The sequence below is a fragment of the Marmota monax genome, unplaced genomic scaffold, assembly GCF_021218885.2.
Source record: "Marmota monax isolate L192 unplaced genomic scaffold, Marmota_monax_Labrador192_F-V1.1 WCK01_AAM20220418_F8-fsc00060, whole genome shotgun sequence".
NCBI lineage: Eukaryota > Metazoa > Chordata > Mammalia > Rodentia > Sciuridae > Marmota > Marmota monax.
In genome coordinates, this window is record NW_026692826.1 from 8796839 (window position 1) to 9370129 (window position 573291).

Consider the following 573291-nt stretch of genomic DNA (forward strand, 5'->3'; position numbering starts at 1 on the left):
ATGGACAATTGTTGCTGGTTTCAGCCTGCGTGCCTAAGTGGGGTGTATTCTTGAGCAATCCCATTTAAGTCTGATTCACTGAAAAGTATTGAAGTGCCCACAATTCATCACAATACACAGTGAAAACTCACAAACGAAAGTGTTGCCCAATTCAACTATTAACATATAAGTAAGTAGCATGTGTAGACATTACATGTGTGTTATGTACTCTACAACAGACTAACATTCTCATGCCATGAATTTTAACAATTTGGGGTAGTATTTTGAAATGGATGAGTCGGTGTAGATCTACTACATTCATCTGCATTCTTGGGTCAAATTTCAGACTACAGTGATGCACTAATAATTTCCATGTGTTGAAAATCCACATGTTAGATCAACAAATGGTAAGCAAACTTCCATACTGCACATAGTATTGTAAAACCTCCATGGCTTCCCTCTTCTCGCCTGGGTAGGGCCCTTCTTAACCCATCCACGTGATTTCACTAAGGGCTTTGTCTGTCACTAGGATATTGTGCTTTTAAACGTTCTGATTTCCTTTCTTCCACATTTCTCTACGATGCACACAAAGTCTGAGGATGTAATGTGATGGATGAGCAAGAGTCAAATTCTGGTGCCCCTGATACCAGCAGAGAAAAGGGCAGCCCCACTTTGTTACTAAGTTGAAGTGTATTTATATCAGTTGTAGCAAAGTTCTGACCTTTGTTTACTGATAGAACACCACTCCCATCTTGTTCTAGACACCAAAAACAGGTATGAAAATTTAATAGCCCATGTGTTCCCATGCTATTCCTATGGCATAGATAGCATTGCCAAAATTTCAACTGTTTAATAGCTTCAAACATATGCAGTAGCCATGAGAGATCCAGGACCCTTTCTACACATAATACAAGGCCCTGGGTTCCCTAGGAGTGCGTCTTCTATTTTGAAATCTTTAGGTATATGATAGTCCTTGGGCAGAGCAAAGTCAGCAGTATTCATGGTTGGTTTTTGGATATTTATAGCATAATAACAGACAGTAATTCTGGATGATGAAATGGATGGGGGAAGAAAACACTTTCCCTTGCCATTGCCTAATGAATTATTTGCTCAGCATTTGGGACTCTGCTCCTTCCAGCAATTTGATGAGGTAACCTTCAGTGATTGGAGACATTTCGATAAGAACAGCTCTCGAGGGATTCTAGTAAAGAATAGCTAAGAGTAAAAAACAAACAAAAGGCAAAAAGAACCCTCCCCCCAGAAAGGCCCTGCCTGTATCAAAGACTGAATGGAAACTGCCACAGTGGGGCAGGAAGTCCAAGGAAGGTGCCCGCTGCCCACGCAGGTCAGTGCACTCCTTAGCAGTGAGCCCTGCCTAGTTCTCGTGAATTTATTAGTGTCTTCTAAATTACATCTCAGAAAGGAGAATGACATGTCCCTTTCTGTCTTTCACTCTCCCAACTAATGTGAATTCACACATCCCTGAGGGGATTAGGGACAAATTTGATTTAAGTTGTCAACAAGTGTTCCTAGGTGGAGGGAGAGTGAGAAACAGGATTATGTTGTCTGGATTTCACATATAAATGAAATTGGCCATTTAATTCCTGATATTTCAAAAATCAACGCTTCTTTTCTAAAATCTTTGCCTTCCATGCAGCCTCAAAACTCAGAGCCAGGCATAATCCCAGTAGCTCAGAAGGCAACTCAGTGAGCTCTTAAGCAACTTGGTGGGACCCTGACTCACAACAAAAAGTAAAAAAGGCTGGGGATGTAGCTCAGTGGTAAAACACCTCTGGGTTGGAGACCCAGTACCCTCCTGCAAAAAAAAAAAAAAAAACTCTGACTACTGTATTGAGAAACACAGGGAAGGAAGCCTAGCACACGAGCTTGGGTGCCCTCATAGGGAGCTGAACACATGGCAGTCCCTCCGAGGCTGGTGAGGCTGGCTACAACGTTGTGATAACACTGTGAGAGTCCTCTGTGTAGTGATTTCAGCCTCCTGGAACCTGAAGTTAACTCACAGAATATTTGGAATCTTGATTTGGAAGCTATCTCAGTTCCATGTCTTTCCTTTCACTCTGCAGGCGATGGACTGTCGTAGTCGTGAAATCGGTAACATGCATCTCTCACACACATCACCTCTTATGAAACTGTGCCAGAATCTTCATGTTGGCACCAAGAAGCTTGCCAAGGGGCCTTCTCTTGGGATTTACATACAGGACAAGTCAGGGTCCAGCTGCTGTGGTTTGACTTAGGGTTGGGACTTTCATGTTCTTTGTAGCAGTTGTGGAAATTTGTTCATCTCTCTGCAGAAGGGAGTCTGAAGCTACCTTCAGAGGTAGCCACCTGAAGATTCTGTGCAAAATGTATCCCTTTGCTGGAATGAAATACCTTGCTCCTTTTTCCCCATGGTGAAAATCATAAGAATTTTCCCAGAGAATCAGCATTTTTAACAATCTGTCCTTGTTTTCAATATAGAAAAAAAAAACTGCATGACAACACGCCATTCTTACTACAGCGCAGGTTTTCTTTTACTGATTCAAGCAACGACATCACATTTTCTCACCATTTGCAGTTTTTGGTAACTCCATCAGGACTTCACAGCAGGTAGACAACCCTCAAATCTGTTCTTAATTTCAACTTAAGTAAAAGACTCTCAGCAACAGCTGCCTTCAGAATAACTGGTACAGAATTCCACAGATGTGGTTCATAATAGTTTAAAGAATAAAAGGAACTAGGCCCCAGAGCAGAATTCACTTAAGGAGAGACAAATTCAATAAGGATTTCTCTTTTGAAAGATTTCCCATGTCCGGGAAGAGAGGGGCCTGTTTCCCTTACTCCCTTTTCTCAGAGTCCTCCATTATATTAATTACTTTACCGACGGGTTGTGACCTGTTAACGCCCCACATTTACAACAGCAAGACCACGGGCTCCCTCAGCCCTCATGGTGTCTCATGGTGTCTCCCCAGCATCACTGAGCGTGTGTGCACATTTATTTAAATTTTTCTAACAGAACTGAGAGAGAACAAATGATGGAGCCAGCAACCTGTCTTCCGCTGTGGGCAGGCCGTGTCCGCCTGCAACGAGGCCAACAGGGAAGACGTGCTGAAGACTTTCGCGTGAAATCACACGGACACATGCAGGCCAGCTTGAAGGAGGGCAGAAGGGCTCTCCGGAAGCTTGGTGGGGTCAGAGATGAAAGGACAGGAGTGATTGGGTGAGGATGGGTGGTCATGATCAGGGAGTCAAACACCGTCAGTGGAGAGGCTAGGTACCATTTAGGGAAGGACTTTTTTTGTGTGTGTGTGTGTGGTGCTGGGGATTGAAATTGAACCCAGTGCCTTGTGTACGTGAGGCAAGCACTCTACCAACTGAGCTATATCCCCAGACCCTGGACTTTTTTAATACACATAACAAAATGTACCATTTTAACCATTTTAAAGTATCCAATTCAGCATCATTAGGTACTTTCACAAAGAACTTCATCATTCCAAACAAGCTGCACCTTAAACACCACCTTCCTGCTCTCCATCCCCTGCCCCTGGGGTCCAGGGGAGCTCTCCCTTCCATCTTCCTTCTGTGAGTTTTACTATTCTAGACCTCACATAAGTGAAGTCCGACAGCACTTGTCCTTGCGTAACTGGCCCAGCATCATTTCGCTCAGGATGACCTCCTCAAGGTTCACCCATGTTATAGGAAGTAACTGGACACACACACACACACACACACACACACACACACACACACTTATTTCCCCTTGAGACAGCATCTGGCTGGGTTACCCAGGCTAGTCTCTAACTCTCAGCCCTCTCACCCCAGCCTCTCCAGTAGCTGGGATCATGGGTGTGTGCCACCTCACTCAGCAGCTGATGAAATTATGCCTCCTTTAAAAAAAAACCAGAAGTGTGCTAGGTGCACAGCTCAGCAGTAGACCACTTGCCTTGTACGTGTGATGCCCTGGAGTTAACCCAGAGCACTGCAGAAAAAAGAGGCAGATTATAAATGGAAGCAAGAGCTCCCCCCCTCCAATAAAAAGAAAAAGAAAAAAAAATCCTTATAAACTAGGCACTGAGGCAGGAGGATCACAAGCTCATGGCGTCTCAGCAACTTAGTGACACCCTGTCTCAACATAAAAAAAAAAAAATTTAAAGAACTGGGGCCTATCACTCAGTGCTAAAGCATCCTGGGTTCAATTTCCAGTACCAATGAAAAACAAGCAAGCAAACAAAGACCTTATTAATGGAATAGCTATAATCTCACCAAAAATAATCCTCAAGAATTTTTCTGCTGCTCCCTGAAATGGTTGGTTCCTTATCCAGCTGCTCATCGGATGCCCACCTTACTTCAGGGTTCAGCAGAGATCTGATAAGCCCCACTTTCTTCCCTGGTGGAAGCCAGCACTTGGGTAACCGCGTGGAGCCGGCCTGAGCCAGGCTTTGAGATGAGTCTCTCCAGGTAGCATTTCGGAATTCATCCATGACTTACCACCAAAAAGCAAAACCAAAAAAAAAAAAAAAGGAAACAAGATGTCAAGGCATATTTAAAAATCAGAAAATGAAGGTCAATGTAGAGAAATAGAAGAGCTGATCTGCCCTGCACTGGAGCCCGGCTGGTCAGTGCAGAGCCTCCTCCAAGACCATGGGTCTCTTTGGAAACTGGTGCAGGCCAGGTCTCAGAGGCCACGTGTGGGTGTCCTTTGGGAAGCAGGTCCTCAGTGTGCCACGACAGATGGGAGCCAAGTGCCGGCGTGGAGTTTTGTCAAGAGACTGGTGGTTTGATCTCCAGTTCTGCAGCTGGTTGCAGGGTCTCACAATGGCTGTGCTTCTGTGTTAGGGTGAGGAAATGCTGTTGGATTGTTAAACAGTCGAACACCAAAAAAATCAAACATGTCACACAGGCAATCGTCATGTAGAGAGGGTCATGACAAACATTCAACAGAGCCTTCAAGTGGCGGTGTCCCACGACAGTCATTCATTCACCCCACACTGACTGCTAGGCACCAGATCCAGTGCTCATTTTAAAAAGAATTTATTAAATGCTTCCATGTGGTATCTGTGTAAGAGCTGGTATTTCATGTCACTTGCTACGTCACAGTAGTCCGTCACGAAAAAGCCACACTCATTCCATGTGAGGGATGCAGAAGGAGAGGCTCTGAGTTCACGGCCGGCCCAGGGCAAAGAGACAGTTGTGGCAGGATTGGGGGCTGGAGGCAGGGGCCTGGGCCATGGCAGGCTCTTGAAGGCAGCGGAGACACAGCCGGCACTGCGAGGGTGACCCTACAGACACCATCTCCTTGCCATAGGTGTGGAACCAGCTCTCATGCCATTCACTGCCCAGCTGCAACACATAGGTCACATGCCTCTTCTGATTCTCTTCATCACCCACATGGGCATCTATCACTGTCCACCAAGTGCTACTGCCTTCCACACACCCGCTGTGCAATACACATCTGTGCCAGAGCACCCACTAGCTGGTAGAGACACAATCTCTGTGCAAGTCTTTTTCGCTGGGCACCATGGCCACACATATAATCCCAGCCACTCGGGTGGCTGAGTCAGGAGGATTGCAAGTTCAAGGCCAGCCTCAGCATCTTAGCAAGACCCTAAGCATCTTAGCAAGACTGAGTCTCAGAATAAAGATAAAAAGGGCTGGGACAAGGCTCAGTGGTAGAACACATGTGGGTTCAATCCCTAGTGCAAAAATGGAAGAAAGAAAATCTTTTTCATTTAGTTTCTCAAAGGATTCGTGTTGACTTTTAAAAACAAAACAAAATACAAAAGGATCATATACCAGTGAGAGGAATCAGGTCAAGAAAATGGGAGAAGAAAATTGGTGAACTCAGGGCCATGTAAGCCCAGCCTGACTCAGCACAAGCACATGGGTTGCGTGTTCCCTGTGCTATGATTGTTACAGATGGCAGAATTTGCCTCTGAGCTTCCTGGTATTCAAAGCAAAGAGGGAAGCACTATTCTTTACAAGACCTGTACTGTGTGTAGAATGAGAATGTAATAGACTATATTCCCAGCAATACTGTTACAAAAGAAAAAAAACCTGGCAGTGTTCCTCATTCCAGTTTGGAAGCAAAACAAGCAACCTATAATTCAATAATAATTCATACTAATTATCTCATCTAACAAGTGAGAACCACACAGCTACTAGGCACAAGGAAAGTGAGAATCACAAAGTTGTTTCCATGGGAGTGAAGGGTGGTGTGTTTTCTCCCGTATGTGGAAGCCGAAGAGAAAAAGGGGAGGAAGGGGATTTCCATGACAGTAGAGGGGAGACCAGTGGAGCAGTGGATGGAGACTGGGGAAGGGGGACGGGAAGGTGAAGTACTGGACAGACCGCGCCATGAGTGCACCATGAACCTAGCACAGTGAACCTGCCGCCTGTGTACTCACACGTTCCAATAAAAAAATAAGAAGTGCAGGTGTTCTCGCGGTACCTCAGGGTGGACAAAGGTGAGTTCTCTAATGACAGAGACCCCCGAGCCCTGACACTGTGTAGTCCCTGGTATTGTCGATACCCTGAGTTGTCTGTCAGGACATGGTGGCCAAGCGTCAGGAGGTGTGCGCATGCTGTCCCCCTGCGGTAACACCCATGGAGTGAGGTCGTTTCTGGAGTCGCTCCTCCTTTTCTTCATGAGTTTTTATATTTTGTTTCAAAGACTGTCATTCACAGGTATCATCATGCTTAGCAGAATCTCGGAATCCCTTGAGCACAGACATTTGCAGACTTTCCTGTTGAGACCCAACAGAGATGTTCCCAGCATGCACAGAGCCTGCCCCTTCCTCCAAGGTGCCCTGCCCACTCATGCACGGGGGGAGACTTGAGGCCCTGTGGCCGAGCTCTGGTTCCCACAGACAGACAGGAGCTGGAGGCCGCACCCTGCTTTTTCCTGTGGAATTCCAGGGCTGACGAGCTGGGCCTCTGTGACAAGGGGGCTTCCCGCCCAGCCCCTAGATTTGCCAACTCCTGGGGTGTGGGCTCCTTCAAGGCATCACAGTACCTACTGCCAGGGCAGGATTCAGACAAGCACTTCAACTACTTTATTTCCTGCAGCTTAAGCCCTCTGGCTTCTAGAAAGCCTTTATTTAAAATAAATACAGAAAAGATGTGTTACACTCTGATTCACGATACAATACAATCCTCCATTAAGTACCAAACACTGTTCAAACAAAGCTCATGGATGGACTGACAAATTTACAAAAGCCGGGGACCCCAGAGGAGGGGCTGCCTCCTGCCCACTCTCCCTGTGGTGCTGTGCAGGCTGCGTCCCCAGGGCCAGCAGAGGAGGGCTTGTCTTTCCTTCCCATGAGCCTCAGAGTCACACAGCTCTGTAAGTTCAGGTGTGTAAAAGTGAAAGGGGATGCTGAAACTCAGTGACTCTCTGCATGCCCATTTTTCTAGAAGATAAACAGTCCTCCATGTTCAGGGTGGAGAAGACAATACTCCACTAGCAGCTCCCAACTCCTCTTGTTCTCAGTCGAAACTGAGCTTTTTATCTGGCTGTTAGAATCAGACTTCACCAGGATAGTGGCTTATAGACAAAACCAATAATGAACTTCAATTCCAGATCTTGCATTCTTTAAGAAGCATTGTTTTATTTTATTTTGTGATGTGGAGTGGTGGTGGGGGTTCAATCCAGGGCCTACATTGAGCTACACCCCCAGTTCCAGGAAACTCTATAACATGATTTTACTAACATTTCCAGTTGTAGGAAACTTTCATGTGGACAAAAAGCATCATTTGCAAAGCCATATTGGTAAAGCATCACCTAGGTGATGTAAACTACTCACCTTTTCAGTGCCAGGAAATGTCACCTTATTTTTAAGCACTGTGGCATGCTCACACACGCTTGTGCTAACATTTCTGATGAAACTGTCTTTTGAGTACCTACAACAGAAGAATTTTAAAAACTAAACTGCTTTACAAGAAACCTATGACTATACTATTTCCATTTCCTAATGTCTTTCTCTCCCCAGTATTGACTGTCATGCAATACAGCTGCCCGGTTTCTTGGTGTCCTAAATCACATGGAAGTTAATGGTGCCCCTCCACTCTGGGGGAACTGAGCAGGGAACAAGGCAAACCCTGCCCGTCTGCATGAGGGCGCTAGAGTGTGGATCTGGACTGTGGCCCCTGGCTGGGCCTTCAGGAGGCGGTGCCTGTGGAAGGCAGGTAAATCACTGGGGGTTTCCCCCAGGGGCACCGTGAGACCCTGGTCTCTCCTTTCTTTCTCTCTCTCTGGCAGCCATACAGTAAGCAGCTCCCTCTGCTAATGCTCCTACCATGGACTGAAACCTGCAGAACTGTGACCCAGAAGAAACCTTTCCTCTTTTTGAGCTCATTATCTCAAGTACTTGTTATAGGAACGGAAAGCTCACTAACACAGACTGTAAAATATTTGGTTACCTAAAGCTCTGAAGGAGAAAATATGGAAGACAGATAAAAGACAATTTCTGATTGAAAAAAGTTTTTTCAGGGGTTGTGGGTGCAGCTTAGTCATAGAATGCTTACCTAGCATTTCTGAGGCCCTGGGTTTCACCCCCAGCATGGTGAAAGAAAGAGAGAAGGAGGGAGGGAGGGAGGAAGAGAGAAAGAGAGAGGAAGTTGTAAAAGCCGGTATTTACGGTATTTACTTCTGTGTTCAGAGACACCCCCCGCACCCCGTGTTCTACCTCAAATGTGTTTTAAGAATCACAGGTCTTAGTGCAGTGCCTAAACCCACCTGCCCCATTAGTACACTGGGGAGCGTCCCTCTGTCCCTGTGAGCTTCACACTGAGGTGTCTGGAATCAAATCAGGACAATGTCATGGACTTTTATTTTGCTCTGCATAGTTTCTAAATTTTCTGAGAAAATGGACTCTATAAAATTTTAATAAGAATGGTGAGTCTAGAAACAAGATTTTTGTCCCCAAATATAACAATGTCAAGCTGCAAATTTGTGAGGACTGTGCAGACTTAGCTTGTCTGCCAATGTCAAGTGCATGCATCATGAGGACAGCCTCCAAGAATGGAGTGATGTCCAGCAGCGGCTAGGAGGCCAAGGGACACCAGGAGCATAGTACAGTGTCAATGGAACCACAGGGCATGTGGCCCACAGTATTAACTTAGATGTAGCCAGGTGCCCGGCATTGCCATGATAATGGTGAATATCCGTCACTAATGTGACCATTCTGAGCACAAGCAGAGGTGGTGTCATTCACACTCACCTTGAAGCCCTGGCTGGCCTGAGTCCCCTCATGAAGGCACGGGAGCCCGCAGGCCTCTGCAGAGATCTGGGACCTCTGGGCTCTCCATCTTGTCTAGGACCCTGTGTGTAGGTCCCATGGCACTCTGTGATGGTGGAAAGGAGATGGCCTACAGGAAGGGCGGCTAGTGGCCGCTGCAGGGCTTAAGAGAGTGGCACGCTCAGACATGTTTAGAAGCTCGCTCCATCTTCAAGAGGAGAGAGATTGGAGGCAGAGAAACCATCAGGGCTAAGATATCACTGAACCTAGCATCAACCCTGAGATGCTTCCCCGCTGGGCAGAGCAAGACATGCTGTCTGGAGGGCCCAAGCAAGGGTGAGGACTGGGAGCCCGAGAGGAGTCCACTGGGAGAGGGAAGTGCTGCCGCCCACTGCAGAGGCCCTGGGCGTGGCCCACAGTGCTTCCATGGGATTCCAGGGAGAGGGAGTGGCAGCCAGATTGTGGGGAGATGGAAGAGGCCAGGGTAGAGGAGCCTGCTGGAGCCACTCGGGGACGCCGAGGGTGGAAGGCAGTCCTCCTGCAGGTGCTGGCTGTCCCAGGAGGGGCTTATGCGCAGGTTCCAAGGAGCCTGGAGGCATCAGGGCAGGGGGACCATGTGTGGGAGTCGAGAGGAAAGATGGTCCCCAGGAGCCAGCAGCTCTAGGCTGCCACACTCCCTCAAAGAGCTACTCAAGGAGTCGCTTGACCTTGCCGTCTAGAGTGTCCTCGAAAACAACATTGTTGGAACTTACCGACAGGAATGGTATCCAGAGGCAGGGCCTTGGGCGACGATGAAGTGATAAGGTGGATGAGATTAGGGCCTTGCTGGAGCCGCGGCTCTGCGTCTGCCCTTCCCGTGTGTGAGAACAACACTGTGTCCTTCGTCCTCCTGTCCCTTCTGCATGTGAAGATGCACCAAGAGATCCCTCACAGACTCTGAAAGCCACTGCCTCAGTCCTGGTCTTCCCAGCCAGCCTCGGAACTGAGAAAAAATATTGTTGTTGAGATCACCCCCTGTGTGGCATTTTGTTATAGCAGCACGCACAGACGGGCACAATCCACAACCTGCACAAATGTCAGGACTGGCCCTATTCCTGTGCTGGGGTGTGACCCCTGCAGGGACAGAGGGAGGGTCTGGGTGCATACTGGGTGCACACACCCAGTGTGTGTTGGTCAGGCCCCTGCATGAGCAGGTGAACGCCTGCTCAGCACCTGCATGGCCCTGGCTCAGGACCCATGCTTGCAGTGGCTCCTCTGTCCCCAGGCTGCATTCTGTGTACAGGAACTTCTCCACATGGACCCCACCTGCTCCTCGGAGGACGAAAATCCCAATGTGCACCATGGGGAACCTGCAGCTTCCTCACCAACCTCAAGCCCTGCAATTCTTCTGAATCCCAAACTAAAGAACAGTGGAAAGCAAAAAGTGTTTTAAAACAAAAGGCAGAGGCTGAGGGTGCAGCTCAGGGGTGGAGGCCTTATCTGGCCCGCACAGGGCCCTGGGATCCATCCCCAGCAAAACATAAAGTAAAAAGAAAAAAAGAGCTGGGCACAGGGACCCGTGCCTGTCCTTCCAGCTATGTGTGAGCTGAGGCAGGAGGGTTACAAAGTTCAAGGCCAGCGGGGCAAATTAGGGAGGCCCCGTCTCAAAATAAAAAATGTAAAGGGCTGTAGAGTTACACCCGCATGTAACTCCATGGTAGAGCCTTTGCTTGGCGTGCCCGAGGTCCTGGGTTCAATCCCCAGCACTGCAGAAACCAAAACAGAGCCGAGGTAGAAAACAAGGAGTTGAGCAGAGAAACCAAGGCCCGTCTCTTAGCCCTGTCCTTGGAGACACCTGAATCTGGAGGGGCCCACACACACCCACACCATAGCCAGGATATGGAAAGAGCTCTCATGAAGCCATGATTAAAGACAAGAGGCCAACTCAAACATGACCAGAGGACCTGGGGCTCTCAGGGACAGGGCACTTGCTAGGTGCGGGAGGCCCTGGGTTCCATCCCCAGCACTGAGAAAAAGCAATGGATGAAGGGAACGAGGGGAGTGTGCAGGTGGTCAGTGAGCACGACAGGCTCCAGGCGTTAGCCGGGAGGGAGACCCCCGAGGGTCCGCACAGCCACGGGGGAGCACAGCACAGAAGACAGCAGGGGCTGGCGGGACCTGCATGGCTGGACCCCACCCACCAGGGAGCAGCGCACTGCAGCCGCCCTGGGGAGAATCAGGAGACCCCTCAAAATGAGACTGGAGGCACCCAAGGCCCAGCAGGCCGTCCCTGGGCCTTCTTGGTGCGGGGCAGACGCTTGGTGGCTGGTAGTGAGTTTTGCACATGGTTCAGTGGGAACGACCAGCACGTCCATCCCTGAGCGGGCCCCACGGAACTCTCCACACAGGCCGCAGTCGCGGAGCCGCGGGACACAGCGCGAAGTGAAGGAGGCTGGAACCCTGCGGCCTCCCCACGGAGAGCCAGAGGCCCATCCACGGAGGCTGGCTGGACAGTTCTGCTGGCCTTGGCAGGGACCTGGTGGGGGTGAGGACCGACGGAGAGGGGCTTTGTGGTAATGAAAACGTGGCACCGTGTCCAGGGACTGGTTGCACAAGACTGTGTGCCTGCCAAGTCACTTGAAATGCGCGAGAGTCCTCCCGCGTGTGACATGTTAAAATAAAGTTCTTCTTAAAAATAGCAATAACAATGGCTTCCTTAGTCTTATACAAAGGGAGATTCATGTCTTCAAAGACAGTGCGCATCTTGCTGGGCACTGCTCAGGAGAGAGAGGACAGAAGAAGGAATGTCTTCTTGCCCTGACTGCATTACTAGCTGGGTGATTTCTGACAAGTCACTTCACTTCTCTGTGCTTTAGACAGCTCATCTGAAAATAATCCAGAAATAAATAGATCCTGCCACATTACAGTCCTGTGGTCCTGGTTGAACATGGATCTGTGTACACGCATATGTGGATGAGCGTGGTCATGAGAACAAAGCATACTCTATCTGCTTATTTTGAAATTCGTGACAACGTATAACTGTGGCTGTCTCGGGAGATGGACGTTGAGTTTCAGCCTTATATGCTTTTCAGTCCTTCCATAACAAGCATGTTTAACTTTATATTTGGAAGAATTTTTATAAAAACAAAGCGTGTGTTGCAGAGGACATAGAGCATTGGGTCTATAAATACAAATGCAAGCCATTGTCCTTCCCGGGGAGTGTGGCTACTTAAGCCCCTTGATGTTTTGATTCTTTTATGTAGAACTACGTTTGGTTTAAAGGTGCTTTCTGTTTTCAAATCGAGCGTAGACCTCAGCAGCTTGCAGCCACGCTCACAGTGTGGGACATGCTGACCCAGTTTGCATGGCCGGCAAGGGAGGAGGCTGAGTGCCCCTTCCCCAGTAAAGGGGAAATAGAAAGGCACTAGATTCTGTGGTGCCGTGTGCAGAGCTCAGGTGCCTACAGGTGCCTGGACTAAGACCCTGCGGCCCTTGAGGTACCAGGAAGGAAGGGGTGGAGTGGCAAAGGGCTCCTTTTTACCTCAGATTCCAGGCCAGCAAAGTGCCACCAGATGCCTGTGGCTAAATGGAAAAAAGTCCTCTTAACTGAGGGCCTTCTATGTGTCAAGTAGCAGGGTATGTCCTTGAGTGTTCTAAGATGTGAATAAACAGCTGAAGATCCAAGGTCTGATGGTGTGTTTTCAGGGACATCAAACCCACCTGCATGTGCCACCAGGTGTGTGCCTGTTATGACTGACAACCAATCTAGAGGTCACTCTGGACCTCAGAACACCCTGAGCAATGGGCTGCAAGTGGCCTTCACCCTAGGAAACACACAGTCTCTTGCAGCAAGAAGGGACCCAAGGTCAGCGTTAGTTCCTGTGCTGCTTGCTGTGTGCAGTTAGAGGCCACTGGCAGGACCTGAGGTGTCTCTGTGCTTCTAATTATTTCTAGCTTTGGGGCATGAGAGATGAGAAGAGGAGGAAACCAGAGAACCTGCACATGGTGTCAGGAGCACCCGTCTTGCTGGCTTCTCATGTCTTTGCTATTTAATTGTCTTGTTGTGTAAGTAAAGACAGGAAGTAAGTCGCCCCTGGCACAATAGCAGCGCTGGGGTTCAGGTACCCAGATGTGCCCGGGTTGGGTCCCTGAGGATTCAGTTTGGGGCAACACTAAACAATGCTGTGCTTTCTGGGAAGAATACTCTCCATGTTTCAGAAGAAGCTTTGATAGCCCTGCATGAACATCCCCCTGTTAGTCATGGCTGCTTGGACCTGGACCTCTAACTCCGCGACCTTGTGCTGCCTCCGTGAATCTTTCCCAACATGCAGTCTTGAGAGATGGGAAGGTGGCAGAAAGGAAAGACCCCCTGCAGTGCTTCTGCCTGGCCCTGCGGGGCCCACCAGGCTGACCAGAACCTCTGCACGCACAGAGGGGAACCTGGTGCTGGGCCCTGGGCATCGGTGGCCCTTGTGGGAGACCCCAGGGCTTCAGCCCTTCTCCGGAGAAGGGCGGAGGAGAGTGCTCCCCTCTTAGGGGTGGGGTTGGACTCGCCCCCTCTGAATGCTTTTTTTTCCTTTTGGTTTTAAGGGTTTTTTTTTTCTTTTAATTTTTAGTTGTAGATGGACTCAATACGTGTATTTTGTTCATTTAGTTTTTTTAGGTGGTCCTGAACCCAGTGCCCACATGTGCTAGGCAAGCACTCTACCACTGAGCCACAACCCCAGCCCAGTTTTTTTATTTTTATTTTTTAATTATTTATTTTTTTAGTCATACATGACAGCAGAGTGCATTTTGACATATAATACATACACGGAATGTACATCCATCAGTCATATTGTCTGTTCTATTCTCTGCCCTTCCTATCCTCCCTCCTCCTCCCCTCCTCTCCCCTCCTTTCTCTCTATCCAATCTAATGTGACACACTTTTTTTCTTTTTCTCATTACAACATCATACATGTATTCTGTATAACAACGAGGTTCTCCTTCCATCTTTTTAAGGTTTTTAAAATCCATACATGTCTCTCAGGGACAGATCTTAACAGAATATGGATGCAAAATGTGTGGGCGGCCCCCAAAGATGAAGCCCCTTGGCCCTGGTGTTCTCGAGACCTACTAGCCGAGACGCAGAAGGGGCTGGCTCTCGAGGGTGCTGCGAGCATTTTAAGTTTAAAGAAAAAAGCAGCCTTTCTGTGGCTCCGGTGAAGCAGGGACCCTGGGAGGGAACACGGAGGCTGGCAGGGCCCTCAGGGCTCCCACTGCTGCGGAGGGGGCTCCCCAGGGCGAGCACTGAGTCCCCTCTGCAGGGAAAGCTGGACAGAGGGAGGTTCCAAGCTCGGCCACTGGACTTGCCCATGGCCTTGCTGGGCTGGATTCTGCAGCCAGCGCCCGTCAGGACTGTGTGCTGCGCTCGAGCACAGGGAGCGTGGTCCCTGCTTCAGCACAGGACAGCCCATCTTCTGTCGCTTCTCTAGAAGGACCTGGAAATCCTGATGAGCTTTACAAGAACATAAGTCAGACCGTAAGTCGGATGTTCCGGAGAATGTGCCGATTCCCTGTCCCAGTGCCAGTCTGTAGACAGCACATGATCGAATTTGTTGACAAACTTTACTTTTCCTCCTGCACTTTGAAAGTCAGGTTAAGGTTAAGGAAAGACCCTCGTGTGCTATTTCAAAATAGAATCGACGGCAACCTCGGCTTTTATTGCTGTTTTCAATTTTATTTTTCCTTCTCCGTTTTTGTTTGGCCTGTGAAGATGATTATTTCAGTGGCGGTGTGCACATTTTTGAACAAACTATTTTAAATGGCTATCTGTATAAATCCTAAACTTAATGAGCTTAAGGGCAGCATTGTTCCTTATTTGGACTGCCGTGGCCCACCCTTTCAAGGGGCATTAGCGGATCCCAGCTTTAAAAGCTTAATGAACAGGCACGTCCTACTTAGTGGCCGCCTCGTCACTGGAAGCTACAGTTAGGCCAAAGTCAGCATTTTTACTTATTTGATTTGCTGATTTCTCCGTTACTTACACCGTCGCTGCTCATACTGGTTTATGTTGGAGTCACTAGAGAACATTATTTGGCCTGCCATGTTCTAGAAAGCTTAGCTTGGTCTCTCCTTCTGGGTTTTCTCAAACACAACAAAAAATGCAGACCATGGTCCTTCCCTCATCTCCCTTAGACGAGAGGGAACTGCAGGCCCAGCCGGGTTCATGCAGGAGGCACTAGCGTCCTGTGTTAACAGGACTTGGACAGCTGTCAGCCAGGGCCTTGCTTCAGGATTCCTCCCTAGAGACACCTGGGAGCAAATCGACTCCTTTGTTTTTATATTTAGTTGTTGATGAGCCTTTATTTACTTATTTATATGCAGTGCCGAGAATCAAACCCTCACACAAGCGCTCTACCACGCAGCCATATCCCCAGCCCTCGGAAATTGACTCTTAAAGCATCAGTCGGTGGTCTCTGGGGTTTGTGTGGCAGCTACTCTTGTGCTCAGTCGCCACCTCTGAGGTGAACACATGGCTTATCCTGAGAAACACCGGACTCCCGGAAGGCGTGGCTGCTGACTTCCTATAGTTAAAACACAGGAGCAGTGACGGCTTAATCCCCAAATCAAGCATTCAGGATGAAAATTCAGCTTTCCTTCTACCCAACTAGCCTAACTCAAATGCTCTGTGGACGGAGGCGCCAGTGGTCTCCGCCTCAACCAGCAGCGCTCACAGTGCCATGAGGCCTCTAACCAGACTTTTTAGACAAAATAGAGATGATGAGGGAGAATACTCAGGAGAGTGGCGCATCTGTGTCCCACCAAGACTCCACTGTGACTCCAGAGCCATTAATGATTAACTCAAAGGCCCAGAGGCCTGGGCCTCAGCCTCAGACTGGAAAGCTGACGGCGGTGCTCTGCAGGGTTCAGGCCTCACAGTCGGCCCGTCCTCCTGGAACGAGAGGGACAGGCGACCTCAGGCTTCAGAGTCCCAGCGAGGAAGCACGGTGCCGTTCTGGGCACCCTGGGGAGGTGGCTCTTTCCTGGGAACCAGGCACGGTCTCTGCCTTCCTTTAGTGCTTGAGCAAGTTCTGAGCAGATCCTAGACACCACCTGAGAGCTCTCACTCCCAGCCACGCACCTAGAAGTCATGTGTGAACACCCCATTATGCAGCTCCAAGCCATCAGGTATCTTTGGAACTAGAAAAAGCATTTTAAACTGTGATAGTCAAAAGAGCATATGTCTATGTCTGTCCCAAGAGCAGAGTCTGCCTTGCAAAGGCTTTGCTGCCTGGCCATGTCTCAGGGCTGACCTTCTCCTGGGGAATAAAGTTCCTTTCTTCCTTGAAGACAATTAGTGGCCCTTTTCAAGAAGCCACCTTCCTGTCACCTTGGTGGGTTCCAGGTGTCCTTGGTCAGTTTATGTACTGTAGCATGCAGGGTTGATTTGAAGCTCTATTTCACATCTTTATGTCGTTGGGCTTATTCTCTGGCTTCAGTAGCACGTGCTCCCTGTGCACATGTGTCCAGACAGCACCTGTCAGGAGGCCTGGATGGCCTGTCCTCGGCGTGAGCACACAGCCCCTCTTGGCAGCCAGGGGGTGACCATGACACGTCGCATGCCATCCTGCCACCCTGCAGCTCTCCACTGTGTCATGCTGGTGGCGGCGGGGAAAGCACAGTTGAGCTACTCAGGGACTTTGGTCAGAGCGGATTTCTTCCAAGCGACTCTAGGTATTTCAATGACAATGCCAACTTGAAAGGGTTCCACTGACTTCTAACATCAGAAGCCATACATTGTCGCTAGTCTTTGGGAAACAGAAGCCACATATGAGTCACCCTCACATGCCCTCCTTCCAGTGCATTCCAACAGCCAGCCAGGAGGCAGATGCATCTACAGATGTGGGTTTAAAGGAACATGGCATTACGCGAGGGTCAGAAAACTGTCAGCACTGTGGGGCTCACTGGGACCTTCAAACCTCCCCTGGGTTTCCACCAGAGTCATCTGTATGTGGATACAGACCGGGCTCCCTATACTGACCACCCAGCCAGTGCTGAAGAGGGTCTGTTGGTGGGGTAGGGAGGGAGGGCTCAGCAGAGCAGACACAGGGACGCCCGTGGCTCCTGCAAGGGCTCCTGCCGTGGCACCTGCAGGCGCAGCCCGCTTTCCTCTGAGGTGGGAGCCTGACTCCAGGGGTGCAGGTCGGTGCCCCTCGTCTGCTGCATGGTAGGTAGGGTCCAGGTGCTTCTCTGGAGCTTGTTTTTCTGTCTGCTTCATAAAGCAAGCACAGGGAGTGGCCTAGGAACCCAGGGACGTTGACATGGAAGACCAGGCTCATGAGACCACATCGCAGACAGAAGAGCTGCCAGACTCTTCGTGAAAGCAATGCAGATCATTTTAAAATCACATTATTCAAAATAACCCAAATGATCATTCCACATGGCCACAGTGACAAAATCTGGCCAAGTTACTGCCGCCCGTTTCCCTGATGGACACTCGTAGCTTCTATAATGCACATCTGAGATGCGAAAGCCAAGGTGGAGAGGTTGCCGGGTGGCCAGCAGCGGGTGTCTGAACCGGGCAATACTGAGCACCTGTCAGGCATCAGTGTCTCAGCTACGCTGTTGCATGCACCTCTGCTCAGGGTGTCTGAGGGCCACAGGCACGGGTGCTGTGGTCCGTCAGCAAGCCTCCCGAAGGCTTTGCCTGTTACGGAGGGGCCTCCAGAGGGACCACTTTGCACCGTCTCAAGGCCTGAGGTGCGTGGGAGCCCCTGATGCGTGCATCAGGACGAGCCCCCAAGTCTTCCTCCTGAGGAGGACGGATGCGCCCACGACAGGGCCGGATAGTACAAAACTAGAAAAGGAAACTCAAGTTGACTGTAGCATTTTCTTACCTGTGATTTCTACTACCTGGAAGCAACTTCTAAGGGAAGTTAAAAATGTTTGGCTTGGGCTGGGGATGTGGCTCAAGCGGTAGCACGCTCGCCTGGCATGCGTGCGGCCTGGGTTCGATCCTCAGCACCACATACAAACAAAGATGTTGTGTCCGCCGAAAACTAAAAAATAAATATTAAAATTCTCTCTCTCACTCTCTCTTAAAAAAAAAAAAAAAACAAAAAAACAATGTTTGGCTCTTTTAAACCTAAATGGAAAATGGGGGTAGAAAACAGTCTTCGAAGATGAAAGAAAATGCTGTTTGTAAAAAAAAAAAAAAATCTCTGTCATCTATAATTCTATTGAATAAACATAAAAATATTAAGTGACTCCAAGACCTACAAACTGATATAATTTTACAATATCATTGAAAAGCTTGATGCAGGACCCCGGAAGCTGTTATTCCCATGTTCTGTTGATGTGAGGGTGCTCCAGATGGCTGCGGGTTCTCCAGTCTCCTCATCAACTAGGATTGAGAGGGTGGAGCACCCCCAGAGACCCTCACGTCATCAGAACATGGGAATAACGGGCAGATGCATCGACGGGCCATGAACACTGGGCGAGGAGGGCAAACACGATTTCCCAATCAGCCGTGGTCCACACACCAGACCATGGCCAGCGTATAGAGCACATTAACTAATACTTCAGGGGCTGGGGCCATGGCTCAGTTGGTAGAGTGCTTGTTTTGCATGCACAAGGCCCTGGGTTCAATCCCCAGTACCACACACACAAAAAAAGAAAGAAAGAAAGAATTAATACTTCAATATATCACTACCATGTATTGCAGATTGCATATGTAAAAAACCCCACTCACTTCTTGAAATGAAAATTTCCATTTACTTCTTTTTTATTTTTTTAGTTGTAGTTTTACACAATGCCTTTATTTTATTTATTTACTTTTATGTGGTACTGAGGATCAAACCCAGGGCCTCACGTGTACTAGGCAGGCATTCTACCGCTGAGCCACAATCTCGATTCCTCCGTTTACTTCTTTAACAAATATTTGTGTATTCCAAATTTTTATCCCCCTGGAGACTGATCAGTGGTTCTTTAACCAAAAACAAACACACAATTAAAAAGAAAAAATACAAGAGATACTGAGAAAAGAAAAACTGAGAGGCCTGTACATCTGATACTCGGATGGTTAGATGGACAGGTTTGTTGTTTTAGAAACCGTAATGGAGAACTGTGTGTCAGTGAGTTAATAATCTTGGAGAAATTTCCCCAAGAGTGGTGTCCTACAGTGTTACAGAGGACCGGTCAACACTCACCCCACCATGGACGTGGCGTAGGATCAGAGGGAAGTCAGGGCTTTCCGGGAGTCCTGGCTGGTGTTCACCCTGCTGCCTTCTCTGCTCAACAGTGAGACCGTGTTCTGGGATTAGGACAGTGATATTTTCATAAAAGGAGCACTGACCTCCCACACTTCCTCTGGGGGCATTCCCATGCTGACTCGGTCACACCAGGCGCAGTTTGGGGTAGGAGTGGGCCTGCTGGGCCTCTCACAGAGCCGAGGTCTGCTTGCATGGGCTGTTGGCCCTTTTACCTGTGGTCTGGTGTGGGAGACCAGGAGATGGGGCACCCCTCCCCAGCACCCAGCAGCATTTGTTTAGCTAGTAATTCTATCCCCGCTGGACTTCTCCCATCGCCAGGGCTGTGGTGCTGCTGCGTGCAGAGCGGCATCTCCATGGCAATGGGAAAAACATGATGCTGGAGATCCGAGAGGGGCGAGGGGGCAGCTGACACGCTACCCTCCCCTCGGCTCGCGGGAGGGGCGGCTAATTTATATGTCAAGTTAAGGGATGTTGGGACTCAGAGATCAAAGGAGGTCAAAGGGGGCCCTTGGAATGGGAGATGTTTATTGTGCTCAATATAAATACAAATGTGTCCAAGAAGAGAAACTGAAACCTTAAAAGGCGTGCGGGCTGGGGTTAGTAAATATAAATAAGACATCTGAAAATGGGTAGATCACTAAAATTAACAGGCATTTTTAAAAGCTGTCTTAATTTAAATCCGGATAGATTAAGGCAGTGACAACCTCAATAGAAATTGAAAATACAAATCACTTGAAAGCATTGATTAAGTTTCTAACTACACTTTAGAAATGCTCTGGAATACCTTCTGGCTGTGGGTGCTGAGGTCACCCAGTGCACTGTCGAGATCCATGGTTTCGCCCCTCGCTGCCCATGTGTGCTCTTGAGGCTAACTCTCTGGTTAACACTGTGCCATTAAACAGCATTAGCTTGACAAATTGTGGTGTAGGGTGTGTGTGGCTGCTGGAGAAAGGGGCTTTGTGTCTGGGGGGCTCCATTAGTGGAAGAAGTAATAAGCCTATAGTGAAGCTGATCTGATGGGAACGACTTCTATTCAGGCCCTCAGTGATCCGTGCCAGTCGGGGCCAGCCAAGCATATGGAGAGCTGAAACTCACAGATACTCCAGAGACCTCCGTTTAACCCGCAGTAACTTCAGAGTTCTTCCCACCAAACCAATTGCCAGAGGAGCCAACACATAGGAAAAAACGGATGACATCGGACTTCACTTCCCCAAATATGACCACTATGATGTCTTTTATTGACTCATTCAGAATGGGAGCTAGCCAGGCACAGTGGCACACGCCTGTAATCCCAGCGGCTCGGGAGGCTGAGGGAGGAGGATTGCAAGTTCAAAGGCAGCCTCAACAAAAGTGAGGCACAAAGCAACTCAGTGAGACCCTGTGTCTAACTAAACAAAATACAAAATAGGGTTGGGGGTGTGGCTCAGTGGTGGAGTGCCCCTGAGTTCAATTCCCAGTAACCCTCCTAAAAAAAGAAGACTAAGTTACCAATAGTCCCCAACTAGTAAAAAGGAAAAAATTGTGTTTCAATGAGTCGTTTGAAGCTCGGGAGGCTTATTTCCACAGGACAAAGCTGTTCATTGTGTTTGAATGTGAGGCAACTGCAGAGGTTGACCCGATAACATTGGCAATATATTTAGAATTCTGTGTTCCTGAATCAGTGTCTTTTGAATCCTGAATCCTTACCCTCTGACCCCTCAACCTGTACTAACTTTTAGCCTGTGTGTGAGAATGGCTTTCTTTTTTTCTTTTCTAATTCAGACAAAATTACCCTTTTCATTTTTCGTTTGTTTTTGTAGTATTGTACCAAGAGCGCCACCTTGGCCAAGCAAGAGTTCTACAACTGAGCCACACCCCCAGCCCCAAATCAACCTTTTTGAAGTGCAAACTCAGTGACATTTCGGAGCCTTCCCGAAGCTGGGTAGCTGTCACCTCTTCCTTGTTCACAGGGAGAAGGAAAGCCCTCTGGACCCCTTAGCAGCTGCCTCTGTTTCCGCTTCTTCCAGCCCTTGACCACCTGCTTTTTCCCCCATGGGGTTGCCTGTTCTGGGCCTTCATAGAGGAGGAGTCCTATAGGGTGCCTCTCTGTGCCCGGCTTCTCTCACCCAGCACGGGGTGGTCGAGGCCCAAGCATATAACAGCGTGCTGGTCCTTCCTCTTTATGGCTGAGTGCTGTTCCACTGGGAAAATGGACCACACTTTGTCTGGTTGCCTGGCGGATCTGAGCCTTGTTCCCTCCTGTGGCTATTGTGCCTAGTGCTGTATTAAACTCCACGTCTCCATTCCGGTATTTTCTGATCCCTGAGGAAGCCAGTTCTGCAGTGGACAATGGACACAGTCTGGGGAGCTACCGAGGGCTGGGGGGATGCTTCACACCCAGGCCCTGGAGACTGGGGCAGGCGAGGCCCCATGACTGCAGTGTCCATGGGAGACCTTCCTCAGGAGCCTTCACAGTGGGGGTACTCCAGCCAGGGCAGCCGGGTGGAGGAAGGGGATGAGGCACACCTGGACCTCAGATGGGGTGAGCAACCAAGGGCCACGCTGAGAGGAGGAGGCCAACTGGCACTGCCCTCAGACGGACGCGAGCTGATCTGCGGACAGCAGAGCTGGAGGACCTCGTGAGTGAGAGGCGGTCCCAGGCCTACTTCCTGCTGCTCAGAACATAGGTGCCACGAGAGGACCTGGCAGCGGTCACCAAATTCAACTCTGAAGTGCCACTCCACAGGGAACTCTGTCCCCCTGGGGTGGGGTGTCCCCATATCAGGAACTCCAGACCTCATGGCAGACTCCACCTGCCCAGAGCTCCAGGCCTCCACAGCGGCCTCCACTGGCTCGCCCCCTGCCCTGCATCCTCACCACAAAGGGGGCACGTTCAGGAACCACAAAGCAAGCCCCCCTTGCTGGCAGTCTCCAATGGCCTCCGCGGGCTCATGCTGCTCGAGGCTGAGCAAGATGCAGCTGGGCATGGTGGCTCATGCTCACACCTGTGATCACAGCCACTATGAAGACTGAGGCAGGAGGATTACAAGTTTGAGACCAGCCTGGGCAACTTATCAGGACCCTGTGCCAAAATTTAGAAGCCTGGGTTTAGTGCAGTGGTAAACCACCTGCTTAACACGTGCAGGGCTCTGGGATGGATCCCTGCTCTTGGAGAAAAAAGGTGAGAACAGGATAAACTGGCTTACCATGGTCTGCGGTTCAGCAGTTTGGTCTATACGAATGTGTTGTGTTTTATATACATACATAGGTATATAATGCATTTAAGAACATACACGTAATTTTATCAAACAAATACATATGTATCCCTGTTTGGTTTGTTCCATAAACTTCATTATAAATTCGACAAATAAAATTTGTCCAAAATCTAATCACCCCAACACATTAACATTGAATTTTTCGTATTTCCTTCCATGTGTCTAACAGAGGGCTCAGGTGCAGATCAGGAGCCGAGCGCTTGCCTACCACGCAGGAGGCCCTGGTTCCTCCCCGGGCTGAGGGGCGGGAAACCCATGACAGTGCTTGTCCTGGGGCATTAAGCCTCTTGTCACATTCCTGGTGTTCTGTAATAAAAGGCATGTGTATATGGCGACTTCTGTCGTCACAACTTTAAAGACAGGCCTTCTTGGCAAGCACAGTCCTGGGGACCCCGCGAAGTCCCCTTAGAGCGAGCATATGTGCCTTCTGATGCACAAGTGAGTGCTTGCAGACGCAGAGGGTTTGAGGTCCCGCTGGAGGTGCTGTTCTGGAAGTCTCCAGGCGGCGTGGGAGTCGGGGTGCGAACCCAGGCCTGCTGCTGGGTCCTGGGGAGGCCACACGGCTGCCACTGCATGTTCCACTCCCAGATGGCTAAGCGTCACCAGAGCTGCCACATCTGCGGCCCAGGGTGGGTGACACTGACGCCGAGATAGGCATCACCTGCAGGGCAGCTGTCAGGGCTCAGGACACCTGACCTGACCTGCAGGAGGCCGTTCCCGGGGCTGGGGCTGGAGCCGGGAGGCTCAGGGGGCAATTTCCAGGGGACTGTGCCGCAGGCAGGAGTCCTGCTCCTCGCCCAGCCCCACCCCCTGCCCTGGCCTCCAGCCCAGCTGCCCTGAGTCAGTGGGACCTGCAATTCTCAGGCCAAGTCCAGGGGGAGAGCTGGCAAGTGGTGCCCAGGGTGCACTGCGGATCTCAGCCGCCCCCTCCGTTGGGCCCCAGAGGGCCTAGTCCCTGACGGGTGCCCCTCCATCCAGCAGAAGTGGCCTGGCTTCCTCCTCCTCCACGTCTCTGCAGTGACCGGCCACACTGGAGAGTAGGATGGATGTCACTAGGAGGACACTTGGTCTCCTCCATCCGATTCTAAACCTCCTTCCTTTTCTTTCTGGCTTTAGGGGAAAGCACACTCCATCAGTGAGGCCAGCCTCCTGTTCCCTGTGCCATCTGCTAGAGACCCACGAAGGCTCCATTTTTCTTTCAGTCAACAGCCACATCCCAAACCTCCCAACAACTAAAACAGCCAGGTGGAGGCCACCGAGGCAGAAGGGGCGGAGGCAGCGAGTCCTCACAGGAGCACGGCCACCCTCAGGAGCCCCTGCTGAAGAATGGAAGGGGCGGGCAGGAAGCAGGTGAGCGGAAGGAGGCTCAGATGCAGGCGCCGGTGCCAGGTCCTCTCTGCGTTGCCTGACGTGGTGTGGGCTGTGTTCAGGGAGAGAAAGTGAGCTCCGGGGAGGGGACCCCTCAGGGGAGGGTGGCTGCTGGAGAGGTCCTGGGGGTCGATGCTCCGGAGGCAACTGGGTGGCCAGTGTCCACGACCGATGCCTGCCTGCTGTCCAGGTCACGCTGTACCTCCCCCACCAGGAGTTGCTGAGGTCCCCTGGTCAGACGGCTGTGACACTCTCAGTGTTCCCCAGCTGCCCCAGGGTCGTGGCTGTTGTGGACTCTGGTTTCTGGTGATAGATACCCTGCTCAGCTTCAGGAATTTCCTAAAACCTCAGCTTCAAAAAGGTACGAAAGCTGGGTGTGGTGGCCCACGCTGTAATCCCAGCGGCTCAGGAGGCTGAGGCAGGAGGATCACGAGTTCAGAGCCAGCCTCAGCAATGGCGAGGCACTAAGCAACTCAGTGAGATCCTGTCTCTAAATAAAATACAGAATAGGGCTGGGGATGTGGCTCAGTGGTTGAGTGCCCCTGAGTTCAATCCTCAGTACCCCCCAGCAAAAAAAAAAAAAAAATATATATATATATATATATATATATATATATATATATATATATATATATATATCTCACATGCCTGTAATCCCAGCTACTTGAGAGACTGAGACAGGAGGATTTCAAGTTGGAGGCCAGCCAGGCAACATAGTGAGGTCTGTCTCCCAAAAAAATGCAGCCAGCAAAGGGCTGTTCAGTGGCCGAGCAGCCCCAAGTGCTTCCTCAGGTGTCGCGAGGTTTGAGTTAGTATTTTTCAACCATCTGGGACAGGGTTTGACACAAAATAAGTGCTCTGTAATGGCTCAGTGAGAGAAATCGGCTTAAAGGTATGTGAGAAAGCACTGGAAAGGACAGGGACCGAGGGTGACGACTTGATCCATGACAGGGGGGTCACTTCATCCCCTGTGGACGGGGCATAAAAACACCAGTGTGAAGTGGCTGGTGCCCCCTGAAGAACCCGGCACTCTCTGAGGGGGAAGACCACCCAGGGTCATCAGCAAAAGGGTCAGTAGACCCCAGTGCAACGTCTGTGAGGTGAGAGCCACCATCACACTGAGGTGGGGGCTGCTGCCCCAGGTGGGGACCCACCCTCTCAGCCGTGGCCTCCCTGTTTGGCATTCCTCGCACAGTTCCCTGCTGCCTTCCTGTCCTGAGGGAGAACGCTCCAGGATGTAGGAGCCTCCAGTGCCACACTCTGTGGGGCCCGGCTACTGTGCCCAGGGTCGAGAACTGGGGCTCTCTTCTCAGCGGATTGCAGAACACTATTAGCCTGAACGGGCTTACAATGTTAAAGATTCCTAGGCCTTCCCGGGGAACACAAATGTCTACGTGAACACTTTTGACCTTTGCAAATTCAGAAAAAAGACAACATTAAAATTTCATGTCAAGCTCCACAAGTGAATGTTGGTAGAGCAATCTCTGTGCCCTCATACTGGTCACCATATCAGGTTGGGTGGCTGGTTCACCTGTTAATGGTACTCGCTGTGGTACGATCAATATAGCATCTAAGCTGACATTTTATCTGTTTGGGGTTTTGAACCCAGGTCCTTGCACAAGCTAAGCAGGGGCTTTACCACTGAGCTTCTTCCCCAGCGCTTGGCAATTTGACTTTTGGCCATTTTGGTGTTGCTGCACACAGCAGACCAAGGGCAGGTTCTTTTCAGAATGAGGAAATCATTTCTTTTTGTGGTTCTGGGGATAGAAACCCAAGTGCCATGCATGCTAGGCCAGCGCTCTACCACTGAGCAGTGTCCCCAGTCCAGGGAAGCATCTGGCTTGAAAACCCCCTGGAGATGGTGGTCCCTGCCCACACAGACCTGAGGCTCCTGGGCCTGTCCTGGGCGTGTTGGCATTTGATCCTGCAGGAGCAGCACAGAGGTGCGCAGCTGGATCTCCCCTAGGCGGGGCCACCTGTCTGGACAGCGTCATTGCACTGTGCCTCTGTTTCGCCAGGTTGGAGTGTGTCCTCAGCACCCTGGAGGAGCCAGGCAGACGCTATGGAGGGCAGAGTGGGTGCTGCAACCTGGGGTCCTCAAGAGTCACTCTAGGTCGGTGCCATTTGACATGTGGCTGACAATCTGCAAGAATGGAGTCACGAGTTCATCCCCACGGCATCCCGCGCCTTGCACACAACCCTCAGCCCCCTGCTGCAGGCCCCAAGTGAGAGCCCTGCCACCCTAGTGTGAAGAAACCTTCCTGGACACTGCCCTCCCTGCAGTGAGGAGGACCACTCCCTTGCAGGCCCAGCGGCTTCTGCTTGGAGCAGAGGTCTGGTTCTGTGCCTCTTAAGAGCCCCTGTGCAGCTCTGCCCCTTCTCACGCTGCTTCCTGCCTTGAGGTCTGGGGGAGCCTCGAGTGGGTCCGGCCACTTGTGGCAGGAGGCCAAGGGAGGCTTCTCAAACTCAGCGGCTTCTGTCATCTGTGTGGGGACATCCTTTTTCTCAAGTTGTGGCAGGTGTGTTCTTTTGTATGTAAGACGTATTGCAAAGGAATTCTGTGCGTCAGGACAGTTTCCATCAACTCCTGGCTCCAGCCAGTCCAGTGCCTTCCTCTCCTCCTGTGGAACTTCTGCAGGCCAAGCAGTGCTCTCCCTCCTTGAAGCGCCAGCCAAGATGAAGAGTCAGGAAAGCAACAACAGGCTGCAGACCGTCACCTTAGCGTCCTGTACAATGTGCCAGTGTTTGTTCATGTGCACAAGCACACGGATCCTGGTGTTAGAGGGGAAAGGGCTCAAAGAGACACTTCAACACCCCTGAGTCCCCGGAGCACCTGCACCCCACGTCCTGCTGGGCTCCTGATGGGGCAGCTCTGGGGCTGCCAGGAGCATGCTCTGCTAAGACGTCTGCAGGGGCTCCTGGTCCCTAGACCACTGGAAGGAGACTACCACTCGGAGGGTCTCAGTCACCCTCCTGAAAAGAACGGACCCATCGCCGCGGAGGCTGGGGCTAGGAGGGGAGTGCCGAGAGGAGAGGACGAGGACTTCCCTCTGTGCTCCTACTTCTTACAGGACTTAATAACTGTGACTTCATAAATTCATTCCGTATTTGAATTAACAATAATAACATGTTGCTTGGGAATTGGTATTTTCAATGATAATTTTTTTCAAAAGCTCAAGTGCAACCTGGGCTCAGAGGAATGCTCCTTTCCATTTCATAGGTCCAAGTAGGTGGCCGCACCCTGTGACTAAGGAATCGTGAAACAATCCTGCATAAACTTGGGTCAGCCTTCAGGAGTCCAATGCAGCACAGCAAGACAGCTGGCACACGTGCCGACACCATGGTTGCTGGTGATGGGTTTGTGGGATCGTCGGTGGCTCAGCTGAGCAAGCTGGTGGCCAGTCAGGTGTCTCCCCTTGTTGGTCCCCTGGTTTGCTTCCTCCCCATTCCTTCAGTTCTCCAGTATGCATCACAGCCCGCACCGCGGCCGGTGCCTCCTCGCTGCGCAATGCTTGACCCGCATCCACCTCCTACAAGCACATGGGGGTGGGGGGCTGCCATGGAGCGCCCACCCCCTCAGTCCCCCACCCTCAGAGCCCCTGGCAGAGGCCTCCTGGGCTGCTTCTGGGCCTTCCCATGAAAGGGTGTGCTGATGTGGGTGGCCGAGGGACACAGAGGGGTGAGAGGTGAGGCCAGGGGTGCCAGGCCAGGGCACTGGCCACCTCCTGGGCACCAGGCTATGGCGTCCACCCCTCCTGATGGTCCCTCCCCATGACAACGTCATCACCCATTTTGCAGGAAAGGAGGTCGTCCCTGGTGGGATGCCCAACACCAGAGAGACAGAGGGTAGCCTTTGGGGTCCTAAAGTGTACGGGTGGTACAGGGACTCAAGGGAAGTGGGGGACATCTTGCACTTCTTATCTCTAGACTCCTAATTAGGCAATATCGAGAATTTATCCCCAATCGTAACTTGTCATGGACACAGGGCCTGGCCCTGCTTTTTGTCTCTGTGGTCAGACCTGTCCCTTCTTTATCTAAGTCAACAGGGGTGGTAGCAGGCTAGGCCACCTGGTCCCACCTGGGAACGTGTGTTCCACCATTGCTGAAAACACAGGTGAATAGTCCCCCCTTGGAGAGAGGGGATCTCGCAAGTGCCTCCCAGGCTTGCCTGAGGCATCAGCCGGCCGTGCTCCCGGCCACCCGGCGTTCCCCGATCCTGCCAGCGGTCTCTGGGCTGCTTCTCTTGGACCCGAGCCTGGGCCAAGGCAGGGGCTGGACATGGGTGGGCTTTCTCGACTGCATTCTGGCTGCCCAGGGGAGCTCTGCAGAGGAAGTGGACTTTGGAGAGGGAAGGGAAGAAAGTCTGGCTGTCCTTGGTCACTTGCAGAAATGGGAGAGCTCATTGGAAAAGCCATTGCCATTGATACCAGCAAGTGTTTCTGATAGAATCTTTCCTTCTGGCCCCAAAGAAAGAAGTTAGCACAAACATGTTCGGGTGACTTTAAATCTTTTATTTATTTACTTGCATGCTTTAAATTAGGGTAGAATATAAAACTATCCCTCCTCATTTCTCCCTCTGCCTGCTCCTGGGCACCTCTCATCCGCTTAAACACTCTCTCTCTCTCTCTCTCTCTCTCTCTCTCTCTCTCTCTCTCTCTCTCTCTCTCTCCCTGGGTAACTCTGATTAATACAAGTTCAACTCATTCATTGACTTTTGTGACTGGCCTTTATGTCATATTTCTGTCACTGTAAAAAAAAAAAAAACTGAGATAATCAACTTACATTGAGAAAGTTTTCTTGGGGCTCACAGGTTGGAAATTTCAGTCCCTGACTGATTGGCTGAGTGTTTGGGCCCGTGGTGATACGTCATGGCCGCACCGGACGGTAGAGAAAAACTGCTCCTCATGTTGGGACAGGAGAAAAAGAGAAAGGGGAAAAGACGGGGTCTTACAGTCCCCACTGAGGGAGTCCAGTGATGGGAAGGCTCCCACCAGCCCCCGCCCTTCAAGTGTCCCCCACCTCCCAGAGCCTCCAAGCTGGGACCAAGCCGTCCACACACGGGCCTTTGAGGTCACTTAACATCTGACCTATAGAAAGAATGCTCTCAGGTTCGCCCAAGCTGTAGCGCGTGCCCAAGTGTCAGTGTGTGGACATACCTCCTGTTTTGTCCATTCTTTGGTGGGCGGGCATTTGTGAGGAGTGCCACTTTGAAGACCTGTGTCCTGAGTCTGAGTCTCAGTGGTCCACTCTTCAGGGTGGGTCACTCTTTAGACATGTGGGTCTCGGAGTCTTCCTCCCCAGCCCTGGTCCCTATGCCCACTTCAGAGTCCACGCTGGTGAAGGACAGCGCTCTCATTCAGGCCACCTGAAGTGTGCTGGACCAGCACACCAGCTTCGGTTGATGGGATGGACTCAGGTGTGACCGCGAGGCTGACGGTGCCATGCATCTGGCTGCCACTTGCCCGCGCTGCGATCAGACACGCCAGGCCTGTGTTCAATTGGGTTTGTGCCCAGTTAGGGCATCTTCTCCTCCTGGGAATCAAGACTGCATGCCACCGAGACATCCCCAGGAGCCCTTTGGTGCCACATGAGGCTTGCCTTTGTGTCGCGGAACCAGCCTTGTGAGGTAGAAGTTTTGGGGGTTCAGAGAACGTTGCCTGTCCAGGGGTGCCCCAACTCGCAGGGGACAGCAGGCCTTGCTCTGTGGGCTGGAGCATAGCAGGACCCGGAGGAGACAAGCCGTCCACTGTGGCAGCTCCCCTGAATGGGCATTCAGGGCTGTGTAGCAGCACCCTCTGTCCCAGTCTGCCTAGTGGCCGTCACACCATGCAGGTGGCCCTTTCTTAATGGTTGGTATTCACTTGTCGGACATCTGGTGGGGGTGGAGAGGGCAAGGCATCTGCAGCCCTGTTGTCTGGGATTGAATCCTCCCACCCCACGTTCCAGTCAAGGCCCTGGACTCGGTTCCCTCTTTGGAATGTGGGAAGACAGTTACCCAAATTTGCCACGAGACCTGTGGAAACCGCAAAGCAGGCTTCTTAATAGGAAGAGAACATGGGAAGGTGAGACTTTCTATTCATTTTTAAGATATAGAAATTGTGAAAAATGGCAGTGAATATGTTAAAGGTCACATTCTGTTTCTGTTTGTGTTCATTGTAGATTTTTATGTAATTCAAAAACATCATCGTGTATCTGCAAATCTTTCCTTAGAGGAGCTCCTACTGAAAGAGAAAATATTAGGTTGAATAGCCTGAAATGACCATTTTATAGGTTAAAAATGGTCAAATATAAGCAATTCCATGTGACTTAGCTGACTATTCTTCTCGACGTTTTAGTTGAAGGTTTCACTTAAGAAATTGGCATCCAATAAATGATACGTCCATGATTAACATTATGCCGTGAAAGCAAAGCTACAATAATTATTGATGCCTACGCTAATTTTAAATAGCCAAATTATGCTCCGTGTCACTGCATCTTAGAGCTGAAAGGTACCTAAGAGATCATTAATCTAACATTATTTTTAAGATATGGAAATTGAGTCTCAAAGAGGTTAATCACATATCCAGGGCTGCAGCTTGGTTCCTGATTTCCTTTCCTGGCTCTGCCCCACTCTATACGGCTGCCTTATACAATATGCATACTGAGCAGCTTGATTGTACAAGAGCCCTAGTGTTCTGTCACATTTACATATAAAAAGATGATAGGGAATCGCAGTTCTACTGTAGCATAAATAAGACCTACATGAAAATATTCCTGTGCAAATCTCAGACGTTCCCTAAATGCCCTCACCTACCTCTGCACAACACTTGCTCACACATTTCACAAATGGTTTGGACCAATGTTCCCCAAATGATCTCTCAGTGTCCTTTCCTGGAACCTGCCTTCCTAGCTACCAAAGCAAGGTGGATCCACCTGCCCCACTACCAATAAGTGAGCAGGAAGTTACCAGTGCTTCACATGGTCTCACTTCCTGTCCAGAGGATGGCCCATATGGTCCCACTTCCTGTCCATGGGATGACCCTGAGGCTACTCAGCCTGATTGCTGGTGACAATGAACCTTAAGGCCTATAGGAGGGCTTGTGGATGCTCAACGCCCCCATTTAGGGAACTTCATTTGTTGGACTGAACTCTGAGCCTGTGGACCCCATTCCTGCGTGTGTGTGTGGGGGGGGATACTGATTGAACCCTGGGGTGCTTCATCACTGAGCTATATCCCCAGTCCCTTTTCATTTTTAGATAGGATTTCTCTAGGTTGTTGAGGGTCTTGCTAACTTGCTGAGGCTAGTCTCAAAATTGCAATCCTCCTGCCTCAGCCTCCCAGGTTTCTGGGGTTGCAGGCATGGGCCACCACACCCAAGCCAGTGTCTCATTAAGTTGAGCCCTAACAATCATTTGCTGCTCTCAGTGACAGTGACGCAGTGTCACCCAGAACTGGAGAGCCCTCTAAGCCTCGTCAGATAGGACAGGATGATCCACCCCAAGACACAGACTGAACGGCCGAAGCTCGAGGGTGCAGCTGTGTGGTGTGGGTCCGTGGAAACCACAGACATGCCAGGGAAAGCCACCCCTTTGTCCTTGTCCCTCACCAGGCAGCCCCTGCTCTGCATTTTCATTTGTTGGAGTATTTGATGTGAAGTTTGAGTTTGGGTTTCTTCTTTTGACTGGGGCAGACAGACCTGTGCTGGCTACACAGGTCAGGACACGTGTGCAGAGTGGAAAATGTGTGTGGGTTCCAACCTGGGCTCTGTTTTGTGACGAGGCAGGGTGGACCTATGTAACAGGAACTGGCACAGTCCCCTGCCACCAATTCGAGGAATGACATTATTAAACATTCATTTAGCTGGATGAAAGGGCCCTGCTAGCTGGCGTGCCTTTGAACCCAAGCACCCTGCAGGGTGCAGCAGGGCCAACCTCTGAAGCCATTGCCACCCATTAGCAGGTGGGTGTGAACTGGCTTATCAGCTCTCGCCCCCTGGGCTCCTGGAGGGGAGGCAGGAAGGACCTTAGGGCTAGAGGAAGCCCTGCTTGGGGGGGACACTGGGAACTGGAGGGGTCTCCAGAAGCCTCCCCAGCTTTTCCAGAGGCCCCTCACAGTGAGCCCAGACTTGAGGCTCCGCTCTGGGGCGGGTGTTTACTGTATATGTGCATTTCCTTTTCCACTTATTCTCTTAAAAGAAATGACATATAACTGCCCAACAGTGGCTGGCCCACGGAACACTGAGAATGTTAAAGAGCATTAAAAGGTGACAGTGCTGTTCTGCAACCCCCTCCCTCAGCAGCCCTTGTGGTGTTGTGACAGCTTCCTCTCTCCTGGACTTTCTTTCTGGGACATGGATTGTTATTCAAATGCTGCCCTGGATAGATTGCGAGTCTCTGTGTGCATATGTGTCTGTGTATATGTGTGTGTGTGGGGGGGGAGGTCATTGTGAATCCGGCTGTTTAAGTGTCTGTGGAGATGATGGTCTTGGGACAACGTTCTTGAATAGTTAAATGTGATTCAAGAAAACCACTTTAAGAAAGAAAGAAACCATGTCTGCACACCAGGGGGAACATGCCAGCAGACCTCAGACCACGAGGGCCCGTCTGCACGCCGTGGCAGCTCCACAGCACAGCCGGCAGGAGCCAGCCCCCAGCCGGCACGGCTGACCACCAGGCACCGCGGTGCAGTGGGGTCCAGTTGCACACGCCCAGGGCCTCTCCTGCAGTGTGGTTGGCAGAATGGCGTACCCAGGCTGCATTCCCACTTTGCAGCCTCACATCCGCAGGCTCCTCTAACTTGGTTATATCTAACAAATTGCATCTCTTGCAGCACATGATAAAGCGAACGAGGTTAAGCTGAAATCCCGTAGCCATTTTCCAGGCCCAGGGAGGGAATCGGAGTGTGTTCTGCTTTTTATTCAGGACCCACCTCTACGCAGGGGCAGGGATTACACCCCTGCCATGATTCATCATGGAGAGCCACGGGCCAGGAGAGGCCCCAGATCACAGTGTCTTTCTAGAGCTGGGGCCAGCCCAACCCCCACTGGTCCTGGTCCCAGGGCAGAAAGGAGGCGGAGACGGAGGTCATGCCAGCCTAAAATCCTGCTGGGGAAAAGGGGTGAATCTCACGAGTGACTCTTCTACTGGCTTCCTGTTATCTGCTGCCAGCAGAGAGGCATATTGTGTTCTGTTTTAGATCGTGTCAAGAACAGGGGTGCAGAGGCCTGTTTCCCCCACTGTAGGGGGAAGTGCTCAGAACACCCGCCCCCCAGCTGATCCACGCCATCTCCTCTGGCACCTTGGCTCTTACTGAAGACAACCAGGGAAGGAGCAGGAGCCATGAATGAGGCACACCTTGTGCATTTGCTGTAATTGTCAGGATTGATTGGATCTGTGTATGAGAAGGCAATGGGAAGGTTCAGGAGGAGGCCATGTCAGTGGAGTGGCAGGAACATCATTCGGGGTGTCAAATTGCTCTGTGCTGTTTGTTTTTTCAAGGTTTCTACTGTCAATTTGATTTTTAAATATTTTTTTTTCCTTTTTTGGGGTGAGTCTTGCTTCACAGGGTTTTCCATGCTGTCGTTTTTTTGCGAACAATGGACCCAGGGAGGAAGGTTAGGGAGAAAACTTGTTACTGGGAATAACTATAAGGCTGCTGCAAATCAGGAGATTGGGTGGCATAGGGTTTTATTCTGACTCTCTGCACTCAAATCTCAAGTGCGCTTCATGTAACTGTGCAATTAATCTTGACTTATAAACATTGGCCAGAACTCTAAACCTTAGGAAAACACACCTCAGCAAAATTCTACGTGATGTTAGCATAAAAAACGTGAGACAGGAAAGGAATTTAAGTTATTAAAAATAATTCTAAGGTCTTTGGCCTGCTTTTATTCATGCGTAACGTGTTCACAGAGTCTTATTGCCCCTGAGATGGAAACCGTGACTGCATGGGCAGAGGTTGCTTGCTTTGTTCCCTTCCCTGTCTTTAAGGCTCTTCCAGGGACGGAGACTGCAGTCTCCTCGGGTAATTCACTCAGGCTTCACGTCCACCAGGCTAGGAAGTGCATCCTTGCAGCTATCTGGGAATCTCTTAAGCTGTTTGATCTCCACTGCTCCAGCCGCTCTTCAGAAAGGCATCTTTCAAAGAGCAAGGTCCCATCATGTGCCTGGGAAATCTGCAGTGCATTGTGTACTGCGTCTCATCCTCGAGTCGGAACTGATAGAAATGAATTTAAACCTAGCAGCCCCTATTAATTATACACTTGAGATCTCAATAGCGGGCTAACAAAAATTCCACTAATATGCTGTAATCAGGCAGAGTGTTGCACAAATGGTAAATTTATGTAAAGCTAGGTATAAGGGAGAAAGATCCAGTGTGAGCTGGCGAGTGCCAGCTGCAAGGCTCAGGCTCCACCACCAAGCCTCTGGGGTGAGCGGTCGTTGGTAACCAAGAACACAAATCCTTGAGGCTTTTTAAGAGACTGGAAGGACCTTGGGCTAGAAGTCTCTTAGACATTACAAAGCACCTTTTCTCTCTTTCTATTTTCATAGGAAATAAAATCTACATTGGGCAGCCTGGCCTCCAACTCATTGTGTCGGTGCATGCCTTTAGGGTCCCTCTGTTTCCTAGAGAACCTGTCGTGTTGGGCCATAGGGTTTCCACTACTCTAAGTGCCTGCCATTGTGCACTTTGTGCTGCTTCTTGCTTTGCTCACTGAGGCTCTGCCTCTGAGGTCCATCCCCTGATAATGCCTACGGAGTACCTGGTGTCTAGGGCTGGTGTGCCCCAGGGCACGCACCCTTTCTAGAATTACTTCTCCCTTCTTCCAGGGGGCCACCAGGATGGCTTCCAAGTCTCGGCTACCCCAAGCACCGGGTAGGACCACGTGGAATACACCAGAGGTGACTCTCTTCCCGTTTGACTTCTTTGTTCTCGTACCACTAACAATCATAATCCAAGATGGACCTGAGATTTTGCCTTAACATCTGACAGAGGAAATCTCTGTATACTTCTTTTGGTTTGACTCACTAATTTATTCTTTCATTAAGTCCCTTAAAAGAATCCATCTTGAATGTTCATAGATACTGCACTGCATTTGTAGATACACTAGAAGATAACCGAAAGCGTTTAAAATATTAAGTTATCCAAAAAGATGAATGCATTCTAATAATTTATATCTTTATTCTTAATCATTTTACTTCTTAACTTCTTATTTTGAAATAATTTCCAACTTTATGAAAAAGTTGTAAAAATGGAACAGAACTGTCCCCACAGCAGGCAGCTTCCCCAGAGGCTGCCAACCCGTGCAGCCAGGGGTGGCAGTGTGTGAGGACACTGGGACACTCACATCCCAGGCCAGCTCCAGCCCAGGGACCACCACAGGGCACCCAGGTGTCCCACCCTAGATTTCCTGTGACCACAAGCACCTTATGGGTATTTTTTTTTAAAGGTCAATTTTTTTATATTTATTTTTTAGTTGTAGTTGGACACAATACCTTTATTTCACTTATTTATTTTTATGTGGTGCTGAGGATCGAACCCAGGGTCTCACACATGAGAGGCGAGCGCCTACCGCCGAGCCATAACCCCAGCCCTTATGGGTATTTCTTTGCCTTTCAAAAAGTGAACTGCTGACCAGAGTCACTGGCTGCGTTTTGTAGAATGAGTTTTTTGAGGTTTGCCTAAGGTTTCCTCATGATTAAGTTTGGGTTATACATTTTTGGCAAGAATATGGTGTAATCATTGTTGGCAGATAAAATATTTAATGCCTAAATATTGCATGAGATATTTAAACTAAAACCCATCCATCATTTACTTGAAATCCACATTTAACTGGGCACCTTGTATTTTTATTTGACACATCTGAAGAGTCTGAGCATCTGTGACTGTGTCCTGCTCAGGGTGTCATATAAGGATACATTTTGGGGGATGAGGGATAAAACCAGGAGCATTTTAATTCTGAGCTACATCCCCAGCACTTTTTTTGTTTTGTTTTTGTTTTTGTTTTTATTTTGAGACAGCTTCTCAATACATTACCCAGGCTGGCTTCAAACTTGGTATCCTCCTGCCTCAGTCCTTGAATTGCTGGGATTATAGGTATACACCACAGTGACCAGCCGGGATATGTTATTCTGATGTCTCATTGACTCTGAGTACTTGGCTGGGGAGGTTTCTCCACTGAACAGCGATTGTTTTTCTTTTGTTAATTAACAAGCAAATTGTACAGAGATATTTGGAGTCTACATAAATACCCTATTTCTCATCGCTCTTCTGCCCACTAATTTTAACATCCATTGACGATTCCTTGCCTGCAACAATTATTACAGTAGTGTTTGCAAAATGGAGACTTTGTAAGTCTGTCATTCCTTCTGTATTTATTAATTGGAATTCTACTCTAAGGAAAAGCCCTACATGGTCCTCCATTGATTTTTTTTAATTCAATTACATTTTATGTCAGTATGAACTCATGGATATTAACGTGATTGTACAGGACATCATCCATTACTGCCACTGTGTAGTTGTTTTCCAAATCATCCTGGATTTGGCCATTGTAATGGCTACCATGTGCTTTGGAGATGACCTTGTTAACATCTGAGTCCTTCCTTGCCCTCTGCTTGGGGTCAGATTTCAGCCTATCTTGGACTTCCCCTGCCCAAGCTTGGAACCAGCCTTTTCTCCAAAATCTCGTGTTACTCCTGTTGAAGAATGTGTTTAGAAACCAGGATCTGGAGCCAGGCACAATGGCACATGCCTCTAAACCCAGCAACTAGGGAGGCAGAGGCAGGAGGATCACAAGTCTGAGGCTAGCCTCAGCAACATAGTGAGATCCTTTCTCAAAATAAAAAAAATAAAATTGGCTCAGTTGTGAAGCATCTTGGGTTCAATCCTCAGTATGAATAAGAAAGAAAAGAGAAACAAGATCTGGAAGCCAGGATTTATTGTCCTTTTCTTTTTTAAGTTTTTGTTTTATAAGTTTTATTTTGAAATTTTTAATTTCTAGTTGGACATTGCAGGTTTAGAGAAATGCTTTCTATTTTTAGAGAATTATTGTTAGTCACATAAAGCTTTTAACTTGTTCCAGTACATATTTGACATTTAGATAGCTAGTTATCAAATGCAAACCATAAGGTTTTACCTCTTTCCTTCCACTTTTATTTATTTATTCTGTGGTGCCGGGAATTGAACCCAGGGCCTTGGGCATGCAAGACAAGCACTCTTCCAGGTGAGCTATGTCACCTCCCTTTCTTCCTTCCCTTATAGTATTGGCCAGGGATGTTTCACCATGTTAAAATGTGGAACCCTTTATCTACTCCAAACTCAAGGAGAACATGTCTACAGCTGTTTATTGATGGAACATTAGTTGGCAAGAAAAGCACTGGGTTCTGGCCTGGGCTACACCTGGACACACCTGGACAGCTTTGGGCCAAGTGGAAGAAGCCGGTTATAAAAGATGACAGATGACAAAATGTCCAGAACAGGCAAGTCTATAGAGCAAGAAGAAGGCTCACAGTTGCCTGGGCTGGAGGTGAGGTTGAGAGGGAAATCGGAAGGGGCTCTGGTTTCTTTGGAGGGATGACATATTCTAAACTAGACTGCGGTAATTCTCGCAACTCTAAAAGCCAGCTGGGTCTGTCTTTGAAGAGGAGGGGCTCAGGTTCCCAAGGACAATGACCAACTTCCCTGGTCCTGCCTGCCCGCTGCCTTGGTAGCTGGCCACGTGCAGGCCTGTGACCCAGTTCAGGAGGGGTGCCCACTTTCTCCACTGTCCTGCCCAGAGCCTGATGTCACCTGGTCCTATGCACTTCAGACCTTCATTGTCTTCTGCCAGGTGTCAAGATCATGGTGCCAGCTCTCTTTAGCTTATGCTGGCTGAGTATAGATTTGTAAGCTTTTATTTTTACTGTTCCCTGTCTTTTTGTTCTCAGTGTGTTTTTAACATTCTGTTCCTAGCCCAGGTTGAGAGCACCTGCCTGCAGTTGGTGGGTTTAATCTGTGTCCACTTGAAGTTACTCATGTCACAAACTTACTTCTGGAATCTCATTGTCAATGTGCTGGACTCCTTACTGTTTCTTTCTATTTTTGTCCTTGTTTTCTATTATATGGGTCAGGTTTTTCTGCTAGTATAAAAGTTGTGCATTTTTGCTCTTATAGTTGTTTCCTTTATCTTAGGACACATTTCCATAAGTCATCGATTATGTGGATAATTCATCATTATCCCTACTTTTCCTAACTGGAAAAGTACTTTACCTCACCGCCACCTCCATTTAACCTCTTTGGTGCTGATATTGGGTAGAATTCAATTCTGGGTTCTTTCAAATAATAAATGTTACCAAAATACATAATTTTTCTTAATTCATTCTCTTGTGGCAATTTCTAGGAATCTGTTTCTTTTACATTTAATGCTTTCCTCTAAAATGCTCTCTTTTAGAAAGTGGGTCTTGATATGGCAAGCCACCAGAGATCTTGTGGGAGATTGTTTTATTATGCTTTGGGGCTTCGCTGGTTTGCTTTGAGGTCTTGCTGTGTTGCTGAGCTCCTGGGCTCAAGGGATCCTACTGCCCCCACCTCCTGAACAGCTGGGGCCAAAGTCCGTTTCACCACACCTGTGCCAACGTCTTCAAACGTGAAGGACAGTTGTCTGAAAGTTATATTCTAGGTTCAGAAGTATTTTCCCTTGATTATTTAAAATATTGCTTCCTTGTCCTCTTGAGAGCACTGTTGTTGGGAAATCCGACAGCTGTCTGTGCCGTTCCTTTGTGTGAAGACCGTCCTTTACCCCTATCTTCTTCTTGCCATTTTTTCTCTCTCTCCTGTTCTACTGTCTTCTGGAAAAACTCTTCAATCTGATATTTCAAATCACTTATTCTTCAGTTGTTTCCATCTTGCTATTGATGTCATGTTTTTATTGGTCATGTCTTTCGAAAACTCACAATTTTTGAATTATAAATGCAGAATGTAGTTTATAATTTAAATAAAAATTTTGATATATTGGTAAATTTGAGGTCAGAAATTAAAACAAATGGGACACCATGAAATCCAGTGTCCCAGGATCCTGGACCAAGTTCTGTGACATTAAAGTCTGCATCTCTTAGAACTTGTTGATGGCAAGAGACGGAGACTTTGAACCAGCTTAAGTGAGAAAGGGCAGAGGGGAGACTCTGGTGTGTGCCCCGGGGAGCCTGGAGCCGACAGGTCCTGCCCACTCTGACAGCAAGGCTCCTATTCGCTCCCAGGCTGCCGTTCTCGCAGGAAACCATCTTTCTTCGGGATTCAATTTGAAAACCCTCAGGAGCACCATGGTCGGCTGGCTGCCTGGTCCCTGAAACAGAAACCCCACATCTTAACAGGCACTACCTCAACCCTCCATAGAACTTTTCCCACAGAAATTCTTCCTCAGAAATCTGAATTTCTAAGGGACGGCTCTGTTAGCTCCTTTCTCGGTGACAGGAAGTAGCCAACATTGCGTCTGACGATCTTCCTCTAGGAATCACCCCATCTACCCTTGTTGTCACCAGGGACTCCCTCAGGCTGGCCCTGGCTCCTTCCCGAGTGGGGCGGCCCCAGGGCTGCCGGAGCATCACCAGGTGGGCGGGGAGCACATCCCTAAACTCCTGTTGACAGTAGTCAGAGGCCAAGCCTGAGTCTGGTCCCCCGGTCCTTGTGTTCGTCAAACTGGCAAAACTGAAGCTTCCCAGTCAGCAGTGACACGTGGAGGGGGTAACCACCTCTGTCCAGGAGCCCAGTGTGGCCAAAGTGAGGCTGGGTCCCTGGGGGCTACTCTTCAGCCCACTTTCCTGGGTACTGCCACACAGTGCCCCTTCTCACCGGCCCTGGCAGATGGCTTGGTGAGCTGCCCCTGTGGCTCCAAGGCCACCTTCTCAGGTCCTTTCTGGACGCCTTCGGTGTATGGAAGACAGATTCTCACAGCCCACGTGCACGCCCAGAGAAGGTCCTCGGGGCAGGAGGGGCCACTGCATGCTGGGGTTCCGGCACCCACGGCAGCGCAGTCTCCAGGACCGTCATCAGGCATGAGGACTGGGAAGTGCATGGCACTGGGCGATGAGCTCCATGGAGCAGTGCACCCCAAGGTTTGAGAAGTATTATAGGAATGAGTGAGGATGAACCCAGGTCAGAGAGACTCAGAAGAAAGTTTCTCATTATTTAATCATTCGAAAACTGACCAATGAAAAGAGCCAGACCACACAGAGCCATAAAAATGATAATGTAACAATAAAAATAACAATAGCTGGCGGTCACCAGACACCTAGGGGCAGGCACAGCTCTGCTTACGGTGGTTAGCCAAGCCGTGGGTCCCACTTAGCTGCATGGCCTTCAGGAGCTGGATGTGTGTGCATGTGCAAGTGCGTGGGAAGCATCCAGAAGGATCGGCAATGGCTGTCTTGCATAACCCTCCCAGGAGCTGGTCCTCACAGTGCCTGTGTCAACACAAACTGAAAAGAACTACAGGGTCACAACGTCGAAAAGAAAGGTGGTTTTAAAAATTCCTCTTAGGGGCCAGGGTTGTGGCTCAGTGGTAGAGCACTCGGCTGGCGTGTGTGAGGCTCTGGGTTCGGTCCTCAGCACCACATATAAATAAATAAAATAAAAGATGTTGTGTCCACCTACAACTAAATTTTTTTTAAAGATCCTTTTAGTGTCTAACAAGCATCTTATTTAAATTAGTTGAAGACTAGTAGAGACCCTGATTTATTTTTACTCTGATCAAGTTCCTGGCCACGTACAATTGGCTCCCTGTGTGTATGTGTGTGTGAGTGTGTGTGTGCCTCCCATTTTTTAGTATGGCCACATCACTGCTGGGGGGCCCTGACAGCATTTGGGGTGACTTGGAGAGGGCTCCTGGCCTTCAGGCAGAGCCCTGGGCACCTGGTTAGAACTGACATTGTGCGGGAGTGGGAAACCAGTCAGAGCTAAGGTGAGGATTCTCCCCAAAATGTTTTCCAAAACTTCTTAGACACTGCGAGTTTATGAATAGACTGTTAGAGCCCGCGAAACCGGAGAAACTCTGGGTGTGGCTTTAGATCTCCTTTAAAAGTCACGGAATTTCAAGTAAAGAAGGTGATCTAGGTTCGGATCCCAGCTAGGGTTCCATCTTAGGTGAATCACTGGAGTTGGCCAACCTAAGTTCCCTCATCTGCAAAATGAGAACACGACTTACACCTGCTGCACACAACCTGGAAGGGTTCTAGAGATACACGCTAAGACGAGTCCGCAGCCTAGTCAGCTGCCCCGCGGGGGACCAGAGTGAAGCACAGTGCTCCGACCTGGGTGGGTTCCAGGCCCCTCTGGCTTACATAGGCCTCCATATGTGGGGTGGGGGCAGGGAAAGTGAGTCGCACTGTTTCCACTGTCCTTCATCACTGGTGAGGCACAAGGCTGGTGTCAGGCTGCTTCATGAATAATGAAAAACACCTTGTTGTCAGTGTGTAGTTATTGACCTTGAAAGAAGGCTGCCTGGTGGAAGCAGTTGATGTGAAGAGTTAGAACTCCAGTCCAGGCTCTTAACCACTGTTATCTGGGGGCCATTACTAGCCTCTCCAGGGCTCCATCTCTGCCTCCATCCAAAAAGTGGACATCTAGTACCCAGGTGAGGAGACCGTGCGGGGAGTGATTGGGACCCCGGTGCGGCCCCAGAGCTCCTGTTCAGCTCACCCTTGCTGGGCATCTCCTCTGCCTCTTGGGGTTCTGCTCAGTGTCAGGGTTGGCCTTCTGGGAGCGAGGATGTTGCCTTCTAAATTTTCTAAAGCTTTCTCACTTTCGGAAGCCAGAGCTACATGAGCTGGAATCGTAGGTGCCTTCACTATCTTGAATCCTTTGAAAAACAATTTGCTGATTCATTTTGTTTGCCTCATATGCAGACTTAGTATTTTTGTGCTAAAAAATGCATTTACTATCTCATCTTTTGATTTTTAGAAGCCTGTTTCTGGTCAGTTTGTGCCTGTTGCAATGTCCCTTTGTCTTCCCCCATGTTGCATACAGAGATGGCCTTTCTTGGGGGAAGTGCCTTTGTGCAGGCAACATTTCTTGGATGTTTTTATTCTTGAGTTTGGCTGTAGGATATTTATGGATGGGGACTCGGGTTTCAGACTGTGGGTGGAGAGGAGGTCTGGCCAATCAGAAGGCGGCTTGCCGGGGTCATTTGCATCTGACAGCCCACTTTCCTCCGCAGGATCAGGCTGGTGAAATCCATCCTTGGGGGATGTCACAGCTTTGGTTAATACTTCCTTGACTCCTTAGCTGCTAGTGCCGTTCTGCTGATAGCTGTTTCACACGTGCATGCTGTGCTTAGATGGGTAGAGCTGTCAGGAGACTGTGAAAGCTCAGTCTTGTGATTGCACTTGAGGAAGAGGGACAGGACGAGGACCCTTCAGCACCCTGTATCCTTTTGCTCATTAATACATTAATTTACATCTTGTTGTTTTTCTTTAGTGCAACGTGACATTTGTACCCACAAAAAGGCAACCACGTGTGAGAATCTTTAAAACAAAACCCTTTTTTTGCAAAGGTATTGATGTTCCAAATTTGGGAAAAGTGCAACTTTGAGGAAAAACCTTAGAGTAAGTGTACTTTTCTTCCTAGTTTTCTGGGCATTCAAGTTTTTCCCCACATGCTCTACCATGGGGCCATTAGTCAACTATATTTCTAACCCAGGAAAAAGTTAATGAGTTCCGTGTTCTCTGTCGCCTCCGGCTGTTCCCGATGTCCGCGGGCGCCATGCAGCCAAGCTCAGGGTCCACTCCACGCCCTGAATGAATGCCCAGGCCAAGAGAGGGACTTGTGTGTCACTGCAGGCCCTGGGAACTCAGGGGCCAGTTCTAGCTGGGAATAATGAAGACCTTCAAATGTCACCTGGTGTTTGTCTAGGAGAAGCCGCCTGGGAGAGGAGACTAGCAGAGACTTCACAGATGCAGCTGCAATTGGTGCCAGATGGGCCTGAGACAGGAGGACAGGGAAGGCAGGTCCCATTTTTGGCCCTGCCCTTCTGGGAGAGCAGGGAGGCGGGTGGGTATTGATGGTTTCCAAATGCCTTCGCAGAAGAAGGAAGATTTTCTCCTCTGGGGACCCCAAGGTAGCTCAGCTGGCCACTGGCCGGACTTACTGCACCCTTCAAAGTGGCTCCCATAGCTTCACCAAGGACAAGCCTGAGCGGCCAGGGTCAGGCCCCAGCATGACTTGTCTCTAAAAAGCTTGCCCACCAGTTGAAAGACACCATGTCCTTTCCCTTTGTCCCTGCGTGACCTCCTTGGGGATCTCCAAGCCTTCCCTTTGGGCTTGACTCATGGGCCAGCCACAGGGTCAGGAAGAGCCCCTCTCTGAGCTGCAGCCCGTTCTCTGACCCCTCCCCTCCTGGCCTTGTGACTGCAGGGGGAAAGATAGCCTGGTCTCCCCCGTGCCTTTTTCCGTGGGCAAGGAGATGGCGGGTCCCCAGCACACTGCCTTCCAGATGCTCTCTCTGAGCACAGAGCCCTTTCTAGGTCGGGAAGCAGGGTGGCCCTCTGGCTCTGAGCACTGTGGTCCTCGCAGGCTTCAGGCTGCAGCCTTTCCTGGGCTTCTCTTTGTAACAGGGGCTTGATGCAACTATCCCGTGGAGAAATCTGGCACTGTTCTGTGTTCTTCAGAAACAATGTAGCATCTTAGATTTTCTGGCGAAGTAGTGAACAGCCTTTTAAAGGTTTTGTTTGTTTGTTTAGTTGTTTTCTACTTTAAAAACTTGTTGAGGAAGCTGGGCGCAGTGATGCACACCTGTAAGGCCAGGGACTCAGGGGCGGAGGCAGGAGGATTGCAAGTTCAAGGCCAGTCTTAACGATTTAGTGAGGCCCTTTCTCAAAATTAGAAATAAGCGCAGGGGATGTAGCTCAGTCGTAAACACCAAGCTCAGCTCCCAGTACAAAACCAAAAACAAACAGACGACAAACTTACTAGGTTCATCAGGAATAAACTGTTAATTTGCATAATATAGATTTTGGACCACAGGGACAATGGGACAAAAGTAGGCAGCTTTTGAGTCACACATCTTCCCAGGCTTGCTCGTGACTTTTCCACATCCTGTTCCCTCCAAGGACATGCCACTCTGGGTCTGGTGCCATGGCCGGTGGTGACTGAGTGCAAAGTCCCCCAGTTTTAGCACAGGCTTGGAGCCAGGTGAGGGGGGCCGCAGGCCAACAGCCTGGTGGCTGCTTCCGACAAAAGTTAGGATGAGACTGCGTGGTCACTTCCAAATTTATTTGTCACTAAGACGGGCTGAGAGCACTTTCCTGGTTCCCAATGCCTTGATCTGTGAGGCATGTGGGGGGAGCGGAGCTGGATGCTCTGGGTGAATCCCTTGCCGTCTTCCAACACCGAGAGCAACACCCGTGTGGCCCAGCTACTCGGTCATCTTGGTGTCACCACCTCCGTCTGTTTCGGGTCCTTGTCCCTGGCGTTGTGCATCAGGGTGAAGGCTGGGAGGCTGGCTTGAGTGCAAGGTGTGCTGGTGAGCCTCTGCGTCCTCGGCCCTAAGACGGAAGTAGTGATACCTTTGTCCACAGCAGGCTGCGGCAGGGGGTGAGAAGAAGGTGGGTGGAAACCGCGATTACATGAGACAAGAGTGCACTGGCCCTCGGTCAGGCTCCCCGAGGAGCGGTGCTGGGTGGGAGACGTCACCACGCCATATTCCCCGAGGAGCCTTGTCCTCCTAAGTCAGGAAAATGATGTGCAAGGAAAGGACCCAAGAGCAAATTCACCCTTCTCTTTCTGGATCTTTCTTTTAAAGAGGAGCCCTCGTGTTTGTTGAGAGGCTACAGCCATTGCTGTGCTCCGAGGTGGCTTAGCTGCTTTGGGAGTCAGACAGTACTGAACTCTGCAGAAGTCTTTCTCCTGGGCCACAGTGCAGCCCACGCTCACTTGGTTTTCTGTTGGTGACATTGACACTCTCTCTCCGTGGCCTGGAACTGTTGGCCACTGGAATTGCTTTAACACCTGCACCTAATAGGGGCTGGTGATGGTCGTCATTTTGTTTCTTTGGCTTAAAGACAGTAAATAGACGGATGCCATGGCCCCTGCCTCTAGTCCAGGTGCGCTCCCAAGTGGGGGGAGACGGGATGGGGAAGAGGATTGGCTCCAAGGCATCAATTCAGATTGTGGGCCAAAGTTCTGTCTCCAGAAGCAGCGTGACTCAGACTGACAGGAATTGATCGTCAGAGTGCTCCTCAGGTCCTTCAGGCCTAATGGGTGGTTTATCTGCTCTAGAAACAGATTTTTCTTTTCTTGATTTTTTTTTTTTGGGGGGGGGATGTGCTATGAGGGATTAAACCCAGTGGTGCTCTACCACTGAGCTACACCCTCATTTTATTTTTTGAGACAAGGTCTCACTTAGTTGCCCAGGCTGGCCTCAAACTCGTGGTCCTCCTGCCTCAGCTTCCTGGGTCACTAGGATTACAGCACGGGCCACTGTGTCCGGCTCACGTTCTCCTACTTCCCTGCCTGTGCGGGTGGCTGTCCTCCTCCTGGCCCCCGCTGCTTCCCTCTTTTCTCTTAACCCGGGTTCCGCCGGCTGCCCTGGCGGGAGTATAAAAGCATCACCTTTACGGGCCACAGAAGCGAACGTGACCTGCAGAACACGTGCTATGAGGGGAGGATATTTTGGCAAAAACGAGGCCAACTCACCTGTTTTCTCTCTTTCTACTTTCCTGTAACTGAGTGGAAGGCCTGAGCTGAGGAGTGGAAATGACTTCAGTCTGTATCCTAATTAACCACAATTCTTAGTCTTTTGTTTTGTTTTACCAGAACAAGGCCTCGCTAGATTTCTCAAGCTGGCCTTGAACTCCTAGGCTCAAGCGATACTTCAGCCTCTGCCTCCTGAGTTACTGGGACTGTAGGCATGTGCTGCCACACAGCTTTTTAATTTCTCCTCCATCGGCATCTTAAGAATAAGAATCTGCTTCTGTTGATGTGCCCTGATGATTTCCCTCCGTAGGACATGCCGGGAGATGCCATGCGTATTCCATGAGGAGCATTCTCCCAGAGCCTTTGAGGGAGCTCGCAGACAGCACCTCGCCCGGGCCGCGAAGTCCGCCTGAGTTTAACTGTGGGCTGCTTCGGGCCTACATGGTCTGGAGGAGGCGAGGAGCATGCAGCACTGCCCCCCAACCTGTAGGCCTCTGAGTACTGCCCCCCGGCTAGTCTCTGTGCTGCTCCTAGGACAGAGGTGGGCCGAGTAGGACAAGGCACCGGCTTCTCTCCAGCCAGGCGACCCCAGGTGCAGAAGTTCATGGTGAGTTGCTCAGAAGGTCAGGGCTGGCTGTGGCTCAGTGCGTCCCTTGGTCATGGGTGCTGAGACACCCTTTCCTTTTTCCACTAGGGTGGTAAATGTGGAGTGGTGCTGAGGAGTTACTCTGGAGCCCACAGAAATGAATGCTGGCTCTGGGGGCAGGTGAGCGGTGAGGGGCAGGTGAGTGGCCCGGAGCTGGTGGCCCACCTGCCCTGCAAGCATGGGGTCTGGGCCTCCGCGCCAACACCAAGCCCTTGGTTCCTGCCAGAATCTGCAGGGTGGCGGTCCTCCGTGGCCATCGGGTGCTGCCCTGTCTCGGCCATGGAGCAGTGCAGAGGGTCCCTGCACAGCGGCTCTAGCCTGCCGGCCCCTGGGTCCTGAGCTCCTGCTGCAGTGCCCTGGCCAGCCCTGAATGGATGCCGAGCAAAGCCACCAGCCTCCGCCCCAGACGCTCCTGCCCTGTCAGTCCACAGCTCTGTCTTGGTTCACGAGGAGGTTTAGTCTTCAGCTCCTCTGGAAATCCCAAACTGCAGAGCTCCAGGGGGACTGCGCTCACCCTTGCCCTTCCCTCAGCATGCGCCTCTGCTGCACACGGCGACTGCTTCCCTCCTGAGGCTGCCGCGCCATGTGTGCTTGGTTGCTGGGCTGGTTCCTTGTCCTTGGTAACAGCTGCTGAAGATGTGCATCTCCGCCTTCTGAAGAGAATGTGGACTTCTAGAGAGCTGCAGCCTAAGGAGGACGCTGTGTCCCTCGGAGCCAGGATACACACAGTCAGTGACACAAGCCACGCTGAAGGGCCCGTGTAATCACATGGGTGCTCTCTCTCCTAGCTTTGCAGAGACCCCTTGGCTGCCTGTCCTGGCAGCCGCCATGGGGAGTCTCCGTAATGGGCAGGTGGCTGGAGATGTCGGTTGCTGCCCCATGTCGCGTCTCCCTCGCCCAGACCTCCGGCATCTCTCAGCCTGGTGCGTTCTTTGCTCCTCAGGAAAGGCCTGCTTATGGCTGTCCCCACTCTTGTCACACTCCTAAGTGATGTGGCTTTTCCTTGCTCTTGCTTCCTACGCCACCTCCCCTCATCTGACACACCTGCCAAGAGAGAGGGAAACAGCAGGGAAGACTCAGCCGGCTGAACATCAGCCCGAGGCATCCTGATGCCAGCTCTGGTTTCTCCTTTATCCTAAGAACACTCAGATCACGGGACATGGCCCTGAAGACGCACGTCCTGCAGGGGCCTCCTGGGCCAGCCCATTTCACTGCTGTCAGTGTTCTGCGGCCTGTCCTCGTACTTCCGTGGGGCCTGATTTGTACATTTGGCACCTACTATGGTTTGAAAGTGTTCCTCAAAGTTCAGAAGAAATGATGGAAACTTTATTCCCAGCTTAGCAGCATTGGGAGGTGGGACCTCAAAAGAGGGAAAGCCCTCAGGGATTGAGGAGGTCCGCTGTCTGGAGAGAGGGCTGGTGGTGGAGGGGACTGTGGCCCTTCTTGCTGGCCTGTGCTCCCTCTTGTCCCTCCACCTCCCCACCAGCAGGATGCAGCAAGCCCCCCCCCACACACACACACACAGGTGCCAGCACCGTGGTACTGGTTTTCCAAACTCCACAGCTGCATGAAATGTGTTTCTCTTCTTCGTAAATCACCCTGTCTGTGGAGGTCTGCTACAGCAGCCCAGGGGACAAAACCACACCTTGTGGGTTTCCAGCGGAACACAAGTGTGTGGACTGGCTTCCAGACCCAAAGCTCAGTGCCCTCGGAAGTGGAGAACAAGACTGTCATCAGGCACCCAAGTGTACTGAGTACCCAAGGCCCTCATGTGGGAGTGATCTTAAATGACCAGTCACAAGCCCTTTCCCACGCGGCTTGGCTCTTCCCAGCCCAGCCCAGCTCTATGGACAGGACCCCTTCATGTGCGTACGCATCACCCCTGTGTTGCTGGACCATGTGTAGGACCTCGGAGCAGAAATCAGCCTCACCAGGACGCAGTGCTGGGGATGAGACTGCCCACCTGTACTTTCCCACCAATAACCAGAATGTTGGCATTCACCTTCTGCTTGGGTGGACATAACTAGGTACTTCTGCGTTAGTAGCATGGGGCAGGGGGGAGTAGATTCTTTGTTAAGATGAAAGGAATTGTTAAGGATGCCTAAAAACACACACATTTTTTATATTGTGGAATATATTCTGGCTCATTAAAGACACAATGATGAATGAGCAGCACTCCGTTCCCTGGAGCCTAATCTTGTCTCTGGCAGTAACAAGCTGTTATGGTTTGTATGTGAGGTGTCCCCTAAAGGCTTTCATGTGAGACAATGCAGGAAGGTTCAGAGGAGAAATGATGAGTTATAAGAGTCTTGACCCAATCAGTGAATTAACCCCTCATGGAATTAATTGAAGTGGTGGAGTGTGGCTGGAGGAGGTGGGAATTGGGGTGTATACTTTCTACCTGGAGAATGGAGACTCTCTGTTTCCTGATCACCGTGACCGAGCTGCTTCCCTCAGCCACACTCTCCTACCATGATATTAAGCCTTACCTCGAGCCCAGAGGGATGGAGCCAGCCTTCTATGGACTAAGACCTTGGGAACCATGAGCCCGCAAATAAATTTTCCTCCTCTATAGTTGTTCTGGTCACATCCTTTAGTCACAGCAGCTAAAAGCCTGACTGAAACACAAACTTAGTTGATTGAGAAGGTTCTTTTCTGGCCTTAAATTTTCTCCTCTTTCAAAGAGAGAGGCTGGAGTAGAAGTGCTCCAGAGAAGAAGTGCTCTGGAGGGGAAGTGCTCTGGGTTAGAAGAGCTCTGGAGGGGAAGTGCTCTGGAGGGGAAGTGCTCTGGGTTAGAAGAGCTCTGGAGGAGAAGAGATCCAGAGGAGAAGTGCTCTGTAGGGGAAGTGCTCCAGAGGAGAAGTGCTCTGGAGAAGAGTTCTGGAGGAGAAGGGCTCTGGAGAAGGGCTCTGGGTTAGAAGTACTCTAGAGGAGAAGCATTCTGGAGGAGAAGTACTCTGGAGGAAAAGGTCTCTGGAGGAGAAGAGCTCTGGAGAAGAAGTGCTCTAGAGAAGTGCTTTGGAGGAGAAGTACTCTGGAGGAGAAGGGCTCTGAGGGAGAAGAGCTCTGGAGGAGAAGTGCTCTAGAGAAGTGCTCTGGAGGAGAAGTGCACTGGAGGAGATATGCTCTGGAGAAGTGCTCTGGAGAAGAGCTCTGGAGGAGAAGGGCTCTGCAGGAGAAGGGCTCTGCAGGAGAAGGGCTCTGGAGGAGAAGGGCTCTGCAGGAGAAGGGCTCTGGAGGAGAAGGGCTCTGCAGGAGAAGGGCTCTGGAGGAGAAGGGCTCTGGGTTAGAAGGGCTCTGGAGGAGAAGGGCTCTGGAGTAACCACATTTAGTTGCCTTACAAGTTCTCAGTATTTGCAAGGTGGGTGATTTGGGTCCAGGTCACTGTGTGTCTTAGTGGTGGTAAAAAGCAAATTTCTTATTTCTTAGAACCTCATCCTGTCCTCTACTCAATGGGAATGATTCCCCTCTTCACCGGGTGGCAAGGTCTAGAGCGTAGGCAAGAGCATCGATGACTGTCGCGACGAGCTCACACTGTGTGCCCCGTCGGGGTTGAGTGGATTGATGTGATGTCAGCAGAGTCAACTTGTATTGATGGGATGTGGATGCTGGCTCTTTCTGGGTTCCCTCGGGATGGCTGCTGGGGCTGCTGGGGTGTTGGAGGGACTCACCCTATCTCCAGGAAGCCAGCACCCAGGCTCCCCTGCCAGTTCTAGGCTCTGCAGTGTGGGAAGTCGGATCTCCTTCTGTGAAATCTGAAGTGTCCTGCAAGGGGTACCTGGTGCTTTTCTGCCATCAGGATGGCACTGCTTTATCCCCAGGTAAAGGAATCCTTCCAGAGCCTCCCCTTTCCGCCAGAATCTCCCAACTTGGCGGCTCTGAGGCCATGGGCCTGCTGGCTGCTGTGGTTGGGTAGGGCTTGTGCCTTTGGAATTCATGGTAAAGTCAGCTGTGACTGTGGTGGTGCTGCAGTGGCAGGTTCTGCCCAAGTGACGAGGCCCTCATGACTGGGCCAGCACTGTGGGAGCAGCGGTGATGAAGTGGGGCACCCGTCCATTGCTCTCCACCACGAGGGTGCGGCAGGAGGCCCTCCACCACCACAGCACTCTCCCAGAGCTTCTGCCCCTAGAACCCAGCCAAGCCCGGTGTCCCCACGTGTTGCAACGGCATCTGCAACAGGAGCCCTGCGAGGGCCTTGGCGTGCACATGGTACAGCTTCTGTCTCCAGCGTGGGCACTCTCGGCCTCGGGAGAGAGAGGAAGCAGAGCCGCCGCTGAAGCCCTGAGTGGACCTCAGGGTGGCGGGGTGGATGCTGTGCTGCCAAGCTGCAGACCATGCGACCAGTGGACGTGACGTCAGGTGAAACAGGACGAGCCCAGGAAGGTGAGCATGTGGAACTAACAGTGTGCCTGGGTGCACCTTCCTGTCCAGCATCTTCATGTCCACCTGCCCCAAACACAGTTGTATAAAAGGGTCCGTCTACATTTTGGCAAATATGATGCTCATTTGGGTTTGCATATTTTCACAGAATCTGCATCTTCTAAGGTGATCAAATTTCTTTACAAAGTCTGCCTGTTACCTAACAATAATTCAGTCCTTAGGAAAGCAAATTCATGAGACCTGGAGTGTCCTGCTCAGAATCACAAGGGCTCTCCTCTGACATTTGGGATGACAAACCAGGGGACTTGTTCCTGTGGCTGTGCCCTGTCTCCTTAGGAAGCTATGCTCAGCCTTCCTCCTTCCATTCCTGGCATCTACTGGGCCTCACCGTGCCCCACATGTATTGGAAGAGTTTTCAGTTAAGCTGTTGAACTTTTCATCTCTCATTGGTAACAAATTTTGCTAACCGGTCAGCTATAATCAGTCTTGCTTTCTGGCCTGTGAACCAGCCCTGAACCACACGCAGCCCCCACAGTGGCCGGAAGTTCCCGGTCAGCATCATCCTCTAAGGAGGAGGTAACTCCAGGGCAGCTGGTTGGCATGATTCAAGAGAAAGGGGACATTCTCAGGGCAACAGGGCACCGAGGGAGGCAGAGGCGCCAGGCCCGTGTCCGATGAAGAACTTGGGGCCTTTCATGTGGGCGCAATTGGCAAGCACAAAGCAAAGCCTGGGGAGTGGCGGGGAGGCCGTTGGTGGGGAATGCTTCGCAGCTCTTCCCTGAAGCCCAAGTTTATCTGCTACAAGGTGAATGCCCTCCACCTGAGGAAGTCCAGAGACCTTTCTCAGTCTTCCATGTCTCCATCTGATGGCAAAGGCCACCATTTAGGCGAGGAATGAAGACACCTGTTGACTCCAGTTGGCCCTTGTCTGCTATCGCTGGGACACACTGGAAGGCAGCTGTGGACTGGAGAAGGAGAGCAGGGCCGCCTGGCCACCTGAGAGGGCTGTGTCCTGCCCGCCGTCTTGCCACTCTCGCTCTCCCTGCTCTTCAAAGGACGTGGAAATCCAGCCCTTCCCACTACTAGAGGCACCGTGAGGGGCCAATGAGGGGGAACGGTTTGCAATTCCACAAACCATCTCTTGGGGTTTATCTCTAGGTATTGTATACACGGTTCGTAAAGTCAAAGTTAGATGAAAGTCAACATAAGGCATTGCTTTACTTTTCTCATCTCAGCAGATACAAAATATATCTAATTCTAAAGTCCAATCTGAGAAGGTGCAGACATGGGTTTAATATTAATTGTGAGAAAATGCAGGTTCCTTGTGTGAAGTTGGGGGATCACCTTACTTTGGCACTGGGAGCCTGGTACTGCTCCTCTAGGAAGGCTGGCCTTGCCCTGGCTGGCACCTGTGCCCAGGTGATCAGGCCAGTGCTCTTCTTCTCCTCTCGAGGGTGGCAGCTCTCTTGGGAGCTGTGCCCACCCTGAAGGCTGACGGCGTCACTTCCACCCATGGGCATCTCCAGGTAGACGTCCCGTGTGCCATGAGGGATCTCTGTGGTTCCTCCCTCCGAGGCAGAGGATGGGGGGTGGCGGGTCCCTTCTGCTCCTGCCTCAGCTCTGAGCCAACCCTCCCCTTGGTCTCACTGTAGCAAAAAGTTACAATGTGGGACTGAGGCTGATCAAAACTGCTACTTGTTCACAAAAGAATCTTTTAGTGAAATTTTAAGTTTTCTCATAACTTCTAGGAAGCAAATACGGTGTTTCATTTCTTCACTGAACTAGACTTGTTTTTCCAGGACGTTCTGTTCATGTAAGTTCGCTGTGAACCACACAGCCTCCCACACTGCCCGTCTTCCGCACCCATCCAGGTGAACTTTTTGATGTTGTTTAAACGACATTTACTTATCTCTAGTTTCCCTAAATACTTTACAAACTGTTTTTCTTAAAATCATACCTGGGCACTCATAAACATTGTGTAGTGAGTTGCCTTTTTTAACTATCAAGATATATTTTACACTCTTTGAACCAAGCTGAAGCTACTCAAGAAGAAGAAGAATTACATGTTTGTCTGAACTTAAATGTGGCCATTTAAGAACTTCTGACCACCTGGTGGTTCTACTAGGGGTCTCCAGAGGAATAGAACCAAGAGTACACATGTCCCTGTTCCAGAGGTTCAGAGATGGAGGGGGGACAGAGGTGAAGAGGGAGAAAGAGACAGGAAAGGGAGTGGAGAGACGGAGGGGAGTTGTCCCACCCGCCATGGGAGGTCTGTAGTCTGCAGAGCAGGCCCTCGGGGTGGCGGGGACCCAGGGAGGAGCTGGGGCCGGAGTCTCCATCTGAATCCCAAAGGTCAGTGGCTGAAAACTCAGGCAGGGTCTCTGTGTTGAGGTGGACACCCCACATTTTCTCTGAGAGTCTTCAAACTTGGCTCTAGGGCCTTCGGTTGACTGGACAAGGCTCACCCAGAAGGGAGGGCAGTCTGCTTTCCCCACTGATTAGAATGCTGATCACATCTAAACAATTCCTTCACGGCCACACCAGGGCTGGTGTTGGACCTGACAACTTGGCTCAATGGCCTAGCCACACTGACACCGAAGTCGACCCGCCACAGACCTTAGAGCAGCTTTGCAAACACCAGGCCCTCAGGGAGTCTGCAGGGGCAGCCTCCTTAGGAGGCCGCAGCTCCGCTTGCCCAGCAGGACAAGGTTCCCGCGGCAGTGCCTGCCAACTACAGTTCAGTCTGGCCCCAGGGCCTTGCTTGGGGGTTATATTAATTGTGAGAAAATGTGAGAAAATGCAGGTTCCTTGTGTGAAGTTGGGGGGTCACCTTACTTTGGCACTGGGAGCCTGGTACTGCTCCTCTAGGAAGGCTGGCCTTGCCCTGGCTGGCCAGTGAGGAGGGACTGTCATTTGAGAGGTGGAGTAGATGCTTTTGTTGACTTTGTGTTCAGTACAGCATTTTGTGTAGGTAGAAACTTACTAACAAATGGCACAAAAGCACATTCCCATACTAACACCTTCCCGCAGAAGAAGGGGCTCTCAGAAAAATCAGGCTGGGGCTGGGGGGTGGCTTGGCGCCTGCATACAGAGGCCCTGCTCTGTCCAGCACTGCAAAAACAACCAGGACAACCACAACAGAAAATCAGGGCTTGTTCATTGTCCCCAAAAGTCTACTTTTAGGGAATCGTTAAAGCAAACTCTACGACCCCAAATCAAAGAGCCTTCCAAATCTAACCAAAGCATTTTATCTGTAAAATGGTGCCCAAACACACACTGGCCAATTCTAAAAGCTAGCCAACCGTTTAAACCAGCTCTGTAAGACTTCGAGAGTTTCAGGAACGTGTCCTGATCTTTTGAGGGGATTTCTGCCAGAGAGTCCTCTGGTGCCTAATGGAACCTATGTGAGCAGATCCTCGCCATTCAGATGGGGTTTCGGGGGAGGGATGGACAGCAGCCCTGTGCGCACCGTGGGTCACGGCAGAGCCCCGTCCCGTCAGAGCCTGTGCACTCACAAAGCCCTGCCCATCAGGATAAGGAGAGACAGTGCCACGGGGAGGCTGCCACAGGGGAGGCTGCCAAGGGCTGAGGCTCAACTGGCAGGGAAGTTCTGGGGCTTGGACACAGAGTCTGTGGACACAGCAGAGGTCACAAAGGGAATGGCCAGTGGCCATGGGACGGTAGCACTGAGCCAGGAAGACGCTCCTCCTGGGCAGGACCTCGCATCCTGCTGCAGGTGCGTGGGAAGCCAGGCTCCACTGCCCCAGGACACAGAGAACCCCAACACAGAGGCAAGTCCCTGGCGATAGCAGCAGCCGGCGGCAGGATCTGAAGCCGTCTCCTCACTCCTCCCAGCCCTATGCCGGCCAGCCTCTCCAGCCGTTTTGCTGTGACTGCCTGGACCAGTGGACGCTGTGAAGCCACGACATGCGCTTACAACTCTAAGTGGAGAGAGAGGCGCCGTCCTCTGAGCTCACTGACTTGGTCCCGCAAGAGCCTTCTCCCCTGGGCGCCTCTCCAGCCTTCAGGGAAAGCAGGATGCTCACCCCTAGACCTGAACCACAATCGCACCTTGCTCTGGAAGTCCTGAAACCAAACTGGTCTCCAGCTGCTTGCTACTGGAAAGATGTGGAAGATGTTCCTCCACCTGAGGCCAGCAGGTGCATGTGGAGGCAGGAAAGTCTGGGAAGTAGAAATGGTGGCCTCTATCTCTCAAAAACATAAAATATTATAGTTTAGTGGGGGTGATGGAGAGGAAGCACACACACACAGAGCAATTAGAGAACAAAGTAAGGGAGCAGTGATTATGTGCTAAATTGTGTGGCACAGATTATATGTGCTTTAAGGAATAATAAAAAAAAAACAACAAGAGCTCCGTGTGAGCTGAATTTGAGATGATTTCATTACTGGTCCATTTTTAAAGGAAAATGATAAATGGGTAAGAAACGCTCACATAAGGGTCCAGCAAGGCAAGGGCTGGCTGAGGGCAGAGAAGGACCGGGAAGACCTCATGCCTGCCACCGCTGACCTAAGCCAAGCTCTGGTAAAATAAGACTTTCTCTAGTCCGGGCCTTAATTGTCCCATCTCAGCAGGGAAGTGGTGCCTGGGATCAGTGCCTGGAGAGAGTCGGCCAAGGTGTGGGCCCCGGTCTGCGTTTCTTTCGTTTGTTCTTCAAGCATATTAATGTCCCTCTACAGGTATTAAAAGAATCTGCTGAGCCTCTTAGGAAGACTCACAACCACCAGTCTCAAAATAGCTGCGCTTCTGGCCGGCTTTGTTACACTCACGGGAGATGGCTTCACCTCTGCTCAGCGGAGCGGGGGTCCTGCCAAGGTCTCGGGGAATTCCTCCACCTGCGGGAGGAACCGTCCTGAATCGTCCAGCCAGGGGTGGGCTGCACTCCTGAGTGTGAGCGGCGGAGGAAATTGCCAGCCCCAGCCAGCTTCGCCTCCCATCCAACTTCTCAGCCTGCCCAGGGGTGCTGGGGACGGCAGGTCCTGGGTGCAGCAAGGTGGCACAGAAGAGGGGCCTGTGCTCAGTGGCGCCCATCACCCTACACATTCCCAGATTCCCACTGCTCCCGTGAGTACATCCTGGTTCTTTTAAAACTTGTCTTTAAATCTCATTTCAATCAGACTGAAGCCAGGGTCCCGTGCTGACTCTTCCTGCTGTCCAGAAGGACCGTCTGAGAGGCTTAAGAAAGGGGCTCCCATTCCCTGCTGTCAGCAGAGGAGGTAGTGCGTGCCCAGGTCACCCTCTGGGTGCAGTCGGGAAGTCCCACGTGAGGAGTGAGGGTCCCCCAGGCTCCCCTCCAGCTGCAAGAACTTTCCTGGGGGTCAGAGCACTTGTGGGGGAGACATTTACATGTTCAGAGCATGGGTGGGGTCCCAGCACACCAGATGATCTCTGCGGATTCAAGCATGCCATGTCAGGAGGCAGAAACTGTTGGACGGGGGCCTGCCCTGTAGATAGCAGGGTGGTGGCTCAGGGAACAGGCCCCCAGTGAAATTCCCACTCCTCACTGACCAGGTGCGTGGCGGGGGTGTCACTCAATCTCCTTACGAGGGAGACAGGGTGCCTGGAGAGCTTCAGGCAGAAACGCTAGGCGGGTACACAGTACAAGGCACAGGTCCACAGCCAGGCAGCGCTCAGCCAGGGGAGCCTCTGAGGCCCAGCACTGGGTGAAGGGACAAGCCAGTGCAGCCGTTCTAGGGGTGGGGTGTTATCAGGTCATAGAAGAAGGAGGCCCAGAAGTCACCATGCCACACGTGGATGACTCCTACAGCATGCTGAATGAGCCGGGCTGCGGAGGGCTCTGCAGGGTTCCATTGACAGGGTACGTCCACAAGAGGCTGTCCAGGCAGGAAGTGCAATGGAGGTTGGGCGGGGAGGACTGCACGGGTCAGAGAGTGTTCCACGGAGCGTGGACAGCTCTGGAAGGAGAGAAGTGATGTCCCAGGCCCTCCTGACTATCCCCAGCACCACTGGCCATTCAGTTCCACATTCAGCGTCTCAAGTGAGCTTGAGACCCTTGAGATTTCTGAGGACCCTCAGTCCTGATTGGTGGCCACCAGCATTCGTGTGCCTCAGGTCTCGGCACTGGGCCCAGATGAGTCTGGGCTCCTGCTCACTGTCCCGGGGCTGTTTTCCCTCCAGGCCTGCGAGGTCACACCTCTCAGCCCACTGGCTGCTGCCGGGGCCATGGCACTGCCTTGGTTATCCCACCTCTGCTCTGCACGCTGCTGCATGGGTGGCCTTCGGAGCAGCACGCCTGCTCTCCTCTCCCTGCTCAGCCGCTGTCCAGGGGTCTTCCCAGCTCTGGTTGGAGTGCACTCCCCAGCTCCTCCTGGTCTGCCTCTTTCCCAACGGGACCCGTTTTCTGGCTCTCCCCAGCTCCAGTTGGCCTGCCGTGGGTGCTAGGACCCCATCCTGGTGAATCTCTGGGACTTCTGTCACCACCTAAGGACTCCATCCTGCAGGACAGGGCTTCTCACTGGTGGGCCTCTGCTCTGGGACAAGCACACCCAGGCAGAGAGGTGAGCCTCAGAACATCTCACTGGAGGAAGAAACCCCCTCCCCTGTTTGCTGATGCAGATGCACACAGCTGGCTCCCTTCACCCTCTCAGCCCTTTCCTTTGCCCCGGGGCCCTCCTCTCCTATGACCCACTGAGGTAAATATCTCTGTCTCCACTTGAAGCCTTTGCATGATAGACCAGAGGTCTGCAATTGAGTCCTCATTTAAGTTTGGTTCACGCTTCCCACCAGGGCAGCCCTGGGGGGCTTCCAGCCTGCTGTTCTGGGTCCTGGGGCCAAAATCCCACAAGGATCAGAACAAACCCCCAGGCCAGCAGGACTTCGGATCCCAGGGCAGGATCCCTTGCATCAAAGGGCAGTAAGCGTTCTCACTGGTCTCGAAGGAAGTAGAAATAATCGCGTCAGAACCTCTCGGTTAATAGAGGCTATTAATAGAGCAACCCTGAGCTTTGAATTCAGAGGGTCCAAACAGAAACAGCGACCACGGAGCAGGTCTGCCTCTGACCCCAGGTCTGACTGTAGACTCCAGAACATTCCATACGTCGCCAACTTAAAATGCTCGGGAGCTCCCTCCCCTGATTTAACGACTGAAAGTGGAACAAGCTCTCTGCACTCATTGGCAGTGTCTGCTCGGGGACCGAGGAATGGACGTATTCTTCCCCATGGAGCTCATGAGAACACAGAGAACAAAATGCTGGAAAGACAGACGGATGAGAGCCCCTGGCCCATGTGCCCGGACTCGTCCTCTAAGGGAAATGGTGCTCTCTGCATTTCCTCTTCCACTGCCCCGATCCAGTCCCCGGGGCCATCTTTCCCCTCTGCATCGCTCTCAGGGATCTGGGCTCTTATGCAGAGTTCTCCGGGTTAGAGAAAGTGATCACTTTGTGTGTCCTGCTTCTCAGAAGAGACCTTGTCCACTCAAATTTCCCAATTCAATCTTATCTTTTAGCAGTTTTCTCCTTCTTTTAGTTAAGGAACTGCAAGACGAAATTATCAACGTGAGCGTTTTTTATGGGTTTCATCTGATGAAAGAAATAATTAGCATCTTCCTATCTTTTAATGTTTCCAATAAAACATGCAAACACTTAGCACAGCACTAGTTATGTGCCAGAAAATCCTGTGTGTTTGTACACACATGTCAGGGTATTTGGTCATCACAGGTGGTAAATGGGGAACTTAGGCAGAGAGTCTGCAGGGTCTGCCTGCAGCTGGATGACATCTGTGGGAGGAGGAATTGATTGACCATCAGGCAGCAAGGCCCCAGCCTTTGCTGAGATCCCACACACACCTCACAGAAAGCTTGGAAAGAAAGAAAACCATCCATGACCTCATAGCACCTTCTCTCAGATGCCCTTCTTTCTCATAGATACATGTTTTGCAGAATAAAATGATATTACACATTCACTTTTCCATCTTAAATCCTTTGTCTTGCTGTATAGTTTTCATTTATTATTATAATTATTAAAACAATTTTATAGTTGTAGATGGACAGCATGCCTTTATTCCATTTGCTTATTTTTGTATGCAGTGCTAAGGAACTAACCCAGTGCCTCACAGATGCTACGTCAGCACTCTGCCACTGAGCCTTAGCCCCAGCCCTTATTTATTATTTTTGATGGCTGCATACTCTTCCAATACATAACTTTTATTTACTTTGTTGGTCTTCTGTTAATAGATAATGAACTTGCCTCAGTTTTTCACAAATAAAAATAACACATCAATGAACATCTTCACATTGTGTATGTTCCCAATTTTTAAAGGTTAGACAGGACAAATTATCAATAGTCATAAGCAAACCTTGAAAGTGTCAAGTATCTGAACCATGGTTTTAAAGGAAAGTTCTACAAAACCAAGAAATAGGCCATTTGTGGATGGCCGTTGTACTGGGAATTGATTCCAGGGCAGCTGTACTGCCCTTTTTATTTGTTATTTTGAGACAGGGTCTCGATAAGTTGCCCAGGCTGGCCTTGAACTTGGAATCTTCCTGCTTCAGCCTCTTGAGTCTCTGGGGTTACAGGTATATACTAATGAACTGGCTTGAACCAGGTAATTTGTGGGTAATTTGAATACTTTAGACATGACAATTCATTTTTACAAGGACTCGCTGACTCTCATGCTAAAAACTGTATAAGGACATTTCATAAGAGAAAGACAGAGAAGACTTGGGACCAACATCACTCATGAAAATGAATGCCCACCTTTTCATTAGAAGTACATTCTGAGGTATGTTTAAAATATATACCACAAGCAAGTAGGTTTTTTTTCTAGAATAGCAAGAGTCATTCTCTGAATATGTAGATTAAATGAAAAAAATGTGATCCCTTAGACAGCAGAATCACAGTGAAGAGTTTGACAGCCATTCCTGATGCAGGGCCTCATTAGTAAAATCAGAAGGAAGTTTTTAGAGATTGATGACTTAAGAGAGAAATGGAAATAGGGCTTATTGGAGTTGTCTTTATCTACCTTGGAAGTTCAATTATTACTATAAGAAGAAAATAGTGTGAAATTAAAAATGGGAAATTAAAAGCCAATATTATTTTTGTGAATAGATGCTATTAAGCCAAATTAGAGAAGTCCAAAATATTAACCCATCATTTTCATCATCATCATATTGAATGCTCAGAAAAGCAGGGAGAGTAAGCAAAGGGCCACCCCTCTATGTGCCAGTGTTTGTACGATTCTGTAGTATGTTTTTCTGCAATGATTTGCAATAGCAATTCTATCCCACCCCACCTTTAGCATAATTAGGAATGTGCATGCATCAAGTGAAATGCTGACTCTGAAGCATAAAGAGAACCTGGAACCCCTTGAGCCGGCCCTGCTCTTACAGGAGGTCAACAATTCCAGAGAAGTTTGTTCTCCCCAAATTGACCTCAAACTAAAATCTTAACCCAGATCTCACTTCTGTGCAGAAAAATGTGCCATTAGCTGAAAGAGAAATGTCCTGGCAGAGCCAAGGAGGGTTTGAAAGAGCAGGCAGGGGCCTGGGTGGCCGGCTGGCGCTCAGCTGTGGCAGTGCTGTCTCGCGGACAGCCAGGCCAGTGGCTTGGGGAACCCAGCGGAGGGTGTGCAGAGAGACCCGCCCGCTCTGGGGATCTGGTTAGTGTGGGTAAAGGCTGCATTTCGGCTACAGCGGCAACACAATCACAGTAAACAGCAAAGAAACCTTGCACAGTCCTGGGGAAGAGAAAAACGCTGGCGGCCTACCGCGGAGATCTTTAGTGGATTAAGAAGAACAAGAAAGGTGAGGCTGGGGCTCACCGTGAGACACTGGGTCTGATCCTCAGCACCTCATAAAATAGATAGATAGATAGATAGATATTATGTCCAACTATAACTAAAAAACAAGTATTAAAAAAAAGAGTAAGGAAGTGGGAGCACTCTAGGGAGCAGGCCTTAATCTGGGGGTGGAGGAGGCTTTCATTACTGTTTTAGCATAAGGCCAAGGCCAAAAAGTATCAGGAAAAAGTAACTAAGGATAAAATGCCAAGCGGAAAAACCTGTGTAGCTTACTCCATAGAGGAAGTACTAAGCTCTAAGGCGGAAGGGCGAAAACGTCCACGCGGAAAAACCACAAGAGAGAAACAGGCGGAGGGCCGGAAAAATCATCCCTGAGAACAAGCCCAGAAATGACGGAAGAAGGCAGGAAAGTGCCAGAGAAACACAGAGGAGCCGGACGTCAGTGGCCTCCAACCAGAGCAGGGAGAATCAGGATCGCCGTTGGGGCCAAGAGGGGACAAAACGGGCACGTCCTGTGCTGTGGCACCGCTTTTCATGGAGGAGGAACGATCGCTGTCCAGATCTAACAGCCGCGTCCGTCCTTGGGAATTCCACTCGAGGGATGTGTCTCGGCCACGCGCAGACTCTCATTTCCCACTGCAGAGTTTTTAAACTGAGGATTTTGAGAAATTCAGTGTTCTTCTTGGAGGCTGGATAAATGAATGATACTATTGTCATCCCCTGGAATTTTATGCTGCTTATAAAGATGAGGCAGAACTCTCCCGTGCTGACGCCACAGTCTGCAGCAGGTTGGGGTCACAGGACGGAACATATGAAGCCTTTTGTGTTGGAAAACCACCTCTCCACCACGACCACACGTGCAGCGTTGTACACAGGCATATGTCTCCTACCAGACTCGCGGACACACGTGCATTCTACAGTCATCCATTTCAAGTGGGTGGGAAGCTGGGGGACACCCTGACCTCTGTCACTCTGAGTCTGTGGAAGCTGGGGACATTTTTGCTCTCACTTCTTAGCCTTTTGCCTTGTCTGAATTACTTAAAAGTAGAAGTTCCCTTCTCAATGATAAAAATACGTAGAGCAGCGCAGATGCTGTTCCCTGAGGCCTCCAGGGACTCCGACGTGCCTGCTGCCTGGTGCACAATGCTGTAGGTCCCTCCCCGTACTGCCGCGAAGGCCACTCTCTGTGCATGGAGCCTGGGAAGGCTCGTGAGCCTCTCCAGGAGACTCACTGGGGGCTCTCTCCGGCTTGTCCACTAGCTGTGGAACCCACATCCTCGATGCTGCTGTCTAATCTAACCTACGCCTAAGAAGGAGAATACAGCCAACGGCAGCCGGAGTGGGCGCTCCTCTGGGCTCTGCTGGGACCACACTGGTCAAGACATGAAGGCTCATGAGAAGCAAGGAGAGTGCAGAGAGTGAGGCTGTCAGCTAGCCATGGCCCTCCTGAGAGACAGCCACGCCTCCCGTCCTCCCCACGGCCTGTGCCGTCCCCCACCAGCCCTCTGCTCGCCTTCTTTCTCATCTCTCATCTGGCACCCCACTCACCTCCTCCTGTCTGTGGCCCCGGGAGAGCAGAGACATGCGTCTGTTTTCTCCATGATAACAGCCCAGGGGCGGGTGCTGCCTGATGGGTGGACAGCCATCCTCTTCCCACAGTACCATGACCAGTGCCCAGCAGTGTCTCCAGATGGCCATCTGTAGCTGGCCATGAGGGTAAGACCCAGGTTGTAAAGATCAGTATCTTCTCCCCTGCTGGTGCCGAGGGCTGAGTCTGGAGATGGGAGGCCTCATAACCCAAACTCAGATCAAAGCCTGGCTGCTGTACGGCACCCGTGAAGTCCTTGCCTGGACTTGATTAAGTCAAGAAACTCTCCTGGCCATAAAAGATGTGTTTCAATTTAAAAGTCTTCCTCTTTTTTGTTTTTGAAAGTTTGAGCTTCCCAGATACTGGCTTGCTTCTCCACCCCAACCTGAACCTCACAGGGACCTCCCACGGGTCATGCTGGCACCTGCCACAGGATGGCTACCATGTCTGTCCCTTCCCACCCCTGCACACTGCTGGGGCTGCCACTCAGACCTCCAGCCGTCTCCCTCTCTGCTTTTTGGAAAGAGTCCGGTTTGCCAGAGGACACAGGGCCAGGCATCCTTTGGAAAGCCCTCTTCTTAAACACAGGCTCAGGTTATGCTGGTGTTTAGGTTGTGTGGGTCTGTGATCGATTTCACGAAACTATTCAATCATTATAAATGTGAAGACCTTTTTCACAGCAGAAGAATGAGGGCTCATGTACAAATGCCTCTCATGCTAACCATTCAGAGACTCTTAAAGAGGGACCCTGGACATGAAGAGGGCTGACCTAAATATTCAAAGAGGAGAAAAAACTCACAGACCCGCCTGGGAAATGCCCAGGTCGTCCAAGGAGGTGGACAGCAAGACCCTGACAGAGTCTAGGGCCCCATTTTCCCCCAGTCGAGTTAATTAGATGTGATCATCCATTTAAGGAATTAATTTATAAGCTCTCCAGTTTATTGAACAATGCCTGGTTCAATACCGGTAGTTTTAATGATTTCATTTGATTTAAAGAATTTTTTGAGAATGATATTTAAGATTTTAACAACCACAGTGGCTCCCAACCAACCATAATGGACAAGGGACACGGTCATAGCCACTGGCCCACCAGGTGAACACTAGGCAGCCTCAGAAACAGGCGTCACTGCCATTGCATGGGCAGGGAGCAGCCTCAGGGAGGTATTGGATACTTGACATACAGGACATCCCGTTTGGGGAGATGGCACTTCGTCTAGCACTCTGCACGCGGAACATCTCTACGTCTCTTGTCGGTTTTGTGCATGTGATGCTGGGGATGGATGCCAGGGCCTTGCACAGACTACACAATTGCCCAACCCAAGCCACACCCCAGCCTAATCCTGGCCTGTCGTCTTTAAATGCTTCCGTGTGAAGTCCGTCTCATGGTGGGCTCTGAGCAGAATGGCTGAGTGCCTCATGATGTGCACCAGCCTCATGCAAAGAAACAACACCTGACCCTCTACAGTGCTCCCTGACGTGGAGTCTCAGCAGGGTCACCAGGCTGCTGCTCAGGCCCAATTAGAGAGGAAGTGGAGACTGTGCAGATGGCGGGGTCTAAAGAATGCCTTCGGGTCCCTGTGTGCTGGTCTCATGGAGAGTGACCCAGAGTTGGTGCTGAGAGCATATTGAGCATCTGCGGCTGCTTCCAGGATAAATATTTAAGCTTTAGCTGGAATCACACACGCTGGCACTCAATTAAAGGCCTTGGCTTCGGGGTCCTACTTCTGAAATGCACAGGATCCACAGCCGCATTGCAATTTGGGCGATTCACATTGAACACATACCTATGCCTTTTTACTTAAATGTACAAACCGTGCTAAGCCCCGAGGCGTCTGCACTGAAATGCATTTCTGATCTTATGACACGCATGCCCTGCTACAGAGAATTAACTGTCCCTCATTCCCAGCCACCTTGTGATGTTACTGATGGGAACACACTGAAATTTCTGTGTAATTTCCATTTGTATTGTATTTAAACGTTCAGGACACATTATCTGTCAAAGAAAACATCATTTTATAAAATTATTCACAACTCCTGATGTAGCGATGTCAGGCATTATAAACCATTCTCAGGCTGTTGCCCAGAAGTGTCACTAGTCCATGAGTTCAGTCTGGTGCTGTGGCTTGGTGGCTTGTTTTCCTCCTGTTCTCGGGGGACAGTCTATCTTGTTTGTTTTCACTGTGTGCTTCTGCGGAGTCCACTGAGACGTCTGTCCTTTTCTGTGGTTGTTGCTATTGCTCTTTTATCCCATACATGTGGAAATGGAAAGACGTAATAAAGTATAAAACATGCTTATTTCTTTGATTTTGTAGCAATGAATAATCGTGCACTTTGCCAGGTCTATAGCTGGTAACAGTGCACATCCCTGGAACCCAGCCCAATAATGCCAACACAGAGGTCTGTGGGAGGGGCCCCATAGCTGCACTTGGGATCAGTGCCTTTATTTACATTTGTAGTGTGTAGGTCATGCTTTATGAAATAGCATCAGGTATGCACATGCTGCTTGCTTGACTATTCAATGTAGACTTCCTTTCCATGTTCACGATGCCCCTCAGTCTATCGAGACCTGTGGGTTCCACCCTCTTCCAGCCTATCACTTCAGCATTCCATCTCACTGCATCTGTCCATCCACCCATCCAACCAACAATCCATCTATCACCCATCCTTCCAACCATCCACCCATCCATCCACTCATCCTTCCATCCTTCCATCTATCCACCCATCCTTCCATCCAGCCAGCCATCCTTCTATCCTTCCATCTATCCACCCATCCTTCCATCCACCCACCCATCCTTCCATCCATCCATTTATCCTTCCATCTTTCCATCCTTCCATCCATCCATCCCTCCACTCATTCTTCCATTCTTCCATCCATCTATCATCCACCCATCCTTTCATGCTTTCATCCAACCATCCATCCTTCCATCCTTCCATCCATTCCTTCTCCTCCCATCAGTCTTCCTGTTCATCGTTCTATCCACCCATCCTTTGTATTCTAGCCATTTTTAAAGGGTTCTTATGTATCTTGTGATCTGGAGATAACTGACACAATCCTTGTCTTGAAGGAACTAAAAGACTTACAGAGAGTTCATTATTGACCCAGGTTGTTTTGTACCATTTGTCTTATTACTGAAGCTGCTATGTTCTGATATAAACAAATAATAATGTTTAAAAAGTAAAAAACAAAACTATTGTCAACTTTATTTGAATTATTAACTATTACTTTCACCCATGTCAATGATTAAAACTGTGGAATTACATTGAATTATAATTTATCTCAGATCTTATGAAAAAGCATCCATGTGTCACGTTCTGAATTTCCATGTCCCCCGTTGTATATTGAGACACAACCTCCGAGGTAATTGTGCTAAAAGGAGGAGCTTGGGGTCCACCTTTAGCTCATGAGGACCTGCCCCCACAAATAGAATTAATGTCCTTGTAAATGAGGTCCAAGGGAGCATGCTTGTCCCTTCTGCCATGGAGGGCACAAGAGAGGCCATGCACACGGAGCAGGCCGTCACTGGATGCCAAGTCCTCTGGCTCCTTGACCTTGGACTTCTTAGCCTCCAGATTTGTGTCTGTTTCCCAGCCTCAGCACACACACCTGCGAGGCCATGACTTACAGACTCACATGGAAACCACCGACTGAGCTCCAATATTCAGCATTTAGGAACCCAGAGGACAGCCCTCCCTTTACAGACTGGAAGGCTGTCGTGCACACAGCCCTGGAGTCTAGCACTTGCCATGTCTTCTCCACAATACCCTATTCCCTGGTTTTCTCATCTTGGGATAAAATCAGTTCAGCAAGAGGTTTGTGCCAAACAGGTTACATAGGGTACCAATTTTAATGTTAAAATTGAATGTAGACAATATGAGAATATATCTTTTAATTAAGGAAAATTGTCTTCAATTTTTTAAACACGTACATTAAGCCTGGACCCATTAGCCCTGTGAGAAACTGTGCCATGTGAGACTCAGTCACATCTGATCTTATGTCATTTCCACAAGGACTTCGATCTTCAAAGTAACTTCACATTCATTGAATTGCTATCAGAACATCTGAAGAGTTAAGATTCATGTCAATTCTAAAGAGGTCTAAAATCTCCATTTCTCCTCTAAGTCAGGAATTTATATGAAATTGACCTCAAAAGCAGATTTTAATTGCAATTTTGGAGATTTCCGCTTTTTAAAAAATATTTATTTTATTTATTTTTTTTTAGTTTTCGGCGGACACAACATCTTTGTTGGTATGTGGTGCTGAGGATCAAACCCGGGCCGCACGCATGCCAGGTGAGCGTGCTACCGCTTGAGCCACATCCCCAGCCGACTTCTGCTTTCTTAAAACTTCAGCTTCACCAACTTTCCCCACCCCGGGGGGGGGGGGGCAGCGGCAGTGAGACGACTCCCAGGGCCTGGCCTTGTTTCCACTGTCACCCAGGTGACTAGCGGTGACTAAATTCTTGTAAAACTCTTGGAATACCAGAAAATGGCCTGTCTTGGAAAACTACAAACAATGATTTCAGTACATCCCTTAAAATCCACAACATTCCTAACACCCAGGAAGGCCTTCGCCGCGAGCACCCCTGCCGGGCCCTGGCCTGTGGGTGCTGTCACAGCCTTGGGCAAGGAGAGCTGACTTCCCTTTTGACCTTCCCAGCTGACCTCGGGGGCCCTGGGACGAGGGGAGGGCTCAGAGCACACGGAGGTCTGTGTCGATGGGCTCTGGCTCTGGCCGAATCCTGGGTCTATCCTGAAAGCCCCACCAGAACAATGGAAACAAGGCTGGCCATATTTAGGTCTTTTCATTGATGTCCACCTGGGTCACACTAGAGAGCCTCATCAGCGTGAGGACAGGAGCCGCTGAAGGGCCTGGACAATGCTGCCCCTGGGACTTCTGCTCTGCTCCTCCGCGGCACTTCTGTGACAGTCACGACTGCGGGTGGCTACAGAGGACACCCTGGTTTCTAGGCAGAAGATTTAAATGTTTAAATTGTGTAAGTTTAGAGGTCTAACCACACCTTACAAACTATTTTAATTTTCCTTTTTGGAAGAGAGTCAGTGCAGAGTGAAAACGGATCTGTGACATTCTCGGGATCTCAGGGCCACGAGCGGAGGGTGCTGGTCTTGGAGCACACTTCGCGGCCCTCAGCTGACACCCAGGGCTCTCCAGTCCCTGCCCCACCTCCCACTGGCAGCCCCGCTCTTGCGAAATCCCTCTAGACAGAATTGACTTGGTGCAGACAGAACTGGCTCTGCAAAGGCGGCCACAGGTGACTTGGTGGCATCCTTGAGAGAGCTGCCTGTGCTGCCCAGGTGATGGGAACAAGCCCCCCCACCCCCCGCCGTGGACTAGGACCAAACAGCTGAGGCCTCTGAGGCCTGCATTCTGGACTGGGACCACCTAGTGACCAGCCTCACAGGCCCGGATCATGGATCACATCAGACAGGCAGCATCCTATCAGGCTGGTCCACCCACAGCCCTCAAAAGGCAACTTGGATCCTGTTTTTTCTTTTCTTTTCTTTTCTTTTTTTAAGTCAAGTTTTTTAAAGTGAATTCTTGGACTATTCTACATGAAAAAAAAAAGTGATTTCTGAGGCATCCATTTGGCAAATATACGTTAACTAACAAGACAGTTTTTATTTCCTTTCCTTTCTTAAGCTCCTGGGTATCTACATTAAAAGGAATTTCAATTGTAAATCATACACAACATAAATGAGTCATTTTCCATTGTTAAGCATGTGATTCATCAGCATCGGGCACAGTCGAGGCGCTGTGCCACCGCCACTATCTATTCCCCAAAGTTTTCATTACTTCAAAGAGCAAATCTAAGCCTCACTGGTCGTGCTAGACTTGGTTAGCAGATGAAGGCATGAGAAGCAAGCGTAACAGGTGGCCAAGGTGACGCGGTTGTCATGAGCCCGGACGTCTTGGGTTTTGAACCACGGGGTTAAGCTCAGAGCTCCCAGCGAAGCCCAGGATGAGGGCTCCTGTTGAGATCCAGGTGATCAGCAGGCCCATTACTTCCGAATTTCCCTTTTCCTCCAAAAGCCGTTCTCTTCCCTGTCGCCTCCCCGAGGCCCCTCGGCGCTCCCCTGGGACTAACTCCAGGAGGCCTTCGCTGGCCAGGGGTTCCTGGTTTTTTGCAGAGAATTCACTACAAGCTGAAAGACCCAGGACATCATGACAGCCACCACAGTGCGTTATTTCAAGTCCGAGAAACCAGAATTGAGTTTTTCTTTTACTGGGGACTTTTTTATTTTGACCCAAATGTGAGGAGCTGTTCCCTCCTTGGCCCAGGCTGCACGCCCAGGCTCCGGCCTTGGCAGTCAGAGGGTAGGCTCATTGCCAGCTTGAGCCAGTTCCTCAGCCTTGGTGGTGCTGACTGGCCTCCCTTGAATCCACACTTGCAAGTGCCCCAAAGTTCCCTGTCACCTGCTGAAAACAGAGATCTGGAGGAATTTGTGACTGAGGCTCCCAAATTCCTCCATATTCCTCTGGCCAGCAGACTGGACCCACTGAGGACTGTGCCCTTGGATATAGCTGTATCTGTGGCAGCACGGAGACATTTTTTGAATAACTAAGAGAAAAAAAAATGCACTCAAATCTCTCCTAAACTGTCAATGCATAAGTATTTCTGGCTTTAAATGGTATTTTTAATGAGTATTTTCACCGTGTACACACTCCGGCTCTCACTTGAGGAGTTACATGTTCCCAGGGTGTATAAGGGGGTGTTTGGTTTCAGTTACGCACTTGGGGAAGTGGTGTGAGTCAGAGGAGAGTCAATTACACAAGGAGAGTGTGGGGGTGGGATTCCCGGGCAGCACTCCTCCCTGGTGCTCTGGTTACTGCAGCCTGGGCACTGGTTATCCCAAAGGACCTGGTAGATGCCAGTGCACCTGAGGTGTGAGTCTGCTGAGTGGCTGTCCTCAAAGCTCCAGCCTTGCTTCCAGCCAGTCTCAGGCCAGGCTGGTTCCCCGACCAGGGCAGGGATCCCAAGGGGAATTGTTCCTCCATCCAGGATGAGGGAATCGTGTGGCTGACGTGTTGGTCCTGACTACACAATCACAATTGTGTGGGCGATGTGAGCACCTGAAGACCGAGGGAGACTGGATACAGAGATACAGTTGGGATCCCCTCTGCCCAGTGGTGCCTGCATCCAGCCCTGGCCTCCCCTGCCCTGCCCAGCAGCTCTGAGCTGGAGACCGAGGAGGGCAGTGCCCCTGAAGGAGGCGGGTCTCAGCACAAAGGTCCTTTCCTGCTGTATACAACCCAACCAACGGGCATCTGGCCTTGTGGTGAGTGTGATGCTGAGTTATAAGGAAGGGAATTCCACCACTTACTTCTGCCCTGGTACTCAGGAACAAGGTCTGCAGGAGCCTAGGATGCATTCATGTCCCTGAGGTCCCCATGGAACACAAGGTCACTTCAGGGAGGAAGAGGTTGAGCTAGTCGGTGATCTGACTGGACAAGGTATCAATATGGGTACTTGTTAACTAACAACCCAATTTTTCTTTTCTTTTCTTTCTTGAGGAAAAGGTGAGGTGGGGTGGGTGGAGACCCGTGCATGGGGTGGCTCACATAGTACAGAAAGGAAACGGAAGGGATAGCAGGAGAGTGCTATGCAGCTGGCTAGGCCACCTGTGGGTGGGTTCTCTGTCTTGCCCTCCCAATCCAATACACCCTCTTCCCACCTCTCTCCTGCCAAACTTGCCAAACACTTCAGGCCATCTGGAAAAGGTGATTGGGCAGGGCACAAAGGTCAGCAGACACAGCCATGACAACAGCCGACACTCTTCATGGAAGAGACGGAGCTGTGTCTGCTGTTGGAACTGGGGCTCACAGGGGCAGTTTCCCACAGAGCCTAGATCTTTCCACCATGGCCCTATACACATCTGCTGGGTTCTGAAGGAGAGTCCCTCAGGCAGAGGGACATGGAGCCAGTGAGGGCTGGGCCCTGGGCGGGGCTGTCCTCTCAGCAGCAGTTACGAGGACAGCACCTGGCCCCAGCTTCTGCCCACTGCAGTGTAGCTGCAGCCACAGTCGCCATGGAGCAAAGGGGTGCAGAGGCAGAGGCAGCCAGCGCCACATCTGCAGAGGTCTGGCTCTCCATTCTCCACTGCCACTGCTCGGCTGAGGAGGGGTAAGCACCTCCTGAGCCTGCGTTTCTCATTTGTGAAATGGACACCGGTGCCTGGCACCAGGCGGGGGCCACCTGGATGCCTGTCAGGAGGTCGTTGCGCGTGGTCAGCACCTATGGCCACGAAAGGCGGGACACCAGAGAGTAGTGCCTGAGGGAGAGGGAGAACAGGAAAGATGTGCCCCTGCAGAAAGACCTGGAGGAGCGGAGAGCCACCCAGCAGAGGGAGGGAGGAGTGTTTGGATCACTGAGCGCCACTCCATTTCAGGTAAACCTAAACGCTGAGTCTGTGGTCTCCGGGGGCAGGCTCTTAGAGGGCACTGCAGCCTGGCCAGCACCCGGGGCCAGTGCAGCAGTGGGGGGTGGCCTTTGGCACAGCATGCTCTGCACGCCTCCCAGCAGCAGCCTGACCCACTGCTCTGGCTACAGAGCCGTTCCCACATCCTAGGTCCTGGCCTCTCCGTTAAGAAATGATTCTGTGGGCTTCCATTCTCCTGGTCACCTGAGCATAGCTTTCCTGGTTTTGTTTATCATTATTATTATTATTATTATTATTTAGAAAAATACAATTCCAAAAATGTCATCAGCGCTGGACCACCTACATATTCATGCACATAGAAGCCAAGAGCCTGCATATTTCTGGATTATGAGAAAAGGTACCATCTAAATTCTCAAAGAGGAGGGCCTGAACATCCAGGGGCCCGATTTGATTGGTCTAGGGGCCAGTTTCTGCCTTGGTAGGAAACCCAAGGTCTCAGATTTACCTCTGTGAATAAACAAAAAAAGTAAATCAACCCCAAGAATTCAAAATCAATTTTGCATTATTGAAACACATAACCGTGTGTTCTGATCGCATACAAACAAAAAGGAAGAGGTGCTGTCTTCTGAAAGCGAGCTGCCTAAAGTGAGGTCTGTCCATGGACCTGACCCAGGAGTGGCATCTGGCTGGAAGAGGCTAAGCAGAGGGCACTCTGTCTCAGGTGCTCTCTGTGTCCCGGGTCCTCTTTCCTGCTTCCTCTGGTGCATTTTCTGCTAAGGTTTTACTAATGGGCACTGGGGTGAGTCAGACCATCTAAGTGTAATCAGACTTAAGTCTAGCACACTAGCAATGAGTTTCCCAGCATATAAATGGCACACAACCTCATGTGTCTCCCTCTCCTCTGGGTGTGTTGGTAACACACAGGCCAGCCTCTGGAAGCCTCTGCAAAGCCTCGGGAGTAAAAATCCAAGCATGCTTATATGCTGGGTGTGGCACGCTGGGATCAGGATTTGGTTATTCCAGGGAGGGAACTGTGTCCCAAATAGTTCTTAAACTTTTAGACATGGTAGACATTCGACCATGACAGGAGAATGGGGTGGGGCACTTTTAGCCTCAGGGCCAGAGATGCTGATCCAGAATGTACTGGGGCTTGGCCAGGTAAAGGGACTATCACATGTCCGTGGGAAGCCTAGAATGTTGATCAGCTGAAGGGCTGAGCAGCTAATATGGAGGGCTTGGGGGGGGGGGGTTGGAGGTGTCCCCAGGGAGAAGCAGAGAGCAACTGCCCAGTTCTGCTAGAGGAGCCTGGCTTGTGCTTGTTTCTTTGGGGCTCCTTCGTGTAGACTAGATTGTCACTGACGGTGGCAGGACCCTGAATGGAAGGGTCAAAGGAGTGTAGCAGAAGGTGATGCTGTGCCCTCTTCTTCCAGGCAGTCCTGGGAAGAGGGAGATGATTTAGGCTGGGACCTCGACTTCCTTTATTCCGCTGTGTCTGGGGAAAGTTCCCACCTGTTGCAGTGGTGCTCAAAAGGGACCTGTGTGGTGTCAGCAGAGGTCGGAGTGTTCAGTGACACGCTAAGGTTCAGGAGTGATCCATGGTGGAGGTTGGCTGTCATGGTAGGTAGTGAAAGAGATGTCTGTGGACAGTGGAGAGAAATCCAGAGTCAGCGCACTGCCTGGACAACAGGATGCACAAGGTGGGCCTTTGTGAATGGGCATGTGGTGGGCACGGGGACGAGGCTCCAGGAGTTTCAACAGCCTGGAATGTGGGGAGAAGCTGATCCAAGAAGAGGCCATTTAGGAGGTGACTGCATCATTTCAGAGAGGTAAGAACAGGAAGTAGCAGAGACAGGCGGAAGGCAGGAAAACTTCTGTCAAAGGCTCCACCTTGGGTGGCTCTTGGGGGTGGAAAGTGCTGACGCAGAAGAGATGAACCCTTCATGATGCCCAGTCTGTTCTCTGTTGCTGTAGCAGGGTAATAGAGACTGGGTGATAAGGAAGACAGTTCTGGAGGTGGGAAAGTCTAAGGGTCGCTCCTGCCGACAGCCTGCCACTGCATCAAGACGTGGCAGAAAAGTGAAAGGGCACGTGAGGTGTGCAGGAGACAGGGACGGGGCCCAGGCCTGCCTTGTGACCACCCACCTTCACGGGAAAGCATTCAGCCCTCTTAGGGACGGGGTCACCTGGCTTGCCCCTGCACTGAGGGTTACTGGAGAAGGTGGACCCCAGCCTGTAGTAGGCCTTCCACCTGCTGTTGGCCTTTCTCCAGGGCTCAGGATGGTTCTGGCACACCACAGGTGCTCAAGCGGAGTGGGTGTGCCAGAGACAGGTGTCTGCGTGGGGCTCTCCAAGCTGGTGATTGCCAAAGTGTGAGTGGAGGGAGGTCAAGGGGACAAGGCGTCAGAGGGGACAGAAGAGCCTGTGGAAACGCAGGTGGAATGTGGGAGTCCTGCTTGGGCCAGGCAGCAGGCAGGGGTAGGCACTCAGCCTGGAGGTTATTACCAGTCAAGTGGCCTGAGGGGACAGAGCAGGACTCCCAGCGACCACACCACCCCACCCCACCGAGAGAATCCAGGTTGCAGTGGGGGTGGCCCCCCACCCCACGAGCCGCAGGCTGGGACCTCCTGTGCTTTTCTTCCCTGAGCCCACACATTCTGGTTCCCTCTGGAAAGGCCTGGAGCCCAGGCGAGTCCCTGGCTGATCCACAACAGGCAGGGCTTTGTGTTTCTCTCTGAAATAAAGCTTTTATCTTAGAAAAAGAAAACGTATCTGATACAGTATGTCCCAACCACAGTATTCGGGCCTTTCTCAACTCTGGGGAGGGGAGGAAGTCCTGGGTTCACTGGGGCATGGGAGGAAAACAACAGAGAAATTTACTCCGAAGTCTTCCCGCCCCTTCTGGGTTTCTCTAATAACGTGTTTAAGACACACAGGAAATTTAAGCCACAACTTGGCCTTGATTCCCCCCCACCTCACGTCATTCTTTAGATGTTTGGGAAAACCTAACTACATGCCAGGGGAATAAGTGTCCAAATGTTCGGGACAACAGGACAAAGGGACCACGGTCTCAGGCTGCTGCATTCCGTGTGGCAGTCTGGTGGCACAGGGGTGGCCTCCGCGGGGAACCACGGTCCCAGGGTCTCTGGGCTGGTTGGGAGAAGCCAGTATCCCGGACCGTGTGGGGAGGGCGGATCACAGGAGGGTTCACTCCGGCTTCCTGGCCCAGGGCGTTGGGCGTTAGTGTCGCCCAACGCCCCCAGTGACCGGACTCCGTGCACGCCCCCGGTTCTCTCCGCGTCCAGCGGGTCCAACACCAGCAGGCCACGGTGGCCGCGGCACTGCCCTTCGCAGCAGCCGTAGGGCGTCGGCAACAGGCTGGAGCGAGTGCGGACCTCGCGCTGCGGTCCCAGCTTGGGCTCCGCTGTCGCAGGCAAACAGAAGGGACGCCTGGCATTAAAGTGACGGCTGCCTTAGGGTTCTCAAAGCCCCGAACTGCAGCGAGACGGAGTGGGCCGTGCGGAGAAAATACACTAGGTATCCGAAAGGCCCCGCAGCCCGCGCGGGGGTGTGCGTGCCGCGATCCCGGCAGCGGGCCCGCCTCCCCGGCCCCGGGCTCCGGTTCAGCCAGGGCACTTCGCTGCAGTTGGAATGAGGTCACCGATCGTGCGTCCGGGCGGGGGCAGGGAGGGAGAGGAAGTGGGAGGAAAAGAAAAGGACCGGCTCGCGGCTGCGAGCTCCGGGCCAGCCCCAGAACGCCGCAGGAGTGGCAGGCTTCCGACGGCCGGCCTGGAGCGAGGCCCGCGTGCCAGGCTGTGCCAACCCCGGGGCCACGCGGGTGCGGGGAGCCTGGACGGGGCACTTTCCTGGGAAAGGCAGGGCGCGGAAACCATCTTAGAGAAGATGCCCTCGTCGCCGCCCGCCAGGGGAGGCTGTGCTCGCAGCGCCGGCCCCTCTTCCTGTGCGTCCGTGTGCGTCCAGGGGGCGGAGGAGGGGCACCGCCTCCCTTGCCCTGCGGCTTGACCCCCAGATTCCGCTCGCAGCCGGGCAGGGCGGCCTCCATTCCCCCGCCGTTGGCTACGGGTCTTTGTCTGCGGCGGGCCGGGGGGCGCCCCCTGCCGGCAGCCCGGGCCCCGCGCGGGGCTCTCCTGTCGGGTCTGGCCGAAGCGCTGTGCGGGGCGCCGCCACGCCGACAGAGGTCGTCCAGCCTTGCTCGGCAAAGGGGGTGCCGAAGGCACGCGCTCGAGCCCCGCGGGGCAGGTCTTCCTCCCAGCCGAGGCAGGAGCGCAGGACTGCGAGAGGGTAGCTGAGCCGCTCCCTTCTGTTTTCAGCAGATTCCTGCGCTCTGCCGACAAAGGCTTTAACCCGAACCCCTGCTGAAGACCCGAAAAGTCAGACCGCCAGAGGGACTAAATGCAACATGGGAAGTTTCACCTTTAAAAACAGATGTCTAAATGCATCCTAAGCACATTTGTGATTGAAGCACAATAGGATCTTTGAGAACACCCCCACCCCACCTGCCTTTTGTGCAAATGCTTTTGCCCAGAGCTTCAGAAACCGAAAATCCTGGGAACTTTTGCTTCGAAATATAAAGACATGGGGGATTTTTCAATCTCTGAAGTCTGCGTGTATCAGGGAAAGCAGCCGCCCTCCCAGCTCAAGGTGGCCCCTGAAGACGGGAGCTGCCGGACCCACGATTTCCGCAGGAGAGTGGACTCGGTTGGGTCCTGCCTGGGGGCGACCCCCTGCCTGCAGCTCAGTGTAGGGCGTCTGCCTCCTGAAGCATGCGCGGCACGTTGTAGGCGCTCCGTAATTAAATAGTAAATATTCACACGAAGCGAGGATGACTCTGCCTAAGAGACCACTGCAATGCACCGGCTTCCTAGAAGCAATAATCGAAGACTCTCCTATTAAAGAGGAGAAGAAGATTAATGAAGCCATGATGCATAGGCAGCGACAAAACAGAGCCCACTGCTGAAGACAACGTATGCAGAAGCAATTTACTCCTGAAACTCAAACAGGAGATGCTTTAGTGCATTCCGGCAGCTCTTCAGGAGCTGGCAGATAAATATTTCCACATGGAAGAAAATAGCCCTTTGAAATGTAGCAGTTCTATTCAAAAGAGAAATACAGCAAGGTAACACTGTTAGTGGCAACATGCATTCTCATATTTTTTTTCCCAGCTTGAAATTGTGTGCCTCTCCATGAGGGCTTAGATTGTAAACATCAAATTCCCCCATGAATAGAATTACCCTCGCTGGTTCAGGGAGAAACAGCAAATCCTCTCTGACAAATTCTGCCTGTGTTTTAGGCTTTGGTGATCTGTTAAGTTACAAACAATATTAGAAGCCAGGACACACACACACACACACACACACACACACACCCCATACTGAGCCTGCATTTGCTACAACTACTCTCTTATTTCAGCATTTGTTCCCCAAAGATTTTTTTTTTCTTTTTCGACCCATGTAACTTGTGCTGTAAGTTTGGAAGCAGCAGAAGACCTGGTCTGACGTCCTGTTGGTGGGCAGCTGGAGAAACCTGTCATGTGGCTGGCTGCCTCCTTTCCTACTCACCCTCACTTTCTCTTCTTTAATAAATACATCCCCAGCCTGAGTGTGCAGCTTAGTTCTGCTGCTTACTCAGACTGAAGTGCCTCCTGGGGATTGGGAAGCCTCAGAGACTTCTGCTCTGAGATTTCAGAAGGACACTTTCAGCAAGACTCGGAATTGCTGACATGAAAGTGGGCTATCCTTAAGAAAAATGAATCCTGCTTAATTCAAGCACAATCCATCCCTTGCTCTAATATTTACTTGTTCTCTAAATATTTATTGAAAGTTGTTTTGTACAAGAGGCTGCCACATTATAAGAGGCCCCAATCTTGAGGGTGAATTGGGCATGAGCTGCCCCAGTGGCAAACATAGGCAAGGACCTTGGATATTTAACTTAGACTCCCTCCGTTGCTGTGAGATAATGGCACTGCTGTGGCTGCCCATGCCAGAGTTCTAGGTTGTAGTTTGTTTTTCTAAAATCAAACTCCAGCTGTGTCTTTAAATTCTAACAGCAGCCAAGAGCTACCTGAATCCTGCATTGCTGGTGTTCACAGATGATAAATGCTGTGTCTGTTGCCGGGAAGAAGGTGGAAGACGGTGGAAGACGTGTCCTGCTTTGTTCCCAGTGGTGGCAGGGCCCTGTGCATCAGGCCCTGGCTCATTAGTGAGCCCCTCCCATCTGTGCCCTCATTCCTATAATGCAAACGGCTAAAAACAGCTCCTGTTTCTCTTTGTTCAAACAAACAATGGCCTTTATGAGGAAGAAGAACAGGAGGTCAGGTGAAAGCCTCTTGCTCAGGGTGTCTAGGGCTTGCTCTTTTCTCCAGGAGAACAAATACAACAGCAATTGCAAGAGAAGAATCTGCATTCAGAGTTTGGGAAGCCACTGAACAAAGGTCTGTCTTTAACAATGCATAGACATACTTGTGATTGAATCTTAAACATTTGTCTTCCGTCCTGTTTGACTTCCTAATTGAAAAGTTGAATCTTGGGGGAAGGGGTGGTTAAAAGTAGGGGGTCAGAGGATGCCCTGGGCTTGGGCACTTTTGTTATTATCTAAAGAACAGACTATAACCCCCTTATAGCGGGGAATCCTCTCTAAATTAGAGGGTTAAATTTGTGGCAAAGGAGAGCTTGGAGAGAAGGATGAAGTGAAGGATGACCTGGGCACTTGATCCACCAGTTTCGAGGACCCACGCCTGACCAGCTCTCTGATGGCAGACCTCCAACCCTGGGAGCCGCACACCTCATATTCTAGGAAATAAGCCCAGTCCAGGGCTGGGGCTCCAGAGAAATCCACAGACCAGTATGTTTGTGGTAAACCTGAGCGATTGTAGACTGTTGCACTTTCATACGTTTTGGTTTCTGTTTTAAACAGGTTTCATGAAACTCATTGAATTCATCTTTTGCTAGTCAGTGTTTTCGGGAGCTGGAAAAAAAGCATTATTCTCTATTTTAGCACATTATTCCCAACAAATTAAAGTAACTTCTCTCTGGCTTGTGGTAGAATTTGATTTTTTCACCTTGTATTCTAATGAACTAAGAAAAGTGATGTTAAGAAATAGTAAAAAAAAAAAAAATCTTTGTCAAAAAATAGCCTTTAATATTTGAAGCTTAGTAAAATTAAGCAAATCAAATAGACACAATCATTAATTAATTTCTTTAATGCACAAAAGTTGAGAAGGTTACAGCAACTTTATTTTTTTTAAAAAAGGAAGCACTAGCCAAGAGAAGAATAGGCTAACACTGTCTACAAATGTTCTTATGCCCTCCGGGAGCAGGGAAGCCCCAGACTAGACAAGATGGAAAGAAGAAAAAGAAAGGAAATGGTGTCCGGAGAGGTGATACTTAAGGGTGATAGAATCAAGGTAGCAGCTGGAGAGGCACCGCGGGCTCCGGGCAGACCGTCTGTTGCAGGCCTCTAGGGCAACTTTCCTTCCGGGCTAGCACCATTTACAGATCTAACTGTGTGATCCTAAAACTTTATTCAAAAGATTCTGGCTTCCCAATCTTCAGGCTGCACAAGGTTGGGACCCCATGGTTACAGACAACCCACTCGTTTGATTTGGGGGATGAGGAAGGAGATAAGAAAACTAAGAGGACTGTGCACCTGAGGGGGGCATTCGTGGCGGGCATATCCACAGTTGCCCTTGAACTATAGGACCAGTGTGGGTGGAGAGGCAGGACGGGGCTGGGGCTGATGAAAAAGCAAACATGGTGTGTGGGGGGGGGCATTGGGATAAAAGGGACGCGCCCCTCTCATTCAGATGATGGGATGCTGGGGACGTCACCCGCATCTTACAGTAGGTAGGCCATCCAGAGGTAAACCCAGCAGAGACCCCTCAGGCCTCAAAAATACTAGACATCAAATGGATTTAACAGATATCTACGGGACATGTCACCCACAACAGCCAAATTCACTTTCTTCCATGAGACCTTCTCCAAAGGAGATCATATTTTAGGGCAAAAATCAACTCTTAGTAAATGCCAAAACCAAAACAAAACAAAAACAAATAATTCCTACTATCTTATCTGTTCAAAATGGAATGTGCTGAGAAATCATCATCAACAACAAAACAACCCCAAACTATAGAAACTACATAAAACAGGAGATTGAACAATACACTGTTTTAAAAATGTTGTCATAATTTCATTATATTTGACTTAAAATTTTTCCTTTAAAACTGTGTCTTAGAGAACCGACAGAGAGACATTAGGTCAGAGATCATTTTTGGTATGGCTACAAGTACTTCCATGGTAAGAGGTCATGATTTTCTATACCGGGAAGTAAGTTGAGAATATTCAGTTACACTGTATCATATCAAATGACATTGTAATGTTCAGATCTGAGGATACTTCATATATTAGAAAAGTCCAGCTTGAAAATTAGCTGAAGGAAATAAAATGCAAACAGATGATCCCTTTGTTGTTTTTTTTTTTAAGTTTTTAAAATTTGTTCTTTATAATTATACGTGACAGTAGAAGTATTTTGGCAAAGTTTACATACATAGAATATAACTTATTCTATTTAGGATCCCACTCTTGTGGTTGTACATGCTGTGGAATTACCCTTGTTGTATATTCAAATATAACAAGGCTAGGAAAGTAATGTCTGATTAATTCCACTGTCTTTCCTGAACAATATGATTTTGAACGATGAGTGGGTGATAGAAGAAATCAGGGGAGAAATCTAAAATTTCTTAGACTCAAATGAGAATAGTGATAGAACCTACCAGAACCTCTGAAACACTATGAAGGCAGTTCTCAGAGCAAAGTTTACAGCTATGAGTGCCTGTATAAGAAAACAAGAAAGATTCGAAATAGACCACCTAATGCTGCATCTCAAAGCCCTTGAAAAAGAACAAACCCATTCCAAATCCAATAGAAAGAAGGAAATAATTAAGATCACAGTCAAAATCAAGTGAGAATTAAAAAAATACAAAGGATGAATGGAACAAAAAGTTGGTTCTTTGAAAAGATAAACAAAATAAATAAATCTTAGCCAAATTAACCAAAAGGAAGAGAGAAAGTATCCAAATTAATAAAATTACAGATGGACAAGGAGAAATCACCCCAGATATCACAGAAATCTGGAGGGTCATTAGAAATTCACATGCTGATAAATTGGAAAACCTAAAAGAGATGGATACATTTCTAGACACATATGATCTGTCAAAATTTAATCAAGAAACATGGAAAAAATACACAGACCAATAACTTGTGAGGAGATAGAAGCAGTAATAAAAAATATCACAACAAAGAAAAGACCAGGACCACATGGTTTCTCAGCTGAACTCTACCAGACCTCTAAGGAAGTCGTGCCCACTGGATGCAGTGGGGTGGGCCTGTGATCCCAGTGGCTCAGGAGGATGAGGCAGGAGGATCGCAGGTTCAAGGTCAGCCTCAGCAACTTAGTGAGGCCTGAAGCAACTCAGTGAGATCCTGTCTCTAAATAAAATATATATTTTTTAAAAAAGGGCTGGGAATGTGGCTCATAGGTGAGGTGTTCCTGGGTTCGATCTCTTGTACCAAAAAACAAAACAAATAAAAAACCCCACAAAACAACAACAAAAACCCTCAAACTAATGCCAATTTTCCTCAAATTATTCCATGAAATACAAAGGGATGTAACATTTCTAAATTCTTTCCATGGAGCCAGTAGATAAAGACAGATGACCTTTGGCATAACCAAAACAGATAAAGACACATCAAGGAAAGAAAACTTCAGACCAATATCCCTGATGAACTTAGATGAAAAAATCCTTAATAAAATATTAGCAAATCAAATTCAACAGCATACTGAGAAAATTGTACATCATTACCAATTTGGTTTTATCCTAAGGTTACAAGGGTGATTTAATATACACAAATTAGTGAAGGTGATTTTCCACATTATTAGAATTAAGGACAAATATCACATATAAGTAGATGCAGAGAAAGCCTTTGACAAAATTCAGCATCCATTTAAAATAAAAACATGGGAGAAGTAGGCAGAGAAGCAGCTTAACTCAGCATCATAGAGGTATGAACAAAAATCCCCAAAGCAAACCTCTTAGTGACCAGGGAAACACAGAAAGCATTTGAACGAGAGAAGGATATGCTTTCTCACCACTCCCCTTCAGTAGAGTATAGAAATTCTAGCCAGAGAAATTAGTGAAGAGAAGGAAATAAAAGTAATAAAAACAGGAAAGGAAGAAGTCAAATCATCACTGTGTGTAGATGATATGATTGTGTATTTGGAAGGTCAAAAGGCTCCACCAGAAGACTGCCCCAGCTAATAAACAAATTTAGTGAAGTAGCAGATTACAAAATCAGCATACAAAAATCAATAGCTTTCCTATACACCAATATGAATCTGCTGAGAGATCAAGTAGTAAAACAATTCTATTCACAATATCCTCACAAAACAAACAACCAGAGTAAGAATAAATTTAGCAGGAGGTGAAAGACCTCTACACAGTGAAAACTCTAGAACACTGATGAAAAACATTGAAGAGGACCTCAGAAAATGGAAAGACCTCCCACCTTCATGGAGAGGCAGAGTTAATGTTGTTGAATGGCCATACCATTAAAAGAAATATACAGATTTAGAGCAACCCCATCAAAATACCAACAACATTCTTCACAGTTGTAGAAAAAATTATCCTAAAATTCCTTTGAAAGAGTAAAGGACCCAGAATAGCAACCGAGGAGGAGAAGAAGAAAAAGAAGGAGACTCGGCAATAATTCTGGAGGCCTCACATTTCCCTAATTCAAATTACAGAGCTCTAGTAACACAATCTTCATGGTCCTGGCATCAAAACAGACACACAGACCAGTGGTACAGAATAGAAGACACAGAGACAAGCCCACACATTTACAGTCATCTAGGCCTTGAGAAAAGAGCCAAAAACATATTGGAGAAAGGACAGCTTCTTTAACAAATGGTGCTGGGAGAACTGGTTACCCATGTGCAGAAGAATGAGGCTAGATCCTTATCTCTCCCCTTGCACAAAAGTCAACTCAAAATGGATCAAAGACCTAGGAATTAGACCAGAAACTGTGCAACTCCCTAAGAAAACCTAGGGTGAATCCTCCAGCACATAAGTACAGACAACGACTTTCTCAATTGAACCCCTGAAGCTCAGGAAATAATACCAAGAGTTGATAATTGGGATGGCATCAACTTAACAAGCTTCTGCAGGCAAAGGAAATAAGAATGTGAAGAGAGAACCTACAGAATGGGAGAAAAATCTCTGCTGCCTCCTCTTCTGCTTGAAGATTAATATCCAGGATATAGAAAGAACTTTTAAAAATCCACAAATAACCCAATTAACAAATGAGAAAATGCACTGCATGGACACTGTGGTGCTCCACCCGTGAAGCTACTTGAGTAGCTGAGCCCTGGGGTATGGCTCAGGGGACAATCCTGACATTTCCTTGTGTAAACTGCCCAAGGCGTGAGATCTCTGCTCTCGCTCTACCAACAGGACAGCTAGAGACAGCTCTCGTAGCTCTGGAATTGGGCATAACCCTCTGGGTCTGGACAGCCCACCTCCTGCCTTATTTGGTGAAGAGCAATCTGTAGGAAACCTTCGAAGTTCCCTTGTATAAATAAGCCCAACGCTGCTCCCTCTTTTTCCAGAGTGGAAGCTGGACCCTAAGGCCGCACAGCCATCCCGCCCTCGCCCTCGCTGTTCAAAATTACTTTCTGTGTAGTGTGGCTTCTTCGCAGCCTTTTCTTTTTTTTAGCTTTATGTTGCAGCCAGTTCACTCCACACAGAGGAACTGCAACTCAACGGCCCGTTCAGGATGTGGGTGAGAGGACACTTACAAGAAGAAATACAAATGATCAACAAATATAAGAAAAAACGTTCAACATCTTTAGCAATTAGGGAAATGCAAAACAAAATTACACCAAGATTTTCTCTCATTCCAGTCAGAATGGCAGTCATCAAGAACACAAACAACAAAAATGCTGGAGAGGATGTGTAGAGAAAAGAGTGCTTTTACACTGCTGGTGAACTAAATTTGTACGACCACTGTGGGAATCAGTGTGGGGCTCCTCAAAGGAGTAGGTGTGAATCCAGCACACAACCCAGCTGGACCACACCTTGGTATTCAGCCTAAAGAATTAAAGTCAGTGTACTAGAGCAGTATTTGCACACCCATGTTTATAGCTGCACAATTCACAGTAACCAAACTATGGAACCAGCCTAGGTGTCCATCAGTGGGTGAGTGAAGAAAGAAAACATGGTATATATACACCATAGAGTTTTATTCAGCCATAAAGAAAAATGACATTGTGCCATTTGCAGGAAAATGAATAGAACTTGAGACCAGTATATCAAGCAAAATAAAGCCAAACTCAGAAAGTTAAAGGTGGTATGTTTATCTGGTATGTGAAAGCTAAAGATGAAAAAGGAAAAGAGAGGTGGGAGATCTCATAAAAATCAAAGGGAGATCAATAGAATAGAAAAAGGGACCAGGGGGAGGGGGAAGGGGCGGGAAAGGGGAAATACTAGGAATGATGTTGGCCAAATTTTATTATTACATTGTGAGCATGTGCGCGTATGTAACAGTGAATCCCTCCATATGTATACTTATAATGCACCAATGAAAAATATGGAAAAAAAATCCCAAATGTTGGTCTCTGCCTCTGGTAGTTCTAGGGCCTTCAGGGTTTCTCCCCAGGGCACAGCATGGTGGTTCCCTGCTGGCCGGTGGAGGGAGTAGGCACAGAGCAGAGGTGGCCTCTGTGCTGTCTCCTTCTGAGGTGCGCCTGGAGCGTGGACCCCTGAGCTGTAGCACAGCATCACCTGGCAGCTGTCTGCAGCATGCATCCAGGCTCTCACCCACAATTCTGGAGGCAGAGCCACAGTCTCTGCTTAACAATCCCTCTCAGAGACTCTGGAGCACATTGATCCTTCCAGAGAACCAGCCCATCCCAGGAGGCTGTCATCAAGCTGGTCCAAGGTGCAGCCCAGGCCTTGGGGTTTTGAAAGCCCATAGGTGATCCTAATGTGCACATTCGTGGTGTGTCCAGTAGAACCCTCTGCAGGAGGGAAAGGATCAGCACCTCCACTGACCAGCACAGGAGCCAACCAGGTGACCAGTGCGGCTGAGGAGCTAATCTTTTACTTAATTTAATTTTGATTAATCTAAACTGAAGTAGCTCCATGTGAAGTGCCTGCCTTATTGGATAGCATGTTTGCAGATCATGTAAAAGACTAATATCACCTCATTTGTTGATTTTAAAATGTTAAGGCCTCCTAAAGCTAAATATTTAAGGAGATAAGAAGAAGGTATTCAAGAGTCTGTGGGGATTACTTTAAATCATGCCTGGTGAAGAACAGATAGGAAAGAACTGATGGGCCTCAGAAGTTCCTCCTAATTGCTTCCTGTCCAGGCTGAATCCCACAGTTTTCCTTGTAGCAGAAAGTCCTCCACAAAAGCGTTGAATCCAGCAGGGCTTGTCTGTTCATGAGTCTAAGAATTGCAAGGGATATTACTTAAAGCTCAGACTCCACTCCTGGGGTATCCCAGATGTTCACATGCAGCAGATCTGGATTAGGACCCTTGGAACAGCATATTTGGCAAACAGCTGATTTCAAGGCCAAAGTTTTAAGGAACAGGATTTAAGACACATCGTAAATGGGCCATTATACAAATTAGGAAGCAAAAAGTCGGCCAATTCAGAATGGTTGGAATGCTCATGCCTAAATCAAATGAACCTTGAGCTGGGAAACATGGATTCAACACACTGGAAGCTGGACATTTGCAAGGCTGTGCCCAGCAGGGGAGGAAACCGAGCAGGAGACTCGCCCTTACCTGTCACTAACACTGAGTCCCCTTGGTCACTTGTGGTTGGCGTTCGTAGCTGCACCTGTCAGGGCCTGCTGCTCTCCCCTCCACCTGCCACCCCTGAGGGGCTCTTTGGGGTTAGTGTTATGGCCCCTGTCTGTAAGCTTGGGCCTCCTTCCTGTGTCCCAGAGCCCTTACCCTGAACATGTAGCCAGCGCTGATGGTCCTGCCTAGATTTGTGGCACTGCCACTTGTGGGGCCTCCTGGATGTTAGCCAAGCACAGACATTACAGAGCAGCTATGTAATGTACTGTCCAACTGAAAAGCCTTTGAATGTGAATGAGAACACTATTAAATCATGTCAGGGCAACAGGCTGTCTGGAGTACACTTGAATGTACTGTCACTCTATTGGACATTGCTGTTACAGGGGAATGAGAATTGTAAGGTCACACATGTAGGAAGGGGCCAGGACCCCAGTTCAGATCTGTCTGACTCTGTACTGGGTTGAATTGTGTTCCCCCAAATTCACACCCACCTAGAACCCCGTAATGTGACCTTACTTGGAAATAGGGTCTTTTAAGATGTAATTAGTTAATATTGTATCATTAGTCATATTGCATTAGGGTGACCCTGCAGCCAAAGCCTGCTGTCCTTATTGGAAGAGAGAAGAACACAGAGACTCACAGGGAGAGCCTCGCTTGACAGCAGAGGCCAAGAGTGGAGAGAAGCTCTGCAGGAGGCTGAGGAGGGCTGGAGTCCAGAAGCCAGGAGAGTCTCTCAAACCCACTGCAGTAAGAGATCTAGTCGCCCCTGGATCCAAGACTTCTGGCCTCCAGAACAGTACAGGAACCGCAGATTCCTGCTGCTTCAAGCCACCATTCTGTGATCACTTTGCAATCTTAGGAAATGTTTGCGGTCTGGTGGCCCATCCCTGCCCCACACCCTTCCTGGTACAAGAGTGCCCAGGGTCGCCGGGCTGGAGTCTGGGGACCTGGGTCAAAGCCCCAACACTGAGGTTGACTTTTTCTTCAGTAAAGAATCTGCTCCTGAAGATTCCTTGGGCCTATTGGTGCAGGCTGTTTTGTTACTATTTTTTTTTTCTCTCCACATGTTTAAGTAGAGGTTCCCAAGCGCTGGGAATACAGAAGTAAAGACACAGCTCCTTCCCTAAGGCAATACCTCTTACGGAGAACCGCAGACACCAGTGTTGGACATCACATCTTCCTTGCTTTTTTTAAAAATAATTTTTTATTTATATATGACAATGGAATGCATTAAAATTCTTATTACACATATAGAGCGCAACTTTTCATATCTCTGGCTGTGTACAAAGTATATTCACACTAATTCATGTCTTCATGCATGTACTTTAGATAATAATGTCCATCATATTCCACCATCATCATCTTCCTTGCTTTTAATGAATTTAAAGTCTAGGGGAAGGAATAGACAAGGAATAAGCCCATTTGTGCATAGTGAGTATTATTCTAAAATGTTGTGAAAATCTGTCACCTGATGCCTAGCCCATTCCCAACAGGCCATGTCAGAAGGGACAGATAACCTCCTCTCCTTACTCCCAGATGGCGGGAGGTTGGGCATGGCCTCTGGACTCAGTCAGCTGGACTGGACACTCCCACCAGGACTTTGAACCTGGAGACTGGGAAGGAAAAGTGGGGAACACCTGGACTTCACCCACAGATGCTGCTGTTGGCACACACAGGACAGCATCCTTCCCTCTCCCTGGGTTCCCAGAGTGTCTTGGTTCCTGTCCATCTCCCCTCAGCTCCAGGAACTCTCGAAATCCTTTTAAATTGCCGGTTGCCTGGTTTGATGTTGCCAGAGCTGATCTTTGTTGGGGATTGGTACAAATATGGAGACAAATATGGGGAATTGACCATTATCGGTCTACCAGGGGCAGAGAGCAGGGATGGCCCAGCTGACGTCCAGGGGGGAGCTGTGGCAGCTCTTAGACAACATGGCAAGACTGCTAACTAGATGAGACCTATGGATCACCTCACCCGAAATCAACAAGAAAGCTGGCAAAAGTGTTGGAGTCAACATTTCCAAAACATAGGAGGTCAATTAAGGGCTTGAAGCAACCCAGGAGCATTCACTCTAGAAGCAGCTAAGGGGCTGGGTTGTGGCTCAGCGGTAGCGCACTTGCCTGGCATGTGTGAGGTACTGGGTTCGGTTCTCAGCACCACATATAAATAAATAAATGAATAAAATAAAGGTCCATCAACAACTATTAAAAAAAAAAAAAAGAAGAAGCACCTAAATCCTGGTAGGAACAAACACCTTGGGGCAGGTGAACTTGTCCCTGTCCCCTTCCTGCCTGCAGGTGCCCTGGATCCACAACAGTTTTGAAAACTTGCAGTCTGGAAGCCCCTGGAGCAGGCAGGAATGGGTGGGAGCCTCCTCTAACCTCATTCCCAGAGAAGTGCTGCCATTGAACTTGGCCAGCGTCCCCTGGAAGAGCCCACCTAGAGGGTATTTTTATTTGACCTGATCAGAACTTGCCCAGTGCAGAACTCCTTTTCCCCTGTGGCAGTTGTGCTGCCTCAGGCAACAGATGACTGTTGGGAGAATAGCATCCTAACCAGAAAGCTCAGAGGGAAAAGCTGGTAGGGAGACGTCCCAGGGGGTTAGAAAGCTCTGGCAGAGCCGGAGACCCAGAAGGCCACAGGCATGGACAGTACTGTGACCGCACACAGGGCATGCAGACATCCAAGAGAAGCTGGAGAAGACTCTGCACTCTTGCCTCTGGCTCATCTAGAGGCTGTGCACAGGCAGGAAGTGGAGGAAAGGAAGAGTCCTCAACTGCCTGGCTGAGCATGAGTTCCAAACTGCAGAGTTCCTTGGCAAGAGCTGACAGATTTATTGGTTCCAGGTGGTTAAGGAGATCTCTGTCCACTTGTGAGCTGACCTCTACAGCAACTGAGCAGAGACTTCTGAAAAGACTTCTGAGCAGACTTAGGAAAAGTCACTAAACAAAAAACCCTAACCCTAACCCTAACTCTCAGGAGGTAGACTCCTTTTATTTCCATAGTTGCTACTCATATAATTTTTTTAAACAATGAGACATGAAAAGAAATAAGAAAGTATGACTTACCCACAGGAAATAAAGCTAAACAAAACTGTTCCTGGGGAAGCTCAGGCATTGGACTTATTCAAAGACTTTAAATCAACTATTTTCCATGTGTTCTAATAATTAAGGAAAACTATGTTCCAATAACTAAGAACTAAGGAAAGTAATTATAATAATGTCTTCATAAATAGAGAATATTTAAAATGAGATATAAGTTGTAAAAAGAATCACTTAGAAATTCTGGGGTTGAAAATTAGAGTAATAGAAATGAAAAATTCACAAAAGAGGCTCAACAGAAAATTGACCAATAGAAGAAGCAAACTCAAAGATTGATTGAGATTATGTGGCCCAAGGAAAAGAAGTGACAAAGAATGAATAAAGAGTTACAGAGCTTCAGAGGCCTGGATAACACCACGGAGCACAAATACCAGTGTTCGCATCAGGGGAGTTCAGAAAGGAGAAGCGCGGTAGAAAGATGCAGAACGAATGTTAGAATAAGCAATGGCAAAATCTTCCCAAATCTGTTGAAAGACATGAATCTACACATCCAAGAAATTCAATAGACTCCAGGTAGGATGAACTCAGACATCCACACCAAGATACATATAATGAAACTTTCAAAGGACAAAGACTAAGAATCTCGAAGGCAGCAATAAAGAAGCATCTCATCCTGTGCAAGGGATCTCCAAAGACTAACAGCTTGTCTGATTCTGTTTCTGCTACTGGAAGAGGACACCTGAGATTGGTGATTCATTAAAAGCAGATGTTTATATAACTCTGAGGGTCTCCTTCCATTTCCATGCATTTTCCCTTCTCTCTCCCTTTCCCTCCCACCTCTCATCCCTGTTTAATGTTAATCTTCTTCTCATGCTCTTCGACCCTACTCTGTTCTTAGTTACTCTCCTTATATCAAAGAAGACATTTGGCATTTGTTTTTTAGGGATTGGCTAGCTTCACTTAGCATAATCTGCTCTAATGCCATCCATTTCCCTGTAAATTCTATGATTTTGTCATTTTTTAATGCAGAGTAATACTCCATTGTGTATAAATGCCACATTTTTTTTATCCATTCATCCATTGAAGGGCATCTAGGTTGGTTCAATGTCAGTAGAGGGAGCAGAGAGAGAAGAGGGGAGGGGAGGGGAGGGGAGGGGAGGGGGGATAGTAGAGGATAGGAAAGGCAGCAGAATACAACAGACACTAGTATGGCAATATGTAAATCAATGGATGTGTAACTGATGTGATTCTGCAATCTGTATATGGGGTAAAAATGGGAGCTCATAACCCACTTGAATCAAATTGTGAAATATGATATATCAAGAACTATGTAATGTTTTGAACAGCCAACAATAAAAATTAAAAAAAAAAAAAGCAGATGTTTATTTGGCTCATGGTTCTGTAAGCTTGGAAGTCTAAGGGGCTTGTGCTCTGCATCCCATTATGAATGAACAAAGGCTAGTGAATGTGTGAGACAGAGAGGCAAGAGAGGGCCAGACTTGGTTCTCTAATGAATCTACACTGGTGAGAACGAGTCCATTATCACAATAGCAACAGTAAACCATTCATGAGAAAGGTGACCCAGAGGCTGGGGCTGGGGCTCAGCAGTAGAGCGCTCGCCTAGCATGTGCGAGGCCCTGGGTTTGATCCTCAGCACCACATATAAATTAATAAATAAAGGTATTTTTAAAAAAAAGAAGAAGGAAAAGTGACCCAGTTACCTCCTTCTCATGAGGCCCCACCTCCCAATACTGCTACCCTGGGGACACAGTTTCCCACACACACCACACCACAAACCATGCCGGGCTCAGTTTTCATCAGGAAGTAATGACTTAGCACCACTCCCCAAAGAAATTAATACTTCAGGGTGGAAGGTAGGGATACTAGATCATAACGGGAATCCACATGAAGGATAAAAGAACATTGGTAAAGCTCAGTACATAAGTGACTTGTGTGTTAATGTGGTTTTTCCTACCTGAGTTAAAGGCAACTGTTTCAAACAATATTGGTAGATCTATGTTGATAGGCACATAAAATACAAAGATATAATTTGTGCCAACAACAGAATAAGGAGGCAGATCTATAAAGAAACAAAGTGCTTGTATTCCATTGAATTAAGTTGGTATGCATCCAAACTAGACTTTTGTAAATTGGGATGCTAATTTTAATCCCTAGGGCAATCAATAAGAAAATGGCATACGTGCACACACACACATATTTGTACATACAGTAAAAAAACTTTCAGTATTCAGTATATATACATACAGTTTATATACAAACAGTAAAAGAAACAAACAAGGAAATTAAAATAATACACTAGAAAATATCTAAAAAATAAGTCAATAAGGAGAAACTGAGGAACAAAAACGCTATAAAATGTATAGAACACAAGTAACAAGGGGCTGGAGCTGTGGCTCAGTGATAGAGCACTTGCTAGCATGTGTGAGGACCTAGGTTCAATTCTCAGCACTGCATATAAATAAGTGAAAAAAACAATAAAGGTCCATCAACATCTAAAAAATATATAGAAAAAGAAAACAATTAACAAAATGGCATAAGTCCTTTTAAAACAGATTTTATTAAATGTAAATTAATACAACTGTATAACAAAAAGGCAGAAATTTATAGAATGAAATTGAAAAAAAAAATCCACATGGTCCAAGTTTACATGTCTACAAAAGACTCTCTTTCAATTTAAAAACCCAAATAGATTGAAAGTAAAAGGATGGAAGAAGATACCTTGCAAGGAAGCAGGAGAGTCCGAGGCCGTGCTAGGACTTGGGGCTGACTCTAAGACAAGAACCTTACGGGAGATGCATAGCAGCTCAATTCACAATAGCAAGACTGTGGAACCAACCCAGATGCCCTTCAATGGACGAATGGATTAAAAAAATGTGGCATTTATACACAATGGAGTATTACTCTGCATTAAAAAATGACAAAATCATAGAATTTGCAGGGAAATGGATGGCACTAGAGCAGATTATGCTAAGTGAAGCTAGCCAATCCCTAAAAAACAAATGCCAAATGTCTTCTTTGATATAAGGAGAGTAACTAAGATCAGAGTAGGGACGAAGAGCATGAGAAGAAGATTAACATTAAACAGAGATGAGAGGTGGGAGGGAAAGGGAGAGAAAAGGGAAATTGCATGGAAATGGAAGGAGACCCTCAGGGTTATACAAAAGTACATACAAGAGGAAATGAGGGGAAAGGGAAAAATAATACAAGGGGGAGAAATGAAGGTCAGTAGAGGGGGTAGAGAGAGAAGAGGGGTGGGAGGGGAGGGGAGGGGGGATAGTAGAGGATAGGAAAGGCAGCAGAACACAACAGACACTAGTATGGCAATATGTAAATCAATGGATGTGTAACTGATGTGATTCTGCAATCTGTATATGGGCTAAAAATGGGAGTTCATAACCCACTTGAAGCAAAGTGTGAAAGATGATATATCAAGAACTATGTAATGTTTTGAACAACCAACAATAAAAAAAAAACTACATAAATAAATAAATATTTGAAAAAAAAAAGAAGCTCATCTGTCAAGAAGATATAACAACAATGAACATATGTACACCAAAAACGCAGAGCTATAACTGGCGAAACTGAAGTGAGAAACAGACAACAATCATGCTCGAAGGCTTCAGTGCCTTTTAAATAATGCATGGAATAGCTGGACCAAGATCAGCAAAGAAACTGAAGACCCAGAGAACATGCAACCAAGCAGGCCTAACAGACAGGCCGCCAGCAGCAGCAGACAGTCCTCCCACCGCACCTGCAGCGTTCCCCAGGACGGACCTTGTATGGAGACACAGAACAAGTCACAACATGCTGACCCCACAGAGAGCACCTTCTTCCATGCAGTGGAAAGAAACCAGAACTCAATAACAAGAAACGTGGAAAATCACAAATAAGTGTGAGCTTAACATCACACACCAATGAGCCAGAAAGAGGTCACAAAGGAAACTTGAAAATGCCTGAATATGAACAAAAACAAAAACACAAAACACCCAAAATTGTGGGAACAGTGCTCAGAGGCAAATGTATAGCGTACCTGTAATGGAACTAGAAGAAGCAGAGCGACTGAAACACAAAGGCAGCAGTAGGAGGGGATTACAGAGGTCAGAGTGGAGACCAGCGCACGGACCACTAAAAATAACAGAACATCAGCAAAACCAAAAGTCGGTTCTTCAGAGAAAAAAAAAAAAGGTGGACCTTTTGCTGGACTAATGAAGAAGAAGAGAGACTCAAAGAACTGAAGTCAGGAGTGGGGCAGAGCCAATACACCAGACTCATGGGGGAAAAAGGGATTATAACAGAAAACTATCAGTAATCGCACACCAGCATATTCAATTATCTAGATGAAATGGACAAATTCCTAGAAACACATTAAGTACCAACACTAACTAAAAAAAATATTAATTCTTGAAAATCTGAGTAAACTGCACTAAGTAAAGAAAGTAGATCAAACATCAAAAACCTCCCAATAAAATCCCAGAACTACACACTTTCCTGATGAATGCAACCAAACACTCACAAAGAACCAACACCAATCCTTCTCAAACTCTTTGAAAACACTACTTCCTAATTCACCCTAAGAGGGTAGCATTGCCCCAATGTGAAATGATTTCTTTTTTTTTTTAATTTTTTTTTAAATTTTTTATTGTGGGTTGTTCAAAACATTACAAATTTCTTGACATATCATATTCCACACTTTGATTCTAGTGGGTTATGAACTCCCACCTTCACCCCATACACAGATTGCAGAATCACATCAGTTACACATCCATTGATTTACATATTGCCATACTAGTGTCTGTTGTGCTCCGCTGCCTTTCCCATCCTCCACCCTCCCCCCTCCCCACCTCTCCCCTCCCCTCCCCTCCTCTCTCTCTACCCCCTCCACTGTATAACCCTGAGGGTCTCCTTCCATTACCGTGCAATTTCCCTTCTCTCTCCCTTTCCCTCCCACCTCTCATCCCTGTTAAATGTTAATCTTCTTCTCCTGCTCTTCGTCCCTACTCTGATCTTAGTTACTCTCCTTATATCAAAGAAGACATTTGGCATTTGTTTTTTAGGGATTGGCTAGCTTCACTTAGCATAATCTGCTCTAATGCCATCCATTTCCCTGTAAATTCTATGATTTTGTCATTTTTTAATGCAGAGTAATACTCCATTGTGTATAAATGCCACATTTTTTTATCCATTCATCTATTGAAGGGCATCTAGGTTGGCTCCACAGTCTTGCTATTGTGAACTGTGCTGCTATGAACATCGATGTAGCAGTGTCCCTGTAGCATGCTCTTTTTAGGTCTTTAGGGAATAGACCAAGAAGGGGAATAGCTGGGTCAAATGGTGGCTCCATTCCCAGCTTTCCAAGAAATCTCCATACTGCTTTCCAAATTGGCTGCACCAATCTGCAGTCCCACCAGCAATGTACAAGTGTACCCTTTTCCCCGCATCCTCGCCAGCACTTGTTGTTGTTTGACTTCATAATGGCTGCCAATCTTACTGGAGTGAGATGGTATCTTAGGGTGGTTTTGATTTGCATTTCTCTGACTGCTAGAGATGGTGAGCATTTTTTCATGTACTTGTTGATTGACTGTATGTCCTCCTCTGAGAAGTGTCTGTTCAGGTCCTTGGCCCATTTGTTGATTGGGTTGTTTGTTCTCTTATTGTCTAATTTTTGGAGTTCTTTGTATACTCTGGATATTAGGGCTCTATCTGAAGTGTGAGGAGTAAATATTTGTTCCCAGGGTGTAGGTTCCCTATTTACCTCTCTTATTGTTTCTTTTGCTGAGAAAAAACTTTTTAGTTTCAGTAAGTCCCATTTGTTGATTCTAGTTATTAACTTTTGTGCTATGGGTGTCCTATTGAGGAATTTGGAGCCCGACCCCACCGACTGTAGATCGTAGCCAACTTTTTCTTCTATCAGACGGCACGTCTCTGATTTGATATCAAGCTCCTTGATCCATTTTGAATTCACTTTTGTGCATGGCGAGAGAAAGGGATTCAGTTTCATTTTGTTGCATATGGATTTCCAGTTTTCCCAGCACCATTTGTTGAAGATGCTATCCTTCCTCCATTGCATGCTTTTAGCCCCTTTATCAAATATAAGATAGTTGTAGTTTTGTGGATTGGTTTCTGTGTCCTCTATTCTGTACCATTGGTCCACCCGCCTGTTTTGGTACCAGTACCATGCTGTTTTTGTTACTATTGCTCTGTAGTATAGTTTGAAGTCTGGTATCGCTATACCGCCTGATTCACACTTCCTGCTTAGCATTGTTTTTGCTATTCTGGGTCGTTTATTTTTCCATATGAATTTCATGATTGCTTTCTCTATTTCTACAAGAAATGCCGTTGGGATTTTGATTGGCATTGCATTAAACCTATAGAGAACTTTTGGTAATATCGCCATTTTGATGATGTTAGTTCTGCCTATCCATGAACAGGGTATATTTTTCCATCTTCTAAGATCTTCTTCTATTTCTCTCTTTAGGGTTCTGTAGTTTTCATTGTATAAGTCTTTCACCTCTTTTGTTAGGTTGATTCCCAAGTATTTTATTTTTTTTGAAGATATTTTGAATGGAGTGGTTGTCCTCATTTCCATTTCAGAGGATTTGTCGCTGATATACAGGAATGCCTTTGATTTATGCGTGTTGATTTTATATCCTGCCACTTTGCTGAATTCATTTATTAGCTCTAATAGTTTCTTTGTAGAGCCTTTTGGGTCTGCTAGGTATAGAATCATATCATCTGCAAATAGTGATAATTTAAGTTCTTCTTTTCCTATTTTTATGCCTTTAATTTCTTTCGTCTGTCTAATTGCTCTGGCCAGTGTTTCGAGAACTATGTTGAACAGAAGTGGAGAGAGAGGGCATCCCTGTCTTGTTCCAGATTTTAGAGGGAATGCCTTCAGTTTTTCTCCATTCAGAATGATGCTAGCCTGAGGCTTAGCATAGATTGCTTTTACAATATTGAGGTATGTTCCTGTTATCCCTAGTTTTTCTAGAGTTTTGAACATAAAGGGATGCTGTACTTTGTCGAATGCTTTTTCCGCATCTATCGAGATGATCATATGGTTCTTATTTTTAAGTCTATTGATGTGGTGAATAACATTTATTGATTTCCGTATATTGAACCAGCCTTGCATCCCAGGGATGAATCCTACTTGATCATGGTGTACAATTTTTTTGATATGTTTTTGTATCCGATTCGCCAGAATTTTATTGAGGATTTTTGCATCTAGGTTCATTAGAGATATTGGTCTGTAGTTTTCTTTCTTTGAAGTGTCTTTGTCTGGTTTAGGTATCAGGGTGATGTTGGCCTCATAGAATGAATTTGGAAGTTCTCCCTCTTTTTCTATTTCCTGAAGTAGCTTGAAAAGTATTGGTATTAGTTCTTCTTTAAAGGTTTTGTAAAATTCTGCTGTATACCCATCCGGTCCTGGGCTTTTCTTAGTTGGTAGTCTTTTTATGGTTTCTTCTATTTCCTCAATTGATATTGGTCTGTTTAGGTTTTCTATATCCTCCTGACTCAATCTGGGCAGATCATATGACTTAAGAAATTTATCTATGCCTTCACTATCTTCTAATTTATTGGAGTATAAGGATTCAAAATAGTTTTTGATTATCTTCTGTATTTCTGAAGTGTCTGTTGTGATATTGCCTTTTTCATCCCGTATGCTAGTAATTTGAGTTCTCTCTCTTCTTCTCTTCGCTAGCATCGCTAAGGGTCTGTCGATTTTGTTTATTTTTTCAAAGAACCAACTTTTAGTTTTGTCAATTTTTTCAATTGTTTCTTTTGTTTCGATTTCATTAATTTCAGCTCTGATTTTAATTATTTCTTGCCTTCTACTTCTTTTGCTGTTGTTTTGCTCTTCTTTTTCAAGGATTTTGAGATGAAGTATGAGATCATTTATTTGTTGGTTTTTTCTTTTTTTAAGGAATGAACTCCAAGCAATGAATTTTCCTCTTAGAACTGCTTTCAATGTGTCCCATAGATTCCGATATGTTGTGTCTGTGTTTTCATTTATCTCTAAGAATTTTTTAATTTCCTCCTTGATGTCTTCTATAACCCATTGATCATTCAGTAACCTATTGTTCATTCTCCAAGTGATGTATGCTTTTTCCTTCCTTCTTTTATCGTTGATTTTCAGTTTCATTCCATTATGATCAGATAAGATGCATGGTATTATCTCTACTCCTTTATATTGTCTAAGAGTTGCCCTGTGACATAATATATGATCTATTTTTGAGAAGGATCCATGTGCTGCTGAGAAAAAAGTGTAACTGCTTGATGTTGGGTGGTATACTCTATATATGTCAATTAGGTCTAGGTTATTAATAGTGTTATTGAGTTCTATAGTTTCCTTATTCAACTTTTGTTTGTAAGATCTGTCCAGTGGCGAGAGAGGTGTGTTGAAGTCTCCCATGATTATGGTATGGTGGTCTATTAGACTCTTGAACTTGAGAAGAGTTTGTTTGACGAACATAGCTGCACCATTGTTTGGGGCATAAATATTTATGATTGTTATGTCTTGTTGGTGTATGGTTCCCTTAAGCAGTATGTAGTGTCCCTCTTTATCCCTTTTGATTAACTTTGGCTTGAAATCTATTTTATTTGATATGAGTATGGACACTCCTGCTTGTTTCCGAAGTCCATATGAGTGATATGATTTTTCCCAACCTTTCACCTTCAGCCTATGTATGTCTTTTCCTATCAAATGCGTCTCCTGTAGGCAGCATATTGTTGGGTCTTGTTTTGTGATCCATTCTACTAGCCTGTGTCTCTTAATTGGTGAGTTTAAGCCATTAACATTTAGGGTTATTATTGAGATATGGGTTGTTCTTCCAGCCATATTTGTTTATTTCTGTTACTAAACATGGTTTGTTTTCCTCTTTGATTATTTTCCCCCCCTTTACTGTCCTACCTCCCACTGTTGGTTTTCATTGTTATTTTCCATTTCCTCTTCCTGTAATGCTTTGGCTGAGGATGTTTTGAAGAGATGGTTTTCTAGCTGCGAATTCTTTAAACTTTTGTTTATCGTGGAAGGTTTTAATTTCATCTTCCATCCTGAAGCTTAATTTCGCTGGATACACAATTCTTGGTTGGAACCCATTTTCTTTCAGTGTTTGAAATATGTTATTCCAGGATCTTCTAGCTTTCAGAGTCTGTGTTGAAAGATCAGCTGTTATCCTGATTGGCTTACCCCTAAATGTAATCTGCTTCCTTTCTCTTGTAGCTTTTAAAATTCTCTCCTTATTCTGTATGTTGGGCATCTTCATTATAATGTGTCTAGGTGTGGATCTCTTATGATTTTGCACATTCGGCGTCCTGTAGGCTTCTAGGATTTGGGATTCTGTCTCATTCTTCAAGTCTGGGAAGTTTTCTCGTATTATTTCATTGAATAGACTGCTCATTCCTTTGGTTTGGAGCTCTGTACCTTCCTGTATCCCAATGACTCTTAAGTTTGGTCTCTTAATGTTATCCCATATTTCTTGGATGTTCTGCTCATGGTTTCTTAACAGTCTTGCTGAGCTGTCTATGTTCTTTTCCAGTTGAAATACTTTGTCTTCATTGTCTGATGTTCTATCTTCTAAGTGTTCTACTCTGCTGGTAGTATTCTCCATTGAGTTTTTAAGTTGGTTTATTGCTTCCTGCATTTCTAGGATTTCTGTTTGTTTGTTTTTTATAACCTCTATCTCCCTGTATAGTTGATCCTTTGCTTCCTGGATTTGTTTGCGTAATTCATTGTCGAAGTGATCTTTCATTGTCTGATTTTGCTGTTTAATGTCTTCCTTGATACTCCAGATCATCTGAAGCATGTATATCCTGAATTCTTTATCTGACATTCCATCTGCTGCAGCTGTTACCTCTTCTAAAGTTGCGTTGACCTGCATTGCTTGTGGTCCTTTCTTTCCTTGTCTTTTCATACTGCTTGCGTATCTTTCCTGCAGGTGCGGGCGGCGGCTCTGCTCTCTCCTTATTCCAATTGGGGTGTCGTGGCTACCACGCCGGCAGGTCACTGGGCCTGTTCTGGGCGCTGGTGGCGGCTCTGTTCTGCCCCTACTCCAATTGGGGTGACGTGTCTGTCCACGCCGGCAGGCCACCGGGCCTGATCCGCCGGTCGGTTGCAGATCTGCCCACCTTTCGGGCACGGGTGGAGGCTCTGCTCTGCCCCTACTCCAATTGGGGTGTCGTGACTACCCCGCCTGCAGGATGCTGGGCCTGTTCCTGGCACGGGCAGCGACTCTGCTCTGCCCCTACTCCAATTAGGGTGGTGTGTGTACCACGCCGGCAGGCTCCTGGGCCTGATCCGCCGGTCTGTCGCAGGTCTGCCTACCTTGCTGGCGCGGGCGGCGGCTCTGCCCTGCCCCTCCTACCACCCCTGCGGACCCCTGGGCCTGATCTGCAGGTTGGTCACAGGTCTGCTCACCCTGCGGGCACGGGTAGCGGTTCCGCTCAGCCCCCACTCCAATTGGGGTCACGTGGCCACCACACCGGCAGGGCCTGATCCGGGCGTGGGAGAAGGATCTGCTCTGCCCCTACTCCAGTTGGGGTGACGTGTGTACCACACTGGCAGGCCACTGGGCCTGACCCGCCAGGCTGTCACAGGTCTGTTTACCTTGCAAGCGCGAACGGCGGCTCTGCCCTGCCCCTCCTACCACGCCCATGTACCACTGGGTCGCGGGTCTGCCCACCTTGCGGGTGCGGGTGGCGGCTCCGCTCCGCCCCCTCTCCAATTGGGGTCACGCGGTCACCACGCTGGCGAGCCACTGGGCCTGCTCCGGGCGCTGGCGGCGGCCCGGCTCCTCCCCTCTGGCTCGACGACAAATTGAGGAGACTCGGGTGTCTGTGCCTCACCCCCCCTACCAGGAGACCAACTGTTTATGTCGCCGCTGGTATTGATGAAGTTCTCTCCTCCGCCGCTTTCTGCTGACATCAGATCTCTGCCATGTTGGTATCCTATGCGAATGGCAGCATTTCGTTCCCCTTGCCGGGCAACCAAAGCAACGGGTGAGTCCTGACCGGCCCTCAGCAGGACGCGGACTGAGAAGCAGTTTCCGCGGGCTCCTAGCCCCGGGCCAGGGAAGTTCCAGCAGCCGGAACTCGGCTGCTCCGTGCTCGGTGTAAGCTCCTATAAGGGTAGGCTCCAAGAAGCAGTCCCCGCGGGCTCAGTTCCGGGAGCCGGAATTCGGCCGCTTAGTGCTTGGTGTATGCTCTGATAGGAGCAGGGTCCAAGAAGCAGCCTCCGCAGGCTCCGCAGCCCTGGGCCACGGCGGTTCCGGGAGCCGGAACTCGGCCACCCCACACTCGGTGTTCGCTCCGATAAGATCAGGTTCTAAGAAGCCCCCAGGCGCTGAACCCTAGCAATCTGTCTGCAAGCCGCAGGCGAATGGCAGCCTGAAATTACCTGTTCTATGGCTGAATGAGCTGCGGTCAGTCGAAAACAGGGATGGTGACGTCAGCTTTCCAACATGGTGGCTGCTGGCCTCCTCTGTGGTCTGACCGGTGTGGAGAACCGAGATGGACCGCTTCCTTCCCCGTCTCGAACCCAGAATTCAGCCCTGAGTGCGGTGCTTGCGCGGCTGGCAGAAACTGCAGCGCTGTATCCCTGCGTCATCTCCTATCCCAGCGCGCGCGCTGCAGACTCTAGCCGCGGGGCGATTTGCTGAATAAGCAGTGTTACCCTCCGTGCGACAAACCTCTCGCGTTTGAGTCCCCGTAGCCGATCCTCGTGCGATGGAAATCCTTCCTCCAGGTTCCGGAGCACCCCACTATTGCTGGAAATTCCTAACACGATAGCCTTTAGCCGTCCTGACTTGTCATACTCCCACACAGTGAAGCAGCACACGGGGGCAATGCACTCCCCTCGCCGCCATCTTCCTCCTAAAAAGCCGTGAAATGATTTCTAAAGAGAAAACTACAGACCAGTATCCTTTATGAATATAGATGCTAAAATCCTCAACAAAATATCAGCAAACTGAAGTCAAGGGCCTATTAAAAGAACTATAACCATGACTAGGTGAGATGCGATGGATCAACAACGAAAACCAAGAAACACTCCACACAAATAGAGCAAAGGGTGAAAGAACCTGATCATTGCAACTGACACAAAAAAATGCCACTCAATAAAATCAACATCCACTCATGATGAGAGAATTGGGGAACTTTGTCAACTTCATAAAGTGCAGCAATTGTGAAAACTCACAGTCCACATGGCACCTAGCAAAGGACCACTCTGGAAGGTCTCTCAGACAAGGGTCCAGAATGGTGGGTGGGTGGGGTGAAGCTGTGGTAGAGCACTTGCCCAGCACCCGCAGGACCCTCAGTTCATCCCCAGCAACACACACACACACACACACACACACACACACACAGCACTTGTCATTCATATTCAGCATCGTACTGAAGGTTTTAGGCAGGACAATCGGGCAAGAAACAGAAGATAAAGATATCCAAATTAAAAAGAAGGAAGAAAAATTTTATTTGCAGATGAAATGATCTTATAAATTGTCAAAAAAATTAAAAATACATTACAGCTGATTAACAAGGCCAACAAGATTGCAGAATATAAGATTAATGCACAACGATTAATTGTATTTTTATACACTAGCAATGAATAATCTGAAAATGAAATTAACAAAATGACTTCATTTATAATCACATCAAAAAGAACAAAATACTCAGGAATAAACAAATAAGTGCAAGACTTATATGCATAAAACTACAAAACTTTGTTAAAGGACATGAAGCCAAACCTAAATGAATAGGCTTTAAGGATTGGAAGACTCCGTGTCAATATGGCAACGTAGCATGACTTCTCACAGTGATCTACTGATTCAGGGCAATCCCTACAAATTGTTTTCCTCTTTTTTTCCTCCTTTGATGGGGGGATTGAACCTATGGCTTTGTGCATGCTACCCATCAGAAGTTTAGCTGGCTAGTTTTTTCAATATTAAAAAAATGATCTTTGAATCCACATATAGGTGCAAGAGGCCCTCCAAGTAGCCCAAACAACCTAACGAAGCTGGACTTGCCCATCCCGACTTCCAGCTGCCGTGTCTGATACCCAGTGGGAACTCAGAACGTGGATCAGCAGAACGCCTTGGAGTCTAGGAAAATGTTTACTTATATGAAGATGTTTTTTAAAAAGTTGCTTAGCTTGCTCCTGGAGATGGGATGAGGGGACCGATGTCACAGCTGCCACACAGGAGCTGAGAGCTTGGATCTCCCTGGTCATAAGACTGATGGCCAGCAGCCCCCACACTGGGCAGATAAGAGGACAGGACTGGAGCTGAATGGGGCCTGGGTGTTTTAGGAAGAAGTCACCAACGTCTCTGGCAGCCCATGTCTCCCACGTGGTGGCCTCACCTAGTACGTGAGGCCCCGGGGCCTCTCTCCTCATCACCTGCTGGTTGAAGAAGGACATATTTCCACTCAGTTCACCAATGTCTTGGCCCAATATGCAGCCACCAGATGCTGGGATCTTCATAGTTTTGTAGCTCTACTGGGGCCTAGAGGACTAGGACAGTGGACAGGAAAAAACCTCCCATTGGGCACACTCAGAGAGGCCCATGGCTTGTCCACTTGGATGCAGAAATTTATCTTAGGAAATGTTCTATACCAATTCACCTACTGGCCAATATTTTATCTTATGACTAGAGCCATATTTATAAATGAGAAAGAGAGAGACTATCTATCCATATATCCATATATACATAATTTTTATATATAATAACTATTTACCAATATATAACTATTATATATAAATAACTATTTATACATATATATGTATATATACACATATATACATATATCATATATATATGAAACTATGTATAAAGAGTTACATATGTGTGTGTGTGCGTGTATGTATATACACACACATATATATATAATTCTCCACTGCCCCACATACACAGAGAGAATTCTGCAGCAGGCTGTCTGCAAACTTGAGCCGCAACACTGGCTCTTCCTGGGTCTCCAGCTTGCCAGTCCATCCTGCAGATTCTGCTTTTGCCAGCTTCCAGGAGCTGCATGAGCCAATTCCCTAATCTACACACACACACACACCACACACACACCCTGGTGGTGAACAATACAGTTGTCCACAGACGGGACCAGCAAGGTCCAGATTCCTCGAGAATTGGTATTTGGGGAGCCCTGTGGGAAAGGACCTCAGACCATCAGAAGTGGTGGCTGAAAACAAAATAGACCTGACGGGGGTCATGGTCGGTGTCTGCTCCGGCGGCACACCATCTACAGAAACCAGACGGCGTCCTCTGCCACTGCTCCCCTCCTTGCTGTGTGGAGTGCCTCCTTGTGGGCTGATTCCCTTACTCCTCCCTTCGCCCTCACTATGGTAGAGACAGTCTATTTGTAGTCACTGTAATTCAGTTTGCAGCTTAAGAATAGCGATGGAGTGTGGAGCAGTGGACGCCCAGGAGGAGGAGCACAGGCAGTGCCCGCTGGTGAGAGGGTGGGTACAGTCCTTGCTTGAATCGTGAAGTAGCACTCTAGTAAAGAGAACCTGCTTATTGGCTTCGGTAGAAATGGCTGCCAGGAAAGAGTGTGTATGTAACTGAGGTAGAGGATGAGATTTCAGGGGCTTTTTGGTCAGCCAGGGTTTTGTTTTGGCAGAATCCTGTGGGGGGCAGGCTCAGTCTTACCTGCTGAGGATGAAATGCCAGCCCCCCAGCCCTGCCTGCCCTCGGTGGTCTGCAGTTGGGCCTTGGTGGATACTTAACCTATGAGAAGCTCCCACAAGGACCTGGGACTCATCAGTGGAGAAGGGATCCTTTGACTCCCTTCACAGTGGCAGTATTGCTGTCCAGGGCTGGAACCCGGGCCAGGCTTTTCAAGCAGAGTGAGGACCATGCTGCTGCCTGCTCCTTGACCTTGCAGAATTTCCAGAGTTCCTGGCAGCCTTCTGAGCCCTCAGTCTTTCTGTGGCCCACGTCCCATTCCATACCCTTTCAATGACTGCAGACAGCCAGGCCCCTTGGATGACTTCCCCAGCAGGAGTGTGTGTGAGGGGATGGCGGCTATTCCCAGCCAGCACCTCCGATGACCGAGGGCCTGGCACACACTTGGGGAAGAAAACTACGGAGGCCTGGTGGGAGGGGGGGTGCATTGCCATCGAGCTGCATCAGGAGGAGAGGGAAGCAGCTCTGGAGGCCTCAGGCCTGGCTCGGAAGCTCACTGCAGCAGAGTCTGACCTTTAGGAGATGCTAGAGCTTGGGACTGGGCTGTGTCTCCCACCTGCCGTCACTCAGCCCCCCATTGGGATGAATTTCAAATCTCCTGGTGGAGTCCTTTGGATCTTTCTGTTATGCTGCAATGTTCTCCATAAACCTGGGAGGACCACAGAGACATTCTAGCATGTTCCATGTAAGCCCTCAGGATGAAAACACCTCCTTCCAGGACCAGGTAGGTCTCTACCACCTGCCATCTGGTTCCTCCACTCACGGTGGGTCTTGCAGCGGTGCTGCCTGGGTTCCCTGTTCAAGGCCAGTCCACCTGGACAGTCGAGAGCCAGCCCCAGGTGTGAATGGAAGGGTCAGGACTTAACAGATGCCCCACTAACAGGGAAGAGCAAAGGAGACTGGGGCTGGGGAGCACCTCTGGAGGGCACCCAGACCTCTTCTGCTAAGACACGTGTCAGGACCAGCTCAGGCCATGGTGACAGACCTGCACACTCACTCGTGGCTGGAGCTTGGGAACCTTACCTGTTCCCCAAGGCATCTGACACCGTGTCCCACAAATGAAGTTCTCATGTAGCAAGTTCTTAGACTGCAGTTACAGATTCAGGGCTAAAATGTGGATTTCTTATCCCTCAAATCAGTGCTTGCTATACTGGAACCAATAGCCAGACTTGGCCCACCATGTCCTGGGATTCAGGGTGCGTCCTCAAGGCAGGACGAGGTGCTGAGCCCAAGGCTGCCCTCTCCTGAGGGCTGGGGGGCTCAGAGTCAAACCTTAACTCTTTGCCTCCCTCTGCCCTAGTCCCTTTCTATCTTGTGGGGGCTGGGAGGGGAAATCACAGGATACTCTCCTTCTAATATTCTCTTATAGTCCAGGGAAATCACATGACTGAAAAAGAAAAATAAGCTATCCATTTTATTTTGTATGATTTTTTTCCCAAACATTCTGCTAAATAAATTTTAAGGGGCTGGGGATGTGGCTCAAGTGGTAGCGCGCTCGCCTGGCATGCGTGTGGCCCGGGTTCGATCCTCAGCACCACATACAAACAAAGATGTTGTGTCCGCCAAAAACTAAAATCAAATAAATATTTAAAAAATTCTCTCTCTCTTAATAAATAAATAAATAAATAAATAAATAAATAAATAAATTTTAAGTCATCATCTTTACCTTGTTTCACATTTTTTGAAAGTTTGGACAGACATGTACTGGAAGTTCAGCCACTGGTCTTACTTGGGCTTATTACTGGATTGTAGTTGCTGGGTTTGGAATGGTCACAGCAAGTCCCTGCCCAACCAGCCTGTTGTCTATGAAGGAGGCGTGACAATCTGATCAAAGGTCTGGCTGGGTAGGAGCCAGAGCTCTGGACGTGCTCCGGGGGCAGCAGAGCCACTAAGAGCAGCCAGTGAGCATCACTCAGCCACAGAATCGAAGAAAACCCCAGAGTGCGTGTGCGATGCAAGGGGTGATGGCAAGGCCCTGGGCCAGCCTCAGTGTGGGTCAGAGCCTGGCTAGTGTTGCCGGGGGACTTCTGGGGCTTTCCTGAAGAGACACTATGAAATCGTCATCCTGCATTCACATTTGACTGACTTTCCTTCACATTTCCCACATAATTGTGAACTCTGACACACGCGTGGCTACGTCCTGCCTATGTTTGGAGTTTCCGTGGGCAGTATCGTGACGGAGGCCCTTACTCTTGCTCAGTTTGTGTTTGGAAGGCCATCTGGGGGTTGCTGTGCGTAGCTCGTCACTCACTCCCACCGTCATGGAAAACGCCATTGCATGAGCACAGGACCTTGATTCACCCGCAGGAGGACGTTATTCTTTGTCTTTTCTCACACACATTCTAATGTTATTTATACACACGAAGTAATTATTGTCCATTATTAACCCGTAGACATTCTCTTAATGTCAGCTCTGATACATGGAAGACTGAATTGTGAATTGGCTAATTTTCTACATGGTTTCTTTGGAAACCAAAGATTTGAGATCTGGAGTTACTGCTCATGTCCTCTTCCAGCCTGACTAGACTCTAATGCTCACCTGTTCCCCAAATGCTGTTCTCTAACTGTGACGCCAACTAGAAGTCGAAGCCCCAGTGGTATCCTCTCATGTCAGGACATCAATTTATGTCAACTGTGATTTAACCTAAGGCAGTTTCCTCCTCCAGAATGGTGATATCAATAACCAAATGTCTTCCTTTCACCTTCCCTGATTCTAGTTTCCAAAACAACACCCTCCTTCAGTGCGCTCATTTGTAAAATGGCAATGCCCTTACCAGCATCCGTCGGTCACGAGGAGTACCCTATGGAGGTTTTGAAGCACTTTGTGATGGACAGAATGTTCTATAAATGGGTAATGCAAATAGTTGAGACGACCGTGGATCCAAACAGGCCACAGAGATACCATAGCAACAGATGAACAATAATTGTGCATTACAGGCCATTTCCCGAGCTGCACTCTCCTGCGGTGGCAGCCCACGCTGCTTCAGAGGAGCCCCAGGTTGGGAAGGGCTGCCACCCACGAGGAGGGCTGGCAGGGCCAGGCGGGCTCCAGGAGGCGACATGGGTGTGTTGTCACCTTCTGCACCCTCTCTGCTTCTGTCCTACAGACACCTCAGCATGGCCCCAGAGGTGGGGTACCCCCACCCCAAAAAGTATACCCAAACTGCCCAGTAACATTTCCCCCTGAAGGAACCGCCTGTTGCACCAGGGGCCTGTCCTCTGTGGACGCATGGCTCAGGGCAGTGCGGAATACAATAGCGACACAGCCCTCCATCCTGCAAACCACCTAGGGCCGTGGCAGCAGAAGGACCGTGTCCCCTCACTGGGGGTCTGTGCCAGGAGTGTACAGTAGTCTCTGGAAATGGTCACATGGCAGATGTGGCCCTGCCCCACTTCCCTTTGGCACACATAGGCTTGGAAGGCCTACCAGGCTATTGACTGAAGACAATGATGATCCTAAGGACACTTGAGTGTGAGCGATGTGTGAGCACCTCCTCATCATGTGACCAAAGTACCCGGCAAGAACAAGTCAGAGGAGGACACCCTCTGGCTCGTGGTTCAGAGATCCAGGTCATGTCCACTGAGTCCAAGGCAGAACCATCGTGGCGGGTGGGAGAAAGCAGCTCAGCGCATGGCAGCTGAGAAGCAGAGAGACAGAGAGCCGGGAAGAGCTGGTGTTCCAGGGCTCGCCCCCGGGGACCGACTTCCTCCAAAGAGGTCCTATCCTCTCTAGTCAGTGAGCTCTCAGCAGACTAGTCCATGGCGATGTCAGAGTCCTCATGGTTCAGTCCCTCCCCACAGCCCACCCCAAGCACCCGAGACCTTGGGGACATTCCAGATCCAAACTGTGACAGGGCAGCAAGCTCATCTCCCTGTCCAGGTGCACAGGTGCATGGGCTTGCCATCCTGCCGTGCAGCCGCCTTCCCCAGCGCTGGGAAGACTCACTGGGCGCAGCTGTGGAGGGCGGGTTCTTCTGTGGAGTCGCCGAGTGGCACGTTCCTTCTGAAAAGACACAAGGGTGAGTGGGAGAGTGGGATGGGGAGTGTGGTCATTAACCTCCTCCGTGGGTTCAAGCGCTCCAGCTTGTGAGCAGCCAGAGCCTGGCTGTCCCAGCCAGACATTGAGAGGCGTTGAGAACTGGTCTGATGAAGGTCCCCGTGTTAGAACCAGGTCCCAGGCGCGGAGTGATGTGGAGTTTCTGTTTCCTTCGCTGGCTTTTCTTACTAACTGCAGGTCCTTTACCCATGAGAGAAGTAGCTCTCGCAGCTTTGTTGGAGGACTGGGTGAGGTGGGGAAAGGATTTAGTACAGGACATGTTATGCCCACGAGGAGTGATCCCTGCTACTTGATCCTCAGCACAATTGTTCCAAAAAGCCATCAAGGGCTGGGGGTGTAGCTCAGTGTAGAGTGCTTATCTAGCATGTGTGAGTCCCTGGGTTCGGTCCCCAGCACCACACACACACACACACACACAAATCCCCTGATACAAACCAAGGTGAAGCGTGTTGGCATACAAGGCGTGTTTGCGAGAACCCTCAGAGGATTGGTGATGGGGATGCAGAGCGTGGAGCCTGGAGCCAACCAGGGCTGGGTTTGCTGCACTTGCTGAGGGGGTGTGTGGTACAGGGCTGAAGCAGTAGTCTTGGAGCCCCCACTTGTGTGTTCCAATGGTGCTGGCTCACAGTGCATGTGGGATCTTGGGAACCCATGTGGAGTTTGCTCCATGTGTCTGAGTTTTCAGGAAAGTGATGATCATAATCCACACTTCACTGAGCTGAGAAGATGACCATGTGCACCAAAACTCGAAAGGGGATTGGACCAAGGCCCGCTCTCTAGGGAACATGCCGCCACCCTGAATGTGTTGGACATCCCATGACACACAGAAAACAGCCATGTCCTTTCCCCCTCTCACCTTGGAACCTGCTGTGTGGCCTCTTGCCATGCTACACCCGCAGCTAGAAGCTCATGCTGGTCCTCATAACCTTTCTGGTCACTACTGAATATACAAAGCCGTTTGGTCACTTCTTGACGTAATGGTGGCTGATTTCGGAAGTTAAGGCCAGCATTGCACAGATGCCCATGTCTAAAACGATCAGAAGCAAGGGGTGGAATCACAGGGACTGACTCACAGTACCTGCTCTCACCTCCTGGATGCCCAGCCCCTGAATGAAACCCAATTCCACTCACAAAGAAGAAGGGGCCGAGGGCAGGCAGCAGGTCGCCGCAGAGCACCGTTCTTCACCAGCACGAGGAAGCAGCAGGGTAGCCTGAGGACTCCTACTGATGTGGAGGCTGGGGAGTGGCTCTGCTTTCCACAAGCGGGACACCCAGCAGGAGGGCGCACACCGGGTTGGATTTCAGGGCTCCTGTGGCTGCCAGAGAAAGGCCAGTCCTGGGTTCACTGATGTGCGCCGTCTCTTGACCAGTGTCAGGCAGATATTTGAAGTCACTAGTGATAGAAACCCAGGTTCCAGTTGTTTAGGCACAAAGAGGAAATGTGCTGGCTTCCTAGGCTGGGCCATGGCAGGGGACACAGGGCACAGGCAGGGGATCTTCTTCTGGAACATCTTACAGCTTGCAGACCAGAGCAAGGGAATTTGCGTCCCACATCCCTAATGGCACTCCAGCAAGACTCTGAGTATCCTGTCTTGGCCCAGCTTCCACTGCGGCCAGGGGAGGGCCTGGGACCACGCGTCCATGGGCCAAGGTGGAGAGGAAAATCAGAGCCACCGCAACCAGGAGGTGAGGCTTGGATGGGACTTCATATGTCAAAGACGCTAACAGAGGAAACCGCACGAAAATGCCAGTGCACCTGGAGGGAGATGTCACCACGGTCCCAGAGCTCCTGGGGAGATTCGCTGAGCGCCCGTCCTCCACCAGCTAGCTGGACCTGGCGGGAGCAATGTCCCTGAGGGAGGCACCTGGGTCCGCTTGCTGCCTTCTCTCTAGTGCTGAGAGCAGGCACTGACAGTGGATGGAACCTGGGCCAGCAGCCACTGCGTGCTGGCAGATGACCTTGTTTCTCACAGCACATCATGGCCTTCTTACTCCATGGGTCAGCCAGGGCCCTGGTCCTGGAGGGGAGATGGTGGCCCTGACGGGCGCTCAGGGTACACCTGCTGGTGAGCAGGTGTGGATGTGGGTGGGACGCCCTTCTGGGCCCCTGGCCTTGCAGTCTGCAGAGGAAGGCCTGGGCCCCGAGGTGCGGAGTCAAAGTGGTGTTTACTTGCAGGATCTCTCCCCATTCTGCTCATTGGTGTTGTCTGTCTGGGATTAATTGTCCTAAACAGCATGACTGGGCCCACCCAGGTCTAGTGGAGGTGCTTACAGCTTGTGGACAGTAAGAGTTGGAGGGAGGAAGGGCAGCCTGGGGGACGCAGTGGAGGAAGGTGCCCGTGGCAAGTGAGCAGGATGGTGGCCATGGGCCTCAGCCTCCTGGGATCCCCCGGCCACGTGTCTCAGTCCACGTGGGCTTCTGCCACTAAAAACCACCGGCTGTGTCACAAGAGAGCTTTATTTCTTACAGCTCTGGAGCAGAAGCCGAGGTCAAGGCAGCTCTGGGCTGATGGAAGCCCATGTCCTGCTCCACAGACGGCACCTTCTCTCCACCTCATCACAAGGCAGAGGAGAGAAGTCTCTCCCGGGACTCTTTCATAAGAGTGTGCTGAGAGCCACAGCCGAGTCCGAATGACGCATGGCATTTTTGCCAGAACGGAGTGGTTGAGAGGTGGCCATCGAGCCATTGAGATGATGATGGTTATGTTAAGCTGTGTATATTAGACCCCTGCTGTCCGCCTCGGCCTGCTACTTTGGAGTTCTCACGGGGATTCCCCGAGAGTTCCCATTGGTGGGGGAAGAGCCGGAGGAGGGATTTCCGGTTGGTGGTTCCTGGAGGAGCGCGTGGCGTTCGGGAGAGTTCCCGGGGAGTGTGTGTGGAGTGTGCTGGTGGAGTTCAGAAATAAAGTTTGTTCCTGCTTCAGTGGCTCGTGATTTGTGCCCAGCCAGACTGCGGCAAGAGTGCTGATCTCATCCATAAGGGTAGAGCCCTCCCGAAGCCCCCTCCCCACAAGGCCTTCACCTAGAGCCTGAGGATGTCCTTATGTGGACTTCCGGTGACACACTTTGCCACATGTTGGCAAGTTACTCGCTCTCCATGTGGCATGTTCACTCTCTGTGACAAGGAGGGCTGTAGCCCAATAAGAGATTTCATGAAGCCAAGTGCCTGGCTTAGGGACAGTACCCTGTGAGTAATGACTGTGGCCTGCACACGACCCCCAGAAGGCCCCCCCTTTGCTTCTTGGTCCTCTCGATCAGCACTCTGATGCTTTACTGGTAGTGCATGAATGGGTTCACGATGGGGCGATAGTGGCTAAAAGAGAACTGAGATTGTTTGAGGGGGCAGGACATGCTTCCTGCCCCCCGCCACCCTTCCCATGAATGGAGGGCTCCCTGGTCCTTCCTATGGGACCCATCTGCTCTCCCTGCCCTCTCACAAGCAAGCTCCTGTCTGCAAGGAGATGTGGCTGTTGGCTATTTGAAGCTACCTAATTAATGGAGAATGCTGGAATGTACTCACCACTAAATCTACTTTATAACTTTCTAATGTCTCTCATCTGGTGCCTCAAACTTCTGTAAAAGGAAAAGAATTTCAGCCCCAACAGAAATAGCATGCAGTTGCTGATGACACTGAGGGCTTTCAAGACCCAATCATCCTATTCCTAAATGTGTCTTTGCAAGACCCCTGCCCATAACTCCAGCTCAGTCACTTGAGAACCAGCCCTTTTATCCACATCAGACAGCAAAGCAGAGGTACCAACACTGCACCTTCTGTGACCCAGGTCCACGGAATGTAAGTCCACTTTTGAAAGTAGAAGGAAGTGGTGCTACGTGGCCGCACCCAACAGGAAGGCTGCAGTCATTATTACCTGCATAAGTTCAGGTTCCCCTTAAGTAACAACAATAGAATGCTTGGCTCACCTGATCCTCATAGCAATCCTCGAGGCAGGGCCTGGGCTTTGTTCCCTTTTCCAGCCAACAGTGAGAGGGAAAGGTATGTTTGGGATCGAAGTTGTGCACCCACGAGGTGGTTGGTGGGCCAGGGGTGCCCCGAGATCAGACTTTACCATTCACACTGTGCAGCCCTTGCCCAAGGGGACCTGGCTTCAGGCTGTGTGCACCGCTGGTGGAGAGGTCAGGCATGAAATAGGCGGGGTGCACAGTGGGATGTGGAGAAATAGGGCAGCTCATGCTCCCTATCAGCAGAACGTAAATATCTGTATTTTAAAAAAGAAAAAAAAGGTCTCCCTTTTACTCCAGATGTGCAGGGAAAACTTCCAGGTGTCACAACACCTGTCTTTCCTCCTCCTGCTCAGTAGACCCTTCTAAATTCCACTGGGAAAGCCTACTGTTCCTCGTCCTCATCTGCTGCTTGCAGTCTGTTTCTCAGGAGTAAGCAATTGGGCATTGGGCATAAAGGTGAGATATTTAAGAATGAGGGTGTCCTGCCCCTGACATTCTCCACAGGGGGAGCTTCTTGGTTATTGAATTATTTCACGGCTGCTTTTTTGTATCGTCCCTTGTAAGTGACCTCAACTGAGACTGTTTCCTGTAGTGTCGAGCACTCAATAAACACAAGGAGGTGGTAACTGCTTCTTTTTGGAGTCTCTCCTCTGCCTAGAAGGACAAAGGCCATTCCAAGCACCCCGACAATGAACAGGCATGGGCCACCCTGACCTTCCCATGCCTCCTCTCCTCTTCTCCCCTGCCTGCCTGAAAACATTCCGTCCTCGAGTCTTTAATCATACAAATGGTATTCCAGCAATGTCGTGACTGAAGAGAGCACTGAGGAAATAAAACGGGAGGATGATCAACAGTGTATATAAAAACATACGCCTGTCGTTCTTTCAAATAGGTTTCAAGCAGGCTCCGAATTTAAGCTGTGGAAGTGACATTTAATTTCTGATTCCAGAAAATCAAAATCCCTGCTCCCTTTTCCAGACTCGGCAGCAGCTGGAGCACTTCTCGGCTACAGGTGGTGGCCATTGACTGCCACCATGTTAGGCTGGGACATGCTCTGACCACATAGGGTCTGGGCTAGATTGTTCCCTTGACTGGTGTCTTCATTGGCACTTGCCGGCTGTGGCGGATCTGTCATGGAAAACAGGAGAGTGAAACAGTTGCTGCAGACCAGGAGGTAGCCAGGGTGGGGCGCATGCTCTCTGCAGGGGCTGCTATAGCACGGTCCCTCCGAGGGGGTGGGAGGGCAGCGGGTCTAGAAGGGCTGGCCAGGCAGAGGGGATGTTCTGTCAGCCTTCTTCCCATTCCCGGGGGCGGGGGGGGGGGGAACAAACTTTGCACAAAACTCCTCTTCTAGCAGTGAAGTCATCCTTTCTCCACCCCTGGCTCCTCCCTCCCTCCTAGTAGCTTTCCGAAAAAAATCAAACCTGGATATTTCAATGGCCACAAAGTTTCTTCACATGAATGGGAAATTCAGTTCTTCCTTCTTGGGGCAGAAAATCCCGCAGTTTCACATCACATCATCATGGTAGGACACGCCGGCCAGCGTGGAGAATCACCACCATCCACTGATAAAATCCCTCAGGACACCTGGAGTCCAGAGAGCCAGAGGCCCAGCCACCGCTGGTGGAGTCCATTTACAGACGTCCACAGGAGGAGGCCTTTTTTGGTCAGTGTGCCACTGCTCTCTGCTACCTCTGGTCAGGATGGCCGTTTGACTCCTGTCACATCTGGAAGGGCAGTTCTGTGGCTACAGACCACCAATGGCTTTCTGGGCTCCCCCAGGGAGAGCGTCCTCTTACGCGGTGCTGGAGAGGCCCAGCAGGACAAGGACTACCGCAATCTGGTCCTTCAGGGAAGAAGGAGTGGGAGATTCAAAACAAATCACTACAAGGTACAAGGTTTAACGCAATCAGTGACCACACGACCAGATGCAAAGTTTAAAGGGGAGAAAAAAGTGAAATCAGAAAAAGTGAGATCAGAAGAAGTTCAGGGAGGCAGGTTCTGTGTGTGGGGGGAAGGGCCGCCTTCCTGCTCTCCAGCACCTGGAAGAGAATCGTGGAGGTTGGAGTCACAGTCAGCAGCCGGGGAGGAATCCCAAGAGTGAGCGGAAGGTGAGGCAGAGGGGTTACGAAGAGCGTCTGCAGCAGGTGTGGTCAAGAAGACCTGTGAGAAGGGCCCCTTCCTGCACCCCAGTAGCAGGGTCGAGGGACACCAGCTCTTGCTTCTCCATCTCGCAGGGACTGAAGGTTTATTCAGAGGAGAAAGTGACAGGATGTGCTCTGGACATGGGGACCAGGTGCCATCAAGTTGGCATGGGGAGTAGGCTCCAGACCTTTCCATGGGGAAAGGTCTCCCCACTCCTCTCACTCAAGGATAGTCAGAAACCACAAGAGGCCACTGTCCCCCGCAGGGACCAGTGCAGTGTGCACAGCCCGCAGCTCCCCTGTCCTGCAGCCAGCCTGGGTTCAGACCTCAGTGACCCTCGGGGAGGACCATCACGCATCCCCACTAGGTTGGTGAACAACAAGAATAGAGATAAAAGCTAACTTAGAGAAAATAGAGGAGCAGAAAAACACTTTTAAAATCATCTGTGTTCATACCCTAAAAGAGACAACAGATTTTGCATTCATAAAATAAGAACAGGGTGAGCCTCAGAGCATAGATCACAGCTCCTGGGTTTGTAGAGGTGGAGCTCAAATAACAGTTCTATAAAAGGGTGGAGGATAGCTCAGGAAGTCCTCAGGACCAAGGGACGGGAGGCCACGTGACGGGCCTGCTGAGCAGCAGAAGGAAAAGCAGCGACCACAGGCATGTGGATCCCGAGCTTCGGACACCAGCGTCCAGGAGGTGATGCGACTCGAGGGCTCGGGAGCAGGGCAACAAGCGGTCCATGTGCAGTGGGCACTGAGGCCCACGGGCTTCTCCATAGTGGGAAGTCAGAAGACGTTGACCTCTGCCTACAGAGTCTAGGGTGGAGCTGGAGTGTCGAGGGCAGGTCAAAGGGACGCTGGCAGAGGGTGTCCACAGACCATTGTGCTACTCTGTCATGTGTGTGTGTGTGTGTGTGTGTGTGCGCGCGCGCGTGCGCGCTCGGAGCTTTGAATACAGAAATCTTAGAGCCACCATGAAACAAACCAAGAAAGGCACGAGAAAGCTGATGTCCAGGAGCTAGCAAGCAGCACCACATCCGATTTAAGCAGGGGTCAGCCAGCGATGCCCAAAGAAACAGCCAGAGGGGGAACAGGACCCGCGGCTGGATCAGGTTCTGGTGGCTTTGCTGTCAGGCCCTCTGAAAAATTCTCTCAGAAAAACAAAAGTCAAAAATACAAACTGGAGAAGTTAAGAGTGGAAAATTTTATTCAACGTGTAATTTTATACCCCACTAAACCACAAATACAAAGGAAAACACAGACATCTTCAGGGATGCCAGGGCCTAAGACCACACCCCAATCCAGAAGGAGGGCAGAGAGGAGCACAGGAGGAACTCTGTCAAGTTAGGCCCTGTGACGCGCAGGCACACCACCATGAGTCCTGCTCGTGCATGTGGGGACAGTGCACTGATTAAAACAAGGGCACACAGCAGGGGTGGGGTGGGCAGAGTAGAGCTGGTGCACAGGGGAGGCCCAGGGCAGCACCCTGAGCCAGCTGGCCCCTGCCCACATGATCTTGTGACAGGTGGACCCCACTATGGTGCGTGATTATAATGCACCAATGAACGTAAACTAAGTGAAAGAGCATGCCCCTCTGCATCCTTCTTAAGCCGAGGCTGGGGATACCCACCTTGTGGAGGACAGCCCATCTGAGGCTGAGGAAGGCCTGGGACCAGGGAGTGAGCCCACCCAGGCCAGCATCATGGGAGGCCCTGATGACTTCACTGCCATCAGGTCCACGGAGCACACGGCCAGACCTCTCACCCCCTGCAGGCGCTGCTGGCCCACACCTCCCTGCCACACCTGCAGTGGGGGACGAGCAGGCCAGTCCAGGGAGCAATCACCAGGCAGAGCACACGGCCACAAGTCCGGCAGGCCTCTTTCCTGCCACCACATGGAGGAAACTCCTTGCACGTGGGGAATCCGGGGGTCGTTGCTGCTCTCGCTCCCTGCGCGGAATCACCCGGCCCACCCCGGGGAGTTTGAGACGGAGAGGCCTGTGAGGGAGAGTGGGCCACGGAGGGGTCTGGGGCCCCTGCCCTCCACTGCCTCTCGGATGAGGAGGGTCCTTTTCCCCACCACACCCCACGGGAAGTAGTCAAGCAGGGTTGGAGAGGAGGCCCGCAACAAGAGGGGAGGGGCGGCTGTGCAGCCTCAGGTGGAGGCACAGCTGGGGACCAGAGTCAGCTCCCACTTCAGGGCACACATCCCCTGCCTGCCCCCCCCCCACCTGGCACTAAAGAAGTCATACTGTGCTTTTGAAGGACAGCTGTTCAGAGCCTGCTCAGGCTTGCTGGGTGGGACTCCACACCCCAGGGAGTATCACAGGGGGTCAGACCTCCCAGGGTCACAGCCAGCAGCACAGATGGGCAGCTGAGCTTCAGCTCACACGCCCCAAGGCATCCCGTGAAGGGGAAGGAGGGGAACCCTTCCCTACACAGGAAGCAGGGCCAGAGAACAGAGCTCCGGGCACTTGGGTTGACTGTCCAGGGGCACTGTGACCCTGCACGCGCTGGCCCGCTCACAGGCAGAGGGCAGGACAGCCTCTGTGCAAAGACTCTGTGTGTCCCCGGGGCCAGCTGCGTGCCCAGGCCACAGTAGTTGATGTCACCATAGGATGTGGGCCCTCATGGCAGGCATCTGGCGGACAGAGGAGGTTCAAGGATTTCAAAGGAATACTGTGGCCCCCTTTAAAACAGGTGAACAGGGACCCAATCCTGGACTATTTGACTGCTCTTGGGAGGACACTAGAACCAGTCATCATGTGGTCAGCTGGCCATCAGCGAGGAGGGTAGAAGGCACTGGGGAGGGCCCGCAGATGATCCCGGAGGGCCAGAGGAATTGTGCTACGCAAGGTCCCCCAGAGTTTTGAGAACTCAGGGTGCAAAGGGGCTGGGCTCCACGGTCACCAGGGTTCTGGCCACCATGGACAGGCCCTTGCAGGGCCTTCTGCAGCTGTGGTGCCTTGCAAACCCCTCCAGGTGTGTAAGATGGGTGGACACAGAAAGCGGGGTTTGCAATCCACAGGGCAAAGCAGTCACCCTCAGGACGGGCTCACCAGGTCCCAGAGAAAACCTGTCCTCTTCCCGACCCAGAGAGACCTTTAAACCTGCCTGCAGCACAGTGGTAGGGAGGGACGGCGAGCCGCACTGCAGAGCTGGAGAAGAGTCACGGGCAGCCTTCCAGGGCCCGTCAGGCAGCGGCTGCAGTAGAAAGTGGCCAGCATGAGGCCAACCCTTCGTGGCCCCGTGTTCCAAGCACCGGACCTCTCACTCCCGTGGTCCACACGGCCCTGCTCCTGAATGTCTCTGCATCCTGTCACGCGGCCCCGAATAGGTAAGACGCCAGCTGAACAGAATCAAGTGTGACACTTTGTGCGACATCGAACAGTACGTCACTTTTACTTCTGGAGCAAGAGAGCGGCAGGTACAAAAGGAAACGACAGCATCTCAGGAGAAGAGAGACACGATCAGGCCCTTGGCTTGGTGGTTCCATGCAGAGGGACCCCACCCCATTACTCCACTTTGGCTGGAGGACAGTCCGGCCCAGGGTGAGGGTGCTGTGCCGCTGAGATCTGAACCTGTGGGCAGAGACCTGGCTTCTCCAGCCCTTCATCTCTCCAGGTAAAGGAACCCACGGGTCTGCAGAGAATGCGGAGGTGGCTTTGAGACAGGAGAAGTCCCAGAGGGGTGCAAGAATGGAGGGCGGGCCAGGCCCAGCGCCTTTCCCTGCTGTGCTGGCCTGCGCGTGGCCCTGGGCTGCAGCCACTAGGCCCGCTGGGCAGATGCTGAATGCCACTTCTGGCTTTGAGACCGGAGCCAGTGCTTTTGCCGTTCCTGTAACGTCTCAAGGAAAAGACCCCTGCAGGTTAGCTCGAGGTACGAGGGCATGGTGAGTGGGCATGGTGAGTGGACACACCCCCGGGGGACCTGAGTGGGGGGTGCTTCTGCAGAGTCCGCTCCTTTGCGTTTGCCACTTTTTTCAGGAGAACTGGATGTACGACCCACAGGCACTGCCATCACACAAAGGCGGGCCTCCTGTGGCTGCTGGGGACTCCTGGCTGGTCCCTGCTGCTACCCCTCCACGCTGCACAGAGACTGAGTGGGGATGGCGGGTGCAGGAGGGGACCCTTCACTAAAGATGCCAGATCACAAGTGGGGGTCCTTGGAACATGATTCTTGCACTCCTCTCTTTCCCCAGAACTGAGGCTGAACTGAGAGCCTTGGCACCAACCCGGGCAGTGCTGGTACTAAGTGCCGGCCCAGAGCCTGGGGTTCCAGGCTGCGTGCACTGTGTGTGTGCCAACTGACCCTGTCCGGTGGGCACCGTTCTCTGGGCTGCTGCACAGAGCAGGCGCCGGGGGGACAGCAGATCTGACGCTCATCCCCACACAGGCTGAGGCAGGAAATAGCAAAAGGACTGCCAAATTCTGAAAAATGGCAGAAACAGAAAACGATCTTGACAGAGTGAAAAGAGATGGTGTGTGCATCAGTTCAGGGGATTTCTGGTCAGGGGAGGATGGAATAAACACACTTCTTCTTTCTCTCACTAAGCAGAGCAAAGATGCCTGAACCTCACACCTGAAGCCAACACGAGAAGGTCCCCCAGAAGGTGAGCCTGGGAGGTGAGAGAGGGCCCTGTGTTCTCCCCCGCTGCCCTGCACAGAGCACCGCAGAAGCCGGGAGCCGGGGATGCCACTGGGTGCAGACCAAGAGAAGTCCCCCGACCAGCCAGGACAGAGGGAGCCAAGCAAGACTGCAAACTTCAGGCAGCAGCCCCCTCCAGAGCACAGCGGAAAAGCTCACAGTCTCGCCCCTGTCCCTGGGCAAAGGCTGGGTGGGCAGCCCAGACCAGAGCTGCAGTTTGACATGAACGGTGTGGCTCTGGAGGCAGGCAGGAGCCAGGGACTTGGGACACCTCCAGTCCTACACCCCCCAGGGGCTGTGACAAGAAGACTGTGGTGAGCTGAGGATGTAATGTGGGGCCCGGAGCAACCGCAGCAATCTAAACGAGGAGTTAGGTTACAGACAGAGGCCAGCACACGGTCCAGGCCCCCAGGAAGCCGGGAAGAGGGCGAGAAGAGAGAGAGAGAAAAGAAACAGGAAATGAACAGAAACCAAACCAAAATGGCAGAGTGAAGCTCCACAGATCTGAAGCCACATCACGTTTGAATGCTCTGACCAGAGGGCTGTAAGGGCAGGGATGGGGGGGGGGGGCTCAGGACTGTGCACTGGGGCATGTGCCGACTGGAAAGAGTCCCTCTCAATGGAAAAATCGCATGTGACTCCATTTACACAGCGTTCTGGAAATGAACAGGTGAGTTGGTGAGGGACAGCGGGTCCCTGGGAGCTGGGGTTGGGACGGTGGGGCTGGAGGGTTTGACGGTAGGGACCACAGGTCGGGGGTGGGCGGAGAGGAGCAGGCCTGCGTCTGGGTGGAGGGGCGGCACACTGCCACAAGACCCTGAAAGGCTGGAACTGCGCTCACCATACTGCGTCACCCTGGAAAGTACGGGATTCCATCAAGACAAAACCATGGGGACCAGGGAGGCCTACACAGGACCCTCTGTCCTGGGCCTCCACCTCCTGTGCATCTGTGCTTAAAGTAAAAGCTTTGAAAAGTAAGGTCTCACTAGGAAAAAGCACAAAACAGTAAATTAGGAGAAAGCAAATCCACTAATCAGGGTAAGCTCCCTGGCTCAGTATGAACGATATGGTCTCACCACGGAAATGGATGTGACCCGCCAACCTGAAACCCAGACAGCAGGTCGGCCAAGGGGAAGGCCCGACGCCCAAGGTGCTGTGTGGAGAGCCCATGCCCAGCAGCAGAGTGGCACCGGTGCCCTTCCTCGCACTACTCCGACTTTCGTAAAAAAAAAGTTGAACCCCATGATGGTGTTTGGTATTTTTTTTTAAAAGACACTGCCTAGGTAGCACCACAGGAAGTAACGAGGGATGCTTGCTACTCGGCGTTTGCAACGCTGCGGCCAAAATGCCCAACAAGAGCAACTTACAGGAGGGAGCGTGTTCAGAGCTCATGGTTCAGAGGTCTCAGTCCACAGACGGCCCAGGAGAGGCACTGCGTCATGGGAGGGCGTGGTGCACGGAAGCTGCTCAGCTCACCACGGGACCTCGGAGCACGGAGAGGGAGGGAGGTCGCAGGGAAGATGTGTCCCAGTGGCCCACCCCCCAGCCACGCCCCACCTGCCCACAGTCACCACCCGTCAGTGCAATCCCCCCAGGATGGAGCGGTCAGGTCCCAGCTCTCACAGGCAGTCATTTCAGCTGGGAACACCTCTCCTTGGGGACACCCCACATCCAAACCCTAACAGATGTAAGGAGAAACTCATCAGTGAGGCCAAAGGGGATTGCTTGACCACTTTCTTTAAATTAATGCTGAATTTACAAAATGGAGCACTGATAAGTTTCCACGACATAACAAAGCCAGAACTAACTTCAGGGGAATTAGTCCAGTGGAGGGATAGAAGCGTGAGGCCAGAGGCCTGGACTTGGTCCTCTTAGCACCCCTGGCTCCAGAACCGCATGTCCCCTGTTAACCTGGGCTCGCGGGTGTGCAGGCTTGGGGAGGGATTTATGACTGCACATGTGACGGTCAAAGACAGCCACCAGATCTCCTTTTGGTTGCCAGGCAGCTCAAGGCTAAGTTCTGAGCTTTGCCTCAAGCTTCTGGAATTCATTTCAGTTCTTTTCCACCATTTTCATATTCTGTCCTTATTTATTGTTCCCCTAGTGCCCAGGAGAGGGCTGAGCCTGGACATCTACAGGTGGTCTCCAGGGGCAGGACTCCTGTCAAAGACTGAACCTGGCTTTGAGATGATAAGGCTTTGGCATGGGCTGAGGGAAGCACTGAGGAAGCTCTGCTCTGAGAAACCCTTGACTGAAAAGAACGACTGGTTCTGCTCGGCAAGAGTGCGGCCTTCGCCTGCTCGGGGCTGGGGCGCAGTCCAGGCCACAGCCGGCCAGTCACGCGGCTTTCCATCGTGTGGTCATCTGGGCTGTGGGGGCAGGAGGGAAGGTGAGAAGGTCCTACAGGGATGATCCCGATGGCAACCTGGCGGCTGTCCACACCCCACCTGCCTCCACCAGAGTCGTTGCAGGAACAGTAAGAAGTGCAGGGTATCAACATGGCATTTAAAAACGAAGCAGGAAAGGATGTCCTGAGTTTCCATTTAAGACAGGACCATTTTCAGTTGCATCTCTAAAGGCCTATGGCCTCACCGTACAGGACACACACACGGCCCTCGGTGGCCGCGGGAGCATATGAACACTACAAAAACAAACCCACTGGTCACTACAGAATGAAAGGCAAGGAGTTCATGAGTCTGCTTTTCCTCTGCTTTTGACGTTCTGACGTGAAGTTCAACGCCCGCCTTTATTTTAGGACACGTGATCCACTAAAACCAAACAGAACACAGTGTGTCACCTCAAAATGTACGTGCCCAAAGTCATGCTTTTATTGCCTGATCATTCTAAAATTGATTAAATGAAGAATGCCACAGTTTCAATGGAGACCATTGATATGTCCCTTTATATATAATTCTTAAAAATTATCATCAACATTTATTGTAAAATAAATGTTATGCTGCAATCTTTAATGATGTTTTGATCCAAACACTTTTTAAACTAGAAATTGCTTCTTCTTTATGTACCATGAGAAAATGACAGTGAGATTTTTAAAAATTCTCCCAGGAATCTGGAGACCAGCCATCACTGAAAGGAGGTACGAGGCTCACGGTGGCTGGGGGTTTTGGGCTCTAACTCTGCCCCTCTTTAAGAACGTGCGCCTCCATTGTTACCCAGCCACCGGCCGTTCTTCCTCCTGCCTGTGGGGTGGACAGACACTGCTCCCGAGGAGGCTCTCTGAGTGAAGACATTCTCTTAGGCCTGAGTTAGCTTCGTTTGCAGCCACCCAGAAGGGCGGCCCCTGGCTGAGCCCTGTGGACCAGGGGCTCAGCTCTGGAAAAGCAAGGATGGAGGAGGGGGCTCCACCAGCCCACCCCACTGCAGCGAGGAAGGCGGCAAGTGGCTGCAGGCACGGGTGTATCAAGGTGAGCAGGCTGCATTCCAGAGATCCTGTGGGGCCGTGGCTTGGGCTCACGGAGAATGTGTGTCCTCGGGTGCAGGTAGGTTCAGGGCCATGTCCCAGTAGTTTTGTGCATGGACACCCATGAGCTGTGAGCACTCACCTGGAGGCAGGTGGCCATTCTACTCTTCCTCACCTGCATGCCACCCTGGGAAGCCAGATAGCCTGGCATGGTGCTGTTAGCCAGATTCGTGGGACCCCAATAGACCTCCAGGAGCCGAATCCGATGCAAACACACAAGAATCGTTATTGCAAGCTCGAGCCTGGACTCACAGCTGTTCCCAACGCAGAGGTCCCAGGGAGTGAGTCCCGTCCTTTGTTCAGTGGGATTTTATAGGTTTTGGGGGGATACTCTCTGTGTCACAACATCACACAGCAAATCATTCCACTTCGAGGGAAAGTCAAACAACAACTCTTAACATTGATTAGCACATTCACTGGCGGGAACAAGTTGGGTAGGGGTGATTGGTTAGTACAAGAGGGGGATTCGTTTGAACTGATTGGTTTAGGCCACGAGGGGCGTACGTGCTGAACTACATGGTTTCCCAACACGTTATCAACACCATAAACTACTGGGTGGTCATCTGGCATTCCAGGTATTTCCCCTGTCTCATGCTGATTGGAGGTTGCTAGGGGGTTGCTATGGGTCCTCACCTAGCCTAACTGAGTCAGGGACACCTGGCACTGCAGACCTCTCCTGTTATTTACAGACAAACAACTCACAGGGTGGGTATGTGCTTAGGAGTGCTCTGTGGGTTTTTCCAAGGACAAGGTCACATCCCCTTCCTTAGAACAGGCCTTGAGGTAGAAGCTGCTGTTATTTATTTATTTTTAAAAATGGAATCACATTAGTTTCTCACTGCCTTCTCCCTAGCCAGGGATTCTCGGGAGTCGTCCCCTTTTGTGCCTGTTTTCCCACCTGTGAAGTGGAATTAGTGGAGAACTTACCTGTAGTCAGAGTACAAGTGTGCTAGTACCTGCGGAGTCCTGAGATGCACCCTTCCCATGATAAGCACCCAGCATCCACTACGTGATGGGAGAAGAGCGCCTGCAGACCTCTCGCCTCCCCAGACGACAGCCTGGGAGTGAGGAGTCCGCCCAGGTTCCTGCAGATCAGGAGTCTCCAGCTTGTGGCTCTTCCGTTTCCTCCCTGCCTTCGCCCCTCCTGCCCCACCACCTGAACTGGCCGCGGGATGACTCTGGGCGAGTCTCAGTGGGAAGGAGACCTGATTGGAGGAGGCCATGGACACGTGCAAACCTCACGCCCCTCCACTGCCACCAGGCACGCGGGGCTGGTCTTCAGAGACCTGTCACTTGGGCTGTTCCCACCCTGCTCCACATTGTCTGGGTCTGTTTCCACGTTGGAAAGCAAGATGTCGTCTTGGATTCAGTTTGACTTAAAATCTGGTCCTTCTTTTACTTACAGTGATGAAAATCTCACCCACCCGCTACCTGAAGGACTCCCCGAGGAGCTTGCAACCTGGTGCAGCTTGCAAGACTCCACACCAGGGCTTGCCCCTCCCCACAGAGGGATGTCTTTGAGCAGAGTGTGCAGGGACATTCCTCATGTTGGCCACCAGGGTCCAATGCCTAAGGTGACGACTGCCTGCTTGCACTGGGAACCGTCTCCTGGCCTGTCTCCTAGTGCTGGCTGAACTCACCTTCCGGGCTCCAGGGAGCAGACCCAAGAGGGCAACCGAGGCACTTCCGCTCCCAACCAGTGACTGCCTGGCAGGTAGACAGGAACTGGAGCCGGCCAAGCCCGGGTCCTCAGTGCCAGGGCTTCGTGGAACCTGCTGGCTGAGCAGGCCACAGTGGCCACAGGTGAGGGCCTAGGCCTCCGTTGGTCCCAGCAAGCCTCACAAGCTCATTAATTCTCCTCGCAGCCCCGGGAGTGGGCTCATTTTCTTCTGGGTGTGCTGGTGGGGATCCAAGGGGCTTGGTAGATTGTAGGGAATGGCTTTGAAATAAGCCTTCAACTCCCATGCCATGGAGTTTTGTGGTTGTAACTGGGCACCCTCTACCTTGTCTCTTGGGCACCTCATCTCTGTGTTGGATGCAACTAAATGTGGGGTTTTCCCATAAATAGTTCAAAGATGCAATTGTCCTGATATGGTAAAGTGACTTTGAACACAACATAAACATTTTCTTCCCTAGTTTTTATGATTAGTGTCCAAATTGCCCCAATTCAAAGCAAACCTTCCACTGGTGTGTTTGGAAGGCAAGGACCTCACTGCTTGACACACAGACTGTTCGTAGTCACCATTAACGACCCCAACATCTGGTCCCGATGCCAGCAGCTTGCTCCACGGAGCCCCTCACAGCGTCTCTGCACGTAGACTTTATTAAGAACACGTTGCCAGAGCAGTGGTGTCATTCTGTGATTGTGGTCGGGAGAGAAGTCGGGAAGAGCGAGGAACGAGTGAAGGGCACCGTCATTTAAGGTGTCCTGAGAGGGAAGACTTGAAGCAAGATTGTCACTGAAACTTGAAATGCTTTTTCAATTTAATGGTAGCACACATTGCTGTCTGAGCTCATAAAAAAGAAATTATCAGAGGTCCAGGCCCAGTTATTTTGGTCATCATCAGGAAAACATGCGAAAACAGTCTTCAAGAAAAAAAGCTGGAGTGCTCTGAGTTGGCCAGGTCTCCTGGAGCCTGCAAGCCCACCCAGGAAAGCACGGTGACCCTTGCGGTCAGCACATTCGGGACCATCCTGAGCCTCCTAGAGCAACCCTGAGCTGCACCAACACCAGGAGGCCCCTTCCCTGCCCAGCAGCCCTGGGGCCTATCTTCCATCTTGTTAATGCTTTGGGTATCTGTCCCTCTGAGATTCCAGCCCAGCCCATGGCCACTGGGGGAGTGTCAGAGTTGGGGCCTCTACCCTAACCCAGAGAGAATCTGCCCTCTGTCTCCTGGCTTTCCTGCCAGGCTGGGGCACAGGGAAGGCCCTCACTGATTGGACTTCCCAACCTCCAGCTGTTACAGATGCAAAAATGAACCAAGATGGTGGGTTGGATTTGCCTGTCCTGTGCCCTTCAGGTGAAGGGAACCGTGCACCGTGTGGTCCTTCCTGGGTGGTTCTTCCTGGACACAGGTTTCACTGTATTGGTATTGTGGCATGTGGCAGGACCCTGCCCTCATTTGGAGTAGTTCCGAACGCACCTAGCCACCTCTCCATCATCAGCTCCAGGCCCGTGGACCTCGCTGAGTTCTGCCCACTGTCCGTGGTGATGTGTCCTCCTTCTCTTGGGCCCTCCCTGTGAGTGAAGGACTATGTGTATTCAGTGGGAACACCTCCAGCCGTTCATGAGGATTTGCATGTCACCAACCTGCAGTGCTCAATTCTTTACATAATTCTTGTTTCTTTCTAAAATAGGGAGGAATGGACATTAAATATTGATTAAGAGCTCAGTTAAATATGTTCTCTATTTGATGCAGCACCAATGGGTCCCTCTCAGCCTCTAATAAATGCACACATCTATAGCGGTGCCACGAAACAGCTTTTATTTTATCTGATGTTGTCAAGAACATTCTAAGAATAAAGTTTTCAGATGACTGAATTTTTTTCTATTTTTTTCATGAAAATGATAAGTGAACGTTTATCTTTTAGAGGCCCATTGTCTCTGGTGGTCTATAGGGCTTACTGCTTGGATCACCAGATGCCATATTGTTTCCACACATCATAACACAGGCACTACTGACAACTTCTCTAGGATGACCCAGAGTACGGAGGTTTGGATTCTTGTTCTGGAGTCTATTCCAGGACTCCCGGGGCCTGGACCTTTGGGGTCATGCATCCATGTCCCAGGGACATTCGTCTGTTACCAATTCTGCTTTCAGTCCTCAATGTGGCGGTAGAAATGGCCAATTGTCCAAGTGGTGCTGTGATTCAGAGTGGGCCCTGTGCCATTAGGTGGAGGGGAAGATGACAGATGGTTTGACCATACAACCCGGTCCCTTGGTCCCTTTGAAATTCCTTTTTCCCAAAGCAGGGAAGTTCCTTTTGCCCCACTTGGGAGACAATGGGGCAAGTCCTCTAAGAGCCTTTGGAGTCATGCCCTAAGGCTCTTTGGGTTTCCAGGGTAACCCAAATGGAGCCTGTGAGAGGCAGACTGGGGTTTGCCCGTCCAGGAAGTGCACTGGCCCCGTGAGCCTGCCCATCTGAAGGTGGCTCTCTGGGAGGCCACCGCCTGCCCGTCCTCCCTGCCGGTCCTCATGCTTCCCAGCGTCTCTGCTCCCTCATCCCCACCAAGACGGCAAGCGTCTCTTCCCACAGTGCTGCGTTCTGTGTGGCTGAACGACAATGGATCTCAGAGGCCAGGAGCAAGTTGTAGGTAGGTGGCTCCGCAAAGGGAAAGCCGTGTGGCAGGAAGAAAGAAGGGGATCGGTTAAGGATGGGTGCCACCTGAACCTCAGAATGGGTCTCGCTGGGAAAGAGTCTTGGCAGATATGTCAAGTTAAGATGAGGCAGTACCAACCCGATGACTGGTGTTCCTAGGAGAAGAGGGACACCAGGAGGCCTGGACACCAGGACACCTCCCCGTCTGGACACCAGGAGGCCTGGGGAGGCGGGGAGATTGGAGCAGTGCACCCTGGGCCACCTCCAGAAGCTGGAGGGGCAGGGAAGGCTTTGCCCAGAGCCTTGGTGGGGGGCTGGCCCTGCCTAGGCCTGGACTTCTGGCATCCAGAACTATGAAAGAATAAGTTCTTGTTGTTCGCAGCCACTGGTTCGTGTAATTTGTCTGGCGGCCTCGGAATCCTAAGTGGGGAAGCAGCCTGGCGGAAGCGGCCCCCCCAGGGCGGAAGGCTACTCTCTCCTCCATGCTCACTGTGCTCAGTTCCTCTTGCAGGGAAAGGCGCAGCTCCGCCAACATCCTCCGCAGGCAAACGGCCTGTCTGTGACGAAGGCTCCAGAGAGGAGGAAGGCTCACTCCCTGTGGGCCAGAAGTTCCAAGCTGCGCACGGGGTTTCCTCGTGGACCCCCAGGGCAGGCTGATGGCCCAGCAGGGTGGGCGGCTTGTGCTGTCTTCTCCCTGGGGAGCTTGGGTGCTCTTGTCAGGGACCGGGTTCCGTCTCCACCGCCGTCTCCCTGCTCTTCTCAGGCACAGCCCACCATTCCTCCGCCACCTTTCCATGTCTTTAAGAGCAGGTGTAGTGCTGGCCCGGACTCTGTGGTCAGCAAGAGGCAAGAGGCTTTCTACACGAACGTCGAATGTCGTAGCATTTACTTTGCGGCTCAGAGGCCTTTAAACAATTGCTCCTCCCTCCTGGATTCTGTCCCTGAGAAGGAAGTGGCTCTGGAAGTTACTCCAGTAAAGAACTGTCACTACGTCTTCCTGGGCCATCATCTCAGGCCCAGCCCCAGGCTCATGGCTGTGAAGGGTGACAGCCCTGCACCAGGGCAGGCAGAGGGGGAAGCCGCTCCGGGGTGCTGGGGGCAACTCTCTCTGTGCTTCGCCACAGTCAAAGCCCCTGGTGTCCCGGTGCCCAGAGGAGGAGACCTGTGGAGAAAAGGCCAGTCACTCCCCAAAATGAAACAGGAGGCCAGTTCTACTGAGCATCCTGCTGGAAGGCGAGACCCTGCACGAGAGACCCAGGTCTCTGTCCTCCCGACTCTGAGCTCCCAGCACCCCATCCGGGACCAGGCACCCCTGAGAAGAGTCAGTGGAGGAGCTGGCAACCCTCTGTCACTGGCAAGGGGCAGGCATTTGAGGAAGTGGCCCTGGCTGGGCACCACGGTCAGGAAATTAGCCTTACTGAGCCCTGGTTCCCTTATCACTGATATTGGCAAAATGGGATTGGTTAGAGAATTAAACCAGATTATCCCTGTGTGATGCCCAACACAGTGTCTGGAAATAGCCCAAGCTCAGTAAGAAGCAGTCAGTCTATATTAATATTATTAAAATCATAATTTAAGAGGGAAAAAATTTAAATTGTGCTCTAGCCATATATCTCACTTTTATGCAGCCATTAAAATGTGTTTGCATTTTGTTTACAAAATTAAATGCATGAGTGAAATTTTATGCTATGTTAAATTTTTTAGTTTCCAAAATTATATATACCGTATGATTTCATTTATACTTTAAAAAGCAGTAATAAAGTCACAATCTGAGTGATGAGATCGTGTATGATTCTTTCCTAGTTCTTCTCTTTTTCCATCTACTTCCCAGGAAGCAGAGGACCGGCTCTGTGGTTTCAAACACAGTCCATCAAAGCTCTAAGTAAAGGCCAACGTGCAAGCATCAGGTGTGCCTTCCCTTCCCAGGGCAGCCGTCCGGTGTCTGGCAAGTGGAGCCCGCTCCCTGCTTCCTGATCCTCAGGTGAGCTGTTTCCCTCCGCTACACTCGTCCACCACGCTCTTCCTGTGCCGTCTGGAGTCCTGAGGAGCAGAGCCCACTGTCTGTGACCTGAGGTCAACCTCTGAAACCGTGAGCCCTCAATAAACTCTAGTTGGGTCATTTAGTCACAGCAGCAAAAAAGCCGACTAGAGCACACTCCGACGGTCATCTTTGGAATTCAACATGGGTCGTCTCTATGTGAAGTAAAACTGGGAGAGTGACATGTCTGGCTCCACTTGACCTTGCTAATGCTGATGAAGTGAATTAGCAGAGAGGGGATTCCTGCCCCTGCCCGAGAGCACTTGCCTTCCCTCCCAGGAGGGACACGGTGACACCCTGCTCTCCCATAAGCAGAGACTAAGGGAGGTGCTGGGAGCAGCACTGGAGGAACGTGTCAAAGAGCCACGCAGAGTTACCGGCCAGCTCCCGGGGGACTTGCTGGGCACTTAGCTTCCTCACCCGTGGAGACCACCTCCCACAGGGTCTTTGTCCAGAATGTCCCCAGCACAGTGTGACCATGGCGGGCGTGTCTGGCCCTTGCTGGCCCTCCCTGGCTGCGAGCTCACGGGCACCTCAGGCCCTGGCCACTCTCTCTCTTGCCTGTGGTCTTGGAGCTGTTGCTTTGGTGGCTGGTTGAATGTGGCTTCCAGAGCGCAAGTGATGCCCAGAGGATCTATCCCCCGGAGAATGGGATGACTCTCCAACGTGCGTCAGGCAGTTTCTAAACTCGCCCTGCCTCTGGCCGGGCTTCATGCTGCCGCCCTGCAGTCAGGAACACTCTGCTCCAGACCCGTCCGGTCCCTGCTCAGCAGGGGAACGTCGTCCCTGCCGTCCAGCACGGTGGTGGGGCCATCCCTCTGTGTTCTGCTTTCAGGACGACAAGGTTGGTCACAGCACTGCAGATGTCCCCCTCTTGGGGGACTAGCCCTGGCTTGCCAGCAGAGGCCCTGCACCTGGGGAGGGGGAGGCGGGGAAGCTTGGAGACTGTTTTCCAAGAGCAGACGCCCTCTCCCGGGACACTGTGGAGCTGCAGGATCTGGGAGTCGGGCCAGCCTTAGCAACCCGTTGTTGTGTTCTTCCTCTTAAATAGGCAGGTGATTCCAGGGCCGCCTCTCAGTCCTGGGTCAGTCTGACCCAGATCTGATGCTGAGCCCTGCTAGCAGGGCAACAGCACAGCCCCTGTCCTTCCTCCCGCCAACAGAGGGGAGTTAAAGGGACTGACCTCAACAGATGCTGTTGGGGTAAGTTATTATGTTACCGGCGCAAATTTCACCAGGTACCAGTGGAATCAAAGTTGCCTCCAAGCCTGCGCCCTGGTGTGGCCGCCAGGGTTCCCTTGTTCTCAACCGCAGAGGCTCAGGGAGGCCAGGAAAAGACACTTTCACAAACCTGTTTCCGGTCAAGTCCTTTGGAACCCGGTGTTTCTTTCAGGCCTCAAAGCACACAGTTCAACCCCAGCTCTTCCTCCCGACATCCCAGGGAGCTCTCGGGCAGGGGGGCCACACGCCCAATTGAGGGACCCCGTAAACAGGTAAGAGTCACTTTTCCTGACGTGCAGTTTACAGCTCTTTGCAGACCCCTCAGGGCTACAGGAGGGAGAACGCGAAGGCCAGGTGTTTAGGAGGCCCTGAAATGCAGGGCAGGGCCCTGGGGACCCTGTGTGAGTCTCAGGAAGGCAGATGACGGCTCCCTAGGGCACCAACTCTCAGGCCTTTCTGTGGAAACTGGAGATGGACATGATTGTGTGTCCGCAGCACTTGGGGCTGGGTGTCCACCCGATGGAGCCAGCCATTTTCAATCAGCTTCATCTAGCAAGGTGCTTGGCCAGTCGTCACTGTGGAGTGTCCCAGGGCGGTCTGCAAGGCCCCATCTCGAGGGTCATGGGGAGCAGTGCTTGGAGACATTGCCAGAGAAGGCAAGGGGGAAGCTCTGAAGGCACTGTCCACACGGTGCAGTGGTGCCCTGGGCAGTGGCATAGGACCACCCAGAGTGACTCAGGTCCAGGGCCCTGGGGCCCAGACTTGTCAGTGGAAGGGAGGTGCCAGACATGGGCGCTGGAGAGGGTTCCAAGGAAGAGAGGTGAGACTGGCCATTGCCCTGGCTCAGGTGGGCAGAGGAGGCAGGGACGAGCTCGAGGAGAGCAGGTCAGCCACCCCGCCTCCGTGGCCCTGGTCTTCACCCTGTTCCCCAGGTCAAAGTGGTGGTGTGTCCAGCCCTGGAAGAGCCAACGTGTCAGGCAGCGGGAAGGACCACCTACTGAGGTCCTTGTCTTAGGGGCATTGCAAGGTCCACAGTGTCCTGCTGAGCTCCGAGGCTGGCACTAATACTGCTGGGGAAAGTGGGAGGCCCCCACAGAGCGCAGGACACAGACCTCGCCTGCCTGCCTAGCACCTGCCTCCGCCTCCCACCTGGAACCCAGATTACTTCTTCCAGTTTGTGCAGCCCTGGATTCCCCAGAGGCAGATGCAGGCTGGAAAGGACAGACGCAGCCCTTCTCCCCTCACCCACACCCCCACGGCCATGTCAGGGTCGGGCAGGAGGGAGTGACCAGGTGGTCACTGGGAAAGCCGAACTTTGTTCGGATCCAGCATGTTCTAGCCCAAGCCTCAGGGAAGCCATAGGCAGGGGTCAGGGGTAAAAGGGGTCAGTTTCTGGGAAAACGAAACTACCAAAAGGCCAGGAGAGTGAGGGGCTTTGGTGGAGGGTGGGTGGGAGAGGCCGCTGCCCTCAGACACCAGGGCAGTCCTGTGGTCCCCAGCCTTACCCTCTGCCTTCTCTCCGGTTCCACCTCTAGCCCTGTGAGTGGGGCCCAGGCAGCACTGAGGGGGGAGGAGGAGAGCGTGTGACCACGAGACCTTCCTGGAGTGTGTGTGTGTGTGTGTTGCACACTCCAGGACTTCCTGACCCTCACCAGGACTTCCTGACCCTCACCAGGACTTCCTGACCCTCACCAGGACTTCCTGACCCTCACCAGGACTTCCTGACCCTCACCAGGACTTCCTGACCCTCACCACGCCAACCAGTCTCCTCAGGGTTTTCCAGAGATCAGGGCCACCTGAGCAGGTTGACCGTGCCTCCCGCCCCCTTCCGGAGGAGGCCCTGGTCCCCAGAGACCACTCCTCCCTCAGCCCCTCTCTGCACCCCCTCCGGCTGGACAGCTCACGGAGACTTTCGGTGCCCGTCATTTGCATGTGTGCTCATGTCAAAGGCTCCGTTGAGGCAGTGGAGCTGCTGTACTTTATGTTAACAGGTGAACTGCATCCCCAGAACCCCTCTCTGAGAACACACCTCGCCACGGCTTTGTGACAAGAGGCGTGCCGTCTGGGAATCCCTGGTTATTTCCTTATCAAGCGTATTGTCACGGGGGGCACCTAGCAGACACCCTCCCTGTGGATCTGAAGTCACACGGCACCTGCGGGGTGGGCAAAGGTGGCGGCCAAGGCACTGGTCAGAAGCCGAGTCTGAGGCGGGCGTCTGCGTTTCCGTCAGGGGGCATCTGTGTACCTCCCACGTAGGCGGACGGGACCATTCGTTCGCAGTGCACAGAAAATTCCACTTCTAAAGTGAAGTATCTCGAAGGAGCGTGTTAAAATCACTCTCCGCTGTTTGCGAACGCTGCCTGGCCAGGAGTCTGTGATAGAAGGCGGAACTGCCCGGCCCCCACCCTGACACAGACTCCATGAAACCTCACAGGGGATGAGTCTGGGGCGGCGCGGTCTCCCAGCACCCAGACAGGCCTGGGTGATGTCCTCGCTGAGCGCCACCTGCCTCTCCCCTGGGAGATGCTGCTGATTGGAAGCTCTGTCAGAAAAATGGAAATAAAGGGAGGCAGGGAGGAGGGGGCTGGGAGTCTGTCCTGAGAGCCCACGCTCCTGCCCAGGGCGCCTGGCGCCCCCTGGAGGTGCCTCCTCCCAGCTCCGCTGGCCTGCGCAGGGCGTGTCCTCTTCTGCATGGACTCCGGGCCGAGCAAGGGACTGAGGCCGTTCTGAATGTCAAGAGTGCTCCCCGGGAGCAGCTTGTCGCTGCAGGGCATGGTGGCCGTGGAAAACACAAACGGAAGAGTGCTTCTTGTTTCCATCTCCAGGCGTTGTCTCCCCACCTCCAGTTACAGCTGGGCCGGAGCACTGAGCCACAGTAAGACTCCACCAGAAACGTCCCTCGTTTGATGACAACCCTGGAGTGATCCCCATGTTCCCTCTACAAGAGGGATGGGCAGACACCAACGTGTGCTCATCATGAGCTTCCAAGATGGCCTGTCCCTAACACCGGGCCGCCAGGTCCCTCCCTAGCTGGACTTTGGTCCACTGTCCCAGCTCTTCAGAGAGTCACATTCTCCTTTTTGGCACCTTAAGCCCCAGCAAGACATGGGGCAGTGTGGGGGTACTTGCAGGGTCTGAGGTCTGCCACCCACCCCTGGCTAACCTCCAGGAGTGAGGGCGTCTTTTGTTTCTGTGCTAGAACACGCATCACACAGCGCCTGGACAGTCCCCGGGAGGCGCTTCCTGAAGCAAGGCCCCTGGCACCATCAGGCAAGTCATAATGCATGGAGAGAGCCAGGTGGCCAGTCCCTCCAAGCCCCAGGGGACTACATTCTACTCCTCAGGCTCTAGCACGTGGTCAGCAAGGACCTTCAGCAGTTTGCCCTCAGACACGACCTGGAGCATCCTTCCAACGGGACCTTGGACTGTGCACCCAGCACACCAGACACAGACGCCTGCCTGGGCAGCTCCGTCCCACCATGTCGCGTCACCGCGCTCACAGTGACTTCCTCACGGTGTTCCTCACTTGCACTGCCGAGGTCAGCACCGGGTGCCACACAGAGCACATCCTCCATAGTTGCCTCACACAGACCCCCAGGGGCAGCCATGGGGCCAGGCTCCACCACCTACCAGGCCTCAGACTCCTGCTCGCTGGCAAGGTGCCCTTCTGGGAACGCCCACCCTCACGGAAGTCCAGACCCAGATGCCTCACAGAAGGGACAGTCAAGGGAGACCTGCCTCTACTGGCGCTGAACAGAGCAGCACTTCTCACCTCTCGATGGTTGCTGTCACCCTGCAGGGCGGTCTCCAGGAAGTCTACTAGCTACAAGCAGCCCTCATGACAGTAACCGGAACTGATTTTGAGTATGGCTTTGAAGAGTAGTTTGGGAGGTTTCTTCCTGTGGCAGAATTCATGCCTGTGGTGTGAACGATGGTGCCCATGTCTCCCCTCCATTCGCCACGTGCCCAGCATGGCAGAGCCCAGAGGTCAGTGCCCACAGCGGCCCAGGCAGGCTTGCTGCCACCCAGAGGCAAGCTTGCAGGTCACTATGCACCTGCCTTGGTCGCATGGAAATCGGACGACTTGAGCAAGGGCTGTGCAGGGCACAAGGAGGCAGGAAGCAGGACATCAAACCACCCACTACTGTGCAGCTGCGCATGGCCACCTGGGTAGTCGGGGTGTTTTCCAATGCGCTAAGACTTAAGATGAGTCTGCGCTGAAAAAATGGTGAATTCTCCTTCTCCCGAGGTTAGAAGAAATAGTCATTTAATGCTGCCCAGGCGGGTCTGCAGACCATGGATGTTTTCACTCACGAGCCTGCACAGAAGCCACCACAAACCCAAGAGCAGGCGTGGCGGGCGCTGCGAGGCGGTGGGAGGTGTTGCACCAGCTGTGGGAAGTTCTGGAGACCTTCCTTCCCGCTGTAGTTCATCTGTGCTGAGGCGCGGAACTACCCTGGCCCCAGGCCCAGGCCCCGCGTGGGCTCCTGAGGCTGCTCCCAGCTCTGGAGTGGGTCTCCTCTTCCGCACAGAGGTAGGTGCAGAGGGGCTCACAGTGGACACTGCTCTCTGTCCTCTGGTTCCCACTGCGCAACCTGGTCTGAGTTAATTTCCATTTTGCTCCACACTAAGCCCTTAATCTTAATTACAAACCCTTTTTGTGTTGGGGTTTGTAAAACCTGACTGGGAAACAGTTTGTTCAAGGCTATTTTAATGAAAACCATCTATCCAAGTGCAAATACTTCCAGAGAAGTAAAGAATAATTTCTTGTTTTGATTTATAAAATTTAAAGGGGGGGGGGAGGATGTAACGTTTTTCTCCAAACAAGGTTTTTGTGTTGCGGAAGCAGCCCACACATCCTCAGTGTGAGTCAGCAGCTGATCTTCCAGGGACAGTCGGAGAGGCTACAGCCTCTGGAGAGAGACGCAGGAGCCAGCCATCTCGCGAGCACACCATCTCCCGCCGCGGCCTTTCCTGCAGGACGTTCCAGCACTGTAAATGTTCATTCTCCCCCTCACCCTCCTCACTCCACGTGAGCACAGGACACAGAGGGCATCCCCAACCCCACGGGCTGTGTGTCTCAGGACGCCTTTCCCGTGTGGTCACTTCCACCGCCAATCTCTCCCACCTCTCCATGATTCAGATGTTACTGAGCTCAGGAAGGACCCCACCCCTTTGGCCCTTTCTCCTTCACATTCCTGGAGAATCGCTGAACCTTCCTGGGCCTCCCCATGTCGCTCCCGCTTTGTACATGGTAATTGGCCAAGATTAGAAAATCCACGTACATGAACCAATCATATTGCCATGGATATTTGGGGCATGTCTGCCCTGAGGATTTTCTAAGTGCATGGGACGGTGTGTCTCCTTGTCCTTTAATACCTGCTCATGTTTGTTAATGTCATCAGGGTAACGCATCATATGTGACAATTTAAATACCCATCATTATCTCCAACAGTTGAAGACTAATTATTTTTATACTAGGAATTAAACTCAGGGGCACTCCACCACTGAGCCACATCCCAGCCCTATTTTGTATTTTATTTAGAGGCAGGGTCTCACTGAGTTGCTTAGCTCCTTTTTGCTGAGGCTGGCTTTGAACTCACGATCCTCCTGTCTCAGCCTCCCGAGCCGCTGGGATTATAGGCATGTGTCACGGCACCCGACAACTGAAGACTACTTTACTGCACGGCTGTGCGTGATGACGTTAACTGAATCCCAACACCTGAACACTGAAGTTCTTCCAAGACCCTCTCCTTGAACAATCCCTGAAAGCTCTGGACACATATTAAGTGTTGCTTATTGTTTTTCTTCCTTTGCAAAACAGTTTTATGTCCTGCAACCTGCTTCTCACACTTAAAAAATATGTCATAAAAGACCTTCCAGAGAATTCTTTTAACAGTGTACAATATTCTATAGTATAATACACTCTCTTGGTGCAACCTTTTTCTTGAGGATACTCTGGCTACTTCCTGGTGTTTGCCACATAAGGGTTGATGCACATGGGTGCCCATCCACGTGTGCACTTCCATAGCATGAGGGGATGTGGGGTGCTGGGTGAACGGCAGGATTGCACTGCCAGTGGATTTGCAGAGACACCTGTGGAGGTGTGCACCCAGCATGGGGATCCAAGCTGCTCTGCCAGTTCTCAGGGACACTTGGTCGGACACACAAACCCCTCGTGTGCAGCATACAGACAAAGCAACGAGTGCTCAGAGAAGGAGGAGGACTTGCTCAAGGTCACACAGCTAAACATTTCAGAGTCAGAGCTGGGACCAGCACTCCTGAGCCTCAAGGGGACATGTCCCAGAACAATGAGCCTTCTGCTGGGGTGGGAGGTCACTACAGGGACAGAAAGTGAGCTATTGCTGACAGCCACCACCTGACACCCAGTAGCTTGGAATAACTTCCATGGTCAGGTCCATGTGGCAGTGCAGGCTGGCCTCTGCCGGGGGAGCTTCTGGTCGGAGCTAGGTCCACTCACCTCTGCGTGGCCCGCTGGGTGCTCCACCTCTCTCCTCCTCAAGGACCCAAGAGAGAGCAAGCAGAGCGACCTCCCCACAGAGGTGCACACCCTGCCCCTGTCACTTCAGCATGGTCCGCAGCAGAGAGCAAGGTGGCCCCAGACCCAAAGGGCCAGAAGGGGACGGCCTCTTTCTGCAGGAGGAGTGCCCAGGTCGGGAAGAGGCGGAGCCTTCTGCCTGCCAGCAGTGCCTGTGTGTGCAGTGGGTATTTTTCCCAGTTTCCAAAAAATTGCTTTTGTAGTGTGTTCACCAGGCTGTTGGGAAAATCACGGCTGTGTATGAGCATAAAGAAAGTGACATTTGTACAGAAACCTCCCAAACCTCTCTCAAGATGCCCGAGGTACGCTTGGGGCACCACTCTATCGGGTCAGGTCTCTCTTTATTTTTAAAAGTAGAGTCTTCAGATAAGGAAATTAATCTCTATGGCCACTTTATTCCCATTATTTGTAACACCTTATATGGAGTTGCTGATTTATCTCCCCCTTATTGCTCTGCTTGTGAGCGCTGCAGCTATACAGGACACCACTGGGGGCTTTGTTTCTTTTTCCTCTTGGCATGTCTGTGACTTTCCGTCTCCCACAACAAGCAAGCCGAGAGCAGGGCGGTGCAGGTCAGGAAAACGGCAGCCGTAAATAAAGCTCAGCGCGGTGGTCCCTTCATGTGGCCCTGCAGAGGAGGGCAGGTGGGGCCCAGGCCAGGGCAGGAGGGGCGCCCCCAGCCCTGCAGGATGTCCCTGTGGCTGGGGTGGAATGACCGACCTCCATGTCTAGAAGCTGGCATGGATTGGGGACATGGGCTGAGGACAAGCAAGACGGCTCTTTCCTGATTCTGCAGCTTGGTACAGAAAGGACCTTGGTGAGCACGGGGGTGTCAGCTAAGGCGGTCCTGGAAGGAAGGGGAGGCCCGCTGCGGCCTGCCCGAGGGTGGCCACTCCCTCTGCACTGCAGCGCCTGCCGACACACCGCTGAGCCAGGCGAGGAGCCCCAGGAAGCAGGAGCCGAGCCCTCTGGAGCTTCCAGGCCAAGAGCACAAGCTCTGAGTCTGCAGAGGAACTCTGCTTCCGTGGAAGGCTTCGCAGCCGGCTGCCAGGACTCCCTGACCCAGGAGACAGGACACCAGGGAGGGGCCTGTGTCCACTCAGGTAGGGAGGAAGCAGGTCAGTGATCTGCTTCCATGGTGACTGTTATGAAATAAGACAAACTGACACTGATTTATTCTCCTCAAGCTCTTTAAAATTCCACTTTAGTTTGAGTTGGTTCTTTACTAAAGCAAAACCAAGTTTTCTCTCACAATAATTAGCATTGGCCACCTGCAAATGAGCTTTTTAAAAAATAACGACACCAAAACCATCGGAATTCATGCCAGATCAGCTTGTGAGTATAAATCTGATGTGTATTTTACATACAGAATTTGTGTTCTGGATATTTGCAATTTAATCCTAATTCTTAAAGTAACATTAGTTCTTGCTTCACACGAGACTACGAGATATCTATGTGCTGCGGGTGACCTTTAAGCCACATCAGCAGGGCCTGTTTTATCAATGTGGACACTCAATCTGTCCTCCCGGGTGGAGCCCCCAGCTCCAGGTGTGGTCCATTTCACGGTGGTGATCACAGAACAGTGCAGTGGGCATGAGTCTCACGGGATTCCCACTCCCCCTCTCAGGAGAAGGCCTGGGGATGTCCTACAGGGCGATGCACAGGAAATCAGAGCTACCGTGCATTCTGGCTTAGCTCATAGAGAGGAGAAAGGCCCAGAGAAGCTTCTAGAAATCCTAAGGCCCCTGCTGGTTAAAGTGCAGCCTGTCGGCTTGTTTCGGTATCTCTATGCCCAGGGCCCCCAGGGCTCCTCAGTCCTCCCGTCCCCACCTCGGGGGGGCTCCCCTGACAGTAGATCTCGCTCTCACCGGGAGGAAGCACCAAGGAGTCTCACCAAGGAGCTGGAGTTCCATTCCAGTCCTGCGCCGAGGCTTCCTGGAGGTCACTGGTGGTCTCTCGGCCACACCCACCACAGTTGCTGGGAGGATTGGGTGAGATGTGTGAGCTCAGAACCTGCTGCTCTGAAGCCTTGCTCGCCCCCGGGGGTCACACTCTGCATCCTGTGTTACAGAAAAATCCTCAAGAACAGAACATTTGAAACCGCTCTCAACACGGTCTCCATGACTTAAAACGGAAGTGTCATCACTTATTCCTTTCAAAGCCTCTTTGGGGTTTGACTGGCGGCTGTGCGTAGTTGATGTAGGCGAGTCTGGATCAGTGTGCGCCAGCGAAGCCATCGCCTCTGTCCCTGCCGTGAGCGCGGTCCCCCGGCCCGGCCAGCCTCCCCTGCTGTTTCATGGTCCACTCTGTGATGAGAACACTCGGCAACTTGTCCCGTCCACACATTGTCAGGACCCCAGTGCGGCCCTGGGCTGGAGCTGTGTGGATGTCCAGGACTAGAGCTGACCTCTGGGCCCCTGCCCCCCACCTCTGCCTCGTGATGTGGCTGTTTGGACCTTGTCTCTGCGTACTGGGGCTTGTGTGTCTGGCTTCTTCACGCTGCATCAAGACCTCAAGGTCCCAAGTGACCAGATTCTATTAGGCCTTTTAGACTAGGACAGAGCACAGGCATGGTGCACAGCTGTGGCCCGAAGGCCAACCTTGGTGGCTTCTTTCACCAGCACGATGAGCCACCCAGCAGCTGGTGCCAGCATCAGGACTGCTGGAGTTTTCATCAGCCACAGGACCCTGGGATCCTGGACCACCTCCTTGGCTGAGCTCTTAACCTCTGGGAGGCTGAGGCACGAGGATCACAAATTCCGGGCCAACCTCAGCAACTTAGTGAGAGCCTGTCCCAAAATAAAGAATTAAGAAGGTCTGGGGATGTAACTCAGTGGTAAAGCACCCTGGGTTCAGTACCTGGTACCTAAAAAACAAAAACAAAACACCAAAAAAAAAAAATTCACCTCTATAAACGCAGCATCAGTTCTTAACCTTGTGGTGTGAAAATCAACTTTTTCCATTTGTTCCTGGGTAGTCATATGTGCAAGTCTGAGTGTGTGTGAAAGAACATGTGTGTGTGTGTGTGTGAATCACAAGTGTGTTTATGTGTGGGAGTGTGCAAAGCTGTGTGACTTGAATGAGTGAGTGTATGTGAATGTGAGTGTGAGTGCCAGTGTGCACAGGGGGCAAGCCTGTGCCCCGAGTGTGGCTTGTGAGTGTGTTGGTGAACCCAGCCTAACTCCAGCGTAAGATTGGGAGCCATCTCGTTACTGAGTCATGAAACGTTCATCTCTGTTTTACTGTAAAATACTGATTTCTATTTGGTCTGATCATGATTTGATGTTTTAAAAACTTGCTTGGGATTCCTGCTGTTGCCCGGCTCCTCCTGACCAGATAACCGCCCTCCCTGAAATCCCAGCTGCTCCTCGTTAAGTCTGAGACGGAATCCGAGTCTGCTCCCTACCTTGAGATGTTAAGCCACGCAGATCACAAACCTCATCTGCCCTTGCCTTACCCGTGCCAGAGCCCTGACAGCTGTGGGCTCCCAAGACACCCCCGTTCTGTAACCTTTGGGCTGTGAAAACTTCCCTGTGATCAGATCAGCTGCTGACCTCCTGGTAGGCAGCCGCTGGCCAGCTCTCTCGTGTGTACACAATCTAAGCTTGCTTTAATTTGATTTAAATCGGAGTCAGGGGTCTTTTCTTTGCATCGTGGTCCAACAGTGTGAGTGTACAAATGTGTTTAAACACATGTATGTGGATAAGTGTGCACAAAAGCAGATGAAGGCTGAGTGCCTGACTGTGTGTGTGTGCCCAAGTGTGTGTGTGAGCACCTGAGTGTGTGGCTGCGCGTCCCTGACTGTGGGGATGTGAGCACGCCCACGTGCTCTGAGGCCGTGAGATGCACATGGGCGGCGGGTTGATGGGTCTCTTGGGCTGCAGGGAGCCCTGCGGTGGGTCTTCTTTGCCCGTGTCTCCTCTGGCACTGCCTGCCTCTCGACCTCTCGACATGTTGGCCTGTCCTGACACCTTACAGGCACATTGGTGGGAGACCAGGAAAGGGGGTTTGGGAGTGCGAAGGGAGGCGGGGCTTTCTGGCTAGAGCGAGCCACACCTGCTCTGCTCCAGGCCGGCCTCCACCTGCCAGTGCCCAGTGTGCTGTGTCACGGATGCCCGCTCCTGTGCCTGAGCAGTAAGCGCTTTCCCCCAGCAACCCAACAAAAGCCCCCGGAGCTGGCCCATCAGGAGGAGGAGTCCACACACGGAGGACCCTGGCCCACAGCTGAAGCTGGTCCCCACGTTGAGAACCAAGACCGTCCACCGCCTGGGGCTGGCGCTCCCTCCCCACTTCCTGCAGTGGCACAGAGGGAGGCACTGGCTTTGTTCCCTTGGAATGGCTCCGCGTGCAGTGTGGCCCCACTCTGCAGGGACAGCCCCTGCACGCTCACTGTGGGCCCATCTGTGGGCTGGGCATTGCCTACGTGAATCCAGGTCCTGGTGCCTCAGGGCTGGACGAAGCCTGGCAGTTCTGGTGACATCCCAGGCACAGCAAATGCTAAGTGGCTACACACAGCAACTTGTCGCTTCTCGTGCTACGTCAAATCTCTTACTAAAAAATCTCTATCAGAGAGTGAACTACTCATAAGGAAAGCCAAAGGAGGGAGCCTGAGAACTGGAACAGATGACTGGGGAGAATGTGTCGCTCCTGTGGACAAAAGGCCTGCGTGGAGCCAGTGCAGAGTTCCTTTCCTGCTTAATTTTTTTACTAAGTTGGTTATAAATTTTGGAATTTTGTTATACAGCATTACAGACACCCATGAACATACTAAGAATCATAACATGACCCTACACATCCACCCCACAGCTTGAAAGAAATCAAAGCTGGCTCCCTCGGCCTCTCCACAGCCCCCCTCCGACCGAGCTGACCCAGGTGGGAGCTCAGGCTGCCTACCTGCCACCTCTAGTACTTTACGATACAGCCATGTAGCCACACGACAAATCGGGTTTTGTATATTTCAAATTTCTGTGTGGCTGATAGCATGCGTGGTTTTGCTTTGCAGATGGCTTCAATGTGGCTGTCCTGGAGCCAAGGCCACCCTCGCCCTCACAGGTGAATGGCCATCGCAACGATGCTGCACGACCTCTCTGTTCTCCTCTTCAGAGCGCCTAAATCATTATTTAGATGAAATTCTATTTCCAACCTGGTTTTGCTTCCATTTTCCCTATTCCTCACAGAGATTTTTTTCAGAAGAGACTCAGCTTAAGATATGCAAAGTTAATTAAAATAAAACCTGTTTTCCCAGGTATGAAGCTGATACATGTCCATTTTGAACTAACTTCACATAAGTTCTACTCTCCGCCTGGGGTGACTGCTGGTGTCTCTCTTTCCAGTGCTTTCCCTGTACTTATATATTACTCTTGACTCGCATAAATCTCACGCTGCCAAAGAAACAATTTCCCTGTCTTTAAAAATGCTTGAAAATACGGATTTTGGTGATTGTAAGGCATCCCCGGTGTTCCAATAGGTAAGGCCGTTTCCAAGTTTCACTCTTTCCCCCTCGACAGATGTCTAGCAAGTTCTTACAGAGTCCTGTAACTCTGGTGCTGTAGGCAAGGGCAGGTGCAGGGGCGCAGAGCAAGAGAGGCAAGCCCCCTCCCTCGCTGCTGTGCTGCTGTAGCTGAGTACCACAGCCTGACCTATGAGGCAGAGAGGTTTACTGCTCATGGCTGGGAGGTTCTGCATCTGGAAAGACACTTTTTGTTGAGGGACTCCCTGTGAGTCCCGAGGTGGCTCAGGACATCGCATAGCACAGAAGACCCCAGCTCAGCTCAGCTCTCTGCTGTTCCTCTGAAGCCACAGCTCAGGATGGGGGCCTGCCTTTATGGCCTTATTTAAAAGGACCGACCTCCAAACATCACCCATGTCATTCCCCACAATGGGCTGAAATTTCAACATGTATTTTGGGGGGACACTCAGACCCCAGCAAAGCCTGCAGCAAGACAGATAGGTACCAGAGAGACAGACCCTCCTGGGTAGGGAAGCCCCTGGGAGAAGAGGATTGGAGGTCTGTGGTCAGGAGGCCGTGGTCAGGTGCCACACTGTGGTGCCACACTGTGGCTGGGGTTGGGCAGAGAGAGCAGGACGCAGGGGGGGTAGGCGTGAAGACAGAGGATGGTAGGCAAACCCAGGTGCCCCACTTCAGTCCTCTCATTAGATGCCACCCCAAGTGCCGCAGCACCGGGTCCCGGGAAGGGAAGGAGTGGGCGCCTGCAGGATTCCCATGTGTTGAGGGGTGCAGTATCACCCGAGGTCCTGTTCTCACTACAAATGTGAGGACTGCTGCAGAACCCAGTGGGCTGGACACACAGCCAGCCTTGCTGGCCAAGCATCATGCCCCTGTTGTGCACCTGCTCAGGGGAGGGGCTGGGAAGCCCGCAGGACCCTGTTCTCCTCCTTCTCCTCCCGGTCTCCTATCTGCCCAGGTGATCCCAGACCTCTGGACTCAGCGACCCTCCTCCCTCAGCTTCCTGAGTAGCTGGAGGTCCAGCTGCCATCACGCCCAACAAGAGACCATTTTTAATGTTTAAAAACATGCTAAGAAAAAAATCACCTTTGCTATTTGAATTACACACATACATTTTTTAAAGAAAATATTTTTAGTTGTAGTTGCACATAATGACTTTACTTTTCTAATTTATTTTTTATGTGGTGCTGAGGAGGGAACCCAGTGCCTCACACGTACTTGGCAAGCGCTCTACCACTGAGCCCAGCCCCAGCTCCCACATAAATATTTAGGGAAATGCTAAACAAGAACAAGGCAAGGAGGGCCCGGCCTGCAGAGGCCCCATGAATTCCCTGGGGGACAGGACAGGTTTAGTAAACGGGGAGATACTTCATTACATGAAGAGCCCACATTAAAAGAAATTCATTCTATCAAATCAATTTTTTTAATAAATGCATCAAAAAAAATTGTAAAAGGGGTTATTCTGGACAAAAAGATTTTGGAGTTTTTTTGAAGAAATAATATTCAAGAATATCTAGGAAAATTACTAGAAAAAAGCCACTAAAATAATAACTATTTCTTCTGGGGGTGAGTGGGCCAGTGCGGTGAACAGGGGCTGGGGCTTCCCCGGGAGCCCCAGACTTTACCCGCCCTGTCTGGGCCTCTGGACAGCAGTGAGCAGCCAAGGGGCCACACTGGCCAGCTGTGGCACCAGCAGACGTAGGGGTGGGACGTGGGACAGCTGGAGTTTGTAAAAGAACTAAAGATAAAAATAACATTTTAAATCAGATGCATCGTAACACTGCAAGTAAGGTACAACCGTCTGGTGCAGCCTCAGAAGTTGACTCCAAGAACCGGAGAATTAAAAATGAACACGGGGAGGCAGGGGTCACGCACAGGAGCGGAGCCGCAGGAGGGTGGGCGTCCATGGTGGCCACATGAGGGACGCCCAGCGAGCCATGTCGCCTGACTCCCCAGAACAGCTTCCACGCCTGGGGAGGCAGGAGCCGAGCAGGCCTCTGCCGCGACTCTCACCCGGGCTCCCAGCCAGCGGATGCCACCCCACCCTGGGGGCCATTGTCCTGACAGCCATGACTCCAGCGCCCACTCATGCTTCCTGCTTCCTCTGGCCAGGACAGAGGGGCGCATCCCTAATCCCTTCACACCCACCCTGTTCTCCAGTGCTGGGGCTTTCCAGGGTGCTGGGGGACGGGCACCAGCCGGGGAAGGGTCTGTCTGTCCAGCAGGAGGTGGGCTGGGAGGAAGTGTCCTGGGTGTGTGACCTGCCGCGTGCTCGTGGTGGGGTGGCGCCCATGCTGAGGTCGAAGCCTGCGTGCCCGCGAGTCGATGCACACCTGCCTGTGAGGGAGAAAGAGGGCCCAGGCGCGGGGTGTTCCACCCGCCACACACAGCAGGTACTGACCGAAGGCGGGCGAGTCACACATGTGGGCGTGTGGCCATCCTCATCACCGGAGCCACCTCCGAGGGGTGCCATCGGAAGTCAGGGTCTCCTCTAGGGAAGGAGGCTGTGGTGTAGAGGCAGCCAAACAAAATTGACACTCGGGGCTGAGAGGGGCTGGCGGTCACCCCCGGGGCTCGGCATTCCCTTCTGGATGATGTGTGGCTAATATTGGCCTCTAGCTCCATCAAACGCTCTTAAAAACAAAGTCGAAGTTTGGGTTCTAGTCAAATTTGTAGGGCTTCTAGACCTTTCTGTTTCTAGGAGAATTGCTTGTTTCCTCCCCTCTAGTCTCTGGGGCGGTGGGCACAGAACTGAGGCCAAAACACCAGGGATTTTGTGTCCTGGCACCTTTCTGGGTGAGAAGTGTTCCTTTTCTTTGCAGTTACTTTTCCTTTTATAATAAAAGATAAACACCACCTTCCCAAACCTTACACCCCCATGGAGTCCCACTCCAGAGATGGCTCAGTGCTGTGACACGGGGCTGGGCAGGTCTGGGGCTGGAAGCTGGCTGGTTCCAGAGGGCACCCCAGCACCTCCAGGGTCATGTGTTCCCTGCACTGTGCAATGTGCCATCCCCAGGTGAGGTCCCCTTGTGTAGTGCCATTTCTGCAGCTAAGCCAAAGCTCCCCTGCTGCACTTGTGCAGAACTTTATCAAAGCGGCCTCGCCTGAGAGCAATAAATTTTGTCTCTTGTTCCAAATGACATTTGCAACTTAAAAAGACAGGAAGTGAAGTTATTTACAGCTTCTAAGGACAGAATGGGGCCAACTCCGTAATGAGGAGATTCTGTAATAACCACATGCAGTGCAGGTGCGCATACCCTCCACGCCTGCCTCGGGCCAGGACCCGCCCAGGGAGCTCATTTGGCAAATGGGGCTGCGAGGTGGAGAGCGCTGGTCAGCACACGTGGGGCAACACATGACGTTACTCCAAGCAATACACGTAACCCAGAAACAGGATTCTGTGCGGAGACGGCGGAGGGAGCTGAAGACCTCACCTGCCACCCACAAGGCTGAGCCCGGCCAGGACATGCCAGTCTCACCACACCCCTCGCTCAAGCCCAGGTGGCCCCCTGATGTGCCTCCTGTCCGAAATGGAGCTCCGTGTTCTCTAAGCCTCTCTGGCCGCGACCTCTGGAGTTTCCTGATTAAAGACACGTTCCTCCGAGCTCCAGAAATCCCAGGAAGGAGGGTGGGACAGCCTTCTCCAGCTCCAGCTGGTGCACAGGGGCTCGCTGTGCTGCTCCGGAAGCAGCCGTGTGCCTGGAAGGTGGAGCCCTGGCGGGCATTTCCAGAGCTTTTTGTGTGCTCCCAGAGGTAACAAGATAGAAAGTCACAGCAAGGCTCGCCCAACGTCTGGGGCGCAGGGCAGACCCAAAGGAAAGCCACAGAGAGCCCACGGGCCCCTCCCCTTTCTCAGCTGTTTTCACTTGGTGCCACTTACCCCAGCTGCACCCCAGCCGCACCCCAGCCAGGGACTCTATCCTGCACTTTCAGACCAAATCCCACGGGGTTCAAACTCAATGACTTCTTGAGGTCCCTTGTCTTTCCTTCTTGCAATCTTTCATCTCTATGTGGGCAGCTGGTAGGAGAGGGGGTGGGGATAGTTCTCACTAAGTGTGAGTGATGCATGTCCCCGTGGCCTGTGGCCCCTGGCCCAGGGCTCTCTGCTGGTAAAACAGAGCCTGTGCTCCAAGTGGGTTCAGATCAGGGCTCCCTTACCTAGACATCACGAGTGTTTGGGAATAGAGCAGGCAAGAGGGGCCAGGTGGCTACTTTATCGGGCCAGGCCCCATCTCCGATGCTTGGCAATGATATGGAAATACAATTCTCTAGAGCTGTACTTTCCAGACTTTCAATGATGCATCCCTATTGGATTAAAAAAAAAAATCCAGCCAAATCATTGATTTTCTGTTTATATATGCACCACTCCTGTACTAATATACTTTGTTTACTACAGACGCACATATTTTAAAGTGTGTGATAAAAATAAGCAATCTTTTAAAACTATTTTATCTTAGTTTAAAAATGTTTTTGCTCTGATTCCAACTTGTTTTGTGTGCCAGCAATTAGACTGCATATTCTTCTCACAAGCAAATTCAAGTCCACCAACTACTGGGGGAGCCAAGGGCATCCTGCCCCTGCCCTGGGGTGCCTGCTCTCTGCAGGGGCCTGCTCACCCGATGGGCGCACAGGGCAGGGGCCCCTGCACCATGAGTGAAGGTGACAGTAATGCAGTGTCTCCTCTTGAGCCCCAGCTACTCCTGTAGGCTGCGATCGCAGTGCAAGGGCAGCATTGAAAGCAGGGTGTCAAGGGGCCAGGTTTTGTGCAATGGGACTTATACAATTCCTGACAGTAAATTTCTGAAGGGAATAAAACTTTAAAATATATATGTGCAAAAATCTCTCAAAGACAAAAACACTACTTGTCAATTTTTACACATTTATGACCCTGGAGACACAGGGACAGGCCCTGCCAGGGCCCTGGGTGGGGAACCCTACGTGACCCATCACTCCTCAGGCAGAACCCATCTGCCCCTTGGCTGGGAGGCAGAGTGGCATGGACCCTTAAGACACTACTTCTGCAATAAGTTGCTCAGTGAGCTAGACCATGCCTCTCCGGGGCTCAGGGTCCTTGCTCTCAGGAGGGCTGTGAGTGGTCCTATAGCATGGAGAGCTCCAGGGCTGGCTGCAGGAGATCAGTCTGGGAGGTGCAGGAGATCAGGGATGGGAGGTGCAGGAGATCAGAGCAGGAAGTGCAGGAGATCAGCCTGGGAGGTGCAGGAGATCAGGGCTGGAGGTGCAGGAGATCAGAGCAGGAGGTGCAGGAGATCAGTCTGGGAGGTGCAGGAGATCAGCCTGGGAGGTGTAGGAGATCAGCCTGGGAGGTGCAGGAGATCAGGGCTGGAGGTGCAGGAGATCAGCCTGGGAGGTGCAGGAGATCAGGGCTGGAAGTGCAGGAGATCAGGGATGAGAGGTGCAGGAGCTCAGGGATGGGAGGTGCAGGAGATCAGCCTGGGAGGTGTAGGAGATCAGCCTGGGAGGTGCAGGAGATCAGGGCTGGAGGTGCAGGAGATCAGCCTGGGAGGTGCAGGAGATCAGGGCTGGAAGTGCAGGAGATCAGGGATGAGAGGTGCAGGAGCTCAGGGATGGGAGGTGCAGGAGATCAGCCTGGGAGGTGTAGGAGATCAGGGATGGAGATGCAGGAGATCAGCCTGGGAGGTGCAGGAGATCAGGGCTGGAGGTGCAGGAGATCAGCCTGGGAGGTGCAGGAGATCAGGGCTGGCTGCAGGAGATCAGCCTGGGAGGTGCAGGAGATCAGGGATGGGAGGTGCAGGAGATCAGGGATGGGAGGTGCAGGAGATCAGGGCTGGAGGTGCAGGAGATCAGCCTGGGAGGTGTAGGAGATCAGGGATGGGAGGTGCAGGAGATCAGGGCTGGAGGTGCAGGAGATCAGGGCTGGGAGGTGCAGGAGATCAGGGATGAGAGGTGCAGGAGATCAGGGCTGGAGGTGCAGGAGATCAGGGCTGGAGGTGAAGGAGATCAGGGCTAGAGGTGAAGGAGATCAGCCTGGGAGGTGCAGGAGATCAGAGCTGGAGGTGAAGGAGATCAGGCTGGGAGGTGCAGGAGATCAGGGCTGGAGGTGCAGGAGATCAGGGCTGGAGGTGAAGGAGATCAGCCTGGGAGGTGCAGGAGATCAGAGCTGGAGGTGCAGGAGATCAGCCTGGGAGGTAAAGGAGATCAGGCTGGGAGGTGCAGGAGATCAGGGCTGGAGGTGCAGGAGATCAGCCTGGGAGGTAAAGGAGATCAGAGCAGGAGGTGCAGGAGATCAGGGCTGGAGGTGCAGGAGATCAGAGCTGGAGGTGCAGGAGATCAGCCTGGGAGGTGCAGGAGATCAGGGCTGGAGGTGCAGGAGATCAGGGCTGGAGGTGCAGGAGATCAGCCTGGGAGGTGCAGGAGATCAGGGCTGGGAGGTGCAGGAGATCAGGGCTGGGAGGTGCAGGAGATCAGGGATGAGAGGTGCAGGAGATCAGGGATGAGAGGTGCAGGAGATCAGGGCTGGAGGTGCAGGAGATCAGCCTGGGAGGTGCAGGAGATCAGCCTGGGAGGTGCAGGAGATCAGGGCTGGGAGGTGCAGGAGATCAGGGCTGGGAGGTGCAGGAGATCAGGGATGAGAGGTGCAGGAGATCAGGGATGGGAGGTGCAGGAGATCAGGGATGGGAGGTGCAGGAGATCAGGGCTGGAGGTGTAGGAGATCAGAGCAGGAGGTGCAGGAGATCAGCCTGGGAGGTGCAGGAGATCAGGGCTGGGAGGTGCAGGAGATCAGGACTGGGAGGTGCAGGAGATCAGGGCTGGAGGTGCAGGAGATCAGGGCTGGAGGTGTAGGAGATCAGAGCAGGAGGTGCAGGAGATCAGCCTGGGAGGTGCAGGAGATCAGGGCTGGGAGGTGCAGGAGATCAGGGATGAGAGGTGCAGGAGATCAGGGATGGGAGGTGCAGGAGATCAGGGATGGGAGGTGCAGGAGATCAGGGCTGGAGGTGTAGGAGATCAGAGCAGGAGGTGCAGGAGATCAGCCTGGGAGGTGCAGGAGATCAGGGCTGGGAGGTGCAGGAGATCAGGACTGGGAGGTGCAGGAGATCAGGGCTGGAGGTGCAGGAGATCAGGGCTGGAGGTGTAGGAGATCAGAGCAGGAGGTGCAGGAGATCAGGCTGGGAGGTGCAGGAGATCAGAGCTGGAGGTGCAGGAGATCAGGCTGGGAGGTGCAGGAGATCAGAGCTGGAGGTGCAGGAGATCAGGCTGGGAGGTGCAGGAGATTAGGGCTGGGAGGTGCAGGAGATCAGGGCTGGGAGGTGCAGGAGATCAGCCTGGGAGGTGCAGGAGATCAGAGCTGGAGGTGCAGGAGATCAGGGATGGGAGGTGCAGGAGATTAGGGCTGGGAGGTGCAGGAGATCAGGGCTGGGAGGTGCAGGAGATCAGCCTGGGAGGTGCAGGAGATCAGAGCTGGAGGTGCAGGAGATCAGGGATGGGAGGTGCAGGAGATTAGGGCTGGGAGGTGCAGGAGATCAGGGCTGGGAGGTGCAGGAGATCAGCCTGGGAGGTGCAGGAGATCAGAGCTGGAGGTGCAGGAGATCAGGGCTGGGAGGTGCAGGAGATTAGAGATGGGAGGTGCAGGAGATCAGGGCTGGAGATACAGGAGATCAGGACTGGGAGGTGAAGGAGATCAGCCTGGGAGGTGCAGGAGATCAGGGCTGGAGGTGCAGGAAATCAGGCGGGAGGTGCAGGAGATCAGGCTGGAGGTGCAGGAGATTAGCCTGGGGAATGCAAGAGATCAGAGCTGGGAGGTGCTGGCGTCTGGAGGCCACTGTCAGTGGCTATTCTCACTTCCTGCCCCAGCTGCTCTCCTGTTCTGGCGCCAGGAGGAAGATGTATAACATTTCGGTAAGGAACAGTCTGGACTTACTAAAATAAGTCACACTGTCAGCTCCTGCCCAGCGAGGGGGGCCTAATTTCCCTGCTCCTTACAGGAGAGAAATTTGAGATGAAGCTGGTCTTGCAGAAATCCCAGCCATCTCCCTTTTAAGGAATTGTTTTTCATGGAAGATGACAAAAGAAAATAGGCTGTGGCCAATAGAGGACATTTATGGCCCTGCAAGCAGCGGAAGGCCAACAGTGGGGTGGGTTTGATGCAGGCAAGGCTCAGCAAACGGTTCAGGTGCAGACTTAATGCGGCTGAGAGGGGAGAGCCCAGGAGAGATTCCGTCTTCAACAGTCACAAACCCATCGCTTCCCTCCCCCCTCCCTGGTGCTGGCTGCAGGCCCCCCAGGTCTTCCCATGTGGTTGGCATCTCTGCGAGGCCTCAGAATAACCTTGTACAAGGAGACTGACCGTTCCTCCAGGGACACCGAGGGCCAGCAGGCCTGGCCACACATGGACACGGGCCCCATCCACAGGTGGATGTGCCACCCCTTTTTGGCTCTGTCCTCCCTGGGACCGCAGTCTTTCCCAAGGGCAATCAGACAAGATAGTGGGTCCATAGATGCCAGGCCTCACTGCCCTTACAGTCCCACACAGAGCCCGGACTTTCCTAAAAGCAAATCTCGGGGGAGCCCTACGTCTTGGTACCTCCACCAGCAGACAGCACCCTTCCATTTTCCCCCAGAACAGGGCTGCAGAAAGTGCTGTGGCAGAGACCCCTACTAGGATTGGCAGACTAGGGTTGGCACATCTTCCCATTGTCTGGGCTGGCCCGTTGAGGTCAGACAGGGGACCTGGAGGTTAGCCCGGGCATCCGCAGGTGAGATGGGCACCTGGAAGTCAGATGAGGCACATAGCAGTGACAAGTTGGCCACAGCCCAGACCCCTTGGCCTAGGGCGGGTGCAACCCTGACCAAGAGCCCACCGGTCCTGGAGGACATTGCAAGTGCCTGGTGCGGGTAAGCGGGTGGGAGGCGGGGCATCAGCATGATGGATCCTCTCCCTCCAGGCCTTTCCTGGGGATGAAGTGGGGGTGGCAGGAAGCGGGAGGTTCTGCCCTGTGGCTGACACCTAGCTGCAGCAGAGCCCACTTACTGGCAGTTTTTGTTTCTATGGCTTCCAGGTACATGCAGTCGATGACAGTCTGAAAACATTACATGGAAAATTCCAGAAATTAACAACTTAAAAGTTTTAAATTGTTTGCTGTTCTAGTGAGGAATGAGCATGAGGAAATCTCAGGCCATCCCATTCTGTCCCATCCTCTTTTGTACGGTGTATCCATCCATCCCGTATAGGTTACCTGCCCCTCCGTGGGCTGCAGCCTTGGTTATCTGATCATCTGGTGGTGTCACGAAGCTTGTGTTCATGTGACCCTGGTTTTACTGTATAATGATCCCAGAGAGAGTAGCAAGCCGGTGAAAGATAACAGAAATGAATAGCCAGGCTGTTCTGAGTCTAAAGTTGAGGGCAAACATGCTAGAAATGTTTTCCCATGCCAGTTAAACAGGAAGAGTTTTGAAGGAACCTTCCAATCGAATTTATGTTTAAAATGAACTTTAGAAAAGGTTAATATATGTTGAAAACTTGTTCAAATGACAGAACTCTACCTTTGACTTGGCTTAATCTAAAAATAGCTCCAAAGGAGCAGAGGCGACTTCCCTACCTCTGAGATCACTGGAACATCAGCTAATGGGCATGCTGTTGAACAGAAGGCTTGGAGAGGAAGGTTTCTATACTACATTTCCACAGACAGCAGACTGAAGCCCTAAGGTACAGGGCTGGGAGGCAGAAGAGCAAGTTAGACATCTAGAGATCTACTACAGAAAGTGTGGGGTAGAGGCCAGTGCTTCTGACATTTAAAGACCAGGATGAGAACTCCTGTTGGGTGCAGGAGTGGAAAAGGCATGGCGACCGCTGGTCTAGCACTGTCCTTCTGCATCCTTGGGGTACACCCCAAGCCTTCCTATAAGCATGGGCCACGTCTGTCTGCATCCTGCCACTCCTGATGAGCTGACTGACTTTGACTAAATGACTTAGCTCTCCAAGTGTCAGCCTGCTGATCAATTCAGGGTGAAGTCTGTCCATGCATGTACAGACCCTGGTCCAGCCCTCCCCACAGCAGGCTTACCAAGGGCATCCCTGTCCTGGACCCTGGGGCCCAGAGCCTGTGGCTTATGCACCACTGCCATCTGGTGGTCACATCTCCAAATTACAACTCCAGGGTTTCTCCCTCCTGAATCCTCTATAGGGAAGGAAGCCTCTGAGCATCAGGGTAGGGTGGGAGGTGGGGTGATTTCAGGGTCTGCACAGAACTGCGTGGTTACTTTGAGATGTTTTGAATTCCCAGTATATTCGACCCACTCAAAATGGACGATCCAAAACGGGCCAAAGGCAAGATTCCCCGTGCTGCACTGCCTTCCATCTGGGGTACTCTGGCAAGCTCTTTCTGCAGACACCAAGGGTCTCAATGAACCACTTAATTGAGAGTTCTGCTTCCACCTCTGAACTCTGACCCTTGCCCTGGACAATTCAGAGGGTGCCTGGTTTGAGGAGCATCAGGAAAGACTACAACAGCCCCCCATTCCAGACAGCAGTCCTCCAGGCAAGGGGCACGGGGCTGTCTGCTTTCTAGCTGCATCTCACTTGCAGGTGAACCCTGCACTGGTGGCTGACTTCCCAGGCACCCCAGCCCACCCAGCACACACCCTACCTCTGCCTGGTTCTGAGTGGGGTCACCTAGGGAGGAGGTCAGGGCAGCAGGGGCTCCAGGTGAGTTCACCCTGGATGGAACCTACAGGCGGCCACTAAGGGAAACTGCCCCAAATGACCAGGTGTCTCCACCCAGCGCTCAGGTGTATGCAGGTGTGGGGTTGGAGAGCTGCAGGCCATTCTCTGCTCATCATTATGATTCACATTCAGAAAAGTCTGCCTGCAACCATCCTCCCAGAGCTCCCGAGGAGAGCAGGGCTCCTGCCTGAGGACCTGCCCAGGCCCCACATCCTCAGGCCCTGTCCTGGCCAAAGAGAAATGAGCAGTGACACTCACCAACATCCGTCTGGATGGTTTCTGGTGGGCCCAGGAGTTCCGTGGTGGTCCAGACGTGCAGACTCTGAGAGCAGTGGGGGTGCTGGGCTCCAGAGGGCCCTTGTCAGTCATCTCAGAAATGTTGTGTCCAGCCCCTGGGTCTGGATCCAGGTCAGGAGGGTGCGGGGAGGCCTTGGGGAATCCCAGTTGCTCTGGATTAGCAGAGTTGCTGGACCCTGCAACAGAATTATGGGCTGACCTGGCTCACCAGTTCTCTCCAACTCCTCACCCTCCCACAGTCCATATTTTCTTCCAAGAACACCTTCCTGTCTCAGAAGACCATGGCTGGGAGGACAGCAGACCAACATGCCTACCAGGTGTGGATCAGCAAGGCCCAGGGATGACCAGATGAGCCCCACGGGTGGGCAGTCAGGCAGCCTGTGTCGCAGGAGCAAAAAACCTTCCTCTATGCAGATCTAACTGGCTTAGGGAAGTGCCAAGACCTGAGCTTGGACCATGAGTCTCCCCTTGACTTCTCCTTCCAGCCATAAAAACAGTGAGGTTTTCCCATCTTAACCCCAGTCCTTTTTATTTGGCTTTTCCATCAGTGGATTTAGGATTAGCATTCGGGGCTGAGGGATGTGATATAAAACCATCTGCTATCACTTAGTAGCTCAGGGACCCAGAAAAAATTACCTGCTACCCTGGGCAAAACCATGCTCAATAGTAGAAACATAATCCCAGCACCTCCTAGGACACTGCAGGGACATAGGGTGGCACTGTCCTCCTGTGCAGGTACAGTCCAGCACCTCCTAGGACACTGCAGGGACACAGGGTGGCACTGTCCTCCTGTGCAGACACAGTCCAGCACCTCCTAGGACTCTGCAGGGACACAGGGTGGCACTGTCCTCCTGTGCAGACACAGTCCACCACCTCCTAGGACACTGCAGGGACACAGGGTAGCAATGTCCTCCTGTGCAGACACAGTCTACCACCTCCTAGGACACTGCAGGGACACAGGGTGACACTGTCCTCCTGTGCAGACACAGTCCAGCACCTCCTAGGACACTGCAGGGACATAGGGTGGCACTGTCCTCCTGTGCAGGTACAGTCCAGCACCTCCTAGGACACTGCAGGGACACAGGGTGGCACTGTCCTCCTGTGCAGACACAGTCCAGCACCTCCTAGGACTCTGCAGGGACACAGGGTGGCACTGTCCTCCTGTGCAGACACAGTCCACCACCTCCTAGGACACTGCAGGGACACAGGGTGGCACGGTCCTCCTGTGCAAATACAGTCCCACCACCTCCTAGGACACTGCAGGGACACAGGGTGGCACTGTCCTCCTGTGCAGACACAGTCCACCACCTCCTAGGACACTGCAGGGACATAGGGTAGCAATGTCCTCCTGTGCAGACACAGTCTACCACCTCCTAGGACTCTGCAGGGACACAGGGTGGCACTGTCCTCCTGTGCAGACACAGTCCACCACCTCCTAGGACACTGCAGGGACACAGGGTAGCAATGTCCTCCTGTGCAGACACAGTCCAGCACCTCCTAGGACACTGCAGGGACACAGGGTGACACTGTCCTCCTGTGCAGACACAGTCCAGCACCTCCTAGGACATTGCAGGGACACAGGGTGGCACTGTCCTCCTGTGCAGACACAGTCCAGCACCTCCTAGGACACTGCAGGGACACAGGGTGGCACTGTCCTCCTGTGCAGACACAGTCCAGCACCTCCTAGGACTCTGCAGGGACACAGGGTGGCACTGTCCTCCTGTGCAGACACAGTCCACCACCTCCTAGGACACTGCAGGGACACAGGGTAGCAATGTCCTCCTGTGCAGACACAGTCTACCACTTCCTAGGACACTGCAGGGACACAGGGTGACACTGTCCTCCTGTGCAGACACAGTCCAGCACCTCCTAGGACATTGCAGGGACACAGGGTGGCACTGTCCTCCTGTGCAGATACAGTCCACCACCTCCTAGGACACTGCAGGGACACAGGGTGGCACTGTCCTCCTGTGCAGACACAGTCCACCACCTCCTAGGACACTGCAGGGACACAGGGTGGCACTGTCCTCCTGTGCAGATACAGTCCCACCACCTCCTAGGACACTGCAGGGACACAGGGTGGCACTGTCCTCCTGTGCAGACACAGTCCACCACCTCCTAGGACACTGCAGGGACACAGGGTGGCACTGTCCTCCTGTGCAGATACAGTCCCACCACCTCCTAGGACACTGCAGGGACACAGGTGGCACTGTCCTCCTGTGCAGACACAGTCCAGCACCTCCTAGGACATTGCAGGGACACAGGGTGGCACTGTCCTCCTGTGCAGACACAGTCCCAGCACCTCCTAGGACACTGCAGGGACACAGGGTGGCACTGTCCTCCTGTGCAGACACAGTCCACCACCTCCTAGGACACTTCAGGGACACAGGGTGGCACTGTCCTCCTGTGCAGACACAGTCTACCACCTCCTAGGACACTGCAGGGACACAGGGTGGCACTGTCCTCCTGTGCAGACACAGTCCCAGCACCTCCTAGGACACTGCAGGGACACAGGGTGGCACTGTCCTCCTGTGCAGATACAGTCCCAGCACCTCCTAGGACTCTGCAGGGACACAGGGTGGCACTGTCCTCCTGTAGGATACAGTCAAGCACCTCCTAGGACACTGCAGGGACACAGGGTGGCAGGGTCCCATTGTTGTCAATTTCTGTCACTCTCAATTTGGGGCCAATCGGCCTGTGTTCCCAGCATCCTCACACCCTCAGCCACCACTCCTGAAAACCGAGGTGATCTAGTAGTGCCCCCTGTTCTTAGTGTCATCTAGTGAGTTTAGAACTCTTTCTCCGCTGAGAGTCATTAGAAAGTGCCGGTGCTTCTGGGAGAGGCGTGGCAGCACTCAGTGGTCCTTACTGTTGGCAGCAGGAAGAGTTTCCCTCCTACCTTCATCACACAGCTGGTAAAGGGCAAATAGGAAGGGCCGTATTTCTTTTAGTTTTTTTTTTTTCCAAACTCTGAATTTCTTCTCAATCTATAATGAACAAAACACAAAATCCATTTCTTATTGGAACTATTTTTCTTATTTGGGTTTTTTTTTTTCAGATCCTGAATTTCTTCTAAATCTACAAAGAATCACCCAGAGGATTGGAGACATTGGTTCTGAGCCAGACCCACTTGGTGATGAGAGAGTCCAGTTCCAACTGGGAACATTTACCTGAGTCCCAGCCTTTTCAGTTTACATTACACCTACCACCTCGAAAAATAAATCCAAGTACCCATCTGGGTTGAAGGAAAAGAGTTACTGTGACTTCATAAAAAATGGAACTATGTAATGTCAAATTCCAAAAAACTCAAGTGGTGCTACATAAGACATTATTGTTTCTTTTTCTTAATTATATGGAAACTTCTCATTTTTTTCCCGCTACTCCTCTATGTCCAAAGTTGGAGGCAGGTCATACCATAGGGTCCATCGCACCTTCTTAACTAAAAAACTGCTCGCACTATTCTTCTTCCAGTTTTGGCCACACAGAACACTAACTCTACTGTGCTGTCGGACTCCACAGAGCAGGATGAACGAGACTGTAATACAGCAGCCTCTCATCTCAGGACGGGAACGGGTTCCAGCACGGACTCAAACTGGTTGTTGGCTTTTACCGTTCTTTTAACTAAATGTGAGCGTGCACTCACGGGGTTAGCTGCTACACATTCTGGTCCTTCTGGAGAAGAATGAAAAAATTTTAAAAAAGCAAATGTTCTGAGACTTGAAAAAGTCAACAAAGGGTTCTGTTTCCAGGAGAAAAATCACTCCTTTCATCCAAAAATGTGGATTTACACATTAAAAGTACGTATTTGTACAGAATCTCTTTAGGTATATCAGATATGAAATCCATCTTGATGTCTTTATGCTTCTTTATCACATCAAAGGGTTAACTGCAAAACTGGACCCTCATTTCTGTCCAGTAAATCTATGTCCCAAGATGAACCAGGATTTAGAGATAAATGTAACTTTTTAAAATCTCTTGCTTTTCAAATTACAACAAATATTTGGAATTTACTGCTGCAGTCACAAATGTGCTTATCATAATAATGGCCGAAACTGGAGACATTTTTAAGAAATCCTGAAGTCATCCATACTTGCCATTTATTAGCCTTCTTGTTTGGAGCAAAAGGCTAAGAATGCACAAATACCACAACCTAAGCACCTGTTTCAAATTAAACATCAGCCTTCAGTTTGCAAAATAATTTTTTGATAATTAAGCAAATTGCAGAAGACCCATCAGTTGCTTTTTTTCTCCCTGGGGAAGTCAGCGGGATAACTGCACCCGAAGGGCTTCTTTCTGTGTTAAATCTGAAAGGTGGAACCAAAGAAAAGCAGTCTTGTCCAGTCCCAGCCATGGAGGTGATATGTGGAAAGGCATCCATATTTCAGTATGGAAAGTGGCTGGATCAAAGAAGAGGACTACCCGCTCAGAAGACAACCAGAAATACCTGCCACATCTTGAGGTCAGAATTTGTTTTGAGACGGATATAAAAGCACCTGAAGTGTTCATCCTGTGTGACAAGGATTCTCGCATGGTGCATCAGATGCAGAAGGCTTCCCGGGGGGCCTGCCCGCCCCTGGCCCAGAACGCCCCTCACTCCGCCATCTTCGCTTCTTCAATACATGCTTTTTTTAAAAAAAAAAATTGTCTTTATTTGTTCTTTTCGGTTATACATGACAGTAGAGTGGATTTTGACATATCATACATAAATGCAGTATAACTTCCCATTCTGTTTTCATATATGAACACATGAAAGTTATGTATTTCCCATTCCAATCTCCCTCCCTTCTCCCCCTATTCCTCCCCTCCCAATCCAGTGAACCTCCACTCTCCCCCGGCTCCCCACCCCACCTATTGTGAGTCAGCATCCACATGTCAGAGAGAACATTCGGCCTTTGTTTTTTGGGGGACTGGCTTATTTCACTTAGCATGATAGCCTCCAGTTCCATCCATTTACCAGCAAATGCCAACATTTTATTCTTCTTTGTGGCTGAGTAATGTTCCATGTGCATATGTACCACATTTTCTTTATCATTCATCTGTTGAAGGCACCTAGGTTTGTTCCACAGCTTGGCTATTGTGACTGAAGTTGCTATAAACATTGATGTGGCTGGATCACGGTAGTAGGCTGATTTTAAGTCCTTTGGGTATATACTGAGGAATGGGATAGCTGGGTCAAATGGTGGTTCCATTCCACGTTTTCTGAGGCATCTCATACTGCTCTCCAGAGTGGTTGCACCAATTTGCAGTCCCACCAGCAATGTGTGAGTGAGACTTTTTTCCCCACGTCCTCTCCAACACTTATTGTTATTTGTGTTCTTGATAATTGCCATTCTGATTGGAATGGGACGAATTCTGAGTGTGGTCTTAATTTTCATTTCTCTAACTGCTAGTGAGGTGGAACATTTTCTCAAGTATCTGTTGATGATCATATTTCTTCTGTGAAGTGTCTGTTCAGTTCCTTGGCCCATTTGTTGATTGGGTTATCTGGGTTTTGGAGTTCAGTTTTTGAGTTCTTTATGTATCCTGGGGATCAATGCTCTGTCTGAGGTGCAGGAGGCCCCTCTCCCCTCTGGGTCTGAGCAGCCATCATGCCCACCCAGCAGGGGCGCAGCCGAGGAGCTCCAGGCTGACGCTGCTCAGCGGCTGTTGAGGACTTGCAGACAGCTGGTTCGGAGGCGCCAGGCGTGGGTGTGCTGGCCAGGTGTGGGTGTGCTGGCCAGGTGTGGGTGTGCTGGCCAGGTGTGGGTGTGCTGGCCAGGTGTGGGTGCAGGCCAGGGCCAGCCGGGCTGCACTCAAGTCAAGGGCCAGTGTTGACAGGCAGGCAACAAGGGCCCCGGGCAGAGGAGCAAGGCCACAGAGGCAGCTTGCATGTTGGTGACGGTGACCACGTGAGCCGAAACCTGTCGGCCCTGGGATCATGCAGGAGAGGATTTCCCTGGAGACAAGGCAGGTGAGGGAAACGCTCAGGAGGGAGGGAAGGCCTCCTGTCCAGGGCAGGTGTCGGCCGGGCTCTGTGTAAGGGCAGGTTGTGAGTCCTGGGCTTTTGGACCCCGCGGTCTGTTTCATCTGCACATATACAGAAGTGGACACACCTTGCAGAACAGAGTGGGCATGGCTGTGATCCAGTGAAACTTCACAGAGAGACGGGGTGGGCTGCGTTGGGCCCTCAGACCTTGGTTGCTGGTCCCTGGTGCTGGGAATTGGTGTGGATCTTGCCCTGAGACCCCAGAACTGAATGCTGTTCTGCCTTGTAAGGATCTGTGACCTCAGGAAAATCATTCACCTCTCTGAGCCTATTTCTTCATGAGTAAAAAGGGTTACCAGCATCTGCCTCTGTGAGTTGTGGGGTGGGCAAGCTCCTGTCCCGGTGCAGTGTCTGCTGGGCTTCCCACGGGTGCCCACAGCACGGGGGGCGAAGGGCTGCAGGCAGCCTGAGGCTTGCTTGTCTCTGGAGGGTCGTGACCATCTTTTGCCTCCTTGGTTGGGCCTGGCTCAGAGTGAATGAAGTCTTTCTCTCTAGCGTATTCTAGGGGGACCCTTCCAGGCAGTTTCAGGACTGTAGAGTCCCCTGAAAGTCCCGCTGCCCCTCAGCATTGCCTGCCCTAGAAGGATAGTAACAGAGGAATCCTAAACAGATGTGCCAAGTCCAGGGCAGCTGGAGCAATGACCTGTCCTCAGGAATGCCCCTCATGGGCCCAGTTCCAGGCAGACTATGTGATAAGAGCCAGGCAATGAAAGATCCAGCATGTTCTAACACTGCAGCTTTGCGCCAAAGAAATCCGGAAGGCATGGATCACTAAAGCACAACTGTCTAAACGTTCACTAAAACAGACATGTTTGAAAGATCAGAGAAACAGGAATGTAGAGGGGAAACATCATGTCTCCTCAGGGTGTGGCTCTCCTATCGTGGCACTTGTTGGTTCTGGGGTGTTTAGAGTCTGACCCAGCTGAAGCTACTACTGGGCCTCTGTTGGGGCTCATGCACAAGGTCTGGCGAGCAGCTCTGCGGGCCGGCCTCCGGCGCAGCCCACTCGGAGATGGAGGCCGGACTGACCCCAGCACTGTGAGTACCGAAAGTCAGGGTGAGAGAAAAGACTATTGTTAAATCCAGTCTTTTTTCATTGCTAAATTAAAAAGTTGTTTCAAAGATGAAGAAACCTGGGTGGAGCAAGTTTCAAACACCTTGTGAAGGGTGCCCAGTTAGAAAAGCATCAGGTTTTTAAGAAATAACTAGAAGATGGAAAACTTGGCCCCTAAGACAGGGAATACCAGGAGGGTGCCCACTCTCCCCCCCGCTGCCTAACACTGCATGGGGGCTCCCGCCAGAACACTCAGGCAGGAAGGAGGAAATAGAAGCACACAAACTGGAAAGGAAGCAGCGAATCTCTCTCTATTGAAGATTACATGGTCCTCTAAAATCTTCTTAAAATTCATACACAAAGTCCTCCAGTGCTACTAAACAAACGCAGCCAAGTTTTAGGGCACAAGATCAACACACAAAAAACATTCATGCTTCCATACACTACCCATGAAAAATTCAGAAAGGCAATCATGATGATTCCATTTGTAGGAGTAACCAAACCAGCAAAATACCAAGGAATAATTTTAGTAAGATGACGACAGATTTGTACCCTAGAAATGACAAATCTGGGTATGGTGGCACATGCCTGTAATCCCAGTGACTCAGGAAGCTGAGGCAGGAGGATTGCGAGTTCAAAGCCAGCCTCAGCAACTTAGCCAGGCTCTGAGGAACTCAGTGAGACCCTGTCTCAAAATCAAAGGGCTGGGGATGCAGCTCAGTGGTTGAGAGCCTCGAGGTTTAATCTTCAGTAAAAACAACAACAACAACAAAACATTACTGAAAGAAATAAAGACCCGGGAAAATGGAAAGTCATCCCATATGCGTGGATTGAAAGACTGAGTTGTTAGGATGACAAAGTGATCTCCAAATTCAAGTGGCCCAAACAAAGCCGGACATGACCGCGCACCTGTAGTTCCAGCACCCTGGAGGCTGGGGTAGGAGGACCTGGAGCTCAAGACCAGCCCGGGCGACATAGTGAGACTCTGTCTCGAAAAACAGTATTGAAAACAAAAACAAAACCAAAGGACACCGAGGCCCAGACAGTCTGAAGGAGAAGGGGTGGGAGGTCAGAGGCCGCTGGCTCTCAATCTGACTATTCACCAAGCCGCAGAACTCAGCGCAGACGTCACTGCATCGAGAATGACGAAATGGGAGTTGCTGGCACCAGACAGAAAGGTTCTCGTCAGACCAGACGCGCCCGGGGCCAGGAGTTAGCAAGGGGAGGGCTCGGGTCGGCCTGCGGGGTCAGCGCTGTTTCAGGGACTTCCTGAGTCCCACAGAGAAGCCTTCTTGCTCCACATGCACCACACCTGCCCTGTGCACAGATTCCTACAAGAGCAACTTCTCCAGGGCTGCGGCAGTTCAGACAGGATGCTCTCGCAGAAGGTCTCATGGGGGCACCTCCACCCTGAGCTGAAGCCACGTCCTGCTCTGGCCTCCACCACCAGTGAGCTGTCTCCAAGAGGTTGGCAGAAATCTTTCTGGGTTTTTAAAAACTTTTCCTGGCCAAGCACAAGTGCACACACCTGTGACCCCAGCAGCTGGGGAGGCTGGGCTTAGGAACTTAGTAATGACCTATCTCAAAAATATAAAAATAAATAAAAATAAAAAGGGCTGAGGCACGATTCCCAACAGCCAAACTATGGAACCAGCCTGGCGTCCATCCATGGACGAATGGATGAAAAAAAAATGTGTCTATACCCAATGGGGTTTTACTCACCCATAAAGAAGAATGAAATTATGTCTTTTGCAGGAAAGTGGATGGAACTAGAGACCATACGTTAAACAAAATAAGTGGAACTCAGAAGGCCAAGGGTCATGCTTTCTCTGATATGGAAAAGTTAGAGAGGGAATGGCAGAGAAAGGGGGGGGACTCATGAGAATCCAAGGAGATCAGTAGAGGGAAGAGATAGGGGTGAGGAGGAGGGAGGAGGGAAGAGCTGGGGGCAGATATTGGCTCAATACATCGTTACTTTGTGTGCATGTATTAATATGTACAACAAATTCCATCATCTCCTACGACTATAATGCACCAATAAAAGGCGTGGGGGAAAAACCTGGGGATGTAACTCAGTGGTAGAGCAACCTCTGGGTTCAATCCTCAATACCACAAAAATATTTTTAAATTTTTTTAAAAGAAAGAAACTCCCCTCTGGCCTCAACCTCTTTGACTACATTCATCAGTCACCATGGTACGCGTACCACATTGCAATGCTCTGCTATTCCCAAATGAATATCATTATTCGGTGTTTACCATCCCTCTGATGGTGATTGAGGTTGACACCTATGAACAAGAAAAGATCGTTTCTTCAATAGATGGTGGCTATCCACACGTAAGGCAAGAATCTGAACCCTTACACCACGCCAAAATCAACTCAGCTGAACACCAGAGTCAAAACAAAGAGCTGGGAAGAAAACATGGGATAGATCTCTGTGACTTGGATCTGGACAGAATGTCCGATAATAGACCCTGACCAACAAACACTGAAAGCCCAAGCAAGGGATTGATATGCAGACATGTAAAAAGCCCTCAGAACCAACAAGAGAAAAACCAACTACCTGGCTTCAAAGTGGACAAAGGACGGGGACAAACACTCCTCCAGAGAACAGGTACAGATGGCAACAAACATGCAAAGATGCCCGCAGCACTCGTCATTAGGGACCCGGAAATCAGAAGCACAGTGAGTTCCCCTAGGAGGGGTTTGAATTTTTTAAATGAAAGATACCAAGTGTTGGTGAGAATGTAGAGATGTGGAACCCTCGATACCATTGGTGAAAGTGGTGCAGTCCTCATGGAAGACAGTTCAACAAGCTCCTGAAACATGGAAAATGACTGAGAGACTCAAACGCACATTTGTGCACTGGTATTCCTAGGTAATTTCCTCTGAGATTGTGAAAAGACATATTTTGGAATTTCTTCTCTTTAATTCAATACCCTTTAGTTTTCCCAAATTAATAAAATTTGTAACTTTACTTTTATCTGTACATTAATTGTAAAATAGTAGATTAATAGTAAAAATGACACTGGGTACTTGTATCCTAAATGTTCTAGGCCTTTACACGACCATCACACTGAAACTCATTGCCTCATGAACTAGAGTAGATATTATCATCCCCATTTTGTAGATGGAGAAACTAAAACACAGAGTAGTTCTATTACTTGCCCAAGATCACAGAGTGGCAGAACCAGGCTGCTGAGCCTGACCCTCCAACCAGGTGGTGTCCTGAAGCCCAGGCAAACACCTAGTCACCAGGTGGACCCTTACGCAGACCCTGGACCACCTGAGACTCTGAGCAGGTGGAAAGGACAGGGAGTTTGCATATTTAACAAGCCCCAGGTGGTGCCCATGCTCAGGATATCACTGGCCTGAAATCTACACCTTGAGGACTGCTTTTGTTAAGATTCTGTCCTGTTGTCTGGGAGAGCAAGAGATGGAAAGGCCCAGTGTTGCTGGGCTAGATTCAGAAGCCAGGTAAGCAGGTCCTGAAGCCTGGTTTAGGGTAAAAGAGTTCAGCCGCCTTCATGTGCACCACTCAAGAGGGTCTGGACAGCAGGTTTCTCTGTCCTCTGTGTGCCAGAGAGAGGAGGCCTCTAAAGGGCTGGGCTGAGTTCACGACTGATTCACTGTGATAACAGGTTGTTATAAACAAACAAAAATTTAGCATTTACGAAGACAAAAAAAAAAAAAAAGAAAAAAACCCAAGGCTCTGAACAATGAAGTGGTGGACCACAGTGCCACTCACCCATGACACTCAGGCCATGAGGGGCAAGGACAAAATGAAACCCAGGCCTGAGGTCTGGGAGAGGCAGGAAGGAAGCGCTGGCCAGAGAGCTGGGATGCAGCATTTCTCACGTTAGAAATGGGACGGACATTCACATACAGAAAGCACATAGGGCCACAAATAGACAAGGTCAAAAGAGAACCTCTCCAAGACACACAATAATCAATGCCTAACATGGAAATTAAGGAAAGAATATTAAAAGCTTCAAGAGAAAAATGGTAGGTCACATTCAGAGACAAAGCAATGGGCTCACTTCGGACTTCTAAACTCAGACCCTAAAATCAAGAGGGGCCTAGACTGAGATATCCTTCCAAGCTCTAAAAGAAAACAATTTACAACCAAGATTACTGTATCTATCCAGCAAAGCTATCATTCAGAATTGATAGAGAATTAAAAACTTTCCATGATAAGGATAAATTTAAAAAATTCATGACTACAGTAAGCCAGCACTACAGAGAATATTTAAAGATATAATGTACCCAGGAGAAGCCAAAAACAAACAACAAAGATCCCAAATAGATGAAGGTCACTGGAACAACCAAGCAAATGAAAATCAAGATAGAATTCAATATAGCAAACAAACCAAAATGGCAGAAAATAACAAATATCTGATCGTAATAATGGTGCAAATGGTTGCAACTTTGCAATTAAAAGACAGATTGGCAGGTGAATTTTTTTTTTAAAGAGTCAATTATATGCTGTTTGCAAGAGACTCATCTCATAGGCAAAGACACTCATAGACTCATAGACTAAAATTAAAACTTGGGGCTGGGGTTGTGGCTCAGCTGTAGAGAGCTCACCTAGCACGTGTGAGGCCCTAGGTTCGATCCTCAGCCCCACATATAAATAAAAAATAAACATATGTGTCTAACTACAACTAAAAAATAAATATTTTTTTTTAAAAAGTAAAAACTTGGAAAAAGTATTCCATGAAAATGAAATCCAAAAACAAGCAAGAATAGCTATGTTCGTATCTGACAAAGCAAATGTAAAGCAAAAATTAATGAGAAGATGCAAAAGAAGGCCACTACATACTGGCAAAGAGAGCAATCCAATGAGAAGTTATAACAATAGTGAATGTTTACATTCCCGATGTCAGGGCATCTAATTACATTACGAAATACTTCTTGACATTAAATTTCAGAAAGACTCCCATACAAGAACACAGGGGGATTGCAACATACCCCTACCACTAATAGGGCTCAAAATATTAAATCAATAAAGATATTTCCAATCTAAATAATATTATAATCTAGTGGATCTAACAGACATTTACAGAATATTTCACCCAAGAATAACTGAATTCACTTTCTTATCAGCAGCTCATGGAACATTTTCCAAAAAGGCCATGTTCTATGTCATGATGTCAATTTTAACAAATACCAAAAAAAAACAAAAACAAAAAACTGATATACTTGCATGCATCCTATCAGATCATTATGGAATAAAACTAGAACATTAAGAAAAATTATAGAAACCACATAAACACAGGGAGATTGAACAGTACTCTTAAATCAAGAATGTATCCTAAGAGAAATGAATGAAGAAATAACGAAATTATTAGAAACAAATGAAAACAGAGATATAATACATCAAAATCTCTGGGACAGCATGAAGGCGATTCTTTTTTTTTTTTTTTTGCTGCTGCAATCAGCTATCTGTCTTTTTTTATTAATTTTTTATTTATATATGACAGTGGAATGCATTACAATTCATATTACACATATAGAGCACAATTTTTCATATCTCTAGGTGTATACAAAGTATATTCACACCAATTCGGGTCTTCATACGTGTACTTTGATAGTGATGCCAATCACATTCCACCATCATTGCTAACCCCATGCCCCTTCCTTTCCCCTCCAACCCTTCTGCCCTATCTAGAGTTCGTCTCTTCCTCCCTTGTTCCCCCTCCCTACCCCACTATGAATCAGCCTCCTTATATTAGAGAAAACATTCAGCATTTGGTTTTTTGGGGTTGTCCAACTTCACTTAACATTATCTTCTCTAACTCCATCCAAAGTTTCTTCTCAGCAGAAGAAACAATCTGTGAGATGAATAGAGAGCCTACATCTTGGGAGCAAACTTTTACCCCTCACACATCAGATAGAGCACTAATCCCTAGGGTATATGAAGAACTCAAAAAGCTAAGCAACAATAAAAAAAAATAACCCAATCAATAAATGGGCCAAGGACCTGAACAGACACTTCTCAGAAGATGATGTACAATCAATCAACAAATATATGAAAAAATGTTCAGCTGTGCCTCTTCATCCTCCCGTCAGTCTTGAACTGTGAGGACAGCTCTTGTGCTGTGGCCTCACCTCTCCACAGTCCTGAGAAGGTCCACTCTTCAATTTGTTCAGCTTTCACTTGTGGTTAGCAGGCACTGGTGACCTCCAAGGTCTTCCATTCACTTGCTGATCCTCTCCCTTCCATGCTGTACTGCTAGCAAGTGCACAAAGTTTTCAAGATATGAAGTGGCAGGAGGTGACATCCAAAGACACCTTTATGCAATGTCTTAATTTACATGTTATGACTCAAAATATAACATATTGGGTAAGCTCCATAGGAAACTAAGTAGTTGAAACTAGAAAAATGAGACTTTTGTGGTCTTTCAACTGGGCCAATTTCTTTAAGTGGCAAAGCCTGATTTGGGAGTAGAAATGAAGGGATGGGCACTCTCAATCACTTCTGGCAGGGTTTCAAACTTATACTATTATTTGGAAGACAATTAAATAATATCTCTCAACATTTTAGTTTTGTCAATTTTTTCAATTGTTTCTTTTGTTTCGATTTCATTAATTTCAGCTCTGATTTTAATTATTTCTTGTCTTCTACTTCTTTTGCTGTTGTTTTGCTCTTCTTTTTCAAGGATTTTGAGATGAAGTATGAGATCATTTATTTGTTGGTTTTTTCTTTTTTTAAGGAATGAACTCCAAGCAATGAATTTTCCTCTTAGAACTGCTTTCAATGTGTCCCATAGATTCCGATATGTTGTGTCTGTGTTTTCATTAATCTCTAAGAATTTTTTAATTTCTTCCTTGATGTCTTCTATAACCCATTGATCATTCAGTAACCTATTGTTCATTCTCCAAGTGATGTATTCTTTTCCCTTCCTTCTTTTATTGTTGATTTTCAGTTCCATTCCATTATGATCAGATAAGATGCATGGTATTATCTCTACTCCTTTATATTGTCTAAGAGTTTCCCTGTGACATAATATATGATCTATTTTTGAGAAGGATCCATGTGCTGCTGATGAAGGCGATTCTAAGAGAAAAGTTTATAGCAATGAATGCCTACATTTAAAAAATAGAGAGATCTCAAATAATCTAAATCTACATATCAACACCTTCTAAAGGGAAGAACAAACTAATGCCAAAATCAGTAGAAAACAGGAAATAATTAAAATCAGAACCAATGAAATGTAGAATAAAAAATGATACACAGGATCAATGCTACAAAGTAAAGCTCAGGACCACATGGATTCTTTAGTATATATAACTTTAATCCACTTGCTTTTAAATATATATATATATATATTTTTCTTAGTTTGAGATGAACCTTTGTTTTCATTTATCTATCTATCTATCTATCTATCTATCTATCTATCTATCTATCTATCTATCTATCTATCTATTTATATGTGCTATGCCCCCTGGTGGAGCCCCGCTGCACTGCGGCTGTCTCAGAGCCAACCAAGACCCAGGTATCCCTTGTGCTGGGCATTTTAAGACTTCTTTGAGAAGGTAAGAGACATTTTTTTCATCATGGTCAAGAGCCTTCTATTTTAATGCACCATGTCCACTGTGATTCATGCTCAGGTCACTCAGGGACAGAAGATTGCAAAGGCCCTTCCCAGGAGGTGCTGGGCAGAGTGGCACAGCAGGATGGGGTCCCCCTGACCCCCACTGACCAGCTATCCTCCTTTCCTTCTCGCTGCTTACATCGTCCTGAGCAGGCCACCTTCCACCTTCCCCAAGGCACTGGATGCAAACTGCTTACAGCATTTACAGCCTGTGACGTTTTCAGTTGAAGTGGTAGGTCAGTCCCTAGGTTCTGGAAATTTAAAATAATCAGCTTGGGTGACAGACTGCTTTCCCTTAAATGCAATGGCAATGTCTTTTATATTTCTGTACCCCAGTATTTTCTTAATATTAGCAATCTGGCGATTGTAATATCAGAGTTGGCACAATTTGTAAGTAGTCATAAAACAAATGCCAACACTGGTTATGATTCATATTGCTCTAGCTGCTAGTTCTCCAATACTTGCAGATCTGGGCCATTCTTGGCTACCACAGAACGTGGCCAGGCAGAGGAAGACATGCACAGTGCCTCCTTCGTTTCTGCTTAGGATGGGATAATTTTCTTACAGGCTCTGTGACCATATGTCCCATATTTCCTGGGATAGTCATAATTTCAAATATGCTGTTTTGTTTTCATAAACAGTTAGATTTTATCAGACTGTGAGTCCCCGTTTTTTATTGGACATCTTATCTAAGGGCAGGTGCCCAGCAGTGAAGAGGTGTGCCAAGTGTTTCATTTGAAACTTGTGAGAGTGGGGACAGATCACAGCCAGTCCGTCTCTCCAAGTCCAGGCACACCCTGATGGTGTGTCCACAGCATCACCTTCCTGGGAGGAGGTGCATCTGCAGGTCAGCCTGAGTGGGAAGCTAAGGCATGAAAAGTGAAGTCAGTGGGGTAATGCTCTTCACGGTGTTGGAAGGAAGAGGAAGCCGCATATCGCCCCGCTAATTGGTGGCGCCTCCTAGAGGAGGACGGAAGTGCCGGGGCAGATGCCCCACTGTATTAGTAAGAGCTGTGAGTCAGTGGACCTTAATGACAAGTGGCACAAGCTACATGGTGCATGCAGGTATCGTTTGTGTGGTCACATCTCAAATTTGTGTCTTTATTGCAGAGACTTTCAAAATAGAAAGTATGGGCTCTTTTGCAAGCTATGGAAACTGCAGGTTCCAGTTCACATTCTGTTGGAGACACTGTGCTGTGCTGGATGCAGCACTCAAATCACGTTTGAATATATATGATTCCAGAGCTGGATGTGAAGCTCCCAGGGACCTGGGGGAAGGAAAGCCCTGCCTGGGTGGCAGTGGGTGTCAGCCTGAGGCCTGAAGAGGGAGAAGATTTTGCCTCCTGTTCCCCAAGCCCTCTGCACCCCTCTGTCCAACAGCCTCCACTGCCCTTCCATCAGAGACAGACGCCAGATGATTCCCAGAAGTGAGTGAGATAGGACAAGACACTTGGTCATCTTCTCCTCTCATGAAAGACCCTCAAATTGGTCATAACCAGCTTTGGAGGATTCAGAATTAGTTGTTAATCGTGCTCAGAATCACACCTATCACCATTCTTTCAGGACTCAAATTTTTGAAGACACTCTCCTACCAATCTATAGATATTTTAGAGGTAAGAATTTAAAAGTCTTTTGTGTTTATCACTCTCCAGTTCTGGTGCAGGTGGGGCACCTGTGGCAGAGCCCTGCGACAGGCAACATGCAGTGCATGGCACAGGGTGCCTGTGTATTAGTAAGCCCCACTGTATTAGTAAGGGCTGTGAGTCAGAGTGGACCTTAACGACAAGGGGCACAAGCTATATGGTGCATGCAGGAGTCATGTCTATCTCCCTAATGGACATGATTAGCCAGTCACACTATTCCTCACAACTATGGCTTCTTCATTTGAAAGTGCTATGGACAATACAAACACTAGAACTCCTTTACTTCAAGATAGCAGGTACTTTTTGCATTAATGCTAAAAATTCTTTAAAAGACATTCATCTTTGTAATTCGGAAAGGATGTCATGTGAAACTTCATGCAGAGCCTGGTTCCTGCACAAATGCAGGGTGCTATGGACTGACCCTTGTGGCTGAATTAGTCCTTGCTGGACACAAGTGATCTGCCCCTGCTCACTCTTGCACACGACAACCTGCCTGGAAATTGTCTGCAGCGGGGACATGAGTTACCATTTACAAAACAACCTTCAGAAATCAGATCGACTCCCGTCAGGAGGCCCACAGTCCAGTTTCCAGATTGGTTCTGCTTGGTGGCCAAGCTCCACCTACCTGCCCAGCTCTGGTCCTGCCCATGGACCGGCAGAGCAGTTTCCCTTCAGCTGGACCGATGATGTCCCGTGTCCCAACACAGAGGATACAGACCCTCAGGTGCTGGCTTGGTCTGTAGCTCTCATGATGAGCCTGTGATGAAAATGGATGTGAGGGGCTGAGCCAAAGCCAGGGGGCAGATTCCAAGGGAAGCTCTGCTCTTTGGAGCAAATGAGGTGTTTCCCTTCAGGTTGATGGTGATGAGAACTCAATGACAGTGTCGGAGGTAAGAAAATGCTTTCATTCCCTTTCCTAATTAAACTTAGGAAAGAAAATGTTTTGGGGACCCAAGATTAGCTAGCAGAGGCTGTGAGCAGCAGGTTCCACCTCTAAGGATGCTCATGGGGTGATGTGGGAGAGCCTTCAGAGAAGCCCACCCACGTAGACTGGAAACACTGTGGACCAACCTGAGGGCCAGAGCCAGTGTCCACTTCAAGTGCAGTTGTGCAAGTACACTGGGCAGGCCCACCATTGTCTGACTACCTAGGTGTGTGTAGGTGCAGGGGCACACCCACCAGTGCTGTGACTACCTAGGTGTGTGTAGGTGCAGGGGCACACTCACCAGTGCCTGACTACCTAGGTGTGTGCAGGTGCAGGGTGCACACCCACCAGTGCCTGACTACCTAGGTCTGTGTAGGTGTAGGGGCACGCCCACCAGTGTTGTGACTACTTAGGTGTCTGCAGGTGCAGGGGCACACCCACCAGTGCCTGACTACATAGGTGTGTGTAGGTGTAGGGGCACACCCACCAGTGCCTGACTACCTAGGTGTGTGCAGGTGCAGGGGCACACTCACCAGTGCCTGACTACCTAGGTGTGTGTAGGTGCAGGGGCACACCCACCAGAGCCTGACTACCTAGGTGTGTGTAGGTGCAGGGGCACACCCACCAGTGCTGTGACTACCTATGTGGGTGCAGGTACGGGGCACGCCCACCAGAGCATGACTACCTAGGTTTGTGCAGGTGCAGGGGAATGCCCACCAGAGCCTGACTACCTAGGTGTGTGCAGGTGCAGGGGCACACTCACCAGTGCTGTGACTACCTAGGTGTATGCAGGTGCAGGGGCACACTCACCAGTGCCTGACTACCTAGGTGTGTGCAGGTGCAGGGGGCACACTCACCAGTGCTGTGACTACCTATGTGTGTGCAGGTGCAGGGGCACGCCCACCAGAGCATGACTACCTAGGTGTGTGTAGGTGCAGGGGAATGCCCACCAGAGCCTGACTACCTAGGTGTGTGCAGGTGCAGGGGCACACTCACCAGTGCTGTGACTACCTAGGTGTATGCAGGTGCAGGGGCACACTCACCAGTGCCTGAGTACCTAAGTGTGTGCAGGTGCAGGGGCACGCCCACCAGTGCTGTGTCCACCTAGGAGAAGCTACATAGACAGCAGGAAGGTCAGTGGCTGCCAGCGATGGAGGGAGTGGCGGAGAGAAGGCCCGGGCACGGTGGGCTGGTTCTGGGAAGGTAGGATCTGCATGCGCTCTGCTGGCAGGCACATCTCCTTACTGTCTGTCCTGTCACAGGCCACAGGGCAGCAGGCGAACCCGCGGCAGCCGGGTGTGGGTGGGCCGCTGGTGACGAACGGCCACTCTGTGGGGATGGGATAACAGGGAAAGCTCTGAGTGTGGGGGGTAAGGACACTGGACACTCCCTCCAGTGCACTGAGTTCCTCGAGAGCGGTCTCTGTCTGCTACTCCTCATCCCCAGCACCTGCACTCCCGCCTGCACTGACCAGAGCTTAATACCTATCGGCCATGACCCACCCAGAAATGGGAATGGGCAGCTGTGCCGATGGACATCCTGCTCCCACTGGGATGACAGCTGTGGGGTCTCATGCTCGAGGTGTGCAGGCGGCTGCCCCTCACGCTCTGGTCCACACCTCAGCCTTAGCTAAGAGGAAGGAAGGTGAGACGGACCCTCGTGTTTGTTAAGACTTGGCGCTGCATGTTTTCATTTCCCTCCACCTTGTTCCATATTGTGTAGTGTCATCTGCCTTTGGTGGCCCTAAAAGCCAAGCAAAGTGAAAAGTGTGTTTGCTCCCTAATTTGTTTGTCATCCTTATGGGAAGATGAACTATGCAAAGGTAGAGGCCATGGGCAGGGCGTCTACGTCTTGCTGGTGACCAAGAACACCCACCAAGGGTTCCTGGGGGTGGTTCTCACCCACTTTTCATCCTCCTGCTGTTCCATGTCACTCACTCCACTGTGGTGTTTCTCTCCCACTCGCTGACCCTCAGCTCCCATGGGGACACACAGTCCAAGCTTGGCACTAGCTTGGTAAGAGGCCTGTGTGTAGGCACAGGGTCCAGAGACAGCCTCCAAGGAGTCAGACGCTGCATGGCAGAGCCACGACTGGACTCTGGTGGGAGCCCAGACCCTGAGTCTGCTGACCCAACACCGTCCCAATGCCACTCGTGTGAACAGTGCAGGCGGAGCCCGACAGAAACTCGCAGACCCAAGCAAACGGGTGTTTGCACTGAATCCCAGAGCAGCTTCCTCCAATGCCCAGAAATTTTAGCAAAGAAGGAGGAAATAGGCAAGCACCAGACCTACCTGGGGATGTGGATCAGAGCAGCAGGAGCGACAGCAGGGGTCAGGCAATTCCCGGCCCTCTGGACGCTGTTAATCTTACTTGTAAGGTGTGATGGGACCTGCAGAGGAGGAACACACTGGGAGCCAGGAAGGTGCCCGAGTCGGTGAGTGCCAGGCAAATCTGAATTTTGAAGAGGCCAAACCTTCCCGGGGGGGGGGGCAGAGGTTGCTAACTCTGAAAGGCCGGCAGAGTGACAGCCTGATTAAAGGAGAATGGTGCTGTCTTGAGTCTGGGGTGGTTGTCCCAGCGGGGTTCTTTTAGCTTTGTGTCCAGGAGAGATGTGCCCAGAGCGTGCCTGGGCCTGACTACTGTGCTTCATGCCAAAGGCGGCAGTGGAGCACTGCTGGGTCTGGGCAACTGCTGCCCTCGCTGTCCTCCTCCCCTACTGAGTCCTGCACCCAAAGCAGTGAGCCCTCGCCACTCCCCCACCCACTCTCAGCACTGTCAGTTGCCCAGTCAGTTCCCCTGGGGTCTCCTCTAGAGAAGGCGGGACTGGCATGACTGGAGACAAGCACTCTTCACTCTTGTGCCCAGTGAATAGCTCCACACACACAAAAAAAAACAATAAAGTTGGGAGTGCCACCCAGCCCAGGAGGCGCGTCATTTGCAGGCTTCATGCGGGTGCCCTTCAGGAGCGGGCCCACTTCTTGGCGTGAACTCTTTAGAGCCTCTCCTGTTTCTAAAGACACAAGGGTTTCACTTGAAAAAATAGCAAACGCTTTAAACAGGTGTCTTTTCTGGAGGACGTTAAGACAATGTGGGAGAATATGAAACCTCATGCTGTCTTTAAAAAGAGGCCTCCTGCAGCCCTCCAAGGAGCGCAGGGCCCCTCACTTGTGCTGGACACGTTCCGCTCTTTCCTCTTCTACACTGTGCTCAATCTGCCTGTCCACTCTGCGTTCATCCTCCTGCTGACCATTAACAAAGGCAGAAGCCAGGTGCATCATGTGGGAGCAAGAGGTCTTTGAAGTTTCTTTATAGAGGCACCAAGTACCAGGCAAGGAGGATTGATGATTCATTGATTTGATTACCATGCACAAACTGTTCTTTTCTGGATGTATAACTGAAACACTGTCCTCAAAATGCAAGAGGACATTGCTTGCAATAATAGATGAAAATGAAAAGCAGGCTTCTTAGCAGGACCTTATGAGGGTTCACGATGAAATGGAATCTGTAGACAATAGAACCTTTCACACGTCAGGGCAAGTGAAATGTCAAATAATTCCTCAAGTACAAGGAGCGTCTTGTTAATCCCTGCAAGAGTCTCAATGCTCTTTGTGCAACGGGGAAGACAGAGTTGGAGCAGGGTGGTGATGAGAAGGAAACTCTTGTCCAGAGACACATCCTCTGCCTGCAGCTCCGTGGGCACCATGTCTGTCCTGCAGCACAGGAGGATTCTGGGAAACACACACTTCCCTAGTGAATTTCAAGAGCAATGGCAAATAAAAGATGTGCAAGACCAAGCTCAGGAGTTAACAATTTCCTACCAAGTTTATAATCAGAGACAATGAAGAACATTATGTTAGTAACGTTCCTAACAATTCATGCACAAAAAATGCTCTCACAAGTCAATTGGTTAAAGGTAACCTCATCACCTTGTCCTAGTAAAAATATGGCTAAGGACCAGAACCAGTGTTCCCCAAAGAAAACACTCAAAAGGCTAGCAAACTTGTGGGAAATATCAAATCTAAAGAAATGCAAAATAAAAATAGGATAAAATATGCCATTCTTGACTATATAAGATGCAAGGACTCCCACCCCCAAATGACAATGCTAGTTTAGCAGATTTTGGAAATGTGCAGCCTTTGGCGTTTTGGTGGGCAAACGGGGGCATTGCTCTCTGGAGTGAGTCATCTTCAGGAGAGACGGTGGCTCGTGCCATGCAGGGGTGCACTAGGACTAGCCTAAATAGCAGGAAAGGGGGTGCAGCAACACCTCTGTCCCCCTCCCAGCCCACCTCCGCGTGGCTATAGAACTGGCTTGTGTTAACCTTAGTCTTCCTCATTGGAGTCCTGCGCAGCAAGTCAAGTCAATCGCTACCCTTGCTTTATGAAAAATCATCATGGTGAGCCCCTGCATGAGCCTTTTAATAAATATTTATTTGTGAAAATGAAATAAGCACCTATGAGTTCATCTCCCTCCGTGAAAGCCAGGACTGAATGATGAAGGCACCTAAGGGTCCGTGTTCTGCCTCGCATCCAGGTGGCCTGGACGGACCTATTCTGTCTGATGTCTTGACAGTGGTTAGTGGACAATCGGACAGTATGGGTGATAGAGACCGGGAACCTGAGCAAGATGGGCGCACTGAGGTCCAACTACCAGGGTAGATTTGCAAGATGACAGCACTGGGCTCAGCAGGCAAAATGTGCTGAGAATGTTCTTTGTTATTTAAACTATGCATGAGTCTTCAATTACATTAATACATTTTACGTTTAAAAGTAAGGTTATCAAATTTGGCAAATAAAGATACAGAGTGAACAGTTAAATTTCAATTTCAGGTAAACATTTTTTTAGCAAATGTAGGCCTCAAATATTGATCAAATGGGTAGACCTACCCTTTAAAGTCATTGTTGTGGCTGGGCAGAGTGGCTCAGGAGGCTGAGGCAGGAGAATCACAAGATCAAAGGCTGTCTCAGCAACTTAGTGAGGTCCTAAGCAACTGACCCTCAGCTCTCAGGCCCAGGATCCTGACTCCCCTCCTGGACCCCGGCATGACCAGCTCAGAGCGTTCAAGGTCTCAAGCACAGAGGAGGGCACCCATTTATAGTTCTGAACAGGAAACAAGACTTGTAAGCAAATAAGAAGCCAGTGAAGTCCTCTGCCCTTCGTCTCCCATACTGGAGCCGATGATGTAACGGCAGAGGGACTTGGTGGTCTAGTCGTTCACGGATCCCAGAAACACTGAGGTCTTCTCTGCGGGTACTGTCCTAGGGTTGAGTGTTCGTGAAGGTGACTTGTCCTCACAGTTCACATGTTGTGAGCTCAGAGGACTGGAAAGCAGGACGCTCACTGGGGAGTCCAGGTCATCATCACATCTGGAGCATCGAGCATCTTGTGTACTGGTTCCTGGGTGGACGGTTCCTCCTAGAGCACAGCTACATGCGAGCCAGAGGCATGGCCTGCTTACTGCTGCTGTAAGATGGTTATCATGCTGACCCTGAGCGGAAGCCTAGGCAGGAGGAAATGCGACTCAGGACGCAGGTTGGAGGGCTGCTGAGGACAGACACCTGGGTGGGTTGCAGAGAAGGGAAAGAGGACAGTGCTGCCAAGGCCTCCCTGTCCCAGCAGTGCACAGGCAGGACGGCTCCCAAGCTTGTGGGTGGGAGCGCTGCGAGGTCCGCGGGTGCCAGCAGAGCCTTTCTGATGGCTGGCACCTTCGATTCCTGTCCTTCCTACCAGTCTCAGGCAAGCTTTGGTTCTGCCTTCAGACCATTCTGTCTCTTGGGTGGACTTGGGGTTTCCAAACCCCTCCACCTACAGATGACCTCCCACACCTCCTTGGCCACTGCTAATCTCCATGGCTGCATGCGCATGTCACTAGCCTAGGGCTCTGTAATTGGGAGGCAGAGCCCACGTCCCTAGCAGGGCACAGAAAGCCACTCAAGCCCCACACAACTGCAGGACCCACATCCCTTCTCTACAGGGACCCTACTCCTCTGCCGCAGGGTCTGAGTGGCCTTCCTGATTGGTCTGTACGCTGGAGGTTTGGGGGTCAATAAGAAGCCGCCCTTTCTTTCCCTCTGAAGTTTAGACCTTGTTGAGACCTCAGATTGTGGATGAAAAAGGAGCCGGAGAAGAGGTTCTCCCACCAGAAGGCGGTGCCCACCGGCCTGCCCCTCCAACTCTGCCACCTTTGTTCTGCACAATCATGCACCTGCGTTGAGCTGCTCCTTTGTTCCGGACAGGGCAAGTACCATCAGCCCAGATGCTTAGTCTGTCTTCTTCGGGACAGTCTCAGTCCATAGGGCTGCTGTAACAGAAGACCACAGGCCAGGAGACTTGTAAACAACAAACTGACTTCTCACAGTTCTGCAGCTGGGAATCTGAGATGGGTTGTCAGCAGGGGAGAATGCTGTTGGGAACCCTCTTCCAGATTGAGACATTCTTTGAGTCCTCAATGGAGGAAAGAGGCAAGACAAGGGCACTGATCCCATCCATGAGAGCTCTGCCCTCGTGACCTCATCCCTCTCCAAGGAACTAGTTCTGCCCAACACAGCAGGTCAGGGTTTCAGCACGTGATTTGGGGGAACACAAACACTCAGCCTTAACTGTGATAATGGTATTGGTCCAACACAACTGGACCAATCCTGCACACTATTAAGACACACCCCAGTGTCCACTGGGGGGCATCTTAGTAAGCAGAACCCCCAGCTGTCCCCACACTGTAAGGTGCCCCTCATGTGTTCCCCTGGGATGCTCCTGCCCTGGGCATAACCTGGTTCGGCCAGGGGTCCTCCTCCAGGAGTCCTGCTGGGAGGTTCTGGCTGGAGTAAGCATCCCGAGACATGGAGAATCATCATCAGCTGTTGAAATGCTAGTTACACATCTGTCGCTGCTTCATGGGCACCACGAACCCTCAGGGTCAGCCCTCATCTTGTACTTGAACTGCAATAGTAAATGACCTCACTCATTCAGAGTTGGGATCAATCTCAAGCGTTGACATGAGCCTCACCCACATGGCTGCTGTGGTCTGAATGTGTCCCCCACAATTTCATGTGTTGACCTTAATTGCCAACATGGTAGCACTAAGAGGTGGGCCTTTAGGAAGTGACTAAGAGATGAAGACAGAACTCTCCTGAATGGCACAGTGACCTTGTAAGAGAGGTTGAAGGGTGTGTGTTATGCACCTTAGCCCTTCCATCTCTTCTGCCATGTGAGGATGCAGCAAGTGGCACCATCTTGAAAACAGTAGTCCTCACCAGACACCAATCTGCCAACTCCTTGATCTCAAACTTCCAGGCTTCGAACTGAGAAAGAAACGTTTGTTCTTCATAAATTACCCAGTGTTGAATATTTTCTTGTAGTAGAAATAGCCTAAGACCGTGGCTGTATAAGTTTTTTAGATTACTGTTATTGTTGAAATAATAACAAGAATGAAAATGAGAATATGTAAAAATAAAAAAATAGAGCCAGGTAGTGATGTTAGAATAAGACAAGGTGCAGCTGAGCACAGAGGTGCACACCTGTAACCCCAGCAACTCTGGAGGCTGGAGGAGGGAGAGTCATGAGTTTGCAGCCAGCCTGGGCAACATAACTAAATAAAGAATAAAAAGGGCCAGAAATACAGTTCAGTGGTAAAGCACCCCTGGGTTCCCAGTACTGCAAAAATAAGAAGACAAGGTGCATCTTTCTTCATTAGCATATGTGACAGGCAGAATAATGTCCCCTGGGGTCCATGCCCAAACCCAGAATATACCACTTTCATGGTGTAATGTTAATATCTTTGTTGTGCTGGGGCCAGGAGATACCTTGCGAGACACCAGGACACCCAGAGATGGGTTCTAAGGGGGAAGGCTTATAGAGAGGTGCTTACAGGGAGCTCCAGAGGCAGTGGGCTGGGCAGGGGTGCCCTGTTCCATGCAGTGCCTCCAGTGGCTATCCAGGACACCACACCTCCTATCCCCCACCCCTCTTGGTCTGGGCGTGGCCGCCTGCATGACCACTTTCCTTTCCAAGGTCTGAGCCACACCAGCTGCCACAGGGAAAGGGTTCCAAAGCTCGGCTCCAGAGGTGTGACAGCTTTTGTTTGCTTTGTCCTTGTGTGACCTGCATGCAGTGTGCAGCAAGAAGCAACTTTCTACAGAGAAGACGCCCTTGCCCAGCTCCCAGCTTACCTGGGAGACAGCCACTGTCCTCCTGACACTAGTGGTGGACTTGGTGTCCCAGGCCGGCTCTCTCTCTTCCCTTAACTTCTGCCCAGGTTTGGGGGAACAGGCAGGGACATTCCGGGACATGGTGTTTTTACACTCTCCCTGGTCTTTAAAGATGACACCCACGGCAAAAGCTACTTTGCAGAGGTGGTTAGGTTAGATTTGAGGTGGGGAGAGTGTCCTGGACATTGCAGTGAGACCCCACTGAATCACGAGTCCTAAAACGTTGGAGTCCTTGCCAGAGGTGACGGAGGGAGAGGTGACTAGAGAAGGCTTGTCAGAAAAGCAGCACCCTTGGCTTTGCAGATGGAGGAGGAGCCAGCACAGGTGTGCCTCCGTGACTGGATGTTTGCTTTGCTTAGAAGTCTCTCTGCCATTGCCTGAACATCCGTGTTCCCCGTGATCACGTGTTGAAGCCCTGAAGTGTATTTGGAGCTGGTGCCTCAGGGAGGCTCCTAGGGTGAATGGCGCCTGGAGGGCAGGCTCTCATGGTGGTTAGTGCTCCTGTTGAAGGACACCAGAGTCCCCCTCCTTCCTCAGGCTCTGAGCACACAGCAAGATGGTGCCAGCGGGGCCAAGAGAAGGGTTCCAGGCAACGCCGACCTCGCTGGCACCTGACCCCCAACTCTCCGCCTCCAGAGCCAGCAGGGAATAACTGTCTGCCGAACAGCCCCCACAGACTGGCATATCACCCTGCGCGCTGGCCGATGGCACAGTCTGTAATTGCTGGCACTAGGCTCATTCAGGGATGAGGTCTGAGGCCTGAAGAAGGCGTGGTCGTTGGACTTTCTTTCTCTAAGATGAAGCTTATTTCTAAGAACCCAAGCTCTCAGTGTCGTTAGAAAATGTCATTGATGCTTTTTTTTTTTTGGCAGTCAGTGATGTCACAGTAAACAGTGGCAATACCTCCGTGGCCACCCTGCAGATTTCCAGAGCATGATGGCTCACCCTCTTCCCAGCTCTAGAGCAGAGGCCTTTGAAGGCACCAGTCGGGCTTTGGAGAATGACAACAGGTCTTACCCAACCTGCTGGGAGTCAGTCTCAGGAAATGTTTCTGAGAACATCACGTCGTCCGTGTCTCCCAGCAGCCAGAGAATGACAGCCTTCCGGAATGAGCCAGAGCTGCCCTTTCTCCCTGTCGCTGGGCATTTTGTGTCTAGACTCTTCACAGAGGGTTTGAACGTCATGGAAGGTGGACTGTGGACAGTGTGGCCTTGGAGTGGGAACTGCGAGGGCATCCTCCAACTGGCTTCTGGTACCCAGGAGGACGCCCGGCTTCCTGCACGCGGCTGCTGTCTGCGCCACAAGCACGGGCCGCGCAGGCAGAGGCGCCCAGAGTCCTCGCAGCCCAGAGAACTGTTCTTCCGGACGTCCTCTGTCATTAATCAAAGGGATTCCTGTGCTGAGGGAAAGAACATGTCACCGAGGGCTGCTTACTCTGCTTTTCTGGTTATAAAAACAAGATTCTCACTGTATGTGAAAACTGGGAAAGTACCAAAAGATCTGGGGAGTGAATTGGAAGCTGCCCGTGGCCCAGTGTTCAGGTCTCAGTGCCCCCTCCTGGCTTGGGTCTGCACACTGTCTGCCGCCATCCCGTGCAGAAATGGAAGGCTGTTTTCTGGATAGCATCTGGAACTAGAAAGCTATTTTTTTTTTACCTCCCTATTCGTTTATAACTTTGTGGAAGAACCGTTTGCCATTGATATAAGTAAGCAACACGAAAATAAATACATGAGCAAATCCTCTCTCCTCCCCCTCGAGGGCTGCTCAGAGGGGTGCCAGGGAGAGCGGGGGTGAAGCGGCCACCCGTGGAACTCCGAGGGCCTGGCGCCCCACACCACTGCTGCGCTGCTCCGCCCCTGGGTCTCAGGACCTGTGGCGCTGCACTCTGGATGAACCAGGACATGGCCCGGCGCTGTCCCTCAGGCTCCGCCCCTCAGAAGGACAGCTGAGGTCCCCAGGCCCCCAGAGTTCAATTAGATGCTGTAGAGCCACATAGAGCCACCAGCTCAGGGACAAGCCAAAAAGCTGGGTTTTGGGCTTTTTTGGTCTTTCTTTTCCCCAGTACAACATTAAACAGATTTAAACCTCATCTTGTTTATGAAAACATCCCCTTCTGGTGTGCATGAGCAATGTGACTTCATTCTGCTTGTGGCTGTCCCTGTCTCACAGCTGATATGAAGTAGAAACCAGCCCTGAGCAAGGAAGGCCGGACACACCTGGTGTGTTTCAGGAGGTCGAGTTCAGATTCCCTGAGGGACTTCGGTGGTTATTTATTTATTTATTTGGTTACCAGGGATTGAACTCAGGGGCACTCAGCCACTGAGCCACATCCCCAGCCCTATTTTGTATTTTATTTAGACAGGGTCTCACTGAGTTGCTTAGTGCCTCGCTTTTGCTGAGACTGGCTTTTAACGCGGATCCTCCTGCCTCAGCCTCCTGGACATTGGGATTACAGGCATGTGCCATCCCACCCAGCTTGGTTTGCGTTTGTGTTGTTGTTGTGTGCATGGTTTTTCTTTCTTTGTTTTTGGTGATGCTAAGGACTGAAGACAGAGTGAGAGGTATGCTCCACACTCAGCTACACCCCCACCCTCCTAGGGCACCTTCCCCTCCTCAACCAGCCCCCAGCATCCATCCTGAACTGTCTCTGTGTTGTTGTAGGAATTTTATATAACAGGTAATTTGCTATAGCAAATTTGATATTACAGGTAATTTCCCTAAAGTGTCCAGGGATCCTGGTCAAGTCCTGAGTTCTAGTGGAGAGCTAGTCCAGGCTTAGCCAAGTCCCCTGGAGGAGTGTGGATCTCCTCTTCTCCCAAACCTTGGTGACTCAAGGACACCTGGGCCTCCAGGCTGGTCCAGGGTCAGTGGCATGCCCAGAGGAGGGCAGTGTTGTGTTGTGGTTCAGAGAGGAGGCATCTCCCGAAAGCTTATGAGAGAGACAATGCAAGAAAGTTTGGAGGTGGAGTGTTTGGATCATGAGAGCCTTAACTTCACCAGTGCATTGATCCACTGGAATGGATTAACTGGGTGGTAGCTGAAGTGGGTACGGTGTAGCTGGAGGAGATGGGTCATTGGAGGACTTTGGGGGTTATGTTCTGTCCTGGTGAGCAGAGTACCCTCTTTCTGTGATTCCTGTTGATATGCCCGGAGCTTCCTTCCTCCACCATGTGACAGGAAGACACCACAGCGTCTGCCAGCTGTCTTCCAGGATAGGCCTAGGCACCTGGGCCCCAGGAGCTATGGGAACCAAGCAAAAAAGTGGGGTCGCCTGCCTCCTCGGCCCAGGGGGGCACCTGCAAACTCCAAGCTTCCCAGTGCCACCTCCGATCCTGCCAGGGACTAGCTTGTTCCCAAGGGATGGAGAAAACGCTGAACCTGAGCTAAGGCCACTGCCGTCCACCTTGGGCTCCTCCCTGGACCCGAGGGCAAAGAAAAGATTAATGTCCTGGAAGCAGAAACAAAAACCCTGGTTCTGACGACCACATGGACTTCCTGTTGATGGGACACACGAGGGCGAGGAGGAGAGTGCCTGACGGTGACAATGTGGTGACAGTGCACGTGTGACCGTGGCACTAAGGCCTGACACAGGCAGGGCAATTAAGGACCAGCCTTTGGGGAGAAGTCTCTGTCCCGCACTAGGTGAGCAGCCAGGCAGGCAGAAGCACCAGGGTGGGCAGAGGGATCTGCACCAGTGGTAGAATGGGAAGGGGCGACCAGTAGGTAAGGCCCTGGGAGCAGGGCCACAGGGGGACACTGGTTTGTCCCACCTACATCTAGAGTCCTTGTAAAAAGTGTAGTACCGCCCCGCTGAGTGGTCCTGTGCAGGCTGGGCTGCCGAGGGCACAACCCAGGCCAGCTGCAGCCTCTGACCCCTCTGGCACCAGCTCCGCCCCCCCCCCCCATTTTCCTCTCCTGTTGCAGCAACAAGATCTGTCCAGCCTTTGAGGGGCGCCGCCCAGAGAGCCTGGCCCCAGTCAGACTGCGTGGCCCTCAGTGCTGCCCTGGGCTGCTGAGGACCCTCTCTGCCCTCCTCACAGGCTGAGAAGAGCAGGGAGGGGGACTCAGGCAGTGGGTCGGGGCGTATTCCGTGAGGCCCTGGTGGCCCTGGGGGGACGCTCTGCGTTGGCGTCCTTCAGGTTCCTGGGCCAGCTGTCCCTGCTGCTCCTAACTGGAGGCCTGAATCCCAGCCTGCCCAGGCCCACGGTTGGTGGGACGGGCTGAGAGCCTCTCCTCCTCCAGGGCTCCTTGGGCAGAAGGCAAGGAGCCCTGGGAGGAGCACAAACTCTCATCAGGCTCTGCAGGTTCTATCTGAGGGCTCAAAGGCTATAAAACATGCACGTTTCTCGTAGTTGGCATCTCCTTGACCTCCAGGGAGCTCGGCAGTCCCAGGTGGCGAGGGCAGAGCGAGGAGGAGGAGAAGCCAGGCTTGGAGGTGGCCGGAGGCGATGGGGAAGCTGGAGTGGGGCGCTGCACAGCCCCACTCCGCAGAAGCCTGTCTGGGCTGTGTGGTGCTCACTGTCACAGCAGTCTTGGGAGGGAGGAAGGACCCACGGTGACCCTTGACACCCCAGCTCCCAGAGCTTTTGGGACCGCCAGCATGACTCAGGTGCTCAGGTTGACGTTGGGCTTGCTGTCAATCACCTTGAAATGATGCTGACAATCTCATCTTAGGCTTGGCGGTTTTCATCGAAGGTTGTCCATCTTGTTTATTCACACTCGTTTCTGTGGCTCAGCCCTGCCCGTCCACTCATGTCCATATCGCCTGTTGTCGGGGTGACCTGAAATGGGCTCCTGGTTTCTGCCCTGTTTGTTTCAGATCTCAGTGGAGATAAAGTGAAAGCTTTAATTTCCTTCCTCTTTGGACTGAACGTCAGATGCATCTTGCTTCTTTTGCAGAGTTTTCTGTACAGCAATTTCCTGTGTCTCAAAAATCATAAAGTCGGAGCCAGGAGAACATTGGCCCTCACTCCAGAAGTCCTGGGACTGGGAGGACCTGCGTACCAGGAGCTCTGCTACCTGACCCTCCTCCCCAGCGCTACTCCGCACAACTCCTGGAACCACCTGGTTTGCAAAGGAGCCGCTGGAGGGCTGGGAGGGGTGGAGAGGGGGATTCTTACTAGCTGCTCCACCTTTCTGTGAATGAAAACTATTAAAAAATAAAGCTGTTAACGTTTTTAAAACCTCAGCCCTGGGAAGGAAGGCCACCTATTGTCATTCTGAGCACCCCGCTGAGCCAAGCCTCCACTGGGGGTCAGGCCTGTGTGGTGAATGGCGGCTTGTCGCCACCAGGGGGCGTCCTCCCAGGGCTCCCTCTCTCGGCTCCAGTCTTTCCCGGGAGGCGGCGAGGGGCGGTCCCTCGGCATTAGCCGGGTCAGGCTCTGGCTGCTTGGTCGTGGCCTGGGTGCAAGGCAGAGAATGCTCTGGGGGACTCCGGGCTGGAGTGGGCCGCTAGCTGGCAGTGCCTGGCCACCCATTCTGGCCGGCTTCGCCCCCTGCGCCTCTTCTCACCTCCGGGTCTGTCTGCAATTCCTTTGGTGTGTCGCCCCCCCCCCCCCACGTCCTCCCCATCCCCTCTGGAGGGTGGATCCAGTCTCACTATGGGGAAGGGGTACCTTTTTTGCCCTTGGCTCTCTCCCTGGGGGCCCATTTGTACCCATCCCACCTGCCACACACTGTCCCCAAGGCAAACCTCCCCATCTGAAGGGAGGGATTAAAAACTCCAAAATGCTGTGGAGGAGAAGGAGACTCAGATCACCAAGAGATGAGGATCATAGATGAGAGATCATCACAGTTATGGTGGCGGCTTTGCTAGAGCAGGAGCTGTCCAGTCCGCAGATGTAGAGGGCCAGCGATTCCACGTGGGAGCTGCAGGACTGAGCAGCCAGGCCCAGGGGGTGGGGGGGTGGGGATGACTGGGAAAAGCAGCTCGCTGATGCCTGAGATCTCATGACAATTGAAACTCAAATGCGTGACATGACAAGTGGGGGTTAAGTGTTCAGCCTTGAGTAGGGTTGAGTGTTCAGATTTGAGGCAAACAAGTGATTAGGAGCCAGACGGGTGAGGGTCGAGTGTTCAGCCCACCCTGCAGCTAACATTTGTTCAGCCTGCTCTTCAACTAACAGGTGACACCAAAGTCTGCCACCATCTCGAGCAGTAGCCAAGCCTCGAGGACCATGGCTGCAGGAGCCTCTGAGTGCTGGACATCTGAGCCTGGTGAAATAGCTTCCTAGGCCCCTCTGTGCCAGTGGTTGTACCCCACTGGTCTCTTCTCAAAAAAATCTTTCCTTTTACACCCTTGAGCCTGAGATGTGGTCTTGCCAATTCCGGAGATGCCCTCAAGCCGTATTTCCTACTCTCTCTGGTCAAAGTCTTTAGCAGCATCTCTGTAGTGGCTGTATTATCTTTAACAATCACAGCTTCCTTAGCCCTTGGTTTATTCACAGTTTTCTGGCCACACTGCAAGTTTTTCATATCTTTCTGCTTTGCTTTCTGCTCCTGATTATCAAAGTAAACTTGGCTAAAAGCTGCCAGCAATATCCATGCCACCACCTGAATGCTTTGCTGCCTAAAATTTTCTTTTGCCAGATTAAGAAGTCCATCACCTTTAAATTCAGCCTCACAGGAAATCTCAGCACAAGGGCAGAACACAGACAAACCTCTTGGAACACAACATGAATCGACTGTAGTCAGTTTCCAGGAGAGTTGTCCCTCTCCTCTGAAACTGCAGTCGCGGCCACTTTATGCTTTGCTGCTCTGCCACTGTGATTTGTGTTTAAAACGGACACATTTCTTTCTCCTCCTCTCTCCTCCCTAATCTCTCCCCCTCCCTAATCTCAGGAAAACGGGATTACCTTTCTTCCCCATTCTAGGCAGAGTTATCTGTCCCTGAGCACTCACCCAAGTAATCCAGACCTTGGGGACAGCACCAGAAGCTCTCAGAAACTACCTCCCAAATTAACAAGTGAATTGCAACTCCAACAGAGAGCACTTGGAATGTAGATTTTGAGTCACCTCTTTAACAGCCCCCTGTCCCTGCTGATGGGCAGAATCACAGCCTCTGGGACAGGAGTCCCCTGTGTTTCTTTCTCCTTTGCTAGCAAAGCAATAAACCTCTTTTTTCTCTTTCTCAAAACCATGTTCTTGTTATTGGATTGGCAACAGGGACAAGGACAGAACTTTCAGTAACAAAACCACATGATCCCAATCTTTACTGGGCACAGTCCTGTTGGCAATCTAGTCTTCTAACTCCCACCAGAATCGCCCATTCCGTTAACATCAGCTTACAACACTCTAAAGCCTTTCCGGTTTGCACTGCTAAAATTTCCAAAATCCTGCCATAAATTCCAAAAACTCCAAAAGCTTCTAAACCATACGGTCAGTTTTGAAAGAAAAGTGAGAAAGCGAGAGACGGGGGCGAGCGAGAATTGAAGGACGGAGACCAGGCAGAGAGCCACATGGAATTTTAAAGGCCATCCCTCTGTAGAGAGGCCCGAGGCCCGAGTGGTTCCGGTGTCAGCTTTTGTGGAGAAGGGAGCTGCAGCTGAGGCACCATGGGATAGGCTGGGGTGCTTTCCTCAGAGCTAGGCGGGTGGCAATAGCAGGGGATGGGCTTAGGTCCGTGGCACCGTGGGGCTTTCCAGAGTCAAGGGTTGAGGGGTTGTGTCCTTCTGGGACTGGCTTAGGGCTATGGTACCATGGGGTAGGTCACTAATGGGGGTGGGGAGTTGGGGTAAGAGGAAGTACAGGAAAGTGAAGCTCATTTTGTAAGATGGTGGTCAACATCTAAGCTGGCTGCTCAGATGTTAAGTCAAGACGCTATACGTTTAGTCACAGCAATGAACCTACTTTTCAGTACCAATTTCTAGTTTAATTGGCGTTTTCATGGCTGGGCCCAAAAGACCTGACAAGAACAATTAGAGGAGAAAAGGTTATTTGGAGCTCCTGGTTTCCGAGGTCTCAGTCCACAGATGGCTGGCTGCGCTGCTCTGGATTGGCAACAGGGTGAGGTGAGGCAGAGCGCCCTGGGGAGGCTGTGGTGGAGGGGAGAGGCTCAGCACATGGCCCCAGGAGTCAGAGAGAGCTCGGCTCAACAAGGACAAGAACTGCAAACCTCCAAGTCTCTCCTCCAGCCACACACTACCTGCCTACAGCTACCACCCGGTTAACCTCTATCTGAGGACTAACACACTGATTGGGTTGAGGCTCTCATGACCCAACCTCTAAACTTTCTTGCATTGTCTCCCACATGAGTTTTGGGGGAACACCTCATATCTAAAACCTAACACCCCCTCTCCAGTGGCTTCCTGGGAGAAACCATGCTCCGTGTTCATGGTGGCGCCACAGAGGTTGACAAGGTGTCAGCTGTGTGGGGGCCTCAGAGCGCAGCCCCTTCACTTTCAGTAATGTGGTCTTTTCCTGGAATCACATGGCTTGCCTCTGTGTTTCTGTGAGTGGCAGTTAACTGTCAGCATCTACGAGAAAGTGTACAGGAGAAGATCAGCCCGCTTTCTTGAGCATCAGAGAACCCCTGTGCCTCCCCCGTGCTGGCTGTAGAACCTTCTGCTTCCTATGATTCTACTGGATCGAAGTGCAGGTGAGGGGTGCGTGGAGGGAGAGTGGCCCACGGCGCAGCCTCACCATCCCACCTGGGCAGGGCAGGTAATTGGCCAGAGGAAAGACTTAGGCCACATGAGGCCTCTCACCTTCAGAGAGAATTTGTATAGATGACAGTTTCCTGACTCCAGATGTGAGAATGTGTCTGTTTCATTTACTCAGAAAAATTATCCGACTTCCGTGCCCACACCAGATAAAAACAGCTTCCTAAGAACAGACCAATCTTTGGGAGCTGGAGGTTGGCAGGCCTGGAAAACTGCTCTGGGGGACCTTCCAAGGCATGCTCAAGGGCACCACTGTTCTTGCTTACTTTCATGGAAATACACACATAAATCATATTTTCAAAATGTCACTCAAGTTCATACTGCAAAACACCCGAATGTTTTATGGAAACAGAAACTCTTTTGAGGGCCACAGCCGAGTCGGGATGACGCATGGCATTTTTGCCAGAAGTAGTGGTTGAGAGGTGACGCCAGCGAGCCATTAAGATGACGACTTTTGAATTCTCGCGGAGTTCCCGCTGAGATCCGGTTGAGCTCTCGCGGGGATTCCTGAAGAGTTCGCATTGGTTGGGGAAATACCAGAGCAGGGATTTCCAGTTGGTGGTTCCTGGAGGAGCCGCGTGGCGTTCGGGAGAGTTCCTGGGGAGCGTGTGTGGAGTGTGCTGGTGGAGTTCAGAAATAAAGTTTGTTCCTCTTAAGTGGCTCGTGATTTGTGCCCAGCCAGACTGCGGCAAAACTCAGAAGATTTATTGCGTGTAATTAAACAACACAAATCTACATTTTATCTCATTAATATGGAGGTTGGCTGAAGTTCAGAAATTTCTAGACAGAAGTGCCAGAAAGGATGTGTTTTATCTTTATTAGCCTCTTTATTTTAGAGCAATTTGGGTGTGTACAACCGTGCAGGTGACACAGAGCGTGGCTGCAGAGCCTGTGCCCATTTCCCCTCATTAGTGTCTCATATTAGATGGCACATTTGTGACAACATAGGAGCCGATTTCAATGCATCCGTATCAGCTGAAGCCCTCAGTCTCTGGCTGATGCCTCAGGTCCTCTGCAGGAGCTCATCCAGGACCCTGCCCTGCATTTAGCCACCACGTCTCCCTGGCTTCTCCCTGGCTTCTCCCTGACTTGAAGGAGGGCTGGCCAGATATTTTGTAGACAGTCCCTTGATTGGGATTGTCTGGTGATTTTGTTTTGATTAGACTTTTACTGCAGGGTTTGGAAAGAAGACCCAACACACAAAGCACTGTTTTTGACATCGCATCAAATTTGCGTGCTAGTCCCTGCAGGTTTGCAGCTTCATCACCTGGTGATTGTGGAGTTACTCTTCCCCTCGTTAGAAGGGAATGTTGGTCGTTTCTTCCTGTGGACGTGGTCTTCAGGGTCCTGGGACTCACACGGTGGGCAGTTCTGCTTATGACCAGTTTCAGTCAGCTCTCTCCTCACTGTGAACAAAGACCTGAAAAGAACAATTTAGGGATGGAAAGTTTACTTGGCTCACAGTTTCTGAGGTTCAGTCCATAGACAGCCAGGTCCTGGCTGTGGGCCTGAGGTCAGGCAGAGCACCATGGCAGCGGGCGTTGCAAAGGACAGCAGCTGGGGACATGGCACCAGGAAGCAGAGAGACTGAGTGTGGCTCACAGGGATGATATATCCAGGAACCTATCCCCAAGCCACACCCCACCTGCCTACAGCTACCATCCAGTTAATCCCATCAGGGAATCAATGCACTGATTGGTTTAGACTCTCATAACCCATCATCTCACCTCTAAACTTTCTTGCATTATTTCATACATGAGATTTTGGGGGACACCTCCCACCTAAACCACAACTTGACATGACATAGTGTCCCACCCCCTGGAAGCCCAAAGCAATGAATCAGGAGACCAGTGCTGAACTGCTGATGCAGGAGGATGAGCCCTGGGTAAAGCAGGAGCTGCCCTGTCTCCGCTGCGTCTAGCTGTGGCCGTAGTGGAGGCAGCCACTTCTGCCCAGTCCTTGGTGAGGTGCATAAAGGAAACACACAGGAAGGATACCTGAGGGCTCCAAGGAGCTGTTCAGGCTGTGGGCATAAAGCCAATGCCCAGCCCATGACGACCAGCAGGGGGCAGCAGACGGAAGGCCTCAGGAGAACTGCACTGCGGCCGGTTCCCAGGAATCCGAGCAAGAATGTCTCCGAACACTTTGGGTCTCAGCATCCTTGTGGGTAAAACTGGACAACCCCCCTCTGTCTGCCTCAAATGATGTGAGAATCAAATGTTAACATGGTAAAACATTTTACTAGGAAGAGATAAATATCATTTGAAATTGCACATTATTTGAAATTTCACAATGAAGTTTTGCAGTGCCCCCAAATGAATTAAGATGGCACATTTGGAGCCGGAGGTTGGCAGGCCTGGAAAACTGCTCTGGGGGATCTTCCAAGGCATGCTCAAGGGCACCACGTGCAAGAGGCAAGCCATGTGATTCCAGGAAAACACCACATTACCTTCTAGGTCTCAAGTTGTTTTTGTGTGTTGTTTTTATGTTGTTAATGATATGAAATTTTATTCAGAATTTTGAAATTATATCTATTCCTTCTTTAGCATTTTTTTCAGGATTAAACCCATTATTTTAAATAGTTTAAGCAAGTGAGGACTGTATTTCTGCAGATGTTTAAGTCCTCTTTGTGTGAAGTGGTTGAACTGCACACTGTCCCCAACCCTGCTTCAGCATTCTTCATACTGCTCAGCTTTCTGCTGGTCGGGTGGGAGGCTGTGGCGGGGAGTCTGCCTCCTCTCAGCTGGGCACAGGTGGCTCGGTGGTACAGAGAGGGTCAGGTGCTCATCAGCAGCCCCCAGTGACCTCACTCAGAGGATACCCAGGCCCTGGGGTCTGCTCAGGAGGGCGCTGTGCTCACCTCCTGCCCACACTCCTGACACAGGACATCTGTCTGGTGTATCTGAGCAACTCTGCCACTGGATAATAAGATGACAAGCCAATGGAACCTGGCCGAGGGTTTGGATGGATCCTGCATCAAGGAGGATGCATAAATGGCAGGCAAGCAAACAAAAAGGTACTCAGAGAAAGATTGTTACCCAAGAAAGAAAAGCACACCTGCGGGAATGGCCAAATGCAAAAGGCTAGGAGTTGGAGAGGCTGTGGAGTGGCTTGTCACCCATCACTGGTGGAAATGCACAACAGTTTCATGTCTTCTTGGAACCAAACATGCCTTCCACATGACTAGCCACTCTCCTAGGAATTTACCTAAGAGAAACAGAGCACCCATCCCCACAGGGACTCAGCACAGGTGTTCACAGCAGCTTCATCTGTAGTCAGGGCTGGTGCCTGGCTAGGGCCAGAGGGTCACTGCACTTAGGAAGGTCTGAGGGTGAGGGCATACTTGAGTGGGCACTCAGGTGCCTCGTGGGCTCACCCTCTTCTGGGACCTATCTACAATTGCCGAAGCCTGAATACAGCCTGTGTTCATCAGCATGTGGGTGGATATGCAAATCATGGGGTGCACACACCTCTTCTGTAGCAACACGGAATGAGATATCGATTCACACAACAACACGGATGAGTCTGAAAATAATTTTTCAGGGTGAAAGAAATCAGACAAACAAGATATATAGTGTATCCTCCCACTTGTATAAAATGCTAGATGAAATCTAATCTGTGCTGACTGAAAGAAGATGAGTGGTCTCCTGGACTGCAGAGCAGGGTGCAGGAGGGAGGAGGACAGCAGGAGGAGAGAATATCTGTGGGTGGCAGGAGACGTGCAGACCTTGGCGGGCGACGGTCTCACGTCTGTATACCCGTGCTGACACCTGAACTGCCCTCGGTATGTGCGGATGAATGTAGGTCAATGACAGCTCACGGAAGCTGCTAAAAATAAAATAAGATTGAAAACAATTTAAAGAAGAAACCCTTCATGGATTCTAACTGGAAAAATGAGACATGGTAGAGACCATAGAAAAAACCAAATGTGGGCTAGATATTAATAATATTAGGAGTTTATTGGTATGTTTTAAAGTAATAGTGTTGTAAAAGTGAAACAAAATTCCAGTGTTAGGAAATTCATACTGAAGGAGCAAGATTGAAAGGCGAGTGACTCACCCGAGACAGAAATTCAACCAAGATATTTTATTGGGGGGTGGGCGCTGCCCGAAGGGGAAGAAAGGAGAGGGAGAGAGCAGAGAGAGGGAGCCTGCAAGCCTCAGCTCAAGAAGGGTTGCTCAGGTGACATGGCAGGTGCTGATTGGCAGGGTGACTAGGAACGGCAAGGGGACATGTCTCCTGGGGATTGGTCGAGAAAACTTTTGACTTTGGCGCCCTTGGTCTTGGTGCCCTTCCGAAAGGAAGGGGAGGGGTAGAGGATTACGTGAGGTGATGTTATTCTCACGAGATGGAAACTTAACTTCAGCGGGGCCAAACCTGATGGGGGAAATAAAACCAAAAGGCAAGGTCTCCCACACACCCAACAAGGATGATATGATGTCTGGGATTTATTTTAAATAGTTCAACAAAATAATCCATAGAACAATGAGTAGATAAAGCAAGTATGGCAAAAATATCAAGAACTGTTGGATCTAGGGGTCCATTCTATTGTTTTTCTAACTTTTTTTGTATGCTTGATAGTTTTATAAATAGAAATCTAAAAAATTGATCAAGTATATTTGAAAAGAATCAGATTAAAAAAGAAAAATATTTGAATTATCAAATTTAATGGATATATTTAACTAGATACTACAGAAGACAAAATTAATGAACACTTCTATAGAAACTTACCATAATGTAGAGAGAGAAAGAGAGAAATAAGAATTAGGAGTATGGAGACTAAGGCGAAGGCCTATCCTATATGGGCCAATTCCAGAAGAAAGAGGGAGGAAGGTGCCAAGAGAGATGTGCAGAAACTATTTCTAAGAGGGATTCCTGAGAACGAATTCTGAGAACTGCCAAGGAATCCCCGAGAGCAGGAAGGATTTAAGCCCCAATCAGGCACACCAGCAATCTGCTGGTCACCAAGGGCGGGAGGGAGGAGGGAGGAGGTCTCCAAGGGAACAGACCTGATTGCTGACAACCATCTGCAGCAGGAGCCAAGTACAAGTAGGATGTCATCAGTGGGTTGAAAGAAAAAGTCTGTAAACTTGAATACTAACGCCAGAAAAATACTTTAAGCCAAGTGAAGACATATTCAGGTAAACAAAAAAAATTACAGTTCTGCCACCAGATAGCCTCTCCAAGAGAACTCCTCAGAAATGTTTAGGGCGTGGCAGGAAATGATCCCAGGCAGAGTCAGATCAATAGGAGTGGAGAACAAGCACCCCAGCAAACCAGGAGTCCAACCGAAATCAATGAGGCTATGTAAAGCACCCCCTTCTGCAGTTCAGAGCCACAGGGTTAAAACAGGACAGCAAGAGCCCAGCAAAACCCAGGAAGGGTAAAAGAGATCAATTAACACCAGACTCTCCAGAGCATGAAGAAGCTTCTCCGTGAAGCTTGTAAGGTGCCCTTCAAACTAGTGAAGGGGGAAAAGCAAAATGACAAAACAAAGTCCAATCAAAAGAAGACAAGAATGTAAGGGAGAATAAATTTCTAATGTGGGACAAACAGAAATCATGAAATAATGTAATAGCTGTGATATTTTCACACTGTGCTTTTAAAATCAGAAGACAAGTATAATAAAACTCTGCATTATGTCATAATGAAAAAAAGTTGATGGATATAACCCATAGGCCCATAAAAATAAATAAATTATGATATAGTCAACAATGAAAATAAGCAAACCATGGCCACATGCTTCAGCATCAATGAATCTCATACACACAACACTGAGCAAAAAAGCACAATACAAAAGAAATCATATGAACTTTAATGAAAGTTCAAATACAGGAGCAATGATGCATTGATTTAAGAATATCTGAATCAACTCTAAGCCACAGAGGAAAGGCCAGGCAGGAGAGCAGCACTCCAGAGGAGCAGCATGTGGGAAGGACTCCTGGAGACATGGAGGGTGGTCTGGGGAGAAGCATTTATGTGGCATACAGGACGTGGCCTAACACAATAGCATCTCTCCTGGTGGTGGTGCCAGGAAGGGCATGTTTTGAGCTGTTTTGCATTCATTAGGAATTCACTTTTAAAACAAAAAATAGCAATTAAGAAATGAAAGACAAAGCTGCTGCGCATGGTAGTGCATACCTGTAATTCCAGAAACTCAGGAGGCTGAGGCAAGATCGTGAATTCAAAGCCAACCTCACAACTTAGTGAGACCCCTGTCTCAAAATAAAAAATAAAAGGGCTGGGGAGGTGGCTCAGTGGTTAAGTGCCCCTGGGTTCAATCCCCAGCACAAAAATAAAAAAAGACAGAAAAGGCAGCCCTCCAATGAACCTCACGCCCTCCACTAAAGAGGGTCTAGAAAATCACTGAGGTTCAGGTGAGGGCAGGAGGAGGGGCCCAGGAGCCAGGCTTCTGGGAGACTGGTCAGGAAGGAGTTGGGTGGTAGACACCACCTAAGGTGTCTACCTTACCTGTCAGGAGAGCACTCAGGAAATATCCCAGGCAGGGGGCTGGGGATGTGGCTCAAGCGGTAGCGCACTCGCCTGGCGTGCATGGGGCCCAGGTTGGATCCTCAGCACCACATACAAACAAAGATGTTGTGTCCGCCAAAAACTGAAAAATAAATATTAAAAAAAAATTTCTCTCTCCCTCTCTCTCTCTCTCTCTCTCTCTCTCTCTTATAAAAAAAGATATTTAAAAAAGTATCCCAGGCAGGGGTGACATTGGGGCCTGGCTGTTGTTCAGGGTTCCGGAAGGATCTACCTGAAGAGAATTTGGAATAGTGATCCATTTTATGCTTTGAATATAGTAGCCCTTGCTCTGCCACTGCAACTTATTTTTAAAATGGACATGTCTCTGTATTTTCCTCTTTTCCCCTCCTCCCTAATCTCAGGGATTGCCTTTTTGCCCATCCTAGGCAGAGTCACCTGTCCTTGAGCACACACCCACCACAGAAACAAAGTAGTCCAGACTTGGGGACAGCACCAGAAACTCTCAAAAATGTAATCTCCCAGATTAACAAGTGAAATTACAGCTCCAACAGAGAGCATGTGGAATGTAGCCTTTGAGTCAACCCCTTTAAAAGCCCCCTGTTCCTGCTGATGAGCAGAATCACAGCCTCTGGGACAGGAGTCCCTGTGTTTCTCCTTTGCTAGCAAAGCAATAAACCCTTTTTCCTTCCTTATTAGATTGGCATTGGGGACAAGGACCAGCTGTCAGAAACAGATTTATGGAAGGGTCTGCTCACCAGGCTTTGGGCAGGGAGGTGACAGCAGTCATGCATTAAAGATGAGGTACTCCCTCCGTGGGCCCGGAAGGACAGGCAGAGAAGGAAAGCGGAAGTCAGAACTGGGGGCTTTCGGAGACCAGGGGCATCTGGCTCCGTGTGGATGAAACGTTTCTGAGCTGGTTCTGCTGTCTTCAACCAGCACCTGAGAAAAGTTGGGAGGGTGCTCTAGGTAAAGAGGGCGGGCCCTCTGCTCGGGAGCAAGTGGGTGCAGCCATGGGGACCAGGCGAGAGGACACAGGGGAGACCTTGCTGATCACCGGGTGCGACCCCCATCAGGCACCCCCTCCTGCGGGTCGTTCCCACAGTCTCTGGAGAGGTGGGCTCTCGGCCCCGTGGGGAGGCTCCGGCTGGGGTCTTGGGTTGTGGGGGGCTCTCCTGCAAAGGGGGATGCAGGGGTGGGAGGAATCTCCCGTGGGAGGGGGCCAAGGTTGGGGGCCTTCCCCTCCTGGAGTGGGCTCCGGCTGTGGAGCCTCGCTCCAGGGCTGGCGGGGGTCTCTCCCTCCCGAGGTGGACCGGGCTGCAGGGCTCTCCCTGGGCTGGGGTGGGCTGGGCCAGGGATCCTCTCCCTAAGAGGGGGTTGGGGCGGGGGCGGGCTCTACCTCTGGGGGTGGTGGGCGCGGGCGGGGGTCCTGGAGCCGGTGCTGGGAATCAGTGGAGGCCAAGCTGCCGTAAGAGTGCCAGGGAATCGCTAAACCTCCGTGCAGGGTTTTATTGGGGGATGTCTATGAATCACGGAGATTAAACCGTAGGCACTTAATCTCAGAGGTCTTAACACCTAGACTCAGGTTCCAATATAAATTAAACCTTTCCTCCTTTCAGGTTCATTATCAAGAGCTTGAGAAATTTTAAGAAATCACCAAATACCTCCAAGGTATCAAGACAGTAATAAATGGCAGTACTCATAAGGATCGTGACATAATTGCCAATGTAAAATAAGTGACGTCTAGGAGGCTGTTTCAATGAAGAAAGTATTTTTCTTTAAGGGAAACATCAATGAAAATTATATTCATAGCAAAAATGAGCCTCCTGACGCTTTGCAGTGTTGGGCATCAATTCCAGGGCCTCGAACATGCAAGGGAAGCTACTCTCCATTGAGCCGCACCCCAACCCCAAATGAGCCCCTTCTACAAGATTCATTTAGAAAACTGTGAGTATAATTATTTATCACTTTTATACATAATAACCCTGTAGAAAGGTACTTTCTTTTTACTGAAATAAAATGCCAATTAAAATTGTTATTGAAATTGTTGGATACCAACCCAGAGTGCTAATTTAAAAATATTTTTTAAAACTCTTAAATGTATTTTAAATAATTTAACCTTTTCTTTGAGATTTTAAAAATATTATAAATTGAGGGAACAAAGATTTTAAATGCTTATTTTATTATTTGCCTTTACTGTACCAAGTGAATATTACTGAATATTAATTACTGAATGTCCAATATGGCTCTTGAATCTCATATTCTAAAAATGACATAAATTACAGATGCATATTGGCCAAAATTGTCACATACCAGAACACAGTGGGGCTTTCTGAAGTGTCCTCCACCCCTCAGCTGTTGATGTGAGTTGTACATAGGACATGCGGATGAACTGGATCCTTTTAAATGCAATTATGTGCAGCTATGCAGTATCATCACCAACCTTCAGCCCTGTTTCACTTTCAACATGAATTTTTAAATGAAAATGGACAATACATTGTTAGCAGCAGCTTAGGTGCAGTCAGGGGCTTGGAAGTTTATGCAACATGAAACATAGATGTCAAAGGACAGAGGGTGACATGGAAAGTACTACCACAAAAATGGGGAAACGTGGAAAAGCGGATCCTCGGAGAGAAGTGGCCTGCTGGGTACTGAGGAGTAGGGACAGGATGAGGACCCAGCCAAGAGGGCACCTGCAGGACACAGGAAACTTCTGGACAGCAGTGAGCCGTTTCACAGGCACACACTGTGATATGCTGTCACTGCATGCAGCTAAATTCCCACAGGGCTCCCTCTATGACCCTGAATCTCTTGGTTTGACACTTGGTGGATTTTTTTTTAAGGTAAAACAGCTTAGTGCTTATTAATTAAATATGGATGTTTTATGCTTTTCCACTTTAAGTTCAGTAAGAGAAGGAATACAGACCCTTATACATTTGCACTTTTGTGCATATCAACTGCCGTTGAAATAAACCTGGACACGGCGGGCATGAGCCCCTCGTCTACCACCCCTATACACACTGCTGGCCTAAGAGGACTCCTGGGCACTGCTGTCTACCGCCAGTCATGGGACATGGTGCTCATCCATCCATACTCAAGAGTCAAGATCAGCTGAAAAATGTGTTTACACTTTTTAAAAATTACTATGTGATTTGAATTACTTTTTAGCCACTCAAAACCTATCATAGTATGTATTACAATAAGATACGGAGCTGCAATGAGGAGGTAGCTTCCAAGAGCTGCAAAGGAGAAGGACCTGCCCCCCCCAGAACAATTTCGAGGTACACTTATCTGTACACTCCAGGGTTTATAGGCTACTGATTTGATTTTAAAGTTTGGGCAAGACCTAAGAAACCTTCTAGAAGGCTCCTTCACTAGAACCCTTAGGACTAGCTGCTCTCAACTCTGATGCAAAGCTCTGTGCTCATGATAAAAGGCTGAACTTTTACTGCCCACACTCCTCGAGGGCTCATTGTGCCACACGACACTGCTGCCGGGACCTCTCCCATTTTTGGAATTGCAGGACACAGCACCAAGAAGTTGTTTAGTATGTTTCTTTGAAAGCAGAGCAGAAAGAGAGTGGGAGAGCTGGGTGGGATGGAGGGTAGTCTTCCTACCACTGGGTGCTCTTCTCAGGAGAGAAAGGCACCAGAGAGTAACACTCCAGCTCTCTTCTGCAGTGTGGCAGGCCCAGGGCTGTCTAGGCAGACTTTGCTCTTATCCATAAACAAAGCATCATTACCTTTTTATAACAGACACTGTGGTAAGGTAGGCCAGGCAGACCGAGAGCAGACTCCTGGCTGCCACATGTGGTAGTTGACTTCAGTGAGTTGAAGGTCCTTCCTGCAGGCTTTCCCCAGCAGCCACACTGCTCAGCACAGCCACAGGCACAGTGACATGCAGCACTGTCGGGCGTCTTCAGGAGCATGCCTCTGGCCCACAGGTGCCTGCTGGCTTCTCCCACCTGGCCTGCTGGTGGCTCACACCCAGGCTCAGTCGATCTCTGGTTAGCTGGCCAGCCAGTGCTACTTCACCCCCTGACTGACAGATGGCTGCTCCAGGTAAAACAAGGATCTCATCCAGACTGTGGGCCTGCTGTGGGACTCCAGGAAGAGGAGTGGGAAACAGACCCATGCCCCTTCCACCCAAGGCAGGTTCTCTAGCAAACCTGGTGGCACCTGCTTGCAGCACCACGGAAAGGGTTTGGAAAGCCAGACCAAACCCATTTAAGCAGGGTTATTTGCTACCAGGCTTTTCAAGCCTTCGACATACTAATAGATTTCTTTCCCCAAACAATTTCAGGATTTTATTTTGCCTGAACCCATCTTGTTCTCTTAACCAGTCACTCCACAGAGCTCTTCAGTCACCTCCCTCAACATTGGGACCTGCTCATCTGTGGGGGCCGGCTACCTTACACACTGTGGGATGTTTAACAGCATCTCTGGTCGCCCTCCACTTGCCAGCAGCACCTCCCTCCAGGCTGTGACCACCTGAAGTGTCTCTGGATGTGTGTCCCCTGAGAGGCAAAGGCCTTCTGAGTTAAGAACCACTGACTACATTCGAGAAAAGCTGATCATGCCTCCCCGCTGCCTCAGCTGGCCAGTTCCCCAGGTTTGATGCCTCAGATTTTTGAACCCTGCCTTCCTTCTCTTTTGGCTCCTTATGTAAACACACACTTTAAAATTTCAACTTAATTTTCGGACAGGTGCTGGTATCTATCGTTGAGTAACACAACAGGCTGACTACACAAACCTCAAGTTAGTTGCTGCAGGTGGCCTCGGGAAGGTGCCACAGCTAGCTTCCCTGGAGGAGCGGGCCACCTCTGCCGGCCTTTCAGGGGTGTCAGCTCCCTCTGGGTAGGTCTTTGCTAGTTTATCTCTGACACCCACTCCTACCCTCACTGCAGTGTGGTGCCCCATGTCCTTCCTTGCTCACCCCCCTGTTCACATGTCCTTGCGTAAAATGACAGTAAGGAGAGGCTAGGTCCAGGGCCTCCGCTCACTGCATCAAACACTGTAGTCAGGGCTGGGTTTTGTCTGATGAAAAACTAAAAGGAAAAAAATGAAAGGAAAATCCCACCACTTCAGAGGAGCTGTGGTAGAGGGAGGAGGCGCCGCTGGCCGCTGGGGCGAGGGATGGGGCGGTAAGAAGCAGTGCTGAGGCTCGGATGCCTGCTGGGGAGTGCAGAAGTGAAAGTGGGCCATCTCGGCAGGAGGACCCAGATCACCGTGGCTGAGGCTTTCAAAGCTTGTAGCCTTGGCTCCTCAGGCAAACCTATTCCTTAAGCATTCAATTTAACACCAGGTATATTGGTACATGTCTGTAATCTCAGCAACTCAGGAGGTGGAGGCAGGAGGATGGCAAGTTCAAGGTCAACCTCAGCAATTTATTGAGACCCTGTCTAAAAATAAAAAAAATAAACAAGGACTCAGGATATTGCTTGGAGTAAAGCACCCTGGGTTCAGGCCCCAAAACCACCTACCCCCAATTCAATTTGACTTTCAGACAGATCCTTGAAGGCTATAGAATGCAAACTCAGTTATCTATAGGATACAAAGCTCAGTGCTGGATCTCAGGCATTTTCCATACTTTGTTTCTATGAAAAATTGTTAAAATGAATTCCTCTCACCTCTGGAGGAGAGAGAAGTTGTCATGAATGTTCTAGCTACTAAAGCAGAGCTTGAGGTTGGGTACTGAAAACATGTTAGGTTGAAATAGTAAACAATCTAAGATCTTTCAGGAACTTAGACCAGCAGGCACAGGGATCCCACTCTGGCCTGAAAGGAGCAGGGCTATCAGAGCAGCTAGGCCCTGGTGGAAGCGGAGACGGCTATGTTCAGAATGAGCAGGCTGGACAGTTGCGCCCTTGGCTGCCCACTGGCTGCAGGTGGGTTTGGCTGTGGCCTCACGAGTGCCCTTCCCTAGCTGCCATGCATTCTGTGCATCACTGTGGAGAAAATCAGTGACCCCAGGGTCCTGTCTGCTGTGGAGAGCAGGGACTCCTTCCAGTGCTGACCAGCCTCCTCCTGTAGTCAGCCTCCAGGTGACTGAGAAACGCCAGTCTCTGTGACCAGGAGGAGGTGGGCTTTGCAGAGTAATTTACCATGGCAGGCAGACCCTGAGCAGTCTTGGGGGTGCTGAATTTTGAAAACCTAAAAACATTTTTTTTTTCCTTAAAGCCCAGTACATTCCATTAATTTGACATCCTCAAAAAGTTACCGGAACAGAATTTCACTGAGGCGTTTGGCCTGGACCTAGGAAGGAGGATCAGCTTATCTCTGCAGCTCCCAGCGTGTTGGCAGGTGGGCTCCTACCAGTCTCTGCGGGCCTTTATTTTCAAAACCATTATGCTTTAATCAGCCTTCTGCCCTGCCCTGGCTTTTCCACCCTCAAGTTCAGCCCAGGCCCTTAGGACTGCCCAGGACCTGGCCCTCAGCTCACTTGCTTTCCTCTGGACGGCAGCATTTGTATGCCACGTCAACCTTTCCACAAAAACTCCTCAAGTTTCTTAGATCAGATGGTTTCCATTAAAATCACAGAAGAGTCCATGGAACGCGTTAAATTAACCTCAACCAGACAGCCCTGCTCAGCCCCCACCGAGCGCAGTTTAAGGAGAGGACGACTGGTACTTCAGTGTCTTTTCAGTGGCAGTTTGTTAAGATGATTGAGTTACAGTGGTGAGGTGCCTGCCTAGCATGCATGGGGCCTGGAGTTCAACCCCAGTACTACACAGGAATGATATAATGGCTGAGTTCTGAGTTATGAGGGAGAGACAGCACTTATTTTCCACCCTTGTTCACTGCGGGCTTCCCGTTAGAGCTGAGCACTGACCCCAAGGATACTCACTAGTGATGACCATGATTTTGATTTTCTCTGGCCAAGCTCCACTCAGGCGCCTCTGAGCACATTTTCTCTTGGCACTGGAGCTTGAACCCAGGGGTGATTACACTGAGCTATATCCTCCATCCTTTTTGAGACAGGGTCTTGCTAAGTTGCTGAGGCTGGCCTTGATCTTATGATTTTCTTCCTCAGCCTCCCAAGTCACTGGGACTACAAGCATGTACCACCACACTCGGCTCTGCGCACTTTTTCAACCAAGGCTTAATTGCCGCAGTCTGGCTGGACACAAAGAACCGAGTTGCCACACAGCCTTGTGGATTCAAACAGCAACCTTTATTCCCGAACTCTCACCAGCACTCTACACACACTTCCCGGGAACACACTGCCTCCACCGGGCTCCGTGCGCCAATTCTCTCAGAACCCAGGGAGAACTCAACGAACTCAACTCAAGGGGAACTCCGAAGTAGCAGGCGCCTTAGGCAGCAGGATCCGCCCTAATCCCAGAGCAGGGTCACCTTTCAACCATTCCCTCTGGCAAAAATGCCAGGCATCATTCTGACTAAACTGTGGCTCTCAACACTTAATGTTTGGACTTCATATTGTTTCTGCTGATTCAGTTTATCCAGGATCCAGCCCCCTGCCCCAAATCTGATTATCCTTATATTGAGCAGGTTCCTTATCCTCCATGTCTACCGGCTCCCCACTTGAGGTCTGATCACCTAGCCTGTCCCCAGCAATTATCATTAGGTTGGTTTAGCCAAAGCCCCACTAGTTTGACATTCCTGTTAGTCCATCCACTGATCCCCACCTTGCTTCCTGACTAGAAACCCACTTTCCTTGTATTTGGTGTTGAGCCCAATTTCTCTGTTTTGCTGCAAAATCCCAAGGAAGTAGTCCCTACATCTTGAAAAAAAGCCATGCCCTGCTCCCAATAAAACTTTGTCTTTTAACAAGTTTCATTAATTTTCTTTAACAGCAAAAATAAGTCTGAGAAAGGAAAAATGAAAATGCTGGTTTTTGTAGCTCTCTTGAATTTCACGAAGATTACCATGTTAAGTCCTTTGGAGCCCAAATGTACTTTCATTTTTCTCATACTGACATTGACCCTGTAAGGCAAGTATTATTCTACTTTTTGGACAAACAGGGTTAGTGTGCTTAGATAACATACTCAAACTCAAAACCTTCTATGTGGCATTTTTTATCTTAATCCTGTTTCAATGAGTCTCCACTGTGTAGTGCAAGTTTTCACTGGTGTCCCAGAAAATTATATTTCCATGAGATTAATTACATTTAAGTTTCTAGAAAAAAAATCTCTAGTGATGTTAGAAACTCTTTCATCCAGATCATTATTCTGTATTTTAGAAAAGACTTTTAGTATTGACAGCAAACTCAGCCAACTGTATTTTAAGATGATTCGTTATTATTCCTTGGAGGCTAGTGATTTTTTTATATTCATTTTTTTAGTTGTAGTTGGGCACAATATCTTTATTTTATTTACTTATTTTTATGTGGTGCTGAGGATCGAACCCAGGGCCTTGCGCGTGCTAGGTGAGCACTCTGCAGCTGAGCCACAACCCCAGCCCGAGATTAGTGATTTTTAACTTGACAGTTTTTGTCACCTGATAAACACCAAAAGGAAGCCTCACTCTCATGTCTGTCCATCACCAGTCACCTTACCCCACACCAGAGGGACTGGAGAAGCTGCTGGCTTCCTCCCAGAGCCCAGCAATGACAGTAGCATCCATGAGTTACCTGCAAGCTCAGTGACACCACTGATGTTTGTTGTGACCTTGATCTAGCCCTGCAGCCCTCACACCAGCCTCCAGCTCTCCAACTGTGCCACTAACCCATGAGGTCCATCCACTGCCAGGGTTGCAATTCAGTAGCCTTTAGCATGTGTGGAAAGAAACACCAATCAAGAAAAGCAGACTATTTTTCACATGCTGTAGAAGGGAGTCAGCCTCCACTGACACTTCCATTTTGGCAGACGGAAAGGCAGGCAGAGCAGCAGCTAGAAGCTTGCCAGTGGAGAAAGGCCCTCTCGACAAGACATATCTGGGGGCCCTTCCTGTGCAGAGCCAGACATTCCAGGACTTACCAAATTTCAAGACATTTGCTTCTTTTGTGACAGCCCCTTTAAAATTAGAAGCCCCAGCCTCCCCTATTTCCTGATAATTGTTTTCTGCAACCGAGTTTCCTCATACTGAGGCTGGAAACGGAGGAACTGGCCCCAGAGCCTGGGCAGGCCCCAAGGAGGGTTGAAAAACTGGAATTGTGAAATCTCTGGCAGCAGGGTCTGGCTGCATATGCACATTTGTTTCCCGGATTTTGTTCCTATACACTGCACCATTATCATAGGATGGGCAGAGGTAGAGTAGCTGCCTTCCTGGTTTTGGCCTAACTGGGATAAAATTCACTTCCCTTTTTGTGTTGCTTTCTCTTATTTCTGATGTGGGCGGGTGACCAAATCTAGTTCATGGGCGCTCCAGCAGGGCCTCTGGCCTGGGGTGCCAGTAAAGTACTATTCTTTCTGTTGATGAGGATATTTATGTCTCCGTTCATAGAAATCAAAAGGTATAAAATTGACGGCAGTGCCAATAATTCTCATCTATAGATCTGAAAATGAACTTTGTTAACAGGAGATCAAATTGATGTCTGCCCCCTAGGAAAGAAGACTTCAAACATTGTACTTTATTTTTATTATTTTTAAAAATTATAGTAAAACCAACATAACACAAAATTCACCATTCTGACATTTTGAAGTCATTCACACTGCTGGACAGCTATCACCATGCCCATCTCCGAAGCTCTTGTCTGGTATGAAGGACTGTAAGGGCACCGGGGCGAAGGCCCGATGTGCCACTGGTACGGAGCACTGGAAGGGCAACAGTACAGAGTGATCTTATCCCAGGATGAGCAAGTTGGTAAAATAATCATGACGCCCCCATGTTTGGAAGCTAAAAAATGTACTTCTGAAGAGCCCATGAGTCAGAGAAAAAAATGGCAAAACAAAGTGACATTCTGGATATGGCTGGTTCTGTGGTATCAATGTGTCCCCAAAGGTCATGCACTGGAGAAGAGTCTGGCCCTGATGCTCTGGCTCGCTCTCCCTTGCCCTCAGCCTCTGGCCCTGAATGATGCAGCACAAAGGCTCCATGGATGCCAGTACTGGTCTGTCAGCTTTCCCAAACTCCAGGACCACGAGTAATGTAAGTTTCTGTTCACTGTAAGTCACCCAGTCTCAGGTATTCTGTTACAGTAGTAGAAAAAGGACAAAGATAGATGGTAATAAAAAGTAGAGAGGAAGGAATGGAAGGAGGAAGAGAAGAGAGGGACGGAGAAAAAAGAGCAAAAATTAAAGAAATAAAAAAATGTTTTCAACAAAGACTAAAACGGGTTATTCCAAAAGACTGATAAAATTGAGCCTCCTCCAAGACCTTTCAAGAAGAGACAAAAAGGTTGCATTAATCTGGGTTCTCCCAAGAGACGAAACCAATAGGACATCTATACATATAGGTACATACACACACGAGAGGGGATTTATGTGGGAACCGGCTCATGCCATTATAGTGCAGACCCTGGGGTGCTCACTGATTACCTGGCTTGGTCCAAGTCTGAAGGCCTCCAGACCAGGGGAGCCAATGGTCCTGGGAACTGGGGAAGGGCTGCTGGTGCCAGGCCTGGAGTCCCAGGACCAGGAAGCCGGGATATCTGATGTGTGGGGCAAAAGACCTGCATGCCCAGCTCACTGGGCAAAGTACCGATTTGCCTTCTGTTTCTTTCTCTCCTGGGCCTTGGGTGACTGGATAGTGCCCACCTAAACTGAGGGTGGTCTCCCCATGAGTCCATGAAGACTCAGATGCTGACCACCTCTGCAGCACCCTCACAACACATCCCAAAGCATGCTTTTCCAGGTTTCTGGTGTTTCTAATCCAGTCAAGTCGACACCTGAAATCAGCTCTCACAAAGGCAAACACAAGGTCAGGATGGAAGGGGACGTTTGTACTTATCCCACGGGTCAAATGCGCTGAGCAAGGGCAGTGTCCGGAGTGCCACACTACTGCCCTTGAACACTCAGATGAAATGACACATCTGTAAAAGTGCTGACACTAACATGTTAAAAAAAAAAAACCAAAACTGTCCATTAAATATTGTGAAATTGAATCTGTAATTAAAAATGTGCCCATGAAAAACCTCCCGTATCATATGACTTCAGAAGTGACTCAAAAAATAAGGAAGTACAATTCCAATCTTTGAGAACTCTTAGAGTAAAAGGTAATGGTACATTTTTTAGTTTGTTTTATGATGCTAGCATCATCCAGACAGCAGAACAAAGACACCAAGAAAAAAGAAAGTGAAAGCCAGTTTCATTTGTGATTACAACTGTACAAACTTTCAACAAAATTCTAGCAAACAAAATATAGTCATATATCAGGATACTACATTATAACTGAATTGGGTTTACTTCAGGCACACAAAGAACACATCTAGGAACTCCTGCAGGGGGCAGTACATGTGGCTTGTGCACACAGGCAGAAGCCCTGTGCGGCGGGAGGCCACACTGACTGAAGCTAAGCAGGTGCCTGGCTGCAAGTCTGATCGGGCAGAGAGAAGACACACTATTGAGACAGACAGGATGTGGGTGAAGTGACTGAGGGCTGCAGTAAAGAAGGGTAAGCAAGAATGATTCCCAGACATTATCCAATGATCAAAAGGAATGAGTTATGAATCAATGCATAGATGATTTTCCAAATAACTGTGCTTAATGGAAGGGGTGACTGCCCCTCTCACCCAAAACAGAGCATGCATACAATTTCGCATATACTAAACTAGGGAGTTTTAACTCATCTAGAATCATGAGCAACTGCTTGGGGGGTAGGAGGAAGGGTGGCAGAGGCAGGAGGGCCTTTCAGGGTGACAAATGTATTCTCTTCACATGGTGATGGTTAACCCTGTGCAGGTTAGGACTTGTCAAACCATACACTTGGAGTTTATGCAGTTTATTGAATGCTAGCTATACTGCAATAAACCAGCCGGGCAAGGGATCTCTCCTGGGTCTTGGGAGGTGGGATGGCAGCGTGTTAGTGGTACTCACATCCCCTTTCATAGGAGAACTTGAAGAACAAGGATGTGGCGGGCTAAATACACCTGCTTTATTCTGGTTCTGTTTGATGCAACATGCAATTGGGAATACTGAGAATGCCGTTAGAAATACATCTGATGTTTAGGAAAGAGGTCTTGGGTCACAACACAGAGAAACCCTTCCAACATTCTTCTACCAAGGGTTGCCACAAAGAAACAATCCTACAAACCTGCAAAAGGGGTGTGCCTGAGGATGGTGCACATTCTTCCAAAGCAATTTCACCAAAGTAACTTCAGTTAGGACTGGATGCCAAAGGCAGAGACCTTAATTTAATCTGGGTTTCCTTGCGTGCTCTCATTGGCTCACGTAACTGAAAAGTACACAGAGAGGATTGGGATCCACCTGGTTCAGGGCTCCAGTGGTGACAGACCCACATCTGAGCTGTGCGTTCTCTGGTTGCCTTCATTTCCAGGCCACTAATGCCTGTGGCTCCAGAATGACATTCTCATGCTGCAGAGGCTTAAGGAGCAAAGTGAAGAGCTCTCCCACCCACACACATCTTCCTTTTCCCTCTGTGACTCGAGTGTCCTCTGGTGGTAGGTTAGGATATGATAGTGGCAACCACAGTAGGTAATGGGCCTACAAGTGGAGAAGGGAAAAGGCTCAGAGGAAACACTCAGTTGCCACTGGCAACAGTTATGAGGAGGAAATGGATGATGGGTGCAGCTCAGGGGTCATTTTTTTTTTTTTTTTTAAAGAGAGAGAGAGGGAGAGAGAATTTTAATATTTATTTTTTAGTTATTGGCGGACACAACATCTTTGTTTGTAGGTGGTGCTGAGGATCGAACCCGGGCCGCATGCATGCCAGGTGAGCGTGCTACTGCTTGAGCTACATCCCCAGCCCCTCAGGGGTCAGTTTTTTCTGGACATTGGTCCAGCCAAATAAACCATGTGGGAGGTTCTTACAATACTGCCCTTTTTTTTGGTACTGGGGAACTGAATCCAGGGGTGCTAACCCACTGAGCCACATCTCCGGCCGTTTTTGTTTTGAGATAGGACTTTGCTAAGTTGTGTGGGACCTTGTTAAGCTGCTGAGGCTGGCCCTGAACTTGCAATCCTCCTGCCTCAGGCTCACTCTTTGCTGGGATCACAGGCGTGGCTACTGTGGCCAGCAACACTGTCTTTAAATGAGATGGTACCTGTGTTCTCACTGGAGAGCTGCCTATTCTGTCATGCTGAGCCTCTGCTTTTCCTTCACTCTGCTCTGACAGATCCAGGGTTCAGAATCTGCTTGCCTCTTCATTCCTTGCCATTTCTAATTGCATCAACGCAGGAATCTTAGCCTGGTGCAGTAGCACATGCCTATAATCCCCATGGCTGCGTTATATGTGTTTGAATTTAAATCATATTTTGTTCTGTGAATTTGAAGCAATTTACAAAAGTATATGCCTATCAGGGTGAATAAATAGCTGAGGAAACTATATTGAAAGGAAAAAACAGAAAAACCAAAGGCAGAGGAAGTAGCAGAATGCATCCAACAAATCCTCTAGTTACAAAAGGTGAATTTAAATTGGATTTCAAGCTCCTTAGTTGAAGAAGAGAGGAGAGCATAATTAGTTGCAAGATTCCGTTACCCAGAAAATCAGACAATTCTGTGGTTTGGATAATGTGTTTTCTTCCTAATGAGTGTTAAAAGCAGTGTCTTCAAATTTCTGTCAAGTTACCATTGTGTGTAGTTACTGAAGTTACTTTGGTAAAATTGCTTTGCAAGAATTTGCATTTTCTTCAGCCATACCCCTTTTGCAGGTTTGTAGGATTATTTCTTCATGGCAACCCTTGGTTGCCACATATAATGCAAATTAACTTAATTTATATGTCCAAGTTTTTTTTTTTAGAGAGAGAGAATTTTTAATATTTATTTTTTAGTTTTCGGTGGACACAACATCTTTGTTTGTATGTGGTGCTGAGGATTGAACCCGGGCTGCACGAATGCCAGGAGAGCGCGCTACCGCTTGAGCCACATCCCCAGCCCCTATGTCCAAGTTTTTATGATTTGCCTCTAACCTTTATTCTCAGCTTTACATGCTACTTGAGCCTTAACATGCATATGGAAATAATACTCAGATTTTGCCCAAACTTAAGATCCACCCCCCCTTTTATTTTTGCAGGGGGGCGGGTACCAGGGATTGAACTCAGGGGCACTTATCACTGAGCCACATCCCCACCCCTATTTTGTATTTTATTTAGAGACAGGGTCTCACTAGTTGCTTAGTACCACACTTTTGCTGAGGCTGGCTTTGATCTCTCGATCCTCCTGCGTCAGCTTCCCAGCCGTTGGGATTACAGGTGTGTGCCACTGTACCCGGCTAAGATTCCTGCTTTGATGCAATTAGAAATAGCAAGGAATGAAGAGGCAAGCAGATTCTGAACCCTGGATTTGTCTTTAGAAAATTACTTAACCTCTTTCAACTTCAATTTCTTCATCTGTAAAAGGACATCTTGCAGAACTGCTATAAGGATTAGAGATGTTTTACATAAAAGCACACAGCACTACTCAAAAACAGACGTTGATAAAACAATCATCATTTGCCATTCACTGGCTGGCAGATCTTGGAAATAACCTCTGGTTTCTTGCTGTTTTTTTTTTTTTTTTTAAGTATGAGAAACTTATCTAATTGAGGTTTTTCAGGAATTGTATGACTATAAGGAAACATATATGGACACACATAAAGCAGCTGACATATAGCTTCCCTTCTTGACTGGTCTTCACCTGAAAAGATCTTTCCTAACCAACTCTGTTAAAATGCAAACCTTTTTCTAAGATATAGTTAAAACAGCATCCTTCCTATTTTTCTAGTGGTAATTAGTCCTGCTTTCTGGACTTTTAAAAATCTCGTTACAACTTATTATTGGTTTTGTCTTTTTTGCCCTTCCAAGTTCAAGTTTCTGGCCAGTGGATTGTTCTTACTTCTGACTCCCCTGTAACACCTTGGTATGCTCAGAGTAGTCATTGTCTATTGCTTTGAACTAACTTTGCTGAGCCTCTGACATCATGTTAGACTGCTTCTGACTTCCTTGAACAAATGGTTATTCTCTGGTCATTTATCATTTACTTTTTTTTTTGAGGGGGGGTACTGGGTATTGAACTCAGGGGCACTGGACCACTAAGCTACATCCCCAGCCCTATTTTGTATTTTTCAAATTCAGAGACAGGGGCTCACTGAATTGCTTAGCACCTCACTTTTGCAGAGCCTGGCTTTGAACTTGCTATCCTCCTGTATCAGCCTCCCAAGCCGCTGGGATTACAGGTGTAGGCCACAGTACCCAGCTTATCGTTTACTCTTAACCTGGCCTAATACTTTGTTGCCCTGCAGGCACATCACTTAGTGGAATGACTGGGCCACACCAAAAAATGCAGGATGAACACATCTGAAACTCTTTAAGTTTTAACATATTAACATTTAATGTATCAAGGAAACATCACTGACTTCTGGCTATGTCCTCCGAGGTCCAAGGTCCACCATCTGGATGCATTTAAGTTCCAAGGCTTTTGCCCTTGCAAGGATGGTTTGGCAATGACGCTGTCTGAGGCATCCAGAAATGCTGCAGGAAGATGAGGTGCTCAGCAGAGATGTTCCTGGAATCAAACCAATGTATGTAAACCCAAATGAATACAGGATAAAGGCCTGGAACATAAACCACCCTTGGTTCAACCTGTGGTGACTCCCTAGGGTTCCAATACCTTAGGGACAAGCTGCCAAAGGGCTGGGATGATGCCACTGGCGGGCTACACTTCGGAGCCTGATCAGGCCATGGGCCCTGATGCTTGAGAATGGGCTAAGCTGGGGCCCCCAATACCCACCGACAGGATGGTTCACCCCACGGACCCAATGCCAAGGATGGATAGGCCTCCCCACGGTCCCGGTGTTTCCGGAGTCACAGGCCGCTGTGGTCCTCGTGGCCGCTGAGGGTCCAGCTCCAAGGTCCCCCGTGCCCGCAGAGGAGACAGGCCTCGCTGGTTCCCTTGCCCGAGGAGGGACCGGCCTCCCAGGTCTACGTGCCCGCTGAGAGGACAGGCCTTCCTGGTCCCCGTGCCCACCGAGGGCCACCCTGAGGGCCCCGGGCCCGTGGACCCACAGGCCACGCGCGGACACCGGCCGCCCGCGGACCGGCAGGTGACGCCGCCGCCCGCCGGGCCGCGCATGCGCGCCGCGCCGCCCCCGCCCCCACCGCGCCCGCGCCCAACGCCCCCGCCGCGGCCCGCGGGCCATGGAACCCGCCGAGGCCGGCGCGGTGCGAGCGCTGCCGCCCGCGCGTCCGGGCGCCGTCGCCCCGTGAGCCCGGCGGGCCGGTCCGGTCCGGCCGCCGCCCCGCCGGTGCCGCGCGTGCGCGCCGCCGCCGAGCGAGACGCCAGAGAGGGGTGGCCGCCGCGACGATGCCGCGGGGCCGCCCCCCGAAGCCCCGGGACGGCGCGGCGCGCGGCGACTCCGGTAAGGCCCGCGGCCCGAGTGCCCGGATGGGCGCGGGGCGCGCCGGGAGCGGCGGCGGCGGCGCGATGGCCGGCGGCGCAGCGCGGGCGGACGGATACGGGCGCCGCGGCCGGCGCCTCCGCGCTGGGCCTACTTTCCGGGCGCCGCGGCGGCGGGGGCGGCGGCCCGCGCGGCCGCTCCGCGCTCCCGCCCCCCGCCCGCCGGGCCCGCGCCCGACCCCGGCCCCCGCCCCGCCCCGCCGCCGCGTGGGAGGCGGCCGCCCTCGGCCCGGGCCGCGGGGAGGCGGGCGGCGGCGGCCGCGGGAGGCAGGACGGGGGCCGCGCGGCGGAGCGACCCGCGGGCCACAGCCGAGCCCCAGGGCGCCCGGAGCGCAGGGCGTGCGCGCAGCGGGCGCCGGGACTGTCGCAGCCGCCCGAGCTCAGGGAGCGCCGGGCGTGCACGCCGCGGGCGCCGGGCTGACCTGGGCCCGCAGCCCTGTGCCCTGGAGCGCTGATCCTGCACTTAGTAGGTGCCGGGCTGGCCCGGGCCCGAGCTCCCAGAATTCTTGGCAGGCACATAGTAGGTGTCAGGAGTATTTCTGTTGCCTGGAACCTGAGCTCCGAGAGCTTAGTGCGCACAGTGGGTCTCAGGAACTGTTCCTCAGTTTATGCTTGTGATATAACTCGGATTCTGAAAACTGATGCAAATGTACCCTCGTCTCTGCTCTGCCATGGGGGTTTAATTTTCTCCTCACTGCAGCTTGATTAGAACAATTGGATTTTACTGGACAGGGACTCCACTTGTGGCATGGTGTTTTTGAGGTGCAAGGCTAATGGGTCTGGAGGCAAGGAGCTCTGCTTGAGTGCTGTGATTGTGATTTATTTCTATACTTGGGAAATACCTGCCAGTACTTAGTCCCAACCACTGTGGTACTGAAGCACGCCAGGACAGTTTGCACATTCAGAGAGGCTGTTAGTGTGTGGAAAAGACCTTGCATAAGCTGGAGGGAGGATGCATGCCTGGAATTTGTACAGGAGCGGTGGATTGCACCAGGACTTCCATTGAGCTTCATATAGCCGGTTGCTTAGGCTAGTGACTCAGTGTCAGACTTTTCTTGAGTTAATACAGGCTCATGACAGAACTTGAATTAGGAGCAAAAGTGCAGGAACCCAGAATAAGGTCAGATCTGAAGATGCAAAGGAATAGTGTAAGCTGGGCATGGTGGCACATGCCTGTACTTCCAGTGACTTGGGAGGCTGAGACAGGAGGGTCACAAGTTCAAAGCCAGCCTCAGCAACTTAATGAGACCCTGTGTCCTCTGAAGCTTTTATGGAGAAAGGTGATTGTTTGGATCAGTGCGTGAGCTTAGAAACAAGACATGGAAAACCAGAAGTTATTATTGCTGCTGCACTTGACATAGTTAACAGGCATGTAATTTAGGGAGATGTCCTGGACCTGGTATCCATGAATTTCATTGAAGTTCATATACATTGTCGCCTTTTTGGATTGTGGGGAGTGATGCTGGCAGATGTAACAGGTATGTGTTAGGTAGCTGGGTAGCTGGTCAGAATTTGTATCAATGATTGGTGGTTTCTCATTCCTTTTGCTGCTTTGCTTTGACATTATTTTGTTCATTTTTTTTTTTTTTTGGTTAATATGACTTATGCCAAGAATAAAGTGCAAGCTAGGCATGATGGTGCATGCCTATAACCCCAGAGACTCAGGGGGCCGAGGCAGGAGGATTGCAAGTTCAAGGCCAGTTTTAACAACTTAGACCCTGTCTCAAAATAAAAAACAAAAAGGGCTCTGGGTATGGCTCAGTGGTAAAGTGCCCCAGGTTCGAAGCCCTCACCCCTCAAAGCAAGAATAATTTAAGGTGCAGTGTCTCTGCTACGGGAAGGGCTTGGTGGAGAGACAGTGTGAACTCCCATTGACAAGCACCTGCACATCCCATCTCACCAGGTGGCAGCACTGTCCACTGGGTTTTCAGGCTCCAAAGCTAAGAGCAGTTGTTTCTCCTGTTCCCCACAGTACTTCCCACCCTAGCCTCGTAGCCTCTTTCTCAGAACTGTATTTCCAGTCTGCTCCATCCTTCCATGTCTAAGGTGGAGCTTCTTACCAACCTCTGCTGGTTGTCTCCTTCTTGAATCCATCACATGGCAGCCCGGATGATCTCTTCAGGTATACCTTGACAGCCACACCCTGTTTAAAGCTCTTGAGTGGGCTCCTTGTCCCCTTGATATAAACCCTGCACCCCCAATTGACCTTGGAGCCCCATACCCCTGTGGGATCATTAAGAAAGCACCAGGCTCAGCAGCATGCCGCTGGGCCATTGTCCAGGCCCGCTACTCTCCGGTGGGATCTAGAATTCCTTGTTCTAGCTGGAAGGCGAGATGTAGACATTGGCAGGTTTTGATTGGTTATGATTTAACATGCTGGGGTTTTGTTAAACTTGGGTAATGTGTGTAGTACCTGAATATACATTTACCTGCATTTAAAGTTTTCCTGAGAAATCAAAATTCACTAGTAGAAAAGCAGGTATTTTAAAGGAGGTCACTGTATCTCTTAGTGAGAGGGAAGAGAGCAGCACGAGGCAGGAAAAGAGAATTCACACAGGTAGAAATGCTGACAGGATAGGTGTCCACTGCCCACCTGGGTTGCGGCCTGTAGTTAGATCACAAGCTCCCCAGTACTGGGAGGACTGGTGTGTGAGTTTTCCAGTTGATTATCTTTGCTCTGGCTCATCATCACAGTAAACACTGGCGTTTTGGAAGACAGGTGTTTGTGTACATGCTGGAGCTTCTGACGAGGGCCCTCTGGCACTGCTTTTTGTGAGTCTTTTAGGCTGAAAGACCTGTGTGGCCTGGGGTTGCACCTTGAGGTACTGTAACCAGCAGGTAAAATCAGATTTGTCTCTGTCTGTATACCTGGCATGGTGGAAACTGGGGTCTTGGGCTGTCAGCTCAAGAGGAGAGGGGACTGTGCTTGATCAGGAGGGAGCCTGGAATAGTAATTGAAAATCAGTCCTCCTTCTGCCACTGGTTGGTTGCAAGATTTTGACCAAGTGGTTCAGTCTTTCTGGGGACTTAGTTTCTGAGCTATACAAGAGCAGGGACCCTATGACTCACCGTATTTTGGGGGATTATTATTCTGTGTTGCATTTCATTTCCACATGAGTACCCACTTAGGAGCAGAGATGTTCAAAGACAAAACAGGTGACAAAGTTCAGGTGGTGCTTAGGCTGCAAACCTCTCAGCGTTTTGGCCTCTGAGGTTCTCATGGCAGCGGGTTTCACTTGGCTCCTGGAGAGAGTTAGCAGGAGAGGAAAGCAGGAAATGCTGTTCTAAGGGAATCCTGAGACAGAGGGCAGGAGCCCTGCTGCCTAAAATTAGGAGCTCTTAGAGGTATTGTTCTCGGGAGCTTCAGACACCCAATTCGTTAGCTCTTCCCATCTCTAGATATTTATCAGGCGTTGGGCACGTGCTGCCTGCCAGGTCTGTGAAGGTCTGGAGAAACAGCGCTGAGGAGCAAGGACTAACAGTCAACTTTACCTGATGATGTCCTGCCCTGGGGGGTGGGAGGAGATGATGACAATGCGGGACACTGAGGCAGGGCTCAGCTTGTACAAAGCCCTGGGTTCAAATCCCAGCACTACAGAAGACAAGCAAAAGACTTTGGAAGCTGACCAGTCTGGGAGGAGGAGCAGAAATGGAAAAAGAGAAAGTAGAAAGGAATTAAGAAGAGAAGGAATGGTAGAGCTCACCTGAAGTGACAGCGATCTCCAGTAGCAATGGTGACCCGAGACTCCTGGGCTTTCTTGGGGATGGAGAACACTCGGGTGAGTGGGTGGTAGCACACCGCAGGGTCAGGCTGGTGTCCTGGAGGAAGGATGGACTGTGGGACAGGGTAGGAGCCAGTGTAGTGTGTGGTGTCAGCAGAGAGAGGAAGGGAGCCGTGCTTTAGAAAACATGTTCAAAACAAAGTCAACGTCGGCCAGTCTGGGGATTAGCTTGGCTGCTTAGAATTTGGAGCCATTATTTCTCATTTTAACATTAAGAACATGTAAGGATCTGTGGATGACCGAGATCTTAACTGCACAGAGTTTTTCTTGAGTTAAATCCCAGCTGTGCTCTGAATGTAGCAGGTTTGGTTGGAACATGGCATCATATCCCAAAGAGGCCAGTGTGGTGCCTTTAGGTTGGGAACAAGAGGCAGGGATTCAGCCTGGTGGCCTGGCATGGGGAGAAGAAGGAGTTGAAGGTAGCTTGCTAGGCCCAGGACCGTAGGATGCTGCAGGAGGTGGCTGTGGCATTATGTGACTGAGGGTGGTCCTCGAGCAGCAAGTGAGCGTCTTGGAGATGGACACTTTCTAAGTTATTGGTGGGCTCAGGACCTGCTGCTTCAGGGAGCATCATCTCACGGTTCTTCCCGACTCCAAGATACACTGTTTAAGGTCGGTATTTTCATAGAGTTAAATTAACTTTAAAAGTAGACTTTAAATTACTTTTAAAAAGTCAAAGTTACTTAAATCTTTCTGATGACTGTGTAGTTTTTGTTTAGTCTTGATGGTGAATATAGAGCCCATATTAGCAGAAAGGCGAATAATGAAAGCCACCAATGGTCATGTTTTTGTTTGCCAAATGAGTGTGTGGGAACACTGTCTAGGAATTGACATACCAGTCCCCAGCAGCGAAATCTTCAGTGGTGCCTTCTGTCTCGTCGCGGGGGCAGGAGCACAGACTGAACAGTGCTGCTCTGGAGGGACTCTCAGGTCGGACAGTGGCTCAGTGATTGTGTGTGTGTAAGGGGAGTGGCAGAGGTGCACATCTGGTGGCACGTTAGGACCCTCTGCCCCGAGGCTTCTATGGTAGCTGCTGTTTGAGAATGCAGCCTGCATAAGGGACGCACAGTTGACGTGCACAGTGGAGTGTGACTCGGCCATCGCGGAAAGCAGCCCTGGCATTTGCAGTTAGACGCGTGGCACTGGAGGACTCCGCTGAAGTGAAGTGAGCAGGTGCAGAGGACCGGCACCAAGTCGACCTGGGGTAGAGTAGTGACCACCAGGGACAGGGTGGGTGGGGGAGGTTGGAGGAGGGTGGTCCCCTACGGGGGATGCACACTGAGTGTGTGGGAACACAGTGGATCCCATCCTGGTTGTGATTAGAAGATGCAGTGGTCTTCAGGAGGGTGGGCCACAGTGAGATTGCCATTCGTTTCTGCTGTCTTAGCTTATTGGTCCCTGAAAGGATCTGACAGCCTCCGTGGCTGCAGAGAACCCGGAACAAGGTCTCTAGGCACAACTTGTGTGCATGCCTTTCAGCAGGACACTGGGGTCTCCTGCAGCCCCCAGGCCCTCCTCTGGGTTAAGACCCCACATTACACTGTAAGAGACATTAATAGACCTCTTTGTGGACCACAGATTCTTTGGGGACGAAATTGGAATGGCCTTAAAGATAGGATGGAGGAAAGATGTTGCTAGGCCTAGAACACTGCCCAGGAAGGGTGGACTGAGCAGAAGGGAGTCAGGGCCACACAGACAGCAGATCTCAGCCCAGAGGAGGCCTGGGCTGAAAAGCCACCTGCAGAAGGACTGGCCACACTACTGAGGTGTGTCCCAGGCAGGCGGGTCCAGCGGGCTCTGGGCTTTAATTTATGTTCAGGTGCAAACTAAAGCATGCTTGCTTCTCTTCTTCTCCAGTCGTACTTTAATTTTAATCATTATTTTGTCTTTAAGCCAAATTAATGTTATATCATTACCGTTTGAAAGAAGAGACTTGCTGAAGACACCATTTATTATGTCTTGAACTTTGTTAAAAAAGGGAAATCTTACTTCTTAAGATACTTTTTTCTGGAAATGTCTTAGTTTTTAAGTGAAGCATTTTCAAATTTAATGGATTGTTCCATGTCTCTTAGGTTTCTTATCTGTCAGATGCAATTAAATCCCTGATCATCTTTGGTAATACATTAAGAAGTTTCATCACAGCTATGGAAATTATTTTATTCTATATCTGGAGATAGCTTTTTAATTTTGCATTTTAGAAATTTAGTTGAGGGTCCCTTTTATTGCTGTATCTAGCTTTTAGGTTAAAATGCTACTGAATTTTTAAAACAAATTTAAACACATTTGTACTTCCCGCTTCTTAGTATTCTTACCATCACTACAGACTTCTCTGAAGGGAATAACATCCATTGATGCAGTCCCCCAAATCCTTTTATTTGGGCCTGTGGATTCATAAACAGTTTAGTACAGACAATTTCAGTTTGTTCTATCTGGACATAGTTTAGAATAAATAGAATCAAGTTTATGTAAAATCCTTCCTCAGTAGACTTTTTAATTTTTTTTTTTTTTTTTTTTGTGGTACTTTCTGGGAATTGAAACTAGGACCTCCCATGTGCACGTGTTCTACCACTGAGCCACACTCCAGCCCTTTCTAAATTTTATGCTGAGACCCTTAAGTTCCTGAGGCTGGCCTTGAACTTGTGAAGAGCTTGCTTTGTCCTTTCTCAGTTTTCCTAGCAGTGGGATTACTGGGCATGTGACAATCTACCCAGCAGTGGACCTTTTTTTTTTTTTTTTTAATGTATGAAATTTTGATCTTTTGAATCATTAGTATTTCTTTTCTTAAATTTGTTCTAATTAGTTATACATGACAGTAGAATGCACTTTGACACATCATACATAAATGGAGTACGATTTCTCATTCTTCTGGTGGTGCATGATGTAGAATCATACTGGTCGTGTAGTCATATATGTACAGAGGGTAATAATGTCTGATTCATTCTGCTATCCTTCCTACCCCTGTACCCGCCCCCCCCCCCATTCTCCTCTACCTAAAGTAACTCTATTTTTCCGTAGCCACCCACCATCATTGTAAATTAGCATCTGCATATCAGAGAAAACATTCGGCCTTTGGTTTTTTGGGATTGGCTTATTTCGCTTAGCATGATATTCTCCAGCTCCATCCATTTACCAGCAAATGCCATCATTTCATTCTACTTTAAAGCTGAGTAATATTCCATTGTGTATACACACCACATTTTCTTTATCCATTCGTCTGCTGAAGGACCCCTAGGTTGGTTTTATAGTTTAGCTATTGTGAGTTGAGCTGCTGTAAACATTGATGTCGCTGTGTCCCTGTAGTGTGCTGATTTTAAGTCCTTTGGATATAAACCAAGGAGTGGGATAACTGGGTCGAATGGTGGTTCCATTCCCAGTTTTCTGAGGATTCTCCATACTGCTTTACATAGTGTTTTCACCTGGAACATTAATATTTCTAAAAGCTTGACTTTGCCCTTTACCCTAAAGATCTGCAGAAGAGTCAGTTGCTGTTGTCCCCCCACCTGCCCCTGCCCACCTCCGCTGCACACACCTCCTATCCTTGCTAACAGGCAGGTTTCTGCCCAGGGCAGGAGGCTTGGCATCAGGGGACTGCGAGGTTGTCCTCTCCCCATAGGAGTGTGCAGGGCTGTGAGAAAGGTGTCATGCTTGAGCTGTCCCATCTCTGAAGGAGCAGAGCCACTCCTGAACCCAAGTTGTCTCAGATCCCAATTTTTGGAATCAAATTTGATGCAGAGTTGCATGGGATGTATTTAGTCCCTATGCAGTTCAGGTGCTTTATGTATTTATATCCTAATTTTAAGACTTGGAGTATATTTACTTATCTTAGAGAAGAGTAGTGGGGATTTGTGACATTCTTGACAAATCTTGTGATTACTCTTGGATATTCTTTGCTGTATTTATTCTTGCTGGAGGCTACCTTAAAGTTTATAGCTTTACCTGAGCGACTTCATAGGAGGCTTGGTGAGAGCAGGATTGGCTAAGCTGCCGCTTCCCTTAACTCCCTGGACGCTGGCCCTCTGAGAGGACAGAGCCTTTTCTTTTTGACTTAATCTTGCTTTGCAGCGGTTTTTAGAGATAGGTCAAATTGTAGAATTAGCATCTAAAGGCTTTATGCTTCTGCTGGAGTTTGGCTTTACTGAGTGATTGAAAAAACAGTGTGGATTATTGATGCCTCTCAAGGTGATTTAGAGGTGACTGCTTTATGGTCCCTAGGGATTAAAAGGAAATTAAGTGGGTCCGTGAAGTTTAAGAAGCTTCATTATGGCCTTTGTCCGCTTTTTCGTGCTGTGACTGAAAGACCTGACAAGAACAATTTTAGAGGAGGAAAAGTTTATCTGGGGGCTTATGGTTTCAGAGGTCTCAATCTATAGCTAGCGGGCTCCATTCCTCGGGGCCCGAGGTGAGGCTGAACATCATGCAGAAGAGTGTGGTGGAGGAAAGCAGCTCACATGGTGACCAGAAAGGGGACACATAGAGACAGACAAAACAGACACACAGAGACACTCTACTCACCAGAAACAAAATATATACCCAAGGACACATCCCCACTGCCCACCTCCTTCAGCCACACTCTACCCACCTTCAGCTACCACCTAGGTGATCCCTGTTAGGGGATTCACTCGATGATTGGGTCAAGGCTCTTATAACCTAATCATTTCTCCTCTAAACCTTCATGCACTGTCTCACACATGAACTTTTGGAGACACCTCACATCCAAACCATAGCAGCCTTCCAGACCAGCATGCATGGTTTCAAGTCACAGGAAACTAGTTGCAGGTTTCTAGAAATCTTAGGATAATTCTCTTATCTTGTATGTCAGCTATCTCAAATTGCTCATTTCTAACTTTAAAACAAGTTCATTGTAAAAAATTTGTGCATCTTTTGTAAATCTCTGGTATAGGTTGGTCTTTAAATAATAATCAAGTAATTTAATTTTGTTTATGTAATGAGAATAACACCTGGTATTTATTGTCTGTATGTACACAATTGTGTAGATGGGATTTTACCACTGAACGCGGAGAACATTGATGATGACTGTCCAACTCCAAACTTCCACAAATGTGAGATCTGTCTGCTGTCCTTCCCAAGAGAGGCTCAGTTCCAGCGCCACATGAGGGATCATGAGCGGAATGACAAGGTATGTGGGCCTGAAGCTGGAGGGCTGGTGAGAATCGAAATGTAAAGGAAGACTTCTTAAAATCAGGCTCCTGAGTCATAGAACATTTATATTGTCTAAACATTTTGGCATCTTTTTTAAGAGATTGTCATAGTGAATGAGTGTATCGAAGTTATTTATAAGTGAACAATTTGTTTATTAAATATGACTTTTTTCTGTAGTTTCAATATCTAATGTGACTAAGTGCAGATTTGGTGTATTTTAAATGTTTTTCTGCAGCAGGAAGTTTTACCCTATGTGCTTTTGAAAGGCATTCTAGATGTTTGATTGATTGATTCATTGATTTTTGCAATATTGAGGATCGAAACTAGGGCCTTGAACATTGAGGTAAGCACTGAGCCATATCCCAGTGCTTTTTAAAAATTTGAGACAGGGTCTTTCCAAGTTGCCCAGGCTGGCCGTGCAACTGTGGTCCCCCTGCCTCAGACTGAGTAGCTGGGGTTACGGTGTGCATTGTCAGGCCTGGATTGCATCCCGATGTTTTTGAGTTCTAGCAGGAGCAACACCGCCTGGTGGGTTGATTGGTTGGTTGGTCGGTTTTGGTGGGTGGGGTTGAGTCAGGGCCTATGCATGGTAAGCATGCCCTCTGCCACTGAGCTACAACCCAACCCCTGTACCATCCCCTTGTGGGTGTGCCAAGGATTCTGTGTAGTCATGGAAGGATTTGCCTGACGGTTGGGGTGGTAGTGGTGGTCACAGCTAAAAAGTGGTTGCTGATTCTTTCGTGGTAGGGCAGTATAAGCTGGTGAACTGTGGGGACCAGGATCCTGGGTCGTCCTGGGCCGCGGGAGGGCTGCCCCAGGCTCTTCTGGCCGAGCTCTGTGTGGCGCAGAGGAAAGTTGGGTTCTTGGCACCTCAGTCGGACTCTGTGGCCCCTGGGGGAACTGTGTCCCTGGGAAGCAGCTCTGGCAGTCTGGAAAGGCAAGTGTGGCTTACTGTGCTAGAGGTGGCTCTGTTGGCAGCGTGAGTGCTCAGAAAGGAAGGGGAGGTGCTGCCTGCTGGGCTGGAGCTTCTCCTTATCCAGTGCTGAGACTGTGACTGGCACATCTGCAGGCACTTCACCCCCAGTGCTGTCTGTGTGGGCCATTGTTCTGCCATCCTTGCTGTCCTGCCAGTGGCTTTGCTGTGTCCCTCTGGATCTATTGACACAGGTCCCTGTGCAGCTGAGAAGTGTTTGGAAAAGGTCTGGATTGGTGCTGGCTGCTGTTTAGAAACACTAATTGAACAAGTATTTGTGGAAAGGTTGGGTTTCAGTGGCTTCTTTACTTTTTTCTCCAAATAGCCACATCGATGTGACCAGTGTCCGCAGACGTTCAACGTCGAGTTCAACCTGACTCTCCATAAGTGCACCCACAATGGGGACGACCCCACCTGCCCCGTGTGCAACAAGAAGTTCTCCCGGGTGGCCAGCCTCAAGGCACACCTCATGCTGCACGAAAAGGAAGAGGTACTGTCCTATCCTGAGCTCAGGGCCAAGTGCTCCTGCTGGTCAGCAGGGTTTTACCTGTGGACTCGGGTGTTTGTGTGTGTGTGTGTGAGTGTGTGTGTGTTGGGGATTAAACCCAGGGGCACTTTAACACTGAGCCACATCCTCAGCTCTTTTATAATGTTTTGTTTTGAGACAGGGTCTTGCTAAGTTGCTTAGGGCCTCACTAATTTGCTGAGACTGGTCTTGAACTTGCTGCCCTCCTGCCTCAGCCTCCTGAGTTGCTGGGATTACAGGCTTGTAACACTGCATCTGGCTACATATGAACCAGGTTTTTTTAAAAAAATGTATTTATTTTTTCTAATTTGTTATATATGACAGCAGAATGCATTTCAATTAATAAGTAAGCCAGTCCGCAAATGCCATATGTTTTCCTTGATATGCTGATCATTTCAATTCATAGCACACATATAGAGCACAATTTTCCATGTCTGTGGTTGTACACAGAGTAGAGTCACTCCATTCGTGTCTTCATACATGTACTTGGGGTGATGATGTCCATCTCATTCCACCGTCTTTCCTACTCCCCTGCCCCCTCCCTTCTGCTCCCTCTGCTTTGCCCTATCTAGAGTCCCTCCATTCCTCACACGCTGCCCTCCCACCCCCATCCCCATATGGATTGGCACCCACATATCAAAGAAAACATTTGGCATTTGGTTTTTTGGGATTGGTTTACTTCACTTAGCACGATATTCTCCTACTCCATCTACTTACCTGCAAGTGCCATTATTTTATTCTCCTTTAATGCTGAGTAATATTCCATTGTGTATATATACCACAGTTTCTTTATCCATTCAACTACTGAAGAGCACCTAGGTTGGTTCCACAGTTCAGTTATTGTGAATTGTGCTGCTATAAACATCAATGTTGGGTAAAAACTGAGAAGGGGGATAGCTGGGTCAAATGGTGTTTCCATTCCAAGTTTTCCAAGGTATCTCCATACCACTTTCCATATTGATTGGCCAATTTGCCGTCCTACCAGCAATGTATGAGTGTGCCTTTCTCCGACACTTTTTGATGTTTGTATTCTTAATAGCTGCCATTCTAACTGGAGTGAGATGAAAACTTAAAGTGGTTTTGATTTGCATTTCTCTTGAACATTTTTTCATGTATTTGTTGATAGATTATATATCATGTCTGTTTAGTTCCTTGGCCCATTTATTGATTGGGTTATTTTTTTTTTTTGGTGTTGATATTTTTGAGTTCTTTATATATCCTAGAGATTAGTGCTCTATCTGATGTGTGCAGTAAAAATTTGCTCCCCAAAAGTAGGCTCTCTATTCACCTCGCTGATTATTTCTTTTGCTGAGAAGAAGCTTTTTAGTTTGATTCATACCATTTATTGATTCTTGCTATTAACTCTAAAGCTGTGTCTTATCAAGGAAGTCAGGGCCTAATCTGACATAATGATATAATGACTTTTTTTTTTTTTTCTATTAGGAGCAGGATATCTGGTTTAATTCCTAGGTCCTTTAATCCAGTTTGAGTTGAATTTTGTGCATGGTGAGAGATAGGGGCTTAATTTCATTTTGTTGCATATGAATTTTCAGTTTTCCCAGAACAATTTGTTGAAGAGGCTATCCTTTCTCCAATATGTTTTTGGTGCCTTTGTATAGTATGAGATAACTGTATTTGTGTGGGTTTATCTCTGTGTCGTCTATCCTGTACTCTCTGTCAACAAGTCTATTTTGGTGCCAATACCATGCTGTTTTGTTACTACTGCTCTGTAGTATAGTTTGAGGTCTGGTATAGTGATGCCACCTGCTTCACTCTTTTTGCTAAAGATTGCTTTAGCTATATGGGTCCCTTATTTTTCCAGATGTATTTCATGACTGTTTTTTCTATTTCTATGAGGAATGTCATTGGGAATTTGATTGGAATTGCACTAAATCTGTGTAATGCTTTTGGTAGTATGGTCATTTTGACAATATTAATTCTGCCTGTCCAAGAACAAGAGAGATCTTTCCATCTTCTAAGGTCTTCTTGAATTTCTTTCTTTAGTGTGTTGTAGTTTTCATTGTAGAGGTCTTTCATCTCTTTCATTAAGTTGAATCCAAGTATTTTATTTATTTATTTATTTTTTTGAGGCTATTATAAATGGGGTAGTTTTCCTAGTTTCTCTTTCAAAGGATTTGTCACTGATGTTTGGAAATGCCTCTGATTTATGGATATTGATTTTATATCCTCTACTTTGCTGAATTCATTTATTAGTTGGAGAAGTTTTCTGGTGGAATTTTTTGGGTCTTCTAGGCATAGAATCATATTGTTGGCAAATAATGATAACTTGAGTTCTTCTTTTCCTATCCATATCCCTTTAGTTTCTTTTGTCTAATTTCTCTGGCTAGAGTTTCAAGAACTATGTTAAATAGAAGTGGTGAAAGAGGGCATCCCTGTCTTGTTCCAGTTTTTAGAGGGAATGCCTTCAAATTTTCTCCATTTAGAATGATGTTGGCCTGGGGCTTAGTATAGACAACTTTTACAATGTTGAGATATGTTCCTGTTAGCCCTAGTTTTTCTAGTGTTTTGAACACGTCAGAGTGCTGTATTTGTCGGATGCTTTTTGTGCATCTGTTGAGATGATCATTTGATTCTTATCTTTAGGTCTATTGATGTGGTGAATTACATTTATTGATTTCCGTATGCTGAGACGACTTTGCGTCCCTGGGATGAACCCCACTTGATCGTGTTGCATGATCTTTTTGATATGTTTTTGTATTTGATTCGCCAGAATTTTATTGAGAATTTTTGCATCTATGTTCATTAGAGACGTCGGTCTGAAGTTTTCTTTCTTTGATGTGTCTTTGCCTGGTTTTGGAATCAGGGTGACATTGGCCTTATAGATTGAGTTTGGAAGTGCTGCCTCTTTTTATATTCGTGAAATAATTTGAGGAGTGTTAGTATTAGTTATTCTTTAAGGGTCTTGTAGAACTCGGCTGTGTATCCATCAGGTCCTGGGCTTTTCTTGGTTGGTAGGCTTCTGATGGCAGCTTCTGTTTCATTGCTTGAAATTGATCTGTTAACTTGTGTGTATCTTCCTGATTCAGTTTGGGCAAATCATATGACTCTAGAAATTTGTCTGCCTTCAATATTTTTATTTTATTGGAGTACAAGTTTTCACAATGACATCTAATTGTTGACTATTTCTGTAGTGTCGGTCATGTAGTTCCTTTTTCATCACGGATGTTAGTAATTTGAGTTTTCTCTCTTCTTCTCTTCATTAGCATGGCTAAGAGTTTATCAATATTATTTTATTTTTTTTCAAGAACCAACTTTTTTCCCCAAAATTTTCAATTGTTTCTTTTGTTTCAATTTCATTGATTTCAGCTCTGATTTTAATTAGTTCCTGTCTTCTACTGCTTTTGGTGTGGATTTGTTCTTCTTTTTCTAGGGCTTTGAGATGTAGTGTGAGGTCATTTATTTGTTGACTTTTTCTTCTTGTAAGGATGAACTCCATGCAATGAACTTTCCTCTTAGTACTGCCTTCCCATGAACTAGAACTAGTGTCCCATGACACTAGAACTAGAACTAGTTTTATACAGATTTCCAAATTCTAATAGTTATTTTTAAATAATCTCAGTTAATCCACAGGTCACTGATGAGTGTCTGATTTTCTGATTCGGTCATTACTGTAGGTGGAGCCATCAACTCTTTTTGTGTGTGTGTGATGCTGGAGGTGGAACCCAGGGCCTCTTATGTCCTAGGCAAGTGCTTTACCCCTGAGCTATATCCCAGCCATGTGCAGGTGATGAGGTAGAGCTTGGGTGGGCAGCTGCACTTCTCCTAGCCCAGTGTGGCTGCACAGGCCAAGAGCAGAACTTTCATGCTCTGTGTTCTTTGGAGATGCTTTTCAAAATTTGCTATGATTTCATCCAAAGTGGGGCTTGCAGTCCTTCCTGTCCACTCCATTTGCTGGGGTTCCTTTTGCTGTTGTCTGGAGGCTGTGCCTGGAAGCTCTGGGAGTGGTACTCTGAGTGCTTCCTGGGGTCAGCACAGACCACAGAAGGGATCCAGTGCAGCAGTGAAAGCTACTCACAAAAGGGGCAGGTTTTGCGTGTGCTCTACCTCAGAAAATTGACTTGAAATAGCTTTTCTTACTATACCTGAACATACGTTCTTAGGAACATGGTTCACCTTTTAGCTGTAGGTGCTGCACTCTTAGAACACCGTAGGCTGATGTTTCCATAGAGCTCTATTGAAAGGAGTAGTGTGAAATCCAGAGTGGCCAGTAGTCTATCAAAATAAGTCTCAAACTCGAGAAGTCAGCCAAGAGAGTGAGCACAGCTCCAGTCACTTAGGGATGATTTCCTGAAGGCACTTTATTGTTGAGCTTCAGTGAGGGGCTGCCACAGGCTCCCGCGCGTAGCACACTCACACACACCTGCTCCTGGGGGCTGTGCACGCACCTGTGCTGTCTGGGCCGTGCCGCAGTGGACAGTGACATGGAGAGGGCCCAGGATGCCACGAGGGCAGCTCTCTGTGTTCTGATCTCGGGTCTCGGGCTGCGGGTACCATCTGAAGTCCAGAGGTGGGTGCTTCTGGAGAGCGAGAATGGCTGCTGGGAAAGCTGGGCAGGGAAGGGCAGTGTGGCCCAGGGGCTTGCAGCCTAGAAAGGGGAGGCCCTGGGGCTCAGGTGGGTGAAGGTGGCTGCCCAGCCAGGGGCCTGGGCGGCAGGGAGCGCGACCTGTGCAGATTGCATGCTCTGGCTCCTTACAGATGCCCATCTTGAGCAGGCTGAGGTTGATCTGGATGCTGTACTTTTGCCCTGGTGACCTGCTGGCCACTCAGCATCATCACTGTTACCTCAACAGTCTGTTTCTAGGGAGATTGGTGTTCTCTCTAGTGCGGAGAATATCTCGAAGTGAGGGCTGTGGTCCCTGTGCTGTGCATGCGTTTTGGTTCTCCTGCCTGGGACTTCCTCAGGTGTGGCCCACGTGCAGAGCTGGAGGAAGGTCCTGGCTCCTTTGGAATGCTGGGTGGAGAGCAGAGGGACAGTGTGGCCCATCTTGGCTCTGACCCAGGGAAGCTCAGTCCTGCTTTCCAGCCCAGTGAATCGGGCACACGCCAGCGTTTTCACAATACAGAATGGACGTGTGGTGTGTCTGTACATACATAAAAACATGACTGGATCTGTTGCCCCCCTCACTCTCCCTGTGCTCCCCTGCCTCCCCAGCACTGTCTGCTCTGCTCTGCTCTTGTGGAGTCATCAGATGCTTCTGAGGAACATCTGACAGTATCCATGGAGACAGTCCCTGAGATATGTACCCCTGGTCCTTTGGTACAGCAGCTAGTGAAGAGGACGGATGTGAGCAGAGCATGAGAGAGTAAGGCCGGGAGGGTAGATGTGAGGGTCAAGTTCAGCTTTGTACTTTGAAAGAGAGACGTGGGGGATCTTTGTTACGAGGATGAGCATTTCCTTCTGCCCAGCATGCAGGGATGAAGAGGGCAGGCCTTTTCTATAGAGATGCAGTAAGGGAAGATATAGATAATTGCTTCCTTTTTGGCAAGATCCTAGAGTAAATTTTCTTTATTATCAGCACATCACTAACAACCTAGTAATTAATTATTTTCTTCAATTATTATATAATAATGCTAATTTAAAGTCATTTAAGTTTAAATCATTGTTGGACTGCTCAAAGTATTTTATTCATCCTTGTCATTTCCTGAAGCATAATTCTAGGGAGGATCAGTTACAATGGCCTGATTGTAACAAGGTTTGCATACATTTACAAAACGATATCCACAGTAATTAGAAGAAATTTGAATGGAGAGAAATGCAATTTCAAAAAAAATTTTTTTTGTAGTTGTAGATGGATGAAATGCCATTATTTTATTTGTATGTGGTGCTAAGGATTGAACCCAGCGCCTCACACATTGCTGGGCAAGCACTCTGCCTCTGAGCTACAGCCTCAGCCCGAGAAATGCAATTTTTTTTTTCTTTTAATTTGGAAGTAACCACTTATGTTCATTGACAGATTAAACTCACTTTTTCATGTTTGGACAGTTTGTTTGGAGGGACTATAAATACTAGCATAAATCATTTAAGGAAATGATATATTATGGAACTGCATGTGGGTACATGACTGGAGCCTGTGCCAGGCTGAGGGCCACTGGCGTGGCTGCCGAGCACTGGCTTTGTACCACAGTGCATCTTCTGCGACGATCCCAGCAGATTGGGTTTTGTCATGGTCTCCCAGGCTACTGCAGCCTGTCCCCAGCACACTGCAGGGAAGGTGGACTTACCTGCGGCTTGTGTGGGCTAGTGCCGGCCAGCTGCAATGGAGCAGCAGTAGCAATAGCACCAGCAATCCCCCAGCAGGTGAGGTGCATTACTAAAGATTACCCAAATACAGTTACCTCAGTGTTTTTCTTTTTGGTATGAGGGGTTGAACTCAGGAACATTCTACCTCTATGCCCCATACCCAGCCCTTTTAAAAAATGTTTTGAGCAACGTCTTGCTAAATTGCCCAGACTGGCCTTGAACTTGTGATCTCCTGCCTCAGACTCTCAGAAGCTGGATTACAGTGCACACCACTGTGCCTGGTGGTCAGTTCAGATCCTTAGTCTTTTTTTTTTTTGGCGGTGGGCTTGTGCTGTCCTGTATTTTAGCCTGTTTCCTGGCACACACGCAGGGCAATTCAAGATCAACTGTGCCCGTAGATCACACTGAACAGAGGATGTAGTGTCTCCATTTGAAACTCCTGAGTCTTTGTTCTGTTTAAGTGGTATGCTAAAGCACAGTCTGTCCTTGAATTCTCTCCTGGCCCTGTTGCAGGTTGAAGTCATTCTGTTCCTTTGAGGTTTTGGGAACAGGTGGCTCAAATGCTAGCTGTTGAAGCCACATGGGTATAGAGTTCATTTGTCTTAAAAATTGTGTTGTTTCCCCATCCTTTTCTAGTCTTTCTCTTCCAATAAAGATGATTTTTATCCATTCAAATCTGGACAGTGGATTATTTGAGATATAAAAATAATGTTTGCTAGGAGGGAAGAATGTGTGTCTATTGACTGTTCAGGTGCAGGTCTATTAGGGAGCAGTGGCTTGGCAGTGTCTGTCCCGCTCACAGCTGCGTTTCTTCTTCCAGAACCTCATCTGCTCGGAGTGTGGGGATGAGTTCACGCTGCAGAGCCAGCTGGCCATCCACCTGGAGGAGCACCGGCGGGAGCTGGCGAACACCCGTAGCCACACCTGCAAGTCCTGCAAGGAGGAGTTTGAGACCTCAGCAGAGCTGAAGGACCATGTGAAGACTCACTATAAAGTTAGGTATGGACTGTCCTTTGAGCTTGGTAGAATTCTGAACCTGGCCTTCTTTGCCATGATGGATGAGAAGTACATACTGTGCCCCAAGTGAGACCACATGACAGTGTGGCACCAGACCACTGCTCCGCACACCTGGTTCAGGTCCACGGTAGTGCAGGTCACTGGGAAGGTCAGTGGGAGGTGCCAGCCATGGTGTAAAAGCTGTAGAACAGGTCCGGCTCTGCGTTTGTGGGCTCATCTGCTGCTTTTACGATGCATTCACTACTATTAGCGTGTTACTCAGATGAGGCTTAGCATTGGTGTTTTTGATGTTTCTTCTAAAGGTTTTGGAGGTGACTGGGGATGTCCAGGTGGTAATTACACCTAGGCAGCCCTAGCTTCTAGGTCTTTGCAGATTGAGGGATGAACCAGGCAGCTGAGGCTGTGTCCTCAGGGAGCTGTCCTTTAGTAGGACCACGTGAAGGGGTCAGTCAAGGTGAGCGCCGTCAGGTCGTCTGATCAGAGTGAGGCAGCTCCTTGACCAGGTCTCCTAAGGAGGGCGTTTGAAGGAACGGGCAGGATCACACAAAGGGCAGCCAGCCTGCCGGGAGGGCATGCAGAATTCTAGCCCGAGCTTCCTGGGTTGAGAGCAGGAAGGCGGCCAGGGTGGTGCGTGCCCCTGCAGAGGGCAGGCATGGGGGTGTGAGGGAGGCCACTGTCCCAGGAGTCAGGGTTCTCATCCCTGAGGGTGGCCCTTAGAAGACTTTACCCACAGGCCAAGGCTGACCAGGCCACTGGGAAAGGACAGTGCTGTCCGTGATGAGAAGGTGGCTGGAAGTTGAGAGGGGTGTTTCATAATAAAGCCGGTGACTTGGAGAGGGTCTTGAAGGATCCATTGTGACTTCTGAGTTTCAAATCTGTACACTTAGGAGCCTCTGGGTCCTGATGCGGAAAGGGGCAGGTTGGAAAGAATCAGAGTACTTTGTTGGATGGGTCAGGCTGGAGCTTCTGGCCAGCCAGTCACGAGGCCAGGCCAACAGAGCCACCGTCCAGGGCTGGAGTTCAGAGGGGTGGCCAGGTTGTGGGAGTTCCAAGTGGAAATCATCAGAGTCCATACACTAGGAAAGCAAGCAGACTGCAGGAGGTGGTGTGCAGTTAGTGTCCCCATGGAAATCATACCTGCCAGTGTCTCCATATTTGACCATGGCAGGCAGAGCCCGTGCCTGCCAACTGCAGTGTCTGGACCTGCAAAAACCAAGTTTCTCTTTTCAATAGAAATAGAAAAAATGAAGTTCATGATACTGAATTCACAAAACTAGGGTGTGTGTGGGCACGACTGACCTCTAGAACCTGTTTGCATGACCCGCCCGCTGGCCGCCTGGCAGTGTTTTCACTGTGAACCTGTAATGTAAAGGAGATAATCTAATGAGCACCTTCCTCTGTCACACTAGGGTGTCTGGAACCAGGTCTTATAACCGGAATGTTGACAGGAGTGGATTCACATATTCATGTCCACACTGTGGAAAGACGTTTCAAAAGCCAAGTCAGCTAACGCGACATATAAGGATACACACAGGTATGAGAAACACTTGTTTTGGGATGATGTATTATGTGGCTTGGAGGAAAGAAAATGCCCCTCAGAGATGGCTCAGCTTGTAATCTAACCCTGGCTCATCCATAGCCGGCTGTGTAATTTTGGTGAAATTACCTAATTTTTCTCTGACTTAATTTTCTTATGTGAAAAATGTGGACATAACATCTGTCATGTAATTTTCCTAACTTATAAATGCAAAAAGTACCTGAAGTGCTCATAGAAAGTACTTGGTATATTGTGGCTGCCATTAGTTGGGAGCTGATGTTATTACTGTTATCTTTGGTGTGATATTTATTAACTTATTTAATTCAGGAATATCTGTTATGTGTCAGGTGTGACACTGGACCAATGGGGCGTAGCTCATTGGGGGAGTGCTTAGCATGCACAAGGTCCTGGGTTCAGTCCCCAGTACTGTAGGGTAAAAATAAAATATGAAAGATATCCGAGGTATGCTGTTAAGTGTGAATTAACCAAGAGCGTGCCGAGCGCTGGGTCTTCTTACTATGATAACTCTGCCTTTGCCAACTAGGCCATAAAATATCAGAGTAATGAAAACGTTTCTCTATGTCCTGCTCATTTGCTAGCTTTGCTTGAGCATTCAAACCCGAGCATAGCATTCACAGCCAAACACTCCACTGTTGGGTAAGACAGAGTCAGTGGGGAGACAGAGACAGTGGGTAAAACGGAGTCAGTGGGTAAGATACAGTCAGTGGGTAAGACAGAGACAGTGGGTAAGACAGAGACAGTGGGTGAGACAGAGATAGTGGGTAAGACAGAGTCAGTGGGTAAGACGGAGTCAGTGGGTAAGACAGAGTCAGTGGGAAGACAGAGTCAGTGGGTAAAACGCAGTCAGTGGGTAAGACATAGTCAGTGGGTGAGACACACTAAGTGGGTGAGACGGAGTCAGTGGGTGAGATACAGTCAGTGGGTGAGACACAGTCAGTGGGTGAGACGGAGTCAGTGGGTGAGACGGAGTCAGTGGGTGAGACAGAGTCAGTGGGTAAGACACAGTCAGTGGGTGAGACACAGTAAGTGGGTGAGACGGAGTCAGTGGGTGAGACATAGTCAGTGGGGAGACAGAGACAATGGGTAAGACACAGTCAGTGGGTAAGACAGAGTCAGTGAGGAGACAGAGTCAGTGGGTAAAACGGAGTCAGTGGGTAAGATACAGTCAGTGGGTAAGACAGAGACAGTGGGTGAGACAGAGATAGTGGGTAAGACAGAGTCAGTGGGTAAGACGGAGTCAGTGGGAAGACGGAGTCAGTGGGGAGACACAGTCAGTGGGGAGACACAGTCAGTGGGTGAGACACAGTCAGTGGGTGAGACGGAGTCAGTGGGTGAGACGGAGTCAGTGGGTGAGACACAGTCAGTGGGTGAGACGGAGTCAGTGGTTGAGACACAGTCAGTGGGAAGACGGAGTCAGTGGGTGAGATGGAGTCAGTGGGTGAGACACAATGGGTGAGACACAGTCAGTGGGGAGACACAGTCAGTGGGGAGACAGAGTCAGTGGGGAGACAGAGTCAGTGGGGAGACACAGTCAGTGGGTGAGACGGAGTCAGTGGGGAGACACAGTCAGTGGGTGAGACACAGTCAGTGGGTGAGACACAGTCAGTGGGTGAGACACAGTCAGTGGGAAGACCAGGACAAGCCTGTGGATACTTAACGTGAGTGGGCAGAGTAGCCCTTTGCTGTCCTGCTTGGAGTGCCCTTCAGAGTGCCAGAGCACGGCCCTTACACCTGCCTAGGGGCTGTTGTTCGGGTTACTTCTTCCCTCCCCAGGGTTTTAGCAAGCGCCTGTTGTGTCTTGGAACGGTTCAGATGTCAGAGCTTGTTTGTCAGGACCAAGTGGGTATTTTCAGAGTAGCAGCTTGTGTTTGTCCTGTAGCGCAAGGGAGAGAGAAAGTACGTCTTCGGAATGGTAGGTAGTGCATTTGTATTTGTAGAAATCAAATTTTATTTTATCTCCCTTAAAGTTTTAATTAACAAAGAATAGTTTGAACTTGTTGCATGCCTTCCACAGAGTGGAGCAGGTAGGACCTCATGCCACCACCAGATGCCTTCAACAATTCAATGTCTGCCCCTTTCACATTTCCTTCATAAATACATGTGTCACACCAGAGGTCCACGCACACGCCTGTCCACGCCTTCACCACACATATGCTCTTCCTGTCCTCTGGGCTGCCTGGAGGACTGGGGGGCAGCATGTCCGTCCTCTGGCAGGCTCAGGTCGGCCCGCTTCGTCAGCTCACCCAGGCTGGCCCTGGAAGGAGGTGGTGGTGATCACTGCACTGTGGTCTCAGGAAAGGACAAGATGGTCTGGGCTTGGTATCTCCAGTGGTGTGCCTCAGGGTGCCTGCGATGTGATGCCGTGGCCTCTTGGTAGATTGCTCCTCGGGCCTGGGTGTCCCGCCCAGGTCCCATCCTGTGAAGGTGGGGAGCCTCTCAGCAGTTAAAGCTGGAACAGGAAGGATGTCTTCACCAAGTTTGCCTGTGACCACCAGGTTCACCTGTGGCCAGCACCCGGTTCCTAGCTGCTGCCCCTCGTCCCCAGCATGTCCCCGGGTGGGGGTAGGCTGCCTCCTGTCCCAGCCTTATCTCTAAGGTTGTGCTGTCTCATTTAGTTACCTAATTAACCCTGAGGCTTTTTGTGTGTGTGTGCGCGCGCGCGTGTGTGTGCGTGCGTGTGTGTGTGCGCGCGCGCTCACGCTAGGGATTTAACCCACGGTGCTTAACCACTGACCCTACATTCCCAGCCCTTTTTTATTTTTTGTTTAGAGTCAGGGTCTTGTTAAGTTGCTTATGGGCCTCAGTAATTCATGAGGTTGGCTTTGAATTTGCAATCCTCTTGCCTCAGCCTCCTGAGCAGCTGGAATTACAGGCGTGTGCCACTGCACACAGCTCTCTGATGTTATTTCTGAATTAGCTCTTCTATACTTATTAGGGAATGAGTCCTTAGTGAGATCTAAAATTAAACTAGTTTGCAACTGGGTTTTAAGCTACCCCATTTTTCCTTTTCATTCATTCTTCAGAGAATGTTGAGTGTTAATCTGTGTCAGGTACTGTTCTAGGAACTGAAGGTGGAGTCCTGTGCAAAACAGATAAAGCCTGGGCTTTCCTGGAGCATGTATTCTAGCAAAGGAAGATGGATAAGAATAGGATGTGAAGAGCCATGTGCTGGGGGGATGGGGAAGGGGGAGGGGGTTCGGCATTCCCAGCATAGCATTCCAAGAAGCTGGAAAGCCATCCCTGAGAAGGTGATTTTGTACCAGGGCCAAAGAACATGAGGAAGTGAGCCTGTGAGTCCTGGGATGGACGCTCCAGGCCAAATGTCAGGTCAAGACTGGAGCTGCCTATTACGCTGGGCTATCAGCCAGAGACTCGAGGGACTGAGGAGTGGGGCTGGGAGGCATTGGGCCCCAGCCAGTTAGCCCTGGCTCAGTTCTAGAAAGGGCTCCTCCATCTGCTGAGCTGAGGGCCGCCCCTGCAGGCCACGGAGCAGCAGTGCATCCATGGGGCTGTGCAGGGGGCAGAACCAGAAGAAGTTGCTGGCAGGGAGTGTGGGCCCAAGAGGATCCTCAGGCAGGATGCCAGGCCCCAGGAGGATGGCCTTGGTCGGAGGGTTGCCCTGGAGCTTTCGGGCGATGGTCAGAGGTTCTGTTTGGGACGTGTTGCACTTTGATATATTGAACAGACAGTGTAGAATTTTGGGAAGCAGTTTTGGCTGGAGAGAGGTTTGGGGACTCGATTTTAGGTAGCTCGTGTGTGTCTCTTTGCAGTCCTAAGATGCTCACACAGTGGTCCTTTTCCTCCCCGTCTAGGTGAAAGGCCATTTAAATGCAGCGAGTGTGGAAAAGCTTTCAACCAGAAGGGGGCATTGCAGACCCACATGATCAAGCATACGGGCGAGAAGCCCCATGCCTGTGCCTTTTGCCCTGCTGCCTTTTCTCAGAAGGGGAATCTCCAGTCCCACGTGCAGAGAGTTCACTCAGAGGTGAGCATGCATCTGGGGGTTGCACAGCCTGTGGGAGACACCTTGCCTTAAGGGTGAACCATTGTTTAGAAATGCAGAGTGAGTTTGTGCTGAGCAACCTGTTTTAGAAGAAATGTGTATTGGAACTTTTTGGATAAATAAGTAAAAATGTATGTGGAACCTTAGATGGATAAGTATCTGAAAATAACCATAATATCTTTGTTAGTTAAGATCTATTAGCCAACAAATGTCTGTCATTCCTTTAGTGAACTCGAAATACACATACAGTAAGTGTAAGAATCTGAAAGACAAAATATGAAGTCGAGAGGAAGAAAGCAGTGTTCCTATTGCTGACATCCTTTAACGTGAGCGTGGCCTGTGGCCTGCAGAGGCTTCCAGCCTGTGCTGCTGGCTCTGCCTTTCTGCATGTTCCATCCACTGTGACTTCGTCCCCGTTATCTTTGGGTCCCAGTGATTTGCAGATTCTCTGGCATTAGTTTTGTTAAGTAGGATAACCTTTGCTCTTACTAATTGTCATGATCTGGTCTCTTATTACTGTAGAATATAAAGAAATATTTAAGCAACACAGATACTTTTGTTACGGATGAATTTAGTCCACGAAACATCTTGAACAATGAAAACGACTGTATTTTAAAAAGTAAATATTTATCTTTTAAATTTTTCCTTGGAGTTAAACCACAAGCACCTCTTAAATGACTAGGGAGTTAATAAAAACATAATAAAACAAAGGTAGAAATTGTCTTTGATTATAGAATAGCAGAATAAAATCTAAAATGAAGAAAGTGGAATTTTAAGTTTAAAAACCCTATATACTTCACGTAGTTTTATAATCACATTAAAATATAATTTTATAATCACAAAAAATAATAACAAGTTATTTTTAAAACAATTTATTGAATTCCAAAATCAATAAATTATTTTTAAAAAACCTTTGTTATCCAAGGCCTGGAGGCAGTAGAAGGGCGTGTGACGACGGCCTGGGTTGGCCCGGGAAGCCTGGCCTGGTGTTGTCTGTGGCTTGGGGGATGCCTCCCTGGAGCTCGGGACAGTGCTGAAGGATGCCCTGTGGCCCTCATGTAGAGAGCCCTGCAGTGGGCAGGGACTGGCCTGTGCCTCTTGAGGATGCCCTGAGCCCTGTGCTGGGGTGGGCTGTTCCAGAGTGGCCTCTGCAGAGTGGGTTGTGACTATTATCCAGTCCTTAAATTTGGTTCTTAGTGAGGTGCCAGGAATAGAGTGGGGGTTCTTCCTCACGTTCAGCTGGGCCAGTGAGTTTTCAAGCAAGCCTTCCTTGCTAATGGTCACTCACGGGGGTTTAGTGATAGTGAACATTTTGGATGCTTTCTCTATTCACAGGCGTTCTTATTACTCTCTGTGGTCTGTTTCTAGCTTTACTGTTGTTCTAAAAATTAGTCCTTGATAATGAATATCAAAATTGGTGATGAAAAATGTACACATTGTGGTCCTTCTTCTCAACCTGCATCTGAGGCCCTCAAAAGCTCGTTTTTCAGTCATGTTTCTCTCTAACCTTCATTATTGAACATTATGTTCAGCTGTTTAAGAAACTGAAAAATGTTAGATGTTTTATTTTTTATTAAATTACAATAAATGAAAAGTATGTTTCTTAACTTGAGCCATTTCTCATGTACAGAGAAGACTACAATTTCAGTTAATCTCAATATTAAAGAGTTGGGTCATTGATTCTACAGCTGTCTACTTCAAAAGAAAGAATAATGTTGAAGGCTTGTTTTTTATCATTTTGAATGGAATAATAAATTATGACTTGCTATAATTTAAATATACTTTTCAAAACAACTTTTTCTCTTATTCTGTAAGGTCAAGAGTGGTCCTACCTACAACTGCACAGCATGCAGCTGTGTATTTAAGAGCCTCGGCAGCTTGAATACGCACATCAGTAAGATGCACATGGGGGGGCCCCCGAATCCCACAAGCTCTGCAGAGACTGCGCACGTCATTACGGTAAGTTTAGGGACTTGGTAATCAGGCGATTATTTATTTATTTATTTTTTTAACTACAATCTGTCGTTTTAAGTGTACCTTTAACATTGAACATTGAAATTTGTATTAGTACCAGAAAGGGTCTGTGGAGGTTTTTCTCTGGAGATAAGGTGCTGCTTTTTGTGTTAATCAGTGAAAGTCAATCTTTTTAAACTTCAGAATAATAGTAGATGATGCCATCTGAACTCATTAGAGTGAGATAAAATGTCAGTTATTCATGGAATTACAACTCCTACCGTCAGTGTGATTGATAATTATTGAATATTGTTTATCTTTGCATTATAATTTAAGAATTGATTAGCATGCATAGACAGAATGTCTCTTTCTCTAACGTCAGGGTTCTGCTAGATGTTAGTGCTCTTGAGGACAGTGTGTGTGACTGTTTCTTCTGTTGAAGTTGGAAAGCTGTGTTTCTCCTGACCGTATTGCTGCATTCCAGGCCACGCTGTTTCAGACCTTGCCTCTGCAGCAGACGGACTCCCAGGCCTCCGCAGCCTCAAGCCAGCAGAACTCTCAGGCCGTGACGGATGTCATCCAGCAGCTTCTGGAACTCTCAGAGCCAGGGCCTGTGGAGTCCCACCAGTCCCCACAGCCCGGGCAGCAGCTGAGCATCACAGTGGGCATCAACCAGGACATTCTACAGGTGAAGCACGTTTGCCTGCCTGCCTGAGGTTTCCACCTGAGTGCTGTCAGAAACCAGGGTCACGGTGCCAGGTGGGCAGGCAGGCTTGCCTGAGTGAAGGCACCTGGCTGCACGTGGGCGCTGGAGGAGGAGACAGTGAGAAGTGCATGCTGTTTTGAGGCCCATGGACAGTGTAGAATTCCAGATGATCCACTGATTAATACATTAAAAACATTGAAAACCCTGTTTTTTTACTCTGAAAGAGTAAAAGTGGTCCTCCTCCTCTTCTGTTAAGCCAGCTTCTTCCCTGTACCTGGTGGGGAGAAGTGGGCCAAGGTGATAGGGAACCTTAGGATACCACCTGAGTGTCCTCATGCCCTGAGGTAGAGCCCCAGGTCTGCTCAGAGACCACCTGGGTTGTCTGAGGTAAGCTTCTGAAAGTCGATCGATGGATGATGTTATTTCTCTTTAATTAAGAGATGTGACTGCTTGTGGGTAGGGGTGAGGTGTCAGAAATCAAAAGGGACATTACAGTCTGTGAGAGTTGGAGGCCTCTGGTGACTAAGTGCTTGAGTTGTAGGATGAGTTCTCAGAGTGCAGTTAGATTCTGGGTGAGCTGTGTGGCACTGTGGGATTGAGTGGCGGCAGGTGTGGCTGCCGCCGTCTAACCTTCTAGTTCTCTTCTGTCCCAGCAAGCCTTAGAAAACAGTGGGCTGTCTTCACTTCCAGTTGCAGCTCCGCCCAGCGACTGCAGCCACACCAAGACGTCCACAGGGCCAACCGCGAGCCCCGATGCTGCCAGCGCGTCCCCCGGGCAAGCAGACCCCACGGACACGGGGCCAGAGAAAGGGCCAGAAAGCCCTGAGAAGTTGGATAAAAAAGAGAAAAAAGCTATAAAGAAGAAGTCTCCGTTTCTGCCTGGTAATCCTGTAGGCTTTTCTTTGAGGAGCGCGGGGGAGCATGTGCTTGTGTTAGGAGAGTCGTACCCTTCCCCTCTGGGGTGCCATGTTCGAGGCGTTTCAGGTCCAGCTGTAGTCGGTCAGTATGGGAACTGAGAGGATGGACCCCAGGCGACCCCAGGCCACCTCTTCTCCTGCCTTTGGTTTCTGGAGCTTGAGCTCGGGCTGCCTGTGACCTGCCGCCATCAGCTCCGGAGACTCAGACCCACTGCTCCCCGTGGCTCTGGCCTGCTGCTCCCTTGTCCTGAGCTCCTGACAGGCGCGTCCTCCTCATTACCCCAGTGCTGCCCCGGCCCTCGTCCACCTGAGCCCTCCTGCCACCTCCACTTGTTGGCTTGGTCCTCGGTCGCCTGTCTCTGGGCCACAGGCTCCCCTTCACTGTTCTGGCTGTCACCTTTAGTGACGTGGACTGCTGCCGTCTCCAGACACTCCTTCATTTCCCAAACACCCTGCTTCTGAGGCTTTTTGGCACTAGCATATCTTGCTCTTCACCCTCCTTCTGTACCCTGGTGGTCTCTCCAGGCCAGCCTCAGTGCTACCCCTCCACATACCACCTCTGGAAACCGACACAAGGCCTGCCCATCTTGCCTCGCTAAACACTGGTGGTGGCAATGCTTGCCCTCTCCCTGGGGGTCTCTGTAGAGATGCAGCTGCATGCCCCTTGTGGATGACCAGCCCTCTCTGTCCTGGAGTCAGTCTTTCGTCTCTGAATTCCCTGATGCTCAGTGCGCTGTTGCACAGGAGCAGGCACTTGTGAGAGAGCCCTGAACTGGGCAGACCTCACCAGTGCTCTGAGCAGTGCATGCTTTCTTGCTGCCAAGTGTGGGGCAGCTGGGTGGCATTCTTTTCCAGAGCACATTTCCTCATTGGTGACATGACTTGGAAGCCTTTTCTTGCCCCGTATGCCCCTTGATCTGGCCTACTGCTCGCAAGTGAAAAAGGGTTTCTTGGACTTCAGAGGGGAAAGGTGGGGTGAGAGTGTTTCTGTGTACAGTGATCAGCTGTAGTGTAGCCCTATAGGTCCCGGGTGCCTGTGCCAGAGAGCTATGCAAACACACAGCCTGTGTGGTGCCTCTCATGAGGTACTGCTGACTCTTGTTGTTGTGCCAAATTAAAGAGGTTCTGTGGGAGAGATGGGGCACACCTGTAATCCCAGTGACTGGCGAGGCTGAGGCAGGAGAATTTCAAGTTTGAGGAGAGCCTGGGCAACTCAGCAAGACCATATCTCAAAATAAAAAAGGGCTGGGGACATGACGATGTGGCTCAGTGGAAAAGTACCCCTGGGTTAAATACCAGATACCCCCAAAAGACGCTCTCACCTGGGTGTAGGCCACTGAGTGGGAGCAGTCCTTCCTGAAGCGGACTTCCCTTCCTACACATGCCAGATAGCAGTGGCGCCCCAGGTGCCGAGGTGAGCCTCACTGAGAGGCCCCTCCTGCCCACAGGTGCTGGAGGCGGTTTTCTCTCCTGCACCTGTCTCACCTCATTTCCAAAATGCTTAAGTAAATTAAGTGCACAGAGTTCTGACAAGTGGGAGCTCTTCTATTAATTTTACATGTGATTCTAAACACGTTCAAAAAAAGAAAGCCAGTCCTTCTGGTTTTAAACCTGATAACTGAGGTGAGATAACTGATGGTTTCCAGTTTCTACGCGAAGGTGTTCTTGTTTAAAACTTCCCAGGGATCAGTTCACCTTCAATATAGGAGTTTTGTCTGGAAATGCCTTGCCAAGACGGAATGTGATCACCCAGGAGGACACGTGCAAGACTGTTCTTATCTCTTAAGTTGTAATGTTTTCTTAACAGCTTGTGATTATTCTTGATTACATTCCCAGATTGAATGGACTCTACTACATAAAGTCACTGTTTTTAGATTTATTGTTTTGTCAGAACGATTTTCTCATAGAATTTCCTTGCTATATTAAGAGGTCTATATATTATTTGAAAATTTAACAAATTTTAACTATCAGCTGACTTACAATAGGTAGCTCATGGTGAATTTTCAGTGACATTTGGAGTTTACTGCAGAATAGTATTGACCATCTAGAAATTGCAGTATTGACCATCTAGGAATCACGGTGAGAGGGGTCTAGTGGGAAGCTGGTGATTATTCTTGCAAGTGTAAGAATGGTGGTTGCAGCCATTCTATGTGGAAACTCATTAGAACATGGGTACTCTGGTCTTTTTAGATCAGCATGGTTTTGCTCCATGTTTTTTGATGTCTTGGGGTCGTTGCTATGAGCTTTGGTCAGTGTAGAGTGCTGTCACAGGCTGTTGACCTTGCAGCACATGGCCCCAGCATGCTGCCACTTTCAGGATCACCTGCTTTTAAAAGTACAGTCATCCTTGGCAATCTGGGGGTTCTGATTCCTTAGTCCCACAGGTACCAAAATCTAAGGGCGCCCAAATCCTTTATGTAGGACAGCCTAGTGTTTGCATATCACCTGTGTACATCCTGTTGTGCACTTAGGCCATCTTTAGGTTATTTATAATACCAACACAATGTAAATGTGGTGTAAATAGTTGTATACTGTATTATTTAGGGGATAATGACAAGAAAAATGTCTGTATGTGTTCAGTGCGGGTATAATTTTTCCCCAGAACATATTTTGCTCTTGCTTTAAAAGCTAATTGTATACTTACTATCCCTGAGGCAGGATATTCCCTGCGAAGATTGAGTCTTGTTCTGGCTCAGTTCTGTTCACTTGCCTGTTAGCTTAGGTTACTGTTAACAGCACACTATCCCATCATTCTCTTAAAATCCGTATGACAGAGCTTATCTTTCATCCTCTTCAGGATTAACTTGATCTTTATCCAAGAATGTATTTTTCCTCCTGTTGATACCGTTTGGTTCCTTAAAGTCTTGTAAATCTTTCATTACATTTGGCCTAATCTCTTCCATTGCTGTGAGTCATCTTCAGGTTGCATTTCCTGTCTGTATGGAAAGGTGATTGACTTTCATATACTGATTGTGAATTCAGAAACCTCTTGACTTCTGTTGATTGTGGCGATCGTCTGCAGGTTGTCGGGCTTTCCATGTGGACACTGGTGTTCTGGAGCCCGGTGATTTCTCCTCTTGCTGGGCTAGCTGGCCTCTCGTGGAGGCAGTGCTGACAGGTCTGCTTCCTTCTGTGGGGGGCGAGGAGGCCTCTGCGCTGCAAGCTTGCACCTGGCTTCCTGTGATGGGCTTCTCAGGTGCCTGAGAATCTCCGCTTCCGGAGATTCTCACCTTTGTCAGTTTGCCAGGAGGTCAGTTTTTTCTTCAAGACTGAATATTATGAAATACTTTCTTTTTCTCTGTTGCTTTCTCATATTGTTTTCATCTGTAATGTGTGAAGTATGGTAGTTAATTTATGAATGTAAAACCACATGTTCCATCTGGGCTGTGATCTTTTTGCCTTCTTTCTCTTTTTGTCCTTTTTTCTAAGGAATTATTGGATTTGCTCAGCTGTTTTTTTTTTTTAATTTTCAATTTTGCTATATAAAACTTATGTACATTTTTGTAAAAATTGTATATTACCAGTACTCACTTTAATTAAATTTATTCCATTGTAGAATACACACTGGCATTGAGACAATTTAGATAAATCTGATTGTAACTAGGTGTGTGATGTGTGCCTATAATTACAGGCACTTGGGAGGCTGAGGCAGGGAATCAGAGTTTGAGCCCAGCTTGATGAGGTCCTACCTCAAAATAAAAAAAATAAAAAGGACTGGAGATGTAGTTCAGTGAGTAGAGTGTCCCTAGGTTCAATCCTCAGTACCCCATCCCCCCCGCAAGAAAAAAATTGATATTTTTAGTTTTGATAGTTGTATTTTATCTAAAATTGTCCATATTACATAAAATAAAGTGAAACTTTCATGAAAAATATGCACAGTATTTTTGACTGATATGTCTTTATGAAGGACACGACTTAAAGTTTCAGATAAAGTAATTAAGAGGGCAGGGTGGCTGTGCTGTATTGGTGCTAGGGATTTAACCCACCCCTTGGACGTGCTAGACAAGTGCTCTGTGACTGAGCTGCACCTCACCCTTCATGACCTTTTTATGTACAACTTTTGAGTCATTAGGCAAGAAACTATTTTTTATTGTCACCTGTCTGTATTTAGGGGAAGTTATGCACATTTTATTGGAGATTCTCAATAAATCATTGCAATAACCTTGAAATAGTGTTAAAAAATTCCTGATTATAAATTAGGCACTCCTCAGATTTTCTCTCAGATATTCCCTGAGAGAATACTTCTAGTGACTTTTCGAAACTTTAGCCTGTTACGGCTGAAACACTTGAGAAATTCTGAGTTATGTGTACAGTGGCTTGCATAAAAGGACAGTGTCCTTGCTGATGTGCCGGATGACTTCTGGGCCCCATGGAGGGCCTGTGTCCTTTCTGATGATGCCGGATGACTTCTGGGCACCATGGAAGGCCTTTTTTCCTTGCTGATGGTGCCGGATGACTTCTGGGCACCATGGAGGGACTGTGTCCTTGCTGATGGTGCTGGATGCCCCCTGGACCATGATTGAGGGGGCTTGTTCTTAGTACTCCCGCATAGCCAGGTGAACCAGCACCATTGCACATCTGCCAGGTAAGAGGTTCACTTTGAAGGTATCAGGTAATGTGCTTGGGAACAGATCCCCTTGGCTCTCTGTACTTCCTGAGAGTCCTGCCGAGTTTGAGGGACAAACGCTTCTATGCCCTTGGGTCTGCATGTCCCACTGCTCCTTGCGTGATGGCCATCACTCTCTACTCCTAATATGCTGTGACTTGCTCCTTCTTCCTGCAGACACGTGAAGAAACGTTGAAGTTGCTCCTCTGGAGAATCTGCTTCTCATGGCAGCCACTGTAGCTCTCTTCGTGAGTCCGAGCACATGCTGACCGTGTGTGAAGCAGAGGGCTGAGCATCCGTGGTCATGGGGTGCTTGTGGTTCAGACATGGCCTGGTCTGGCCAATGAGAAGAGTGACCTCCTGAGGACCTCCTTCATCTTGGAGCATGTGTCTAAGCAGGTGCTTCTTCTAGGCAGATAAACCTGCAAAGAGGGAATACGTGAACTCCAGTTTGCTTCTGTAGGACACATTGAGGCTGGCGAGAATATCTGGAGCAGTCCAGAGGAACTTGGGGTGAGCTGCTCCAGGGGGCTGGCTGGCCTGCTCCGCCTACCCAGGGGCCAGGTTGAGAGCATCTGCTGGATGCCTGCCTTTTTTCACCTTGTGCCTACACGCTCTTCTACAGAATTCTAGGCTTTTCCATTGCTGGATTCAGCAGTACTCTTAGGAATGCTTGTTTCCTTTCTGATGGGCATTTACTATCAGTAACTAGCACCCAACTGTGTGAAAGTGGAGTTTTTATTCAACAAGGACTGGGAGCTGTTCTCAGTGGATATAGCTCTGGAAGTCAGTGTTCCATCAGAAGATCCAACAAGGAGCATGTGTTCACTGGGGCCAGCAAATATAGACAGCAGGTCCATGCACTGACGTGCCTGCACAGAAGTGTTGCTGCCCTGGGTGCTTCTGTCTGACAGTGTTGAGCAACTGCAGCACCCTGATAGGAGCTGACTCCTGATGCTGGCAGAGTCTGAGCCATGCTAGCTGTCAAGCCATGTCTGGGGAAGGGGCTCCAGGAGGCACTCCAGGGTGTCGGCTCCGCACCCTGATGGACGTCACGCTGTCAGGTGTGTCAGTGCTGTGTGCAGAACTGAGAACTCTGCGCACAGCTGGAAGCCGCCAGCCGATACCATTCCTCAAACAGGCTGCATCTCCACTGCTTTCCAAGGGTGCTTCTTCCCAGAAGTCAGGCTCTTCACACCGGCTGACCCGCCATCCTCTGCCAGTGTTTGCTGATCTGAGAACACTGTAAGCTATTTCAGGTTATATAGATAACGACAGCAAAGCCCAGTGTCAGGGACAGAAACTCTGTGGTCATGAATTAACTACACTGTAGTGGCCACTTTTGTTTCTGAAGCATTCTTGGTGTCCTCTTTTGAAGAAATTTAGTCCCTCTATCACTCAGTGACTGTCCTTTTACTTACCAGCCTGGACTATCAGGCCTTACCTTGGGTGGGAGCCAGAGGAAGAGTCAGCTGCTGAAGAGTGAGGAGGGGACTCTGGACTCCCTCTCCTCTGGCCTGCCCTGGGTGGGACTGACTGAGCAGAGCACAAGTAGGGCTTCCTCTCCTGGATGTGAGACTTTCCTTATTCCGGTGTTGCCTGCATTCAGGGCTTCATCTTGGGATTCCACCCAGTGTCCCTTATCCTGGCCATCTTGATGCTTAGGTCTTGGAACGCGTGTCATTGCTGGCTTTTGCTGTTTTTATCTGGTGAATGTGCCTAGGCCAGGTCCTTCAGAGTGCAGCTGAGGGCCACCTTGCTGATGCAGGAGCTCCGTGGCATTCTCCCCTCCAGGAAACTCATCTGCAGTGTCTTTGCACACTGTCCTTCTTGAGCATGAGCACCTGTCTCAGCACCTGTAGGGCTGTCCCACCCTTGTGTGGTCACACTGCCTGCCTGCCTGCCTGCCTTGAGACTGTAGTCAGTTCAGGGGCAGGGGATGACTTGAGCCTGGCTTGGTCCTTGGCACGTGGGAATGCTTTTCTTGGAGTAAAGCTGGGAGGTCAGACCTATTTGAGAAAGCACACTCGGGCTCTGGGACCACATGGGCCCTTTGTGGACACTGGCTCCATGGCCCTGACCTCCTGGGCCAGTCTTTGGTCTTTGGGATGCCAGCTTTCCCATCTACAAATGAGGCCGATGAGGGAGCAGGCAGGAGAGAATTGAAAGGAAATCCACATAATAGTGCTTGGCACATAGTAGGCGCTTAGTGAATGTGTGTCTTTCCTGCAGTGATGGGGCATCGGGTGATGGCTTTCAGCAGGATGTGTGCATGTGTGTCTCTGTTCTCAGGTTCTCTTTTCCACCCGATGTCTTATTTTTCAAGATTCCTGAATGGTGTTCCATTTTATAGATGTTTTGCAGCTTATTTGACTAGCCTATTTATTAAATAGAGACGTTCCACTTATTTGCAGTCTTTTATTTTCACAGTGCCGCTCTGATATGTGTGTAGCTTTGTCATTTCACACATAAATTTATCTGTCGGGTATGTTTCTAGAAGTGTCAAAGGTTTCGTTTCAAAGGGTAAATTCTATAAAGATTGTTTTAAGATTTTAATTTTGAAATAATTTTGATTTTAATAGAAAGATTTCAAAACAATACAAAGAATTCTCTTATACCTTTCACCCAGAGACCCCTGAATGTTCTCATCTTAATGCATTTGCCTTCTCTACTTAGGGATTTGAATTTTCCCAGGGCCTGCAGATGTAACACTGCTTTAACTGGGAGCATTTCCCTAATAGTGTATTGCCTAAAACCAAGGACAGCTTCATGGAGCCATAGTACATCACCACCAGTAGGAGATTGCTACTGTGCAGTCTTTACACCTCTTACAAATTTCATTTTTTAAATTAGTGTTGTGTTTGCTAACAAAAGAAAAATTACTTTGCTTTGACAATGTTTCTAGTTTTGTGTCCACTCCCAGTAACAGTGTCTTGGAGTGCCTGTTTCCTCATGGGCCTTTTCAAGACAGAGTTATAAGATTTTCGGGTCCGCTATGCTCATCTGCTTACCTGGTTAAAAACTGGTACTTTATTGTCACATAAATTATATTCTCTTACAAGGCTTAGGTTGAGACATTTTCATATTAAAGAACACTTGTATTTTTCCATTAGACTACTTCTTGATTTTCATTTTGTGGCTGTGATACATTAAAGTTGGTGATATTTTGTTATCTATATTTGTGACACACATTCTTTTCTAATATGCTTTTCCACTTGAGGGAAATGTTTGCCTTTATATTGCTAAGTTTGTCAATTATTTATGACTTTTGGGCTTGTATAACATTTAGACTTCAGCACCAACCTTATGGAAACATAACTTCTTCTTTCACCTAATGCTTTTGAATCTTGGATTCAATGTAATTTCTCTTTGGCTGGCTATCCAGGAGTCCAAACACCATTTGTTGAACAGGTTTGTGTCTCGCGGCCTAGCTGAATGGTCAACTTTACATACACCACTCCATATCTGCCCAGGTCTTTTCCCTCTTGTACTTCACTAGTTTGCTAGTCGTTTTATTCAATAAGTTCTGGTACCTGTGCTTAGGCTTTATTGTGCATTTTAGTAACTAGGAAGCCTAGTTCTCTCTTGATACTCTTGTTTTGAAGTGTGTACTTGATAATTTTCCCATATTTATTTTTTCAGATTCACTTTTGCTAATGTTTCCAAAACTAGTCTTAGTATGTATGTATGAATGATAAATTAAACCAGGGAGAATCAATGAGTTTATAAAGTTTTATATTTATATGATTTATTCATCTTTTTCTCATATTTCAGTTGTATTTAAAATTTTTCTTGTGGCTATTGTTTGTAAATAGAGTGTTGATTTTATTTTCCTTTTTTGTGTTGTCTTGATATGTTTTATTCGCCTCTTTCTGTTTTTAGACTTAAAAAAGTTTTAGAGTACATGATCTTACGAATTCCTTTTCTATTAAATATGATTACATGTTTTTTTTCTTTACAAATATGGGAAAGTGTTTGAAGGAGGGGCGCTGTTGCCCTGTGCTGGGAAACTTGCCTTGTGGGGTGTGGGTCTGGTTTTCAGGCCTTCCCACTTGTTGCAGTACAACTCTGGATTCAGCCTTTCATTTTTGCACATGCAGGTCACATTTTGAGCCAGCTCAGGGCTGCCAGTTTGGAATTTTTGTTTCAGTTTGTTCCCAGAAATAATTAGAACTTGGTGACAGTTTTATACTGTGTGTTCTTCATAATTAAATGTATATTTTAATTAAAAAAATTTTTTTAGTTGTAGTTAGACACAATATCTTTATTTTATTTATTTATTTTTATGTGGTGCTGAGGATAGAACCTAGCGCCTCGCACGTGCTAGGCGAGCGCTTACCACTAAGCCACAACCCCGCCTCTGTATTTTCGTTTTTGTTTGGAAAAAATTTGATTTTAAGAGATGAGTTTCTAATTTTAGCTACAGAAGATATAGTTATGTTTCTGATTTTCTTTTACCTAATAATTTTTCCATATGAATTGTTCTTGCAAAGACTATTATCAGAGAAAATTCACTTTCTCCTTTTACAGATTCCTTTGTATATGTGGAAAATTCCTTGTATTTGCTGATAACAAAGAGAAAGAAGAGATTTTCCTTTTCCCTAACAAAACTATGCCTGTATAGACACAGTAAAATAAATAAGTTAAAATTTTCTGGTGGATTTCATCAACATGACCAAAATCTTTTAGAATTTACTTAAATTGAATCTACGTAACTACTGTAGATATTTATTTCATTTCAGATAAATACATGTAGTCAAACTTTTCAAAATAAAAAGTGTGCTGAATTTTATTTAAAATATACATGTGTGTTAGAAATAATTTTGCTTATTTCCGTAAATTTTTATTGTGATCTTCTTCTGGTAGGAGTAGTTTTAACTTTGATTTGGAGTTGAATAATGACCTTTGTAGTTGAAGAAGGCAGGATCTTTCACATCTGATCATGGACCCTCTAGTGTCATGTACTATTTCTTGGTCAACTGTTCGTAAATTTTCTTTTGAAGCTGAACAGTCTATCATTTGCTGATTATTTGCATTCATATTACTTTTTTTGGGCGGGGGGTGGTGCTGGGGATTGAACCCAGGGCCTTGTGCATGCAGGGCTAGCACTCTACCGACTGAGCCGTATCCCCAGCCCCTCATATTACTTGTTATTTGTGGTGTGAGAGGCTCAGTAAATAGTTTTGCAGACTTCATTGGCATCTGCCAGTTCCTGGAGCTGGTGGGTCCCTGGATCACACTGGCCCTGGCTGTGGGGCAGCTGGTGCGGGTCTGTGCACTGGTTTCGGAGATGCTGGGTTCAGCTGCAGCCTCTTCCTGTCTGTCCTGGAGGCCTGCCCTCATGTGCTCATGGAAAGGCAGGGTGTCTTCTAGATGGAACATCACAGTTGGTAACTTAGCCATGGGGTCAAGGTAACCAGGTCTCTAGTAACTTAGGTAACTTAGCGAAGGGGCCAAGGTTAAGCTGTTCGCTGGGTAATCTAGGGGTGGGGTTCAAGGCCAAGCTGTGGTAACTGCTGACGCTGCGCTTCCTGGGGCGGGCACACGAGTGCGGCGGTGCATCCATCCTTCATGCGCCCGCGTGGTTTCTGGGCCTCTGGACTGCCCTCCTCTCCTTGTCGCTCCAGGCTCGGTTCGGGAGGAGAATGGCGTGCGGTGGCACGTGTGTCCCTACTGCACCAAGGAGTTCCGGAAGCCCAGCGACCTGGTGCGCCACATCCGCATCCACACCCACGAGAAGCCCTTCAAGTGCCCGCAGTGCTTCCGCGCCTTCGCCGTGAAGAGCACGCTGACGGCGCACATCAAGACGCACACGGGCATCAAGGCCTTCAAGTGCCAGTACTGCATGAAGAGCTTCTCCACCTCAGGGAGCCTCAAGGTGCACATCCGCCTGCACACAGGTGCGCGGGCGGGGTTCCGAGAAGAGCTGGGCGTGACCGGCCCGCACGCACACCGCGCACGCACGCCGCACACCGCGCACGCACGCCGCACACCGCGCACGCACACCGCACACCGCGCACGCACGCCGCACACCGCGCATGGGATTGAGCGGAGGGGGGGGGGGCTGAGCTGCGGTGGGAGGGGACCTGCTGCCTGCTGCTGTGGGAACCTTCTGCAGTCACTGGTAGGGCATAAAGGGGTCGCACTTGAGGTCCACATCTTTTAAAATAACAGCCTTATTGAGATGTAAATCACATACCATAACATTTATAAGTGCACAGTTCAGAATGGTGCAGCTACCCCTCCCCCAATTGGAACATGTTTGTCACCCCTCCCAACTCACCACTCACTGGCAGGCCCCCTCCTGAAGCCTCAGGCTCCCTGCCGGGGTGGCGTTGTGTGCCAGAGGTTAAAGACGTTGGAATTAGTGTTATGTCCTTCTATGGAATCTGCATTTTTATTTGCCAAAAAAATTATAAAAGGAAACAAATTCATTCAGAAAAGGGGAGACAGGAGAGGATGTTAGGATGGTATTACTTGGTTGTTACTTACCACCCAGGAGCTACAGCTAACTGCTTGTCAAGAGCTGCTGACAGCTCTTCAGGCACTGGGGTATAGGACCCAGGAGTGGGTCTTGCCATCAGCCAGCAGTGGGCGGCTTGAAGGGATGAGCACTCTGACACAGTGGCTTGAACACCCGTAGTGTACAACTTAAGCCTTTGTCCTGGAAATAAGTGTTCTTTTTCATGTAAAATGCTCTTATTATGTTTCCCACATTTGTCATTATGCACTGTATATAAACAAGAGAAGATAATTTATAAAATCCATGAAATTATAAGCATGGAATAACAAATGAATATTCAAATCAATACTGGAATTACTAACGTTTTATGTTGGAATTTTTTGCTGAAATCTGATTCCTTGAACTAATTTTAAACTGTGCTCTCATTTTTATTAGGAGTTAGACCTTTTGCTTGTCCTCACTGTGACAAAAAGTTTCGCACCTCAGGCCATAGGAAGACCCACATTGCTTCCCACTTCAAACACACAGAGTTACGCAAGATGAGGCACCAGCGCAAGCCTGCCAAGGTCCGTGTGGGCAGGACCAGCGCTCCAGTCCCCGACATCCCTTTGCAGGAACCGATTCTCATAACTGACTTAGGTAAGAGGCACCCGAGGAGTCAGCACGGGCTCCGATGTGCATGTTTAGTGTGTCAGCCACGGGCTGAAGACACCTTTGTTGAGCACTGTTTTGTCTGTGAGCTAGTATTTTTCACAGTCAAGGTAAAAATCATAAACTATTGCTCAAATTATGTTTTGGTTCAAAGAGAAGCACTGTGTGTGTGGAGGTATGCCAGTCTTCATTAAATGTTCTGCCTTGCTGACACCATCAAGGTGACAAGGGGTTTTTAATGTAAAACATGTGGCATGTTTTGTGTTTATTTGTGAAGTCCCACAAGGTGTGTGGCACAGTGAAGCAGTTTGGGCTGCTTTAATCTTTGCATTGAAAAGAAAAACCTGCCTGCTTTTAAGTTCTCTTTAGGCTCAGTATATTATATAATCAAGCCAAATCATGATTTTGTTAATTCGCCAGAAAGAGAGCACTGTTTACCAGTATCCTTGGGAAAATGATCTTTTTAAGTACTAGAGGAAAATATAAGAAACCTCATTTTAGTGAGGTTTGGTCTGCTATAACAAAAATAGCGTAAACTGACCCCTTCTAAGTAACAGACATGTACTTCTCCCACTTGTGGCAGCACCTCTCGTTGGTCTGGTGTGCGTGTGCACGTGGAGGAAGGAGGGGCAGGCAGCTACCCAGGGCTTTCCATAGAGGACCCTGATCCATCCAGGAGGGCTCCCCCGCAAGGCCCCATCAACTTCTTAAGGCCCCCCTCATTGTACTGTCCCATTGCGGGCTAGATTTCAAAATATGGATGTTTTGAGGGGACACAAACATTTAGACTATACCACTAATTAAATTCTGTGTATGAATTCAGATTTTTATGCAGTCCCTGTATAATTTCCTAGGTAAGATAATCTAGTCTATAAGCAAAATTAGTATCAGACAAAATATAATTTAGAATAAAAAAATTTAAATAGTATGTAGAGATATATTTTAGATATGAATTATAGACCTTCAATAGCTGATCAGTAGTCATGAATGCTATATATTTAACAGCATGACATTAACACGTATTAACTAAAGTGATCAGAAGGAAAAAGTGTTTAAGTTGTTAAGTATAATGAGAGATTCGCAACTACTAAAAAGATCAATTTTAGATAACACAGTAAGAAGATTTGAATACACACATTAAAAAGGATATTTTAATACTTTGTACAATCTTTTCCCTTATATTACACATTCTCAAATATACATGAAATAAAAGTCCACATTGTAGGGTTCAGGAAAATTTCACTCAAAAGTGGATGCTGATTACAATTCCATGAAAGCATGAATTAAGGAAATAGCTATCTAAAATTTAATTTTAAGGAAAAGAGAGACTCAAAATTGAAATCATGTTTATAAATGGGAGCAGTATATAAACAGATCAGAGAGACCAAAGGTGTTCTCAGAAAAATTAAGGCTTTTGAATATTTTCTATTAAAAAATAAGAATGAAAATAAATAATAGTTAACTCATCAGCTAGAAAAATGGGGGGTGAGTTGGGGGAAGAGAACAAAGGAATTAATACATATAAAAGAATTTGAAACAAATTTGATAATTTTACAAACTTAAAAAAGTGAGCCAGGTGCAGTGGTGCACACCTATAATCCCAGTGGCTCCGGAGGCTAAGACAGGAGGATTGTGAGTTCAGGGCCAGCCTCAGCAACGGTGAGTTTGCTAAGCAACTCAGTGAGACCCTGTCTCTAAATAAAATACAAAATAGGGCTGGGGACGTGGCTCAGTGGTTGAGTGTCCCTGAGTTCAATCCCCAGTACCAAAAAAAAAAAAAAAAAAAAAGTGAATAGTAAAATAGATAACTTGTCATTGGTAAACTAAAGGGAAAGTGAAATATTGGGAATGAAAAATTGTATCTGTAAACAGAGATACAATTGAGATGAAAATTGTTTGCAAACACGTACAATTAGTTGCTAAAGCATTTGAAAATTTGGTTGCAGTGGCTCTTTTCCTGGATAATGTACTGGCCATAATTGACCTTAGAAGAAACAAGAAACTTGCACCATAGGCAGATGGGCAGGTGGTGATGGCTGGGGTGCTGCAGCTCCCAGCTCTGAGATCAGGAGGGTGTGCTTTGCTCACCTCCCGGGAGGCACAAGTGTCAGGGTGCGGTTGTTTGATGTTGTGGAGCATGAGCCAGACTCCCTGGGTGTCTGGAGGAGGGGTTTTCATATCCTCTTCTAGCTGAGCGGCTTACAGAAGAACAACCTCCTTTTGGGTCAGTGTAAGTTGAAACAAGTGCCTGTGAGTCTGTGAAGCCTTAACTGAATTCTGTTACAGTTTTGATTCTACATTTTTTCTGGGTTAAGTGGAACCTCTGCTGGGCCTTCCTAGTGCTGCTCCTTGGCCCATTATGGCAGCTGAACTCTGCTGCCTGGGCTGTGAGGAACACAGGAAGCCTTCCCCAGAGGTGGTGGCATGCTGCAGGGTGCAGTGTCACACCTGTTTCTCAGCTCGTGCTTTTGGAGGTTTACAGCAAAGACCTGACGGGGTGGAGTTGAGGAGAACGTGTAGGGAGGATGTTAGCGTCAAGTGCTCAGGTCTTTGACTTGATGTAGCGATTTACAGCACAACCGGATGTCTTACACCGACACTGTCATTTTAAAAAACATTGGAACGCGTTACGATTATGGTGGCCAGTGTTTAGCCTCTGACATTAAGGAAGAGGGTTGGATGCATGGTGTCACGTGGCACCTGTGTTTTAAAATGTGTACCACTGCCAGGGAACATAAACTGTCTTCCACAGCTGCCCACACTCGCTCTTCCTCATTGCTGTGGATGGAAACTCCCGTCTAGGCGGGTTTGCAACTTTGTTTGGGTTGTGCCGCTTGCTCATGCCCGTGGGGTACCTAGAGCCGAGTCTTCTGGCTTCTGGGTTCATCTGAGACAGAGTCTTTTCCACATCCTCTGCCAGTGTACTGCTGCTTGCGAGGCCAGGGAGGCGTGCACTGAACCTAGAGAGCGTGACTTAGAGCTCTGCAGGATGGCATCTGCTGCACTCTCAGTGTGCTCTTCCCCGAAGCCAGGGACTGCAGTTAAATACTGTAAGGTACAGACAGGGATGTGAGTCATAACCCAGTCTGAGAGTCTCTCGTCCGTAGTACTTGGGAACAGAAATGTTTTGGATTTGGGGTGTGTGTGTATGTATGTGTATACATATGTGCGTGCGTGTGTGTGTATATATATATATAAAGTGAAATGTTTGGGGATGAATCTCAAGTCTGAAGGTGAAGTTCATTTATAGTTCATAGGCACATTACACACATAGCTCTTGGGGCATCCTGTTTGTTGGTGCTCAGAATGGTTCATATTTTAGAGTATTTTGGATTTCAGATTTCCAGATTAAAGATGTTCAACCTGTATTCTGTTCTATAGCTGCTTTTTGGTTTTCAAATCATGTATGTTATGTCCATTTCAACTATTTTTCTACCTTATATGACTATACGTGTGTGTTTATAGGTGTATAAAAATGTCACATGTGGGAAATGTCTTTCATTTATGTGAGCCAGGCTTTTATTATTTATCATTATTGTTCATTTATTTTTGTGGTACTAGAGATGCTTTGGGGCCTGTGCATGGTAGACACATGTTCTGCTACTCAGCTACATGCTCAGTCCTTTTTATTTTGAGACTGGGCCAAGTTGCCCAGGCTGGCCTTGAACCTCTGACCCTGCTGCTCAGCCTCCCGTGCAGCTGTGATCATAGGCGTGTGCGACTACACCTGGCTTGTTGTCTGTTATTTTAAACCCCAAGGCTGTACAGGTTGATCTCAAGCTCATATTTGATGTTTTAATCATATTAATGCACTGATCTTGCTTGTCACCTACACACTGTTCGAATGTGTGTCACATTTGCAGCACATGTGCTGGTGGCACGTGTGTCATGGTTTCCCACGATCCCCCTTCTGTGGCATCTGTACGGTTGCTTCTCACCGTGCGTGAAGTCTGTTGTAAGGTCAGTTATGAGGCCAAGCTTCCTAACGAGATAAAGCTCTTCTGGGTCTATTATGATAGAAGGACTTCTATGATAGTTCAAGGATGTTTCTAGTCTAGTTAGTTTTGTTACATTCATTAAATAAAATCTAATCTTGCCTTTCTTTGAGATAAGTTGTTGTCTTCTCAAGATCAAATATATTAAAGGACTGCTGGTCCAGTAGAGATGACTAACATAGTCAGCATCTTAGCACTTACATGTTTTATTTATTCTTAATTTGTTTCTTTAAAGAATGAAACCTCATAATTAGCGTAATTATTAATTTTACTAACTTTGTTTATTCAAATTAGCAAAAGTAAAAATGAAGCATTTGAAAAATGACTGTTATTTTACTTAATGTATCAAATTAGGAACTTCTGCCCCAGAAGGGCTCAGAATCACATTGGGATCTGTTTAAAAAATGCATGTACCTGGGCACCATCCCAAAGATGAAAATTGCATGCTTGGGAGGAAAAACTAAAGCAGTTGTGTACCCAAGGGTTGTTGTGGTGGTGTTCATGCTAGTGGAAATATTCCTCCTACCGGCGTTCAGTGCATCTGGCACCTCCACACAGCGCAACCTGGGCAGATGTCCAGAGGACAGTGTGGAGCGGCCTGGAGAGGTGTCAGGTGTCGGTACGGAGTGTGGCCAGGTGATTACAGAACGGAGCGTGTGGAGATTTGCATAGAACTCCACGTGACTGCCTGCTTGCTGCTGTCTTGCATCATTGGTGGTCCTCTGAGTAAGCATTGGAACTGTAAAGTTTGCCAAGCCCAATAGTGACCAAAGGCATCACCTTAGTTGCATTTTGTTTTTTCTGTTTGTAGTTTTTTGGAGAATAGCCACATTAGTTTTTTTGTTCACCTTCCTGAACCTACTGTGGCTCCCTGAACCGAATGAATATCAAATAAATGTCAACCATAAGACCATTAATAAATGAGCCTGGTTTGAATTTGTACTTAACTGAATTTTCCTAATATCTTAGGTGCTGAGAACAAGAGTTAGTTCACTCAGTTATATTTGTGTGTCCTCCTATTTGACAGTATTATGTGAACTCACATACTTGACTTAGGGTTGAAAACTTATGGCCTAGTGGAGTGGAGAAAAGATGTGATACCAAGTGTGAGTGACAGGTGCTGAAGTAGGAATAAGTACAAATAAAGAGACGAGAGGAGTGGGGTTTGCTGGGGAGTGGTGAGAGCATAAAGGTACAGAGGGTATGGTAAGTTGCGTAGTGGGTCAGCAGATGATTAGATGGTTGTGTAAGTGGGTGAAGGAAGAGATGGTGGGTGGATGACTGCATGGATGGATGGGTGATAGTGGAAATGGAGATGAAGAAGCAGGTTTAAGACACAGTGGGACAGTGTGATCTCCGGGACTGCGAATGGCAAATGGCACATGCAGTCAGACAGGGAAGGGAGTTCTCAAAGGTTCTAAAAACCTAGCCTCGTGGACGGGGAGAATGGTGTTCCACGCATTCACTTGGGAAAGTGGGGGAGCACTAGGTTCTAGGGGAAAGAACTGAAACAACCTGTACTTCTGGGAGAGTCAGGAAACTATCGTAAGTGATGTGTCATTATCACATAGAAACTAGTGTTCCCGCTGGAACAGGTGGAGGAGGGAAAGGGAGAGTTGGAGCCAAGGGCAGAGTGTGGGCAGGAGGAAGGATAGTCCAAGACTGGCCAGAACTGAGTGTTAGGTGACTATGAAGTGACCCAAAAGTTGACATCTAAGTTTGTCCTGAATGACAGATATAACCCACAGGCTTCCTTGAATCCTATTTATAAATGAGCAAACCAAGAGAACCCTTTCTCGAATTAAAAGCATGTAAATTCGGAAATAATTCTTTGTAATTTTGCTATTTGCAGATTTTGTAGAAGGAAATTTCTGAGACGATGCTGATGTTTTTAGAACAGAAGATCGTGTTAGAAGCAGTGGTGTTTTGAATTCGTCAGAGGAGCTCATGGGCAGCATACATATTGAATAAATAAGGGGTCTCACATCCTGATCTAAATTTAGGATATAGCTATGTAAATTCCATGTCAGCCAGTGCCTTTACAGCACACAAATAAAGGTATTCACAGGAAACTGGCCGCAGACTCCAGTGAAAGAATTGTGACAACAGACAGACTCCTCATGTTGGTACAAAGCATGTCCATGTTTTCCTCTTTCTCCTAGGTGTTTGCATAGTTTCTAACACATCACAGTAGCACTTGGCTGCAGCACTGGCTCTACAGCACATTCATGTTTTCACCTTCAGGGTAACAGGTGCCTTTCGACATTTAATTTTACTAGTGCCGACACTGAATGATTTCTGCTTTTTTTTTTGGTTTGCAGGTCTTATCCAACCCATTCCAAGAAACCAGTTTTTCCAAAGTTATTTTAATAATAATTTTGTAAATGAAGCGGATCGACCATACAAATGTTTTTATTGTCATCGAGCGTATAAAAAGTCCTGCCATCTTAAACAACACATCAGGTAAGTTGTAGGTCTAGAGAGGGAGTTCACTGTAATCCGGAAATTTGGTGGTCTGGTGATCTCTAGAAGTAATTGGAATAGTACTGTTAGGTTTTAGTATTTAAAATGTCATATTTCACCCCCAAATGTTGCTAATTGATATTTTTATTCTTTAGTGTCTCAACTAAAATATTTTACTCAGAAATTACCACTGAATTCTATTTGTATTCCCATTATATTTTAGTATTTGCGGCTTTCAGGAAATATCCAAGAAGCATCTGTTTTATTTGATGAGATTGCAGTTAAGGTTTTCCAGCGCATTCAGTGGAGCTTTATTCTTGGTGCTAGCTGGAGCACAGATAAAGATCCTGCAAGGGGTGGTGCTGGAGGAAGGCTGGAGCCCATGGAGACGGCGTGGCAGCTGTATGCCCTGGGCTCCTCTGCCGCTTGGCCTGCAGCATGGTGAAGGGAATGCCATCTTTCTTTTAGGTCACACACAGGTGAAAAGCCTTTCAAGTGCTCTCAGTGTGGAAGAGGCTTCGTGTCTGCAGGAGTGCTCAAGGCGCACGTGAGGACGCACACGGGCCTCAAGTCCTTCAAGTGTCTCATCTGTAATGGAGCCTTCACCACTGGGGGCAGCTTGCGCAGACACATGGGCATTCATAACGACCTCCGGCCCTATATGTGTCCCTATTGCCAAAAAACCTTTAAGACCTCGCTGAACTGCAAGAAGCACATGAAAACCCATAGGTAGGTATACTTCTGATTGTAATTCCCTGGTGGTGGGGGCGTCTTTTTAATTTTGAATCCGTGCTGTTATTTCTCACCTTGAGTATGTGGGCTAAAGAAACTGAACTGTCAGTAACTGGGGACCTGCTGAGTGCCACACGCACAGCGCCAGTGTTTTGAGGCAGTCTGTGTTGGGCTAAACCCCTAGTGTGGCTCCCTCTCAGAGATGACCTCTGGTACTTAGATGAGATCTTGGACCCTGCCTATCACAGTCAGGAGGTGAAGTTCTGATCAGCGCTGTGCTTTCTAGGAGTGTGATTGGTGAATCTTGGAGGTGATTGTTCTTCACTTGCACTTGAACATGTATCTGGGGCAGCCTGTGGAACCTTCGTTGAGTAGCAGCTGCTCATCTCCGAGGGGTCCTTTCTGGCTAGAGCTGGGCTTTCACACAAGGGTTCCTGAGGAGTGTGGTGGTGTGCAGTCATGTCGAGCCATGAGGTGGCCGCCTCTGGCTTACGTGAAATTAAGCCCTTGGCACCCAGAGAGTGCTACGCTCTTTCGCCCGGGGACATTTACTCTAGGAGTCCCAGTAGTCTAACCCAGATGCGTCTGCCTGGTGTCCCTGTGACCCAGACCCTAGTGTTAGAGTGACTGGACTGTGCTGGTTTGGTGGTGTTCGGTGTCTTACGGATCTGAGAGCCGGGCTTGCTTGTCAGCTTGGCTTCCTTGAGGCAGCACCGTCGGTCTTAGCCTGCAAACTCACCTCTGCTGGGGACTCTCAGGGAGCTCCATATTGGTGGTGCCATTTAGTGGCCCTCACAGCAGCACGCTCTGTCGTACTGCACTGTGGGTTACGAGGACATTCTGTGATGTGCATGTGTTTGAGAACTGGATGTCTGTGTTGGTGTAGACACTCGGGATGCTTGGCTCTGCTCGTGCAGCAGGAAGATGGGTCCCCATGTGGCTAGGGGGCTGTGCCATTAGAGAGGACAGGAGCCGAGTCCTTGTGTGCCCCAGCGGTGTGTTGAGTGCCATTTTCCTCCATCAGGAAGCCTGGCCTTGCGGTGTTCCTCCTGGGATAGGGCTGGGAACATGGGGCCCGAGCCCCTCGTTGGTGCGGTTATAGGGCCAGCTGTGTGACATGGAGCCTCGTGTAGACAGTGTTTGTCATGGTGACACTGAGGGCTGCCTGCAGTGGGTCTTTGCAGCATTTGACTTTGTGGTGACAGTGTGCTGGCCGGTTGGCCTGCCGTGGTGCTTTCCCCTTTAGATCATGTGCTTTTGGATCTTCCCATAGGGAGGGTCCCTTTGACATATTGCAGAAAGTTCCCAGAGTACTACACGTTACATGAAAGATGGATGCACATAGTTACAGTCGTCAGGTTGTGGGGAAGAACCCAGGCAGACAAGCATTAAGCGCCTCTCCCACCCACCATGTGAGACCCACGCCCTTGGAATCATGGTGGAGTCTGATGTCTCTGCGTCACTGCCCAGAACTGTGGTGGCAGAGGCTGGGTAGCATGCTTTCTTTTCTTTCTTATTATTTGTTCTTTTTTAGTTATATATGACAGTAGAGTATATTTTGACATATTATACATGCATGGAGTTGAACATTCTAGTCAGGATCCCATTCCTGCAGCTGTATATGATGTGGAGGTCACTGCTCCTGTATTCATATGTGAACATAGAAAAGAGGTGTCCAGTTCCTTCTACTGTCTTTCCCATTTCAATCCCCGCTACCTTCCCTTTATTTCTCTTTGTCTAATCCAGTGAACTTCTATTCTTCCCTACCACCCACCCTTATTGTGGGTTATTATACACATGCTAGAGAGAAATTCAGCCTTTGGTTTTTTGGGATTGGCTTATTTTACTTAGCATGATGGTTTCCAGTTCCGTGTTCACCAGCAAATGCCATAATTTCATTCTTCTTCATGGCTGAGTAATACACCACTGTGTATATGTACCACATGTTCTTTATCCATTCATCCTTTGAAGGGCATCTAGGTTGGTTCCATAGCTTAGCTATTGTGAGTTGAGCTGCTGTAAACTGCATGTGGCTGGATCACTGTAGTATGCTGATTTTAAGTCCTTTGGGTATAAACCGAGGAGTGGGATAGCTGGGTAAAATGGTGGTTCCAATCCTAGTATTTTGAGGAATCTCCATACTGCTTTCCAGAGTAATTGCACTAATTTGCAGACCCACCAACAGTGTCTGAGTGTGCCTTTTCCTCCAAGTCCTCGCCAGCATTCATTGTTGCTTGTACTCTTGATGATCACCATCTGACTGGAGTCAGATGGAATCTCAGTGTAGTTTTGATCTGCATTTCTCTGATTGGTGATGTGCTTTCTGACTCCTGACCTAGATGACTGAGAATTGACTCCAGGAATGACTGGAGGTAGGGAGGAGCATCTGAGGAGACAGCCTGTGGTGGTGCTCGGGGGGGTCTGACTGCGGTCGTAAGGCAGGGCGGAGCAGATAGCCCCTTGGTCAGGTGGCAGGTGTGCTGTCAGTCGGTCAGTCAGTCACTGTTGATCTTTCCCTCTGAAGGAGAAGTACCATGATGAATACATACTGGATGGGTCTTGTGCATGCAGATGTTGCTATGAGCAGCATTAGCACCAGGCCATCTGGGAACATGGCTCGTGACGGGTCCTGGACCACGGGCTGAAGTGCCCTTGCTTGTAATTCTCAGGTTGGTCTAGAGAGGCGCTGGCCAGGATGGTGGGGTTCTGAGAAGTTGAGCCCACGGCAGAAGTGAGTTGGGAGTTCCGGTGTTAAGCATGTTGCCACTTTGAGTTTCTGGTGTGTCTTGGGCCCCCTCTCTAGGAGCCTCTGTGTCCTGTGGTCTTTGACGGCTCTAGAAGTAGTGCGACTCCCTTCAGAATGATTAGCAGTGTGTACATGTTAGCTGGGTCACTGTCATGACTTCAAAATGAAGCAATTTAAGAATAAAATGTTTTTTTAATAAGTCACAACTTTTGTGGTCAGATCCTCAGGCAAGTATGGCCAGGTGTCTAACTTTGTGAATCGTCGTTGCTTTTTCTGAAGATATGAACTTGCCCAGCAGCTGCAGCAGCACCAGCAGGCCACCTCAGTGGATGACAGCACCGTGGACCAGCCGAGCCTGCAGGTGTCGGCTCCCATGCCAGTGGAGATGGAGGGGGCCCAGCTGCAGCAATCGGCCGAGCCTGTCCCCACTGACCCTGAGGCTATGCTGGACCTGGGGTCGCAGCACGTGGTGGGCACAGAAGAAGCGGCACTGGGGCAGCAGCTGACAGATCAGCCTTTGGAAGCGGATGAAGGTGAGTTTCGGGAGTTTCAGCCCCCGCAGGGTTTTGCAGTGCTATTGGGTATTTTACATTTCTCCCTGTGCTCTCCAGTCGCTCTTTGCCCTTCAACTTTACTAGGTTTTTAAGGGCAAGGATTTTTGTTGGTTTTAAACACAAAGAGCATTTGAAATCTTAGGGCTCCAGCAAAGTCTACTGACCAGTTCTAGTGCAGTTCCTTTCAGTTTTTTCAAGTGAATGCACAGACACTCTGTTGAGTGTGCACCTGTAATCACACTCCACGGTCTTCCTGTGTGTGCTTTATGACCTACCCGTGTCACTCATATGTCCCGCACCTCCTTCCTCCTAGTGCGTGTCTGCACATCAGTTGATTTCTGTGACAGTTTCCGGGCACAGAGTCATGCAGGCTGATGCAGCTCAGAGAAGGGTCCATTGCTGGTCTGCAGAGAGGTCAGGTGCCTGATTCCTGATATAAAGCAACACATGGCTTCCTTCGTCAATATAGTCTAGTGCAAAAAAAGTCACCTCGGCCGCGGCAGTGTGCACAGTGCTGTGACGGTTTGCTCTCTCACACAGCTCTTGCCTCACACAGGCCTGTCAGCCTTCAGTTTGCCGACCTCAGGGATGTCTCCGTGTTCCTGTAGTCTGTGGGCAGGATTACACACTGTTTGCCCTCCGTGACGCCTGGAGTAATGGGTACCCAGCAGGGTTTCAAGTGGTTCTGGGGGCAATTGCTTTATAGAAGTATCACAGAGCAATGGCCACAGCCTCCCTATTGCTTTTTCAAAATAAAGAGGCTAACTTTTGAAAACGCAGTGAAATACACCTTTGAACAAATTTATGTGTCCAAAAGTGAGTGGCCTCAGCGTATAAACTGCCCTTTTCTTTGTGTTCTTATACTTAGATGGGTTTACAGCCGCCCAGGACCCTCTCCCAGGGCACATGGACCAGTTTGAAGAGCCGACTCCCACACAGCAGTCCTTTGAGCCATCAGGGCTATCTCAAGGTCAGTGGGTAGGGTGAAGTGGACAAACCAGCTGACCTACATGGGGTTCACTTTCACGAACCACATTTCTGTATTTCTCTGAAGTCCCTTCTAGAATTTATGATTTCAAACCAAATAACTTTAGCATATATTATGCAATATTTTAAAATTGATAATATACCATGTTGTGGTGTGGTCAGATCTTCTGCAAAATGACTTTCACAACCATTCCATGAATGTTCTAGCCAGAGAAGGCGATGAGTGGGAGTCAGGATGTGGTAGTAGGTGAAGTCGGTGACTGGTTCCCAAAGCCTGCACCAAAGTGATTTGGGGGGATACAGACCATCCTAGAGCTGCTGGCACAAGTGGATTCTGATTCTCAGAAAGTAGAAATGTACCTTTAGACGTTTTTTATTTATAACTCAATTTAAAAATTTTTTTTTGTATAAAAACTGTCCTATTTTCTGTAGAGCTCTCTTTGTAATGCATTTCAGGTTTCACAGTGAGCGACACATACAATCAACAGGCTGAGTTTCCACCTGTGCAACAACTACAAGATTCCAGTACTCTTGAGTCCCAAGCCCTGTCCACGAGTTTCCACCAGCAGAACCTGCTGCAGGTTCCAAGCTCTGACACGATGAACGTAGTGAGTGTTTGCAGAGGATGGTGCCAGTCGTTACCTAGTGGATACTGGTCTGTCTTCTCTGTGGTTAGAGTTTGCCTACTTACAAGGGCATGCCCACTTCTGGTACTTCTAAGACTAGTGCATCACCTGGGGAACCTCAGTGTGTAGCATGCAAGCTTTCTCCTTAAAATGTCTCCACTTGCTTAATGAGTTCAGCACCATGAGGTGGCTTTACCTTTTCAGCTAAAAGCGAGGAAGTCAGTAAGAGTGCAATAAAATTTGAAGGATATGGCTTTTGCACAAAACCTAAGTATTTTTGTTTGTGGAATCTTAAAAGGAATAAGTTAGAAATCAAGTATTACGTAATTAAAATTTTTAATATCTTATTCAAATTGGAGATGTTTAAATTTGATTTTTCTGTTATTGGAAATTTTTTAATAGTGATGAAAATAATTGACCTGTCAATCATTGTCTTTTTTCCTTAAAATCTCATAGTAGCTTTGCCCAGTGGTAGGCCTGAAGACGGCAGAGTGCTTTCTCATGGGCAGACACTGTGTGGCTGGCGCAGGGGCTCAGCGTGGTGGAGAGCATGCTGCTCAGGAGCTTCTCCTCATCCAGGGCCCTCTTAGGAAGCTGCTTGCACGGGGCGGGGCGGTAGCAGAGTGCGTTGTCCCATGTGGTCATGGACATCAGGCAAAAATCAGAAGCAGCCCTTACTTCCAGCACCACTAGTGGGCTCCACTGTTTACTCGCTGCCCTTGCCGTCCCGGTGTCCGAGGCCTAGCTCACCCTCTGGGATCCGGAGTGGTCAGCGAGCCTTAGCCAGGCTGAGCTGTGACCCTGTGTTGGGGGAGGGGTTACCGTGACTATTCCCTGTGTGTGTGACTATTTCTGGGGTGGATGGTGGGTCCTTTTTCTTCCCTTGTGGCTTTTGTGACAGGAGAGACAATCTTTTCAGAAAGTGGGATTTTCATTCACTGCAAGTGTGTTAGTCATCTCTCCATCACTGTGACAAAATAGCTGAAAGAAATCACTCAAAAGGCTCCTGGTTTCAGGGGTTCAGTCCCTGGTGGGTGGCCTGTCATTCAGGCCTTTGCTGAGGCACAGCATGGGGTGGAGCGTGGTGGGGCCACGCCACTCACCTCATGGTGGTCAGTAGGCTGAGGGCTGGGGAGGGGCTGGATCCAGTGTCCCTGCCAGGGCGCACTCCCAGTGGTCTCATTCCTGCCACCAGGCCCACTTCCCAGTGGCAGCACAGGCTGGAGACCATGCCTTTAGCACGTGGCCTTTGGAGGGACATCTGCAATCTAGACTGCAGCAGCCAATGAGAGTCCAGCTGACTCGAGTGTCTCTCCTCAAATAAGTCAGTCTGGGCATCAAGGAGACCGTGCCTTACCACGGGCCAGAGAAAGCCAGCACTGCTGCTCAGGGCTGTCCGTGGTCTTGTGGCCGCTGCAGCCCAGCTTCTGCAGGGGACTGTGCATCCTGTCCACGCTGCTGGCCGCTGCATCCCTTTCATGTTCACAGACTGCTAAGCTCTCTCCTCCTGCTTCTGTTCACTTCAGACTGCTCGCTTGATTCAGGAGTCGTCCCAAGAGGAGTTGGACCTGCCGACACAACGCCCCCAGTTCCTGGAGGACGGCGAGGACCAGAGCCGGCGCTCTTACAGGTAGAGCCACCCAGCTGGCTTCTAAGTGCAGTGTTGGTCACCTGCGGGCTTGGCTCCCTTGGACCCTGTGAAACAGGGTTGGTTGTCACCCCGCTTCCTCTGGGATCTGGGACAGCAGAGGTGACCTTGACACAGCACTGCTAGTGAGGGCCAGGGCAGTTTTTCTTCAGCATGTGCACACTTAGAATCCTTTGCCACAGCTTCCTGTCACCATTGTAATTGTTGTTATGTGGTAGCACGTTTGTGCTCAAGACTGTGCATTCTAGGAACAGCTGTGCCAGGGCACGGGGTTGATCTGTCTCCAGGTTGTTGGCCCTGTGGAGCACCATGTGCCCACTGTACCATGGAGGGCCCTGGCAAAGGTCCGACAGGGAATAAAACAGCTATCTTACAAAATCAAAGATGAATAAAACTGAAAAAACTGAAATGAGCATCGTCCATAGAGATAGCCTAGGTTCTGTGATATTTTCATAATTTTATTATTTTCTTAAAGTACTTTTTTAAACTCTTAAACCTTATTTTCAGAGTCATTTGACAACAACAACAAAAAGAGGACATTTAACAACAACAGCAACAAAAAAAAACACCAGGTCATTTAATAAAAAGCCCCTCTTTTCACCTGAGCACCTGCCAGGCCGAGACTCTTGTCCCTTGGAGAGGGGCAGGTTTGGGTCTTTGTTGCTGGGATTGACGGTTGGGAAGAATGGCATGCCAGGTGGTCCTCTCCACCAGGCTGGCATGGGGGCGTTCAGGCGAGAAGTCCACATTTGAGAGTTATCAGTACAGAGACTAGTACTTCATGCCCCAAACAGAAGGGGTTCAGGCTTGTGCCCTGGCCACTCACGAGGAGGTGAGTGGGAGAGGAGCAGCTAGGGGTGGGCGGGCTGCCCGAGGGTGAGTGGCAGGAACTTGGGTAGTGCCGAGGTGCAGAGTCTTTCTCTAAGACGCTGCAGAACCTAGGACATGTAGCTGTCCTTTCCTGTAGTGGGACCAGTTTAGGCAACAGCACGCCTCCCTGGGGATGGGGTCCCAGGCAGACTTGCTCCAGGTGGGCTGGGCCCCACTCTGCACCTGGTTTCACGGGGAGACTCCTCAGAGTCATGTCATGGTGAGTTGATAGGCAGCTGCTGGATGGTAGATCTAGGCAGTTGGTTAGACATGTTAGAGAAACAGTAATTTTAATCTCTTTAGTAACTACCGAGAGGGAAATAATACCGCATAGTTACAGACTCAGAATAACTCTAGTACAATCCGTTTCCTTAAAGTTTAACCAAAAACGTATGTGGATTGGCATTTCTGGAAATCTAGTCTTGGGAGTAGGAAGCACCAACTTTGTGAAAGCAGCAGCTCACAGTGATTGTGCTACTGTTGGGTTTGGGAGAGTTTCTGATGAATCGGGTATTTTGTCTGTCGGGGAGTCATTGGAGGAGTTGTTAATTTGGAAAGAATAAAGCACGTTAAGACCCCGACACCCCCGCAGAACCTGATGTGGCAGGTTGTCCCGCCATTGGTGCTGTCTGTTGTGTTGTCCAGGTGGGCAGTAAGCCTGACCTCAGTGCGCTGCGGCTCCCTCTGCAGCGGGGCCTGGTGACCGTACTCTGAACTCTCTGTTTGGTTGCAGATGTGACTACTGCAACAAGGGCTTCAAGAAGTCCAGCCACTTGAAGCAGCACGTGCGGTCACACACAGGAGAGAAGCCCTACAAGTGCAAGCTCTGCGGGCGCGGCTTCGTCTCCTCCGGCGTCCTCAAGTCCCATGAGAAGACACACACAGGTCACTGTCTGCTTGGCACGCAGGGACTAGGCTGTCTTGTTTTTAGCACAACAGCTCTGCTGAGATGGGACCCTCGTGCCGCCATTACACCAGCTCCTGGTTGCTGTTGGGGGGTTCGGTTTGTCCAGAACCCTGCAGCCCCCGTTTCAGTTTAGAACTTCTTTGTCTCTGACCCTGGAGGTCCACACTTTCTCCCCTTGACCTGCCTTTGTCTTCACGGACTGGTCTGTGTGAGCATTCCGTGTAAGTGGCTCGTGCCACCTGTGGTCTCGTGACTGGCTTCTTTCACTTGGCCAGCACGTTCAGGGTCATCCATATTGTGGCACGTTTCAGTACCGCTGTCCTTTCTATGGCCAGCGTATCCCTTTCTGTGGCCACTTTTCATGCACATGTACCACCTGTCGTCAGGGGACATCTGGATCGTTTCCATTTTTTGACTGAAGAATCATGCTCTTGACCTCAGAACCTCTGTTTCTATGTGGCCACGTGTCTACCTGGGAACGGAATCTCTAGGATGTAGGATGATGCTTTTTAAGGTTTTGAGCCTATTCAGCTCTTTTCCAAAGTGGCTGCACATTTTGCTTGTCCACCAGGAAGCGCGTGTGGGCCTGGCCTGCTCCACGTTTACACCAGGCTCACTGCCAGTGCCTTTTACTGTGACCATGCGGGGCAGGTTCAGCGCCGGCTCCTTGTGGTTTTGATGTGCATCTTCCGTGGCTCATGTGCTATTTGAGAAATGTCTATGCTAATCCTATGTCTACTTCAAAGATTGCTTGTCTTAATAGTTACTGAGTTGTAAGAGTTTTTTTTAATATATTTTGGTCACTGGACCTTTATCAGATATATGGTTTACGATTGTATATCTTGAGTGCATTATATTTATCCGTTGAGCACATCCAACATACTTAGTCAACATCAGTAGTGTACACGTTTAATATAGGTATGGATTCTGTAGAGGGCTTTGTTTGAGAATGAAGGTGTGTCACTTAGACATATCCTCGCAAGCAAAGAGGAGAATTCTCAGGAGTGCCTCCATAATGTAGAGGCTGGGGAGTGGCGTCAAGGCTGCTGGGAACACTGGTGTAGCAGAGGCCCAGGAGCCGCCAAGGGCCAGGGCTGGGGTGGCCACACTCCTTTCTGGATCCTTCCTTGAATTGCTGGAAAGGAGGGAGGGGCTGGGGTCGGCCTTCCCAAAGGTGAAGCCACAGATGCCCAGTAGACTCTTCCTAGGGCCTGAGGCATTTGCTGTGGCAGTGAGGTGAAGACAAACTCGAGGAAAGGTCACTTGGGTCAAACTGTACACACTGTGTCAGCTTCAGTGAAAATGCTGACGATGGAGAACACTAGGTGTTTTTGTGTGCTAGGTAGGGATTGAACCCAGTGGTGCAGTACCACAGAGCCACATCCACAGCCCTTTTTGTTTCTTTATTTTGAGACAGGGTCTCGCTAAGTTGCCGAGGCTGGCCTCGAACTTGCGATCCTCCTACCTCAGCCTCCTGAGTAGCTGGGATCATACTGCGCCCGGTGACTTGGTTTGTTTTGAGAAACGTCTTCTCAGAGGCTGTTAATGTCAGTAGAGAATATGGTAAGATGTGCTCTGTCAGTTTCCATGTTCCTAACACAGTCCAGTTCCTAAAGCTCGGAAACCACAGCACACACACGGTCTGAGTTGTAGCTTACTGAACATGTCTATGCTTTGCGTGCATATGGCCTGAGGCGGTCGGATTCTCCCCAATGGCTGCTGTCTCCTCTGTCGTCACAGGGGTGAAGGCGTTCAGCTGCAGCGTCTGTAACGCCTCGTTCACCACCAATGGCAGCCTCACGCGGCACATGGCCACACACATGAGCATGCGGCCGTACAAGTGTCCCTTCTGTGACGAGGGCTTCCGCACCGCGGTTCACTGTAAGAAGCACATGAAGAGGCACCAGACGGTCCCCTCTGCTGCGTCGGCAGCTGCAGAGACTGAGGGAGGAGGTATTTTCCATTTGTTGCTTCAAGGTTTATTAGCCAAATGCTGATTTAGTAATAAAGTCACATACGAATCTCCTGGAATGTTTAAACCTGTATATAGATTAAGCTTGGGAGCACCCTCAACTTTTAAAAAATAACTGTTTTCTGAGTATGAAACCCTCCATGCCTTTGGAAGAAGTTGAGAAAGGCCCTGGGCCGCCACAGGAGGTGCTGGCACGCGTGAGCTCAGGCACACTCCAGCCGTGTGACGTCTGTGCGTGCTGTTGGAGTCCACCTGGGCTTCTTTCCCAAAGCTTGCCGCGCAGGCGTGATTAGGTGGCCCAGGCCGTGCCAGGCGAGGCAGCTGCGTGGAGCAGCCAGCCTCCACCTCCCCCGAAGTCCTCATCAGCTGTCACGGCCTCTTCTCTGGTTGGCCCAGGACCTGTGCAGTGAGGGCGGCTGTGCCATGAGACTTCGCCCTCCCTCCCCCAGGGCCGCCCTCCTGAGGCCCTGGCCTCCGAGTTCCCGCCTTCCGAGCTCGCCAGGGTCCGTCCTCAGCAGGTCCCACTAGCGCACGTTGGCAGCACAGAGAGCGGCTCCCTGGTGCTGCCTCGCGGGTGCCTGCAGGCTCTGCTGAGGTTCCCCCTCGCTGTGCATCCCACAGGCCTGCTGCATCCTGTGGCCATGAGCGCTGCGCTTACCGCGGTGCTCTGTGCTTGCTGAGGGCGTGTTGTGCTGATGAGGGCACCAGGTCATTTGGTCAGTGTCTGGGGACCAGGTCTGCTTAGGACGTGGACCCCTGCCCCAGGGTACTGGTCCTTCCATCTGCTTGTAGCCAGCTGCTCACGAGGTCTCAGACCCTGACGGCCCCTGCATGTTCCCTTGAAGTGAGAGCAGCGTGGTTTTCTTCAGAATCCACCTTGCTTGCCTTCAAGAGGCAAAATCTGACCTCCACGCAGTGCAGCGGCCGCTCTGGGTTCCAGCTTCCGACCTCTGAACCTGGTGGAGTGGTCATGTGCTCGGGTTCAGTGCTTAGTAGAGCCTCTATTTCCACAGGTTAAATTCTGCCGTGAGGTTTAGTAAGGTGTAAAAAGCAACGGAGGTTTGCTTCAGATGAATAAAGAACACAGGACATGCAGGCATTCCATGTGGCTTGGAGGGTGCTCACTGGTCAGCCCGTGGGTAAAAGCCCTTGGTCCTGTCGTGGACACTCAGCATGCTGACGAGTTGGTGCCTTGGGATTGGCGTGGGTTCTGGCAGGCTTTGTGCCACTGCCTAAGTGCTGACGAACACCAGGACAGACCTGTTGCTGTCTCCTCCCATCTTGTGTGTGAGAAGCCACCTGTTGTCTGTTCCCGCACAGCTGGACTCCTGGGACAAGGCCTGACCCTTGGTTTCCTTTGGCAGTTGCGCTGTCAGCCTGTGCCGTCGATGCTCTCTTTTGCTTACCATGCTGAATCTCCTTGCACTTCTCTCCTTCCGTGGCTGGTGCTGTGTCGACATGTTCTTTTGATCCCTTAAAGTCCTCAGTCGTCCTCACTTGCATTGCCAGCCTCACAGGACCGTGTCATCCTGAGCTCAGCTGCCGGCCTTCTCCTCCCCGGGCCCCTGCTGCCAGCTCTGAGGACCACCAGTTGGTCTTCACTGGCTCTCTGGGGTTGGCACTGGCCTGCTATTCATGTTTCCGTTGAGTTCTGAGTGTCAGTCGTGCATGCCGCTGTGGTCTCCCCTCCCGTCACACGTTTTCCTGTTACGTTTCGTCGCGGCTTCTTCTTACTTTACACTTCACTCAGGCTGCCCAGACATACACGTGTGGATGTGTGTATTCCGTTTCACCTTGTTCTTTGCAGTGAGTTTCTTAACTGGGGCTCTGCTGCTTTATCAGCTTGGTCTCCCGTTTGGGGCTTCTGGTTTCCCTGCTGATGGCAGTTTGCTCTTGGCCTGTCCCTAAGTGACTGCATTTGTGAGCACTGCAGGCTCGTGCGGTTCCAAGCCGCCGGCTGGCCTTGTGTTGGGGTCAGTCCCAGCATCCTTGGGGTCAGCAGGCCCTCCCCAAGGCATGTCCTTCACATGCCGTTTTCTTCCATGATCTTGCCTGACTTTTCAGCAGGATCGTGGTGGGAAGGGCAGCCCTTACGTCCTTCAGCACAGCTCAAGTGGACTGTCCTGAACGTTACAGGCACAGCCAGTTGTCATCGACTTGTTCTGTGGAAACCTGGGCTTTGGTGAGGTTTTGATCCGTCTTCCTGTGTTTGGGTAGACATGTGCCTGGAGGAAGAGGAGGAAAATTCTGACAGAAGCGCATCGAGAAAGTCCCGTCCTGAGGTCATCACCTTCACCGAGGAGGAGACGGCCCAGCTGGCCAAGATTCGGCCCCAGGAGAGTGCCACTGTGTCTGAGAAGGTCCTGGTGCAGTCGGCCGCAGAGAAAGACCGCATCAGCGAGATGAAGGACAGGCAGGCGGAGCTCGAGGCTGAGCCTAAGCATGCCAACTGTTGCAGCTACTGCCCTAAAAGCTTCAAGAAGCCCAGCGACTTGGTGAGGTGAGGCACCTTCAGCCTTGTGGGCGGCTCTCAGAGACTTGAAAATACCCGCTGGGATTCCTGTGGCACTCCTCCCTGCAGTGAGGGAGGTTGGCTTCTGCACCGTTGCCCTGTGTGCAGGAGTTACGGTAGTGTTCCCTGCTGGAGTGGCGGGTTCCAGCCATGTTAACTCAGTAGTGACCTCATTCAGGATAGTAGCGGGAGGCCTGTTTCTCCATGGTTTGCTTGTGCATATTTCTGTGTGATTGTGGTCATAGCAGGAAATAAAAATATTTTTATATCGAGGAAGACAGAGTGCCAGGCTTTGAGGGTGTGCAGAAGAGCAGCAGATGCCCTCCTGCCTGGGGTTGCTGGTCTGTGTGAGGAGCACACCTCCAGCTAGAGACCAAGGAGTACTCAGGCCAACAGCCAGAGATGGGCAGTGGATGCAAGAGATAGAGCATGGCGGGTGGTAAGGAGGCCAGAAAAGGCGGAGTGAAGTTAGGAGGAGCTAAGGACTGTGCACCTGGGGAGGTCTAAGTCTAGACACGCTCCCCAGGTTCTGGAAGTTTCTAAATCTGAAGCAGGGCTGCTTAGTTGTACCTCCTAGAGCAAAAACTAGACAGATAGGCATAGAGCAGCTTGGTAGGTCCAGGTGGTGAGTGTGCAGACTGCTCCAGAACATAGATGGCGCATTTTCCACGTGCTCTGGACCCTCAGTGTGCTCTGCAGGGCTGTGGGGGCAAGGCGGGGAGGGGGCGTGGGTGTGGGTGGCACTGGGGACATGTGTATCCTGAGAGAAGGGGACGTGTGTTCACCCAGAGTGACGACAACAGTGCAGGTGGAGAAAGCCCAGAGCTGGCTCGTGTGGGCAGAAGGGCCTTGTGTGGTGAGCTCCTTGGGCCTTGAGCTGCAGCTCAGGATGGGCATCCAGGTGGTGTGCTCTGAGGTTGGGGGACACGGCACTAGAAAGTCAAGCCATGGAGGGAGTAGCCAGGAGAGTCTAGGTTTTAGGACTGGGACTGCAGCCTGGCCAGCAGTGTGGGGGGCCGGGAAGCTAAGGAACTGGCTGGCAGGGACAGTTCTGTCACCGAGAGAGTTGGCTGGGGGATCATGGATGAGACAGTTGACCTGACACCTGTGTGTGGGTGTTGTTGAGATGGTGTCTAAGTCTGCACCCCACTCAGAAGTCCCCAGGCCTGTAGGGAGGAGGTAGATGGAAACTGGGCCCTCCCTGGGACTGCGGGTCCATCATGAAGACCAACAGGACAGGAGCCAGTTCTGAAAATAAGAGTGCTTGGTGGACGGGGGCCCGTCCTTCCCTCAGCAAACTTCCAGGCTCAGCCTCCCCTCCTGCGTCTGAGTCGGGGTCACCATGAGGCAAACCAGGCAGGAGGAGGGCTGTGCTGCTCCCCAGAGACAGCCGCTGTCCCGTCTCCTGTGCTTTCAGAAATGTGCCTGCACTTTGCCTTCAGTTCTGTGGTCTGCTCCCCGCTGGCCGCCTTCCGTGTCCCCACGGGTCTGAGGTGTCTTTCTGTCAGCCCCGATCTGCCCTCCTTCCCTGTAGTGTTGACCTAGTGTTCCGCTGCACAGCATCCTGGACCCTGGCACCCCCGTGCAGAAGGCCACGTGCTCCTGCAGGCCTTAGGACCTGTGTCCCCTGAGCGCCTGCTCACTGCCGCTGTGGTGAGAGTGTGTCCCCCGGGGCCCCGGGGCTACGCTGTCTCCAGCAGGAGGGCAGGCTTTGGCTCTGGGTGGGGCCGCCACTTAGCCTGGGTCTTGGGCTTGCTTTGTTCTTTTTTGGTACCAAGGATTGAACGCAGGGGCACTGACCACTGAGCATCATCCCCATCCCTATTGTGTATTTTGTTTAGAGAGAGGGTCTCACTGAGTTGCTTAGTGCCTCGCCATTGCTGAGGCTGGCTTTGGACTCATGAGGCCTTAGCCTCCTGGATCACAGGTGTGTGCCTCCGCGCCCGGCTGCTCAGTCATTTCTTGTGTGAAATTCACCTTGTCCACTTCTCTACGCTGATGTGGGCTGTCTTCTTGCTGATTGACAAGAGTTCTTTGTTGTTTCTAAGAAATCAGCCTTGTTTCCATTTGTCTTGCAAATGTTTTTATTGTTATTTACATTTTAATGGTATTTTTCACGTGTAGAGTGAACCTCAAGATTTTTATTTGGCGGGGCTGGGGTGGTGGCTCAGTGGTAGAGCACTTGCCTAGCAAGGGTGAGGCACTGGGTTCAATTCTCAGCACCACATATAAATGAATGAATAAAATAAAGGTCCATCAAAATCTAAAAAAAGAAAATATTTAAAAAAATTTGTTTGGTCAAACTTAACCAGAACATAATCCCTGAACTACAAGTGTCTTTGTCAGGCATGTTCGAATCCACACTGGAGAAAAGCCATACAAGTGTGAGGAGTGTGGCAAGAGCTTCACTGTGAAGTCCACTCTCGATTGCCACGTGAAGACCCACACAGGTAGGTCAGCCCTGGGCAAGGCCTTGCTGCGCTCGTGTTTTATTCCCATGTATTTCCCACACTTTGATACTTTCAGCATCATCGAAAGCTTAGAAATCAGGAACCATGAGAAAGTAGATATAAAAGATCATTTTTTTCTAATCCTGACGTAAGGAAAATGATCTCAAAAAGAGGATTAGATCTCAGAATCGAAGTCACAGGTTGTCTGTATTCTTCATGTGACCTAAATGGCTGTTGAAAAGATGGCCTCTGGGTCTCGTTTGGCTATCGGAGTCGCCTGCAGCTTGTTGAGGCTTTTTTCAAACTGGGACTGTCAAGTCCTACCAAAGTGTCCAGGTCGGCATACTTTCTGTGTGAGGAGGGGACAGTTAATGTCCAGCGTGCCTGGCCTTTTTCTTTCTTTTGTCTGGATTGAGGCCTGAAAGTCGGTGGTCCCCTCACATCCCTGGCTGTGCCTGCCTGCCTTCTGCACTGTGGGCCCTCCTCCTGCCCAGGGTGGGCTCCTGCTCCTCTGAGCTGCAGGTCCCTGCGTGTGCAGCAGGCACGAGGGTGGCACTTCCCTCCCAGGCAGTTGAGGAGCGTTGGCTGCGTGGGAAGTGCTGGGTGGACCTTGGAGGTGCCTGCCCTTACTGTGGCGTCCTGTGGTTCTTTTCTGATGGCGTCATGTTTAGAGCTAAGCAGACACGTGAATTCGTGTGCAGTTTTCCTTTTGTGTCCTGGGGGTCTTGTGGTTTTCTCTTGTGTCACTCTGTGAACTTGGGGGGGGGGGTGAGGAGAAATTGGCGCTGCCTGCCTTGGCATCCCAGGGCTGGGGCACTGTCTTCAGCCTGGTGGGTGCTGGGAGGGGCTCAGGGTCCTCAGCACCTGCTTGGCGGACTTCCCGCAGCTCACGTGGACCGGAAGTGGAGAGGCGTCTCTGAAAATGCTTCCGGTGCACCTTTCGCCACGTGAAAGACCCCAAACAGTGTAAAATCCCGTCTTCCCATGGTCCTTGCCTGCACATCCCTGGTGAATCCCGGTGCCTGGGCAGCAGAGGGAAAGAGGGGGCAGGAAGCTTTTCTGCCCAGGCTCCTCCAGGGCAGAGCCTCTGCTGTGACACTTTGCCCTTGTGGCCTTTGTTACATGGATGATGGTAAGAAGGGTAAGGAAGGAAAGAAGTGGGTCCATGATACCAGACACATGGCCCTGTGGACATTTCCCCATGTGTGGCATTACCCTATGCCAGCCACATTGGTTGTCCCTGTTTATGCTAAGATGCTAAAGCACCCTTTGTAAATCAAAGAGAAGCACGTACAACAGCCTTGAGCTTCCAGTGGCAGGCCGTGGCTCAAGGGCTAATCCTGGGGGGGTGAGGAGCCTCACAGTTCACACGGTGGCAGCCTGCCCCAAGGCTCTGCACCTGTCGGCCAGGTCTGCAGGGTCTGGGGAAGGTTCCCTGTGGAGCACTTGGGTGGGCTGCCTCGCTGCTGAGCAGGGTCCCGGAGCCCCGCTGACACTCGGCTGGCTCTCTGTAGGCCAGAAGCTCTTCAGCTGCCACGTGTGCAGCAACGCCTTCTCCACCAAGGGGAGCCTGAAGGTGCACATGCGCCTGCACACGGGAGCCAAGCCCTTCAAGTGCCCTCACTGTGAGCTCCGCTTCCGCACCTCGGGGCGCAGGAAGACGCACATGCAGTTCCACTACAAACCAGACCCAAAGAAAGTCAGAAAGCCTGTGACACGCAGCTCACCAGAAGGCCTGCAGCCAGCGAGCCTGCTCAGCCCCTCCTCCACGGACCCCAACGTGTTCATCATGAACAACTCTGTGCTGACAGGACAGTTTGATCAGAATCTGCAGAATCTGCAAGGACTGGTGGGCCAAGCGATTCTTCCTGCCGCCGTGTCAGGTAAGAGTCGAGCTGGGGAGCGGCCCAGTCCTGGCACACTGGGCGTCCCCTCGTGCCCGGGTGGGAGGACTGCCGTTTCTGCAGCAGGATGCCCTTCCTGGAGCCCCTCCCTCCGAGGCCAGAGGGTTAGAGAGTTCACCTCCCCTTCCCCTGCTGTTAGGTCGCTTCTCAGCGCCTCAGCCCTTTGGGTGCTTTCATTTTTAATGGGCTGAGCCTTGCTTCTCGCTGCTTGGCACCCTTTTAGATTCAGTGTGAGGGTTGGCTCAGGAGCACTCGTTGACACAGCTTCTGGTACAGTGGCGTTACCATGTTGCTGGGCCACGGTCCGTGGAAGGCGTCCAGGTCTGACCCACTGGGCTGTGAGTTCTTACTGCCGCAGACATGCTGGCGCCTGGCAGCAATCCACGCTGGCCTGGCACTTCTTGGGCACTGCTGTTCCGACCTGGTCTTACCTGAGGACTCTCTTTGAGCCAGTTTGGTATGTTCAAAATGGATAGTCCTATTATTTATCTCACAGGATTTGTTCTTTGGTGATTAAATTAGGTCGTGTATGGTGTGGTGAAAATACAGGATTACTGCAGTGTGTCCGGCATTTATAAAACCTACCTATTTAGAAATCCCTATGTAAACATCGGCTCCTTCAGATTTGAAAATCATTTATGGTGTTTGACTGTCCCTTCATTCTTTTCTTGGGCAGCTGGTGGTGACCTGACCGTGTCTTTGACAGACGGGAGCCTGGCCACCCTGGAAGGCATCCAGTTACAGTTGGCTGCCAACTTGGTTGGGCCAAATGTTCAGATTTCTGGAATCGATGCCTCTAGCATCAACAACATCACGTTGCAGGTGCGGTGACTGTGTGGTTCCTGTGCTTTCATGTTGTCTACATCACGAGACGGCACGAGATTTCCCTGACGGGCGTCTGTTACTTTTCAGATCGATCCCAGTGTTTTGCAGCAAACACTGCAGCAGGGCAACCTGCTCACCCAGCCACTCTCGGGAGAGCCCGGCACCGCCCCTCAGAACAGCTCCCTGCAGACCCCTGACAGCACCGTCCCAGCCAGCGTCGTCATTCAGCCCATCTCAGGCCTGTCCTTGCAGCCCACAGTGACATCTGCCAATCTGACCATCAGCCCACTGTCTGAGCAGGATTCCGTGCTGACCACCAGCAGCAGTGGTGAGAGTCGTGCTTGTGTCATGGTCATTTCCTTCCCTGGGCAAACCCACCACGTGAGCCAGACATCCTGGGGATGGAGGGAACCTGTCTGTGTCCTCAGCCCTGCTTGCTCTGTGCGTCCATGGGGCACTCGTTCTGGCTGTCACTTGGCTCATGCCGCATCAGGTTCCCTTGCAAGGCTGTGGCACATGTGCACGTATGTTGTATCTCTGTGGTGCTGTGGATCAGACCCAGGGCCTTGCAGGTGCTGGGGCACGGCTTATCTTAGAGGAACTAACTAGAGGTGACGGATAGGTCATTTTGAATCTTTGTCTTGTTGAAATAACAGTTTATTTAAATTATTTTTAATATATATGAGGATAAATGTGCAGTTTTAGATCTCAGCTGTGCTTTGCTTTTGTACTGATGAGCAGGGACCCAGGACCTCACTCAAGTGATGACTTCTCAAGGCCTCGTGTCCACATCCACGGGCCCGCACGAGATCACCCTGACCATCAACAACTCCAGTCTCAGCCAGGTCTTGGCCCAGGCAGCGGGTCCCACTGCCACGTCCTCCTCAGGGTCCCCACAGGAGATCACGCTGACTATCTCTGGTTAGTAAGTGGGTTTCCGCCTCCTCGCCCTGCAGCTCAGGTCCACGCTGTTGTGGTTCCTCTCCCAGGACAGCTTGGCGTAGCACCAGGGTTAGGTGTGAGGAACACGAGCCTGGGAGCTCCTGCCAGAAATCAGGACGTGGTTTCTCCTGTCACTTCCTGCACGTGGAGTCGACTGTGTGATGCACTGATTGGTCTTGAGAGAGCCTGTGATTCTGCAGTGTTATGTTCAGTGAAGAGCAGAACAGATAGCTTTGTGATTCTTCTCATGCTCTGTAAACCGAAGGCAGTCACTGGGTGAATTGTGTCAACAAGGACATCTTGGAGACCCGTTGTGTTCACCTGCTCTTTGTCTTCAGAAGCCTACTCAGATTATATAGAAAGAATTAAAATATGGTAGAACATTGTAAAGCAGGTAAACAGGCCAAAAATGTCGTTGGGCAGTGTAGCTCACGTAGGTGTACAAGTTAGTCATAGCCCAGGTCAGTTGGTGAGCAAGCACCCATCTCCAGGTGCGCGCCTGCCTGGGTCCTGGCATGGCCACAGTCCTCACAGTGTGCTCTGGCCTAGGGGTGCTAGCGTCACGTGTGTCTGGCACGCTTCATCCCCGGGATTTTCAGCCCTGAGCTCTTCTTCATGTGAACTAGGAGTCACTTTTAATGTGACGATTTTTATAGCCCCGTCCACGTGCCAGGTGTTATTCTAATAACTTGTTGAATATTGATGCCTTTATATTAGTTCACTTAATCCTCATAACTACCACATGAAGTTGTTCTTGGAAATAACAGAGCCATTTTACTGAGAATAAAAATTCCTTCCGTGGAGATCTGGTGTGAGGGAGGGCAACACCCTGTTTCCCCTTAAGCAAGTAAAGGGGAGCACAGCAGACCAAGTTCCCGCCAACTCAGCCATGAGGCCACCCGCGGTGTTCTACTTTTATTTCAGTGAGATCTTTGCAGAAATTAGCAATGGGATTAAAAGAAAGGCTATGTTGTGAGAACAGAAAGCTTTGTTTTCCAGTATGGTGTCTTTATTCCTTTGTTTGTTTTTATTTTGTGGTACCGGAGATTGAACTCAGGGGCACTCAACCACTGGACCACATCCCCAGCCCTGTTGTGTATTTTGTTTAGAGACAGGATCTCACTGAGTTGCTTAGTGCCTTGCTTTTGCTGAGGCTGGCTTTGAACTCGTGATCCTCCTGCCTCAGCCTCCTGAGCTGTGGGATGACAGGGTGTGTGCGCCACCACGCCCAGCCTTATTCCTTTTTTTTTTTTTTTTAATGTGAGAATTTTAGATGCTCTTAACATTGACTTTTATGTAACTCAGTAATTTCCTGATGTATAGCTGACTTTTAATATTGGAACCGTAGATGGTTATTTAAAGAAAGCTGTTTTGTTGATGAGATTGACTTTGAGGACCCCAGTATGGGTGGCGTTGAGCGAGGCCCCATCAGAAACACTCGATGCATGATTCTCACTTTCAGTTCAAAAGATGTCTTCTAGGCCGCTGTATTCCACGGCACTTCTTAATATAGGCAAGAACAGTCCTTTGCTTCCCCAGCCCAGCCCAGTTGTTAATAAAAAGTGGTTCACCTTCCCCTGGAGCCTGCTCTGCAGACGGTGAGCAGATCCCAGCCTCTGTGGTCCTCCTGCTCTGAGCGCTCCAGGCTGTTTAGCACAGGGAGGGCTCCACAGTGTGGGTCTTAGGGACTTTGTGTTTGCAGAAGGCAGCTGCAGGTGAGAGCTGGCTTTGCTGTTGGCTGTGGCTCCAGGGCAGGCTCCTGGCCGATGCGACCGTGCCTCACAGGTGTTGGCAGAGGGTTTTGTTGTTTTTCTCCATAATTGGGGTGTAGCTTTTTGAGCTTTGGTTGCCATCTTGGGATGCTCATGGCACCCATTGAAGGATGAGTGGGAAGTTGAGGACGGAGCCTGGGTGCCACCAGTGCCCGCGTACCACTTGCCTGTGCCTGCGTGCTTGTGCTCACCAGTAGCGCTGTACCAGCCTCTGCGTGCTCTCATAGGTCGGGCAATCCCTCTGAGACCATCCTGCTTGCCAGGAGGAGAAGGCATCTGCTGTGTCCAAGAAAGGCCTGACATTACCGATTCTGTCCCAGACAGCTTCGTTCTCCTAGCACCGACTGCAAGGGAAAGCATCTAAAAGTTCTGTTATCTTTTGCTAGAGAAACTTAAGAAAGAGTCAGCTAATGTTGAAGGACTGCATGAGGGTTCCTCTGACTCCCGTGTTTCAGAGCAGGAGGCACTGAGGTGAGGAGCCTGAGCGGAACAGCCGTGGGAGTCAGTTTCTCCTGCTGCGCTGTGGACCAGCTGCTACTCAGTGGGTCCTGTCTGGTGGCTTTCTCCAGTGGTCCCTCTTCCCGGGAGTCCTCACCTGAGTTTTCTCTCTACGGTGGCAGCAGTGACTGGGCTGTGGGTCTCATTTTCACTCTTCCTTTTACTCACGTTTTTTAGTACTACAGTAGGCAGCAGAGCATCCTCACCTTAGATATACAGAAACTAAGAAGAACCTTCTCAAAAAATTGGGTGAAAGGCTCTGCCTTTCCTCTGTGAACTTCAGGACCAGCGCCCTTCCTGCCTGCTTTGCACTGACCTCTTTCTCTTGCCCACCTCGCAGAGCTTAATCCTACGAGTGGGAGCCTGCCTTCCACAACACCAATGTCACCATCAGCCATCTCCACTCAGAACTTGGTCATGTCTTCGTCAGGCGTGGGGGGCGATGCCAGCGTCACGCTGACCCTGGCGGACACTCAGGGCGTGCTGTCAGGAGGCCTGGACACGGTTACACTGAATATCACCTCTCAGGTGAGCATCATGGGGGAGGTGGGGACCTTTTCAGAGGGTGACTGTGGAACTTCATGAACTTGCTCTTTCCCAAATGTATAATGTTTCTGAATGTTTTCTTTCAAAATTAAAATTTGGCCAAATAAAGTAATTATGTTAGACCCAAAATGGGGGGAAAATTCAGGCAACACAGGAAAGCATAAAAAATAAATTTAAAAAAGTCTTTAATCAATACCTAAGTGGAATTATGGTGAACATTTTCATTTACTTGTCCTTCTAAATCTTTGTAGTCCCACATACAGATGCATATTTTAAAAATTTTTACAGAAATAGGGCCTATAATGTACTGTGTGGTGTAAACTCGTATCGTAGATGTCTTCTCCTATAATTTTAATACTGCAGAACCTGATAAGAGGCCTTACAGCATTCACTTTTGCAGGCAAGCCTTGCTGAGGGGTATTGTGCTGTTTGCAGGGGTACGGGGACGGGTAGAACCTTGGTGCCCTTATCACTGAGGTTCCTGGTGCATGGCTGGATCCAAGGCCTGTGCGTTTTCACAGGATGCTGGAAAACTGTCTGGCAGTACCTAAATCGTTACAGTTATTTACTGTCATAAAAATATAACCTGAAACTCAATAGGTGGTCATGAAAATTAGCAGTTTGTGATGGTGATGGAGAGACAGGTGATAGGAGTCAGTCTAGACTTGATCATTGGGGGTTTATGTCGGTCCTGGAATCTCATGTGCTCCTTGGGTTTGGTGTTTTAATGTGGTGCTGGGGTCACTCCACCACAAACCACAAGCCAGCCCTCCTCAGGTTTAGCGAGGAGATGGAAGAAGAGCTCCAAGAGGGGTCAGAAGTGAGGAATCTGTTTTGCGCAGTCGGAGGAAACTAGGGTCCCAGGGACTAAGAGGAAGCAACAACTAAGCATGTAATTATTATAAATGTTTGTAAGTTTTGAGAGTCTCAGATACTTATTATATGTTAATATTTTTGTTTCTTTTTATAGTTCATGAAAGAAAATGGTTTTAAAAGCAATAGCACTCTTAAGTAATTTACTTAAATAATATTCTTATGTAATTTTGTCCATCAGGCAAAGTTGAATCTGTAATAGCAAAACATTTGGAAAAAAATTTTTATAAATCCATAGTTAACCCTAATTTAAAATATAGTTTTGTCATAGTTGAAAGACAGCGATGTGCAACATCCTTCAGTGTAGAGCAACCTTGTGGAGAAGCCCTAGAACGCTCCCGAGGCAAACGTGGGAAGGGAGACACTGGGCCGCGGGCTTCAGAGGAGCAGAAAGGTGCGCCAGACGTCTGCTCAGAGAGCGGAGGCGTTCAGCGCGTACTCTGAAGAGAAGTGTGTTATACATGAATTCTTCTCAGTTTATATAACTCTGTTATTCCAGGCAGTTGTTGGGTACAAAACATCTGGAGCTCAATTGTTCAGGCATGTAATTATGATTTTTTGAGTCCTGGTTAAGTATCAGACTTTGGCCTTGGAGTGCGTTGGAAGTGGGACAGTCCCATGAAGACCTGTGTGTGGAGAGGGGCCTTTCTCTCAGTGTAGTGCTGGCCTTGGCTGCCCCTGCTGCCGGGAGCTTCCAGAACTTCCACCTCTCTCCACTTTCTCCTCCTCCACCTCACTCCTGGGGCCCTCTCTGGTGCTGACCCCTGTGATGTCTCTATGGAGGCGGTATTTATTTAGGACCGTTGAGGGCAGTAAAGTTATATGTGCTGCTGAGAAGAATGTTTCTGATGAAGTTTTAGTACCTATAATTAGTGAACTAGATTGACTCTCAGGGGCCTGGTGGTGATCTGGGAAACTTGCTGTCACGTCAAGCGTTGATCACTCGTGTCAACTCTTGGTCATTTCTCAGTATTCCCCAGCTGGGTTCACCACTGGCATTCCTGGGTCTCGCCAGCCCCTAGTGGGTTCGGTGGCCTCCTCTGGCTCAGGTGCAGCAGCCAGGCTGTCCAGCACCAAGCCTCCCTGCAACTATTGTGGGCGCAGGTATTGGGCTTGCATGCGCCTGTGGGAAGTTCCTGTGCATGTGGGGAGCACAGAGTCCTGTCGTTTCTCCCTAAGTAGAGACTAAGTATAGAAAAGAAATAAGTAGAGTGTAAGTAACAGTATCCACCAACAGGACTTTTGGGTGATACCATCTAAGTGGGTTCACGTGAGACATGTGGGTTCTCAAGTGTAGAATTTACCGGACTCTAGATTTTTTATTTGGGGCATTTGTGTTAAAAATAGTTACTATTTGCAATTAAAACACAAATAAGCAGCCAGTAAATGACATTGTGTTTCTTTGTAAAAGCTTCTGTTTTTAGGGGATTGTGGGCTCTCCAGCATTGCAGTAACTAGGAGTGGGGGCCTCTGTGCCCTTTCCTCCTCCTCCCCGCATGGTGGTATCTTGGAAAGATAGCAAAATGCAGGCACGTGCTGCAGCCTGGTGTCATCACCACGGAGTGGGGCAGATGGTCCACTCCGGACCCCTCGTGCTGCCCTTTTATAGCTACTCACCCTTCTTTATCCCTGACTACTGCTAATGTGTGTTTTATGTCTACGATTTTGTCATTACAATCCAAAAGGAATCATGACTTTTCCCCTGTGAATGCTGGATGCCTCAGCTTCAGGCTGGGAGTATTTCAGTTTATGACCCAACAGTGATTCCAGTGTACCCCAGAACTTCTGCCCAGCAGGTTTTCATTTTTTATCTTGCCTTTGATTAAAGAACCTGAATTAACAAGTCCAGTTTGACACCATTTTTCAAATACGATAGGCAGGTGGTAGCTGCAGTGAGCCACAGATACCAAGGGAAGTGTCATTGCTGTGGGCCGTGTGAGAGCAGCACTGCTCAGCGCGTGCCCCTGCAGGGCGGTGAACACAGGACTTAGTCCATGCCCACGTACCAGCCAGACTGACTGTGGAGATAGCCCAGATGCCTCCGTCGGCTTTGTAAAAAGACACCTGTGGGAAAGGACCCCAATCCATTTAGGAAGCTTCTCTTTCTGGAATCACTGAAGAGCCTTTGCAGGAGTCGGTCTGTTCTGGTACCTGCCGTAGGCAGTGTCTTTCCTGTGAGAAGAGAAGCTGGTCTTCCACAGATGGAGTATTTAAACGCCAGCTGAGGCCGGCTCTCTTCCCCTTGCACTTTCCCCACTTCCTGTCACCGCTGCTGAGAGGCTCAGCTACTGAACACAGGGAGCAAGCACTTACCTGAGTGGCAGGAGCCAGAGACCTCCCTGGGTGCTTTACCACCTCGGCCTGTTAAAATTCATAGATGTATAGAGGGAGTTTATTTATTTATTTATTTTTGGACTAGGAATTGACCCAGAGGCAATTAACCATCCAGCGACATCAAAGCCTTTTTTTTTTTTTTTTTTTAATCAGAACAGGGTGTCGCTGAGTTACTTAGACCCTCCCTAAGATGCTGAAGCTTGCGATGAACTTGTGATACTCCTGCCTCAGTTCCCAAGCTGCTAGCAATATGGGCATGCACCCATGGCGTCTAGACTGAGATTGATGTCAGACATTCAGGCTGTCCTGGGTTACTGTGTCAGTCAGACATGTGCAGTGTGTGAGGACATTCAGGCTGCCCTGGGTTACTGTGTCAGTCAGACATGTGCAGTGTGTGAGGACATTCAGGCTGCCCTGGGTTACTGTGTCAGTCAGACATGTGCAGTGTGTGAGGACATTCAGGCTGCCCTGGGTTACTGTGTCAGTCAGACATGTGCAGTGTGAGGACATTCAGGCTGTCCTGAGTTACTGTGTCAGTCAGACATGTGCAGTGTGTGAGGACATTCAGGCTGTCCTGGGTTACTGTGTCAGTCAGACATGTGCAGTGTGTGAGGACATTCAGGCTGTCCTGAGTTACTGTGTCAGTCAGACATGTGCAGTGTGTGAGGACATTCAGGCTCCCTGGGTTACTGTGTCAGTCAGACATGTGCAGTGTGAGGACATTCAGGCTGTCCTGAGTTACTGTGTCAGTCAGACATGTGCAGTGTGTGAGGACATTCAGGCTGCCCTGGGTTACTGTGTCAGTCAGACATGTGCAGTGTGTGAGGACATTCAGGCTGCCCTGGGTTACTGTGTCAGTCAGACATGTGCAGTGTGTGAGGACATTCAGGCTCCCTGGGTTACTGTGTCAGTCAGACATGTGCAGTGTGTGAGGACATTCAGGCTGCCCTGAGTTACTATGTCAGTCAGACATGTGCAGTGTGTGAGGACATTCAGGCTGCCCTGGGTTACTGTGTCAGTCAGACATGTGCAGTGTGTGAGGATATTCAGGCTGCCCTGAGTTACTGTGTCAGTCAGACATGTGCAGTGTGTGAGGACATTCAGGCTGTCCTGAGTTACTGTGTCAGTCAGACATGTGCAGTGTGTGAGGACATTCAGGCTGCCCTGGGTTACTGTGTCAGTCAGACATGTGCAGTGTGTGAGGACATTCAGGCTGCCCTGGGTTACTGTGTCAGTCAGACATGTGCAGTGTGTGAGGACATTCAGGCTGCCCTGGGTTACTGTGTCAGTCAGACATGTGCAGTGTGAGGACATTCAGGCTGTCCTGAGTTACTGTGTCAGTCAGACATGTGCAGTGTGTGAGGACATTCAGGCTGTCCTGGGTTACTGTGTCAGTCAGACATGTGCAGTGTGTGAGGACATTCAGGCTGTCCTGAGTTACTGTGTCAGTCAGACATGTGCAGTGTGTGAGGACATTCAGGCTCCCTGGGTTACTGTGTCAGTCAGACATGTGCAGTGTGAGGACATTCAGGCTGTCCTGAGTTACTGTGTCAGTCAGACATGTGCAGTGTGTGAGGACATTCAGGCTGCCCTGGGTTACTGTGTCAGTCAGGCATGTGCAGTGTGTGAGGACATTCAGGCTGCCCTGGGTTACTGTGTCAGTCATACATGTGCAGTGTGTGAGGACATTCAGGCTGCCCTGGGTTACTGTGTCAGTCAGACATGTGCAGTGTGTGAGGACATTCAGGCTGCCCTGGGTTACTGTGTCAGTCAGACATGTGCAGTGTGTGAGGACATTCAGGCTGCCCTGGGTTACTGTGTCAGTCAGACATGTGCAGTGTGTGAGGATATTCAGGCTGCCCTGGGTTACTGTGTCAGTCAGACATGTGCAGTGTGTGAGGACATTCAGGCTCCCTGGGTTACTGTGTCAGTCAGACATGTGCAGTGTGTGAGGATATTCAGGCTGCCCTGGGTTACTGTGTCAGTCAGACATGTGCAGTGTGTGAGGACATTCAGGCTCCCTGGGTTACTGTGTCAGTCAGGCATGTGCAGTGTGTGAGGACATTCAGGCTGTCCTGGGTTACTGTGTCAGTCATACATGTGCAGTGTGTGAGGACATTCAGGCTGCCCTGGGTTACTGTGTCAGTCAGACATGTGCAGTGTGTGAGGACATTCAGGCTGTCCTGAGTTACTGTGTCAGTCAGACATGTGCAGTGTGAGGACATTCAGGCTGCCCTGGGTTACTGTGTCAGTCAGACATGGTCAGTGTGTGAGGACATTCAGGCTGCCCTGGGTTACTGTGTCAGTCAGACATGTGCAGTGTGTGAGGACATTCAGGCTGCCCTGGGTTACTGTGTCAGTCAGACATGTGCAGTGTGTGAGGACATTCAGGCTGCCCTGGGTTACTGTGTCAGTCAGACATGTGCAGTGTGAGGACATTCAGGCTGTCCTGAGTTACTGTGTCAGTCAGACATGTGCAGTGTGTGAGGACATTCAGGCTGTCCTGGGTTACTGTGTCAGTCAGACATGTGCAGTGTGTGAGGACATTCAGGCTGTCCTGAGTTACTGAGTCAGTCAGACATGTGCAGTGTGTGAGGACATTCAGGCTCCCTGGGTTACTGTGTCAGTCAGACATGTGCAGTGTGAGGACATTCAGGCTGTCCTGAGTTACTGTGTCAATCAGACATGTGCAGTGTGTGAGGACATTCAGGCTGCCCTGGGTTACTGTGTCAGTCAGACATGTGCAGTGTGTGAGGATATTCAGGCTGCCCTGGGTTACTGTGTCAGTCAGACATGTGCAGTGTGTGAGGACATTCAGGCTGCCCTGGGTTACTATGTCAGTCAGACATGTGCAGTGTGTGAGGACATTCAGGCTCCCTGGGTTACTGTGTCAGTCAGACATGTGCAGTGTGTGAGGACATTCAGGCTGCCCTGAGTTACTATGTCAGTCAGACATGTGCAGTGTGTGAGGACATTCAGGCTGCCCTGGGTTACTGTGTCAGTCAGACATGTGCAGTGTGTGAGGACATTCAGGCTGTCCTGGGTTACTGTGTCAGTCAGACATGTGCAGTGTGTGAGGACATTCAGGCTGTCCTGAGTTACTGTGTCAGTCAGACATGTGCAGTGTGTGAGGACATTCAGGCTGCCCTGGGTTACTGTGTCAGTCAGACATGTGCAGTGTGTGAGGACATTCAGGCTGCCCTGGGTTACTGTGTCAGTCAGACATGTGCAGTGTGAGGACATTCAGGCTGCCCTGGGTTACTGTGTCAGTCAGACATGTGCAGTGTGTGAGGACATTCAGGCTGTCCTGGGTTACTGTGTCAGTCAGACATGTGCAGTGTGTGAGGACATTCAGGCTGTCCTGAGTTACTGAGTCAGTCAGACATGTGCAGTGTGTGAGGACATTCAGGCTCCCTGGGTTACTGTGTCAGTCAGACATGTGCAGTGTGAGGACATTCAGGCTGTCCTGAGTTACTGTGTCAATCAGACATGTGCAGTGTGTGAGGACATTCAGGCTGCCCTGGGTTACTGTGTCAGTCAGACATGTGCAGTGTGTGAGGATATTCAGGCTGCCCTGGGTTACTGTGTCAGTCAGACATGTGCAGTGTGTGAGGACATTCAGGCTGCCCTGGGTTACTATGTCAGTCAGACATGTGCAGTGTGTGAGGACATTCAGGCTCCCTGGGTTACTGTGTCAGTCAGACATGTGCAGTGTGTGAGGACATTCAGGCTGCCCTGAGTTACTATGTCAGACAGACATGTGCAGTGTGTGAGGACATTCAGGCTGCCCTGGGTTACTGTGTCAGTCAGACATGTGCAGTGTGTGAGGACATTCAGGCTGTCCTGGGTTACTGTGTCAGTCAGACATGTGCAGTGTGTGAGGACATTCAGGCTGTCCTGAGTTACTGTGTCAGTGAGACATGTGCAGTGTGTGAGGACATTCAGGCTGCCCTGGGTTACTGTGTCAGTCAGACATGTGCAGTGTGTGAGGACATTCAGGCTGCCCTGGGTTACTGTGTCAGTCAGACATGTGCAGTGTGTGAGGACATTCAGGCTGCCCTGGATTACTGTGTCAGTCAGACATGTGCAGTGTGAGGACATTCAGGGTGTCCTGAGTTACTGTGTCAGTCAGACATGTGCAGTGTGTGAGGACATTCAGGCTGTCCTGGGTTACTGTGTCAGTCAGACATGTGCAGTGTGTGAGGACATTCAGGCTGTCCTGAGTTACTGTGTCAGTCAGACATGTGCAGTGTGTGAGGACATTCAGGCTCCCTGGGTTACTGTGTCAGTCAGACATGTGCAGTGTGAGGACATTCAGGCTGTCCTGAGTTACTGTGTCAGTCAGACATGTGCAGTGTGTGAGGACATTCAGGCTGCCCTGGGTTACTGTGTCAGTCAGGCATGTGCAGTGTGTGAGGACATTCAGGCTGCCCTGGGTTACTGTGTCAGTCATACATGTGCAGTGTGTGAGGACATTCAGGCTGCCCTGGGTTACTGTGTCAGTCAGACATGTGCAGTGTGTGAGGACATTCAGGCTGCCCTGGGTTACTGTGTCAGTCAGACATGTGCAGTGTGTGAGGACATTCAGGCTGCCCTGGGTTACTGTGTCAGTCAGACATGTGCAGTGTGTGAGGATATTCAGGCTGCCCTGGGTTACTGTGTCAGTCAGACATGTGCAGTGTGTGAGGACATTCAGGCTCCCTGGGTTACTGTGTCAGTCAGACATGTGCAGTGTGTGAGGATATTCAGGCTGCCCTGGGTTACTGTGTCAGTCAGACATGTGCAGTGTGTGAGGACATTCAGGCTCCCTGGGTTACTGTGTCAGTCAGGCATGTGCAGTGTGTGAGGACATTCAGGCTGTCCTGGGTTACTGTGTCAGTCAGACATGTGCAGTGTGTGAGGACATTCAGGCTGCCCTGGGTTACTGTGTCAGTCAGACATGTGCAGTGTGTGAGGACATTCAGGCTGCCCTGGGTTACTGTGTCAGTCAGACATATGCAGTGTGTGAGGACATTCTGGCTGTCCTGGGTTACTGTGTCAGTCAGACATGTGCAGTGTGTGAGGACATTCAGGCTGTCCTGAGTTACTGTGTCAGTCAGACATGTGCAGTGTGTGAGGACATTCAGGCTGTCCTGAGTTACTGTGTCAGTCAGACATGTGCAGTGTGTGAGGACATTCAGGCTGCCCTGGGTTACTGTGTCAGTCAGACATGTGCAGTGTGTGAGGACATTCAGGCTGTCCTGAGTTACTGTGTCAGTCAGACATGTGCAGTGTGAGGACATTCAGGCTGCCCTGGGTTACTGTGTCAGTCAGACATGGTCAGTGTGTGAGGACATTCAGGCTGCCCTGGGTTACTGTGTCAGTCAGACATGTGCAGTGTGTGAGGACATTCAGGCTGTCCTGGGTTACTGTGTCAGTCAGACATGTGCAGTGTGTGAGGACATTCAGGCTGCCCTTTGTTACTATGTCAGTCAGACATGTGCAGTGTGTGAGGACATTCAGGCTGCCCTGGGTTACTGTGTCAGTCAGACATGTGCAGTGTGAGGACATTCAGGCTCCCTGGGTTACTGTGTCAGTCAGACATGTGCAGTGTGTGAGGACATTCAGGCTGTCCTGGGTTACTATGTCAGTCAGACATGTGCAGTGTGTGAGGACATTCAGGCTGTCCTGAGTTACTATGTCAGTCAGACATGTGCAGTGTGTGAGGACATTCAGGCTCCCTGGGTTACTGTGTCAGTCAGACATGTGCAGTGTGTGAGGACATTCAGGCTGTCCTGAGTTACTGTGTCAGTCAGACATGGTCAGTGTGTGAGGACATTCAGGCTGCCCTGGGTTACTGTGTCAGTCAGACATGTGCAGTGTGTGAGGACATTCAGGCTGCCCTGGGTTACTGTGTCAGTCAGACATGTGCAGTGTGTGAGGACATTCAGGCTGCCCTGGGTTACTGTGTCAGTCAGGCATGTGCAGTGTGTGAGGACATTCAGGCTGCCCTGGGTTACTGTGTCAGTCAGACATGTGCAGTGTGTGAGGACATTCAGGCTGCCCTGGGTTACTGTGTCAGTCAGACATGTGCAGTGTGTGAGGACATTCAGGCTGCCCTGGGTTACTGTGTCAGTCAGACATGTGCAGTGTGAGGACATTCAGGCTGTCCTGAGTTACTGTGTCAGTCAGACATGTGCAGTGTGTGAGGACATTCAGGCTGTCCTGGGTTACTGTGTCAGTCAGACATGTGCAGTGTGTGAGGACATTCAGGCTGTCCTGAGTTACTGTGTCAGTCAGACATGTGCAGTGTGTGAGGACATTCAGGCTCCCTGGGTTACTGTGTCAGTCAGACATGTGCAGTGTGAGGACATTCAGGCTGTCCTGAGTTACTGTGTCAATCAGACATGTGCAGTGTGTGAGGACATTCAGGCTGCCCTGGGTTACTGTGTCAGTCAGACATGTGCAGTGTGTGAGGATATTCAGGCTGCCCTGGGTTACTGTGTCAGTCAGACATGTGCAGTGTGTGAGGACATTCAGGCTGCCCTGGGTTACTGTGTCAGTCAGGCATGTGCAGTGTGTGAGGACATTCAGGCTGCCCTGGGTTACTGTGTCAGTCAGACATGTGCAGTGTGAGGACATTCAGGCTGTCCTGAGTTACTGTGTCAGTCAGACATGTGCAGTGTGTGAGGACATTCAGGCTGTCCTGGGTTACTGTGTCAGTCAGACATGTGCAGTGTGTGAGGACATTCAGGCTGTCCTGAGTTACTGTGTCAGTCAGACATGTGCAGTGTGTGAGGACATTCAGGCTCCCTGGGTTACTGTGTCAGTCAGACATGTGCAGTGTGAGGACATTCAGGCTGTCCTGAGTTACTGTGTCAGTCAGACATGTGCAGTGTGTGAGGACATTCAGGCTGCCCTGGGTTACTGTGTCAGTCAGACATGTGCAGTGTGTGAGGACATTCAGGCTGCCCTGGGTTACTGTGTCAGTCAGACATGTGCAGTGTGTGAGGACATTCAGGCTGTCCTGGGTTACTGTGTCAGTCAGACATGTGCAGTGTGTGAGGACATTCAGGCTGTCCTGAGTTACTGTGTCAGTCAGACATGTGCAGTGTGTGAGGACATTCAGGCTGTCCTGAGTTACTGTGTCAGTCTTACATGGTCAGTGTGTGAGGACATTCAGGCTGCCCTGGGTTACTGTGTCAGTCAGACATGTGCAGTGTGTGAGGACATTCAGGCTGTCCTGAGTTACTGTGTCAGTCAGACATGTGCAGTGTGAGGACATTCAGGCTGCCCTGGGTTACTGTGTCAGTCAGACATGGTCAGTGTGTGAGGACATTCAGGCTGCCCTGGGTTACTGTGTCAGTCAGACATGTGCAGTGTGTGAGGACATTCAGGCTGTCCTGGGTTACTGTGTCAGTCAGACATGTGCAGTGTGTGAGGACATTCAGGCTGCCCTGGGTTACTATGTCAGTCAGACATGTGCAGTGTGTGAGGACATTCAGGCTGCCCTGAGTTACTGTGTCAGTCAGACATGTGCAGTGTGTGAGGACATTCAGGCTGCCCTGGGTTACTGTGTCAGTCAGACATGTGCAGTGTGTGAGGACATTCAGGCTGCCCTGGGTTACTGTGTCAGTCAGACATGTGCAGTGTGTGAGGACATTCAGGCTGCCCTGGGTTACTGTGTCAGTCAGACATATACAGTGTGAGGACATTCAGGCTGCCCTGGGTTACTGTGTCAGTCAGACATGTGCAGTGTGTGAGGACATTCAGGCTGCCCTAGGTTACTGTGTCAGTCAGACATGTGCAGTGTGAGGACATTCAGGCTGCCCTGAGTTACTGTGTCAGTCAGACATGTGCAGTGTGTGAGGACATTCAGGCTGCCCTGAGTTACTGTGTCAGTCAGACATGTGCAGTGTGTGAGGATATTCAGGCTGCCCTGAGTTACTGTGTCAGTCAGACATGTGCAGTGTGTGAGGACATTCAGGCTGTCCTGAGTTACTGTGTCAGTCAGACATGTGCAGTGTGTGAGGACATTCAGGCTGTCCTGAGTTACTGTGTCAGTCAGACATGTGCAGTGTGTGAGGACATTCAGGCTCCCTGGGTTACTATGTCAGTCAGACATGGTCAGTGTGTGAGGACATTCAGGCTGCCCTGGGTTACTGTGTCAGTCAGACATGGTCAGTGTGTGAGGACATTCAGGCTGCCCTGAGTTACTGTGTCAGTCAGACATGTGCAGTGTGTGAGGACATTCAGGCTCCCTGGGTTACTGTGTCAGTCAGACATGTGCAGTGTGTGAGGACATTCAGGCTCCCTGGGTTACTGTGTCAGTCAGACATGTGCAGTGTGTGAGGACATTCAGTCTGTCCTGGGTTACTGTGTCAGTCAGACATGTGCAGTGTGTGAGGACATTCAGGCTGCCCTGGGTTACTGTGTCAGTCAGACATGTGCAGTGTGTGAGGACATTCAGGCTGCCCTGGGTTACTGTGTCAGTCAGACATGTGCAGTGTGTGAGGACATTCAGGCTGCCCTGGGTTACTGTGTCAGTCAGACATGTGCAGTGTGTGAGGACATTCAGGCTGCCCTGGGTTACTGTGTCAGTCAGACATGTGCAGTGTGTGAGGACATTCAGGCTGCCCTGGGTTACTGTGTCAGTCAGACATGTGCAGTGTGTGAGGACATTCAGGCTGTCCTGGGTTACTGTGTCAGTCAGACATGTGCAGTGTGTGAGGACATTCAGGCTGCCCTGGGTTACTGTGTCAGTCAGACATGTGCAGTGTGTGAGGACATTCAGGCTGCCCTGGGTTACTGTGTCAGTCAGACATGTGCAGTGTGTGAGGACATTCAGGCTGCCCTGGGTTACTGTGTCAGTCAGACATGTGCAGTGTGTGAGGATATTCAGGCTCCCTGGGTTACTGTGTCAGTCAGACATGTGCAGTGTGTGAGGACATTCAGGCTGCCCTGGGTTACTGTGTCAGTCAGACATGTGCAGTGTGTGAGGACATTCAGGCTGCCCTGAGTTACTATGTCAGTCAGACATGTGCAGTGTGTGAGGACATTCAGGCTGCCCTGGGTTACTGTGTCAGTCAGACATGTGCAGTGTGTGAGGATATTCAGGCTGCCCTGAGTTACTGTGTCAGTCAGACATGTGCAGTGTGAGGACATTCAGGCTGTCCTGAGTTACTGTGTCAGTCAGACATGTGCAGTGTGTGAGGACATTCAGGCTGCCCTGGGTTACTGTGTCAGTCAGACATGTGCAGTGTGTGAGGACATTCAGGCTGCCCTGGGTTACTGTGTCAGTCAGACATGTGCAGTGTGTGAGGACATTCAGGCTGCCCTGGGTTACTGTGTCAGTCAGACATGTGCAGTGTGTGAGGATATTCAGGCTCCCTGGGTTACTGTGTCAGTCAGACATGTGCAGTGTGTGAGGACATTCAGGCTGCCCTGGGTTACTGTGTCAGTCAGACATGTGCAGTGTGTGAGGACATTCAGGCTCCCTGGGTTACTATGTCAGTCAGGTATTTAGTGCTTGGGGCCATTCCAGCTGCTGTTGCCTGCTGTAGTGTTCTTCCCCACAACTATCTCTTTGTGATGGCTGTGTTATCTGGTGAGTCTTCTTTCCACAGTCTCATAGCTAAAGGTGCTGGTTTCACAGAGACTCAGCCATTTTGTGTACAATAGCAAAATTGAATCTTTTTCTTAAAACAAAGGAACATCCATTTTTTTGTGTAGGTTGTTAGTCAGTACTTAAATTGCAGTATTACTGGCATTCCACTGGGTCTACCCACTTATATAACGGACAGCTTTTGCCTAGCTGAATTCCACCGTGTCACCATGAAAAAGAATGCCCTGTGTCACCTGAGGTGACATGTGGGCCTGGGTCATCAAGCACTGGGAGAGGGGAATTCTAGGATTCTCAGGAGGAGGAAACAGGATGTCTCCCCTTGATCATTGCACATTCTGTTCTCACACTCCTGTGTCACACACTGTACCCCGTCAACTCATAGTTACGAAGATCTGGTTTAGAAGAAGAAATCTGCCCAGGTTCCAAAGACATAGGTGTCGGGATGCTCACTGCTCATCTGTGTGTAGTAGATCCTCTCGGCAACCAGTTGGGATGCCCCTCGACAGGGAGCAGCACACGTGGGCATCGTCACTGGTCTAGGTGGAGAACACTTCCCACCCCCCAGCATCCTGGTGCACTGTCCTTCGCGCCCTGCTCTCCCTGCCAGGCTCCCAGCCCTCTCCTAGCCCTCTCCCCTGGTAGCCATTGGCTCCTCCGTTTCTACCTGTTGATCACTTGTGGAATCCTAGGGCAGGCAGGCTTGTGTGGCGCTCTTCTTCAGTTTGCATGGTTTCCAGGTTCTTCCATGTTGCTCCGTGTCTTTTTACTGCCCGGTGACGTTCCGTTCTGTGGAGAGACCCCTGTGTTACGCTCCGTCACTGCCACAGCACACCTGGGAAAGGCACTCACAGAAGGCAGGTTTCTTTTGACTTTCAGGTCCCCGTGCTGGTGATGGACATTGTGGGCAGGGTGAAGCACAGCTGCTCACTGCATCCCAGCTGGGAAACAGAGTGAGGCGGAGGGGCAGCAGTGCCCACCACCTCCCAGGAGCCCATTTGCTTAAGAACCCCTCAGTGGGGAGAGAGGAGATCCCTGTGATCCAGCTGCTCCCTAAGCTCTACTTTGGAACGTTGCTGCACTGGGGACCAAGCCCTCATGCAGTCCATGAGCCTCTGGGGAACATTGTCACCCCAAACTGTCACCACCACATATATGCCTTTACGCGTCCGTGCGTTCCCCAGTTGGTGGCGTCTGCACTGTGTTCCCTCTTTGGCTGTCCCAGTGCTGCCGTGACCTCTGTCCACAGGAGTCCAGTGGACTAGGTTTCTTTCTTTGCGATGGCTGTGTTGTCTGGTGAGTCTTCTTTCCACAGTGGCTGCACCGTGAAAGGTCTTTTGAATTTCTGCTTGTTTGGTAGTGGTCTGAATGAGTAATAAAATAATACCAATTCTTCTAAAGTTAAAACAATTCTTTGCCAGGGTCAGCAGTTCCCGGCGCTACTCACGGATCCATCTCTCTCGGGCCAAGGTGGAGCGGGCTCACCGCAAGTCATACTGGTGAGCCACACCCCACAGTCTTCATCAGGCACATGTGAAGAGATTGCCTACCAGGTATGCGTGTCCTTTTATCCACATGCACGGACCTCGGGCTGGCCCATGTGGTTGGGCTGACCTTGAGGGGGCATGCGTCCGTGAGCCCCAGGTCTGTGTGCGAGTCACCTGGTGGAGGCCAGTTCTATCCTTGGGGCTGTTTGTAAGACTGGTTTGGCACCTCCAGCCTGGATGTGTCCTTGGGGACAAGCGGCCCTCTCCAGCCCGTCCTTGCAGCCTGCCCACTGCGGAGCTCAGGCAGCACTGGCTTGCCTTAGGGCTTGCAGGGGCTGTTTCTGCTCTGTCACTCCACTTTTCCTGAGAACTGGCGGCTGGTGAGTCTAGGGCTTCTTCCAGCAGGAGCCTCTGCTTTCGCACCTGGGCACCGGTCCCCTGCTCCCGCCTGAAGGCCCGTCGCCCTGTGTCCACATCGCTGCTTGTGGACATTTGCTGCCCATACTGAGGCTGGCCCTTCCTGGCGCTTGGCCTGTGTGACTGGTGCCCTCACCTCAAGCCTGTGCAGTGCCCAGCCCCCTGCCACGTTGCACTCGCGGGATCAGGAGTAAGGCGCAGGAAGGCTTTGGGTGGCGGCGATGCCCTGGTGGATCTGGAGCTCCCGTGCTCCGCACCGTGACCGAGAGCAGGAGTGAGGCTCTGGCATTGTGCCAGGCTGCTGGCCCTGAGCTCAGCTGGTCCAGGGGGAGTGTCTGGTAGGGAGTGAGGTTGTTGGAGACCTAGGGTCAGCAGATCGGTGCCGTGCCTCGGGTGCACGCGCTGGCCTTCAGCTCCACTCACCTGGCTCCTGCTGGGCAGCCCTGGGCCTTTGACAGCATGACCCAGAGGTCACTGGGTTCCCCTGCTGGCCTCTCCTCTTGAGGGCCAAGCACCTCGCGCCTCTGCCTTAGGCCTCCACTCCCAACACAGGCACATCCCACACATACGCCACACGTGCACACACCACACACACACCAGACATCACACACACATACACTCACCACACCCACACACACCACACACATACCAGACATCACACACACATACCACACACACCAGACATCACACACACATACACACACCACACACACACCAGACATCACACACATGTACACTCACCACACACACCAGACATCACACACACATACACTCACCACACACACACCAGACATCACACACACATACACTCACCACACCCACACACACCACACACACACCAGACATCACACACACGTACCACACACACCAGACATCACACACACGTACACTCACCACACCCACACCAGACATCACACACACATACACTCACCACACACACACCAGACATCACACACACATACACACACCATACCCACACACACCACACACACACCACACATCACACACATACCACACACACAAACCACACACATATATATCAGACACCACACACACATACCAGACACCACACCCTCCACACACACACACACACCACACCACACACATACCAGACACACATCACACACCACATACACATACCAGACACCACACACACATACTAGACACCACACACATACTAGACACTACACACACCCCACACACACACTAGACAACACACACACCAGACACACACCACACAAACATACCGGACACCACACACACATACCAGACACCACACACACATACCACACCCACACCACGCACACATACTGACACCATATACACACTAGACACCACACATACCCCACACACACACTAGACACCACACACACACAGACACCCCACACACACATACTAGACACCACACACAGACACCACACACCCCCCCACACACACTAGACACCACACACCACACATGTACAGTAGACACCATACACACACACCACACACACATACTAGACACCACACACACACCACACACACATACTAGACACCACACACGCACCACACACACGCACACTAGACACCACACACGCACCACACACACGCACACTAGACACCACACACACACCACACATACACCCCCCCCACACATACCCACACACACACCATGTGCCCACACACATTCCCCCCACAGATTGGAAGTGCATGAGGCCTGGCTCCAGGGGCATGTGTCTCTGTGACGTGGAGATCTCGTCACTTGCTGTGTCCTGTGTGTCCTTCCCCTCCTGGCAAAGGGGTTTCAGCAGGTGTCTCTCAAGCCCACTGCGCTGCCGGGGGCCCTGCACGCCCTGTGGAGTCGGTCAAGCTCTGCGGAGGTGCCTCCGAGGCCATCGGGCACCTGTGGCCCAAGGTGGAGTGAGGCCCTGGGGTGCTTGCGCCCTGGTGGCCTGCTGCCTGTTGGTGTGGGGCAGGGCTGGTGTGGAAGCTGTTTTTACAGTCAGTCTCTGTTTTCCCCAGTCCTGGGGCTTTACCCTGGGGCTTCCAGCCTCTTCTAGTTTTTATTCTGAGACAAGGTCTTTCTCAGTGACAAACCTGGCCTTGAACTGAGGTCCTCCTGCCTCAGCCTCCGGATGAGCTGGGGCCACAGGCCTGCGCCACTGCGCTGGCGGTTTCTCCTGAATGAAGTGGGTCAGGTGCTGGCGTCTCCCTCTACACGCCAGGCACTCCGCCTGCTCTGGGTTCTGTGCAGTGCTTGGCGCTCGGTGCCAATTCTGCCAACCACGTGGCGGGTTTTTATCTGCAGTTATAGAGTAGCAGCTTGGAGGTCATTTTTTACAGGAGTCTTTAGCTTCTGTGCAGGCTGTTTATTGGTTTCTTCACAGACAGGTAGACCACGCCTGGCTTGCCATGCATTTGCGGTGTCTCTGTTTGGCTCCCTCCTCCCTCCATCTGTTTTTTAATAGCACAAATTAACCACCTCAGAGCACCTTTGAGCCCTTTGCTGCTGTGGAGCATGTTTCTTTAATGAGGGTCCGTTTCCCTGTGTCCCGTGTCTGTAAACCAGCGTAGGTGAACCAGGACGGCGCACTGACAGCCCTTCGTCCCTGCCAGCTCCGTGTCTGTCGGGGTGTGGCAGTGGGCCTCCTCTGCACTCACTGGTCTTCACCCATGGAGGTGCCCGGGACCCCCCCGTTTGGGGGAAATGCCTTATTTCACCACAGGCTGGAAGCCTTCCTGAGGGCTGTCAGGCTGTCTGCTGAAGCAGTCGTGCTGCGAAGCCGTGAGGCTGGCCCGTGCCCAGGCCGCGGCTCTTCCTGCAGGCAGCGTGTCTGCCTGCCCGTGCCTTTGCCCAGGTGGGGTCCCGGGCTCCCTGCATCGCTCAGCCGGTCTTCACCTGCGCTGCGTCAGGTGCCTTACTGCTCGTCGCTAGGCTGAGGAAGGGGCTTGTGTGGTGGCTGCCTGGCCCAGGTGGCCAGAGAGGACGATGGGGCTGATCTGCCCTTGGCTGGGGATTCGAGTGTGCCAGGCAGCCGTGCGGAGGCAGGCGGGAGCTGGCTGTGGTGCACGGCCGCTGTGTGGTGTGGGTTGCTGGGTTGCCTTGCTTGTGTGTCTGGCAGTCACAGGCCCTGACTCCTGCAGGTGGCCGATGTCTCCGCCCTGGCCCCAGGCAGCCAGCCCGAGAAGGACAGCCTGGCGCACCAGTGCCTGGAGTGTACCCGCACCTTCTCCTCGGCCGCCGTGCTGGCGCACCACAGCAAGGAGGCGCACGGCCGGGAGCGCATCCACGGCTGCCGCATCTGCAGGAAGGCCTTCAAGCGCGCCACGCACCTCAAGGTACGTCCCTGGGACCGCACCTGTGGGCAGCACACACGGGTCCTACTGGCGGAAATAAGTGCGCTTCTCCCATTTTTCTCCAATGAGAAGGACAGTGACGTGAGTGTGCATGCCCGGGTGCTTAGTCCCAATAGGTGTTGTGCACAGAGAGCTGACTGTGTTCGTGTGCAGTTCAAGTCCGTCTCCGCCAGGCTGAGGAGGCGCTGGAATGCCCTCTTCCCTGTCGGGCTCAGGGCTGAGAAAAGCTGCCAGCGTGTGGCAGGAGTTGGAGCAGCCGGTGACTGTGCTGGGCAGGGCGTCCCGCTGGGCTTAGCAAGTGTGCGCCTGCTCACCAGCGGTGCCCTTCAGCACAGGTGAAGAGCTGCACGGCCACAGGGCCGGGTGGTGGGGTGAAGGGTGGACGTCCAAGGGAAGCCTTCGCAGGTGGGAGGCAAGAGGAGGGCTCTGGGGAGGGGCTTCTCACGAACCCCCTGGTGTTCCTCTCCGAGGGGCTGTGCAGGGTTCAGGTTAGGTTGGCTCTGCTGTGCTTGGTGTCCACGTCCTTGGTCACACCTCCCACGACGTGCATCCTTGCTGCAACCTGCCAGAACCCTGTCATCTCTGCCTAATCACAAGTAAAACATTAAGCGAATCCCAGTGAGGGACATCCTGACCCCTCAGCTGGAGGTCCTCAGACACAACGAGAGAATTGAGAGCCTATGACGGCCATGAGGAGCCTGAGCAGACATGGGGCAGAAAGTGGGCTTAGGGAAAGCTCGTTTCCGTGAGGCGACGGCTTGTCCACACTCTGGTTCCTGTGAGCCACACCCCAGTACTGATAGAGGATGGTATGGGGTGGTTTGGGGGGCGCTGCCCAGTTTTTCTGTGAGCCTAAAGTTGTCCTAAAAATCTCCTGGTAGTAAACTCGGCAGCGTGCACAGGGACGTGACCACAGCAGTGGTGCCTGGAGGGGGTGTGGCATGAGCGCAGAGGAGGTGGCCCGGTCTCGGGCTCCAGGGGCCTGTTTGCACTTGGTGCTGTGGTTGTGCTGCTGCGAAAGGGAGAAGGCAGAGGTCTCAGCTGCAGCGCCGGCTCCTTGCCGCCCGCATCTTCCTGAGGGTGGAATTGTGGAGGCAGGCACAGGCAGAACGGGGTCTGGTGTCCTCAGCCATCGCTGGCCTCTCAAGGGACTGGCTGCCTGTGACCTTCGCTGTGGCTCGATGGCTGCATGGATACTGCAGGTGGATCCCACCTGCAGCACGTCTCTGCCCAGTGGCCAGCAGCATGTGCTTTCCCAGGTCCCCTGACCTCGTGCACTGCCCAGCGTCCTGGAAAGCTGGGCCTCGCTGTGCTGGGTGGAGACGGGGCAGGGCAGTGAGAGGCACGTCACGTGCAGTCAGTCTTGACTCTGCCTGAGGGGTCTTTCCTGGGGACTCTTTATTGTTCTGGAGAAATCGGGCTCTGGCAGATGATTGCTGCTTCTGTGACAGTGGCTTTGAAGCCTTGCTTTGACCTGGTTTTTCTGGCTAACTCACCTGGCAGCTGAATGTCCTCACTCCTAAGATCCCTTCTAGATTCAGACTAACCCTCCCTTTTTAAAGAAGGGTTTTTTGAGAGCTAGAGCAATGTGGTTGCTGATGGCATCTGCTTGAGTGCCTCTGGGGACAGGCCTGCCCCAGAGTTGGGCTTGGATGCAGTCCCTGCTCACCCACTGCAGGCTGTCAGCCCCCTGGGTGTCTAAGAGCCGTCCTACCAGAGCAAGCTGACCCCCTCCTCATGCTGCAGCATGCTGTCCCCACCCCTGGGGGCAGGTCCCTCCACCTTCTGACGTAGGTGACAGCAGCTCAGTGTCATCTGTCAGAATCATGGCCAACATCTGTTCAACATAAATGGGCTGGAGATGAGAAGCCACGGACTCCCAGAGAAGACTCCAGGTAGAACCCCTTCTTGGGAAAGAAGAGGGTACTGACTAGAAGAAACCGGGCGGGCGCGAACTTAACAGCTGGCGCCCACTTCTCCAGGGGTCCACTTCACAGGGCTGTTGGGATCTCTCCTTTTAGATAGATGGATAGATCCTAACAGGCCCTGTAAGGAAGTGATGGGAATGAGGTGCTTTACCAAGCACTCAGTAGGAAGGTGCAGGAAGCAGGTGTCCCGTCCAATCTCTACCCATCCTGCCCCTGACCAGTCCAGCACTCGCGACCCCACAGGGAAAGCTGGACCTCTGCCCGTCAGAAGGAGGAAGCCCGTGCTGATGTCCTGCAGGCCCCCTCAAGCTGGGTGCTCTGCCACCACTAGGCCCCAGCAGCCCCTGCGCTCACCTCCTGGCCCTGGATGCAGGCCTCGCTCCCACCTCCCACTGTCAGCAGAGGAAGTGTGCCTCCTCTGTGTGCCCTGAGCTTCTGCCTTCTGTCAGGCTCCGCCAACAAGGGAGTGCTGAGACAGACAGACAGACGTCCTTGTGAGGAGAGGCAGTGCTGTCCAAGACATGGAGGGAATGGGGCCAGCAGACGTCTCTCTCCATGGTCCCCTGACAGATCACTCCAGGAGTCTGGTTCTGCTCTGCCCTAAGTTGACGTAGGAAACACCAGGTGCCTGTGGACAAAGAAAATGGCCCCAGAAGCGGTGGCTGTGTCCTCAAAGGCTGAGTCCCACGGATCATGTGTAGATAGGACAGAGACTGGAGGACAGAAGCCCAGACTGAGCAGGGAAGGGCAAGCCCAGCTGCTTGCAGGTGAGGGTGGTGCAGGCGTGTGGAGCTGCGGGTGTGGAGTGCTGCGGGTGTGCCTGCCTTGTGGCCAGGCCCAGCTGGAGTCCTGGCTCCGTGCGGCTCTGAGGCTGGGACCCAGCTTCTCTGGGGCCTGGTTCTCGTCCCCGGTTGCCATCAACCCACCTCCCAGTGGTTCTGGGCATGGGCTAGCATGGCGTGGGAGGCAGTACGCAGGGCACCCGCACAGCAGACTCTCCTCCTCACATAGGATTCTTCCTTGAATTCTGCCTTAGGGCAAGAGGCAGAATGACCACACTCCTATGACAGGCTGGAGAAGGGGGCAGCAGGCGTCCTTGGGAGCCTGCAGCCCGGCAGCTGCCAGATCTCTCAGAAAACACCAGCACGCACACGCAGTCACTGACAAAGGGGCAGATCTGCAATGTTCAAGGCCCCAAATGACATGGTGGCTTCAGACACCCAGAGTTCCCTGTGAAGGGATAGTTGTGTCCTGGAAGAAGTTGCCCAGAGGTGCAGGTGTTTGGGTGGGAATCTCCTGGGGTCTGTAGGCGAGGGCCACAGGCCTTTGGGGAGCCAGCCATGGGCCATGACTTCCAGATGGACTTGTGTGTCAAAAAGAGACGAGGGGAGGCTTCTGAGGGCTCTCACTAGACTCACTGTTGATGTCCCGAGTCTCCCAGGGAAGCCCCAGCCTGTCACCGTCTGGCTGCCGACCACCTCCATCCTAGGCAGACCTTGCCACGCACTTGCACCTTTGTGGTGATTTGCCCTGCTTTGCTGTCCTGAGCCCCTGAAGTTCTGCTGTGGTCTGATGTGCCCTTCGTCCCTCCAGGAGCACATGCTGACGCACCAGGCCGGCCCCTCCTTGAGCTCTCAGAAGCCCAGAGTGTTCAAGTGTGACACTTGCGACAAGGCGTTTGCCAAGCCAAGCCAGCTGGAGCGACACAGCCGCATCCACACAGGTGAGGCGCAGGGGTGGCCTGCTCTGTTGCTCCTGAGTGGACAGCCAGTGTGAAAGTGGACTCGGTGTGCAGCGCCAGAGCGGTGCTCCGCGATCTTCAGGAAGCAGTGTCTGCACGCTCACCTCTCCCCCGACTTGGGATGGATGGGTCAGCATTCCTGGGTTCTTCAGGGGAGGTCTCGCTACTGGCATTGTCACCACAGGAGTGGAGGCCATCGGGAGTGAGCTCCGGGCCGTCACCTTCCCTGCCTCTGCTGAGAATCGCAGAGGGCTCCTGCCAGCCCTCCCGCCACACCCCGTCTCTCTGCAGTCTGCCTGTCCCGCCTCCCTCTGCTCAAGCCTCGTATCCCAGGGAGAAACAGCGCAGAGACAAGCCCTCCGCGGCCCCCCCCCCCGGCCTGAATGACCCCTCTGCTCACCCGTCCTGCCCCCATGGCCAGGGTATCGCTCTGCCCCTTCTGACCCCAGCACCCCACATCTGCCACCACCAGGGCAGGGTTCCCTCTGGCTGTGTCCACTGAGGGCCGTTCTCTGCTCCCTGTCAGAGGACAGCCAGGCTGGGACCTGCAAGGCAGACCTGAGCCACTCATCCCCGCCTCCACCTCCGGGTGTCCAGCGTCCTCTGTACGGCCACGCCTCCTAGTGCGCAGCTGCCCGCCTGCCCTGCTCAACCTGCAGGTGTTCTCCCCGCCTGCTGCCTGCTGCCCCTGACGTGTCTTCAGGGGCATCTCGAATATCTCTTCCCCAAGGGTCCCCGTAGCTACCTGAGCTCAAGGCCGGCCTGGGACACTCAGGTGCCACCCTGGTCCATGGCTCCCTGGATGGGTCCTGGCATGCAGGCTCCGGGCACATGGGGCCACATGTCTTGTTGTAGGCTGTGGCCTGGATGGTAAGCTCAGAGGCCACACCCACCAGGCGTGCAGCACAGAGCTGCTGAGTGGGACGCCGACGTCTGTGCTGTGGCTTGGAACAACCAGTAGACCGTCGTCTTCCTTTAGAATGAGGTAGATGCCCCGCGAGGGCGGGGCAGAACCACGCAGCACCACTTAGTGTGGCATCAGGGTGAACAATGGAGTTACAGTCCCTTCCAGTCTGCAGTGAAGTTTTGTTAGGGTTCCAGCAAGTGGGCCTAGTGGGCTGTGTGACAAGGAGGTGACCGTGACCTTCTGCGTCCCCAGGAGCCGCAGCTCAGTTGGTCAGAGTGCTGAGTCCACATCAGCCAGATCTCCGTCCATCTTAAGGTCTCTCGTGCTTTGTTAACTATTTCTGTTACATTTCTAAAAACTAGTGACTGAATTGTACGTGTCCCTGATTTTAATGTGAGTCTTTCCATTTCTTCAATTATTTGCTACTAATCAACCTGTGGACCATTAAGGATTTAAATGTTTTTGATATTTTGAAAGTACTGTTTCTATCTCTGTCTCCACGTTCCCCATTCTCTCTGCAGTCAGGGGGGAGTGGCAGCAGCCCTGAGGCCTCTCAGTGCTGGGGGCGTGGAGACGGGTGTCTAGACTGAGAACCATGTCTCTCCACTCAGCACCCTGGCCTGTTGGTGGACAGCAGGCTGCCTCGCACCATCTCGTGTTCCTCGTGCTCTCACCTACGTCCTCCCCAGAGGTGACTGAGCCTGGGAGGCGGAGACGACATGCAGCCCTAAGCCACCAAGGGCGCACACGCTGAGGCGTGCTTCTCCAGCAGCCTCTTGCTCCCCTCCAGGCCCGTCTGACCCTCAGTGCTCTGGCAGTGTTTCCTAAGTGTTCTAAATCACACTGAATCATCTGCGATTTTAGGAGATGCGAGGCGTGGGAGTGGGTGAGCGGCTCTGCTGTAAGCAGGTCAGTGGTGCTGGTCAGCCATGTTGGCCCTCATAGCGCTCAGGGCCAGTGGTGCTGAGGCCAGAGCACAAGGCCTGGGAGGGTCGCTGCTTGGGCCCCGCAGGCCAAAATCAGGACTTCACCTGGGCCTGGGTGCTCTAGAGAGGCTCACTCCCGGGGTCATCCCAGCTGGGCAGAACCTCACTCTTTGTGGCTGTGGCTGTGCCCACAGAGGAACTACTCTAAGAAGCTGCATGGTTAGATAGGACGCCCTGCCGGTCTCCCTTCTCATCAGACTGCAGCAGGGATGGGGCCTCACCTAAGTCGTCCCTCCTTGCAGCCCACGTACTTGGAGGAGTGAAGTCACTAGAGTCAGGGTGAGGCTGAGGGCAGAGGCCATCTCTGCTCCGCCATAGGCTGTTGGGGCACAGCCTCATCTGCCATGGCCCCCAGGAAGGAAGAACAGATGCCGCGCAGCGTGAGTCAGCATGTATGAGCACACGGCGATGCTTGAGGGCAGCAGCAGGGCCACCACACAGAGTGGGTGGGGAGGAACCCTGTGGGCAGAGGGGAGAGGCCATGCCCCACCCAGGGCACTGGAAAGCTGGCCCCAGGGAGGAGGATTGTGGGGGCCCACGGGCAGGACAGCGCGCCCGGCCTTCCTCCAGGTGGCTCCCGGTAGGCAGCAGTGTGGCCACTCTTCCTTCCATCCTGTATTAACGTCAAGGCATTCCGTGGAATACGAAAAATATTGCATATATTTTACTTTATATTAAATGGATTTGATTCTCTGTCCTCGATATGTCTCTGCTGCACAAAATGCATCGGAGGTGTTTTGTGTAAACTACATGTGTTCTGCTTTGATTTCTGGATGCTTCTGTGGCTTTTAATAGCTTTTGATCAGCTTTAGTTTGTGTCTCAACACAAAGTAGATTTGCCAGAATCCTGCTAATTAGCAATCTGAGTGACAGTAATAGGAAGAACATTGCTGTGGTCTTTTTAAAAATCGTGCGTCTTCTTGAGAAGGGGTTCTTTCACATCTGTGGCATTGACGGTGGCTTTCCTGTGCAGGGGAGCGGCCCTTCCACTGCACTCTCTGTGAGAAGGCCTTCAATCAGAAGAGCGCCCTGCAGGTGCACATGAAGAAGCACACCGGGGAGCGGCCCTACAAGTGCGACTACTGTGTCATGGGCTTCACGCAGAAGAGCAACATGAAGCTGCACATGAAGCGGGCCCACAGCTTCGCAGGTGAGCCCTCCTCAGAAGCAGGCCTTCGGCTGCGCGTTCTGCGTGTGCTGTTCCCCGCAGTGTGCACAGTGGCTGTGTGTAGACCTGAGCTATGGGGGAACTTAGCTAGAAGAGGTTGGAGAGGCCAGAAGTGGTGAGGTCCAGTGGGCGGGGCAGGCCTGGAGGCCTGGACGTTGGTTACTCCAGTGCCTGGTGTGGTCCCATGCCAAGTGAGGAGGCTTGGATCAGTGACTGGTGGCCCCTGCTGATATCTCAGTCATTCTAGCTCCCAGGAGCAGACTGGAGCAGGCTGCACACTGACGCACCCTGGGGAGGAGCGCTGCTCAGTGCACACGGAATCGGAGGAGATGAAATGTCCCATTTATTTAGACAAGGACGTAGAAGTGCCTCAGGAGGCAGGTGCCACCCAGAACCTGCACACATGCAGCACTCCTGGTTGGCTTGCTTCTTACTGGACAGAGCTAGCTATAGTGAGCAGTCAGGGCCTGGCACCCCGAGCAGCGGCTCCATGTCTGTCTGCAGTGTTACTGGAGGCTTTGCCCTGCACTCAGCAGGTCAAGGGCTGTTTCAGGGCCCAGGGGTCAGGGTCAGGGTCAGCCTGGTGGGGGCACACAGGGTCTGCAGAGATCAGGGTCAGCCTGTCCGCTTTCTGTCTACTCGGTGCAGACCACATGTGGGCCTCTGTTTCTCTGCGCTGATCCACGAGGTTCATTCGTAGCAGAGCAGCTGTTGGGGTGTGATCTGAGGCTGCTCCTCCTGGTCTTCGTTTCCCGCACAGAGCCTAGCATCAATGTCTATTTAAGGACGAAACGATGACAGAGAGCCGCAGTTGGCTCACGGTAGTGGTAGCTGTGCAGAGGAGTGTGGAATGTTAAATCTGTGAAGAGCCCTGGGTGTGACCAGGGGGTTTTGCGTCTGTGTGTTTCGAGTGTGGCAAGGTTATGAAAGAGAGTGTGCTCTGAGAGTGACAGCAGACCGGCCTTCCTGTGCCTGGTGGGGCTGCATCTAGATGTGTCTGGGGTGTCTAATAGAAAGCAGCTCATGTTATGGGGAGTTGTTCTTTTTAACATCTGCACCGTAGAGCTCCTGCTTTCCTTCTTGTTAGAAAAGTCATCTGTGTTGTTGACATTAATTGTTAGTCACTCATCACGGATCCCGTGTGGACGTGTGGACGCACTGAGTGCCCGTGTTCGTGTGCATGCCATGCAGTCTTATCAACAGACTGGTTCACTGGATGGAGAGCAAGGCAGGGTGGTGGTGTCCGTCTTGGTTCCTGTGAGGCTCTGAAGGTGGACCCTGGGTGCTGCTGAAGGTCTGAAGCTATTTTCTCTTTGCTGTCTTGCAGGAACCTTGCAGGGCACAGCTGCTCCCCCGCAGCAGGATGGGGAGGAGCTGAGGACCCTGCACCTGGAGGAGGTGGTGCAGGATGCTGCGGGCGAGTGGCAGACCCTTACCAACGTGTTCTGACGCAGCGAGGGCACCTGAGCTGGCTCTGCAGCTACGTTTATGAAGAACAGAGCGCTTGGAATTTCTATTTTAAAGCTTCAAGTGTTAAAAATGTACCACAATAGTTTTTTAGCTATAAAATTATTTAAAGAATCATTGTCTTTCAGAGACTTAGAGGAAAAAAACTGGGAAAAATGTAAACAGGTTGTTCTCATTTGTCTACGAATCACTGAACTCAGGTACTACAATAGTCAGCTTCACCTTCTCCATGGCCAGTGTATCTAGTTAAAAAGAAATTAACTGGATTTTACTGTCATTGTAGTGTGATTTCTTTGTATTAGCAAAGACAAAAGTTAACCTGGAAAAAGTATGTAAGATTTTCCTTCATGCTTTCTGTTATAAGAAGCATCGCTTACAAAACAAACCTAAGATAGGTGCATGAAGTTGAGAAAAATGTCGTGACACATGGGAGGGTCTTCACTTTTTACTCTGTGCATTTTGGAAGTTAGTGGTAGTCGTCTCTTTTTAACCTTCCCTAAGTGAATACAGCTGACACCCTGAGAGATGGCTGGACCAACTCTCCCTCACAGGCATCTGGTCACCAGCTGGAAGAGCCAGGGTCTGGGGCAGCAGGGAGAGGACACCTGGCCCCAGGAGGACCAGCCGTCCCACAGGTGGTGAGAGACCTGCTGTGTGCATCTGCTGAGGCTCAGGGTGAGGCCGCTGCAGAAGCACAAGCCACACCGTGGTAGGGAGGGCAGGATGGTCTCCTGGGAGCAGGTCTCTGCCCTGCCTTCTCCACGGGAGGCTTCTTTTAGGTTAAGGGTGAGAACTCCCAGACCCCATGATTCCTCTTCATGCATAAAGAGATGTGTCTTTTATTTCAGGGAATTCTTTATTGTCCTCAATGGTGCCCGCTAGACACGTCCCCACCAAGCCCCATCCGGCTGGGGCGGAGCGCGGACGCTGCGTCCGGCAGCATTCCAAAGGCCGAGGTTCGCCACGCCGTGCTGGTTCCCTGTGGGTTATTTATATGTTCTATATATAAATGCGATGTACATAGTATGGGCCTCTGTGTGGCTGAGCAGTATATTTTGTAAATAGAAGCACTAGTCCCCGTCCCGAGTGCGCACCTGAGGCTCCTCCCACGAGCACTTCAGACCCCTGGTCGTTGTTAATAAATGGATACCTTTCCCACCGTAACACAAAGCTGGGTTTTATTTTCTTCTGAAAGATAATTGCCTTTGTTTTTCTCTCCGCCTCCCTGGCTCCAGAGGAGAGTCGTGTTGTTGTAATATCGTGTGGATTTTGTATATCAAGAGGAGTCGCTCAGACTCCTAAAGAAAGAGACGTCCCAGTGTTCTTCTTGAAGGGCATCTGACTTTGCTGTTCACCTCTGTGTCTGTATATACGTCACACTGCGCTGACATGAAGACTTTTGTTATTTTGTGAAAATATTTAAGTCAGAAAACTGTTGAATAATATTACCTTTTCCCCCAAAACTGCTTTGTGTATTGTATATTTTTTTAAGAAGAGAAAAGCCTTATTTGACCTCTTGTGAAGCTGGACTTGTGACCCCGTGGCCCCCAGAGGCCAGCCCGCTCACTGGCGTGGCAGCATTTTCAGAAAAACTGTAACTGTGCAAGAGTTTTAAAGGCTCTGCTTTTAATGCACTTTTTCTTTTATAATTTTGTATTAAAATATTTTAGATATGTTGATTAATTTTAGTGAACAAATATCCCCAAAGTTGAAATTATTGGAATTTAAAGTTTTTGTTCTTGCTGGTTTATTTATTTTGCTTTTAACATTAAATGTCATCTCAGGACATCTCCAAAAGGGGGTGTTTAGTTTCTAACTATATAGAGAGCAGAGTGTGTGACTGTGTGGTTCATTGCTGTTTAAGTAAGGCCTTACCACATGAATCTGAAACCTACTTTTATTTTGGTTAAAGAAAAAGAAAAAAATTTATCAGTAGTCCATTCTGTGTCTTTTCTCAGTTTATTAGCAGGCAAACACAAGACGTGTATGTATTATTTGGGTTTACTTTCTAATCATAAAAGCTGCTCCTTTGCAAAACATTCCTTGAAAATACAAGGTTTTAAAATGATATGATTTCACTTGAATGTTTGTGGTGTACAGGTTGATCTTTGTATTTTACTGGCTGATTAAGAAGTTGTTTTAGGAAAGAGATTTCTAGCCTCATGCGTAACCAGGGTTTTGAGGATAGAGAGCTGTATTTTTAGAACTGTCTCACCAGGGCATATCTGCTTTGGAATAGCTATAAATACAAAATGACATTAAGAAATGTGATTAATGTTTTTTTCCTTTAGAAATATTTAAGATACAATTGTTTGGCACATGAATTAATTTCAAGTTCAGATATGTTTACCAGAGAAGAACTTAGTGATATTTCTTTTACCTCTGAGGCCCAGACCATGGGAGGTAACCCTCGCAGTGTCTACCTGAAGAGCTTCGGACCGAGAATCAGGGTACGGCGTGGAGTAGGTCCCGCACAGCGCCACCAGGTCACCTGCACCACAGCCACGCAGGCTGCTTTTGAGAGTTTGTAACTGCCTTTAACCCGCTCATGGTAAAGGAACTGCTAAGCACTTACACGGGCTGAAAGAAAGGATTCCGTTTCCAAAGATGTGAGCATGAGTCTGCTGCGGCTCGTGCAGCCAAGACAGCGGGAGTGATCTGGCGGACAGAGCACCGGGAGGGCGGTAGGTGACAACAGAAGCCGCTTTCACCTGCTCAGCAAGTGCCACTCAGCCCCGTCCGCTCCTGGAGGTGATGGCCACGGCTCAGCACCACCGTCCCTGTGCCATGGGACGAGCCCCGCGCTGCTGAGGCAGCGTTTGCTGGGGAAAGCATCTGCAGTCTGTTCCTTTGTGTCCTCCCTCGCCACGTTCAAGGAAATTGGAGTCTTAAAATCATAGCTGCATTTTGTACCTTCCTTTGAACTTGGGTGCTTTTGTGTGTGAGAGGTTCAGGCCGCAGAGCAGGGGCAGATTCTGAAAGTAGATCTCGGTTCTTCCTGTGGATTTCTCTCTTATTGAGAAGGATGTTCGTAGCTCATGAAGATCCACATTTCAGCATTAACGACCACCACAGATTTATGTAAATAACATTTATAGAGAAGTATGTAAGGTGTGTAAACTGCTTGCTGGTCCTGACTTGGAGGGGGTCTCCCACCTGCTTCTTAAGTTCTCCCAAAGCTGATTTCAGTGGGCGTCTGCCCTCCCCCACCGAGAGCCGTAATGCCTGCTGTGTGCCTCAGCCTCCTGCAGAGTGGGGGGCAGACTGCTGGACCCAGAGCCCTCTTTCACACTTAATTTATTCGTGCAATGTGGGTGCTTTAGGATTTTTAGAGTAAAATTTCAAAAGAGCCTACATATACATAACCCAATTTAGTGTTACATATCTGCTTGGGCCCCTGGAAAGCAGCATTTTGAAATCTGGTTACGTCTTTTGCATTGTCTGGTAATGGGTCAGCAGAGCTTCGTGAGTCCAGAAGCCCTGCACACCCCCTGACAGTGACGTTTCTTCACCTCGGTGAGCACGAAGCCACCGTTACGTGGTCTCTGTGCTCCTAGTTGCCCCTTCCTCCGACACACGGTCCACTCGCCCACTGCCTCCCAAGGCGCCTGGTGGTTTCTTAGTGGATGACTAATAAGCATTTAAAGCACTAAAAAAAAAAAAAAAAATCATTAGTATCAGTGTCAGCAGCAATAGGCAGTGATCATAAAAGATTTTGCTATTTAATCTTTTCTATGTGTAACGCTTTACAGCATGAAGACTTTTGTATTAAATCAAGTTTTGTATTATATTTGACAAGTTCTAAAATGCCATAGTGATTGTTCTTGAGTCACCACTGAAGAAAATTTAATTTTTTAATTTACAGACGAGTCCTCTTTTTATCTTCGGAATTGTCTCATGGTCTATTTATACATTGGATGATATTTATTTAATCCAATTTTGTATTAGAAATGCATAGTTATGCCAAAAGCCACTGTGCTGGCTTTTAAAAATAATAAAGATAGTTTTTGTATTATTTTAAAACTCCTGTATATTTGCTTCTTGGGGTTTGGGGCAAGTGGTCACCGATTGGAGTTGGTGGTTTTCTCTGGCTGTCGCCCAGCGAGGGTCCGTGCAGTGCAGCAGGGTGGCTGTGTTGCGAGGCCACCAGGCCTCCTGCTAGGGACGACCATGCTCCCTCTCGCTCAGAGGGTGCTTGAAAGCAAGTGGGCACGACGCCAGCTTATCTGCTTACAAGGGTGCAGATGCTGGCTTTCTGGAAATACAGTGGAGTTGGGTCACAGCTTCTCCCCCTTGGAGACAGCGTGGGATCTGGGTTGCTGTGTGTCGCACGGCCGGCCAGCCGTGGGGAGTCTGGGTTGCTGTTGCCCTCCTGCCTGTGTGGCACGTGAAGAACACCATGCCTTAGACCACTCTGCTCCTCACTCGGGAGGGAGCAGGCCTGGTGTGGGCCAGTGTGGGCAGACGCCGGTCTCCGTCCTCAGCCCGCTGTCTTCAGGAAGCCTAGGCTCAGATGGGTCCAGGTGTGCTGGTGGGGAGGGGCTTTTCACGTGGGCAGCTTATAAAACCCGTCTTGGATCGTCTCTGCCCTTTAGCCTTCTCAGAGTGCTCCACTCTCCAGGAAAGCCGGCTGCTTCCTTGGGTTCTGGCAGAGGACAGGAGTGCCCAGGACCAGAGACAAAGGGGTCTGCTACCCTTTTCTGGGGGTGGGGGGTGGGACCAAAGCTCCTTTGGGGTTATTGATAGAGGTTCGTTCACTCCAGGTTCTGGGACAGATGTCCCTGGCTCAGGTCACAAAGTGAATGGAAATGTTTTCACAAATGTGATTGGCTTACTCCACACCGAGAGCTTTCCGTGATGTCTGGTACCTTTGAATATTAAATCAGTCCCCAGGGAAAGTACACACTCTCCTCACGTGATGCTTTCCACCACTAAACACGTTCCCCGTTTCCATTTCTCAGGGCAAAGCAAGAGTTACTAACAGTGTTAACAGAGTCACATGCTGTTTCAGTAACCCTGGCCAAGCGGTCCCTGGTTCCCCTGGCCTAGCCAAGCTCGGCAGGGGACTGTCTTCCATGTAACACACGCAGCCCTTGGCCTGACTCTGCCTGGGTTCCTAGTGCTGGGTAGCCACGGACAATGGCTGCCGCTGCTTGGGCCTTTTGATTTGGCCATGTAATTATTTTGAGTATTTTCTTACTTTCTGGCCCAATGAATTGTTCTTCCCCAGCTCTGAGATCACCCATTTTTCCCGAGGAGCCCTACTTCCTCTTTGTGGAGAGAGTCATCAGAATCCAAGGCCAATCGTAGGTGTGCTTCCTGCCATCTAACCAGCGGGCAGCGCTGGGGAAATCTGGAGAGGGACATCGTCTGCAACTCCTTGTTTCTTTACATAGAACCATGCTCCACAAAGGCGCCCCTCGTCCCAGCCAACACAGAGTCCCCCAGCTCCCTTCCACATCTGCCCCCCCTCTCCCCCTGCAGCTGTGTATGCCTTTTCCTGCCCTCTGTCTCCAGTTCCCGCGTCAGCCCCTGTTCAGGCCCCTTCGCTCAGCCTGGGCCCAGCCTCCATGGCCCCTGGGGAGGGGGAGAGAGCTGTCTCCTTCTGTTCGTGCACAAGCACTCGGGGGCCTGCTGTTTGCACGGCCTTCATTGCTCATTGCCCTGGAGCTTGCCTGTAAGTTAGGGATGAAAGTGTCCCAAGGGGACCATGCAGCCATGCAGCTAAGGTTGTCCCTGGGGCCTTGCCCTTGAGTGTGGTAAGGAAGGTGGCAGGTGCTGCCGCCTGAGGCTGGCATGGGCTGGGACGGGGAAGGACCTGGCCGGTGCTGGGTCTAGCTGCAGGATTGTCCCTCTGTTGAGTCCCAGGAGGCTGTGAGCTTCTGGAGCCAGCAGCATGTGTCTGCTGCTTCACAGCAGGGACTGCTGAGCAGAAGAGACTCAGCCCAGGGGCCTCCACCCTGCCTCCGAGCTGTGTGGGAGGCCCGTGCGAGCATGTGAGTCCAGCGGAAGAACCAGAGGACTGATTCGGCGTCCAGTGTAGACACTGCCAGAGCGTTTCGGAAACTGTAATGACAGATAAAGCACAGCCTGGACTGCACTGGTGGATTCCACCTTGGTTTCGATTCATTTGGAATCCAGTAACTGTTCACTGTTGAGAGAGACCACCATAGAAAAATGCGCTGATTCACTTTACATTACCCTTTTGGAAAAAGAAGCACTGATACTGCAGAGTCTTGGGATTTACTCTTAGTATCCTTCCGTGTGGGGTTTAGGAAATGTTTGTTGCATGTGAAAAACAGGCACCCGTTGTGCACTGACTTGTCCTCAGAAGCAGGATTTGAAGCTCTAACTCCCAACGCGCCTCCTGTAGAGACGGACCTTGAGGAGCCGCTGAGAAAGGTAGCCAGGCAGAGCTGGTGTCATTGTGAGAGGAGGGCGCCCGTCTTGGCCACGGTGGAAACAGTGATGAGAGGCCCACCGGAAACCAGCCCGCCAGCACCTGGCCGTTGGACTTGTAGCCTCCAGACTGTGACAGCCTAGGACTTCATTGCTTAAGCCCCTGGCCTCTAGCGCTCTGATCTGGCAGCCCTGGCAGACCCAGCCAACACCGAGAACTAACAGATGGCTTAGCCCTCGTGTTAGTGAATCGTGACCAGCAGCTTTTCCTCAGCCCCTTTCTGTCTCTCATGGTCTCCCAGTTCCAGTGTCTTGTGCGTGGCCCAATTTATGAAGGCCCCTTCACTATGTGGGAGTGCTCATCTTCTGAGCCAGGTCCCCTCCAGCCTGGCCCAACCTCCACCCTCTCTCCAGAGGACTTGCTCTGTGACTGGCTGCCCACAGCCCAACCTCTGGGCTCTACCACTCACTCGTGAGTAAGTCCTGCCCCGGGGCCCTGTGGCTGGCATTCTCCCTGGGGACTAAGCAGCATGGGTGGCTGTGCGGCTTGATGACGAGTGTCCACGGGGCTGATTCTGATGTGCAGTTTCATGCCCTCACCCCATCATCTCTAGATCACGGCAGCAGGCCCAAGCCAGCTCTGTGCCACAGGAGAGCACCCACGTCCGTGAGGAAGGTTCTGGAACCCTTCTCAACAGAACTCAGCCTGGAAATGGATTTTTGTCAGCTTTCAGGAGAAGCACTCAGACCTGTCTAGATGCACGTTCAATGGCTCAGTTTTTATTTTGCTTTAAAATATTTACCTGAATATTGCATGATCATGTAAATGCTTCCTTACTGTATTATATACCCTTGGTTTATTTACCATCTAGGTCATTTCTAGGAGGGGAATGTATGTGACTTTAAAATAGACTCACCAAGTAAAAGAGCGCAAGATCTTAAAATCTAATCATCTTTGCGTGATTTTCGAGTCCCACATTCAGAAGGGTTTGTGTACAGAAGGGAAGAGGGAGGAGAGTGGACATTGGGCTTTGAGTCAGTGTAACAGCGCTTGCAGGGCTCAGGTGTCCTGACCCCCAAATGGTGGCCTTCGGCACCCTAAGGTCCTTGCACTTGGTCCTTAATTAAGCTGGAGCCTGGAGCAACATGCCCCCCCAGAAAACCGGCTGTGGTCTCCACGCTCGTTCTGGGTGGGTTTCCTTCCCGCAGTTCCTGAATGCAGCTAGTTCTCACAGCCCCGACTGAGCAGACAAAGGAACCCTGGTTCTGTTAGGAGCTACCCAAAAGGGACTCTGGTTTATCTTTCTGGAATAGAATTCCTATAACCAAAGGCAACTGTAAGCGAAAAAAGAGAAAATCCCTTAATGCAGTCTGGGAAACACTTCCCTCTGCCCAGGAAACTGTGTATGATCAAGAGTAAGTTTCCAGAATCCCTCAGGTCACATCCCCAGGGCTCTCACGCGGGCGAACCGCAAGATGGAGACCGACTTTAGCAGCTTCTCTTCAGAGCAATTAAAATTCCTTCCTTGAGAGCGGGCATTGCCTCTGATTGTCGAGGCGTGGCATCTGACCATCCACCCCTCTGAGGGGGGTCAGAGGCTCCGACTGCACCCCTGGGATGAGCGCTCCCCTGGCCCCGAGACGAGCCTCGTGCTCTATGAGCCAGAACACGAAATGAGACACCGTGCAAAGATGGCTGCAAGTTCATTATTTTATTTCCATCTTCAAGAAGAGTGAGGTCCCCGTTGACCCATGTCCGCAGCACCCGCTGCGTGGACAGAGCCATGGGTGGAGGTCGCGCAGCCTGCACTGCCCCGAGAGGCCAGCGCTCTAGGGAACCATTTGGAGGGTTGGTTTCAGGGATCGGGCTGCTTTCCCTCTTACCCTCTCGTGGCGGAGGCTGGTATTAATAGGCATTAGATAGACCCACACCGAACATTCAGAATTAGAGTGGGATTAAGAAGAGACGGGTGGGCATCGGGCTACCCCCCATCTCTGCTGTACAGGAGATGATGCCAGCGTGGGGCTCGGGACGGGTCTGAAGACAAGCTAAATCAAGAGGCGGGTGGGCAGGGCAGGGCAGGGAAGGAGGGTGCGCAGAGCTCCTCCTCCCGAGGTCAGCCAGGCCCACCCCGCGTCAGGTTAGTCATTCAGGAATGGGCACACTCCTGGAGGACGGGGCATTTCTAGGAGGGGAATGAGGGGAAGGTTAGATTTTCTTGCGGGTTAGTGTGTGCCAATGGACACTGCCAGTGTGAGCCACGCTGGCCACGCCCAATGCTAGTGACCGAAGTGACTCTGTGAGGCCGCCCAGAGAACTCCTGCAGTCGCACTCTGAGATGCAGTCTCCTGGACTCTCCTTGGGCTCTGGGGAGGAAGCACTTCTTCACAGTGGCTGCTCCGGGGCCACCTGCACGACGTCTCCAGTGCCCAACTCCCCAAGTTCCCGTTTCCTGCCTGGGGCCCTCGCCCAGCCCGTGTGCCTCCTCTCCCTCCCTCTGCCGTGCTCGGATTCTGCAGGTGGGGTGTGGGGGGCCGGCCTGGAGGCGCCCCCCTCTCTGCGCCGCCCCACACTGGTCTCTCTCAGCTGCCCAGCCTGCGTCCACGTACCAAAAACTCCCTGTGTAGTAAGCCACTCCTGGACTGTCTAATCCTGTTAGGAAACATAAGGGGTGCTTTAGGAGGTGGGAGAGGGAGGGGAAGGAAACCAAGGGAGCTCGGATCAACAGTCCCGCGCCCTGTTCTCTGGCTCCAGGCGAGCGGCTCCACGGCAGTGCCCGCCGGCGAAAGCTTCAAGGGGCAGCGCTGTCCCGGCAAAAAGAAAGTCCAGGGGTGGAGTTGGGTAAACTAGGGGGGACCCCAGGGGCCTCGGCCTACAGAGAGCAGACCCCTAAGCTTCAGGGCCACGTGCAGGGCAGCGAAGGCCCCGAGGAAGCTCATCTTTAAATGAAATGTGATAGTTTTGACCTTTTTTGTTTCCATTTTTTGCATTTAACTATTGGTCAGAAATTGGCAGTAGGTGCCGTGTGCCTGGCCTGCTGCCTGCACAGCTCCACGGGGTTAGGAGGGTCGTCTGCTCTAACTAGCTAGTCCCTGCTCATGGAATTAAGGTTTAAGGCAGTTATATTAAGAAGCGGAGGACAGGGTCTGGAACAAGGAGGCAGGGCTTCAGCGTCTCGCCATGGGAGATCCGGAGCGGCTGTCTTTTCCTCCCTGGGAAAAGGAAGAGACAGGAGTTAGGTGAGAGCCTGTGGCCCCACTGCTGCCCCACTGCTGGGGTCACCTGATCACAAACCACTTGAGATGCTCGTGTTGGCATCCTGTGCCAGAATAAAAGGTGCTGCAGAGAGAGGATGCCTCCGTCTCCCGCGCCTCCTTTAGCAAGTGCGGGTCCACCCCTCAGCACTGAAAAGATTGACCTCGACTCCCAGACGGCCGCTGTACCTCAGCCGCATCTGTCCATTGCTACAGTGTTTTGCCTTCACTTTAGTTCTTCAGCCTGGAATCCAGGCGACTGAGGGAGATTGGAAACAACAGGGGTGGCTGCGTTTCTGGAAAGACTGCAGTGCCCTTGAGCGCAGCAATCGCCGGGTGCACCAGAAACACCACCTGGCCGTGGCTGCTCCGGGGCCTGGCGCTCCGCGTGGCCCTTCTGCCACACCCAGGCAGGCCAACGGCACAGAGGGCGTGTTCACACTGTGACCGACAGGATCTCACCACCATGCCCGACGAGCCATCTCAACACATGCAATTTGAAGGAAAAAAGGGTTGGCACTCGGATTGAGAGGGAGCCCAGGCCAACGGTGACCACAGCGTGAGGGAAGCGTGGGCCCTGAAGAAGGGACACTGGTCCCTGCACTCAGGGCCATTCAGACAGACCTGGGGGACCGCACTGCTTTGTGTGTGTGTATTTTAAATTATCAAATTTCACTCAAATTTTGCTCTTTCTCTGTGGCTTTCTGTTTTTAATCTTAGATTGTGCGTGAAAATTGATCTCTCAAGGATTTCATTTGTCCTCAGTAAAAGCAAAAGGCTCAAGGAGCATGCCTTTTGCCAGGGGCAGGCCAGCATTGGAGACAGCATGCCCTGTCTGGACCTCGTCCCAAGGTGCCCAGCAAGAGGGTGACTTATGCACGGGGCCAGGGGTGTGCCAGTCAGGGTGGACAGCTCAGGACGAGCGGCCTCGTATCTCGGGCTCTGTGCATTGTAATAGGACTCTGCATTGGAAGCTTGTCTAAGCAGTTTTATTTTCGCAGGTGACAGCTTAGGGGAGACCAGCCTTCCGAGACCCCGCGCCAACCTTAGGAGTCGGCTGGGCTGGTTCACCTGCTGACAGGCTGCTTGGCCAGAGACTGAGGTGGCCCTCCTGGGCGCTCCTGCTGCTCAAGTCCAGGTCATTCAGCCACCCATCCACAGTGGGCAGTTAGGAGCATTTGTCGCAGAAGTTAGTCACAACCATACTAATTGAAATGTATTTACATTTGATAAATCAAAGCATCCCCTGAACTACAGAGAAATTTAAAAATTTTAGCTGCTCTCTAAAAGAATCTGAGGAGAGTTTTGAACCTATTTAGGAAAACACACATTTCACACACTTGTGTCACCCACACACAGGCAGGGCAGAGCCACGTGGACACTCTGTTCTGGGGTGGCCCCAACCGGTTCTGACTCTCAAGCATGTGGCAGGAACCAGGAGGCCCCTGCACCTGTCCCTGAGGAGCAGGACCAGGTGTCCCAAGTAGAGCCTCTGGGTGGGCAGCGTCACCAGCCCTGACTCACCGAGTGTGCCTGACCCTCGCTGAGCTGGTACGCAGGAGCTGCCTGGGGACGATGCTGCTGTGCCCCCAGGTGTCCCCACACGCTGCAGCTGGGGGAGCCCCACTATGAACCAGGTGTCGAGAGGGTTCAGGACAGGTCCTCCTGGCTTGAGCATCAAGGTTACTCCCAGGAGTGGCTGCCGGGCACTCCCTTGTCACAACATTTTATAGCTGAGGCAGAGCACATCAGAATGGCCCTCTTGCTCGGATGTTTGGGGAGTCTTTTTTTTGGTACTTGGTCACCTCAGACCACATCTTGGGGGGCGGAGCTGGCCCATGTTGAGCCTGGCAGACCACAGGCAGCAGCTCAATCACCTTCTGTTCATTTTGTGGATTTGGGGCTTTCCAGGGACACAGCCATGCTGCATAGGACCTGTCCACGTCCCAGGACCCTCCAGCATCTAGGCTAGGGCAGACCTGCACACACGCACCCACCAGGGACATGGAGGGACTGTGTGGCCCTGCTGTGTCTCCGACAAGGGACAGAGCCTAACACACACACAACTCAAAGAACACATGGAGATAAAGTTTAGGTGAGCACTTTGTCACACCACAAACTGTGAAACCTGATGTTTCCACAAGGCAGTTAGGAGCACAGGGAAGTAGGTCAGAGGGGTCCCCAGCGGCGACTACATCAGTGCAGGGGCCAGCCCTCCCAGGGCTCAGTACTGCAGGACAAGGGCGAGCATGGTCCCTCCTCCAAGCTGATAGACCTCAGCAGGGACACACAAGAGGACCCCTTCTATGGGCCAGGTTGCCCGGGCGAGCCCAACAGAGATGCCCAGGGCAGCCGCGCAGACGGTACTCAGTTCTCCCGTGAAAATCCCACCTCTGGCCTGAGGCACAGAGGGGGAAAGCTGCAGGTGGAAGGATCCAGGCGCCGTCGTCCCCAGACACCACAGGGAGAGCCGCGCAGCCCGGCCTGGGCGCTGTGGCCAGGGGCAAGAGCAGGCGCCCAGCGGACCCCCGCGCAAGGCCGTCCTCCCCTGTTTTCAGAGAGTCCTGCAGCGACGCCAGTCCTTCACCAAGAAGATGAAAGGGGTCTCTCAGGGCACAGTGGCATCGTGGCTCTAGGCCCCTGTCATGACAGACCAAGTGGCCTGGCCTCTGCCTCCTTACTGCGTGGCTTGGCTAATCGTGGCGCCACGATTAAACCCTCGTTTGCTTGAGAAAACAGATCACGGGCGGAAGGATCCAGGCGATTCCCCATGGAGAAGCGGGCGGGCCGTCACTTAGACAAGGCTTCTTCTGTGACAGAGACCGTCACCGGCCGCCTGGGGTCCCTGACCGCCTGGGGCCGGGAGGAGAGGCGCTCTGGCAGAGACCGAGATCAGCTTCCGCCTGAGCCGCCTCCATCAGCGTCCCCGAGGTCCTTGGTCTCACCCAGAAGGCACCATGTGGAAGTTTTGCTGGAACCTCGCCTCCATCCATCGCACCTCCCAGTGCCGCTGTGCGACTCCCAAGGCCGCCTCCCCTCGTCCAGCCAGAGAACCCCAGTCCAGCCACCACTCCTGCCACCATGCTCACTAGTCCTAACCAGAAGCTCTTGATCGTCATTTCAACACTAAAATTCAGGTCGCACCTGTTGCTCCATCCAAGAGCCCGGTGCCTCATTCACGGTCATGGTCAAGCCACGTGGTACCTGCTGCTGTCCTCCTGCAAGCCCACGAGGCCTTCTCCCGCTCTGTTCCTGCCCTCCTTCAGGTCTCTGCCAAGTGTGTTCCTGCTGCGGCACCCGACGGGCACTGTGGCCTGCTCCCCAGCCTGCGGCACACGACCACTGCCTACGCTGCCCTGCCGTCCCCCGAGGGGCCCTAACTCGCTCTACACCACTGGGCACCTCTAGAGCAAGGCCTCTGCCCAGGCCCTGCTTTGCCCGCACTGCTCAGGTGGGCATCCGGGCACCAGGCACATGGTGGGTGCTTTGAATGAGCATCCTACAGGGTCACACCTGGCACCCTTGCCCCGTCCATGGATGCGCACCAGCCTGGGTCCACAGCCCCTGGCCAGCTGGGCGGCTCAAGGCCCAGGAGCCCAGGTCATGTGGCTTCCTTGTGAGGCCACTGCTTCCGGGCAGTGATGGTCCTGGGTTGTCCCTTTCCCCAGGTCAGAGCATCTGGCTTCCAGGCAGCTGAGGACACTCCCCTTCTCCAGAGGACCCGTGGCCTTTCAATCTGGAGGGCCTTGTCTGGATGTTACTGTGACCTCCCCAGGCCCTGGATGGACAGAGGTCAGACAGAGCCCTCTCCACACTGAGACCTGATCTGGAAGTGAAGGGTGGCTGAGGTGGGCAGAGGCAGGGTCCCTCCATGTCAGCTCCTCCTCTGGACGGGCAGAGAGGTCGAGGGAGGCCCTGGAAGGAGGCAGTGACGCTGATCCTCCTGTCGTCTCAAAGCTGTGGGCCCTGGCGCTGCCTGATGTCACGGAGGCCTCCCCTGTCTAAGCCAGGGCTGCGCACACGTGTCTTGCCTGCAGACCTCTGGGGATGTGGCATTACCAGGCACCCCAGAGGGCAGATGGCCTTATGGGGCAGCTTGGGACTTGGCTCAGGATAAAGGCCTGGGCTGGGGGTGTGGTTGCACTGCCCCCCAGAAAGGAGCCCTGTAGGCTCCCTGACAAAGGCCCCCAAAGCCCAAGGAAAGTGCCCTGAAAGACACCCCCCCGGGCCGTAGCTGCCCTGTCTACCCTTTCACGAGGCCCCTGGGTGGGTCTGCACTCTGCCCGGTTTTCCTGAAGCAGCACTCTGGGCCCCACGGCCGTCATCAGTGTCCACAGGGGAGCCACGGCCCCTCCAGCTGTGTCACATTGGCTGTGGCTTGCTTTCATGTCGGTGCAGAGGTGCGTTGACGTCACCCCTTTCGTGGATGAGGAAACTGAGTCTCAGAGGTCGGGGGGCCAGGGCCACAGGCTAAGGGACAGCGGGCTGGCATTGGCCCCTGACCCCCCACGGGCCCAGTGCCTTTTAGCCACAGCCCTTCCTGGAGGGGCTTCAGTCATCGCTCAGTTGCAACCGGAGATTAGCTGTCCCACCTGACACCCAATGTTAGCGGCATCCTGGCTCGGTGTTTGGCTCACAGGGAGGCCTCAGGACATGTGCCTTCTAAAGCAGGCCCACTCCAATTGACTCCAGGAAGCAAGGCAGAGGGCGCTGGCCCAGCCTGCCCCCTGCCCCGAGCTCTGGGAAGAGAGTGCCTGGGGGCCCTGGTGGTGGACGTGACCCTTTGGCCAAGCTAGCTGGGGCTTCTGGAAGTTACTTGTCTTTTCACCAAGGATCTTTCTGGCTCCTAGCCTCTGTGCTGGGCCATGGTTTGGCCTGAGCCCCTTTCGGGGTCCAGGGAAGGGGCACTGTGAAGCTCGAGGCCCCTGCCTCCCAGTGGGGAGGCCCCAGCGTTTCCCCAGGGAAGGAAGGTTACGTTACCAGCTTAAAGATTTTGGAAAGCGTGCCCTGGGCGTCGTGGGCCCCCTTGAATCCCTTGTGAGCCGATTTATAGTCAGAAGCTCTGCCTCCATAGCCAAATCCTGGCTTCTGCCCCTCGGCCCCCTGCAAGAGAAGACCAGAGCTCAGTGTCCACTCACAGCTGCCACCAGGGCGCACCAGGGGAGGACGCATGCCACCAGGTGGAATCGGCGAGTGGTTGGGGAGTTGCAGGTCAGCCCTAAGCTAAGAATGGAGGTGTTGGAGAGATGCCTGTCCCCGAGTCCATCAGACAGGGCTCTGGCTTGGCCAGGCTTTGGTCTGAGGCCCAAGCACATGATTTGGCAGACCAGAGCCACAGTGGTGCAGCTGCTTTCCTACACGCTAGGGGTCCCCAGGAGAAGACGGCCAGCACCCAGCCTGCCCCGGTGCAGGGAGGGTCCCTGCGGCAGCCGCACCACGCAGACACCAGGAAGAGCGCATAGGCCTGTCCCCACAGTCTGGAGGCTGTTCCCACCTGCCTGGGTCTAGGCACCTGAGAGGATCCGGAGTCCTCGCACACAGTGAGATTTTCAGGCTCATCCCTTTTCTAAAGTGCGGAGACACGCTCCCCAAGTCTCTGGTGCAGAGGAAGCTCTCCAAGGGAGTCAGGAGACAGCTTCGCTTGCCACAGCGTGGCCCGGGCCCGGGCTCTGTCAGCCCTGGCTGCGGGCAGAGGGCAGGGAAGCCAGCGGCACCCAGACAGCAGGTGGGGGCGCAGCGACCTCACTTTCTAGCTAGGTGACCTGAGGCTGCTGTCAGAAAGTCTCCGTGCTTCAGTCTCCTCATCTACTCCTGGGCTAGTGCCATTTCTTCCCCAGGCTCCTGCCGCTCAGGGCAGACAACTCCACCCTGGCCACCAAGACCCCGCAGCCTGCCCCTCACTTCAGGAAGGGACGCAGTTCCTGGTGGGAAGTAGCAGAGGCGAGTGATCACTGAGGTGAGCGCATCAGCGTGTCCCAGACTTTTCAATACACTGATGGCCAAACGGGAGCTCCCACGGCCAGCGTGAGCTCCACGGGGACATGGACGTGGGAACACCAGCCCCTGGGTGAGGGCCAGTCCCACAGGAGGGCCACGGGGAGGGCCCAGGATTTTGCCTCTTGCTTTGTTAACAAGAATGGAGAACCGTCCTTCCCAAAGACGCTAGTGACGGGATCAGCCACCTCTCGACTGTGCCTGCAGCCTGAGCATCAGCCCATGGTGCTTTACTAAGTCACAGCAGGGCCTCGTGTCAGGACGGGCCTTGGAACCAATATGACCGCCCTTCATTCTGGAGGCCTTGAGGATGGGATCCAGAAGGTTCCAGCTCTTCAAGGTCACCTCCAGGGATTTGGGCAGCACTGAAGCCGGACCCAGGGTCCTCTCTTCAGGCACGGTCCACCCTACGGCTGCCTCTCCAGCGCCTTTCCTTTCAGCCTGCCTGCCAGAACACGTGTCTCCTGTCAGGTGAAACTGTCACCAGCGTTATCAAGCAGGGTGGGGACAGGGACTGTGGCACAAAAGGTCCAAGCACCACATACTGGAGTCAAGCCAGCTCCGCCCTCGCACCCCAGAGGTTTCCACAGACACGCGGACTCCGGGACGGCACACGGGGACGGTGGCAGTTAGGAAGTGCTGTGCCAAACAGACAGACACCGTTAAACGACAGAAACCCACACTTCCCGGACCAACACTAAGTCCTCTGTCTCACTCTGGCGGTTTTCCCCAGAAATAAAGGGCTCTGAGCACTGAGTTCAGAGACCGGCTTTCAGGTCCACCATCGGCTTGCCTCCTCCTCTGGAATCCTTGGTCACTCTCATCTTTGCATGACCTAGAGTTTATCAGGAAACACACAGCAGAGCGAGCCAGACGTCAGTGGGACCGTCTGGAATCCAGCCAGGGAAACAGACGTTCCCATAGCTCCAGAGAACCACCACCAAACCACGTTGGAGAGGGACTTTGCTTCAGAAAGAGCGACTCCACCAGCTTTAGCAGGACCAAGCCGAGCGCAGAGGGCATGGAGGCTGTTAGCCTCCGACTGCCTGGAAAAAAGGGGGGTCTTCCCACCCGCCCGGCCCCACCAGAGATGGCGTGCACGGCACCCGGCAGTCCACGCCTAGAAGGTAAGAGCAGGTGAGCCTGTGGCTAGCTCCAGATTCCTGGGTCAAAGATGATTTTAGTTTTCAACATCATCTTCATCTCCTGCTGGCACAGAAAATCAAAATTAATCAGCTGTGAGCTGGTCCACGGTCCTCTCCCACGTGAGCATCACCTGTTTTGCAAACTCATTAGAAGCCCAGAGGCAGCCCCAGCCGTGTCTGCGTACAGGTTCCGCAGAGGTCTCTGCTCGTCCTTGAGGGTGAGAAGAGTTGGGATGTCCCAGAGCTTCAAGAGCCCTGCTCCTTCTCCCAGCGGCCATCCTCCCTGCCGCCTGCTTGGGCTGCCTTTCTTCCTGTTCTTCTTCCTTGATACTTTTTGGAAACTCATTTATGGGATGCTTATTAACTGAGCGCACAGGTGGCTCTGTACTAGATGGAGGCTCATTGGTTTCCCAGACAGATCCGGTCCCCTGCCACAGGTCGGTGTTCACGCCTTCATTTTATTCTGATAATAATAATTTTTGAAGTAAGAACCAACTGTGTCCGATATTCGGTAGTAATTGAAGTCAGAGAGGCGGTCAGGGTAGACTGGTAGGGATTTTAAGTAGTCTCCAACACTAATTTACCACTTCCTGGAAACTGAACAAATCAACCATTTTATAGATCTTCATGGAAACTTTGCTGTTGGTATTAAAGACCCTAAAATTCCTAAGGAGGCGTTTCGGGACGGCTTTCTGTATGAGTTTTAGTTATGACTGAACACACACACACACAAAACCACGGGATCTTGTGGGTTAATGGGGTCATCATAAATCACAGAACCAGATTCAGCATCTTTAGTTTTCCTCAGCTGCGTCGTTCCTTAATAAATTTCAACATCTGGGATTAAACGTCAGCCACGGTTCCCCGTTTGACCTGATGAGACCTGTTCTGCCCCTCAGCGGTATCGGAAGGAAACGGGGAATTCTCTCCAGCACGGGGCTGCCCGGGGGGCCCGGCAGCTCTGCTGGGAGCCCTCAGGAGAAGAGGCACCGGCCTCCAGTGCCTGGTCATGGAGCAGCAGGGTCTCACTGGCCGGAGGGGAAGACCACGCCTCACCCCCAGCCCCAGGAGGAAGCCACCGTTAACTGCTGTGTGCAAATTGGTCTGGGTAGGAAGAAAAGGCAGGAGGGTTAAGCAACTGAAAGAGAACGGACACAAGCGCGGGGACTGTGCGGAGCAGAGGGGCAGAAGCTGAGGGGGGATGCGTGTCACCTACCCAGCTAAATCTGCTGAGGGACAGTCCTTTGCCCTGTGTGAGGAAGAGAAGCAAACAGTGACATGGCAATCATGGGAAGAAAGATTCTGATAAACAAGCATCCGAATCCGAACGGCAGAGCCCTGAGGAGGTGGACAGGGTCCATCCGGCTCCAGGGACCAGCAGGGTCCCCTGGAGCTGTGTCCCAGCCCAGGGTTGCCGGTTCCTGCTCAGGGAAAGGGTGCGGGCATCTGCTGGGCTTGTCTTTGTGGTCAAGGCCCACGCCCAGGTCTGCCAGCTCCCTCCAGGGAGCCACACGGCCCAGGCTTTGGGGTGGCTTTGAGTAGCCCTGAGTCCACCTCGGCTTTCGGTGCATGTTGGAGTTTCCAGGAAGCCCTACGAACAGAGGGAGGACTAACAGGAGTGTTCCAGGTCTTACCTTTCCTTGCGATGGAGGTGGCGTGCGTGGTGTCACCTGGAAGACACACAAGAAGGCTGGGCTGAGGGGAGCCACCCTCCCTCCCAGCAGCCCACTCTCCCCAGGGTCAGACTGGCCATGTTTGCACCCAGGGGCTCACACCAGTGGGCAGGAGCCCGTCACCGTCGACCCCGTCCCCATTTCTGTCCAGGTGAAGGAGGACCGAGCCTACAAGTGCTCCAGGGATGAGCAGGGAGGGTGGGACACACACGTGAGGGTCTCCAGCCGGAGCCGGCTCATCTTGGTCCCTGTGACACTCACCAGCCACACTTGGGTGGGGGAGGCTGGAGGCAAGGCACCCTGTGACAGTTGGGCTTTGCGGGGAAAGCCCCCGGCCCGTGGCCCCCGAAGTTGCTTACCAGAGTCTTACCTTAAAATGTCTGCTGCGTCAGGTGCTCACCATTGGAAGCCCACCATTTTGTTCTTGATTTTATTTCATTTTTTTTTTTATTTTTTATTTTTAAGGTTTTGGTATTGGGAATTGAACCCAGGGGCACTTAACCACTGAGCACTTTTAATTTTTATTTCCTATATTATATAATATCTATTATTTTCAATTTCATTTTTATTATGCCCAGTCCTTTTTATTATTATTATTATTTTTAAATTCTGATACAGGGCCTCACTGAGTTGCTGAGGCTGGTCTTCAACTTGCAATCCCCCTGCCTTGGCCTCCCAAGCCATAGTATTATAGGAGTGCACCACTATGCCCAGCTGTTCTTATGTTTTAATAAACTTCATTTTGTTAAGCAGCTTTAGATCTATGGAAAAATCGTGCAGAAACTGTACGTTTCCCATATACCTATGGAGAGTTACCAAACGCTCTGGGCAGTTTCTGCCATTAACTCTCACCTTTGTTACCACTGAGGAACCAATGCTGACACATTATTAATATTAACCAAAGAGTATAAGGTTTGCTGGGGCCGCACATCCTATGGCTTGGACAAATGTCTGTCCCTCCCTCGCAGTGCCACCTGGAGCAGACGCCTGTGCTCCGTCTTCCTGCCTCTCTCTCCCTGACCCAGGCAGCCACTGATCCCTGTCCTGCCTCACAGTCCTGCAAAGCCTGGGCCTGGTCTCAGGAGAAGCAGGCTCCTTGGTAGCGTGCCGTCTGTAAGGGGCAAGGTGGTTTAGAAGTGCTGTTTGTGACCTGGGGTCCTGTGGCACGTTCATGCTGAGGGCTGAGTGTCTGAGGCCAGCACACCCAGGGAGGCCGCACGCCAGCCGTGGGGGGGTCCCCAGCCTCGTGATCCCCCTTACGATCTCCCGGTTCCCCTGAGCCATCACTTACGATGTTCTTGAAGAACTGGACTACAGGGTTTTGGTCTTGGGGCCGGCCATGCTGTGACTTCTGGGGCAGGGAGCCGTAGTGGGCAGTCCTTGCTGCATGTGAGTCCTGAAAGAGAGAGGGCATGACTCAGATGGGCAGGGGCCTGGTCTGGTCCCCAGGAGGGGGGACCTCTGTTCCTTTGTGGATGGAGATTTTCTTTTTTCTTATCGCTAAGGACCTTGGGACAGGAGGCCCCCGGCAGGTTTGGAGGTCAGGGCAGGGCATTTGGTTGTGTGACTGCGACTTGCTGGGTAGATGTTTGTATCACTGACTTAGCGGCTGTTTCTCCTGAAGCCAGGAACTGACCAAGCAGAAGTGACAGTAATTAAAGGCAATTCATCTAGGACCGGGGCAGGTGGAATACTAATTACCCCCAGGCTTCTGGTCTGGATAGAGAAAAATGCTCAGGAATGGTGCACAAACCACCGCTAACAGCAAAAGAGGACGCTGACCAGGTTTGAGGCTGTTGGCAACATGCGCCGGCCTGTTTCTCAAAATGTCCCCTGCCACCACGGTCCAGGTCTGCCCGAACTGGGAGACGCTTGCTCATCTTGAATAAGAAGGATGTGAAGAGGCACTAGCTGCTGTGTGAGCTGCAGCTAGGCGGGGTCCACAGTGAGCAGAGGTCGGCCCTGCACAGGAGGCGCCAGCCAGCGCTCCATTCATCCGTGCAGAGCCTTCAGAACAGGACGGTTCTCAGAGAACCAAAGGAAGGACTCAAGAGCCAGCACTAGAGCTCAAACTCGGTTTGACTTCTCCCTCGACCTTTCGCGGTCACTCCCAGAACCCACGTGGACATCACTGTAGTGCCCGTGGGAAGCCTGCAGCTGTCGGGCAGGAGTGACACAGGGACGCCCTGGAGACCCGAGGAGCTTGGTCCGGCTCCCTGCATAGCCCATGGACAGCAGAGAATTCTGCCATAGCCAGGCAGCGGGCTGTGAGCACCCCGGATCTGGCTCCTCAGGGCACGTGGCAGGGAGGACCCTGCCTTCACAGACAGTTTTACCACCAAAATGCCTGAAGGTGCATCTCTGGAGCTTAAGAGAGCTCATCTTCCGGGCTTGGCTCAACGGGTGACTATTGTCTTTAGAGGGACAAGGGCCATCGGCCAAGTGTGCCGAGTTTCCCAGGCATGCCCTTGGTAACATTTGTGGCTACTCCCACCTGTGGGTCTTTGTCCCTCAGACCCTCGGGCTTGCTGCTGCCTGTGCCTTGACACTTCCTGGTCTACTGCCCCATTCACTCCCTTGGCAGTTTTCCTCAACGCATTCCTGGCTCTCTTCCTACCGGCTCCTGCCATCACAGGGACACAGACGCTCAGGGCTTCACCCACCAGGTGGAGACCAAGGCTCTAGGCCCAGCCTCTAGTCACTGCCTCCTAACTGATTTCTCCTTCTGAGTCTCCCCTCTGGCCACGCTTCACACGGTGGGCTGCAAGCTTTCTGGGCCGTGTGTAAGTCCTGTCCCGTTCTGTCACACAGGCCCAGTGGCCTGCCCAGAGTGGGGTCCAGGCCCCAGGGCTGACGAAAGGCTCTACCCTCTCCTCGCCTGCACCTACCCGCCCACCAGGGCGACACCCGGCACCCGCCCTCTCTCCGTTCACATGGGCAGGCGTGCCCTGGAGGAGGGCCCGAGCACCTGCACCCGTTGGGCCTTAGTGAGGCCTCCTCACTGACACCTCTGCTCCAGAGTCACAGAGCGCTGCACAGGTACCTGTGGATGGTCTGTCCACCTCTCCAGGCTGTGAGCGCACCAGGAATGGGGCACTCGTGTCGTCCTGATGCGTTGTGTTGGTCCCACTCACTCCTGACCGATGGCCAGGGCAGGTGTGAGCCATGCTCTGCAAATACGGCAGGAGCAAAACAGACCGGCCTGCCCAGAGTTTGGGAACCAACTAGTGGGTGAAAGAATGATCCTGTTTTATTCCTGGATTTCTTAATAACTGAAACCATGTGTTGACCTCTTAACTGTTCCCTTCCCTCGCACTCCTCGCTTATCAGCCTCCTGGTCCCAGCTGGGCCTTCAGCCTTGCTCAGCAGAGGGGCTGGCCACCTGTGCTCTTCTCCATACGCAGGTTCTTCTCTGCCAGGGCCCAAACGTCCGCAGTGCCTTGTCCTCTTGCTGGCTGCTGTAGGGAGGTACTTGCTTGTCCTCCTCAGAGGCAGAGCCTGTGTCCTTGAACCTGACGATGTCGCCTGATTCTTAGTCCAAGAACCATGCTATCTAATTTTCATGGGGTCGTCTGTCTCCTACCAGGGCTGGGCTTGCTGACCAGCTGAGGTCAGCCCATGACCAGCGTTGTACATCCTTCCCCAGTGGGATGGGGGTGCAGAATGAAGAGTCAAAACGCCTGGGCCAGGGAGCTGGTGAGGTTGTTGCTAGATAAAGGCTAGAAGTTCAAGAAGACCTAATTGGAGAAGTGTAATGTGGTAATGGGTTAGAAGACTCACCATGGTGAAGAAGTCAGCTGTCCCCCAAATGACACAGACAAACTGATTCTAAAACTGTACGGAAATGCAAAGGAATCCAAATGACCAAACAAATGAGAAAAAGAAGAACAAGTTAGAGAATCCCACTCCTGAAGATGTACTACTTAGTGACAGCACTGGAGAAGATGACCCTGGAGCAGGGAGAAGCCAGAGGTGTACCCTCACAGACACACCCGTGGATTTTTGACAAGGGTTCAAACACAATTCGGTTCAAGAAGAGAGGACGGTCTTTTCAACAAATGCTACTGGAACAGTTAAATATCCATATGCAAAACCCCAAACCCAAACCAAACCAAAGAACCTCCTAATCCAGATTCACGCCTTCTATACAAGTTAACTTACAAACGGATCATAAATCTCTATTGGAAACGCTAAACTCTAGAACTTTAAAAGGAAGCAAAATAGTTGTGATCTGGGGGTGGGCAAGAAGTTAGACCTGACACCAAAAGGTGATCCGTAAAGGATACAGGGGACCACTTGGGTCTTATCAAAGCCTCAAACTGTTTTTCCTGCAAGAAACCGGGTCCTGCAAGAAAATGAGAAGACAAACTACAGACTGGAAGAAAACACGGTGACTCCCATGTAAACAAAGGGCCTGAATCCAAGATATGTGAAAAGCCCTCAAAACTCAAGGAAGAAAACAAACAAAACACTTGAATAGACGCTTCACCAAAGAGGCTTACCTAGGTCAAGTCAGCACATGAAACAGACGCCCAGCACTTGGGCCATCAGGAAGATGAGGACAGCCGTGGAGTGGCATGGCCACAGGCCTGTGAAAGGCGACGGGACGGGTGCTGGTAATGCCGGGTGGGCGAGGGTGTGGGGCACCTGGGCTGGCATGCGCTATGTGGGGATGCAGGTAGGGGGCAGATGACTCTGAAAGACAACTTGGCAGTTCTTAGAAAGTTACCCACCTGCTTCCATATGGCCTGCAGTTCCGCTCCTGCTCTGGTTAATAAAACAGGGATGAGGCATTTTTTGGAAATATTTTTATGATGAAAATGTTGGTCACCAACATTTTGAAGGAAAAATAATTGACATCTTAAATAAAACTTATGTTCTCACAGAAACCCATGCCTGAATGTTTATAGCAGTTCAGCTCACGATCACTAACAACCACAAGCAACCAAAATGTTCTTCTGTGGATGGGGGATAAGTGCACTATGGTATGTCCATGCAACGGAATACTACTCAACAGTGAAAGGGTGCATGCAATGACTCAAAGGCATCTCCAAATTATGTGGAGTGAGAGAAATCATTCTAAGGGGTTTTCATGCTACATAATCCCATTTTGTGACATTCTTGCAAAGGCAAAACTATAGCGAGGGAGACCAGAGCTGGGCTTGGCAGGGTTTAGGGTATGGGAGGAGGGGTGTCGTACCCTTAGTAGTGGTGACAGCTACCCAAATTTCCACAATTCTAGAATTTATAGAAGTGTACACAAAACAAGCCCGTTTTACTATGTGTTACTTTATAAAATAAGATATAATTAGGCCCTTTGTCATGGACTATCACGTATGGGGGCCTGTGGCCGGGAGACTGTACCTTAGCCACATCTTAACCCTCTCAGCAGCTCTGCAGTGTGCCGCTGGGTGGCACCGGCGCTTTGACCCTGTGTGTGAGTGTGACCATGGCATCAGCCACCTCCAGAGCTTCCTTGGCTGCCCTACTGCGCTCTCCCCACAAGCACAACCCCCTTCTCCAGGGAACTGCAACACGTGCACTTCCCGCTGTAGCACACCGCCCCAGGCCCTCGTGGGGGTGGAACGCCAGCGGCTCTGAGGCAGGCTTCCTGGGCTCCGCATCGCGCCCTGGAGGAGGATCGTGCAGGCAAGGCTGCTGGGTGCTCTCAGCCTTCCTGCAGACAAGGCCATCCGTCCCAGGCCAGAAGAGACCGGGACGTGTGCCAGCCCCAGCAGAAATGATGAATGGTGGGCACTGGGCAGGTCTCCAGGGGAGGAAGGGGGACCCCGGGTAGCCTCACAGTCCAGCAGGAGCTGCACACCTGAAGGACTGTGACAGTGGGGAACAGGGCCAGGCCAGGGGAGGTGGCCCTGCTGGGACAGTCACCTCACCTCGGCTTCTCCCCCTGCCATCAGGAGTCAGTGGAGCCCCTGCCCCAGGACCCTGGGTGTGTAGGTCCCTAGGGGAGGTCAGTTTCTTCTAGGTCAGTAGTTCTCTGGTGAAGTGCTTTTAATCACATCCACTAAGCTGAACAAGAAGCCAGACTCGCTGGCATGTCTGTCACTTGCTGGATCTGAGCCTGCCTGTGCTGGCTGGTTTAAGCGCTGTCTTTGCAGGTGGCTGAAGTGCACAGGAAGCATGAGAAGATTGGTCCACTATAACAAGAAAGGGCCGCAGGGCCAGGGCCCCCAGCAACGCTGGAACCCAGCAGGCAGAGAGCCGGCACCTGCCCGGCCTCCTCCACGGGGAGGCCCGCGGGGTATTTGGATGCATGAAGGTCAGGAAAATGGTCTGATTTAAAAAAGTGTTTTCTCCAGTTTAGAAAATTGATACATACTCTACAAGGTGCCAAGTAAAGTTGAGTCTGTGGAAATGGTAGCACACGGGGGACTCGGATTGACACTTTGATGACCTAATTTTTAGACCCGGCTTTATGCACAAACACAGATAGATTTTCAAGTGGCTTTGAAAGTGATCATGATGTGCACACTATTTTGTTAGTCTGGGTTTTCTCTTTTACTCACTGCTATCTCAGGGACCTCTTTCCATAAAATAGAGGTTTGCATCATGGTTAACAAAACAAACAAACAAACAAAAATCCACCCCAACTTCTTAATGGTAAATAACACGTCAAGAGCTTTAGAAACTATGGGTGGGAGTCACGGCCTGACCATTTTATTTATCTTTGGAATAAATGCTTTCTCCCGGACCCTGTTTCTTTTGAGAAGATTCTTTTCCCTCAAACTGTGACAATGCCACTCACCAGCAGGGGGCGCTTGCAGACGGGGTTGCAGGTTCTCTAAGTCAGGAAGGGATTTTCACGGTTTTCCAACCGGCTTTAAGGTTGGGGAGAGCCGGGAGTTCTTCCATTAGCAAGTCATATCAGACGATAAGCATAGGTGCAGGGCATCTGAGGTGGTCGGACTGGGCATCCAGTGGCTCCTTGGAATCTAGAGCCTGCTTCATGGAAGCAGGGCAGAGATGTGAGCACCATTTGCATCTGGGTCTTGTTAAAGGAGACAAAGTCTCCGCAGAAGGAAACACGGCATCATGAAAGACTAACTGGTGCCTGGGTTCCACGGTTAGGAAAGAAAAAGGTTCCTAGCTCTTACTTTTCTCTCTCCTGACCAACCTGGAACACCAGTGGTGAACCTGCAGCCGTGCAGTTTCCGGCCAGTGCCCTCCACTTGCTCCTCTGGGTGGGAGAGGCTCTGCGCCTCCAGGCGCCCCTGCCAGCCCGCTGCACTGGGGCGCTCTTGCTGCTCGCCCTCGGGCTCTGGTGTGCTTGCTGTGACTTCTGGACAATGAGAACCAGCAGACACACAGCATGGATGCGTAGCTGAGAGCCTGCGTGGGCCGACTCGGCTCCCTGTGGCTGCTAGTGGTGCCCGTGGTTCAGAGCGAACAGCGAGCCCACCGTGGGACTCACGGCCGTCTTAACGCCGACTCCTGGGCTGGCTCACCTCTCCCATGCCCTGGGGATCGTCCCCGATGACCTGGCCGCATGCCAGAACACGCGTCACGTCACTGAAGAGGCTCTGGCCCCATTCTGATCCGGAAGCTCATTTTGTTCCTGCACTTTCCGTAGACTTCCTTGTGTGTGAGCTCTCGGGGAGCTGTCCTTCAGGTGTCTGAGTGCCGATGAGGGCGCTGTCCTCATGGCTTGTGGAGAACAGGGGCCCCTGGTGGCACGGTGTCTGCAACCTGAGGACCCTGTGAGCCTGACGTTGGGCTGCTCATGGAGGGTCACCTGCGCTGGGCCCCTCACTCCAGGCTTTTCCCACCCTGACCCCGTGGAGACTCTGTGCTGTAGAGACAGGCTGATGTGCTAGGAGGGTCCACCTCAGAAGCACCCGGTCCTCCGTGTAAGAGGGCCCGTGCTGCCATGTTAGAATGATACATGGGAGAAATGTCTCTCACGGATGCCCTGAGAGTCATCTGCAGAGTTCAGAGACTAAATAAAAGCTGCGACAACACTCTCACTCGCGCCCTCTCAGGTAAGCCCAGTGAGTCGGCCGCGATCTTGGAACACACATTTCTCCCTGTGCCTCCAAAAAGCCTCATGGTGGGAAAGAAGTGAAGGAAGCCGTCCCCAGGCTTCTGATCACAGGCCAAGCCTGGCCTCCCTCACCTCAGTGCCGCCAGCCAGAGCTGGGGCTCCGCCCTGCTTTGGGCAGCACTTCCCAGTACAGACGTGGAGCCCGAGATGCAGAAGCAACCAGGGGTCTGCTGCCAAGTCTCCTGACCTCATCGCAGGCGCCATGCCGCCCGCCGCGCTGTTTGTGTGGGCTGCGTGTGGGTAGGACCACAGGCCCATGGCATAAGCCTGATCCTAGCAGCAATGAAGAAATCCCCCGACTGGTTATGACAGAAGGAAAAGATGAGAAAAGAATGGAGTGTTAAAAATTGTGTGTGCGGGGCTGGGGTGTGGCTCAGCGGTAGAGCACTCGCCTAGGACGTGCAAGGCCCTGGGTTCGATCCTCAGCACCACATAAAAATAAATAAAATATATTGTGCCCAACTACAACTGAAAAAATAAATACTAAAAAATTAAAAAATAAATCATGTATGATTTGTTTCAAAAGCTTGTAGATTTACCTGTACTAAGAAGCTAAGAGCTAGAAATAACAACGTGCTCACATTTGAGAAAAAGAGGTTGACGGCTACCTCTGGAGTCCATCAGATGTGCTGGTTACGGTCTCGGGCGCCTGAGGACTCTGGTGCCACAGGACACTCAACACTAGAAAACCAGTCCTAATTAGTTTGCTAAACACTGAGCATTTGATCCACAAATACAGGCCTGGTTAATGAGACGAGATTTTTCAATTTTATTGTCATTTTAATTGATTAAAACAAGGAAGGTGTCATTTCCCGTTTCAAAGGAAAAGTTGCGCCTCGACACTAGCAGGTTGCACTGTGAGGATCATTTTGTGCTGTCGGCGTGGTGGGAAACCTGCCCGCCAGCCAGCATGTCGCCGGGTACTTGCTCCTTTTACTTGCGACTGGACATCTCAGAACGTTGCCCTATCTAGAGGGGACGTGGGGACACCCTCCATCCTGCGGTGTCCTCCTCACTGTCGTCAGAGTGAAGGAGTCGGTGAATTTGTGCTTTCCTTCTCGTCTCTGGAGAAACCTGGGATTCTCTGCGCTCTGGAGAAGCTAGGCGGTGGTGCTCAGCCGCTAATCTGCACAGCTGTTCGGGACCACAGGGGGTGACAGCGCCATAGTCTTCCTGAGCAGCTGTGATAGGTTCACAGGCGGTGAGGATCGCCATCAATAGATTGTTTTTCTTGTGACGGTGAAGATAAAACCAAATACGCTCCTGCGCCACGTGCTTCGTCTTTGAGAGCCATGAACCAGTCCCTCTGCCCGAGGGGGGGTCCGCCTTTCTTGTGCCCACACTGTTCGTGACTTACAGGATACTTCCTGTCCTTGAAGACTTCCAGACACGACCCTCTAAAGGCCTTCTTGCTGGGTAGGGGCCAGCCGGCAGGGCAGTGGCCACTCCACGGCCCATGTGAGCAAGCAGCTGAGAGGCCAGCCTCCAGCAAGAGGTGTGTTGCAGGTTCTGGATTGGGGCCAAAGACCCATCCCACCATGGTGTCTGAGACTGTCTTTCCGCCTTCCTTCCTCCCCACGTTCCCAGCAGCCGTGACGCCCGGCCGTCCCGAGAACTCCCAGGCTCCTGCTTCCTGGGCTGGTTTGATTGTGCACGTTTCCAGAAGCGATCATACCACTGGTCTCAGCGTCCAGTGCATCTCAGGAGAGAGCGTTGCACTTACTTTTGGCAAGACTTTCTAACCCTGCGATGTGGGGAGGACTCCCTGCTGTCTGAGCACACATACACACATGCAGATTTTCTCAGGTGAAGAACGTGCCTGTTTCTGAGCCGGTCTTGGGTCAGCTGTGTCACGCTGTGGGCTTTGGTCGACAGCCAGCCGTGAACTACCAACAAGGAGCTTTCTGATCGCTGGAGTCCCCCCAGCCTTTTCTTTAGGTGCAGTTCCCGGTGGCCTGGCGACGGTGCTGTGGTGGATCTCGTGCCCAGGACATGGATGTAAGTCCACATCTGCACCCCGGGCTCCTGCAGTCACACACACTGCCAAGTCCACGTCCTCTGACCTCAGAGGGTCCTGTCCTGGCCAGCGGCTCCTCCAACAGAGGACCAGCACGGGGGCCCCCTGGGAACGGGGAGCTCTGTGGGGTTGGTGCAGGGACCATGACGGGCTGCGATTCCCCGAGCTCTGCCGTCTCCTCTCTGATGCGGATCAGCAGCTAGATGGCCGCTGGTCCCAAGCGTCATTTTGCTGAGCACCTTCGCGAGCACCTTGGGTGGTGGTCACGCCCTGGAAGCAGAGCACAGATTTGGGGTGGGAAAGGCAGTGTCTCCTCTTCTGCTGGCCAAGGAGCCCCGGCCTCTTCTGCAGCAAGGCTCCTAGACACCTGCTGGCTGCCCTCAGGGCTGTGGGAGCTGGAGCACAGGCACCTGGTCCACTCCCCGGAACGTGGCGTTTCTGAGGCTTGTCCCTCTTCCTGCTAGAACTGTTGGGAGGCAGGTACTGGACGGGTCTCAATGAGGCCCAGAATTAGACAGCCCAGTCCTCGGGAAGACGCTGGGGTCCTGAAGTCAAAGACCCCCACAGGGAGCCTGTTCTCGGTGGAGCTGCCAACAGCGCTGGCACCCGCCTCTCCTTGCCGTGACGTCTCTGACTTCACAATGCGCGGGTCTTTCTTATTCACCGGACTTTTGCAGAGACAGATGGATAGACAGATCTGTCTATCTGCCTGCCTGTCTACCTGTCTATCACCTCTCTGGGGAGGACACAGGGGAAGGAAGTGAGTTGCTGGGCCATCAGCTGGGCGTGGCTCCTCAGCGCCTCGGATTCTCTGATTGGTGAGGGAGGGGCGCTCACAGTTCCGCTCAGTGACTGTGAGTCACTGCCCAGCCCGTGCCTCCCCCAGCAGCTCGACGTCCTCCACAGGTCCACATCCTCTGCGGTAGAACCCTGGGATGTCAAGTAGCTTGAGACCGTGGAGTGCGCTCCTTTCCCCGTAGTCGATGCTGTTAAATCAGATCTAACATTCCAACACTTTCTTGAAATAAGAAAGAACCCCTCAGTGCCGCAGAAGACCTTCAAACCATCAAGTCTCCCTCAGGGAGAAGAGCCAGGCTTGTTCTTTGCCCCCTGTGACAGCTCGCAGACCAGGACTGGGGGGTGCCCGGCCTCCTGTGCCTCTGCGTGCTTCCTCTGGGGCGGCTCCGTTGAGCATCTCTGGAACTCAGTGCGCTGCAGAGGACTGGGTGTCTCTGGCACAGGTGCCAGGAGGGTCCTCCGTCCACCAGGAGAGTCCTGCTGGTGCCTCCCGCCTCGCCTTGCCCTGGGTTCAGCTTGGACGCCCTGCTTCCCTTCACGTAGCAGACACGTGAACACCACACACGGCCTTCTAACACGCTGTCCCCCCAGGACTGGGGACCAGCCCCCGGTCTTGCGCACGCGGGGCAGGTGCTCTACCACGGAGCTACACCCGTAGCCTTTTACCTTTATTTGACACAAGGTCTTGGTAAGGTGCCCAGACTGGCCTGGAAATTCTGATCCTCCTCCCTCAGCCTCCTCAGTGACTGGGACTATAGGTGTGTGCCACCACGCCTGGCCCGATGTTTCTTTATGTATCCTAAGACGATTCTAAGGTATGCTCAGGAAACTCAAACCAAACCCTGATTGACCAGAATGGGGCATTGGCAGGTGGCCTTGTACAGGAGCCCTGACACTTGTCCCCCCGAGGCCAGCTCTCGGCAGCCACAGGGGGCACCGTGGAGAGCAGTGATGGAGCTCTGACCAGGCTTAAAACACGCATGTGAACATCTGGGACGGCGTGAGAGCACGGGCTGCTTTCCCTCTTCTGGATGACTTTATAAGGGAGAAAAGTGAAGCACTCTGTTCACAGTCCTTGCCGTGTTCTGCACTGAGGTGTCTTGGGATCCCTGGCTTCTCCTTCTGTGCACGGGACCTGCTTTCTCAGGCCACGTGTCTCAAGTGCAGGGGGGAGGGGTGGTTAGGCTGAGCCAGGTGCCTTAGTGGCCTCTCGGCCGCAGCCCTGGAGGGACTGAGGACCCCAGAAGCCACTGGGAAGTGGTGCTTGCTCTTAGAAACGAGTCACCAAGTCCTGGAGAACCCGGGGCAGCTTCACAGCCGGGCATCAGTCAAGGAGGGGCCGACCGTGGACACCACCCTGCCTCACCATGGGACCCTGCGTGGAGCGTTTCCCCTTCCCGAGGCCCGATGAAGGACTCCTTCCAGGGAGCAAAGCCCACGAGCTCACAGGTCATCAGGGTGGCGTCAGAGGCTCTCTGTTCCCACAAGGCCCTGGCTCCACGGACTGTGAGCCTTGCTCTGCACCTGTAGGCCTTGGTCCTGGACTGGCCACCCTGGAGGCCAGCAGCAAGCAGGCCCTTTGTTCCTCACCGACCTGCCTGTCCACTGAGAGGAGGGAGACTCTCCCCCCACGATAAGCATCCACTGGACAGGAACCGGCACACTCTGTCCGGGCCCAGCCCTTCCCCGTCTCAACACGAAGGCTTCTGTCCTAGGGCCCCCAGGCCCCCCAGCCAGGCTGGGTGCTCCTTTTGCCGGGGCCCAGCTCACTGAGAAACATGGCACCTTTCCTTCCCTGTGCTCACCTCAACACCAGCAGAAGGAGGTGCCTGGGCCCCCCGGCTCCCCCCCGCGGCCCTGAGTCCTGCGCTTGGCCCCGAGAAGCAGGAGGAAGATGCTCTAGTTTGTGCACTCGGGCGCACACTGTCAGCCTCCCACACCTGCCCAGCGCCCAGGCACGGGCAGTGACTTTACCTGAGAGCCGAGCATGGCAGCGTCCATGGGGTGACCCTGGACGTGCGTGAGCGGCAGGCCTGGCTGACTCAAGTGCAGGCTGCAGGACCCCCCTCCCTTCCCCGCCTACCTGGACATCACTCAGGTAGGCCCATCTCAGGGGTCCCTCCATCCCAGGTAGGCTTGGTTGCGCTTGGTCAGGGCCGAGCCCTGGGGGACAGGGCTTTCTAAGGGCACATGTCACTTGAGAGTGAGTTCGGCTGGTGTCCAGCGACTGCCAACTCTCTGTGGGGCACTGGTTTCCAAAGCAGGTCTGGGCACGGCATGCCCCTGGCCATTGTCCAGGCCAGTGTCCAAGGCCAGAGTCTCTACTGCCCTCTGGCCTGTGTTGGCACTGGTAGCCACACCATGGTCCTGTGGCTTGTTCCTATGACTTTTCTATGACGCTGAGCTGACAGTCATGCCCTTGTCACCTGAGCCATTGAGGGACCCTAGCAAGGACTTGAAGGCAGAGGAGGGTCTCTATTTCCCCCACCCCCCCAAGGGATTGTCCTTTGCTGTGTCCCTCAGGACCTGCCCCCTAGCTTTGCTCCCCTGAAGCCTGCTGTCCTGGGACAGAGAGAGCCCCCCTGCAAGGACCGCGCCCACTCAGCCGCGCCCCGCACTTCACGCGTGGGTGGCCCTGGGCGGGGGATGGCGACTGCCTTACCTTATACATGTTGCACAGCCCAGGCTGGCTGCGGGCATAAGAGGGCAGAGGGCTCCTGCTCTGCTTTAGCCAGGGTACCTGCCGAGGACACAGAGTGGACGGCGTGAGTCCTGCGTGGGCACCGCTCGCAGAGCCCCACAGTCCTCCAGCAAATCTCCTCTAGGATGGGCCTGGCAGGACCCCAGGTGGGGCAGAGAGGGTAGGGAAGGCAGGACTAAAGGGCGAGTGGTCAGCCGAGAGGGCACGTAGGGGTAGAGATGGTGGATCCAGGAGAGGTGACCGGGAGGACGGCAGGGCAGGGCCAGGGAACAGGAGCAAGAGGAAGGATTTAGGGAGAAGTCCCTTCTTCCAGAGTCTGTTTTATGGCCCTACTCCAAACTGTGTGTCCAAACAGCCTCTCGTTATGACAGGTGCGGCTGCTAGGCTTCTCGGGGTGCAAGGAAGGGAAGCGCTTTCCACCCGGGGCCCAGGGCCAGGGCTCTGGCAGGCCCTGATGGACAACTCCCACACTCGGTTTTGTTGTGGAGCCGTATTCATCTTCCCATGCAGCACTACCTCGGCTTCTGCATTGGATTTACAAGTAGGGGCTGTTCCTGCTCCATGGGTACCTGCTGTCACCGCGTGGCCTCTCAAGCCCTCTGCAGAGCCCCAGGAAGTGTCTGCAGAGCAGCAGGTGCTGGGGCTGACACGCACTTGCGGAGCTCTTCCTTGACGTTGGTGACGCCCAGGGACTGAGCCCACGTGGGAGCTCCGTGTGCCTGAGCAGGAGCCGCGTGTTAACCTCAGCTCTGCACCCTGCACCCTGCCGGGCAGCCCTGGTCCTGCTCCCCCAGGACACCAGCACTCTCCTCATTCCATCCGTTACAAGACACTGCCCCTTCATGAAGTTCAGGTGACGCGGTTGAAAGAATAATATTATAGGACCAAGTTAAAGGTAGGAAGTGTCTATTTTTTCACTATCTACAACAAAATGGAAAAAGAGAGAGAGAAATAGAGAGAGGGACTGACTTGGGGTGGTCAAGCAATGAAGTCAGTGTGACAGCCTTCGGGAGACTCAGTGCGCTGTGACAGATGAAGTGGATCCCTGGTAAGCTGGTCAGTAGTTACGTGGGATGACAGCCTGTGACCCAGCGCTTCGCCATGCAGAGGCAAAGCTGTGGTGACCGTGTCTCATGGACGGTTCTCCCACCTGCGTGTGAGGAGGGGCTATCTCCACACCAGCAAAAATCATCAGTGACTTTGACCCATGATGCAAGGGCCTAGAGTGAGGAGTCTGGGTGCATTTTAGAGCATGCCCACTCACCCAGGCCTGTGGCAGGGATTGTCTTGCTATGACTCGAGAGACCCCATAAGGAGTGACCCCTCAACTGGACAAGTGCAGGTTAAGTCCATGCCATCAAGGTGGTCAGCTAATGTCCTTCTTGGTGAAGAAGACTGCCACTGTTGGGCTCTTCCACCTAGCTCTGGTGGGCTGGTGTTGAGCCCCTCTCCCGTCACACCCACACTTCTGGGGGCCCCTGGCTGTCCATGCACAGGGAAGGCAGATGGCTGGGCTGGAGGCTAAGTGCAGCTCTGAGAAAGGACACCCCAGGGACAGCTTATAGGAATGCAACCTGTAACCCTGGCCTTGTCAGCAACCTGACCTCCTGGCAGGACACAGAGGGACAGCAAGCCTCCTTCCAGCTCTCTGCACCTGTGTGGAGTGGGGTGCAGTCTGATCAGAAGACAGTACCTGCAGTAGACTGACTGACTGGGGGACAAGAGATTCCGTAGCCCGAGACGCACCCCAGGCTGAAGCAGGCCGGCAAGGCTGCCTTGGGAGAAAGTGCGGTGAACCATGTTTAGGGGCTGCCGCCGAAGGCTTCACGTTCTTACTTGTCTTTTCCCTCCCTCTTACCATTTTGTATGAAGGAGGATATTTCAGAACACTTAAAATTCTGGTGATAGACATAATAGGAAATCTTGAATTTGACAGACTTCTCCAGGTTTTAAATACTAAGTCAGTTCTTGGTGATCTCCTTGGAGCCAGGCTTGTCCCTGTGAGGACTCACCTCCTCAGCTGTCCAGCCGAGCTCCCACTGACCGTCAGAGCTTCCTGTTACTCAGTGGCTCTCGCTTCACCAAAAGAAGAAGCAGTGATGGAGAAATGTAGGCCATGGAGTGGGACGATTAAAGGAGGGGAGGGCTAGGGCGAGGGCCATGGTGGGACATGTCACACAGATGAATGGCAGGCCACATCAGAATTAATTCAGTGTCTTTGCTTTCGTTTCTAACTTATCAGCCCTCCAGTTTCCCCGTATGCACGAGGCACCACGCTGGAGAAGAGGCAGCCACCTCTTACTTCAGGTTCTCTAGGCTCCCTGTCACCTGGAACATGTCCCCGGGGTGCACAACATGGCCACTGTAGGCCTACTTAGTGCCCAGGCATCCTAACCTCTGCAGGAGGGAGCATTGAGAGACAGTGGAACAGTGGAACAGGAACTGTTGACAAGGAAGACGACCCTACATGCCCCAGAGAGAGAAGACGGCCTCCTTGGGTCAAAGCACAGGAGCGAGATGCTGTGGCCTTCGGGTACAGAAGCCACGGGAGCCCACTGCTCCGACTTACCTGCAGGTTGTGTCACGAGGCCATGGAAATACCAGAGGCAAAGTGCAATTAATTGGGTAGGGAAACCAAAAGAGACACTTAAAAAGTCCGTTTGCAATTCATGCACCGTCATTGGTGTGTTAAACTGTTTAATGTCATAAAAATGCAGAAATATACATAAAGCAGAAGTTCATAACAAAATAAAAAAATCAAGTCATAATACAACCACAGGGAGGCAATTGTCATTAAATACACAAATGCAGCATACAAATGTATCACTTATACAGAGGGCATGGCAAAATCACTGCCAAGACAGGTCCACCAGGTCCCCACTGTCCCCCATTTAGATAGCAGTGAATGTGGCCAGGAGACAGAAGGGCACAGGTGCAGCTGGTAACTGAGCTGGAGACACCTGTGATCAGTGACTTCAAGAGGAATTGCTGTCCAGAATCTCAGACAGTGCTGGTTTGGGTGTAGGAACGGACACACCCAGCATGTCCAGACTTGCTCCAGAGGCTCTCTGGCCAGAGCATGGCCTCAGTGAGGGCTCAGAGGAGGGCTCCAGCTTGGGGTGTACACCTGCTCCCTGGGCAAAGCCGCTGCGAGCTGATATGAGGGAGTGTGGTCCACTCCCCATCCACACAGCCCTTCCGTCCCCACTGGCAGGCGGCTGGCACACACCATCGGGGGTGCCATGCAGGGACCTGTGTCCTTCATGTCACCTTAAATATGATGCTCTTGTAAGACTACAGGCATGTCTGTGAAATTAAGGTGTGGAGATGACAGTGAACTTACTGTAACGTGGCCACTAGAACTGAAATGCTGTGAATCAGGAACAAAGATGCTGGTTATCTAAGACTCATCAGTAGCACTGAATGACAGTGGTCATCCTACATTGTCACAGTTAGAGGCATAGGAGCAATCTGGATGCTGAATAGTGAAATGCTGAGACTAGGGGGTTATAAGCGGAGCTTTTAATGTAAGATAAATAGAGGATATCGGGAAGGCCATCCCTACCGAGGCTTTAAAACCCTTCAAGTGAGATGCTGTGGAGAAAGGGCTCGCTCTGTTCTGTCGTTCTTGTGTGAGAACTATGTGGGAGTTGACCACGTGTCCAGCTTAGCTACTCTGTGAAACTGGGCCTCCCCTAGGTGAGAAGCAAGAGTGCCCAGAGGTGGTGTTGCTGGGCACTGGCTCTTACGCCCATAGCCTCAGGTGAGAGGTGAAGGGACAGGGCAGGTACAGTCCAGTCTTTGCCCTGAAGGACCACCATTCTCCATGAGGCCCCAGATTCCAGAGGGGCTAAGGAGCCTGCCCCTTACAGGGAACAACACGTCCCCCTTTCTTTCCTCACAACAGAGGAGAATGTCCTTTGTAAATGCACTTTCATTATGGCTCTCAAAAGAATATGCCTCTTCAGGGATTTTCTAAAGCGCTTTTCTGAATGTCAGCTCTGGCTGCACAAAGACTGGGTGTTGTGAGTGCATTCCGGGGCCTGGGGGCGGCAGCTGCCTTGTGGCACCATGGGGCCCACGTGACTCAGGGGAAGGAGGACAGGAGGCTCTGGGGATGGAGGCCCTTCACGTGGTACTCAGGGCTGCATCCAGAGTCTTGCTGGATTCTACCATGAAAAACCTATTCTAAACAGACGGCAGGATAAGCAGTTTCCCAAGGGACGTGCGTGACCCAGGCAGTGGTCTTCAGCACCCCAGGTACACCAGGTGCTTATTTTAGGAATGGAAGTGGAGAAACGAACTCCCATCAGGAAAGACAGTAAGCAGGCTCACGAGTCTCTTCTCTGCGAGTTTCCTAAGTCTATTTATTCAAAGACTTTCCTAGCATATAAGAGCAGAGCCCTCCTGATTTATAAATGGGGCAAAATCAAAATAGAAACTAAAAGAAATTTAAAAAATCACTCCATAGCAGCCACACCAATAAATACCCCAGACTTCTGGGGCGATAGCGGGTTGTTGCTGGGTATAGGCTGTGTAAAGTTTGCATCTCCACGATTTGTTAACAAAGAGCCCACAATAAAATAGCGGAGCTGGACAGGCATTGCTGACACCCACTGCTTGTCTCCCAGTGTTCCCTGAGGATGCACCTCTGGCCTGTGTTTGGAACAAGCAGTTTATGATCACACATGTAAATACCAATGGATTTTGTTGGGTATTCAAAGAAAGGGATATTAATTTAAAATTTTTGTTTATTCAAAATAGTAGTGAAATAATTGCTGTCTCAATTTTTTAAAAAATAATCATTTAAAAATTGCTTTTACTTTTAAAAATCCTTCCCCCCCCCCAGGGTCCTTGATAATCAAGAGACATTATTTGCAAAGACATTGGCTGCTTCTGAGTCTAGAACCTTTTCTTTGAAATACTGAAAAGCACGAGAGATTTAAAACAATGAAGGGTACAATTATGCATGAAGAAAGAAAAACATCTTTGGAAATGTAGCTCTACTTTGACAGATACACATGCTTTCAAGGTTTTGTTTGAAATTAAAGCCATTGCCATTGAAATAAAGCTTATTTTAGAACATATGCTGGCCAGCTATTTAATCCTTTGTGCACAGATTGAACGTATTCTCCCTGCTGCTCCAGTTGAGCAGAATAGCTGACGTTTTCAACTGGACTGCTTATATGTGGCTGCCTCAGATAACAGCTGGACTTCCCTAGGCAGCCAGGACCCCCAACAGCTGGGGTGTCTGCAGAGCTGTGCTTGAAAGAGCACCCATATTAAAATAAGGCAGACGACTGAGATTTCCCCAGGGTGAGGGGGCACTGACAAGAAAATGTCTACAAACACGGACAGTGAAGGACGCCAACAGAAGACCAACCTATCAACACTTAAGACACAGCAAGAGTTATTTGTAAGCAAGTCATGGCAAGTGTCAGAACCAGACAGCTCAGAGCAGATGACAGGGTATGGCCTCCCCGAAGGCCAGTGTGCTTGGATGTGCACAGAGAAGGTGCCACTGGCATCTGTGTTCATCCTTGACAACTCACTTTGACATCTGTCACCATAAGAAATGTGGCTGAAGACTAAGCTCTAACACTCCAGGGTTCCGAATTGCCTGGGGTGCTTGGAGGGCACCTCCCACAATGGGACCTCTGTGCCACACTTTGTTCACAAGCCTCTTGCATCCCCAAAGGCTTCAGGACAAGCATGATACACAAGCGGAAAAATCTTACAGCTGCCGTGAGAATACCCAATAGCAGGGGGCTTTTCTGTAATACCTCTCTGGCACCCCAGTTACCCAACTCTCCCCAACTGTGACATGACACCCATTTGCAATCTGAATGCCTCTTGAGGTCCACTCTTAGTGGAAACCTCAACCACAGGCCAGTCCATGCAACCCGCTTCAGAGCCAGCTGGGAACCAACCACAGGGAGGGTTTTTCCTTGTGAGACGTTTTAAACCACAGAACATTCGCTTTCAAATAATGAAACCCCCAAGGTTTGATATTCAAATCAATGAAATCACAAAATAATAGACTGTTGATTCACAGACATTCGTTTGTCACTCCACCCCATTCCAATCAACAATCCAAACAAAAGAGAAAGTTTGCTCACAGAGAATTGAAATGCAGGAGTTTGTTCAAAAGGCCTCAATCACATCATTGTTGAAAGCAAGGAAGTGGCAGCACTAACTCCAGGAAAAATAAACATGACCCAAGAGAAACCCCAAAGTGCAGCCCAGAGGCAAACCAGCCAAGCCCCAAGCACAGGGCACGAGACCAAGAACGCGGCCCTCTGCAAGGCCCTGTCCCGGGCACCCGAGTCCCACAATGCAGAAGGTCCTTGCACTCCTGAGCCAGACCCCGAGCACAGTCCCTTGTAATAGGGAGAGAGGGGGAGTCACATGAAAACAGCCCAGGTGGCCCCGAGGTCGTACCCGGGGCCCCCAAGCTCTTTCAGCCAGGACAAGCACCTTAGATACTCAGGGTGGTCAGCGCCTCCTCCACTGGCCCAGGTCACCTGCTGACCTTCCCTTTCCTTTTTCCAGTTAAACTACAGCTCCTCTACTCCGCAGAGCTCACCTTGCCCCGTTTGGGCGCACCCCTGTCACCACCAAAGAAGCGCCCGATGGAGTCAAGGATGCCCGTGTCTCTGTGCTTCGGGAGGAAGCCATGCCTGGCATGGTCCACGGTACTTGCTGTGGCCAGGTACTTGGATCCGTGTCTCTGTGAGGGTCTCTTCTGTGACGCCATCACATCCAGGCTCTCGGAAGCTGCTGCAGTGTCTTCTTGGATGGTCTGGAGCTCGTCGGACTCTGAGGGCCTGTCTTTGAAGGTGTTGTCCTCCCTCCCCGGGGCATCTCGGGAAAAGAGGCGGATCAAGTGGGGGCGGTTTCCTCGGTCAGCTGGGTGGGCATCCTGCCAGGCATTCTTTGGGTCCACTGTGCGCTTGGAGTCTGTCACCGCCGTGTCCTCAGACGAGGGCCCATTGTCCTGGCTCGCATCTGCCTCTCCTGCAAACAACAGTGAGATATGAATACGGGCCTGTGCTAAGCCAAACCTGGGACAAAGCCGCTTTCTTCCAGGGGTCTTGAACTAGCTGTCTCCTATAAAACCCAGAGCATGTGCACTGCCCATGAAGCCACATGGCAGCCACAGGCTGCCTCTGGCAGAGACTGGCCTGCACCGAGCACCTTAGGCAGCTCTGGTTTTGCAGGAGGCCCTGGGGTTACCTGGTGGCTCATGGTTTGGCACCTGGATAAGACACAACAGTGCTCCCTAGCAAGGGGTCTGAGCAGGCACAGCAATCATGTCAGAACTGCCCCCAGCACTGTGCACAGCACCTGGAGAGCCCAGGAGTGCAGGCACCCGACAGGACGTTTCTTGTCTCCAAGGCCACGGGTGCAGAAGCTCAGCATGCTGGGAGCTTCTGTTTGACAAAAGGTGTTTTTAATGTTCTTGGTAAAAATGGAACTTCCCACATCTTTTTGCAATTCATGCCTTTAAGAAACGGGGCATTTAGAATTTTTCCATTCCCAGATTCCACAGGAGGCCTCTAGCATTAGAGAACTGCTTATTCAGGACATTTTGATTGGCTTCTCTTCTGTAAGCAGCAACAATTAGAACGTTCGATGTGGGAATGGGCTATTTCATGATGTATGCCACCATCTCATAGCTTTCAACAAAAAATAGCCATTTCTCTCAAGAATGGAATGAATCTTTTTTGCTCTCAAGTTATTGTAAATTAGTAAATCATTTTGTTAATCCCCCCAACTTACTACTTACCTGGACTAAATGTGAATTCACCTACACTTTCCTATAATACCATCTATTCCATGTATTCATCCACTGAAGTTACTCAACTCATCATTCATTCACTCACCCACCTATTCATCCTCCCATCCATCCTTCCATCATCCATCCATCCATCCATCCATCCATCATCCAAATACTCACTCACCTGTTCATTCATTTATTCGTCCATCCACCCATCTACTACTGATAGTTCCCAACTCATCTACTCCCTCATTCGTCCTCCATTCACTTATCCACCTGTCCATCCATCCATCTACCCATCATTTATTGAGCACCTAAAAACTGTAATGCATTGCTCTAGATGTTTCAGTTACAGAGATAAATAAGACATGGTCCTTGTCCTCATGAAGTTTATTTTTCTTTCTTTCTTTTTTTAGTTGTAGATGGACACAATACCTTTATTTTGTTTTATTTATCTTTATTCGGTGCTGAGCATTGAAACCACATGTGAGGCAAGCGCTCTACCGCTGAGCCCCAGCCCCAACTCTGAAGTTTACATTTTGGTGGGGGAATCAGATGAAAATATATGTTTCCAATTGGATGGTGTCCCCTACAATGACTTGTCCATGTCCTAACTCTCCTACCCACGAGTGTGACTTTATTTGGAAATAGTCGTTGTCGATCTAATTCAATAAAGATGAGGTCATACTGTAACTGATGACTGGTGTCCTTTTGAGAGGGCAATTTGAGCACAGAGACACTGATGCACAGGAGAGAAATGTGGACTGAGTTGCACAGCCACAGCCATGGACGCCAAGGAACACCGGCACCGCCCGAAGGCATGACTGCCCCTGAGCCTGCAGACACCTTGGTGGGGGACTTTCGGCCTCTACCCTGGGAGAGAATGAATTCCTGCTGTTGTACACCTGGGCTTCCTGCTGCCTCATCTGCAGCTCCTGCAGAATCTTCACAGAGCAAGCCACGGCTTCACAGCAGTAGAGCTGCTGGTCTCCCAGGCTGCTGACCTCAGGGGACTGTGTAAGAAAAATGGCACACGGGGCCACCAGGACTGACTCCAAGGCACTAGCACCCGCAAGGGCTCTGGGGCTGACCACCATGACCTGCCTGTCTATTGCCTGAGCAGGGACCCATTCTCCTTCTCTGCTCAGGTCTCATTTGGGGCCAGGAAGAAGCAGGCCATCAGCTCTGGGGACAGTAGCCCGCGAGGGCCGGGAGTTTGTTTTCTATGTACGTTGTGGAAGTTTGTATAACTGTAACACATACTCCCTCTGAAAACCAATGTGTGTATGATATATCTATACCAAAGGAAAAGGACTCCACACTCCTTCCTCAGAGTCACATGGGCTGAGAAACTGCCCCATGATATTGGCCATATAGTTGATAAAGCTGATCGATGCCACAGATACAGGACCTGTTTCTCAAGCAGAGTCACTCCCATCCTCAATGATCAGTGTTTGCCAATGACAGAGTGTAAGGCCAAGGAGGAACCTGGGATCCCTGTGGTCTTATCCAAGACCCTAAGATAGTATGTAGAGCTGTCAGGAGTGTCCACGCTGGCCACGCCAGACGCCTTTGACCGAGGCCCCCGAGTCAGGAGGAGTGTGGGAAGACAGGGCAGGTGGGTGCAGCTCTCCTTCAGGACCACTGGCTGAATTCAAGTACACGAGAACATAACACAGTTCACCACATAGTTCTAAATGCACCATTGCACTGTGATGTTTGAGAAAGCAACATAAAGAACACTGGGGTTGGTACAAAGCTGGGCCCTCTGCAGGGACTCTGTGCTGACTTATGGGTTGCAGGAGCAGCAGAAGTAACTAAAGAGCCTGCTCTTGTAGCTGAGCTTCATCCTCCGTGGCTGATATAAATTAATGCAAATGTGAAAGGAAAACAACAGCTATATTGTGCACAATTAAATGCATTAACCAAACACAAGAGCATCTGAATACTAATGTTTTTACAACAGTTGGGCTTTGTGTCCCTGAACACAGTTATTTGTGAGGCACAGAGAAGCCATTTACTTCCCAAAGTAGTTTCTCCCAGAGGTAAGAAGTGTGATGTGAAGTCTAAATCTGTGGACGTGCGACGGTTTTGGTGGGACAAGTAGCGTTGAGATGCCTCCGTTTGCACATTGAGGCTCCCGAAGACTATTATCTAGATTTTATTTATGGAGCAAAGCGTTTATTACAAAAACCAGTGGAACATGCAGATCTGATTTGACCAGAAGAGGTGCTCCTATTTCCTGTATGATTGACCAGATCCTACAATCACAGGAAAACTTCTTTAAGGAAGAACACACCCCAGTCCTCCAGCTAGGAGGACCCCAGCTGTGGGGGCATCCTGGCCTTCAGCAGGGCCACAGGAGAGGCTGAGCCCATGGGGACCTAGGCCAGTTCTCAGTGCTTCTCGGCAGACCACACCTTCGTCCTTCCTGCCTTCCGCCGCCTGTGCTGGGCTTCTGCTGCAGCAGGGTGGCGGCTCCCTGCCCTCAGGTTCCCTTCAGCCATCAACAGCTGGGAGGGTCCCCTCGGGCTTTGCAGGGGAAGGCCGCAGCACGGTGCCTGGCCTGGCTCCCTCGCCCACCCAGGACAGGCTCCTCCTGTTCTTCCCTGGTCCTCTAACCAGTGCCAGCATGGGCCACGGCAGCCAAAGCCCATTATGGCCTGTGTCCTGGCCCTGTGCTGGCTCATCCTGGGCAGCCTGACCACACCTCTCTGGACGTGCCTTATCCTGCGGTCAGTGCTGCAGTGATTGCTGTTTCCTTGGAGTGGCTCCCGGTTTGCTCACCTATTCTCCCTGGTTCGGTGACCACCTCTCTGGGGACAGGAGCAATGTAATGTCCAGCTGTGACCATCCAGCACAGAGCTGGGACCCTGATGGAAGCTCAGCAGGTACTTACTGTTGGTAGTGGAAGATGCTGGTGCTTCCTGGAGCCTTCTCCAAAAGGAAGTAAAAGGGGCCCAAGTCCTCTTTCAGAAGAGCTTGGAGACTGGCTGGTGGCAGTTAATTTGTGGTTTTATTTATGTTCATTTTTAAGTGAGAATTTCTCCTAAATCTTGAGTCTCTATACCTGTGGTCTAAAACACCCTGGTTTAACAGTGCACTTCAGCTGTGTAATTCTTTATGTCCACGCAGAGCCTTTGTGATACTCTAGACAAGACGATTCAGCAAAGCTCTGCAGCGTCAGCAAAGGAGCCAGCCACGCCCCTTCTCAAACCGCAAACCTGAATGCAGCATCTGAACTCGTTGCTCGTTTGGAAAATGATCTGTGGCGTGGCACAGACTTCCACAAGGCCTTTAGTACACACGTGCCGAGCCGTCTGTCGGGAGCAAACCAAGCTCAAAGCAAAAGAAATGGGTGTGGCAAGGACCAGGGGTCTGTAGAGGATGCCAGGGAAGGGCCCCTGAGGCTGACCTCTATCCTCTGGTAGCCTGCGATGTCCTTAGGCAAGTCTGAGCCATGAGAGCCTGTGTTTATGCATGGGAAGGTAGGTGTAGCTACATTCTAATCTCTTAAAGTCCCTCTCAGAAACAGCACACTACTGTCTGGCTTGACGATTGCATCCAGTGTATCTTGTAGCTGCTGCTGTCCACAGAAAGTGAGAGAAATCCTCGTGGGGTGTCTTCTCTGCCTTTCCAACGACCTGTGAAGCAGGCGGCTCTGTTGGCCCTTTCATCCACCTGTGGAAACCGAGACCTGGCAAAGCCACACAGGGCTGATGCTACTCCAGTCCTCTCCACGTCTGGAGACTGTGGGCCACTGCCCACTGTGGTGGCCTCACACCTGGCCCTTCTGCACCCTGAACTGGCCTGAACCGGAGCAAGGTTTTGCACCTAGGGTAAAAGTAGCTGCAGACAAGTGACAGCCACACATTCCAGATGACAGCTACATGAGGGTGGCCAGGAGGCGAAGGCAGTCACCAGTCCTGACAGGAGAGCTCATCCAGTGTCCCCTGTAGCTGGCCAACAGCAGAAAGCCCATGTGCACACAGACACCTGCTTGCCGGCCTCCCTGCCCCTCTGGTTACAGTTACAGTGTGACGTTCAACCCAGCGCCAGCTCAGGAACCCCACACATTCTATCCCGACAGTCTGTCCATCCGACATTTCCCTGGAGTCATCTGGAAACACACCACAATATCTCCAGTGCTTGTTTAGAAAACTGCCACTCAGCCATCAGCTTGCTATGACCAGAAAATGACATAAATGAAACACTCATACAAGACAATCTCCAGTGAAGTTGTGGTGACACAATGAATTCCGTCCTATATTCAAATACTTTTTTTTTTAACCTAGAGCGTATTTCTTATTCTCTATTCAGTCGTCTCCATAGAAATCGCAGCCCATGAATGGCTTTCATCAAAGCCAAGTGGGCGTGTGTGTGCGTGTGTGTTGTGTGTGAGTGTGCGTGAGTGTGTGTGTGTGAGTGTGGTGCAGGTTCCTGGGCACACCCAGGCCTAGCAGGGCAGAATTCGTGCTGCCTGGTTGATGGCAGGTGGGGTGCAGTGGCAAAGGTCCTCTGTTCTCGCGATAACCAGGGCCCCTTCCACTGCGCACGGCAGCCCAGAGCCGCCCCGAGGGCAGGCCTTGCGGGGAGGCTGCAGCTGCGGGGACACCAGAGCCTCTGCCTCCTCCTGGTCAGGTCTGCAGGCCTTCTGTCCGGCAGGCCATGCTGCCCCCTCTTCAGGGCTGCGGCCCACCTGTCACACGTGATGGGGGCCTGAACTTGGGGCCTTTCCACCTGAGGGCCTGTGGGCAGTGGCTCTCACCTGCCTGGAGGAGGAGTGTGAGGCCACAGGGGGCCAGGTCCTGCACGCTGGGCAGCAGGTCCCACTGTCCCGCCTGGGTTTGCAGTTTTGTGCAAAGTTCTCGAGGTTTTCAGGCCCACAGGAATATGAACTGTCCTTTAACACCAGAGCACGTCTGTACTGCTGGCCAAGCCAGACGACCCGGTGGGGAAATCTCCCTGGATGAGACTTGTGTTGCCACATTTAACTGTAGCAGGGCTTCTGCAGAGAGATGTGACACGGTCATTTTTCTTCTATGATTAGAGATCAGACATCAGGCCTAGATCATCCAAATTCAACGTCAGTAGGAAAGTTCAGTGAAACTTCACATTCAGGGCCAATCAGACTTCAGCAAGTCGGGGGCATTTCACTGATCAGGGACCTGAGGATTTCTGCAGGTGAACTCTGCAGACGTGCGGCAGGGGCTCAGCCTACAGGACGGTCACCTTGGCTGGTCCACTTACATGCACATTCTCGTCCAAATGGGGCTCTCAGACCCACAAAGTATCAAGAACTCAGGAAATGGACAAGGGGCCTTCACACTGCTCCTCAGGGCCAGCCAAGAATAGATCTATAACTACCACACTAGTCCTGTGACGCTGTGTGTGTGTGTGTGTGTGTGTGTGTGTGTGTGTGGAGAGAGAGAGAGAGAGAGAGAGAGAGAGAGAGAGAGAGAGAGAGAGAGGACAAGCGAGCGCAATAGGAGGTATGGGAAGTAGTCTCTCAGGATAAGGCTGAGGGATGAATTTAGCTTCATGAAGGTCACACTAGGGGTCACTTCTGACCTGCCTGCCAGAAGATGCATCTGCCACACAGGCCTTCTGGGGGCCACCAAGCTGGAGGTGGCCAAATCAGACCTGCCAGTGACTCTGGGCAGGCTGGGGCTGGGGAAAGCCTGAGGAAGCCTCAGGTCTCACTTGGAGGGGACATCCGGCTTGCACTCCCTGGCCCTCTGCGAACATTCCAAGCCCCAGAGACCACAGGGATGCTTCTGGGACTAGCACTTCTCATTTTTCTGCAGGTCACTAAAGAAATTCCTCAGTGGGTCTCTTGGAAACCACTTTCCACACATATTGTCTCCCATGTGACATCCTCAGATACTTTGACAGAAATAAAATTAGTTTGGAGGGATCAGTCTAAAAACAGACGCATGGCTTTCTCCCCGGCTTTTCATCTGTTTTGGTGGCGCATCTAAGTTTACCGTCTTGAGTACATTTCAGTTAGTTTGGGTGTTTTGAGTTCCCGTAAAATCGCCACGCACACAGCACATGATTGCACGGACACACACACAGTCACAGCTACACTGACTTGATGGGTCTCCACCCAAGAATCACGGCCCCCAGGTTCACGTCCACATGACTTCCTTTTGGGAGAGCTGACGCACAGTGCCCAGATGCCAGTTCAGCATTCCCACAAGAGTCCATCCCAAGTGACCTTCCTGATTATCTTCTTTGGGCCTTGGGTCCAGATGCCTGTCTAAGGAGATTTTGGAGTTCATTGAGTTAACACAGAAGTGACAAGACACTCGGCCTCCCAGAAGCTCAGGCAAGAGTTAGCAGGCTCAGGGGGTAGGAGGTCACACTGCCATCTGTCCCTTATTTCCCAGTTGGGCGATCTTGCCACACGGTGCCCTCCAGGGAGACCTGGGGCAGGTGTCACTGTTTGCATGGGGACTTGGTGTGGAAGGCAGTCTGGAGAGCGCAGCCTCCTCTGAGGTCAGCAGACCTTCACAAGGTACTGGACACGGAGTCGCTTTCTTTGCAGATCCACACATATTGGTGGAATCCAGAGGTGCTGAGTGGCCATGTTGGGTGGGTATTCTGAATAACTCTCTTACATTGATTCAAAATCTTGTCATCTAGCTTACAGCCTCTTTAGAAAGTACTCCCCAAATAAATCCACATATCCAAACATGCCAGAATATGCCAATTTCCATCATTGTTCAGAGTAATCCCTGGTTGTGACTTAAAGAAGCCACATGGAGTAAATCAAGAATTTCTAATGATTTGGTGTTTTTAAGCTCAGGCTTTTAAAATGTTCGGTTCTTCCCTATTTCTCATCAGATAGTGTGTTAAAGATTTCTGAGGCTATGGAAGCCACCCTCTGACCTATGCCACAGGGTGACCCCTATTTCAAGTCTTCCCTTATGGGGACCAGTTATCATGGCCAAGAAAGAATCTGCACCTCCCAAGTTCAAATCCTTCAACATAGTGCCTGAGCAGAAGAGGGGGGCTCTTAGGAGATGCAGATATAGTTTCAGGGAGCTAAAGAAAAGTTATCAATACTCCAACCATTGCAAAAGAGAGCCTATTTTTAAAAAAATCAAGAGAAAGTGATGTTTCCTATGAGCTAAGAAAACCAGATGAGAATCCAGCAGGCTTCCCTGAAGTAAGGCAGTAACCTTCTACGGTCTTCTTAAACTTCAGCTCCCAATTTGCTTCTGTTGGTGGGAAGATGGTGCTTAGAATTTTACCTGCGACAGCTTTGCAGATAAGCAAATTAACCCCAGAGCCTGTGAGCACACCCCACCTGCCCCGGGTGTTCCCGGCATGGCCAGGGCCTGCAGCCCCTCAATGACGCTCCAGATACCGGCTCCCTTCTGCAGACACGGCCTCGTACTCCCCCACTGAATAGGTTTCAGAAAAATACCAAGGAAAGCTAAAGAAGAAAGAAGTGGAGATGTTCCTTCTGCTCAGAGCCATGGCCCGGGGATTCTCGTTTTCAAGGGTGGTATGAACAGGTCACCCCCCAGTTGGAGAGAAATTGTAGGTCCCTCTCCTATAAAGAAGGTGTCCTGTGTGCTGGGAGGCATTATGTGGCAGAAGAGCTTCTGGCCCCACTTTCTTGATTAGCTGTAGAAGAAGGAGACACTCCAGTCCCAAGTGGACCACTGTCCCTGACTCTGTGGCGATTGTCTGGTGTGTGGCTCTGCTGGCCCAATGGGCTGAGGTGACATGTCTAGTGCCCGGGTCATGACACTGAGTGTCTCCTGTGTTGCCTGCTGTGTGCCCTGTGATCTCACCTCAGGGCGCTGGCCTGAGGCCCTTGCCTCCTGTAAGGACACTGCTGGCCTGGGCAGCAGGGTTATGTGCCCTGGGGCACCTGTGTGCCTCCAGCCGCCTGCTCCCTTGGGACGCAGCCAGCCTGCAGAGGAGCTGTGGAATTTGGGCGTGTGGGCCAGGGCTGAGAGAACCCTTCTCATCTGTGGAATACTTCTGCCGCTGGATGCCGCGCTCAGGGTCACCAGGGAGGGCCCGGGAAACAAAAGCGCCATGGTGTGATCTGTGGACTTGCTATGGCAGAAATTCTGCATCTATGAGAAGCATGTGGCCGCCTGCCCGGCTACCCGCAGAGACTCCTTTAAAACATTTCCACAGGCAGATCTTATCAACCCACCCCTCTCACAGCAAGGCCTCCTTTGTGTGCCCAAAACTTATAGTTTTTATTTGCTCTAAATAGCTCACCCGGGGACCCTCCCACTGCAGGGAAGGGGTCACAGGAGAGGCGGACGGTGTGCCCAGGGAGCCTCGGGCAAGGGCCAGAACAGGGCTCTTCAGGGCTGGGGACCACTGCAGGCCTGCATTCCACCCAGCAGCTCTTAGACCCTCTGTCCTGCGTCCCTAACATGAGTGGTGTAGAGACAGGAAATTGAAAAGGAGTCCGATGTTCACATAGGACCTGCTCCATGTGCCAGCCCAGGTGGTGCTCACTGTGACCGCATGGACAAGGGCTGGGCCCAGAGCAGCTGAGGTCCCCAACACAGCAGCATCAGAGGCTCTGCCACAGACTGCTCTTCTCCAGGGGGTCGCCAGCTAAAGTCACTCCTAAAATCATTCAGCTCTTGGCTGATTTTACAGAGCCGGGGCTTTATAAATACAAGTTGAGCTCAACTGAATGTGAGCTCATGAGGCAAAGGCCAGGAGTCAGAGACAAGGACCTTATTCTTGTTTCTACCACCTGCTATGTGACCTTGAACATGTAATTCAAGCTCTTTGAGGCTTAGCTGCCTCCGTGCACAGCACAGTGAGAATCTGGGCCCCTGCTGTGCTGTCCGAAGGAGCTCCGCTCTGTGCCTGGGAACATGCAGTCACGCCTCGGGCTGCTGCTATTGTGATATTATAAACTCTGTCTGGAAATGCCTTGTCCATAGGAATGAGAAACTGTTCATCTTCCAACCTCCCCTGCCACCCACACACCCACCCATCGTCCCATCTACCCACCACATCTTTTCACCCACCCATCCACTGACCATCTATTCATTCACTACCCATCCATCCACCCACATCTATGCATGCATGCCTCCATCCACCCATCCAGCCACCCACCTACCCACATCTGAGTCCATGTGTCCATCCATCCACCCACCCATCCACATACTCAGATCTGTGCATACACCCATTCATCCTGCCAGCACCCATCCACCCACCCATTCACCTATTCACCCGTCCATCCACCCACCTACCCACATCTGAGTCCATCTGTCCATCCATCCACCCACACCCCTACCCATATCTGTGTGTCCATCTGTCCACACATCTACCCACCCACTCATCCCACATTCACGTGCGGTTCTGATGTAACCATCCGGGGTCCAGGCACCCCTTTTAGATTACTGAGATGATTTTTACACATAAAAATCTTAATGCATAAAAGTACTTAACAGAGTTGCAAGAGGAAATACTGGACTGCCCCTCTGAGCTTACGATTTCACTTTCTACTGAAAAACCAGACATTAAAAAGTAGCCATAAAGCAGCTGCCATCATTCCAAGAGCCACCTGTGTGACGGCCACAGATCTTTGCAGACCCTTTGCTCGGGCGAGCTGGTGAGCAGCCTCATGCCGTGCTCACGTCCTTCTTCCCCTGGGCCCGCTGCCGCCCTTTGTCTCTGTCACACTGAGTGGGCAAGACCCTCCAGCCACGTTCTGTGCCCTGCGTCATGGAGGGAAGGCCATGTGGCCCCTGTCTGTCTGTGTCCTGACTGACAGGTGACATGTTGTGGAAGGGGCTGGAAGAATCCTGTCCCCACCGGATGGGCTCTGGCTGCCCTCCTGCCCCTCCCAGGGTCAGTGGGGACGTGCCTCCTGAGGCAATGCTCATCCCACTGGTGCCGGGCTGGAGGGCTCTGTCCTGTGGCCTTCTTTCTCCACTTTGAGGCCTTTTCTGTGGACCTCACCCTTCCAGGCCCCGCCATCCAGCTCTGGCACTTAGTCAAGTGAGCTCCACGGCCTGGGGCCTCTGCCCCCCATGCCCTAAAGGAAGTGAGTGGCCGGTGCCAGCGCTCCTTGTGTCCTGCATGTCCGTGATGGTCACTCACTTCCTAGGCCAGTGACCCTGGACCCCTCTTGTCCCACCTTCCCCCTCCTGAGCTCTGTCTCCATTTGGACCTGCCCCCCAACATATGATGCATGGAGAGCCCACGTCTCACTCTCCGGCCTTGCCTCCTCTCGTTCCCGTGCCGAGTCCACTGCCTCTGACCTCTGCCTGCAGTCGGTGGCTGGGCTTCTGGCCTGGGCAATCGCTCAGGCCTGGGCAATTGCCTTCCCCGGTCCTCATCCTTGGGGCCAATCATCTTGACATTTTCCCTCTGACCTACCACGTGTCCACCTTTAACCCCGGTGCGTCTCAGGACACTGTTTCCATGGAGAGCTAAGCCATCACATGCTGCCCACCAGAACAGTGTCCTACCCCCCGGCTTGCCCCAGCCCCTGAGATCCTACCTCGGTCACCTCTGCAGCCACTGTCACCAGAGATGAAGGCAGAATCGGGGTCCACAGGCACCCTCCCGCCCTGAAGACATTTCCCTCTTTGCCAGGCTGCAAGTCCACCGGCCCCAGGATCCCATCATTGTTTCCTGATTTGACATTGGCTGCTGGGTCCTTCCCCTGAGAATGCAAGCATCTAGACTGCCTGTCGTGGGTGGTGGCATCTCCCCAGAGCTCCGCTCACCCAGGCTGGGGGCACACAGGGCCTGGGCAGGTGGACTAGTGAAAACGCTTTTGTATGGACCAGCGAGAGCCCCATCCAGTGACAGGAGTCCTTGTAGAAAGAAGGAAGCCTGGACAGAGACACACAGGGAGGACGCCCCCTGGACCCACAGAAGGTGGGCAGCCTGTCCCGGGCCTCCAGGACGTGTGGCCTGCAGACGCCTGGGCACCTGCACTTGAGAGTTGATGTGCACCAGTTGCTTTGTCCCTCCAGCTGTGTCCACTGTCACAGTGGCCCCAGCAGCTAACAGGGGGCTCCTCTGTCTCACCCACAGTGAGCAGGGCCCACTGACGGATGCCAGGAACATTCTGTGGCTGCTGTCTTTGTGCGTGCCCCCATTTATACACCTGTCACTGCCTCTGCCCCCACAGGATGGGTGGCCCTGAGCCACCATTGCTGATGACACTAGAGACCTCACCAAGGCTCCGATGGCTACCCTGCTGGCAGATCGGCGGCTTGCTTCAAGCACTCTGCTCACTCCTTTCAGACCCCTCTGCTGTGACGGTGCTGGCCAGGGATGCCCCTTGTCTCCATGGCAGGTTCCAGGGACCCCAGCTTCTGCCACATCCTCTTTCCACCAAGACCCCTAGCGCCTCATATCTGCTCAGCTTTCTGTCAGCTTTTCCCAAAATGTGTCTCCCGAAACGCTGGTGCATTGCCCATGTTCAAAGCTGCTCTTTGGAGTGAGTCCTGCTCCGTGGTTGAGCTGCAGGGAAATGTTCCTGCACGAGGCTTTGCTACAGGGCTGCAGGACGCAGCATCCTCGACTCTCCCTCGGCCGCACGCTTTCCCTGGAGACCTGCCAGCATGCTCAGACTCGGCCCCGGTTCTCGTGGCTTCCTCAGACTCGGCCCGGGTTCCCGTGGCTTGCTCAGATGCTAGCTCTTACCCACCCTGGGTGCCTACCTGGTGCCCATCCTACGGGCATCTGCAGTGACTGACACCCGCTGAGTCCTGGAACTCGGGAGCCACACTGCATTCTCTGTCGATCCCCATGTCACCACCAGGAGTCTTAGACTTCTGTCAGCCTCTCCACTACGGGAAGGTTGTGCGCATGGTAAATGCTCAGTGCATATTTCTGAATAAGTAAGACAATTCAGTTTTCACTAAGTGCCATTTTTCTGTTTCTCAGTTCAAAATAGGCTTCTGTCCATGACATAACCATCATTTGTGTCTCCATAGAAACCGGCCTTTGGCTTATGTAGGCAAGTGTCCTCTCCTCAGTAAAAGGTCACATGTGTATCAACCATGAAGAGCCACCTCTTGATTTGTCCTATAAGCAAGGAGCAGCCACTGCTGGCAATGCTAACACAGCACCCTGAGCGTCTCAGATGCCGCAGGGACTGTAGGAAGAACCAGGAGCCAACAGAGCAGGGGTGAAACTGTCACCCATGCTACCCCGATGAGCACCAGAGGGCTCGAGGACCTCAGCTTGCAGACATGAGAAAGGGGCCTTCTAGGACAGGTGCTTGCAGCAAAGGAGTCCCAACACTGGGCTCTGAAGTCAAATCAAGCTCCACGGCATTCAGGGAGCAGAGGCAAACCTGCTTTCTGATGCCACGTTGTCAGTGTTCTGCTTTTGATACCAACCCTTCGCTGTGCCTGGGAATTAGAGTCCAGATCTACCTCTCTCTTTCCAGCCCTGGGTAGTGGCTGTGCACAGATGCATGTGTGTAAGCACATGTGTGGGGCCGTACGGATGGAGACGTGCAAACATATGCACGCACATATGCTTACCTCGTGCTTAAAGAAGGTGATGTTCGCCAACTGTTTAATATGACGGTGCTGCTCTGAGCTGTCATGTAATATTTTTAAACATAAGAAATTTTATAAGTGGCCACTTTTTCTTTTGTGGTTTGTACCGAGCAGACCGGTTACGGGGGCATTGGAACCATCAACAAGGTGTCAGCAACTGTGTCCCTGCCCTAAATCTGGCCGTCAACTGCTAAGAATTAATCTTAGATGACCAGAAAAAGAAAGAAAAAGGTATTTTACACACACGAGAAAATGCTTGATTCAACTTTGAGTGTCTGTAAGCAAAGCTTTATTGGAACAGTCACCATCGCTTGCTGGTGAGTCTGTCCCTGGCTGTTTTGTGCTTCAGCAGCAGAGCTGAGTAGGTGTGACAGAGCTGTGGCCTGCCCGGCCTGTGGGCTCTACTCTCTGCCCTGCAGGAGAAGCTGTGTGCTGCTCTGAACCACAGGAAAGCGAGGCTCGAGGCCCGGGGACAGGAGCCCTCAGAAGCCAGAGCCTTGAGGCACTTGGTGAGAAGCCAGGCAGATGTTGACGACAAACTGTGCCTGACACACAGGCCTTGTGAATGTGCTTTTGGTATTTCACTGGCTGAAGAGGGATCGAGAGTCTGCAAGTGAGCTTCCTCTGGTTGGCCTCCCTTCTCTCGGCTGCAACACAAGACCAATTTCAACCACCGCACTCCTAAAAGCAGTTCCATTATTCTGAAAGTATTCAGAGAGCACTTTTATCATTTGTTACCATAAAACAAAACCTGTAAAACCAAACTGTAACCCCTGACATTCACTCTCCTTGGTGTGCGGGCTCATGAGGTAAAAATAACTGGTACAAAAAATAACGGACACATTTAGGACTGGGCGGTTCAGTAAAGGAGAGCTGTCTCAGCCCTTCTTGGGGACAGTTGCAGGTCTGTGTGCAGCACTCGCTGGGTCTGGATGCCACGGGGACAATGGTGTCAAATGTCTGCACGGCCACGGAGGGAACTCACACAATGTCTGTCTTTCAGAATCGCTGCTCCAGCTTCGAGGTAGCGCACGCTGTGCCAGCCCCGTACCAGCTGGGGTCAGCCCCTGCCCGCTTGTAAGGAGAAAAATAACTTCAAAGTTTTTCAAGTGGAGGGATATTCAGTGAAACTGTTAAAACCCCAGGATTTTCCTGATAAGGAGAAGGTGAGACCAGACAGTGGGAGTGCTGAGATGCCCCTACAAAAATGAGCTCAGGTAAAGCGTCTCCAGTCTGTCTGCTGCCTGCATGACTTCTGGATGTGCGCTGTTTTAGTTGAGAATGTGAACTGACTTTTCAAAAGTTTTTGTTTTCTCTTTTGTTACACATCTTGAGATAGTTTGTTACGACCACATAAATACAAGACCGGCTCAGCCTCACCTATGAAGGACACCAGAGGGAAGAAGTGGAAACAGACTCTATTTTCATCTAGTGCACATGATACCTTTTGAGGTTTATTTGTGAAATTCTAACTTAATCACAATGAGGACTTAAAAATCCACCTTTACCTTCGATTCACGAACCCTGAGTGAATCGGCAATTTCACGAGGAAGCTGACGTAAGAAGAAATTCGAGATTTCTCTATTGTGAGAGTCAGTGACAAAGGGGTGCAGAGTGGAGGGAGCTGCGTGGCCACTGAAGGAGGACAGGGTCAGCGCGCCTGCTCACAGTTGGGGCAGGACTGTCCCAACGTCCCCTGCCAGCTTTGTCCCTGCAGCTCCACGAGACCCTCTCCCTGGCCAGCTCCTGCTCTGCTGGCACACGGACACCCCATGTCCCCCCATCCCTCCAGGGCCTGCGTGTGTCCTGCCCCCTGGCCGCGAGTTCTTCCCGCCACCCTTCCTGAGGCTGTCTGAATGCCAGCTCCCTGGGACAACTGTGTCATAGAGGGCAACTTCAGTGTCTCAGTGTCCCCCAGCTGTGAGCTCCTCAGGACAGGTGCCTGTCCCACGTGCCCTGCAGTGCTGCAGTGCCCAGGACCAACCTGAGGGCCGCTCGTGGGGAGTGCTGTGGGAGAAGGGGTGCTGGGGTCTCCCAGGAGGCGGCGGCTAGGTGACCGGGAACGCAGGGCCTGGCCATGTGGGACCCTTCTGTGGCTCCCCCCGCCCTTGCCTCCTGGTGGAGCCCCCTCTAGAACATTCGGCCCCCTCTGCTGCACCATGTGACCCTCCAGGTCACAGGCAGAGTCAGTGCCCTGCCCGGGACCTTCAGCCCTGACAGGCGGCAGACCCGCGTGGACCGCTCTCCCTGGCGGCCTTCCTGCGCCTCCCGACAGAGCTGCCGGCCCATCTGGAGGGAACTCGGGGCTCAGCCGCCCTTGCCTCCCCGACTCCAGCCTGTGCCTGGTGTCCCCTCACTCCCCCTGCACACAGCGGCCACAGTCCGCTGCTGCGTGAGCAAATGGTCAGGTCCAAAGTGCTTAAACACAGAGGAACCCACTGTCGGGGAGACCGCGGTGCAGTTGACAGCTGCACTATCTTCTCTTGGGAGTGTCCCTCGACAGAACTCGCTGAGGTGGCTTCCTGGTGGATGGAGGTTTGTGCTGTGTGCAGAAGGCAGTGGGGCACCACACAGAGGGAGGTCGCCGCCCTCAGCCCTGCGCTCACACTGCTGACCCCATGCGGTCTGATCAGTGGTGACATGACAGCCTAGAGGGACTTCAAGTCCCGGGAAGTCAGAGGTGTTGTCTACTCAGGCCCATCACCTTGGCTGTTCTGGAACATTCTCAGAGACGGAAGTCGGTGCCTCATGAGCCAGCTATCCAACTTCCCGGAGTGCCTCAGACCGCGGCCCACTCTTCTCCCCCACCTTGGGAACCTGCTGCCTGACTGCAGACAGCTGGCCCTGTAACACTCCGGCCCGGGCATGTCGGCCTGGTTTCTGGGCGGTGGCTGGAGATCAGTGGGTCACTTTCTCAAACTGCTGCTGCACCAAACTGTCCTCCTTGCAAACAACCCCGCTCCCGGCACCTCCAGCCTGGGCAGCTATGGGTGAGGCTGGCAGACCGACCGGCTGTGTGAGGGGTGGGGCTGGGGGAGGCAGAGCCAGGCGGGCATCTTGCCACTGTGCTCCTTCACATCTCCAGACCCCCAGCCTCCCATGGTGGCCGCCCTTCCTCCTGCACGGGGAGGCGGCCTGGAAGACGGGAGGGGAGCGGCTGGGTTGGCCGAGGGGGCTTCCACCCAGGACCAGCCACTGGGGGGCAGGAAAGGCCATCTCTGCAGCCACAGAATGGCACCAACTCCACAGTGTGGGAGGAGTGAATTCCACAGTCAAAGAGACTTTTACCTTTTTAGGAAGGACGTTTCATAAACACCCAAATGCAAATAATAGAGAAACCAGTGTTCCCATGAACAACCCCTTCCCTGAACACAGCGGGAAAGGAGAAAGCAGGCACTGCTGGGCATCTGCCCAAGAGAGTCGAGCACCTGCGCCCGGGCAGGCCCCGCACCAAGGCCCACCACAGCTGGGTCCACAGCAGCAAGCGCAGACACCTCCGGATACAGCAGTAAGGACAGAGGCTCTGCCAGGTCGGGAGAGGAAACCTCAGTCCCACATGTGCTGGGCACAGAGCCGAGCGGCGGCCACGGGAGGAGCAGTCCCTGATCACTGCCCCTCACCGCCCCTGTGGGTGATGCCGGGGGCAAGAAATGGCTCCCTGACCATTGGCAGAACGAGGACATGTTATTTCAAAATATAAAAAGAAAGCTCACACCTGGACTCAGAGGAGGCGGCTTTCTGCACAGCCGCAGAACCACAGCGCAGCACAGCCTCAGGGCTGCACCCGCAGGGCCTGGTCTCAGGGTGACACACCCATGGGCCAGAGGTGCTGCTGCGTGGGCCACGTGTGCCAGTGTGTGTGTCTGTGTGATCGTGTGAATGCAAATGAGTACAAGAGAGTGACTGTGTTAACGTGTGAATGTGTGTGAAAGAGCGAGTGAGTGGGAGTGTGTGCATGTGTGAATGTGTTACAGTGTGTGTTGGTGTGTTCATGTGTGACTGCCAGAGTGTGTTCATGTGTGAATGTGTTAAGGAGTTTGTGTGTGAGTGTGTTCATGTGTGTTAAGAGTGAGAGTGTGGAGGGAGTGTCCTCATGTGTCAACGGGTGTGGATGAGAATGCAAGTCTGGGAACGTGAGCAGGCGTGTCCTCATGTCCGGTGCTGTGTGAAAGAGCGCGTGTGTCCAGTGCTGTGTGAAAGAGCATGCGTGTGTCCAGTGCTGTGTGAAAGAGCGCGTGTGTCCAGTGCTGTGTGAAAGAGCACATGTGTCCAGTGCTGTGTGAAAGAGCATGCGTGTATACAGTGCTGTGTGAAAGAGCATGCGTGTGTACAGTGCTGTGTGAAAGAGCGCGTGGGTCCGGTGCTGTGTGAAAGAGCGCGTGGGTCCGGTGCTGTGTGAAAGAGCGCGTGGGTCCGGTGCTGTTTCTCTGGGGCTGCGGCAGTGGTGGCTTTCTGAAGATGGACCGCGTCTCCAGTGCCCAGCTCCCCAGGCACTGCAGGGGTGTGAGCGTTAGTGTGAGGAGGGCCCAGCCAGGCAGCTGCCTGACCTCCTGGCCAGCCTGAGCCACCTCCAGGGAGCCCGGCCGCCCTGCCTCTCGCCCAACAGGCCGCCAGAACCAGGCTCCAGTGACGGGAGCGCCGGTCCCACTCACCCGCAGCATCTTTGGTTCTTCATGAAGATGCCAAGAAAAACAGCACACGGACGAGTATTTAAGCCATCTCAGTAACAGAGTTTCAGGTGGAGGCAACTTCAGGTAAAATAGGTAAAACTCACCCAGCTAGGCACCGCCCCTGCTGTTAGAGAAACACAGCCGGGAAGGGGAGTGCCACCCTAGGATCTGATGCCAAACGCCACGTCTAGCCTTGCATTAACAGCAGTCAGGGAGCGCAGTCAGCCTCCACATTCGGATCTCAGTGCCTAAGTCACGTCAAGTTTCTTAGTGTTCCCTTGCTGGTGAGTGACTCGGCATCTCTAACTTGCCTTTTCCTCCATAATGATTCTTTTATATATTTTAGAAGTCCACCCACCACTGTGGACGTGGCTCAGCTTGTTAGCTGGTGGGTAGACACTAATGCGTGGTCCCTTCAGGGCTGGGGACATCTGGTCTCCAGGGAGGGGGCTCAGGGTCCAGAGGCCTCAGCGACAGGAGGGTGGAGGTGGGAAGCTCCGGGGAAGGGGCTGAGCTAGGTCCTCTGCACTGACCTCTGAGGTCACCCAGTGCTTGGGGCTCTCCCAGGGCTCTTCCGGGCAGGGCAGAGAGATTCGGGGTGACAATCACTGACATTTTCTTGGTACATCAAATTAAAAACCCTCCGAGGAGAAAAACAAGTGGCATGAACAGGAAAGCCGCGCGTGCAAGGCGTCGGTGCTGATCTGAGGCTCCGCGCCCCTGAGTGCGAGCAGCAGGCCTCGGCTTCCTCCTCAACGCTGCTCCCCACTCACAGCATGCTTTGGTGGAAGTGGGGCCACTGCCCAAGGCTCAGGTAAGAAAGCAGGGGTACGCCCAGTTCTCAGTTATGAAGTGGGGCGAAGCCTCGTCTGACCCAGATGCTCCTCTGGAAGTGAATTGGGGTGGAGGAGGGACTGGCTGGGAGACAGGCTGAGCCGCTGCACTGACGGCATGCCTCTAAGGGGGGGCGGGGGCTCACGTGGACGATGCCACGTCCAGACTCTTGGTTCTCAAGGAACAAGGATGACCCCATGGCACACTGCAGCTCCCAGGTCCCAGTGACAAATTCAGGCTGGGAGGAGGCAGAAGCAGAAATACTGACTTTTGCTGGTGGAGAACAGATGGAGGTGCTTTCCTAATGGAATGAGACTCAACAGGCTGGAAGGATCAAGGGAATCGTGGTGGGGAATGCGGGTCCCCGGAGGGGCCCCGGGAGCCAGGAGGTCTCTGAGCATCCTGGGCTGGTTCACGCCTCCCTCTCACTGGCCGAAGCCCATCACATCTGCTCTTTGTGCCATTGTGAGGTCTGTATTCCTCTTTGTTCTAGAAATCTTCTAGCTGTCCTATTGTGCTCTGCTGACCCTAAGTGACTCTTGGTGGCAGGCTGCATTTTGAAGGCCACGCTCTGCTACAGCAGAAGCACAGGAAGGTCCCACTTAGGCTCCTGCAGCTACGACCTTCTGGAGTGAGCCTCAGGGACACAGCCCAGGCTCTGAGGAGTGGCTGGCCAGCTCCACCTGGAGTGCCTGCTGGTCCTCGGCCGCATGCTGGCGGGAACCCGTGGCTCCCTGGGGGAGTGCTCTGTGGCCGGGAAGGCCCTGGCCCAGCCACTGCCTTGCTCCTTGCTGGCAGCAGGACTCCCTCAGCGTGTGAGACCACACTGCCCTCCAGACACGTCCCCCCTCAGTGTGTAGACCACACTGCCCTCCAGACACGTCCCCCCTCAGCGTGGGAGACCACACTGCCCTCCAGACACGTCCCCCCTCAGCGTGGGAGACCACACTGCCCTCCAGACACGTCCCCCCTCAGCGTGGGAGACCACACTGCCCTCCAGACACATTCCCCCTCAGCATGGGAGACCACACTGCCCTCCAGACACGTTCCCCCTCAGCGTGGGAGACCACACTGCCCTCCAGACATGTCCCCGGCACTGCCTTCTGATTATTTTGAGCTGTGCTCTCCTGTGCAGAAGAGCTGGAGAATGTGGGGGCCCACCCTAGGCACAATCACACAACTCTTCCTCTAGAGTTAAAAATGGGGGACACCAGTGTCCTGCTAGGAGGAGGCCTGAAAGAAGCTAGCAGGGGCTGCTCTGCGGTGACAGGCTAGCGGGCTGCCTCAGAAGCAGGAGGAATCACGCTGTGTTGCGCATCTCCAGGGAGGTCGGCACCAAGCGGCCCACTGTGGGGAGCCCAGGAGCAGATCCCCTGCCCGGCCCTGGGGTGGCCTGGTGAGCGAGCTGCAGACTTGGCAGCGCCCAGCTCCTCTCAGCCCCAGGCAGCCATGCGAGGACAGCGCTGTCGGGTGTTCTCCCCGGGACTGGTAGTGGTTTCACCTGACGTAGAAGTACGTGTGACAGCGTGGTCTAACTGGGCCAGCAGCTGCAAACTCTGTGGGCAGCCATCTTAATGTAAATGCTGGAATGCGAGTGGCCTTGGACACTCCCGATTTCACAGAATACCAGCACTCCCTGAGCCAGAGACGTATTTCCTACCGCATCAGCACTTACACACATGTGCAAGTGTGCATCCCTGCAGTGCACACATGCCCGTGCTCACGTGTACACGCCACACGCTGCTGCACATCGCATACTCAGCTGCGGCCAGAGCCGGAGCATCTCACAGGGAGGGTGCTGGGAACAGGCTTTGGTGCTCTGTGGGTGCTGCTGCAGTCTGCAGGGGCTGAGTTAGACAGAGGTGAGGAGTGGGCAGCAGGGAAAAGGTGCCCTTGGCCACTCACTCATGAGCTCAGCGTCGAGGAGGTTTCTGCATGAGCCAGGCCCCCTTCTAGAGCTGGGGTTCGTCAGTGAGTAACACAGACCACTGTGCCTGGTCCTCCAGAGTGGCGCCTGTTCCATTACGAGTGCCCACCCTCTGTGTATCTGTGCGCCCACCCCAGGGCCCTATGATAGCTTTGAGCAGTGGACCTGGAGGGAAGTGATGAAGGCCACCCAGCACAGGTGCCTTCCTCTGCCCCTCTTCCTGGACCCTCCCCGCTCTGCCCCCTGAGCCACCGGGGTCTCTGAGTCATGCCGGGTGGGTGGAGAAGTGCCCTACCCTCACGGGGCTGTGACAGCAGAGGTGACCACAGGGAGCCTCTGGGACTGAGGAGTTCTCCTGGAGCAGGCCCCGCTCACTGTCCTACCGCGCATACTGCTCAGTGGGACACATCACAGGGAGGGGGACACGGGGTGAAGCCTGGCGTGTGGGAGCTCGCTGGTGGTGTCGGGAAGAGCGTCCCAGCAGGAGGGTGCTGCAGGAGCATGAAGAGGTGTCAGGGGGACACCCAGGGCAGCGGGGCTGAGAGCAACTCTGGGTGGCCCCTGGAGTCCCTGAACACCAGGCATTAGTTGGCCTGCAGAGAGGCGGCAATGAAGGTCCACACCGCCAGAAGGGCCCTTCCTACTCAAGGCCTGTCATGGCCTACACATCAGGTGCCCCTGAAAGATCACGTGTGAGACTTCACAACAAAGTCCAGAGGTGAGAGGACGGTCCCCAGAGCCTGGCCGGCCAGCCATTACTCCCCCACAGGGGCTAGCTGGGTGGTCACGTGGGCAGGCAGGTGCGCCTGGAGAGGCAGGTCCTTGGAAGGGTACCTCGGGGTACACACTTGGTTCCTGTTGAGCAGAGTGTTCTCTGTGCCACGTTCCCAGACTCCTTCCTCCACCACACACTCCACCATGACGGCCACCTCGCCTGGGCCTCGAGGAACGGCACCAGCTGTCTACAGACTGAGGCATTGGAACCGTGAGCCCCCAAATCAACCTTTTCTCCTCTAAAATTGTCCTTGTCAGGTCCATTGGTCACAGCAGCTGACTAAAACAGCACACTTCTGGGTTGAAGGAGAATTTTACGTGGGTAATGGCAGCGAATTTCTAGTTTGGAAGCTGAGTTCATGCGCCAGGATGTGTTAGACACAATACAATTTGTAAACCAAACGTCAAAAAGACGATTTCTCACCAGGCAGGTTGGCACACGCCTGTAATCCTAGCAGCTTGGGAGGCTGAGGCAGGAGGATTGAGAGTTCAAAACCAGCTTCAGCAAAAGCTCAGTGAGACCCTGTCTCTAGATAAAATGCAAAAAAGGGCTCAGTGGTTGAGTGCCCCCGAGTTCAATCCCAGTACCCTGGTCCAAAAAAAGACATTTCTCACGGAAAGTCCTTAGAAACAAAGTTTAAACAAAAGTTCAAAGATTTTTTTTTTTTTTAATGCCACTTGAAAATTCTTAGGGAAAGTATCTGACTGAGGCAGATAGCATTTTGCAAACGTGTCCAGAGCACCACCTCTGGCGTCCAGGCTTTGCAAGGACTCTCCATGGGGAAGGGCACCCACTTCTCCATGCTTGATGTCCCCCTGTAGTGGGTGGCAGGACGGATGGCTGGTGCTGCAGGTTGGGAGAGGACAGATGCCTGGTGCTGCAGGCTGGGGCAGGACAGGAGGTGGCTCCTCTCGGGTTCTGCCCCCTGGACACTCACAGGAAGGCCGGCGGGACCATGGCACACACTCTGGACGATAGCCTGACTGGGCCACGTCCACCATGTGCAGCTTGCCAGTGGACGCAAGGGGTGAAGTCCAGCCCACGGCACAGGTCACGGGCTGCTGGGTGCTCAGAGGAGCAGGGTTAGCTGCCTGCCCTGCTGGTGAGGCGAGGCTGGATTCGGGAGCAGGAGCAACACTGTCACTTGAAGGGACCAGAGGGTGCGTGAACTTGGTATGAAGCCGTAAGTGGCGCCAAAGTCATTTTAATCCCTTACAAGATTAGAGGCCAGGTCACAAACTCAAGCAGGTCACCCTGACAACCCTGATGAGGGAGAAGAATGCACTGGCATGGGGAACCAGGGACCTGGTCCCCTAAACACCAGCCCAGTGCAGTGTCCTGAGCCAACTGTGCCAGGTTGCCACTGTTAGAAGTGCCCTCCTAAACTTTCATGTGCAAGTGTCTGATTTTTTAATGACAAAATCAAAATCAAAAGAAAAAAACCTTCTCCCCCTGGACACAGCAGAGCCGGCCGGGGGCCGACTCCTGCGCACCCTCCAGCTCGCTCCCTCTGGGTGCCGCCTAAACGGAACAACCTCACCAGGACACCCCCGGGACCCCAGAGCTCTGTGGAAAGACCAAGGTGGGAGAGACAAGCCCGGCCCCACGGCAGGACAGCGGGAACTGAGAGGAGCCAGGCAGGACAGTCAGGACACTGACCACCCCAGTGAAGGGGTGGGACAGAGGACCAGAACACCAGAGGAAGCAGGGATACAGTCATGTCAGGGGATTGCCCTTTAATCACCAGATAATCTAAACTCTGCCAAGGACTGACTTTGGATTTAATTAAATTAAGTTTTAAAATGAGGATGTACGTAAACACGGTGGCATTCTTAAAAACGGGGGGGGTGGTGGTCAGGAGGAAAGACGCCCAGGACGCAGAGGGCGCCCACTGTCTGGAGGAGCTTCAGGGCTGGACCCTGGTGAGTGGCCAGTGACAAGTACACCCGCCTCCCAGGGCAGCCAGGGGCCCAGTGTGGAGCGGGACGCGGGTGCCACCTGGAGGCACTTCCTTGTGGAAGGAGAAGGGTGTTATACGAGCCAAGGAAGTCACGTTGGGGCTGGGGACGCAGCTCAGTCAGTGGAGCCCTTGCCTCGCATCACAAGGCCCTGGGTTCAGGCCCTGGGTTCAGGGCCTTGTTAAGAAATCAAATTTAAGAATGTGATAAACCCAGGGGGTAGAGGGTGAGTGGAACGAGGAGCCTCCGTCTCACCCAGCGCCCCCTAGGCCTGCTCGTTCAGTTTTAAAAATCTTTTTTCACTGGAAAGCCAAACCTGCCAAAAAACAATGACCCCAGATGCGCTGTGAAGGTCAGCCCCCTCCTTGGCCAGCCTTCCCTGCCCTGGCCTTGTCCTGGAAAAGGTCCCTCCTTCTCTCCCTGTGGCCTCCCCCAAGCCTCAGGGCCTCTTTTTGAAGGGTTTGTCACCTGCTAGGATGCATCTTGCTACTCCATGTCTTGGTGATCGCTGATCCAGCACTTGAAGAAGATGAATGGAAGTTACGGCTTCCTCCACCTGCTTTGCAGAAAGGGGCTCCTTCCCACCTTCGGCCGCCCGACATGGTGTGCTTCCCACGTGCCCCTCCACATCCTGCTGAGTCTCCTCTCGGCTCAGTCCCGAAAGCCACCCCCCCCCGGAATGCTGCACGGGCCCTGCCAGGTGCTCAAGACCCAGGGGGAGCCCTTGCTGAACCTGCACTAACGTCACCTCAAGGCACATGAACACCAGGCCGCCACAGTCACGACTCAACAGTCAATGGTGCCACTCATCGGGACACTCTGTGGGCCGGTGACGATGGGATGTGAGCCCTAGACGTGACTGAGCCCATCGCAGGCGCGTGAAATACTCATGAGTGGGACAGGAGTCTGGCTGAAAGCTGCATAAATGTCAGCATCCTGCCAAGTGGCCGGCCTGCTCCTCACAGAGCCCTGTGACAATACTCAAGGGCAGGTGGAGACCAGTTTGGTGCAGGCAAAGGCAGGTGCAAGCACATGGAGGTGCGGTCCCTTTACAGGGGGCCTGCGGTGGAGCCAGCCCTCTCCCATCCTTCTCCTGGGACCTGCTGCTCCCTCATGGGACCGTATGGGAGGTCCCTCCAGGGCCAGGAGCACTGGGCATGGCCTCCCGGTCCTTCCTGTAGCAGGGACCTGGGCCTCTGTGCCAGGGACACCCAGCCAGCCTGGCTCAGGAGAGGGCCTGCGTACCTGCGGTCCTGCCCCTGGGCCAGCCAGGCCTGTGGTCAGCGTACCTCACCTTTCAGTGCTCAGACCTGTGCGGCATCGCTGGCCTTGGCTGAGGTTTGTCACAGTAAAGGGCCTTACGCAATGGATCTCTGCATTTGCTATGAAACCTCTGTGAGGCCACCGAGTACCACGTGACTCTGCCTCTGATAAAACTCTAAACAGGAAACAAATCTTAGAATTTGTTAAACCAAGCTCGGCATGCTTCAAAAAGCCCGCGTACTGTCCCTGTGAGAAGAGTGGCTCCTGTTCATGAACGCCGCCCGGGGCCCCGCATCTTGCCTCTGTGCAGGCATCGACCCCCCACTGCTCACAGGCAGCCCCCAGGAGCCCCTCTCACAGTGCAGAAGCCAAGACACAAAAAGACAAGTGAACTGCCAAGCCCAGCAGCTGCAGGGCTGTCCTGTCCGGGGAGGCCCTGCTCCTCCCGGGGGCAGCGGGCAGCTCTCAGCCAAGGTGGAGTTCAGCTGCAACACGTCGTCGTGGTCCTTCTGAACTTGACCTGGGTGTCACCCTCGCAGAAACACCTCACTGTTTGCTTGAGCGTCTCCTTAGTGTAAGCTCACCCACGCTCTGGGAGATGCAGAGGGACACAGGGGGACCAACAGGATTCTGAGACGGATGCTCCTCTTGCTCAGCATCACACCCAGCCCTGTCTCCAGGGCTGAGAATGGACAGGGTTCCCCGGCTCTCAGCAGACTGCTGTAGGGACACCTGGCTTAGCCACGTGAACTGCTGCTCGCGGCAGGGAAAGGTGAGGCCTCGTGGACGAGCCCTCCATACCTGTGACACTGGTCATTGAACTTGCTGTGACCAAGGCCAGGAGCGCTCAGCCTTTCAGCTCAAGACTTTCCGACCTGTCTGGGAGGAACCGGTCCCTTCTAAAGGGCAGTGGCGCCCTCTGTTGTTGGCTCCTCTGCATTGTGGGTGTGAGGAGAGCTCCTGAAGGGGTGGTGGGACCCTGCTGCCTTCCGTCCGCATGGTCTTCAATGACAAGGACGGCGTGTGCAGGGTGTATGGGTGTGTGGTCTCACACAGCTCCGTAAAAGGCCCACTGCAAAATAACCTGGTTCCCCAAAGTTTGGACAGATGTGGTCTCCAGGTCACTGTGCCCGAGACGTTTCCTTCCTCCTTGTGGAATGAGGCAAACAGAGCTGTCTGAGCAGAACGACAGGCGGACTTGAATCGTGCTGCTAGCTGCTCAGCTCTGAGGTGACCCTTCAGCAGGGCTTTTAGCAGGAGACGAAGTCCCCACGACCTGAATGTGCAGCGCTAGGTCGGTGGTCAGCTCCCCCTTCCTTCGCGGAGACGCAGAGGGGCCTGCCTCATTTCAGTTGGGCACTGCGACTCTGAGCACCCAGGTGAGCTGCACGTAGCACACCTGTGGGGACGCAGCCTGGCCCGATTCCCTTCGGTCCTCCAGTCCAGCTCTCAGACGGGGACCCTCATACCTGGGAATCCGTTTCCTCTTGGCATTCCCAGAGGTCTTGGGCAGGGGGTGGGGGCTGCCCCGCAGTGGTCTGCTAGCTGAAGGATCGGGGCTTTTTCTTCCTTTTTCCTATCTCTGACCCCATTTTTCTGATGAAACGAAAAAAATTTACCAAGAGCTTAGAGAAGACTGTGGCGTGGTTGCTGATGGCACACGGGCCTGCAGACGTCCCTGAGGCCTGCTTTCCTGCCCCACTTGTGAGCCCTCTGGCAAGGAGAGGCCGTGTGAAGGGGTGGCTGCTGCTCTCAGCAGGAGCACACTCTGCACCACACACGCAGCCTGAGGAGATCCTGCTCACACTCTCTAATCACACAGCCCAGGTCAGCAGCTATCCGAGCTTCGTTTTTCTTGCCACTCGGCACCTTTAGGCGAGTTCCTGTGGCTTCCAGTGAAGACGTAGGAATGGGAGATGACCAAGTTCAAAGGCAGAAGACCAGCAGCTCAGAGCCTCTGGTTGGCACCACTGGGGAGTGTTGAGCAGATCATTGGGGCGAACAAGGCCCCCAGACCCCCTGGCTCATGGCCAGGGGAACGGAGGACATCTGAGGCTGCAGGCCCCTGGGCTCCCCTGCACTGAGCCTACAGGGAATCGAGCACCAGCCGCGCGCGGCAGGGAGGCGGCTCGATGGCCCAGGGCTGCAGCGTGCGACAAGCTGGGCTCTCCACAGTCCTAGGCCCTGGCAGGAACAGAGCTGGCTTCTTCTCAGGCACACGCGGACCTGCGTGTGTGGAGAGACCGAGGGGCTGAGCGTCTCTGTGGCTCTCACGCTCAACCCCAGGCAGCACCTGTCCACAATGATGCTGGCAGGGCTCCGGGGGCTGCCGTGAAACAGTGTCAGGACGCACAGGGTCTCCAGGGTCCCAGAAGAGGGTCTGCACAGGGCCCTTTTGAGTGACAACAGCGCACACACACACTTATGTCATGTGCAGGCCTGTCTGTTGATGGCGACAGGATGGCTGCTGTAGTTACACCTAACCCTAAAGCCACTGCTAACGATAGAGATGTGTGTGCTTAACAAGGAACCCGGGTGGACGTTCGCCCTCCGCACTCCCACGAGGTCTCGGACACGTCTCTTCTGCCTACACTAGTTCCTTGTGCACCTGGAACATGAGTCAAGAGGCACTGAGGAGACTCGCTCTGCGACGTCTCGGGTGGGTTTACTCTGAACATGGCCAACACTTGGCCTCTCCGTCCAACAGAGACCGGGCCTGGCCCTGTGTATTCTGAAGTGCGGGCCACGGTGCCAGGGCACCCACGCTGCTGTCTCTGCCCTCTCCTCTGCCACTCTGCAATGGAAACCCACTCCCCAAGGGCAGTGCGTGTGCTCAGGAAAGCCCCCCACAGTTCCCGTGACCACGGCAGCAGCAGCAGAGGTCAGCAGGGTTCCACGAAGCGAAGACTCCTCGTCCTCTGAGGGCCTTTCGGTGACGCGGTTTCCACGGAGGCTGAAGACACGGGAAGGCGGCCATGACAGGCCGTACTCAATGTGTGTTTTCTCAGAAGAACACAAGTGCATAAAAGAAGGGACTTGGAAAAAAAGTCAGGAACAAGAGAACTGGGGTCGACTGACCTGCCTAAGAGGGAAAAGTAGAGAGACCTTGGCAATAACAGAGGCCAGGCAGGGCACGGCCAGGAGGCACGGGCCCTGAGTGTCTGCCCCATGGGCTGATGCTGCTTTACCCCCAGCAACTGGCTCCCCTTTCCCGTGGTGGCCTGGGAGCCCTGGGATCCAAGCACATGGATGCCGCCTGGTGTCTTCCCCGCAGGAGTAAGTGGGGACAGGAGGAGCCCCGCTCCAGGTCAGCCTCCTGCCTCCCGGGCACCCTGCGGTCCGAGGTAGGTCACCGGGCTTTGGCATCAGGAAGAAAGAAGGGACCCCACCACTTGGACACTCAGCAGATGAAAGCACACTCTTCACTCCTGGGGAGCAGGAAAGAGGAACACCCACACGTCCAGGCAACTGGGGCCCAGTGAGGCGCTACGGAAACGAACGCACCGCGGCCACGGCCGTTTCCCAACCGCCCGCGTCACTGCCGGGGGGCACGAGGGCCGCAGCTCCCCAGGATGGCACTTCCCGTCCTCCGCAGCTGTTTCAGACGGCACCCCTGGGCTTCCTAACGCCCACACGCATGAGGATGAGGGAGAGAGGAGAAGCCCAGAGGCTCGGGGTCTGTGTGATGACAGGGCCAGAGAGGCAAACCTAGACAGGACGAGGTCGCAGGTCACAGTGGTCACTGGGAGATCGGGAGGCCCGCTCTCCGTACCCCTTCTCAGCCCACGACTGTGCAAGGGGAACAGGCCCAGGGTGGCCCCTGAGAAGGTGCGTGTGCTCCAGTGCCACCTGGAGCCTGCCCAGGCCACGTACGTACCAAACACCTCGTTGTCTTCCGAGGACGCCTGGGCGAGCTCACCAAGATGCCTTCTCTTCCTGGGCTCTCCTCTGTGAGCTTCACCGTCCTGGAAGAGAGCACAACAGAATCCTTCAGCTGAGGAGCGCAGGGCGGGTTCCTCCGTGTTCTTTTTAGTTGATAATTGCGTTCTCACATCTGTCTGCAAGCAGCAAAGGGAGTCCTGCTTCAAGTTCTGCAGAGGATCTTTAATTCTGCCAGATTCTCTGCCTGAGCACGAGTTTCTCTTGGTGCCACTGATTGTCTTCGTACAAGAGCAGCTGAGGACCAGCCTGGATAAAGTGAACCAGCTGGGCCTCATCCCTTCCCCGGGGAGGGTGCCCATGGGGCATGTGACATCCTGGGGCAGGACTGAGTCCTGGAATCTAGACGCTGGCTAACTAGAAGCCAGCTCCTTCTCTGGGGAGAGAAAACAGTGCTAGGTCCAGGGGCACCATGTTCCTGTGGGGCGCGGAGCTTCCCCTGCAGGGAGGTGGGCCGCGCCCCCTGCCTCCCCAGGGGCCGCCTGTCTGCTGTGTCCGGGACCCTGAGGCAGCAGGAGCGTGAGTCTGCTGGAGTGTAGAACGTTCAGGGCACGGTTTCTACACCAATGTGCCTTAACTTGCTCAACTACTTTCTTGGGTGGTGCTGCACAGGAGCAGGAGCTCAGGCCTGTCATGGGCCGCCCCGCCCTCCCGGGAAGGTGCTATCCCTCCTTCAGGGCCTGCCCGCCTGAGCCTCCCAGGGCTGCACTGACTAGGCCCCTCCTGCTGTCTTCCCCTCAGGGCTCACACTGGCCGCTGCCTGACCTCTGCCCTTTGCCTGGGAGGAGGATGGGGTGCTGCATGTCCTGCCCAGGCTGCCCCCTGGCCATGCTGCGCGGCTCCCACCTTTCAGCCGCAGGAAGACCCGGTCAGCCTCCTGGGTGCCCCTCGGCCCCTCATTGCCGACACTGCCTGGCCCATGTGCCTCCTCACAGCGCCCACGGGCAGGGCAGCTTCTGAAGCTAAGGGAGCCAAGGTGAACCTTTCCAGACCCGCCCAGCACCTCTGGGCAGCAACGTGGCCGCCCACCAGCCGCAGAGGCTCCCCAGGTCTCACTCGGACCTCTGCACTTACTTTGCTCTACTCTTTTCCAGACCAACCTCTCATCTCCTGAAGCCTCTAGCCCAGGACCCTGAGGTGTGCATGGCTTTGACTATACATTCTTCCCTTCTAGAGAGGGGGAAGGCACCGCCTCGAGTGAGACCTCAGGGTGCACACTCTGGTTGTTTATCAGCTGTGTGACCATGGGTGTGTCTCCTAGCCACTCTGTGCTTCAGGCTTCTCATCAATGAAAGGAAGGAGGTGTGGATACTGCTCAGCAAGGTCGTAATGAGGATAAGTTAGTGTTTCAAGGTGGGTAGGACATGCCTGGCCCATGGAAACTGCTGCTGTGTGTTTGCTAAGTGAAATGGAGATTCTAAGGAGAATCCTGAAAGGACTTGGTTGGGTGTCTCCCTGCACCTGGCGCCTGGCAGTGGGCGGCTCTTCCCAGCTCCTTCTTTCAAGACCGGTTTCTCGGCTCTGCTCTCGGACCAGGGAGATCTCCGTGGGCTGCGCCCCGTGGGCCAGGAGAGCAGCAAGTGGCCCCAGGGGGCCTGGAAAGTGGCACCCGGCACAACTTGGAGCTGCTCCTGCAGGGACACGCACTCCATCCACCCTGCCCCGTGGCCCAGCAGGGGACAGAGCTGCCACCCAGAGGCAGGTGCCAGCACTTGGGCTGGAGGGCAGAGTGGGGGCTCGGGCGTCCTGGTCTGCTGTTCTCCTGTGTGCACTTGGGCTGTGTCTGAAGCCAGTGCTGGAAAACCACCCGAAGGCAGCACACTGCCCGTCTCGGGAACTCCCCGGCCCTGCCCACCCCACACAGAGCCCGCAGCTGCACTGGAACACAACACGACTGACCTGTTCAGACGGGCCGTGGGCGCGCTGGGAGAGGAGGTCGGGCTCAGGCCTGGCCTGGATGACTCTCACGTCCTGCTGGAGATCAGGAGGCTCATTTGCAGAGCGCCCTGGCCTGTGGCACCTAACCACGGAGGCACTATGGACTACGGGCCAGGGCGCTCCATTGTCTCCAGGACAAAACACACGTGGAAGTCCCACCTGCTTCCCCAGAGAGCACTTCCTATGTGATCCACCTCAATTCTGCCCCAGGTGCACAGAGTCGGTGCACTACCGCTTATTTAGATGCTACCCGGCAAACCAGGCCCCAAGCTCACGGGCACACCATCATGTGCATACGTCGTATGTTCTACCAAATGGAGCAACGGATCTTTCCTTTTTTGTTTTTCAGTTACTATTAATTCCCTTACTCCTGGGCTTTGGGATCTGGCTGGGGGCTTTCCCAATATGTTGCTCTTCCATTTTGGCTGAGCAGAGTGTGGCCGGAGACACTATGCTCCCTACACTCCCTCCAACTCCACAGTTAGCCATGAACTTTCACTCTCACCATAGGTTGAATTGTGTCCCTTGAAAGATATGTGCATGTCCTAACCCTGCTATCTGGCAACATGACCTTATTTGGATATAGGTTCTTTGCAGCTGTCTGGCCCCCAAGTTAAGAGGGGGGTCAGAGTGGATAAGAGTGGGCCCTAAGCCAGCAGTCACTGTCCTTGTGAGAAGGAGACTTGGAAGCAGACACGCGGGGGGGGGGGGGTTCTGTTGTGGCCACAGTAGTGCAGGCAGAGGGCTGCTGTGGTGCAGAGGCTGGAGGAGACCAACCCTGCCCACAGTGGAGGCTAACTCCCGCCAAGCCGCCAGTGTCTCTGCAGGTTTGTTGCAGAAGCCACAGGAAACACAGCCCCCACAGTAGCGCAGACACTGGAGACGCTGACACCAACACGGAAAGACGTGGGGAGAAGAAAGGCTGGCTCTGGTGCCAAGGAATTTCTAGTCTCTGGATCTGCTGGAACCACAACAGGTTCATTTGTCTGTGAGTAGAGCAGGGGAGAGACTTCACTCGGCCTTGACCTCTAGTTTTCAAGGGGCAGCTTCCCAGGAGGTCAGCATGAACCCTATGCCTGATTCAGATGGACTCACAGACTGGCCTCCTCCAGCCTCCGGGAATGTCATGCACTTTCCTCCATCAGGACCGAGTGGGGGCAGCAAAGGAAAATACTGAGCCAGATGTACCACCCAGGCGCCAGCCACGACCCTGTGCAAGGACTCTGGTGGGTGCAGGAGGCCTGCTCAGCCTGGCACCCCTTTGTAACGGGAGCATCTTCTAAACCCTGGGCATCCATGCCCTGGTGGTACTCCACCTGCCGCTTGAGATTTTCTATGTAGTAGAGCTATTTATGCACACAGCACACATGCTAGCACACATACGTACACATGTATTCACATGCACATGGGTACACACATGTATTCACACACAAGACACCCATGCACATATTTAAAAATTTTGGTACCCGGAATTGAACTCAGGGGCACTCAACCACTGAGCTACATCCTCACTCCTGTTGTATTTATTTTATTTAGAGACAGGGTCTCACTGAGTTGCTTAGTGTCTTGCCATTGCTGAGGCTGGCTTTGAACTCGTGATCCTCCCATCTCAGCCTCCTGAACCATGGGGTTTATAGGCGTGTACCACCGCACCCGGCTGGAGGTAGAATTTTTGTAGGAATGACACCAAAGATATTTCTGTAGAAAATTCTCAAAACTAACCAGAAAGGACCTGGGAGAGGAACAACACCTTGTGGTCATACTGTGAAAAATTCATCACCAAAGTTCTGATTCACTTCTCAGGAGAAGAAAGATGTTAAAATTTGTCCTTAAGTGACATTAACAAAGTGTATGTCACACTCTGAATCATCGCCACCACAAGCAGCTGTGGAAGAACATATGTGCAGGAGTGGATTCTGAGAATTGGGCAGAATTCTTAGAGCCCCCCGAGCTCCCAGAAATCAGCTTCCAGGGGGACCCGGACTCCAGGTCTGCAGCCAGGGCAGAATGCCCCTCGGTGTCCAAGTGTCAGGGGGTCCAGTACATGAGACCCAAAATAACAGCCAAGTCACTCAAAGGCCAGGGAACCACATGGGAGTCACAGACCAAGGTTTTCATGGACGGTGACCAGCTGCTGGGCCGAGTTTAGGCAGCACCACTCTGGATACAACAAATTGTGGGTCTTTAAAAAGAGTCTTGAGGAGGAAACAAACAGGAGAAGGCTCAGTGATAGAGCCTGCAAGGCTCCCCTCCTCCTCTGCAGATCCAGGGTGGGCCGGCAGGCTCCTCTATGGGCAGGCTGAGAACTCACTCACAGGAGCCTCTGATAGGAGGTCTCTGTCCCCCACGCCCAGTGCTGGAACCCTGCTCCCTGGGGGTAGTGATGTGGCTGGTGGGGCTGCAGGTGGATGGGGTGGCTCCAGCCATCACACACACCTGCCCCCTTGCCCTTGGTGCCTGCCCCCCTGGGGGTGAGACAGCAGCACAAGATGGTGACGGAGCCAGCAGGTGTGGGTGGGTCCCCGGCGACTCTGTCCCAGGTGAGCAGAGGTGGCTTGCTGTTCCTTACACACCAGCCCAGAGGAGGCCTGGAAACTCCCGGGGTGAAGAGCCACCATCCCTGCCCCCAGCCACAGGCTTCAGAGGGGGCCAAAGAAGACAGTCTCAGAGTGATTCTGGGGACACCGGCCTCTGGATGAGGGTTAAAGGCCTAAGGCTCTTTAGCTGAGAAGAGATGTCACCAGAGCACAGCCACCCCCAGGACCCCAAGCTTGAAGGGATGCAGAGCTGCTGCTCTGATGGGCGGATGGCACTGCCTGGGTAGGTGGCCGGCCACCTGGGTGGGGCAGTGGGGTCCAGGCCTGCGTCCACATCCATGGTGAAACGGCTCAGGGTGGGCCAGGAAGCTGAGCAGGTCAGTCTTCACCTCCGGGAACACATTGTATTCCAGGGAGCTGTGAGCTCTGAGTGCGAATCCTCCCTCTGCAGTCCTCTTTTTCAGAAGCAAATCACTCCTTGCACCTGGAGCACATTGAGGCTGGGCGGCCGGCTGGGCAGAGATCGAGGCTCTCTTCCAGACTCTCCAGGACCTCAGCTGCTCCGCAGCGGGCGGAGAAGCCACCTCTGCTCTCTGCAGGGCCCACTGGGCAGGCTCACAGGCAGCGCCCAGCCTCGCCTGCTGGTGTTCCTGTGGGTGGAGAGCCTCCCGCCATGTTGGACAGTCACGTCTGTGCTAACCTCAGGCTGGAACCCTACGGTACTGAAGCCTCAGCACAGGGCACCAACAGTGCCACAGGTTCACATCCATCACTCCGCATTTTTGTTCCTTCAGGGGGGAAAAAAAAGAGAAAGAAAGCCCACGGTCTTGTTTTTGCCCCAGGCTGGGTCTGGATAAGTAACAAGACACCAGCAAGATGCTGACAGCTTTTAGGGTCAAAGCGAAGTCTACAAAGGAAAATGAACACCAGAAGCACATTCCATCTCCCAGCCCCTGCCCCCTGTGCAGCGGCAGGACAGGTGGGGCTGACCACCAAGAGCCAGGCCTCCCGTAGCACGGAGGCCGGTGGAGGGCAAGTCCCTGGTGGGCGTCGAGGCTCAGCAGCCGCTCCGGCCTCCATCTCACCAACGGCTAGAGGAGCCTGCAGCTGAGATGACCAGAACCTCTCCCTGCGAGGCAAACAGCCCTGGTTTGGAGCCACTGGTCGGCCAGGAGCAGTGCTGGAGGAGGCCAGGCCAGTCTGCTTCCTAGGACTTGGAGGAGGTAAGTTGTTCACAAAGGCACTTAAAACAGCGCACTTCTTAAAGAAATCGATAGCAGGGGCAACAGGACAAGAGTCCGAGACTGACCAAAGGTGAGAAGCTCCTCTACCAGAAAAACAAGGCCACTAGCAAGGTCCTTAGATAGGACCCCGAAAGCATGAGCAACACCAGGTCATGCATAAGCAGAACCTCCTCAGGATAAAAAGTTTCTCCAAATAGAACCAACAAGAGAGCAAAAAGACCACTCAGAGCAGGAGGAAACACGTAGAATCGCAAGTCTGACAAGGTCAAGTGCCCACAGTATATAAAGAGCCCTCCAACTCAACAACAACAAGAAACCCAATTTAAAAAGATGAGCCAAGAACGTGAAGAGACATTTCCTCAGAGAAGACATACAAATGCCAATAAGCACATGACAGGAGGCTCAAGGTCTCCATCCACCAAGGAGATGCAGATCTCACTCCAGTAAGATTGGCAGCCATTATGAAGTCAAACAACAACAAGTGCTGGCGAGGATGTGGCGAAAAGCGTACACTTGTACATTGCTGGTGGGAATGCAAACTGGTGCGGCCAATTTGGAAAGCAGTATGGAGATTTCTGGGAAATCTGGGAATGGAACCACCATTTGACCCAGCTATTGCCCTTCTCGGACTATTCCCTGAAGACCTTAAAAGAGCGTACTACAGGGATACTGCCACATCGATGTTCACAGCAGCACAATTCACAATCGCTAGACTGTGGAACCAACCCAGATGCCCTTCAATAGATGAATGGATAAAAAAAATGTGGCATTTATACACCATGGAGCATTACACAGCACTAAAAAATGACAAAATCATGGAATTTGCAGGGAAATGGATGGCACTAGAGCAGATTATGCTTAGTGAAGCTAGCCAATCCCTAAAAAACAAATACCAAATGTCTTCTTTGATATAATGAGAGCAACTAAGAACAGAGCAGGGAGGAAGAGCAGAAAGAAAAGATTAACATTAAACAGAGACATGAGGTGGGAGGCAAAGGGAGAGAAAAGGGAAATTGCATGGTAATGGAGGGAGACCCTCATTGTTATACAAAATTACATATAAGAGGTTGTGAGGGGAATGGGAAAATAAACAAGGAGAGAAATGAATTACAGTAGATGGGGTAGAGAGAGAAGATGGGAGGGGAGGGGAGGGGGGATAGTTGAGGATAGAAAAGGTACCAGAATACAACAGTTACTAATAGGGCATTATGTAAAAATGTGGATGTGTAACCGATGTGATTCTGCAATCTGTATTTGGGGTAAAATTGGGAGTTCATAACCAACTTGAATCTAATGCATGAAAGATGATATGTCAAGAGCTTTGTAATGTTTTGAACAACCAATAATAAAAAAAAAGAGAGATGCAGATCAAACCCCAAGGAGCTCCTACTGCACCCCCAGCGTGGCTGGGATCAAGAAAGCTGAGAGCAAGGATGGTGGGTGGAGGTGTGGTGAACTGGAACCCTGGGACTGTGTTGGCGGGCACATCAGATGGTGCAGCCACTGTGGAAAATAGGCTGACAGTTCCGCAGAGCAGCACGCAGTCGCCCCATGACTCAGCGAGTCTATTCCTAGGTACACATGCCAGGAAGCAGAACATGCCCCAGGACAGGAGTGCACCCAGCTCCCTGCACAGGACCACAGCAGCCAAGGGGCAGAAACGACGCGAATGTCCACCAGCTGAAGGACGGACAGTTACAACACAGGATGTGACTACAGGGCGTGCTGTGCAGCAGAAAGAGACACGAAGCCCTGACACACACCTCGACATGGAGGAGCCCAACAGCACCATGCTTGGGGAAGGAAGGCAGCCGTGGAGCTGCCCAGACGCTCGCTCAGGGATGTCTCATGGGATCCAGACGGGTTGGTGGTGGCTGAGGGCCAGGGCGGGGGTAGCTGACCCCGAAGGGCACAGGTGCCCTCATGAGGCACCCTGCTTTCTACCACGGCCCTGAGACAGCTGCACACATCTATGGCTATGTTAAAAACACTGCATCACACATGTTAAAGGGGAGAAGAGTATGGCATTTGCATTCCACCTCAGTAAAGCTGCTTAAGAAGACCTGTGTAGGGCTCGGGGTGCAGCTCAGGGTTAGGGTGCTCGCTTAACCCTGTGTGCGCCCTGGGCTCATCCCCGGTACTGCAGACCAAACAAAGCCACAGAGGGTGAGTCTGCAGGAAGGTAGATGGCATCGCCGGCGGCGGGGGGTGGGGGACACTGCAGGCAGCCCCTGAAGCCTCTTCCTGCAGGAAACAGCCCAGATCAGCAAGTGGCCCATTTAGCTACTTAGTTTTAAGGCACATTCTCCATGAGATCACGCTAGAGGGTGATTGAGATTGTAGTGATCTTCAAATAACAAATGCAAAGAAATGTGCTCAGGGTTGTATTCAAAGGTTGATTTTTTAGAAGCCACACCAAAATAAATATTACCCAATGTCGCAGTGAAACTGCTTATCAAGGTCTGTTATGCAACTGGACCCTGGCTCCTATTTTAGGAACTCGGACACCTTGCCACTTACTCCATTTCGGCTGGCTATGTGGACAGGAGGATGGTCAGCCAGGAGGGACGGGGCAGAGGGAGCAATTCTGCTTGGCACAGTGCTTTCGCTTTAAGAGCTTGATAATGCAGTACACTTAAAGTACACTTTAAGTACACTTAAAGCTAATTCATGGAAGGGCGTTCACTCATTTCAAAATATTCTACATTACTGAAAATGAAACGAGGCACAGGAAACTCCTGTCTTAGGTTGAAAGTGGATGCATTTCCTTTAGTTTAGATCATAAAATCATCCCTGCTTAATTTTCCTAACATTCCACTCTCTGCTTCATGTGATCTTTATTTAATTGCTTCCTGCAGTGCAGGTAACTCAGGATGATAGGTCCGAGGCTTGGAGCAAGGCCTGTCTTTGCTAAAAGAGAAACATCAACACGTCAGAGCCCAGACGTGATTTCTCTGAATTGCACGCTTAGCTCTGCCCCTCCTTGGCCTCTTTGGTGTCCTCTTCCACCGTGAAACAGCTCCATGCAGCTGTCCCAGAGGGCTGTGGGACGTTCAGTGAGCTCACAGGTGCAAGTGGACCCTCATTAGTATTTACTGTTATTCATCTTCTGATTCTTTTCCACAGTCAGGACTTTGGAAAGGTGGAAATGAATCCTCTCAAGTAAAAACAGGTCTTGTGAGTGTCAATGGGATGAGATTTAACAGGTGGAGAGGCTCACATGCACTTCAAGTGCGCCACACTCCTCGGGCCCCCTTGCGCTAAAGGAGCACAGCAGGCTGCTAAATGGAGTTACCACTTCTCTATGCAGAGCTTTCTTCCAAGAAAGATCTGCTGTCCCCATGATCAGAGGGACGCATCAGAGCAGCAAGCAAAACCTGCTCAACTTGTTCCAAGGGCTACAGAAGCACGCGGGCTAGCACTTGGTTCTGCATATTTGGTAGCAGAACGGATCCCCCAGCCTTGTGGATGTGCATTGAGAATTTTATGCACAGAGTGCAGAGAGGTGCCAATCATCAAGATCCATCAGAGGTGACTGCACGTTTCACCAGCCTTCTGGCCACGGCATCCCCGGCAGGAGCACATTCAGGAGAGTTATGTGGTCCAGGCCACGATTCTCGTTTGTCTCATCTTTCATAATAAAATCAAGTCAGATACGGTTATGAGAAGACAGGATGAGAAGATAGGTTATAAAAAACATTTTGAAAAACCTCTTTATGGAGTGTTCCATTCATTCTAACAGGTCACATGACAACTAAGACATCCAGGAAAAAAGCAGATCAGATGGGTTCCCCTGAGTTGTTCACAAAACAATACTTTTATTTTAAGCAATAAAGGAATTATAACTTCCAAAAAAATCACACTTAAGCTCCTGCTGTTTGGTTTAACCCACACTATTACATGTTCAGAAATAAAATATAGAAGACAGGTTTTCTTTTATATGTTGAGGAGTTGGCCAGAAAGGCAGGGGGTTCCACTGTCCCTAACGACTAAGTATTTTGTATTTCAACAGTGATCTGAAAAGAACCCCTTTTAATTTTTTTTTTTTTTTGTGTGTGTGTGTACTGGAAATTGAAGCCAGGGTCACTCAAACACTGAAGTACATCTTCTAAACATGAACAAAACAGAACAAAACAAACCCCCAAACCCTAGAGTATGGGATGTGAGTGTTCTGGGGTGTTCGGGGCCCTGGCCTGACCCCTGCAGGTGATCCAGGGATCTGCTCCAAGAGCCCTCCTAACTTGAGATCTGACCAGCCCCAGCCTGACCCTGAGATGTGCAAGTCCATGCCTGGTCTCCTGAGCACCCTGCCCCAGGACCCAGCAGGAAGGGGCTCACTCAGGGCTCCACAAGGGCCAACTGGAAGCAATGCAGAGCCAGGCCCAGGATTGGAGTGGGGCAAAGCTGGCAGGCGGCGGAGCTGGGCGCCTGCGCACACTGGGCCGGTGTGTGGACTGAACTTGGCTTTATGTGGCCTGAGGCCGCCTTCCCCCACAGCTGGTGTCACAATTAACAGGGCTGCCAAGACCTGGCCTTTTGTGCTCATCACATTTTATGTCCCCAAGGGGACCCTGCCATCCTCGGTTTACAAGGTCTCCGTGGTCCCAGATTATCAGATAGACCAAACACCTGCTGGCTGGCCTAAAGTCCAGAGGGGGCCTGTGGCCACTCTTGCATGTGAAGCTGCGATGACACTTTCTCTGGGTGCTCTCCGACAGCACGTGGCCAGAGAGCCGGCTTTGGACGGCTGCAGTTGAACGGAGCAGGCATCACACAGAGCACGGCATCCCTCCGTGGGGCAGCGACTCACCCCAGGTCGGAGCCTGCTCTCTGGACATCGCACTGCAACCGGCCTGGCACGGGTGCCTCGCGCTGCTCTTCCTTCAGACCCCGCGAGAGCTCCAGTCTCTCACCCCCTGTCAATCAGACGCCATCCCTCTGGAGCTTTCCACAGCGTGCAGATTCCTCAGGTTCTCGAACGGCCCTTTGAAAGGACATCTTTCCCTACCCCTCACCCCCTTGGGTGGAGCTCAGTGCAGTTCTAGAGGGAATACTGAGCAAATCGGCAGGGTGGGCTGTGAGAGTGCTGGGACCCAGAAGCTGTCCTCGTGGCTGCTGGAGCACGTGTGTGGCGTGCACACTGTGCTGCGGTGACACGCTTCCCGGTTGGGGCAGGCGCAGGAGCACCCTGGGATTGCCGCATCCCATGGTGCACCAGCGCTGCCTTCTTAGGTCTGACATTTGTGTGTTTGCTTGTCAGGATTTTGCCTTCTGGACACAATATTCTCTTCTGCACAAAACTGTAAGACTCCATGAGTGAATGGGGCTAATATCAACCCGGCAGGCTGCGAGAGAACTGAGGGTAAGTGTCCAGCACCCAATGGGGCCGTGCTGTCCCACAGGGCCGCCTGCATACATAGGTATTCACATCTAAGCTGTTTAAAAGTAAATGACATTAAAACTCAGCCATTCAGCTGTGGCAGGCAAATTCCTCTGCTGAACCACCTGGGTTTAATGGCTACCCACTGGGCAGCCCAGATTGGACTTCCCATCCTTGTGGGCCTCAGCAGCAGTGGAGCTGCCCTAGTGACTCCATGGTGTGCAGAACAGCAGTCCTCAGGCTGTGCCTGCCCTAGTGACTCCATGGTGTGCAGAACAGCAGTCCTCAGGCTGTGCCTGCCCTGGTGACTCCATGGTGTGTAGAACAGCAGTCCTCAGGCTGTGCCTGCCCTGGTGACTCCATGGTGTGTAGAACAGCAGTCCTCAGGCTGTGCCTGCCCTGGTGACTCCATGGTGTGTAGAACAGCAGTCCTCAGGCTGTGCCTGCCCTGGTGACTCCATGGTGTGTAGGACAGCAGTCCTCAGGCTGTGTCTGCCCTAGTGACTCCATGGTGTGTAGCACAGCAGTCCTCAGGCTGTGCCTGCCCTGGTGACTCCATGGTGTGTAGAACAGCAGTCCTCAGGCTGTGCCTGCCCTGGTGACTCCATGGTGTGTAGAACAGCAGTCCTCAGGCTGTGCCTTTCCTAGTGACTCCATGGTGTGTAGAACAGCAGTCCTCAGGCTGTGCCTGCCCTAGTGACTCCATGGTGTGTAGAACAGCAGTCCTCAGGCTGTGCCTGCCCTGGTGACTCCATGGTGTGTAGAACAGCAGTCCTCAGGCTGTGCCTGCCCTGGTGACTCCATGGTGTGTAGAATAGCAGTCCTCAGGCTGTGCCTGCCCTAGTGACTCCATGGTGTGTAGAACAGCAGTCCTCAGGCTGTGCCTGCCCTAGTGACTCCATGGTGTGTAGGACAGCAGTCCTCAGGCTGTGCCTGCCCTAGTGACTCCATGGTGTGTAGAACAGCAGTCCTCAGGCTATGCCTGCCCTGGTGACTCCATGGTGTGTAGGACAGCAGTCCTCAGGCTGTGCCTGCCCTGGTGACTCCATGGTGTAGGACAGCAGTCCTCAGGCTGCGCCTGCCCTGGTGACTCCATGGTGTGTAGGACAGCAGTCCTCAGGCTGTGCCTTTCCTAGTGACTCCATGGTGTGTAGCACAGCAGTCCTCAGGCTGTGCCTGCCCTGGTGACTCCATGGTGTGTAGAACAGCAGTCCTCAGGCTGTGCCTGCCCTGGTGACTCCATGGTGTGTAGAACAGCAGTCCTCAGGCTGTGCCTTTCCTAGTGACTCCATGGTGTGTAGAACAGCAGTCCTCAGGCTGTGCCTGCCCTAGTGACTCCATGGTGTGTAGAACAGCAGTCCTCAGGCTGTGCCTGCCCTAGTGACTCCATGGTGTGTAGAACAGCAGTCCTCAGGCTGTGCCTGCCCTGGTGACTCCATGGTGTGTAGAATAGCAGTCCTCAGGCTGTGCCTGCCCTAGTGACTCCATGGTGTGTAGAACAGCAGTCCTCAGGCTGTGCCTGCCCTAGTGACTCCATGGTGTATAGAACAGCAGTCCTCAGGCTGTGCCTGCCCTAGTGACTCCATGGTGTGTAGAACAGCAGTCCTCAGGCTGTGCCTGTCCTAGTGACTCCATGGTGTGTAGAACAGCAGTCCTCAGGCTGTGCCTGCCCTGGTGACTCCATGGTGTGTAGAACAGCAGTCCTCAGGCTGTGCCTGCCCTGGTGACTCCATGGTGTGTAGAATAGCAGTCCTCAGGCTGTGCCTGCCCTAGGGACTCCATGGTGTGTAGAACAGCAGTCCTCAGGCTGTGCCTGCCCTGGTGACTCCATGGTGTGTAGAACAGCAGTCCTCAGGCTGTGCCTGCCCTAGTGACTCCATGGTGTGTAGAACAGCAGTCCTCAGGCTCTGCCTGCCCTAGTGACTCCATGGTGTGTGGAACAGCAGTCCTCAGGCTGCGCCTGCCCTAGTGACTCCATGGTGTGTAGAATAGCAGTCCTCAGGCTGTGCCTGCCCTAGTGACTCCATGGTGTGTAGAACAGCAGTCCTCAGGCTGTGCCTACCCTAGTGCATCCATGGTGTGCAGAACAGCAGCTCTCAGGCTGTGCCTGCCCTGGTGACTCCATGGTGTGCAGAACAGCAGCTCTCAGGCTGTGCCTAGACCTTTCCTACTCCATTCTTCCAAGCAGTAGTGTGCCATGAGCTGTTCCATTTTCAGTTTAAGTGCTGAGGTGACTCCATGGTGTGTAGTGACCACACCTTTTTTGTACAAGTAAACACTGCCATCTGCTACCATAGGGCACAAATTGATGAATAAGCTACACGTGCCAACTTATCACGCCCTATCAAGGGACACCTGGACTCGTGGACATCCCTAATCATATCAGTAACACCAGATATGGGAGTTTTCAACCGCATCAGATGAGAACTCCTCACTCAAGGCCCATAAAAGGAGTGGCACTCAAGACGGGACACAGCAGCACCCTGACCCCATCACCTCATCACAAGTCTTGCCCAGGAAAATCACCACAGCCTTGAACCTCTGCATTTCTGTCCTGCAGCCTTAGCAGAGTGGGATTTTTCCTGCTCGTGATGACCAAGCCAGTCCCACCCCAAGCTGACCCTGTGAGACTGCCAACAGGACCTTGGCCTAGAATGAGTTCCTGCCCTGTGACCGCTCTGCCTCTGAGCAAGTTCCTTGCCTGGTTCCTGTTCTTATCTGACCACCTGCAGGGACTCTGCATCCACATTGGCTTCTGCCTTTGCTCTAGTTCAGCCTCCTGGACTCTGTGGCTGCCTTGGCCCTTCTAAGCCTTTCTATAACACACGTGTGTGCATGCGTGTGCACACACACGTGTATTTGTGTGAAGAGTGGTGTGTGACTTATAAAAATGTTAGAAATTAAGATTGGAATAAAAGAACCTGTGATGTGGCTTATGACCACCAGGTGACCCACGAGTGTTCAGTGAATTGTCACTTGTGAATTCAGCATAAATTCTGAGACTGAGGACAGACCCAGACGTGTTCCCCTATGTCACTGATGCCGCTGGCTCAGGACAAGGTGCAGTGCGGTCTGCCCACAACCTAAGAATCCTCCTGACACGAGCAGGCGTTTCCATGTGCCCGTGTCACACTAGTTGCCAAGCATCTGTAGCCTGTCCTTTCTGTCTCCTAAGCTCTTCAACAAACATTCAACTAACTTAAGATTACCGGAGTTCTCAAAAACGCACGTGTGTTGCCCGAGAAGCAAGGTCCACACTGATGGACGTCAGCACTGCCAACACAGAGGCCAGACAAGAGGGGCAGGACCGCACGTCCTCGTGCTCAAGGGCCATCAGCCATACCGCTGCCACTGGGCCCGCGCCTGACCCCTGGAACAGAGGGGATTCATGTGCCCTGGCTCCACTCTGGGAGAGGGCATAGTGACCCACCCGTCTGGGCCAAGCAAGGTGGGGGTCCACACGGGCGTGGCCTTCTGGAGGGCTTCATATCAGTGCCATTCAGCTGTCCTCCCAGGTGGGAGGGTGGACAAGCTCCTCCCTCTTTATGCTGTGGCCGCAGGCTTTGCTGTTCTCCTGGTCACCTGCCTGCCTGGGTGGGGCGCGTGCAGCACACTCCAGGGAGAGCTCTGCTGGTCAGTGTTCACCGTTAACACACATGTCCTCGGCACAGCAGGCCGGGGCTGCCGCCCCCCAGCATTTGGTTTTCAAAGGACAGATGGCCGCACCAACTGCAGTGAGCCAAGCAAGCACGAGCCCAGCCCCTTCCCCTGCCTGAGGAGGCAGGACGGAAGCTGCACCCAAGCTGAAGGGCCCAGACACCCAGGCTGGCGAGGAGAGGCTGCAGCGTTCACAGGAAGGCCACAGGGAGCAGCACCGTGCCTCCCCTCGGTGGCTTTGAGGGAGACGTTTTCTCTGGCCCAGTGAAAGACGGTTTTCGTGCTGCTGGAGGAGTCGAGTTGCAGCAGTGCCTTGTGTGCTGGAGCCAACTAAATGTCTCAGTTCTCAGAAAGTCCTTTTAATACCTCAGTCTCACTGAGAGCGAGCTCAGGGCTTTCATGGTGACTGAATATGTCAACAGACTTGCTGGGGTGTGGTCAGCTGTGGGGGCCCGAGGGCACCTCCTGGGCACAGCTCCAACCAGCACACGCTCAGGAACAGCCAAACCTGAGACACCGAGCAGACTGTGTCACTCCTCTCTACCAACTTTAGACAGGAATTTCACTTTTGCAAGTTCTCAGATCCTGTTTTTCAATGCAGTATCTTTTGTTTTTTAATGATGATTACACAGAAATATCCAGAAACATGGCCAGACATTTTTGGAGAACCTTCTGAGCCAGAGATCGCCACCAGCAACAGCAAAGAGGAACCTTCCCGGGCTACCACACCCAGGAAGAGCGGGTGTTCAGAGTTCTTATGAGTCATTAGGTTTAAGTGTTTAATAGTGCAGCACTCGGCCCCGCCCACTCTGGACGATGTGGGGTTTGTGGAGATAGACCACGGGTTCTTTGCCCTGCAAGGCTCCGGAACCTTCCCCACTAGCTAGCGCCTCAGGAGTTCCACGCGGGAAGAACCAGGTGTACCACCCTCCCTGTGTTCACTCCCTGATCTAGAAAACCAAGCAAAGGAATTCCCACGCTAACAGTTGGAGGACTCTGCAAACAGGTGGGCAGAGGAGGATGAAAGATAGGAGGGTACAGAGACCCCCAGAGACCAGGCCCATTCCAGAACCTTCCACTGACCCCCACCGAGAGACTCTGGTGGGATTCCCTGGGCCAGCTGCAGCAGGACCTGGAGCCCAAGTGGGTTGGGGTGGCCTCCAAGGGCCGAGGTTGGACCTGCCTAGCCTGGGCTCTTCCCTGGTGGGTGAGATGCCCTGGGCCGCTCCTCCTGCCTTGGTCGGCTCTCTGCTCGGGAGCCTCTCTCCCTCCCCTCTCCCCCAGGCTTCCTCATTCCTCTCCACAGCAGCGGGTTGTGGAGTCCTTGTCCTCGGCCCAGCAGAACACGGCCACCGACTCCCTTCCTCAGGAGGCTACTAGGGAGACACTGGTAAAGAGTGAGTCCAGGCTCCCCAGGAGAGGGAGGCAGCGGGCCTCAGGACGCTCTGCCCCCCCCCCCCCCCCGAGCCCCAGTGGGCGGTCAACAAGCCGCCAGCCACTCCCTGGGTGACAGCTGGAACGGCTGTGCCCAGCAGTCATTCTGGGGAGTGTGGCCATGTCTGATGGAGTCAGGCCTGGTCTCCGAGGGAAGCTGGCACAGGCAGAGCTGTGGGATGCTCAGGACCCACAGCCTCCCATGACCTTGAAAGTGGGAGAGACTTTTCAGGAGGGGCCTTTACAGTGGGTGCCAGAGTCTCACCTTCCCTATTCTTAACACTGCCTGGGTTTGTCTCAGCCCTAAGGAAACGGGGCAGGGGGCTGGGTCCTCCTCCCGGGTCCGAGCACTCCTCGCGGCTTGCCCAGTGGGCCTGGCCTTGGGCCCCGTGGCACCCTAGTGCCACCCATCGCACCTCTGAACACAGCTGCTTAGTTTTCTTGGCCCCTCCAACTCGGTAGTGAGCTAAACTGAGGATGGACACAGGCTGCTTTTTCTTTTAAATCAGAAGGAAATTAGGAAATGAGTAACGACAACCGCGCGTACGGCCTGCTGTGCCTGGAGCTGCCCAAGGGTGGGACCCACGCAGCACAGCTGCTCGCAGGCCCTTACCTCCGGTGCTTGGAGTCGGGAGCTTGGCCAAGCTCCCCTAAGTGCTCGGAGCAGGCTGGACTCTCATGAGCGTCCAGCAGTGTCCCACACGGAGGGGCTCTCAACACGCTTTCTAAAGCACGTGGACGCGGGAGCACAGGCCGGCATGAAAAGACCCAAGGCATTTCTTTCAGTCCCACCACTGGTGGGCATCTGGACTTAGAAGGAACACAGCCCACGCGAGGACAGAAACCTCCGAGGGCAGGACGACTTGGTGGATACTGAGACGCTGGGCTCCACTCGGGCACCTGCTTTAGGACCTGCCTGAAATGCTGACCTGGGAGACTAGGAGGGATGCAGGGAGGGCAGCGTGCGGCCCTAGAGGGGTGTGCTGGCCGACATCACTGCGTGCTCACAGCAGCGCCTGGTCTGGGCACATCTGCAGGCTGGTCCTGGCTCCTCTGCACTGTGGGTTGATTCAGGGTTACAGTACCCTGTCCTGATCAGGGGACACACAGTTGGCCACCCATGGCCCATCCTCCCTGACCCTCCGCCTCTTTATCAGTCCTAGCTCACTTCATTTGACAAGAGACAGAGAAATCAGAACTGTAAGCATCTCGTGATGCACGATATTGATGATTTACAATCTCTTCTTCTGACTTGAGGATGTGCTTACTTATCAGGCGTGGTGTGACTCACAAATGGTACTGTGGGCCGGGGACACAGACACCAGGAGGCTGAGACCCTAGGGGACAGGGGTGTGCTGCTTTGGGGCTGCGCCTCCCACCTGCCGGGCCAGCCACTGGGTGCCTGGAATGTGCCCAGGCCCTGCTGCAACCTACGTGAGAGCACCAAGGGTGTGAGGACCTAGAGCAAAACAAAGCAGGACAGAACAAAACGGCACGCCCTCCATCAGTCAGTTCACGTGGATTCTAAGCTGAGTGATAGGCTGAGGTTTATCAGGCTAAAAAAATAATATTAAAACTGATGTGGGGGGGGGGCTGGGGTTGTGGCTCAGAGGTAGAGCGCTCGCCTAGCACACGTGAGGCACTGGGTTCAATCCTAAGCACCACATAAAAATAAAATAAAGGAATTGTGTGCACCTACAACTAAAAATATATTTAAAAAAAACCAAACTGATGTCAGTGTTTTTGCTGACTTTCCCTCTGGCTGTTAGCAGGTGGTGTTACCAGCTTTCTTCTTCTCACGACCCCACCTACAGCTGCTGCCATGAGCAAGACCACCCAGCTCTGACTCCGCCCCAGGTGAAATGAAGACTGTCATGCCAAGGGCCGGAATATAAAGAAGGCTGAAGAGAAGTGCACCAGGGAGCAGGTGGATCAGTTTCTGTGCCCGGTGCCACAGCCTGAGACGGGGGTGCAAGGGCCTGACACCCTGCCGCAGCACAGGAAGGAGGCTGCTGTGAGGTGCTTTACAGTGTCAACAACAGGAAAGAGACTGCAAGCCACAGAGAGGGGGTTCAGAATCAGGAGATCAGGCCAGTCATTCTGAGACCTACCACACCACGCGATGGGAACAGTCTGGCACTCTGATCAAAGCTGTCTTCCTACTTTCGCTTTTGGTGAGACTAGATCCTTCTTGTGCAGAGTCTCAACATAAACCAGGTCCTTCATGGTAACTAAACCCATTAGCATTCGATATTACTGTTAATTATACAAGGAAAGTATCCATAGTGCGCTTTAAGCATGCGTTAAATGGTGAGTCACCCATCGGAATCTTCGTATTTATAAATCATTTAGGCAAGACACGCGATGGCACTGTCTTGACTTTAAGTAAGGTGGGGTATAAACAGAGCATGAGGCACTCACTCACTTGCTTCACATGGATGTTCTGAAAGCCACGCCCGGGAAATCACCCATTTGGCTTATATAGAAATCGAGCCCAAGCAAACCAGGGAAGGACGCACACTGCAGAACTGCAGACCACGTGGAAGGGTGTCAAGGCCCTAATCAGCTCAGCTCAGTTCCCTGGGTATTTCAGAAGTGCGGCTGTGTGGGTGGGGCGGGGTGGGCCAGGCTCAGCCTGCGAGCTCCAAGCACTGCCGTGGGTCTTGTCTGGCAGCACGCCTGGTTTCATGCAGAATACAGACAGTGCCCACGAAACGGAACCATTTCCCATGCCCTGCAACTGAGCGTAGATTGAAGGTTCACCACGCAATGCCGGGCAGGCTTACTCACAATGTGGACTGATTCTCTAGTGAACAGGAAGTGAGGCAATGAGGACCCGCTGGCCATCTGTGGTCCATGTGAATGTCATGTGTCTTATGCAACTCAGAAGGAAACTGCAAGAGCCCTGACTCAGAGACATTCCTGGGATCAAGGTGGTGCTGAGCATCCTGATCAAAGAGGGCTGAGGTGTACCTGAGGGGGAAGCTGGCAGACACTGTGCCAGAGTTCAAGGTCAAGTCTGAGTAGCTGGAAGAGTTGGGATGGTTTTGAATCTGCATTTTTCTGTTTGCTTATCTGTACTCCCAAATGTTCTATGAAAGGGAAGGGCACAGAGGGAGATGGCACCGCACAGGTGGAGAGGGGTGCGTGGGGGGAGATGGCACCGCACATGCTTATGGAGGGGCCAGGGGCCAGGCAGTCTGTGAGCTAAGGCCCACTCGGAGTTCTAAGGTAGGAGGGACAGGCCCTTGGCTCTGGAGGAAAGCCCAGCTGGCACAAGTGCAGGGCCAGCAGAGGGAGGAACCTGGCGCCTTGGTTTTGAAACCCCCAGTGGGCATCTGCAATCTGGGTCTCCGGGGCTTGACAGCTCCCTGGGAGACACACAAGCGTGGAGGCTGGGCGCAACCCCAGGAGGGAACCAGAGGGGTACAGTGGGTAACATGGACAGAGGGCCCTGGGCTTCCCCCAGCCACCAGGTGGTGGAATCAGAAGGCAGGGCCTCGGGAAACGGCTCCACTGTTTCCCATCACTGGACCGCTGAGGGATTCAGAACAAGTTCTCCAGCCTAGGGCTAGGGGCCTCCTGCCGCTGGCCAGAGTGAGGGCCAGAGCTCAGCTCCAGGGAGAGAGAAAAGGGAGGCTGAGCTCTGGAAGCCAATATGCTGAATTGGGGTTTGAGCACAGAAAAATCTGACCCGTCTCACGGTTCTCAGATTGGTCTAGATTCTCAGGCTTCTTTGAAATAGCAGCTGGTTAGACAGCATGAAATCTGGGAATACTACTAAAAAATAAGACATTTGAAAACACAGAGTGTGTTTGTGTGAGACGGAGGGAATGCGTAATCTCTCCTTTGGGAACCTCGGACTAAGGCCTTGGGCAGGGAGGGCCTCCCTCTGGGCCTCCTCCTCCCTTCTCTGTCTCGCCTTTCCTCTCCCCTCCTTCTCTCCTTGCCTCCATCCCTCTCTTCCTTCCTTCCTCTATTTCCCTCCAAGGGCAGGACCCACCGACCACACACACTCGTCCTGAATACACTGACAACTGTGACTGGTGACAGTGACGAGGCCACCTCGGGGCTGGCCACCTCAGGGGAGTCACCCACTGCTGTTTTGGGGACGAGGGCGTGGGATCAGTGTCTTACCTTACCGGCTTTCTCCGCACTCGACTCTCTCTTTCCCACGTGGTTTCCCATCCTCAGCCGGTGACCTCAGAGCTGCAAGAGAAGGGGAGGGTGTGAGCCGGAGGGCAGCACTTCAGCTCTCTACACTGGTTTCCCAGCAGAACAGGAATTCTGTGAGATGTCACACTCATTTTTAAGAAGGGAAAACCAAAGCCCTGAAAGCTGGGGAGATGTGGCCTCAGCCATCTCCTTAGCAAGTGCCACTGTCTCCAACCTCACAAAGAGCCAGAAACGGTGCAGCTCCAGTGCCCGAGCTCTGCCCAGGAGCAGACACCCTCCAGCATGTCTCCTCTTACATAGAAATGTCAACACGGGCCCACATGCAGATGCACAGAGTCACACCTCACACTCAGGTGTGACACAAGATGAACCGGGCGGTCAGGGAGTGCCCGGACCTTCGAAGGGCAGTGAGTCCTGCTGCCTGGGAGAACCTATGAGATCACAGAAGGGCAAAACCAGATGGAGACTGCACATCAGACAAGTATGCAAAGAATTTGCAGAATCTGCGGGGAAGATAAAGTCAGATGAAAACCAGCATGCGGACCTCCTTCTTACGCACTGAGCCAAACCTCAGCAACAAGTGCATTTACCTTTAACTCCAAAAAATGCACAGAACTAAAGAAGTTTAGCCAAAGCCATTCAAAATGAATGCCTGTCCCATCCTCTCTGGGCCTGCAGCAACCATGAGGAGCTGGTCAGCCACTTGTACCACCATGCTTGGCCTGGTCCCTGGTGACCAAAGGCTTTGGGGACAGAGACAGAAGTGTCATTTTTCATGACACATTCTTTTTAAATATGTGAGCACTGCTCCTCTGCTGTACCCAGGGTAAGTTATGTTCTAAAATGGGGAAGGGGAATTTCCTAAATGTTAGGAGTCTTGAATACAAGGCACGGCTCGTCGCTCAGAGGCCAGTCTCTAGACAGGAATGCTGCCAATACCTGGCTTACCTCCTTCCCACTGACCAGGGCCCTTGGTGACTGGACTATTCCCAGGGGCCATGTCCCACCATGCGCAGGAATCGGCAGGAGAGAAGCGAGAGGCTGCTGAGCACCACAGGTGGCCCTTGCTGGGATCCATGCTGGGCCGGGCCCATGCCCAGGTAAACGTACAAAAGGAGTCTCCATGCTCACATGCCAGTCTCCAAACCGAAACCGAGCAGTTACCGCTATAACAGCCCCGACTCCCAGACCCACCGGCTGCTCTTGGCACAGGTGAGCTCCTGTCATACTCTGCTAATCCCCGGGGAAGGGCGGCATGAAGTAGCCTGCTGCTGACCCGTGGCTTCTCCGCTGCTCTGGCCCTGAGCCTGTGAGCAGGGCAGCTCTGAGACGACCCACCCGCCCATTCTGTGTCTTTCAGCCCTCTGGACCAGGAGACCAACTTCTGCTCAGCCTGTCAGACGCTCGTCCTACCTCGTGGAGCAAAGTGTTGCTCGGTTCTAGAAGTGGAGACCAGCCAAGCAGGGTCCTGAGGAGTCACTGTCTGACTCCCACACATGCTGGGCAGCAGGACACCTGGGCAGCAGTTGTTGGATGGCAAGGCTGACCTGCCGTGCACACAGGAAGGGCCTGTGAGCCACACCTCCCAGGGGCCCGCACAGGACTTGAAAGGGGCTCTCTGTCCAGCACCCTGGACCCACTGCTGATGACGCTCTAGTCAGCCAAAGACACAGCTCCAGTGGCGACAGGCACTGCCGACTGAAGGACAGAGGGAACCTGTCCATAGTTTGACACGTACATTTCCAAAGTGCAGGCTCCCACAGGATTCCGTCATCCACCTTACCATTTACTTGAGTGGGGCGACCAGGAAGCCTGCCCTAAACCAACCTCTCAATGGGAAGTAGAGGTCGGGGCGACGTGTTACTCTGCTTGATAAGGTAAAAGGTAAAAGGAGCAAGAGAGATAGTATATTTTTGACCTTTTGGTGTCTAAACGAGAGTAGGTGTGTCCCTTGTGAGATGGAGATGAGAATGCTGGGAATTCGGGGCTTACATTTGACCCCTCTTTAAATCCACACAGTGTGGTTTAAACCAAGTATTGAGAATTCATAATACAAACGGAACAAATAGAATAACAATGCATCAAACATCGTGGATCTACCTTCTGTGTAGTAAAAAAGAACTGACCCATTCAAAAGTGAGCACAGTCAGCAGCGGTGCTGCATGCCTATGATCCCAGCAGTTCGGGAGGCTGAGGCAGGAGGATCCCAAGCTGCAGACCAGCCTTAATTTAGTGAGGCCCTCGGAAACTAAGTGAGACACTGCCTCAAAATTAAAAAAAAAAGACCGAAGGTGTGGCTGTGGTTTAGTCGTAGTGCCCTGGGTTCAATATCCAGCACCAAAAGAAACAGACAAAACAAACGGACAAACAAGAATGAGAACCTCACACAGCAAAAGTCGTGAATTCTGAGCTTCTCCTAGTCAGGACTGGCGCCTGGGTGTGGGCTAGTTGCCTGTCACAGGCCTGGAAAAGCCCACGTCACCGTCCGTCCTCTCCAGATGCCCATCCGCCTGGGCACTACCACACTCGGCTTCCTTCCACCCTCTGCTATCCGTCCTCACGCCATCTCCCCAGTTGGTATCAGCCAGGTCCAGAGTGGTGTTCTCTCCTCGGGAAAAGACCCTACGGATTTGTCCCAAATTGGAATGTAAATATTTGGGAGTTGCTTATGGGCAAAGGAGAGGTATCTAGGGACAAAGGGCCCTCGAACACAGCTGAAATCTAACCACAGGGTACTGAGCGGCTCTCGGGAGGTAGGTGGTGCTCTCCCGGTCAGTGTGTCCACTCCTCCCGGTCAGTGTGTCCTGATCAAACTTCATCCTGCTTCACAGTAAAGCTGCAGCTCTCTCACCTGGGGCACTGATGTCCATCCACACCTCAGAAACTCAAGGCTCCTGGACACAGAATCAGTCGCAATGACATAAGCCAGAACAGACTTTCAAACAATCCTGTAAACGAAGACCGACTTAGCGGCGGGAGGAGGGACAAGAGACACCAACAGCCCGTGCGCTCTGGATCAGGGCCTCACTGTTTTGTGAGCATCCGTACCTGCCCTGGGTCACCAGGCCATGGCAAGCACAGTCAGGTCACAGGCCCCTCGCTTCCGGACCCTGTGGTCCCATGGAGTCGGCCTGGGTAGATTCCACCCCGTCCCTGTTGGCCTTGGAGGGGAGTCACAGAAGGGTGGAGAGGCAGCCGGCCAGCTCTGGGCTTCCGCTGGTGCTGAGAGCCGGAGAGCCCTGGGCGGGCGGCTGGGTGCTGAGGCCACCCTTACCTTATCTCATTTGTACCACCGAGTGGAGGGAGCCAGAGGAAAGCCCGGGGAATGTGCGGGGGGCAGCAGCGAGGCCAGGCCCACTCTCAGCCTCTGGGCAAAGCAGCAGCTTCTCCTAAACGAGCAGAAAGGACAGGGACGGGCATCCAGGTTCTACGGGGCCTGCGACAGACTTCCAGACTGACAGTGGGACCCCTGCACGAGGAGGTCCCAGCCATCGGAATGTCTGAAGTCCCAGCGATACTGTCACGATGGCCACCCTTCGTCTCAGTACAGGACTAGCATTCAGCACGTGTGCTCGGGTCGGCAACTCGACTTCCTGGGAAGCAGCCCCGTCTGGACTGGCTCCCGAAGCACCTCAGCTCCTTGCTGCTCCCGGGACGAGTGACCCACTCAGAAGCCATGTGGCTGGTGCGTCGAGGCCGTGGTGCTGGGCACGAGGACCAGCCCCTGCTCCAGGCGCTTGGAGTCCCTCCGCAGCAGTTCAGACCTTCTAAAGCGACCCACAACTCGCAGTGCGACCCCAGCTCAGCGACCTGGGGCAAGACCTCACTCCCTGAGCCTCGGCAGGGCTGCTGGGGACAGGTGCAGGTCACGGTCGGGGCTGCCGGGTGCCCTGAGGGGCGCTGGAGGAACGGTGGGGCTGGGGTCAGGGCAGGGTGTCCCTGTGGTCTCTCCTCTTTCCGGGGCCAGTACTACCTGGGCCAGTGGGAGCAGCTGAAGACACACGGTCCAGCTCTCCACGATCAACAGGTCCCTGGGTTTGGGATCCCACGTGAGCTGTAGCCCTCACCTGACATGGCCAAGGGAAGGGGTGGGGGAAGGCGCCAGCCGTCCAGAGAAGCGTGAAGTCACAGGAAGATGAAATCCCCTGCCGGCCACAGCCAGCCAGGCCCCGGAGGCTGCGACTTGCCTAGGTCAGACCACAGAGCCTCAGGGCAGGGAGGTGGGGAGAGAGTGGGCAGGGAGACAGGCGCCCCCTGAGAGGAGGGCTCCTGTGGGGAGGACCGGGTCATCTTTGCCGTGCTTTATCCCTCTGGTTTCTATAAGCCCTGGGGTCACGTGAGTACCCCCATAAGCCCGCAAGCCTCCTTCCCATTCTAATGGAGAAAGTGAGGTTTAAGGGCCACATCTAGGTGAGCGTGCCTCTAGAAATGTATTTCATTAAAAGTAGCGTTACTGGGGCTGGGATTGTGGCTCAGCGGTAGGACGCTCGCCTAGCATCGGCGGGACCCGGGTTCGATTCTCAGTACCGCATAAAAATAAATAAATAAAGGCATTGTGTTGTGTCCATCTACAAAAAAGATTCTCTCTCTTTTTTTTAAAAAAAGTAGCATTACCAAAAAAAGTAGGGTTATCTTGATATTATATGCATTATGAATGTGCTCTATACAGAAACCAAGTTTTATGGTAGGTCTGAGATATCATGCATTCCTTAGTTATTAATTAACACAGGGTGTCAGTCAACTTTTTCACTGCTGTGACCAAAACACCTGATAAGAACAACTTAGAGGAGGAACATTTTATCTGGAGCCCACAGTCTCAGAGGTCTCAGTCCATCAAAGGCTGAGCCCCTGCTCTGGGCCCGAGGGAAGCGGCACAGCATGGCATGGCGGAAGGGTGTGGCAGAGGGAGGCTGCCAGCCTCCTGTTGGCCCAGGAAGCAGGGTGGGGGAAGGGGCCTCAGGGACAATGGACCCTTTCAAGACAGCTCCCAGTGACCCACCTCCTCCAGCCACATCACCACCAGCAAGTCCCCTCAAACCAGGACAGACTGGTCAGGTTACGGCTCTCACAGTCCAGTCATTTCCCCTCTGAACACTCCTGCATCAACAGCCTTTGGGGGAGACTCACAGCAAAACCACACTCAGTAGAGAGAGGCCTGCCACCACCTGCTCCCACCAACCCGCACCCGGACACACAGGACGACCGCAGAGCCTTTCCTCATCTGCTGCCTGATGCCGTGTGGTGAGAGTACATGAGAGGAACGACTGGGGTTTTAATACCACGCAGTCAGTGATTCTGTCTTCCCAGGTTCTGATTTCTCCTCTGTACAGAGTTCTGGGGTGTTGGAGAGAGGGTTACATAAGGAAATGCAGGGGACAGCAGCAGGCCCCTGGTGCCACTGGTTTCCTTCCGTAGAGAGTGACTTGCAAGTTTCACAAGGTGCAGAATGCAGGGTGAGACCAGCAGGGCCTTCCCTCTGTCCCCAAAGGTCAGTCTTTCCCACCTATTTTAGGTATAAAAGCTCAACCCTCTTGCAGTAAGAAATTTTCAGTAAATAAATTGCTTCACAGTGAGTAGGAAGCCAGAGAGCAGTTCATCATTTTGTCAGGTGCAATTATTTATGTGGATACTTCACAGTCATTTCTTCCTGTCCCACAGTCCACCACATTTACACAAGTGTGCACTTGCATGAGTGTGAATTTCCCGCGTGTCAAGCATTTGTCCAAGTGTGCACATGACAGTGAATATGCCAGCAAGACGGCCTTTGTGGGGAGGGCACAGGAGGACGGGGCGGGGGGGGGCGGTCAACCAGGGGAGCACAGAGGCTGATCCCCAGGTCCCCAGTTCTGAGCAGAGGAGGTGAAGGCCAGCTGGCGCAGGGAGGCAGAGTCTGGAGTCGGCCAGCCGGCAGTGCCAGCCTCACCAGCGCTTCAGACACACGTGTCCCAGGCCCCAGACTCTGTCCTGGAGGGAGGACCCGGGCCTGAGGGCACCGCCCACTGTGTCTGAGCTCAGAGGCGGAGCGGTGAGGAGCAGGAAGGAGAATGGCCAGAGGGAGGCCTTGGGAACCCACGCAGGGCTAGTACGCCTGGACCACGGCAAGGCTGTGCCTGCAGCTGCAGGACGGACGGAGGAGCGCCTCACCCTGCAGCAGGTTGACTTCACTTGGTCTACTTATAATTATGGATTAGTAAACGAGGAGGACACACAACTTCCGTCCCTAAATCACACATTCTCAAGAGGTCTTGCTTCACCTTAAATGCCACTTTCCACAGAAACCCTCTCCAACAGCCCCATCTAAATGAGACCCCTCAATCTTATGCTCTGCCAGGACGCTGTCCTCGCCCGTGACGGACCTGCCACTCTGGCACGTGTCTGTAACCATCCAGAGCGGACATCCTGGGCACCGCCAGCTCCACAAAGGCAGGTGACCAGTCCTTCCATTCCCCAAAGCTCACCGGGCCCAGCGCAGGGGGAACGAGAGGACAAACCCAGAGCACGGGAGCGCAGTCCTGCCTCTGCACACCTAAGCAGGACAGCCTGAGGGTCACTTCAAATTCAGAAATAATGCAGATGACAGCGCTGGCTTCCGGAACAGGACCAGCGGCACTGACCTCTGCTTTAAACTCTAGTGCTGGCTGAGGTGTCACAACTTTGCTACAGTTTAGCCTCCCCTCATTTCCCATACACAATACGTATGTAAAACAGGTTACTCAAAGTTTATAGTATAATTGTTTCACATTTTAATTCAAAGAATTTAGAATAATCTTCCTAAAATATTAAGCATCCCTGACAACTTAGGGATCATTTTTGAGAGGCCATGAGCTACCACTGATGGTGTGTTACTTGTGCCAGCCTCCAACCAGGGCTGAGCAACAGTAGCCTGCAGTTCCCAGCCGGCTCCAGGTGCTTGCTGAGGATTCACCACGCCTAGAGGTCAACCACTCTATTTTTATGTGAGTCCAAATTCCGAGGAACATGTTTTCTTCCTCTAGATCAGGGGTCGACAAATGGTGACCCGTGCCCAAGGGTTCCCCGGTTTCTGTGAGTGAAGCTGTGCTGGCATAGCACTGCGGCTTTCTGTGGGCCTCTTTCCTCCCGACCCCTTCTCGGCACCCCTGGAGTGGGCAGTGCAATGGCCACCTTGCGGCCCAAGAGTTCACAGTCTGGCCCTTTATAGAAAAGAGCTTCCTGGTCTCTGATTTGTAGACACCAGCAACCCTAAAACTGCCCAGCATGCTGGATGCACTGTTTCGTGCACAGATCTCCCATGATGTGTGGCAGGGACCTTCTCCCCAACACCCTTCCTCTCCTTCCCCCTTTAGCAGACAATCTTCTGCTGTTAGCTGGCCATGAGGCGTCCGGGTGGGGACTGCACTTCCCAGGGTTCTAGCAGGGGCATATGGGCACCTGCTGCAAGCTTTCCTGGTTCAGCCAGGGTTTAGGAAAAGTTGTTGTTATAGCTGCTTCACAACTAAATTAAAAATAAGACTCTTTCGGTATTTGGAAAATATGACACATACCTAAACAGGCACAGAGTGATTCATTGCAAAGCATTCAAATTATGACTGATTTTAAAAAAATGTGTTCAGCACACTCTGCTTACAGGGATTCTCAGGAAGCAGGAATCATAGTGGGTACCTGGGCTAACAGGACTTAAAAATCCCAGAGTACCTTTCTCTGTCTTCTCTGATTTCTGAAATCCCTGAGGCTGTGTCTGTAATACCCCACTGGCTTGGCTATTAGCCATCAGTGGGTCCGGGTCTTCACTGGACTTCAGAGGTCAGTGGACTTCATGCCCCATCTTCAGACCTGCAGTGGACCTCAGGGTCAAAGTGCTGGCTCCTAGATTCTGGTCTCCTCTGGCACAAGGCACCGCCCAGCACAAGTGACCCGTGGTGGATGTGGGAATCCCCTGGACTGAGAGTATTGCCCAGGGGTGACTGAGCAACCGCCCATGTGTGTGACCAGGCTTTCATAGTCACGGGTCACCTAGCATCCACTCCAGGAGGAAGCCATTTAGGAAAGGATGTGGTGGATCTGCAAATCTCAGTCGGCTCTGAGACCCCTGGACTGTGTGCGGACTCCTGAGAGAGAGAGCCGTGTGGAGTCCAGATGACAGAAAGGTCAGTGTCCTGGAAAGAGGAAACCCGGCTAGAGGTGGTGAAAGAGGAGGAGCAGAAGGTCCAGAGGGCCACCCTCGTGGCCTTTATAGGAGTACTGAGGGCAAGACAGAGTGGGCCTCGAGAAGGCTACAGAGCAGGAGGAAGAGAGAGCCCCAGCAGGCCGCTTCCTCTCGAGAGGCCTCTTCTCCAGAACCCAGGGCGGAGCCCCGGGCTGCAGGGTGACATTCTGTGGCCTCAGTGGCTGACGCTCCTGAGATCAGAGCTGGTGCTGGCCTGGGGGGTGGGTGCGGCTCAGCAAGAGGAGTGCATGTTGTCCTCCTGCAGATAAAATACCCCCACCCAAAATGTGGCTGCCATAGCCTGAGTCCGAGGGCAGCTCTGCCTCTCCTACTGTGAAGACCTCAGAGCAGACCCCAAGGCCAGGATCTCAGGCCTGAGATACAAGGTCGGAAGGAAAAAGAAGCCAAGCGAGGAGCCTCCCCTCCCTCAGCATCCCTGTCCTCCCCTCCTCCTCCCTCCGTCTCCCGCCCCTCCTCCCCTTCCTCTGTACCCACCGGCTTCGCCCGCCCTCTGTGCACAGTCACCCCTCGGGCCACCAGTGCTCGGGCCACTCTGTTCAAAACACAGGGGACAGCTGCCACCCTCAGCAAGGCCACCATGGAAGGATACAGACACACACACACACGCATGCACACACTCACACACAGACATCAATGCACACACATGCACACGAACACGAATGCACATGCACACACACTCACACTCACATGCACATGCACACTAGCAAACAAGAATACACATGCACACACTGTCACATACAAGCACATACATGCATGCATTCCATGCATGCACACACACAGATACACACACTCACACACATGCACACACGTGTGCACACACAACCACACACACAGAAAACACCTTTTCACAGACCAGAATGGGCCACAACTTAAGCAGGTGCCCTGTGGCCACAGCAAGCCACACCCACCCCTCTCCCAGCCCCTCGCATCTGGCACACACCTGGGGCTGTCTGTCTGGGCGTCAGAAATGCCCATGGGCCCCTTTCTCGGCCCAGTGAACTTAGGAGTGAGTCCTGGGGAGAGGAACAGGCAGCAGTGCTCTTTGCCTCCCTGGACAGGGGCGCCCAGGCCTACTTATTGGGTCGGGGTGGCCCCTCCCTCCTGTCCACTCTCTCCCTGGGGCTCCATCTGACTCATCTCCAAGAGCCCAGCCCTGCAGAGGCGCAGCTGAGGCTCTGCCCAGCGGGGCCGGGCAGGGCAGGGTGGCATGCTCCGTCTCCCTCTGGGCAGGTTCTGGATGGCCCCACGTGAGCGTCAGCATGGCCCCTTTGTCGCAGGCCGTCCACCACACCTGAGGGAGCTGACGCCCAGTCCCCAGAGTCCTCCATGAGCAGTCAGACAGGAGGCCCCACTTACCACCCCTACGCACAGACAGTCCCCAGGGGACATCAAACACCATCCCCTGTGAATGTCCAGATGGGGTGGTGACAGCCAATGATGGCAGCCTGCTCTGCCCTCATGCAGCCTGGATGTGGTTCAGGTGTCCAGGTTCACACGGGAGCTGTCCCCAGCCTGCAGTGCTGAGTGGTGGGACTTCTGGGAGGTGGGACCTGGTGGGTGCTTAGTTGTTGGGGTGCTGTCCTGGAGAGGGCTAGAGCAGCTCTCGAGTGAGAGTGAGTGAGTTGTCCTAAGAGCCAGAGCCTTGCCGGCTCTGTGGGTTGATGTGACCTCAGCCTACCACACATTCCTGCCAGCTGGCACGAGAGTCCAGACTGTCAGCCTTTGGAACTGTGAATTAAATAACCCCCTTCATTATGATGTCAATCTGCCTCAGGTATTGCATTACAGTATCAGAAAACAGCCTAATAAGATTTCTTAGGCATCTCCTCCTCTTACTCTTGCTTCTTGCTTCTTGGTGTTTTAGGAATAACTAGAAATACAATCTGATAATGTTGGCAGTTTTTAAAAGCTTCTGTGACTATCCCAGTGTAGATTGCACAAAGCCTATTTACTGTTTAATCTTTGCTGACATCCAATATGCTCTCTGCTTTCTTTGCACAGAGAGTCTGATAAAGAAAAGCAATCAACACAGCATTTAAAATAAAGTGTAAAAACTATGTTGATGGTAGAAGGCACATGCATAGAGAATGCGTGGAGCCTGGGAAGATGGGCACACAGCCTGGCCATTGAGGCTGGGGCACCTTCCCAGGAAATGTGGGTTGAGTGGTGTCCCCCAAGAGATATGTCCAAATTCTGTCCCAGAGCCTGGGGACGAGAGACTTACTTGGAAACAGGTCTATGAAGGTTCACCTGGTTATCTAGCTGAGGGTGAGGGCGGGCCTCTTACAAGACAAATAGAGGAGGATCTGGTCACAGACACATGGAGGAAGCCGGGAGGAAAGCCACGTGACCGGGTGGGGACTGGAGCCATGTGGCCCCAAGTCTAGCACATCGGGAATTCCCAGCAGCCCCAGGCCGGGCAGGGTCCCTGGGGAGCTGCGGGGAGCAGGACTCCCTTGGCACACGCGTGCTTGTCCTTCCTTTGCCCCGTGTCATCGCCGCTCTGCAGTCACACTGGTCTTACTCATAGGAATGCACGTGCCCTCTGCTGGCTTTGGTGGGCCCCGTCACGGAGACGCCTGCGTGGCGGCCCCACCCAGGGCAGGCGGGAGGAAGTCGTGGAGGCTGGAGGGGCAGACATGCCCCAGCGAGCAGGGCCGTTCCCGCCCTCCCTGGCTGGCTCTAGGCATTCGGCCCACGTTCCTTATCTGTAAACCGCGAGGGCAAGTTTCGCTTCCTGGAAGTGCTGTGGAGACCGCTGGTGAGCATCCTACAGTCCTGGGGTACACGCCACTGGACTGGGCCTTTCCCCGTGTCAGCCCACCCATGTGCATCTCCCTCCCCAGCAGAGCAGGGACGACTGTGCATGACCACGGGTCACATGTCCAGCATGACCCAGGGCTGGGCCTTGGCAGGCGGAGGGCGTTGCTCTCAGCAGGGTCAGCAATGCCGCGATGCAAGAGTGCTTCTTGGGCTCGGTGAGCCCTACGTCTGCTCCAGAGCGGCTCAGCCTCCTGGACGTCAGACGTGATGGCTCTTGGTGCCAGTGTGTAGCACAAGGAGCAGGCCCCTTACAGGCCAGTTCACATGCTCCTGGCCCCAGGAGATGGCATGATTAAAAGAACCTAACCCTTCCTAAAATAGGACTAAGGGTCCTAGGGCTGGAGCTCTGAGACCTGCAGATCATAACCAGGGAAATTAGAACTTCCCGGCAGGGGACCTGGCTCAGAGCCCATCTGCAGAGGCTTCACGTCTGCATGGGCACACAGCAGTTTACTGAGTGACTTCCCCAGACCTTTCCAGAACCTGGCAGATTCCAATCAGAGGGAAAAACTGCCATGTGAGGTCAACCCCACTCTGGCCCTGTAGAGGACGCAGCTCAGAGCCCACCTCCTAAGGGCTCCTGCATCTTCACAGGGGCACACCACCTTTTCTGGCTAGTCTTGAACTTCCTGAGATGCAGAGAAAGTTCAAGAATGCAGCAAGTGACGAGGATGTTTAAGGAACGGGGAGGGAGGCCCGCCCCAAGACAGCAAAGTGAGGAGAGAGGCACGCGGGGTCTGGGCGCAGGCCACTGAGGCGGCACACACACAGGTGTCCCTGTGCCGAGTGCCCACTGCTCCCAACAGGCTGTCTCCCCTCACAATCCCCACTTCTCAGAGCCGAAGCGCATGAGGGTTAGGGAGACCATGTGTCACAAGCCCACAGAGTGGCCACCACAAGGCCCGGCAGCAGCCCCTGGTCTAGCTGAGCTGTGTTCCTGCTGTCGTGCAGCCGGAACTGACCAGGGGACTTGGTGCTACAGAAAGAGGGTTCTCTGTGCATTAAGTCTTGGACTTTTAAGGAAAATAGGCCTGTGGAAATGTTCGAGGGGCAGTTCCTCCCCACTTCACCCTCTTCATGTCTGTTCTGATGACAAAAACGTGAGCCACTTTGAGGAAGCTTTTATATTTTACTTTCTTCGTATGAAAACTATCAGAGTAACAATAAGCAGCGGAGCCTTCTGGGAATGTGTCTTTAAGCTAGGTATTTTGCACAACTCTGTTAGTGAAAAAGTGGATTTAAGAGAGTAACTCAATAACCAAGCCCCAGGTGTGCAGCGTACATATGAGGCTGATAGCAAGCCTGCATTTTGAACTTGAACTTGGTGAGGGTTTTCTGCATGCCGCTTAATATCTAAATGTCGTCTTTGGGACTAGAAGATCCATAGACTTTCAAAAGCAATGATTTATTACCTCTATATTGAGGCTTTGTAATGTCATCACTCCACAAAAATCAAGATTTTCCAGGAATGCCTTTTGTAAGAAGTGAAGATTAGGGTTTGAAAACTGCAAACATCTTGGCAGAGTAAATTCACAATTTTGTGGCATGACTGGTAAATCATGTCTACACTGAAATTATTTTTTAAAAGCATCTTAATCACATCGACTCCAGAGTTACACTAGTCAACAAATAATTTCTCCTTTGATCCCTACAGAGAATCCAAACACAGAGGGTGACATCCAGATAATGCAAAGCCAACTTGAAAGGGCCAGAGTGCGACGGAATGGGAAGAAATGGATGGGGGCAGGAGCCTGGATCCTGCTGCAGGCCCCTCCCCAGGCCCACTGCTCTCTGAGCCTACCTGACTTTACTTCCAGGAATGGGGGCCTGGTTCAGGAGGCTCAGCCCCCAGCATCTGCTGTGATCACTGCAAGGACAGGTGTGGACTCCCTAGTTACACTTGTTAAGGAACGTGGTGTGTCTACGAATCCAAGTCCTGGGGCCAGCAATGGGCAGATGCTCAGTAAGAACGGTGCAGAGAATGAGGGACGCACAGGCAGAGCCCTAGAGCCACCCTGGTGCCCTGACCAGGTGTGCCCAGCACACAGCAGCCCCTGCACATGAGTTTGAGGCCATCAGACTGCTCATGGGCTTGTGGCATGGCCTTTGACTAGGGCTTTGCGAGGCCCACTGTGTGCTCCGCAGCCAGGCAAGCCGGGGACACTCCAGGGCAGGGGGAGGCCTGCCAGGGAGGGACCTGCCTCAGATGCTGTGCCTGGCACACCGCTGTTACCATGAGCCCCTCCGGAGGAGCAGGGCTGGGCACAGAGGGGAGCTGGGCAGGATGTCTGAGGAGCCTGGCTGGTCTGCAGACCACACGCCTCCTTCCCGGAGCACCAGGCTGAGCGCCCCAGGCCCCAGGGAGGCAGAGTGCTGGAGTGAGGAGGGAGTGGAGCCAGCACCCCCAGAGCACGGGGCACTGCCCGTGGCCATGGCACAGAGGTCCTGCTGGCAGCCGCCTGGCTCCCGGCATCTCCAGAGCAGACGCTGCCCCTCGGAAGGTGAGGGCGGCCTCGATCAGACAAGATGACTGCACCCAGCACACCATCACCATGACAAGTCTTGGTTAAATATGTTGAAACATCCGACAGCTCCGGGGGAGGCGTCTTCTATGAATCAGATCCTTTTTCCAAAGTCCTCATGCTGGGAATAGAACACTCTCCTGAAAGCTCTGTCCCAGTGCTGCTGAAATAGGAACCTCCGGAACAGGTCACTGCACACAGCATCTGGTGCTGCTGTGACCAGCGGTGCCAGGTGACCTCCAGCTGCACAGCTGCACAGGGGCATGGTGGGTTCCGGCTGTGGTTGGGGCTGCCATGTGGGGCGAGGTGCAGGTGTACCGGCTGGGAGGAGGGAAGGGTGGCTCTCCTGCCCTTCTTCCCCGCCCATCACCACCTTCTGCATCTCCGAGTCTCCCTGTCACACAGGTGGTCCCTGACCTCTGGTGGTTCTGGTATGATTCGTGGTTTTCTGCTGGTGTGCGAGTCACACAACCACTGTGTTCAATCGAAGCAGAGTCCCCTAGGTGACACGAGATGCCCCCTCCTTAGGTCGGGACAGGCTGTGGCAGAGGCCTCTACCGGCAGCAGGCTCCTGGAGGCCTCCTGAGTGTGTTCCAGGTGGGTAGATGGCTCTGCGGCTCGGGAGGTCACCTACAGCATTTGCACTTCTCATGTCCTGTGCTTCCCCTGGACTCATCAGAGGTGGCTCCATTCTGTGAAATGCACATAATTCACCATGAAACCGTCACAGCAGAGACTGAGAACTGTAGGCAAAGTGGCTGGGACGATCTCCCAAAAGGAAGACCGGGAAACACTCGGATTTGGAAGAACAGGACTGTTACCCTCAGAGCCACCACCCAATGGAGGACGGTGGGTCCTGAAATGTAGCTCAGTGGAAGGAGGTCGGGCACACAGCTCTCTGGGTGGAGCCCAGGGTAAAAGCTTCACATCCTTCTACGTGTGTGGTGGGCAGCAAGCGAAGGCTGAGCTTGGAACACAGGACTCGGTGAGATGGCCAGGTCACATTCGACCACGAGAAGAGCAGCTTTCGGCTTGGTTTGTTTTTGTTTGAAATAAACAACATTTTGTCCAGGTTTCAATCTCCCCTTGTATTAAAATTCACTTGAAGTTCCTACAGCTCGCTTTATCCCGGTACTGCCTCTCTCTAAATTCCTCACTCAGTAGCCCACGTCCCCCGTCACCTGGAGAGCCTCGAAACAGGACGTTTCCCGTGTGCTTTAATGTGCCGTATCTGTGCCTTCCGTGTCCCACCTCCCCTTCATGTAATGACTAGCTTTTAATATCTGCTTTAATCCCTCTCAGCACACATAAGTGTTGGCACAAGAACCCAGTGGCAGGAGGAAAGACTCGTCACCTGCTCACAGAGCCACAGAGCCTCTCACACAGCAGCAAGACCCAGGGGCATGTGCACTTCGTCTGCCTCCACAGTACCACGCCTCTCTGCACTTCAGGGAGGAAATGCAGCCGAGTCTTGAGATATTCCAAAGTTACTATGTTTTCAAACATCTGAAAGAAGTAGAATAAAACAACCCAAACACCCTGTCCCCGTGTCCCACCTTCCACACACACACACACATGCAAGAACCCTAACCCTAAAGTATGCAAGGATCTTTTTGTTTATTTTATTAGTAACCCACCTAAGTTACTTGATTTTTTAAGCAACAATTTACGCTGAGGAAATCATGTCTCAATTGTTTTGAGGGTTTCTGATCAGCAGAGAACAGATTCAGACACACGACTTCTGAAAACTCCAGGCTCTTGCTACGCGTCAGTTGGATAATGGTAATTAGCAGAATCCACCTACCTATTCCTGCAACTAATATTAGGCCAATGGGCTTCGGTAGGAATTTGGGTGAATAAAAACTTTTAACAGTTCCCCAGCATATCAGTGCACTATGGGACATTCTCACCCCTTCTAACAAAATGGGGACAAAGAGAACACTGGAGAAGAGGGCCAGCACTTCTCAACACCGCACAGGGAGAGAGCCTGGGAACAGGCTAAGGAGGCAGCTTCAGGAAGGACAGTGTCCATGGGATGCACCGGAGACCAGCAAGAGACGTGAGGGTGGCTAGAGAGGTGCCCTGGGAGATCCCAGGGAGCCACCGGGAGAGTGCAGGCTGCAGACCTGGAGCGCTCCCCGGGGGCACGGATCGCCACTCAGACACTGCTGGGCATGCCTTCTCTGCCAAAGCAAGCCCCCTCCAGAAGTCCTGCACACTCTGCGAATGTTTGCCCTGGGCAGTGTATCTGTGGACTTCTAAGCTATCAGCACTTTGAGGGTAGGAACTGCATCTGTTTTCTCTTGACTCACCCTGAGGTGCACAGTGTGGTACGCGGTATGGCAAAGACAGGCGGGGAATTGTCTGGAAGGGGCTGGAATGTGCTCTAGGTGTCTAATTTTGGCTTCCATAGCAGGTCTAGAGAACATGCTGACTTCCAGCTGCACGAGAAACTGAGTGAGGAGTACGAGAAGCTAAATATTCCTCGTCAGTTACAGCAGCACCCACGGGCAGGAAATAAAATGCTATTCTCCAAACGTGGAGAAAGGATCAAAAATAAGTGATACAGACAAAAATATACTGCCAACATAAAACTTTGCATCAATGAGTCACTCTTTCCACATATGTGCAGTTTACTGCTGAAGCATACAGGGTCTCTTGAGCACATAAAGCACGTGTCGGCGGGTGATTGTGTGAGCCTGCGCACAGACGGGCCCTCGCTACCCACTCCTACTTGGGTCAGAGGCTCTGAGTTGACCGGGGAGCCCACTAACATACATATTCCTGGGCCCAGTCCCCAGGACGTGGTGTGGTATGCCAGAGGCGGGGCTTTGGACTCCGATTTGATGAGAATTCTGAGAGATGGGTGCAGGTGCCTGCAGACCACCCAACAGAAGCACAAGCCAGCTGATCCCGTTGAGAGAACTGGACACCCCAGTGGGACGGACGGCCAGGCAGGCGCTTCACCTGGGGGCTGGGTATCCTGCTACCAAGCCAGTCCGCCCCCTGTTAGGCCCCTGAACTGGCCCAGGCATGCACGTTCTGTGCCTGTGTTGACCTCTTGTGTTTGGGGTTTTCTGATCAGATGCCAGGTGGAAACAGGCAGAGCTCATGGGAGGTGCTCCCTGGGTGTGGGCTGGCGTCTCCCTGGAAGACCCCATGCATCTGCATGCTGTTTGCTGGAGAAGCTGTCCTGGGACTCTGACCCTTCCCAGCTCTGGAGGAGACACCGTCAGCTGACACTCCAGAAGGTGGGGATGTGCCCAACAGTGTCACCGTGCTGCCCCTCGCTGAAGCCCTGTAGCACCCACACTGTGAGGACACACAGCACAGGACAACACTGAATTCCTGTGCTAATAATGTTAGGTTCAGCATTGGTCTGTGATAAAAATCAAGCCCAAACACTGCTTCCCTGCTATTCCCTCTGCCCGATTGTGCCTCGAGATTCTGTGGTGCAGGCAGAGGGATGGACATGTAGCTCAATGGAATGAATGGACAACCAAGGAGACCCTTGGAATGGTGCAGAAGGAATCCAGAGGGGCAAGGATCTCTCCATCAAGCAGTCCCCTAGCCACTGGACATTCACTGGCCGGGAGAGAAACACAAGACAAGCCAAACCTCAATCTAAACTTCATGTGTGAAACAAAAATTTGCCCCAAATGGATCACAGGCTTACGTGATCCTATGGGGGGGGGGGGGAACAGAAGAAATGTTCCGGGCCTGAAACTAGGTGAGGCATTCCGAGACTCCATGTCAATCACAGTCCACAAAAGAGAAATTAATAAAGAGAAACACATCAGAATGAAAATCCTCTTCTGTGCAGAAGGCCCGCTGCTGGAGAGGGTGGAGAGAAACTGAAGTGGTGGGACGAGACTGCAGCCACCGGGCTGGTGACGAGAAGACATGCAGACCCAAGCCAGGGCCAGCCGTCGAAAAGCCACGGTCCAATGAGAAAACAGGCAAAAGAGAGCAGCGGTCCTCACTGACGAGGACTAAGGCAGTGATGCAGGAGATGGCCCTGCACCCCAGCCCTGGGGACACGCGCCCCCCCAGAGCACCTGACACCCTGCAGTGCAGAGGGAACACCAAAGGGGGATGGCAGTAGAGATAGGGTCACTCAGGACCTCCGGTGGGACATACAGCCACTCAGGAAAGCGCCGGCAGTTTCTTAAGAAGTCACACCCGTGCTATCATGTGGAGCGGCAATGGCCCTCTTGGGCAACTATCTCCAAGAAGTGAAAACCACACTGTCACAAAAACTGTCACAAACGCTCATAGCGGCTCATGTGCAGGAACCAAAGCTGGAGACAGTGCCCTTCAAAGGGAGAAGGTCGAACAAATGTGGCCTTCCATCGGGGAGCACTGCGGGGCGGTGAGAAGGAACGGCCTGAGCTTCAGCCGCACTCAGCAGGTGGTGAGTGGCCAGGGCACCTCCGTGCGAGGGAGAAGCCAACCTCCAGAGGGCCTGTGTATTTCCAGCATTTTCCAGAGGATGACGCTTAGGGAGGAGAGTGGAGGGATCGGCGAGGCTGGGAGGGTACAGGGGGCTCTCTGCACAGGCACGTGGCCGACCTTGCTTGTGTTGGCTGTCAGACTCTGTGCTGACGGCCAAGAGACACAGAACCACACGCACGTCTCCAGCCGCGAGGCGATGTGCTCTGGGGAGGGCAGGAGGAGGACGGAGTCTCTGACCTCCTTCTTGCAGCCGCATGTGCATCTGCAGCTCCCTGGACACAGCTCTCACGTGGCTTCCACGATGCGCTCCCCTGCTGCAGACCAGGTGCCGCCCAGGGGGTAGGCGCACTCAGGAGGGAAGCTGCTAGGACTGGGGAAGGGCCCTGCCCAGCCTGTCCAGGCTGCTCCTCGGAGCATTTGTCCTGCTTCCCCTCCCACCCATGGTGCAGCTCTTCACTGCCTCTCCTCCAGTGCGTGGCACAGACAGAACGTAAACTTCTCGTCAGTACGACACTCGTGAAAAAGTATCAGATTGCTGTTTTATTTATTTTTTTAGAACCAGAAATTGAACCCGGTACCTCACCCATGCTACACAAGCACTCTGCCACCGAGCCCCATGTATGCTATTTTGGGGCAAGAGTCTTGCTTGGTTGCTCAGGCTGGCCTTGAACTTGGGACTCCTCCTGTCTGCCGAGTACCTGGGATTACAGGTGCGCACCACAGCACCTGGCTGGCTGCTTTGGGTTTTTTTGGTCTTTATTGGTGCATTATTGTCACACCTAGTACTGGGTCTCTGCTGATTTTGTGCCTGCACATATCAGGATTTGGTCAACCTCATTCCCCCTGGCAAGCTGTTCTGATTTTTACTTCTCTGAGTGCGGACGGGTTGAAGTTCGTTAGGTACTATATTAGTCCATTGGGCTTTCTTTCCTGAACCACAGAACCTGTTCAGCTACACATTTACTCTGGGGCAGCCTGTTGTACATTACTGACTTTCTGAAAGTTTTGTATATTCAGACACTCTCGCCTTGGCCTGTCTTTAGTTTTTATAAGGGTGCCTCAGAACTACTTGGTGCTGCTCAGGGAGCCCAGGACGAAGCCACTTTCAGAACCACAGCTTCCTAGTTTCACCATCGCTGAGTCCAGCGCCATGCCAGCTGTGGACCCTGCATCCCCAGTCATCACTGTGGCGATGGCAGGAGGTCCTGCCTGTGGACAGCAGCCTCCTCTGCAGCCACCCTTGCTGTCCTGCAGACTGTGGGCCTGCCCATGGCCCTCCACAGCAGCGGCCGCTCCACTGCAATAAACGGGGAATAAAGATCCACTGGTTCTGGTTTTCTGGCTGAAGTCTTCCTACTAGAGGTTTTGACAGTTAAATCTGCCCAGCAAAACGTCCCAGCTGCCCGCATGCCATCTCTGCTCTGGGGCATCGGGCTCCCTGGAAGGTTGCCTCTTCCATCTCACAAGTGCCTGCCCCCTTCAGTGCATTAATGGGTCAACAGAGGTGTCTTGCTGCTTATTTAAAATTGCACTGTTGTTGGAATACTTTTTTTCCCTTTTTTCTTGACAACAAAGGTAGCTCAGGAGGGATGACACAGGGACAGATGACAATTCCCTCATGGTCAAGACGCTCTGAAAAGGAAGCATGTTCTATTGGATGTGGTCACGTCTTAGGGTGGAATTTGTAAAAGAGAAACGCGGGGGACCTTGCAAGGTGTCCTCTCACTGAGGCCAGGCAGGGCAGCCCTGGAGCTGTGGAAGTCTCCCTGGACTGAATGCTGTCTCTTGTCAGCTGAGTGCCCCTAAGGCAACGGACTTCACCCCCGGGTCAGTCAGGACCAGGCTATTAATAGAGTGGTGACCTCAGATGAGAGCCTTGGAGGGCAATTATGACAATTAAATGAAATGACAAACAGCTCTCAGAAGCTCCTGGCTGTTGTCAGTGACTGGGAGATGCTACCTGGTACTCTAACAGGCCGAGGGACCACTGTTAAGCTGAAGCACGACATGTTTTAAAAGAACCCAGAAAGAACTAGAATTCACAAAAAATAACCTTCAGTGAATGCTTAAAAATTCAGGCAGAAGTAGGAAATTCACAGAAGGATGCATCCCTGTTCCTTTGGCTTCTGTGGATACTTAATCTGTGCACACACCTGTTTCCACCATGAACAAAAGCGAAACACGGGCCTTCAAAACCACGGCAGAGCCACGAACACTAGATCTAAAACAAGCACCATACACCTTCTCTTCTTAAGGCAGAAATACATGACTGTAGGAAGATTTTCAAAGTGAATTTGAACCAAAGAGTTTTTGTTTAACCCCAAGTTAATGGCAGTGATCATTTTAGAAAAGTTAAATCATTGGGAGTTGCGGTACCAACATTCCCCATCATTTGTAACTGAATTCTTTGCCTCAGGTTTTGCTTACCCCCACTTAAAAAAATCAGCCCCAGGATGTGAGATTCCCTGGGCTTGTGGACACCTGCTCCACTAGGCTGTGGACACCTTTACAGGGCTCTGTCATCACTACAGGTGTGTGGCTCTGTCCCAGGCTCTCAGCTGAGTTTTGCTCCCCAGGACCCCAACCTTAAGGGAGGCACCCACATCACTGGTAGGCACCTGCCAGGAAGCCACTGGGCAGGGGTAAGCCTCAAACAGAACCATCTTGGGAACCAATCTGTAACCTTCTGCAAAATGCTCCCTCAGCTCAGCAGGATAAAATTTGCAACAAACATAAGTCTTAAATGGGATGCTACCAAAGCTCCCTTCCTTCGAAAAATTTCCTAGTCAGGTGTCCTGTGGTCAGAACAGGCGGATGCCTGCCCTGAACCATGTCTCTCTCCCACCACCCTAAGTCATGGCCGGCTCAGCCCCTTTCACCAAGGCACGGCCTTGGGAAGTTCACAAGCTACACCAGCACTGCTCCCAGCCTAAGAGTAGGAGCCAGAACGCTGGTCCTGCCAGGCCCACAGGCATCCCGAAAGGCGCAGAGTGATAGAGAATGACCACAGAACAGCAGGTGGATGTGGGGCCACCTGAAACCTGGCCACCCTGTTGTCAAGCCCAGGAGGGTGCCGAGGGAAGGCTGAGAGTACTGGACCACGGCACCAGAGCAGCAGGTGCCAGCTGCAGATGTGCCCAGGGCGGGCTGCGGGGCAGCACAGGCCAGGCTCAGGGGCAGGAGACAGCCCAGCGGGAGGCGGAAGCCAGGACCCAGGCGTTAGTCTCCGCCCTCATTGCTCAAAGGGAAACTGCTTCTCCTTGGGGGGAAGGGCGAGAGCAAGGATGTCCAGGGGCCACCGGTGTGTCCTTTAGAGGCACTGGCTGGAAAGGACCCCCAGCCCACCCCTCCCCTGCCCACTACACTCCTTCTCCGCAAGGAGGGAGGCCTCTTGGGACCGTTGTCACCTCCCACCCCTAAACTCCTCCCCTATCTCCCGCCGCCACTCCTCGGCCAGCGCTGCTTCAGCGACCCGGGGGTCCCCAGGCCTGGCTGGAGACCACTCCGGAATCGCCTCGGCTTCCAGTCCCCGTCTCTGTGAACTGGCGTCTACACCTGCGACCACCTGCAGAGGTCGTGATCAGGGGGTGGGGTCGTGCAGTCTCCAAGACCTCGGAGCTGCTACCTGCCCGGCCACCTGCGCAGCTGCCCAGGTGAGCCCCGCTCGCCCCGGGCCGGGAGAGGGACCTGGAGTCTGGCCGCGGGGACAGCGCGCCCCTCCCCCCACCGCCGCCGCACCTCGGGGAGCCGGGCTGGGGTCCGCCTAGGGCTCCGCCGTCGCCGCTCCGAGGGCTTGAGACCAAGGCTCCAGGGCCGCCCCGCCCGTCCGGGAGGATCACCCACCGGTGCTGTGCTCGCGCTCCAACCCGAGGGTCGCCGCGGGTTCCAGGAGGCCGTGCTCCCCGCCGGGGCCCGAAGCGCGGACAGCGCGGGCAGCCTGGGGCCGCTGGGCCGCGGGCGCTGCCTTCCGGGGTCGCGAGCGGCGGGCGCGGGCCACGGGCCGCGGGGGCCGAGGCTGTTGTCGCTGGCGCGCGGCGGCGGTGACTGACGGCGGCTGCTCCGAGGCGCTGGCGCGTCCCGCTCCCCGCCCCGCCTCCCCGGCTTCCTGCGAGCCAGGTAGACGCCCGCTGACGCCAGCCGCGCCGCCCCACCTGGACGCCCGCGCAGGGCGCCCCCCGCGCCCCCGAGGTCTTCCGGCTGGCGCAACTCCTGGGACGCGCGGGGACCCAGGCACAGGGCGAGCCCTCGGGGCCGCGGCTTTGCCCGCACTGCTTTGCATCTGAACCGCTGCCCACTGGACTTTTGGCCTCTGATACCTGCCCAACCCAGACCGCGCCAGATGGCCCAGATGCCAGATGTAACTCCCCGCCTCGTGTCACAGCAGGACACCGAGGTGAACGCAGAGTCTGGCCCGGTCCACCCTCCCCACGCGGTCCAGCCAACATGATCGATTGACTGCAGGGACTTGCTTACAGTGAGGGTGGTGGACAAGGACCTGAAGGGACGGACACGCTGTGGTTCCTACAGAGCTGCCACTTGCTGCACCTGCACAGGAATCAGTATCACCCTGGTGCTCCCTGGAGAGCTGGAGGGCCCACGGTTGGCGTCAATGAGGTGGGCAAAGAAAGTCCACTCAAACAGAGACCCAGAAGGGCCAGTGCAAGAGAACCCTGTTCCTCAGAGCTGCTTGGATGCGTCTCCCCCACCCTGTCGCTGACAGGAAGGCAGCTGTTGGACATCACCCTCCTGAACACTCCATTCCTGGAGCCACAGGTCTGGGGCTCCACCAGCCTCTCCCTGGAGGTGAAAAGCAGCAGACGGGGAGATGCTGGAGGAGACCCTGGCAGGCTTCATGACTCAAAGCCCCTGTGAGGGAAGTGGTTGGCCCTTCAGGAGGCAGCTGGGGCCTAGAAGCCTCTTTATAAAGAAGAAGAGCAGGACACCTTCCCTGTGTCCCCTGGGCCAGCTGCTAGGAGGCAGCACATCCTGCTTCCATGTGGTTTGGGCTGCTGCCTCACACCGTTCTCAAAGACCAGAGGGTCTAGCAATGTGTACCTGGCATTCCTAAGATAAATGTTTCCATAATCATATAAAAACACTTAATCTGGTCCTTTTCTCAGGAAAGGTGTCCGAAAGAGAAGGGCACAAGTGGGCTGTGGGAATTCGAAGTTGGAAGTGGGGAGTGTCAGGGAAAAGCATGCGGTTATGCTAAAGGTCAACTTCGTTTCCAATTTTCCTACCATGTGATCTCACGCTCATTTTAAGTGAAGGATAAACTGGTGGTAGTCAGATGAGCACTGAGCTGCTCAGCACAGGGATGTACACCCAGGAAGCTCTCAGATGTCCCAACTCTGGCATTTTTAAGAGAGCCATGCTGCAGTCACGGGCTCTGACTGTGCTCTGACCACCAGAGGGCAGGAACGTGGCCTCAGGGCTCCTCACTAGCAAAGTGTTCTGTGCTGACGTACACTCAAGAAGTTTTGTTGAGTTGAACTGAAAACTACCCAAGCTAAAGGAAGTTAATCAATCTAAATAATTTCCAGTGGACTTCAGAGTTTTGATTTTTCTTTTTCTCATCAAAGAATTTATCTTAATAAACATATTTTGATTACAAAAGGACTCCATTTCCATTCCTGGTCTGTAAGCAACACTTAGCTGGGGGTTTTCACACAGCAGATAATTGGCCTGTGGTTGAGGGTTGGTTGTTTCACCACACTGTGGATAACTGGCAGACTCTCGTATGGCACTAAATGCAAGAGAATCAGGCAAGTGAATTTCAGGAACTACAGCATAAGAAAAAAGTCCCTAATACAGTGTGATCAGCGCTGTGTTTCAAGTATCCTGCTCAGTGACTAAATCCCACAGCACGGCCTTTGCAGAGGAGGCAGGGTGGTGAGCCCCCGGCCTGTGGCTGGGAAGGAGCCCTGCGGGACAGCCCAGGGGGCAGAGCAGGGATTGAGGTGCTGAGGACTCTATTCCATACAAGTGGATAAATGTCAGGTTAACAACAGTCCAGAGCCATCTGGCTGTGAAGGCCAGCCCAGAAAGTCCCAGAGGGAGACCCGGAAGAGGCCTCTGGGAGTCAGTCAGAGGTCATCCCTGAGGGCGTGTGGGCCATCGGAGGGGCTCAGCAGCCACAGGAGGAGTGGAGAAGCCCTGAGGGTGGGCAGCCGAGCCCTGGCTGTGTGGGGTCTGCTGGTCTCCATCTGCTTCTTGCCCAGGTGCCCGGATCTGCCTCTGCTGGTGCCCAGATGCCCCCGGCCTTCCCCCCAGAATGGCTCTCTGGAGTGTGTCCCCAGCGGTGGAAGCCTATTCCTCCCGAGAACCATCACCGTTGTGGGCTGAACTGTGTCCCCTAAAGTCCTATAAAAACATACCACCGGTGAACAGGACCTTGTAGGCAAGCCAAGCTGAGGTCATCTCGTGGTCCCTGTCCAAAGGCTGAGTCCCTGGCAGGAAGAGCAGACAGAGGGGGATCTGGGACTGGTCGGGGGCAGAGCACTGCTGCCACAGGCCCAGGGCACCTGGGGCCACTGACAGGCAGCTGTAGGAAGCTGTCGGAAGCAAGGCTCCTCCCTTGATTCTTGGGGATATGTCCCTGCCCACACCTTGATGTCAAACCCTCTCTGCCCTCCAGAGGCCCCTAGAATACTGGGACAGTGGCTGTCAGGTAACGCAGTGGCAAGAGACACCCAGCGGTGGGATAAAGGGAGCAGAAGAAATGTCGGGAGGACCAGACGGAGGGCTGTGGGTGCCTGCTGGAGAGAGTAGGCCCGGAGCTGGTGCTAGACTTGTCCCCTCCAGGGCCCCAACCAGCTGGGCCAGCTCCTGGGTCCAGCCAGGGACAGTCCCAGGCCCTGTTGGCTCTGCCTTCTCAGAGCCCAGGACCCCCCTCAGCTGGTGCCATCTGCTGCTATACTCCTGGAGGTGCCAGCCCACATCTGGCAGCCGGCCTTTCTGAGTGGGAGCGACATGCTGCATCGTGCCAGGCACTAGGCTCAGGGCCCAAGTCCCGGTCACAGAGCCCGTCTGGCAGTGACCATCTTGAGACCAGTGGTGAAGTCCGTCGTCAACAGCAGTTTGCATGGGGAGTCTGGGAACCCAGAGAGTGGCCAGTGAGCCCTGCCAGAAGGCCAGGAAGACCTCAGTGAGTGGACAGGGGACAGGGAGATGCAGAGGCACGCCAACCTGTAAGGGGTGGCACCTGTGCAGCAGAGGCGGTTTGGGGACAGTAGGTGAATGTGACGGGTTGGAGTCGAGAGGACACTTTGGAGAGAATCTTGATAATCTGAGTGGGACTCCAGGCTGAGCCTCCTCTTGCTCCCGTCACCTGCCTCTGCAGGCCTCCCCAGCGGCACTCGTGGGTCTCCTCTGGGAAAAAGCACTTGATGTTTCTGTGCCCTCGCTCCTCCAGAGCCCAGCTGAAACAGGAGCCAGTGGTTATCTGACAGCAACATGCCCCCAGCCTTCAGGGTACGCTTTCCGGTGTTTTAAAACACTCGCCATCACCAATTACAAGGGAATGACTAGATCATGCAAGTGAAGCAGACCCCAGTTGTTCTTCCTGCAGGGAATGCACTTGGCTTTTAACTCTGCTTCCTGTAAAGAATCTGGCGAAGACCAACAGGGCAGGGCCAGCCGGGTTGGCCCGATTAATCTGGGTACCCTCATTCCTGCTTCTGGGAGGGAACGTTTACATATGACTGTTCTTATGGAACCAAAAGAAAATTTTCAGAGACTCACTTTGGTTAGGAAAGCAGGCCCACAGCCCCGCTGCCACCCAGGCTTCCAGCATCCTGCATCTCCATTGCGTCAGGGATCCGGAGCTCCCTGGGGCTTCACAGGTACCGGCATTAACCACCATCCAGGATCCTCTCAGTCCTGAATGGAGCGGCCCCAGGCTCCCCTGCCTTCGGGCCCTTCCCCTCAGCTGCCGCCTCAGGCCCCGCCCCTCCATCCTCACACTGTGGCTGGAGCTGCCCAAACCCTTTTCTGCATCAGGCCTCGGTCAGCTCTGTGCTGGATGCTCTTCCCCATCACCACCCCTCTCCTGGTGACGTAGGTGTCACGCTGCCCACTGCATGGCTTCCCCTTCACAGGATGAGAAAGTTCTGGAGCTGGATGGTGGTGAGTGCACTCAGTGCTGCTGTAGACCTTTAAACGGATACCAGGGAAATTCCGTGTTAACTGCAGTTGCCCACCATTAAAACAAAGCCCAGCTCCTCCTCCGTGAGGCCTTCCTTCACCCCTTCTGAAGTAGCCATCTGGTGACCATGTGGAGAGTGTCCACATAAAATCATCATAGACACGTCCTTGCTTTGAGCAGAGCCAACGTACAAAAGTTCATATAGAGAGAATGAAACCCATCAGGTTCCTGAAAGGTGCCCTGGTTCACTCTAATGATCTGTTTCCAACCTGCCCTTATGAAAGTGCAGACGCTGGACATTGGGGCCCACAGGTAACTACTCTACAGGGGAGGAGTTGGGGTGGGAGGAGAAGGCAGCTGTTGCCTGCTTGCCTTCACTAGAATACCTCTGTCTTCTGGGCAACGGCCCTGAGCTACCTCCAAAGAGCCATAGTTTGCCTGTTCTATCTCAAATGTGAGGGGCACTGGCTGGCGGGATCTACTGGGGCTCTGAGGCAGGGTGTCCAGTGGAGCATGTGAACCTGGGATGCTGTGAACTGGAAAATGAGGCGAATGTGCAATCAGCAAGGTGGCAGAGCAGCTCAGTAAGGCTGGTTAGGAGTGGGTGCTGCTCCCGTCATTCCTCAGGAGCATCACAGAAAGCACCCAAGCCTGGCCGCCTCTGTACCGTGCTTGAGTGTGTCTATTCCGTCTGCATCTGCCTGGCTCTAATCCTCCAGGGAAGACAGCTGCAGTGACAACAAGCCACCATCTCTCTCAGGTTATGTCCTGAAGCAGGGCCCAACTCGGACGCTGTCTGGGCTGTTCTGGCCACTGCGGTGACTCAGGCATCTTGTTTGGGAAACTGGGGTTATGTCTTGAGGATGCTGATTTGGTGCCACAGAGAGTCTACATTCCTAGGGCTTCGTGCCACTGAGCTTTCACCCTGTAGGCCCTCAGGAGTGGTGTGTGACCCCATCACTATCATGACAGGACAAGGAGCCAGCCAGGTGCCCTAGAGAAACAGTACCAGCAGCACGATGTCTGTTTGTGTCCTTGTGCAGCCATCCATCCATTCGGAGAATTATTCAAGGAAATGGTTCCTATGGTTGAGGGTCCAGCCAGTCCAGAACCCACAGCCAGGCTCAGGCTGGAAACTCAGGGGAGCTGATGCTGCTATCCAGAGAATCACTTCTCCTCTGGGGACCTCAGTCTCTGCTCGGAATGATGCACCTGATTGGATGAGACCCACCCACATTATCCAGGGTCACCTCCTGAACTTGAAGCCACTGAGTACAGGTGTCAATCATACCATGAAATACCCACAGCCACCTGGAATAACTGGAATAACTGGGGATACAACCCAGCAACTTGATGCATAAAATTCATCTGTTGCAGGAGGCACTGACAGTGCTTCCTGAGATATCTTAGAAATTTGTGCAGACTTTCTTGACTAACATGGACATTCTAATATAAATGACTAAAATTGTACATGGGGCCTTTCCCTGCAGCTCTTGGAGTCATAGTGCAATTGAATGCTTAACTTTTATTGCTGGGGAACATATATATGTGAATACTAAAATGCATTTTTTCATTGTCTCCCACACTTTATGAACATTAAAGAAACAGTTGCCCTTAGGATAGAAATCTGGATGCTTTTAAAAAATAGCATTTGTTCAAGTTGAAAAATAAAGCACTTGTAGAGGCCTCTGGGATGTGTCTGCCTGGCACGCTGGATCTAATGGCCTCTCTGTGCTAATGTGTGCCTATGAACTTCTTTAAAATGCCAAATTATTCATTGCTCGCAGGGATGCAATCAGTTTTCTGCTGACTCTCATGAAAAATATGGATGAAGGCAAAATTTCAAATGCTGTTCTACAAAATTATTTCATCATCTCTGGCCTACTGTGGAAACTCATAGAAGATGCCGTGCTGATGGGTAGCTCTGCAGATCTGCCCTGGCAGATGCAATAATCATAGCCAGTTTTGTGAAAAGTTCAGTTTATTCATCTTGCAGTAGATACTTCCACATCAAGAGAGTGCAGGCAAGGTCAGTGGAGGGGAAGGCAGACTGTGGCTAGAACTCGGAAGCCTTTAGAAAACCCTCCTCTGGGCTCCCAATGACTTGAGTTTTCTACTGGCCTCAGGTGGAGGTGCTAACATTCTCACATTGTCACCTTATTGTAAAGCTTTGATTCATGATCAAATGCAGATGTCACTGGGAGAGGTAAATGAAATGGAAACCATCAACTATTTTCATTTAGATGGACAAACTTGGGCTCTTTCCAGATCCCTGCTTACTGGGGTAGAGGCAAGATGGCCAGAGGACAAGCTTTCCTCCAGGCTATTAGACCAAGTGCTCACACGTCTTCTTTCCTACCTTCCAGTGTTACGCAGAATGAGCCTGGCTCCCAAGTTCTTCAAAAAGTAAAAACAAAAACAAATACTTCATCATCTCAATGAGCACCAAGGCCTAAGGTGGGTGTGGGGAGGGAGCATGTGGAATGGGCCAGATGGGGAGAGGCAGGGTGCTGAGCTTGAGGACTCAGGGTCATCTGAAGGCAGCCGCTGGCCATCAGAACCTGTAAGGGCAGAGTATGAGAGCATGTCCAAGGACATACGCATAAACCTGTGGAAGCAACAATCAGCTTCTGGAACAATCCTTCTGGATCCTTTGGTCCTGCAGCCATGTGACTGTTGGTTTGCACACTGTTGAGTTTGCCTCTGTCCACAGCAGCTGCAGCATCCAGCCTCTGGGCCTGCTGACCTGGATGTGGGGATGCTGGACCCCGGTGTGGCTCACCTGCAGTCTGTTTGAGATAATTGCCTCTCTGCCTCCCTCCTCTGTCACCTGGGGAGGAAAGGCTCATCACAGTCAGGCAGGGAGAAGGAAGGCAGGGAAGGGCTGGCAGAGACCCTGTGGGCAGAGAGGTGGAGATGGGAGAGATGCAGGAGTCTTGGAGCAGGAGCACAGCCCTGCAGGCAGAGACCAGCTGTCTGGGAATGGCACTTCCTGGCTGCAGCAGATGCTTCTGAGCAGCTCCTCCTCCCCTTCTGAATCCAGGGTCACCAGAGTGGGCTTGAGTGGCTCCTGGTTCTCACACCCAGTGACATTTCATTGGCCAAAGATGATTGTTTAAGCAACAATCTTGACTGACTGTTGTATGTTGTTCATTTTTCTAGGCAGGATAACAAGCCACTGAGTTTAATTTACCTAGGAAACATTGTGATTTCATAATATACAAGACTGACAAAATGACTGCAAAGGAATTTCTTAACAGAAATTACATAAAAAGAATTAAAATAAAAATGTCTTAATTAAAAAAATAATGTCAGGATAAAAATAGTCTTTAGAAGAAAAGCCTGCTGATCTTCAGGGTAGTTAGATTCGTTCTCATTATGTAAATATTTACTGATGCATGTAAGTCCATACTCAGAAGGGTACATATGTACATATGTGAGATGATCACATATGTTCCAACATGCTGATAGGTGTGGATATGAGTGTTGAAAATGTAAATCTGAAATCTCAGCGTCTCATTTATTTATGGTATTGCACTGTAGGTGAGATGTTTTTGGACAACTGGATCAACTGGGGATTTATGTTAAACAAGTGCAACATGAAATATAGCTCTCCAGCAGGACACCTAGTCACGTGGCTCTGCCACGCAACCTGAGTGCTGTCACTCAGTGAGTAGCAGCTGTGGTCAAGGGGTCTGTGGTTGTGTCAACTGTCTTTCCAGCCTCCATTTTCAGACCCGATCCCCACTGACCTGTCACACTTTCAAACTTGCTAAGTGGGTACAAGGCACCTGGGAGCGGGTTCAGCTGAGGGGCTTCCTCCCGCAGAACCAACCCTTTATGCGAGTCACCTCTTCCCAGGCTTGAACCATCTTTGCTGTGAGTTTATTGGTCCTTTCTTAGTCTCTGTCTTGACATATTGGGGAAATCAGTCATTTGTGTCTCAGTTGAAAAATTGTTTGCAGCCTGTTTTGACTTTGTGGTGGACCTCCCATTCCTGGGCTGAGGGACGAAGTAAAGGGCAGGGGGTGCTCTCTGCTGCGTTTTCAGGAGGCGAATCAGCAGGCAGCTCCCAGGGAATGGACCGACCAGAGAGCTTTCCCGGCAGAGGGTCATGGCCGTCCTGGGAGCCGCCCCGTCTGGAGGTGGAGGCAGATGCTCTGAAGGGCGTAATTAGGAAGCTTTCCAGTTCTTCCCAAAGACCCCGACTCTGATGCCCCCAGAGATGGTGCTTTCCATGGCTGTTTGCACCTGGGCTGTGAGGAGCTTTTCTTCCAGCTGCCCCTCAACGGACCTCCACTCTCTAAGGAACCGTTCCTCGCTGCCATTGGTCTAGTGGAGTTGCCAATGGAGGTCTGAGCCTCGGCCCTGGGGATCCCTGTCCCCACCCTGCCATCAATCAGGCTATGTGGAAGCTTGCCTGGCCAGCCAGGGCACATTCCGGAATCTTCCATCTGGAGCTGTAGGAAGGAAAACCTTCTTTGTGCATGGGAGAAGAGATGGTCTCCTTTTGCAATTGGAAAAGAAAACCCTGAGTTTCCCAGAGACCATTCTACGAGGTCTGCGTATGTAAGAGAGCTACTTCCAGCAGAGATCCCTGGGTAAACCAATCTCAGAGCAGAGAGGGACTCTGCCCTTGGCTTCTCGGAGCCTGGACTAGCTCCGGCTTTCTCACAGCCCACAGAACGTCTCCTTGTGGGCTAATCTACGAGGCGATCCGCTTCTTTAATTTACAACTGTAAGTGGGAGGCCTAACTTAATCTCGTTCCTCAACAACACTAATTACAGTGGTAACAGTAATAGCTCTGAGAATGCTGCCTCAGGGCTAATATTTATGTGGCCCTCACTGGGCACCAGGCAGCGTGCTCAGGGATTTATATGTGTGGTTTCCTTTAATCTTCAACCAAGCTCTGACAGGGGGAAATGAAGGCAGATAACTTGACCAAGGCTGCATATAAACCCCCATGTGGTTCCAGAACAGCCTGATTTCTGAGCCAAAGTTTTAAAAGTACAATTCATGCCCACTTAAGAATGAAGTCACTCTTCAATGTACTCTGATTTACCCACCATAATCGCCCCTTGCTCCATGGTCCTGAAAGTACAAGTGTTGGTAGACCTGTTCTGCCATGCCATAAAGGTGACCATTTACCAACAACAGGTCTGCAATGCCTCGCAGGGACACTCAGCAGGTAACAGGGCTGTACAGGCCGCCCATAAGGACTTTTGTCAGGAAACAGAGCTGCACATATGCCTCATCGGGACGTGCTATACAGGTACCTCATGGAGACTTGTATCAAGTAATAGGTCTGTACACAGACCTCAGAGGGACCTTAACCAAGTCCCAGTGGGGTATATAGGCCCCATAGGGAACTTCATCACATAGCAGGGCTGGAGAGGTACCTCATGGACCTTAATAGGGAAAAAAGTTGTTAGATAAACCCCATGGGGACCTCTATCAGGTAACAGGGCTGTATAAATAGCTCCTAGTGGAACTTCATCAGGTAACAAGACTATTCAAGTACCTTACAGTTGACCTTTATCAGGTAGCAGGGCTGTACGTAAACATCATAGGGACCTTCATTAGGCAATAGGGCGGCACATAGGCCTTATAGGGACTTTTATCAAGTGACAGGGCTGTACCTGTACCTCATTGTGGACCTTTTTCAGATAACAGGGCTGTACTTAGACTTCATAGGGACCTTTGCCTGGAAACAGGGCTGTATAGGTACCGTGTAATAGGGCTGCATACAGGCCTCAGAGGGACTTTTATCAGGTAACAGTGCTGACAGCTTCCTCACAGTGGACCTTTATCAGGTAAGAAGGCGGTAAATGAACCTCATAGGCCCTTGATCAGGTTACAGGGCTGTACCAGTCCTTCATAGTGGATCTTCCTTACGAAACAAACTGTAATAAATCTCAAGGACCTTTACCTTGGAACAGAAGTGTATGAAAACCTCACAGGACCTTTATCTGGTATCAGGGCTATATAAGTACCTCATAGTAGATCTCTGTCAGGTAACAGGGATGTACAAGTACCTCACAATGGACCTTTATTAGGTGATAGGGTGATAGGTGATAGGGCTGTAGATAAGCCTCGTAGGCACATTTATCAGGTAATATCACTGTGCATAAACTAAACAGGGACATTCATCAGGTAACAGGGCTGAACATACACCCCACCAGGACCTCTAACAGGTAACAGGGCTGTTTAAGTACCCCTTGTACATTTATAGGATGTTCATATACATCATAGGGATTTTCATCAGATAATAAAGCTGTGGAGGGACGTTATCATGGACCTTTATCAGGTAAGGAGTTGTACATAAAACTCATAATGATCTAGCAGGTGACAGGGCTGAACAAGTACCACACAGGGACTTTATCAGGTAACAGGACTGTTCATAGACCTATAGGGACATTTATCAGCTGACAGGGATGTGTGAGTTCCTCATAGTGGACATCTATAAGGTGACAGGTCTGGCACAAAGGCCATCGAGACTTTCCCCAGGTAATAGGGTTGTAGAGGTACCTCCTAGTCGGGGTTTATCAGGTGTCAGGGCTTACGTAAGCCTCGGAGGAGCCCTTTGTGAGGTCACAGGTCTGTACCAGACCTCACCGAGAGCTTTAGTGGATAACAGGGCTGTCCATGGCCCTCACAGAGAGCTTTCCAGCGAATGGTCTGAGCATGAACCTCAGGTAACTGGTCTGTATCTGTTGTCTCATATTTCTTGGAAGTTCTGTTCATGGTCTCTTAACATCTTTTCTCCATGGTCAACTTTATTTTTAAGATATACATTTTGTCTTTATTGCCTGAGACTCTGTCTTCCAAGTGGTGTAGTCTGATGGTGATACTTTGAATGAACTGGTTTTAAAGTACATTTCTTTTTGTTCTCTTTAAAAAAAATTTTTTTTTTTGTTTTTAGTTGTAAATGGACACAATACCTTCATTTATTTATTTTTATGTGGTGCTGAGGACCAAACCCAGCACCTCACTTGTTCTAGGCAGGTGCTCTACCACTGAGCTACACCCCGGCCCCTCCAGTGAATTTTTGATGTGGTTTATTGATTCCTTCTTTTGGAGCATTTCTGCTTATTTTCCCCTCCCCCAGAATCTCTGTCTCTTTATTGACGTGAGCCTTTGCTCTCTGTATGTTCTTCCTTACATCGTCCTCTACCTTGCAGATCCGTCTAACTCTGGGCGTTCTAAACTCCTTCTCCTACTTTCTTCCACTGTGCTGTTGATGGAGTCTGTTTTCTGGGTTGTTTGAGGCAATTTGTTCTCTGGCTTTTTTATGTTCTTGTCTATCTACTCATCTAACAGTTGGTTCTGAGGAGGCAGAGTTCCTACCTTGTGGACTGACAGTGTCCCTGAAGGTTTCCGGGACCTCCTAGTTTAGGGAGAGACAAATAACAGCAACAACTGGTGCAAACAATTCAGAGCATGAAACCAAACAGTTCTTTCAGTGAAATCTACAATGTGGATTGCCACAATAATCAGAAATGATACGATCATTTCCATCGACAGCACAGTGGAAGAAAGACGTTGGAACAAACAGACAGGCCAGAGGCAAGAACGGACCACACCTACGGGAATGGACCCACTTTCTGGGTGGAAAATGAGCCACTGAACAGGAGGGGACTGGGCTTATGTAGGTTGTGGGTGATTTAGTGTGTGTCCATCTGGGCACTTGGGAATCTGAGGTGTTGGGTCGGGGGTCGGTGCAGCACCTGGAGAGGAGTCATCTTGGAAGAGGTTAGTGTCTCCTAGAGACTGTCACTTTAGGTTTGATGAGACACTTTCTCCCCACCGTGGCCAGCATCTGGGAAGGATTGGTCTGGGGAGGGATGGAAGCTCTCAGTGAATGGCTTTCATTTTCATTCCCTTTCCCAGGCCACACTGCCTCGGGGTTTCTCATTTTCCGTGTCCAGTTCCCACTGTCTGCCAAACACGCCTCCCCTTCTCGGAGGGATGCTGTGAGGAGCGTGGGGGTGCTCCCAGCTCGACGTCCTGGGTATTGGGGTCTGGGATGCTCTGTGACGAGCTGCTGCGCGTGAAGCTCCCAGGGGTGGGGACTTGTGGTGTTTTATTATGTGGGAGTTTTGGGGTGTTGATGAATTCGCACACTCCCAGGATGTACCCCACTCCTCTCCCCAGGCTCCAGCTGTAGAAAGGGGGAGTCCATTCCTTGCCAGTGCTGCTGTTCTTTTGGCTTCTCGAGGACTGTTTCCCAGCTCAGGGAGCTCAGACCCTGCCGTGGTCCTGCTCACTGCTGCCTTCAATGGAGTGGAAGGGGAGCAAGGCTTCTCCAGCCTTTCTGATCAGTGGCACCCAGGCAATGTGGGTTTTATGCCAGAGATTCTCCTGCTTTGCCAGACTCCGCTTAGATCTCTGGTTGGCATCTGCTGGATTCACGTACAGGTTCATCCCTGAACCCATGGGTCGGGGTGCTTAGAGTTCACCCTGAAGTCTCCTGGAGGTACCAACGTGTTTCTAGCTGGGGCTCCCACACACAGCAAGTGACCATGACTTTTGTGTACCAGCTTATTGGGCTGAATAGCTTTGGGTTGGCTCAAGGCAGGCTGTCCTTCCAATCCTGGGGATCCCCAAGCCAAGGTTTTCCCAGTAGTTTTTTTTTTTTTTTACCCGGGATTAAACTCAGGGAAACTCCATCACTGAACCACATCCCAGCCCTATTTTGTATTTTATTTAGAGATAGAGTCTCACTGAGTTGCTCATCTCCTTGCTGTTGCTGAGGCTGCCTTTGAACTTGCGATCCTCCTGTCTCAGTGTCCCGAGCCTCTGGAATTATAGGTGTGTGTCACCGCGCCCGGCTTCCCAGTGCTTTTTGATTTTTTTCAACCTTGTGTATTTTCCGCCACTCCTAGGTGGAAACTCAGCTGTGATTCTGTTCCTCACCCTTGTCTAATGTACCCCAAACTTCCCAGTCTTCAAGGCTCTCTGTCCAACATTGAGTCTCAGTGGAGGATTTTTCTCTTACACTCACCTCCCAGAGAAGAAGCTGCGAGAAAAAAGCCACTTCCCCTGAATCCACCCACTTGTCTGCCCAGCCGTCATCATTGGTTCCTGGTACACAGGGTGCCTGGGTTCTCTCTCTGTTCTTTCACCACCTGGGCAGCACAGAAACCCAGAAATCCAGAACACAGGAGAAGCGGATCTGAAGACACAGCGACTTTTATCAGGTAAAGGTCTGTAAATGCATCTCATAGGGAGCTACATCGATCAACAGGGCAGCACAAACACCACACAGTGCACCTTCATTACGTAACAGGGCTAACAGGCACCTCATAGTGGGCTTTATCGGGAAACAGGGCTGTGCATAAACCATATACGGGAACTTTATCAATTACAGGGCTGAACGTAAACCTCATGTGGACTTTTATCAGGTAGCAGGACGGTACATCAACTCATAGGACCTTTATCACATGACAGGGCTGTATAAGTACCTAATAGTGGACCTTTATCAGGCAACAGGGCTGCACACAGACCTCACAGGGACCTTTATCAGGTAACAGGACTGTAGGAGCACCTCACAGTGGACCTTTATCAGGTAACAGGACTGTAGGAGTACTCACAGTGGACCTTTATCAGGTAACAGGACTGTAGGAGTACTCACAGTGGACATTTATCAGGTAACAGGACTGTAGGAGTACTCACAGTGGACCTTTATCAGGTAACAGGACTGTAGGAGTACCTCACAGTGGACCTTTATCAGGTAACAGGACTGTAGGAGTACTCACAGTGGACCTTTATCAGGTAACAGGACTGTAGGAGTACTCACAGTGGACCTTTATCAGGTAACAGGACTGTAGGAGAACCTCACAGTGGACCTTTATCAGGCAACAGAACTGTAGGAGTACCTCACAGTGGACCTTTATCAGGTAACAGGACTGTAGGAGCACCTCACAGTGGACCTTTATCAGGTAACAGGACTGTAGGAGTACTCACAGTGGACCTTTATCAGGTAACAGCACTGTAGGAGCACCTCACAGTGGACCTTTATCAGGAAACAGGACTGTAGGAGCACTCACAGTGGACCTTTATCAGGTAACAGGACTGTAGGAGCACCTCAGAGTGGACCTTTATCAGGTAACAGGACTGTAGGAGCACCTCACAGTGGACCTTTATCAGGTAACAGGACTGTAGGAGTACCTCACAGTGGACCTTTATCAGGTAACAGGACTGTAGGAGCACCTCACAGTGGACCTTTATCAGGTAACAGGACTGTAGGAGTACTCACAGTGGACCTTTATCAGGTAACAGGACTGTAGGAGAACCTCACAGTGGACCTTTATCAGGTAACAGGACTGTAGGAGCACCTCACAGTGGACCTTTATCAGGTAACAGGACTGTAGGAGCACCACACAGTGGACCTTTATCAGGTAACAGGACTGTAGGAGTAATCACAGTGGACTTTTATCAGGTAACAGGACTGTAGGAGTACCTCACAGTGGACCTTTATCAGGTAACAGGACTGTAGGAGCACCTCACAGTGGACCTTTATCAGGTAACAGGATTGTAGGAGTACCTCACAGTGGACCTTTATCAGGCAACAGGACTGTAGGAGAACCTCACAGTGGACCTTTATCAGGCAACAGAACTGTAGCAGCACCTCACAGTGGACATTTATCAGGTAACAGGACTGTAGGAGCACCTCACAGTGGACCTTTATCAGGTAACAGGACTGTAGGAGTACTCACAGTGGACCTTTATCAGGTAACAGGACTGTAGGAGCACCTCACAGTGGACCTTTATCAGGTAACAGGACTGTAGGAGCACTCACAGTGGACCTTTATCAGGTAACAGGACTGTAGGAGCACTCACAGTGGACCTTTATCAGGTAACAGGACTGTAGGAGCACCTCACAGTGGACCTTTATCAGGTAACAGGACTGTAGGAGCACCTCACAGTGGACCTTTATCAGGTAACAGGATTTTAGGAGTACTCACAGTGGACCTTTATCAGGTAACAGGACTGTAGGAGTACCTCACAGTGGACCTTTATCAGGCAACAGAACTGTAGCAGCACCTCACAGTGGACCTTTATCAGGTAACAGGACTGTAGGAGCACTCACAGTGGACCTTTATCAGGTTACAGGACTGTAGGAGCACTCACAGTGGACCTTTATCAGGTAACAGGACTGTAGGAGCACCTCACAGTGGAACTTTATCAGGTAACAGGACTGTAGGAGCACCTCACAGTGGAGCTTTATCAGGTAACAGGACTGTAGGAGCACTCACAGTGGACCTTTATCAGGCAACAGAACTGTAGGAGCACCTCACAGTGGACCTTTATCAGGTAACAGGACTGTAGGAGCACCTCACAGTGGACCTTTATCAGGTAACAGGACTGTAGGAGCACCTCACAGTGGACCTTTATCAGGTAACAGGACTGTAGGAGTACTCACAGTGGACCTTTATCAGGTAACAGGACTGTAGGAGTACTCACAGTGGACCTTTATCAGGTAACAGGACTGTAGGAGAACCTCACAGTGGACCTTTATCAGGTAACAGGACTGTAGGAGCACCTCACAGTGGACCTTTATCAGGTAACAGGACTGTAGGAGCACCTCACAGTGGACCTTTATCAGGTAACAGGACTGTAGGAGAACCTCACAGTGGACCTTTATCAGGTAACAGGACTGTAGGAGTACCTCACAGTGGACCTTTATCAGGTAACAGGACTGTAGGAGTACTCAGAGTGGACCTTTATCAGGTAACAGGACTGTAGGAGCACCTCACCATGGACGTTTATCAGGCAACAGGACTGTAGGAGTACTCACAGTGGACCTTTATCAGGTAATAGGACTGTAGGAGAACCTAACAGTGGACCTTTATCAGGTAACAGGACTGTAGGAGAACTCACAGTGGACCTTTATCAGGTAACAGGACTGTAGGAGTACTCACAGTGGACCTTTATCAGGTAACAGGACTGTAGGAGCACCTCACAGTGGACCTTTATCAGGTAACAGGACTGTAGGAGCACCTCACAGTGGACCTTTATCAGGTAACAGGACTGTAGGAGCACCTCACAGTGGACCTTTATCAGGTAACAGGACTGTAGGAGCACCTCACAGTGGACCTTTATCAGGTAACAGGACTGTAGGAGAACCTCACAGTGGACCTTTATCAGGCAACAGGACTGTAGCAGCACCTCACAGTGGACCTTTATCAGGTAACAGGACTGTAGGAGTACCTCACAGTGGACCTTTATCAGGTAACAGGACCGTAGGAGCACCTCACAGTGGACCTTTATCAGGTAACAGGACTGTAGGAGAACCTCACAGTGGACCTTTATCAGGCAACAGAACTGTAGCAGCACCTCACAGTGGACCTTTATCAGGTAACAGGACTGTAGGAGCACTCACAGTGGACCTTTATCAGGTTACAGGACTGTAGGAGCACTCACAGTGGACCTTTATCAGGTAACAGGACTGTAGGAGCACCTCACAGTGGAACTTTATCAGGTAACAGGACTGTAGGAGCACCTCACAGTGGAGCTTTATCAGGTAACAGGACTGTAGGAGCACTCACAGTGGACCTTTATCAGGCAACAGAACTGTAGGAGCACCTCACAGTGGACCTTTATCAGGTAACAGGACTGTAGGAGCACCTCACAGTGGACCTTTATCAGGTAACAGGACTGTAGGAGCACCTCACAGTGGACCTTTATCAGGTAACAGGACTGTAGGAGTACTCACAGTGGACCTTTATCAGGTAACAGGACTGTAGGAGTACTCACAGTGGACCTTTATCAGGTAACAGGACTGTAGGAGAACCTCACAGTGGACCTTTATCAGGTAACAGGACTGTAGGAGCACCTCACAGTGGACCTTTATCAGGTAACAGGACTGTAGGAGCACCTCACAGTGGACCTTTATCAGGTAACAGGACTGTAGGAGAACCTCACAGTGGACCTTTATCAGGTAACAGGACTGTAGGAGTACCTCACAGTGGACCTTTATCAGGTAACAGGACTGTAGGAGTACTCAGAGTGGACCTTTATCAGGTAACAGGACTGTAGGAGCACCTCACCATGGACGTTTATCAGGCAACAGGACTGTAGGAGTACTCACAGTGGACCTTTATCAGGTAATAGGACTGTAGGAGAACCTAACAGTGGACCTTTATCAGGTAACAGGACTGTAGGAGAACTCACAGTGGACCTTTATCAGGTAACAGGACTGTAGGAGTACTCACAGTGGACCTTTATCAGGTAACAGGACTGTAGGAGCACCTCACAGTGGACCTTTATCAGGTAACAGGACTGTAGGAGCACCTCACAGTGGACCTTTATCAGGTAACAGGACTGTAGGAGCACCTCACAGTGGACCTTTATCAGGTAACAGGACTGTAGGAGCACCTCACAGTGGACCTTTATCAGGTAACAGGACTGTAGGAGAACCTCACAGTGGACCTTTATCAGGCAACAGGACTGTAGCAGCACCTCACAGTGGACCTTTATCAGGTAACAGGACTGTAGGAGTACCTCACAGTGGACCTTTATCAGGTAACAGGACCGTAGGAGCACCTCACAGTGGACCTTTATCAGGTAACAGGACTGTAGGAGAACCTCACAGTGGACCTTTATCAGGCAACAGAACTGTAGCAGCACCTCACAGTGGACCTTTATCAGGTAACAGGACTGTAGGAGCACCTCACAGTGGACCTTTATCAGGTAACAGGACTGTAGGAGTACTCACAGTGGACCTTTATCAGGTAACAGGACTGTAGGAGCACCTCACAGTGGACCTTTATCAGGTAATAGGACTGTAGGAGTACCTCACAGTGGACCTTTATCAGGTAACAGGACTGTAGGAGCACCTCACAGTGGACCTTTATCAGGTAACAGGACTGTAGGAGAACCTCACAGTGGACCTTTATCAGGCAACAGAACTGTAGCAGCACCTCACAGTGGACGTTTATCAGGTAACAGGACTGTAGGAGCACCTCACAGTGGACCTTTATCAGGTAACAGGACTGTAGGAGTACTCACAGTGGACCTTTATCAGGTAACAGGACTGTAGGAGCACCTCACAGTGGACCTTTATCAGGTAACAGGACTGTAGGAGCACCTCACAGTGGACCTTTATCAGGTAACAGGACTGTAGGAGTACTCACAGTGGACCTTTATCAGGTAACAGGACTGTAGGAGTACCTCACAGTGGACCTTTATCAGGCAACAGAACTGTAGCAGCACCTCACAGTGGACCTTTATCAGGTAACAGGACTGTAGGAGCACTCACAGTGGACCTTTATCAGGTTACAGGACTGTAGGAGCACTCACAGTGGACCTTTATCAGGTAACAGGACTGTAGGAGCACCTCACAGTGGACCTTTATCAGGTAACAGGACTGTAGGAGCACCTCACAGTGGACCTTTATCATGTAACAGGACTGAAGGAGCACCTCACAGTGGACCTTTATCAGGTAACAGGACTGTAGGAGAACCTCACAGTGGACCTTTATCAGGTAACAGGACTGTAGGAGCACCTCACAGTGGACCTTTATCAGGTAACAGGACTGTAGGAGCACCACACAGTGGACCTTTATCAGGTAACAGGACTCTAGGAGTACTCACAGTGGACTTTTATCAGGTAACAGGACTGTAGGAGTACCTCACAGTGGACCTTTATCAGGTAACAGGACTGTAGGAGCACCTCACAGTGGACCTTTATCAGGTAATAGGATTGTAGGAGTACCTCACAGTGGACCTTTATCAGGCAACAGGACTGTAGGAGAACCTCACAGTGGACCTTTATCAGGCAACAGAACTGTAGCAGCACCTCACAGTGGACATTTATCAGGTAACAGGACTGTAGCAGCACCTCACAGTGGACCTTTATCAGGTAACAGGACTGTAGGAGTACTCACAGTGGACCTTTATCAGGTAACAGGACTGTAGGAGCACCTCACAGTGGACCTTTATCAGGTAACAGGACTGTAGGAGCACTCACAGTGGACCTTTATCAGGTAACAGGACTGTAGGAGCACTCACAGTGGACCTTTATCAGGTTACAGGACTGTAGGAGCACCTCACAGTGGACCTTTATCAGGTAACAGGACTGTAGGAGCACCTCACAGTGGACCTTTATCAGGTAACAGGACTGTAGGAGTACTCACAGTGGACCTTTATCAGGTAACAGGACTGTAGGAGTACCTCACAGTGGACCTTTATCAGGCAACAGAACTGTAGCAGCACCTCACAGTGGACCTTTATCAGGTAACAAGACTGTAGGAGCACTCACAGTGGACCTTTATCAGGTTACAGGACTGTAGGAGCACACACAGTGGACCTTTATCAGGTAACAGGACTGTAGGAGCACCTCACAGTGGACCTTTATCAGGTAACAGGACTGTAGGAGCACCTCACAGTGGAACTTTATCAGGTAACAGGACTGTAGGAGCACTCACAGTGGACATTTATCAGGCAACAGAACTGTAGGAGCACCTCACAGTGGACCTTTATCAGGTAACAGGACTGTAGGAGCACCTCACAGTGGACCTTTATCAGGTAACAGGACTGTAGGAGCACCTCACAGTGGACCTTTATCAGGTAACAGGACTGTAGGAGTACTCACAGTGGACCTTTATCAGGTAACAGGACTGTAGGAGTACTCACAGTGGACCTTTATCAGGTAACAGGACTGTAGGAGAACCTCACAGTGGACCTTTATCAGGTAACAGGAATGTAGGAGCACCTCACAGTGGACTTTTATCAGGTAACAGGACTGTAGGAGCACCTCACAGTGGACCTTTATCAGGAAACAGGACTGTAGGAGAACCTCACAGTGGACCTTTATCAGGTAACATGACTGTAGGAGTACCTCAGAGTGGACCTTTATCAGGTAACAGGACTGTAGGAGTACCTCACAGTGGAACTTTATCAGGTAACAGGACTGTAGGAGTACTCACAGTGGACCTTTATCAGGTAACAGGACTGTAGGAGCACCTCACAGTGGACCTTTATCAGGCAACAGGACTGTAGGAGTACTCACAGTGGATCTTTATCAGGTAATAGGACTGTAGGAGTACCTCAGAGTGGACCTTTATCAGGTAACAGGACTGTAGGAGTACCTCACAGTGGAACTTTATCAGGTAACAGGAGTGTAGGAGTACTCACAGTGGACCTTTATCAGGTAACAGGACTGTAGGAGCACTTCACAGTGGACCTTTATCAGGCAACAGGACTGTAGGAGTACTCACAGTGGATCTTTATCAGGTAATAGGACTGTAGGAGAACCTCACAGTGGACCTTTATCAGGTAACAGGACTGTAGGAGAACTCACAGTGGACCTTTATCAGGTAACAGGACTGTAGGAGTACTCACAGTGGACCTTTATCAGGTAACAGGACTGTAGGAGCACCTCACAGTGGACCTTTATCAGGTAACAGGACAGTAGGAGTACCTAACAGTGGACCTTTATCAGGTAACAGGACTGTAGGAGCACCTCACAGTGGACCTTTATCAGGTAACAGGACTGTAGGAGCACCTCACAGTGGACCTTTATCAGGTAACAGGACTGTAGGAGAACCTCACAGTGGACCTTTATCAGGAAACAGGACTGTAGCAGCACCTCACAGTGGACATTTATCAGGTAACAGGACTGTAGCAGCACCTCACAGTGGACCTTTATCAGGTAACAGGACCGTAGGAGTACTCACAGTGGACCTTTATCAGGTAACCGGACTGTAGGAGCACCTCACAGTGGACCTTTATCAGGAAACAGGACTGTAGGAGTACTCACAGTGGACCTTTATCAGGTAACAGGACTGTAGGAGTACCTCACAGTGGACCTTTATCAGGTAACAGGACTGTAGGAGTACTCACAGTGGACCTTTATCAGGTAACAGGACTGTAGCAGCACCTCACAGTGGACCTTTATCAGGTAACAGGACTGTAGGTGTACTCACAGTGGACCTTTATCACGAAACAGGACTGTAGGAGCACCTCACAGTGGACCTTTATCAGGTAACAGGACTGTAGAAGCACCTCACAGTGGACCTTTATCAGGTAACAGGACTGTAGGAGCACCTCACAGTGGACCTTTATCAGGTAACAGGACTGTAGGAGTACCTCACAGTGGACCTTTATCAGGTAACAGGACTGTAGGAGCAGCTCACAGTGCACCTTTATCAGGTAACAGGACTGTAGGAGTACTCACAGTGGACCTTTATCAGGTAACAGGACTGTAGGAGAACCTCACAGTGGACCTTTATCAGGTAACAGGACTGTAGGAGCACCTCACAGTGGACCTTTATCAGGTAACAGGACTGTAGGAGCACCACACAGTGGACCTTTATCACGTAACAGGACTCTAGGAGTACTCACAGTGGACTTTTATCAGGTAACAGGACTGTAGGAGTACCTCACAGTGGACCTTTATCAGGTAACAGGACTGTAGGAGCACCTCACAGTGGACCTTTATCAGGTAATAGGATTGTAGGAGTACCTCACAGTGGACCTTTATCAGGCAACAGGACTGTAGGAGAACCTCACAGTGGACCTTTATCAGGCAACAGAACTGTAGCAGCACCTCACAGTGGACATTTATCAGGTAACAGGACTGTAGCAGCACCTCACAGTGGACCTTTATCAGGTAACAGGACTGTAGGAGTACTCACAGTGGACCTTTATCAGGTAACAGGACTGTAGGAGCACCTCACAGTGGACCTTTATCAGGTAACAGGACTGTAGGAGCACTCACAGTGGACCTTTATCAGGTAACAGGACTGTAGGAGCACTCACAGTGGACCTTTATCAGGTTACAGGACTGTAGGAGCACCTCACAGTGGACCTTTATCAGGTAACAGGACTGTAGGAGCACCTCACAGTGGACCTTTATCAGGTAACAGGACTGTAGGAGTACTCACAGTGGACCTTTATCAGGTAACAGGACTGTAGGAGTACCTCACAGTGGACCTTTATCAGGCAACAGAACTGTAGCAGCACCTCACAGTGGACCTTTATCAGGTAACAAGACTGTAGGAGCACTCACAGTGGACCTTTATCAGGTTACAGGACTGTAGGAGCACACACAGTGGACCTTTATCAGGTAACAGGACTGTAGGAGCACCTCACAGTGGACCTTTATCAGGTAACAGGACTGTAGGAGCACCTCACAGTGGAACTTTATCAGGTAACAGGACTGTAGGAGCACTCACAGTGGACATTTATCAGGCAACAGAACTGTAGGAGCACCTCACAGTGGACCTTTATCAGGTAACAGGACTGTAGGAGCACCTCACAGTGGACCTTTATCAGGTAACAGGACTGTAGGAGCACCTCACAGTGGACCTTTATCAGGCAACAGGACTGTAGGAGTACTCACAGTGGATCTTTATCAGGCAATAGGACTGTAGGAGAACCTCACAGTGGACCTTTATCAGGTAACAGGACTGTAGGAGTACTCACAGTGGACCTTTATCAGGTAACAGGACTGTAGGAGAACCTCACAGTGGACCTTTATCAGGTAACAGGACTGTAGGAGCACCTCACAGTGGACTTTTATCAGGTAACAGGACTGTAGGAGCACCTCACAGTGGACCTTTATCAGGAAACAGGACTGTAGGAGAACCTCACAGTGGACCTTTATCAGGTAACAGGACTGTACGAGTACCTCAGAGTGGACCTTTATCAGGTAACAGGACTGTAGGAGTACCTCACAGTGGAACTTTATCAGGTAACAGGACTGTAGGAGTACTCACAGTGGACCTTTATCAGGTAACAGGACTGTAGGAGCACCTCACAGTGGACCTTTATCAGGCAACAGGACTGTAGGAGTACTCACAGTGGATCTTTATCAGGCAATAGGACTGTAGGAGAACCTCACAGTGGACCTTTATCAGGTAACAGGACTGTAGGAGAACTCACAGTGGACCTTTATCAGGTAACAGGACTGTAGGAGTACTCACAGTGGACCTTTATCAGGTAACAGGACTGTAGGAGCACCTCACAGTGGACCTTTATCAGGTAACAGGACTGTAGGAGTACCTCACAGTGGACCTTTATCAGGTAACAGGACTGTAGGAGCACATCACAGTGGACCTTTATCAGGTAACAGGACTGTAGGAGCACCTCACAGTGGACCTTTATCAGGTAACAGGACTGTAGGAGAACCTCACAGTGGACCTTTATCAGGAAACAGGACTGTAGCAGCACCTCACAGTGGACATTTATCAGGTAACAGGACTGTAGCAGCACCTCACAGTGGACCTTTATCAGGTAACAGGACCGTAGGAGTACTCACAGTGGACCTTTATCAGGTAACCGGACTGTAGGAGCACCTCACAGTGGACCTTTATCAGGTAACAGGACTGTAGGAGTACTCACAGTGGACCTTTATCAGGTAACAGGACTGTAGGAATACCTCACAGTGGACCTTTATCAGGTAACAGGACTGTAGGAGTACTCACAGTGGACCTTTATCAGGTAACAGGACTGTAGCAGCACCTCACAGTGGACCTTTATCAGGTAACAGGACTGTAGGTGTACTCACAGTGGACCTTTATCACGTAACAGGACTGTAGGAGCACCTCACAGTGGACCTTCATCAGGTAACAGGACTGTAGAAGCACCTCACAGTGGACCTTTATCAGGTAACAGGACTGTAGGAGCACCTCACAGTGGACCTTTATCAGGTAACAGGACTGTAGGAGTACTCACAGTGGACCTTTATCAGGCAACAGGAGTGTAGGAGCACCTCACAGTGGACCTTTATCAGGTAACAGGACTGTAGGAGCACCTCACAGTGGACCTTTATCAGGTAACAGGACTGTAGGAGCACCTCACAGTGGACCTTTATCAGGTAACAGGACTGTAGGAGTACTCACAGTGGACCTTTATCAGGTAACAGGACTGTAGGAGTACCTCACAGTGGACCTTTATCAGGCAACAGAACTGTAGCAGCACCTCACAGTGGACCTTTATCAGGTAACAGGACTGTAGGAGCACTCACAGTGGACCTTTATCAGGTTACAGGACTGTAGGAGCACTCACAGTGGACCTTTATCAGGTAACAGGACTGTAGGAGCATCTCACAGTGGACCTTTATCAGGTAACAGGACTGTAGGAGCACCTCACAGTGGACCTTTATCAGGTAACAGGACTGAAGGAGCACCTCACAGTGGACTTTTATCAGGTAACAGGACTGTACGAGTACCTCACAGTGGACCTTTATCAGGCAACAGAACTGTAGCAGCACCTCACAGTGGACATTTATCAGGTAACAGGACTGTAGGAGTACTCACAGTGGACCTTTATCAGGTAACAGGACTGTAGGAGTACTCACAGTGGACCTTTATCAGGTAAGAGGACTGTAGGAGTACCTCACAGTGGACATTTATCAGGTAACAGGACTGTAGGAGTACTCACAGTGGACCTTTATCAGGTAACAGGACTGTAGGAGTACCTCACAGTGGACCTTTATCAGGTAACAGGACTGTAGGAGTACTCACAGTGGACCTTTATCAGGTAACAGGACTGTAGGAGCACCTCACAGTGGACCTTTATCAGGTAACAGGACTGTAGAAGCACCTCACAGTGGACCTTTATCAGGTAACAGGACTGTAGGAGCACCTCACAGTGGACCTTTATCAGGTAACAGGACTGTAGGAGTACTCACAGTGGACCTTTATCAGGTAACAGGACTGTAGGAGCACCTCACAGTGGACCTTATTCAGGTAACAGGACTGTAGGAGTACTCACAGTGGACCTTTATCAGGTAACAGGACTCTAGGAGCACTCACAGTGGACCTTTATCAGGTAACAGGACTGTAGGAGCACCTCACAGTGGACATTTATCAGGTAACAGGACTGTAGGAGCACCTCACAGTGGACCTTTATCAGGTAACAGGACTGTAGGAGTACTCACAGTGGACCTTTATCAGGTAACAGGACTGTAGGTGTACCTCACAGTGGACCTTTATCAGGCAACAGAACTGTAGCAGCACCTCACAGTGGACCTTTATCAGGTAACAGGTGTGTAGGAGCACTCACAGTGGACCTTTATCAGGTTACAGGACTGTAGGAGCACTCACAGTGGACCTTTATCAGGTAACAGGACTGTAGGAGCACCTCACAGTGGACCTTTATCAGGTAACAGGACTGAAGGAGCACCTCACAGTGGACCTTTATCAGGTAACAGGACTGTACGAGTACCTCACAGTGGACCTTTATCAGGCAACACAACTGTAGCAACACCTCACAGTGGACCTTTATTAGGTAACAGGACTGTAGGAGCACCTCACAGTGGACCTTTATCAGGTAACAGGACTGTAGGAGTACTCACAGTGGACCTTTATCAGGTAACAGGACTGTAGGAGCACCTCACAGTGGACCTTTATCAGGTAACAGGACTGTAGGGGTACTCACAGTGGACCTTCATCAGATAACAGGACTGTAGGAGCACTCACAGTGGACCTTTATCAGGTAACAGGACTGTAGGAGCACCTCACAGTGGACCTTTATCAGGTAACAGGACTGTAGGAGAACCTCACAGTGGACCTTTATCAGGCAACAGAACTGTAGCAGCACCTCAAAGTGGACGTTTATCAGGTAACCGGACTGTAGGAGCACCTCACAGTGGACCTTTATCAGGTATCAGGACTGTAGGAGTACTCACAGTGGACCTTTATCAGGTAACAGGACTGTAGGAGCACCTCACAGTGGACCTTTATCAGGTAACAGGACTGTAGGAGCACCTCACAGTGGACCTTTATCAGGTAACAGGACTGTAGGAGTACTCACAGTGGACCTTTATCAGGTAACAGGACTGTAGGAGTACCTCACAGTGGGCCTTTATCAGGCAACAGAACTGTTGCAGCACCTCACAGTGGACCTTTATCAGGTAACAGGACTGTAGGAGCACTCACAGTGGACCTTTATCAGGTTACAGGACTGTAGGAGCACTCACAGTGGACCTTTATCAGGTAACAGGACTGTAGGAGCATCTCACAGTGGACCTTTATCAGGTAACAGGTCTGTAGGAGCACCTCACAGTGGACCTTTATCAGGTAACAGGACTGAAGGAGCACCTCACAGTGGACCTTTATCAGGTAACAGGACTGTACGAGTACCTCACAGTGGACCTTTATCAGGCAACAGAACTGTAGCAGCACCTCACAGTGGACATTTATCAGGTAACAGGACTGTAGGAGTACTCACAGTGGACCTTTATCAGGTAACAGGACTGTAGGAGCACCTCACAGTGGACCTTTATCAGGTAACAGGACTGTAGGAGCACCTCACAGTGGACCTTTATCAGGTAACAGGACTGTAGGAGCACCTCACAGTGGACCTTTATCAGGTAACAGGACTGTAGGAGTACTCACAGTGGACCTTTATCAGGTAACAGGACTGTAGGAGCACCTCACAGTGGACCTTTATCAGGTAACAGGACTGTAGGAGTACCTCACAGTGGACCTTTATCAGGTAACAGGACTGTAGGAGCACCTCACAGTGGACATTTATCAGGTAACAGGACTGTAGGAGCACCTCACAGTGGACCTTTATCAGGTAACAGGACTGTAGGACTACTCACAGTGGACCTTTATCAGGTAACAGGACTGTAGGAGCACCTCACAGTGGACCTTTATCAGGTAACAGGACTGTTGGAGTACTCACAGTTGACCTTCATCAGGTAACAGGACTGTAGGAGCACTCACAGTGGACCTTTATCAGGTAACAGGACTGTAGGAGCACCTCACAGTGGACCTTTATCAGGTAACAGGACTGTAGGAGAACCTCACAGTGGACCTTTATCAGGCAACAGAACTGTAGCAGCACCTCACAGTGGACGTTTATCAGGTAACCGGACTGTAGGAGCACCTCACAGTGGACCTTTATCAGGTAACAGGACTGTAGGAGTACTCACAGTGGACCTTTATCAGGTAACAGGACTGTAGGAGCACCTCACAGTGGACCTTTATCAGGTAACAGGACTGTAGGAGCACCTCACAGTGGACCTTTATCAGGTAACAGGACTGAAGGAGCACCTCACAGTGGACCTTTATCAGGTAACAGGACTGTACGAGTACCTCACAGTGGACCTTTATCAAGCAACACAACTGGAGCAGCACCTCACAGTGGACCTTTATTAGGTAACAGGTCTGTAGGAGCACCTCACAGTGGACCTTTATCAGGTAACAGGACTGTAGGAGTACTCACAGTGGACCTTTATCAGGTAACAGGACTGTAAGAGCACCTCACAGTGGACCTTTATCAGGTAACAGGACTGTAGGAGTACTCACAGTGGACCTTCATCAGGTAACAGGACTGTAGGAGCACTCACAGTGGACCTTTATCAGGTAACAGGACTGTAGGAGCACCTCACAGTGGACCTTTATCAGGTAACAGGACTGTAGGAGAACCTCACAGTGGACCTTTATCAGGCAACAGAACTGTAGCAGCACCTCATAGTGGACGTTTATCAGGTAACAGGACTGTAGGAGCACCTCACAGTGGACCTTTATCAGGTAACAGGACTGTAGGAGTACTCACAGTGGACCTTTATCAGGTAACAGGACTGTAGGAGCACCTCACAGTGGACCTTTATCAGGTTACAGGACTGTAGGAGCACCTCACAGTGGACCTTTATCAGGTAACAGGACTGTAGGAGTACTCACACTGGACCTTTATCAGGTAACAGTACTGTAGGAGTACCTCACAGTGGACCTTTATCAGGCAACAGAACTGTAGCAGCACCTCACAGTGGACCTTTATCAGGTAACAGGACTGTAGGAGCACTCACAGTGGACCTTTATCAGGTTACAGGACTGTAGGAGCACTCACAGTGGACCTTTATCAGGTAACAGGACTGTAGGAGCATCTCACAGTGGACCTTTATCAGGTAACAGGACTGTAGGAGCACCTCACAGTGGACCTTTATCAGGTAACAGGACTGAAGGAGCACCTCACAGTGGACCTTTATCAGGTAACAGGACTGTAGGAGCACCCCACAGTGGACCTTTATCAGGTAACAGGACTGTAGGAGAACCTCACAGTGGACCTTTATCAGGCAACAGAACTGTAGGAGCACCTCACAGTGGACATTTATCAGGTAACAGGACTGTAGGAGCACCTCACAGTGGACCTTTATCAGGTAACAGGACTGTAGGAGCACCTCACAGTGGACCTTTATCAGGTAACAGGACTGTAGGAGTACTCACAGTGGACCTTTATCAGGTAACAGGACTGTAGGAGCACCTCACAGTGGACCTTTATCAGGTAACAGGACTGTAGGAGTACTCACAGTGGACCTTTATCAGGTAACAGGACTCTAGGAGCACTCACAGTGGACCTTTATCAGGTAACAGGACTGTAGGAGCATCTCACAGTGGACCTTTATCAGGTAACAGGACTGTAGGAGCACCTCACAGTGGACCTTTATCAGGTAACAGGACTGTAGGAGTACTCACAGTGGACCTTTATCAGGTTACAGGACTGTAGGAGTACCTCACAGTGGACCTTTATCAGGCAACAGAACTGTAGCAGCACCTCACAGTGGAACTTTATTAGGCAACAGAACTGTAGCAGCACCTCACAGTGGAACTTTATCAGGTAACAGGAGTGTAGGAGCACTCACAGTGGACCTTTATCAGGTTACAGGACTGTAGGAACACTCACAGTGGAACTTTATCAGGTAACAGGACTGCAGGAGCACCTCACAGTGGACCTTTATCAGGTAACAGGACTGAAGGAGCACCTCACAGTGGACCTTTATCAGGTAACAGGACTGTAGCAGCAACTCACAGTGGACCTTTATTAGGCAACAGATCTGTAGCAGCACCTCACAGTGGAACTTTATCAGGTAACAGGAGTGTAGGAGCATTCACAGTGGACCTTTATCAGGTTACAGGACTGTAGGAACACTCACAGTGGAACTTTATCAGGTAACAGGACTGCAGGAGCACCTCACAGTGGACCTTTATCAGGTAACAGGACTGAAGGAGCACCTCACAGTGGACCTTTATCAGGTAATAGGACTGTACGAGTACCTCACAGTGGACCTTTATTAGGCAACAGAACTGTAGCAGCACCTCACAGTGGACCTTTATTAGGTAACAGGACTGTAGGAGCACCTCACAGTGGACCTTTATCAGGTAACAGGACTGTAGGAGTACTCACAGTGGACCTTTATCAGGTAACAGGACTGTAGGAGTACCTCACAGTGGACCTTTATCAGGCAACAGAACTGTAGCAGCACCTCACAGTGGACCTTTATCAGGTAACAGGAGTGTAGGAGCACTCACAGTGGACCTTTATCAGGTTACAGGACTGTAGGAGCACTCACAGTGGACCTTTATCAGGTAACAGGACTGTAGGAGCACCTCACAGTGGACCTTTATCAGGTAACAGGACTGAAGGAGCACCTCAGAGTGGACCTTTATCAGGTAACAGGACTGTACGAGTACCTCACAGTGGACCTTTATCAGGCAACAGAACTGTAGCAGCACCTCACAGTGGACCTTTATTAGGTAACAGGACTGTAGGAGCACCTCACAGTGGACCTTTATCAGGTAACAGGACTGTAGGAGTACTCACAGTGGACCTTTATCAGGTAACAGGACTGTAGGAGCACCTCACAGTGGACCTTTATCAGATAACAGGACTGTAGGAGTACTCACAGTGGACCTTCATCAGGTAACAGGACTGTAGGAGCACTCACAGTGGACCTTTATCAGGTAACAGGACTGTAGCAGCACCTCACAGTGGACCTTTATCAGGTAACAGGACTGTAGGAGAACCTCACAGTGGACCTTTATCAGGCAACAGAACTGTAGCAGCACCTCACAGTGGACCTTTATCAGGCAACAGAACTGTAGCAGCACCTCACAGTGGACCTTTATCAGGTAACAGGACTGTAGGAGCACTTACAGTGGACCTTTATCAGGTAACAGGACTGTAGGAGCACCTCACATTGGACCTTTATCAGGTAACAGGACTGTAGGAGTACTCACAGTGGACCTTTATCAGGTAACAGGACTGTAGGAGTACCTCACAGTGGACCTTTATCAGGCAACAGAACTGTAGCAGCACCTCACAGTGGACCTTTATCAGGTAACAGGAGTGTAGGAGCACTCACAGTGGACCTTTATCAGGTTACAGGACTGTAGGAGCACTCACAGTGGACCTTTATCAGGTAACAGGACTGTAGAAGCACCTCACAATGGACCTTTATCAGGTAACAGGACTGAAGGAGCACCTCACAGTGGACCTTTATCAGGTAACAGGACTGTACGAGTACCTCACAGTGGACCTTTATCAGGCAACACAACTGTAGCAGCACCTCACAGTGGACCTTTATTAGGTAACAGGTCTGTAGGAGCACCTCACAGTGGACCTTTATCAGGTAACAGGACTGTAGGAGTACTCACAGTGGACCTTTATCAGGTAACAGGACTGTAGGAGCACCTCACAGTGGACCTTTATCAGGTAACAGGACTGTAGGAGTACTCACAGTGGACCTTCATCAGGTAACAGGACTGTAGGAGCACTCACAGTGGACCTTTATCAGGTAACAGGACTGTAGGAGCACCTCACAGTGGACCTTTATCAGGTAACAGGACTGTAGGAGAACCTCACAGTGGACCTTTATCAGGCAACAGAACTGTAGCAGCACCTCACAGTGGACGTTTATCAGGTAACTGGACTGTAGGAGCACCTCACAGTGGACCTTTATCAGGTAACAGGACTGTAGGAGTACTCACAGTGGACCTTTATCAGGTAACAGGACTGTAGGAGCACCTCACAGTGGACCTTTATCAGGTAACAGGACTGTAGGAGAACCTCACAGTGGACCTTTATCAGGCAACAGAACTGTAGCAGCACCTCACAGTGGACCTTTATCAGGTAACAGGACTGTAGGAGCACCTCACAGTGGACCTTTATCAGGTAACAGGACTGTAGGAGTACTCACAGTGGACCTTTATCAGGTAACAGGACTGTAGGAGCACCTCACAGTGGACCTTTATCAGGTAACAGGACTGTAGGAGCACCTCACAGTGGACCTTTATCAGGTAACAGGACTGTAGGAGTACTCACACTGGACCTGTATCAGGTAACAGGACTGTAGGAGTACCTCACAGTGGACCTTTATCAGGCAACAGAACTGTAGCAGCACCTCACAGTGGACCTTTATCAGGTAACAGGACTGTAGTAGCACTCACAGTGGACCTTTATCAGGTTACAGGACTGTAGGAGCACTCACAGTGGACCTTTATCAGGTAACAGGACTGTAGGAGCATCTCACAGTGGACCTTTATCAGGTAACAGGACTGTAGGAGCACCTCACAGTGGACCTTTATCAGGTAACAGGACTGAAGGAGCACCTCACAGTGGACCTTTATCAGGTAACAGGACTGTAGGAGTACTCACAGTGGACCTTTATCAGGTAATAGGACTGTAGGAGAACCTCACAGTGGACCTTTATCAGGTAACAGGACTGTAGGAGTACTCACATTGGAACTTTATCAGGTAACAGGACTGTAGGAGCACCTCACAGTGGACCTTTATCAGGTAACAGGACTGTAGGAGCACCTCACAGTGGACCTTTATCAGGTAACAGGACTGTAGGAGCACCTCACAGTGGACCTTTATCAGGTAACAGGACTGTAGGAGTACTCACAGTGGACCTTTATCAGGTAACAGGACTGTATGAGCACCTCACAGTGGACCTTTATCAGGTAACAGGACTGTAGGAGTACCTCACAGTGGACCTTTATCAGGTAACAGGACTGAAGGAGCACCTCACAGTGGACCTTTATCAGGTAACAGGACTGTAGGAGCACCTCACAGTGGACCTTATCAGGTAACAGGACTGTAGGAGTACCTCACAGTGGACCTTTATCAGGCAACAGAACTGTAGCAGCACCTCACAGTGGACATTTATCAGGTAACAGGACTGTAGGAGCACCTCACAGTGGACCTTTATCAGGTAACAGGACTGTAGGAGTACTCACAGTGGACCTTTATCAGGTAACAGGACTGTAGGAGCACCTCACAGTGGACCTTTATCAGGTAACAGGACTGTAGGAGCACCTCACAGTGGACCTTTATCAGGTAACAGGACTGTAGGAGTACTCACAGTGGACCTTTATCAGGTAACAGGACTGTAGGAGTACCTCACAGTGGACCTTTATCAGGCAACAGAACTGTAGCAGCACCTCACAGTGGACCTTTATCAGGTAACAGGAGTGTAGGAGTACTCACAGTGGACCTTTATCAGGTTACAGGACTGTAGGAGCACTCACAGTGGACCTTTATCAGGTAACAGGACTGTAGGAGCACCTCACAGTGGACCTTTATCAGGTAACAGGACTGAAGGAGCACCTCACAGTGGACCTTTATCAGGTAACAGGACTGTACGATTACCTCACAGTGGACCTTTATCAGGCAACAGAACTGTAGCAGCACCTCACAGTGGACCTTTATTAGGTAACAGGACTGTAGGAGCACCTCACAGTGGACCTTTATCAGGTAACAGGACTGTAGGAGTACTCACAGTGGACCTTTATCAGGTAACAGGACTGTAGGAGCACCTCACAGTGGACCTTTATCAGGTAACAGGACTGTAGGAGTACTCACAGTGGACCTTCATCAGGTAACAGGACTGTAGGAGCACTCACAGTGGACCTTTATCAGGTAACAGGACTGTAGCAGCACCTCACAGTGGACCTTTATCAGGTAACAGGACTGTAGGAGAAGCTCACAGTGGACCTTTATCAGGCAACAGAACTGTAACAGCACCTCACAGTGGACTTTATCAGGCAACAGAACTGTTGCAGCACCTCACAGTGGACCTTTATCAGGTAACAGGACTGTAGGAGCACTTACAGTGGACCTTTATCAGGTAACAGGACTGTAGGAGCACTCACAGTGGACCTTTATCAGGTAACAGGACTGTAGGAGCACCTCACAGTGGACCTTTATCAGGTATCAGGACTGTAGGAGCACCTCACAGTGGACCTTTATCAGGTAACAGGACTGTAGGAGCACCTCACAGTGGACCTTTATCAGGTAACAGGACTGTAGGAGTACTCACAGTGGACCTTTATCAGGTAACAGGACTGTTAGAGTACCTCACAGTGGACCTTTATCAGGTAACAGGACTGTAGGAGCACCTCACAGTGGACCTTTATCAGGTAACAGGACTGTAGGAGCACCTCACAGTGGACCTTTATCAGGTAACAGGACTGTAGGAGAACCTCACAGTGGACCTTTATCAGGCAACAGAACTGTAGCAGCACCTCAGAGTGGACATTTATCAGGTAACAGGACTGTAGGAGCACCTCACAGTGGACCTTTATCAGGTAACAGGACTGTAGGAGTACTCACAGTGGACCTTTATCAGGTAACAGGACTGTAGGAGCACCTCACAGTGGACCTTTATCAGGTAACAGGACTGTAGGAGTACTCACAGTGGACCTTTATCAGGTAACAGGACTGTAGGAGCACTCACAGTGGACCTTTATCAGGTAACAGGACTGTAGGAGCACCTCACAGTGGACCTTTATCAGGTAACAGGACTGTAGGAGCACCTCACAGTGGACCTTTATCAGGTAACAGGACTGTAGGAGTACTCACAGTGGACCTTTATCAGGTAACAGGACTGTAGGAGTACCTCACAGTGGACCTTTATCAGGCAACAGAACTGTAGCAGCACCTCACAGTGGACCTTTGTCAGGTAATAGGAGTGTAGGAGCACTCACAGTGGACCTTTATCAGGTTACAGGACTGTAGGAGGACTCACAGTGGACCTTTATCAGGTAACAGGACTGTAGGAGCACCTCACAGTGGACCTTTATCAGGTAACAGGACTGTAGGAGAACCTCACAGTGGGCCTTTATCAGGCAACAGAACTGTAGCAGCACCTCACAGTGGACGTTTATCAGGTAACAGGACTGTAGGAGCACCTCACAGTGGACCTTTATCAGGTAACAGGACTGTAGGAGTACTCACAGTGGACCTTTATCAGGTAACAGGACTGTAGGAGCACCTCACAGTGGACCTTTATCAGGTAACAGGACTGTAGGAGCACCTCACAGTGGACCTTTATCAGGTAACAGGACTGTAGGAGTACTCACAGTGGACCTTTATCAGGTAACAGGACTGTAGGAGTACCTCACAGTGGACCTTTATCAGGCAACAGAACTGTAGCAGCACCTCACAGTGGACCTTTATCAGGTAACAGGACTGTAGGAGCACTCACAGTGGACCTTTATCAGGTTACAGGACTGTAGGAGCACTCACAGTGGACCCTTATCAGGTAACAGGACTGTAGGAGCATCTCACAGTGGACCTTTATCAGGTAACAGGACTGTAGGAGAACCTCACAGTGGACCTTTATCAGGCAACAGAACTGTAGCAGCACCTCACAGTGGACCTTTATCAGGCAACAGAACTGTAGCAGCACCTCACAGTGGACCTTTATCAGGTAACAGGACTGTAGGAGCACTTACAGTGGACCTTTATCAGGTAACAGGACTGTAGGAGCACTCACAGTGGACCTTTATCAGGTAACAGGACTGTAGGAGCACCTCACAGTGGACCTTTATCAGGTAACAGGACTGTAGGAGCACCTCACAGTGGACCTTTATCAGGTAACAGGACTGTAGGAGCACCTCACAGTGGACCTTTATCAGGTAACAGGACTGTAGGAGTACTCACAGTGGACCTTTATCAGGTAACAGGACTGTAGGAGTACCTCACAGTGGACCTTTATCAGGCAACAGAACTGTAGCAGCACCTCACAGTGGAGTTTTATCAGGTAACAGGACTGTAGGAGCACCTCACAGTGGACCTTTATCAGGCAACAGAACTGTAGGAGAACCTCACAGTGGACCTTTATCAGGTAACAGGACTGTAGGAGAACCTCACAGTGGACCTTTATCAGGTAACAGGACTGTAGGAGTACTCACAGTGGACCTTTATCAGGCAACAGAACTGTAGGACAACCTCACAGTGGACCTTTATCAGGTAACAGGACTGTAGGAGTACCTCACAGTGGACCTTTATCAGGTAACAGAACTGTAGGAGAACCTCACAGTGGACCTTTATCAGGTAACAGGACTGTAGGAGAACCTCACAGTGGACCTTTATCAGGTAACAGGACTGTAGGAGTACTCACAGTGGACCTTTATCAGGCAACAGAACTGTAGGACAACCTCACAGTGGACCTTTATCAGGTAACAGGACTGTAGGAGTACCTCACAGTGGACCTTTATCAGGTAACAGAACTGTAGGAGTACTCACAGTGGACCTTTATCAGGTAACAGGACTGTAGGAGCACCTCACAGTGGACCTTTATCAGGCAACAGAACTGTAGCAGCACCTCACAGTGGACTTTTATCAGGTAACAGGACTGTAGGAGCACCTCACAGTGGACTTTTATCAGGTAATAGGACTGTAGGAGCACCTCACAGTGGACCTTTATCAGGCAACAGAACTGTATCAGCACCTCACAGTCGACTTTTATCAGGTCAGGGGGCTGTGCCTACACCCTTTTTCAGGGTGTAGGTAATGTGACTGGACATAACCCTCACTGGCACCTGTATAAGGTAACAGGGCTGTAAAAGTATCTTATAATAGACATTTACCAGGTGACAGGGCTGTACAAGTACCCCCTAATGGACTTTTATTAATTAACAGGGCTGAACAGGTACTGCCTAGGGATCTTTATCAGGTAACAGGGTTTCTATGTTCCTCATACTGGACCTTACCAGGAAATAGGGCTGCACAGGAACTTCCTAGAGACCTTTATCAGATATCTGGTCTGTACAGGAATCTCACTGTGGACTTTTATCAGGTAACAGGGGTGTACAAATAATTCACAGGGACCTTTATCAGGTAACAAGGTTGTACACGTAGCTTGTAGTGGACCTTTATCAGCTAACAGTGCTGTACACAAACTTCATAAGTACCCTTATTAGGTAACAGGGCTGCACAAGTACTTCTTAGTAGAACTACATAATATAAAAAGTCTCTATATTAACCTCCTAGGGTCCTTTATCTGTTAATGGTGCTGTCCATAAACTTCATAGGGATTTTATCAGGTAATACGGCTGTAACTAAGCCCCATTGGGAGTACATCAGTTAAGAAGGCTATGTATGTATCTCATAGTGTATTGTTACCAGGGGACACAGTTGTACAGGTACCCTATATGCTCCTTTTTCAAGCAACAATACTGTTCATAAACTTCATAGTGTGTTGAGAGCCACAGCCGAGTCGGAATGGCCCCTGGCATTTTGCCAGAAGTAATGGTTGAGAGGCGAGCCATTAAGATGATGCTGGATGGATTCAATTATATATTAGACCTTTACTGTCCGGTAATAGGATGGCTCTTGCTGCCTGGGGCGCCGGCTACTTTGGAGTTCCCCTTGAGTTCTCGCGGGTTCCCAGAGTGAGTGCGCGCGCAGCCCGGGGGAGGGAGTTCCTGTTGGTGTGTGGTGTGTTCCAGAAGGAGCTGCGTGGGTGGCGTTCGGGAGAGTTCCCGGGGAGTGTGCGTGGAATGCTGTTGGAGTTCTGGCAATAAAGTTTCCTGTTTGTAGAGTCAAGTGCTTTGTGGCGGCTGGGTGATTTGTGCCCAGCCAGACTGCGGCAATAGTGGACCTTTATTATGTTACAGGGCTGTATATTCACCTCGCAGTGCACCTTATCAGGTAACAGGGTAGTCCTTAAACACCATAGGGGACTTTGTTCCATAAAAGGGCTATACAAGTTCCTCATAGAGGACTTTTTTTAGGTGACATGGCTTTTCTTGGTTCTTTATCAGGTAATCAGACTGTACATAGGACCTTGTAAGGACCTTTATCAGGTAACAGGGTTGTATATAAATCTCATAAACACTTTTATCATTTAATCATGCCATATTGAACCTTTATCGGGTAACAGGCTAAAGTTTCCTCACAGTGGAACCTTATCAGGTGGAGGATCTATATAAGTACTTCACAGACCTTTTTCTGATGGCAGGGCTGAACACATACCTCATCAGGACCTTTATCAGGTGATGTGCTGTACAAGTACCCCATAGTGGGCCTTATCAAGTTCAGGGCTGTACAGGTACCTCACATGGCCTTTTAACAAGTAACAGGGATGTACCAGTATTTCAGGGTGGACCTTGGTCAGGTAAGGGCTGCACAAGTTCTTCACTGTGGACCTTTATCAGGTAAGAGGGAGGTAGAAGTATTCATAGGGGATCATCATACAGTAACTGGGCCGGATATAAACCTCCCAGGGCCTTCATTAGGTAACAGGGCTGTACATGTAACTATACTGGATTTTAACAGGTAGGAAGCCTGTTCATAAACCTCATAGGGTCTTCGTCAGGTAACAGGTCTGCCCATAAACCTCACAGGGACCTTTATCAGGCTACAGGGCTGTACATGTACGTCCCCTGAGGTGGGACTGTCTTCCATGTTTACATCCCATTTCTATCGCAGTCTGGAGGTAGCAGGTACTGAGTGGCTGTGTGAGGGACTGATGAAGAACAGCTACCCAAGGCAGAGGATCAGCTGGGTGCTGCATGACTCACTACATGTCAGAGAGTTCTTCATGTGCTCCTTTCTCTCAGCGAGATTGGGGTCACATTCCCGAGATTCATGCTCCCTCTTTTCATGCTGGTCCTGGGGGTTACTCTGAGATTTTTTTTTAATTAAAAAAGTTGCCTGAGACACAGGTTCAAATTCCTGTTTTGGGGTGGAATATTGGCATTTGTATGTTGGCACTGCTTGTGACTTATACCTGGAGTACCACCTGATCCCCGGACCCACGTCCTCGCAAGGCTAAGGACTCTAGAGGTGCACATAACGTGACACTTTCTATGAAGACACTATCTTTGTCAAAAATATATTTAGGAAAGGGCAAGGTGCTGTTGGTAGGCAAATGTGAACCAGCAATAACCTGGGGTTTCAAAGCTGTGGAGATGCACACCCCAAGACCAAGGCTGGAATCCCGGGGGGATCACCTGGGTCTGTGGAGACCAGGACAGTCCTGAGATGGTGCTGGTGGACTTCATGGTGTGGCAGATCCTGCATGACCTCTGCTCTCTAGATGTCAGTGACTTACATGTTCATCAGGGCAGCCACCAAGCTCCCCAGGACATATCCCTCTGGGGGCAGAGGTCAGGACGATCCTGGTGACGATCACTATCTGCACACACTCCTGGACACATTAGCAGGCCACACTGTGGCTCCACACAGAGTCCAGGGCTTTGCTCTCAGGCTGGTAGCTCTGAATGGGCATTGTGTAGATGGATGGAGGTTTGACAGCTCCTGGTGTATGAAAAGAGGTGGGTCTATTGTTGAGCAACTCAATTATCTGCCCACTGAGTGCCGGGCCCAGGACCCGCAGGGCACAAAGCTCCCCCTGTGGGGTTAAGATCAGACATCTCAGAGTTGGATCCTGCACCATGATGACTGTCGTTGCCATAGAGATTCCACTCCAGAGAGCGTGACAGAAAGCACTTGTGCAATCGTGGGACGAGTGCTCTGGCTGGTCACCCAGCGAAGACTGCTTCCCATCAGAGGAGATGGTTTGCATGTGAATGTTCAGCCAGATGTTTAAGAAAGTGTTTAAGAAGAACCTGGTCAAGACAGGTCCCCCCATCCGAGCCGATGGGTTCAATTTCAGAATCATCACATTCAGTTTCAGTGGTAAGTTCATCCCATGTAAAGTAGAATGGGGGCCCTTACCAGTGTTCAGCACCTAGGGTTGAGATGGAAATTTAGTGTGAGAATGCACATAGTAAGTTCTTCATATGTCCAACTTTATTACAAATGAGTTATAATAGTGACAGAGATGATTAACAAGGAACACTACATTGTTCACAATAGTGGTAATAGTAATGCCATCCCCTCTGTAAATCAGGCACATAGTATGTCTCTTTACAGACATACTGAGAAGCTGAGGCTCAGAGTCCCATACTTTGCTCAGGTTCATCTGACTAGACGTAGTATGAACTTGAATGTCTTGTGAGCCCAAGTTTAAGGCTCTCTGAGCACCATCCTGAACTTAAGCAATAAGGGAATATTTATATGTGCAAATCAGAAGAGTGTTCCCTGACCAAGTCCTGGAGATGCCTGTTAAAAACCGACATCTCTCAGCCGTCTCTCATGTTCAGAGCTGGTGGGAGGCATGGGTCTGGGTTGTTCACCCTCTTCCTGTGACTTCTCTAGCCAGCTGCCTGAGGCTGGCATTTAGAAACTGGGTTCCCAGCAGCATCAGATGAGCTCAGCACGGGCACGGGTGCAGGCGATCTCTCCACTGCTTCTAAGTGGTTCTCTCTCAGTTATTGGCTTGGGAGTAGAGCTCTCAAACTACCCTGTGCTCCTCCCAAACCTCTGACCTCCAGCCGATCAGTCTGTTTCCATCAGACACAGTGTCTTCACAACGACACACCTAGCAGCCTTTGAGACTGCTGGCAGGGAGGTGGCAAGGCCACGCCTACAATGACCCTGCAGGACAGGCCCGGGGGGAGGGGTGGTCGTGGCCTCCTCCTTCAGACCCTAACCACAGCCAGCTCTACTGCTGGGTGCAGCTGATCCACAAGGTTTTCCCATGAAAGACCAGCAAGAAATGACTTCAGGCTTTGAGGACTGCCTGGCCTCTGTCAGGACTCATCTCTGCACTGTGGTGTGAGAGGAGCCAGAGAACGTATGCAACCCAGTGGGTGTGGTCACACAACACGAAGGCTGTGCAGGAGCGTGGAATCTTGGGTTGTGTGTGCCACAAAATACCACTCTCTTTTGGATTTGTTTTCAATGCTGTTAGCTGGTGGGCGTACAACACAGACAGTGGGAGGCAGCAGGCCCGATGTGCTGTGGTTTGTCAGCCCCCATAAGGAACAGTCAGCATGTCTGTGGGGTGTGTGAGTGTGTGTGTGTGTGTGCACATGATGTGAATATGCACACAACACTCCTGGTGCCCACTACACCAGCATCTTGATGATGTTTTGGGGTGATCCTTGCATATCAGTGCAGTAATAGCTGTTCATCAAAACCAAGTCAGATAGCATTCCCTCATGCGACTGTTGGCACCAGTCTCCAACCTGGCCTCTGCAGAGGGCACCTGGCTTGACTGCACTGTTTTGCTAGAGAAAAGAAAGCGAGTCTATTCCATTTATATCCCTCTGCACACGTGAGAGCATAAGATTGACACAGATGGATGGAAAGGCTCATGTGTATTTGTGTGTGTGTGTGGTGGGGCCTACTGGGGGTTGGACCCAGGGCCCTTTATCCCTCAGCTGCATCCTCAGCCCTTTCTAAAACATTATTTTATTTTGAGGCAGGATCTGGCTAAATTGACCTCCTACTTGTGATCCGCCTTCCTCAGCCTCAAGAGTAGCTGGGATTTTACCACCACACCCAGCTATGTACATTTTTAATTGTAGCGGCTACTGGGGATTTTGCTACCTTACAGTTAGCTTTAATTTACATTGACACAATAATACATGATAGTGCCTATTTCCCTTCTCAGTGTGGTGTTACATCAAACATTTTAATGTTTATAGATTTTATGAGAAATTGCATATTATCTAACTTTTCAGAGTGACTTTGAATATTTTCCATGTTTAAGAGCTGTTTGTATTTCAATTTTTGTGAATTCTTAATAACTTTAGTCCACTTAAAAATTGCGTCGTTGCTCTTCCTATTGGTCTGTTAGAAGATTTTTACGTATTCATATGCTATTTGTGCAAAAAAGAGAAGGCAGCTGCAGTCTCACATCAGCTCTGCCTTTTATCTATTATCTTTTATTCTATTTTGGTTGAAACTTATAAAGAAAATTCAGCCTCACACAGATCAGTAGTTGAAAAGGGGCAGATCAATTGAATTGCCCTTTCAGATAGGTGGGTGTTTTCCTTTGATCCTAAGTGAAACTTGGCAAGTCACAGTTGCTTAATGGTTAGCTGCAACATGAGATCTGAAACCACATTAATGAACATTTCATACTCTGTTAAAACCCATGTGTCCTTCTTGCCTTTGAATTCCTCTTTTCCCTGTTCACAATCTGTAACATCAAGAATTGCCACTTAGAAAACTCCTTGCACTGAGATGTGCAGCTCTTCCTAATATTGATATTTTGTTTCACAGTATAAACCCCACATTCCTGAGCATCTTCCCTGGTCTGACCAGAAAACAAGAAATGTTTGAAATCTGTGCAGCTCACAGACACAGATACAAGATTTCCAAAATCCAAATTTTCACTCCAGATCTCTAACGTGATTCTTCCAACAGACGTAGCATTGTCTCACTTGAAGCCTCCTGTCCTCCACTCTCTCTCACAGGAATACTGGCCCTTTGTGGGCTGGAACATACCATCCACCTCCTGCTTCTTCCAGCAGAAATGTGCCCACCACGAAGCCCTTCCTTGAGCGGCCACCCAGCTTCTGCCACAGCAGAATGCTTCTTGGGCACTTCCCATTTGGTGATGCAGAGCATGGAAAAGGTACACCGAGGAGGTAAGCTTAGTTAAGCCAGCTCTCTCTGCCATGAAGCTGCTGCCTGCAGCCCTCTCCTGCTGCACGTGTGCTCCGGGTACAGCCAGCCCGAGTGCAGGTGCAGGTGGTGCCTCCTCGTGGCATGCTGAGGCATGAGCAGTTCTACCCATGTTTTCTTTGGCACTATTAGGGCAAATGTCAGCCCAGAGCAAAAGGCAGAGGACTTTGGGGTCCTGATGAAACTAGCTTTGAACTGGAGAACCCCCTGGGAGGGTCTTGGGTGCTGGTGGGTGAGGGTGCTCCTGCTGGACACAAGGAAGTAGTTCTGGGTAGGTCTGGGAATTGCTAGGTTTTGGACAGGGAAATGCAGGTGTTTTTGATCATGTCTCACCTACGTGGGAAATCGTGCTACTCAGGTTCTCTCTGAGGCCTGTGCATCTTCCTAGGAGACTCTCCATGGTGTGTGCTGTCTGCGGAGACCTGCACTGTCAGGCATGTGGATGCTCATGGTAAGTCTGCTTTGAAGGGCCCGTTAGGGATATTAGGAGAAATCTTCTCATCATCCTTCATTGGGGCTGGCTTTGATAGGCCATTTTCTCTGGGACCATATTGAATTCTTTAGCAGCACCTCTTCCAGTGACAGCAGCCTTCATGCAACCATGACAACAGGTTTGGTCCTGGGTACTTTGTACAAGGGCCATGGCTAAGTGATCGTCCTCAAAGTGTCTCATCTCCCTTAAAACCTCTGCAGGTTGCATTCACAGTGGAGACCAGCAAGGGGGCTTAATTGCACCACATCTATGTGGCCTGTCATTTATTAATCTCTTTATTTTAATTAAAGCATTTTATTTTTAAAAACCCTTATTTTCAGCTGGAAAGGTGTGGGCCAGGCAAGAAACAACAAGCCCTTGAGCCTCCAGCACAGCCCAGCTCCTGCAGCCTCAGGCTGCAGTCCTATGAGTACCCGTGGCCTGTCCCACCCCAGCGCAGGGCTCAGAAGGAGGGCTTTGCCAAAGAACACAAGATCCTAGGACATTCCTGAGTCATGCCTAGAGAAGAGTGGAAACGTGGAGCCATTAGAAGTTACTATGATAAACCAGACCAGTCACTGGTGGCATGGCCCAGGGAGCGGCACCATGACGTCTGGTCCATGAGGACCTGGAGGCATTCAGGTCACCCAGGGTGAATCACCAGGACTAGCCACCAAGCTAATCACATCTGAAGTCAAAAGTAAAATTATTCCACGTCCTCTGAGTCTTCTCACCTAAAATCGACTCTTGAACAAAAGGCAACGATTGCTAAGGTGCTTCAGCTTTTGGAGGAAGTTCACCAAATGAACGATGCTTCACAGAGGAGCGTTGAGAGATTCCTGGTGCGGGAAGATGCACACATGTATTAGGACTGAATAAATGACGTTTCTGAGCTTAGCACATTGGGAAATGCCAGGTGACACTTGGGGTAGTGATTACTAGGAACAATGTCACCTGTAGAACAAAGAGAGTCTCTTCAGAGTCCCCGGGACTCTGGATGCTCCTTACACGGCTGCGCTGTGTGGAAAACTGAACGCCCCCTAATGAAGCCACTGTGCCCGAGTTAGTCTCCTCAGCCTAGTGCTCATGTCTTAAGGTCCACCAGCATGACGGGAGCAGTCCTGACACCAGGGCCTGTCAGTGAACTTCTAGTTGGCCTGTCAGAGAGGCTTGGATAAAGGCAGTCAGTAGAAAAAGCAATGAGAGGAATCAAAGTCTTCATACAATTAACCATCGTAAGAACATTCATCCCTACAGAACAACAGCTGTGCACATATGTCTGAATGGGACAATCAATTATGTCCTGCCCAGCTCAGAGCACTCCTGGAAACCTTTACCTGCAAAGATCAGCTGGTGACAGATCATGTCTATAGTGTGGGATCCCTTGCACAGAGGGTCTTATGTGTTAAGCTGCTGAGTCTCCCACTCAGTGCCTCCTCCTTGTGGGGAGGGTCAGTGGTCCACCTCGGCTCCTAGAGCATTCTTGCTCATTAACTCCATTGCAATTCTGTCCATCACAGGTTCTCCTTCAGTTACCCACACTGCACCAGTCCTCATGTCGCACTGTGTCTGCCATGGAATTAAGTCATTTTCAGTTGAATTTGAAGAACTTTTAAGCAAAACTGTCACACGATCATGATCCAGCCTCTTCAACCACAAATGTCAAACCAAAGGAAGACCTGAGGATGGTTAGGGTGACCTGGAATAGATGGCTCTAGAAAGCATACTAATAACATAACAACAATTAAACAACAACCATTGGTATTGCCATAAACACTACTAACAGGTTCTCCGTGCTCAACACCAAGACACAGTTCTGTTGGTCTGTCAGTGGTAACATCCCATTCACGGGCTAGCACGTCCTGCCCAGCGAGACCTCCGGATGAGGAGGCAGGCCCTGGTGGACTTCAGCTGTTTCTCTCCACATCACATCTTGCCTCTTCTTCATCATGGACACTCACTGCTACTGAGAACCATGATGGCCTAGGAGCTTCACCCAAGGCTAACTCTACCTTCCCGGTTTACAGGATGAGGAATGGAGACAGTGCATTCCTGCCTGCTACACCTGTGGGGAGTCACCAGCTGGTCGCCACCCTGCAAAATGAAAGAAACATTGTAACCCTGCAAACTAAGGAGGAGTCTTGTGCTGAGAGAGCCCAGGAGAGGTTCTGCAGCTTGGCAGTAACCTTCTGTCCATTATCTTGAGTATCTACAGGTGCTACCTGTGGACAAGTTTTGCTTTGAAACTTCAGGACAGTAATTTCTCAATGACAAAAGATTGTCTTATGAAGACAACCTTCTTAAAGTTGCTACACGTTATATGACAGCGTTTCTTTTTGACTCCTGCATGAATCCAGTATTTATAATTGCACCACAGTGTTATTGTATCTTTATGGCTCAGAAGAATCATGATCTCAGGCTAATGATGTTGTTCCTCAGACTCAGTTTCCTCATCTGAAGGAGGAAGAGGCCATGTCAGTGTTCACTGAGGTCCTACAGCCCCAAAGCTGGGAGAGGGTGGGCCTCTGCTGCCCACCTGCTGGTAGCTTCTCTAACTGATCAGGTGCCAGGAACCACTTGATGATCACACTCCGCCACCAGCGGTGTCAGTACTGCTGTTATGGAATCCCTGATTCAAGTCATTGTCTTCACTCTTCTGAGTCCTTAACTGTTTCTCTTTGTAACAAAATATGTGATTCTTTCTTTAAAATTATAATTCTCTGACTGCCTTCTATGCATAAAAATTTCTTGAAAGTGATCTTAAAAACTGCACTTTTTTCCAATACTCCTGAAAAAGTGTAAGTTCTCCATAGCTACCTGCCATTTAACCCAGTTATAATCCAGTGTATGGTGTGTCTCCACTGCCTGATTTTGCCCTGCGATGCTGCTCTGGGCTCCCCTCCATCAGCCCAGTTTCATTATGGACTTGCCCCTTCCAAGCCATGATACACACACTCAGTACAATCAACACTTAACGGATTACAAAATAGTATGCAATAACTTATACACTGTCTTAATGTATTCAAGGTTAAATAATATGCAATAGTATATACATGGCAAAGTAGTGTGTATGATAATGTAGTGTGTACAACTGTGTAGTGTGTTCAATGATGTGGTGCATGCAGATGTGCGATGTACTCTGAATTGTCTCAGATGCTAAGATTAAACAGGGCTCAGGCATGTTAAAAATCTGGTAGCCTGAATACCATGTGACATGTGTCGACCTGAATGTATGGGGTTGGGGAGGGTCACGACTCCTGCATGAATGTAGAAGCCTCCTTCTTCATACTTTCAGCAAAAAGACGATGGAGCATGGAGGACTGTGAGCAGATGGCAGAGGAACTCCTGGTGCCTGGTGCCCCTCTCTGTGGGCACAGTGGCATCCACAATGGTTGTTCTGTTCTGCAGTGAGACAGGAAGCTGTTGTGGTTTAGAAATGAGGCGTCCCCCCTCCCACCCCCTTCTACCTTGATGTCTTGCCTCCCCTTGGGCCTAGAGTTCTGGAGCCGGCCCACTGTAAACTGAAGTTCTGAAATCATGGTCTCCATAAACTTTTCCTCCTCCGCATTGTTCTTGTTAGATCTTTTGGTCTCAGCAGCAAAAAAACTGACTAAAATGGATACTGGGACCGAGAAGTGAGGCTGTTGCTGTGACTAACCTGATCATGTGCTTCGGAAGTTTCTGAAGCCGTTTGGAATTTGTGGGAGGGATTTTGGAAAGTTTAGAGATGCCAGCTGGGAAGACTTAGATTGTTGTTAGTGGGGCTTACTGGGCAATTCTGATGGGAGCTCAGCAGTATAGAATGCCAATAGGACTTGGACAGTACGCCTGGGCTCATGAGGCTCCGAGGAGGAGGACTGTATTGGAAACTGAACTCGTGGCCATTTGTGTTACACTTTGACTAAGAAGTTGTCTACATCTTGCCTGTGTCCTGAGACTCTGTGAAGCTGAATTTATAGGTGATGGACTAATCAATCTGGCAGAGGAAATTTTAAGGCAACACAGCCGTTGTGGGTAGCATGGGTATTGTTGACAGTTTTTAGGCAGGATCTTTTTGAGATACTGTTAACATTTAGAGATTCTTCATGTACTTGGGTTTTATCTATCTAACCACCCACCCATGCATCCTCCCAACCATCCACTCACCCACTCATTCATCCATCTTCCCACCCACCCATCTATCTAACCACCCACCCACCCACCTGACCATCCACTCATCCATCCATCTGCCAATTCCTCCCACCCACCACATACTCAATGAGCACTTAGCAAGTGCCAGACACTGTGTTCAGTGGTGAGGACACAGTGGTAAATAATTTTAAAGGTTACGCCTTCCAATCTCGAGGGGCACATCAGCAAACAGGAAACAGTGATATAGGCTCCTTGCTGGGGGAGCAGAGCTGGGGTAGGTACATGATTTGGACATTTAGCACAGACCCAAGCTAGGAGGTTGCTTCCTGCAGTCACATTTCATACACTGAGGTCTGAAGGCCATTAGCAATGAGCAAGACAAGAGTCTATGCAAACCCCAGCAAGTTAGAAAACCTGCGATGAGCTGGAGGAGAGAGGGAAGAATCGATGGAGCAGTGTTGTGTGTGTCCAAGGGTCAGCTGGGAGATCAGCCTTGGAGAGAGGACAGGGAACATGGCAGATTCATGCTCTCTAGGGACTTTAGACTTCATCCTGAGGACAAAAGGGTTCCAGGAAAAAGAATGTTTCTGCTTCAGGGCAATCACTCTTACCTCCGGAGGAGTCGGATTAGAGAGGGGTAAAACGGGACATAAGAAGCAGGTTTAGCTGAGTGCAGTGGTGCATACTTGTGATCCTAGCTACGCAGGAGGCTGAGGCAGGAGGATGGCAATTTTGAAGCTAGCATTAGCAACTTAGTGAGACCCTGACTTAAAGAAATGAAAAGGCTGGGAATGTGACTCAGTGGCAAAAAAAAAAAAAAGTTTAGGGCATACTTGGAACAAATGAAACAAGGCCTTTAAAAATGGTTTTCATGTCATGTTTCGCTAATTCAAAGTGTACTAATCTGTTGTGCAAATATCTGTTTTTTCACTTAGGTCAGTGGCCTTGCAGGTCTCCCTAGGGGGTCTGTGCCATGCAGGGCTGCTGGGGTGGGGCACCTTGGTTTGCCTTGTGATTATTTATCAACAGGGCAAGTGCCACCGTTTATTGATTTTAGATCATTGGCAAAGACTGAGGAAGCAGCTCTCAATTTGTCAGAGGTAAAAGCATTCTCAGATTGCTTGGCCGCTCACCTAGAAGGCACGGGCAGTCCCACTGACTGTCACAGAGGTGCTTCCTGCTGTAATACAAGCCGGTATAAGCACAGCAGGTGGGTGGCCACGTCTCCCTTCAGCTCCTGGAACAAACTGCTACCCAAGGAGCTTGCGTGGAGTGAGGGGGCCAGGTGTGTTTGATATCACAGAGGCAGACATTTAAAGGTGTTGGAAACATTTAAGCATCATACCTTCCGACTATCCTAGTGTAACAACGGGAATTTTGTCTTAAACGCATTTCGGTTGGGGACAGAGTAAAGGTCTACACTTACAACTTGGAAGGTGTCGGATATGTCCCATACTGTCTCACATCAGACAGCCTTAGACCAACCCGATGCTCGTGAGTCTGTGCTCCATCCGAAGCTCTGCTTTGTGGTAGTCAGCTCTGACACACCAACCATGCAGTGCAGCCGACAGAGAAGAAGGGACGGAAGGAACCAGCTCTCTTAAGGAAGGGAGGAGCTGCCCTCGCTGCCGGGGCCGGCAGTCCTACAGGTGAGCCCCCAGGCTGGCAGCATGCCTCGCCTGGAGTCACAGTGGAGCGGCAACTGCGGCTCTGCGGACTCAGCCCCAACCCGCTGGGTCCGACGTGGAGCCAGCACTGGGGCATGAACAGCCGTCAGGAAGCTGGTGGGGACTCAGTGCTAAGGGCTGTCGTGTGGACACCCTCTGCTGGGCAGGGCGCCACAAGCGAGGGGCCACCGCAGGACGCTGTTGTCTGGGAAGTGAGTCCTGACAGAAGAGGGCCACGTGCCATGCCTCCTTTTCAGGCGCAAGGCCAGTAGCTATCTTGGTGAGGAGCACGGGTGGAGCCTGACCTGGGGACAGTGCGACAAGCCACCATTGCCCCTCCTGTGGCTCGTCACTGCTGAGGGCTCAGGGTGAGCTGCAGGTGGAGAGCCGCCAGCTGGGAGCCTGCTGGCCACACACTTGGTTGCTACGAGGACGTGGCTGTGCGGCTCCTGGAGGCTGCTGCCCTCCCAGGTGGCTCCAGAGAGCACGGCGGGGGCGAGGCGTGAGACCTTTGGGAGCCTCAGAGCAGCTCTGACGGTGGCGGCTTGGCCTCCTTGACCTGCAGATGCACGGTCCCCACTGCCCAGGCGCCTTCTGCTCAGGTGAGGAAGTCGGGGTGGGCAGTGGCCTCTGGTGAGGGAGCGGTGCCGTGGGGCAGAGTCCAGGGATTCCGAGGTGTTTGTCCCTCCCACCTGGGCTCCCTCAAGCTCTCCTGAACCCCACCTGAAGGGCCCATCCCTTCCTGCGTCGTCTCTTTCCAGTAACTGCACTTGGGGCAGCCACCCCCCAAGGACTATGACTCCCAGACTTCCCTCCCGAGGACCTTGGTTTCCTCTGGACACACAGACATCGTTCACATGGTGAAGAGAAAGGCCATTTGGTGGCAGGTACCGTCCACCACAGAAGTTCTGTACTCGTCTGTCCTGAGAGGACCTTGGCACCCGCCCAGAAGAGGATCGGTTCCAGGGGGACAGAGCAAAAATGATAGAGTGACAAAATCTATGGCCTGAGTCACTGACAGGGGTTGAGATCTATAATGTGCCCTGAGGGTGCTGCAACAGATCTTTAGGTTCCAGAGTGGAAATGCTGGGGGGGCACCCCCAGGAAGCGCTGGCAGCACTGTGACAATGCCAGGTCCCCAGCACTGTGACGATGCTAGGTCCCAGGCAGACACCTCCCTATGCTCCTTGTCCCTCCTTGACAGCTGGCAGGGTGGCATCAGGAGATCACCCATCTTCAAAATGCCTGTGTATTTTATAGGAGACAGTTTGATGGAACGACAATTACCTTTCAGCTTACATTTATTCAGTATTTTTCCTCTTTCTTCAGGGTCCCAAAAGCAAAGAAATGATTTTTTTTTTTCAAATTAAAACCTAAGAATGATGTGAAAGAGTAAAGTAAAAACACTTTTGCTTTTATTTACTTGTCCTCATTACTTTTCTCTCAGGAGGATGACAGTATTCCTCAGTCACTTTGGTCTCAGCCACCGTGGACAACAAGCTCACAGGCGACCTCTCAGTACCAGCGCTAGTTCTAACCCAGCTCTGGGTGGTGACCAGCTGCTCGTGGTTTGGTTGTGCTGAGTTGGTAAACATGTCAAGTGAATACACCGTGTCACCAGGTAAACTTCTCAGTTCAGTCATTCTAACACCACACACTCGACCTTTCCTGATTCTTCAGCTAAATGTTTTTGACAGATAAGACTCTATCACTTCTTGGAGTAGCTTTAGGTTTTTAGAAACAACCACATGGTTATCAGAACCTGGGTTATTTCAGTATTTTTTTTAAGAGAGAGAGAGAGAGAGAGAGAGAGAGAGAGAGAGAGAGAGAGAATTTTAATATTTATTTATTTATTTATTTTAGTTCTCGGCAGACACAACATCTTTGTTTGTAGGTGGTGCTGAGGATCGAACCCGGGCCGCACGCATGCCAGGCGAGCGCGCTACCGCTTGAGCCACATCCCAGCCCCAGTATTTTTTCCTTTTATCTCTAGATATTTCTTTAGAAAGAACTCAAGGGGGCGTTGTAAAACCGTGATGTGAAAAGGAAGCCTGTGTGTGTGTGTGTGTGTGTGTGTGTGTGTGTGAAGAGGTTCCATGGGAAGATCCAACTCCCTCCTGTCTGTGCTGGGCTGCAGGTGGAGGGAGTCTATCTGTGCAGGGTGCAGAGGTCCTGGTCAGCTGGCAAAGGCTCTGGGCTGCAGAGACCCGGCTGGAGCAAGGGATGTTACTGCACGTGGTTTATGTCATTTAGTAATTTACTTTCCTTTTTTAAAACTAAAAATCACAAAATATCTGCTCAATAATCAAACAATGCTTAATGTGTGTAGTAAAAAGTGAAAGACCCTCCTCCTTTCTGCCCTGTGGGAGTGTGCTCTGAGTCTGCCTACATTTTGCCCTTCCCAAACATAACCACATACATGTGCAAATCTACACGTTCACACGCAGAACATGCACAGGCTGTTGGCGGTGTTTGGCAGCCTGCTTTTCTCTCCTATCGCACTGCTGCTGTTCCTCCTTGTTAGCACAGGTGAGCGACGGCCAGGGATCCTCGCTGCCTCTCACGTGGGCGCTGTTTTCTTTCCAGTGGATCGACAAGTCCCTGGGACAGACCTGTCACGTTGATTCACCCAGGTGAAGGCAGGTGTGTAGCTAGTGTTCAGTTCTCTTGGTGTTACAAGGGCAGCACCAGTGAGATTCTTTCACACGGAGCCACTGAAGCGAGACACATTCCTAAAGGCCGGTCCGCTCCGGTCCCTTCCCTCGCTGGACTGCTCATGTGGTGGTTCTAGAAAACTTGGCCCTTTCTGCAAAGGACTCTTCCAGGGGATTGAGTCGTTCTGCCGGGTGCCAGCTGCCACGGTGCGGGGGGCAAGTGGGTCTTGCAGCTCTGTCTCCTTCCTCTCTGTTCTCGGGTGCCAGGGTGTCACCTGCCCGCGTAGACAAGGAAGTGTCTCCTCACATTTTGATTAGTCACAGGAGTGTTGAGCTCTTCAGTCTCCACCGATCTTAGCTGCCTCCTCTACGTGTCCAGACACCCCTCACAGGCAGGAAGGTGACAGCTCGCCTGTCCCGGGGTTCCATCTTCTCTACCTCAGCACTCTGTGACGGGCGACCAGACGGAGTTCTGATCCCTTTCTTGGCCAGATACTGGTTTTTTGCCAGCCCTTGTCTAGTAGAAGAATTTTAAAAAGCCTTCCTGTTTTTCTCTATAAGGGTTTGCATTGTGAAGTAGGAGGTGGGTCCTCAGTGCTGGAGGGACGCCGCCTCTCCCTGTGTGGCCCCCTGTGTGGCCAGGGTCTGTGCCTGCAGGGGGCGGCAGGACGGTGGTGAGTGGCCTCTCCCCAGCATTTTACAGGCTTCTCTGTAAGGTTAGTTTCCTCCTTGCTCTTTATTGTCACTTTTACTAGTCGTGTGCTTGGTACCTAGTTTCAGAAACGCAGTATTGAGAGCAGTCTTCAGATCCTAAGGTGACGCTCATACTCCGTCTTATTAGATGGCTAGTTAAAAATTCCCCACAAAAAATGCTATCAGTTTTCAATTTCACCGTGAACAACAGACCCTCCATCAACATCCTGCGCTGCGTATTTAGAGCATCGGTGACGTCCCGCAGGGCTAACTGCGGCCGTGGTGATGGTCAAAGCAGCGCCCACGGCTGTCCAGAGTGCGAGATCTGCCTTCCAGACGCAGCGCCTCACCCTCCCACAGCCGGTGACCTTCTGATCCCTACGTTCTCCACTGTCTGGTTCTTTTCTCGTGTGACCAACTCAGTGGCTGAAATCGGGTCGTTATTTTCTGTGTGGAAGCAGGCGAAGCAACGCCGGGCAAGGCGGTCACGAGGCGGATCCTTGCCTCATTTCTGATGCCAAGGGGGACGTCCCTGGGGTCTCTCTGGGCAGTATTGGGCGGACCCTGGCCTAGATACACTTTTTATCATGGAAGGAATAGAAGGGTATTTTAAGATCAGAAATGGGGATTTGTTTTTACATTTTTTTACCTCACTCATCCTATTATCTTTATTACTATAACAAACTGGATTAAACTATTTCTTATTCTTAAGCCATTATTGGATTATTGTAATAAGCCAACTTACTAATCAGTATTTCTTTGCCAGAATTGTTGAATGCATTCTGTCTGTCTGTAATGCTGGACTTCCTTTTACATTATTTAAGATTTATATCAACATTATGTAGAGATGCAAGTGCACTTTTGAACGCTGTCTGTCAGGCATTGATTGCAGAACAGGACTTTGACTGAGATGCTGCAAATGCTGCTTTGCTTTATTGGAAAGACAAGAGGAACCAGCTTCCTCCAGTCTCTCAGATGGTGAAGAGCCAGGCTGGACTGACCCAGATGCCCATCTGAACCCCTGAGGTGGAGTGCCAAGGCGGGGTCACTAGGAGGACCCAGCTCACCTGTCACTCCACGTGACTCTTTCTCTGCAGCGTATCTCCACCAATGGCTTGCCATTGTGCTGTGGCAGAAGTCTGCTTTCTGTGAGCTTCTGCTGGGCCTGGTCTTTCTGTTAAGAGAAGCAGGTGCCTACATCCTCAGGTGCAGCCTGCGTCTTGCGTATTCTGCACGGCCATGGTGCCACTTTCATGAACCCTAGCCCTTTAACATGCTCAGCGGGTCTCACAGCGTGAGGCCCAAGTCCTGCACCACTGTCTTTGGAGAGTCTTTGAGTCTTAGCCTTGGTCAGCAACCTGGCTGGGTGCACTGGCCAGTGGAGGAGGCCGGTCCTGCCTTGGTCACACGGTCTGCCTCTTTCTTGTCTCAGGATTCTCCAGTTCTCTAGGTGGGTGTTAAAGTGGGCCCCGAGTGGTTCCCTTCAACCTGCACCCGTGCTCTTCCCCAGCGCTCCTGGACGGCTCTCCTGTCATCTCCTTGGTGATTTTGTCACCACTGCTGTCCCTTTTGAGGACTGCTTTCAGTTGCATGTGGAATGACATCTCTGTTTTTTTGCTGTCTGTTTTGATTGCCTTTTCTGTTTCCTGTTACCCTTTTCTTTATTATTCTTGGGATATTTGTTTTTTCTGGACTGTTTGATACTGAACAGGAGTGTCAGTTTCTTAAACTCATTACACAGTTTTCCCTCCTTTCTCAAGCTCAGGCAGAGACTTGTGTGGCCAGTGGATTGCTCTTGGTGCCCCTTCCCCGTCCACGTGGGTGACCACACCTCCTTCCAAGCACATTCCCATGGCTCCACGTCGCTTCCACTCAAGCCCTGGGTTTCCTCAGGGTTTCCCCAGGTGACTGACTGAGAAGCACAGTTTTCTAAACCTGATTCTTGTGTCTTTGTTCTCTGAATTTATTAAGATTTTGGCGGTTAAGAATCCAGTTTGCTTCTCTACCAGTTTATCTCAGAGCCCACCTGTCCAAAGCATCCGCCTCGTTCTGATTTGTCTTTGCCTCCGTTTCTTCTCAGATTTGATGTTGGTTCTGCTGCACTTGGATGTATAAGGATGCTTAGAGGGTGGAAGCCTGGGTGGGGTGTCTTTTGTCAAGTCCCACTCAGCTCTTGGGCAGTGGGAATATCTATCCATATTTCTAGCAGTTCTGCCTGTTTCTTTACGTGAGGAGGTTGGGGTTTGAGGACGCTCCTCCAACACCACCTTCCTTTTTATAATGTGTCAATTTTTTGAAGTGCTTCATGAAATGCTTAGGTTCTTCTTTGTTTATTTCATTCCCTTCAAGTTTCTGACATCAATCCAACTCCAGTCTTCCTTTCTGAGGCTGTTGAAAGCTTTCGAGGCCGCAAGTGAAACGCACATTCCCCCATACTTTAGAATATTAGCTCTTTGCTAAAAGCACAGTCGTGAACGTCAAAATTCATCATATTACCTGTTGGTCTCCGGTATTATCCTGGAATTAGTTCTGAACTAAAGATGCTCTGATGGCTGCCATTATCTGTGACTTGCTAAGACCTTTGAAGGGGAGGCAAAGGAGGAGGATTTATAGAGCATGTGTAGACAAACCACAGTGAAAAATTAAAGTCACACGGTGTAAACTTAGGGCTCAAAATCCCTTAGAGTTACTGAGATCTGACTTTGCTGAAATAGTTGTTTTGGATTATCAATGAGTCATTTCTGTTTAACCTGAAAAAATCACCCCAAATTTGAATATTGAACTATAATGGTAAACTTTTTCAGGAATGGTAAGAGAAGAGGTGATTTATTGGCACATATTAATATGTTTTGAAAATTCGTTTGAGTTTCTAAAGCAAAAACAACTTTCTCCCTTCCTGTTTTTAGTTTTACTAAGTACAAGTTTGCACACATTTAATGTGTCCATCTCAGAGAGCGAGGACTTGTGCATACTCCTCTGACCCACCACCACCACTGCGGCCCTGAACATGACCTCTTCTCCTCAGAGTTATTGGTGTTCTTTTGTGTCATGTTGTGGGTGTGTTTGTCAAGAGCACTTACCGGGCACTCCACTCCCTTTACATCTTTGCGCTACACAGTACCACATCGTCAGCTCTGGGGCATAATTCACTGGTCTGTGTAACAGAAGCATTTCATCCACCAAGGGAGAGTCCTGCTGCCTGGCCCGGCCCCTGGCGGTGCCATTCTGCTCTCTGCTTCTATAACTATTATTGACACTTGCAATCACACAGTGACTGGCTTATTTCATTGAGCATCGTGTCCTCTTCGATTCTTGCATGTTGTCACACATGGGGTTCCCTTATTTTTTAAGGCTGAATACTATTCCCTTGTGTGCACATTTCTTGTCCGTTCATAGATTTAAATTACGCATAGTGAAATAGCTTCTATTAAGTAGACTTGTTGGAATCACAGTATTACTTACGTTAATTGATGACAGATGACATGCACACTATGAGAGGTGTGAGACAAGCTGGTGCCTGGCCAGTGGCAGCACAGACCAGAGCCCCAGCCTCCTGTACCGCCAGGTGCAGAACAGAGCTGGCGCTGCTGTCTAACATGGCATCCTGGCACCTGTTGATCTCGGGGAGTGATGGTGGCTAGCTGTGGGGTTTGGGACATGGGACGGTTGTCCAGGCAGTGGCTTTGGGTTCTTAGGCCAACTCTCCTCAGCATTCACTTTGATCTTCCCATATTCTCTCAGGGAAGCTTCTGGCCAACAGTTATTGAACAGTCCACTTCAACAGGCAGCACTACAGCGTGACCAGCCCACAGTGGGTCTCCCATTCCTACACTTGCAGCCCGCACGGGGCCATCTGTGTGCAGTCTCCTTCCACAGGGGAGTAACGTGTGCACACCCAGCAAAACCAAGGCCGGCTGCAGTGCGGGTGCTGTGCACAGTCTTGTGCCCTGGACCACCTGGGCTGTGCGCCAATTTCATCGTCCAAACGGGGCTGAACTGCCTGCCTTCTCCTTCGGCCTCTTGCAATCCCTGGCTCTTTCTTCTGATAAGATGGTGCCTGTCTAGGGAATAGAAATCCACTTTAATATAAATTTAGGTAAATAAATTTGGACTGATGGTAAGTTGAAACTTAATGAGAGGTAAAACTCAAAATCTTGAGTTTGACTTAGTTATTAGCAATTTGATGGTGTTTATACTAATGGTGTTAGATCCATAGCGTTGATTGTGTCATAATGTGGAGAGAGGTGGAACGTGATGAAGGCAGGTGTCTTAGAATAATAGAATCCAGTACGTTGTAAACACAGCAAAGACTAGCATGCTGGACGACACAGCCATTCACAAACAGCACTGGTACAGAACTTAAAAACAGCAGTGTCTTTGTCATCTTTCTTTGCTGTGACCAAAAGCCCTGATAGAACAACACAGAGGAGGGACGGTTTATTGGGCTCACAGTTTCAGAGGTCTCAGTCCGCAGACGGCGGACTCCATTGCTGTGGGCCAGAGGTCAGGCAGAACATCATGGCAGAAGGGAATGGAGGAGGAAAGCAGCTCAAGTCTACCAGGAAGCAGAGAGAGCTCTGCTCCCCAGGGACAAAATGTAAGCCCCAGAGGCAGCCCCCAGACTTCCCTCCTCGGGTCCCACCCTCCGTCCTACCCTCAGTTGATCCAGCGTCTGTTAATCCCTGATTGGGTCACCCCTCTCTACTCTAACCCTTTAGCCTCTGAGGCTCTTGCACTGTCTCACAGGTGAACCTCGGCGACCCCTCAGGTCAGTAGTCTATGCAAAGCATTTCTTTACTGTTCTGAAACGACTCGGCACGGGGTCTACTTTCTATTTCTGATTTGCCGGAGGCGCACCTGATGTACAAGGGAGGAGGCTGAGGAGCAAGACCCCAGCTGTAAGCGGCTGCCTGGAGCCACCCAGCCACGGAGAACAGCTTCCCTCAGCCCTCGCACCTCCTGGGCACGGCTGTCGGCAGAGGACCTCGGGGGCGAGCACTGGGGCTCAGTGGGTCCCTGCAGGAGCCCCGTCCTTGGGGACGTAGGGACCTTGTGGGTCCAGCCTGGCCACGCCCCTTAGGCCAGCACCTCCTTGGCTCCTGTCTGCCTGCAGCTCCTGGCTGCTCCCTGGCCTCACCCTTCCACGTACTCCACGGCGTTTTTGAGAGGCCCAAGTTGAATTCCTTAGCAATACAACAGACGGGAACAATTTTCCTTGACCAGAGAGCCAGCATGAAGCCCCCCAAGGTCCTTGGACTCATAATTCTCTACATCTGCTGTTGCTTTAGAAATAAGTCAAGACCTGCATGTCTTCCTGGACAGTTTGAGAGCTGGCCGGCAGGATGACTGGCATGAGGTGTGGGACTCGTACCCGAAGGACTGCACCTTTCTGTGGGGTCTGAGACCTGGAGTCTTTCTGCGGGGATCCCTGTGGGGTCTGAGACCTGGAGTCTTTCTGAGGAGAGCCCTGGGGGGCTCTGAGTCCTGGAGCCTTTTTCTGTGGTGCTGTCACTTATGTCACTGACCACAGCTACTCTGTCACATTTGGCAGAAGCACTGGAGGAGGTACCTCAGGGCACAGAGCACCAGGGTCCATGGGAGGAAGTGTCTGTCCCCTTGGAGCCATGTCCCTGGTGGGAGCAGCCCTGTCCCCCTGTGGCTGCCTTCCACCCCATCAACCTGCTGGGACCCTTGGTCAAGTGGGTTCCATTGTCCTGCATAGAGCAGGGGGTTTGCTCCAGGGCCAGCGCTCTCCTAAGAGCAGGCCTGAGTCTTTGTCTGGCAGCCTTTGGCCCAGCTGCCGAGGGGCAGGAAAACCCGCCCTCTCCACGGCCCCCTTGGAAGCCAGGTCGGGCTGGACAGGGTCCCTACTGCCTAGGCACACAGAGATAAAGTGAGGCAGGCAGGAAATGGTGGGGCCTCTTCTCCACGTTGACACCGGACACCGCCTGCCAACTTCCCTGGGGCAGCTGGGCAGGAGGGGACGTGTGGGTCCTGGAGGACTGACTTGCTCTCCTGCAGGGGTGTGCAGGTGTGAAGACCTGTTGGGGACAGAGACAGAACAGGATGCAGTGGTTAAGTCCCCCCAGCTCTGTTGTCCAATAATGTTCTAAAAATTAAAATATAGTTATGGATTTTCATTCTTTATTTTATACATTACTTTCTTTTTGTTTTTGAACTCAGGGGCACTTGACCACTGAGCCACATCCCCAGCCCTATTTTGTATTTTATTTATAAATGTATTTAAAGAAGCGAGGCTCCCAGCACAGTAACTTGCTTTTGCTGAGGCTGGCTTTGAACTCACAGTCCTCCTGGCTCAGCCTCCAGAGCCATGGGATTACAGGTGCACCCTCTGTGCTTGGCTATATCACACATTACTTTCCGTAAGTAAACTATTTGCTTTCTCTAAATTACCTATTAGCATCATAGAATCTGAGCATTGTATCATCTATGTACTTTCAAACATTTGTTGAATGTAATGAGAGACAGAGGACAAGTTCAAGGCGATTCACCTCCAGGATGGTCACTCTTGGTTTTCGGGTGAGGAGATGAAGGCTCATGGTGGGTAAGCACTGGCAGGTGAACTTGAGCCTCAGTGTGAAGCTGACCCCTCCCCATCACTTCTCTTCTCAGCCAATAAGGAGATGCTAAGGGACAGAGCAGTCTGGACACTCAAAGGGTGTGTCCCTTATCTCTGCCCCTTGTGACATGTCAGGTGTGATGACTACTTAGAGGTGGGACTGAGCCAGGAGGGACTGTCTGGAAGCCACGCTTCCTGGGACAGGGTCATCGTAAGCTGTCAGGCTGAGAAGTGGGGGAAATGCAGGCCAGCGGAGGAAACTGTCCTCGTGCTCTCCCTAACAGGAAAGATGGTGGTCACAGGCCAGTTGCTTCAGTGCAAAGCTTAGCAATGGAATAAAGGGGTTAGGGAGTAAATTTACAAAGATAATTGGAGAGATGAAGTCAATAACACCTTTTAAATACTGGAATTAAGAGTGGCATTAAATAAAAAAAATAAAGGAGTCAAACAAGTTCAGGAAGGATGAGTTCACATATTACAGATAAAAATCTCAATTATGTAAGTGGGAGATAGGCCATTTCTTCAGCTTAATTAGCCAGAAGACAGGTCTGCGCTGCAGGAGATGACTTGCTGCTGCGTGGTGGGCGGGCGATGTGCTGGAGTGAGCTATGCCCCTCACCACCCCTATTTATTTGCAGTTGAGATGAGGAAGTAATTCACTGTGGTGCTGACAACTGTTCAGACCATCACCGGGACATTCTGCCTGACTTGATGACATTAACGAGGATCGTGGCGAGAGGAGCCTACATTATTTAGGGATGTCATGCTTTCTGCCTCTCAGAGACTTCTGTTACAAGATACAACCTCCTTAAGAAGCAAGCTCCAGGCCCCTTCTTGCAGTTGGCTCTAGCACAGCAACTTGCATTCTATAAGGGGTGTGTAAATGCAGTTTTCAGCGAACACAGGGGGGCCCTTGAAGATACACTGATCCATGGAGTTATGATGTGTAAGCTTTTCTGTGTGCTTATCACACACACCAAGTAAGACACATTTGTTCAGAAAAAGCCGCACAGAATAATCGTTTCTTATAAATTTCCCACATTTCATTCCTAAAAGAACCAACTGTGTGGTGACTTAAATGTAACTGGATTCCTTCTGTGGACGGATGAATGGAGTGAAGTACCGCGTTAGGGCACAGGATGAGGTGGCTGAGTCACCTGGAGCTGCAGGCTGGAGAGACCTGTGGGAAGCCATTGCTCTGGTACAGCACTCCGTGTCCCAGGTAAGTCAGGGACTGCTTCTCCAGACTGTTTTCTGGATGCGCACAGAATAGAATTTCGGTTTGTTCCCGCAGCTTAACCTCATAAAAATTGCTGGTGCACTCATGTGCTGGGTGTTTCAGGGCTTGCTCCTCTGCCCGAGGTGCAACCCTTCAAGGATCCAAGCTTTCTCTCAGGGCCACGGTCCCATTCCTTGTCTTGGTTGAACCCCAAACTTGTTCCTGCAATGGCAATGAGCTCAGTCAGTGCTCACGTGTGCAGCTCTGCTTTCCAGGCCTTTCTCAGCCATGGCTGCAGGATCCACCCAAATGCCAAAGGGAGAGATGTCATCACTTCTAGCTGCAGCAAGGGGCAGTCCATAGGCAAGTGTCCACTTCCTCTGCTGCACCTGGGTCACCATGCAGTCGGCCTCCTGCTCTGGTGTGCAGCCACGAATGGGAAGTAGGCCAGAGCCTGGGCTACAGCACAAGGAGACCCCCAGCAGGACAAGGAGAGACGGAACACCCCGGGGGGACTGAGGAGCAAGCCTGTAGGTTCTGAGATTGTTCTTCTGTTGCAGCAAAACCAGAAGGGAATGACTGTGGCCCATTCTGGCCCCCAGAGGACCATGGAGAGCCACGTGGTGAAGGCAGGTTGCATTAACTCCTACCAAGAGTGGAGAAGTACCTGGAGCAACCAAATGCCCTACCCAAGGACAACTTCGGAAAACTCGGTGGCCAGAAGGAACAGGCATCTCTGCAAATACGTGTCCCCATTACTTCTCTGTGTGGCTTCTAGAGTTTGAGTTTGCTTTTGTGTGTCCTGAGGCCTGTCACGTAGAGGCACTGACTTTAAAATGTCCTGAGTTGATGGTGCCAAGGGGCAAATGTTCAAAGCAAATAAACATATTTTATAGGAATATATTCTGTTTTTTTAAAAAAATTATTTATTATTTATTTGCTTTGTACTAGGCATTGAAACCATGGGTGCTTTACCACTGAGCTATACCCCAAGTCCTTTTTAAAAAAAATTTTTTTAAATTTCAAGACAGAGTCTTTCCAAATTGCTAAGTTTCCCAGACTGGCCTTGAACTTGCAATCGATCCTCTTGCCTCTTGATCCCAAGTTACTGGGACTACAGGTATGGCCACCACTCCTGACTGTAGACATGTCCTCTTAAGTCAGGGCTCAAAAAATCCTCACAGATACATTCTGGCTAAACAGAAATCTTAGGGCAAAATTTAAAAGACAAAACCAAAAATTATAAATAAGACACAAGAACAGGATTGAGCATAGAAGAGAAAGCACAATTAGGCTCCAAGGAGTTGGGGCATGAGAATCTGAGAATATGAAGAGGCACATTCAAAGTGTGTGAATAAGTGGGAGAGGTAACCGGAAAAGTTAAGTGAGAAGGAGGAACTTCAAATAGACCTAGCACAGTGGAAGAGAGGCCCCTGTTAGATTTCAGGAACAGCAGCGAATTGGAGGGTGCACAGCTGGAGAAATACCAGTAAATTGGCACAGATAAAGAGATGAGCAGTGTGGCAAGTGATCAAGAGAAGAGAGTGACATGTCTGTCAGAGTCAGGAGAGGAGAGTATCAGAAAAGGGGAACTCAATATGCAGAGACAAGCACTGAAAAATTTCCAGAATTGATGAAAAATATCCTCGCTTCAGAAGCTTAAAAAGGTGGGGGGGGGGGATAGAAAGTGAAAATCATCATAAATCTTGAAGTGAAATTATAAAACACAAGTGAATAAAGAGGAGATATTAAAAACACAAAAGTCAGGGCTAGGGTTGTGGCTCAGCAGTAGAGCACTTGCCTAGCACATGCGAGGCCCTAGGTTTGATCCTCAACACCACATAAAAATAAATAAAGTGAATAAATTTATGTGCTGTTTTGAAGAGTTTGCTGGATGTAGGAAGTATACAAAAGACGTAAAGTGCAAATACAATGCAAGAAATGATGATGTGTCTAGGATAAAAACAGACAAATTACCTGTTGTAGGAAAAACCAGAACAAAGCATTGATCATAATGTAACTACATGAAGTGAAACCTGAAAGCCCCAATCCACCCTCACATACCATTTAAGAGCACGTGTGGGCCACAAACGTGGAAGACGGTGACTGGTGGACAGCACATCTGGTTATGTGGGATGGTGGTTGGGTGGAGACTGTGAGTGGGGAATATAAAAGTGATTTGCAAGGCTTTCCATAAGTTTTAAAGTTTTTAAGCTGGTCTGTGAGTTCATCATTCCGTGAGTTGCTATCATTCCATTGTATGTGTTCCTTGTTGGAATAGTTCATAATAATAAAAATGCTTTCCCTCAAGTCACATTACATGTAGCTTTTCATGCAGCAGAGCCATCCAATGCAGCAGGCAACAGGAGAATCTTAGCGTGTACCTGAGAAAGGAAGGCAATGTTGGCGGGCAACACAACAGCCCAAGGAAGCGCCCTCTCAGGTCAGCTGAGAGAGTCCTTGGGTTCAGTAGGACACTCACAGAAGCAAGTTTCCCATGCTCAATTTTGTCCTCTGAAAAAATGTGTGAATGGTATAATTTTCCTTGCAAAGGAATCCCTTGTTTGGGTGGAGAGAATACAGGTGGAGTACAGAATAGATGTTTAATGAACTGCTCTAACATCTTTCTGAAATGAGGCAGAGGGCAGCCAGTGAGGCAGAAATGAGATGGTACTTACTTCCAAACACCTGCAGCCAAAGACGCTCCTGTCTCATCTTTGTGTACACTTTTCTCACAGCACTTGTTGGTTCCAAACCCAAATCTCATGTCTCCTGCATAGGGAGCCTCTCCAGGAATGCTGTGCCCTGAGAGTCTCTGTAGGACCCATCCTCTCCAGCCCTGTGTCAAGCACACAATGGACACTCATTCTGTTTGGAGAACACTGGAAACACCCCCTTTTTGAAAGGAAACCTAGATAAATCATATAAACACTGTACCTAGTGAATCAATTTTAGCTTTCTCCTTGGGAGCTACCAAGAGTACAAAGAAGAATCATGCTAGCTACCCCTACCGTCCTTAAACAGCTCAATTTCTCGTTGGTGTAGGCACATTTCACAGCAGTGGCTCCATACTAAACACGCTATGTCACTTCACAAATACTTCACCTGTCAATACTTCTATTTATGTCACTCAAATGGGCATTGTAAAGTGTACACAGCACACCCTCTCCTTTTTAATTTTTTAAAATTTGTTCTAATTAGTTACACATGACAGTAGAATGCATTTTGACACACTATAAATGGGGTATATATAACTTCTCCTTCTTCTGATTGTCCATGATGTGGAAACACGCCGTTGGTGGAGTCGTATATACACATAGACTCCGCTCTAATCTCATACTCGTTTATGAAGATCTCAGGCCATTCGTGTTTTACAAAATTTCACGAAGCGGTGGCAAATCTCGATTTTCTGGGGTGCATTCCCGGGGCGCAAGCGCTCTCCCTCACAGAGAAAGGAGTGGTACTGACCCTCCGCCCGCGCAGCCCACGCCTCCTGTCTGCGCGCACAGGAGCGCGCTCTGCTGCCCTCCCTGGCTGCTCAGTATCCCGAGCCGCCGCCTTCGCGCTCTCCAGGCCTGTCAACACCTTGCCCGACTGTGGAGGTGGGCGGTGATCCATCCCGTGAGGATCCTCCAGTCTCTGCCGAGCACCGTGACTTCTGGGGGGACAAGGGAGAGACACCGGGCACGCAGACTTCAACTGGGTTGACCTTCACTCCCTTCAGGGCAGCAGAGCCCGGAGCACCCGACTCTGCCCACCACCGGGAGGAACCTAGAGAGCGCTCGCCCGGTGGACAACTCGCCAGGCAGACACTGGGAGTGAGTCGGAAGAGCCAGCGCCTTGGAGAGGTGGCATGGAGCGCGTGGGTGCGCGCGGAGCCCTCACCCCTAACAGCTAAGTGCAGCGCGGCGGGAGGGAGAGGCTCAGAGCAACAGGTATGGTCTGGAGCCACTCCAGGGGCAAAGGAGCACAGCCAGCAGGTACCCAGAGCCCGTAAGGCGCAGAGAGGGCTCTCTCCACTTGCAGACTGCAGCAGGCGCGTTCCCTCCTCTCCAGCTTAGTGACCGCGCAGCGGTCGGTCGGAGGCACCCAGGAGTCTGGGGGACCTCTGGGATCTCGACCATCTCCGGTTTGGGTCCGCGCCTCCTGTCCGCAAGACCCGGCACAAAGGCACGCCATACACTGCTCGAGATCGAAGCGCCCCTAGTCCTGTTCATCCGGGAGGATCCCTAGTGCTCTGCGCTGGAATCCCCGGCGGCTCCCAGCGCCTGCTTTCCCAGGCAAGCGCTCCTTTCTGTGCGCCCCGCCACCCTGCTCCGCAGCGGGTAATGGAGTTGGCGACTGCGAACTTCAGTGAGGGGAACGCGAGCGGGCCCGAACCTCCCTCCTCGGAGGCACCGCCGCTCTTCGGCATGGGCGTGGAGAACTTCGTCACGCTGGTGGTGTTCAGCCTGATCTTCGCGCTGGGCGTGCTGGGCAACAGCCTGGTGATCACGGTGCTGGCGAGGAGCAAGCCCGGCAAGCCGCGCAGCACCACCAACCTGTTCATCCTCAACCTGAGCATCGCCGACCTGGCCTACCTGCTCTTCTGTATTCCTTTCCAGGCCACCGTGTACGTGCTGCCCACCTGGGTGCTGGGCGCCTTCATCTGCAAGTTCATCCACTACTTCTTCACGGTGTCCATGTTGGTCAGCATCTTCACTCTGGCCGCGATGTCGGTGGACCGCTATGTGGCCATTGTGCACTCTCGGCGCTCCTCCTCCCTGAGGGTGTCCCGCAATGCGCTGCTGGGCGTGGGCTTCATCTGGACACTGTCGATTGCCATGGCCTCACCTGTGGCCTACCACCAGGGCCTCTTCCACCGGGACGTCAGCAATCAGACCTTCTGCTGGGAAGAGTGGACCAACAAGAGCCACAAGAAGGCCTACGTGGTGTGCACCTTCGTCTTCGGCTACCTGCTGCCGCTGCTGCTGATCTGCTTCTGCTACGCCAAGGTGGGAGCGGCGACTTGGAGGGAGAGGATGGATGGAGGGGCAGTGGGGCCCTGTAGCTCCTCTGGTCTCCGCACCCCTCTCTGCATCCCCGCCCCCTGCCTTCTCCCAGGTCGGGTGCAGACTGACTTATACGGGGGGGGGGGGCGGGCCTTCCCCACTCCAGTTTGCCTTCTCCTCTGCAGGCTCCTGCACAACCGGCACGAAAGTTAGGTGGAGTCTGGGGGGGCTGGGAGGGTTTGCTCTCTAGACTTTGGGTAGAACGGCTTTGTCCACCCTTCGCTGCTTCTTGGGCACTATGGCCTGTAAAGCCCACTGTGGCCGGAGGGCGCTTGCACTTCTGCTGTTTAGAGACCCCGGGTGTTGCAGCAACTCAAACAAAAACCGCCAGCGCCAGGCAGTAATTTGGGCGCCTTGGTGGGACCCACCGCGAGAGCGCAGTGCCTGTGAGCGCAGGCTAGTTGCGAGGATGGGGTCGCAGTCACCCTCTGGTAGTTTTCACCTGGGACCGGCTGGGAGGCTCACGGCGGGGCGCTCTTCCCCGCGCGCTCTCTGAGGCCGCTGCTCTTAGGGACAGCGCTTCGGATTTTGCTTTACACAGAAGTTTAGCTTTACAAACCCCAGGGGGAAGCAGTTTTCTTCAGAGGCTCGATGGAGTCTCCAGAGGGCCCTGGTGGAAGGGGCGGGAGTGCTACTTCCCCATGTGCATCAGGTTTTAGAAAGGTGTGGACAGTGCTGAGGGCTTCAGGTGGTCCTCTAGAATCCCCATGCTGGAGAGGAGCAGCGAGGACTCGCTGCTGCCGCAGTTTCTGCCTCTCTTCCCTTGGGGGGGGGGGTAGTACTTATCCTGCCTTACAGATCCCACAGAGATCCACGCTCCCCTCCTCCGTCTTGAATTACTCAGGGTGAAGAGTTGACATGGATCAAAAAGTCAGAAACTTCTGTGGCACAACCTGTTTATGTTTGAGTAACCAGGAGTATGTGTCATCATCGTCTGACAGCAGTACTTAGGGTGAACTCCCGGGTCCCCAGTATCTTCCCAGCGAAGTGCCATCATCATCAGAAAAAAACCCTTGGGAAGCAAATTCTGAAGTTCCCAACTAACTCATCTCTCCCAGCCTCTCTGACTCTGACATATAAGGCTGGCTACAGGACCATAAGTAACTATGGAAGATAGAACAATAGCCACTTTTAATATTCAATCATAAGGTATTTTCCCCAGGAAACATGTTTAATATGAATCACCCGAATCCCCCATTTGAACCATCTATGTAGATTATGTCTACTTTGAATGATAATATTTTTGGATATTATTTGAAAAAATAGCTTGCAGCAAAAGGCATACATAAGGAAAAACAGTCGAGGTAGTATTTGGAAATTAAGTGGAGCTTAGCTATTAGCTATTGGCTATTTTATTTATTTAGTTTTCTGGAAAAACAACAACAAAAAACACAACAAAACAAAAAAACAAAAACAGTTGTGAACAGCACAGCTATCTGAAATGTGCATTATCTCACTTAATTTACATCTCTATGGAGGAGCTATCATCCCTATTTTATTAAGGCAAAGGAGTGTTGGAAGTGTGAAGCAAACTTCTTTGGCACAACTTGTTTCTGTTTGAGTAACTAAGTCAAGTGTAGATTTAATAGTCCCATGATAGCAGTACTGGGGGGTGAACCCTAGAATGCTCTGCATCCTCCCCTCAGAGTACCTTCACCATTAGACAAGCCAAAGCCACTTGGATACAAATATCTGGCATTCAGAAAGACTTCTAGGAAGGGACGATAGGTGGTTGCTAGAGGACAAAAAGCTTGGGCCAAAGGGATTCTTAAAATATCTGGCTCTTAATTTCCCAATTCCCTATATTTGAACTGAAGACATGCTTTCTTCAATTCCCCAAAGTCTTTAGAAAAACCACTTATTATTTTCATAGAAATGAATGATAAGGTAAATTTTGGGACTAAATTGGACTATCATTTTAGAATTTATAAAGGTCACACTAAAAACAAAGGTTTAAAATTTAATTGAAAAAAATAAAAACAATAATTGATGCATGATCATTTGGATATTTTATATATGGAAATAGTTTGCTTCCAAGAATAAATAAAAATATCTTTTACATCCAAGATAATATTTGCAAATTCACTTTAGGAGCTAAATTGCCGGAGATCAGTTATTTTGGGCTGCCTTTCCTTGATTTAGGCCCTAAGTGTGTACTAGCCGATGAAGAATTTTGGTGCTTGAGTGTTCAGATCAGGATGGCTGTTTGCTGGAGGAGCAGGTCGGATGCCCACACATCGGCCAGAAGGGCACCTGGGTTACAGTGTGTGTGTGTGTGTGTGTCTAACATAGTGACAGAAGTGGATTCCAGAATCACCTTTGGTAAGTGCTTTGTGGAGCAGCTCTTTGCCTGAAAGTCCTGGGAAGGGCACAGCGTGTGTGGACTGAAGAGGGATCTTGGTGGTGGGCCCTTTGTCCCCTTGGATTGCTTTGTTCCTGCTGCTATAGACCCATCGCCCCCTAAACGTGCTTCACTGAGCATGAATTGCTGTCTGGAGCCCTCCTTGGTTTCTCCACATCCCAGGGTGTGCCCAGTGTGACTTTGGCTGGTATTTGGGTGGGCACCTTCCCCCACACTGGGCCATGCATGTGGAGAAATGACACCATGCCAGCATTATCTTCCAGAGAATGCAACCATTGCCACTTACTTTCTTTCTCTTTTGATGCAAGTCTTGGTGAGGGTGCATCATAATGTGTCATGTGCACTCACAGCATGAGCTATTGAGGAGAAACAGCTACACAGTATATTCGAGACTCTTCTCCTTTGAACATTCAATGGCATTCAGTGTTAGGTGTGTTGAAGTTGCTCAGCGGTGACTCGCCCTTTGTTGTTGATGGTGTGCGTGGACCCTCACTAGCCTGGTGAAGCTTGCTGCTTGTGCGGGTGTGCCCCTCTGATTTCAGGTGGGTGGCTTCTGTTCTGGTTGCTCCTGTGTCCCTTGCTCTCAGTGCCCTTTGTTGCCCTGTGAGCTCATGTGGCTAGGCTGCTGCTGACCTGCTGGCCAGGACTGTCCTCTGGGGCAGGCTCTGCCTTAGCCCTCTCCTTCCTCCTGGAGACTTTCTTCCTTGATGCTGAAGTGAAGGCTCCCTTCTGTCTTCACCTTTATCTAGCTTGTGGACCCACTTCCATTGGCAGGACAGTTACCCGTTGTCAATGTACTGCGTTTATCCCTAATGCCCCTGTACAGTAGGGCTTGTTTTGCTATCAACGATTCTGAGCCAGCTCAGGAGGAGAGAAGTGTTTTAGCATCATGGAGAATGTGAAACCAAAAATGCACACCCCAGTGACGGCTGCTCAAGCTGAGCAGGGTTTGGAAGGTTGGTAGGCAGATCCTGTGGTTTCCCAAAGAGGACCTGGCTGATGGCTCCATATGTGCTCCTTGTAGCTAGGGAGCAGGATGCTGCAGGAAGCCCACTTCTTTATATTATTTCATGCTGCGGTGCTAGAGGGAGACAGAACAGTGGCAGGAAGCTGCTTTTACTTCTTGAGAGACATGTCAGCAACCCACAGTCAGTCTAAAGCCCTTAGTCATCCAGACAACGCTTGCTGCAGGTTGTCCCCAGGAGGAGACTGAAAAATGAACTCCATCATCAGTTCTGCAGGGTTGGCTCTGTTGGTCAAGTTCAGTTTGGAAATTCCTATACATAACCAAAGCTTTTCACGTCTTCTGAATATTACACTGGCAAGAGAAGACACAAATGTTTTTTTAATTTAATGAAGCCAATGTGCCTCCAGGGTGCTCCCCGACAGGGACATCCATTGCAAAGCCCTGCACAATGTGCTGTCCACCATCAGTGATACTGGGTTCCTGAGATGAAGTTGTCTAAAAGTACACAGCCAATGAAAGGAGGCCTGGTGGGCAGGGTTTTGCTTTGAGGTTTGCAGTGGAAAGAGGTCTTCATGGGAAAACAGAATAAATAAGCTGAAGTGAATGCCAGTGTGATCTGGTGTGGCCGCACTGAAGAGACAGCTGGTCACATCACCTGCTTGTCCACATTGGCTGATGACCTCCCACATGTGCATCTCTAGGTTTCAGTGTATTTATGACCTGATATTGTGCCCAACATACAGCAGGGCCCAGGTGATGGTTGACACATGGACCAGGAAACCGAGGCAGAAGATAGACCAATAGCATGCACGAGCGGGCCCTGGGGTGGCTCTGTCTGGAGGAAATTCCAGGTCTGTTTGCACGAAGACTCTGTGAGTACAAACCGTGCCTGGGCGCACCAGTCTTCCCAGACAGTCCTTCCTACATGCTGGAGAAACAGGTGCACTCTGCAATTCAGACTTGCTGTTTTGCTGCCCAACATGTATTTCTGTTTTAACAATTTTATGAGCAATGGTACTGCCATTTTGCAATGTCAGTAATCGTTAGTACCAGGCAGGCAACGTGTTTTGAATGTGGAGCAAACTGAGTTCACTGGTCTGTGTTTTGCAGGTCCTTACTCATTTGCATAAAAAGCTGAAGAACATGTCAAAGAAGTCAGAAACGTCCAAGAAAAAGGTAACACAACAAATACTGCAACTTTCACTTGTGCAAGCTTCGTTCACTTTGGTTTTTAATTATACTTACACCCTCCCCAAACCTGGTGAGTGCTGGCCCCTTGGAACAGACACTGGCATGAGCTCTTACTGTGAAGGTGGCTTGAAGGTCAGGCTGGTGAGGGCACCATCACATCCAAACTTACAGGGCGTCGGGGAGGTGTGCTCGGCGACTTTCCATGCTGTGACCCCAACACCTGATCTGGACGACTTACAGGGCAGAGATCCTTCTGACTCACAATTTCAGAGGCTTCAGTCTGTGGGTAGCGGGCTCCATTGCTCAGGGCCCGAGTGAGGAAGTACATCATGGAGGAAGGAAGTTGCTGGCACATGGCGGCCAGAGCAGGGTGGGGTGGGTGCAGGAACAAGAAGCTGTCTTCCAGGGCATGCCCCCAGTGACCTACCTCCTCCAACCATGCCCCCCACATTCCCAGCACCTCCCAGAGGTCCATTCAGCTATTAACTCACGATCCAATCACTTCCCTCCTCTGAACACGGCTGTGCCCGTGTCCAAGCCTTCAACACGCCAGCCTCTGGTGGCCATTCCATATCCAAACCATGGCAGGAGGCAGGGGTCCCCTGGGGGGCACCTGCAGGCTAACCTGGTGAGTGCATGGGTGCTGATGGACGTTTTTGCGAGGAAGTGGAGTGTTTTATTCTGTCTACCTTCCCGGTGAGATTCTGAAAGCCCTGGTGCTTCTCATTTGGGAGAGTAAGTGCCCCGAGAGCCCAAGAGCTCCTTCCTGGCCTTCTCTTCCCTATCCCTGTGCTGGCGCTGGCTCAGAGCTGAAGGCTGGGGACCATGCCACTCCCCACATCCTCCCCTCCCCAGAGCCCCACCAGCCTAAGAGCCTTCACTGAGGACACTGAAGCACCAGCTCCCTAGGATTCATGATGTTTGCATGTTGAGGAAAAACCATGTCACACACCAGGTTGATTTAACTCTTACTCAGATAACGTCTATGCAATTATGACTTTGGACAGTGGACTGAAATTATCAGGCAATCTGATTCGGGACAATTTATACAGGCTTTCTAACCCACAACTCTTAGTAGTAATATCTTAAAATGCTTGGCTTTTTAAAAAAATATTTATTAAGTTGTATATTTTTTAGATAATTCATATTTTCTCTAAGAAGATCTACTAACTTATAGGAAGACTTCTTCCTGATTTCCTGGTTCACGTACAGCCACGTGGCTAAAACCCACCTGTTCCTAGAGCTGACAACTAATGGCATAAAATTGGTTAAAAAGTACAAAACATTGAGACATTTTTTGGGAAGCAAAATCAGCTTGCATTAGAAATGCCACCACGCCTTTTCTCAGCTAAGTGCCTAAGAATAAAAGTCAACATATGGAATAGGACATCTCATGGCTTCTTTTCATTCATTCTTCTTTATGTTTAAACAGGGGAATATGTGGGCTTAATTCTAAACCTCTAGGCCCCTCTTTAAGATCTGACAAGTTCTTATAAAGTTATAAGTGCTATATAGTGTTAAGTTACATGAATACAATAAACTAAAAAAAATGGTGTGCTCCTCCTCCTCCTCCTCCTCCTCCTCCTCCTCCTCCTCCTCCTCCTCCTTTCTCTCTCTCTTGAAGAAGAAAAGTTTATTGGTGCTTATGGTTCCAGAGCTCTCCCTCTATCAATGGTCAATGTCATTCCTTGGGGCTTGAGGTGAGGAAGAACATCACATCATGGCACGGGTGTGTGGGGTGTGGTGGAGGAAAGCAGCTGGAGGTATGGCCCCCGGGAGCAGAGAGACTCCCCTCACCACTGACAAATATTTGCCCCAAAGGCACGCCTTGAACAACCCGCCTCTTCTAACCACCCTACCTGCCCACAGTTACCACCCAGTTAACCCCTATCAGTGGATTAATGCACTGATCAGGTTAAGGCTTTTATAACCCAATCGTTTCACCTCTAAACTTTCTTTCATTGTCTCACACATGAGCTTTTTGGGGACACTCAACATCAAAACCATAGCACCCCCTAACGCAGCTCCATCCCATTCATCCTCCTCTGTTTTTAATGATATACTGTGTTATGTCGGGGTTTTTACATTTTTCCAGTCTTTTAGTTTCCTCTGAACCCCATTTCTCATCTCCCAAGAAAACAGTTCTTTAAAAATAATGAAAGATGGTTTATAACTTCCCCTTGGATAGTCATCTATAGCTGACCACCTGCTGGAAGACCGGGCCTTGGAAGCCGCATTGGAGTGCCAGAGAACAGACATGTCAGCCCAAGGTCTTGCTCAATGTGATGAGCATTTCAAGATCCTGGGTGGGGGGATGTTGATTTCCTTCAGGAGGAAGGGGCTCATCAGACTTTAATAGAGAGGACAACATATGCTAAATGTTTATTATCGATTCAAAAATTTTATGGTTACTAGAATGAAATAAGACATTTCCTTAGTAGTCTATAGATTTTATTAGTGTCTGAGGTTAGTTTTATTCTGTGTATTTGAAAAGATGTTGGAGAAAAGCTTTAAGGGTTGCAGAGCAAAGTGCTTAAAAGAAAGAAAAAATATAAGAAATGACTAGAAGCCTTCTGTGCTATTTTATGATAAAAACAGAAAGATGAATGGCTAGTTTAACAATTATTTTATATAAATGTATATATACACACATATGTATGTGTCTATATATTTATATATATATATACATAAATACATATTTATATATAGTCTTCTTTTGTTCATTTTTACCGTATAAGAATGAAGGGGAGAAAATTCATCTTCTTTCTCCCAGCCTCTGACCCCTTGCAGCCTCTGAACAGATGTCAGATCTCTTCTGATCTATTTAATTGACTTTTGTTTGCATAGAACAAATAGATGTGGTGGAGTGGGGGTGAGGGTGTCTGAGAAAGAGATAGGAGAGGTGCAGGGGAGAGGCGTGGGGAGGGGGTGGGAGGAAGAAGAGAGGAAGGGCAGAGAAAATAAGAGGTGCAGAGAGGGGAGACAGAGGAGGGAGAAGAGAGACCAGAGATAGGACAGGAGGCCTGTCCCCTGGCCGTGGACAGCTGACCCACGGTGGTGTTTTCCTGGGTCTCAGTGCAAAGCACTGCTGCTGTGCACACGTCCTCCACATTTCGGGGAGAACGGATGGAAGTGGTGCAGGCAGGTGGACACGGATGGAGGTGATGCAGACTGTGGGGAGCGGACCAATGGCCACAGGTTCTGATACATGTGGACCAAAAGATAAAGATTTGGTATTTCACTCTTTTTAACTCCTTTCTTTCCAGGCCTTCTTCTCAGTGGCTGAGTAAAATTTCCTTTCTCTGGGCTCTGTCTGTTTTTCTTATTTGGTTGAGGATGACACAACAAAATACCACACCCTCGGGGCTTACAGACAACAGTCATTTATTTCTTACGTTTCTGGAGGCAGCAAGTCCAAGGTCAAGTGCCATCAGCTCTGGCATCCGGTGAGGGCCTGTTTCCTGTTCATAGATGCGCTTTCTCTGCCCACTCCCGAGGTGGAGCAGCTCTGGGCTGTGTTGAAAGGGCACTAATCCCACTTAGCAGGGCTGCACTCCATGACCCAGTGGCCTCCCAAAGGCCCTGCCTGCTGATTCCTCCTACGGTGACCAGGGTCCAGCATGAGTCTCAGAGGGGAGGGCACAAGTGTTCAGACCATCTCTATGTTCACAGGTTTGCTGAGTAGGATTTGATCATTATTTTGAAGCAAGAAAGACATGCTAAGCAGTTATTCTCCATATTTGGAGGAAAATACAAGGGAAGATGTGATTCTCTTGCAGAAGCAATAGTGTAGAGCCTGTGATTGATGAAATACTTGTTTACGGTCGGTTAGACGTGAAGATGTCTTTCTGACATGAGACTGACTGGATTCTAGAATAAATTCTTAAGCAATGCTTCAGAGCAGGGTGCAAGTGTGCTGGGTGGGTGCCCCAGGTTGAGGTCGGGCACAGGCGTCTCAGGTCCCTCCAACGGCTGGGGTCGTCACCAGCTGCTTTTTTTTCTCCTTTCTCTTCTGTTTTTCCGATTTGAAGTGTTCCTGCAGTGTTGGCCTTATCTATGCGACTGAGGCGATGCTTTTCATGTGAGTCATTTTCTCCCCAGTTGAATTCCGGGAGGCACAGTGTGCATGAGGCTGCTTGAAGAAGGACAGATGTCTCAGATGACTCGAAAAGAGGGTCCCGCAGTCAAGAGAGACCAGCTTTTCTCCTGTTAGCTTAAGGAACAAAAGGAAGCCATACTAATGACCCAGTTTCAAGGATGGTAAGATTAGTACAGAAACTTGGTACAACTTCCATGACTTTTCTATCAGAATCTCGGGACTCTGTTCTCTAAATTGGCAAGTTAGGTCAGTGGCACATACATTGGGCGTAACTCTGTCTCTGGGAGAGGCAAAATGATTCTGTAAGAAAAAATATCATGTTAGAAAAGAAAAACAGTCAGTCTTCTTTTCCACCAGGGGAGCCCCTGCTCTGCTTCTGACATGCCCACGCAGGGGAGTCTGCGCCCTGGTGTTTCAGAGGGAAAGAAGGGAAGCAGCTCTTCTTGCTTGTTCTGAGAAGGAGGCTGCTCCAGCCTCGGGGCTGCGGGTGTTCAGTGAAATGTCTTGGGTTGTCTTTGACTTGAGGTGGGTGAGATGATTCACTTTTATTGTAATTCATCAAGCTCCTGGCGGAGCTTATTAAAAAGACCGGTTCCCAGGTAACTGTCCACTAACCACTACTGACCGAATCAGCCATGGAGACCCGGTCGAGACTTCTGAATTTCCAAGGCCCTTGGGCTGGGTCCTGATGGCATGCTGATCTACTGAAGTCCCAGGGATGGCTTTAGCACACAGGCATTATTCTGACTAGATCTTGACTTTTGAGCTAGTACATTCCAGACACTCAGTTTTCAGAGTTTGACATATTGGAAGAAGCTGTGAATCGAGAAAGGTGGTTTCCTACCGGTGTGGAACTTCTTCCTGCCCCATGTCCTGTCCTTCAGGTCTACCAGCACCCGCTCAAGGGAGAAAGAGCACCCAAACCATCTACTGTCCCCAGCCATGCTGAGGTGGAGTCAGCCCGAGCTCTGGAGGACCAGGCACACAGGGCCTATGTGCAGGGTGACGTGTGAGCTGCCAGGGAACGCCAGCCCAGCGGGTGTGGTGCTGGATGAGGGTCCCAGCAGCAGTCAAGCGCTGAAGAGCCTCCACTGAGAGCAGTTAGTGGGACAAGTACACGATCACAGGCCTTTAGGAGCCTTAGATAAATGATCATTTATGCAAATACCTATTTGGTATACTTTCCAATATTTATATTGCAGGTCATAATTCAGTCACATTTCAAAACTACCGTTAACCAAGAAAAAAGTGGCTTTCTTTCATGTTTATGAGAAAACTAGTGGAATTACTAAAAATCTAAAGGCAAAATTTTTATGAACTTGCAAACAAGGAAACAAACAGTGTCGTAAAAAATATTCCGTACTCAGGACACACTGTCATGTGCCCTGTGGATCTTGATAAGATATGGATCTTCATAAGGTGCTGGGATCTGTTTCTGCCCTAAGCTTTGATCTTAGTAAACATTTCTGAAAAGAAGCAATGAAATGGATAGAGTATCGATAAGGGCTGTTATTTTTTGAAGTGAAGAGATAGTCTGATTGTCTTCGGGAAGAAAAGGGGATGTTTTCCGATCAATTTGTGGCTATAATCATATCTGGATTGTTTGGTTAAATCATCTGAGAACGGCGTTTCTCTTAGTCTAATGGATAAATGGACTGACAGCAAACACCCCTTATATAGGCGAGCAAACCTTCCATTTGCCTTGTGTGCCATACAGTAAGTGCCTTTAACAAGCCTTCACCCGGTAACACCTGTCCACAGCTTTTTATAGTTGAGTTGTTTTACTGCTTAAATGGACTAGGCACAGTCAAAGAACCATTTCCTTGGTTCATCATCTTCACAAATGAGTAAGTTGAGGCTCAGGGAGGAGATCTAGATATATAAAATAGGTATATGTAATAATATATGTATGTGTGTGTAAATTATAAACATATATCTCACATGGGGGATTGAACCCAGGGTCACTCTACCACTGAACTAATTTACAGTCTTTATTTTATTTTGAGATGAGGTCTTGCCAAGTTGCTGAGGCTGGCCCTCAACTTGTGATCCTCCTGCACATCCAGCAAGGTCATATCATATTCGAAAGGCCATGAACCACTGGCTTTTGGCACAGACCTGCTGTCAGTCCCAGAACCTTGCCTCTTGATAGTGAGCTCACTTCTGCCTTCTGACTCTGACGTTTGCAGTTTGACTTGAGATCTAGCGGTCCTTTAACCACTCCACATGTGAGGTGCACAACCCTGGCTGTATGTGAGAAAGGACAGGTCAATTGGTTTCTGCCCCTTGGACAAGGGGAGGCAAGAATGTGTCTCAATGTTTTGCTGCTCCCTGTCTTTACCAAGAGTGAGGACCGTGGTAGAGGGCTGGGGCTGGAAGTGGTCACATGGGGAGGCCAGGAGTGTCCTTGTCTGATGAACTCACAGAGCAGAGGTGACTCCTGTCTTCTCTGTCCACCGCATAACTGCCACCTTCTGTCCTTGAGAAGCAGCCCAGGTGACCGCAGAGGGGCTGAAGTGCCTGGGGAGATCTGTGGGCCCCTCCTGCCAGCCTCTGCACGTGGATTTGGGAACACACAGGCCTGGTTTAGCTCTGACTCTGCATCCCATGAGGGGCATTGGGCACTTGCCTCAATCTTCTGAGCCTCAGTTTCCCCATCAACAACCTATGGATCCTTTAGGGTCGCTTCACAGGGCGGTGGCAGGGACTTGGTGGAAGGTGCAGGCAGCCAGCCATGGTCAGGGTTGGTCGGCAGGAGGACTCTCTTGGTTCTGCCGCCACCTTCAAGGGCCTGGAGGCCCTGCGTGGTGCTGGAGCTGCATTCTTAAGGAAGAGCCCCAGTGGCTCCTCATATCCTGTAGTATGAGTGCCATACAGTAAGTGCCTTTAAAATATTCTCTTAATTCAGGCACTGAAATAAAATGGAACTTTGTTTCCTGTTTGAATTCTAGCGGTGGTTTTCAGTTAGTCACAAGTGAGCTATCTAGAGCTGCCTTTCAACATGTGGTGAGCAGTAAAGTCCTCCTAAGGCCCGAGTCCTCCTGGGGCTTCGTCCCAGCCCTCTCAGAGTGCAACCAGTTGGCAAGGTATTGTCCACGTCCATGCACATGGGCGCCAGGGACCAAGGTGCAGTCCGCTGTGTCAGGGCACCGCTGAGGGACGACCTCCTCCGGTCATTCGAAAAGGAAAACGCAGACCCTGCCTCCACTCTGCTGAATTAGTTCTGAATTAGCAGCAGGGAGGGAAGGTTGACGCCCACCAGTGAGCAGGTGGTCCAGCAGTCAAACTCGGCGAAAGGTCAGCGCACCAGTCACTGTGCTCCTGAGTCCCCGAGGCTCATGAGGAGAAGTGAGCGTCTTCAGGTGTGTCATGGAGGTGACCACGGGAGCAAAGTTCACACTCATCCGAGCTTCATGGCCAGAGCAGCTCAGGGGCACTGGCAGCGTCCTGCACGTCTGCGAGCCGAGGTCCTTAGCCTCTGTCCCTCTCTGCCCCACACCATGGAGCACATTCGGTTCAATCCTTGTGTATTTCACACCAATCACAAAATTGCTGTGGAAGGTACTGGCAGGTCCGATGCAGTTTCAAACACAGATTCTACAGGAAGTGGAGGCTGACCCCGACAGCAGTCTGGATGCCTTTTCCCTGATCCCAGGGAAGCGCGTACAGAATTCCTCCTTTCTCTTTAGAACGCTGGGTTCTTTCTGTTGTAAAAGACAGTTTTCTTTCTCTTTCCCCTCCCCTCTCTCCCCCAGACGGCGCAGACGGTCCTGGTGGTGGTGGTGGTGTTTGGGATATCTTGGCTGCCCCACCACGTCATCCATCTCTGGGCCGAGTTCGGGGTCTTCCCGCTGACCCCGGCCTCCTTCTTCTTCAGGATCACGGCCCACTGCCTGGCCTACAGCAACTCCTCGGTGAACCCCATCATATACGCGTTTCTCTCCGAGAACTTCAGGAAGGCCTACAAGCAAGTGTTCAAGTGCCACGTCCACAACGAATCACCGCCCAGTGACAATAGAGAGACCAGAAGTCGAGTGGACACCCCTCCGTCCACCAACTGCACTCACGTGTGAGCCCAGGCCCAGCTCTCCCGGTGCGAGCCCACCCAGGCCCTGGGCGGCCTCTGCGGTTCCCACCTTTCAGATGCGTGTTCAAGAGTAACTCTGACCCACTTAGGAACTCCCAGGTTCAGTGAAGAGCGTTCTTCAGTCTTATTTTCTTCCTAAATTGTAATTCAGAAACAAAACAAAAAGGCCAACCAGTTCTAGACCTCTTAAAGAGGTCAGTAGAGTTCTATAATGTGTTCAATTCTTCATGAAATAAGAACAGGCCCCATAAATATAGTGAAGAATATCTGCAATCTACATTTTAAAGTAGATTTATTTAGAAAAAAAAACTTTGATGTTTTAATCCTCAGTTTTAAGAGAAGTCATATTAGAAGCTATGTGTTTTAAAGTATGGTTGTGCACGTAGAGTGATGACTGTCATCCTTCAGCTGTTTACACACGTCTGCACTGTGGAGAGAGGCCCCCTGGAGTCTGTGGAGTGGGTGGCCTCTGCTCCCCTGGTAAGCCGCATGCAGGCCTTCTGCAGATAGGCTGCACCTGTCTGTGACCCCGAGGCCATCAAGTCCACCTCAAGAGGACAGTGTAGGCTGTGTCAGGAGCTCTGTCCCTGAACTTGGGCTCTTGTGGTTCACTGTGTGGACCAGAGGAAGGAGTTGCTGTGCCCTGCTTATGGGAGCTGCACAGGACGTATTGCAGGCTGCTGCTGAGGTTTGGCGTGTGCAGCTGGCGAAGCCCAGAGCTGGGCCTGCAGCGGAGCCACCATGAGGGCTTAGAAAGTTGGTGAGGATGATGTGGAGACAGTAGGTTATTGGGGCAAAGGTTGGATCAGTAAGTCCCACGAGCAGTGGTCTTGCCACATGGACAAGGCATGCCCATTGTTTGATAAATATCATCAGATGAAAACAAATCTCATGAAAGAAAATACCAGAAACATTCCGTCTTATATGAGAATAGGCTTTTTCATCAAATTTGTACCAATGTTTAATGTATTTTTCACCAAATATCATTCCCTCTGGTAATGTTGATTTGGAGTTAAGATCTTCACACTAGAGTTCCAAATGTGATTTTCACAATAATTTCATGTTTATTCATGTTAACAATGAGAAAATGATATGGACTATCAAATCGTGTGTACTAGGAAAGTCATTTTCAGGTGCAAGACTAGTGTATTTTTGGACACTAAAACAGGGAGATTTCTTGTGAAAAGGGTTTTGTGAAGCATATGCCTGTGTCAAATCAGAACTCCATGTGAAATGTAAAATTTTAGATTAAAAAACCCAAGTCCAGCGGGAGCCTTTGGCACCCTAACTTTGCTAGTTCATAACTATACCCCGGTGCACAGGGTTTACCTTTGGAAAGGTGTAAGTAACTCTGGACAGAATAGGAGAAAATTGTTAGGATGATGAGAAATTATGAGGTTTCATGAATATTCTAGGGAAGGAGGTGGGACAGGTGGAGGTGAAAGAGCTTTGTGAGTCCTGTGCATGGGCGGTTTTTGCACTTTATTGAAATACGGGAGCAGAAAATTAGTATCCTGGGGATGAGACCCCATGGGACTGGGGAGCGGGAAGCTGCCGCTGCAGACCTGCAGACCACAGGGCCAGCCCGTGCACGGGCCACGCTGTGGAGTGCTTCCTGTGCTCCAACCTGCTTGCCTGGGCTTCGCTTCAGGGTTCAGATCACAGCACTTGAATGGGACTGTTGAAAACGCGGGGGTGATGCTGCTTTTCTTGGATCGTGAGTGAGCCTGCTTCAGGGTCTATTTCCCCTGTTCCTGCATGGCCTTGGTCCTCCCCCGATGCTGCTGGTCCAGCACAGGCTCGAGTAATAATGCACTTGCACCCCCACCCACCCCGGTTTGCTTTACATATGTGCAAGCTGCGGAACATGAATGCAGACTGCTACACTTAATCTTTAGGTAGCTTGTTCTTCCTGCACATTGCCATTCTAGTCAGTTGCTCCTGTTTTGAGTTTAGGTCGAGTCTTCTTCTAAAACAAATTTGAGTATGGGCAGTAGCTTACTTCCTGCAGTGATCTAAACCTGTGTGAAATGATCTGAATGGGTGGTTCTGGGCGCTCTGTGGCAGAGCTGTTACCTGGAGAAGTGTAGGAGCCCTGTGCCTCTGCCGGGCGTTTGCAGGTGTTGTCCCTAATATTAATTACCATGCCTGGTGTGGAAGTGCCTTCCCTTGTACGACTGAGCTGCGAGGCCTTTGTGCGTCTGGGAGAGGTGTACCTCTCCTTCGGGCAGCCAGGCAGTGAGGAGGTGCTGCCTGTGCCTTTGAAGTCAGGCTGTGAGAACCACGCTCTCAGAGTACTTCAGAGAGAACTGAGGCTTTCTGCCCAGGTTTGGCTGCTTCAGGGCCCGAAACACTGCCACTTTTCTGTGATTTTTGCTTTTACATGGGGAAACAGATGGGTTCAGGAATATTTAAACAGATGAAATGCTTGCTCTTTTATGTGTGCAGATGACAACTCCGGTTTCCCACTGATGAACATGGTGATGTGGGTGGGAACACTCTCCTATTTTACCTTCCTAGGAGATATCCTTAAAGAGTCATTCTGGGTTATTCTGATCACGCATGAGCTCAGCAGCATGGCAGACTAGGGCCAGTTTCAGGATATTTTAGGACAAGCACTTTTGCTTGATCTACAGTGTCTTATTCTACACATTGGGAGTAAAGTCATCATTTCCTGACCCCTCCCCAACCTCCTGTCTCTCGTCTTCTCCTCTCTGCTAGCTTCTTGCAGAGTTCATCACCCTAATGCTTACCACGGTTGAGTTCCTCCAACCCTGACGGCGTGAGTCGGTGGAGAGCAGAGGGGATGTCTGCATCACATGAGTCACACGGGGTGCAGACTTCTTGTGACTCAGCTTTGAGTCCTGCTGCTGGTCGTCTCGGGTGCACTGAGACCTGCAGTGCTAATTCTACTGCTCGTGGAATCCGAGACTGGCAGCCTCTGTGCAGGGGAGGACAGCACACCTGAGCCTCGGCTCCCTTCCCCTGTGGCCACAGACACCTCGCAGAGCTCCAGTGCCGGGGTTGGAGCAGCACTGCCCTGAGGAAAGCAAGGTGCCGCCAGCTTCCTCATGCTCTGCTTCAGTGACTTGCCACATCCATGCGTGTGACTCAGCAGCCGTGGGAAGTGGGAGAATGCATCCGTGTGGCTTCTTCTCGGGAAACTCACCGTCTGCCCAGTGTGAATTTCATTTGCATGGGCTGCAAATGTTTCCTATGTGTTAAAGCGGCTTGTCGGTGGCTGTTGGAGGGAATCAGATTCTTTTTGCCTGTTAAGATGTTGCACATTAGGTTTCTTCTCAATTAGATGCTGATGACCTGTTCATGACTTGCGTATTTTATGACTGCAGATAGAGTGAAATTCTTAAATTCTCACCCTAATTTGTTGGCATGGAAATAAAAATGATCATATGGGAATTATACCAGGTTTTAATTGACAGCGAATTTGGTGTTTTCTCCCTTGGAAGTGGAGAAGCTGAGCTTGACGTACCATTTGCGATGCTCAGACACCTTTGGTACGCTGTGCCTGGGCAGGGCGAGCGTTTCTGCTGTCTCTGATATTGGCATTGTGATGCACTGGTCAGGGGCGTGGCTGGCTCGCTGGTGAGGGTGTCTTTTTCTTGGTGTGGCAGGCTGGCCTGCCATCCTGAGTCCACCATATCTACTTCCTGAGCCAGCTGTAGAAATGCCAGCAGGCCCCGAGCAGATGCTTCTCTGCGGGACTCAGTGCTGCCCGTGAAGTGGCTGGTGAGCTCTCCTGCGCCCCATCAGCTTCGTCATGTGCCCTACACACTAGGGCTCTGTCCTGGTGCATCCGTAGAGGAAGGGCCAGGATGGTGGGTGGCAGTGCCGAGACAGGGAAGGTGGCATGTGAGAAACCACCCCAGGTGGGGTTCCCATCCCTCTCTCAGTACTGCTGCTCCTGCTGTGTTAGATCACTGCTCGAGGAGCAGATCCCTTAGCGGGAGGTTGCAATGGCGCGTCTGTGGGGAAAACTTCCTCTTTCTGCCGGAGAGCGGTTTCTGGATATCACAAGGTACAAGGCACAGCTCCAGATTTCTAACTGCTAGAGAAGTCAAAGGGAAGAAAAGACCACTGGCCGCCAGAGTATGTGGAACTGGGTTCAGTAAATGAGCTCTGTAGCCGCATGGGGAATGGGGATCCTTGCAGCTGCCTCTGGGCTGGACTGAGTTCCGTGCCCTCAGGTTCAGGGGACCCTGGACACTGAATCAGTTCAGCTGGTTGCATGTGGATTGTGAAGGGGCCTTGCGTCCTCACACTCTGAAGGTCTTGTGGACCTGCCAGCACTTTAGTTCCCTTCAGCGGCTGGCTTGGGACAGCCACACCACCATGCCATGTGATGGTGTCCTGCGGTGTCCAGGACCTAGGGGGGTCCAGTGCCACTCTTCCAGATGGCAGGCACCCCAGGGAGTGGGGCTGGCCCTCCAGGCGCTCCCCAGGGTGGGGGGGCCTTGCAGGGCAGGTTTGTCTGTGGGGCCTACCTGCTGATGTGTCCCGTGGAGGAAGAGGGTTTCTGGGGACTGAGATCAGTGCCTGTCCTGGACAAGGATGGCACTTCAGGCCTTCTGGATGTCACGGGCTGATCCAGGCACCTAAATTGTTCATGAGATCACAGGGCATGATTTCAGATAGGCTTCTCCTCCCAGATCCGCCCACACGTCTCTGCTTCAGTCAGCCCGGGGCCGTGCGTGGAGCAGTAACTGACAATCAGCTGGAGAAGAGGTGGTTTAGGAGCGGGCCATCCCTCTGTGGAGCTGACGTTTCCAGTGACTCTTTCCTTCCCACCAGGGTTTCCCCTGTGTTTGTCTTTCATGCTCTTCTGCTCCTCTCTTATGGTTAGTTGTATTTCTGCACTTGGATCTTGCAGGGTCTGTCAGGGTTGAGGGGTTTGCAAAAGCCCAGGCCCACACCTCCCGTGTCCTCACGGTTGTGTCTGGATTCAGGATTTCCCTGTTTGTACAGCAGGGTGTAAGAAACACGAGCTTCATAAGCAAATCAGACTGTACCAGATCTCAGGGGCCTTCAGTCAGATGCATGAGAGCAGGCCTCACTGGGGTGCTGCCCCCGATGGGCTTTGTGCCCCTGAGAACTGGCTCCCTGGGAGTGGTGGGCCTGTGTCCTTACTTCTGAAATGGTGTCACTCAAAGCCAACGTTGGCCAGCAGCATGAGAAAGATCCCAGCTGCGGTCTCAGAGGGCAGCGGCAGCAGTGCTATGCTCTGGTCTCCTTAGGAGAAGGTCCTCAGCTTCACAGAGCAACAGAATCCCCAGGGGCTGCTCAGCAGACTGCTGGGCACTCCTCCTGGTTGGCACCGGGGTGGGCTGGAGTGAGGTCTGAGATGTGCATTCTCTTGGTGAGTCAATGCTGCTGGCCCAGAGGCCGGGTTTTGGGAACCACTAGCTGGTGACTGGTCAGGAGGTGAGGCTGGAGCCCAGGGTCCGTGGTATTTGCCATATGGCCTTCACCTGCACTCCCAGAGTCAGGAACTTTCCAGGCTGAGAGATGGCCCTTCACAGGTCTCAACTTCTGTGGTTCTGTGGGAAAAGGAAATTGCATGGGATTTAAATCACTCGTTTTCTTATTGTTTACATTGATTGGATTCACAGTATCTGTTCAAATACCACGTCACGCCTGCCACAGAACTGGGGTGTCCAAGAGCAGGAGGGATTGATTGGCCTGCCCTGGAGGTTTCAGAGCTGGTGGCAGAAAGGAAAGGGCACCTATGCATTCACTCTGCCCCCACCATACCAAGGTCAAAATGGCTGCGGGATGGAGTTTTGAACGGGATGTTTAGTGTTTTAACTTAATGTTTAAATTAAATATGTGCATGTTTTTCTATGTGGCTGTTAGTTTTTGCTGACGTTATTCTCTACAAGAGATAAATGTAATATTCTTTATCATTAAAACTTTTACTTAAACATTCCCTGATAACATGAGTAGTGTGAGCAAGGAAAACAATCTGTGTGTGTTGTATTTTGATTTCACTGACCTGTGACTGCTCACATGCTGCTCTACAGATCACACTGGACCTGGTCTCCTGACGGTGGGCGCTGCAGCTCTCACCCTCTAGGGAGCTGGGTGCAGACTCATCTCATCACTGTTAGCTGCAGAATGATTGCCGCAGGCTTCAAAGCCAGAACCCAAAACTAAGAGTTAAACTTCATCCATTTACCACCACAGAGTCACTCTGAATCACCCTACCTCTGTGCGCTGCATGAAATCTGGCTGGACTTTGTGATGTGAACCCGTTTTCTTTAATTGAAATAAAATTTGTTCTTCAAAGTGTTTAGTTTAAGAGTGTGCTTCCCCTCATTTCATAAGGCATTTCCCCGAATACGGGAGCCCAATCTGCCGTTGTGAATGAAGTTAGCTTCATTATTACTGGATGCCCGTATGGAAGATAGGACAAATCCTGTTGGTGGAAAATTGACACTTCTATCTGTAAATGTTTTCTTCTTTCCCTTCTCACCCTCCTCTTCTCTTTCCCTTTATCTATTTTTAAAAAATAATGAATTCTCTTATTTTTGTAAAAAGAATACAAAATTTACTACAAGAAATTACAAAGAAGGTAGCATTTGCCACAATTCCACCCCAGAGGTGGCCTCCTTGCCACCGTCTGAGCATCCCGTGGATGCCTCCAGGGTCAGGCGCAGCAGCAGGACCGGCTGGGCAGGACCGGCAGCTGGTTATACTGTGCAAATCCTTTAAAAAATCAGTGACTTCCATTTCACTTAAATCCCCCACCAAATGAAGTGAAGTTGGATCAGTCGCTGGACTTTGAATAGCTGATAGCTGTAAGTTTAAACAAAGCTCATCAAAATTCTGGGGAACTGGAGTCCTGGCGTGTTTCCACAGAGGCAGTGAGCCGCGGCAGGGTTCGTTTCCTGCTCAGACATGAGCTACTCACTCCTTCCAGCCCCCAAGCCTGCCTTCATCTTATATTTAGATCTTTTATGAACTTTATTTACAAGTACAAATTGATAAATTGCTTACCAACAGGCTTTAAAAAAAACAACTCTGATGTTCCACCTTTTGGACTTTTTAGACTGCATTTCAATACAGTTGTGATCACTCTCTGGACACCATGCTGAATCCCGCTTCTTGATTCACTCAGGTGTCGGGGTGAGAAGCCCTTGTGAGTGTTTCTTTTTAATTTACAATAATTGTAAATAATTATGGGCACAATGTGGTGTTTTGATACATGAATTCGTTGTGTAGTGAGCAAATAGGGTACTGAGCATATCAGCACCTCAAAAAATTTGTCGTTTATTTGTGATGAGAACATTAAAAAATCCTCTCTTTTAGTGTTGGGAGAACACAGAGTATATTCATTACCTAGAGTCACCCCACGGTGCAGTCAGATAGAGAACTTCTTGCTCCTGTCTCGCTGTTACTTGGCAGTTACTGATCAACCTGTCCTTGTCCTTTCCTGCCCACTCCACATGGCCTCTGGTACCCACTGCTCACTCTCAACGTCTCAATATGAACTCCTTCCGATTCCACACGTAAGCAGGATCATGCAGTTTTGTCCGTCTGCCTCATGTTGACATAACGCCCTCTAGGGTCATGCAGGTGAACTGAACCACGTTCCCCGGGGTACATGTACCTCACTTTCTGTACCCACTCACCTGTTGATGGACTCTCAGGCTGATTCCGTCTCTTGGCCGTTGTGAACAGTGCTGCATTAAGCAAGGAGTGCAGATTCTTTCTGGCATACATACATTGGATGTATGCCTAGTAGTGCCACTGCTAGATCATAGGGTCGTTTTATTTCATTTTTTTGGTGGGGGAACATCCATTATGGTCGCATAAAAGCAAAGGGGATATCAGTGATCACTTAGCCTGATGATTTCTAACCTTTTAGAGAATAGGAATTCTTTATTATACATAAATAATTCTTGGACTTTTGTATAAAACTAAATGTACTTTTCCTATATGTGGCTAGAGAAAATACAGTGTGAAAAATATAACTGCACATCAATATTTCTCACGAACTTAGGGATGCAAGGCTGGTTCAATATACGGAAATCAATAAATGTTATTCACCACATCAATAGACTTAAAAATAAGAACCATATGATCATCTCGATAGATGCGGAAAAAGCATTCGACAAAGTACAGCATCCCTTTATGTTCAAAACTCTAGAAAAACTAGGGATAACAGGAACTTACCTCAACATTGTAAAAGCAATCTACGCTAAGCCTCAGGCTAGCATCATTCTGAATGGAGAAAAACTGAAGGCATTCCCTCTAAACTCTGGAACAAGACAGGGATGCCCTCTCTCTCCACTTCTGTTCAACATAGTTCTCGAAACACTGGCCAGAGCAATTAGACAGACGAAAGAAATTAAAGGCATAAAAATAGGAAAAGAAGAACTTAAATTATCACTATTTGCAGATGATATGATTCTATACCTAGCAGACCCAAAAGGGTCTACAAAGAAACTATTAGAGCTAATAAATGAATTCAACAAAGTGGCAGGATATAAAATCAACACGCATAAATCAAAGGCATTCCTGTATATCAGCGACAAATCCTCTGAAATGGAAATGAGGACAACCACTCCATTCACAATATCCTCAAAAAAAATAAAATAAAATACTTGGGAATCAACCTAACAAAAGAGGTGAAAGACTTATACAATGAAAACTACAGAACCCTAAAGAGAGAAATAGAAGATCTTAGAAGATGGAAAAATATACCCTGTTCATGGATAGGCAGAACTAACATCATCAAAATGGCGATATTACCAAAAGTTCTCTATAGGTTTAATGCAATGCCAATCAAAATCCCAAAGGCATTTCTTGTAGAAATAGAGAAAGCAATCATGAAATTCATATGGAAAAATAAAAGACCCAGAATAGCAAAAACAATGCTAAGCAGGAAGTGTGAATCAGGCGGTATAGCGATACCAGACTTCAAACTATACTACAGAGTAATAGTAACAAAAACAGCATGGTACTGGTACCAAAACAGGCGGGTGGACCAATGGTACAGAATAGAGGACACAGAAACCAATCCACAAAACTACAACTATCTTATATTTGATAAAGGGGCTAAAAGCATGCAATGGAGGAAGGATAGCATCCTCAACAAATGGTGCTGGGAAAACTGGAAATCCATATGCAACAAAATGAAACTGAATCCCTTTCTCTCGCCATGCACAAAAGTTAATTCAAAATGGATCAAGGAGCTTGATATCAAATCAGAGACACGCTATCTGATAGAAGAAAAAGTTGGCTACGATCTACATTCGGTGGGGTCGGGCTCCAAATTCCTCAATAGGACACCCATAGCACAAAAGTTAATAACTAGAATCAACAAATGGGACTTACTCAAACTAAAAAGTTTTTTCTCAGCAAAAGATACAATAAGAGAGGTAAATAGGGAACCTACACCCTGGGAACAAATCTTTACTCCTCACACTTCAGATAGAGCCCTAATATCCAGAGTATACAAAGAACTCAAAAAATTAGACAATAAGAGAACAAACAACCCAATCAACAAATGGGCCAAGGACCTGAACAGACACTTCTCAGAGGAGGACATACAATCAATCAACAAGTACATGAAAAAATGCTCACCATCTCTAGCTGTCAGAGAAATGCAAATCAAAACCACCCTAAGATACCATCTCAGTCCAGTAAGATTGGCAGCCATTATGAAGTCAAACAACAACAAGTGCTGGCGAGGATGTGGGGAAAAGGGTACACTTGTACATTGCTGGTGGGACTGCAAATTGGTGCAGCCAATTTGGAAAGCAGTATGGAGATTTCTTGGAAAGCTGGGAATGGAGCCACCATTTGACCCAGCTATTCCCCTTCTCGGTCTATTCCCTAAAGATCTAAAAAGAGCATGCTACAGGGACACTGCTACATCGATGTTCATAGCAGCACAATTCACAATAGCAAGACTGTGGAACCAACCTAGATGCCCTTCAATAGACGAATGGATAAAAAAAATGTGGCATTTATACTCAATGGAGTATTACTCTGCATTAAAAAATGACAAAATCATAGAATTTTCAGGGAAATGGATGGCATTAGAGCAGATTATGCTAAATGAAGCTAGCCAATCCCTAAAAACAAATGCCAAATGTCTTCTTTGATATAAGGAGAGTAACTAAGAACAGAGTAGGGACGAAGAGCATGAGAAGAAGATTAACATTAAACAGGGATGAGAGGTGGGAGGGAAAGGGAGAGAGAAGGGAAATTGCATGGAAATGGAAGGAGACCCTCAGGGTTATACAGTGGAGGGGGTAGAGAGAGAGGAGGGGAGGGGAGGGGAGAGGTGGGGAGGGGGGAGGGTGGAGGATGGGAAAGGCAGCGGAGCACAACAGACACTAGTATGGCAATGTGTAAATCAATGGATGTGTAACTGATGTGATTCTGCAATCTGTGTATGGGGTGAATGTGGGAGTTCATAACCCACTTGAATCAAAGTGTGGAATATGATATGTCAAGAAATTTGTAATGTTTTGAACAACCAAAAATAAAAATTAAAAAAAAATATTTCTCACGAACTTAGATATGAAATTCCTCAGCAAAACACTGGTAAATCACATCCAGTAATGTTTGCTGGAAATTCAGCAAGAGTTTAGGTTTTAGGTACTTTTTCCACACAGAAAAGATGATTGTGAGACGTCTAGGTACGTCAACTTGCTTGGCTGCAGCGATCTCTTCACATTGTGTTTTATACCCTAAATGTACACCCTACCCCTATGACCAGGTAGGATTCGTTCCAGAAGGCAAGGCTGGATGGTATCCAGACATCAGTGAGTAGAATCCATCATAGCCTCAGGCTCCTAAGGGAAAAAATCCTACGGTCATAATGATACAGAAGAGCATCAGGCTAAACCCAAAGCCAAGTCCTGGTTACAAACTCTGCAAACTAAGGCCAGAGGAAACTCCTCTAGTTGATCAGCTGCATCAAACTTACTTGCAAAAGACTGAATGCTTTCCCCTGTGGCTGAGGAAAAGGCAAAGATGTAGCAGAGGAGACTGTCTCAGCAGCACAGTATGGAGGTTCCGACCACTGCAATAAGGCAAGAAAAAGTAAAGGGCTCGCAGCCAGGAGGGAAGGGTCAGACTACTGTAGTGACAGGCGGCCTCCACAGGAGTTCCGCCAAGTCCTTAAGAGGCCTGAACCAGTAAGTGATGTCAGCAGGTCACGGCATAACAGACCAACACATGAAACACAAAGTGAGAACTGCTACAGGAACCGGGTCACTTGAGTGATTTGTATTTTATCAATCACAGGGTGACTTCCAGGCACTCAAAGTCGAGAGGCTTGTATGTGTTTTATTCAGTCTTCGGACAAAGCTGTTTCAAACTGACCTGATTATTGACGAAACGTCAGAGCTCCCACCTCCAGTTTTGGGACTTGTTTGTTCCCTGCCTCAAATTATGAGACCCTAAATAAGGGGCTTGGCCATGGGATGTCAGAGCTGAGCCCCCAGGTCTGTCCAGTGTGGTGTCTCTATTGCAATCATTAATAAGAGATATTGAGATGAAATCTAGTTTTAGTACAATAAAGATTTTTAAATATCATTGTTCTCTGACACAATTAAATGTGTTCAATTCTTTAATGCTGTGGAAGTTGCTTAGTACGGAAATTTCCTTCCCACTTTCCATCATATTTAGTATTTTATTTAGTGAGATGAAACACCATATTTTTCTGGCACAATGCACAAATTTGATGTTTTCTCTATACTTTCATGAGAAAGAGTGGTCATCCTCAGTGAAGATAATTAAGAAAATAAACTAAAAAAAATTATTGCAATTATGTTTGTAATAAAAAACAGTCATTTATGTGTCTTTTAAGTGAAAAGTATTTATTTAAAAGATTAATAGGTAGTGGTTAAGAGATAAATAATGTCTTTAATAAGACATTGAAAAATGTGTTTCCAAGCCAGGCATGGTGGCGCATGCCCCTAATCCCAGTGGCTTGGGAGGCTGAGGCAGGAAGATAGAAAGTTGGAAGCCAGCCTCAGCAACTTAGGGAGACTCTGGCTCAAAAAAAAAAATTAAAAGGATTAGGAATCTGGCTCAGCAACCCTGGGTTCAATCTCTGGTACCAATAAATAAACAAACAAATAAATAAATAAATGTGCTTCCAATACTATTTTCCCTAGATATAGGTAATGTTTAAGGCACAGAAAAATGTCATTTAATATTTTAAAAAAAATCCAGCCTGAGTGCTGTCCTGTGAATGGGCCTAGAGGGGTAACATCAAAGGAGCCCCCGGTCCACCCACAAGGCTGTGCTGCAGCATGGTTGTCTTCTCGCCCCCTCCTGGCAGTCCCTCTGGCCACCCTGGCTCCCGTCAGTGCGTCTCTCTGCTGGCAGGATGGCCCATGCCAGCTGGGTCTTCTGAGGCTTCCCTGGGGTCTCCCAGGTCCGGGTCATCCCGGCTTCACACCACTCCCCACTCACTTCTCACGGTTGCCAGTCGGGAGACTTGAAGACCCAGGAAGACGACATTCGGTTCCCACCCAGGGGTCATGATGACAGGGATTCCCCAGGCATTGAGGGGATTGGGCTCTCCGAAGGGATGAGCTTGGACACCCTCTGTTCCTGGTGCACCCTTCCCTGCAGGGGATGGGCAGCTCATGCCCATGAAGACAACCCCCACTCTAAGATCCAGGCTTTTGCAGGCCAGCTCAGAGATGCTGTCTTCAGAAAATCATGTGGCAGTGCTCAGAGCTACTCTGAGAGAATGCAGTTGCTGTCCAAGGTCCTCAGAAACTAAATTGCTACACTTGAAGCTGCTCATTGTCTTTTAAACTATGAAGTATAATGTGCTTTGACCATTTGCAGAGACAGAAATGAAGGCATTAATACCCATAAATGCACTTCACCCTCTGAAGTCTGACCTAACAGGAGGTGCCCTGCACCCTCTCATCAGGCAACCTTTCTAATGCACAGCTCTGAAGAAGTAAGGAATGGGGGAGAATGAATGAAATGCCAGGAATTCATTCTGCATAGGCAATCGCTCGGTAGGTATAGAATGTACATAGGCTTATATTCATATAAAACTTAAGATACATTATTTTAATAATTGCTGAACTAAAGAATAAGCCAATGTGACGTATTTTACTATAATTTGTCTCTTATAAAGTATTTCATGAACATGACTTTATGAAGATTACACTATCTTAATGAATCATAATTTGTGGTCCAAAGATAGACGTTCCTTGAATTGAATCCTCTTTCTCACTTAGTCAACCAACTAACATTTTCTTGAACAACAACTCACCATGTGAAGCACTGGCAGGGATGCAAAGGAATGTGAACCTGATCCTTGTCCTCAAGGAACAAGCAGTTTTAAGGAAGAAGTAAAATGAGACAAATTCACAAAAGTAACAAAGGTCTTGTAAGAATTAAGAGAGAGAAACCCTACTGAGCAGCAAAGTACCCAAGAACTCCCTGGGAGCTCCCGTGTTAAACCCTGAAGACCCTCAGTGTCGCCTTCCTGTTCCCTTTGACACCGCCGCTCTGGTCTCCGCCACTGTGATGCAGCTACCCAGTGCCAGGGTCGTGGCGCCTGACTCTTGGAAAGGGGTGAATCTTCCTTCCACCCCGCGGGAAAAGGCCACTGGTATCCAGTGTTGGCAAAGTCACAGAGGAAGACCGGGAGGAGGGTAGCCCACGGCGTCTCTCCTGTGCGTCCTTGAACACCCCCCACAGCCACGCACCACTCCATTAACGCACAGTGTAAAGACTTGGCAAACTTGTTACGTTGCCTGCACTTGGGTCGCTGTGGGAGTGGAAATCCAGGCTGCAGCGTGGGGTGCCCAACTCACAAGGTGGGAGGGGCCCGGGAATCCGGGTTTTTCATCCCTACAAGGTGGTCCATGGCCGATCTTCTGAGAACCGCTGTCAGAGGGACCTCTGGCCTTCCAGTTGGGTCAGCACATCATAAGCACCTGGCTCTTCGTTCCGGACGTCTCTTCTCCTTTGAAGACGGTGCTCTGCACGTTCGGCTTTCCTGAGGCGGGGACGATGCAGGAGTTGAAGGTTAGACAGTGGGTAAGTCACCCCCAGGAGCCCCAGTGGAAATGCAGAACCTCGCTGCCATCAGAGCAACAGCAAAGCTGGCAAGACCCATCCAAACCATTTTTTTTTCCTTTTTAACTGTGAAGTTAACCAGATTTCCAGCAGTTTAGGGAACCTAGGTCAAGAAAAGCAGCCGAGGCTGGGGTGAGGCTTCTGACCACCTGGCCCCACTCTCCGCTCCCTAACCTGGTGGCCTCTCTGGGCTCCACAGCAGTCGGGTGTGTGGGGGGGCCGCCCTGTTGGGTCCCTGGGAGACTCACCTCTGCCTGTTTCCTTTTGGCCTCAGCCAGTCCTAACTGCTTCTCCCCAGGGTGTGGTCACGTGTTTCAGTGTCCTCGCTGCCTGAGACAAGGGTGAGAGTCAGACAGCTGCAGGACCACCCAGGACGCCCTGAGGAAGGCTGGGGAAGGAGCAGCTGCTGGGGTTGGTGTGGCTGGTCCTTCAGCCACGTGTTGGGATCTGGGTCTCCAGGTGGCAGCGTCAAGAGGGGAGCCCCCTGCAAGTGACGGGGCCAGTGGAGGCACCACCAGGGGAGGGATTAAGCAGCTCTGTGGGATCCAGGTCTGCTCTGAGGGTGAGTTTTCACAAAACAGGGAGCCTGGCCCTCCCTGCCCTTGGGCTTCCTGTGATTGCTGTCACATGCAGTCCCCATCTGTTTGTCACGATGTGATGGGGTGGGAGGAACCCCCCACCCCCCCAAGCAGGTGCCATGCCGCTTGGACTTTCAGCCTCCACAGCTGTGAGCTAAATAAAACCTCTTTTATTTATAAGTTACCCAGCCTCTGGCATTCGGTTGTAAGAATGAAAAATACTACAGATGTCCATAGGGATTTTGAAAAGCTCTGGCATCCCTGGGAATTTAGAAGGCCATATGCGTGTGTAGGGCTGTGTGTATGCACAGGGCTTTGTACATCCTCAGAAAAAATCCTGAGAAAGTCCTGCGCTCTCACTTGTCCAGACCTTAAGGCTTAGAACAAAGAGGCCAGGAAGGCTGAGGCAGGGCTTAACTGACCTGGCCGCCTGTTGAAGGTGTGACCTTCTGTGACATTCACACAGAGCTTTGGGACAACACTGAAGATTTATTGGTCCCAGGTGTCTAAGGAAATCTCAGTCAAATCTGTAGCCAACCACTCGCTGGATCAAATGGAGACTTCTCTGGTGACACCTGTCACAGATATGGGCTTGGCAGGACTAAGAGAAATCCAGCACAAAGCTACAGCCCAAGCAATGCGCATCACGACCCTGGGAGGGAGGTTGGGGTCCAGGGTCGCCACATCGTGTTATTTGAAATGTCCAATTTTCAGGAGGAAAATGTGAGACAAAAGAGGAAACAGCAGCGTATGATCCCCACACGGGAAATAACCCGGGGACTGTCCCCGGGGAAGGCCAGGTGCGGCTGACCAGACCACAGTGGTGCTGGGGTTGGAGGCAGAGGCTTGCTGTGCTGCCCCGGTGGCCAGAGCTCCTGGGCTCCAGCCACCCTCCATGGGCCCGTGGGCAGCTGGGCAGCGCACAGGTGTGCTCCTGTGTGGGCACGCGGAGGCTCTGACCCAGCCACGGTGAAGGTGTTCACGGGGCTGAGGGAAGCCAAGCGGCCAGCCTAGAGGGGTGTGTGACGGGTGGGTAACAGGAGGATGCTGTGAAGGGTCGACGTGACCACAATGAACGCATGGCACCCAGGTTGGCAAGCCCGGGCATGAAGCTGGCGGTCCCACCGGGTGGCTTGACAGCAGATGTGAGCATGGAGGAAAGAATCAGCCAGCTTGGGAGGGAAGAAAGAGGAGCGCAGTGCATGGGCAACCCTCCACGGTCCCCGAGGCAGCCTCACGGTCTGTGCTGAGCTGGAGGGACTGGCGGGAAAGTCCCGCACGAGGAGGAAGAGCATCTCTCTCCATTAGGATTGCCTGCTGGTTCTCCCGTCCCGCTCCTCATGTCACCAGCCAGTGCCCAGCAAGAGCACTGCTCTCCACGTGCCTCCGTGGTCCCGGAGGGCTGGCCTGATGTTGATTTAGAAAGGACAGCTGTGTGCTTGGACGCCCGGCCTTTGCCTGCATTAGACCTGAGCAGACAGCCCAGGACGCTCGGGAAGGCACCTCTGCCCTTGGATGGTCACCCACCACACGGCGCCGATGCTCTGCGGAGGAGATCTTCCTGCCTGAAAAGATCTTTAAATCTGCAATTTCCTCCTGCAAGGAAGGACCGGGGAAATTGGCTTCTTGGTTGAGTTGAGTTTCTTCTGAATATTGCTTCAGCTGATATTTTTAGATGTTTCGAAAAGGATGATTTCAAAATAAGTCAGAATCCTGTGTGTTCGGGTCATAAAAATATTTTAATTTGCTAAGCAAACAATTAATGCCTTTCCTGTCTCGGCTTCACCACAACATGGACATGTCTCCTATTTCACAGCCACGGCTCACTGAAGAGTCAGCCTCAGGCCGACTGCCATCCACCCTAACTCAGGAGACGCAAGGCATGCTCAATGCTGCTTCAGTTGCTCTTGTTGCAAGACGCGGAGACACCACACTGCAAAATGCAAGGACAAACCTCCTTCAGGATCGCTGTGAGGTCACAGGAGCTAACGGATGTCCCAGAGTGCTGTCAGGTGTTAAGTGCTGTTTGAATGTCACTGCCATCATCGTTGTCATCGACATCGTCACCTTAGTCCTTAGTGACGCTCCCATACCTGGGCAGTACAGGCAGACAGGCAGAGGGCCCTTCCAGGGGTGTGCTCCTGCCCACTTCTCCAGGTCCTCCACAGGGTGGGGCCACACTCGGGAGTGGCCTGCAGGGTGCCCGGCTGTGGATGATTTCCTGTTTTGTGCACACATGGGGTGTAAGGCCTTGGTCACAATCATACACAGAAGTTATAAAATGCCATAGACCTTTGTTAAATCACGGGAGTAACTTTACTGGTTTATCAGTTATTTTACTTTCACAAGAAGCCACTGATTCCTGAGTTCACAGGAGTGAATGACACAGGAGGTACATAGGTGAGAAGAAGTCCCTGGGCACAGGTGACGTTCAGCCAAGGGTGCCCTAGGTGAAATGCTCTTGTTTGGAAAGGGTAACTCTCTCCCCCGTGGTGCTGGCTCTCAGCGCCACCCCCTCACTGAGCACCCCGAGCTCACGACCCTGCACACTGTGGGGTCTTGCTTGGATGACAGTTCCCATTGCCGAGGCTCTGCCTTTGTTTCTATTATTGTCAGAAAATCCATACATTTTCATTGACCTGTCAGGACCTCCATGGGCCCTCATAGCTCCAGGAGCTTAAAGATAGATCAATGACTCCATCCCAAACCCATAGCTCCACGCAGCTCACTTTGACCTACAAGCCACCAACTCGGCGTTGGCTGCTGTGAGGTGACATTGTAGGTTTCTGGGCCATCGATCACTCCTTCCCTGTGCTTCTCTCTGCAGCCCTCCTGCCGTGGAGGTGAAGGCTTGCGCAGCAGGGGCCGCTCCCCTTTCAGGCCTCTGGCAGGGCGGACCCCCTTCCAAAGCTGCCCCACTTGGCTCTGCGTGGGCTGGGGGTGAGTGGCAGTTCATTGGTGGGCTCTAATCCTTGACTTGGCCACTGTGCCCTGCACCATCCCTGGCTCCCCAGGGCTCCCGGGCTCTGAGCTCCAGCAGAGGAGCCAGGGCTTTGGTCCCACCCCCAGGCTTGCCCTTGCCCTTGCTCCTCCCTCACCTCTCAGAGCTAGGTTTCCTCACAGCACACATGGGCTATGAATTCCTCTGTCATGGGGCTGCGGAGGGAGCCAGCAGCAGCTGTGACCAGAGCATTCATCTCCCGGTGACCCCGAGGGACAAAAGAGTGCATTGTGGACAGTTGTGCATCTTCTGTTTCCAACATCCTGATAAAGCTCACCTCCATGTCTGTCTGCCTTCAGGGAACCTGGTGCAAGACAGCGGTGCGGGCGGCTGCGTCCTGAGCACGTCTCTGTTCAGGCTCTGTGCTGGGTGCAGCTGGACAGTGGGAATGTGGAGCCTTCACGCAGCCCCATCCCTGGAGTCCCTCAGAACAAAACTAGTTTATGAAAAGCTCTTTAAAAAGGAATGTTGGACTTAGCCCTTCGATTCATGCCATGGCATAGGCCCGCTGACCGAGAGCATGGATGGACAGACTCGGTCACATTGATCTGCAGTAGATCTGCCATGAGCGCCGACATCGGGGGCCAGCTACTGAGCGGCTGTGACGTGCACCTTGGTTACTCCTCTCAAGAGACCCTTTAGGACTAAATGGGATCACACACACACAGCACTTGCCCTGGTGGCCCTGGTGACAGGCATGTGGCGGTCACACAATCATTCCTGCCATACCCTTTGGGAAGTGCTGAGAGTTGTCTACACTCAGCCAGGCTGCACCCTCAGCAGAGTGTCCTAGAAGAGCCAGGCCTCGCCCAACCCTCGCCACACGCTCAGTCCTGCAGAGGAGGCAGGTGTGGAACAAGCCCACACACAGGGCTGTGGGTGCACACCCGGCTGCTGAAGAAAAGGAGCTCTTCTGTGGGGGGCGTGAAGAGGGAGCAGTCTCTGAGGCGCTTGCCCTCGGGCCCACGTGCAGAGAGGACGTGGCCAGCCCTGGGCAGAGTGCAGGCTGTGCTTTGTGCAGACCTAGCGGCACCCAAGAAGCACGTGCAGTCGAGGCACCACGGGGGCATTTGGGGTGTGATGGTCAGAGGGAAAGTGACGGAAATGAAGGGGGATGCCGAGGCCCAGCTGCCCTGGCCTCACAGACCAGGCTAAAATCTGGCCCTGTGCCAAGACTCTCGTGGTCGTGAGTGAGGGGGTGCTGAGAGCCACAGCCGAGTCGGAATGACGCGTGGCATTTTTGCCAGAACAGAGTGGTTGAGAGGTGACGCCAGCGAGCCATTGAGATGATGATGGTTATGTTAAGCTGTGACTATTAGACCCCTGCTGTCTGCTTCGGCCTGCTACTTTGGAGTTCTTGGAGGGATTCCTGGAGAGTTCCCATTGGTGGGGGAAGTGCCGGAGGAGGGATTTCCGGTTGGTGTGTGGTGTGTGTGTGTGTGTGTGTGTGTGTGTGTGTGTGTGTTGGGGGGAAGGCCGAGTGCGTGGCGTTCGCGGGAGTGCGGAGAATAAAGAGTTCCTGTTTTGAACCTACAAGGCTGTGTGGTGGCTCGGTTATTTTGTGCCCAGCCAGACTGCGGCAAGGCGGGAAATGACCAGTGAGCAGCTGTGGCAGCCCTGGCAGGAGACCTGGAGTGGGGCTGGTGTGGCCCTGTGTGGCAGGCCCCCAGGGGGCAGGTCCAAGGGCTCCAATAGGACCGAATGTGGTCATTCCTCAGTGACTGATATTTTGTGGTTTGCTGGATGGCTGTTAATTTGCACGCAATTTTGGTGAAAAACTGACTTTTAAAAATGTATTAATTCTAATCAGTTATACATGACAGCAGAAAGCTCTTCAATCCATTCACAAATGGAGCAGAATTTTTCACTTCTCTGGTTGTGCAAGAAGTAGTCACACCATTCATGCGATCATCCATGTACCTAGGGTAATGTCCGACTCATGCCACCATCTTTCCTGCTCCTTCCCTCCCTCCCTCCCTCCTCTTTGCACCATCCAAAGTTCCTCCACTCATCCTATGCCCCCCACATATGGATTAACATCCACTTATCAGAGAAGACATTTAGCCCTTGTTTTTTGGGGCTTGGCTAACTTCACTTAGCATGATATTCTCCCAACACCATCCATTTACCTGTAAATGCCATGATTTTATTCTCTTTTACTTCTGAGTAATATTCCATTATGTATATATACCACAGGTTTTTTTTTTATCCATTCAACTATTGAAGGTCATCTAGATTGGTTCCACAGTTTAGTTATTGTGATTTGTGCTGCTATGAACATTGAACTGGCTGTGTCCCTGTAGTATGCTGTTTTAAAGTCCTTTGGAGGAGTGGGATACTGGGTCAAAAGGTGGTTCCATTCCAAGTTTTCTAAGGAATTTCTATACTGCTTTCCAAAGTGGTTGAACCAATGTGCAGTCCCACCAGCATTGTATGAGTCTGCCTTTTCCCCCACATCCACATCAACACTTATTGCTGCTTGTGGTTTTGATAGCTGCCATTCTGACTGGGGCAAGATGAAACCCTAGAGTAGTTTTGATTTGCATTTCTCTAGTTACTAGAGATGTTGAACATTTTTTCATATATTCATTGATCAATTGTGTATCTTCTTCTGAGAAGTGTCCGTTTAGTTCCTTAGCCTATTTATTGATTGGGTTGTTTGTTTTTTTTGTTGTTATAAAAACTGACTTTTTTATAGGAGAATTTATTACAGTTTTCCTTTAGGTTATTTTGTCTTAGTACAATGCTTCAAAAGGCCTTTCCTTAGCAAAGCTTAATTAGAATTCACTTGCACTCTGTTCCGTTGTTAGTTTCTTCTATTTAAAATTTTAGTATTCTTGAATGCCTTTTGTTTAATAAGACGATACAATAATGTAACTTAAAATTTTTTAATATTACCGTGGTAACATTATTATTGAACAATGTACATTGATGGTTTGTAATGAAACATTCATTTGTTAAAATATCTCAATTCTGTGCAATTTAGAGGGCTGTTTAAATGAATGACCATATTCTGCCACCCATGATGAGGTCGCACTATCTGGAGAACGACGCTTCGGCTGACAGTTTTAAATGAAGAAAGAACACAGTCGGGTGCACAACACACCCAGGGACCGTTCCCCTCGACAGCCGCCTGCAGTCCCAGCTGCCCGCACTTTCCCTGCTTAGGACTTAGTTCCACTGGGTCGAAGCCTGGCCTGTATCAAGCATCTGCATCGTAGTTGACTGTTTGTAGGCATTCGTTCCACTTCACCAACTCTCCAAACACTCAGTCACCTGTCGTTTCCTGAGTCAGCCTCCTGTAGTTAGGAGAAGAGGGTCATTAGGGAGCATGACACACCGTGGGAGCTTGGTGAGTTGGAGCGTTGACATATGGAATATTCCAGTCCTACATGCACCTTGTAAATTGGCTATCGCTGTTCCTGCTGTCACGTGCACAGGGCAGGTGAAGTCGTGGCTGTAAACACCCCATTTTTGGCAAACATGGAAAACAGCCTTGTGGGGAGCTCCAAGCCCTTCGCGGGGCACGTTTCCCAGCACGGCACCTGTGTGTCTGTCCCACAGTTTTTCTAGACATGGTGTCTGACAGATGCACTGATACAGGCTGGGCAGCTGGAGGAGAGTGGGGCACCAGGACTGTGCCCTCAGGAGGCCTACAGGCAGGTCCAGCCTAGAAACGGACAGCATGTCCCACGGGACGCGGGCTGTGGGGCCAGCCTGTGGGGCAACTGCAGGCCCTCAGAACTGACGGAGACCAGGTTGTTGTTCCTCCTGTGGTTTCTCATGGGATTTGGATTAAATTTCAATATGCCAAGTGGAGCTTTTGGAAAGATTTATTCTATATTCTCAAATTATTGCTATTTCTCATTTGCAACTTTCGCTCTTTAGTGCTAACTGGGGGAAAGGGTTTGAAACTTTGAAGCTCTGTAAGGCTCACTCAATACCATATAAAATCCTAACACAGGGGACTGGGGTTGTGGCTCCCTGAGAGCACTTGCCTGGCACATGTGAGTCACGGGGTTCAATCCTCAGCACCAATAAAAATAAATAAAATAAAGATATTGTGCCCATCTACAACCAAAAAAAAAAATAAAAAATTAAAAAGAAACCCTAACACGGATTCACTGATGCAACACAGGGAAGGGGTGGTAGCTACATTTCTGCTACCACAGGGAAAGCTGCTGGGCATTCTGACTTTGATATCACAAAGCGGGTTGCATGAAAACAATCACCCAGAGCCAGGCCTGGGGATAGGGGAGCAGCACCACCCCTGTCCCCTGCAGCCCCCAGCAGGAGCTGGTGCCCAGAGCAAGAGGACAGGTTTTCTGATTTCCTTTAGATCACTCCCACCGTATCCACACAAGGCTGCTTTAATAAGCCCCAAGCTGCCAGCAAAACCTTTCAAACAAAAGCTGCTCTCCTGGAAAGCAGACGCCTCCCTCCCGGGCCGCTCTGCAGGGAACAGAGGGAAGTGGCTGAGAACCTGCAGTCGTCCCACAGGCTGTCCCCACAGCACATCCTGTGGGACTGTCCCTAATGTTACCGTGGATGCTGCTCAGAACAGGTATGAGGTTCATGTCACCAGATGAAATGGTGGAGGGAACGTGGGGTGATCCGGATAGGCTGTCCCCGCAGACCTCAGAGGATGCACAATTAAAGCTTGTTTAGAAGAGGGGACCAGGACCACAGAGGCTAGGAACCCCGTCGGTCACACACAGGCTCACGGGGCCTGAGGGGGCGGGGCTCTCCAGAGATAGCTCACCAGAGTCACCGACCTGAGGAAAGATCCTCTCCACACTGACATTCGTCCCTCAGGGACTCCTGCACTGTGACAGCGCTGGCTTCTCTAATGTCACCAGAGCCCAGCAGAATTAGAATGCGTTACGTCCTTCTCAGCTTGCTATGCCTTGCTTTTCAATTATTTAGTTGTTGAATAAATTACGTGTCTGTAATCATCTGCAGTATAATGTGTTGCCTTAAGTTGGTAAATCAAACAATGTACCAAGTGGGATTGTGGTTTGGTAGTCAATTCTGAATACATCTTTTTCCCTCCTTTTACCTACAAAAACATTATTATCTCACAGGAAAAGTTAGACACTTTGAAATGCTACTAATAAAAGCTAATAAAAATGCTCTTGTCCCAGACCAGGAGAGATCTTTACCACCTTGAACGCCAGGCTGGTGAAAGTGACGGAGCTGCAGAGGGGCAGAGGCAGCCAGGGCAGGGGGCCTGGGGGGGGGGGGTCGGGCAGGGCCTGAGCCAAGGAGCTGGGAGGGTCCTGGGAGGAGGTGCTCTGGACACCAGCGGGGACCCAATCAGACAGACACTTCTGTACTTGTGCTCCTAAGCAGGGCTCCAGCAGAAAAGACAAAACAACGTGGACACAGGGGCCACCAAAGAACAATAGAGGAGAGCATGGACAGGGGAGGATAAAGGGGGGCAGTCCAGAGACCATAAAAGAACAGGCCAAACTCCCCCATCGGATCCCGGCTCCAGGGCCCCTTCTCCTCAGAGAAGTCTGTCTCTGTCACTTTGACAATAAACCTTGCGGCTCGCTTGCTGTCTCTGTGTCCTTCTTCAATTCTGTGCCAGTGGAGACAGCAAACCCAGCACCCCAGACGGTAACAGAAGTGCCGAGTGCTCTCCCTCGGGCCCTGCCCTGGTTTGTCTCAGGGAGTGGGGATGTGGGCTGCCGGGAAGGAGCCATCCCAGCCCGTGCCTGAGCTCCACGGAGAGGTGAGTGCGCTCAGCCAGCAGGATCTCTCTCTCCACCCTGCGTCCTGCCAACACGGCACCTATCAGAGACAGGAGCCCCGAAGAGCGAAACACCAGGTAGGATGGAAAGAGCAAGCTTGAGATTTTTCTCTAAATTTTAACAACTGGAATCCTTGGTAGAATAGGAGAAGCCTCAACCACAGAAGAAAGCTTGGGTCTTGGACACGTGGTGATCATCAGGGCCCCCGAGTCCCAGAGGCGAGGGGAGGCCCAGGTGTGAGGACTTAGGTACTGTGGGCATGCGACTCTCTGACGCAAGATGTCATGGGTGAGGGGTGCCCACAGAGTGATGAAGAGCTGACCACTGAACTGTGAGCAGGGCCCAGGTGGAGCCAGAGTGTGGAGATCTGAGCGTCCCAGGAGAATCAGGAACAAACCCTGGGATTCAACAGGTTCCACGGACGTCAGGGGATTTCTGTAAAATGAAACCGAGTGAGGACCAACGGAGCATTTCTGCAAGGAGGTGAGAATCAGGGAAGGTACGTGACTCCCAGGTGGACAGGCCATGCAGCCCCCCCCCCCCCCCGTCCTCTGCCACACTCATTTCCAGGCCCTCAGAATGGCGCAGGCTCTGGGAAGCAGCTGCTGGGTGCTGCGGCCTGGAACCTTCCACAACCTTTCCACGGGCTCCATGCCCTACTCTTGCCCATTCCATGTCCCACTGATGCCTTTATGAGACGCACCTGGGCAGAACCCATCCCGCCAGACACTTCCCTCGGTGACAGGGAACCACCTCGTCCAGCATCGTGGGAGCATGACCAGAACTGTCATGTGCAGGAGACGAGAGGCTTTGTGAGCATCCTGTCACACAAGAACAGCCCATGACCACTGGGTCGTGAACAGCCTTAGCCATTTCTGATTGTTGTCAGGAGGAGGAGGCAGGCCCCTGAAGTCAGACAGGGCGTGGCCCCCCCGGTCCCGCTTCTCAGTGTTCACAGGTGGCCACAGCCACGTGCATGTGATAGTAAGTCAACAAAAAGTACCTCTTTTTTTGGTGTGTGCATGAGTGTCTATTCACATGCTCATTGGAAACATGTATATCATAAACACATATTTTGAAGAGACTGGTTAAAAAGTATGCATCACTTTTAGTTTCTTTTGCTTTAATATATATTTTCCAAATTAGTCAAGTTAATAAGCAGTAATTATATGAGCAGAAAAATTTCAGACCTGCTCCTTTTTAAAAACAGAAAGCAAATTCAGAAGCGTGATTCATGTTGCTGTGGGGTATTAGTTTATTATTTGTGAGTCTGTATCTGAGATGAACAAAAATGCTCAGCTCATGTCAGCTGGGAAGGAGGGAGAGAGAGAGAGAGAGAGAGAGAGAGAGAGAGAGAGAGAGAGAGAGAGAGACCGAGGGTGTAGTCCAAGGCCACCCTCCACTGACCTACTTCTTTAGCCACGCCCACCTGCCTGCAGCTCCTTCCCAGGTGTCCACTCAGGTCCACCTGCTGATGGGGTCAGAGCCCTCATGACCCAATCTCTGCACCTCTGAATGTTGCTGCACAGCCTAAAAATGAGCATAGGGAGGACACCCAGATCCAAACACACAACTGCCAAAAAAAGAGAAAGCCAGCCCTTCCTTGAATGTGATGCATGTCACCACATTTATATTTGAGGCTTTTCTGATTTTACCTTTAATTTGTGGAATTATCAGAGAGAGAACGAAGGTTGTGTTGGGGATGGGGACCTCAGACCCACCTGGGCATCCTAGGTCACCTGAGCATCTGAGCTTGTAAGGATCATGTGGATTCCCAAACCTGTCCTCTTGGTGGACGGGGGACGTTCGGGTGTGATAAGGCCAGGTTGGCTTTAGGGCCATCCTTTGAAACCTAGTTTTCATTCCATTAATTAAAAAGCAGCCTCTTCTGAGGAGTCATTCTCCTTCTGAACCTTGCAGGGTCCTCCTGCAGCAGCGTGCCTGGCTGGGATGTGGAAGGAGGGCTCCCGATAGGCAAGAGCCAAGTGCCATCTATCAAGTTCAAGGAGCAGGTCTTCCACGGCTGGAGTCTGGGGAGGGTTGGGGAGGGTCACCCGCCTCCCGGCACTTCCTGCTGGTCCTTCCTGGGGTAGCACCTGCCACCCTCCCAGCCACCAACTCTGAGCGATGTTGCCTGGCCCCAGGGCAGCCATCTCTAAGGAGGACATGTTTAGGTTCCTTTCTGCTTTAACCCTGAAGGCCTTTGTGGTCTATTTACTAGGACAGAAATTAAATTCTGAGAATAGGGGTGTCCTGAATATTGCTTCGTTATGTTTTCATTTTTGACAAATGTACCTTAACTTTGATCTAATAACATGTATTCATTATTTGGTGGCCCAAGAAGCCTGCCCTGGCCAAGGCAAGGAGCGGCATTATGGCTTCTGAATTGCCCCCCTGTGGCACTCCACATTATTAGCTTCTTCTTTTTAATTTGCTAGCAGCCCCTGTTGAATATCTATATCCTTCATTATACCCTTATTCATTTAACAGTGTCTTCCTTGTACCCGTAGGCATCTCCCTACCTGATTACTACATGAGGAAAAACTAAATTAAAATGCAAATAAACTGTAGCCAAACCCCTTTGGTTGTGTTAGTTTGCATAATTGTGAGATTCTAATATACTTTATGATCCCTTTTTATATTTCACATGTTCCGAGTTACTTCATGTGAATATTGCTTTTCTGTGTTCAGTCTTCCTCAGTGCTCTGCATCGTGTTGCTTATCAGCTCAATTTTGTGGTCATAAGACAATAACCCAGACGAAACTCAATTACCAGAGTGTTTGTAGGATGCCAGTTTGTCCCAGTAGAAGCTTCGAGTGTTTTAATTTTCTGTGCTTTTTCTGTTGTGCATTCTCGAGATCCTTTTCCCCCCAGTATGGTGTGGGGGGCTCCTGGCTCCCTGGTCCCTCAGGACCTGGCAGCCTCAGCAGCTGCTCACAGTTCTAAAACAGATAAGGGAGGAAAAGAGGACAAGAGTCCCGGCTCTTCCCCGGCCTCTTCCCCGGCCTCTTCCCCGGCCTCTTCCCCCTCCTCTGCATTCTTGCAGGGAAACTTTACCAAAATACGGTCCCTGCAGGACTCGATTCTGCCTGAGATCAAGAGAAGGTGGAGGTGGACGCACTCATGCACAGCATTTAACTTAAAATAAGTCTGAATCTCCAAAGAACCAGGGCTGTGAGTTTCTGGAAGGAGGCAGGCTGATAGGCCCTTGGACCTGCCTCTCCCTGGCCCAGCCCACTCAGCCCCCAGGCAGAGCCGTCCTAAAGCAAAACACTTGCGACGGAAACATGTGGGCTCCTTCTCTGGGTCTCCCACCATTCTGCAGCGCTAAGAAATAGAGATTCCCGTCAGTATGAGAGTCATATGCCCCCGTCCTGGTGTGGACAAGTGAGCCAGCAGACTCAGGACAGCTGCTGCCCGCCTTCCGGAGCCTGGCTGGTGACATGTGGCTCACAGCACCCCACGCCCTGGCTCCTGACCCCAGGTCAGGAGCCCTGAGCAGTGTGGCTGCCTCAGATCACCCCATAAGCACACGCTTGGCTCTTGTGGTTGACTGCGCTCTGGGGAGCCCCAAAGGAGCTGCACCCTGCATGTAAGGTGGCACCAAAGGGAAGAAAAGTCTGGCCCACCGTGACATAGCTGTCCTCCCCGCTGCCTTTCCCCCTCTGGGGCCTCCCGACAGCGAGCAGCCCGTTCTGTGTCACTCAGAGTTAAACACATGCCATGCACGGTGGAACTGCAGGAGTCTGGGTTCAGCAGAAAAGTTGGGCCAGAGATGCAGAAGTGAGCGTCACCAAGTGGGGAATGAAGTGCACACACAGCCACGGTCATCCAGGACCAGAGGGTGGAGCTGGGGCTGCAAGGAGAGGGCAAGCAGCTCATCGGAGGACACAGATCAGTGGGTGACAAGGGAGCCCACAGAGCAGGGTTTCAGGAAGAAAGCAGTGGCAGAGTGCAGAGGAGGACGAGGGCTGAGAAGAGGCCACTGGCCCAGGCTGGCCAGCTCCGTTTTAAGGCATGCATGAGCACTCTGTGCCTGGGCAGAGGCCTGGCCACAGGGGTCATCGAACTCTTCAATGTGTAGCCACTGCTGGGTGGGCCTCTCCGGGGGACTTGGCCTCCCTTGTGGGCGGCCCCTGCCTCCCGTGCCAGCACTCATGATGCCGCCTGCAGGCGTGTTTGCCAACGCCCTCCCGCCCAGGAAATGGCACCGTGAGGCCCACAGACAGGCCCGCTGGGTTGAGGCACGTTGCTCAGACGGGGCAGCTGTGGCCCGGGGTAGAGGAACAGCTTATTCGGAGACAGCTGGTGCTTCCTGTGCCTGGAAGAAGTAGGGGAACTGGGCTGTCCAACAGGACTTCCAAGCCTGGAATCCAAGGGGGTCTCTGGGTCTCTACATCCTGTACCCCAAGCTTCCCAGCAGTCCTGAGGAGTGTCCACTGTGATTTCTGCAGTACTGCCAGCTGCTGAGAGCACTCTTGGCAGTGTCACAGTCAATTTAAGTAAACAAACAACAATTATCACCTGAAGAGACATGCGACTAGATCAGATAATGCAGATTAAAAATTGTTCATGTGCCATTTGAATCAACACCGAGTAAATTACAAGGATTAAGTCCAAGGGGGGACGACACTATTTTAAAGCACTTTGCACTGGCACGTGAGCTGGACACTGGACACAATATGCAAGAGGACATGGAGACACACAATGAGAAAAGCACTGCTGGCCGTCTTTATTTGAAGTTCATGTTGAGGGAATTAATCTCAAGCCCTTATGAGCCTGGGCAAGTGCATCGTGGTAACGCTCTAAGGGCAGGAGCCGCTGAGCGCGGCCTGGACTGCCCAGGTACCTGGGAACGAGCACTGATTTAGGAGATGTTCCCAGGGTATGGAGCATCAGCTGCGCAGAGGGCATGGAGCCAGGCACTTCTGTGTGTGGGGTCCCACCGATTATGTCAACTAGGTGATAATCTCTGACCTCATCTCTCCGAAGTGGGTGGGTGACAGTGACAACCAATTGATCCATCCTAGGAAGATCTTTGCTGGAACATTTTTTAAATCTCTGGCTGAAAACACTTAGCCCTTAAGTTAATTGAACAGCCATTGCCAACACCTGGCGCGGCAGCAGGCCGGAGGAGGTGGTGTGAGTGAAGTGACCCTTAGGGTCTCAGTGGACCTTCCCTTCCCGCCGCCCATCAGAGTGCCTGAGCGAGCTCGGCCTGGGGCCTCTCCTGCAGTTAGGCCTGTGGTGTGGACGCGGGCAGGACCCACGTTCATGAAACCCAGGGGCACTGTTCACAGCGGGCAAGCTGCCGGGCAGAGACCCGGTGCTGAAGCTCCCGTGCCCTTGGCTCTCCGCCTTCCCTGGCTCCCTGTCCACTCTGTCCTTCATTTTTGGGGACAGTGTCTGGACGGCTCCCGGGTGAGTTTCAGTGTCCTACACGTTGTTCACTGTGGTCTTCGAGCCCTTGTTTATGCTGCAGAGCAAACAGCACATTGTACCCAATGACCTCAGTGTCCCACTTCCTCCCCTCTCAGCCTCTGCTAACCACTGCTCTGCTCTGTTTCTGTGCCCCTGGCGTCTTTTTGAAGTATAGACTCATAAGCAAGTTGATTAAGTGCTTATCTTTCTATGTCTGGATTTTTCTTTTAGCATGATCTCCTCCAGGTTCAACCACATTTCCTTTTCTGCTTTTTAAAGGCTGAATGATATTCCTGTGTCTGTGTACACTCCCTGCACTCATCCATTTCTCTGTGGGTATGCTCTCAGGGTTTCCACATCTTGGCTGTTGAGAAGACATGCAACCCACCTGTGCACACATTTCTACTGTGTGCAGAGTTCGTTTCCTGTGGAGAAATACCAGTCCGGCTGGGTCGTCTTTTGAGGAACCACTCTACCTGTTCCTGTGTGTTTTTCTCTATCATCAACCATGCTGACAGGTGGGTGATAGCTCACTCTAGGTTCCATCTGTGTTTCCCCTGTGAGTAAGAGCGTTGACTTTCCACATAACTGTTGGCCATTGCTCTGTCTTGAATTGGGAAAATTAATATCATCAAATATAACCATGTACTGATTCATGCAATCCCTATCAAAATTCCAATGGCATTTTCACAGAAATTGAAAGGTCTTAAAATTAATATTGAGCCACAAAAGATCCCAAATAGCCAAAATAGTCTTGAGAAAGAGAAACAAAGTCAAAGGCATCCCACTTGCTGATTTCAAATCACCTTACATAGGTGCAGTAAGCGGATCACCACGGCACTGGCCTTAACCCAGCACAGAGACGTGTGCCAAAATAGCCCAGAGACAGACCCACACAGCGCGTGTGGTCAACCCCTTCTACAAGGCCACCAAGAAGACACTGGGGAAGCCCAGGCTCTGCAGTCAGTGGGAGAACTTCAGGGAGATGAAGCTGGATTCTACCTTATGCTGGGCACAAGAGCCATCTCCAGGCGGAATACAGACCCGATGTGAGACCCGAAAACAGGAAACTCACTGATGGGTGTGTGGGGGAGGCCCTGGCTGCTGGCTTTGGCAACAATGTGTAGTCGTAGTTTCCAAATTTCAGGAGAAAAAGCCAAAACCAACAAGTGGCCCCAACGTCAAATTGGAAGGCATTTTTTACGGCAGACCTGCTGGAAATCTGTCTGCATTTTTAGAAGCCTAAATTGTTTATTTACCGCTGAGTTTGCCAAGGTGGACTTGGCAGAGCGCTAACTGTGCCAGATGCTTCGTGAAAAGTGGTCTTAGGACTGAAAACAGAGGGGGAGGCCACGCCAGGCCTGCAAGCCTCCGGTGCACCTAGATAATAACGGCATAGCTGTCTGCACACCGCGGAGCTCCAGCCTTGGGTTTGCCTGACACAATGACCCGAGGGTCTTTAGCCTACTCCTGGGTGGGTCGTCTGTGTGCTGCTGGTCTGCTCTGCGCTCGCCCTCCTGGGTCCTCGGTGTCCATGCATCTCTCCAGGGATGGCTGGAGGGAGTCGGGGAGCGGACGTTCCTGAGACTGGAAGACTGGAACTTGCCGACTCTGCCCTGCTCGACCTGCGTGTCACCTTGTCAGGAGCCTGTGCCTCGGCTGAGTGCCCCCGGCTGCTCTCCAGCCCCACTCAGCTGCAGGAGGACGTGCTGAGGTGGTGGTCAGAGCCGTTATTCTCTGGATCTGCTGTGCGCCCTTTAATGTTGAGAATCAGGTGTTCTTTTATTTTAGAAAAGGCTTTGTCCTTTCTTTCCATCTCCCTCCCTTCCTTCCTTTCTCTCTCTCTCTCTCTCTTTTTCTTCCTTTCCTTCCTTCCTTCCTTCCTCCCTTTATTGAAGACTGAACCCAGGAGCACTGTACCACTGAGTCACCCCAGTCTGTGTGGAGACAGGTTCTTGCCAAGTGTCACAGGCTGGCCTTGAACTTTCCATCATCCTGCCTCAGCCTCCTGAGTAGCTGGGATCAGAGGCGTGCACCATGACATCTAGCACACAGCATTTTTTCTCCAATCCTTTGAAGATATCTTCTTTTTCCTATTTTCCATACTTTTTATTGGTGCATTATAGTTACACATATGGTGGGATTTGTTGTTATATTTTTGTACATCACAAAATGCACCAATATAATGTGCCCAGTAACACTCCCCAGTAATTCCCTTTCCCTCTCCACCTCCCTCCCCCACTTCCTTCCCTCTACTGATCTCTCCTAGATTGTCATGAGAACGCAGCACACACCACGCGCTCCCACCTTTCTTTTCATTTATTTTATTTTAATCAAGCTTTTACTTTAAGCAATGCTTGTGATATGGCTTCACTTGTAAAGCTTTGCTGGTTTCCTTCCTTGAGCCTGGTATCTCTCCTCCGAGTACACCACCTTGGGGTGCGTGCTCCCTCCCACCTCATTGAAGATTTGAGAAGGATTTGCTCGGATTTTTATTTTGTTTTCTGGTTGAATTTGTCACTTCACGTCAATCTGTTTTCTTGTTCCTCTCAGGGCCAGTGTGGGGGTGGTGGCTGTGGCTCTTGCTGGCCATACACATGCCCCCTGATTGGCCTGCTTTACCTGGTGCACGGTACTTCCCAGACAGGAACGGGTGCTACAGGGTGGGTGCAAAGGTGGAGAGAGAGAGCTTTGAAGACGGAGGAAGGGCCCAGGCCAAGGAAAGATGTCCACACGCAGCCCTGGGAAAGCCAGGGAAATGGACTCCCGGGCCCTTCAGAGGGACCATCGGCCCAGACACCTCCCCTGCAGCTCAGCAAACTGACCTTGGCCTCCTTGTCTCCAGGGCTGAGGAAGAGCAGGGTGGTGTTGTCTCAGACCACTGCTGGGTGATGGCGGCAGAGCTGGAGGAGAGCCCCAGGAGCCCTGGGGGAGCAGAGGGACCTGGGTCAGGTGAGCTGGCGTCTCCAGGAGGCTGCAAAGCAGGTCTGTGGGGTGCACAGCCAGCGGCACCGTGGGTTCCCTGAAGCAGGAGGGGGCCCACCTGGCCTTACCCTGACAACGTCTCGGCTGCCCGTGGGAGTCCGTCCGTCTGGGCAGCTTCCTTCTGAAGAGAGGCCGGAGAGGGCAAAGTCGGGGAGAAAACCACGCGGGTGCAGACCCGTGACCTTAGGAAAGTACGGAGCAGATGATGGCTCAGGTCCAGGTGGCTAGGGGTGTGAGGGTTTGCGGCAGGGGTCGCGGAGCAGGTGAGCCGGGGGTGGCCGTCCCTCCCTGCCCTGCTCTGTGGGAGCCAGCTGGGAGCTGCAGCAGGCCGGGCCTCGCCGTGCAGGGCTCTGGCACGGACACGTTTTCTCTGTCTGTCTATGTCTACAGTCATGTCAGCTGGGCCCCTGCAGTCTCCGGTCCCTGCCCCTGGGGTCAGAGGAGGGCCATCTGGACTGCACAACCTCTGAGATGGGCTCTTCAAGTCCCATGGTGTGGGGCCAGGAGTGGATTCGTGGGGACCCTTAATTAGCCCACGTCTCACTGATCGGAGGCTGATGCCCACGCTCCTGCTTCCTCCAGAGGTGTGTGGGTCGGGCATGTGCCCGGGTCTGCATCCCAGGGACCGCCCCTCCTGTCAGGAAGTGGCCATTGTGGGGGCCCACAGGGCTGCTGCATCCGGGGGCAGCTGTGGGCAGATGTGCAGGAAGAGGTGGTGGTCAGCCCTGGTGGCTCTGGAGCCCTCCTGTGGGGGCAGGCTGAGTCCCAGCCCCTGCTGGATGGGGAAGGCCAGCCCCTCTTCACCCCCAGCTGGCCGTGCACTGTCAATCGGAGTAAGCATCCAGTGTCGTTTGGGAAACTCCTGATTTCAGAGCAGTGGTTTAATCTTCAGCTTGTCCACTCTGGACTCAGGAGACCTGAAGGACACCGCCATTGCTGGGGCAGCCGACCGGCCGGGTGACAGGACCACGTGTGTCAGAAGAGGAGGCGAGCTTCCCAGACCCTCCCGAGACCCTCCTCCTGCTCCTTTGCTCTCAGGGCGGAGGTGCCTGGCTGTGTGATGACAGCAGGGACAGGTGTCAGCTTTCTCAACCCGCAGAGAAGTAGCCAGGCCACAGCTGCATCGTCCACACTCACGTGGCCGAGGTCAGATTGCACGAGCCAGAAGCGTCTCTGTCCTCCATTGTCTCAAAGCAATGGCCAAGCACCCCTCCCAAAGCCATCAGTGAATGTGGTGAGGTCCCACCTACCATGGGCGGGGACCTTGACGGCCAGGGCACTAAGAGCTGACTGAAGACAGGCTTAGCCCTGGGGGGTCTCATGAGCCTCCGTCACTCTACAGCTGTCCTAGGGCAGGCATTTTGTCCCCGCAATGCATCGATTTACTACAGGTCTCCTTGCTGCTTGAGTACAGAGCTGGGTTGGAAGCCCAGCCCCTTTCCAAGTTGATGACTACATGCCTCCTCCCTGGGACAGCTGGCTGGGGAGAAGGGCTGACCTAGGATGACTTTTATATAAGAAAACGTTTAGCAGTGTGAACGTGAACAGGTCAAGGAGATCAGGCCACGGAACACACGCAGGGCCTGGACTTCACACTGGTGCACTGTCATTTAGAGACCAAGCTTGTTCCAGACAGATTGTTTCCAGTAACAATGGCGGTGACAACGGCAGCCACCTGAGTGGAACAGTCATTGCTGTACAGAGCTATGAAGGAAAATTGTTGGTCACCTCTCAATTCTTCCTCCTCTTTTCATTGCTGAGCTCTGGGGTCAACAAACCACGAAAACGAAGTTTCAGAGATAAATTTTTTCTTGGATGGAGTCTACGCACATGTGAGGGATAATGAAGAGAAAGGGAACCCTCTCATGTGCGGATAGGTCAGCACCGATCGTAGTCCCCAAGTCACTGAACTGTCACAAGAGGGAAGCAGGCAGCAATCCTCCAGGAAAGATCACTAGCAACAGCGGCCGAGGGCTACCCGGGCTACACGCACACTGTGACTCTTGCCATCCACCTGTCACTTCCACTGTGATGTCCTGCTGCCATCTTTGGAGCACAGAGGTCTGGCTCGTTCATGTGGTTGAGTCTGCCAGCCTCTGTCCCCGGTTCTCCTTACCTTTCTGAACATTGAATTATTTAGTCCACTCATAATTGATTTTTGGGTGTAATAAGAGCAATGATTTAATTTCCTTTCCCTGACTGGGGGGTTACTTGCTTCAACATCCCTAAATGTGTTGTCCTAGGAAGGGACTTCAGGGCCATTTTCTGACATTGATATCACTCGTCCCCAACGTTTTTTTGTTTTTATTCTCTTACTTTGTCACAGACACTCATCTTTGTTATTCAGTCTTGTGTATATTTTTTAAGGATCCCATTTTTCTGGAGAATCGCACAAGTGATTTTTCGAAGTAGCTCTGGGTGGTTTCTGTTGTTTTTATAAAGCTGGTGCTGAGGAAACTTGCTCCCAGGCCTGTCTTCGGAGGGCGGCTGGGAGGGCCCCGTGGGGACTCAGGGGACAAGGCTGGGTGAAGACCTGAGCGTGTGGGGCATGGCGCTCCCTGCCTGGAGCCTGCCACCTGGTGCCCTCTGTATTCCCACTGGAGGGTGAACCTTCACGGTCTGCATTTCAGTTTGCCTTTTTGTCTGTCTGCTTTGCCAAGACTGGGCGGGAGAGGTGACAAATATTTAGGGAACCGTCTTCAACATTTTCAAAACCACCGTGGGCTCATCTTCATGGCTCGACTCCGGCCTCTGCAGAAGTTTAACCCGAATGCTTTAGAGCTTCATTTGAAATATCTTTTAAAGACTGGTTTTGTTCTAAGTAATTATTCTAAGAAAAAGTGCCAATAAAATGTTTTCCTCTGTATCAGAGATCGCAAACGGACGAGGTTTCCAGTTAGGGTGATAATTTTGAAAACAGGTAGTCATTAAACATGTCCGATGTAGCTGATGATCGAACTTCAACATTGCTCCAGGAAGCACGATTGTTCCCATTCACACGGGAGACACTGGGGCTCCGCGGGGCGACCAGCCGTGATGCAGCCTGCCCTGGCAGACGCCCTCAGTCCACTGACTGCACCTGCTGGGCGATGGGGAGGTTTCCCTGTGAGAACTCCCGGGCAGGCAGCAGCTCCAGTTCCAGCACGGGAGAGACCCTGCTGCTGAGCAGGCGCCCAAGGCTAGGGCTGCTTCCAGGGATACCTGTGAAGGACTTGGCAGATGACCTCCAACGGCTCCCCTTAATCATTTGCTTTGAGGTTTCACTTCAGTTCACATCCAGAAATCTCAAACGCACCCCCAACGACACCTGAGAGCCCTGCCTCACTCTGTCGCGGTCTGCAAACAGCACTCCACACACGCTGTGGTACTAGCACCACCATGTCCCCCAGTGGGGACAGCCTTGCCCCACGCTGTCCTGGAAAGAGAAGATGGCCTCTGGAAGGAGGCTCCCAGTCTTACCACCGGGAGCAAGCGTTCGCCACATTCCCATGTGAGGCTTCATGTCACGTGTGTTTTTATTTCTCTTGAATAAATACCTGGGGTATGGTGGATTGCTGAGTTTAAGGGTTTAAGGAATGTCACGCTGTGCTTCTCCTGGGTGTCGGAGTCATTTTGTGTGCCCAACTGCAGCGGGCAGAAAGCTCAGCTGCTGTTTGCTTTTGCTAGCACTTGCTGTTAACAGGCTCAGTTTTTAACTTTTTAAATTAAAGAAATGGCATTTCAGAAATTCTTTGAAACGAAAGAGAACAGAGAGAACATATCAAAATCTCTGCAGGAAAGCAGTTGTAAGAGGAAAGTTTATAACACTGAGTTCCAACGTTAAAGAAATAGAAAGATTCCAAATAAATAATCACGTGCTCATCTCAAGACTTAGGTAAGGAAGGAAAAACTAATCCCAAATCGGTGGAAGACAAGAGATAATTAGGATCAGAGCAGGAGCTAATGAAATTAAATAGAAGCAAGACACACAATCAACGTAACAAAGAGTTGGTTCTCTGGAAAGATAAACAAGATTGATAATTCTTTACCCAATCTAACCAACAGAAAGAGAGGGAAGACTCAAATTTATAAAATTAGGGATGAAAAAGGAGATATCACCACAGACACTATTGAAATCCAAAGGATTATCATAAACAATTTTGAAAATTTATCCTCCAAAAAAATGGAAAATCTAGAAGACATTGACAAATTTCTAGGCACATATGACCTGCCCAAATAGAACCAGGAAGATATAAAAAACCTGAACAGACCGACATCAAACAATGAAATTGAATTAGCAATTAAAAGCCTTCCTAAAAAGAAAAGCCCGGGACTAGAGGGGTTCTCAGCTGAGCTCTACTAGAATTTTATTTATTTATTTATTTATAAAAAATTTTTGCATTTTTTTGTTTTAATTAGTTACACATGACAGTACAATGACCTTGACATACCATACATTTGAATCAGATGGGATATAATGTCTCATTTTTCTGAGTATACTAGTTGCAGATCACATTATACTAGAATTTTAAAGAAGAACTTATACCAGTCTTTTTCAAATTATTACAGGAAATCAAAAGAGAGAAAACACTCTTAAATAATTCTATGAAGCCAGTATCAGCTGGATACCAACACCAGACAAAGACATATCAAGAAGAGAAAGCTACAGACCAATATCCCTGATGAACACAGAAGCAGAAGTCCTTAACAAAATATGACAAACCATATTTGAAAACAGGGTAGTGCACCATGATCAAGTGGGCTTCACTCCAGGGATGCAAGGTTGGTCCAACACACAAATCAGTAATCATAATTACCATATAAAGAGAATCAAGGACGAGAATCATGTGGTCATCTCAATAGACACAGAAAGGCCTTTGATAAAGTCCAGCACCCATTCATGTCAAAAGTACTGGAGAATCTGGGGATAGAAGGAACTTACCTCAACATCAAAAGGCTGTATACGACAAACCCAAAGCCAATATTATACTGAACAGAGAAAAACAGAAAGCATTTCCTCTAAAATCAGGAATAAGACAAGGATGTCCACTATCACCACTTCTATTCACGTACTCACAGTCATCGGACACTTGACAAAGATGCCAAAAATATATGTTGGAGAAAAGACAACCTTTTAAACAAATGGTGCTGGGAAAACTGGATATCCATATGTAGAAGAAAGAAACTACAACCCTGTTTTTACAAAAGTCAAATGAAAGTGGATCAGAGAGCGAGGAATTAGACCAGAGACCTTGCAACTACTAGAAGAAAACGTAGTGGTCAACACTTCACCATACTGATGCAGGCACGGATTTCCTTGACAAGAGCCCTGAAGCTCCAGAAATAAAACCAAGAATTAGTAAGTGGATGGCATCAAATTAAAAAGCTTCTGCACAGCCAAGAAAATGATTTAGAGTGTGATTACAGATCCTACAGAACGGGAGAAAATGTTTGCCAGGTACTTCTCTGACAGGGGATTAATATCCAGAATACAGAAAAAACTCAAAAAGCTGAACACGAAAAAACCCAAATAACCCAATCAATAAATGGACAAAGGTACTGAACAGACATCAGTTAAAAGAAGAAGCACAAATTGTCAACAAATAAATGAAAAAAAATGTTCAAGATCCCTAGCAATCAGGAAAAAGCAAATTAAAACTACACTAAGATTTCACTCATTCCAGTCAGAATGGCAGTTAGCAAGAACACAAATAATAACAAGTGTTGACAAGACTGTGGGGGAAAAGGTACACTCAGACACTGTTGAGGGGACTGCAAATTGTACAACCACTCTGGGGAGCAGTAGGGAGACTCCCAAAAAACTGGGGATAGAACCACCATATGACCCAGTTATCCCACTCTTCAAAAGCAGTAAAATCCCCTACTAGAGTGACACAGCCACATCAGTGTTCATAGCAACTCAGCTCACTTATAGCCAAGTCATGGAACCAGCCCAGGCTGCTGTCAATGGAGGGATGGATTGAGAAGATGGCACATGGACAATGGAGTTGTACTCAGCCATAAAAAAATGGAATTATGGCTTTTGTTGGGAATGAATGGAACTGGAGAATATCATGCTAAATGAAATAAGCCAGACTCAGAAAATCAAGGGCCAAATGTTTTCTCTTGACATATGTGGAAGCTAGAGCACAGGAAGAGGGAAAAAGAGGGGAGAGGGTGGGCATCCTAAAGACCAGAGCACTGAGGGGTAGAGGAAGGAGACTGGGGAGGATGGGAGAGAGAGCAACGTGGAGGGGAGGTTTGATAAGACTGCAGTATGTGCACATGTAGCTCTACCACAGTGAACTCCACCTGGGAACTGGGACATAGCTCACTTGTTAGACTGCTTCTCTCGCACGCCCAAGGCTCTGGTTTCAACCCCCAGCACCACACACACACACACACACACACACACACACACAGTGGGTGGTAGATATACAGTAGAGTGGAGGAAGATGAATGGGGGAGCCATGAAGGAGGGAAAGGGGGACACCGAGGACTGAAATGGAGTAAGTTAAATTCCACACTTGAATGATTATTTCAAAATGAATCAACTCTATGTGTAATAACTACAATGCACCAATAAGAGAAAAAAAAAGTAAAAACTTGCCACCTGAGAGCCGTGATTTTAGTTAGCATTTCCCTCTTAAGCGATGGAGACGGACACCCTTTCATGTGCTCATTGCCAGTGTGAGTCTCTTCCCTGGTGAAGTGCTCATTTGCACGGCCGTCTTCGGACAGCTGAGTTGTGAACAGCTATGTGCTTGTCTGCACTCTGTAAGCCTCGTACCCAACACTGGTGTGCACCGGCTTTCTCCAGGTGTCATCTATGCCGCAGTCTGGCTGGGCACAATTCACGAGCCACTTGTCAAGCAGAAATGAACTTTATTTTTAGAACACACACACCGCACCACACGAGCTCTTCAGGAATTCCCTCAGAGCCCAACTGCCACCACGGGCTTCCAGCGAGCCTCTCAACTCCCCACTCCTCCTGCTCTTGAGGCTGATTGGCTGGGTTGCATGGGCGGAGCCAAAAGAGTCCCCCAATGAGCAGTTCTGTGGTCTGAAATGGTGGGGAAACAGCCCAATGAGCATCACTGCAGAGGAGCCAATCAGCTGGCAGCTGGAAGTTTGCTGGGGCCACAGTGAGCCAATCAGCTGGAAGTTTGCTGGGGCCCCTTCAGCTGTGGCTCTCAACATCTCCCCCTCACTGTTTAAACAACAAGCATGTGGCTTAGGGACCATGCCTGCCTTACATTGTCCAATAGTACATATGGTCCTTACCCGTTATCAGATGAGCTGACCTCAAGGCGTCAGCCTCCTGTCTTAGGTTGGTATCATTGCAATTGGATCTTACCCGTCATTGACTACTGGTCCAGCATACAGCCACACCTGTGGATAGGCATTTGTACCAGTGTGTGGGGGGGTGAGGTTCTTTGCCTCACCTCTGTTGGCTCCCAAATTTTAGCTGAATGACCATCATAAGCAGAAGGGAGGAAGATACACCAAGTCAATTGACAGCTCCTTTTGGAAAAATTGTACCACCGATGACATCATCAGCAAAAATACCCCAACACTACCACAAGTCACTGCATCAATAGATAGTTCACAATGCATACAAGTGAGTTCACAATGCATACAAATGATACATAGTCCAGACAAGTTCTGAAAGCAGTTCAGTGATAGGTATTGCAGAAGCTGTAGATTGGATGAAGATAGGTATTCTGGCAATAATGGCTAAAGAAAAAATTATGTAACATTCCAGCAGGCACTAAAAGAAAACAATTTTCTGAACAATTTACATTATCCTGAACAGAATTATTAAATGAAATGAAAAGGAAAGGTGAAAGTAAACAAACAGATCTGTTAACCTCCTTTTTTGTTCATATATTAAAACAATCCTCAACAGCTGTTTACCCAATTTAAATTAAACCATTTAAATCACGTGAATAAGAAAAAAAATATTTGGATCCATTTTTTCATGAGTGCTCATCATATATGATATATGGACATACGCACACATAAACATACAACATAAAACACAAGTGTCCACACATAAGATAATGCATACAACACATAACATAATAGTAAAGGCCTTATAACTTTTTACAGGTGAAATCTCCATTGCAATGTTTAAAAACTCTATAGTCAAAAAATAGAACTGATCAGCAAAACATTAACCTAGGTCTGTATGAGCTCAAAAAACAAAGTAGAACTTCATGATGTGGGAAAGGGCAACAATAAAATAGATATTGAAAAAAGCATCCTGGGTTCATTAGCCTCCAGGTGTGGGAGAACCACTGTTGCAGATGTAAGGATAGCCAAACTGGAGTTCTGGATATCAGCTGTTATGGATTTGAACCAAATCATCTTCTTTTTGGTCTGTAGAAATCGCTTTAGTTAATCTCTCTGGAATCCAAATCGGCTGCTATTCTCCCTGTGGAAACACAAAAACAGACCCCCGACTCCAGACAATCACTGGGTCAGGACCTTAGTTAATCTCTCTGGAATCCAAATTGGCTGCTGTTCTCCCTGTGGAAACACAAAAACAGACCCCTGACTCCAGACAATCACTGGGTCAGGACCTTTCCATTGTCCTGTTAGAATATCCTTCCAAAGTACCTTGGGCTTATGTACATTTTTTGGACACATATGCCTTTCCGCAGCACTAAGCCATGATGAATCCAAATTTAAAAGGTTTAGAGTAAAAAGGGTTATTTTAAGTTTATCTTTGAGGGATATATACCCCTTTCCAATTCCCTCTTTTTGCTTTAATAAGTACATTTTAATAGTTTGATGAGCTCTTTCAACTATGCCTTGTCCCTGTGGATTGTATGGGATTCCTGTTATATGAGTAATGCCAAATGATGAGCAAAATTGTTTAAAAGAGGTAGAAGTATAACCAGGGGCATTATCTGTTGTTAACTGTTTTGGAACGCCCACAGTGGCAAAATTTTGTAAGCAATGAGCTAAAATATCTTTAATTTTTTCTCCTGTATGAAGGGAGCCCATCAAAAATCTGGAAGAAGCATCAACTGTAACATGCAAATATTTTAATTTTCCAAATTCTGGCAAGTGTGTGACGTCCATCTGCCAAATATGGTTAGGTATCAGTCCTCTAGGATTGACTCCAAGGTTAACTTGTGGTAAAAAGGTCACACAATTTTGACATTGTTTTATTATTTGTCTAGCTTGTTCCTTAGTTATTTTAAAATGCTTTTGTAAAGTATTAGCATTGACATGGAAGTTTTTTTGAAAATTTGTAGCTTCTTCTAGTGTAGAGAAAAATATGTATGTCATGTGTAGTTTTATCTGCTAAATCATTGCCCAAACTAAGGGCTCCAGGCAATCCTGTATGTGCCCTGATATGTCCTATAAAGAATGGATCTTTTCTGTCCCAGATTAGACTTTGTATAGTGGAAAACAAAGAGAAAACAGTAGAGGAAGGGGAAATCCTACTAGCATCTTCAGGGGATACTATAGCATTAACTATATACTGACTATCGGAAAATAAATTAAATACAGAATCTATAAACATCACAAAAACTTGTAATACTGCATTAAACTCTACCTTTTGAGCTGATTGTTTGGTTACTAAAAATGTAAAAGTTTGATCAGGTGTAACTACTGCTGCTGTACCTTTATTTAACCCATCAGTGAATATATTTGGAGCATTCATGATAGGTGTTTTTCTTGTCATTTTTGGAAAAACTACAGGATGCAAAGACCAAAAAGACAATAAAGGATTAGATGGTAAGTGGTTATCAAATGAAACAATAGATTTGCACATGTTTATTACCCAAGTATTTAACTCATTAGCTAACTCATCACTTTGATCCATAGTATATGGAGTAATAATTTTATTGGGAGAAATTCCAAACACTCCCTTTGCTGCTTTTATTCCTTTGAGTATTAATTGTCCTACAGCCTCAGTTTACCTAGTAAGAATAGTGTTAGGAGAATAAGATAAATGTATCCACAATAATGGACCTTCTTGCCAAAATACTCCTGTAGGAACATTTTTTGTTGATATTACAATAAATAATAAAGGAAACTTATACCAATTCTATCCAAATGCATATTTTTCATATATGTTTCAATGATTTTTAATGCCTTTCTTGCTTCAGGCATTAACATTCAGGGTGAATTTGGATCTGATGGACCTTTTTCCTAAAAGGTCAAATAAAGGTCCCAACTCTCCTGTTGGTATGCCTAGATAAGGCCTTATCCAATTTATGTCTCCTAATAACTTTTGAAAGTCATTAAGTGATTTGAGTTGATCTACTCGTATTTGAATTTTTGGTGGATGGACCATGGTTGAGGATAATAGAACTCCTAAATAATTAATTGGAAAATTTAATTGTACTTTATCTATTGCTATCTCTAGATTATAATTTTTTTAATAAATTTGTAAGTGTGGCATAACATTTTAGCAATGTGTTTTTATCTTTATGTGCTAATAATACATCATCCATATAGTGAAATATTTGTAGTTCAGGATTTTTATTTCTAAGTGGCTGGATTACTTTGTTAACATAAATTTGACACATAGTTTGGCTGTTAGCCATCCCTTGAGGGAGTACTTTCCATTCATATCTCTGATCAGGACCTTCATGATTCAGTGCAGGGATAGTAAATGCAAAACATGGACTATCCTCAGGATGAATTGGAATTGAAAAAAAACAATCTTTAATATCTATAGCTAAAACATACCAGGTTTTTGGCAAAGCAGACAATTGGCGAATCCCCGATTGAGTAGGTCCCATAATAACCATCTCATTATTAATGGCTCTTAAATCTTGTAATAATCTCCATTTACCAGATTTCTTTTTGATGACAAAAATGGGAGTATTTTTGGGAGATACGGAAGGCTGTATATGTCCCTCCGCTAATTGTTGTTTGACCAGGTCATGGGCTACTTGTATCTTTTCTTTAGTCAGGGGCCACTGAGGAACCCATACTGGTCTTTCTGATTTCCAAGTAATTTTTATTGTCTCAGTGACCCCTTCTGAAAACCCAATCCATGTCTATTTATTCCTTGATCTATTTGAATTGGTGCTGCTATACCTTGTTCTAGTCCTCCTAATCTTTTTTCTTTCCTAAAACCTTGTCTAGCCCTAATAGTGGGCACATTTGGATTGATGTTATTTGTTAATGTCAAACCTAATTGATCTAGGACATCTCGTCCCCATAAATTTATAGGAAGATGATCCAATACACATGGCTGTATAATTCCTTCACATCCTTCAGGATCCTTCCAATCTAATACCATTGCACTTCTATGGGGATTAGTTGCCACTCCTAGGCCTCGAAGCGTTTGAGTGGCTTGTTGTAATGGCCAATGTTTTGGCCATTCTTGATGAGATATGATCCTAAGGTCTGCACCTGTATCAAGTAGCCCATTAAATTCATGTCCTTGAATATTTAGTTTTAGCATGGGGTGAGAATCTAAATTTAAAGACAGCATAGCCCAATCTACACCTGTGGAGCCTAATCCCCTGGAACCTCTTTCTATTTATCATGTAGGCTGGGTATTATTAGTAACTGTGCTATTCTATCTCCTGGTGAAATTACTGATATACCCCTTGGAGAACTGGCTATAATTTTTATTTCACCTTTATAATTGGGATCAATTACCCCAGGACTTATCATAAGTCCTTTTAGAGTAGAAGAACTGCGTCCCAATAATAAGCCTACTGTTCCTTTGGGAAGAGGTCCTTTTACCCCTGTGGGAATGATTCGAACTCCCAACTCTGGAGTTAGTACTGTTCTGGTGGAGGCGCAGATGTCCAACCCTGCGCTCCCTCTGGTTTGTCTAGTGAGGGATCTAATGGATAATGTGTCCTGGGCACTACCTTGATGGTGTTGCTGGGTTCCTCTAGTGACGCATATATTTGTGGTCGTGGGCCATGGAGCATTGGGCCCCCCTGTCTGTTTTTTGGCAATGGAGCCCGATTCCTTTCTCCATGATATCGTGGATAAACACCTGGTCCTTTTTCGTTTTTTGATAACGGAGTACCCTCTATGGTGGTTTGAGAACGGCATTCATTAGCCCAGTGTCTCCCTCTATGGCATCGTGGGCAAATACCTGGTATTCTACTCCTTTGATACCTAGTTTTGTTAAACCCTCCTAAACTCTCCTCCTATGGAGGGTTTAACAAAACTAGGTATCAAAGGAGTAGAATCGCCTATGGGGCAATTCCTTTTAAAATGTCCTATGGGGCAATTCCTTTTAAAATGTCCTGTTTGTTCACAATTGTAGCATGTTTTTGGCCTGGCATCTAAAGCCTGTTGTACTGCAGCTGCCAAGACTTGCCCTTGTTCATTAATATCTCTACATAATTTAATATATGTGTTTAAATCTTCATGTTTCCATGGTCTAATGACCTCTCTGCACCAACGATTTGCTTGGTCATAAGCCAGTTGTTTTATGAATGGCATTGCTTGTTCTGTATTCCCCAAAACTCTGGTAGCTGTTTGAATAAGCCTATCTACAAATTCAGCATATGGTTCATTAGCTCCTTGTATTACCTTAGATAATTGACCTTGTAAACCTCCATGTCCTTGTAAAGTCTTCCATGCCCTAACTGCATCTGCAGCAATTTGTGAGTATATGGCAGGATCATATGCAATTTGTTGCTACTGATCCTCATAAGGTCCCTTTCCTAACAACATATCTAGATTTCTCTGAGGATAACCAGCTGATGCATTTCGCCTAGTCATCTCCTTGCAAAATTCCTCATTGGCAACCTTCCATAACAGGTATTGTCCTCCATTTAGCACAGCTTTACACATACTAGCCCAATCTGCTGGCGTCATGTCCAAGTTGGTAATGGATTCGACCAAGCTTACAGTGAAGGGTGCTTGAGGACCATAGGTTGTTACAGGTTCCTTTAACTGCTTCATTGTTTTGAAATCTAGAGCACGGTGAATTTGCTGCCCTCCTGCCTGCTCAAGTACAGGGCATGTTAATATTTGAGGTCCTGTCTCAGGATCCCATCTATCAACTACGGGGGTTGGGGGCCTCCCAGCATATGGAGGTGGCGCTGTTGGTTGGACACTGACGCCCTCTGGTGATAGAAAGGTGTTAGTAGCAGTCTCCTGTTGTAACTTTTCCCCTGATCGCTTTTTCTGCTCTAAACTTCCTTCCCCTTTCTGACTATCTTGAGAGGCCTCCTCTTTTACTTGAATTTTTCCTCTATCTGACTATCTCGAGAGACCTTCTCTTTTACTTGAAATTTTCCTCTGACTAGCTCGAGAGACCTTCTCTTTTACTTGAATCTTTTCCTCTGTCTGACTAACTCGAGAGACCTTCTCTTTTACTTGAATCAATGTGTCTTCTCCTTCCTCTACCATTGTCTGAACTGAAGGCTTTGGACTAAGCAAACAAGATATGGATGTCCACAATGGCAATGTGCCAATTGGTAGAGTCCCTGGGCTTTTCTTTTCTATTCTTTTTAAATCTTCACCATGATGGTTCCATTGTGATATATTTAACGACTCCTCCCTAAAACGCTATGGGCTACATTTTTGTATTGTATCAACGTATGCCCTGACTGCTCTTGATTTTACTGGGATGCCTCCTTCCTCTAACAATTTACTTAACACTCTTTCGGTTTGTTTTTTACTAATTTCTGATCCCATATTTCTATTATAACTATAATACAACCCAACAAGATAACACCAAGCAAAACCGAAACAGAATGAAATAAAAATGGAACAACAAACAATCATTATATCAGCCTTTGTATCCTCCTGAAATGTCCATCAGTCCTTTCTCCCTATCTGTTCCTCAGACGCAAATAGTTTTTCCTCAGATGTGAGCGGTTTTTCTTCAGTCTCACCCATCTCCAGGGGCAGGCAACTTAAAACAAAAGTGAAACAAAACAAAAGAAGAATCTTTACATGGCTACCCATCCTCTTGTCAACAATCTCATTTTATTAAAGGTGCACGTAGAAGAGGGAAGGCTTTTAAGTTTAATGTTGACGGGATCCAATGTACAAGTCTTGATATGTTTGAGCTTCCATCCAGAATACTTCCAAATTCTCTTCAGCTGTCCCACGATATTGAGGTGCCTTTCTGTTACTTATTTATAGTTTAGTTCTGTTGGAGTTTGTAACGTTTCTTTGGATATTTCAATTCTTTTACATTCAAACATTTAGAGTTGCCTTGTGGTTGAGAGTATAGCCCTTGGTGACAAATTTCCTGTGGACTCCCTAAAACACCTACCTTCTGCTGCTGTTGGTGGACTGTACTCACTGCCTTAAATCAGTCATGGACCTCGTTCACTTCCCCATGTCCTGGCTGGTTTTCTGCGATGCTTCTGTAAAGTTTTGAGGGGCAACTATGAAAGTTTTCAATGATAAATGCTGGTCTGTTTTTTTGTTTTCTTTATTATTTTTTTTTAAAGCTTTGTTTCTAGGTGAATGCACATTTGGGATTTTTGTGTCTTCCTGTTGAATCATTGCCTTCATTGTATCTCACTTTGTCTCTAAGAATATTCTTGGATAGTCATTACCTGCTCCAGTCTCCCCCTTATTAGCATGGTGTCTGTTTTCTACCCTTTTTCCTTAAAGTGAGCTTCTTTTGTTGACTGGACTGTCCCCGCTTCTGGGTGTCATGCACTAACTATTGTCATGCTGGGGCTTATCCCCTGCCCTGGAGGTGAGGTCCTGGTCCTGTGTGGTCTTCCCTCGGTCCCTCCCTTTGCCTGGATCGACTGAGCCCTGTGTGGCTCCTTGTCTTCCCCAGACCTGCTTGCTTGTGGCACCTCTTATTCCTGTAGGTGCTCCAGGGTGGATGCCTCCGTAGGAAGAGGGGTGATGGTGTCCCCTGCTCCTGTCTTTGAGAGATGTGCACATCCTCCATGTGGTTCTTACGTATTTCACTTCTGCAGAGTAATTAATCTTCCTAATTTTCATGGTGACATGGTCACAAACCAGCACAAAAGTAATTTGTATTTAATAGAGTTCTGGAGGTCACAGGTCCTGCACAGGGTCTCCCTGGGCTAAAATCAAGGTGTCAGCAGCTCCTTTCTGGAGGCACTGGGGGAGAAACTGATCTTTGCCTTTCTGAGCCGCCTGCCTTTCCTGGCTCTTGGCCTCTTCCTCCATCTTCAAATCAAGCAACACTGCAACTCTGCAAGTGTGCCTCCTTAGCCAGTCTCCCTCCGAGTAGGTGGGGAAGCTCTCTCTCTGTTCAAGGCCCATGTGATCACACTGCATATCCAGACTGCTCTCCCTGTCCCCAGGTCCTTTGCCTGGTAAGTGACATATTTGAAGGATTCAGTGTTCCTAAAGTGGACAGCTCTGGGAGCTGGTCATTCTGCCCACCCCTGTATGCTAGTGACCTTCTCATGCTTTGTGACTGCTTCAGTATTAGAGGCCACTACACACTTAACTGTATGAAACCCAAAGCCTGTTGTGTCTCCGCCTGTGTCTGCCCCCTTTCCAAGACTTGTGCAACCCCTGTGCCATTTGGCATCAGACGCCTTTCTCTTTCTCATTTGGAGCCAAGGGTGGAACCTCACACAGGCTGGGCAGGTGTGCACCCCTGTGCTGCGCCCCAGCTCTTAGCACTTCTTGTAGCTCAGATCTGTCGGCAGTGAACTGTCTCAGCTTCTTTTTGGAGAGCAGGAGGTCTGGAAACTCTTTATCTCAGCTTTTCATTGACAGGCAGTTTCTGAATGTAGGGTTGCCCCAGGAAGCGATTTTCCACTCATTAGCCCCTCTCCAATGGCACCCCACCCTCTGCAGTGCACGGAGTCAGCTTGCCGACCCCCGTTTCTCTGGGTGTGATGACCGATGTTTATGCTTTCTGTCTGTTTTGGAGATTTTCTCTTTATCCTGCCTCCCAGAAATTTGAGGGCACTTTTGTTTGTTCATTGTGGTTAGTGTATCCTGAGCATCTTGAATCTGTGTTTTTTCTTTCTTTAATTTTGGGATCTGTTTCTTTAGTTCTGCTCATTGTTGGCTTTCCTCCTAGGCTACTGAGGGGAGAAGGAAAAAACCCAGGACGAGAAATCTCCCAGTAACCTACTTCCTCCAAAGCCCAGGACCTGAAGTTCTGCCATCTGCTGAGGGTCCATTCACTTATCAATGGAATAATCAATTATCAATAATCAATCCACCTAAAGAATTAGAGCCCTCGTGATCCAGTCCTTCCCCAAAGCCCTGCCTCTGAACACTGCTGCACTGGGAACCAAGCCCTGAGCACACGAGCCTTTGGGGCACAGTCCTGAGCCAAGCCGTGACCGGTGTTGGGCCTGCTGGAGCTCAGGGCGGCAGGGGCAGCCTCTGTGCCCTGGTCTCCTGTGTCCTGGCTTTCTTCATCCTGAGCAGAAGCCACAACCACCACAAAACATCCACTTAAAAATTCATCTGCCCCAAGACCAGCAGCACACAAGTAGCTGCAGTCAAGGTTCTGAAATCTGTGGGTCCAGAATCCCTCAGGCACTGTGTACCCTGAGCCGTCCGACTCCAGTTCCTCAGTACTTTAAGTTTTGGAGCTTAAAATTCTCTTCTTGTTATCTTTCCTTTTCTGAGCTTCCCAAGAGTAAAATAATTAAAGAAATGGCATGGACTTTCACACATGAAAGGTCAGCAAAATTTATTTATTAGATGAATGTCACAGGCATAACCATTTGCTCTTGTTCCTTTAATGAAAATGTCAACTCACTTTGTGGCTGTTCAGTGAGTAAATGACAGACTGGTTCTTAAAAATGGTGGGTTATAGTCTTTCAAAGGCAAGGAAGCCACATAGACTAGTAAATTTGGCATAAGTGGGTAAAATGACACACTAGTATCCCCCATTTCCCTCCCTGAAGGAAGACGTTGCCTTAATGCAGTAGGTGTGCCCAGGTGCAGTCTGAGCGCCGGAGTAAAGCAGATGGATTAATTAACAGTCTCCATGTACTAAAGATGCCCCTCTCCAAAGGGCCTCTAAAACCAAAATTATGTTTGACCTATGTCACTGCCTTTGTCACTCAATACCAAGACTATTTGTAGCACTTTTATGTGCAGCTTTTCCAAGCGGAATTACCTTTCTAATTACAACAATTACCTGCATGTAATTGAGCACTTTTTAGCTTACGATCTCCAGATAATCACTGCTTGTGTATGATCTGCAGCTGAGTAGGTTCTGAAGTCCCTGGGTCAGTTGCAAGAGTCTGACTTTGCTGGATCAGAAGCAGTGGTGCATGCTGGTTCTGTCCCCAGGTCTTCCAGCCACTTCCCGCCGCCCGGGGAAGACCATGAACTGTGCGCCAGGATGCAAGCACCTGCACAGCAGAGAGAGGCTGAGCCTCATGGGAGGCCTACAGCGGAGCTCTTGGACACAGCACCCACACATTCAGGGCATTGGTCACCACCCCTCCTGGGGTGCCTCCTGTGCTGTTGTGAGACCCCACCCCCAAGACAAGACCTGCACAAGGGTCATATTCCTGGCGACCTCTTCAGCCATAGGTGCAACATTCAGGTCTCTGCACATGGTGACATCAAACGCTTTTGGTGCCCAAGACATTGCGTGTGGACACTTGGGGACCCTTCCAGGTGGAAGTGAGCTCTGAGGGGGTCAGCATGTGTCCCTGGTGTGAGTGGCATGTCAGACAGCATGGCTTTTATCCAGGGGAAGGTTTTCCTACGTGAAGACCCCTTTAGACAGATGGGAAGTTGGGCCTAGGAAAGGCACGGAGCTGCAGGACCAAGACCGCTGTCCTCAGCCCTCCTGTCCCATCGCGGCACAGTGCTCTCGGCAACTTCTCAGGGAGGGGAGCTCAGGAGGGGTCCCTGTGCCAGAAGGACCCTGGGAAGGAGGAAACTCAGGAGCACGGCCTGCCCTGCAGCCACCTCAGCTCCATCTCCTCCCTGGGTCAGCTTCCCACAGTCCTGCCCCACAGTGGGTCTCTGCAGGAGCCAGGGTCAGAGACGCAGCTCAGCTGCCCTGGGAGGACCCAGCCGGTGCTGGTGTTTCTCCTGAGAAGCATGAGGCTTGCGATGACGAGCATTTTTTCATATATTTGTTGATTGATTGTGCATCCTCTTCTGAGAAGTGTCTGTTCAGGTCCTTGGCCATTTATTGATTGGGTTAATTGTTTTTTTGGTGTTTAGCTTTTTGAGTTCTTTATATATATACCCCAGAGATTAGTGCCCTATCTGATGTGTGTGGGGTAAAGATTTGCTCCCAGGATGTAGGCTCTCTGTTCACCTCACGGATTGTTTCTTTTGCTGAGAAGAAACGTTTTAATTTGAGTCCATCCCATTTATTGATTCTTGATTTTAATTCTTGTGCCAAAGGAGTCTTATTAAGGAAGTTGGGGCCTTATCCCAATGATGAAGATTAGGGCCTACTTTTTTTCCTATTAGACGCAGAGTCTCTGGTTTAATTCCTAAGTCCTTGATCCACTCTGAGTTGAGTTTTGGCATGGTGAGAGATAGGGGTTTAATTTCATTTTGCTGCATATGGATTTCCAGTTTTCCCAGCATCATTTGTTGAAGAGGCTATCTTTTCTCCAATGCATGTTTTTAGTGCCTTTGTAGCAATTAGAGAAATGCAAATCAAAACTATTCTAAGATTTCATCTCACCCCAGTCAGAATGGCAGCTATTTGAAGACAAACAACAATAATTGTTGGCAAGGATGTGGGGGAAAAGGCACACTCATATACTGCTGGTGGGACTGCAAATTGGTGCAGCCAATATGGAAAGCAGTATGGAGATTTGTTGGAAAATTGGGAATGGAACCACCATTTGACCCAGCTATCCCTCTTCTTGGTCTATACCCAAAGGACTTAAAAACAGCATACTACAAGGACACAGCCACATCAATGTTTACAGCAGCACAATTCACAATAGATAAACTGTGGAACCAACCTAGAGGCCCTTCAATAGATGAATGGATAAAAAAATGTGACAATGGAATTTTACTCAACAATAAAAGAATGAAATCATGGCATTTGCAGGTAAATGGATGGAGTTAGAGAAGATAATGCTAAGTGAAGTTAGCCAATCCCAAAAAGACAAATGCTGAATGTTTTCTCTGATATAAGGAAGCTGACTCATAGTGGGAAAGGGAGGGGGAGCATGGGAGGAATAGAAGAACTCTAGATAGGGAAGAGGGGTGGGAGGGGAAGGGAGGGGGCATGGGGTTAGAAATGATGGTGGAATGTGATGGACATCATTATCCAAAGTACAGGTATGAAGACACGAATTGGTGTGGATATACTTTTTATACAATCAGAGATGTGAAAAATCGTGCTCTGTATGTGTAATAAGAATCGTAACGCATTCTGCTGTCATATACACATAAAAAATCAATAAAAATAACAATAAAAAATAAAGTAAAAAAACCCATGAGGCTCATAGTGTGGGGGTGGTTCTTGGGTGGCAACCGTTTTCTAGGGGCTCCTTCTGCAGAGCTTGGATAGCACCAGGCGTCTGGAGGAGGGGAGGCGGGTCTCAGGCTGACTGTGCTGACGTTGCGTACACCTGTGAATATGCTAACGCCACTGACTTATGCGTTTTAAGTGGATAAACCTGCTCTATAAATCCTCAGAAAAGCTGCTCAAGGAAATGAGCAAACACAGTGGTTTCCTGGATTGTTTAAGCCAGGGAAGGAGCTGGACACAGCTTCTGGGCCAATGAGATGATGGTGGGAGCCCCAAGCCAGGAGAACAGAGAACAGTGGTAACGGGCCCTGGAGGCTGAGCCAGGCAGATAGGCTGGACACCGGCGGTGGAGCGGGCCTTCCAAGACACACGGGTTCAAATTTGCATCATCTTCATTGTGAAAATGCATCTGTATCTCTTTTCTGAAGTGAAAGCTTTTGCCCTCAATAACCTCGCATTAAGAGTCTTTCTTCACAACAGCCTGCGTGGTTGGCCTTACACTCTGTTTCAGCCAGGGGAAGCGAAGTCTGTGTGGTGAGCAGAGTTTCGCGGGCTGCAGAGCTGATTCGTCCCAGAACTAGCTGCAGGCCCATGCCCCTGCAGCCGGCTTTCCCAGAGGCCTCCAGCTCCCCTCCAATCATGGTACTCCACCGTGGACCTGGGCTGTGGCCTGGGTAAGGCCCGTCAGTGAACATTAGAAAAAACACTGGCCCTATATCAGGGCCCCTGTCTCAATACTACCCTGTTTCTTCTGGAATTTGGGTTCCAAATCTCCAGGCTCTCCGAAACTGTTCCCTGATCCACCAGAATTCATGTCAACATGACTGGGGACAAAGGACAACGTGTCCTTGCCAGGCACTGCCTGTGGTTCTCACCCCCTCCCCTGCCTCAGAGTTGGTGAGGCCCCCTGTTCCTGGCAGGCCAGGCCATGGCTGCCTCCAGCCAGCCCGCCTCTGCCTTGCCCTACCCTGGAAGCCGTGACGCCCTCACAGGTGACCTCTGCAGGCAGCCACTCTCCTGGTGGCCAGGACAGCACAGCCTACACCCTTGGTTCCCAAGGCATCGAGACCCTCACTCCTGTGCACCTCGTCTGCTTTGCTGGTGAATCCCATGATCCTTTTGGATCTGCCAGGCCGGAGCTTGCTCTAGACAATGACACCCCAGCCGAGGAGACCACAGGAAGGCCTGGGTTCTCGGTGAGGAGGTCAGCGGCCCCAGGATCCCATCCTCCCGGGCTTGCCCTCTGCACTGGACTCTTACTCTGACCCTCTCCCCGCTCCTCGCCCTCTGCCAGGACTCCCTGTCCTGCCTCACTGCGGGTGAGAGCCTTAGGAGACACCTCCCAGGAATTGTGCTCTGTCCCCTCTGCGCAGGGGACATGCCACTTCAGCCAGCCTGTCCACCATCCCCTTTCCTTCTGTCAGCTCCTCATCACGTCTGTGCTCCCCGATTTGGACAAACCCCTTCCCCTCCATCCCGTCCTCCTTCTTTCCGTCAGTCCTCTCTCCTTTCCCACCTGACCTTCTCGAGTGGACTCTGCGGTCCTCCTGCCCCCACCCACGCCTTCTCCCTGCTTCTCTGGCGGCCCGGATCTGTTCCCGCCGTCCCGCCGCTGAAGCGCCAGGGTGTGCCTTCTCTTTGCGTCACTAAATGTCCGTCATCCTTTGGGTTAGACACACGACGTGGGAAGACCTCCCTGCGCTTGGAGGGGCTAACGCTGTCTTCGCAGCACTTTGCCTCAGAATCGTCGGTGTTTGTAGCTCTTTGCTTCATAGCTGCCTTCCAAACTGCCAGGGCTTGTGTCTGATGTCGCCATCTCACAGAGCCGGTGCCTGGAATGCGTGGGCCTCCACGTACCTGTGTTTTCAGCGCCTTGGTGTGGCCGAGGGACTTGGAAAGCTGGACGCCTGGTTCTCACGGGTGTAAAACATCATAGCTCGACTGGGGGCATTTTCCCCGGAGCAGACAGTGAAGAACGCCCCCTGTCAGCACGTTGGCCGGCGGCTCCGGTTGCTTAAGGAGAAGGGTAGGGAAGGTGAGTGCTGGGCTCTGGCTATGGCAGAGCAGACCAGTGCTGGTGACTCCCTGGTGGCAGGCCTCAGAGGGTCGGAGAGCACAGGGAGGTCTGAGGAGGAGCACTGAACTCGAGCCCAGGATGACCCAAGATCATCCAAGGTGGTCTTGTTTCAAGGTGCTTAGATACATTGGCAGAGACCCATTTTCCAAATACAGTCATATTCACAGTGCCATTCTCCAGGGCTCCCTGCTTACTCTCTCTGTCCCCGCTTTTGATTTCCAACCTGTCTGTGCTCCAGAGACAGCAGCACAGTGGTCTCCCTCACAAGTGCACTACAAGCACGGACCACTAGCAGGGACCACTATCATGGATCACTGACAATCACGGGTCACTGCTTGGGCCACTGGCAGACTACTGGCACGGACCACCTTCAGGTCCTCACATCTTGCTGTTTTGGTGATCTCCAGTGAGCCACAGGAAGGGCTTCCTGGGACCAGAAGTAATTTATCTGGGGACACTGGTGCTCCAGTGTGTGCCACGTGGCTGGGGATGGAGGCCCCTCATCCCACCTGGGGCCCATCTGTACCACTGGTCTGAAGATCTCAGGTGGTGTGGGAGAGCGCTGGCCTCCAGCGGTGCACTGATGTTCCTCCTCGACTGGGCTGGACTGGATTGTAAACGTGTTCCTGGAGCTGAGGTTCTCCCCCATGAACTGCCATCAAGAGAGAAGCAGACTGAGTTGAGGCTGATTATTGCATTAGTGAGGGGGTAGGGCCTGGAAAAATCCGCAAGAGAACATTGAAAACACCCTGGGGATCCTCTAATAGTTTTGGCAGCAGATTTAAGGACACTACCAAGTGCTCTGCAAAACCAGAAGGCTGAGCCAGGGAACCAAACATCTCCAGTTGGCAGACTCAGCAGCAGCAGCTGCCAGTGGGTCCGTCCTGGGTGCTGCTGCACTTGGCCATGAGCCCCACTCATGTCAGCTGGCAGCTACTGAACTGTGAGCCTGTGAACCTGGGAGGGACGGAGGGCACAGAGAACTTACCTGCTTCATCTCATGGGTGATGTTTTAAATCGCACGATTGTTGTATGTGTTATCCTCCTTACATTTTCCTACTCATCTGAGTTACCTCCTCAGGGCCCCAGGTTTCCCCTCTTGAATGATGTTCTATCTGGCAAGGTTATTGTGAGGACTGAAGGAGAGATAAGGCATGAGAAAAGAGCATCAATATCAAATATGCAACCACAGGAATATGTAAAAACACTCAAGGAACAGAAGAGAACAACTGTGCTTCATGTAGACTTCCTTGGGCTGCAAGAAGGTCTGAACCTAATTACTAGAACATTCTGTATACTTAGAAAATTCTACACAAAATCAAGACTTCTGACATGTAATCTCACAAAGCTATTGAATCTTGAACAAAAAGAATAAAAATGCAGTGGCCACCTAGGCAAAATGACCAGGTCACTTACAAAGAAGAGAGCGCAGTAGAGTGACATCAGACTTTCGCATCAACACTGTATGTCAAAGACAGCAGAGTAACATATTTAAGATTCTCAAAGACAATGTGGGACATAGCTTTAAGTATGGCTGAATCGACTGTGAAGGATGAAGGAACTAGCAATAAATAGGAGGGTCTTGTTCGCGTCGACCCTCCTAACCAGCTCACTGATGAAACTAGCCAGAGGCCCTGGCATGAGGACTGAGGGCAGCACGCAGGACACATGTTTACACTACGTGTCTGCAGAATTAAGACTAGTGGTGGAGATCAGGGTGACACTGGGACCTCTTCACGTGGGCCAGAGACGTAAAGTGAGAGACGGCCTCTGAACACATGAAAGGCTGATGCTCGGTTGCTGGGGCTGTGAATGAACTGTGGGTTTGCTTGACCATCTCAAGGCAGGGGCATTGCTCTGCTGAGAACTGTTGGTGAAATCCCACTGTCTGAGACGGCTCAGTGTCTGCTGACACCTGCCCGTGGGCTCAGACAACCCCAGGTGAAACCCAGCAGCAGAAGCCGAGGAGGTGGGCAAACCTGCTACGCCCCACCACACTGTTGGTGCCTTCTTCACCTGCTTTCCTCAGGAAGATCCTCACACTGAATCCCCCTGGGTTCTCCGCCCATTGAGGTAAAGTGAGAGGGCTCCATTTTGTGGTCAGATCCATTCTCCATCGGAGCTGGAAGGGATGAAGAGATCATTTTTGATCTCTTCAGGATTGAAGTGAAATAGGGTGGACCTAAGTTTGAAAGCTAATGGAAAATCATCAGTGATGTCAACATCCTTTAGGAGGATCACACAGGGCCAGGTTCCTCTGTTGACCATGATAACTTGGTAACCCATTGGTTTCTCTTCAGAGATTGCTGTTAAAAGTTATGCTGGAGACACGATGTCAAGTGTTCTTTCTGTGGAGCCGGGTATCAAACCAGGGCCTTGTGCATGGGAGGCAAGACTCTACCCACTGAGCTGTGCACGCGAAGGTCTGACCTCCATGCGCCTCTTACTTTTCTTTCTTCCACATTCCACAGGGGAGGGCTCTGTGAGGAGGCTGAGGCCAGGGGGACTCCTAGGCTTCCTCCTCCAGGGGTGGAAAACAGGCTAGTGACCCAGGCCCACCTGCCCATCATCTGCAGACCACTGTGGAACTTCTCAGGGGCGCCTTAAGTCCACAGACAAGTTCTCCCAGGGGAATGTCAACCAGCACTGCAGCCTGGCACACCTCAGTCAAGTGATGAGTTGATGCACGGTAACTGTCCAGTGTGGGGCTCTACCCCGGCTTTCTGCCGTGAGGTCGGCTTCTGGAGTCAGTGTGGGAAAACGGCCATGCCTAGTTCTCAAAATGCCACCACAACAGAAAGCCGCTACTATTTCATTACTTTTCATATATAATACACACACACACACACACACACACGTGTATATACATATATGTGCCACAGTGTCCTTGTAGATACCCTATAGGGACAGCAGGAAAAGGCACGACCCTAGAGATTCTTGCTTTCCTGCCTGAGCACACGCTGCCTGCCGTGTCCTCAGAATGCCACATACCAGGAAGCCTCCTGTCCTGGCATGTATGCAAAACCACTTTCAGTTTGTAAGTTCTTTAATCCATCAATAAGGAATACAAAATGGTGCTCACTTAAAACATGATTATCAAACTGTGGCGGGCTTCATCTTCTGCCTGACATTGGAAAGAAATTCAAGGTGGATAGAGGTTCTCCATGTTCTGAATCTGAACTTCTTATTGTAAAAGGATTCAGGTGACCATGTGTTACTCTTGTACACACATTCTGATGTCACATGATTTTGGATCCTTTAAATTCTGGACTCCACTTGGATGGCTGAACCATGAATAAAGAAGTTGAAGTTACATTCTTGAACCTGCGCCCATGGTTGAAGTCTTGATGCGGCCCTATTGTTAACAGTTCACAGTCCAGGGCTCCTGGATCACTCAGAAAACTCTCTGTGACCACGGGGAGCTTCCTCAGCCATAGCCGGGTCTTCCAGGAGAGTCCCGTGTGCTGTGGGCCAGTTCTTGGACTGAGACTGGGCAAGTTCCTCCAGTGGTCCTGCTCTACCTCCTCTTGTCACCTACTGGCTATAGTGGCCACAGTGTCTCTGTCTGCGTCCTCATCCTTTAGGTGAGAAGATGACGGGTCTCTGGAGTGGGGACTGCCTCCCCTCCTGGTCCAAGGCTCTGGCACCCTCTTCTCCAGGGGAGGCTGTGGTCCCGAGGTTTCTGGATACATTTCAGTGTGATAGCTCTTTCTGCCTCCCAACCATGAGGGGATCGTTCATGGACATTTTTGGGGTTTGGAGCAAAAAGTGTGGTCCCTGTGTGTCTGCAGGCCCGAGCAGTGCCTGTGCTCAGGTGTGTCTACACTGCACCTCATCAGAGCACCATGACACATCTTGCTGTTAATGGCTTCGGCCCCCACTCCAGGAGCAGATCTCCAGTTGGACTTCCTGGACTCACTCCCAACATCTGTGGTGCTGATTTTCCCTGCAACCTCAGGTGTGCGATGGGTGGAGAAAACTCTGGTTTTTCATCCTGTCCATTTTTTTCTTATATAAAGGCAGGAGTGACAGCCCACAGTTTTACCCATCAGCATGTGAGAATACTCTTTTAATGTCATGATTCAGTTTTGCTTTTAGTATTGGGCTAATCTCATAAAAGGAAATTGAAATGTTCCCAATTTTTCTAAAAGAAAAACACAATTTTGCTTTTAAAGTTGATCTTTAATCTTGAATTAATGTGACCTGTCTGACTAAATAATAATAATAATAATAATAATAATAATAATAATAATAATAATAACCAATGGGAGAGAGATTCCCCAGGGAGTAATGACATTCATTTGGACCGAGCATTGCAAGGGAATGTGGGTCAGGAAGCTCTGTGCATCTTCAAAGAGGCTGAGGCAGGGCGATTTTTTAAAATGAAGAAGGTTGCATCGATGTCTGGAAGCAGGGCTCTTTGCCATGTCAGTGAGTGGCCAGGGATCCTTGTCCAAGGTGGCACAGACAGTGGCCAGGCAGTGGTGCCTGTGGACATGGTGGCCTTGTGCGGGCTGGGCTCCTGGAGTCCTCTGTGAGAGTGGTGGTCCAGGGTGCTGGCAGAACCTGTCCATGCGACCTCTCTGCGTGGTCTTTCATCCTCTGCTCCATTTATCCCACCTTGATTCTGACAACCTTCACATTTCCTTCATGGGCCTTAGACATAACTACTAAAGCTTCATCTATTCTTTTAATACAATATTCCAATTTAATAAAGTAACCCAAAGCCACATTTGATTGGACTTTGCTGTTCTAAGTACACTTTTTTCGGATTGGTTTTTGAACATGAGGCTGACGTCTCCGATGGCATTACCAGGCAGACGTGGGATGAGTTTCGTAACTGATGCAGAATAGAATTCAGCTCCTGATGGAGCATGACTCTGTTTGTTTCCCTTTTCTTCAGTTCCATTCAGAAGTGTGCTACTCTCTGCCCTTGAATGACTGATGGCTTGATTCCTGCTACATACCCCTGTGTGCTGGGTCCCGGAGATGGAGCAGTAATTGAGATATCCTTTCCAGATCTAAGAAAAGATGATATAATCTTCAAGAGGGACTGAGGAGGAAAAGGGGGAGAGAATTTTTGTAGGAGCAGAGCAGCTGGCAGATGCTCAACTCAGACACTTGTTCAAAGGGAAGTCAGGACAATTTCCAGGAGAGAAGTCTCAGTCCCCAGTCCTCGGGCCTGTGTCACAGCAATGACTGTGCCTGAGATGACTTATGAAAGGCTCAGGAGGATCTGCATGTTTGTACAGGAAGAGGAAATCAATCATCAGCAGACAACAGGATTCCTCTGGAAGCAGGCAAGCATGAAGCCCATGATCATCTGAGAGGATGTGAGCACAGGGTGGAGGCTGGCATTCAGAGTCACAGAGAAAGATGCAGAAATTGGATCAGAGGAGATGAACAGAGATGCCGCAAAAGCATTCGCATGGCCTGAAAGGCCACGTGAGGTCCACTGCGCAGGTGACGGAGCCCTGGGATGTGTTGACGCCACAGAGGATTCGTCCAGGCCGACATTAGAGGAAGGCTTCCTGCTGAGGGGCTGTATGGGTGGTTCCGCGGGGGCGGCTTTGCTGGGGAGACGTCAGCGGTTTTACGCTGCACTGAGTCACACAAGTACGCACCGGGGATTTCAAGTTCTATGAGCAGCTCTGTAAGGGGATGTGTGGGGAAGTGAGTAGGCCACCGAGGGGCCCCGCAGTAAGCACTGCCGTAGGAAGGGCCCGGCGGAGGGGCTTCCCTCAGGTGCAAGGCAGGTCATGTGGATGGATGTTCCTCTCAGGGTAGCAGAGACAGGCCGTTCCTTTGGACAGGGACGCTCCTCCTGACCGGCAGCTCCCTTGGTCCTCCTGGGCGGGGGGCAGCAGTGCTCTGCAGGTGATGCTCAGGAAGGGGCTCCGGGGCTGCCTCTGGTGCACCCTGCTGGGTCTCCCTCCACCCCATGGGGTCTCCTCACAGCACGGCGCTCTCAGAGCAGCGTCTTGAGATGGAGCCTTCCCAGAGTGTCAGTGTGGGGGGCTCTCCCCTGGAGGATGTCTCTGCATGGACACGAGATTATGTCCAGTGCACTAGCCAGTTTTTTGATCCTGAGACCAAATATCTGACAAAACCAACCTAAAGGAGAAGGTTTCTTTTGGCTCAGGGTTTCAGAGGTTTAGTTGGTGGTCAGCTGGTTCCGTGGTTTGGGCCTGAGGTGAAGCAGAACATCCCGACACGAGGGTGTGGAAGAGAGGCCTTCTCCACCCAGGCAGCCCGGAGGCAGAGAGAGAGGAAGGGCAGGGACAAGATGGTCTTCCAGGCACCTCTCTAGTGGCCCACTCCTTCCAGCTGAGCCCCCCCGCTGTGTCCACAGCCTCCTTCTAGACCATTCGAATCGTGAATCCATGAAGTGGATTGATACAAGGGTGAGGTCCCTCACAGTCCAGTGAGTTCTTCGAAAGTCCACCTCTGCGTACTGCTGTCTTGGAGACCAAGCCTGCGACACTTCAGTCTGTGGGGTCCAGTCCAGATCCGAACCACAGCACTTGTGGCGTATTGTCACTTAAAGCCAGAAAGGGAAAACCCTCCATAGCTGTGTAGGTAAGGAAGAATGGGAAGCGACAGTCCCGGCACCTGCTCACTTTTAGTGAAATAAAGGAAGGGTTCACCGGGAACGGAGGTGGCTGCTGCCTAAGGGAGGAGTCCTGGTATTGACAGCTCTTCTTCCTCTGTTAACATGTCTTTCCTTATTTACTAAATGAAACCGTGATCTTAGTTCAGAAAACCTGTGTGTTTTTATGCCATCAAGATCTTTGAAAGTGCTATTAAGAAGATCCAACCCAATAGGCTGTGAATTTTCAGCAAAAGCATACACACGACTTCACCGAGCTTGTTTGATTATTCCTTCAATGCCTTCAAAGTGTTATTGTATGCGGCTCATTACTGTGGCAGAGGCTGTTCTCAGCCTCGGCATCTCAATGTCTCTCCAAAGGACGCTAGAACATTGCTGGCTTGTCCAGAAGGAGCTGCAAGCTCAGCTGCGAAGGGTAGAGATGCCTTTCACAACCGCAGGGCTGGGCTCCCCGCAGGACTGACAGAGCAGCAGCCCTGGTGCTTTGCCCCCTGGGGACATGCCACGTCCTGCTCTGAGGGCAGAGCCTCCCTGAGAGACCCGTTTTATTGATTGCACTGCACCACCCAATATTTGCTTATTTTAGAAAGGTTGACTCTTTGAACTTAATCTCCAAAACAGGGTCACACTCCTGATTATTTTTCTTCCTAAATGGTAACAACTGATGTGATAAGCTTCCGTTTTCTCTGATTCTACCCTCTTGGATCAATTGCTACAGAGCTGTTTTAATGAAAGGAATAATTCAGATCAATGTCATAATGGGGGAATGGCACATTAAGAAGCTAATCAATAAGCTGCCAGGTTTTCCTTTGATTTAACCAAAGTTTCCTTAGTAAACATCCTGAAAAGCTGACCACAAGGAACTGCTGCGCATGGTGAGTGTTTACCAGGGGCGTCTAGCTCCGAGAGAGGAGGTTGCCCGAGTGACCATGCCCACACTGGATGGACACTCTGGGCCCCACTGTGAGCTGCCTGCTTCTGGGCTGGTCACAGGAGGTTGAGTGACTTGGATTTCTGATCTGTCACTCAGGAATGCTGAAGGCGCCCTGTGCAGATGACACAGGGAAAGTGCTAGGGTTAGCTGCTGGAGCCTTGGGAAGACTCAAGAGTAGCTAATCAGTGACAGTGAAGTGACCTTGGCCCCTCCTCAGGGGACTGGTGCTCCACACTGTTTCTCATGCATGTTCCTAACGACCTATGGTCTCCCTTCCTATGACGGAAACTCCAGCTGTCTGGTTGGTGGAACTCGTGAAGCAGCGCCTGCTGTCCTGCTCCCATGGCCTCCTGCTCTGCCCTGCTCTGCCCCAGAGGCACCTGCTCAGTGGGACACCAAACCCCAGACCTGACCTCCCTGCTTCAGCTCCTATTTCCTCCTTTTCTCAGACTTTCAGAATCTGTGTTAATTAGGGCAGCTCTGATCTGCACACCAGCAGGAGTGTGAGCACTATGTTAATTAGGGCGACTCTGATCTGCACACCAGCAGGAGTGTGAGCACTATGTTAATTAGGGCAGCTCTGATCTGCACACCAGCAGGAGTGTGAGCACTATGTTAATTAGGGCGACTGTGATTTGCACACCAGCAGGAGTGTGAGCACTATGTTAATTAGGGTGACTCTGATTTGCACACCAGCAGGAGTGTGAGCACTATGTTAATTAGGGTGACTCTGATTTGCACACCAGCAGGAGTGTGAGCACTATGTTAATTAGGGTGACTCTGATTTGCACACCAGCAGGAGTGTGAGCACTATGTTAATTAGGGCGACTGTGATCTGCACACCAGCAGGAGTGTGAGCACTATGTTAATTAGGGCGACTCTGATCTGCACACCAGCAGGAGTGTGAGCACTATGTTAATTAGGGCAGCTCTGATCTGCACACCAGCAGGAGTGTGAGCACTATGTTAATTAGGGCGACTGTGATTTGCACACCAGCAGGAGTGTGAGCACTATGTTAATTAGGGCGACTCTGATTTGCACACCAGCAGGAGTGTGAGCACTATGTTAATTAGGGCGACTCTGATTTGCACACCAGCAGGAGTGTGAGCACTATGTTAATTAGGGTGACTCTGATTTGCACACCAGCAGGAGTGTGAGCACTATGTTAATTAGGGCGACTGTGATCTGCTCACCAGCAGGAGTGTGAGCACTATGTTAATTAGGGCGACTCTGATCTGCACACCAGCAGGAGTGTGAGCACTATGTTAATTAGGGCGACTCTGATCTGCACACCAGCAGGAGTGTGAGCACTATGTTAATTAGGGCGACTCTGATCTGCACACCAGCAGGAGTGTGAGCACTATGTTAATTAGGGCGACTCTGATCTGCACACCAGCAGGAGTGTGAGCACTATGTTAATTAGGGCGACTCTGATTTGCACACCAGCAGGAGTGTGAGCACTATGTTAATTAGGGCGACTGTGATTTGCTCACCAGCAGGAGTGTGAGCACTATGTTAATTAGGGCGACTCTGATCTGCACACCAGCAGGAGTGTGAGCACTATGTTAATTAGGGCGACTCTGATCTGCACAGCAGGACAAGCCAGTGGCAGGGAGTGGGAGGTGCACAGGGAGGCAGCTGTCCTCCCACATCCCCACTCGCTCATGGGACTCTCCAGCATGTACTGTACTGTTCTCCCCAAAGTCTGAGACAATGTAAGAAGGCAGTCTGTCTGAGGGGATTCCTAAAGGAAGCAGGACCGGCCTGGAGCTCACCGAGTGCCTCCTAGAACACTTGCCCCGACTTCTGCTCGTCCCTGGGATTCAGAGGAGCCTTGGCCTGTGGCTCTCCCCTGCCCCTTGCCAACCAGTTAGTTAATTCCATGGGCAGCCACAATGACAAATGCAGAAATGCAGGGAAGACTAGTTCAGGTTCTGGCGGAGACTTCCGTGCACTACCCAGTGGACAGGGCCATCCCACCTTGAGTCACCCTGGGAGGCCAGGCCTGCCCTGGGACCATGGGAGTGAGCCCTGTCATAGGTGAGCGTCTGAGTGAGCTCTGATGTCACTGAAGGTTTTAGATCCATCCTAGAGAGGGTGCCTTCCTGCTGAAGACAGGGCACAGGATAGGCCACCACCAAGGGGCTGCACAAGGTGATGTGTAGCGCCAGAGCAGGGCAGCGAGCATTATGACCACAGTGACCATCATAGTGACAGACACACGTGGGTCCCTGACGGGCTGAACTCACGAGGAGAACGTGCTTCCTATCTCCCTGAGCTCCTCTTCCCCTGCCTGGGTTTCTAACCAGGTCTGCCAGGTTCCCGCCTCCCCTCGTGGCCCCCCCCCCCAATGCTGCTGCTGAAACCTGGGTCCTGCTCCTCAGGGTCTGCATTTTCAATCTGATCGGAACCATGCTCCACGTGGTCTTATTTTTGATGTGTTCCAAAGAAATGGAATTCAGAAGGTTTTGTGTATTCTTTTTCGTGACAATCCAAGGTTTATTTACTCACTTCAAATTTATGTCCTCAAATTGAATAAAGCCACCTGGCCTTACTCAGTTTCAAAAGGCTGTCATTTAGGAAAACGATGGAGCTGTTTGAAATGCCTGAGTGTCTGGAAGCTCGTAAGGCGCAGGCTGAACCACACTAAGGCCATTCTCTGGCTGAGTCCATCACTGGGAAAAAAGACATTTTTTTCCCCCCACATTTTCTGTCTTTTGAAAGCGGCTGTTCCTGTGTAATGAGTTGATCATCACTGGATGCAGAGAGCACGTGCCTGTTGATTGGTCCACCCACCTGGCTTCACGTTGGACTCCTGGCCTCCCGTCCTTAGTGGCCCTGGGGGTGGACCTGAGCCCAGGTGGTGCTTTGGGTGGTCAGGTAAAATGGGAAGGCACTGTTGGCAATTGTCCCACTGCTCCCGCTGAGCTGGCCCAGAAGCAGCAATGTCCATTTGGAAGGAGCAGTTCCACACGGTCAGGATGGAAAGCACAGCCCAGGGTCGTGATTTCCACTGCCGAGGGCGTGGACGTCAGTCTGTGCTTTCACTTCACCAGTGATTTCTCTGGTGCACACCTCTCTCTTGGGTGCACTCATCCATAAAATGTCTTTGCCAGGCTGTCTTGGGGATCACGGACAGTAAAGACGCATGGCGCATGGACACAGCTGTGTGCGTCCTTGGAAAAATGGGAACTTCCTAAATATGCTCAAAGTCCACGGCTTCTGCCTCCATCCTGGCAGGGCAATGTGCTCTTGTAAAACCGAGTGAAGAAACACTTGGTTCTGACGTGGAAGAGAGGTTCGCCTAAGAGGTAACTGTATAAGTATATCTCATGCTATGTTTGGGATGTACTTACCCTGAAAGATCACTTGTTGTTCAAATGAAATCCAGACCTACCTGGGTGCTCTCTAGCTTCTGTGGCAACCCTAGTGGAGACTGTGTTAAAAGACTGGTTTTTCTTGTTTTTCCCCATGACCGATTCTGAGGTCTCCTCTCTCAGCAGAATCATGCTGTGTTTGGCAAGCCTGGGCTTTGCTCCAGGCTCAAGTTGGATCAATTGCCTGGGCATAAGATGCCTGTGGTTATTTGGACCCTCCATGTCCTTCCTTTGTAAAGGGGATAACAATGTCACCTACAGTACAGGTTTGCATATTGTTAGAATTAATGAGCTGGTAAATGTAAAGGGCTTGAATGGGCCTGGTGCTTAGTGTTGATGCTCACAGTGTTGAGGTGGACTGCCCCTTATTTCACTATGCTCTCTCTTCTCAGTTTTGAGATTCTTCGAGTCTGAGAGCATCTATCAACAGATTGAATTTGCAGGCACTGTTGGCCGGTTGGCAGGTACATGCCCAGACATGACCACAGCTGTGCATAATGTCACAGCTTCCATGAGTGAGGCGCATTGTCTGAAAAAAGTGCTTCCCTTCTTAGGAGGAGAGAATTCACAGCGTGGCGGGACGCTGAGGGAAATGCCAAGATGTATTTCCCTTGGGAGGAAGCTTTTCTAGGGACAGGGACAGAAAGGGAAAGGCCAGGCTGGACTGGAGCAGGTGGTCAGTTCTGGTGCATCTCCATGGGCAGCTAGAAGAACGTGTTTGACAGTAGAGTGGCTTGGCGGTCAGTTCTGGTGGTGATGCTGGACCCCGCACCCCTGGGTGTTTCAGTGAGTGAACCACTTACGGACCACTGGTCTGGAGTCCACTCAAAGACTTGATAGTTTTTAGAATTTAACTGAACTTCATTTTTATTTTGATTTGTTATATATGACAACAGAATGCGTTATAATTCAGATTAGATATATAGAGCACAAGTTTTCATATCTCTGGTTGTACACTTGACTAAATTTGTTTTTAACTGACATATTAAAAACCTAAAAATTGTGCATATTTATGGGGTCCCAAGTGATGTTTTGATATATGGTCATTTGCAATGTTTAAATCAGGTTCAACATGTTTCTCTCTTCTTATGCTCTCACTTCTTTATGGTAAAAACATTGAAAATCCTATCTCCAGCTTTATTTTTTTATATATATATAGAGAGAATCTTTTTTGTAGATGGACACAACACAATGCCTTTATCTTTATGTGGTGCCGAGAATCAAACCCGGGTCCCGTGCATGCTAGGTGAGCGCTCTACCGCTGAGCCCCAATCCCAGCCCCTTCTGCCGCTGCTGAGCCACAATCCCAGCCCCTATCTCCAGCTTTTGAAGTCCACAGTTCATTGCCTTGACCAGGAGCTTTCTCCCGATGGCAGGAAGCCTCACTGCCCATCTTGAGACTCTCAGGGCAGTGTCAGGAGTGAAGCGGATCAGAATGCTTTGTGCTGGTGCTGGCCTCTAGTGACCTTTCAGACTGGCCGCCTTGCCAATGCTCTGGGTGGGGTGGGCAGAGAACCATGCAGAGATGTGGATGCGTGGAGAAGTCCTGGAACACCTTGGTCATGTGTTTTGCTTACACATATCAACACAAGAGATACGTGTGATGAGAACACTGGAGTAAGCCTAAGAGCTGTGCTCAAGGGGAGTAGCTGATGGATCAGGTTGGTGTGGAGGCCCACCTCAGCTCACCTGGTACCGTTGTTTGCAGGGCGTGTGGAACGTGGGTGTGGCTGAGGACCTGAGCCGGGGGCATGTGCAGAACGAGTGTTTCCGCTGCTCTTCAGCACTGCTTCTGCATGGAGAAGGAGAAAGGCATTGCGGGTGCTCGGGTGCATCCCCACTCAGCCTCCTTCAGTGAGGGCTACCACTGTGCAGGGTGGGTTCAGCTCGCAGAAGCCAGAAAGGCAGACTTGAGACTACCAGGTGGACTTCCTCTAGAGCCCAGGGACAGACCTTCCTGAAAAAGGCCACGTGTTGGTGTTTCAGGGGCTTTGGGTGCTGCAGGAAGACAGCTCACACCTGGGGGTGTGGACTTGTTCAAGGACACTGGAGTTTGAACTTTCTTTGACAGTTCAAATATTTTTGTATGTCACAAAATATTCTTATTTTGATTCCAGAGACGTGGAAACAAGCCAAGGGACAGGTCTTCGTTGCCAGCCGGGTCACCCTGTGACTTGGGCTGTGTGACTTAGCAGGTTTGTCCTTGTGAGTCCCCTTTCCCTGGAGGAACTGGTGAAGGAAGCATGAGAGTGTGTGCACACATGTGGGCAGAAAAGGAGGCCTGTCTACCGCAGATCAGGGCTGTCCAGGTCCCTGCAGAGGAGAACGTGGGGATGGAGACCGCGGGAGGAGCTGCACGCTCCCTTGCCAAGGCCCGGAGCCCACGCTGCTGCTTCACTTGCCAAAGGAACTGACAAGGAAATAACAGCTCGCAGTGCTCCTAACACCGTCAACTGCTCATGGGAAAATGTGCACACAGTAATAGAATTGATGCAGAAATGGAATGAGGGTTAGTGGTGAGATACTTTCTTATTTATTTCTTAAATCTATTATTTTACTTACAATTAAAAATATGAAACGACATGTAAAGGAATTATTCCATGGAGAACTTTTCAAGCTTTAATCGTTTCCTGTTTACTCTTTACTCTTCTGGAAACTAGCGGTGTTCTTTAATAGCCTGCATGCCCTTGTAAACCCAAAACCTCAGAACCAAGAGTCTGCTTCCCTTCGATGGTTCTCATTTAATTTACTCATCTTTATCTAGCAGATTTCCAACATTGTTCTTGATGAACATTTCAGGGAAGAAATTTGTACTTTTAGTGAAAATCAAGCTTTCTCTCTAAGATCTGGTTGCAGATACAATCTGCAATTCCATATCACCCCTAAAATGTAAGGCCCTTGCCTGCAGCTAAAAATTTCAAACTGGGTTTATGTCTTGGCTATTAGAATGGTGCATGTTATTTATTCATCCAAACAATTTGTATGGAACAATTAAGAGGCTTCAGCAAAGAAAGAACAGGTCACACACACACACACACACACAAAAGATGAAGCAATCCACACACATTCACTTTTTTTAAAAATTTTTATTGTTGGTTGTTCAAAACATTACATAGTTCTTGATATATCATATTTCACACTTTGATTCAAGTGGGTTATGAACTCCCATTTTTACCCCGTATGCAGATTGCAGAATCACATCAGTTACACATCCATTGATTTACATATTGCCATACTAGTGTCTGTTGTATTCTGCTGCCTTTCCTATCCTCTACTACCCCCCTCCCCTCCCCTCCCCTCCCCTCTTCTCTCTCTACCCCCTCTACTGTCGTTCATTTCTCCCCCTTGTATTATTTTTCCCTTTCCCCTCACTTCCTCTTGAATGTAATTTTGTATAACCCTGAGGGTCTCCTTCCATTTCCATGCAATTTCCCTTCTCTCTCCCTTTCCCTCCCACCTTTCATCCCTGTTTAATGTTAATCTTCTTCTCATGCTCTTCTTCCCTACTCTGTTCTTAGTTACTCTCCTTATATCAAAGAAGACCTTTGGCATTTGTTTTTTAGGGATTGGCTAGCTTCACTTAGCATAATCTGCTCTAATGCCATCCATTTCCCTGAAAATTCCATGATTTTGTCATTTTTTAATGCAGAGTAATACTCCATTGTGTATAGATGCCACATTTTTTTTTATCCATTCGTCTATTGAAGGGCATCTAGGTTGGTTCCACAGTCTTGCTATTGTGAATTGTGCTGCTATGAACATCGATGTAGCAGTGTCCCTGTAGCATGCTCTTTTTGGGTCTTTAGGGAATAGACCGAGAAGGGGAATAGCTGGGTCAAATGGTGGTTCCATTCCCAGCTTTCCAAGAAATCTCCATACTGCTTTCCAAATTGGCTGCACCAATTTGCAGTCCCACCAGCAATGTACAAGTGTACCCTTTTCCCCACATCCTCGCCAGCACTTGTTGTTGTTTGACTTCATAATGGCTGCCAATCTTACTGGAGTGAGATGGTATCTTAGGGTGGTTTTGATTTGCATTTCTCTGACTGCTAGAGATGGTGAGCATTTTTTCATGTACTTGTTGATTGATTGTATGTCCTCCTCTGAGAAGTGTCTGTTCAGGTCCTTGGCCCATTTGTTGATTGGGTTATTTGTTCTCTTATTGTCTAATTTTTTGAGTTCTTTGTATACTCTGGATATTAGGGCTCTATCTGAAGTGTGAGGAGTAAAGATTTGTTCCCAGGATGTAGGCTCCCTATTTACCTCTCTTATTGTTTCTTTTGCTGAGAAAAAACTTTTTAGTTTGAGTAAGTCCCATTTGTTGATTCTAATTATTAACTCTTGTGCTATGGGTGTCCTATTGAGGAATTTGGAGCCCGACCCCACCGAATGTAGATCGTAGCCAACTTTTTCTTCTATCAGACGGCGTGTCTCTGATTTGATATCAAGCTCCTTGATCCATTCTGAGTTAACTTTTGTGCATGGGGAGAGAAAGGGATTCAGTTTCATTTTGTTGCATATGGATTTCCAGTTTTCCCAGCACCATTTGTTGAAGATGCTATCCTTCCTCCATTGCATGCTTTTAGCCCCATTATCAAATATAAGATAGTTGTAGTTTTGTGGATTGGTTTCTGTGTCCTCTATTCTGTACCATTGGTCCACCCGCCTGTTTTGGTACCAGTACCATGCTGTTTTTGTTACTATTGCTCTGTAGTATAGTTTGAAGTCTGGTATTGCTATACCGCCTGATTCACACTTCCTGCTTAGCATTTTTTTTGCTATTCTGGGTCTTTTATTTTTCCATATGAATCTCATGATTGCTTTCTCTATTTCTACAAGAAATGTCGTTGGGATTTTGATTGGCATTGCATTAAACCTATAGAGAACTTTTGGTAATATCGCCATTTTGATGGTGTTAGTTCTGCCTATCCATGAACAGGGTATATTTTTCCATCTTCTAAGATCTTCTTCTATTTCTCTCTTTAGGGTTCTGTAGTTTTCATTGTATAAGTCTTTCACCTCTTTTGTTAGGTTGATTCCCAAGTATTTTATTTTTTTTTGAGGATATTGTGAATGGAGTGGTTGTCCTCATTTCCATTTCAGAGGATTTGTTGCTGATATACAGGAATGCCTTTGATTTATGCGTGTTGATTTTATATCCTGCCACTTTGCTGAATTCATTTATTAGCTCTAATAGTTTCTTTGTAGAGCCTTTTGGGTCTGCTAGGTATAGAATCATATCATCTGCAAATAGTGATAATTTAAGTTCTTCTTTTCCTATTTTGATGCCTTTAATTTCTTTCGTCTGTCTAATTGCTCTGGCCAGTGTTTCGAGAACTATGTTGAACAGAAGTGGTGAGAGAGGGCATCCCTGTCTTGTTCCAGATTTTAGAGGGAATGCCTTCAATTTTTCTCCATCCAGAATGATGCTAGCCTGAGGCTTAGCATAGATTGCTTTTACAATATTGAGGTATGTTCCTGTTATCCCTAGTTTTTCTAGAGTTTTGAACATAAAGGGATGCTGTACTTTGTCGAATGCTTTTTCCGCATCTATCGAGATGATCATATGGTTCTTATTTTTAAGTCTATTGATGTGGTGAATAACATTTATTGATTTCCGTATATTGAACCCGCCTTGCATCCCAGGGATGAATCCTACTTGATCATGGTGCACAATTTTTTTGATATGTTTTTGTATCCGATTCGCCAGAATTTTATTGAGGATTTTTGCATCTAGGTTCATTAGAGATATTGGTCTGTAGTTTTCTTTCTTTGAAGTGTCTTTGTCTGGTTTAGGAATCAGGGTGATGTTGGCCTCGTAGAATGAATTTGGAAGTTCTCCCTCTTTTTCTATTTCCTGAAATAGCTTGAAAAGTATTGGTATTAGTTCCTCTTTAAAGGTTTTGTAAAACTCTGCTGTATACCCATCCGGTCCTGGGCTTTTCTTAGTTGGTAGTCTTTTGATGGTTTCTTCTATTTCCTCAATTGATATTGGTCTGTTTAGGTTGTCTGTATCCTCCTGACTCAATCTGGGCAGATCATATGACTTAAGAAATTTATCGATGCCTTCACTATCTTCTATTTTATTGGAGTATAAGGGTTCAAAATAATTTCTGATTATCTTCTGTATTTCTGAAGTGTCTGTTGTGATATTGCCTTTTTCATCCCATATGCTAGTAATTTGAGTTCTCTCTCCTCTTCGTTAGCATGGCTAAGGGTCTGTCGATTTTATTTATTTTTTCAAAGAACCAACTTTTAGTTTTGTCAACTTTTTCAATTGTTTCTTTTGTTTCGATTTCATTAATTTCAGCTCTGCACACATTCACTTTTTACTCTCATGCCAAACCTGTTATGTGTTTAAAATTGCTATAAAGCAGGGTTTAGAGAAAATTCTTTTCTGGTGTTTTATTTGCACAAATATCATTTTTTAAATTACTGATATTGATGAAGTTAGTTTTTTAAGTGTTTAATAAATACCATACTCATAAATTGCTAAGAGATATCAACTGAGAAAAATGTCAGTTGAGGCTCATTATTGGTAGATTCCATAGTTGTGAATCTGCCTGCTCATTAAAATTTATTTTTAACCGCATAATGAAGGCTCGTTGGGTGTCTGTGGTCATCGGTAGACATGCAAAAGTGTGGGAAGCGTGAATGTCGGACAGGCGTCCTTGGAGGAGGACCCGGCTCTCGACTCACGTCTCAGCTCTCAGACGTGAACAGCATGTCTTCCACAGGCTACGAGGGTCGGGTTTGCATCTCTGCATTCAGCTTTGGTGATTCCACCATCTGAGGCCCAGGCATCGGGCTGAGGACCACACTGGGCCCAGGAGGCCGCCCACACCCCGGGAGGAGAGTCCTTCAGGGGTGTTGGCTGGGAGCTGTGTTCCTGAGCACACTGAATGAGGGTCACATGGCCTCCTGTGTGGGGCAGCACCGAGGGCCGTGCAGAGGGGGTGCTGTGACTTCTGAGCTCTGTCAGAAGGTGCCGGCACCTTACCAAGGTGTTTTGGGAGCACTTTTAGAGGAAACCGGTCACAGGTGAGCGTCTGTCACTCTCCCTGTGGGGTGGCAGAGGCCTGGACTGTCTGCAGCATGGCTAAGCCTGCCTAGCTGGCCTCCCCACCCAGGGCACTGGAGAAACTGGTCAGCTGCTCATGTCATCCTGCATTGCTCCTGTGCCTGTCCGAGGCCTGAGGAATATGGGCATCAGGAATCTCCTTTTGAGCCCTCCTCAGGCTCCTGCTGAACAGAAACCCTGATTGGTGGCTTAAGCCACCCAGTGAGAGACAGTCCAAGGTTTGTCACCCAGTGAGAGACAGTCCAAGGTTTGTCACCCAGTGAGAGACGGTCCAAGCAGATGGAAACCCTCCTACGTTGCCGCCCATGAAAACAAAGCAACGAGCGATGAGGTGGGGTGACTATACCACGGCACCTAGCCGTTGCCACCAGCACCCACAAGGACACCATAAAGGTATGCGTACAGGAGAGAATACTTGAAGGTCTACAGGTCATTAGAATCACACACAACGGTGGCTTGTTCGGAGTTTTGAGTCAGCCCCATGTCCCTAAGTGCACGCTCCACATGTGACTTTGCCCTCTGTCTTGCCATTCCCCTCGTTGACACTGAAGGGGTACATGCCCAAGAAGCCCCCTGAGTCACTACGAGCTGCTGTGGCTCTGACTCCACTTGCCGAGGTCCCAGCAATGGGAGTTCTCAGCACGAACACGCAGGAGAGGCATCGCATTTCCCTGCTCTGAGATGAAGAATCAGGACTTGACCCGCCCTGTTGACTGGCTGGAGGCAAAGCCCATCAGAGCAGGTGTGGCGTGACCTCTGACCTGTGAGAGATGTGTGATCCATAGGAGCTGTGTGGAGCACCGGGCTGTGTGCGCACCTCCTGATGGTGAAATTGGCTCAGCCAGCCATGGCCACTTGAGCCATGAGACACCATCTGAAAAGGGGAAATCAAGACATTAATGAGGAACGGCTGGAGAGTCACAGGCCGGACGTGTGAGGTCCTTCCCGTCTGGCACAGAGCTGCCCTCCGGCATTAAGTGTAGTGCTGTCACGGCACCGCGAGGAGTGAGCGCTAGTAATCATGAGCTGAGACATTAATTATGGTGGTTGTTCCTTGCTAGGAAAGACAGTCACCAGAGTGATGATTTTAGAGAAATTCCCATTGTCAAAATTGGAGAAGAGTGTTTTGGTTATTAGATGGGCATCGTGATGGTTTCCACTGCTGTGGTAACAAATCTCCCCAAACCTGGCAGCTCAATGTGACAGATCTGTCCTCCACCAGCTTAGGAGTCAGGGATGTGCTCCCTGTGGGGCTTCTGGGAAGGGTCCCCCTGTTCAGGGTGCCGCAGACCTGTCCCACGCACCGGGAGGCTGGTGTCCTTGTTCTCCGAGGCCCGAGATGGGCTGCACACTGCCTTTACCTTCTAGAGATGGCGTTTTCTTTCTGTGTTTTCTAGAAGTTTCTGTGTTTCTCTGGTTGTTTGATTTGGCTTTTGTCTCTGATATTGGGCTTTTTCTCAGGGGTGCGATGATCTTTGCCTCTGCTGGGCAGCGAGGCAAGGCAGAGCTGTGGGTGGACACCTGCGGAGAGAGTGGGCATCCCGGCAGCCTGCACGCCTCCTCATCCATTCACCACAATGTCCAGCTCTCCTGCTTTTTCCCTGGCCATGATTCAGTGTCTCACAGAAAGATCTTCCCATGTTTTGCTTTGGGGTCTTCCTGCAGCCTCAGCATGAGAAGGAGGCCAACTCCCAGGGTTTTCATTGGCTGGTTGGGTGTGCCTTCCTCCAGGGCTGCATCTGGAGATTCCTGATTCAAGCCCTTGGGACTGCGCATCCATCTCTGGGTGGGCAAAGTGGCTGCGGTTCCCTCTCACCCCTTTTGAAGCTGCAGGCGCTGCCCGGGCCGTGCTCATGGTGTAATTCTTCCACCCACGGCTGCGCCCTGAACCTGGATGGACTGCAGACGTCTCCTTGTGCCGTGGAGGTGGTGCTCATTTCTGTGCCCCGGAGGCTTCTCTAAGCTGGGCGCACAGAGACAACAAAGGCTCACACTCATGGGGAAGTCAGCAGCCACCTGTCATTTGGACGAGGAGCCTGGGCTTTGGGAGCTTTCGGAATCTGCAGAAGGCCTCCTGTCTGTCTCTCGGTCGGAAACGTTTCTTGGGTCAGGATTCTCAGCGTGATGTGCAATTCATGGACCTTGGTACCACCTGCCTGGTTCTTTCCACGCCTGGCGGACACGTGGATGCAGCCACATGTGGTGTCTGAAGCTCAGACTTCAAAGAGCAGGACATGGCGTCAGCTCAAATGCGATAAAATGTTCCATTTTAGCATAATAAGGCTCAAAATTCTGAAAACCCAAATATACTCTGAGGGTACCCAGTAGCTCTGTGGTGGGTACACACACCAAGGCAGATCAGCAGTGTTTTTTGTGGAAGTGTGATCTGAGCTATTGAGCGATGGCTTGAGCAAGCCAGCATGGTCACAGTCCCATCACGCAGCCGTCAGCTTGCTGTGATAGACACATTCCTCCCACCTTCGACATCCTCCCTGCATTAGTGTCATTAGCTCATTCAGCTTCCCCTGCGGACTGCACAGGTGAGTACGTGCCACAGTCACTCGTCACCCAACCTTCTCTGTCTTCCTTGACCCACTGAGTCCCCAGGAGTCCCGTTGCTCCCTGTGATAGAGTCACAGTAGGGCCACCTGCAGGCCGAGCTGCAGTACTGTGCTGGGTGCTGGGTGCTGGGATGCGAGGGTGAGAGTACCCTGGGCGGCTGGGCGCAGGGTGCACACCTGTGATCCCCGCCACTCGGGAGGCCGAGGCAGGAGGATCACACATTCAAGGTCCACCTCAGCGGCTTAGGGACTTTAATTTCTGCCCATCTGGGAGCCATTGAGCTTTAACTTTTATAAATCTGTGCAGCGATGTGTCTGAGAAACACAAAGAATTGACATAAGTGAGCTGTAAGGTTGAATTCAGGAGCTCTAAGATCATTCCAGGTGCTGGCGTGATGCTGAGCATCTCAAGTCTTACTGGAAAGAGGGCATCGCTGGAGAGCACGGAATGGGAAGGCCCTCAGGAGCCATCGACCATCGCGGAGGGACGGCTTTGCTGGACCTGGAGCTGCTCTTCCGTGTGTGTTCTCAGCTAACTCAGATGCAAAGCTTATCTCTATGCTCTTCTTCTTGGAGGGGTAATAATTTGCTTCACAAAAGGTGATCTCCCCAAGGCTTTCAATAATCTTCCATATGGAAAAGATGTACTTAATAATTCTAAAAACTCAGAAAATTTACATAATAAAATACTGTAGTTTTTTCCCATTAATCTTAAGTTGACTTCCTTTTGAGAAAAAACAGATGCCTAATCATTTTTGTTAAAATGCTTAAAGATTTGGACAGAAGAAAAATCCAGCTTAAATCTAAGCCTTGCCCTTGAGTTGAAGCAGTTAATTCTATCAGTTCTTTCCAGAACTCTTCCCGCTTTCTGTTTTCCTGTCATCTTTAAGGATAAAAGACACTGCCTAAGGCTGAGGGTTATCCCTGGGAGGCTTGGGGAACACGTGTATGCTGAGGTCTCTGAGATGAAGCCGAACAGGGCACACATCCTACTACTTACAGACTGCAGGGTGACCGTGCACATGACCTTCTGCTTGTGAAAGTGGGCATACAGAATGCTGTCAGTGGACACTTGCAGGCCGAGGGGTAGAGTGGATCAGGGGTGAGTGAGCCTGAGTCAAGGGCTGGATCACAGCAGCCGCCATCCAGCCACAGGGCCTGGGCAAGCTCCCGCTGCACAGGGGCGCCCATTCTCTCACGCTTTCTTATGATCCACAGCAAATAATGACTTGGTGGCCTCTGTGTGGAGGACAATTTAGTACATACACAAGACAAATAAAGCACAGTCCCCAACAGCCACCATTCACAGGGAGGTGCAGGCTGCAGGCCAACCACCCGTCAGTCATGGCACAGTGATACCTGTCTCGGAGGTGGCCACACAGATGTGGGATCCAGCCAACAGGTGCCTCCATCTGATGAAATACGGTGGTGAACTGTCCCATCTTACTTCGAGATTAGTGGGCTGGACAAAGAAAGGGGGGAGCATCCAGGCAGAGAGAGGACTGGGTCCAAATGTCCAGAGTGACTAGACAGCACAGGCGTGGGTGGTGCTGTCAGAGCCAGCAGGAGGACTTTGAGGGTGGTCAGCAGGTAGAGGTCCCTGGCACACTGAGGCACAAAAGAAGGATTTGCAATCAGAAAGGCATGCAGTGGTTTTAGGATGAGGAGTGATATATTTTAAGATCAGTCATTTAGAAAGATGTTCAGAAAGTGGTCAGAAGGCCAGCAGGGTGACTGGGCAGAGCAGGTGTGGAGGTCAGCTCTTTGGTACTGGGACCTCAGCTGAGAGTCGCATAGCCTGGGGCAGACTGGACCCTGGGCCTGGATTCTCCAGAAGAACGGTCCTCTCACTTGGCTGGTTACTGAGACTCCTATGTGACCTTCACATGACCTCTCCAAGCAGTCTGTGCTTCCTCAAAACATGACAGCCGCAGAGGTCCGCAGAAAGCAGAGGGCCAGTTCTGACCTGACCTGGACACAGGCAGCATTGCTTAGGTACCCTCTGCCTTGCCTGCAGAGACCTGCACAAAATGCTTGAGCACCCAGAACCAGACGGGGTGCCCAGGCAGGGAGGTACCATGTGGGTTTCCAGCAGAGTGTGGGGCTGACGTCCTGGGGTAGCTGTCCATCAGCTCCCCAGGAAGGTCACGGCTGGAGGTGGGAGGGTGGTGTGGCTGGCCACTGAGGTGCATGTAAAAAGGTGAGTGGAATTAGCCAAATAAATGAAGAAAGATGATGGTTTGACTTTCCAGGGAGATGAAATAGCTTTAGCAAAATCACAGAGGCAGGAAACAGGGGATCTGTGCTTGGATCACAGCTCTGCACAATAGGATCTGGGCCAAGGCAGGAGGGTCAGCCCTCTGACAGGAGCAGATTCAGTGAGAAGCTGTTCTGTTCTGCTGGCCCCACATTCTCCTTGACCTTGGTGTCTTTGCTGATGGGGTTTGTGCTTAGTGTTATTAATGTCACCTGGTGGATGAGCACAACACAGAGTGCTCTGAACACACAGGGAAAGTGAGCTGGAGATGGGAGGACCGAGGGATCACGATGGTCAGGACTCGGGGAGTGCGGCCCAGGTTCACTGTTCCCGGAAGTGGAGCCATTGGGGGGCGAGGGTGAGCCCTGCAGCAGGAGGAGGGGCCTGGCTGGGGCAGAGGCTGAGGATCCCTGAGCAGTGAGGATGCAGGATTGGGCTTCACGGAGGAGGAGCACGGAAAAGTTCTTGCCCAGAGGACCCAAGACGGCAGGAGCTGGGGAGGGTGCTCCCCAGCAAGGGCTCGAGGGACCCTCCTGCGTCCTGTGGAGGTGTGATTTGCAGCTGTGAACCCTGGCCTTGCCGTGCCTGTTCCCACGTGGAGACTTCTCACACTGTTTCTTCTGAGACCCCTGTGCACATGTGGACCCTTACCCCACTCCACCCTGTGGCATGGGTATTTGAAAATGATGTCCCTGTCCTTGCCATTGAAACCGTGTCTTTCTCAACAGGAAGGTGTCAAGTTCATTCATAGAAACCTAATACGATGTGTCCTATATCTTCTGCTTCTGTTACAGGCCATATCTTTGTCAAGCAGTTGTCGTCCACTTTCTTGCTTTATACCTGAAGGACAGTATTAAGATGACTACTGCTTTCTGTAACAGAATAGAGGTAAGACCTCACATGTCCCTGACGGGTAGAAGCAAGGCGAGAGCAGGGTGCACCCGTCTCCTCCAAGGCTGCGCACCCCCTGCACCACGCTCTTTCCCGGCCTCCAGAGCTTCCCTCCCCAGGCTCCTGGTCAGCCCACACTCACCTTTCCTCTGCCCTCTCTCTCAGCTCAGGACAAATAAATAGTGAAAAAAGCAGCGTCGTAGGACTGGCTCCTAAATCTGCTGTGCTCATCAGCATTCCCTGCCCTCTCTGCGCAGATGAGCAGCCGAGTTCCCTGCTGGGAGCTCTTCGCTGCTTTTTGGCTCACGTTGGACGTCTCCAACAGGATCATCCCTTTTAGTCAGTGTGCATTGGACGCCTGTTGTGTGAAACGCAGGAGGCTGGACAATATGGAAAGACCCTTCTAGTTTCTGAGAGCCTTTTAAGGGGATTTGCTTCTGTGAAAATATCAACCCATTCCAAGACTTGCCTATGAAACCTGAAATTCTGAACAGGGAGATAAGGTTTTGGCCCACTACCGTGTGTTTCATGTTTTCTTTATTTGAGAAGAAGATAAATCTTAAAATCTCTGTTTAAGCTCCTTACCCTAGTTCCTTCCAACTTTCTCTGCAAATTAAACACCAGGCTTAATGAATAATCACACAGGCCCCAAGAACACGTTTTGACATCCTGTTAAATTGGTAGGCATCATATTGAAAAACCATCACTAAACCGAGTGTCCTTCATTCACTCTGGGTCACTCCTCTTTATTTAAAAAAGTGTGAAGTATTTAAATGAGAAAAATGAACATCAGGGGCATTAAAGTCGAGCCATCAAATGGGTCCTGTCTCACCTGTCGCCAAAGACTCTGAGAGCCCCTCACAGCCTGCTGGCTCAGGTCACACTGCTCCGAGTGTGACACACACGTGCTGCCCACCGGGGTATGCAGCAACGAGCCTGTGGGAATCAGTGCCACCTTTACTGGTGACTTTAGGATTGCTTGGCTTCCTGGTCTGAAGCGTCAATGGAACCTTCCAAGGAAACTCAGCGATTGTTTCATTATGGTGATGATGCCCTTCATTTTTAGTCATCAGGCTGTAAAACCATCCTTGTGAAAATGCATACATTTGAAAGATACTTTTTTTCCATTCTGACACCTTAAACATCATAAATCACACTTTTAATATCTCTTGTCAAAGTTTTATCACGTCCAACAGAAGATAAATGCATTATGATAAATTCTCTTTGCATTTAATAAATATCTGTGAATGGGTAAAAGAACAAAGAAATGAGAGCAGCAGCAAAATTCCTAGGGGCTTTGAAAAACATGAGTCTAAAGAATCGTCTTACTTTGGATTTTATGTTTTCTCAGTTTTTGAAGTAGTAATGGATAAATATCATATCGTTTTGAGAGTGAAAGACCAGAAGCCGCTTCTTCTGTCGGTCATTTTTCCTGCGGACGGCCCTCGGGGCACTGTGGCGCCAGGGTTGTTTCCCTGGGAACAGGGTGTGTGGAAAGCCCAGAGAAGAGGGAGCCTGAGGAGGAAGCCGTCACTCAGCGCACGGGTTGGCGCCTTCCACAAGACTGTGGAATTTCGTTGCATTATTCTTCTATGAAAGGACTAATAAATAAACTGAGAACATTCTAATATCACTCAAGGTTTTTTCAGATAAGTGGATTGACCGTCTTGCAGCTCTTATCAGTTCCCAAATGCCTCGTCATGTAGGGTCCACGAGAGCGAATGGAGGTTGAACTTGGGAGAGAAGTTGAAACTGAACAACAGCTGGGATGGCGCAGTAAGCGGCTTGCATACCGTGTCTCCCGCCCGCCTCTCACGGGCCCGGACTGCGGTCTCCTCCTCTGCTCAGCACGCTCTTGCTCCCTGGAAGAACTTTGTGACTATGTGATGCCACCTTGACTCTGATGGTGTGATCTGTCTCCCAGGCGTGTAGGCCCTGCAGTGGCCCAGTCTGGGACGGATGGCATGGCCCTCTTGACATTCAGGTGTCTTTCAGGCCTCTACACACAGGGAGAGCACCAGGGTCTCGGTCACCTCTGGGACTAGGCCCCCAAACGTCTGGGGTGGAGTCTGCTGGGCCCCCAGCTGCTCTCCCCGTGGTCCGGGTGCATCAGAGAGGCTGGCGTCTTCTGACAGAAGGTCCTAAAGAAGCCTAAGGTGCTTGAAGAACTGTCAGCTACCACGGTGGAGGAGCAGAGCTGTTGGTGACTGGGTCCCTTTCCTGTGGCTTCTGTGACAACTTGTCACACCCAAGAAGGCTGATAACGAGAAAAATGGACGGCCTCACAGTTCTGGATGAGGAGCCTGGTGGGTGCAGGGAGGGTCTCCCTCTGCCTGTCCTGATGCAGCGCCGTCCTTCCCTCTGGCCCAGGCACTGGTGGCTCCTGGGCTCCTTGGCGTGTGGCTGCCTTTCTCCCTACGTCAGTCTGTCTCTGCGGTTCCAAGTCTCCTTCTTCTTACGAGAACAGCAGCCACTGGATTTAGAGCCACCCAGAGGCAGTATGGTCTCATCTTAAGCCATTACCTCTGTGAATATCCTACTTTCAGAAAGGGCCACGTTTAGTGGTACCAGAGTTGAGACTTGAATGTAATCTTGGGGGACATGATTCAAGATGCTGTTGGGAGCGTGCCTGGTGATTCTGACTCTGGGCAGGTTATGAGACGGCGAGGTCAAACGTGGAAGTGTCACAGGAGACCCTGCTTCCTGGCCACTCCCCAGCACTTTCCATGTGCCAGAAGTGGTTCTTCCTAAGGTGCTGAGAAGACGAGAAAGTGGTTGGTAATTCTAAGCATAAGAGAAGATGGAGGAAAAGGGTTCACATTTATAAATTCTTAAGATAAACACGAACCCATGTGGAATTCAGGCAAGACCACACAGAACACGTTCTTCAGTCGCTATCTTTCATGCCCTGGGAGAGAATCATTGAAACAAATCTGGAGGTATTCCTGAACCTGCAAACCAGGCACTGGGCTGGGGTCTAAGTGTCCTATCAGAGGTTGAGGGGGGGCAGGCTGTGCTCCTGTCTGACTGCCAGCGTGTTTATCCTGAGATTGCCATTCTCCAGGACTGAGAAGACAGGCAGATGCAGGTTCCCGGGTTAGCCTCAGGTCCTTGTGGACTCATGTCAGCTGCCATCTGCAGGATGACCAACTTCAAGTATGAATCTTCAGCAATGGTTGTTCTGTGAAATTTGGCTCAAATTACGCGACCGTTTCTTGGGCTTCCCATTTGCATATCTCATGGGGATATCAAAATCCACCTGATAGAAATCAAACTCAGTATCTTCTCCTTCAGCTCCTCCCGCTACGTGCCTAATTGGATCAGCCTTGTTTTTTTGCAGGGTTTGATCTGATAGGAAGAAGGGGTAGCTCATGCCCAACGTGTGCAGCTGCGGTTGATTCCCTCTGCTCTCCGGAGAGCTCGAGGGAGATGACTGTACGGCTGGAGTCTGCCCAATCATTTTGTCTTACTATTTCATTTCCCCAAGTTGTTTTCGATTGTGACTGTTCTTCTTCATGATCTCTCTTATCTGGGGAATCTAAAGAAGTTGACCTCATGGGAATACAGAGTGCAATGGTGTCTGCTGGAGTCTGGAGTGGTGGGTGGGGGGCAGGGACTGGTGAAAAGACAGAGCACAGTCAGACGAGGCAGCAGTCTCTGGAGGCCTGTTGTACGACTTGGCAAATGCAGCTCAGGAGGCCATTCCTGTAAACCACTGAGAGAGTGAGTGCAACGTGTTCTCACCACAGAGGAGAACTGCGCCAGGTGATGCCTCTGTTTATTCATTACATTTAACCATCTGACAATGTATCTGTGCTTAGGCATCATGCCGTACACACCAAAGACACAATTTTATCTGTAAATTAAAAAAAAATTTAAAAAGTATTGAACATTTCTATCATCCTTAAAAATTCTGCTTTTTAGTTAAAATCTTCTTTCAGAGGCAAGTATTATTCCAAGTTCCGTCACTATAGATACTTTCCTCACAGTCAATACCATATGGATGCATAGGACACTCGGGACTTCCGGATGCCCAACTTGTTTCCCTCCGTGCATTTCTGAGATTCTTCTGTCTTGGGTAGGTAAGTTATTCCTTCCTGTTTGTGCCAAACGTACAAGGGAGTGATAGACACTGGGGTCGGTTTTGAGCTATCATGAATAAAGTTGCTATGACAATTCTTGCAAAAGGGAAAAGGTCTACTTCTATTAGTTGTAATTTCAGATCCATTGTTTCTCTAGGGGCTAAACTTGACATTCTTGGAGAATATCACAGATCCTTTGGTTTGTGTCATTTTGTGGAAACCCGTGCTGGGCGAAGCCTGTCTATGTTGTAGTCTTTCCTTGGCCCTTGTCACAATGTAGGAATTGATGCAAGTGAAAGAATTTTCTAATAGGGAAACCTCTGAGGAGCAGGCATAACACTCCACACGTCCAATATTCAATGTTTGTTTTCATGACACCTTGAGATGCAGGATATCTGACATTACACTCTGTGAAACAGGACGCCTCCAGGTGTAATTTAAACACGATTCATATTTTATTTCATTAAGTCTCAAATCTCCTTTGTTTTCTCAGCCTCTTACATTTTTACTTAAAATCCCTCATCAGTGCTTAGAAATGTCTGCATAAGTAAAATATTTATCTGCTTTCAAATGAAGTCTTTGAAAAAACTCATTAATATTAAATTATATTCAATTTTTTCAGAATACACATGCTTCATCAAATATACGAAAGATTCTCTGTCTAGCAGGCAAAAAACATCAACCACTAAGTTGGGCTATTTGTTATTTATGTAATTTTATAAATTTAAATTTATTTATGTAAATTTATAAATTTATAAATGTCCTGCTCATAGGATGTGGACTCGAGAGCAAGGATGAGGGATGAACAGGGTGTTTCTGAGCAGCTAAAGGGACAAGAGTTTGGGGACCATCCGTTGAAAGCCTGGGTCACCATGTGTGTCAGATGCTAGGTCAGTGCTGGATCTCTGGGCTGAGTCTACGGTGCCTGGATTTCTTGTGTCGTTTATAAGATTTTATATATTCGTATACAGAAATAAAATAATTTTTGTAAGTGGCCAAATGGTTAGTCTATCATCCAAAAGGGATGAGTAGGAGAGTGAGAAGGACCGTCCACGATTTCCCCTCCAGGTGGTTTCCGTGGTCTCTTCCGGGGCCCCGGTCAGTGCTGTCACTCTCCTCTGCCCGCTGCACATCGAGCGTGGACTTCACGTCCTTGCCTCATGCATAATCCCAAGGTAGACTTTCTCTTCAAACGTCTTTTTGCCATGGCTGATCTGCGAGCTTTGACACTCAGGATCCCCCGAGAGTCCCCGTCTCTGGGTTCCGGTCACCCCACTCTGTTGAGGTCGCTGACGGCATCTTTCACTGACCTGTCGTTGTCTTCCAGGTTCCCATTCCCGTCTGATTCTCCATCCCATTAAGGCTGCGCACCCCCCTGGCCTTTCTACCCAGTTTGACTTTGCTTCTCAAGGTCACGCGTTGTGACCTCACCCTCCTGGAATCTGCTCTGTTTCCCATGGCGGAAGGATGTCATTGCTTACCAGAGAGCTCCCAGACCCCTCCTCCCTCCAGCCCTGCACTGACCTCGACTCCCCTGCAAACACCCTGGCTGTGTGGCCCTGGGGCACTGCGTGCTGCCCATTGCTACTGAGGGACTGAGCCTCCCTCCAACATTCTGCTCGCTCAGAGCAGTTCCTCTTATCCTGACAACAACCACCGTGGAGCTCACCCAATATGTCCTGCCCTTGGATGGGGACCAGCTGAGGAGCTGGGATCAGTCAGAACCCAGCCCTAGGAGGGTTCAGTGGCTGAAGAAGACGGTGGTCTGCAAGGAGGAGCATCCCCAAGGCTGCAGAGGTCTGGCTTCCCACAGCGCAACTCGCCCAGCTCTGAGGTCATTCATGAGGGGCTTGAGGTTAGGTGGGACGCCTGAATCCAACTCTCAGGGACCTTCCTTTAAGACTCAGCCTGAGTCCGACCTCTGCAGGAGCTCAGCTGTATCAGCGCTACTCATGGCCTTCACTTCCCACCCCCATCAGTTGTCATGGCCCCAGTGGCCTGGCCAGTCCTCTCCACAACTGGTCCGTCTTCCCCACTCTGCTGTACGCCTTCTTGGCCTTCTTCCTGCTGTGCACTTGTTAGCCTTTCCTGGTTGAACAGCTGCTGGTGGGTGGTGAACGTCTTCACTCACTCTGCACCTGCCATCTTTGGTGCCACAAGCCCCTGTTCCCTGGGCAGACTGGCAGGTCCTCAGCTCTCCTTGTGTCTGTGGGCCTGTGACCTGCAGCTCTGTTTGGATTTGCTGCTTTGTTCATCCAGAACGAGTATTTTTCTGATGTTTCCCAGAAGTGAAAATTACGATCCTTAGTGGAAAATGTGAATAGTGTCAGCTATGACAAAACAGGCCGAGGGAAGATTTCAAATTGCAAAGGGCACTTGTTCTTTTCTGCTCCTATTGCAAATTGCAAAATCGGTTCCTGGTGCACCATTCTCAGCATGGCCACAGAAGCACCTCGCGCTCAGACTGGGGCTGTACTATATTTTTGACCAAATGTTCTTTCAAAAATCACTCTACATCTCGTTGTGGCACTTGCAGAATGAATGTTGGATTTTGTTATTTCAAAAAGAATCTTTGGCCAACACGGCTCATGTGTCCTACCCACAGCGTGCACGTCCACTGACGAGCTGAAGGTAGGTGGGTCACCTGAGTGCCACTTTGATCCTGTCTCAGCAGCTCTGTGTGTGTGTCAGATTCCATTGGCCGAGCCCAGGCCCACAGTTCCTCATCTGCAATTACAAAAGCCAAAACTCTCTGAGAAGTGAGAGTTCCCGTAAGCCTTGTACTGTGAAATCTGCTCTGAACGGTTGCCAGGCTGGTGCAGGCTCATCCCCGGGAGATGTAACACGTGGTGACAAGGCTCTCTCTGGGAACCTTCCAGGATGCTCTGGAACATGAAAAGATTCTTAATTCTGAAGCAATTCAGGCCCCAGAGACACAGCAGTCTGTTGGGGTTCGTGAAGGGCAGTGCAGGAATAAAGTTGTAAAGTTTTGCCCAGGGTTGGGCAGCAGAGCCGAGGTGGCCCTGGCCTGACCTGTGAGAGGTGATGTTGGGCTACCTGCATCCTGGAGGTGTGCGGCCAAGGCATGGAACTCGAGTCCGTTGGCTTGTCCACCAGAGCTGTATAGGAGGTGGGCAGGCCAGCACGCAGGGTGGACGGGAGGCCTCCCGCCAAGAGGCTGCCATTAGATGCCATCCTGGCTGAGAGAGCACCTGTCGGGGCCAGAACCACACAGAACCCCTTCACTTCTGCTGCAGACGGTGGGTTCCTGTTGGTGGAGACAGCGAGTGTCCTAGAGGGAAGGGGAGCAGGCAGGGGCCCGAGAACTCCAAGCTGCAGAGTGACCACAGGACCCTCCTAGAATGTGAAAGAATGTTCACTGGAAAGAAGCCGTTAGCCCAGGGCAGCCAGAGGCTTTGGAGACAGGCGATGTCTGCTCTCCACGAGGGTGATGACAGCTCATCAGGTG

General features: G+C 50.6%; 3 protein-coding genes and 3 long non-coding RNA genes across 29 annotated transcripts; 3 read left to right on the plus strand and 3 right to left on the minus strand.

The window, feature by feature from the left end:
* Nucleotides 1–135580: 135580 nt before the first annotated feature.
* Nucleotides 135581–168419, minus strand: LOC131424331 (uncharacterized). The gene is made up of 3 exons (XR_009227123.1): nucleotides 167965–168419; nucleotides 150983–151197; nucleotides 135581–136615 (listed from the first exon to the last, which is right to left on the minus strand). It is a non-coding gene; the product is annotated as an uncharacterized LOC131424331 (long non-coding RNA).
* A 14032-nt stretch (nucleotides 168420–182451) lies between these two features.
* On the minus strand, nucleotides 182452–207751 carry LOC124095486 (uncharacterized). 9 transcript variants are annotated; one of them, XR_009227124.1, is made up of 5 exons: nucleotides 207428–207751; nucleotides 207029–207177; nucleotides 187126–187320; nucleotides 185174–186548; nucleotides 182452–184942 (listed from the first exon to the last, which is right to left on the minus strand). It is a non-coding gene; the product is annotated as an uncharacterized LOC124095486 (long non-coding RNA). The 9 variants fall into 9 exon arrangements; XR_006852489.2 differs by having other exon boundaries at nucleotides 182452–186548; nucleotides 207428–207747; XR_006852487.2 differs by lacking the exons at nucleotides 182452–184942; nucleotides 185174–186548; nucleotides 187126–187320 and adding exons at nucleotides 201142–201332; nucleotides 203770–203910 and having other exon boundaries at nucleotides 207428–207747.
* Nucleotides 207752–207917: 166 nt separating this feature from the next.
* Znf236 (zinc finger protein 236) lies at nucleotides 207918–305870 on the plus strand. 8 transcript variants are annotated; one of them, XR_006852460.2, is made up of 32 exons: nucleotides 208482–209546; nucleotides 216845–216987; nucleotides 218309–218473; nucleotides 225592–225770; nucleotides 227198–227322; nucleotides 231159–231331; nucleotides 233165–233308; nucleotides 233787–233990; nucleotides 234662–234890; nucleotides 245159–245431; nucleotides 246430–246633; nucleotides 252962–253103; nucleotides 253572–253832; nucleotides 256861–257114; nucleotides 258004–258105; nucleotides 258579–258730; nucleotides 260275–260378; nucleotides 262000–262151; nucleotides 263914–264126; nucleotides 266363–266645; nucleotides 269004–269107; nucleotides 270622–270990; nucleotides 271688–271833; nucleotides 271924–272164; nucleotides 272578–272757; nucleotides 275389–275576; nucleotides 289824–289955; nucleotides 293430–293624; nucleotides 297164–297293; nucleotides 300178–300354; nucleotides 301700–302820; nucleotides 304227–305870. XR_006852460.2 is itself a non-coding variant. In XM_046448595.2 (31 exons), the coding sequence occupies exons 1-31, from the start codon at nucleotides 207976–207978 to the stop codon at nucleotides 301819–301821; spliced, it is 5541 nt and encodes a 1846-aa protein (XP_046304551.1). In that variant the 5' UTR covers nucleotides 207918–207975; the 3' UTR covers nucleotides 301822–305870. The 8 variants fall into 8 exon arrangements, 5 of the variants coding, with proteins under 5 accessions (XP_046304551.1, XP_058436673.1, XP_046304553.1 ...); XR_006852462.2 differs by having other exon boundaries at nucleotides 301700–302039; nucleotides 302688–305870; XR_006852463.2 differs by having other exon boundaries at nucleotides 301700–301913; nucleotides 302688–305870.
* Nucleotides 305871–309935: 4065 nt separating this feature from the next.
* Nucleotides 309936–411900, minus strand: Mbp (myelin basic protein). 9 transcript variants are annotated; one of them, XR_009227126.1, is made up of 12 exons: nucleotides 411772–411900; nucleotides 389884–389955; nucleotides 371456–371530; nucleotides 369495–369582; nucleotides 340470–340900; nucleotides 333845–333922; nucleotides 321597–321701; nucleotides 320267–320302; nucleotides 319849–319881; nucleotides 316474–316596; nucleotides 311289–311451; nucleotides 309936–311257 (listed from the first exon to the last, which is right to left on the minus strand). XR_009227126.1 is itself a non-coding variant. In XM_046448574.2 (11 exons), exons 2-11 carry the CDS (start codon nucleotides 389932–389934, stop codon nucleotides 311407–311409), a joined length of 1062 nt encoding a protein of 353 aa, XP_046304530.1. In that variant the 5' UTR covers nucleotides 389935–389955; nucleotides 411772–411900; the 3' UTR covers nucleotides 309936–311406. The 9 variants fall into 9 exon arrangements, 8 of the variants coding, with proteins under 8 accessions (XP_046304530.1, XP_046304526.1, XP_046304528.1 ...); XM_046448574.2 differs by having other exon boundaries at nucleotides 309936–311451; nucleotides 371456–371527; XM_046448570.2 differs by having other exon boundaries at nucleotides 309936–311451.
* LOC131424332 (uncharacterized) lies at nucleotides 397874–403947 on the plus strand. The gene is made up of 2 exons (XR_009227127.1): nucleotides 397874–398048; nucleotides 402606–403947. It is a non-coding gene; the product is annotated as an uncharacterized LOC131424332 (long non-coding RNA).
* A 62656-nt stretch (nucleotides 411901–474556) lies between the features above and the next one.
* Galr1 (galanin receptor 1) lies at nucleotides 474557–495072 on the plus strand. The gene is made up of 4 exons (XM_046448583.2): nucleotides 474557–475993; nucleotides 480490–480555; nucleotides 488425–494130; nucleotides 494795–495072. Exons 1-3 carry the CDS (start codon nucleotides 475328–475330, stop codon nucleotides 488740–488742), a joined length of 1050 nt encoding a protein of 349 aa, XP_046304539.1. The 5' UTR covers nucleotides 474557–475327; the 3' UTR covers nucleotides 488743–494130; nucleotides 494795–495072.
* The last annotated feature ends 78219 nt before the right edge of the window (nucleotides 495073–573291 follow it).

What these genes read in the sequence shown, in the direction of transcription:
- Mbp (XM_046448570.2), bottom strand. Translation starts at nt 389,934, where the DNA reads ATGGGAAACCACGTGGGAAAGAGAGAGTCGAGTGCGGAGAAAGCCGGT. An exon ending in TCCAGTTCTTCAAGAACATC is followed by an intron (nt 320,303 to 321,596) that starts GTAAGTGATGGC and finishes TGTGTCTTCCAG; the next exon opens with GTGACACCACGCACGCCACC. An exon ending in CCCTCAGCAGATTTAGCTGG is followed by an intron (nt 316,597 to 319,848) that starts GTAGGTGACACG and finishes CTTCTCTTGCAG; the next exon opens with GGGGCCGAGGGGCAGAAGCC.
- Znf236 (XM_046448592.2), top strand. Translation starts at nt 209,474, where the DNA reads ATGAATTTCATTGAAGTTCATATACATTGTCGCCTTTTTGGATTGTGG. An exon ending in AAGACTCACTATAAAGTTAG is followed by an intron (nt 225,771 to 227,197) that starts GTATGGACTGTC and finishes CTGTCACACTAG; the next exon opens with GGTGTCTGGAACCAGGTCTT. An exon ending in GCCTTTGGAAGCGGATGAAG is followed by an intron (nt 257,115 to 258,003) that starts GTGAGTTTCGGG and finishes TCTTATACTTAG; the next exon opens with ATGGGTTTACAGCCGCCCAG.
- Galr1 (XM_046448583.2), top strand. Translation starts at nt 475,328, where the DNA reads ATGGAGTTGGCGACTGCGAACTTCAGTGAGGGGAACGCGAGCGGGCCC. An exon ending in TCTGCTTCTGCTACGCCAAG is followed by an intron (nt 475,994 to 480,489) that starts GTGGGAGCGGCG and finishes TGTGTTTTGCAG; the next exon opens with GTCCTTACTCATTTGCATAA. An exon ending in CAGAAACGTCCAAGAAAAAG is followed by an intron (nt 480,556 to 488,424) that starts GTAACACAACAA and finishes TCTCTCCCCCAG; the next exon opens with ACGGCGCAGACGGTCCTGGT.